Source organism: Globicephala melas, chromosome 4, assembly GCF_963455315.2.
Source record: "Globicephala melas chromosome 4, mGloMel1.2, whole genome shotgun sequence".
Lineage (NCBI taxonomy): Eukaryota > Metazoa > Chordata > Mammalia > Artiodactyla > Delphinidae > Globicephala > Globicephala melas.
The window spans coordinates 53971356-54548071 of NC_083317.1; the positions used below are offsets into that span (position 1 = coordinate 53971356).

The window sequence follows — 576716 nt, forward strand, 5'->3', positions numbered from 1 at the left end:
TTTTTATAGCTTTCTATCAGAACAAAGGCCTTCAAAAGGGATGTGGCTCGGGCTTCCCTGGTGGCGCAGTGGTTGAGAGTCCGCCTGCCGATGCAGGGGACACGGGTTCGTGCCCGGGTCTGGGAAGATCCCACATGCCGCGGAGTGGCTAGGCCCGTGAGCCATGGCTGCTGAGCCTGCGCGTCCAGAGCCTGTGCTCCGCAATGGGAGAGGCCACAGCAGTGAGAGGCCCGCCTACCGCAAAAAAAAAAAAAAAAAACGGATGTAGCTCTCCTCCACTGAGATAATATACCCTGATTTGGGCCACAGGCCCGAAGAGCCGTCTACACTAAGCACGACTAATTACCAGCCACAGTCCAACAGCCCACCAGGAAAAGTACTCCCTTTGAGGCAGGAGAAGGAAGAGGAGTGTTCAGCCAGGTATACAACAATTTACCACTTCTGACCTGTATAACTGGAAGAATCATAGTAAGGGGCTGAGGGAAGATCCAGAGGAGTTCCTGAATCTGATTAGGAGAATCTTTCAGACCCATGAACCTACCTGGGCTAACACCCAGGGCCTCCTCAATGTACTCCTAACAGGGGAAGAAAAGACCAGACAAAGAGAACAGAAACAATGCAGGTCATGCTATTTTCAGAACAGGGAAAGTGATCCCAGATAACAAACCCAACTGGGACCACCCAGACAATGGAGAAGGAGGTGAAGACAGAGGCTGACCCATTATAAAAATAAAATCCTAAAGGGAATCCAGGCAGCAGGAAAGAAACCTGTCAGTTGGAATAAGATAAAGGAAATCAATCAGGAGCCAACGGAAGACCCTCCAGGATTCCTAGAGCACCTCAGGGAATGCCTCTAAATCTACTACCACAGCTCCTGAGCCACTGGAAGGGAATGCAATCCTGAGGTTACATCTCATTTGCCAAAGTGCCCCCGACATTAGGTGTAAACTTCAGAAACTGGAAGTAGAACCAGATACACCCCTACCTCTCGCCTGGTCAAGGTTGCCTACTGGGTGTTTAATAACCAAGATACAGAGGAGGAAAAATCAGAGGATAAATAAGCCCAGAGGCAAGCCCACCTACTGGCTGTTGCCCTCCAGTGTCAACCAGTCAGCATGGGACTCTGAACTAACCACTCTAATAATGAGTGAGCCCCAGCCCCCTCAGGAAGGCTGAGGAAGCCAAGGAAACTGGGACCCAATCATTGCACCATATGTAAACCAGAGGGACGCTGAAAAGGAGAATGCCCTCGCCGCCCCCAAAGGGGGATGGAAATGGAAGATCCTGGCCACTACCCTCAAACGCAGATGGTCCAAATAAATGATGATGGGGCCACGGGGTTCTAAGCTGGCGTTTCAAATGACCCCCAAGAGCCCCGGCTGACATTGGACATGGGGGAAAGCCTGTCGAATTCTCAGTTGACACCAGTGCCACTTATTTGGTTCTGAACACCAGATCCAGACAAACTCTGTCACAAGGGTTGTAAAATTATGGGGGTATTAGAGCCATTAGAATGCAAGTTGGATGAACATACTTTTACCTATTCCTTCCTGTATGTTCCTGAATGCCCTACACCCCTGCGAGGAAGAGATATCTTACATAAATTGGGGGTCACCTAATGGGAGACAAACTGGAGACTGGCATCCCCTTAGACAAGGGCACAAGATGATAATGTTAATGGTTGAGGACAAACCTCCTGGGACAGAGCAAGTCCACCTCCTGGGAGTAAATCCTGAAGTCTGGGCCCAGGGATGGGTGGGAATAGCTGCAGGAGCCAGTCCCATGGTAGTACAAATACGGACCAATAGAAAATAGTGTCCTCTCTATCAGGACGCCTTATTGGGCATTGCTCCCGTTATACAGGGTCTAATCGACCCAGGCCTTATTAGACCATGCCAATAAGCCTGTAATACCCCTTTCTCCCTGTAAAGAAACCCCGTGGGGAATGCCGGATGGTACAGGACCTCAGTCAGGGCAGTCAGTGAAGCCACCTGGGATATACAACTAGTCGTCCCTAATCTTACACTCTGCTGGCTACTCTACTATCCACTAGGACCTGGTATTTTGTATTAGATTTAAAACATGTTTTCTCCTGTATTCCATCAGCCCCAGAGTCACAAGAAATGTTTGCTTTTGAGTGGCAGGACCCAAACACACAACGAAAACAATTCTGCTGGACAGGCCTGCCCCAAGTGTTCAAAAATTTCGCCATCCTCTCTGGGGAAAATTTAGCTAAAGACCTAAAAGATCTACACCTGGAGAAGGAAACCCTCCTCCAGTGTGTAGATGCCATTCATCTTTCTCTGACCTGAAGCTTTCTCTTCTGAAAAACAACGAAAGTGTGACCAGGGATATATTTGAGCCACGGCAGTGAGCCTCAAAATCAGGGTACACTTTTGCCTACAAGCGAAACACGTAGACACTTGCATTTTTTTTTTTTTTTTCGTTTGCTGTACGCGGGCCTCTCACTGTTGTGGCCTCTCCCGTTGCGGAGCACAGGCTCCGGACGCGCAGGCTCAGCGGCCATGGCTGACGGGCCCAGCCGCTCCGCGGCACGTGGGATCTTCCCGGACCGGGGCACGAACACGTGTCCCCTGCATCGGCAGGTGGACTCTCAACCACTGCGCCACCAGGGAAGCCCGACACTTGCATTTTTATGACAAATTTGATATATGACCATTATTCTCTTGCTAATATTTGGGCCATGTATCTTAAATTGTCTGCTGTCCTTTGTCTCCAAAAGGTTAGACAAATGGTGGTGCTCGGGGATATGAACAGTTGGGCTAAAGCCTGGAGACAGCCAAACATATCTAAAGGCAGCTGGGAGAAAGAAGTTCTATTCCTCTACCCAGGGTTATGACGACCGACAACCAAAATCAAATGGACCTTCACCCCTCAGCTCCCCTCAAGAATAAGGAGCAGGACAAAAGACGGAGGAGAGATTTGTCACCAGCAAAGCTCATTAACAATTCCTGGGGAATAAAAATACAATCTGCGTAGTAAAATAAAGTCTAACCTTTTTCTTTTCCTTTGTGCTTTGTCTAGTTTCACTTGCTCATAGGGTGGTGCACGCAGAGGCCCTGCACCCAGAGTTTCCGGATCAAAGTTCCTCAGGCAAAATGGCTGCGCCAGACGCCTCAGCGGACCGTGTGCAGAGGCACTGCACAGGACACTGCGATTCAAGATGGCGGCGGTGGGCCGTGCGCAGAGACACTGCGCGGGCCCTGCGTGAGATCTGCAGCGGGAGCGTCCCAGCCCGAGAGAGAATTCGGTTCCCTCCTCCGCTCCCGCAGACAAGATCCCTAGAAAGCAGCCCCGCCCCCGGCCTTTCCGTGGTTGGGGGGAGAGGGGGCGTGTACTCTAGAGCACTAGCTCACACTTCCCCATTCTTTTCTTTTTTTTTTTTTTTTTCCGGTACGCGGGCCTCTCACCGTTGTGGCCTCTCCCGTTGCGGAGCAGCACAGGCTCCGGACGCGCAGGTTCAGTGGCCATGGCTTACGGGCCCAGCCGCTCCGCGGCATGTGGGATCTTCTCGGACTGGGGCATGAACCCGTGTCCCCTGCATCGGCAGGTGGACTCTCAACCACTGTGCCACCAGGGAAGCTCTCCATTCTTTGATGAAAGAATAAAGCTTTCTTTTGCTTCTTTTGCTTTTGAACTAAACTTGGTCTCATTCTATTGGCTCAAATGATAGCTGGCAGGAGGATCCTTTTTCGGGGCTGTCTCAGGAGGGTCGGTTACAGAACTCCACCCCTGAGTTAATGCCATTTCTCTTGACTCATGCTCTTCAGTAGAAGTGAGTCACAAAGCACTATGTAAATATTTATTGAAAGCCTAGGGGCATATAGGAGGCACCATGCTAGGCATAGTGAAGAACAAACCAGACAGAGACCCTGATTTCATGGTTCATACAACCTGGAAGACCCTTCTAACTTTCATCTACCCAGATCTCGCTCATTCTTAAAGGTTCATCCTGAAACCTCCCATGTCACTGCATTCCACTGGCCTCTCCCTCCTTTGATCCCTAATAATTAATGGCCTTCACTCTCAGCACTTCACATAGTCGGTCTAAGCTCTGGAACCAAACTACCTCGAAGCTCCCAGACCCCTTAGAAGCAAAACACCCACAAACAGGTATTGGAGCCAGAATAATCCCTCTCTTACAGTCAGGAATTTTAACCTGAGGTACTATTTATGGTACTATTTATGTCCATAAATGCCTGAGGGGGCAGGGGAGAGGACAGAGGTCTGTGAATCACCTAAAATTATATGCAAAATTGTATGTATATGCTGTTTCCTAAGGAAGCGTGCAAAGCTTTCATAGGATTATTAAAGGAATACAAAAAAAATTTAAGATCTTTTGTTTTACTAGGTTTTAAGCAGTTATGTCACTTTCTCAATCATAACAGTGAGCCTGGGCATCCATTTGATTCCAGCTCTACTTTCTAACAACAAAGCATGTGATTTCCAGAAACATCTCTTTTCTTTTGAAGTGCCATTGAAAAACTTAAATGTGAAGCCCAGTGGAGGTTATGATAAAGATTTTTTACCTATTCTAATATGTAAATTGCCCAGGAGCTTCAACCAGCTTGCTATCATTTTATACTACATCATGGAGGAGAAACTTGGGGACATAAATAGAATGAATGGTAATTAATTCTTACAAGTTACAGTGAGAATCATAGCCATTAGTGCCAAAGACTGAAGCTGAAAATTATTGAAATATGTGTCTAATAGAACTGCTTTATCACTCTTAGCTTCTGTCATTTGATACTTACATTACATTCAGACCACCAGAAAGAGACCTCAAATTTCCTGAAAGAAATGGCCCAGAAAAACAAATTTTCAATCTTATACTTAAGCATTCCTATATACCTTTTATACTCTAGTTGGCTTTTCTCATACAGAAGCAGTTGCAGCAGCAATACCCATTTCTTGGTGGGGAGGGGTGGCAGGTAGAGGGAACCTTCAATAAATATTTAAAACAATGACTAAATACTTTTTCCCTTAGACCATAGTTGTCAAAGCCTAGGTAAAGAAGGAGGAGAAAAAACCTTCAGTTCTATGATTGGCTTCCAGCATTTTCCATTTTGTGTGTAATTAGAGTATGTAAGGAGAAATAATACATTTGGAAAGTTAAATAAGATCTTTGTAATCCAAACCCATACAGGAGGAAGAAGGAAGGTATCTTTAAACAGAGAGAGGAAATGATTCTAAAAATCAAACTCCTGAAGGAAAAACACTGCAGAAATAGTGCATAATAATAATAGTTACAGTTCTTAAATAAGAGATATTATATAAAGTTAAAAATTAGATGTAATAAAATTTTTCATGTTAACCCTTTTGACACTCCTTTAGTAACAGCACGTGGCATTATGCTGTTCTTATTGTTTCATTCTTATGAAACAGAATAGGAAGTAATAGGCCCAAGATAGGCAGAGAACAGACTAATAACAGAAGGAAAACTAAAACCAAGGGATAAATACACATTTACTTCACAGAGACATTGTCGCAAATTCCCTCAGAAACATAAAATGCCATAAAAACAGATGTCTTTCAAGGTGAGTACTATGAAGGAAAGCCAGTGCAATCTTTCACATTATAATCTTTAAAACTTTAAAGAAGATAGCTCCTTGGATATTGTGATCCAAAGTACTATAAAGCATCATTACAAGTGAAAAGCCAAACACTAGAACAGAAGTGTTCTTAAATAAGGCTCTACTAATATATTAACAGACCCAAATAAGACAAGACTACAACTGTACAGTATTCATAATTAGAAGTGAGAAAATTAACATTCTCCAGGTTTTACACTTTATGATTTCTGTATTTGTTTACATTTTAAATCCCTGTTTCCTATGTGATCACTATGTATTCCATACCTTTTAATTTTCAGGGTTCCCTAAATGAAGTACAAAGCAATTCAGGAACAAGACAGAAAGTTAACACTGGGCAGCACTCATCATATAATGATTCTCAGAAAGTTCTGCTAAATGATATAAATTCAGTAAAACAGAGGTGCTTAAAAACTAACTCACTGGATTTATTCACTGGTTCCCTTAAAGGAAGGTGAATGGTTAAGCAAAAACACTTTTGCTTTCTCTTCCTTTTTCGAGCCATTCATTTTAATGGCTACATCAATTGTGCACATCAGGGCTTATAAAGCACTGTAAAAAGAGTGTCAATCATCAGCTAAAGGGAGCAGAAGTTTAAAGGTAATATCTGAGAAGGGAAACCAAGAGGTGAACTTAAGAATTACAGAAACCGAGCAACCTAATATGATACATTACCAGGGAGAGCCAAGCATAACAGAAAGAACTGGAGGAAGATGACGGGGTGGAGACATTACATAAAATACTAATGTGTCCCCAGGGTTCTGGAACTAAATGGTGAAGAGTACGTCTAGATAAGCTGGAGAGAGTTCATTGTAAATCTGGAGTTCAGAATATAAGATGATATGAATAAAGAGATAAGAGCCTGTGTACCCAAGTTCATGACAAATGCATTCGCAGGCATTTCCACAGAGACTTGGAGAATATGCTGATTACCTGCAGTTCCCTGGAGGCCTAAAAAACTTCATATGTTGCAGAGGGGCAGTATGCTGGGTACCTTAGTCACCTGTAGGATCAGTGCCATTAACACCACTGCTGTTACCATCATTTACCAGGCTCTCTCTTATCCACCCCTTAGCTGTTTCCAGGTTCATAATTACCTCCATCTGCCTGATCTCAGTTTACCTCTTATGCTACTTAACTGTTTCAGGTCTTCAGGGAAGAAATTATTAAATCCCTATCCCAAAATGCTAAATGATCCCTCAGGAACTAAAAAAAGTTATCATAGATTACCTTTATGAAGCAAGCAATATGTTCCCTAGCCACTCATAGAAATAGGCGCAGGAGGGACCCATTGGATACCTTGACAATCATTCACAAGTGCATGAATTCATTCATTCATTGAATAAAGATATACTGAGCACCAACTATATGTTAGGCCTTGTGACACCAGAGACACAGAGTTGAAAAGCAAGTGTCTCCCCTCAAGGAGCTCCCAATCTAGAGAGGACATAGGCACACCAACAATAATGATACACTATGCTGAGTGTTACTGGGTAGGGACACAGAACAGGTCGGTAGCACTGGTAAGATCACAGGGAGAATCAGGACAGGACAGGACAAGGAAAGTATTATCAGGATGTCTCCTAAAAGATGGGTAGAAGTTTGACTGCAGAATAAATATATGGAGGGTCCCGTGAGCCACAACTACTGAAGCCCAAGCACCTAGAGCCCGTGCTCTGCAACAAGAGAAGCCACAGCAATGAGAAGCCTGCACACCACAACGAAGACTAGCCCCCGCTCGCCGCAACTAGAGAAAGCCGCACAGCAACGATGACCCAATGCAGCCAAAAGTAAATTAATTAATTAAAAAAAAAAGGGGGGGGGCTTCCCTGGTGGTGCAGTGCTTAAGAGTCCGCCTGCCAATGCATGGGACACGAGTTTGAGCCCTGGTCCAGGAAGATACCACATGCCACAGAGCAACTAAGCCCATGTGCCACAACTACTGAGCCCGCGTGCCATAACTACTGAAGCCCGCACGCCTAGAGCCTGTGCTCCGCAACAAGATAAACCACCACAATGAGAAGCCCACGCACCACAACAAAGAGTAGCCCCTGCTCGCCGCAACTAGAGAAAGCCATGCAGCAACGAAGACCCAATGCAATTTATATTTTATAAATAAAATTTTATATATATATATATATATATATGGAGGGCATTCCAGAAACAGACCACACAATTTTAGTTACAGTGAAACGTTAAATTATCATTACCAATTATCAAAATTATCATTCCATCATTTCCTTAGAGGTGTTCATCATATTCTCTTTTGTTGTTGTTATTCATTTTTCTGTGAGTTTTTACTGTTTTTAACATCTTTATTGGAGTATGATTGCTTTACAATGGTGTGTTAGTTTCTGCTTTATAACAAAGTGAATCAGCTATACATATACATATATCCCCATATCTCCTCCCTCTTGGGTCTCCCTCCCACCCTCCCTATCCCACCCCTCTAGGTGGTCACAAAGCACCGAGCTGATCTCCCTGTGCTATGCACCTGCTTCTCACTAGCTATCTATTTTACATTTGGTAGTATATATAAGTCCATGCCACTCTCTCACTTCCTCCCAGCTTACCCTTCCCCCTCCCCATGTCCTCAAGTCCATTCTCTACATCTGCATCTTTATTCCTGTCCTGTCCCTAGGTTCTTCAGAGCCATTTTATTTTTTTTTAGATTCCATATATATGTGTTAGCATACGGTATTTGTTTTTCTCTTTCTGACTTACTTCACTCTGTATGACAGACTCTAGGTCCAACCACCTCACTACAAATAACTCAATTTCATTTCTTTTTATGGCTGAGTAATATTCCATTGTATATATGTGCCACATCTTCTTTATCCATTCATCTGTCTATGGACATTTAGGTTGCTTTCATGTCCTGGCTATTGTAAATAGAGCTGCAATGAACATTGTGGTACACGACTCTTTTTGAATTATGGTTTTCTCAGGGTATATGCCCGTAGTGGGATTGTTGGGTCGTATGGTAGTTCTAATTTTAGTTTTTTGAGGAACCTCCATATTGTTTGCCATAGTGGCTGTATCAATTTACATTCCCACCAATAGTGCAAGAGGGTTCCCTTTTCTCCACCTTATCCAGCATTTATTGTTTATAGATTTTTTTGATGATGGCCATTCTGACTGATGTGAGGTGATACCTCATTGTAGTTTTGATTTGCATTTCTCTAATGACATCATATTCTTTTGGCATTGGTTTCATATGACTTTTTAAACATAAATTTATTTATTTATTTATTTTTGGCTGCGTTGGGTCTTCGTCGCTGTGCGCGGACTTTCTCTAGGTGCAGTGAGCGTGGGTTACTCTTCATTGTGGTGCATGGGCTTCTCATTGCAGTGGCTTCTCTTGTTGCAGACCACAGGCTCTAGGAGTGAGGGCTTCAGTAGTTGTGGCACACCAGCTCATTAGTTGTGGCTTGCGGGCTCTAGAGCGCAGGCTCAGTAGTTGTGGCACATGGGCTTAGTTGCTCCGCGGCATGTGGGATCTTCCCGGACCAGGGCTCAAACCCGTGTCCCCTGCATTGGCAGGCAGATTCTTAACCACTGTGCCACCAGGGAAGTCCTCATTTGATTTTAAAGTGTTATCATAAACATTTATTGACACCACAGAATGGAAGTGGCCCCGTCACCTCATGTGTTACTCTAACCAGTTTGCTTTATCAATGTCACTCAGTTTTACCCTTCATGAAGCTGACAGTGTTGCATCACTGCGTCAGGCTCTGCCTATCTCATAAACACCATACCTTTGCTTTCTGCTCCATCCCTGTCGTGATCTAGCACAACAGCTCTGATTTCACTCTCATTCTCTTCTACTCCTCATGGCTAGAAAGAAAGAAAGGAAGAAGAAAACAGCTTTGTTACTTTGTGTAACATTGGGTTTGAGCTCTCTCATTAATACATTCTTATCCCAATGGGTCAGACACCCTGGTCAAATCAGAAAGACCTTCATGGTTCCTGTTTTCTCAGTCTTTTATCTCACTCTGCATGTAACAAGTGATATTCAGGTGGGGGGGCCCAAGTTCTGGTAAACCTGGTCCTCAAATTTTGTGGGGGAAGAAAAAGGCTTGCAATAATTTTTCATGGTCACAAGCACTAAGGGTACACGAGTAATAGTAGATGACTGTAGGTGTAACATAAAGGGTACAAATAATGCCCAAATGCTAGCAGGATAACTATAATTCTACCCCATTCTCTCCCAACTTGAAAAAGCATATTAAAAAAGACGTAGGGCTTCCCTGGTGGCGCAGTGGTTGAGAGTCCGCCTGCCGATGCAGGGGACGCGGGTTCGTGCCCTGGTCCGGGAAGATCCCACATGCCGCGGAGCGGCTGGGCCCGTGAGCCATGTTCGCTGAGCCTGCGCGTCCGGAGTCTGTGCTCTGCAACGGGAGAGGCCACAGCAGTGAGAGGCCCGCGTACCGCAAAAAAAAAAAAAAAAAAAAAAAAAAAGATGTAAATTGGGGTGATTTTATGTAGATAATCAAGACTCTACCAGAGAGACTTCCCTGGTGGCACAGTGGTTAAAGTCTGCCTATCAATGCAGAGGACACGGGTTTGAGCCCTGGTCTGGGAAGATAGCACATGCTACGGAGCAACTAAGCCCATGTGTCACAACTACTGAGCCTGCACTCTAGAACCCACGAGCCACAACTACTGAGCCCACGTGCCATAACTACTGAAGCCAGTGTGCCTAGAGCCCGTGCTCCACAACAAGAGAAGCCACCACAATGAGAAGCTCACGCACTGCAACGAAGAGTAGCGTCCTCTCACCGCAACTAGAGAAAGCCTGCACACAGCAACGAAGACCCAACGCAGCCAAAAGTTAATTAATTAATTAATTTAATTTAATAAAGACTCTACCATAGGGCCTTCCCTCGTGGTCCAGTGGTAAAGAATCCACCTTCCAATGCAGGGGATGTGGATTCGATCCCTGGTCAGGGAACTAAGATCCCACATGTCACGGGGCAACTAAGCTCATGCGCCACAACTACTGAGCTCACGTGCCTCAACTAGAGAGCCTGCGTGCCACAACTAGAGAAGAGAAAACTCGCACGCCACAACTAGAGAGAAGCCTGCACATCACAACAAAAGATCCCACATGCCTCAACTAAGATCCCGCGTGCTGCGACTAAGACCTGATGCAGCCAAATAAATAAATAATAAATCTTAAAAAAAAAAGACTCTACCGTAATTAATTTATAGTTAACTTACTCAAACACCAGCATTTTAAACATTAATAAGATTATCTATTATTAGAGCCATCTCTCCATTGGTTATTACATACCAGGCTGTCTGACACCATAGCTGGTTTTGCTAGCTATAATAGCTGTACTAGGAGACAGAATGCCATTTTGTTTGGCCTTGTTTGCTGCATTCTGGTGTCCTAATCCAAATGCTTTATCTGCATTTGTAGATTTTGAACAGTGAGCAGCACATGCTTTATGTCTTGGTCATATGATGGTACAGTGGCCTCTTTATTGAAGGAGAGGAATAAAAGGCAGACTGAGAGACGGGAAGAGCAGAGCTAAAGTTTAAAACTCTTCACCATTTCCTCTTTCATTTGAAAGGAGAGTAAGAAGAAGATGGTCAGAGAGGAGCAGGAAAAGAGTTTACAAAGATTGAGCACTGTTAATCCTCAAAACTACTCTATGGAATAGGTATTGTCATTATCCCATTTTACAGTCTTGTGAGAAGTTAGTAACTTGTCTAAGAGCACAGAGTTAATAAATGAGAGGGCCTTGAACTCTAAGTTTTCTGGCTCCAAATACCATGCCTTTAAATGCCTGCCTCTTGAAGGACATTTTTCCTTGGTAAGTCAGTAACTAGGTTCCAGTCTGCCATGTTATTTTACTCCTAAATGGCTCCACATCTCTGGCAGGAGCATGAGGGGAGGGGTCAGCTCATTTCCCGTTATTCATTCACGTGTTGACTACTCTCAGCTTGACCCTGATCAACAGGCTTGTATTCTCCCACTACAGCTTTTCACTGCCCAACAAGCCCCAAACAGGCTGAGGCTCCTTTCGTTAACATAAATAGGTAAGTAATTAGAAACCAGACAGGTTTATGTTTGCATCAAATCTACTAGATTAATTTTTGTTTTATAAAAATAATCAGTATACATAAATATTTTTAGTTGAAAATTTTTAAGTCTTTTTTTTTATTACAGTTGTTATACTTTTACTACAATAAGGCAAGAATAGCCTCTAAATGTTCATGTTTACTTACTCGAATTAGAGATAGTTTAACTTCTAAAGTCTTTACAAAGTTCTGCTTCAAATAGCTTTGATAAATAAGCAAAAAATTAGTTTTTTCATATTTCTAAAAATTTAATCAAAATGAGTTTTTTTAAATAAATATATAGTGTATTTTTCTAAAAAGTGAAATGTCTATCTTTCTCTTGAGTTGACAAATATATATTTTTACCGTATTTGTTTGTGTGGCAGTAGGAGGAAAAACACACGGACCCTAGAGCTAGAATGTAAGGATTTGAAATTTGACTCTGCCCGTTTTTTAGCAGAAAGGAAAATTATTTGACTTCTATGAATTACAGTTAAATAAGCTAATATTTAGAACAATGTCTGGTATGCAGCCAATAAGACTTAGCTGTTAGTAACCCGAAGGGAGTATTTGCTACAAGCAATCCCTCTAATTTAACTGGGAATTCCTGTAACGCAAGAATACCTAATCTACAAATTGCCTCCAAATGTAATGAAATTTTAATACTAATTTAACAATTAATGAAGATGATATAACTGTACACTTTGGAGATATTTAATTAAACATTTATTGTTTCAATCTTGCAGATTTTAGTATTCTGAGCCCCATTTTTTTTTTTTCCCTTTCTGGCTCTAAAATATTTATTTTTATTGGTTCCTTGAAATTTCATAGGTCCTAAGCACCATGTTTGTAGTGCTCGATGGATAAAATGGCCTTGGCCAAGGTAAACGGGACAGCTTTGAACACTACCTTTTCTGGCTCCAAATATCTTTCTGTGATAGGAACATTTTTTCTCAGCAAGAGTTTGGAAAGGTTTCTAGAAGTTTTGGAAAAGTTACTAAAGAACGATTCAAAGATAGGACAGTAAAGCAAAATCCCAAATATCACTGATGACCCAAAATTCTTAAATTACTTTTGCCTAAATTCAGAGTTTATACCAAAACCTAGGCTGAAGCTGGCCCTGCATTTAAGCATAAATATGAGAAAGAGTGATTTAGAAGAGGGTTGGAACTGGCACTGACCCAAGAAGGAATATCTTCTTTAATAAAGTGGGACTACACCTTGACAGACATGGTTATCATGTCATTTTAATTTTCCAAATTGCCTTGCAAAAGCAAGGGTGGGTAAAACTGATACCTTAGCACAAGCCAAGGCAATGGCACTAAGCTACCAATAGTGATTGTATTCTTCACCTCCACTCAGAGACAGAGAAAAAAAAAAAGAATGCACACAAGAAAAAGCCAGTTTAGCTCTAGAATGTCCTTGATGAAGCAGTAAAAATTTTACATTTTATTAAATCTCAACCTTCAGTATGTCTTTTTAATATTAAATGTGATGTAATGAGAAGTACACATGAAGCACTTCTGCTGCTTACAGAAATATAATGGTTGTCTCCAGGAAAAGTATTTATTTGAGTTACAAACTGAAGTAGCTGCTTTTTTCATGGGACATCATTTTGAAAGAAAAACTGGCAGTAAACTATGGTATTCATATTTGGGTATTTGACAAGCATTTTTGCAAAAAAAAAAAAAAAGGATATAGAGAGCCTGTCACTTCAAAAGAAACAACTAACACGCTTAATAAATTTCAAGCTTTTCAAGCTAAAATTAGAATTTCAGAAAATTTTATCTGCCACCATGAGCTTGGCTTCTTGCCAATACTCAAAGACTTTTCTGGTGAGACTGGTGGTGATATTAATGAATGTGATATTTTGATATTATATAATAAAATGAGTTACCATTTGAAAGATCTGCATAATTCAGTGAATCATTATTTTCCAAATGACCAATGCATGATATTACACATCTATTAAAAATGGAAGATAGACCAATGAATTTTAGTGTAACAGTATTATTCTGTTGTAAGATTACACATTACACTTACCTTCTAATCAATTATCATTTGTCAAATTTTGGTGGAGTAGCAAAGAATAAAGACCTCAATGATCTGAAAAGGCCATTAAAATACCCTCTCCATTTATATATCTCTGTGAGGCCATAATATCTTCATATACTTCAACCAAAACAACATATCACAACAGATATAATGTAGAAGCAGATATGAGAATAGAGGTGTCTTCTATTAATCCAGGTATTCCAGGTATTTAAAATATTTGCAAATATGTAAACAATGCCACCCTTTTCACTATTTTTTTCTTTTGGAAGATATAATTAGTTTTTCATAAAAATATGTCATTTACGTTAACATGTTATGGGTTTATTTTTTAAATAAATTAATATCTTAAGATTTTCTTAGTTTTAATCTCTAGTATGGAATATCGATTGGTATAACTCACATAAACAACAGTTCTGCGGTGTTCAATTTTTATGAGTGAAAAAGAGTCCTGGACCAAAAATTTTGAGAATTACTGCCCTAAGTTTAAATATATTCTAAGCCAGCAGCCATTGTGGCATCAGCATCAGGTCAGCCTATGAGGGATTCCATGCAATTCCCATTATTTCACAGAGCTCTCCAGTTGGACCGCCCTGTAAGAAGCTAATCATCGAAGGGTGCCTACTATTGCCCTTGATGTTCTCCATAGGGCGTTCTAGGATGCCACCGGAAAAATAGTAAGAGAAAGACCGTTTCATTCTGACATTGCTTCTTTCTTTAATTTTGGTCAGGTTTCCCAACACCTCATCTCTTGTTTCATTATGAAAGATGTACAAACTTCACACCAAAAGGGTAAATGCTGGGGCTTCCCTGGTGGCACAGTGGTTGAGAGTCCGCCTGCCGATGCAGGGGACACGGGTTCGTGCCCCGGTCTGGGAAGATTCCACATGCCATGGAGCGGCTGGGCCCGTGAGCCATGGCCACTGAGCCTGGGCATCCGTAGCCTGTGCTCTGCAACGGGAGAGGCCACAACAGTGGGAGGCCCGCGTACCGAACAAACAAACAAAAAAGGGTAAATGCTGCTGCTTGGCAGATGTGGAATTCAAATTTCTCCAAGATCAGACAATGTCTTAAAAATGCTTACCAGAACAGGGAGATCATCTGGGTGCTTTGTGACCACCTAGAGGGGTGGGATAGGGAGGGTGGGAGGGAGACGCAAGAGGGAGGAGATATGGGGATATATGTATACATATAGCTGATTCACTTTGTTATAAAGCAGAAACTAACACACCATTGTAAAGCAATCATACTCCAATAACGACGTGAAAAAAAAAATGCTTACCATACATGTAAGAACCAGCACCCAAATTCAACTAGATATCCAACTATGATTTCCTATGATTGTGATCAAGATGACGTAAACGCTGATGAAGAAATCAATGTTATAGAAATGCTCTGAGATATTAAAACCGCCCAGATTGAAATCCTCAGGCAAGTGACTGACATTGTGGGTCCCGTACCAAAAATCCAGGAAAGGACTGACTTTTATCAGAAGCAAATGGAGGTACTGGAAACCAGAATGAATGTTAGTGAAGACAAACAGTGCACAATAACTAAAGATATCTTCTCTCTGAAGGAAGACATTGATGCTTTAAAGAAAAAGGTGACAGAACTGGAAAACCAGAATTCTTGCTCCAATGTACATTGTTTAGAGGTTCTGGATAGAGAAAAGGATAGAGAGATCATAGAACTTCTTCAGAAACTCATACAACCAGAAACTTTGAAGAACACATTGGCTTCTACAGACTCTTGAAATCTCAGCAGAACCAGAGAAAGTGCCCAGTTACCCCAAGCCCACTGATCATCTTGAGGAAAAAACAATTTCTCCCCAAATTAAAGCTCTGAAGAAAAGTAATCATTAAAATGCCTTAAGAAGCTTTCAAAAAGCAACGTCAAATATTTGTATTTACCCAGACTTTAATACATGGATCAAGCTAACTTTTGTCCGTGGAGGAAAGTGGAGCTTTTTCCTCATTGCAACCAAGTTAGAGAAATTCATCCAGTGGCTTCTTTGTAGGTCAGCCATCCCTCCTGAGGAACCACTAGTCATAACCCAGATATATTGTCCCCTCACTGGGCCTATTGTAAGCTTGACCACAATCTGTCTCTCTGTTTTCAACTACATTTACTGTCTTTTTGGTTCCTCAAAAGAGGAAGTAACTCGACTACAGAGTAATTTTCTGCTTTGCTTGGTACAAAATAAATGTAACCTGGCCATTCCAAGCATTCACACATCTTTGTGGTTGCTGTGAACTCCTTGGTAGTTAGCTCACTATGGGTTGGCCGTCTGCAAACTTTCTTTACGTCTACAGTAAGTTGAGGCATATCATCCCATTGGACGATCGTGATGCATTTTCTGTCAAGTTTCTTGTTTTCTCAAAGGCAATTCATGAGGACTCATCCAGCGCCCATTTCATAGATAATTGGAGGCAAAGAATAAAGGGGTCAAAGGAATGACAAACACATTTAGTAGCCCTCACGTCAGTTTTCTATGCATTCTTATCTTAGTGGCCTTTGCAGATAAGATTCGTGATACTAGAGACAGACTCTACTAACAAAAGTTTAAACAGGATAGAGTGCAAAAGATACCCACTGTCAAGGTTACTAAAGTTAGAGCTATAAAAAATGAAAGGCACTGAAAGGACAAGTTATTGCCAGGAAAATATTTATTCCAAAAATGAGAGTTTTCTTTCAACTTCAACTTCGTCTCTATCAAACAATTAGAAAAGGGGGAAAAAGGTGACTATGGTATTGCGGTTTTATTTTTACATTTTCATGAAATGAGACAAATACCATATCCTGCAGGTTTGAGACAGAGGAAAAGGGAAAATCTGAGGCTGGATTTGTGAACTAAGTTAAATCTCAATCTCAACACTATACCACCATAGATTCTTATGTGACAGCCTTTGTTTGCATGAACCATATACTACATATCCAGGGTGTGTGCTTCATTTTTGGACATAATAGGTGGTTGCCACTGTAATGTAATTTTTCTAAATATCATGTAAATTAACTGCAAAAAAAATGTTTTCCTCACCACTAAGTTAGTAAATGAAATCTACCAATAGTCAGTCATATGCTGTTAAACTACAAATATCCTAGGAAAATGTACTATTTTAAACTATTCTCAGCTAATCATTTGAAATGAGGGCTTCGGCAGTTAGCTAAGAACAACCCAGTTTCAAATGAGGAAAAAGGAACTACGGTGAGTATAGAGGAAACAAAGGGAGAAGTAGGATAAGAAGACACAACATCATCTGGTGCCAGTCTGGTAATAATTATACATTACAACTTTTTCATTTCATTGTAATTATACATTACAACTTTTTCATTACAAAAATGCATTTTATTGGATCCTTATTTACAAATTTACAGATAAGATGTGCACATAACTTTTAAAATATGTCAATATGTGATAGGGGCAGCATGGATGACCCTATCATATACCTGCTTAAAGCAAGGCTATCTATTAAATGGGTTTGTTTTCAATGGGTTAACAGTGCCAACAAAGTAAAGTATCGTTTTGGTAAAGGCACCAGCAAACTCTATGTCTATATTGACCATCAGTGATATCCGTAAAGAACAGCTGAGCTCTAGCTGGGCACATTGGTTGTGACCCTTGCATCAGAGTAACTAGGGAAGGTTGGCCATGACACAGGCAAATGACATTACAAGTGGCTACTGGGAGAGTAAAAAGTGACTCAACTGGTATTTGCCTGGGTCACCTGAGCCTCTATATTAATGCACATTTTCACTTTTTCTGCACTATGTTCCCCCTTTGCACTTGCTTAATGTTACTAGAGAGGCAAAGAGTTTAGGAAAAGAGCCTGGAATCAGAAGACCTTCGCTCTGAACAGTCTTAAATTCTACACTTGCAAGCTTTATTATTTCGTCTCAAGTACGTTTGTTTTGTCATCTATAAAAAGGGAATCATTATATTCACTTCATAAATATTTCTTCAGTGTTTGCTAATAGCAAGGGATAGTGGAGGGTAAAAGACAAAGTAGAAGACATTCCCTGTACTGTAGACACATAACATCGAATGGCACCAACAAAACATGTACACACAACTCTAAGGCATGATAGATGGGGATGGGCAGCAAAGAACAATATAAAAAGTGCTCCTGGTATCAGAGGAGAAAGAGGGTTGATGAGCCTTCTAGTAAGGAGGGAAGGTGAGGAGGAGATGGAGAGGGCAGTGTACAGAAAAACAAGAGCACAGGAGTGGAGCCAGTAGGGAACGTGGGAAATAAAAGCCACCAAGCATTTTATTAATGTAAAGTACTGACAGGCTATCATTTTTTTTTTTTTTTTTTTTGCGGTACGCGGGCCTCTCACTGTTGTGGCCTCTCCCGTTGCGGAGCACAGGCTCCGGACGCGCAGGCTCAGCAGCCATGGCTCACGGGCCCAGCCACTCCGCGGCATGTGGGATCTTCCCGGACCGGGGCACGAACCCATGTCCCCTGCATCGGCAGGGGGACTCCCAACCACTGTGCCACCAGGGAAGCCCTGGGCTATCATTTTAACTCTTCTATGGATCTCATTTTTCTCTTCAGGGATCCCCACCATGTTCATTTTAACCTGTTTTTCACCTACATAAGAATGTTAGAGAAGGAGAAAGTGAGAGGTACACTACATGATTTTCTCAGGATCTCAAACTTTCCCAGAAGATGACTGTTTTACCCTGTTAATTCACATTGGTTTCCTGTGAGGAAAGAGAATTTTGCTCTTGAGTCAAATACTTATTATCATCACTTAGATGAGATCTCACATGACTCATTAAAATTGTAACTCAACTTGAAACTACATGTGAGCAAATAGTTTTTCCCCAGTCCTTGCTTTTCAAATCCACCTGCCTCTCAGCCTACTCACCTCCATCCCACCTGGCTCAGAGGAAGTGATGCCTCTCTTGTCCACCTTCCTCCTCCAGTGGCTCATAGGGTCTTCATCAGCTAGTCCTGTTCTTTCCTCCCTGTTAATCACCACTTCCCAGTTCCTTGTGCTCAGCTTTCACAAGTGTATGTTCGCCTTGTCCCTGCGTCCCCTCTTCTCTTGCTGATCTCTCGTCATCCTCTCTGAATGAGAGGCCCACCCTCCTGTCCCTACCTCCTCCTCTGTCACTCTTTGCACAGCTCTTAGAATCATGTCTTCCATGCTCTCTCTTCTAGTCCTCTTCCCATCACTCTGGCAGATCTTCCTCAGTCTCTTAGATGATTCCTTTGCCACTAGTCATTCCCTTAAAATACTGATGCTTCACTTTACTTTACTTCACTTTACTCACTCCCAAATCAAAGGACTCCTAACCCAGCCTCTCCTGAGACATCTTAAGCTTTAGTTCCACGTCATCTTCTCTACTTGGATGAGTGTCAAACTCTTTATTTTCTAAAATTAACATTAATAGCTCTTCCTTCTTCTGACTCAAACCCATTTCTCTTCCAGTATCCTTTTTGTTAATGGCATGACAGTGCAAGCTATCCACAACACCAGATTGGAAATTACTCTCATCTTCTCCCTCACCTGATGTATTAATCGTCAAATCTTTCCCTGTTTTATCTTCCAACAATTCATGGAATCCATCCTCTATCTCTGTCCCCACTTCTGTTTTGGTTCAAGCCATAATATCTCTATATGAATGAAAAGTTTTCCTGCTTGGTTTCCCAGCCTCCACAATGTCCACAGTCCAATCCTAATAGGGTAATTTTTTATGAAACAAAGATAATTTTTAAATTTATTTCTTATTGAGGTAACATTGGTTTATAACATTACATAAGCTTCATGTGTAAAACATTATATTTCTACTTCTGTATACCCTACAGCGTGCTCACCACCAAAACTTTAGTTTCCTTCCATCACCATACAGTTGAGGCCCTTTACCCATTTTGCCCACTCCCCTCCCCAGTCCCTTCTGGTAACTACTGCTCTGTTCTCTGTATCTGTGTGTTTGTTTGTTTTTGAATTTTATTTTATTTATTTATTTTTTATACAGCAGGTTCTTATTAGTTATCTCTTTTATACATATTAGTGTATACATGTCAACCCCAATCTCCCAATTCATCACAACAACAACACCCGCCCCCCGCCGCTTCCCCCCTTGGTGTCCATACGCTTGTTCTCTACATCTGTGTCTCTATTTCTGCCTTGCAAGCCGGTTCATCTGTACCATCTGTGTGTTTTGTTTGGTTTGGTTTGTTCATTTATTTTGTTTCTCTGTGATTCCACAGGCTGGAAAAAGCCAACTAGAAAGCTTTATTTTTTTCCTTCCAGTTTTATTGATATACAGCATTGTTTAAGGTGTATAACATAATGATTTGACACACACACACATCATGAAATGATTACAATAAGTTTAACGAACATCCATCATCTCATACAAATACAAAATTAAAGAAAAAGAAAAAATATTTTTTCGTTGTGATGAGAACAACTTTCATATATAACATACAGCAGTGTTAATTATATTAATCATGTTATACACCACATCCCTAGTACTTTTTTATCTTATATAACTGGAAGTTTATATCTTTGACCACCTTCATCCAATTCCACCTCTTCCCACCCCCTGCCTCTGGTAACCACAAATCTTTTTCTATAAGTTTGTTTGTTTTTTGAAGTACAATTGACCTACAACACTATGTTAGTTCCCGGTATAAAACATGGTGATTCGATATTTCTATACATTACGAAATGATCACCATGATAAGTCTAGTTGCCACCTGTTCACCATAAAAAGATATTACATTATTATTGACTATATATTGACTATACTCCCCATTCTGTACATTTCACTCCCATGACTCATTTATTTTGTAACTGAAAGTTTGTACCTCTTAATTTCCCTCATAGTTTGTACCTATTTCACTCATCCCCCATACCCCTCCCCTCTGGCAGCTACCTGCTTATTCTCTGTATCTGTGACTTTGTTTCTGTTTAGTTATGTTTGTCCATTTGTTGTGTTTTTTAGATTCCACATGTAAGTGAAATTCTCTGACTTATTTGACTTAGCATAATGGACCTTCTAGGTCCATCTATGTTGTCGCAAATGGCAAGGTTTCATCTTTTTATGGCTGAGTAGTATTACACTGTGTATATATATACCATATCTTCTTTATCCATTGATCCACTCATGGGCACTTTGGTCACTTCCACATATTGGCTATTGTAAATAATGCTTCAGTGAACATAAGGTTTGCGTATATCTTTTCAAATTAATGTTTTCATATTCTTTGGATAAATACACAGAAATGGGATAGCTGGATCATATGGTAGGTCTATTCTTAATTTTTTGAGGAATCGCCACACTGTTTTCCATAGTGGCCACCAATTTATGTTCCCATCAACGGTGTATGAGGGTTCCCTTTTCTCCACATCTTTGCTAACACTTGTTATTTCTTGCCTTTATAATAGGCCTGAAGCAATATCTCATTGTAGTTTTGATTAGCATTTCCCTATTAACTGGTGATGTTGAACACATTTTCACATGACTGTTGGCCATCTGTGTGTCTCCTTTGGAAAAAAATGTTTATTCAGGTTCTCTGACCATTTTTGAATCAGGTTGTTTGTGCAGGTTTTTTGTTGTTGTTGTTATTGAGTTGTATGACTTATTTATATATTTTGGATATTAACCCCTTAACAGATATATGATTTACAAATATCTTTTCCCATTCAGCACGTTGTCTTTTCATTTTATTGATGGTTTCCTTTGCTGTGAAGAAGCTTTCTAGTTCGATGTAGTCCCATTTGTTTATATTTGCTTTTCCCTTGCCTAAGGACACACATCCAGAAATATATTGCCAAGACCACTGTCAAAGAGAGGGTGGGGTTTTTTTAAACAAACAGTTCTAAAGTATTTTTATTGTTTCTCATAGTGAAGAGAATAAAATCCAAATTTCTTAGCAGAGCCTATGCTCTTTCCATCCTGAATTTTTACCTTTGGAAGGCAGTGTTCCATAGTGGTAAAGCACAATGGCTATGGTGTCAGACTCGCCTGATTCAAGAGCCGGCTCTGTCACTCACTAGCTGTGTGACTTTGGAATTAAGTCAAAGTGTAAATTCCCAAAGCTTTAATATCCTTATTCCAAAATAAGAATAATAATCATAGATTGTTGCCAGGAATAATGATGATTATATGAAGCTCTTAGCAATCTAATTGACATACAGTCAGTATAAAATAAATGGTATTTATTAATAAATTACTTCTTCATCCTCATCCTTCCATGATAATTTTACATGCAAACCACCATCCAACCACATGAAATGTCTTGCAGAATTTTTCAAATCTTGTATCTTTGTATTTGCTGCCCCTACTGCCTTGGATGCCTTTCTTTTATCTAGCTGATAAGCAATAATTCGTCATTTGAGCCTCAATTCAAATATTTTTTCTCTAAGACACCTCCCTGACTCTTATTCTCTACCTCAGTCTCTCTGTAGCAGAAACTGGGGACTCCCAAAAAACCCCTGCCAGTGTTGCCATTGATTTTATATACATATGATATATATTGTCATTTTGTGCTCACATGTCTCCCTCATAAAAAATTGAGCTTTTTATTTGTTTAAATTAATTAATTTAATTTACTTTTGGCTGCATTGGGTCTTCGTTGCTGCGCAGGCTTTCTCTAGTTGCAGCGAGCGGGGGCTACTCTTCGTTGCAGTGCGCAGGCTTTTCATCGTAGTGGCTTCTCTTGTTGTGGAGCACAGACTCTAGGTGCGCTGCGGGCTTCAGTAGTTGTGACTCGCCGGCTCTAGAACTCAGACTCAGTAGTTGCAGCGAACGGTCTCTAACATATCAATAGACTATGCTTCAAACTTCATTTGTAAATCCGCTGAATGCAATTCAAAATGCATAGTCGCTCCATGGCATGTGGGATCTTCCTGGACCAGGGCTCAAACCCATGTCCCCTGCATTGGCAGGCGGATTCTTAACCACTGTGCCACCAGAGAAGTCCCAACTTTGAGCTGTTTATGTTAGAGACAGAAACTTACCTGTTTATCTTAAACACCATAATCAGTTTTACTGATAGGTAAATATTTTTGAATTAAGAAAAAGAAAAGAAAGCACCATTTTTCTCTACAAAGAGTGGGTATAACAAGATGAATGGTTATAATGTATATGTCAAACATGAAAACCATTGCACATTCACCAAAATGTCTCAAACCATTCTTGTGGCTATCATATTAAGCACAATTATTGGATAGGCAGTGCTTGACAGTGAAAAGAGCAAAAACATTCAAAGCAGAACAGTCTTTATTTACTGAACATTTATTATGTATCAGGCACTGTGCTAGGAGCTGAGTATACAATGGTGAACTTCATAACTATGTGATTTTGGCAAATTCCTTAAGCCTGTATTGTTCAGTTTTCTCAACTCTAAATTTGTATCATAAGACTGTTGTATTAATTAAATGAGACCATATGTATAAACTGCCCAGAACAGTGCCTGAATTAGTAGATACTTAACAAATGGTAGTCATTTCCTTCCTTCTCTAAGCTAGATGTTTAAAAAGGGCATGAAGGTGAACAGGGATGGACCCTGTCTCGATGAGCTCCCATTAGAACTCTGCCTCCTTTCATCAACCATAAAGGACTCCAGACAAATAATGAACCAAGTGACAGGCTGAATACAAAAGCTCCAAACCAACTCTTGACTCCCTCAACCAAAGATAGTGTCATAAGAATAAGATAGGGTGTGACGGCTCTCCTCCTGGTCTGGGCCTTCAACAAATATGCCATCATTTGTAACAGCCATTCACCAACCTTTAATTGCACACTATAAAAATAAACATCAGAGAAAAGTATTGGGGTGGGGGGTGGGAGTGGGGAAGAGACTCAGTTTAAGATAAATAATTTGGTTCAGTTAGGAATACTTGCTAGCATAGACACAGACATTAGAGCAACCTATTTATTCAAAACTGCATTCACCAACATTTACTGAAATGTGACTCTATGCCAGGAACTAGCTGAGCTAGATGTGAAGCAAAAGAGATGAAAATTACATATACTTTCTTTTCCTTTCCTGAAAAAGGAACATACTTTTCAATAGTGCTCTCTCCAGTTGCCAATTATTTTGGTCCATTGCTTCGATTTGGAGTAGAAAACCATATACCTCATTTAAAACTTAATTTCGTTTTGTCACAGGACACAACTCAAGTCTCATTAGGAAAAGACATTGCTATTCCTAAAAGTAATGTTTTAAGGTTAATTCTTCAAGTCACAAAAATGCAACCCTTTCTATATGCATCCAAAATGTAGACGGTCCCTAACATATCAATAGATTATGCTTCAAAACTTCATTTGTAAATCCGCTGAATACAATTCAAAATGCATATTACAAAGAAACAGTACTAGAGTTGGATTTGGGGCCAACCTGTAAAAGCCGACTGAACTACAATACACCTGAGATATTGGTACTCATTAAACTATAGAGCCAAGCTTGTGTGTGTTCTCGTGCCAAAGTGTATTCAGGAAAGTAACAAGAGCAGTATCCTGACAGCTGGATCAGGGTCCCCACTTCTGATAGTAGAGTGAAGATTTCAGAGATTGATGGTATTAGGAGGACATCTTGGGGAACTAGGAGACAAAGGGCAGGATGCAAATGGGGACCAATGCAGGAACTCTAAGGATGAAAAGCTGAGATGGGGAGTTCTTGGGCAGGGGAGACAAGTGCTCCATGTGGCTCCTGAAAATCTAGTCCAGGGAGTAAGGGCTGAAGGGGGGCCAGGGTCATCTTCTACAGTGATGGATTGAAAGCTGAGATAGAAGGGAGAGGGTTTTTACATGTAAAGCATTTGGCATAATTCTTGGTACATGGTGGTGTTCAATAAATGGTGATGGAGATCTTGGAGATGGTGAGGTAGAGGCAAAACCTGTAGGCTTTTCTCTCTCATTTGTCTTTTAGAATACAATCTACTTAGAAAACAACTGTATTGGTGAGAAACATGGAACTCCAAGCCTTTCTGACCTATGAAATATTAGTGGTCAGTGAAGTTAGTGGAGCAGGGCAGTGGCTGGACCAATGAAGGTAGGAATGTTGCTCTTGTAAGGCTCTTGTGACAAAGACAGGATAAGTTTGCATAGCCCCTCATCCTTCCCCTTCTGCAGCCCACTCTTTTCACCTAAAGTTTGAGGTGGAAGAGTGTACTGCGTGGGGACATGCACCCCAGACAGAAGCAGAATCAAGAAAGAGGGGAAGGATAAGGAAAAGAAAAAAGAAAACCCCCAATAGGAGTGAAAAACACTCCTGAGGTTCTGGTGCAGCCCTTCATACAATAAGGATCTTCCCACCAGGCAGAAGTAAGGCACTACACCATGTGTTCTGAAAATACTTTAAAAAAAAAACAAAAACAGGCAGTGCCTCCACAGGCAGTTAAATCAAATGTGATGGTCATCCTTTTTCTACTTTGGGTTACATTTTAGCTCTAAAGAATTTGCAAAGCTTCCAGGAACAGCTCTCCACAGGACTTTTCCAATCTTTTCCTTTAGTCAAGGATCCCACCTATTTTTAGCCATTTCTCCTCTCCCCGGCTCTTATCGAAGCTAGGAAATGAAATGCATGAAAACGTGCCCAGGTGGTAGTGTGATTCTGATGATGTATTCTTTCTACCAGTCCTTTCAGAAGGGGTGCTCTCATGAGACAGTACCCCGATGGAAGGTGTGACACATCTTTTGGATATCAGAAAATTGAAATATGGGTGCCACTCTTATTTATAGTGACCCTCAGTCAACTTATCTTTGCCAACTATAAAGATACTAATTGCTTGATGTACAGGTTGTAATTGGATCACAGCCATCAGTGACATGGTTATTTGTTGTTATAGAAATATTAACAAAATTATGCCTAAGGCAGTCTAATTAGAAGAACACCATCAGTGACCCAACTGGCATTTTCAATATGTTATCTAAGAGGTATGATCAGAAGACAAGTCAGAGCTAATTTAATGACGTTTCTGATCAGAGGCTGCTCTGAGGGCAGTGAGTTATTGAAGGAGACAAAGAGGAATTGATGAGTGGCAGATTCATGCAGGCTATTTGAGGACAACAAAAAGCAATGGAATTTACTAGATTCAATCTTGTTGCAAGGCATGACAAAAGTTTCCTTCCTTCTCAGCAGCAGAATCCCAAAGTCATCAAAGTTATCTATGAAAAGAAGCCTAAAGATTATCTAGTTCAGTGATATTCAAGTGGGCTTTTAAAAATCTCCTGGGAGACCAATATCATGACATATCTGTGAGTCAGGGGGCATAAACTTATCACTACCCCATTTGAGAATCATGACTATATAATGCAGCAGTATAATATAGGGAACTAAGAACAAACACCTACATATTAGATAGGCCTGAATTAAGAAGGGATATGTTATTCACTAGTTGTGTAATCTTGCTGAGTTTTTAAAATTTTCTAAGCCAATTTCCTTGTCTCTAAACTGGGGATAATAATAATGCAAAATCATGTGCTGAGAATGAAACGAGGAAAAGTGCTTCACTCGGCATCTGACACAAAGTAAATACTCAATAAATATAACTTGTGATGGTTAATTTTGTGTGTCAACTTGACTAGGTTAAGGGATGTCCAGATAGCTCATAAAACATTTCTACATGTGTCTGTGAAGATATTTCCAGAAGAGATTAGCATTTGAATCTGTAGTCTAGGTAAAAATAATTTCCCTCCCCAAAGCAGTGGGCATCAACCAATCTGTTGACAGCCTGAATAAAACAAAACGGTGGAGAAAGGGTGCATTTCCTCTCTGCTGGAGCTAGACCATTCATCTTTTCCTGATCTTAGACATCAGCACTCCTGGCTTTTGCGCCTTTGGCCTTGGACCAGGACTTACACCCTCAGCCCTCCAGTTCTTGGGCCTTAGGACTCAGACTGGGACTTATACCACTGGCTCCCCTGGGTTCTCAAGCCTTCAGGTTTGGACTGGAGCTATACCATCAGCTTTCCTGGGCCTCCAGCTTGAAGGTGGCAGATCATGGGACTTCTCAGCCACCATAATTGCATTAGCCAATCCCTCACAATAAATCTCTTCCTATGTATCTATCCTACTCATTCTGATTCTCTGCAGAACCCGAATACATACTCTACTACTATTACTATTGAATTTGCTGGGCAGCAACTATCCAGTATGTTGAGGCAGAAAAAGACTGAGGACCAAAATGTTAGTCCAACTCACTCAAGAGGAACCTGAGATCCAGAAGTAGAATGACTTGCCTAAAGTTACCCAGATTAGAAGAGTCTGGACCAGATTTCAGATGGTGGGTCTGGTGCCCTTTAGGCCACAGTGAATTCTTGCATTCTGACAGATAAAAGAATACCAAGAGGCACTTCCCTGGTGATCCAGCAGTTAAGACTCCACGCTCCCAGTGCAGGGGGCCCAGGTTCAATCCCTCGTCAGGGAACTAGATCGCGCACACCACAACTAAAGATCCCGCGTGCCGCAACTAAGACCCAGCAAAGTCAAATGAATAAACATTAAAAAAAAAAAAGAAGAATAGCAAGATGTAGGGGGGGCTTCCCTGGTGGCGCAGTGGTTGAGAGTCCACCTGCTGATGCAGGGGACACGGGTTCGTGCCCCGGTCCGGGAAGATCCCACATGCTGCGGAGCGGCTGGGCCCGTGAGCCATGGCCGCTGAGCCTGTGCATCCGGAGCCTGTGCTCCGCAACGGGAGAGGCCGCAACGGGAGAGGTCACAACAGTGAGAGGCCCGCGTACCGCCAAAAACACACACACACACACACACACACACACACACACACACACAAAGATGCAGGGGGAAATGCATTGGGTTAGTGGTCAAAGACACATTTAACTATGTCTTTCACCATCTCTGTGAGCTTCCTAATGTTCTCTAAGTAGGGCGGTGCATTGATCAAGGATAAGAAATCTACCATTACTGCCACCCAACCTCTTTCCCCAGCTCATTCATTCCTTTTTCCATTATCTTTGAAACTTGGACCTTTCTCGCACTAGAATTTGCCATGTGGGTCTTCTATTATCTGAGCATTTCATCAGGGATCAGGCACAAATATTATATGGCAATGTGTTTGTGTATACATACATGCATATATTTGGTATCAAATATATATGTATACATATATATCTATATCAAATATATATGTGTAGATAAAACTTTTGATTAATTTCTTTGCCTTTTGTCAGTGATATTTTTCTGGTTATTATAGTTTGTTTAAAAGTAATAATAATAAATACACACAGACTTCTGGTAGAAGCCTCAGATCGTACTTCTAAATGTTAAAGTATTTTTAAAAAGTTGAAGAGCTGTGAACAGTGTTTAAGTAGCTTATATGAGTTTTAAAGGACAGTGATAACCTGTCCTGATAAGGACAGCCTGTCATTCAAGGGAACAACAGAGTTTGGCAGGAAATATGTATTAATACATGACATAAAACCTAGTGAACCACACTCTTAGCCTGTCTTCCTTCTCATCGTCTTTAAAACATAGAGTATTTCTCTTTCCCTCTTTTCCTGTGTTTTTGATAATGTGTTACTATTTCCACCCATGGGCTTTTCCCTCCCCTTTACCTCTCTCTCTCTCCATGTCTCTGTGTCCCTCCCTCTTTCCTCTCTCTATCTCAGTTTTTCTCAGACATACATTCACTTGCCAGCCAAGGTCATGTGCACTTACTTGTCTTTCCTCTTTTCCCCTGCTCAGTTTCAGCCCATGAACCTTAGTGTTGACCTTTTCCTAGTCTTCCTGATTCTACTTCCAGGCATCCCTGGTATATTAGTCAGGATTCTCCAGAAACAGAACGAATGAATGAATGAGTGAATGAATGAATGAAAACATACATACCTACATAAAATTTAAAATATACAAAAATATATAAAGAGATTTATTATAAAGTGTTGGCTCATGTGATAATGGAGACTGAGAAGCCTTATGATCTGCCACCTGCAGGCAGAGGTGCAGGAGAGCCCATGGTGTAGTTCAAAAGCCTGAGAGCCAGAAAATCAATGGTGTAGATCCCAGTCCAAGTCTGAAGTCTTGACAAGCAGGAGCACCAAGGGCAGGTGACGATCGATGTCCCAGCTCATCAGTGAGGAAGAGAGTGAATTCAACCTTCTTCCACCTTTTTGTACTACTGAGGCCCTCAGATTACATGATGCTTGTGCACGTTGGAGGAGACCATCTGCTTTACTCAGGTCACCCACTCAAATGTTAATCTCTTCCAGAAACACTATCACAAACACACCCAGAAATAATATCTAACCAGTTATCTGGGCATGTGGCCATGTATACCTATTCCACAGACTTTCTTCTCCAGGTCCTGATTTCTGTATCCAGTTCATGCCAGCAACTACACTTCACCCTCTGATTATCCCCTTTGGATGGCTGCTTCAATTTACATAACTGAATCTGGACTGTATCTCCACTCTAATTATAGTTTTAGGGTGACCTCCTAAGACAGTTACCCAAAAACACTACTTCCTCCATTTTTGGTCAGTCTTCCTTTGCTGCTCTCCTCATATGCCTTTCTTTTTCATTCCAACTTTCATGTTCCCCCCAACAAAATTAATCATGATATAGAATAAAAGTTTACTATAGATTTTATTATATACAATGAAGACAATTGAATGTCCCTTATTCTGAATTTCAAACACAGGTGAGTGGAGTAAGTTATAATTTAACTAGGGAAATAACATTAATTGTAGTTGTTTTTACTTATTATTTTCTTATAGTCTCTCAGTTGAGAAAAGAACTCTCTATGCTGAGAAAACATATAAAGAAGAGTCTTAATCTAATTTTCTTCTCTTTATTTGCTCTATTATTGTGGTCCCTTTATAGCTTCCAACAAATTAATTTATTTTTAATTTCTAAGGAGGGGTAGGAGGTATTTTGGTTGGGTTTTTTTTTCAGTTCACTGAAAATGGCTTTCAGAATAAGCATGTTTTGCAGAACTCTGATCATAACTGTCATCTACAACAATGAAAAGAAAGTCAAGAAGAACACGGACACAATAATTATATATAAATTTCAGATTTTTGGAAATTACTTGAATCTGAGACGAGATAGCTTGCATAGCTCCCCCGTTTTCTCTGTTTTTAAAAAAATTCACAAGTTTTGAACTTTCACAATTGTAAAATCAATTACAATGTACTTATAACTTTGGGAATACTATTGTATATGACTGAGCAGCCTAAAGAAGACTGAAAAAATTGGAAAGATTCAATTCACTATGACTCATTTAAATGGGCCAACGAACTAGCAGCCTCAGATTCATTTCTGTCACATTATTAAAACAAGCTCAGCTCACAGACAAATGGAATTTTTAATCAGTAGTGAAATTTCCCCAGCCAACTCTTCTGGTCTCTTGTTAATTGAATGTGCAGAATATCCTTTAAGGACAAGAAAGGCATGCATGGACATGATGGGGCTCAGTTACACAGGGCCCCTCTTCCCCAGTGCATTCTCCTACAGTCCCTACAGTGGGTAAGAAGCCCTGAAACTTATCTCAGTCCCAAACTCCTCAATTCCGTGTGATTTTTTTTAAACAGGCCCCTTTCCAGGACATACATTGGAAAGGAAAATGAAGAAGATATGTCCTCCTCCCAGTCTGTGAAAATTAACAATTTTAATCTGCCAAATCAGCCCCAACTCCATTGAAATAAGTCCCAAATTGAGTGAGGCAGCACCAGGTTCCTCCTACTATTATCTTGGGTTTATCTCACCATGGTCATGGATGATGCATTCATGCATTAGTTAATTTACCAATCACTGAGCACCTACTATCAATATATACCAGACACCATGCTAAGTACTTGGTAATATGTTGGTGAGTAAAACAGACATGATACTATCCTGAAGCTCCCAGGGAATGGGTTAGAGACCCACAGTCTTCCTGAAGTTTCCTCTTCTCAGATGCCAATCTGTTTTCAATCTCTTCAGAGCCATTGCTATGTGGTGACTCACTTCCTTTGCTTTGGCCCTGGACATGACTTGCCACTTCTATCTCCCCCTGGGGTGCTTCCTTGGCCCCCCATCGTTAAGTGATAGACACTGTTGATTGGGCTACCCAAGAGCCATTTCCCACCCTTTTCTACCACGATGCCTCCACCAAAGAGGCTACATAGTCAAGTACACGCTTTTACAGCTTCTTTTATCCTCTGGCCCCAGATGTTAGCAGAGATCTGCTGGAGGGAAATCTGAGGAATTTTTTCTTCCTTGATAAAGAGGGACACATGCAACTGGTAAGCACTTCCAGGTTTCTACTTCTTCCTGTTTTGAAAGCAGAAATAATGGCTGGAACGTCAGCACTTACATTGTGAACTTGAGGAAAGATCAAGAGACTACAAAGATACCAGCCCTGACATTGCTGAGCCACTGAAACAACACCAGCAATCTGTATTGAAGGACTGATTATTATATGAACCAGTATTATTATATGAACCATATATTATATATATGAATATATAATATATTCATTAATATATGAATATATTATATATAAAATATATGAATATATTTTCATATATTATATGAAAATAATTTCATATTATTTATTATATGAAAATAAACCCATATTGTTTAAGTCAATGTAGTTGGATTTTTTTGTCATTTGCAGTCCAGTGCAAGTCTTACTGACACATTATCACAGCCAAGGGTGCCTCAGCATCTTAAGAGTTTAGCAAATCTTTCTATTCTTGTGCTGTCCAGAACAAGAGTGAAAAACTAGTCCCAAAGTGTTATTCAATCCTGATGAAGTCTACAAGCACATCAGGATTCTCATGGTTGTTGGGTTTCCATCAACTTTTATTTTGGTTGTTTGCCTGGGGCTACTTATCACATCATCTTGTGGGACTGAGTATGAGAAGTGAGACCTGCGGTGCGTGTATGTACCCAATCTCCATGCCAGTGGAGTGACACAGATATCAACTCACTTTATTTACTTATTTATTTATTTGGCTGTGTTGGGTCTTCGTTGCTGCGTGCAGGCTTTCTCTAATTGCAGCAACTGGGGGCTACTCTTCGTTGCGGTGCGTGGGCTTCTCATTTCGGTGGCTTCTCTTGTTGTGGAGCACAAGCTCTAGGTGCACGGGCTTCAGTAGTTGTGGCACACAGGCTCAGTAGTTGTGGCTCTCGGGCTCTAGAGCACAGGCTCAGTAGTCTGGCACACGGGCTTAGTTGCTCCGTGACATGCGGCATGTTCCTGGACCAGGGCTTGAACCTGTGTCCGCTGCGCTGGTAGGCAGATTCTTAGCCACTGCGCCACCAGGGAAGCCCCTCAACTCACTTTAAATAAGATTATGGCACCTTACCTCTTTAGTACTCCCCAGGTAGGAAGGCATCCACAAATGCACTCCTACATCTTAATCTCCCAATAATATGGTTACTAATTTCAAGCTCTGGAGGTATATATGCAAATACCCTCAGATCACAAGAGGATTTAAGTCATATTTCATTCTAAAGGAGAGTCATATTTAAATATTTTAAACTTCACATTCATTATCTCTCTCCTCCTGTTACTAAATAGAAAGTATTTTCTATCATAGGAAAATCTCTTGATCTGTGCGAAGAATCCCATCTCCTCCCACTTTCTCAGGAACTTCTCCCTCTGGATTATATCCATTGTCTCTTACATAACTTCAAACTCTTTCTTCACCAGAATTTCTTCATTATCATTTAAACATACTATTTCTCCTATTTTAAAAAACAAAATTTTACCAGACTACAAATTTCCAACTAAAATCTTATCTATTCTCCTAGTTACAAAATATATAGCTATAGCTTCAACTTCTACTTTTTCTTACTATTGACTTCTCAGTCCATTCTAGTCTGGTGTCTGTTCTTCCCAACCAAGAACTAACCAGGCCCAACCCTGCTCAGCTTTCGAGATCAGACGAGATCGGGCGTGTTCAAGGGGGTATGGACATATACCTGGCTTCTGTTCTTACCACCTAAATTCTAGCCCTAAGCCACCCATGACCTACATGTTGCCAAGTCAATGAAAATGTTCACGTCTATCCTATTTAAACTCCCAGCTTCCTCTGTAGTACACAGGTTTCCACGTCTCCCTCTACAACAGTCTCTTTCCTTGCCTTGCATCCTTCCATGTCCCCACACTTCCTTTGTTTTTCTTCTGATTTATTATCAGCCTGCTTTGCTGACGTCTCCTCCTCTACCCACCTTTTTGTGTAGAACTTCCTTAGGGCTCAGTCTTGGGCCCTCTTCAATTCTCTCCCAAAGTGATCTCATCTATTCCAGTATCTTCAAACACCATCTACAGGCAATGGTTTTGTTTGTTTGTTTGTTTGTTTGTTTTTGCGGTACTCGGGCCTCTCACTGTTGTGGCCTCTCCCATTGCGGAGCGCAGGCTCCAGACGCGCAGGCTCCAGCGGCCATGGCTCACGGGCCCAGCCGCTCCGCGGCATGTGGGATCTTCCCAGACTGGGGCACGAACCCGTGTCCCCTGCATCAGCAGGCGGACTCTCAACCACTGCGCCACCAGGGAAGCCCCAGGCAATGGTTTTAAAATCATATCTCCAGCCCAGATTGCTCTTCTGAGTTACAGACTCATTGCTCCAAATGTTTATATTATCTCCAGTTGAGACACTTGAACGTGTTATAAGAATCTCAAATACAACATGCCCCCAAGTAAACTTATCATCTCTAACTATCTTATCCCCAAACTGCTTCTCTTCTAGCGTTACCTATCATGGTAAATGGTACTAACATCCTCCCAGACTCTTCAGTAAAGAAGTCTATGAGCCATTCTTAACACTTCCCCCTCCTTCAACGATTCTCCCCCAACTTCTGCACATACCCCTCCGCCTCCAAAAAATCAATCACAGATTCAGTTGACTCTGCCTCCTAAGTCCATCTGCTTTCCAATTTAAGTCACCATCATCTCTCACCTGGGCTACTTAAATGACCCTCTCACTAGTGTCCTCTAACCCACTTTTCCTTGCCCCAAGCCCATTTTTCACATAGCAGTGAGAGCAACCATTTAAAATGTAAATCGGATTAAATCATTCCTCTACTAAAACTATTTCATGAGTTCTAAGTATTAAATCCAAAATCCTTCTTTGTGTTTCCTGAACAAACAAACTCTTTTTTGCCTCAAGGCATTACATATGCCTCTTCCAGGAATGCTGTTTCTTCCAGACTGTGCATAGCTAACTGTTACTCATCTTTCAGGTATGAGCTTAATCACTATTTTCTTAAGGAAAACTCTCCTGATTAAGTTAGAAATAGTGTCAGATTCCCTATTTACTTTCATACCACCTTGTGATTTTTAATTATAGGATTGTCACCATAGTAATTAAATCCTACTTGTGTGATTATCTAGTAGAGAGACCCTAACTAAATAACGTAAGCTCCATGAGGGTAGGACTGGATATAATACGCTCACTGATGTATTCTCAGTGGCAAGCAGTGGGGAATAGTAGGTGATCAGTAAGAGTTGGATGCATAAGCTGAGTTTCATGTAGTTCTGACTTTAAGACCTGTATTAACTTCCTGTTCTGATCATAGACATGTATGGCTTTAATTATGATGAAATACTTATGTTTTAATTATAAGTATTTAATTACAGTTTATTATCTAATTGTGGTGTACTTACACTTACAGAAGTATTTAATTGTGAAAAGGGATAATTTCTATAAACTAAAAGAAGTACTGAATTTTTCTAGGAAGTTCATTTTAGGAGCAAAATTTCATTGTTATTGAAGACTACTGGACAGATAATTATAAAAAGAGGAAAGAAAAAAAGTCAAAAATCAACTAATCCAGTAAAATTGTTATATTAACTATCAAGGTTCAAAATACGTTAGAATAAAAGCTCCCACTTTTTCAAGATATTTTCTAAGTTGAATGAAATTTTAATTCCAAATCTAGAGCTATGAGATTAAGAAACAAAGTTGAAGAGTGACACTCCAAAAATTCCCTCTAGAAAAATTCTAATATAAGAGCTTAAAGGCCAGTCTGTGTCCCTGAGGTCCATTAGTAATACATGTGGGGACAGAATGATTAACATGGAATGAGAGATGACGGGGGAAACCCCTGCCAAAGAGGAAAAAGACAGATGAGGATTTGAATTCTGAGAAAGTCCAAATTCTCAAGGGCTCTGATCTATTGACATAAGAATATTGCGGCAGACAGAGTGAGAAAAAGTAATTAGAGCAGGTTTCTCAACCTTGGCACTACTGACATTTTGTGCTGAATAATCCTTTGTTTCAGGGGTCTGTCCTATGCAATGTAGGATATTTAGTAGCAAGCCTGGTCTCTACCCAATGGATGCCAATAGCACTCCCCCCTGAAAGTAGTTATACTCAAAAATGTCTCTAGACATCTCCAATGTCCCCTGGGGAGGCAAAACTGCCCCTGATTGAGAACCACTGGATTAGAAAAAGTCAAAGGGATTAGCTGAATCAAAAAAGGACAAAGAGACAAAGGGTTTGTTTTTTGTTTTTGTTTTTGTTTTTATCGTTCACCGGTTTATCGATTCATACAGTCCTTCACTCATCTGACAAGTCACAGTACTAGACATTGTGTTCCAAAGATGAGTAGAGCACAGGCTCTGTTCAGAGCTGAAAGTCTACTTCTAAGACAAAGAGGCCATTGTCTTAGAACAGATCATGGATTTGCAGTTATGTGAGGTGTTGGTTTTAATGCATAAACAAAGTTACCCAAGAAAGGTCTCAACCTTGCTCAAGACGCACAGCATACCTAGTTAGAGTGGATGTAGGGAATTAGCATTCACATTCAATTCAGCTTCCTAGGACACCCTCCTGACCTGCACCAGTTGGAGAGATAAAACTACTTGGCCCAAGGATCCCTTGCTACCAGGTTTCCTGGTGCAGACTGGCTCAGTCCTTCAATCCTTTGCATGAGATTGAATCTGAAAGTGAAGACCAGCCCATCTTCCTACTGCTGGCTGCTCACAGGCACAGTCCTGGAGTATTTGGGATTTCCCCAGCCGTGTTCCAAAGGGGTTTGGGGTTCCGAAGGTAGGTGCAGTGAGGATAGTGGTGGCTTCCTGACCTCCGAACAGCAGCTATAGCACTGTGTTCTTGAACTCAACAAGTCAGTAGTGCCCTCCTAATTCCACATACCTGCTCTGAGAGAGGCAGCAGCACTCCTGGCAGTCCAGGTAGCAATATTATTCTGGAATTTTTTCTGAAAGATTCAACCATAGTTTCTAGCACTCTGATGAATATGTATGAGCCTGCTTCTTTTAATTCCAGTTTATCCTGCTTAAAATATGTAAAGTGAGTTCTGCTCTTTGCAAATTGAGCCCAGCAACTCTATACAACAAACTGCAATAACTCAGTACACCCGTCACACTGTGTGATCACACACCCTCAGTAAGAAAAAAGATCAGATTCTTCAGTTAAGCACCAGATGAAGAATTTGGCTTCCGTTTAGGGGCCATGCTGCATGAAAAATATGTTTGTTTTTGTTTGTGTGTTGTTGCATTGATACGAGTAAAAATATAAGATTTGTGCTGTAAGTGCAGTGCCAGAGACAAGCACAGTGTGCGATAAGGAGGCGGTACATAGTCAGGGAAAATGTTTTAGAGAAGGGATGCCGGAGCTGAGTCTTAAAGTATGAGCAGTAATGTGCCAGGAAAATTACATTCAAGGTTGGAAGCAGAGGATGTGCCACAGGTATAATGAAAGCATGGTATATTTACAGAGCTAGAAATTGTTCAGGGCAGCTGGATTGTATGAGAGGTAGGAAGTGTTCAGAGATCAGCTGGACAGCAGAAACAAGATCATGAAAGAGAGGGAGCAATATAACTTCCCCATTTTCTTGAGTCTAAGAGGCCACTGATTATGACACACTGTCTATAAGAGGTTTCAAGTTAAAAATGTAAACGTCACACTAAATGTACTCATTTATTTTAAAACTAACTAAAAATACCATTCACTTATCGATCTAAACTCTCTCTTTTCAATACCTAAGCCAGAATTCGACCTAAACCTCCTTGACAATATTTGCCTAGGAGAGTCTAGAGGATCTGGAGTTCCTTCTAAATCACCTTCAGTTATTTGGAGGTTGGTTAAAGTTAGCTTTTCACCGCTGCCTGTGATCTTGACATTTTTTAAGATTGTCAGTAAATTTCAAGCCATATCAAATCATATTAGGACTTTCTCCTCTGCATTTCCTATTTGGTTGAACTCAGCATTTTGTGTTTTCTCTTATTACCTTATTACATATTACTGTAGGTCAAATAGCTTCTCTTAAAAGTTAGCCAAAAACTTTTCATGGATCGGTATTCCAATACTGACTAATAGTCCTATGTGAAAAAGAAATTAGCCACACGAACTTCTCCCTGTTTTGGAAAGCCTGTGATCCGTTGCAAGAGATCTGGCAAGTTCGACACCCTTTAATTCCATCTCCTGGAGTACATGACAGGCAATCTTCTATGTACAAAATTTATTTTCATTTCAGTGCTGCATCATAAAGATATCCTTTTGCAGACATTCTAAGCAAAGAATTAGGGATCCAAATTTAGGTTAAATTCAACCACTTGTTATCAGTGCAAAAAAGCTCAACTGGGAGAGATAATAAAATGAAGAAATACCACAATGCATTGCTTGGTTCACAGATGCTCAAGAGATGACTACTGATGAAACACTATAACTCTCTCCTCTGCCTGGCAACTTGTAAGACATTTTGACTGTAAGAGTCTTCCTGTCTTCAGAAATGGCAAAAGGTAAGGAAAAAAAAACATACCTCAGGCAAATTGGGGCCTTGAACAAAGTCCAGTGTGGGCCCCTGCACATTACAGAAAAATTTCTTCTTTCTCCTTCAGACCAGGAGATATGGGGTGTGGTCAAGGCCAAGCAAAAAAGATAATTTTGGATGAGAAGTGAGAGTGGAACAAGAGGACAAGTAAATAGAAAGAAGACCTTTGCTTTGGGGTAAGAGATGATTTTATTAAAAAACAAAACAAGCAAACAACAACAACAAAAAGAGGGCAGATAACACTATCATACCTGAGGGACACTCACATATACAAATAACACTTGGTTCCTTTAGTCTCTGAAACATGTCTAATCTTCCTTTTGAACCAACGTCCTTCTAAGTAGTGGCAGAAGTTTAAAATTATTGATTTATAATATTTTAATTTCTGTTTTACACTATCTCCATTCACTTTAAACATTCAATCTACCAGAATTACATTTCCCTATCCAACTGGTTTTTTAAAATTTTTGGAGGTTGGGAGTGAGGAAGACGCAAGAGGGAAGAGATATGGGAACATATGTATATGTATAACTGATTCACTTTGTTATAAAGCAGAAACTGACACACCATTGTAATGCAATTATACTCCAATAAAGATGTAAAAAAAAAAATAGATCCTTTTTGACCCACCTCCTAGAGAAATGGAAATAAAAACAAAAGTAAACAAAATGGGACCTAATGAAACTTAAAAGCTTTGGCACAGCAAAGGAAACCATAAACAAGATGAAAAGACAACCCTCAAAATGGGAGAAAATATTTGCAAATGAAGCAACAGACAAAGGATTAATCTCCAAAATTTACAAGCAGCTCATGCAGCTCAATATCAAAAAAACAAACAGCCCAATCCAAAAATGGGCAGAAGACCTAAATAGACATTTCTACAAAGAAGATATACAGATTACCAACAAACACATGAAAGAATGCTCAACATCATTAATCATTAGAGAAATGCAAATCAAAACTACAATGAGATATCATCTCACACGGGTCAGAATGGCCATCATCAAAAAATCTAGAAACAATAAATGCTGGAGAGGGTGTGGAGAAAAGGGAACCCTCTTGCACTGTTGGTGGGAACGTTAATTGATACGGCCACTATGGAGAACAGTATGGAGGTTCCTTAAAAAACTAAAAATAGAACTACCATACAACCCAGCAATCCCACTACTGGGCATATACCTTGAGAAAACCATAATTCAAAAAAGAGTCATGGGGCTTCCCTGGTGGCGCAGTGGTTGAGAGTTTGCCTGCCGATGCAGGGTACACGGGTTCGTGCCCTGGTCTGGGAAGATCCCACATGTCATGGAGTGGCTGGGCCCGTGAGCCATGGCCACTGAGCCTGCGCATCGGAGCCTGTGCTCTGCAACTGGAGAGGCCACAACAGTGAGAGGCCCACGTACCGCCAAAAATAAAACAAAAAACTCCTTTGGATAACTCATTCTTATGTCTTTCAGATGTCTGCCCTTCCCCCTTCTCATCCCTAAAGTGGTATCTAGAATACAGAATATGGGGAGGTGTGTGGCTCAGGTAATCTCCAGATAGCAGGGGCAGAAAGGTCTTCTGACCCTTGCTTCTGTCTCCACAGCAGGATCCTTTATCCACCACTTGACCGTGTACCCTCCTGACATTTAAGGATGACATTGGGACATTGATGTAACCTATGTGCTGGTCTGTATGGTAGGAAGGGTTCAATATCCCTCCTTGGCTGATTCAGTTCCACCTCTGCTCTCTCTAGTGCTACAGGCCACACACACGCACACACACACACACACACGCAGGTCTAGCTCTCTCTGTAGCCCTTTTCTCAAGCCACTTCACCCCCTCTTCCATGTGACACCCCTCCGACACACTGGCCTGGTCTCCAGCCAGAGGAATTCTGGGTTCCTCTTCAAGGGGATGGGGAAATATCTGGATCCCAGTCACACTTTAGGAATCGAGAGTGACTTAGGAACATTAAATTCTGGAATTTTGTCAGCCCACCCAACTTTGTTGAGCTTTTAAGTGCATTTTGATGCAGTTACTCCCAGCTTGCTGTGGGACAGTCTGTAAGGCATCTCTTTCCTGAGTTCCACCTGTTAGGAAGAGCAAAAGCCCTTAGGTAGTTGGTGTCTCCTCAACTTCTCTAACATACCACACCTCTATGTCTAAGCCAAAACCTGGAGAGAGATGATGGGAACTCACTGTCTGCAGGTCTCACTCTCTATCTACTTCTTTGTCCTCCCTCCCTCCCTCCTTTTCACAATCTCTTAGACCCAGTAAGAGCTTTTCATGTCCTCTGAATCATATCTTTGTAGTAGTTAGGAGAGCATTGGCTACTATAACAAATATGTCTTGTAATATTTATGACTTAACGTAAAGAAAAGTTTGTATCTCACTTATATTGTCACAGTTCAGTGCATGTGTTCCTGGTCAGATGCCTTTCTATGTGGTCAAACAGGGACAAAGTTTCTTCCATCATGTAGTTCTGATTTCCTCTTGGCCCTTAAGGCATCCTACTTATAAGATTGCTAGGAAATACATAAGGTTGTGGCAATAACACAAATCACTTCCATTCACATTCCATTGACCAGAACTCAGTAACACAGCTATGTCTAAATGCCAGGGAGGCTGAGAACTCTAATCTAGATTGTGTCTTGGAGAAAAAGGAGCAAATTTGCTCTGAGGGAGCAAATTTCATAGTACAGGTCATAGGCAAAGGGAAATCTTTTTCACACTATGGAAGAAACACTAAATTCTGAGTTCTCTAGGCTCAGTTTTTTATATCCTGAGGTGTTTTTATAATCCTTTTCTACAAGGCCTGATCTTCTAATAGATTGCCTTGCTTAAAGTCTTATTCTGAATTTTAGAAGCCAATAGTAACCCTTTTTCTTTGCACTTCTGATGTAATGCATGTCATCCCACTCAATAAGCACCCCTTGAAACAAATCAATATTTCCAAGTACACCAAATTACAAAAGATTAAAGCATATTAATGCTTTGAAAATAGTCTCTTTTACATAAAATTATTGTAGCATTTAATGCTGTTTCTAATATTTCCAAAGATGACCAAGGAAGCTGAAGAATTGAACTTATGAGTAAAGGAGGTCAGCAATCTGCTCTCATTTACTACCCTGAGGTCCAAACAGAGATTGAAATCCTGAGCTCCTAGGCCAACTCATTGCTAAACAAATCTATCCTCCTTGTCTCAGCAAGACCACCCTAACCTCTGACCTCAGAGTGGTCCTTGTAGGCCTTGTTAGATTTCAGATTTTATCCCAAAGGCTCCATGGAGAGTTAGCATAAATAGATTTGCATTTTTGAGAATCTAGGAGAAGAGAAGCAGGGAGTCCTCTACAGAGTTTATGGCAGTGATCCATATAAGAAAATGAGGGTCAGAATTCTATAAATTCAGAAGGATCTGAATTAGAAGGTCATTTGGATGTGAGGATGGGGGAGAAGACCACGAGGATAATTGCCAGATTTCTTGCCTGTAAGAGAGGAGAATGGTGGTGATACTCTTTAAGATATAGGAGAAGAAAGTTGGGAGTGGGGAACTGTAATGAGTTCAATTGTAGATATTCTGAGTTTGAAATGTCTGTGGTACATCAAATAGGAGATGTTCATTGGGCACCTTGATATGTAAATCTGAAGCTTGGAAAGGGGTCTAAGCTGGTGGAACACATTTGAGAATCTTTGCAATGTTAATGGTAGTTAATGTCTTGATAGTGGATGAGCTCAGCCTGTAAAACTTGTGTAGGGACTTCCCTGGTGGTCCAGTGGTTAAGACTCTGCGCTTTTCCTGCAGGGGGCACGGGTTCGATCCCTGGTCAGGGAACTAAGATCCTGCAGGCCGCGCGGCACAGCCAATAAATAAATAAAATAAATTAACAAAAGAGCTATGCATTTTTTTTAAGCATTAAAAAAAGTTGTGTAGAATCAAAAGAGAAAAGGAATGAAAGGGGACCTAAAATCACCAACACTTTAAAAATGTGCAGAGGGGGCTTCCCTGGTGGAGCAGTGGTTGGGAGTCCGCCTGCCGATGCAGGGGACACGGGTTCGTGCCCCGGTCCAGGAGGATCCCACATGCCGCGGAGTGGCTGGGCCCGTGAGCCATGGCCGCTGAGCCTGCGCGTCCGGAGCCTGTGCTCCGCAACGGGAGAGGGGCCACAACAGTGAGAGGCCCTCATACCGCAAAAATAAATAAATAAATAAATAAAAATAAAAATGTGCAGAGAAATGGGAGGAGACAAAGATTGACAAGAAACATCCAAAGAAGTAAGGGGATAGAGGGGGAAAAGGATAATCAAATGTCATAGAATTATCAAGTAAGATACCTACCTCAATTAAAAAAGTGAATAAGAGTAGGGGCTTTACATTGTCCCTGCTTATGGGATGTTGGGGACCCTGAGCTAGTGCCAGTCAGGATTTCCATTCCCCAACCTGATTTAAGTCTTCACAGACCCACTCTTCTTCTGTGGATGAAAACTGGGGGAAAGAGAGAATTATTTACACCGCATAGTTGAACAGAGGTTGGCTTTGAACAAAGGCTTGCAAGAAGATGGGCAATAACACTCCTGCTAGACATCACCAGGCAAAATCCAGGCCTGGACCAAGAAAATCCCCATTAGTTTCCAATGGGAAAGGCAACTAGGAGAGTCCCTGGATGACAAGGACACAGACTCCACGCTCAGTGAGCCCTTGGACTCCTGGAAATACCTCTCACTGGGGTCCTGCTCTGAGACAGCCCTCACTCCTGGCTGCAAGAGCCGTTTCGGGTCCAGACATCTTTTCATCCCCACAACTTCTCTGCTCATTTCCTCCGTCTCTCTCCATATTCAATACAGGTTTGGGGTGGGGGATGTTTTTCCTTTGGGGAGTCATGGGAAGGAAGTCTTGCTTTCACTTGTGATGCTTCCCCAAGGTACCATAGGGTTTTTTAGACCAAAAAACAGAAAGACACATTGGGTTTCTCTTTCCCACCTTGTGACATTCTTCCAATGAGGCAATGAGTTCAAAGAAACTAGCTGCTTGAATAGGGGGTGGGAGGGGGTGTCAAAGGAGAAGGAAGAGAAGGAAAATATTCTATCAGTGAGAAAAACATTATTTACTAGTATATAAAATATTCGACACACACACACACACACACACACACAAAAGCATGGTCTGAATGTTTGTGCCCCCCCCCAAATTCATATGTTGAAATCCTAACACCCAATATAGTGGTTTTAGAAGGTGGGGCTTTTGGAAGGAGCTTAGGTCATGCAGTGGAACCTTTATAAACGGGATGAGTGCTTTTATAAAAGAGACCCCACAGAGCTCCCTAGCCCTTTCTACCATGAGAGGATACAAGGAAAATCAGCCACCTGGAAGAGGGTCTTCACCCAACCATGCTGGTACCCTGATCTAGAATGTCCAGCCTCCAGAACTGTGAGCAGTAAGTTTCTGCTGTTTATAAGCCACCCACTCTGTGCTACTTTGTTATAGCCCAAATGGACTAAGACAGCTGGACAGTGTTAAAAAGATGACTTTTAGACATAGTGGACAAGAACACTATTTATCTAAAAAGATAAGACTACAATGGCCAGTAGACAGAGGTGTAAAACAGGCTCTTCTCTTCCTTCTGAAGGAGCAATCAAGAAAAATAGACAGGGGGCTTCCCTGGTGGCGCAGTGGTTGAGAGTCCGCCTGCTGATGCAGGGGACACGGGTTCGTGCCCCGGTCTGGGAAGATCCCACATGCCACGGAGCGGCTGGGCCCGTGGGCCATGGCCGCTGAGCCTGTGCGTCCGGAGCCTGTGCTCTGCAACGGGAGAGGCCACAACAGTGAGAGGCCCGCATAACGCAAAAAAAAAAAAAAAAAAAAAAAGAAAGAAAAAGAAAAATAGACAGGGATGATAAGTATTACATTCTTACTGAGGTCAATTTTTTCCAGGGCCTAAATCCCCCTTCTACTCCAAGAATAAATTTGTGAATAGATAAAGAAGATGCGGTACATATACACAATGGAATATTACTCAGCCATAGCAAAGAATGAAATAATGCCATTTGCAGCAACATGGATGGACCTAGAGATTATCACACCAAGTGAAGTAAGCCAGACAGAGAAAGATAAATACCATATGATATCAGTCATATGTGGAATCTAATTTTTAAAAATGATACAAATGAACTTATTTACAAAACAGAAACAGATTCACAGGTTTCGAAAACAAACTTATGGTTAACAAAGGGGAAACATATGTGGGGGGGAGGGATAAATTAGGAGTTTGGGATTAATATACACACACTACTATACATAAAATAGATAACCAACAAGGACATACTGTATAGCACAGGGAACTCTACTCAATACCACTTTGCTGTTCACCTGAAACTAACACAACATTGTAAATCAACTATACTCAAATAAAATAAAAAACAAAGAATAAATTTGTTACTTTGGGCTGGACAATGACTCTGAGCTTCATGATACCATTAAGAATGCAAAAGATTTATAAGATAATTGAGTTAGTTCATAGATGTAAATGTTTTACCAGCCAGTATTGACCAGTTTCATATTATTTAATAGTTCCAACAAATATGGCTGTAGGTTAGGCCATTGCACATTTTCCCCAACCTCAGGTTCAGGTAGAACCATTAGCCAAGCCACAGGCCCAAAATTTTAAAAAGTGAAAGTTGCATCTAACCCTGATATCTCTCGCTCTGACATCATCCCTCACCATATCCCAAAGTGTTAGACTTCTTATGAGGACAGACTGGGGGGTGATCCAATTCCTCCTCCTTACATATCACTAACTACATGTCTTTAAAATCTTGCCTTTTTACTTTAATTATAGGTTTTTGGCTACTGTTCACTTTTTCCATTGCATTCCTTGATATTTCAAGAAAAAATATCACAGTAAAAATACTCAAAAATGCAGAAATGGGGGGAGCAAATATAATCTTTCTAATATAATTCTCTTAATTAGAAGTAACTGTGGTGTAATGGTTAAGAACATTTACTCTGGAGCCAGGCTATCTGGACTAAAATCACAAGGTCACTAGCCATGTGACTTTAGGCATATCCTGTCTTTGCCCCGAGTTTGAAAAATTAAGAAATAATCCCTGCCTCATACTATTGTTAAAATACTAAAGCTCTTAGGACATTGCCTGCCACATATTAAGTACTCAATAAATGTTATCTATTGACTGTCTATCTATCTATTGACTGTACTGTTTTACACACTTCATTTGCAAGCTCATTTTCAGCTCCTTACCTTAACTTTATCTTATATTTTCTTTAATGCCCATCATTATGCCAAAGATAATAATTAGTCACTGATAATGATGATACTACAAATGATAAGAATGAAGTCACAAGATGTCACAAAAGAGAACTCAGGCTTTTGGTCCATAGTGGCTTAGGCATCTTGGGAAAATATTATTGGAGAATCTGACCCCTACCCTAACAAGTTACCAGAGGGAAAAAAACTCAGTGTTTGTGAAGAAAAGCACCAGCTCTCAATAACCAATTTGACTCACATTACAATCAGTTCAAACATTACTGTACAATATAGTTTGCCCCAAAAACATTCATGTCAAGTGACTGAAGTAAGATATAATTTGTCATAATATAGGATGTATTATGCTAATGTATTTTCATACCAAGATAGGACAGTTAACCAATTAATCCATTACAGTAACAAAAAAAGGAATTAGTATTAGTCTGGTATCATCAAAAAATGTTTTAAAAGTTTTTTGACAGTGTCAGTTGGGAGTAAAAATGGACTAAACAATTGAGTCCAAGGTTAGCAATTATGTTCAGGGTGCTACTGTAATGGAATTTCTTATTATAAATTAAAAAGAATATAGAATTTTTAACACAGAGGAATAACCACTCTGACACTTAGGCCCAAAAGGCTAAAAAGAAATATCCTTAATATTAACCTGACATGGTGACCTCATTATACCTTAGTCAGTGTAATCCTTAGCCATTAGCTGATATATAGATTTTTGTACATGAGGGTGTTATTCTCTCTGAAAAAGAAATGCCTTTAGAAACATTTCAAATAATGTATTATAAAAGCTTTCTGGTGAAGCTCTGGGGCAGTGGTGAGAATATGGAGGTAGGGAGAATGCTATCTTTAGACTCTAAAGTGACTTTTTGTTACTGAGTATAAGCTAACCTGATTTGAACTTGGAATTTCCAGAAGGATTTCATGTTGAAACAGGACTAACTTCTCTCTTGAGGAATTCTGTATTTAAATAAAAAGATCAAGGTAGTTGTTGGGTGAGGTCAAGGAACTATGATAAGCAGCATTAGAGCTGTATGTGTATATGTATGTGTGTATATACATATATGTATGACTGTGTATACGTATATTGTATATGTGTATATTTATATAAATGTGTGTGTGTGTGTGTATGTACACGGTGTGGGAAACCCTCCAGATCCACCCTTCAGAAATCAGGCACACGTTGCGGAGCACAGGCTCCAGACGCGCAGGCTCAGCGGCCATGGCTCACAGGCGCAGCCGCTCCGCGGCATGTGGGATCCTCCCGGACCGGGGCACGAACCCGCGTCCCCTGCATCGGCAGGTGGACTCTCAACCACTGCGACACCAGGGAAGCCCCAGGCACACATTTTGTCAGTTGTTTGGGAGATTGGTTACAGCCTGCTAACAACTGAGGTCTCTCTAGCAACTGCCCTCAGGCGAAGAGATGACTCAGTCAAGTTCACCCCCTACGCGCCGGGGGCAGTGCACACACAATGATTCAACAATGTGGGTGTACCAAGGCTAGGCCTCTTTGTTTCGATTCAGAGCAACTATAAAGGACTATCCCAGCTCCAGAGATTCCTGTGGTATCATATTAGCTGAAGCCTTTGTTCTATCCGCATTGCTTCCCTCACTCCCTCATAGGGGTTGTTCTGGAGCACATGCCCCAATAAACTTCCTGGACACAAATCTCCATCTCAGGGTGTGTTTCCCAGAGAACCCAAACTAAGACACTAAGCATTTATTAGTTAGTGTCACTTTTAGCAGAAAGTTAGTTTACTGATTTATAAATATTGAAGGAAGATGAAAGTAGGATGAATTCCTGAATTTAGCCAGACGATCTGTTGATACAGAACCTGTAAAGAACTAAGATGGTGGTTTATTATTTAGCTAGTCTGGGTACCCTTGTGTGTCTTCTCTCGTGCAGACTCTCAGAAAATTGTCTAAATCATTTTTAAAAATGGGGGCAGGGGGACTTTCAATCCAACTCTGCCAAGTACTCCCCCAACCACCTCTACTTCTACCACCACTGCCTTTCAAAGACGGTAGTGTTGGTGTTGGATAGTCCTTTGACATTAGAAGAGTTGAAGTCAAGACCAAGCAAATAACATTGCAAGGAAGGACAGTGGAGATAGCCAATTAGTGTATCTTTCCAGTATAGTAATAGCCAATACGTGGTACTTTAGATAAGCAGTGGGGAACAGAGAAGTTAGCAAGATGTAATCAGGGCATGTCAAACACTGAGAATCAGTTGAGAGAAGCTGCAACTTAGAGATCAAAGTAGGTAGGCAGTTGCATCAAAGAGATTTAGAAGCAACACAGTCACGGAACTGAAGTCCAGAGCTAAGTTCCAGTGGTACCTGTGGGAAGGGTGTGGGCCTATGTTTACTGGGAGAATACACATCTAAAAAGGAGCCACCAGACTTCTCTGGCAGTCCAATGGTTAATACTCTGCGCTTCCAATGTGGGGGGTGCGGGTTCGATCCCTGGTCAGGGAACTAAAGTCCCACACGCCACACAGTCAAGAAAATAAAAAATTAAAAGGAGCCACCATGTGACTCTCTCCCATATTCCTCAGTAGTTTGGTTTCCCACTAGTTCCTCAACATGTTTTCATTATAGTAATAATCATCTTTTTCAAAAATTATTTGGCACTTTTTAATTTTTGAAGAATATTCTTACGGGTTGAAACCTGCTTCCATTACTGCAGATCCAGTTTCTCAGAGGCTAGAACTTGGGCAGAGGCTGGCAGCCAGGACTCCAACAAGACAGAGCCTGGCTGCCAAAACTCAGGCACAAATATAAATAGTAAGATTGAATAGATCCTTGGTCAAGTTCTTTTGTCTAAGAACACGATTGATTGGTTGATTTCACAGCCTTGGGTGGGGCTAAACCTACAGGTAGGGATCAGGAAATCCCAGCTATAGACAGAGGAAGCATGTGAGGAGAGTGAACCAGGAAAATTATTTCAATAGGACAGAGGCAAGACCTGGGATAGTCAGGCAGTTGTCAAATACTAAGGGGAAAGTGGCTATTTGGAGAACATCACTACTGCAGATAAAACTTGAAAAACCTTTTGGGAAGAAAGAAACTGTAGGTACAGGAGGAAATAATGTATACATTCCACTTACTGTTTGTGTTCGTATGCCCACAGCATACGAAGTAGGCGCATCTCTCGTATGTGAACTTCTGAAGGCTTTCCCTAAAGGGCTAAGGTATGTTATAAACACTTATTCTCCAGCCTAAGCAGAATTAAGCTCATTAGTTTTTTCCCCCAGTGGTCTGATAAAACCAAAATTCTACTGAACCTAATAAACATTGGTCTAAAAATATTTAAAAGATTAACTCAGAAGATAACGATGATGGTGTCTCATATGTGTTTTATGGTTGATAAAACTTGATCACACATAATCTCACTTGAAGAATGTTATATTCTATTATATACTATAATCATTATTTTATAGATGGGAAAGTTGTAAGAGACATCTTGCCAGGAGGTATCAGAGCCAGGACAGAAATTGAGGTATCTGGACTCCTAGCTCAATTCTCATCACATCATTCCATAGGACCTCTCTAAACCTATAACACTGAGAATCAGATATGCTATGAATACTCAATAAATGTTAATTAAAGGAACATTCTGTGATTAGCATTGTTTACCTGTGACATGACATTTTCTGCCACCCAGTGGTTTTCTAGACCTAATAAGGATGTGAAGATACCTTTTTGGGGCTCAGCTTCCAATTGTAAAATAAAGACTTTGGAATAGATACTTTAAAAGATTCCTTCCAAATATAAAATCTAACAGATTTCTTCTCCAGTAAATGATGCACAAGTCTTCACTATCTGGGAACTTGTAGAGGGGTGTGTGTTTGTGTGTGTGTGTGTGTATATACATGTGCATATCTGTGTTGGCACAAAAGATTTTCCATATTGATTACACCCAAAGGGTTGCAACTGATGTTCATTAAGGGATATTTGATGGCTCAAAATTTGCCTGTATTTCTTATATTCGTAGGGTTCTTTCCTTCCTTTGAATCTTCTCATGTATATTTAGGGGTATACCTACTTAACTGATAGCTTTCTAGTCCTAGTTAATTGAAGTTTAACTTACATGATTCTATTAGTAATCAATCATTCACTAATACTGATATAAACTATGAGACAGAGCTTAAGGAAGCTTATTAAAGTATGCCTAGATTAACATTTATAAGTCAGTTGTGTCATAAATGTAATTACTCTTCATAATTATAATTTATATACTTATAAATATATATATTTAAAATATAAAACACTTGGTTCATGTGGCTTTACCATTTACAGCTTTCTTTCACATACACCCACAGAGCTTTCTGTGCAATAGTTATGTGACCTTTGAGTCATCCCCACTTATTTCTTTGCCTAGGCCATTGAGTGACTCTTGACTCTCCTGAATTCTTTCCTCTGGTATGTTACAAATACAGCCCACGAACTTCAGAAATATGCCTACTACCCAAAAGATCCAGCTTGATGTTTTACAAAAGCTATAAAGGGAGACTAATAAGTGACCTCAGTAATGCGAAGTATCTAAAATTCCAAAATAATTCAGCTCTACACACAGACTGGAACATTTGTCTTCATGAAGAAGCAGATGTACACTGGGAATCTGACTGGATCTCCTTATCTGTGATAAAGTACCCTGTGCAGCAGTCATGAAGCCTTAGTTTTGGAAGAGATTTCAGAATATTGCTGAAAACATGCATTAGGACATTCTATGTTGTTTTGGCTTAATTGCTGCTCTCTGTTTCTTTTGATGACCTGTTTGTTCATTTTAACAACTTACTTCACACAGTCAAGGATGAAAATGTTTAACGAAAGGAGCCGGTCCTGTGAGACTGAGTTCCTGTTTACCCAGGAATTAGTACTGACTTTTTCAGTCTACTAATTATTGCGTATGCAAGGTTGTACTACTCAAACTGATTTTTATGTCATTGTATTTGCAGATGCTTTATTAGTCTTGATGTACATACATCAGTTTTCACCATCATTTTTTTTCTTTTTTTCTGTTTCTGACTTGCTCTTCTCCAGCTATCACCTAGCATTATTTTATCTTACTACTTTCACAGATTCTTATAGTATTTTTATTTCTAAAGTCTTAAATATTTACAAAGAAAAATTTTACAAAGAATAATAAGGTAATCCATGATAGAAATTTTTCTTTTATAAATTATACTTCTTTAATTATTTACTTTACCTGAGAGTTTGCTCACAAATTACTAAAGTGCTAACTAGATTTTTACTTTAATTTACGCTAATTGTTTCATAAGCTAATTTTTATTTTGCTTCTGTATAGCTGTCTTTGTTTCTTCTGTTGACTTTTTCTTAGTTTCTTTAATTAATAAAGAATGTCTAAAATTTAGAATAGAATAAACTAAGTAAAAGCAAGATCAGAACCATATATACTCTGATGTGAAAAGTTAATCACATAGCGTTCTGTAGAATAATTATAAAGTAATAATCTGTCAATACAAAGGATAAAAATCGTCAATTTATAAGTCCAAGTGATAATTTTCCTAGGACTCATAAGGTCTTAAAATATAAAAATAAATCTTTTACTATCTTTCAGAAAACTAAAATTAGTATATAATTTAATCACTCATTTAATATAGGCATTTGAACAAATCTAAAAGCTCAAGAAATAATGAGACAGAAAGAGATGGCTTTTATAATGTCACAAAGATAGAATTATTTTACTGCTTTACTTAGTCACTACTGAAATGGATTTCTCTATTAAATAATAAACTGGGCCAAGACACCATTTTGGCACATATATGAATGAGTTGCCATCTTAAATTAATTCTCCTACAAAGAATGTCTCAGAAATTTGTGGGAAATCCTTGAAGAATCAAAATATTTTATAAATAAAAAACAATTGACTAAATATTTAATCCCTCAAGCATTATAGATGTTATAGGAATTGGCTGTAGGAGGGGTTTTCTCTGACTAAAACATTTTGAGACTTTTTAATTGAAGAAATCATGGTATTAGAAGTTATTGCATTTATTTTAAAATAGATAATAGATACAACTGAGATATTTAACTAGAATAAAATATCCTTTCCATATAGTTTTGGGAAATGAACTGAGATGCTGAATCTAAAAGGCAAATAAATACTCCCAACTGTTCTGGAAAGAAGTTCTGAAAATGTTGCACCATAATTTCTATTTCCTGTCTATGTCACAGTCCAGCAATCAGAACCAGAAGACATGACTGAAGCCAAGCTCAGCCTTTGATTAAGATCCCAGGGAAATCTGAACATACAAGGTTGTTGAAGAAAAGGAGTCAGTATGACATCCCATCTCCCTGTTTGCTCCCTCTGGATTCTCACCTCATTTAATCTGGTTGGTTGGTAATGTAACCCCCTCATCCCACACCCTCTGGAAGATGATCCTCTTCTAGACCTCCAAGGTCTAATCCCTGATAATCACCATTCATGGACCTAAATTCTACTTCCTAAAGTTACTTTTGACAGAACCATGGATTTACAAACTGCTGTAGCCTAGGGCAGATAATAAGGATATAATTTATCACCAAACCAGGTTATTTGTGAGGGAGTAAAAGGGCTCAATATAGTTACTCTATTAGTTTCCTATTGCTGCTGTAACAAATTATTACAAACTTGGTGACTTAAAACAACATAAATTTATTTTCTTATAGTTCCAGAGGTCAGAAGTTTAAAATTGGTGTCACTGGGTAAAATTCAAGATGTTGGCTTTTGGTAGATGCTCTGAGGGCAGGATCTGTTTCCTTGCCTTTTTCAGTTTCTAGAAGCTTCTGCATTCCTTGGCTCATGACCCCTTCCAGCATCACTCCAACCTCATGCTTCATTATCACATCTCCTACTACCAACTCTGATCCTCCTGCCTCCCTTCTGAAAGTACTCTTGTGATTACATTGGGCCCATCCAGCTAATCCAATATAATATCTCCATCTCAAAATCCCTAATGTAATCATATCTTTAAAGTCCCTTTTACCATGTAAGGTAACAAACTCATGGGTCCTGAAAATTAGGACATAGACATCTATGGGAAATATTATTCAGTTTATCACAGGTACCATAGGTCAGAAGGTATAAAATGGGACTATCCCAACAAAACTGGGACATTGGGTCACCCTTTCCTAATAGAAAAGACAGGATTGAACATCCAGTGTCATCTTATCTCTGTGTTCTTGTGATTGCCGTTGCCAAGTCCTGGAATGCTCTCCTTTTCTCACCCACAATGCCATCTCTGCTGTTTGAAATAATTCCTCTCGTTCAAGGAAAACCACCTCCGCCATGAAAACTACACAGCTCAGAGTAATCTCCCCCTTCCCTGCTCCCTTTTTAGCATGGATCTGTCATCTCCTATTGCACTTGCCACCATCTACCCCATTTAATATAAATATATTTGTAAATGTGTCTTTTCTCCCCTACTCGGAGTAAGTTCTTGATGGTAGGGACCATACTAGGCCAAAAGATAGCTGTAAACATTCAGCAGATGAAACAAAAACAAGTCCTCAACCCCTTCCAGGCCTCGGTCTGTTAGTGCAGCCTCGCCAAGCCTAATTCCCATTGGCTTACCTAGGCAACCAACCAAGTGTATGAGTCACCCGACACTCAAGGGCTTTCTATACACAAAGGAGATGAACATTTCACCAGAAACTTCCTTCAGACTGGTTAAAGCCAGCATTTTGATGGAACTATGTCTATTACTCAATGGGATTTTTATCAAGAGGAGGCTACCACCCATACCTGCTTATCCTGGCTATTCGCTGCAGAAACAAACCAAAAAAAACATTTTGATAGGGTTTAATTATAAACTAAATGCCTTCAGATCTTCACTGACAATCAAAACTCGTTAGTGCTGGGTTTTGTTTTTTTCATTTTTTATTTTATTTTATTTTTTGAGGGTTTGTTTTTTATTTTTTAGCTGGTAGAAGATGATAACATTGAAATCTTTTTTTATCAGGGGAAAAGATACATGCTGCTAGAATTCCATTTAGTCATTATTTCTCTGGACACTATGTGCAATAGTAGAGGTATAAGTGGAAGCCACAAGGAGTTATGTTTATTTGGCGGACCCCAATCAAGGAAATTTAAATACTAAACCAAAAATAGCCTTTGGTATATTTGCTTCAACAGGTGCCCCTACAGCACAGTCTCCCAATATTTTTAGTCAGATTTTAGTGTATCAGAAACTGAGAGAGTAATAAACCCTGCAGAATGACTTATTAGGAAAGGACGTTGGAAGTCATTCAGTCACTTTTTTCCTCTCCACTATTAGTCATTCCTAGGTTCATTCACAACCCAGGGAGAGGAAAGCCAAAAATAGCCACCACGCCAAGCTTTTTGTGAAGCAGCTGTCTTTGATGCACGAAGGCAAGCAGACAGTTGGAAGTCCAAGTGCATAGAGTAAACAGAGGCTGTATCGAAACAGCAATCATGCTAATCACCAATTTGTTAGCAAATGTGCTGCACTTTGTATTTTCAAAGCATTGTATCATCATTAATTAATTAACGAGTGATAATTACTATTGCCGTGGCATACCAAATTGTGTACAAGATTTGGAAAGAAATTGTTTTATACGGCGTGCATTGAAAAAGTGAGAATTCTTTTCCTTTCTGTTCTTGTGGTTTTTTAGTTTGTTCATTTGTTTTCCACCAAACAGGCTGTGTCCTGTACTCTCTCACTATTTTGTTTTAGTTTATGCTGTTCCTGCTACCAGGAGCATTCCTCCCCAGATAATCCCGTGCATTTATTAGATAGATATCAGCTGAAACATCACTTTCTCCTGCAGTCCTCCTTCATAGAACCTTTCACCCTCTATTAAATTTCCTATTTAATTGTCCGAAACCCTTGCTAGACGGCTGGCTCTGTTAGGGCAGAGGCCTCGTGTGTCCTGCTCACCTAGCACAGTGACCCATACATGGCAATCACCCAATAAGTGTTTCTTAAATGAATAAAAGAATTTCGCATGGGCTTCCCTGGTGGCGCAGTGGTTGAGAATCTGCCTGCTAATGCAGGGGACACGGGTTCGAGCCCTGGTCTGGGAGGATCCCACATGCCGCGGAGCAACTAGGCCCATGAGCCACAACTACTGAGCCTGTGCTCCGCAACAGGAGAGGGCACGATAGTGAGAGGCCCGCGCACCACGATGAAGAGTGGCCCCCGCTTGCCACAACAGGAGATAGCCCTCGCACAGAAACGAAGACCCAACACAGCAAAAATAAATAAAATTAATTAATAAAACTCCTACCCCCAACATCCAAAAAAAAAAAAAAAAAGAATTTCGCATGAGGGAGAACCAAATAAGAGGCTCTTATTGCTAACATGAGCTCCTACTCTATAAGAATTAATCTGCTCAGCATTCTAGATGCTTTACTTCATTGAATGCTCACCATGTTCCTCTGAGGTAGGTTCTAGGTAGGAAATTGAAGTGACAGAGAATAAGTCATTTGCCCTTGCTCACACTGCTGGTAAGTGGTGAAACAGGTTGAATCACAGGTTTCCTGATTCCAAACCTATATGTTTCCAAAAGTGGTAGAGAAGAAAATAGTGGCTCCTGAAATCCAGGAACTGGTCTGACACTCCCAGCCAGGTCTCGGTGTTATCACAATCTGGAGACTGACCTCAAAGGCTGGACCGTGATTTCCTCCTGCTGCACAAAAACAATCTCGCAGAACATCAACATCAGACAAGGCCACTCTGAGACCATGACAAAGTGAGACAAAACACGCCACTTTATAACCTTGTCTAAGCACAGACCAAAATATGGTCACTGTGAAAAACTCACAAAATACCAAACATCTCCCTCTCCTAAGAGGAGTTTCTGCTGCTTCTTTACCAAGTACAGCTTTATCCTTGCCTCTCTATAGATGAGATGTATTGAGATACCCAGTCATAGAATTGCCCTCACTTCCCAACAGCACCCACATAGAGTGAGTCTTTGTTTCCTTAGACCTTCCTCAAAATCACCCAAATCCCATAATAAGTCTTTTTGAACATCCTTTTACTGAAATGCACCACTGTTCTCATGGTGTGTGTTCTCCCTTGCTGCAACAAGGAATAAACCCAACTTGTTCAACCACAGGTATGTTCCCGGTGGTCTCTGGCTGGAGGGCATTGATAGTGAGTTATACAAGACTATCTTTGGGGCTAGAGAAAGAAAATGTTAGAACATTCAATTATAACATGAAAATAACCCAACAAATATTGAACGTAGTATGGAAACATGGCTTTCTTCTTTCATCCTTCCCTTTGTGAGATGGTCACATGACAAATAAGGTACACGAGGGGGTAACAATAAGGTAACTAGAGGACCACAAAAGGGCAAATACTGTGTGATTCCACTTATATAAGATATCCATAGTCAAAATCATGGAAACAGAAAATAGAATGGTGGCTGCCAGAGGCTGGGGGAAGGGGGAAACGTGGAGTCATTCGATGGGTATGAAGCCTCGGTTTTGCAAGATGGAAAAGTTCTAGAGACTTGTTATACAACAGTGTAAATCTAGTCAACGTCACTGAACTGTATACTTAAAAATGATTAAGACAGTAAATTTTATATTATGTGCTTTAAATTTGTTAATTGTTTAATTAAATTTTTTAATTTAAACAATTAAATTTTAAACTATAATTTTAAAAAACACAACTAGAGGGAAGGGTGAGAGTTTTATCAAACAAAGGATTTGACATAGCAATCATAGTCTTTCTTCTCCTGGATACTGGGACATACTGCTCTTGACCTGCGGCCCGTTAAGTGAATCTATGGGTTATATTAGCTTAAATAGAATATATATAGTACTTTCTAATATACTGTCTATATTCTATATATATATATACCATATACTGTATTCTATACTGTACAGTATAGAGAGTATCCAAGGAAATCTTTGTCCTACACATACCAATGGTTCTTAATCTTGACTGCATGTGAGATTGACCTAGGATGTTTTTGAAAAATACCACCATCTGAGTCCCACTCCATAGCAATTAAATCAGAATCTCCCCGGGTGAAGCCTGAGAACTGTTTCTTGGTTTTTGTCTTTTGGTTTTTTTGATGTTCCAAGTGATTCTAATAGATAGCCAACAGTTGAGAGCCACTGAAAATAGAGCTTCACTAGTTATCTCATGACAAAACACTTAAGAGTTCTTAAAGTTGACATGTTACACACTGTTCTTTTACAACTGAAAAGTGTTCCTAATTTATTGACCTTTTCTATAATGAAAAATTGTTATGAATAGTGTGCTACCTCGCAGATTTTTTAAAAATACATAAACTTTATCTTTCCTTTGAGGAAAAAGTAACACTTTGATAATGGGTGAAATAATATCTGCTTTTCAAAAAAAATTGTGCTATAGAGAAAGGATTTTGAAAATGTGTCATTGGAGATGTTTCCATCATTTTATTGCTGAAAAAGTGATGTCATCATAACTGTACAATCAAAAAATTGAAAACAAAGTTTTCTATCTTATTTAAAAAGAGTTTTGGTGGGACTTCCCTGGCAGTCCAGTGGGTAAGGCTCCACATTCCCAATGCAGGGGGCCCAGGTTCGATCCCTGGTTGGGGAACTAGATCCTGCATGAATGCTGCAACTAAAAAAAAAAGATCCCACATGCCGCAACTAAAGATCCCATGTGCCGCAACTAAGACCCGGTGCAGCCAAAATAAATAAATAAATATCTTTTTAAAAAAGAGTTTTGGTGAATTTGGGTCCCAATATTAAAAATATTCTTGCTAATTTGCAAGAAGTATTGGTTGTCATGAAGGAAGATGATAATTTACTATACAAATTTCAACTGAAACTTTGCATAACTAGTGGATAGAGTTGAAAAATTATTGTCATGATTAAAACTTGTTTAGCCAACTACACATTTCTTTCATTTTAATCTACATATCTTTGTGAGATTTCTTTTCCAGGAAGACAGGATTAAAATTAAATATAGAACAAGAATTTTGAATTGCTACATAAGAAAGTACTCATAAATTTTTTCAAAAGTAATAAAGCATATTTAGTATTTAATATTAGTATTTAATATTTATTTAATATTTTATATTTATTAATATAATAATAATTTAATAATATTTATTTAATATTTAATAATAGTGCTCTTATTAAACATACTGATATACTATCAAAAGTAAAATAAAACAAATTATATTTAAGTATTATTTAATGTATGTTGAGTCTATTTTTGAATGTTCTTTATAATACACAATACACTTATTTAAGTAATTTATAAATATATGAATGAATGTATATCGAAACTGCACTCAAAAATGTTGGTATTGGGGGGACTTCCCTGGCAGGCCAGCAGCTAAGACTTCATCTTCCAACACAGGGGGTGCCGGTTTGATCCCTGGTTGGGGAGCTGAGATTCCACATGACATGTGGCCAAAAAACCAAATCATTAAAAAACAGAAACAATATTGTAACAAATTCAATAAAGACTTTAAAAATTAGTCCACATCAAAAAAAAAAAATCTTAAAAAAAATGCTGGTATTGGGGCGTATATGGCCAAAAACAGTTTAGAAAACACAGCACTGTGCTACACTTCCTCCTCCCCAAAAGTTTAGTGTCCCTGTTACATTTTCACAACATTAGCTATTGTTCCTGGAAAATCTGGTTAAGTATTATTTATACTGATTAAGGCTCTAAGCAGAAGGGGGTATTTGTTTTGTTATATGATAAAATTCAAAGCTGGTGCTTGAGAAAAACCCCAATTTCTATTGGGTATCAATTGGTCTAAAACAGCATTGCTAGTAAGACAACAAAAAGACAACAGCAAAGGATTTAAAATTTTAAAGCCTAGGAGAATACTCAATGTGCTTAATAACACTTGAAGTGCATTTTGTCATTGTTGTTTTTCAAGATTTAATTTTATTTATTTTTGGCTGAGTTGGGTCTTTGTTGCTGCACGCGGGCCTTCTCTAGTTGTGGCAAGTAGGGGCTACTCTTCATTGCGGTGCACAGGCTTCTCCTTGTGGTGGCTTCTCTTGCTGTGGAGCATGGGTTCTAAGTGCGTGGGCTTCAGTAGTTGTGTCATGCGGGCTCAGTAGTTGCGGCGCACCAGCTTAGTTCCTCCGAGGCATGTGGGATCTTCCTGGACCAGGGCTCAAACCCTGGTCCCCTGCATTGGCAGATTCTTAACCCGTGTCCCCTGCATTGGCAGATTCTTAACCACTGCACCACCAGGGAAGTCCCTTCATCTGACTCTTACATTCACCTTCCATTTAAGAATTCTTTTGGAAAAAACATTCTACTAACTTTAAAAATATAAGTATGAACACAACTAGATAAATCAATATTATGATATTGTCTAATCCTGATATCAGTGGATGAGAAATTGGACTGTAAAAGGAGTCAAATGAAGGCAAAGGATCTATTTCTTGATGAAGTGTCCACACAACGGACACACTGAGAAGGAAAATCAAGGAGCAACAAAGAGTGGGCCCCACAGAAGAATTCCAATTTCTTTCCTGTCCTAAGAGATGGAAAGAGGCTCAGACGTTCACGAATGTCAAGCACAGACCATAAAGACAGCAGATTAGAGGAGGAAGGTGAAGCAACTACATGGGTTTTCACCTGACTACAAGAGCAAATGCCATGTACATTGTTAAAGTTGTCTGTTTTCCAAAAGAATTAACTTTTACTTTGAATATTTTCCATCTTAGCTTCTTGTCTTTTCTATTTTATTAATTTTTTAACTATAAAAGTATTATATTTGCATAACCAAAGAGATGGGGGGTAACTTTTTAAATTAAATAATTATTATGGGACTATTAGCATGTTTATGTTGCTGATGTTTTTTAAATTCAGTGTAATCTTAGTGAGCACACTATATATTCTGCTTTATTTATTTATTTTAAAAAATATCTTTATTGGAGTATAGTTGCTTTACAATGTTGTGTTAGTTTCTGCTGTATAACAAAGTGAATCATCTATATGTATCAATATATCCCCATATCTCCTCCCTCTTGAGCTTCCCTCCTACCCTCCCTATGCCCTGCCACTAGGTTCATCAGTACCGTTTCTTTAGATTCCATATATGTGCGTTAGCATACGGCACTTGTTTTTCTCTTTCTGACTTACTTCACTCCGTATGACAGACCTAGGTCCATCCACCTCATTACAAAAAACTCAATTTTGTTCCTTTTATGGACGAGTAATTTGCCATTGTATACATGTGCCACATCTTCTTTATCCATTCATCTGTCGAGCTATTAAATATTAAATAGCATCTGTCTTAGGTTGCTTCCATGTCCTGGCTATTGTAAATAAGGCTGCAATGGTACATGACTCTTTTTGAATTATGGTTTTCTCTGGGTATATGCCCACTAGTGGATTGCTGGGTCGTATGGTAGTTCTATTTTTAGTTTTTTAAGGAACCTCCATACTGTTCTCCATAGTGGCTGTATCAATTTACATTCCCACCAACACTGCAGGAGGGTCCCTTTTTCTCCACACCCACTCCAGCATTTATTGTTTGTAGATTTTTTAATGATGGCCATTCTGACCGGTGTGAGGTGATACCTCATTGTGGTTTATATTCTGCTTTATACTCTTGCCATTATATGTAGAATAATGCAAGTTATTTAACTTAATTTTGGTGACAGAATCAAAATTAGCATAAACACTGTTAAAAGTTAAAAGCCTAGTGAGAAATCTTCCTATTTTTATCAAAACATTAAAAACTCTTACTGCCAGTTATAATCACATAGAGAAATGGATAAAAAAGTTAAACTAGTATTTACTTAATGCACAATAATTTGAAACACTATAATAATTTGAAAAGTAAAGTGCCTATTTCTTTGTAAAAAAATTTATCAAGGTTAATTTGAACAGTGCTTATCTTCTCACCAAATTAACTTATAATAAGAAGCAAACACTGTTTTTACACTTTGGTGAACTACAGTGCTCCTAAGTTTGGATCAGCTTCCAACATTTTATCCTTCCCACTTTTAACATCATGAAATATTTCTGAAAGTTCCTTTAATGTGAAATTTTTTGCATCACTTCCTCTGGGACATCTTCATTCTTTTCCTCACAACCAAGTGCCTTATAGATGTCCACAAGTTCACGTTCATTATTTTCCTCTGGCTGTACAACTAGACTCTCTTGAACAGCAGTAGTGTCAACATTCCCATAGTCAGCTCTTTCTGCAATGACTCTATTCACATTTGATTCAAAGTTCCCTTTCCAGTGTTACCACTTTTGCTGTTTTGCTTCACATTCATTTTTTGTTGGCCAATTTCCTCTTTCAATTATCCTTTTGTAAACATGTCTTTTGGACTTATCATTGGGAGACAAAGAGGCAACACAACACATGCTTTGCTGTTTGTGCATAAACTGAGCAACAGATGTCCAGTGACAAATCACCAACTATCTCTGAAAGCAGTGACGTGACTCGTCACTAATCATGATGTGCCTCTACTAGGAAGTGATTTAGGAAGTGATTTACAGACTGAAGAGTGAGAAGCAATGTTTGTACTTTAGGTAATTAGTCACTATCACCATACCTTTTTTTTTTTTTTGGCTGCGTCGTGTCTTAGTTGTGAAATGTGGGATCTTATTTGTGGCATGCGGCTCTTTGTTGTGGCGCGCGGGCTTCTCTCTAGTTGTGGTGCGTGGGCTCCAGGGCGTATGGGCTCTGTAGTTGTGGTGTGCAGGCTCCAGAGCACATGGGCCCTGTAGTTTGCGGCACGCAGGCTCTCTTGTTGAGGCGTGTGGGCTTAGTAGTTGTGGCACATGGGCTTAGTTGCCCCGCAGCATGTGGGATCTTAGTTCCCTGACCAGGGATCGAACCTGCGTCCCCTGCATTGGAAGGCAGATTCTTTACCACTGGACCACCAGGGAAGTCCCTACCATAGCATATTAACTGAAATTTGAATCATGTTTTTGGGGTGCTGGTGCTATTTAACTAAATCATGGTAACTAAAATTCCTTTGAAGGATTTAGTCTTTTTTAATCTGTATGTTTCTTGAAAATCTAGTAACATATGCCACATTCAAGAAAAACACAAATGAGAAAGGCAAAATCCCTCACTTCAACAAGTTTACAGCTTAATGGACAGCAATAAGATAACTACATACTTTCTGTAATCTGATGAACATGATGTTCAAAATGATGTAAAAACAGATGAGTGAAATTACCCTTGGTCAAGGGACTGAAAAAGAGCTAACAAAGATAATGGCATGGATGACAAACATTTTCGAGGTTATGCCAATGGTTGCTTGGATTTCCACCAAAAGGATAAAAAGAAATTCTCTGGTTTTTCCTACTCCCCTAATGTTAGTTGTCTTGCTATGATAAATGATGTTATGATGAATAACTTTGTAATAATTGGAATCACTTTAAAGTGGAATAACTAGACAAAATGGCATGAACAGCTTTAAGGCTGTTGGTACACACTGCTGGCATGAAACACTGAAAGTGTTTGTCTTTGATGCCATTAGCTTGTGATTTCTGTTTTGATCTCTTAACCAAAGATTAAGATCTTAACCAAAGATCTCTTAACTTAATTTTACTCACCTATGAATTTTTATATCATTTTTGAACCCTATGTTCATCAGGTTATATTATTCTATGCAGAAAAATATGAAAACTACATACAAAGTATTAGGGACCCATTTTTCTGGAGAGCCAAAGCTGGGAAAATAGCATGGATTGCTTATTGAATGTCTGGGATAACAGCTGTCACAGAGAAAAAAAATCTCTATTTTATGAGCTTTCTAGGATAATAATCCATGTGGAAAAATTAACCACACTGATGAAATATTTAATAGCTCAGGAACATTCTGTATTTTGAGAGGTTAAAAAAAATTATCTGTGACACTTCAAAGAAAGAATGTAGTCAACTTGTGCTTATCATGCCCCTTCTACAATGAGATCCACTGCTTATAGTGAGAATGTCAGGGAGGACTCAGGACACAGGTGGGGCAAGGGTGCATTTTCTTTACGTTTGAGGTTGTGTCTACGTTACTATCTCATAATGCCCGAATAGTGAGTGATTAAAAAAAGGAAATTTTGCACACCTCAGGTTTTACCTACCAACAGGAATACAGAATGGCCGTGCTTCTTTTGTTCTTATACTGCTACCTCTCAGGAGAATATAAGGATTATACCACAGTAACGTTTTTCTCGAAAAGCTTTCCAAAGCATTAGGTACAAAAACTAAGTGAATATATGGATATATTGCTTCAATTTTCCTGCATAGGGGACTCATATCTGTGATTATGAAGTAAAGAACTGCAGACTTCCAGTCCATCAGGAAAGGAGTTCAGAAGTGGTCACTCCATCCTAATGAGTTAAAAGCTGAACAAACTGAAAAATCAACAACTCTTCCTAGGTCAAATTGAGAAGAGAGGTCACAGAGCAAAATGCTGCCCCCTAAATTGAAAAGACAGATAGGCAATACAGAGAATCACAACTTGCAGAAAAGAAAGCCCACAGCAGAAAACCTCCACGGGAATTGGTGTCAGGGTATAAAAACCAAAACTGCAGTTGATGAATTGCTGCTGGACAAGTCTGGGAGTTTAAAACTCCAGAAAGATCCAGCCTTGGCAGAGGTGGGTGGGGCAGCAGGGGGGCAACCTGCTGTGAGTCTCACCTCCAGGAGTTCTACCAGGTCCTCAGAGTGAAGATCGGAGAAATATCCCCTCATGCTTCTGGCAGGGGGAGGGGAAAATAACCATTTTGAAATATGGTGGAGATTTCTGTTCTTCTTAACAAGGCCTGCTCTCAGGAGAAACTATTTTACCAGAGCCTAACCTGCTGGGGTTTTACCAGGGCCTAACCTACCTGGGGAAGGTAAATACTGAATGTCAGCTTCCTCTAGCCTTCCACATGGGGAAAGGGAAATACACAATTCCAGCCCCCTCTAGCTATCCTGTCCCGTATAAGAGAGGACTTCTCTGGCAGTCCAGCGATTATGACTCTGCACTTCCACTGCAGGGGGCCCAGATTCAACCCCTGGTCAGGAAACTGAGATCCCGCATGCCACCCGGCAAGGCAAGAAAAAAAGAGTTTAAAAAGAAGCATTGGTGAAATTCACTATCAAGGAGCACAGGCTCATCAAAAGACTGAGCCCTAATCATAGGACTACAGAAGGCTTCCCCTCCCTGATACCTTACCACTGTACCACTAAAGGCCTATTTACTGCAGTTCCTTTCAGTCAGTACATCGTGTCCAGATTTCGGCAAACAACTACAAGGCAAAAATTACAGTTTGAAGAGATTGAGTAAATATTAGAACCAGAGTCAGATATGGCAGGTGTGCTGGAATTATCAGACTGAGAATTTAAAACTATGATTAATATGCTAAGAGATCTAATGGAAAAAGTAGACACCATGCAAGAAAAGATGGATAATGTAAGCCGAGATGGAAATTCTAAGAACCAAAAAGAAATACTAGAAATCAAAAACCGTGTCTTAGGAATAATGAAGGTCTTTGATGAGCTCCTAAGTAGGCTGGATATGGTTGAGAAAAGAATCTCTGAGCTTGGGGACACACAATAGAAACTTCCAAAATTTAAAAGCAAAGAGAAAGAAGACAATAAAAAAAAATAGAACTGATTATCCAAGGACTTTGGGACAACTATAAAAGGTCTAACATACATGTAATGGGAATACCAGAAGGAGAAGAAAGAAACAAAAGAACTGAAGCAATATTTGAAGCAAAAATGAGTGACAATTTCCTCCGAAATAATGTCAGAATGTCAGACACAAGATCAGAAATCCAGGAAGCTAAGAAAACATCAAACAAGATAAATGCCCCGCAAAACCACACCTAGGCATATCATTTTCAAACTACAGAAGATCAAGAATAAAGAAAAATAAAGAAAAACCTTGAAAGAATACAGAGAAAAACAACACCTTACCTATAGAAAAGCAAAGAATTACATCCTACTTCTGCTCAGAAACCACACAATCAAGAGGAGGGTACAATGAAGTATTTAAAGTGCTGAGAGAAAAAAAATCACCAAATTAGAATTCTGTAGCCTATAAAATTATTCTTCAATAGTAAGGAGAAATAAAGACTTTCTCAGACAAACAAAAATTGAGGGAATTTGTTGCCATACACCTGCTTGCAAGAAATGTTAAAAGAAGTTTTTCACAGAGAAGGAAAATAATAGAGGTCATAAACTTGGATCTACACAAAGAAAGGAGAATGAATCAGAGAATCAGAGAATGAATCAGAGAATCAGAGAATGAATAAAGGCAAAAAATTATTTATCTTTCTTATTCTTAATCTAACAGATAATAATTGGTTCAAAATAATAACAACCATGTATGGTTGTTATATGTAAGTGAAATGCTTATATGTAAGTGAAATGAACGAAAGCAGTGACACAAGGAACAGGAGGGGGGAATTACACATCCCTCCAAACCCACAGAATGTACAACACCAAGAGTGAGCCCTAGTGTAAATAATGAACTTGCAGTGATAATGATGTGTTATTGTAGGTTCATTCACTGTAACAAATGTACCCCTCTGGTGCAGTTGATAGTGCGGGAGGCTGTAGGTGTATCTGGGCAGAAGATATATGGGAACCCTGTACTTTCTATTCAATTTTGCTATGAACCTTAACTGCTCTTTTAAAAAAAAAGCAAATAATTGAATAAGGTAGTTTCTGATTTTAAAAGTGTTCATCATTCTAGTAGATATTGATTGTATAGAGTGGAAAAGAAGAGAGAAAAAATAAAGAGGCCAGTAAATATCTATGAGTCAAGAAAAGAGAGTATTAATTCACAAGAGATTGGGATGTTTGAGAAAATATGCCTAAGGTGTCTATAAATGTAGAAATGAGATCTTCAAAAACTAGCAAAGGCTTCCCTGGTGGCTCAGTGGTTGAGAGTCTGCCTACCGATGCAGGGGACACGGGTTCGTGCCCCGGTCCAGGAAGATCCCACGTGCCGCGGAGTGGCTGGACCCATGAGAGCCATGGCCGCTGAGCCTGCGCGTCCTGAGCCTGTGCTCCGCAATGGGAGAGGCCACAACAGTGAGAGGCCCGCATACCAAAAAAAAAAAAAAAAAAACTAGCAAAATCTTTGTGGGACTATACTCATAAATGGGATGTCAACATAAATTGTTACAGTTTATATGGTTAGGACAGAAAGAAGAGAAAAGCTAAAATTGGTTTAATTATACATACACATTTACAATTCTACTGAAATATATTTTGACACCAAATTGATGAAAAATATAAAGGAGAAATATTTTATCTTCAAAAGATTTTTTTAAAATATCATAAACTGGAGATTGCTTCAAGATGGCAGAGTAGAAGGACATGGGCTCACTCCCTCTTGCAAGAGCACTGGAATCACAACTAACTGCTGAACAATCATTGACAGGAAGGCACTGGAACTCACCAAAAAAGATAACCCACATCCAAAGACAAAGGAGAAGCTGCAATGAGATGGTAGGAGGGGTGCAATCACAATAAAATCAAATCCCATAGCCACTGGGTGGGTGACTCACAAAGTGGAGAAAAATTATACCACAGAAGTCCACCCACCGGAGTGAAGGTTCTGGGCCCCACGTCAGGCTTCCCAAACTGGGGGTCTGGCAACGGAAGGAGGAATTCCCAGAGATCAGACTTTGAAGGCTAGTGGGATTTGACTGCAGGACTTTGACAGGACGTGGGTAAATAGAGACTCCACTCTTGAAGGGCACACACAAAGTACTGTGCACATCAGGACCCAGGGGAAAGGAGCAGTGACCCCATAGGAGACAGAACCAGACTTACCTGCTAGTGTTGGAGGGTCTCTTGCAGAGGTGGAGGAGGGGGTGTGGCTCACCGTGGGGACAAGGACACAGGCAGCAGCAGTTCTGGGAAGTACTCCTTGGTGTGAGCCCTCCTGGAGTCCGCCATTCACCCCAGCAAGGAGCCTGTGGGCTCTGGTGCTGGGTCGGCTCAGGCCAAACAACCAACAGAGAGGGAACTCAGCCAGTTTTACTGAGCTCTGCCCACCAGAGCAACACCCAGCTCTACCCACCACTAGTCCTTCCCATCAGGAAGCTTGCACAAGCCTCTTAGACAGCCTCACACACCTGAGGGCAGACCACAGAAGCAAGAAGAACTACAATCCTGCAGCCCGTGGAATGAAAACCACATTCACAGAAAGATAGACAAAATGAAAAGGCAGAGGACTATGTACCAGATGAAGGAACAAGATAAAACCCCAGAAAAATTAAATGAAGTGGAGATAGGCAACCTTCCAGAAAAAGAATTCAGAATAATGATAGTGAAGATGATCCAGGACCAGAGAAAAAGAATGGAGGCAAAGATCGAGAAGACACAAGAAATGTTTAACAAGGACCTAGAGGAATTAAAGAACAAACACCTAGAAGAATTAAAGAACAAACAAACAGAGATGAGCAATACAATAACTGAAATGAAAAATACACTAGAAGGAATCAATAGCAGAATAACTGAGGCAGAAGAATGGATAAGTGACCTGAAAGAAAGAATGGTGGAATTCACTGCCATGGAAGAGAATAAAGAAAAAAGAATGAAAAGAAATGAGGACAGCCTTAGAAACCTCTGGGACAACACTGAACGCACCAACATTCGCATTACACGGGTTCCAGAAGAAGAGACGGTGAAAGTACCTGAGAAAATATTTGAAGTGATTATAGTCTAAAATTCCCTAACATGGGAAAGGAAATAGCCACCCAAGTCGAGGAAGCGCACAGAGTCTCAAGCAAGATAAACCCAAGGAGAAACACACCGAGACACATAGTAAGCAAACTGACAAAAATTAAAGACAAAGAAAAATTATTAAAAACAACAAGGGAAAAATGACAAATAACATACAAGGAAACTCCCATAAGGTTAACAGCTGATTTCTCAGCAGAAACTGTACAAGCCAGAAGAGAGTGGCACGATATATTTAAAGTGATGAAAGGGAAGAACCTACAACCAAGATTACTCTACCCAGCAAGGATCTCATTCAGATTTGATGGAGAAATCAAAAGCTTTACAGACAAGCAAAAGCTAAGAGAATTCAGCACCACCAAACAAGCTCTACAACAAATGCTAAAGGAACTTCTCTAAGTGGGAAACACAAAAGAAGAAAAGGACCTACAAAAACAAACCCCCAAAATTAATAAAACGGTAACAGGCACATACATATTGATAATTACCTTAAATGTGAATGGATTAAATGCTCCAACCAAAAGACACAGGCTTGCTGAATGGATACAAAAACAAGACCCACATATATGCTATCTACAAGAGACCCACTTCAGACCTAGGGACACATACAGATTGAAAGTGAGAGGATGGAAAAAGATAGTCCATGCAAATGGAAATCAAAAGAAAGCTGGGGTAGCAATGATCATATCAGATAAAACAGACTTTAAAATAATGTTACAAGAGACAAGGAAGGACACTACATAATGATCAAGGGATCAATCAAAGAAGAAGATATAACAATCATAAAAATATATTCAGGGACTTCCCTGGTGGTACAGTGGTTAGGAGTCTACCTCCCAAAGCGGGGGAAGGGGTTTGAGCCCTGGTTTGGGAAGATCCCACATGCTGCCGAGCAACTAAGCCCGTGAGCCACAACTACTGAGCTTGTGCTCTAGAGCCCACGAGCCACAACTACTGAAGCCGTGTGCCTAGAGCCCATGCTCTTCAATGAGACAATCGCCGCAATGAGAAGCCCACACACCATAATGAAAAGTAACCCCTGCTTGCCACAACTAGAGAAAGCCTACACACAGCAACAAAGACTCAATGCAGCCAAAAGTAAGTACATAAAATAAATAAATTTATTTTTAAAATTAATATGTATATGTATATATATATACATACATGCAGCCAACATAGAAGCACCTCAATACATAAGACAAATGCTAACAGCTATAAAAGAAGAAATTGACAGCAACACAATAAGAGCGGGGGACTTTTAACACCTCACTTACATCAATAGACAGATCATCCAGACAGAAAATTAATAAGGGAACACAAGCTTTAAATGACACAATAGACCAGATAGAGTTAATTGATATTTATAGGGCATTCTATCCAAAACCAGTACTTTCTTCTCAAGTGCACAAAACATTCTCCAGAATAGATCACATCTTGGGTCACAAATTAAGCCTCAGTAAATTTAAGAAAATTGAAATCATATCAAGCATCTTTTCCGACCATAATACTATGAGATTAGAGATCAATTACAGGGAAAAAAATGTAAAAAACACAAACACATGAAGGCTAAACAATACATTACTAAATAGCCATGAGAGCACTGAAGAAATCAAAGAGGAAATCAAAAAATACCTAGGGACAAATGACAATGAAACACGATGATCCAAAACGTATGGGATGCAGCAAAAGCAGTTCTAAGAGGGAAGTTTATAGCAATACTTGATGAAACTACCTCAAGAAACAAGAAAAATCACAAATAAACAATCTAACCTTACACTTAAAGGAGCTAGAGAAAGAAGAACAAATAAAACCAAAAGTTAGTAGAAGGAAAGAAATCATAAAGATCAGAGCTGAAGTAAATAGAAACAAAGAAAACAAAGAAAGCAAAGATCAATAAAACTAAAAGCTGGTTCTTTGAGAAGATAAACAAAATTGATAAACTTTTAGGCAGACTCATCAAGAAAAAGAGGGAGAGGACTCAAATCAATAAAATTAGAAATGAAAAAGGAGAAGTTAAAACGGACACTGCAGAAACACAAAGCATCATAATAGACTACTACAAACAACTCTGTGCCAATAAAATGGACACCTGGAAGAAATGGACAAATTCTTAGAAAGGTATAAACTTGCAAGACTGAACCAGGAGGAAATAGAAAATATGAACAGATCAATCACAAGTAATGAAATGGAAACTGTGATTAAAAATCTTCCAACCAACAAAAGTCCAAGACCAGATGGCTTCACAGGTGAATTCTATCAAACATTTAGAGAAGAGCTAACACCCATCCTACTCAAACTATTCCAAAAAGTTGCAGAGGAAGGAACATTCCCAAACTCATTCTATGAGGCCACCATCACCCTGATACCAAAACCAGACAAAGATACTACAAAAAAAAGAAAATTAGAGACCAATATCACTGACGAATATAGATGCAAAAATCCTCAACAAAATACTAGCAAACAGAATCCAGCAACACATTAAATGGATCATAGTGGGATTTATCCCAGGGATGCAAGGATTCTTCAATATATGTAAATCAATCAGTGTGATACACCATATTAACAAATTGAAAAGAAAAACCATATGATCATCTCAATAGATGCAGAAAAAGCTTTTGACAAAATTTAACACCAATTCATGATAAAAACTCTCCAGAAAGTGGGCATAGAGAGAACCTCCTTCAACATAATAAAGGCAATATACGACAAACCCACAGAAAACATCATTCTCAATGGTGAAAAACTGAAAGCATTTCCTCTAAGATCAAGAACAAGGCAAGGATGTCCACTCTCACCACTATTACTCAACATAGTTTTGGAAGTCCTAGCCACGGCAATCAGAGAAGAAAAAGAAAAAAAAGGAGCCCAAATTGGAAAAGAAGAAGTAAAACTGTCACTGTTTTCAGATGACATGATACTATACATAGATAAGCCTAAAGATGCTACCAGAAAACTACTAGAGCTAATCAATGAATTTGGTGAAGTCACAGGATACAAAATTAATGCACAGAAATCTCTTGCATTCCTATGTACTAACAACGAAAGATCAGAAAGAGAAATTAAGGAAACTATCCCATTCACCACTGCAATAGAAAGAATAAAATACCTAGGAATAAACGTACCTAGGGAGACAAAAGACCTATACTCAGAAAACTATGACACTGATGAAAAAAATGAAAGATGACACAAACAGATAGAGAGATATACCATGTTCTTGGATTGGAAGAATCAATATTGTGAAAACAACCATACTACCCAAAGTCATCTACAGATTCAGTGCAATCCCTATCAAATTACCAGTGGCATATTTTACAGAACTAGAACAAAAAAATCTTAAAATTTGTATGGCGACACAAAAGATTCCAAATAGCCAAAGCAATCTTGAGGGAAGAAAATGGGCCTGGAGGAACCAGACTCCCTGACTTCAGACTATAGTACAAAGCTACGGTAATCAAGACAATATGGTACTGGCAGAAAAACAGAAATATAGATCAATGGAACAGGATAGAAAGCCCAGAGATAAACCCACACACCTATGGTCAACTAATCTATGACAAAGGAGGCAAGGATATATAATGGAGAAAAGACAGTCTCTTCAATAAGTGGTACTGGAAAAACTGGACAGTTACATGTAAAAGAATGAAACTAGAACACTCCCTAACACCATAAACAAAAATAAACTCAAAATGGATTAAACACCTAAATGTAAGGCCAGACACTATAAAACTCTTGGAGGAAAACATGGGAAGAACACTCTGACATAAATCACAACAAGATCTTTTTTGACCCACCTTCTAGAGTAATGGAAATAAAGACAAAAGTAAACAAAATAGGACCATATTAAACTTAAAGGCTTTTGCACAGCAAAGGGAACTATAAACAAGATGAAAAGACAACCCTCAGAATGGGAGAAAATATTTGCAAACGAATCAACGGACAAAGGATTAATCTCCAAAATATATAAACAGCTCATGCAGCTCAATATTAAGAAAACAAACAATCCAATCCAAAAATGGGCAGAAGACCTAAATAGACATCTCTCCAAAGAAGACATACAGATGGCCAAGAGGCACGTGAAAAGCTGCTCATCACTAATTATTAGAGAAATGCAAATCAAAACTGCACTGAGGTATCACCTCACACCAGTTAGAATGGGCATCATCAGAAAATCTACAAACCACAAATGCTGGAGAGGGTGTGGAGAAAAGGGAACCCTCTTGCACTGTTGGTGGGAATGTAAATTGATGCAGCCACTATGGAAAACAGTATGGAGGTTCCCAAAAAACTAAAAATAGAATTATCATATGACTGAACAATCCCAGTACTGGGCATAAACCCAGATAAAACCAACATTCAAAAAGACACATACACCCCGATGTTCATTGCCACGCTATTTACAATAGCCAGGTCAAGGAAGCAACCTAAATGCCCATCGACAGACGAATGGATAAAGAAGATGTGGTAATATATACAATGGAATATTACTCAGCCATAAAAAGGAATGAAATTGGGTCATTTGTAGAGACATGGATGGACCTAGAGACTGTCATACGGAGTGAAGTAAGTCAGAAAGAGAAAAACAAATATTGTATATTAATGCATATATGTGGAATCTAGAAAAATGGTACAGATGAACCGGTTTGCAAGACAGAAATAGAGACACAGATGTAGAGAACAAACGTATGGACACCAAAGGGGGAAAGCAGGGATGGGGGTGGGGGTGGGGGTGGTGTGATGAATTGGGAGATTGGAATTGATATGTATACACTAATATGTATAAAATAGCTAATGAGAACCTGATGTAAAAAAAAAAAGAATTCAGATGAAACTAGTATATGCATGCAAAATAGTATGTTAAGGAACAAAAGCAATTCCATTAATATTTTGTGGAAAGGCAGTATCCATGGAGCAAGTCTAAAGTTTTCAAAGTACTTCTGAGAAAGAGCCAAATAATAATAAAGATTTTTAAATGTTAAAAAAAGATAAATAAAATATCATAAACTGAATAAAATATCATTCTGATGCTAGTCCAGAATCAGTTTCCATTCCTGATAACTTTCAGAGGACTACAATTCCCAGCACTCTTTGGGGCTTTGTCATTTCAAATTCCTTTGTAAGAACTACAATCCAGATATTTTAAGTATCAGACAATACTACAAATCAGCCATTCCATTTTAAGTTTAATGTGGCCTTCAGTTTTATATCCAAGGTTTAAGGGCAAATTAAAGCAGTAAGTTCATGCATAATATTAAAAATTAAAAAAAAATAAGTGCGAGCAAAATAATTACTTTGCTTCTGAAAATGTTCAGAAAGCATCTTCTTCAAGCAATGCACAGAGATTCTGTTTGTGAGGTGGCGTCAATGAAATTGCATAATTACTATTGCCCAAAGCTTTAAGTCCAGAAGGTGCAGAGGAGACATGACTTGAATCCAGTTGCTACTGGAGTGGAAGGGCAACATTACTACCAGCGGTAGCCTATTCTGACTAAAGTTGGCAAAAAATATCTTCCCCTTTTGCTAACCTACTTGATATTGTCAGTGTGTGGTATGTTGACCACACATAGGAGCAATCTGGCAGTCAACAGAGCTAGGAAATGATTATTTCTGCACTATAATGCCAACATCAGACATTTGAGAAGTAATATTTTAAGCAATAAGATCAAAGTGATGATTCAATTTATTTTGTGGAAAAATTTTCAGGTGTATCCTTGTCTCAAGAATTTCATTCTGTGATGGTGACCCCAGCTTTGGTTTTGACTTCATCTGAATATTGAGTTCAAACTTGGCCCTTTGGTATTGAGCCAATGTGTTATTTGTTACATTTCTATTGTGAATAGATACGAAAGAATAATCAGAATACAAGGATTATCTAGCATCTACCACCTGATTTAAGAAAAAGAACAATACGCTATTATTGTTCAGTGCCTTTCCTCATCCTGTCCTTCTTCCCAGAGGTATCCACTCTTCTTATTTTTGCATTTATCAGTTCCTTACTTTTCTATAGTTCTATGATATATGTTTACATCTTTGAACAATATATTTTTAGTTTTGCACACTTTTATTTTGTATAAGTAGAATCATATTTTTCTTTTTCTGTAACCAAATTTTTTAACATTCTGTTTGAGATTAATCTATGCTATAACATTCATTTTCATGGCACTATAGTATTTCAGTGGATAAACATTCCACACTTTCTCTCTTCATTCTACTCTTTATGGACTTGTGTTGTTTTGGTTTTAAAATATTTTACTCTCACACACACTATTTCTATGAATATTCTTATGTCATGTGTCCAAATGTACAAATGCAAGAAATTTTCTAATGTGTGTGTATGGCACACAGGTAATGACGGAGTAGAGGTTGGAAGTCAAGTTTCATTTTCCTCATACAGATATCAAACTGCATCAACCATCCTTTCCCCACTCCTATTAGTGCCACATCTATAATATACCAAATGTCATTTATGAATGAAAAAAAAAAAGTTTAATGGGGTCTTGACCAATCAAAATAAATGATGAATTAAATCCCAAACTTTAATCAATACTGTTAATGTTTATCAGTTATTTAAAATATCATCATAAAATAGCATAATAAAATTAAATAATACTACCAGTTTGACACACTTTTTAGATCAGTTTTGCTCATCTGTATTTAGTTTTGTTGCTTATGTGTATTCACCTCTCCATGTTAGTTAATTAATACATATAACATATACATGTACATGTTCTCCTCAGAATTTGCTGCTCAAAACATATAAAATTCATTTTCTTTTGACTGTTAGTACATTTATTCCAAAATTTGTTAATGCTCTTAATACTTCTGGCAATGTGTTAATTACTGACAAAAATAAAGTTGTGTTTATAGTCATTATATCTACCAAACACTTGGAAAATTTTGTCCTTTAAGAAAAATAACAGTATGAATTAAACAGCCACTTACCCATTAAAGATGGTAGCTGACAATTGTAAAACCATCATTCTGCTTCTTGTCTCTCTACATTTTCTACTTGGCACTAAATTCTAAATTTAATAACATATTTCTATTCTCTCTCTCTCTCTCTCTCAAATGCCAACAAAAATTTTTCCCCAATATCTGGGCAACTAAAATTCTACCTTACCCTCCAGAGTCCTCATCCTAAGGAGTCACTGGGTAGCAGACAAGCAGCATGTGTCCTTGCGGGCATATGATTCAAACCAAGAAATAGAAAAATCTTGCTAAAGGGACTTTCTAGTCACAAAATGACACCTTCATAGATCTCTGAGAGCTCCTGGTAGTTATTTGGTTTGTCGTCAGTTTTTAGTCACTGAAATACTGCCACCTTCAGGAAGAAATGTGGGAATCTGCAATTGCATTCTCATCGGGTTCCCTTTAAATCCAAACTTTACACTTCCCTTTCTTTAAACACACCTGTAAATTATCCTGTTATTTTTCCCATATATCTAAATATTAGTAATCTATTTCTGTATACCTTTTTAACTTATTAGTTTTTTCCCAAACAACTAAATATTACAGTAAAAAGCTGCCCATAAATAATAAATGGAAGAGAATTCACAATTATCCATCAAATAAAAATTACTTTAATAAAACCATAGCTTTGCAGATATTAAATTATGAAGAACAGGCCCTAAAATATTTTCTGTGCTCAAATAATAAAATATATATAAAAACATCTAGGTACATGGTTTTAAAAAATAATTCCAGAACAATTTGTACATATTACAAAAAATATTTCCTTAAATGTATATATTGAGGCTTCTAAACTAGAAGTTTTTTTTTCCCCTTTACATTTTAGTTCCTCCTTCATTTATGGGTTAACATAAAAATTATAAGCAGTTCTGTACCAACTTTTTTCTCTCTCTCTCCCTCTATTTCTCTGTCTCTGCTCTTTTTTCTTTTATAAATTCAGCTCTCTTTTTCATAATCTATTCTTGATCTAATTTTTATTACTATTATTATTAAAATTACTTTTCTTTGTGCTTATACTTTTCCCTATCTTTTTTCCCATCTTCATCCTCTCTTCATTGGTTTACTTTTGCTTCACTTAGAAAGTCCATTGTAAGTTGCCAATTACTTTTATGTACTATTAGCAATACTACAGTGCCCACTTTCAGTTTTCTCTTTATTCAAAATCCATTCCCTATTATCAGACAATGCCATCAAGTACTTTTCCAAAACAAAGTTTTTTTTTTTAAGTATAATTACCGTGAAATGTCACAAAACATGAATTACATAGACCAACTGGAAAGGACACATACACAAAACCTCCTGTTATTTTTATCTTCTAAAGTAATTTGACAATTACAAAGATGTCATTTCCCCAGATTAATTTAAAATTGTATAAACTAAAATCTCAGTGAAAAGAAGAATAGATGAATGGAGCAGAAACAGATAATAGGATAGATGAGAATTTAGCATGTGTTATTTTTTTATGTGGGGAAAATTGCTTATTTAATAAATGGTGATAGAACAATCGGTTAACTATTTGCAAAAACAATAAAGTTATATCTCTTACCTCATAATACACAAAAATAAAGCCCAAATAGAGTGAACTATTTTTTTAAATAAAGGTCTATTTAAAAAAATAAGTGAATATTTATTGAATTGTAATGTAGATAAAGAAGACACAATAAAGAAAAAAGATTGATGTGTGAGTTAACAAAAATGTAAAGTATCTCTGTTAAAAGCATCATAATATAATTAAAAGGCAAATAGCAAACTTGGAAAAATAATTTTCAACATTAATGGCAGGTAAAGGTTTAATATCTTTATATCTAAAGATACCTTACAAATAAGATAAATATCTATATAGCAAAAAATGAGCAAAGGTCATGAATAGACAAGTCAAAAGAAATATTCATGTTCAATATACAATATGAAATGTTTAATCTCATTAGGAATCAAAAAGATTAAAAGAGCAAGTTTTTGCCTCTAAAAGCAATGAATATTTTAAAAATTGTAATACCTGGCTTCATAAAGCGTGTTGCAAAAAGGGTACTATCATATGTAATCTTTTTTGAATAACAGTTTGCCAATACATATCCAAAGTCTTAATGTGCTTATTCTTTGACCCAGCAATTCCTTAGGCCATGGTCCTGTATGTCCAAAAAGAATAATCAAGATACAAAAGAAATTTATATATAAGAATAATCATGGTGGGGACTGGTAAAATAAATAATTAATACTATAAAGTTATTTATTCCGTTTCAAAAATAATTACATTGGAAAATGCTCAAGTATTTATAAAAAGATGAAAGAGAGTTATTAAGCTATATTACAGAATAATCAGAATGTATACTTACATACAGAGAGAGAAGAGACTGACAACATATTGTTAATTGATTTTTTTTTTAGTGGTAAATACTAAATACTACTGATTTCTTTTCTTTAAAATACCTGATTGTAGGACTTCCCTGGTGGCACAGTGGCTAAGAATCCACCTGCCAGTGCAGGGGACACAGGTTCGAGCCCTGGTCTGGGAAGATCCTACATGCTGCGGAGCAGCTAAGCCCGTGCACCACAACTACTGAGCCTACGCTCTAGAGCCTGCAAGTCACAACTACTGAGCCCATGTGCCACAACTACTGAAGCCCGTGCACCTAGAGCCCATGCTCTGCAAAAAGAGAAGCCACCACAATGAAAAGCCCGCCTGCCACAATGAAGAGCAGCCCCCCACTCACCACAACTAGAGAAAGCCCATACACAGCAATGAAGACCCAACACAGCCAAAAATAAAAATAAATAAGTTTTTAAAAAATAATAAATAAATAAAATACCTGATTGTATTTTCAAATTTTCTATAACAATATGACATTTTAAAAAGAGTTGTTTTTAAACCATTAAAAACCCTTATTTCAATTCCATGTTTAAATCATGTATACTAATGGGAAAGCAGAAACATCATATGCAACATACATTTCAAAAAAATGATTCCTTAATTAAAGACGATTCAAAGGAATGGAAAGATATCCCATGCTCTTGGATTGGAAGAATTAATATTGTTAGAATGGCCATACCACCCAAAGCAATCTACAGATTTCATGTGATCCCTATCAAATTACCCATGACATTTTTCACAGAACTAGAAAAACTAATCCTAAAATTTATATGGGACCATAAAAGACCCAGAATTGCCAAAGCAATCCTGAGGAAAATGAACAAAGCAGGAGGCATAACCTTCCCAGGCTTCAGACAATACTACAAAGCTACAGTCATCAAAACAGCATGGTACTGGCACAAAAACAGACATATGGATCAATGGAACAGAATATAGAGCCCAGAAATAAACCCACACACCTATGGTCAATTAATCTTCAACAAAGGAGGCAAGAATATACAATAGGGAAACGACAGTCTGTTCAGCAAGTGATACTGGGAAAGTTGGACAGCCACATGTAAATCAATGAAATTAGGACACTTCCTCACACCATACACAAAAATAAACTCAAAATGGCTTAAAGATTTAAATATAAGACATGACACCATAAAACTCCTAGAAGATAACACAGGCAAACTTTCTCTGATATAAATCATACCAATGTTTTCTTAGGTTAGTCTCCCAAGGCAAAATAAATAAAAGCAAAAATAAACAAATGGGACCTAATCAAACTTATAAGCTTTTGCACAGCAAAGGAAACCATCAACAAAATGAAAAGACAACCTGTGGACTGGGAGAAAATATTCGCAAATGATGAAACTGACAAGGGCTTAATTTCCAAAATATACAAACAGCTCATACAACTCAATAAAAAAATCAAACAACTCAATAGCAAAATGGGCAGAAGACCTAAATGGACATTTCTCCAAAGAAGACATACAGATGGCCAACAGGCACATGAAAAGATGCTCATCAGTGCTAATTATTAGTGAAATGCAAATGCAAAACATTTGCAGCATATCTCAATTTAGTTGATAAATTTTCATTGGAAATACTTGACTTGTGTTTAGATTTCATAAATTTACTGTTGAAAGAGTAGGTTAACATTCATAAATTTTTCCAAACATAATTAAATTTTCCTATAACTGAATTGAGAATCTGTTTTCAGATTTGAATTTGTGAATTAAAATTAAATAAAATTAACAATCAAGTTCCTCAGTTGCACTAGCCACATTTCATGCATGGCTAGAGGCTACTTTTTTGGACATCTCTCCTGGAAGGGATTAATAGTGAGTGTTGACAATGGATATGCTACTTTATGGAGAACTTTGTGTGAACATGCCTACTACTCAGCAAGTTCAAATCTAAATCTTAATCATGTTAAAAGAAATGTAAACTGTGGATCCTTACCTACTTTCTTGGCCTCTTTTTAATATCACTGAATCACACACTTGATGAGTTATTCTCAGCAAATTTAACTACAAAAAGAGAAGTAATATGAAAATGAGGTATTGGTTCCAGCAATAAGTCCCCTGCACAATTTCACTTCCCTTTGCTGGATTAGGGATGATTCTGCCACTGTACAATTTCTAATAGGAAAGACTGAGGGTGTGAAGAGTTTGAAATACAGGAATTGTGCTATTTACAGTAGATGGATTTGTGATTGACCAGGCAACAGAACTTCCTTACATATTTAAGAAGTCTTGCAATGACCCAAAGGAATAGAACTAATGAACTGTCCAAAGCTCAGCTGTGCTTTTCAACTTGTTCATACAAATTGCACAAGCCCTTTACTGTTGGAAGCAATCCTTGCAATATTTTGAATGCATCAAAAACTGGACTTGAATTCTTACACACTGGTTATGATAAGTCATGTCCTAAGTTACTAGCAATGGAATAGCTAAAATACGATGCATACATGAGCATGGCTGCCAATTGATGCTAACTGTTTGGAAAAATGATAACATATCATGACAAATGCTTCTTTCCTTTCTCTGAATAAATGTATTCCCCCAAACCATCATCCTCACTGAGTAACATAAGTAAAAAGCAAAACCAACTAGAATGTGGCACGCGATAACATAAGAGTGTACATGAACCACTAATTCCAATGTGTCAATCAAACATCAACAAACTTTAATTGTACTGAGTGCCAGGCACTTCAACAGACATCAAGATACAACTACATAAATGAGACAGTTCCTAATCAGAGAGATTAGGTTTATAGACAACAGAAGATCACTAATAACATAAGGCAGCATACAATAAAACTGCAAGAGAGTGGTCCAAATAAAAATTGATCTAGGACTAGAGCAGTGGTTCTCAAAGTGGGGTCCACAGAACCCAGGAGGTCCCCAAGACCTTTCAGGGGTTCTGTGAGGTTACAACTAGTTTCATGATAATATTAAGACATTATTTATCTTTTTCACAGGGTAAAAGCAAGGCAGTGGCATCAAGCTGTAGTGATAGTCACTATATTCTTCACCACCACACACGTGTATTAAAATAAAAAAAACGGAAGAGGAGAAAAAGGAGGAGAAGAAAGTCATTTTCACTTACAAATGTCTCTGAGAAAGCAGTGAAATTATTAATTTTATTAAATCCTGACCCTTCGGGGCATGTCTTTTTAATTTGTGGGACAAAATGGGTGGGATACATAAAGTGCTTCTGCTACAGATATAAGTACAATGGTTGTCTTGAGGAAAAGCACTGGTGCAATTGAGTTTCAAGTTGAACTAGACACTTTTCTCACGGAGTAGCATTTTTATTTGAAAGACCAACTGACAAAGTATGGTTTTTCAGACTTGAATATTTGACAGATATTTTCTCAGAAATAAACAAAGTGAGTGTTCTTCAAGGAAAACAACCAACAGTATTTCCTGCCAATGATAAAATTTGAACTTTCAAACAAAAATTAGAATTTTGGAAAACTTGTATCCTAATATGTAAAATGTTTCCTGATGTAAACAGTGATAAAATTAAGGAAGATGATATTTTTGATATTGTATGATGAAATGAGTCAACATTTGGAAGATCTGCATAACTCAGTGAACCAAAGTCTTCAAATGATCAGTGTATAATATTACAAATCATGCATGAGTAAAAAGTCCATCCAATAGACCAATAGGTTTTAATGGCACAAAGTATGAAAAGTTTATTGATATGGATTTTTATTCCACATTGCAACTAACTTTTTAAAAATTACCACTTGAAGAATTTTAGAGTAGTATTAAAGACTATCCATAATTATCTGAAAAGCTATTTAAATACATTTCCCTTTTCCAACTACATATCTCTTGGAAGCCAGATTTTCTTCATATACTTCAAACTACACACTGTATCACAATAGATGGACTGCAGAAGCAAATGTGAGAATCCAGCTGCTTGGATTCAGCTAACTATGAAATCCAGGTAGATATTAAAGAGCTTTATAAAATGTAAAACAAGGATTTCCCTGGTGGTGCAGTGGTTAAGAATCTGCCTGCTAATGCAGGGCACACGGGTTCGAGCCCTGGTCCGGGAAGATCCTACGTGCCGTGGAGCAACTAAGCCTGTGCACCACAACTACTGAGCCTGCTCTCTAGAGCCCGCGAGCCACAGCTACTGAGCCTGTGTGCCACAACTACTGAAGCCCGTGCACCTAGAGCGCATGCTCTGCAACAAGAGAAGCCACCGCAGTGAGAAGCCCGCGCACCGCAATGAAAAGTAGCCCCTGCTCACCACAACTAGTGAAAGCCTCCGCGGCAACGAAGACCCAGCACAGCCAAAAATAAATTAATAAAGTAATAAATTAAAATATGTAAAACATTTTTCTCAATTTGTTTTTTGTTTTGGGAAATTCTGCTATTTTTCATTAAAATATGTCATTTATGTTAACATGTAATGGGCTGATTATTATTATAACTTAGGTAACAAATATTTTAAACGTTTTTCCAATTTTAATTTCTAATACAATGAGTCTCAACAGATGCAACCCACATAAGCAAAAGTTGTGTGTTTTTTTTTAAGCAAAAGTTTTGAGGGGTCCTGAGACTAAAATATTTGAGAATTGTTGGACTAGAGACAAAGGAGCAATCAGGAGGAGCTAGGGAAACTGCTCTGTCTGACCAGTTATCACATCATATCCAAACATACTCCTTCCTGGAAATCTTTCAAGGCCCCAAATGAATGGTGTTAATTATTTAAATATAACCAATTTCCACTAGTGTTCTTTACGTACCAATGCATGGTACTTGTGGAAATGCAATATAAAGTCCCAAATGCAGCAAAACTCCTTCATAATCTGAGACCTACCGTTAAGTGGTAGAACTAATAACTAACACAGAATAACTAACTGTATTATATGAGATTTTACCATGTACCAGTGGTTCCTTTTCATGTCCAAAGTCTCCTTTTTAATATTTATTATCATTTACTACCCTCCATGAACGTAATGTAATTAAAGATATTATCTAGCAAACAAACTACATTTGAGTAACAGTTAATTCATTTTCCTCTTTTAGATTGAAAAATAAATAGAAAATTTATTTGGATACAGCCATGGAAATTTACATGGACACAGAGCTGTATCCATGTAATAATGTCAGGTAAAGCAAAAACAATGGAATTTTAGTTATTCTATCTAGAGTAATCATGAAATTTCTGTTTAGATTTTTGAATTTTAAAATAGGTGTGGATTCCTCCCTATACATTATTACCTCCATAAATGATTTGGAGGCTGAGATTTTCTGCGGCATGTTGGGTGTTTTTGTTTTTAATTTAGTTTTGGGTTTTTGGTCACTCAAATTGTGATAGTAATGAGTTTGCCCATTTTTGCTCAATCACCAGATAATCTGAGAGTCCAAGAGTTTGTCCCTTATAAGGATACACTGCAGTCTTAGAGTTTGCAGCAAGATAGTCTTAAAAAGCCTGGGCTCTAGAATCAGAAAGTAGCTTTCTAGTGAATAGCTTTGTGAATTTAGGCAAATAGCTTAGGCTCTTTGAACCTCAATTTCCTTATATGCGAAATGGAACTAATGACACCTGCCTTATAAAGCTGCTGTGTGGCACACAAAATGACAGCATCATTATAAAGTAAATACGCCAAGTTGTGTTACACATCAATACACTGTTTTAAAAGTTGATATTATCGATATCTCATAGTATTGATAATTTGTGACCAAAAAAAATTTTTTTAAGAATCCTTTCGTGGTTGGCCCTTGGTGCAATTTTTGCCACCTGTAAAACATGGAATAAAACATGTTTCCATGCTTCCTGTGCAATTGTTTAATACATACATTTGAAGGTAAACAGTGCTGGTCCTTGGCAAATTTAAAAGTGTTCAGGTTTGTCTTCAGACACAAAGAACTATCTGCATTCTCAGATTCCAAGGTGAGCCAGATCTCCTGGTTCAACAGCTATAGGACTGACTATCCACAAGAGCAGCTGGGCCTCTGGTTTGTCTTAGGATTTTGAACCCAATTTGGAAATTCCCTACCCAGACTTATTAGCTTTCTTTTCCTCACCTGGACAAGTCAGTCCTTTCCTTCTCTTCTTAATTCTTCCTCATTCTTCTCAAATACAAATTTAACATTTTCCTACAAATTTTATAGTACCTTAATTAATATTCATCATTATTTGGGGAAGATTCTATATTCTTACAACATGTTAGGGACTTCCCACGTTAATGAAATTTCTGACAATTAAGTGTGCTATTGAAATTCTTCCCTTCTTTAGTAGTTATGGCTGCACTTCTAGAATCTATTACAGTATTGGAAAAACATTTAAAGTATATAACACCAATATGTTTTGTCCATAATTAAAATTAACATCTTAGACCCGTGTTGTGATAATGTCTACAAATAAAAACTGTAATTCTTCCCTACCTTCCAAAGGTATTTTAGGTATTAATCAGAGTTTTTAATTGTGCATGAGATTTATAGAGTAAGGACACAACCTTGCTACTATTACGTACTGTTTCATTTGGAAAACCTAGAAGCTATTGCTTGCGAAAGCTATTTAGAGATGACTGTAATAGCCAGTCTTCCAATTTTTTAAACTTTCTTTGGATTTTTCTTTTCTTCGAAAACAAACTACTGCTCCACATATGTACTTTTTACCTTGGTGGGGCGTAGTTCTCATTTCTGAGGGAATATGGCTTTGCAGAAGACACATAATGCCTCTTTGACCATTGAGAAAACTCAAGGGCTGGAGTTACCCAGCGAGGTAGGTTTCCGGGAAAATCCGGCCGGTAGCGAATCCCTCTGGGTCTGGACCAATCCGCGCCGGCACAGCTCCGCGCTCTCGGAACAGGGCTCAGCCGCAGACGCCTCGCCGCGCTCGCAGACACACGCCCTGGCCGAGCCCGCCGAGTCCACCCTGTTTCCCTTCCTAGATGCCTCGGAACCTTTACCACACTAATCCTACGACTTTATGGCTAAACAGTAGTTCCCAACTTCTGAGAGAAACCCTTTTAAAATTCAAAGCAATTGAGCAGACCCTACCGCCACCAGAATCCAGACTGCGGTAGCCGTACTTTCCAATTGTCTTGTTTAGTAAGAGAACTGAGAAAAAAAGAAAAACAATCAAGAGCTTCAATCGATTTTGTAACACCTTCAAACGTCTATATATCGTATTAATCATAACGTTCGCATACATCTGAATGTATTTATGCTGTACGCTGAGTTTACAGGCACTGCTTGGGGCTCAAAGGACTTCTCTCACTCCCTGCACAGGGAAGCCCCGAGGGCCCCCAGGACGCGCCCAGAGTCCGAGACCCCAAACCCCGGAGCTGCTGCGATAGACGTAGAGGCGGTAGGTCCTACCTTCCAACCCACACGTTCCATTAAGCTGGATTCCCAGAGACAACAGGACGCTCTTCCTGCAAGTCGCCGGGGCATCGCAGGGCATCTGCCGCCCCCTATCGGTGGTGAGGGGCAAAGTAGCCCGAGCCCTGTTAGAATCAACTAGAAGAGCCTCTTGAATAAAAGAATATTCCATGACTACGCAGTAGCGAGAGGACTCTCAGGGAGCCTGCCTTTCGCAGACACTCCCCTCCGACTGCGGCGTTTTAATGCAGGTGTTAGCAAGTGAGGAAGAGGATGTTGGGTGTGAAGAGGAACGTGTCGCTGCTTCGGTGAAGGCTGGGGAGGAGAGGGAGAGGGGGCGCGTCCAAGATACACCCCAGGTTCAGTTTATGTTTTCCACCCTGCACCAATCCACCTCACCCTTACGAAAAGCATTTGCCCTCAGTCGGGATGGGATCGTTCATTAGAGCACTATGTGGTGGCTTCCCAAGCACCTGCCCCTCATGTAACACCTTGAGCAGAGTCCAGTGACCTCTGCTGTAGAGGTGACAAAGGCCACGGAAGCCGCCTCAATTGTGTCCAGGAATGGCCTCCCAACAGCGTGCTACTTCTCTGGTTGGGGATGATTCTTATTTGGTAGGAATATGTATATGCTTCAGAAAAATAAAATAAATATCGAGAAGAAAGCTCCCGGATACCCCGGGCTAATTTTCTCCAGGACTGAAAGTGTAAAATTTGCCTCCACTTGGACGCGGAGACTGCTAGCAGGCTGGGGACATGTGTGTTATTGTTACATACCCAGATATTTCTAATTTTATTTTCTCCCACCCCATTACCACTTCCCTACACACACACACTTTGTAGTATCCTAACTTGTTCACCCGTGTCCATGTGTCTTGGCCCTTTTGGGAAGAAGGCGAGAGACAGATGAACGAAGGTGAGTGGGGGCAGGGAGAGAAGAGAAGAGGGAGGAGAATCGCCTTCCACGCCAGACTTAATGTTTAAGCGGGAAGACGCTCCCGGCGGAGGGTCTAGAGGACGACAACGGAAAAGTCCCACTACACGCTCACAGCGCTAGTACTGGCGCCTCCAATCTGCAAGTGGCAGCAGGAGATCCGGAATCCAGTTGGTCCCCTACGAGGTCCCCGCTCGTCCGCGCTGGGGGTCGGGCCATCCAGTGTCGCTGCGAGTCTGGGAGAGGAAGGAAGCTCCGCTAGCTCCGTTCTCCCTCCCATATCGCTCTGGCGGCAGCCGCCGGTCATAGCCCCGCCGAGTCCCCGCTCCCGAGTGGCCGCAGGTGCCGAGTGGCCCATCCCCGGCGGGAGCGAAACGCGGGGCTAGCCGAGACCTCCCAGCGTCCAGTTCCGAGAGGGTCTCCGGCGTGTGGCGGAGGTCCCCGGGCCCGGACGCTCTCCCTTCCCGCGGCCTGTGGGCGCGGCGCACAGGGGCGCGGACGGGCGGCGGCAGCTCCCAGGCGCAGGCGGAAGGCGCGGCACGTCCACGGTCACGGCCGCTGCCGGGTCTCGGGCGGAAGCGCGGGGCTCGGAGGGGAGGGGCTGCCGCGCCCAGCAAGGCCCAGGGCTCTCGACCCCCGGCGGCGCCCGTCGGTGCAGGAGTAGATCTTAGGCGGCCGTTGCGCCCGCCAGGGAAGGATGGCCCCTGGTCAGTTTCAGCCCCGTACCCGCGCGTGATGGGGCTGAGGCCGGAGCCCACGCGTGTCCGCCCGGCTGTGCGTCTTTCACTTGCACACACCAAGCCCCCACCAGCCGCGCAGGCCACAGCTCCAACGTTGGCCGCTACCCGCGTCTGCCACCTCCAGGACTCAAAGCCGCCAACCCCAGCCTCCCGGCAAGCCTTGACTTCCCGGATGGGGCCATGCTTTTCTTCCAGGACAATCAGGACTCCTCCCCTCCCGGCGATCTTTCTAGGAGGCCACCTCCAGAGATTCCGAGGCGATTTCCTGTCTGTTGGTACTAAACTGGTAACTCCTCTCACTAAAAACACCAGGGAGAATCACAAGCAGAGTATTCAGCGAGGGGCCACCATCATCGAAAAAAGCACATAGTTCAATGTACGTGGAATGTTTTGATCAGTAGGTTAATGGGGGATAGAAGTTCGCTCTCTGTTTTTGATAGCCCTGATTTTCAAGCTTTTTTTAAAGTTACATTGCCCAGTTTTCTGCTCGGTCAACAACGGGAAATGGAATCTTGCCTTTTTTTATGATTCAAAATCAACTGTAATAACAGTGACTGAGAATTCACGGCATCTTGTGAGGTACAATGGAGATGCACACCTAGGTGAGAGTCATTGTGTTATGTAGTGGCAGCTGGATCCAGCCAACAAGGTCCGTGAGACTCATTCCCTGCCTTTCTCAGCTCACCCACTTGTTGGGACTTTTATCATTTAATTATTTTTTAAATTATCATGAGGCTCTCATGAGTCTGAGAGTTAAGACTGGGACAAAGATTGAGCACAACACAACACTCAAACTATCTTTACCTTTCTTGGGGAAATAATTCCTGGGGCTAATAAAGAATTTCAGATCTGAGGTCAAAAAATGTTGCTTTTAAAAAACCCAAAAAAACAAGAAACCTAACCCTTCAGTTATACTTCCCTTATTTATTCAACAGATGTTTATGGAGCACCCACCCAGCACCAAACACACACACACACATACCCCATACATACATACTGTGGGCTATACAAATGATAACATACATCTGTTGAATGCTTAGAGACAGGCAATATAGTTGATGTTTTAAAAGTATTATACCTTTTTACCCTTCCAGGGACAATATGGAGTAGATACCGTTATTATTATTCCTGCTTTACAGATGAGAAAAATGAGATATTACAGGCTTGAAATAACTTGCTCAAAGTCACCTAGTTGGTAAGTGGCATAGCAGGGGGTTACGCCCAGTCCTATACAGAGTCCACAGGCTCAACCACTATACTATATCCTCCAGTCAGATCCAGGAATCTGCATATTTTGGAACCATCTCAGGTGAATCTGATGCAAAGTACTTGAGAACTTGAACTTGAGAAGCATTGATATAATCACACTCCCTCTTTTTCCTCATCAGAAAACAGACTCAAAGAAGTGATTTATCTGAAGACACACAGTTAATTAATTGCAGAATGAGATCCAGAGAAGCACCTCCTGGTTCCTTGCCCAGTGTCCTTTCTACCCTCCAAACCACAGCAGTTCAGTCCAAGAGGAGTCAAAGAATGTAAATAATTCAACAATTACAATAAACGTACAGTCAAATCTTGATTATCCCTAGCTTCCTCTTCTAATTGCTTCCCTTCTGGATATTTTAATGTTGTAGTTCCTCTCCCAGAGGGAGTGAGAAACCGGGTGAAACTCAATTATTTCCTTTCTGCTAATGTTAACTGGTAAGAACTCTTAATATGAAAAAGAAAAGCCAGAGAGGTTTGATAGCAGAAAAGGCTAGAACAAGTTCCTAAAATAAGACTTGCAGGTGATCCCTGGATTTTGGTTTTCCATGCTACTAATAACTCCCATTGCTGTAGTGAAGGTGTGAAGTGGGGAAAGAAGCAATATGGGTGACCCACCTAATGCAGCCATTCCTGCACTCTTCCTCTTCCTGTGATCCCATGCCTAACCAATGTTGATAACTGAGAAGTAGGGAAAAGGAAAGGAAATAATAAAGGGAGTGTGATGAAGTATTCTGGAAAAATTTTTACTCTTATTTTGGAGAATGGAAGAGCCATAGTACGAACTAGGCCACTATTCCTCCATCTTCAGTCCCAAGCACTGAGCATAGACAGTCATACACTGTCATTAAAACAAATAGATTTAGCCAGCTTATAACATCCTGACTTCTATTTATTTTCCTTTTTTTTTTTTTTTTGCGGTACACAGGCGTCTCACTGTTGTGGCCTCTTCTGTTGTGGAGCACTGGCTCCGGACGCGCAGGCTCAGCGGCCATGGCTCACGGGCCCAGCCGCTCCGCGGCATGTCGGATCCTCCTGGACCGGGGCACGAACCCGTGTCCCCTGCATCGGCAGGCGGACTCTCAACCACTGCGCCACCTGGGAAGCCCTATTTTGTTTTTAATCTCTTTCTTTTTAACCTACTCTCGGGTCATAGGGATGTTGAGAGGCTGTGCAAGAACAACGGGGACTGCTGCCTTTTCTCAACAACTCTGACCAAATTATTTCCTTACTTAAAATCATTTGCTGATTCCCCATGAACTCTATGGAATAAAATTTGACCCGTTAACATGGCAAACAATATGTTACTTGACTAGCCCCTGACTACTTCTCACCACCCTCACCTCTGCCTCTCACTGAAACTTTGAGCAATACTAAACTAGCTGTAGTTCTATAAAAACACAACGCTGTCTCCTGCCTTTGTGTTCTTGCATTATGCCCATCCTGTCCCTGGAATTCCTTCCCCACGTTGTCCTCTTGGTAAATGCCTACTTATTGCCCCAAACTCCGCTCAGACAGTGCTACACATGTGAATTCTTTCCTGACTCTGCTACATCTCCCCAAAGCAATAATCTCTTGCTCATGGGGGAAGCCATTTCTGTTCTTTTTATATTCTCTGTGATGGCTCTCAGTCTATGAAAATGATTTTTTTCCCATGTCCTTCTATTAGACTGGAGCTTCTTGAAAATCTGTCTATATAACCTATGTTTAGTGTATCAGAAAAATTAGGAAACATAGGATTAATTTATTTTTAAGTAGGATATTATTTATGTTTTTAATGTGCTCAGTATGTTTAAAACAATAGGTCCATTTGTTATCTACAGGATGTCAAAGAAAAGTCTGGAAATAGAGGAAAACATAGTGTATGTATTATACTTTTTTCAGATTACCCCATCACTTTAAATTTAGAGATACTTAACCTAAAAAGATTTCTGGAGGTTGAAGAAAAAATACTCAGCATATTATTTGAAACTGTAACTAAAATACTGTTTAAATATAAGTATATCTTGTTCCTGAATTTCAGACCCCTGGTAGTCCCAGCACCTAAGACTATGTCAAGTGCCTGATATGTAATATGTTAACTGCTGTATTGTTCTAAACTAAACAGAGCAACCAACTGAAATATCCATTGGTCCAGGGGCTTCCAGTTCTAGTTCATCGCAGCTCCAGCTTCTGTCTCTCCTTTTGGTGAGCTCTTAGCAGCTTTAGTCACTTTGTCAGTCACACTCCTCCATTTGTTCTCTCTTTCAGCTAGAATCAGTGCTTTGGGCTAAATTGTAATTATTTACATGCTTTGGACATTTGTTATGGAAAGGAGTCCCCAAACTCTTCCCCACTGATGACAGTACAAGTTATTGAGGGATAGAGAGAGTTGATGGAGCAGTAGAGCAGATAAAGCCTCCAAATCAGCTAATGGACCATTCATTCATTTATTCAACAAATATTTTTCCAGCATGTGCTGTCTGCTAGGCTATGGGCCAGGCAATGGCCTCCCAGACCTGCAGAGGAGCCCTGTGCTAACCAACCTTTTTTTTTTTTTTTGACTGCGCTGGGTCTTCGTTGCTGCATGCGGGCTTTCTCTAGTTGCAGCTAGCAGGGGCCACTCTTTGTTGCGGTGTGCCAGCTTCTCATTGCAGTGACTTCTCTTGTTGCGGAGCACCGGCTCTAGGGGCACGGGCTTCAGTAGTTGCAGCGTGCGGGCTCAGTAGTTGTGGCGCACGGGTTTAGTTCCTCTGCAGCATGTGGGATCTTCCCAGATCAGGGCTCGAACCTATGTCCCCTCCATTGGCAGGCAGATTCCTAACCACTGCGCCACCAGGGAAGTCCCATCACCAGTCATACTTGTTGCAGGATTTCCTATGGCCGGAAGCTTACGAGTGTGCAAGAACTTTCTATACCTTCCAAGACCATGAGGGTGTGCCCAAACCAGGCACTTAAAGTAAGGGCTTTGCATGGATAAATTTTCCATGTCAGGTTAACTCTTTAGTGACTAAAGAATTTTGTGTATATTGATGCAAAATTTAAGAAATAATTGATAGATATTTAATAGCACCGCTGGAGCACAAATAAACATGTACCTACAGTCCACATCCCTGAAAAACGGTCTCACATTAACAAACTGATCTCATATGATGAGAGATCTGAACCTCTAGAAAGTTCACATAGCATTTAATAATACCATGACTATCTCATATGTTTGTCTATTTAGGTATATTAGTAATGTTCATATTTTCACCTCAGGTAACTGATGAAGAAGAAAACCTGTGACATAGTAGGTACAGTTGAATGTATTTTTTTAATATCACTAAAATATACCTTGTACATCACTAAGGATGAGAATCTAGAACTTTAGATTCTTTAGTCCTAAGGAAAATAATGTGAAATGTAGCAAGATATGAAGAATTAATGAAGTCTCTGTATCCGAGGAGTGATTATATTCTCTAACAAAAATCATTCTGGGAACTCTTGGCTCAAGAGTTTTTAGATTTCTTAGATTACAGATTTGAGAAGTAGGGGTGAGTGTCGGTACCCCCAACAAGGGGCATTTTTAGAAATGTAATTTCTGTTTTTTTTCCTCAGTAACACTCAGGTCATGTCTCAATTTGCAAAGCAACCAAAAACATCCAGTCAGTTATCTGAGTGATTTAGGCCCCCAGATAAACTATCTTTGTTTCAATTACCTCATCAGTATCACCATTGTAATCATATTAGTTTAAAGTAGGAGAGGCAACACAATTTATGGGACATATTTGGAGGCAAATGATTTGTATTCAAATCCTGATTCCCCCATTTATCAGCTCTGTGACCTCGGCCTTGCTTAGCTTCTTTCCTCTTTTTGTTAACCCTTTTGTGAAACAGGTATAGCTCACTTGCCCTGTCTACCATGAGGGAGGTATTGTGAGAATCAAATAAGGTACTAGATATGAAAACTAAACTTTGAACTGCAGAACAATTCAAATATATGTTTCTGATGTAGGTCTTACAATTTTTAATTAAGAGAAATAGTCCTTGAAATGAATTAAGGAAATGTCCAGATTTATTCTTGAAATTACTCATAGAATAGAATTCTCTGAATTAGGTACCAAGAAACTACCTTCTCAAATATTTGTCCATTTTTTTGGTTTCGTTTTGTATTTGATCAGTAAAACAAGTCCTGATACTACTGAATCTACCAACCAGTTTCTACTCTAAATCAATGAAGAAAGCATCAATTCAGTGACAAAAAAAGTATCACTGATCCCTCTTGTCATTTTACATAATTTATTTTACTATGAGTTCACTATTTTACTATGGGTTCATTATTAGCATCTACGCCAATAGCCTTAAACAAAACATTTATAAATTCTGTAGCCATTGATCAAGATATTTGTGAGTTTATATTCAAGGCAACTGAGAAAACTGAAGGACAAAAAAGTTGTTTTCTATTGTAGATCCTCACGTTTGATTATGAAACCATTTTTTTTCCTAAGCAAAATGATGCTATGAATTCATAATTCTAAACTAGTGCTGTTCAAACTGGAAGTGAGAGGAAAATGCACTAATAAAAATAGCTGTATAAGAAGCAACAAGGGGCATCATAACTCAAAACAACACCCATTTCTTCCAGTCAGGTTTTCTTAAATAAGACTTGTCTGCTTCACTTCCCACCTCTATCTTCCCTAGAAGTTGGTGATTAGTGATCAAAATGTATATCCTTTTCATAATAATTGCATTAACATGCCCCCAGTTTCATCTTATCTCCCAACTACTAGAAAAAATAAAAAAACAAGAAAAATTATTGCAAAATGAAAATACAAAACAAGCCTAACTCAAAACATTTTTTATTTTGGAGAAGGAAAGGGAAAATTTGAGCACCACTGCCTTTCATAGATTGCATAAAAATTGTATGTAGAATTAAGTTCCTTACATCTGTTAAATCCTATAAGGTTATAACCATCCTGAGTGACTTACTGAATTGAGCTCCTTTCTAACAGGTAGAGAAGCCAGGTTTGAGATGATTCTGTATATTTCTGCAGTGGGAAAGGCAGTGATTGGCAACTCCCATCTCTATGCAAATGAGAACTGATGTTCTCTGGAGGTTTCCCTGGAAAGGCCAAGTAGTGAGTAATGTTCATATTCAGGGTTACACAGTTGTCCAGGGGGTTATGCTATGAAAACGCCTACGAGAATTATTAAATACTCTTCAGTTTTATGATTGTATTTTCCTGATTAACTTGGTAAATGAAACTGTTCTTAAGCAGACAGAATAAAAGATAGGTCCATGTCTACATAACAGCATCATAGATGACAAAAGAAGGGGTTTCATGATACACTGTGCCAATTAGTGGATGTTATCAGGACAATTAGTCTAAGTATCACGAGAAAAGAAAAGGATGAGTTGGAAAACCCTCACAGCATCTCCATGGCTCCAATTCATTCTTAACTTTCTTCTGTTTTCCAGTCTTCCTTGAAGAACAGAGGGCCTGATTTCTTGCTTTTCCCTAGTTCAGTTTTCAGCATTATTTGAGAGAGCTGGGTTTGCCAGCAAGAGTTCCCTAGCCACTGTGTGATACTGGATCAGCAGTGTGACCAGAGACTGGTGTAGACAGACTTGACTGCGTGAGTGGCTTGGGACACTGAGTCCCTTGCCTCAGTGCTTTGGACTTCTCTCTGACTCTAGGTGTGTAAGTCTGCATGATGTATCTTTTAGTATATAAACTTCCAAAGAATATACAAAAATTTATATTTTACTACCTCTATATAAAAGTTGTAGAACAGGGCTGTGAAAAACGAGCTACTCCGTTTTTGGAGACTTTCCCTATAGCATATTAATTAATAGTGAGTAAAATTTAATAGTAGTAAAACTTTTTGAGGAATTAAAAAATTAGTAATATTCAACATTATTTTCTTTTTTCCAACATTATTTTCTCGTTATGAATTCATGTACCAATTAATTACCAAGTACCCACTATGTACCAGGCACTCTTCTAGGCCCTGAAGTTGCATCAAGTGTTAATGACAGAATTTTGTCTCCACAGAATTCACATGTTGAAGCCCTAACCCTAATGTGATAGTATTTGGAGGTGGGGCCTTTGGAAAATAATTAGGGTTAGATAAGGTCATGAGGGGGACCCTCCGAAGGGATTAGTGTCCTTATAAGAGAAGACACCAGAGAGCTTGTTCTCCTGCCCGCCCACCTCCCCCCACCTCGCCTTGGGCACCTGCACAAAGAACTCATGTGAGCACACAGAAAGATGTGGCCTCCTGCAAGTCAAGAGAAGAGGCTTCAGAATGAAAATTATTTGCCAACACCTTGATCTCAGACTTCCAGGCTCTGGAACAGTGAGAAATAAACTTTTGATGCTTAAGCCACTCAGGCTATAGTATTTTGTTATGGCAGCCCAAGTAGACTAAGATAGCAAGGAACGAAACTGACAAATAACATAGAAGTAAAATCTACAATGGGGCATGTGGTTATAAGTGCTATGGACAAAAATAAAGTAGGAAAGGGCAATGGGTAAGGGGTTATAATTTGTTAAAAGAAGACTTCACTGAGAGAGTGACCTTTAATTAATGACCTGAAGGAGGTAAAAAGCTAGCTGTGTACAGCATGGGGAAAGAACAGGCCAGGCAGGAGGAGACAGCAAGTGCCTAGGCTCTGATGCAAGAATGTGCCTGGTGGGGAAGAGCAGGCAGGCGAGTGTGCCTGGCGTGGTTGGAGGATGGGGAGAGGAGTAAGAGATGGGGTCAGAGGTAATAAGTGGGTGGTGTGGAGCAGACACATAGGACCTTGAGGCCATTATAAGGGTTTGGCCTTTACATAAGTGAGATGGGAGGATTCTGACATGAGCTGTCTTATGTTTTATAAGGAGCACTCTGTCTGCTGAGTTAACAATAACTAGAAATGGCATTGGTGGAAACAGAGAGACAGGAGCTACTGCAGCGTCAAGGTGAGAGATAATGGTGGAAAGTATCAGCTGTGGAGGTAGTGAAAAGTGGGATATCTATTTGAAGGTGGAGCTGACAGCATTTGTCTAGCTTGCCTGGGGTGTGTGAAAGAGAGGAGTTAAACAAACAAACCAGGACTTGGGGCCAGAGCAACTGAAAGGATAAAGTTGCCATTACCTGAATTGGGGAAGACTGTATCAGCAGGTTTGGAGGAAAAAATCGGGATATTTTAAGTTCGAAATACCCCTTATGTATTCAAGTTGTGATATTGACTAGATGACTGGATATACAAGTCTTGGGGTTCAGGGGAAATGTTTCAGTCTGAGCTGGAGGTATAAATTTATGAGTTCATTTAAAGCCCTGTAAATGAGTGCAAGGATGATATTCAGAATATTTAAGAACTAGATGGTAATCATGCTAACCAATCAGAAGGTGCTGGAGCACAGTTCTAAAGGGTCAGGTGTTAACATTTTAGAAACTAGATCATGGGTAGGAGTGAGGCTCCCAGAGTGAGGCGAGAGTGGTGGGGCAGGAAAGTTTGAGAGCAGCTCTTTACTAATTTGAATGGAAATATTTCAACATTTTATCAAGCATTATAGCATACCAGTGTGCAGCAGTTGGAAAATAGCCCCGAAGGAGTGTAGAGAAGAAAGAGGAGGAAAAGAACAAGAGAAGAAGAACAAGAAGAGGTCCAAGGATGCTCTGGGCGGTCCAATATTTAGAGGTTGGAGAGAAGAAGAGGACAGCAAAGGAGACTGAGGAGGGAGAACCAGGCAGGTGTGGTGTCCTAGAAGAAAAGTGACTCTGTGGTCCAGTTTGTCTGAGATGGTCCCAGTTGGCATCTGTATCAATGTAATCAATAATATGCCCAACTTTCCCTCTCAAATATGTCTTTATTCTGATAGAAAACTGTGTGGTCTCCCTACAAAGAAGCCAAGTGGAGAAAATAGTTTAAATGGAAGGAATGATCAACTCTTTAAGATGCTGCTTCCAAGTGAAGTAACAGGATGGCTGAGAACTGGCTACTGGATTTAGTCTCATGAAGGCCACTGGGACCTTGTCAGGAAAGCAGTTTCAGTGGTACAGTGGGCGTGAAAACTAGAAGTCAAAGGAGAATGGGAGGAGAGTGACAGATGACAGTAAATTCAGGCAAATCTCTTAAGAAGTTTTGCTGTTAAAAAGAGGCAGAGAGTTGATGGAGAGGGAGTGGTTGGAAGGGAAGGTGAGTCAAGACAGGGTTTAGATAATGCTATGGACTGAATATTTGTGTCCCTCCAGATTCATATGTGAAAGCCTAATCCCCAGGGTGATGGTAGTAGGGGGTGGGGCCTTTTGTGAGGGTGGAGCCCTCATGAATGGGATTAGTGCCCTTATAAAGAGACCCCAGAGATCAAGACCTGCATTGTATGAGAATGAATATATTAACACTATATATTAAAACATTTTTGACCTAAAAGTTCATACTTTTCTTCTGATTTTAAAGGGAATTAAACATTTTCATGGGTGCCTAAAAGCAAGGTGGGCCCTACACACTGTGCCTACTGTACCTGTAGATCCGTGACCCTGGATGTTGTTAAGTAGGTGAGAAAGGGACGGGGTTAGTGCACAATAGAGGGCTGGCCTGAGATGAAAGCCCTGGTTTTTCATCCACAGGAACAGGAAAGAAGGCAGACAACAGGGGCTAGGTACAGTGCTGGGAGTTTGTGCAGGGTAGGTATTTGGCATTTTTTTCCCTGATTGTTTTTTTTTCTCAATGAAATAGTAAGCATGGTCATGTTAAGAGTGAGGATGGTGGAGGCGGTATGAAGGTTTGAAGAGAGAAGAAACAAGGAGTGTGGGAGTGTGAATGGATCAGGGAAAATGTAGTAGGATTCCAGGGCAGCACTAAAAGCTCCCTTGAGGTTAGGTAAGGAATGGAAAATGAGACCAGGCAGCATGAGTTGTGTGGTTTTTCTCCAACCACATTCAGCTGCCAAGCTATAGGGGCAGGGTAGGCGAGCTGGATTCAAGCACGGATGGAGTTTACCTAGTAAGTATAACAAAGTGAGAGGTAGCAGGGCAGTAAAGGTGTATGCAAATGAATGATTATAATAATGGACCATGAAATTTAAGCTGGGTAAGGATGGTAGTGGGGGTATGAAGGAACTGAGGACACTGAATGATAGGAGGCTTGATTATAGATGCTGGTGGGTCAAAGATAGATAGAGACTCTAGAAGAAGTGAATTGGAAAAGTAGCCAATGATGGTGTGAGAAGGGGATGCTTGAATAGAGATTATGGAGGGATGAGCAGTTATTATTAATAAGGAGGCCTACATGTAACACATGAATATCTGTTACACAAAATTCGAATAATACCCCACAACACCATACACTCTCCAAAAGTAACCAGTGTTATGGATCTGATGTGTAGCAAATGTATAGCACATATACATATATACATGCAACACACCCATTGCTTCAGTGGTTTATTTGTTGTTGTTTTTTTACATGAATGGAATCATGCTATATTATCCCATTCCTTATTTTTTCATTTAACCATATAGTCTGGAATCTTCATGATTGCTTACATAGATCTTCCTCATTTTTTTCAATGGCTTCATTTTTTTCTTTTCAGTTAAGTGAACTTCCAGAAGAACTATCTATTGGACCAGACTAGATATATTTCATGTTTATAATGGTTGATAATATATGAAACTGATAAAACCCAGGCTTCTGGGTTCCTCACTCTCACAGACCCTTTCTAGGACCTGGGCAGGGGTTAGCAACATGTTCACATGGCCATAGGCTCTTTTGTTTGTTTGTTTTAATTTTGTCTTTTTTTTTGGCTGCGTTGGGTCTTCATTGTTGTGCGTGGGCTTTCTCTAGTTGAGGGACTACTCTTCATTGTGCGGGCTTCTCATTGTGGTGACTTCTCTTCCAGAGCACGGGCTCTAGGCATGCGGGCTGCAGTAGTTGTGGCACACAGACTCAGTAGTTGTGGCTCTCAGGCTCTAGAGCGCAGGCTTACTGTTGTGGCGCACAGGCTTAGTTGCTCCGCGGCATGTGGGATCTTCCCAGACCAGGGCTGGAACCCGTGTCCCCTGCATTGGCAGGCGGATTCTTAACCACTGCGCCACCAGGGAAGCCCCGGCCATAGGTTTTTATAAAATTTGCAAGAGCAAGATATTTCAAACATGATTGGTTAAGACTTCAGTCTCTGTCCATATTTCCTCCATGGTACTTTCCCCATTTTTGACGGTATTGAAGAGGCTATGAGCATTCAAATAAATATTCACTTTCAAATGAATTCACTTCAGAATAAACATGCATTTTCCTACTTAATTCTGAATTCTTTCTCTTAAGGGGGGCCTTTAACATTGAAGAAGCTGTAGGCTCTACAAAGCCTGGATCTGCTCCTACAGGTTTAGCAATTCTCCCTTAACAGCCTATTTCCTCAGTGATGTCTAGATTCCTGGCGACTTCCTGCTGCCCCAAACATGTGTTGCTGAACTGCAAAGCAAAAGTTCTCTCCCCCTCCGTCTCCTTCTCCTTTTCCCTCTCCCTCTTCCATCTCCCTCTCAGAAAGTCAATATTGAGGTGGCCAGAGGTCTTTCGCTTTTCTGGATCAAATTACTGACCCTCAAACAGATTTTAGGAAATTATGAAAATATGCAAATAACTCAGATTGTCTCAAATGCTCTAATTTGAGGTATTTCTTTCTGTCGTTGCTTTAAGCTCTGCATCAAATCAGATAATCATTAACTGTGAATTTTAGATATACAAGATAATTTAGAGATCATCTAATCCTATCATCTCATTTTATAGCTTTGAGAGCTGAGGCACAGAATAGAAGGAATTATGACTGTTTATAATTCTACAATTATAAAAGACTAAACATTTCTTAAGTCAGGCCCTGGTCCTGTGTTAAGTGTGAGGTGAGAAGATCAAGTGAGTCAGGTCCCAGCTCGGAGACAGAAAACTGCTAACCACATACCCTTGTAAAATTCAAGCACAGTCTCCCTTGCTAACAGACACTAATGACTATAATAAATTAAGGAGGGTTTAGTTAGGCAATAAACAATTACTGTTGACAACAGGGTGTAAACTTGATGTCTTAATTAATGTATTAACCAATAGCTCTTTTTAGGTTAAGAGCCCTGGTCCTAATTAAACCATAACGCCTATGTCTGTTCTTCTTTTTATGTACTAGAATTAAACCATATTCAAAATTCAAATAATAGTTGCACAGAGCAAAGTATTAGAAAAATACAGGGACTCAAAATAAACCCAAGTTTGGTCACACTTGCCTCTAAGAGGGATGATACTTTGACTTACCTCCCAGTGTTATGAAGATTAAGAAGATTATGCCTATAAGTGTTCTAAGCTCTTTGGATTTAAAAACTGCAGTTGGCTGGCAGCAACATTTTCTTTATGTCTAGTCTGTGTGGTTCATTTGGTAATGGGATACGACTTTAAAGTAGAGAGACTAATCTTGGACAAGCATACCCCATCAAGACTCATGCATCCAACCCTGCTCTGTCTTGCCATGTGGTCACCATAGGAAACTTGGTACTTATTTTGTTGAGGCTGCCATTGCTTAAAACATTTTCTGAAATGCTCTTTAGAAACTGCTTTGGAGCCGGCTTAGGAAACATAGGAGAAAAGCAGCCTCCTTATGGTTTAGGGAAATTGTGGGAATACAGAAAGATCTTTAAAAACAACAGCAACAATTCATTTAGCAGACAACTAGCATCTTGCAGAGACAAAGTTCTATATGTCTAGCAAAGAAGCAATTGCATAAGAAGATAAATGTCAGGTTAAAATTCCCATGGAGTTGTTATAAGGCTCATTAAAAGCATTTTTAAGTACATCTATGCATGTGACATTCTCCTGGAAGATAGGAAGAGGAGCTTTTTAATATGAAAAGTAAGACATCTAGCATTTGGTGATTTGACAGGCCATATGCTGGCCAGTGATTTTAGTAAGAGTGAACATCTGAGTGGTACATTATAATTATTTAAGCATTTTTATGTACACTGGTTCGTTTTATCTTCACAACAAACCTAAGATACTCAAAGATTAATAGTATTATCATCTTCACTTTACTTATGTAAAAATTCAAGCTCAAAAAGTTCAGAGAGGACTTCCCTGGTGGCGCAGTGGTTGAGAGTCCGCCTGCCGATGCAGGGGACACGGGTTCGCGCCCTGGTCCGGGAGGATCCCACATGCCGCGGAGCGGCTGGGCCCGTGAGCCATGGCCGCTGTCCGGAGCCTGTGCTCCGCAACGGGAGAGGCCACAACAGTGAGAGGCCTGCGTACCGAAAAAAAAAAAAAAAGTTCAAAGATAAGCCCAAGTTATCTCAATAACCAAGTTACTGGTTAATAAGACACAATTAACCAATGAGGTGGAGCTCAGACCCACCTCTTGTAACTTCTTACCCTGAATTCTTTCAACATTATAACTAATGTTTTCTAGAGTGTGTTATGAAGAATTATGAACCCCCAAAATAGTCCTTCTAGTGATTTAAAAATATGCCCACACATTCTTTGACGTTGCTCCCTTCAAAAATTGAAGCTAAAAAAAGGGTGGAACTTAATTCACCTTCTCTTGAATGTGGGGTGAATTTAGTGACTCATTGGTAGATGTGATGGTGTGTGACTTCTGAGAGTAGGTCATAAAAGACATTATAGCTTTATCCTTGCTCTCTTTTAAATTGTTCACTCTGGGGGAAGCCAGCTGCAGGGCATGAGGGTGTTCATGCAGCCCTATGAAGAGGTCTACATGGTGAGGAACTCAAGCCTCCTGCCAACAGCCATGCGGATGAGCCACCTTAGAGCAGACCATTCAGGCCCAGTCAAGCCTTACCATGACTGGAGCCCCAGCCAACATCTTAACTACAACCTGAGCAGAGACTCTGACCCAGAACCACATAGCAAAGCCACTTCCTGATTCCTGATTCTCAGAAACTGTTTATGATAATAAATGCTTGTTGCTTTAAGTCTATAAGTTTGGGGTAATGTGTTACTCAGCAATGGATTACTAATACAGTCCTCAAACAAAGTGTTCTATGATCAATTAAGTTTGGGAAACTCTCTTAAAGATTCATAATGTCTATCTGTATATAAAGGTTCTAGAAACATCCAGCAAAGAAACCTGGTTTTACTTTTTTTTTTTATAATGCAGTTCCAAGTCCCCCTTAACAAAATGTCTTTTCACACCCCACAGAACTGGTTTGGGATACTTTGATCTGCAATAGCATAGGTTGCTAGCCATTTCAGTTAGTTTTAATTTCCAAATGAGCATTTAGAGCAAATATCAAAAACTGCTACAAATCTAGTATATGTTTGGGTCTATTGGACATTCTACAAAGCAATGGCTTGGATTCGTTAAAAATGTCAAGGCATAAAAGACAAAATAGTTTGGTGAACTATTCTGGATTAAAGGATACTAAAAAGACATGTCAACTAAACGTAACCTTTGATTCTTCATTAGATTTTGGATCAGAAAAAAAGAAAATAGTCATAAAAGACATTACTGAGACAATCTGAAGAATTTAAATTATGGATTGTATATTAGATAATAGTATTGAACTAATGTTAAATTGTCCAATTATAGGAATTATACTAAGAAATATATCCTTTTTCTTAGCTGATACATGCTGAAATTTGTAGGGCTAACGTGTCAAGATATCTGTAACTCTCAAATGATTCAGGAAAAAAAAAGTGGTGTGGCAGTTCTCTGAAAAGAAACTTCATGAAGTGTTAAGTATAGTTCTTATCACTTAAAAAGAGAGAATAAAGAAAAGTGGTGTTTGTAGTTTGTATTTGTGTGTGTGTCTGTGTGTGTGTGTGTATGTGTGTGTGTATAGGGGCAGAGTGAGGAGGGGTATAGGGAAATGTGAGGAGAAAAATATCAAGATCTCTATCTGGAAGTACAACTAAATATTAAAATGTGGGTTAGGATATGGAGGCCCTCATCTTTTTTTTTTTTTTTTTTTTTTTTTTTTTTTTTTTTTGGTACGCGGGCCTCTCACTGCTGGGGCCTCTCCCGTTGCAGAGCACAGGCTTCGGACGCACAGGCTCAGCGGCCATGGCTCACGGGCCCAGCCGCTCCGCGGCACGTGGGATCTTCCCGGACCGGGGCACGAACCCGTGTCCCCTGCATCGGCAGGCGGACTCTCAACCACTGCACCACCAGGGAAGCCCTGAAGGCCCTCATCTTGATGGCTGAGTTTCAGGGTCTCTGCTCAGAGGCAGCCCTAAAAAACTGATGAAGAAAATGAAACACTCTTGAACCTCCTCAACTTCCCAGTTACAGCATAAATGTTTGTTCCTGACCTTACTATCTGAAAAGCTTCTTCTTGGTTATTTTCTATCACAAAGCACTTAGTAAATCTCATAATACTTCTTAGTTTTTAAATTTAAAAGGTACTTATTCTATATGTCTCTATGCTCATCTTGTCCTCTTAGACTGTATGTTCCCTGACGACATGAATAATGTCCTTCCATTTACCACTCTCCTTCCAGGGCCTTACCCAAAGCCTGGCCCATAATATGTACTCACAATATTTTTTAGAGTAACTTAACGTCCTTTTCTTTCTTTTCTACTGCATGGTAATCTCAGGTGACCTCTTACATTCAATAGGTACCAAGTGCCCTTTTACTTGGAAACAATGGAAACAAACACACACACACACACACACACACACACACACACACACACACACAGTGTCAGTGCCCCATATCATATAATTACTTGTCTCCACAACCAGATTTGCTCTAGAGGTTAGATGAGTGTCTAGACTTAATGGATAGTGTGCTGGTTGAATAGTGTCCCCCAGAAATTCATATCCACCCAGACCTCAAAATGCAACCTTATTTGAAAATAGGGTATTTGCAGATATAATTAGTTAAGTTAAAATGAGGTCCTACTGGGGTTTCCCGGGTGGCACAATGGTTAAGAATCTGCCTGCCAATGCAGGGGACATGGGTTCGAGCCCTGGTCTGGGCAGATCCCACATGCCATGGAGCAACTAAGCCCATGCGCCACAACTACTGAGCCTGCGTTCTAGAGCCCACAAGCCACAACTACTGAGCTGGCGTGCCACAACTACTGAGCCTGCGTGCCACAACTACTGAAGCCCGCACGCCTAGAGCCCGTGTTCCACAACAAGAGAAGCCACCACAATGAGAAGCCTGCGCACCACAATGAAGACTAGCCTCCGCTCGCCACAACTAGAGAAAGCCCATGCGCAGCAACAAAGACCCAATGCAGCCAAAATTTAAAAACAATTTTTTAAAGTGAGGTCACCCTGGATTAGGGTGTGCCCTAATCCAATGACCAGAGAAAACAGAGGCACACAGACACAGAGGGAAGAACGCCATGTGAAGATGAGGGTAGAGATTAGAGTGCTACATCTGCAAGACAAGGAACACCAAGGATTCCTGACAACCGACAGTGGCTAAGAAAGAGGCAAGGAAGGATTCTCCCCTAGAGTTTTCAGTGGCCGCATAGCCCTGCTGACACCTTGATTTCAGACTTCCAACCTCCAGAACTGTGAGACAGTAAATTTCTGTTATTCTAAGCCACCTGGTTTGTAGTATATAATTTGCTATGGCAGCCTAGGAAATGAAAACAGATGGTTTGTATAGATGGTTGTAAAACTGAACTAATGTGCTCAGATATTCCCTTCCCAGGTAAGCCTCCACTCTAGGCCTGTAAACCAACCACAATAACCGGCCCTGTGAGTCAACTGCACAGAGACTGACCAGAGTGGGAAGAGTTTTGATAACAAACCTCCAGCCCACCAACTTGTTAAGTAGGGGTTGACAATTTCTTTGTCATCCCTCTCAGGGTATTTGCATTTTGCTAGGATACCTAGTCATTCACTATTACATATTGAACAAATGGATCCATTTACTCAAGAGGGTTTATGGAGTGCGCACGATGTCAGGCACTGCTACGGGTCAGCCAGAGGACTATTTTAGGACACAGGAGCAGCTTCCCCTGAATGTTCCATCTCACATCCTAGAGATCTCCACCTACCCATTCAATGAGCTCAAAGAACTTACTTGATATCCCACCTGGAGAAAACAACAACATGTATATCTTCTACTGAAGAAGAATCTATCTGGAGAAGTTATTCTCTCTGAGCACAGCTTGGGGAGATATAAGCAAAGAGTGAAGAGGAGGAAAAGTCAGCAGTCATATAACTAGTCAAACAGGGTCAGACTAATCAACGCTGGAGACTCTCACAACACGTTCTCTCCTGGCTTTGCTCCTAGGTCTGGCCTCTTTTTTTCCACCGTCTTCAAATGCCCATCTTCCTCTGCCTATTCTGCAAGTGTTTATGTACTTGACCATTTCGTCCTGGGCCCGCTTCTCTTCTCATTCTGCATACCCTCCTTGGATTTTTGCCTCCAGTTCCACTGGTCTCAATTACCATGCAATATATGCCGATGTCTCCCCAGTCTTTAACTCTAAACCAGAACTTCCTCCCAAGCCACACACCATTCAGTTCAACAGCTTACTAGATAGCTTCCCTTGGATATTCTGCACATATCTCAGATTAAACATTAAAACCCAACCAATTGCTTTCACCACCAAATCTGCTCTTCTATCACTATCCACCAAGTTGCTTAAGTAGAGAAACCTCAGTGCGATGAGCTCAATAATGTTTAGCATTGCACTTCCTTTATTTGTCCTAAGTTTAGTTCTTTTGACCTTAAAGGGCAACCCAAATTCTAGTTCTCTATGATTCTGTGAATATATTTTTATTTACCCTTTCATTGATCCATCATTTCTCCATTCAGACAATAATCTTATTTTCCAAAGCCCACCTCCATTTTTTTTTTTGGAGGGCTTTAATGAGTACCTTGGTCTTCTCCAACTCTTCTGTAAAAGACTAACAAGCACCTACATTTCTAACAATAGAGTCTGGGTACCTAAATTATGACACATCTATATGATGTATTAAAACGTATGCTCTAGATGAATATTTAATAATCTAAGAAGGGTTTGTGATTTAATATTATCAAAAGCAGGTTTTAAAACCACGCAGAGCGTGGTGATAATTTTTGTTCCCCAAAAATGTATGACTACAATAGCCAGGTAAATATTGCAGACTGAACAACATTTACCTTTACTCCTTCCTGAAACCACACTAAAATGACAGTTCCATGTAGGAAATAAAGAGAATAATAAAAGAATAACTGCAGGTGGCAACCTAAGAGATGAGGTCAGGGAAGACCTCTCCAAGATAGCAACATGAGATCAGTTATCAAAAGGATGAGAATGAGCTGTATGTGTGAAGAACTGGAGAGAAGCATGTCAGGACTAGGAAACAAGTACAAAGGCCCAGAGTTGGGAAAGGGCTTTTTGCTTTTGAAAAATAAAAAGTAGGGGAAGGCTTTGATGGATTTTAAGTTAGGGAGTGACATGATCTGATTTCTGTTTTTATATCTTGCTGTGGCACGGAAGTCTATTGGGGTATGGCAAGAATGGCAACAGGTGAATGTAAGGAAGTCATTCATGTTGTCCAAGATGATATAGTTTGAACTAAGGGGTGACTACTGAGATGGAGAAATTTGTGATATATTTGGGTGGTATATTTTGATGATATATTAGAATATTTGATGCTGTCTTTAGATATATTTTGGTGGTGGGGAGTTCCCTGGCAGTCCAGTGGTTAGGACTCAGTGCTTTCACTGCTGCGGGCCCAGGTTCAACCCCTGCTCGGGGAACTAAGATCCCACAAGCCATGTGGTGTGCCCCCAACCGCCCCCCCAAAAAAAGCTATATTTTGGTGATATATCCTATTTGGTCAACAGGAATTGGATTTGGATGTTTATGTAAGAAAATCAAGCATTCTTTAGCTTAAACCAGGTGGTAAAAACTGTACCATTTACTGGGATGATATTTGTATATTCAGGATATCTATTAAGATTGAGCATAAATAGGGTGCCCCTTGGTGGGGACAAAGAAGTACTTAAAAATTATGTCACTCACTCTTATGTTTAGATGTACAGACTACAAATTACCTGCAAAAAATCTCAGAGAAGACTTATTCGAAAGGAAATTCTTAGTTATTTAAATAACTAAGTATCCATGGTTTCAAAAGTAGGGTGTAATAATATCCTTATATATATATATATATATAATTTTATTTATTTATTTATTTATTTATGGCTGTGTTGGGTCTCTGTTGCTGTGCGCGGGTTTTTCTCTAGTTGTGGCAAGTGGGGGCTACTCTTTGTTGCGGTGCGCGGGCTTCTCATTGTGGTGGCTCCTCTTGTTGCGGAGCATGGGCTCTAGACACATGGGCTTCAGTAGTTGTGGCACACAGGCTCAGTCGTTGTGACTCTTGGACTCTAGAGCACAGGCTCAGTAGTTGTGGCACATGGGCTTAGTTGCTTCGCAGCATGTGGGATCTTCCAAGACCAGGGATCGAGCCCATGTACCCTGCATTGGCAGGATTCTTAACCACTGTGCCACCAGGGAAGTCCCTGCAATAATATATTTTAAAAAGTGGGGTTTTTTTTAACACAATCTACCTCATAACTTCATAAAGAGAACTTGTCCTTGGAAGGTGATGGACCATTTTGCAAAAGGAGCCCAGGCCTTCTGTGGCAAAGGGCCCAAATCACTGACCTCTTCTCCTTGAGACTCAAAGTAGAATAGACTTGGAAGGGTGAACAGGGTGGTCCTGCCTAAGGCTTAGGAGCTGGAACTGTTAAGGATGAACCTGAAATAACCTTGAGGGAAGGGCAAGTCTAGGGTGGTATCCCCAGTCTACACTTGTGGAGTGGTCTCCATGCTGTGTGACTAAGGTTACCCCTGATGACACAGTGACACACGGAAGGTTTTGTTATGATGAATAATGGCAGGATACCTGAGTACGCACTAAGAGAGCTATAAGTTCAAAGCCCAAGTTCATAGGTCCACTGTGAGGCTAGCAGGAATCCAAACCAGCAAGGGCATCACACAGAGTAGATAGGCATCTGTTGGATTTTGGGCACAGACCTCACAGTGACAGTAGGAACCAGCCAGAAGCAATGACAATCCTGAGCTGATCAGTCATTCCAGAACTCTTTATACCCAGCCCTGGGAGCAGGAATGGCCTTGCCCACCAAACCATCTTCTGCACTGACTAGCTTTATCCCTGCATTTCTTGGGAAATTGGCCAGAAGAAAGTAGAAGGATGTTGGTCAGGTAGGTGGAGAAGGCTTCAAAAGGCTTAAATTCACTCTCAATGACAATAGGCTGTCTAGATATACTCATGTCAAACTGGTTCCAACCCTACATAGACCGTAGACCAGACTCTTCTCACTTGGGTAAAAGTCAGCATTTCTAGAAGAATCATTGGAAATCATCATAATACCAGTGCTCATGTACCACCAAAATAGAGGTCTTTGGTTTCTAGGATCTTAGTTGTATCTTACTGACAAGCTTACTTTTAAAATGTTAATAACCTGGGCTTCCCTGGTGGCGCAGTGGTTGGGAGTCTGCCTGCCGATGCAGGGGACACGGGTTCGTGCCCCGGTCCAGGAAGATCCCACATGCCACGGAGCGGCTGGGCCCATGAGCCATGGCTGCTGGGCCTGCGCGTCCGGAGCCTGTGCTCCACAACGGGAGAGGCCACAATGGTGAGAGGCCCGCGTACCGCAAAAAAAAAAAAAAAAAAAAAAAGGTTAATAACCATTTATTATTATTAGCAAAATCTCTTTCTTAAAAGTTTCTAAATGTTTAAACTTTTTCATGAGAAAAGCATGACTTTTTTTTTTTCCAGGGGAGAGGGAAATATTTACTTTGCCATAATACATGGCATGAGTCATGAAAAGGGCTTGAATAATTTGTAGACACATGTTGCTATTGAGTCATCATGAACGATACAAGACCACTTGAATACTGATGAAGTTAACCTCTTTACAACCTGTAAGAAATAAAAACACTATTACTTCTTTTTTTTTTCCACAAAGCTCAATTTCAGTTTTACCCTAGAAGATACACTGGGGCTAGACAGCAACAATTCCCATTCACAGATGAGGCCACGTGTTCCCTAAGAAGCCAAGCAAGATCTTCAGCAAAGTGAAAGAATCAAAGGTATAACATCGGGTTTAATACAAGCGTTAACTCTCCTTGTCCAAGAGATTCCTTTCCTTTACAACAATAGGTAAAATAATGTATTAAAAAGCAAACTGGTCCATTTGTGACTAGAACACTCAAGGATCTTGTGATTCTAAAGGTTTTAAGCAACGTGACTGACGAGGCTTGATGGGTACATTGGAATGCTGGTGATTTATTATATAATTTAAGGGCCCATCTGTGCAGCTGGGCAAAGACATAGCTGATGAAAATATCAGCTGTCCAGCTGTTTTCTCGGCTCAAGAGAGGTCATGCAGATTGCTTCTCTGGCTGCCATCACCACTCCAACAACCTCGTCTCTGTCAGAAGGACTCTTCTTTTCCAAACTCTCCTGAAAAGCAAGGGCTGCAACAGTGGTCCTTCATCCTGAAGAAGATCCCAGCTATTTTCTAGGCTAGTTGTAACTTAATGAGGCTTGACATTGATTAAAGAAGTCATTCTCTCAAGCTTTGTGTCATTTTGCCTCTCCTCAGCTAACTAGCCTGGGACGTGGAGGGGCGATGATCTGGCCTAGTCTCCTGGGTTGAATTTCTGGCTCTTTACATTTACCTTTCAACCCCTAAAAGATTTATTATGTAAAAACAGGCTATACGGCATCACCTCCCACCTTTCAGTGCTGCTTGGCAACTTTATCCATTCTCCATGGCTCTGGGACCATTGACAAGTTTGGTAACTAAGGAGTAGAGCAGCAAACTTAGAGATGGGCCCTAAGCAGACCTCCAATGTGTCCTGCTCTGTTTTAACATGATTCACTTGAACCATATGGGTTTTAGCAATCCCACTTACCCTCTTTTCCACTGAGATTGTTACTCACTAAGTGACAGGAATATTGTAGTAGGTACTCAGTATACAGGTATGAATAAGAGAGAAAGGTGAAGAAGATGGTGAGTTGTTGTTGACTAGTAGGTAGGACCAGAAGAAAGGATCAGATCTATTTACTATATTATAGACCCAGTGTGTATGCAAACTTCTCACTACATTTACTGCCTTTAACAATGACGAGCTATGGTCAGGCAGGCATTGATTTCAAAGCTGTTGACTCTTTTACATGACTTTAAGAGCCATAAGTAGCAATTTTGACCCAAGTGCGAAGAGTACCACAGTACCCTTAAATCAGTAGTGTGGGGAAGAAAAGAGATAAGGGGGAGGGATCCTCCCCAGTCTTGATCTTTGGCTTCCTACTCCATCAACTTAGCTGGTGCCAAGGGAGCTGGCCCAGGGCCCAAGGCTAATTTGCCACCTTGACTAGAGATTCAGGGGAGGCCAAGTAGGGAGTAGCTTAAAAATTTGTACAACCTTTAAAAAGCATTATTTAAAAATATAGGAGCCCTTTCAATGTCAGGGACTTGGGAAAAGGCCTTGTTACCCCACTCTAGTTTTGGGTTCTGCTTTTTTTTGGAGTAACAACAGATAACACGAGATCTACCTTTTTACTTAATTTGTTAAGTGTACAATAAAGTATTGCTAACTATAATCACAGTGCTGTACTGCAGATCTCTAGAACTGATGCATCATACATGACTGAAATTTTATACTCATTGAACCGCGACTCCACATTTCCCCCTCCCTTCAGCCCCTGGCAAACATCATTCTACTCTCTGTTTCTATGAGTTTGACTAAAGATACCTCATCTAAGTGGAATCACAAAGTATTTGTCCTTCTCTAACTGGCTTATTTCACTTAGCACAATGTCTGGGCTTTGTCCATGTTGTCATACATGGTTGGTGGATTCTACAGGGGAGATTTTAGTAAAGAAAAGCAACAGAAGACAGTTAGCTTTTATCTGGAGCAGTTTATTCCCAGTTTCTCTGAGCTGCTGTTAACTATTTATTTGGTGGGGAATGATACCATTTTAGGGGCTTCTCTCTAAATTTCTTCCTGGCCCATCACAATATATTGAGTAATATTTGAATGGTGTTTCACAACTTGCAAAGGATTTTAATGTTCAGAAATAAAGCAGAGATAAAGCAGCTAACATTCCATTTCATAGATGAGACAAAGGCTCAGAAAAGTAGTGATTTACCCAAGGTCAACCTACAAATCCCAGCCTCTTTCAACAATACCTTAAAGCCTTCTATGTTCTTTCATTTTAACTTCAGTTATGCCTATTGCTTGAAAAGTAAACTCTTATGTGGGCAATTATGAGTCAAGACTTTACAATATCAGTAAAATTAAAATTAAGTTCACAATTGCTTATATTTTCTTACCTTCAGAGTCTTATGCATAGAATTGTCATTCAATACAAAATTATTAGCATGATCATAAAACACAGATGTAGCTGTAACTAGGTATCTCTCTGCTTGTTTATTTTCAGTATGCTAAGATTTATATACGTCCTGACATATAATGTGTGCCATTAATGTAGCAAGATAGCTGTTGTGGGCTGAATTATGTCCCACCAAATTTCACATGTTGTAGTCCTAACTCCCCAGCACCTTGGAATGTGACTATTTGGACATAGGGTCTTTAAAGAGGTAATTAAGATAAGGTCATTAGGGTGAGTCATAATCCGATATGACTGATGTCCTTATAAGAGGAGGAAATGTGGACACTGACACCTTCAGAAGGAAGACCATGTGAAGACAGAGAGAAGACAGCCATCTATCAGCCAAAGAGAGAGGCCTCAGAAGAAAGCAAACCTAAGGACACCTTGATCTCAGACTTCCAGCCTCCAGCACTGTGAGAAAATAAATTCCTGTTGATAAGCCATCTAGTCTATGGTATTTTGTTATGGCAGCCCTAACAAACTGATACAATAGCTGAGACTTAGTTGCCTGCACAGGTTAGTAACATAACTGACTATTAATACAATATATAGGTATTGAAATGTGATTGCCCTAAATTTTAAAAAAATTCAAGTATGTATGTTAATCATGTAACATGTTATTATGTTTGAACAGAAACTACTCATCAGGCAATCATAATCACATGCAAGTTAAAGTGACACCACAGTGATAATGTTATAGACTGGATGGGCATTCAGATTTTCGCGAGATCAATTCTAGCCGAGATGTAAGAGAAATTTTCACTAAAGTAGTATGATTTATGCTGAGTATTAAGAATGGATAAGGTCTCTTTAAAAATTATTTTAGAGAAATAATTTATTTTTAAAATAAATTTATTTATTTTATTTATTTATTTTTGGCTGTGTTGGGTCTTTGTTGCTGCACGGGGCTTTCTTTAGTTGTGGCGAACGGGTGCTACTCTTCATTGCAGTGCGTGGGCTTCTCATTGCGGTGGCTTCTCTTGTTGCAGAGCACTGGGCTCTAGGTGTGAGGGCTTCAGTAGTTGTGGCATGCGGGCTCAGTAGTTATGGCTTGCGGGCTCTAGAGCACAGGCTCAGCAGTTGTGGCGCACCGGCTTACTTGCTCCGCGGCATGTGGGATTTTCCTGGACCAGGGCTCGAACCCGTGTCCCCTGCATTGGCAGGCAGATTCTTAACCACTGCACCACCAGGGAAGTGCCCGGATAAGGTTTTGATGTAAGTAGCTAAGGAATGGGGTAACAAAGAAGCTGTGAATGTGAAAAATCATAAAGAACACAAGATAGGCCAATTTGGCTAGAGCAGAAGTGAGGAAACTAAGTCAATTTGGTTTCTGGAAAGAGAGAACTGAAAAAGAGTGAGGAATAGTCTCATGGTGAGGGAGGGTGTGAGGATGAGCTGAGCATATCCACAGGAGGATTCAGAAACTGTTCTATTACCCTGTCTACAGAACAACCTGTTGTTGACCTAATGCTCCATCCTGTGGCTGCCTTATGCATTTATTGAATCCTTTTCCAGAAATACCCAGGGAAACAGATGTTTCTATCTATGCCAATGACTCCCAAAATCACGTGGGGGGGCTTTATTCATTGTCCCCATCCTAGATACATATAGCCAAACAGAACCTCTAGGGCAGAACCTCAACCTTGGCTGCATATAATAATCACCCAGAGAGCTTTACAAAAAATTCTGATGCCAAGGCTGTAGTCCAGACCATTAAATGAGACATACTGATGGTGGGAGCCAGTCATCAGTAATTTTTTAAGCTCCCTGGGTGATTCCAATGTGTACTTAAGTTGGAGACCCAGTGCTGTATGCAGTAGGGCCTGAGTATCTGTGCTTTCAGTAGGTGAGCCAAGTGATTCTTCCCAGCCAACCCATGAAAAACATTTGATCCTCAGCACTAAGGCATCTATTTTCTATTCCTCAGTCAGTTCTCTAACCTCCTAAGAAAAAACAAACACATCACCTCTTTCCTTTCCTCTCTTTTTTTTTTTTTACCAAGAATCTCATCCTTATTTAGCTAACTTTACTTGCCAATTTGCAAAATAAAAAGGAGGTATTACACATAGAACATACAACACAGGGATGGAGTTCCACATTTGACTTGACATTAAGGCCCTTTAGTAGCTATATTGTGAAGCAGTGAGTTTAAGAAATAGAGTTTTGAAAAATAAGATAGATTTAGACCAGATTGAAGAGGGACCATTTTTTTCAGCTACTAAGCCAATGGCCTTGAAAAAAATAATTCATCAGGAGATTGACAAGATCAATACTAGATTTTAAGGCAATTATAAAGAAGAGAGTAATGAAACGGAAAAATATGAAAAATGGTATAAAGGAGGAACAATTGAACTTGACTGATAGATTAGGTGTGTGAGAAGTTGGGAATTGAAGCTATAATTCTGAGGTTGTAAGCCTGTAACAGAAAGAAATTACAGCGATGGGGAAATGAAGAGAAGAGGCTAAATTTTCTTGGGGGAAAAGTAGAGAAGGGAAGAGGATTGAATTGGGTTTTAGACTTCTCTGAGATAATGTGATGTTTAGAAAGTAAGGCCAGTCTAGAGACAGATTTGGAATCTTCTGCCAAGAAATCTCAGTTGCAGCCAAAAGAGAATATTGGGAAAGATGAGATGAGAACAAAAGACAGAAACTTGGAAAACAGTGTTGTGGAGATAATAAAACTGTAAGGGTAGCACCTATTAGACAGGCAGGAGGAGAACCTAAATAGGGCCATGAAAGAAGAAGAAAGGGAAATTAAGAAGTCATCACTGGTATTAAATGGCCAAAGAGGAGGCCTGAGATAACAGATATGATACCTGCTCATTTGATGGTGGTGCCTAAAAGCCATCATTGGCTTTCCATTGTCTATAGAATAATATTAGCCTGACCAAAAAAAGCCCTTTATAAATTGGCTCTAATATATGACCCATCCCAAACTAACCTACATACTATTCTCCATGAAAATATGCTCTTTTAAGCTTCTTTATGTTTACGCATGCTACTTTCTTTGCCTGACAAAATTCTACTCAAAATTCCAGCTCATTATGTCAGTTCTTCTGTGAATCCTTGTATATCCCTAGTTCCTAGGCAAATACTGCACAGTCAATGCTTCCTCAATGCACCACTCGTTTGCACACCTCAATGACAGTATTTACCACATGCATCGCAATTTTTTTTTTTACCCATCTGTTTCAGTTATCTATTGCTATGCAATCATCTACTCCAAAACATAGTGGTTTAAACAAAAACGAATTTATTATCTCTATAAATGCTATGGATTGCTTAGGGTCAGCTGTGTGATTCTTTTGCTCCATGTGATAACAGCTGGGGTTACAGTCAACTGCAGGGCTCAACTAAGCTGAAACTTCCAAGATGGTTCACTTATCTATCTGGTGTCTTGGATGAGATGGCTGGAAGACTGGGCTCAAGCTGGCATGCTGGGGAAACTGGGCTTCTTTCTCTCCATGAGTTCTTTCCACATGGTCTTTCCACCAAGGTAGCCCAACTTCTTACATAGCAGTTCAGAGCTCCCAAAGAAGAGCATTCCAAAAGGAAGAATCAAAAGCTACAGGTCCTCTTAAATGCTACTCCCACACTGTGTCACTCCCCCTGCTATTAACACAAGTCATGGGGCTCAGGGCTTGAGACTACTCAAAGGCATGAATACCAGCAGGCATGGTTCCCTGGGGACTATCTTTGGGGCTATCTTTCTCATTAGTCTGCCATTTACCTGAGGGGCAAAGATTATCTTTTTCATCTTTGTGATCCCAGTATCTAGCATGGAACTTAACACTTAGTGGACATTCATTAAGTGATGGTTGAATGAGAGAGCAGAAGTGGAACTGAAGGATTAAGAAACAGGCCAGGTTAAGAAAAGTGAGAGCCAGTGAAAATTGGGGGTGGGAGCGAAGTGCCTCAGAGTTAACTCCTGATGTGATGCCAAAAGGAGGCCACACACGTTGTCATCAATTTTGTATCTGAGTTAAAAGTGTTAACCTCTTAAGTGTAAATCCTTAAAATATATCATAATTTGTGCAATCCTGTTTAGTATTTCTGTATTTTTTTAGTATGGAAGTGGACTGAGCCTTTCTTGACATTTGAGAGTTCCCAAGAATAACCATTGTTAAGTGTAGGTGTTAGGAAGTACCTTTTAAATTGTTTTGCTAAGAGATGCCCTAAGAGTTCAGCCTCCCTCTCTTAGGGCATCTCCCTAGATGCCCTAAGGCTCCCTCAGGGACCACTTTAGAAGGGATGGGAGAGAAGGGCCGAGCTGAGCCTATGGGCCTGTGGGCCCATAACCCCATTCCTGCTCCAATCAGAGAAGCTTTGATTGGTTTCATTTACTGGCACAAGTAAGGCTTTATTTGGAAAAATAAATAAAGGCAGAGTTATTTTTCTTTTCCCCACTAAATAATTTGTGAAACTTACATACTAAGAAAAAAGAGAAAATGAATAACAAGATTAACCACGAAGACTTAGCTGAAGCCAGACAACCTGAATTGGCGGCAGGCCAGATAAGCATGGTCCTATTGGCAGAGCAGGTAGAAGAGGAGATTAAGGGGAGTACGGAGTCTGGAGAGAGTGTTTGGAGGAGGGAGAGTGACATGCTTTGAGTGTGGAGTCCAGATTTTTCTATCTTTGTCACTCACTGGCCCTATAGCTTGGGTAGGACACAACCTCTTTGGGTCTCAGTTCCCTTATTTGCAAAATGAGGTCACTGGTCTAAATGACTTTGGAAGTCTGGGGTTCCTGCTCTAGGACTCTGTGATTCCAGGCAGTTAATGAAGCACCATGGGTGACTGACAATGATTTCCAGACTACACATTCTATTCATAATGACCAGAGAAAGCTCATTATTTGCAGGGTATGGAGACCAGAAGGGGGAGGTGAAAGGTTTAGGAGTTTGATAGTGGAGTCTAGAGTACTTAGCTCGAATAATACCTGTTAAATTAAATAAAGAGGCTATTAGACTGAGGTAGCTGTAATGCAGTGGCGCCCACATAAGCAAACCGAGCTCTAGGCCTGTAAATGCCTCAGGGTCACCAAATTAAAACCTAAGGACAACCAATCATACCCAACTAGGCTTTAAACTATAGCCAATCAATAATTTCCTTACTTTGTTTGTGCCTTTTCTCTATAAAAGTCTCTCCCTGAGCTCTTGTTAGAGGAGTGCTCCTAAACACTTCTGGTTTAGTGCAGCTGATTGGAATCAATTTTTGCTCAAATTCTTAAAATGTTTAACATGTCTCAGTTTCTCTTTTAAAAAAAGCTAATATTGTCAGTGCATTAAGTACTGGTATTATACTAAGGACTTTACCCATAATACAGCATTTCATTCTCAAATCTCTATCAGGTAGGTACAATTGTTTACCCCCATTTTAAAGATGAAGAAATTGAAGTTTAAGAGATTGGCCTTTGCCTAAAGTCACACAACTGGTAAGGGATATATCAGGGATTCAACTGAAGGCATTTAAGTGCATATCTTTATTTTTCCTTATTCATATAAAGTCTGTCTGTATTACATTATAAAGCCCTAAAGAACTGGAATTTTTACCAGATTAACTCACTTTGTATAACCACATGCCTTCAGGCAGACGGGCACCTAGTGAGTGTCCTTTATAATGATGATGCTAGTGGTACTGACAATGTTAGTGCTGTTTAAAGAGCATTTATCTTTGAAATGCTAGTTAACAAACCAAACCTAGTATTTCAATATCAGTTCTACCACACTGTTCTTATATAACTCTATTGGAAGCTCTACAGTTAGAAAGAAACGATGAAAGAATCGTAGCATTTTCAGAGAAGCTCAAAAACTTCAAATTCTGCTCTATCAATTAAGTTGATATGTAGGTGGCAGAAATGTCCAAAATATTTCACATTTTCTCTTTATGGCAACTTGTAAAATAGGTAAGTATCAAAAGTATAATAATAATACTATCTTTATAAAACATTTAACAGACTACAGAGTGCCTTCCTTCATAGATATTATATCAGTTAATTCTCACTACCCCATTTTAGAGATCTCAATACTGAGGTTTATAAAAGTTAAACTTTTTGCCCAGGGTGATATAACCAGCAAGTGGAACCAAATTTTACTCTTCAGACTCCAAGTCCAGTGCACTTTCCATTATACTACAATCTACTTTATTAAAATACCCATTTTATATCATATAAAATATAATAGGTATTACCTGTTAAATAGAGTAGGGTTGGCTAGTTCTGCCCCCTAGAGGAAGAAATTATATCCTTTCCAAAGATCTGTTTGCTAGAGGCAATGACTTGCAATTACGATATTAATATTGTGATAGATATTGATGAAAATATGTAGCTATCACTTTAAAAGAGGCAAATAAAAATAAACCCAAATGTAAGATTTTTTTAAACTTAGGACTGTGAGCACAGTTAGATGCATTCCCTAGTGTACATAGGATTGGGTCATCTATTGATATTTTAATGTTTTGGGGATCATAAACTTACTCATTATAAATCAGCCCAAGAGAGTCAATAGCTATATGTAAGCTGCTGGTAGTTAAGATATTTAAAGAGCTTAATTTTCTCGGCGTTTGGGATTAGCAGATATAAACTAGTATATATAAAATAGATAAACAACAAGGTCCTCCTGTATAGCACAGGGAACAATATTCAATATCCTGTAATAAAACATAATGGAAAAGAATATGTATGTATATGTATAACTGAATCACTTTGCTGTACACCAGAAACTAACACAACATTGTAAAGCAACTATACTTCAATTAAAAAAATAAAATAGGAGCTTAATTTTCTTGATCTCGGGGAGAAAGCCTACATACAGCACGTCCTTTAAACCCATACAAATCTGGGATTTCCTCTAGTTCTGCTAACTGCCTGTGTGACCTTGAGGAAATGCATTAACCTGTAAGTTTCTTCAATTATAAATGGGGTAATTATCCCTATATCGTTGAATTGGCTTGAAAATTAAATGTGAAAATGTAAACAAAGCATACAGCAAAGGATCTGGTACTCAAAAAATACTAGTTCTCTTCTCAAGAGACTTGCAATCGTCGGTGTATTGGGCTTCACATGTCAAAAGACCCCGAAAACCTCTTTATCTCCACTCATATCTGACCTTAAAGGGAGCACTATTTAGTAATCTCTCCTATACCTTGTATACAATTAGGAACTTGGTAGGTCCCCAATAAATGTTAGGAGGATTACACTGAAATCAAATTACCACTCTTCCTGGGTCTCAAGAGTTTAATTAGAAGCCCACCATAGCCTGAATCTCAAGGGCCAGTATCTGGCCGATATATAAAAGGACGTTGTCCTTAAAGCACCCCTCCCCCATCTCCAGGCCCTGCTTTTTGTCATGGTTCATTCCAGCTGAACTAAAATTTCCCCAAACATGACTGGAGCGATGGGCCGAATCTAACAAGATTAAGTTTAATAGGGATAAATGTAAAGACTTATACTTCAGTCCAAAAAGAATCCTGTACAAGTACTAGATGGGGAATATAGGGATTAGCAGCAACATGTGTGAAAAAGACTTAGGGGTTTTACTTGATATTAAGCTCAATTAGTCAACAGTTTGCTTTTGCTAACAAGAAAGTCAGTGTGAACTGAGCCTGCATGAACTCCTGCCCAGCCTGGTGATTACCCTACTGCTCTAGTGCTTTAGCTTTAGCGGAATCTCTGGGAAGTCTTGTTAAAACACCCACCCCCAAAGTTTCTGATTCAGTCAGTCTAGGATGGGGCTTGAGAATTTACACTTCTAACAAGTTTCCAGGTTGGTGTTAAAGTTGCTCTCCCTACATCATCCTTTGGGAACCACTGCCTTCCTCTATTCTACCTGGTCAGGTAACACTGAGATTACTAGTAACTAGGATAGTGAAGAGACTGCAAACATAAGAGGGATGAGGAAAGAATGGGAATGAATAGTTGTTTGGTAATGTAGTAATTTTAATAAAATTACTAATAATAACTAACATCTGTTGAGGGTTTATGGCAGGCTAGAAGTTCCACCAAACATGTCATATAGAATTAATAATAGTAATGATAACAATAGAAATAATAATAACCACCATCCAAATAGCACTTAATGTATGTCAAGTTTTGTTCTATGTGCTTTACATATATAACCCTTACGACAATCCTACATATTACTATGCTTGTTTTTCAGACGAGGTAACTACAACCCTGAAAAGAAACCGATGCAGGTCACGTTTACCCAGCTCACTAGAGACATGGCTGGGATTTGGATCTAGATGTGCTGACAGCAAAACTCCTGTAGTACTATGAGGCCTCTGCAGAGGCATGACTGAAGCAGAGTTTAGCCTAAAGAAGAGATTAAAGAAAGGAAGATAAAACACTTAATGGTAAATGAATAAACAGAATATGGTATATCTGTACAATAGAATACTTCTCAGCAATAAAAATGAACTGAACTATTGAAAACAACAAGCAACAACATGAATAACTTCAAGATAATTATGGTAACTAAAACAAGTCAAAGAAATAATAATAAAAAAATTAGAAAATGCTAACTAATCTATAGTAACAGCAGATCAGTGGTTGCCTAGGGATGCTGGAAAGGGGACCTTGAGAAGACTTGGGAGGGAAGGATTACAAATGGGCACAAGGGAACTTTTGGAGGTGACTGACATATTCACTATCTTGATAGTGGTGGTGCTTTCAAGGGTATCTAAATAAGTTAAAATTTATCAAACTGTACAATTTAAATATGCTCAGTTTCTTGTATGTTGATTATAGTGCAATAAAGCTCTTAAAAACCCGTTTGTGGGAATTCCCTGGCAGTCCAGTGGTTAGTACTCTGTGCTTCCACTGCAGGGGACACTGGTACAATCCCTGGTCAGGGAACTAAGATTCCACATGCCTCGTGTCAAGGCCACAAAAAAACCAAAAAACCAAAACAACCAAAAAACAACTAAACAAAAAAACCACCACATTTGTGTTTAAATATATTAAGTAAAATCCACAAATCCTGTGAACTAGCCAGTAACATTAGCCTACAAGTAACTGATTGAAAATTGTGTTTAGTATAGATTCAGACCTATAGAACAGGTAATTTTGATAAACCAGCCCTTTCAGCATGTCTAATCTATACTTAATATGTCTTACCAATTTCCAAGTAGAAATATCAATTAAACAATAACTTAGGTTCTATGAAAATCTAACTCAACAGAAAATTCTAGTTCATTAAAAAACAATGAGGTAGGGACTTCCCTGGTGGTCCAGTGGTTAAGACTCAGTGCTCCCAGTGCAGGGGGCCTGGGTTCCCTGGTCAGGGAACTGGATCCCGAATGCCGCAACTAAAGATCCTGCGTGCTGCAACTAAGACCCGGCGCAGACAAATAAATAAACAAACAAATACATAAATAAATATTTATAAAATAATAATAAAAAACAATGAGGTATATGTGGAACCTAAAAAAAATGATACAAATGAACTTATTTATAAAACAGAAATAGACCCACAGACATAGAAAAAAAAAACTTATGGTTACCAAAAAGGAAAGGTGGGGGGGATAAATTAGGAGCTTGGTATTAAAATATGCCCTACCATTTATTAAAAAATAACCAACAAGGACCTACTGTATAGCACAGGGAACTATATTTAATATATTGTAATAACCTAAAATGGAAAAGAATCTGAAAAAGAATATATATACATATATATAAAACTGAATCACTTTGCTGTACACCTGAAACAAACACAGCATTGTAAATCAACTGTATTTCAATAAAAATTTAAAAATAAGCAAAAACAATGGGGCCTTAAGAGGTCATGAATTCTAAAAACTAAAATAATATTTAAATAGAATTACAATAGTTATAATAATATTAGTTGAAGTAATACCATTTTCTTATTAAATTCCCCATTTAAAAAAATTTTTTTAATTCTCATTTTCCTTTTAAAATAAGTAAGAGGATACATAGGATTATTCCCATTTAATAGATAATAAAATTTAAGTTTACCCCAAAATGCCATTTTCATAACTTCTTCCTTAAGTGCTTTTGATAACAAGGATCACAATATGTTTGGAAGTTTGCTTTGCTCAGAGTCAAAAATTGGTTTAAAATTCAGTTGAATGTTCTGGTTTGTCATAGGAGTTCACCAATAAGCATAATAGCCAATGCTTCTTAAAGACATTAATTAGAACAATTACAGTAAAGTTACTTCATACAGCACATGTGTTTTTAGGACTTGGAAGAAATATGATGTCAGTGAGCAAAGAATTCCAATCAAATTTGGAGACACTCCTGTAGAACTATTATTGGAATTTTTCAGGATTACTAATACATGTTGTTCTCAAATTATTTGTGGCTTAGTAGATACATGAAACCCACTGGTTTAGGAATGCAAAACTGAATATACTAGAGTTGGGTCACGCACACACTACATCTTTATTCTAATTTCAAAAGAAAACATAAGTTCTATTCTATTACTCTGTTCCCAGGGAGAACAAAGGAATACAAGTCAAGGATAAACTCAAGGATACAAGTGGCCTCCAAGATAAGGAGAGGAGTGGAGTTTGGGGCAGGAGGAGTGAAGAATATCAAGTTCCCCAACTCACTGCCTAGAGAATGAGATAGGAAAAGGGAGGGAAGGCCTAGAGGAGACTGCTCAGACCTGCCTGGTGGGTGGTCCTGAAATAAAGGGGTGCAAGGACTCAGTTACAGCAAGGGAGATCTGGGAGGGATTTTTTGGAAAGGCCTTAGTGAAATAATAACATGGGTGCATTTGCCATTTCTCCCTTATTCCCAAACACTGTGGAGGTAGATGGTTGCATAAAATCTCAGGATTCCAAGATTGAGGTCTTGGCTTTTAACAGCTGACAATCCAATGAGAAGGAATGAGAGAATATCCTTCCAGGATTAATTCTTAAAGTTCTATTAAGAGCCAGCCCTACCCAACAAATCTCTGATGTTTCCCACTGTGGTGTGCATAGGTATTCTAGTATATTAAGAAATTACAGAACGATGTTTACATAGCCCTTATCTAGGCTCCATCATGCTTTAGATTTCTAAGTGTGCCCAGGGACACTTCATTTGGTCAAGAACCTTTAAGAACGAGGCCTTGTAGAATCTCAGTAAATGGAGGGGGACCAGGAACAGTTTCATGGGCACGGCACCTGTGCAGTCACACAGGCCCTCCTCCCCCAACTTGGTTTAAAGTTCTGCAGTCGGGCTTCCCGGGTGGCGCAGTGGTTGAGAGTCCGCCTGCTGATGCAGGGGACTCGGGTTCGTGCCCCGATCCGGGAAGATGCCACATGCCGTGGAGCGGCTGGGCCCGTGAGCCATGGCCGCTGAGCCTGCGCATCCGGAGCCTGTGCTCCGCAACGGGAGAGGCCACAACAGTGAGAGGCCCGCGTACCGCAAAAAAAAAAGTTCTGTAGTCGCTGTCTTGAAATTTTTAATAAATTTTGAACAAAGTGTTCTGCATTTTCAGTTTGCATCAGGCTTCAGGTTTTGTAGGCCATCTTGAGTGTAACAATGTAGTATGTGGATTACAGTTCCCTCCCTGGTGGCACGTCTCTTCCGCCTGGGCACCCTACTCCTGCTTGCGATATTTTTCCAAAGAGATGGTTATTCAAAGCAACTGCTACACCCTGACAAACTATGTGTTCTATTTTTCCCTAACAAGAATTTTTAAATCTTGCAGAGTGCAAATTTATTTAATCCAAAATTTATTTTACATTAAAAAAAGAATGCCAGGACGGTGATCTTATGAGTAGTTTCAAGCAGAATGTTTTTCCTTTATATACATCTGCATTGTATCTGCATTCCTTTTCACGGAGTAACTGCTTCTGATCCACAGCTACATCCACAAGCCTTCGACCCACATCCATAAGAACGATCTATTCAAAAGTGTTTGACTTTTATCTCCATATGTAAAATCATGCAGATTTGTAGATCGTCCAAGGAAGTGAAATGCGTACTGACTGATGCCTAATTTGCCCCTTCTTCGCTGCAAATGCCACTGGCAGAGAAATGTCTAACACTATTTCCTAAGGGATGATGCCCAAGTGAAATTATGACCTACTCAGACTTGCTGATGATTAAAATAAAGCTGAAATGCCAAACACAGAGTCACTTTATAAGAAAGATACAACTGGGTCCAGGCCATACAACACTGAATATCCTCCTATAGTTTTGTGTTAGTTTATTTTCTTTAACTAAGCTAACTTTTAAAGGGCTATGTCTATGTCAGCCTAGGGAACACACTCTGTTGTGTCTGTTATGGTGAATTAGATTTTCTGCCTGCAGGAAAAGTTACAAGATCTGTATACTGCCTTTTTGGAGTGAAGAGAAAGAGCTAAATGTGAATAAATGCTGCATTAGAGGTGAGGGCAAAAAGAGAAACTGATGGGTGAAGCCTACAGAATTAGGATGTTCAGACTATTTATATCACACATTCTATCTGCAAGATTCTGATTTCAGTCACTGTTCAAGTAATTTCATATACAGTAAAACCCCATTACTTTGGATGCTTTCAACTTAAAATTTGTTTAAGTAATATGATAGAACTCTGCTGGTTCCCCCTTTTATATAGTAGGCATAAACATAACTAGTATAAATGAAGCTGCACAACTCAGATGGGACTTGAACCCACGAGCTGGGACTCAAACCCAGCCAGAACCCAGGCGGGGACTTGAACCCACTGCCTTTTCATTGAGATCACAAACCTGGTCTCAGGACTTAATGAAGCTCAGGTTCTTGATGTCGCATCGCAGAAAGAATTCAGTGATAGACAAAGTGATAGGTAAGAAGCGGATTTATTTAGAGAGATACACATTCCATAGACAGAATGTCTCAAAAGGCAAGAGCAGCCCCAGGGCATGGGATTGTCTAGGTAAGTGAGAGCACCCATGGGAGAAACACATTCCACAGACAGAGTGTGGACCATCTCAGAAGGTGAGAGGCCCAGAAATATGGGACGGTTAGTTTTCATGGGCTGAGTAATCTCCTAGGCTGATGAGTGGGAGGATAATTCCAACTATTTCGGGGTAGGGGTGGATATTTCCAGGAATTTGGCCACGGCCCACTTTTTGGTCTTTTATGGCTGGCCTCAGAACTGTCATGGTGCCTGTGGGTGTGTCATTTAGCATATACTAATGTATTACAATGATTGTATAATGTGGCTCAAGGTCTATTGGAAGTCGAATCTTCTACCATCTTGGACCTAGTTGGTTCTAACCCAGTTCATGTCATATCCTCAAGGGTTATGTCATTCTTTTACAGGTCGTGCCCTGCCCCCTTCCCTCCGTTTCATAAAGATGATTATTAAAAAGTAAACTATGTTAAACAATAAACCATTTTAAAGCACCCTTAGGTGCTTTATAGCCTTATTTTAAAATATTTTTGGAGTTGAGTACGTACTGAAGACGTCAAGAGGGTACAGCTGGTACTGTAAAGAAGCATAAACCAAAGGCCTGTCTCAGCATAACTCTGGCCTGAGCTTAGAGGCCAGAGGGTGAAACAGGACAGATAAAAGGAAATATAATTCTCAATACCAGGTAAATTGAACAGTATGGAATGAGGGCTACAAATAATTTGTTCTGTATGTTAGGACAAATCTCCGAAAGCATGAAGTGGTCATTGCTCTGGTATAAAGTTACTGTTAAGTACTTGAAATTTTAATATTTTCTTTCTTTTAAGTTCTGTAATGCAGATTTAATGCTTTCACTCAACCTTTATTTGTTTAGTGCCTACTTCATGGAAGAGATGGTGCCAGGTATTAATAGGAACACAGGAAGGAAACGCTGTTCCTGACCTCAAGGATTGGGATAGATTTCTGAATGAATACTTTTCTGAATGAATTCCCAAGGTAAGTGAAGTTATAATAGGAGCAGCCTAAGCAGCCTGCTAGGAGATCATAGACACAGAGTATTACATTGGGTTCCACCAAAAGCCAGCCCTGAGACTAGAATGTACATGCAAATGGTTTATCTGGGAGGTCACAGAAAGTACCAGCAGGGCAGCAGGGAAGTCAGGCAAGGAAGCAAGGTAGCCAGTAATAAAAGGTGCATTACTGAGCAGATTCCTGCTGTGAGCAACTGGGATTCAATCCTGATGGGGAACTCTGGTAAACGATACAGAAGATGCTTCAGTTATCCTAACTGAGGGGCAAAGATACCTGGGTTTTTATCCTCCAGCTTGCTTCAATTCATTGGTTGAGAACTACTCTTGGGAAATGAAAACTCCTGGCTCTTGCAGCCTGCCCTTGTTTCAGGTGCAAAAAGAAGGTCCTCAGGCAGCTGCTCACAGCTGGAAGCCCATTTGGTTGGAGTGTATGGGAGTGATGTTCCTGGGGGGAAAGGGCAGGGTACTCATAGTAACTGCTCCACAAGGGGAAAATATGGTTCCAGATATGGTTATGGAAGAAGGCTGTTGGAAGTAATGGTATTTTAGTAAGGCTGCACAAGAGGAAAGTGGTGATGGAGGAAAAACCACAGCAGAGGCACGTAGTAGTCACTGAAGACAAGCAGCCCTGGGTAAACAGAGTTTAGGACTCACAAGGAAGTAGGGATGGAGGGAAATATGGCTAAAAGGAAAATAGTAATCAGAATGAGAAGGCCTCTTTATTTTATTTATTGTTTTGGCCACGCCATGCAGCTTGTGGGATCTTTATTGTTCTTTTTTAATTTTATTTTACTTTATTTATTTTATTTTTGGCTGCGTTGGGTCTTCATTGTTGCACGTGGGCTTTTCTCTGGTTGTGGCAAGCAGGGGCTACTCTTCGTTGTGAGGTGCAGGCTTCTCATTGTGGTGGCTTCTCTTTTTGGGAGCACAGGCTCTAGGTACATGGGCTTCAGTAGTTGTGGCACACGGGCTCAGTAGTTGTGGCTCACGGGCTCTAGAGCGCAGACTCAGTAGTTGTGGCACACGGGCTTAGTTGCTCTGCGGCATGTGGGATCTTCCCAGACCAGGGCTCCAACCCGTGTCTCCTGCATTGGCAGGCAGATTCTTAACCACTGCACCACCAGGGAAGCCCCAGCTTGTGGGATCTTAGTTCCCCGACCAGGGGTCAAACCCTGGCCCAGGCAGTGAAAGCGCTGAGCCCTAACCACTGGACCATCAGGGAATTCCCAAGAAGGCCTCTTTAAATGTCCCATCTAGCAACTTTAAACTCTGTCCTATAGGTCTTGAGGACACTGAATATGTTTGATTACTGGAGTGACATGATTAAATTTTTTATTTTAGCAAGACTACTCTGAAAACTTTGTCATAATGTTCAGGATGGTGTGGAGGAGGTGGACAGGAGGCCATCACTATAGCCAGGGTGAGGCATAAGCAGTGGTGGTACCAGGAGATTGACAGTAAGAACAGAGAAGGAGTATAGGCAGAAGGCACTTTGAGAGAACCTCCCAGGGTTGGGTACCAGAGAGGAAGATGGAGGAGCAGATGAGCCTCCCACAGAATGAAGCCTGGTAGCTCATGGGCTGATTTTTTTTTTTTTTTTTTTTTTTTTTGCGGTACGAGGGCCTCTCACTGTTGTGGCCTCTCCCGTTGCGGAGCACAGGCTCCGGACGCGCAGGCTCAGCGGCCATGGCTCACGGGTCCAGCCGCTCCGCGGCATGTGGGATCTTCCCGGACCGGAGCACGAACCCGAGTCCCCTGCATCGGCAGGCAGACTCTCAACCACTGGGCCACCAGGGAAGCCCGGGACTGATGTTTTTAACTGAGGTAACAAATCATAGCAGGAAGAGGAGGTTTTGTGGTTGGAATTTGATCTGTTAAATTCAAGGTAGGCTGTTAATCTAGAGAGGTCCAGCAAGCAGTTAGAAGGATGTGGGTCCAGAGCCTCAAGAGAGAGTTGGAGCCAGAGGTATACATTTAAGATTCGTCCAAAAGCAGTTACCAAGGAAGAGGATAAAGTGAGACAATTCCAGGTTGGTCTCTATCCAAATACTCAGAATTAGTGATATTTTCCTGTATATATAATTTGGAACAATCATTTCAGGATACTCACTAATTAGAATATATAATTTCCTTTTCTAATTTGTCTTTTAACTATGAGAGTAAAAGGCTTATGAGCTATAAAATATAAAACATTTCCTTCTCTTACTGAATATGATTTATTCCTATGAATTAGAATACAGGAATTATAAGTGTAAATCGAGGATAAACTACAAATGCATTATTCAGATCTTTGGGTAATGGCTAAAAGTACCTGAACCGCTATATCCTGACAGCAGTGATTGACTGATTCCAGAAATACTCCAACTGTGTTCCAGGAGGGGAGCTACTAATTTTAAAGTATAAAATAAAGCAGTCACTCAATTCACATTTGCTAAGCTCCTCTAGTATTCTAAACTGGCCACTTGATTTCCTTTTCCAAAGCCTGTGTACCTGGTAATCTGCACCTCCAAAGGCTCTGAAAAATATTTCTTGAGCAACTTTAGGCCACCTCTCTGCTCTTTTCCTTACTAAAGCTCATCCGACAGTTAGTGATGAAGACATGGGTTGAAGTTTGTGAAGGTCCAATAAATAACATATCATTTTTCTCATTTGAGTTTTGAACCAAAAGACATCAGGTCAATGAAGAACAACATATCACCTTTATTATTATCACGATCATCATCATCACAACCACCACCATCATAATCATTATCACTGTGGAGACTAGGTTAGGAGCTGTGGCCTATATGAGGAACAGCAATGGACATTCTAATGCTGAACCTCTGAATTAGACAGATTTATCCACCAAGTCATATGCAAAAGTGGAGAACCACAGGCCTCCCTATGTGGGAACCTACCTTGTAAAACAAACTTCAGGCATGGAAAAGCCAACAAAAAATGATGCTCCCAGCATCAAAAGTAAAACAGAAGAAAAGGGGAGAGTCATGCATGCCCAGTTCCTTATCCCATATCACCAACAAGCAAAGCCATTTATTTTTCAGTCAGTTATTTACTTGGATGGCCCATATCCTGAAAACGTGAAGCCATCTGAAAAAGACTCTTCTCTTCTTTGTTCCTTATCTTCCTTCTTCACCACTCAAAAACTGATAGTCTAAGGACTTAATAAGAGTTGGAAAACAGAATCTAGCGTTAGAAAAATCCTCTGAGATCACTTAGCCTGACCTGTCAGTGCAGGGAAGTGAAGTGACTTGCCCAAAGTCACACAGTTCATTAGTGGAAAATCTTAGGCTAGTACCCCTTAAGTTTAAAGAAGATATCTGAAAAAACACACTGTTACTTTATTGAACAATTTTGTATACCACTCAAAGGTGCCTTTGAGCAGAAACGTCAGCCAGGTGGTGATAACTTTTTCAAAGAATCTCTACCCAGAGCGGGAACTTAATGAAGCAGCAGACTTTCACATGGCCCTTATTTATCTTGATCTGAGCAATATTTTCTGAGGATATAGACTGTGTTCCTTCTTCTACTCTGGAAAGACTCAGTCTTTTCTACCCAGGAAATGACAAAAGACTTATTCTGTCCATTTGTTTCTGTGGAATCACTTCTCAACTAGCAAAGAGCACAGCAGATAGTAAGCACTCGATAAATGGGAAATGGTGAAAGAATGAATAAATGAACAAATGAATAAAGTTTCCCTCTCATTCAAAAAGAGTACAAGAGGAAAAAATAATTGATGCTGTTCCAGTTAAGGCCGTAAAAAACTCAATTTTTATTGAGAAATGCATCAATTTACTTTCCAGAGTTTTATGTGAAACATTAACAATTATTAACGATTATTAACAATTATCATTCAAATTGACTTAAGTGGAGAGAATGGAAAGGAAAACCAAGAGTAGAGAAACAGCAGGAGAAACATCCAACTGAGAAAAAGAGTAGTTAGGAGAGCCTCAATATTTATGAGGCACAGCCCTGACAACCCCAGTGATTCCCCAGATTGACAAGAAAACAGTAAGTACCAAGCCAACTTTATTCCTGAGCAAAATGCTTCCCTTCTGAATACCAGCCCTAGAGCATCTGAAGTTTATGTGTATGCCAGGAACTTTACATATGCTATTCTATTTCAGCCTTTACTACCACTCTGTGAGGTAGACATTATAAACTCTGTCACAAACCACACATATCATGGCCCTTCACAAATGTTAAATTGAAATATTAAGCTTATGCTGTATAAATCTATCTTTAACCTTACATCTTTCTCTCTCCTTTGGCTAAAAATTTTCCTCTTGCTCATTCACATGTCAATCTATTAATTGAAAAAGTATTTATTAAACAATAGGTGGGATAATACATTTGTACATAGGGGAAATTAACAACTTAGTAATGAAATTAAGAATACAATCCTATTCAAAATAGCATCACAAGGAAAAAATACTTAGGAATAAATTTAACAAATAAAAATGTAAGACTTTTACACCAAAAATTTTTAAACTTTGCTAAAGAAAATCGAAATAAATGGAGAGACAGTCCATGCTCATGGAAAGAAAGGCTCAAGACTGCTAAGATGATTTTTCTCCCCAAATTGATCTATAGATTCAATGCAATTCTTATGAAAGTTCCAGCAGGTTTTTTTTTTTTTTTTTTTTTGCAGAAATTGACAAGCGGATCCAGAAATTTATATGGAAAATACAAAACATCTAGAATAACCAAAACAATTTTGAAAAAGAATAATCTGTAGGATTTTCACTTCCCAATTTAAAAACTTACCATAGGCTACAGTTATCAAGACAGTGTGGTACTGGCATAAAGATAGACATAGATCAGTGGAACAGAATTGAGAGTCCAGAAATAAATCCTTATATTTACAGTCAATTGAGTTTTGGCAAAAGCACCAAGGCAATTCATTGGGGAGAGAATTCTGTTCAACAAGTGGTGCTGGGACAACTGAATATCTACGTGCAAAAAATTAACTTAGATCCTCACAACACACCATATACAAAAAGTAACTCAAAATGGGTCATAGATTTAAATGTGAGAGTGAAAACAATAATGCTTTTAGAAGAAAGTACAGGAGAAAATCTTCAAGATTTGGGGTTAGGCAAAGATTTTTTGGATATGACACCAAAAGCATAGTGCATACAAGAAAAAAAAATAATAAATTAGACCTCATCAAAATTCAAAACTTTTGTACTTCAAAGTACATCATTAAGAAAATGAAAAGACAAGCCACAGACTAGGAGAAAATATTTGCAAACCGCATATCAGATTAAGGACTTGAGATATATAGAGAGCTCTTACATCTCAATAAGAAGACAAAAAACTCAATCAATAAATGAGCAAAGGTGTGAACAGACAGTTCACCAAAGAAGATATTGGGTTGGCCAAAAAGTTCCTTCGGTTTTTAAGTAAAAATAAAAGACACATTTTTTGGGCTTCCCTGGTGGTGCAGTGATTGAGAGTTCGCCTGTCCCAATGCAGGGGACACGGGTTCGTGCCCTGGTCCGGGAAGATCCCACATGCCACAGAACGGCTGGGCCGGTGAGCCATGGCCGCGGAGCCTGTGTGTCTGGAGCCTGTGCTCCGCAACGGGAGAGGCCATAACAGTGAGAGGTCCGTGTACCGCAAAAAAAAAAAAAAAAAAAAAAGACACATTTTTCATTTTCACCAAGAACTTTATTGAACAACATATTCACCCTTTTGTTCCACTACCTTCTGCCATTTTTCAGGCAACTTCATCTTCCCAAAACTTATCTTTTTGAGCAAAGAACTGTTCCAGGTGCCTTTTACAGTCTTCCAGGGAATTGAAATGTTTTCCATTAAGAGAGTTCTGTAAAGACAAAAATAAATGGAAATCCAAAGGTGCAATGTCTGGTGAATACTGTGGATGAATCAGAACTTCCCAGCCAAGCTGTAACAGTTTTTGCTTGGTCATCAAAGAAACATGCGGTCTTGCATTATCCTGATGGAAGATTATGCATTTCCTGTTGACTAATTCCGGACGCTTTTCATTGAATGCTGCTTTCAGTTGGTCTAATCGGATGCAGTACTTGTTGTAATTAATCGTTTGGTTTTCCAGAAGGAGCTCATAATAGAGGACTCCCTTCCAATCCCACCATATACACATCATCACCTTCTTTGGATGAAGACCAGCCTTTGGTGTGGTTGGTGGTGGTTCATTTTGCTTGCCCCACTATCTCTTCTGTTCCACATTATTGTGCGGTATCCACTTTTCATCGCCTGTTACAATTTGTTTTAAAAACGGAACATTTTCATTACGTTTAAGTAGGGAATCGCATGCGGAAATACAGTCAAGAAGGTTTTTTTCTGCTTAACTTATGTGGAACCCAAACATCAAAATGATTAACAAAACCAAGCTGGTGCAAATGATTTTCAATGCTTGATTTGGATATTTTGAGTATGTCAGCTCTCTCCCGCGTGGGATAACGTTGATTGTTCTCAATTAATGTCTCGATTTGATAGCTATCAACTTCAACTGGTCTACCTGACTGTGGAGCATCGTCCAGCGAGAAATCTCCAACATGAAACTTCACAGACCACTTTTGACACGTTTGATCAGTCACAGCATTTTCTCCATACACTGCACAAATCTTTTTCAGTTTCAGCTGCGTTTTTACCTTTCTTGAATTATATGCCGAAAATGTTGCTTTTTTCTTCCATCTTCAGTATTAAAATGTCAACTTTTGTGTTCACCAATTCACCAATTTTGATAAGTTTTTTTTTAATGCATGCTGATATGACAGCTGTCACAATACGATCTAACAAAATTGTTTTGAATGAAGTTAAACACAACTAAATGTTATTAAAGCCATCTTACAGAAAAAAACAAACGAACTTTTTGGCCAACCCAATATACGAACAGCTAATAGGTACATGAAAAGATGCTCAACATCTTTATTCACCAGGGAAATGCAAATTAAAACCACAATGAGTACCATTTTACACCCACTGGAATGGCTAGAAGACAGACAATGAAAAATGTTGGCCAGAAGGTGGAGAAATGGGAACCCTCATCCATTGTTGATAAGAATGTAAATGGTACAGCCACTTTGGAAAACAATTTGTTAGTTTCTTAAAAAGTTAAACATAAAATTCCCACACAACCCAACAATTCTACTCCTAGGTATCTACTCAAGAGAAATGAATACATGTCCACATAAAGACTTGCACCAGAATGTTCATATCAACACATACTGGAAACAACCCAAATGTCCATCAACTGGTGAATGGATACACAAAACGTGGTCTATCCATACAATGGAATGCTATCCAGCAATAAAAAGGAAATGTGATTGATGAACTTCAAAAACATTATGTGAAGTGAAATAAGCCAGACACAGAGACCACATATTTTGAAATTCCATTGTTATAAAATTTCCAAAAAAGGGCAAATTTATAGAGAATGAAAGTAGAATAGGGGTTGCCTGTTGCTACAGGTACTAGCTAGGATTAACTGTAAATGAGTATGAGGGATCTTATTAGGGGGGTGGAAATGTTCTAAAATTGATTTATGGTGATGGTTGCACCACTTGGTGAAGTTACTAAAAATCGCTGAACTGTATATTTGAAATAGGTAAATTTTATACATAAAATATACCTCAATGAAGTTGTTAAGTAAAAAAAAATTAAAAAATAAATTAGTAGAAGTCAATGTATCATTTGATTCTTGATGGAATATACATCATTTACTCAAACTCAAATCTTAAAAGTCATTTTTGAAACACTCCTCTTCTTCGTGGTTATACAGATCAGGTATCAAGGCCTTGCTTGTTCTTCTTGTGAACTTTACTGCATGAAGAATTTCTTTATTTTTCTTTCTGAAGCCATTTTACTAATCCAGATCTTTCTTACTTCCTTACTTAATGTTGTTATATTTGTAAGTGTTTTCCCTAACTCTATTTACTCCCTGTAGGCTAAACTGCACTAATTACTAGATTAATTCTGCAGTAACATTGGTTTTATCAGGTTGCGCTTTCTATCCCGGACCTGTAATTATTCTCATTGCAGTCAGTATATTGTGCAAACAATGGCTTTCCTGTTTGGACCCACCCTATATTTCCAATTTTATTCTCCACTCTTATTACAATTCCTTTACTCTATCAGATTGGTTTCCTCATTGTCCCCTGTATTTGTTTCTTAGGGCTGCCGTGACAAATTGCTACAAACTAGGTGGCTGAAAACAACAGAAATTTGTTCTCTCACAATTCTGGAGGCCAGAAGTCTCAAATCGAGGTTTCAGCAGGGCTGTGTTTCCTACTAAGAGTTTACTGGAGAATCCTTCATTGCTTCTTCCAGCTTTCGGCGTTGCCAGCAATCCCTCATGTTCCTTGCCTTATATACACATCCGTTTCCAACTTCTGCCTCTGTCTTTACATGGCCTTCTCTGGGTGCTCTTCTCTTCTAAGGACACTTATCACTAGGCCCACCCTAATCCAGGATGATCTCATCTCGAGATCCTAAACTCACATCTGCAAAGATCCTTTATGCAAATAAGGTCACGTTCAAAGATTCCAGGTGAGTATCTCTTTTGGGACACCACCATTAAATCCATTACATCACCCGAACACCCTATGTCCTTTTTATACGTTTGGCCATGTTATTTCCACATTTGAAATTTCTCTTCCATTCCTTTCTCCAGATCCTGCTCAGATTCTAAGTCTAGCTCACAAAGCTTCTCCTAATCAGAACAGCCTGTATTAGTTTCTCCTTTTCCCGAACTCCTATAGCACTCATTGGTCCCTTCATTTCTGCATTGTTTATGTTCATGTTAGTAGCTCCTGTTTGCCAACCAGATTTTAATCTCCTGTAAGGAGATCTCAAACTCTAAAGCAGTGGGTCTCAGCTTTGGCTGCCTATTGGAATTACCTGGGGATTTTTAAAGACACTCTTTTTTGTGTCCCACCCCAAGAGGTTCTAATTTAACTGGTCTGGGGGTGTGTCCTAGGCATAGGTATTTTTTAAAAAGCTTCGTTACTTTATTCTAATGTGCAGCCAAGATTGAGAAACCACAATTTTATAGCTTGTGTTCTCAACAAGGAGGGCTAAAATTGGTGCTTGGGGTGGGATTGGGGTAGAAAAATCTTAGATATTAAAATGGCCTGTCATCCTTCAAAAGGCCCAAGTATCTAAGCAGATATATAGTACACATATCTATAGTACTAAAATTTCATGGGGAGGGAGCAATTAGGGAAAAAATGTCTAAAATGGTTACTTAGAGGGGGAATAATGAAAAATATGCTGAGAAACTCTGCTCTAAAGTATATCAAAATCACCTGCGGAACTTGGTAAACGACATGTGGCCAAGCCCCCAGAGATTCTGATTCAGAAGTTTGGGCCGTGGCCCAAAATTCTGTATATTGTATAAACATTTGCATGGTTACTATATATGAAGTATTCTCCTGAGTGCACCCATTCATTATCTTCACTTGACAGAGGAAGAAACAGAGGCACACAGAACAATTTGCCCAAAGTCACAGCTAGTAAAAGACGGGAAAGATTTGAACCCAGGCATTCATATTCACATACTTAACCCCTAATTATATAGCCTCAAGTACCAGAGTTTGTGCTGGAGGGTAAGAAACATGCCTCCATTAGTTCTCTTCTATTCTTTCCACAAGGAGCAGAATGCTTCATACAGAACCAGCCAAAAAGTACTTGTTGAATTAATGACCATGGACAAAGAAAGAACCAAAGAACAGCCAGCCAGACAACAGTAGGACTACGGGCACCTTGTATCAAGATGTTCAGTCAGGACCACAAGGGGTTAGATTCTATTTTCTGACTGGGTTAGTTATGAAGCAGGTTAAATGGTCAAGGATAAGACTTCGTGCTTAGTCTGAGAGATGTAGGAGTACTTGGGTGATCTCCAGTGTATTACAACTATTAACACAAGGTTAAGTCAACAAAGATCTCAAAATGTTCGTTTTCATTGTTCCAAAGCCGTTTGATGGTTTGGGGTTCCTTGAGATCAGGGGTTCTTAAGTTCCATGGGCTCCTTTGGCAATCATATGTGAAGTCACATAGCATGTATTTAGAAAATTACTCTGAGAAAGGTTGAAGCCTATAGACCACTTCTCAGAACAATGTTTCTAATGTGTAAAACAAAGGTATGAAATGACAAAGGCAGGCAACTATACTGAATTATATTTATCAAAATATTTTTTTAATGTGTGATAGGGTAATATCTGTGTTTCCTTATTAACATCTTTAAAAAGATCTAGTGACAATCTAAAAACAACTGTAATTTGATGTTTAGATGAGTGTAAATAATATTTCAAGCTATTCATAACAACTAAAATGTGATACAGGAATATCTGTGATTTCTAACAGCGACAAGGAGTCACAGGTACTGCAAACACTAATGTGGTTTGTTGCCAAATTCATAGTAGAAAGAAATGCTCATTTTCAGTTAAAGGTTAGTGAAAATAAAGATGTGAATGTTTTCTCATCCATGGACCCCTTGGGGGGACCTGTGGATCTGGGGGTAAAACCCCTTCTGTTTAACTCCAGTAGTCTGACCCTATCTGCTTCATCCTGCCCAGCTTGGCCTGTCTTGATTTAGAGACACTCCACAGACAAGTTCCTTCACTGTCAAAATTTTTGGCCAGGAAAGTTTCTCTAGAAGGACAGGATACAGCCTCTTAACACAGCAGCAGCTTTGGACACAGTGACCCTTATAATGACAAGAATTGAGAAGTGCTGTGGGGAAGGATTAGTTAGAAAAGCATTTCTGGGGAGTTCCCTGGCGGTCCAGCGTGGTTAAGACTCTGCGCTTTCACTCCCGAGGGCCAGGGATTCAATCCCTGGTCGGGGAACTAAGATCCCACAAGCCGCGCCGCCGCCGCCGCTGCAAGGCCAAAGAAAAAGGAAAAAAGAAAAGCATTTCTGAAGCCTTTATCTTCACTTTGCTTAACAATCAACTGGGGAATCTAGAAAAAATGCATACTCTTGGACACTCCCACAAGCCCCCCAACCCCAAACACACCTTTCTCTCTACACAAACACACACCTCAGAGTTTCTAATTCAGTGAGTCTGGGGTGGGGCCCAGGAATCTGCATTTTAAACGATCCTACCAGGTAATTAAGCGGCTGCTGACCAGATGCATTAGCCTAGAGTCTAACTTAGCAGAGACCTCTTTTGAGAGCAATTTGTGTTTCCAAATGGAAGAGAAAGAAGCAAGCATCAAAGCCTTTCAGAGCATTTCCCAACAGCTGCCCGGCCAGCCCCTCAGGTGACTGGTTTCGGGCAGACAGCAGTCTAACTCTAAAGGTTCACCATCAGGGCAGAGCGGTTTACAGTTTCCATCAGAAATGAAATCTGTGACTAAATTTTCCTCTTTTGCGAAATGGAAATATTCTCCCTCTTTTTCTCTCTCATCTCCCCGGTTTTCCCCTCAGGATTCTGCAGAGACTAAAAGGAATACATGATTCACTGAGAGGCTTGAACTCTTAACAAAGGTGCCAAATAAATACACTGATGTTTTAAGAACCCCATAATTTCGGAGCACAAAGGGTAAGGATTTCTTAGATTCTGGAGGCTTGTTGTTCCACAGTGCCTGGGATAACTCCTTTATCTTATCTGCAATAACTTTATCTGTAATCTGGAAGATAACTTCAGTCTGTGTTAAGAGAACAATGATATAAGCCTCTCTCTGTCATTCGACCCTTGACCTTTATCTGCAAGAAACACGGGAGGGAGGCTTGTGGGCTTCCTGATCCTTTTATATCTTTAGTCTCACCAGTCAGGACTTTATTAGAAACTTAACTAAAGCCACCGAGACTCTGTCTAGCACAAAGGTGGTAAGATTCTTTATTCTGGACAGAATGAATCTAAATTGACAGGTTGGAATTGTAGTTTTTTATTTTAACAAGGAAGCAAAAAATATATTTTACTAACATATTAAACACATCTTTTATATATAATAAGATGCTAAATTGTATTTATTAGCATTTAGAGTGCGATTTATTTTTTTCTCCTCTTGTTATAGGGCTATTTACAGCTCCTGGCAGTTAAGTTAACTTATCAGTGTTTTAAATTTTTAAAAGCTTCCTATTTAATAGGAGATTGGTCAGTGAAATGTATAGAGTTTATGAACTTCTCTCCCGTGTTCCATCCACCTCCCATAAATAATGATACCACTTATTACTACCTTCCCCCCCTTAAATCCCTCCCTCCAGTGGTGAAGAAGCCGTGGCAATCTTGAGTCTATCATTATATAATTTCGTAAATGAAAAAAAAAAAAAAGATTGTCAGTGATCCTGCTAAGGAAATGCAGCTTTGAGTCAGCACTGAGGGACGTGTGTGTGTGCCCTACACTGTCCAGGGTTTGGGAAGCCCTTTCATTCTGGTACAAGAGTTGGGGGTATAACTTTTATACTTGAATCTATCTACCAAGTTTACATTTCTTGGTTCCTTTTTGTAAGGTGCTATTTCTGTATTTAAATAACTTCTTTCCCAGTGTAAAGCTCTTTCTGCTTTATCTATTACACTGCTAGTTTTGTGTAGATATTAATTTTATTGCTGCTTACTGTTTTTTTTTGTATTACTTAGCTCTGCTCTTTCTTCTAATGGCTATATTAAAGTCTGACACAGACAATATTTGTTGAATAAATCCTGAGCCAGGCACTTTATTTACTACTTTATTATAGTTAATCTCATTTGATCTGATTAATTAAATATTCTTCATTAAATTCTATGAGGCCAGTTAGAATTATTATCACAACCTCATTTTATAAACTAAAAAACATGAGTCTGAAAAACACTGAATGAATTTATGAGACTTTAGAGAATCACTGGAAAAACTAACACTAAATCTTGAAATTGGTTAGGCCCAGGGGTTTATAATTGTTTAGGCCAGGGGTCAGCAAATTATGGCCAGAGGTCAAATCTGGCCCACTGCCTGTTTTATTAAAGCACAACTCACTGATTTATGACTCTGAAAGATGATCTGACATAAGGAATATTACAAACTCCAAACCCTTATTTCCTAAACCTCAATAAAGAATAAACATGCTGAAAATATTTCCCAATCTTGTTATGTTGACAGTATTTTAATAGATAAATTGTGTGTATATTTGTCAGATTAATCAGATTTTAAAACATTGAAGCATATGGACATTTACTAACCTATTTTTTAACTCTATGTCCTGATGTTCAAGGACCATTTGATTATAAGAAACAGGCACACTGGAGAAAGTTTAAGTGAAGACCGAATCCAAGGAAACTGCAAAATCCAAGGACAGGAGAAATCACTGAGTTTCGTAGCTGGAATGGACTAAGAACTTGGAAGCTCTCAGAGCCCATGGCCGCTTATTTCTCCAGCTCTCCCCCTTTCCAAAACCACATGATCTCTCTCTCAGTGCTCCCTGCCTGTTTATCAAACACACATGGCCTACAATGAATGCCCCTAAGTGGTGGCATCAGTGGCTATATGACCTTATACATCTAGCTCCTGTAGCCATTAACAGTCTCTGGGTCAATTTCCTTGTCCAAGCATCGAATGCACAATTGCTGGGGGAATATGTGATATAAAGGTCTGTCCCTTCCCATGTTATGGAGGGTCAAATCTCCAAGAAGCCTGTATGGAGGAGAATAAATGACTGTCATCACTAACATGCCCTATGAAAATGATTCTCAGTGTGATGGGGGTGGTGTCTATTCCTCAGATTGCGCTATAACACGGTTATGAACCACTATTTCTCATAGGAGTATATCATGGCCTTTAATTTTGCTTGTCTGAATAAAAGGTAAACCATGCTCTAGTGTGATTTATAATAATGTACTATGTTAAGGAGAAAAGGCTTTGTTATTTGCAGAAATATTATATCTGAAACTAATGCAAACACACGATAAATGCAGTTCTTTAAAATATTTAACTAGGTATATGTTCTTAAACAACTGATAATTAAATGGAGTCATTGAGATGATGATTCCATTTCTTTGATGTGCTGTAAATGTCACTTTTCTTTTGGCTTCTTAATCTAACCTACATATTTGCTTCCCTACTGTGTATTTCTTATAATATTTATGCTTAGCAAAATGGGAATACCAATAAGCACTACAATTTTATAGGCCTATCAAACAGCAGAATGTCTAGTCTATTGGTAGACTTTAATGATATTACCATGTCTCTGTCCCAGTACACCTTGTAGCAATTTTCCAACACATTCATAGGATTACATTTATAATGCTGTATTAATCCATTTGCAAACTCACATCTGAGGTCATAACGTTGACCTGCAAAATTAACAGTATACTCGTGTTGTTCATTCAGCAGCTAAGTATAACCTCCAATTACTTTATAATTGTTTTGATGAGTGTAGTTTCTTTTGTACATGAAAATGATAATACTTTCCCAGCTGAACTTACACTTGGATTTTTCTCCCTTGTGAAAAAAAGACTCACATTTGTAAATTAGTTGATCCAGACTGGTAGTGTTTTCCCAGACCAAAGTACAGTGTCTTCCTCTGTAAAATTCTAGTTTGTTCTGTGAGTGAGACTGTGATTTTGGACTATGGAATTATATGTGTCTGTGCATCATGTAACATTTCCTGAGTGCCTACAATACTCAAAGCATTGCTAGAAATTTGTAGAACAAAAACGAATAAGATAATCACTGTCCTCGAAGAGCTTGTATTTGTTAGGGAAAAGCCACTAAACCATCTAAACCTGACTAATTGTGACACATGTTATAATAGACTAGAGGGATGGACAAATGCCATGGGAGAACAGAAAAACACTCTGTAAATTATTCTGGGAGTGAGACGAGAAAAAATGCATATGACATGACCTTTGACTTTGGCCTTGAAGGAAGAAAGAAAAATTCAGGTAAAAGAGAACAACATGTGTATGGTGACCTGAGGCAAAATAATTAAATTAGTAAAAGGAATGTATCTAGGATGGATGCAACATATTGGAGAAAGAGGTAGGAAGTAGGCTGAATAAGTAAAATGTGACCGTGGTATAAAAAGGCTTGAATGCCACTGTATGGCATTCAGATGGATCATAAAGAAAATGGAAAACCACTGAAGTTTTTAATTTAGGAATTTACAAAAGCATATTTGTGTTTTAGAAAAATAATACATGTGGCAATGTGGAGGACTGATCACATTGGAGTGAATTCCATGAATATTCATCTAGTATCAATCTAGTTTTCCTCATTCTATAATAAAGATATTTATCCATTTATTAATTTAACAACTACCATGGGCCAAGAATCTTATACTGAGTTATCATGACCAAGTATATATTACCACCATTGATTAACTAATGTTTAATTCCTTTCAACTTCAAGAAACCCCAATATTCTTAGATTTCCTTGGTACTAAAACTACAAGAATGACTTTCAATAGTAGTTAAGCCTCATTACATCAAGTTTGCTTCTTGGCATTTATAATTACGCAATATGAAGGTGTATATCATTATTCAAATTATTTTAAAAGTCTCAAAAAGAGAAAAAACACAAATTACCAATATCAAAAATGAAAGAGGAGGACTTCCCTGGTGGCACAGTGGTTAAGAATTTGCATATCAATGCAGGGGACATGGGTTTGGGCCTTGGTCCGGGAAGATCCCACATGCTGCAGAGCAACTAAGCCCATGTGCCACAACTTCTGAGCCCACGTGCCACAACTACTGATGTCTATGAGCCCATACTCTGCAACAAGAGAAGCCACTGCAATGAGAAGCCCACGCACCGCAATGAAGAGTAGCCGCTGCTCGCTGCAACGAAGACCCAACACGGCCAAAAATAAATAAACAAATAAATAGATTTTTTTCTTTTTAAAAAGTGAAAGAGGAAATATCACTACAGATCAATTAAGATATAAGGAAAAATTATCAACAACATTATGCTAACAATTCCAATAACTTATATAAAATGAACAAATTCCTTGAGAGGTACGAATGACCAAAACTAACAAAAGAAGAAACAGATAATCTGAATCATACTATGTCCATACAACTATTGTAGAATTCCATAATTTAAAAGTATCCTCACAGGGACTTCTCTGGCGGTCCAGTGGTTAAGTAAGACTCTATGCTTCCACTGCAGGGGGCACGGGTTTGATCCCTGGTCGGAGAACTAAGATTCCCACATGCCATGCACAGCGCAGCAAAAAAAAAAAAAAAAAAGTATTCTCACAAAGAAAACTCCAGGTCCAGATGGCTTCACTAATGAAATCTACTGAATATTTTAAAAAATAATGGCAAATTTACACAAACTCTTTAAGAAAATAAAGGAAGAGGAGGGGATACGTACCAACTCATTTTACGAGGATAGCATTTACTATGATACCAAAACCAGGCAGAAGCATTACAAGAAAACTACAAATCAATTTCCCTACAGATTCAAAACTTCTCAGCAAACTATTAGCAAGTTGAATTCAGCCATGAACAAAAAGGATATTACATCATGACAAAGTGGGACTTACCCAGAAACGTGAGTCTGGTTTAATATTAAAATTATTTTAAAAGTTTAAAACCTGAGACTTAGAACTAACATAAAGTTTCAATAAGCATACATGGGGTAAATAATTGATAGAGGAATGTTAATCCTCAAAACTGTTGCCTTATTTTTTTAGCTTAATGGACTGGGACATGGTCAGATGCATAGAGAGCACTGTGCAACTCAAGCCTAAGAGAGTCTGTGCATGACATCCCCCCGACACTGTCCCCGCCCGTCACAATGATTGCTTTATGTGTGGGTCCTATCACAGTAAAGTTGAGCAAAGAGAAATTTTCTCTTAATCTGCAGTCTGACTCATACATACGTTATCTCTAGAACTGTTGCAACTGTTTTGTTATAAGAGTGAAGCTGACATACTAAAAAGGCCAGTGAGAGAATCATAAAAAGAAAATATAGAGATGAAGCCCATATCAACCCTTCACAAAGCCCTTTATACATCTGAACTTTTTCATAGATGTCAATTAATTCTGATCTTGGATAGATTACTTTTTATTAACTAAGTAATAAATAACCATGGAAGAAAAATCTGAAAATACAGATAAGCCCACTCTATTTCCATTGCTTTTGCATTTACCATAGAAATTTGTCCATAATATTTAACTTAAAAAACATAAAATTAATCAATATTTGTATCATCCTCCTGAACAACATAAGGTCTCTAGGACACTTTAACTCTGATTATCCCTTATAATTTATAGCTGTATATTTTAGGTATATCTTTTTTTAAGCTCCTCAAAATTATTTTTTTACAGTGTTTACTTAGATTTACCTATATTTTACGTTTGGTTTTATCACCTATTCTTGAATCACAGACCACTGATTTGGGGTCACTTTCTTCCATATGAAGCACATATTTTAGAGTTTCCTTAGGTTAGGGATTGTTAATTGCAAACTCTCAGTTTTTGTTTGTCTGAAATGTCTTCATTTTGCCCTGGTTTTGAAATATGTTTTTGACAATCATATAATTCCAGGGTGAGAGTTATGTTCTTTTAGCACATTAAGATTATGCTACTTTCTTTTGCCTTCCATGGTAGTTCTCAGTCTAATTATCTTTTCATGGTAATTTACTTTTTTCTTTTAAGTTTCCTTGTCACTGGTGTTCTACATTTATCTACAGCATGGCTGGGGGTATTTTTTTCTCTTACTTTATGCTGTTTGAGAATTGATAATGCATTTTGAATATTTGGATATAGGTTCTTCATTTGTTCTGGAAAGTTCTCTATCACTAACTCTTCTAATGTTCTGCCTGCACCATTCTGTCTCTCATCTCTTTCTAGAATTCCAATTCGATGTATGTGAAATCTTCTCACTCTATCATTTGTGTCTCAATGTCTCTTCATATTTTCTGCCTCTTTATATCTCTGTACTACATTCTAATTTTCAGTACTATCTTCCAGTTCACTAATTCTGACTTCAGCAGTGTCTAATCTGCTTCTAAAGCAACCTATTGAATTTTTTTCAAGTACTACATTTTTCAGAGATTATATGTGATTTATTTTCAAATTAGCTCGATCATCTTTTAGTCTACTATTTCTTTAAACATATTAAACATACCAGTTGTGTTAATAATTCAAACAGTTAAGCTTTTGTGGGTTATTGATTCTGTTGGTTCTTTCTTATTGTGGCTGTTCTTCCTTGGTTATTTTGTGATTTTTGATGGTGACCTAGTCATTCTTGGAATTTATCTGTAGGCCTTTTTTGATTCCTGGATTGAAGGCACTATCCTTCTGAGAGGATTTGTGTTTACTTTTTCCAAACCCTAGGACACTACTAATTTGGCATCACTTCAAACTTAATATTTACCTTGAAGTTTTTCAGACCATGTGGGTAGTGTAAATCCAGGCTGTAATCCCTAGGGGTTGACTTGTGTTTATGAATTATGAGGAAAGAATTGTCCTCCTTCAACCACTGCCAAAGTTTAAATACTACAATTTTCCTTGAAGCTCCCTTACAAAATGGGGAGTAGGGTGGGTTTATTTCACCATCACACTGATTAAGTGAACAGATTCACCATCAGTTTTTTGTTTACTTTCACATTGAGTATTCTGCATCCTAGTGAAATGTAAGAGTCTCAAAATTAGACTCCCCAATTTGAGAGGAACTTGGAAATAATCTTTATCCCTTGTACTCCTCAAGACCTGAAAAGTAAAGTTCAAATTCAAAAGATTTGGCAATTGCCCCCAAAGTGAAAGACATTTTCAGTGTGTTCAAGTTCATGTCTTCTCTTAGTTTTGACATCTATGTATTCCATACTTTCTTGCCATCTCACCAATGTATTTAAACACAAATATCTTATTTTTAAAATCCAGGATATTACGGGATTTTTTGGTTTGTTTTATAGTGAGAGCATCAGTCTGGGTATCTAGTCTATCATGCTGTCAGATATGGAAGTCCTCTTTACATGTCTTCTCTCATGTTATTCCATTAGCTGGAAAACTCTCCACACCATGCCAGTTACAAATTTATCACCTCAGTTCCAAACTCACTCTTCATTGCCTGCTGTGCAAAAATGCAACTGTGCCTTTAAAATAGTTTTTATTTGCCAGCTGACATAATGTTAAACTTTGTCAATAGAGGGTGGTGGAGAGGCATTGCAGGATGAAGGGATTTTCCTTCCAGTTCCCAGTCTGCTCCTTTGGCAGGCATGTGACACTTCTCCAGTACCAGGCTCCAGCAGCGCTCACAATTTCCCAAGTGTCTGGCTCCTATAGTGCCCATGGCTTCCCAGGCACCCACCTCCTGCAGCATTGGTGACTTCAGCTTTGCCAATACCAGGGTCCTGCAGCTCAGGCAGCCTCTTCAGTGCAGGGCAGTCAGCAGCAGGGAGCAGCCAGCAGCTTTCCCCAGCACCCTCTTGGGCTGTTTCCTAGCAGAGTGCCGTCAGTGAAATACCTCCTTGGGAACAACTTCTCCTACACCCCAGAGACTGCTGTCGCAGCAACTTCTCTGCCATTTCTGGCTCTCAGACCTGGAGTAGAAAGGAGGAGCTCTTCCTTGGGTATATTGCTAAGGTTGAGTAGTGGTTGGTCCTTTAGAGTTCTCTTTACTTCTATCTAGCCAACCCCGTCTTAATCATATCCCCTGCTTCTTTTTTAAAATTAATTAATTAATTAAATTTGGGTGCACTGGTTCTTTGTTGTGGCAGGCTTCTCTAGTCGCACTGCGCAGGCCTAGAGCATGTGGGCTCAGTAGTTGCAGCACAAGGGCTTAGTTGCGGTATGTGGGATCTCTGCCAGCACTTATCCCACTAATTGAAAATATCATTTTTTTAATATAATGTCACCTACTATGAGAACACACACTCTTGGGGACAATTTTTAATCTTTTATGCTTAATGCCTAAATGCCTAATCCAATTCACAGTAATTACTATATGCTCAAAAAAAAAAAAACCAAAACTGCTGTTGAATTAAATGAATACTTGCAAATCATTTAGTCTCTCTAATCTTCAATTTCTTCCTCTCCTAACTGGTATCATTAACAACTGTTCTTAAGATGGACTAAATGAATATTTGTTTCTAGTTCTTTAACACAACTAAAGGCAGATCATGCTACTAAATGTGTTATTTCATGTGCGAAAGTAACAAAGAATTACTTTTAGTAAGATTTTATTTTTCAAATAGTATAATTAATTATAGAAAGAATACAAAAATTATAAAGAAAATAAAAATTACTCAAAATGTTACTAACCAGAGATAAAACTGTTAACATTTTCATGCAGTCATTTCTAATACTTTTTCCATGAATATTTTAAAAACCAAAATTAAGAAAAAACTATATGTATAGCTTTTTTACCCTGCTTTTTTCCATTCAATGTGAGAATATTGCTATGTCATTAAACACTCTTTTAAAAACATGTGTTTTTTTTGGCTATTATTCCATCATATGAATAAACCATCAAACATTTATCAAGTTATTTGGACACATGATGTTTTAATTTTTTCGCAATTAAAATAGTATTAAGATAAACATTCTTAAAATACTTACACACATCTCTCATTGTTTCCTTAAAAGAAATTAGTGGTTGGATATACTGGATCAAAGCATACAAATATTTCTATGGTTTTTGGAAACTATTGCCAAATTTCCTTCTAAAAACTATGCATTAATTTGCACTCCAGCATGAGAATAGCATTTCAGTGCATATTCAGCAAACAAAATGGTTTGAAAAAAATTGCCAATTTAGTTGTCGAAAATACTATTTACTTTCATTTGTATTTCTTTTATTTTTAGTAATGTGCATGTTTTCAAGTTTATTCCTTTTGATGTTAAGTATTTATATGCACCCTGTTTTTAAAAATTGTGATCAGCATATTTTTACTTTTAATTTTTAAAAGTTCTTTGTATATTATGGCTATTAACCAATTTTTCATATCTTTTGAATTTTTTTTTTTTTTTTTGCGGTACACGGGCCTCTCACTGTTGTGGCCTCTCCCGCTGTGGAGCACAGGCTACGGACACGCAGGCTCAGTGGCCATGGCTCACGGGCCTAGCCGCTCCGCGGCATGTGGGATCTTCCCGGACCGGGGCACGAACCTGTGCCCCCTGCATTGGCAGTCAGACTCTCAACAACTGCACCACCAGGGAAGCTCTATATTTTGAAAATTTTTTCATATCATTTTCATTTTAGTTATGATAGGTCTGCGAAATTAAAAATTTTTATAGTCAGTATCTTGATTATGTATTGAATATGTACTCAATCTCTTTCCTAGTGTTTCCTGCATTGATTTATGCTAAAAGCATTCTTCCCCATCCTGACATCAGAGAGTCACCTCTATTCTACCCTTTCCTATCCAGTACTAGCTATTTTATTATTTCAGTTTTCAGTATCACATGAGGTAGAGTATGACACTTTTTTCTAAAAATATAACAATATACTCATTACTTGATAATCTGAAAGTTAACCCTAATATATTTGCAAAATCCGTAGACAGTACCAGGCATTTGGGGTGGGAGTGGCTGGGATTCGGAGGACTTGAGATGCTATGTGCTTTAAAAAAACCTAATAATAAATATGGATTTGCTTTATTTGTTTTAGGATTGCCTGATAAAGTGTACAGTGTCCATAATGGCCTAGCCTTTTATCATTTACAGGTCTTTTATTACTTATTATTTTCATTAAAGAGATCATGTTCTCGGGCTTCCCTGATGGCGCAGTGGTCGAGAGTCCGCCTGCCGATGCAGGGGACGCGGGTTCGTGCCCCGGTCTGGGAAGATCCCACATGCCGCGGAGCGGCTGGGCCCGTGAGCCATGGCCCCTTGGGCCTGCGTGTCTGGAGCCTGTGCTCTGCGGTGGGACAGGCCACAGCAGTGAGAGGCCCGCATACCACAAAAAACAGTGTTTATAATCTTAATATAAAATAATGTAATGTAAGTATTTTGAGAAATATTTTTTCATTCACCTTATCTTCGTTATTGCTGTCAATACAGTCTACTCAGAATAAATAAACTCCATTTCTCTTAAAATGTATATGATATAGACTTTATCTAAACCCATCTTGCATACTCCCTAATGTGTTTTCAGACTTAACAAATAATGGATTTACAAATGCCACTGGTGTATTTGGTTATCTCCTTCCTTCTCTTAAACTTACTCACTGGCACTGAAGTGGGATTCCTTACTCCTCACTCCTCTTTTGCCCCCTGTGAACAACCTCTTTATGAACAACTGCTAACCTGACCTAAGTTGATGATACTATAGAAAGGCATAGAAACATGTATAAGAATCCCATGCCCCCAAATCCCGTTTCTTCCCCTTTCCCCTCGAGTCAGTGATAGCCCCGTGTAATTGCTCTGTGCTCTTCCCACCTCTACCCCACCCCCCTTCCTCTTCCATCATCTCAGATGATGGTAATTCACCACCAGAGACATCTGCTTACACTTAGAAGTCCTTTAAAAATGTTCTTCTTTCCTTGGCTTCCCCAACTTTTGACAGTTTCCTCAGGAAAATGCCTGTCTCTTTGCTCAATGAAATAATATTCTTGAATGCAATTTGTAAATTATAAAGCAATAAACAAAGGCAGTTTATTGTTATCATTTATAATCTCCCCAAATAACCCAAGTCAGGCCTGATGAGTAGTGCCCATGATATGTGTTTCAGAAAAAAAAAAAGATAATTCCAAAGTTTCATAAATAAAGTTTCCTTTCTCATTCCAAAAGTATACATACTAATTGAGGAATATAATAATCTATAAAAATGGAAAATAAAATATGTCCCCTAAATCTGACCACCCAAAATTAGCCCATTTTTTTGCTCCTGTCTTTTTATCTATGCATATTTTCCTATAGGTATGGTCATATCTATAATTTTGTAGCCTGCCCTTTCAGTTAACATCATAGTATAAAAACTTTTTTTTTTTTTTTTTTTTTGCGGTACGTGGGCCTCTCACTGCTGTGGCCTGTCCCGTTGCGGAGCACAAGCTACGGACACGCAGGCTCAGCGGCCATGGCTCACGGGCCCAGCCTCTCCACAGCATGTGGGATCTTCCCGGACCGGGGCACGGACCCATGTCCCCTGCATTGGCAGTTGGACTCTCAACCACTGCGCCACCAGGGAAGCCCATAGTATAAAAACTTTTAATGTTATTATGTACCCCATTACATCCTATAGAAGTAATATTTTATTGAAATTTTACACAATAAAAGTGCCAGCACAATTAACCTCTTAAATATTTTAAGGTATTCAGAAGTTCCCTTTAAAAACACCCATAAATTTTTCCAGCTATCCCTCTAATTAAATATGCCTTCATTCAAACTCACTATTAAAAATAAAGACGTGCACATTAAATAGGTTAACTGTATGGTATATAATTATATCTCAATAAAGCAGTTACTAAAAAAATTACAATAAAAACAAATACAAATCCATTTCCCCCTAAATGTGAGTTATCAAGTCCTGCCAGGCAGCCTTGTAGTTGTCTACTCTATCCACAGAGATGTTGAGCTGGATAATCATCACAGGTTTACTTGTGATAAAGCTAGGCTTTAGTGCAACTCACTTGAGAACAGTGGGTTTTCAAGTTTGTACAGATCACCAAAAAAGTCATTGCAACCCAAGTCACACACTTACCATGGCCCTTCTCCCAAGAACAGCCGTGAGCAACTGTCATCATTATTGGATATTGTATAAGAAAAGCACATTCTTCCCTCATTTGTTTCTTTTAGTGTTCCTACAGTGATTTTTGAAAGACACACTTTGACCTACATTTCTACTACTTCTATAACATAATGATGTAATTCAGAAGTGAAGGACCAGCAGAGATAACCACAAAAGATGCAAAATCAGAAATATTGTGAACTAAAATAAATGATATATTGTGCAAGGGTAACTGGTACCTAAGGATATGTAATAATGTGAAAGATTATAATGAAGTAGATGCTTTTGCTAGCTGTACATGGGTTAGAAATATCAGTATGGAGTGATGTAAGTGTGCATGTTTTATCTCGACACGTGCAAAACTGTGCTGCTTTTCATTGTCATCCTTTGCATGCTGGTTAAACATTTGTTACGCATTTTATCACCATTGAAGCACTTTTCGTACTCCTAACTTAAAAACAATTTAAGCAATTTTAAATTCCCACTCTGGGAAAATAAAACTGCCATTAGAGGAAAACACATTTATGTTGATTTATTCCTATCAATATATTTTAATTCAAAATATATTTTTCTGATTACACCTTTGTTCAATAATTGCAACTACACAGTATGGTTTTGTTGAAGGAATCAAATGTAATGTTTATCTTGTAACCTCAGTAGATTTTGTACCTGTTGTGAGAGTGTTTTTTCTCATTATAAAAATGTAAATATGTTAACAGTTCCCTCTGACAAACAGATTATTTTGTGATATTACCAGGTCACAAATGTTGAAGTTAAAGTTCAGAAATAGGGATGTCAGGGACAAATTAGAGGTATGGTATTAACAGATTTAAAAATACTGAGGGAGATGCAAGAGGAAGGGGATATAGGGATATATGCATACATATAGCTGATTCACTTTGTTATACAGCAGAAACTAACACACCATTGTAAAGCAATTATACTCCAACAAAGATGTTAAAAAGAAATACTATATGTAAAATAGGTAAGCAACAAGGATTTACTGTATAGCACAAGGAACTACACCCATTATCTTATAATAGCTTATATGGAATATAATCTGCAAAAATACTGAATCACTATGCTGTACACCTGAAACTAACACAATATTGTAAATCAACTATACTTCAATTAAAATAATAAAATAAATGACTTTTTACCTTAAAAAAAGGAATAGAGGCCAGTGGCCAACCAGCAACCCTGGCAAGACCTCATAGGGTCGAAGACCTCTGAGGAGTTTTCTCAGCTCAGTTTCAGGTCCTGAGTGTTGTGGGACCAGAAACTTGATATTGTCAATGTACCCAGACTTGACCAATTCAAGTAATCCATATTTCATAAATGATCAAGGGACTGATCTATAGACCCAGATGCAGATTTACTCCTTTATAACGGTAGGAAGCACTTGGGACAGGAAGTCAGCAGAACTGCATTCTGACCCAGGCTCACCACTACTACCTGTGAGGGCAAGTTACTGAATTTCTCTGAGACTCAGTGCATGCATCTGTAAAATGCAACTGTCATGAGGAACAGAAGAAATGTATAAAGTACCTAACACCTAATAATGGTGGTTATTATGAGGAGCATGATAGTGGTGATGACAAAAAGGAGGAAGAGGAGGAGAAGAGGCTGCAGGAACCACAAGGATTAGAAGACTTGTGCTGGTTGATCAAAGACAGTCAGGAGAGAATTAGAAGGCACTTGCTTAGTAGAGAATCAGAGCAGGGCTTCCCTGGTGACGCAGTGGTTGAGCAAGGGACACAGTTTCGTGCCCCGGTCCGGGAAGATCCCACATGCCGTGGAGCAGCTGGGCCCATGAGCCATGGCCACTGAGCCTGCACGTCCGGAGCCTGTGCTCTGCAACGGGAGAGGCCACAACAGTGAGAGGCCTGCATACCTCAAAAAAAAAAAAAAAAAAAAAGAGAGAGAGAATCAGAGCAAAGTGTATTGAGTTGAACATTATAAAAGCTTGGGCCTTCAAGCCATGAGGATCTGGTAGACCCACCTCGACTCTAGGGATACGCCTGTCTGTCAGGCAGTATAAGTTGTTTCTATTCCAGAACCTAGAACAGTGCCTAGCAAATGGTACTTAATAAATAGTTAATGGACAAACAGGTGGAGTACCTCCACCCGGGAGATAGTGATAATTTCTTTATCGTTGGTTCACCTATTTCTGAACTCAGTAGAGGTATTACTCCCTCCCATTTCTTCCCAATCCCCACAATATATGACCACAGAATTTCTTCAGTAATATAGTCAAGTGATTCACAGCTTTCTCTGTTATATCATTACATTTAGACATTGATTAAACTCAAATCACTTTGTCATTCACTGCAATCATATTTCAAAATTCTGTGAGTTTTTCTTTATAACCTAACGAGTGCTTATGGTAGAGACTTGGCTAAATGCTCCTAAAACTCATGTCTTCTTTTTCCTGGGCACACAGCTAGATTACATTCTCATGACCACTACTGAGCTCTAACCATCGGAACATGTGACAAGTAATGTACATTTCTTCCTTGCCTGGACCATAGGATCTTCCTGTTTGCAATTCAACTCTCTATCTTACTTTGTCCAGATGCTGTAGAGAACCCAGTAGCCCTAGAAGATGGCAGAATCAATGAAAGGAAAAGCCTGGGTCTCTAAATAATCACATGGGCCAGAGTCTGCCTCTCTTTCATTGGATTGCGATCTAAACATATCTTTACTGTGTCAAGTGACTGAGATGTGGGGGTTATTTTTATAGCAGTTAGCTTGTCCTGACTAATTTAGAACAGTAATCATGTCACTTAACTGATTTTTATTTTAAATATATATATATTTCTTGAGAATATTAAAAAAGATATATATTGGTCTTATGGAAAAACCCGAACTAACTTTTTGACCAACCCAATACATATCTTGAGAACTTGGAACAATTATTTTTTTCCTATATTTCATATTTACATGGTTACCCAAGCATGGCCTCTTAGTCCTTCCTTTCATGTCCTCTTAGTCACCCATATCACACCAAATCAATCAATCAGCAATCAATTCTGCCACTAAACATCCATTCCTCTTCATCCCCACTATCTATACCTTGCTTATTAGATCCCTGATTTTCCCACCTGGATCGCTGAACTAGCCTCCTATATTTTCTAATTGCCCTCAGTCGCTCATTCCTTTGATGTATCAGCCAGCCTTTGCCAGAGAGGTCTTTCTGACGTGAAAATCTGATTTTGTCATTTCCTTGCTCAAAATTCAGTAACTCTGCATCACCTCCCGACTAATATCAAAAGAAATTAGCCATCTTTTAGAGCCTCTTTGCTATGTCTTCCTTATCACACATCTTAAACTATTAAAGCTCAATGGTTCCCAAGTGTGAGTCTAAAATACCTGGTTTCCTAGGCATTACTGAAAAGAGTTCTGGAATTCTGAAGAGGTCCAGGCATTATTTGCTGACTAAACAAATGATTTGGCTTAAATATATATGCGTTACTACTGAGTTAACATATATAATGCATGCAACTCATGTGAGTTACTTTTATCACCATCATTTTCCAAATGTATTTATTTCTATTGTGATTAATAAAATAAAATTCCTTTTGAATGAAACTATTTGTAATATATTTCTAAGTTGCAGGATATTAAATAAAACTACTGTCACATGCATCGGGGGCTCAATGTTTTGATGTTAAAAAGGGATCCACTCTTGACTATTTGGGAACTACTGCTGTAGCCAATCCAAACTATTTGCATTTCCTTGAATGGACAGTGACATTGATTCTGTACATGTGATGGATTCTGTGGTTTGGCTTGATCAACCTCCATCCCACCGTACTTCTATGGTGCCTTCCTGTGCTGCAGAGACTAGAAAGCTAATGGCTTTCTTTCTCAAATTCTTTGCAGCAAAAGTTCTGAATGCACAAAATAGATGCACTCCTGTGAGATTTAGAAATTAAAAAAACAGAGCTGAGGCCATCTTCCTGCTCTCCTGGCAGTTTTTCTACTGGCAAGCAATTTTGCAGAGATCCTTTTCTCTAGCAGAGTCCAGTGGCACCAGGATCAGGGCTGCCTTCCTGATTCCTCATTAGAGGATGGTAACATGTGTTTTGTTTTGGTTTTTTTTTTTTGCGGTATGCGGGCCTCTCACTGCTGTGGCCTCTCCCGTTGCGGAGCACAGGCTCCAGGCACGCAGGCTCAGCGGCCATGGCTCACGGGCCCAGCCGCTCCGTGGCATGTGGGATCTTCCCGGACCGGGGCGCGAACCCGTGTCCCCTGCATCGGCAGGCGGACTCCCAACCACTGCGCCACCAGGGAAGCCCGGTAACATGTTTTTGGTCTGAATAATTCCAGTGATGGCCTCAGCGGGACAGTACTATAGTCTTTCAAGAATCATTCCTGGTAGGCCAGCCTACAGCCCATTCTTCTGGCCCTTCCATGATTTTATCTTAATCACCCGTGGATTTTCACCTTCTTAAAATGACTATATTGGTTTATGTTTCCTGCACTGAACTCTGACTAACACAAGTCTTGGAAAATATTGCTCTGTCTAACATGGAATGCATGTCCCCTCTCAGCTCCTCATCCTCTTGTTCCCAGTTCAAGTGTCTTCTTTTCTAGGAAGCATTCACCAACCCCTGCAGCTGAGTCAAATACCTTCTTTTCTGTCCCAGTCATAACCCTAGGATGGCACTTCTCACTATTGTATAATAATGGTCTATATTTGTTCATTACTTGTCTATAAAAATGGACCAACAGGACTTCCCTGGTGGTGCGGTGGTTAAGAATCCGCCTGCCAATGAAGGGGACACAGGTTCGATCCCTGGTCTGAGAAGATCCCACATGCCGTGGAGCAACTAAGCCCGTGCACCACAACTACTGAATCTGCGCTCTAGAGCCCCGTGAGCCACAACTACTGAGCCCATGTGCCACAACTACTGAAGCCCACTCACCTAGAGCCTGTGCTCCGCAACAAGAGAAGCCACCACAATGAGAAGCCCATGCACCGCAACGAGGAGTAGCCCTCGCTCGCCTCAACTAGAGAAAGCCTGCATGCAGCAATGAAGACCCAACGCAACCAAAAATAAATAATATAAAATAAAAAATTGACCAGTAAAGCTACTTTTTGTTAGTCGCTTACTCCCAGGTAGGTGCACTGTAAGGGCTCATGAAGTGAATGAATGAAGAAATAGGAATTTCCATGAATAGCAATTAACAACCCATAAAGAAGGAAATGCAGTAGCATGGGAGAAGATGTGTAGTTTTTCTTGCAAAATGGTACCATGTGCAATTATATATAAAATCAGGCAGGCCTGAAATGCCATAAGTCTATGTATGTTCTCCTTAGACCCCTAACAAAGACAGCCACATGGGCTAGACCAGGGATTGGTCATTTTTCTCTGTAAAGGGTCAGACAATAAATATTTTAGGCTTTGTGGGCTATATGATCTTTGTCACAACTACTCAACTCTGCCATTCTCAAGAGAAAACAGCCATGCTGCTGGTTCGAAAACTGACCCCAGACACTGAGGGCACAGAGAGACTGAAGAAAGAAGTAAGCCATTCCAGACTGGTAGGTGGCAGGTTTAATAAGCAACGGAACTTACACACGTCTCCACACCCTCCCGCCAGAATCTTAAAAGTTTATACAGAGGCCTTACCGGGTTCAGTCACGTGTTCAGTGGCGATGGTCTCAACAACACCTTGCTCTCTCAAGGCTGCGTCCCTGGAACAGCTCCCACGGAGGGAACGGTGGGCAGAGGTACCTTCCAAGACAGGGGAGCATGTGAGGCACTCAGAGGAGTGCGCAGTTATGCCCTCTTGATGACCTCGTCCAACACACACACACACACACACACACACACACACACACGTATATATAAAACAGATAATATATAAATAATGGGAATGGTTGTGGTCCAGTAAATCTTTACTTATGAACACTGAAATGTGAATTTCATATAATGTTCATGTCACAAAATATTATTCTTCTGATTTTTTTCAACCATTAAAAAAATATACAAACCATACAAAAATAGGTCGGGAGGTGGCGGGTAGTAAGGGGAAGCATATTTGGCCTGTGGGGAGTAGTTTGCCAGTCTCTGGTTTAGGAGATTAAGGAAAGGTCTGGCTTTACAGTTTGGAGTGACTTCGGTTTTTTTTAGTGGACGTTTGTATGCATTTCAATTTATTCCCATGTAAAATGAAGATTATATCACTTATGTAATAACATATTACAAATATAATTAACTGTGATATTAAAATAATAATTGCTAAAATGTTTTGAGACCTTGAGGACAGGACTTTGTCACTCGTAGGTCTTCTTAAGTTCCTAAGTACTGGATTAATTTAAGTGTTTGATAGATAACATCGAATAGGAAGGCCTTGATGTTCAATGTATTTGGCAAAACTGCTGGTGAGCAGTATGTGGTAAGAATATTCTCCCCTTCATTTATCTCATGAAAGGTAAAGAGGCACAAATAATATGTGGAAGATTACCACCCTGCTTTTGTTCCCATCCAGAAATGGACAAATCACCTTAATTGCAGTTTTCAATAAAGCAGATGTCAAGAGTTTTTAAGCCCACACATTATACCTGCTTTAGTTTCTAGGAGAAAAATTTTCTTGGAGTTTTTCAAAGACTCGTGTAACTAGAGAGGTGGAAGGGACACCTCCCTCTACCCACAACTCACAGGTGAGACTGTCTTGGACGTAGACTGTTAAATGGTAGCTGGTGGCAGGACTGGGGCAGACACTGGTCTCTGATTCCCACTGCAGTGCTCTTTCTACTTTACCAGGCTTTAGAAAAAAATTATCTGCTTTGTTCTAATAAAAATTGTCTAAGGTTAAGTCCAATCATGGGTTTATAACTAAATCACGTGTTTCCCTGAGTTGCAAAGGATTTCTTTTATATCAAACACAGAGATATAGTATAAGAAGCCCTAATTTCTCATTTCTTATTGATGTCACTAACCATTCCGCAAGGTCCTGAGATGTGAAACCAAGGAGAGGGAGGGATGAAGATTCAATGGCCCTTAGTAGAGACTAGAGGTGAGTGAGATCAGAAAGAGATAAGCAGAAAAACAGTTCTTGCCACCTAATGGACAAGCATCACTAAGCTGTCTTCTGCTGCTTTCCTGTTGCATTTGAGAAATTAGGGAATAACATCCTACTTCTTTTAGGCATTCCAGCCTCTCATTTTTGCCTAAAATTGCCCAAGTATAGTGAGCTCTGCCAACTTCCCCCCAAAAAAACCCCCAAACAACAACAAAAACCACACAGTTCCCACACCCTCTGTGTTTAAACAACTCAGGGAGACCTATCTTGATCATCTTATTTAAGACTGGAACACCTCTACCTCTACACCGAGTCTCTATTCCCCTGATCTCTCTTTTTCCATAACACTCATCTCACTTAGTATACAACATAATTAACTCATTTATTATGTTTATTGGCTATTATATTTCTCCCCGCAACTAGAATGTAAGCTCCCTGATGGCAAGGATTTCTGTTTAGTTCTCTGATTGTTTACCTCGAATAGTACCTTGCACATAACAGGTGCTCAGGAAATATTTGTTGAATTAAAAAACGAAAATGAGAAAATGAAGAATAGGGAATTAAGGCACGTCTTGACATATTACACGGTTATATTTGAAAAAGACTTGGACAAGATGCAAAGAAAAGATGGGGACAATAGAATCATATGAAGACAAAGGAAAAGAACACTTATTGAACACTACGACATGCCAGGGACAACCCAGAGCTTTATGTCCATTACCTTATTATCATAGCTATTATTCTGTTCCTTCAGTTGATGAAACTGAGGCTAGATAACTTGTTCAGGTTCATACGACTGGTAAGGGGTGGAGCCAGGGCTCAATACTCACACCTGACTGCAAAGCCCATGTGTGTCCCCACTGCTTTGTAGCAGACTATGTAATGCCACCCCTGTGAACCAGAGTGCTGGTGGAGCCAGCTCAGCATACAGGCCTGATTCTATTAAACTGGCTAAATGGACAGGTTTCTTTTGTGGGACACTAGCAGATTCATGCTGAACAGGTTTTGCTTTCCAAATTTACCATACAACAAATCTCCTAAAAATATTCTTAATCAAAAGTAAACTGGGGGGGGGGGGAAAGTAAATTGGGATTGTTCATTCATGAATCAATCCCCCAAACCATGGAACTCAAATATCGGAACTTGTCATGTTGCCTGGGCAGTAGAAAATGGCTTAGTGAGTTAAGTACTCACAGATTCAACATATTGGGGCAGCCAGCATCAGACCCACTTCCATGGCTTACCTGCTTCTTTGCCTGCAATCACTTAGGCTATATACAGGTAGAGATTTCTTCCCTGACTTCATAGGCATCTTTCCTTTTCTACTCTTCACCCCACAACTCGAGTTGATACTTTCACACATATATATTTCTCCTGTTTACAAATTGGGACACGGAAATATGAGTTTTACTACCTTCATGGCTAACGAATTTCTAGAAGCAGAAGCAGACAGTAATCACAGGTATCTGGCTGATGTGATCAACATGGATCTGAAGTAGTGATCAAGATGGAAGGGTCAGGGATATACAGGTTGGGGATGTCATGGGGATATATGCCAGGGATATCTGAGACGTTATGGACAGAGGAAAGTGGGGAGAGAAAGGCCAGCTTTAACCAGTTCAACCATGGAGAGGTTTGCATAAACCGGCGGAGGGGAGGGTGTCTCTCTGGATCCTAATCACACATTTATTCACATTTGCTCCATCCCCAGCCCTTCTCTCCAGTAACAGGGATAAGGTAACAGTTTAGCTGTAACCACAACAAGCAGGGAAAGACAATTGTTTCTGAAGACTAGAAGAGAAAATAAATAATCAAGTGATTTTGAATGGTTGTTCAGGCATAAAGAACAAATAGTTTCATGTCCTGTGAGGGTTTTAGGGTAAAGGTTTCATACAAGCTACCATTTAAATAATAGGCACAACCTGATGGAGCTTGGGGAGTAGAGCTGATTTGTGAAGCATCATTACTTATGTGGTCTAGTCATTCTTCAGCTTAGGTGTTGATAAAAATAAGCTGGGTTGGGATATTTATTTAAAATTCAGAGACTTCTTCACACATCAGGGCCAGGAATCTGAATTTGTAACAAGTCACCCGGGTGATTCTGATGAACCACATTTTGAAAGATGCTATCGTAAGACTGCAGAGTACTACGGATGCAGTGGTGATTTGGAGCTAAAAATGAGTTCATGGTTGACTACAGGACTACAGACATATTAAGAAAACTAAACAAGGGAATTCCCTGGTGGTCCAGTGGTTAGGACTTGGCACTTTCATGGCCAGGGCCCGGGTTCGATTCCTGGTCGGGGAACTGAGATCCCTCCAGATGCGAGGAAAGCTAAACAAGTCAAATCAGAAGAGTATAAACACTCTTAAATTCTCCAATGTTACCAAATAACTGTGAATATCACTATATTTTATAAAGAAGCAGAAGGAAATATTTAGTTCATTCCATCCATTGTAATCTCTGTGCCACCATATTAAATTTTAGCAATCTTCCAAGAATGGCCTTCCCAAATCTCTCAAGCATTTTAACTATCAACCTCAGAAGATAAAATTTCTATTTATCTTCCAGGGCTCCACATCACTGGACACAAAACATTACTCTACATGACAAGCCACACTTAAAATAAGAGCTACTATTTATTGAGTGCCAGAGACTGTTTTTATATGCAGCATCTTGTTTAATTCTCACAATAAGCCTGACAGGTAGGGACCATTATAATCTTCATCTTAGAGTTTATGAAACTGAGGACTAAGGCTTAGCAGGTTTAAGATGTTTGCCCGATGGATGGAAACCAAATTTTGGTGGTGAGCGTGCTGTAGTGTATACAGAAGTATAAATATAATGTTGTACACATGAAATTTATGTAACGTTATGAACCAACGTCACCTTAAAAAAGAAAAAAGAGGTCTTCCCTGGTGGCGCAGTGGTTGAGAATCTGCCTGCTAATGCAGGGGACATGGGTTCGAGCCCTGGCCTGGGAGGATCCCACATGCCACGGAGCAAATAGGCCCGTGAGCCACAACTACTGAGCCTGTGCGTCTGGAGCCTGTGCTCCGCAACAAGAGAGGCCGCGATAGTGAGAGGCCCGTGCACCCCAATGAAGAGTGGCCCCCGCTTGCCACAACTAGAGAAAGCCCTCACACAGAAACTAAGACCCAACACCGCAAAAATAAATTAATTAATTAATAAACTCCTACCCCCAACATCTTCTTTAAAAAAAAAAAAAAAGAAGCTTATCCAAAGTCACGTGACTAGTAAATAGCAGAGCCAATGTTTGAATTCAGATCTTTCTGACTCCAGAAGCACCAGCTCCTAAAGCTCTAAGCAATTCTGTCTCCACTGGAGTCTTCGTTCACACACACCCTATGGACATGCACAGATAAAGCAAATGTCAATACTAATTGCACAGCTTACCAAAGATACACAACTCCAGCAGAGTAACAGGTCTATTTCATAAAAAATGACATAAGATCAAAATGTAATTATGCCTCTCCAAAATATAAATAAAAATCGACATCACTATCCAGTGCTTGCCATTCTTGCTAGACATGCTTTAACTATGGAAATGGTGATTCTTGTTGCTAGCAGGTAAACTTTTTTTGTTCAGTGTAGCTTCCAGCTGAAACCTCCAATGCGTCATATTTTCTGACATATCTTCTTTTTTTAAAAATTTATTTTATTTATTTATTTTTGGCTGCATTGGGTCTTTGTTGCTGTGCACGGGCTTTCTCTAGTTGCGGCAAGCAGGGGCTACTCTTTGTTGTGGTGCGTCTCATTGCGGTGGCTTCTTTTGTTGCAGAGCACGGGCTCTAGAGCGCAGGCTCAGTAGTTGCGGCGCACAGGCTTAGTTGCTCCGCGGCATGTGGGATCTTCCCCGACCAGGGCTCAAACCCGTGTCCCCTGCGTTGGCAGGTGGATTCTTAACCACTGAGCCACCAGGGAAGCCCTGACATATCTTCTCATAACCACCAATACTTAAAATGTTTTGTTGCTGTTGAATACTCCTAATACATTTAGCCTCCTACTGAAATTTCTGAAGCAAACAAAATAATCTCTCCCAGCCACTCACTAGTACACACAAACCCTAGAATTCTAAAAGAAGAATACTGACCACAAAAATCATAAAAAGGACATGTCCCCAAAATAGTATTTTCTTTTATGTAGAATACAAAGCCAATCTAAGAATCTAAAGATCTCATAATCCAGCCTTTTTCCTTAGCGAAGGAAAACCTCTTTACCCTTTAAAACAGCTAAAGTTTTAGCACCCTCAGATCCTGCATTTGCTCCTTTACTTTTAGATTCCTTCAGCATTGTAAACTGGTTTGCTCTGGCTCCATCCGTGATTCCAAGGAACATTTTGTATTATGTTGTGTATTATATCCATCTCTGCTGCTAGACCATAGGCTCCATTAGCACGGGACCACATCTATTTGGTATCTCTTACAATAACCACAGTACCTGACGCAAAGAAGACACTTAATAAGTGCTGTTGAATGAATTAATGGACGCGTGACCCATGAAACTTAGTGGCTCCTAGAGCTTGGTTCTTTCCTCCAACCTCACCAGGAGAATAGTTTGAACTTTAGTGGATGCCTCTTTCTACTTTACTTCACTTAGGATTGAAAAGCCACTGGTTTTGCAGACAATCACCAGGAATTTGGACCAGCTCCTCTCTACTCATTACTTTGCAATACCTGTCAGATCACTGGCTCTTCCTCTTTTGGAATGTTAGAGACAACTCCAGTAGGTGAAGGCAGATACAGCCTCCAAACTGGGAAGGGAAGACTGGATACAGTGGTGGGGGATGAAAAAGTGAGAGCTTTCTGCTGCCTGCTTTTCTCTTGTGAACAGAACAAGTAAGACCGGAGAGAAGAAATGGGACTCTACTGAGCAGCTAAGGTATAGCAGGAAGATACCAATCATCTAAGGCAGGATGGCCAAAGGAGGCCTCGTCTGGCTGCAGCCATTGACTTTGTTATGTCTGGAGCAGTTGGGGACTTAGAGGGCAGAGAGACCCTTATCCCCCTGTCTGATGCTGGGGACCCAGATGTTGCTGAAAAGCCTTTCTTCTTCTAATTCAGAATTATCTACTTAGGGAAAGGTTTCTTTTATATTTATTTCTTCCCCCTCTTCAGCTCCTACTCAGGTCACATCTAAATGTAAAGTCAGAGCCAAGGGTGGGTGAATTCTGAAATCATCCCAGCATAACTTCTCTTAGAATATACCTTTCTTCCTTCCCTTCCTATTTCTTTCCTTTTGCCTTTCTTCCCTTCCTCTCTCCTTCTATATTGTGACAAGCAAAGTTACTCATTTCATTTTTCCTTCTCTCAAGTAGCACTGGCCAAAGGTCAGCACTTTAGCAGACTTGTAACAGTCGATCTGATATTTGGAAAGAGGACTTTAGCAATCCAACAGACTAGAAATCTTGGTTTTTGAATGAAGAAGATGGTATTGTAAGAAAAAGTGTCAAATGATGGAAAAGGAAAACATCTCTTTGCAAATAGCTAAATCCTCCTAAGACCTGGAGTCGATTCTTCCACTGTAAAGAGACTTCAGTCTGATTTCAGGTAACATTTAATGCTTCCTTTTTTTTTTTTTTTTTTGCGGTATGTGGGCCTCTCACTGTTGTGGCCTCTCCCGTTGCGGAGCACAGGCTCCGGACGCACAGGCTTAGCAGCCATGGCCCACGGGCCCAGCCGCTCCGCGGCATGTGGGATCTTCCCGGACCGGGGCATGAACCCGCGTCCCCTGCATCGGCAGGCGGACTCTCAACCACTGCGCCACCAGGGAAGCCCTAATGCTTCCTTTTTAAGCACTGTCACACTGTTCTTTTAAAGCTGTCCTTTCTTGTCAGCCATCCTCAATAGATTTGTTTTTGTCAATAACTCCATATGGTGAGGGTGAGTCTAGAAGTGAATTCATATAAAAACCATTATTTAACACAACCTTTCCCCCTCAGTTTTAGCCCCATTACCTCAAAACATCACTGTTTTAGTTAACTTCTCAATTGTATGCCTCTCCTGTCTGTCCCATCCCACTCCAGGTTAAAGGAACCTTTCTCATGAGTTGTACTTCCCGCATTGCAAGTGCAGCTTCAGAAAATGTCCCTGGCCTATTGCCTATCTCTGAGCCCCGATAATCTCACTTCGTTTGGGGTTTAAATTATAGCTTTCTGTTGGTTGTTCCTCGCCGTAACTTTACCTGTGTGGTGATTCTAATAAATGCCCCTTTTATTTAGCTAGTTTGAGAAGATCGCTGTAGAACGTAATAGGAAGTAAAAATAAGCTTAAAAAAATTTAAGAGACCACCTAGGCACCCTAAATGTGTTCAGATTTCCGAGCTCTATTCAATAATACCCGAGAGTCTTGAGAAAATATGCAGTTAAGTTTGCACTGTTGAACACCAATGGAAATCCTTTCTGGAATGAGTCAAGGGATATAACAAATAAATAAACAAACATACAAGGAAATAATTTATTTCTAAATATATGTGAGTATAAAATCAGGCCATAAACACTCTAGTTAAATTTCTTGGGATTAGGGGAAGAAAGGTGGATTCTGCAAATTATACGGCTGTAAATGAGATACCGAACCTAGATAATATTCTAGAAAGTGCTATGTAGTGAAATGCCCATTATATCCTCCCATCCCTGTCCTCACTTTAGAGGACAATTTCTGCCTACAAACACCAAAAGAGCAGCCCTCCATTATAGGGGAGTCCTTGCCCCTCACCTGGTGGCATTGCCAGCGAAGGAGGCCATGTGCTTTTTGTTTCCATACCTGATTGTCCTTACTGCACTTGAGTTCTGTGAAAGACCCCAATATTTGTCCAGTTAAGTTCCCTTTTCTCTTCAGCTTATCTGAGTGGCTTTACGGTCCTTGGAACGAAATGAAATCTGACTAAGATAAGCAAGTGAAGGAAAGATCTGCGTGTACTCAAAAAAAGGACCAAGTAATCGCTAGAAGCCAGCATGGAGTTCCTAAGACTAGCCTAAATCTATTTTTCTTTTGTAACAAGGTTAATAAACTGATAGCTCAGTTGCACTGTGGCCTTTGGATGTGTTACAGATCTCTTGTTTTTACCTGCCTAGTATCTATTTGCCTTCTTCTCTTAGTAGCACTCCAGTGTTACTTTGGAAAGCTAATAGCCTTTGCATGCAATCCTTTTTTCTATTGTTTTCTTAAAGTATTTTCAAAATATATTTGATACATACAAAAGAATAATGTAGCATCTATGTAAGTTATAAAATGAGCACCTGTGAGTCCACCAAGAAGCAGAATGTTAGCAACATATTGCCTCCATCTAAATAATTCTGTACTAACTCATCTCCCCGCTGCCTCCAATAATGCCCCCTTCTCCCCACAGCATGTAACCATGCAATCTTGGTGGGAGGGTCAAGCAAAGTGTCCTCTTCTACTTTGGCCGAAGAGTAAGCATAAAACTTGGATAAGGGCAAGTGGACTCTTCCATTCCACTCTTTTTAGTGGCACAAAGAAGGGAAGGAAAAGAGTTTGAGCAAATTCATCATAATGAAGATATTCTCACCACAAGTGATCTCAATCCCTGGAGTTGACAATGCCCCTGGGCTTTCTGAGATCTGGCTCTGCAGCTTTTCTTTTATTTCTAAGAGGCTTCTCATATCGTTCCATAATTTCCTCTTTTTGTTTTAATTAACCAGAATTAGTATAACCCACCCATCAAAGAACTCCTCTCTGGTAACATTAGTGAATGAAAATTTCATAAAGCCTTTTGACAAAGCCACATCAGATGTCTTCATGAGCAGGCTACAAAAAATATGGATAGGATGAAAGTGAAATTACAAAATAATGGTCACCTCTGGGGAGAACTGGAGAGGAACTGGACCAGCGAACGGGTCCTCAATTGTATATTCAACGTTTTATTTCTTATAAAGAAATCTGAGGCAATATAATAATATGTTAAATTATAATAAAGCTCCTACATGATTGCTATTTTATATAATTCTTTATAAATTTCTTTAGGTTTAAATTTTTTTTTTTCTTTTTCTTTATGGGCCTCAAGGGATCTCAGTTCCCCAGCCAGGGATTGAACCTCGGGCCATGGCAGTGAAAGTGCCAAATCCTAACCACTAGACCACCAGGGAATTTCCAACTCTAAATTTTTAAAATTTAGGTGAAATTAGGTGGCTCTATCACAGGTTCAATAACTGTGGTCATGGGAGTGCTGATTAATGATCAATGTCTACCTGTTGGGGGTAGGTGCTCTAGGTTCTGCCTTAGACCATGCTTTTAAAAATGACTTGGAAAAATGTAAAGAAGGCATCAAATTTGTGAATGAACCAAGGATAGTGAGATCAATAGCAAATATGTTGAATGAAATAATCAGCATACAAAAAGATGCTGGCAAAATGGAATTCTGGGCTGAGTTTCATCAGCTACAGGAAAAGGAAAACTCTACCACTTATTGAATACTTATATGAAAGCACTGTTTTAATTATTTTATATACATTATTTTTATCAAATTCTTTTAATAACCTTATGAGTTACATATTACCCTCCCCTTTACCCATGAAGAACTGAAGCAAAGACAGGTTGTAAAATTTGTCCACACAAATTAGTAACTACTGCATCCAAGCTCTGAACTCATGTTGTTTTAACTCCAAAGCCTTGAATCTTAACCACTATACAACCACAGGGTTATAAAAGCCTATGCCTCAGTTTCCCCAAAATACATCGTATAATAGAATGGAGGAGACATGGCTTAACAGTCCACATTTCAAACAAAAAGTTTTTTTGTAGAATAAGCACAATAACGGTCAGCAGAGTGATGTGACTGCCAAAAAAGCGAGTTCCATCTTAGATTGCAGTAATAGAAGTTTTGTATCAGAGAGAAGGGAGTCATGGTCATGCTGTACTGCAAACTGCCTCCGCCCCCACCTGCTCTAGATATCCCATGTGAAGGACAATAGGCAGGGTTTGAGAGAAGACCAAGAATCAGGAATAGGAAGAATGATTTAAGGAACCGGGACTGTTCACCTGGAAAAGGTACAGCTCAAAGCAGGAGGCCGTCATGAGAGCTGTCTTCACATAATTCAAGTGGCACATGGAAAAGGGATTAGATTGTTCTATGTGGTAACCAGGGAATAGAAAAAGGAGCACTGATTAACACTTAGGAGGAGAGAAGGTATATTTTAGGAGGAGAGAAGGTATGTTAAAGATTTGGAAGAACTCTGTCGTGGTCAAAACCATCAGAAGATGAAATAGATTGTCTTGGGAAGATAGGAGTTCCCAAGAGCTGGATGTGTCACAGTATACCTTCCCTGTTCGGGATGTTGTTGAAGCTTCTAATGAGATGGTGGCTAGAAGGGCTGTCTAATGCTAATGCTAGTGCTAACTGACTTTATTATCAAAACCATTAGTGTAAAATCATCATCCACTTAGAGAACTATTTTTATGGTATGATCCTTAAGTGACGCCTTGGCAACTCCCCCTTCCCCTGCCTGCTACCTAAGGCAGAAAGCTTGCAGAACTAGATGTCTAGAACCTTACTACTACCCCAGCACTGCTACTGGCTGTATAACATTGAGAGAATCATTTAACCTTTCCCTGCTTCAATTTTTTTAAAATAAATTTATTTATTTAATTTATTTATTATTTTTGGCTGCGTTGGGTCTTCGTTACTGCGCACGGGCTTTCTCTAGTTGCGGCGAGCGGGGGCTACTCTTCCGTGCGGTGCACAGGCTTCTCATTGTGTTGGCTTCTCTTGCTGCGGAGCACAGGCCCTAGGCGCGCGGGCTTCAGTAGTTGCAGCACGCGGGCTCAGCAGTTGTGGTTCGAGGGCTCTAGAGCACAGGCTTAGTACTTGTGGTGCACGGGCTTAGTTGCTCCACGGCATGTGGGATCTTCCCGGACCAGGGATCGAACCCTTGTCCCCTGCATTGGCAGGTGGATTCTTAACCACTGCGCCACCAGGGAAATCGCCCTGCTTCAGTTTTTCATCTTTAAAAAGAAGTTCCCTCTATCTGTCTCACCTACCTCACGTGGATTTTAGTGAGTATGACAGGCTATCTCAAATGTAAAGGTGCTTTAGAAAATTTAAACAGTATGTGGGTATAACCTATGATGACTATAATGTAAGTTCTGTTCGCCATATACCTGGGGCGCCCAACGTTCTCTGGCACCTGTCTCATCCCTAGATTCTCTCTGATTCTTTTTAAAATTTATAGTCTTTTTATTGTTTGTTTTTGCTTGTTTTGTTCATTTGTTTTACAAATCTTTGTTGAGTTACTGTTACGTGTTAGGCAATGTACAGGCTATTGTGCTAGCGACTGCTGGAAAACAAAACGACGGATGAAACATCATCATTTTCTTCAAGGTGTTTGCCATCAAATAGAGATCTCTATCAACATACAAATAATGTAATACAAGGTAAGGCATTTGGATGCCTTAAGAGTAATATAGATAAAATGCTACAGAAGATCACAGGAGAGAGGGAATTCCAAGATGATTTGGCTAGCACTGCTCTAGCCAAAGGGTGTTTTTCTGTTTCTTTCTACCCCCAACTCTGTTGGGATCCAGTAGAAGCTGGTTCTCTTCAAGATTATGAATTTTTGCATTGGTGCTGAGAAGTGGTCCAGCTGTCCAAGTTTTAGAACTTCTAGTCCCTTTGCATTGGCCTTGGGGAAAGAGGTGTGATTTTCTCTATTTTTCTCTTATATGAGAAAAGAAAGTGAAGCTCAGCAAGGTCAAGTACAAGTCAAAAATTGTTATGTAAGGCAGACCCTCCTCTCTGCAACTATCTAGAGTTTCAATGCACAAAGCAGGGCTTGTTTCAAGAAATGATTTATTACAAGTTTGCCTTTTCAGGTGCTTAATAATGGCCACCCAATAGGATGTTTGCTTTATGCTGGGATCAGGCTGACATCCCTTTTATGTGCAGAGATGCTGGAGTTAGTAGAATGCAGGCTAAAAGGAAATTGCAAACACTGGGCAAGTAAGTTGCAACAAGTTCTATAAGCTCCATTTGATGTGAAGGTTAAGTCTTAGAAGACATCCTGTAAAGCAGTTGTATGGGCTTGTATGTGTGAAAGGTAAAAATAATATGTTTTGAATGTTCAGTATGTTCCAGGTTTAAGCATTTTATATGGATTGTTTCATTTTTGGTTTCTCTTGTTATCCTACAAACTAGGAAACTGAGTCTTGGCGCGATCAAGGAATTTGTCCAAGGTTACACAGTTAGGAAGTGGTGAAATCAGGATTTGAAATAGGACTGAATAAAGAAATAATGTAAAATAAGGAAGTAAAAAGTTGTTTATAGATATATACACATGTGCACATAAACACTTGTATGTGCACATTTACACATATATTTAAATTTATTCTTCCCAAATTATTTTGAAATTATTTTATTCAAAATGAAATTAAGAAAATGGACAGTGAAGGCCATGAAAAAGAGGAATATGCTAACCATGAGTTCAACCTGTGATTGACCATCAAATGTGAAAACAAGAAAGGAAAAACGCTTTCTTGGAGACCTTTTTGAATGCCATTTTACTCAGGAAACCAACAGTTATTTTTCTTTTCATAACCCTACATTATAAGAATTAAATAAACTCCCTGAAAGCTATGATTTTTCATATTTTTAATTTTGGGGCACTATTGGCATTTAAAATTTCTTGATATTTATTTTTAAATAAGATAATTAAAATTCTAAAAAGTATTTCCCTAAATGATAAATGGTAAAGTGCTACATTACATTTAGTTCTAAGCCTCTTCTCCTTACTTCCTGGCAAGGCTTTACCTATCACACAAGAGACTGGAATTGTATTCCATCACTTCTAGGAGCAGGCAATTTTCCTTTTCCAAAATTCTGGTATGCACAGTGCCTACCTAGCACATAGATCCTTCTCAATAAATGATCTGCAAAAGAGTACTGAAAGATGGCTTATACTGCCACATAATGCCCAAAACACCACCAATATATAATTTGTGTTAAAAAAATGTGCCGTTATCCGAATCTAAAGGCTCTGTGGACCCACCAGTTTTCCAGTAGCAGTAATGACTTGCAACTAATCATTTCTATGCACTTCTTCATGTTCCCTTGCATCAGTCCTGGTCAGTTAGTACCTTGTACTGTCAGAGGTATCGAAACTTGAATACAAAAACTCTGGGGCACGTGATAAGACTATATCATAGGAGCGTGGGGAGAAAATATTAAAACTCTTATTTAACTTCTATTTTATTATATTTTTGGCTGCACCGCGTGGCTTGCTGATCTTAGTTCCCCAATCAGGGATCGAACGTGGCCCGGTGAGCCCTAACCACTAGACCGCCGGGGAATTCCCTTAACTTTTATTTTTATTTCACGCTTTTTCATTTAGTTTCTGTGATTGCAAGCTTTGTAATAATAAATAATATATCCATGTAGTGGTACATTTTAAAAACATATACAGAAATATACATATATTGAGGATACTCACCCAAACGTTTTACTGATAGCAATGGGTGATCTAAAAGTTTGAAAATGTAACTCTAAATAATCCTGCTAAGCTAAGTATACTTCAACCAAAAAAAAAAAATCTTTGAGACCATAAAGAAATAAAGAATGTTTTCCTATGGCTGGGGTTGGGGGTAGGGAATGGACAGGTCTTTCATATTTTTCATAACACGAATATACTAGCAAATAATTCACAGCACTTCACTCAGCAACTAAATATAGCAACTTGTGCTGATTTTTTTTTTTTTCCTCTTCAAAAAAGAGAATAGTGAAATCCTGAGAAAGTTTTTCTGGCTTTTCCTCTATCTGCCTCTTGTCCCTGAAGTTTGTCATTTGGAAGGAAGGACTGTCAAGTTATTTAAAACCTATGTTGGGTATTAAAGAGTCCTGGGTTTAAGTTCCTTCTTCACTGGTATTCTGTGTAATCTTGAGCAGTCCCATTTCTCTGATGGATAAAATAGAGATAACAATACTTAGCACCAATCTCAAAGCAGTGTGTAATGTGGATAAAGAACACTTTGTTCCTTCCGTCAACTAAATGCAGAGCATCATTAATATAATCTTTAATATTATCAGTTTAAAATGCTGTGGTTTTATATACTTTTCCCTTTTAAAATTTATTTTCCTTTAAAAAATAAACAAAACATCACATTTCTAAATACCACTGTTTGTTGTCTAAACTTCATAAACTTAAATTTTCTCTGTATCTGTTTCTGGTTCCCAGTCTTTCACACACACGCACATACACACTCATTCGATAACTTTATGGATGTAAGAGAAAAATCTCAAGATAACATCAAGGAAATAAAGCGGGATTTGAAATAAGTTCTCTTATCCAGCTTCCCTTTAAGTTTTAAAGCTACGCATCTAGGCCATAAAATCATGATGTTTATTTAATCTTCAAAATGTTTGTGTTTAAGAATAATTCACAGACTCTTAAATCAGAAAGAACCATAAGAAAACATCTAGGGCCTATGGTAATGCCTGGTACACAGTAGATGCTGAATAAACATTTAGTGAAGTAAAACTGGGAGAAGCTTCTTATTTTAACCTTAAAAGAAAAAATGAAAACAAAACCCCAAACCAAATCTGGGCATTAAAGAGGCTGAAGTAGTTGCTCAAGATTGTTTAGCAAGTTTAAGAGTTGGGTCTAGAATTTATTCCTCTTAGTTTCCAGCTATGTTTTTTTTCCCAGCAACCTGTTGACTTGTTTATATAGGACTGTCAAATATAATCTGTCAAAGACGCATCACAGAAAAAAAATTAGAAAGAAGAGCCCTTGGGTTCTCCATCTCCCAAAGTCAACCAACATGTGATGTTCACATATGATGTGAAATATGGAAAGTAAATATATATATAAAATGCAAAATATATATCTTGCATATATTGATTCAAAAGGCCTATTTTTAAGGAAAAGGGGCAATAGCCGATCTTCCATGACTTATTCTACTTTACAGCACTGTTTGTATGCCAACACAGGTGATCTGCAGTCCTCTGACCAGCTAAAAGTAGAGTGGCTATTTCAGCAAAATGTTTATCTTTGTTTCTGTGTATTGTTGTGTTGATTTTTCTCAATTTACCTACGAATGAAGCACTAACAACCTCAGTGCTTACAGTCCTAATAAACTTATCTTGCACTGTTTTGGCCTATGTGATAGTTAACCCATTGACAAAAGAAATCCAAGCTGATAAAAGCCTTTCCTGGCCACTTGTTAGCCAGGTCAGGCTGTAAAATCATAACACAATGCACGTCTCTTCCATGGGGCACCACAAGGCAACGATTAAAAAAAAAAGAAAGAAAAAAAAAACCCCTCACTTCCATATCCAGTGGAGTTGTAGTTTATTACTATAACCCTCCCAAGTCAAAAGGACACCAGTTTCAAGCCTTGCAACTTGGTGCAAACAGGGTTTTTCGCTCGCAACCCACTCTGCTGGGCCTCTCTACCTGTCCTCTCCTACTGTCTACAGGTCCCGAACATTAGAAAATAGAAAATGTGATGATCTTTGTGTGTCTCTGTAAAATGTGTGTATGTGTGCGTGTGTTTGGGTGTAACGGGCCTTCTGTTTGGCCGCGCGGCCTGTCCATCACGGAGCGGACCAATGGCAGGCTGCCTTATATAAAATGAGTGTTTTCAGTCTCTCCTGGCTGCATGTACTGTATGTGGAGCAGTGTACAGTGAAGCGGAGGCAGAGCGGCTCCGCGAGCTCCTCTCTCTCCACTTTCCCATAGAGAACCCCTGACTGGCCGCTGAGGGCGAGCCACACACACGCCCTCGCGCCCGGCGAGCCCGCGAGGTAAGCGCCCCCCCATCCCCAGCCCTTCCCGGGCGCTCTCCCCGCACTTTCTGTTTTCCTACTCACTTGAGAGCCGCCGGGCTGCAGCCCCAAGGACTCCGCGGCAGGAGCAGCGGCGGCGGCGGCTGTGGCGGCAGCCGGTAGGCTGGACTTGAGGAAGACGGAGGGAACCCCGCGCGTCCGGAGCCGCCGCCAGCCGGCCCGCTCCCCGGGCACTTTGCCCCTCCGCCAAAACTTTGGGTCGTGAGAGGTCGGGGGCGAGGGTCGCCGCGGCCGCGCCGGCGGCGAGCGGGGGGCGCGAAGGCAGTGCCCTGCGGGCGGGAGGCTGGGGGCCGGGCTGGGGAGTAGTAGGCCAGCCGGTGCCAGGCTGCGTTTGCAACCAGCACCTCTCGGCACACAGGCAGCGCCGCCCGAGAGGGGCACGGGAGCCGCGGCGCGGGCAGGAGCAGCCTGAGGAAAACAACAACAGAGCCCTCACGCCGGCGGGCGGCTCTTGGCCGCCTGGGGAGCCCCAAACTTCATCTCGGCGAAAGTACGTGGAGCCCAGCCTGGGCTCGGCTGCTGGGGAGGTGGGGCCTGGGGAGTCGGGGCAGGGGAGGAAGGTACAAGGAGCCAGCCCTCAGTGGATTTATCGAACGTTTCGTCTGCGTCGGTGACCGGGAACAGCAGCCCAGTTGCTCGTTCATCTGGAGAGTTGGGATTTGGGTGTTCCGGCCCCGGAGATTGGTGCCCTCTCACCCCCCCACCCCTAACCAAATGCGCGGCGAGTAGAGAAAGTGCTGTTTTAGTGCCAGAGTGGCTAGGAGGAAGAATAGGGGGAGAGGGGGAAGAGGGCGAGGGAGAAGGGGAGAGAGAAGAGGGAGGGAAAGCCGGCGGGGGCGGGGGGTGAGGGCAAGAGAGAGAGCGAGAGAAAACCGGAGAGGACGAGAGGGAGAGCGAACGAGAGAACGGGAGGGAAGAGAGGAGGGGGAAGAGGAGGAGGGAGGCTGTGTCAGGATTTTGCTTGAATGTGGGATTATGTTGTGTCAATAAGTTTAAGGTGGAGAGAGCGAAGCTGGCGGGGGGGGGGCGGTGGTGGAGGGGAGGAGGAAGGCCTTGGCTGTTTAAAGTCTTATTTCTGAAGGTAAGTGATGGCATTGCATGGTCGCGATGACAGAAAACTTGCAGATCCTTTATCCGGGGATGGGGTCGATGCCTCTAGAAAGAGCTCCCCAGCCCTCTTAAGCCACACTCGTGTTACCCTGTTATTTGCTGCGATCCGGGTCGCTAGTAAATTACAGAAATCAGACTCGAGGTTTCTTTTCCTCCTCCACCTCGTCTCGCTCGCTCACCCTCAGCAATTTATTATTATTTTTTTTTTTATTTTTTGGTCTTGTATGAAACTTAACGTAACTGAGACCAAACCCGAGTCCTGTAATTTACAAGGACCCTGAATCCAGGAATCTGGAACACGTTTATGTGTGAAATAATCCGCGATCATTTCAGCTAAATGAGGAAGGTAAAACGAAACGATGCAAAAAGCTAAGACACAACATGTACGACAGGGGTGGGGGGGAGAGGGAGAGACGGAGAGAGAAGCTATTTTTTGCTTTCCTTTCGGTAGAAAGGAAAATAAAGCGTGCATTCTCCTTCCCTCCTGGTGTGTAGGGTCCAGTCAATATTTTAACTGTTTGAGGACAAATTAGTCCAGGTGGATCTCGCCGAAAAGTTTCGCGAGGTGGGGTGGAGGTGGGGGGGTACGAAGGGGAAGGTGGGTGGAGGTGATGGGGGATGGGGACGGAGCGAGCTCTGCCTCTGCTGATGGTCATTGGCCTGGGGCTTTGAAACCATTGCCTGTCCTGCTAATGACACGTCCAGTTCTCCTCTCCCGGCCGCGGACGCCGGGCTGCCGGGCTGCCGGGGACCGGGGTACTTTCCCCGCGCGGGGAGGGGCGTTCTTCGCCATCTCCTGGGGTTGCCCACTCGCGACGTGGGGCCCCCACGCGCGCCTCTTCTGCGCGCCGCCGCCACCTCGGCTCGCGCGACTTTTGTAGCCAGCCCGCGGCGAGGGGGCGCAGGGGGTCCCCGGCGCGGACGTCTCCGCGCGGCCACCCCTCTCCCGGCCCCACGCGCGCCGCGCGGTCCAAGCCCGGAATGGCAGCGCCGGGCGGAGCGGCTGTGCCCCCCCGGGGGGCAGCGGAGGCAGCGGCGGTGGCGGCGGGATCTTCGCCGGGGCCCGCGGGAGGAGGAGGAGAGGGAGGAGAGGGAGGGAGGAGGAGGAGGAGGAGGAGGAGGAGGGGAAGGAGGAGGAAGAGGAGGAGAGGGAGGAGGTGTTTTCTGTCCAGACCGCCGCCAGTTCGAGCGGGCACGGGGACGGGGACACCCCACTCGTTGCTCCTCCGTTATGGAACGGTGTTTAGCAGACTTTTACGCCCGGAGTGTGGGCTTTGCACTTCATTTTTTTTTCTCCCCCCTCTTCCCCAAAGCAAGATGGACTCTATTCCCTTTCTCTTTCTCCCTCTGCCTCTGTCTTGTCAGCCTTAAAGATCGACATTTTGTACTAAGATGCAAACTTGATGGTGACCAGCAACAAAGCCGGGGTGGGATCCCTCGCTCCCTTCCTCCCTCTCCGTTTTCCAGCTCCCCCCACCCCGACCTCGAAGACCTGGTGGCCCTGCACTTGACGCCGGGGGCTCTGGTGAATGTGTTTCCCCGCTCGGTTCCGATCTCCAATCTCGGGATTGTGACCGGGGCCGGGCGTTGGGGCGACATTTGTGGCCGCCCAGGTCTGCAGGGCTGAGGGCTGCGCTACCTGGATCTGCTGGATTTGCTGCCGTCGCCCTGCTACCTCCTGCCGGCTCCTGGGCACGGGGAGGCTCGGACTGCCTATCGATTGCCATGATTTGGTTCCTGGTGCATTTGTCCTGGGGGCGGCGATCACTTGTGCAAGTTGATGAATGATCACGATGTGGGTTTTGGGTTTGCAGGATGGATCAGCTGCCTTGTACATACCGGGAGTAGGGGGCAAGTGTGCTGGAGACACCCTAGAATGCCAGCTGGGCTACCCTCCCCTCAGCCTCTGCCCTTTGAATACAGGGAGCTTCTTTGCCTTTATTGCCCCACAGTTCGAGCGTAGAGGTGGGGATGGTGAGAAGGAGGGGTTGGTGGGGAGCTGGACTCCTGGGTTTCGGGGTCCTTCCTTCACAGATGTTGCAGGAGTTGGGACTCAGTTGTAGAGCTCTACCACACTGATGATGTACCTTTATTTGATACTTTATAGGTCACTATCATATGACAAAGGCTTTGCTGCAGTTCATCTTCCTCCCTGTGTACTTTCCATTTGCCTTCCTGGGTAAGTATGCAAACTCTTCATACAGGGAAGCTGGATGGTATTAGTAATGACATAAGGGTTCTTACTGTACACATAAGAAGATGCCTTATTGGGTTTGCAGCATCCCAGAAACTTGTCTTGCTAAGTTTCCCATAGCAGAAGTCAATTTATGATTTCTAGTATTTACAATTCAGCTATAGTTATTATTATTTTAAGATAGTTGAAATGTGCATTTCACATTTTCCTGCAAGTGTCATTTGAAAACTTATCTTTTTTAATTGATAATAAAATTTTACGTAGAGTTGAAGGCCTAGGAAATTTAATGCTAGATAATATTGTAGAAAGATTGTAGCTTGTGAGTAGAGAGAATTATTAAAAACCCAAGGAGTCATTGCTCAGAAGACCTCTCTAAATTACAGTGACTGACATTTGCTTACTCTTTCCTGGGCTCTCTTTCTTAGGGAACTTGTGCTGTTTGTGACAGTTGCCTTTTTAGTGGGGGGAGGGTGGACTGGGCAATATAGTAAATTTAGCATTTAGTGTACCAGCTTGATTCAAAAGGCAAATAACTGTCCTAATTGATAGTAATTTTTGTCAAAATTTATATATTTGGAGAAATTGAGTGCATTTTAACAGTCTGTATATATAATAAATAGCAACTTTGAAATCTGACACTAAGTGCCTTTTTCAGATATATGCCTCCCAAATGGAAAAGTTGGTGAAATAACATGTGGGACAGTAAGTGCCTTAAAAGTGTGGTTGTGAGAAGTAACCCTCTGGGTGAAAACTGAGGGTTTAACATTTGAAAGCCGCATGGTGAGCCCAAACTTGCAGAAAACCAATGTGTAATTTTGCCCCTCCATTGTCAGAAACACCTCAGGTACTTTAAGTTGCTGATACGTTAAGAAAACTGGTTGTACGAAATCGTGTAAATCAGCTTTGGTGCTTTGTAATATTACCATAATGAAGACAGACTGTATTTTGTGAATGAAAATGGACTTGAATTCAGTTTTCCATAAAAGAAAAAGCAAAGGGACCTTATTTTGTTTCCTGGCTTGCTGGCATATTGTGTATGTTACTAAAAGATTGTCTTAGTATTGAGAGGAATTGAGTTTTGAAGACCAGGCCTTTCTGGTAGTTTCTGTATGGTAGCAAAATGTACTTTGACATTGTTGAGAACCTTAGATGATATATAATAGAAGTTCTGTGTCCAGCATTTTTTAATGGAATGTAAAATATCGTGTTATTTCAGATAGAAGAGCCTCCTAATATGTCACATGCATAACAGGCCAATTGGAGTGGTCAGAATGAGATGGGTCTGTAAGATGAATTTAATACACACCAAAATATGTGGATTTCAGCGTATTTTTTTTTTAAAAGCTTCTTTGCAAGAGAAGTTTTTCATTTTTGAACATATGGCAAGAGTATTCAAAATGCATTCCTGATTACTGAAGAACACCACATTTATACATGTGAGGCACGTTATTTTGTTCACTGGAGCAAACTTTTAATGCTAGTTCTTTTGCCGTCGAAATATATTTGACCAATTCAAAATTTAAAATGGGAATAGGTAATTTCCAGAATAAAAGCGATCTGATGAGCTCTTGCATTTCTTTGAGATATCAAATAACTGCTTCATTAAAACAATGTTTTCAAGAAAAGTCTTGGTCTTTGAAATCAGAGTAGTTTTTATAGTATAAAATTTGAAGTAGTGATTTTAAAAGTCACGCCGACAATGAATTACAAGTTATTTGCATCTAAAATGTATTTATTGGATTTGAGGCTTAATTTTCAAAATAAGATTTTAGATAAAGGTTTTGCTTCTACATTGCCAAGAGTTTTCAAACTTCTCATTTTATTATTCTGCATATCTCTATTAAGTTCTGAAGCTGAAGTCTTAATTTGCATTTCACATTTAAAGCTAGCTATTGAAAAGGGGGTTCATCTATGTTGTTTCTTAGTGGTACGTCTTTGGAGGTACTGTGGCGGTTTTAGGTAGAATCTTCCCCTAGGGACTAAGATACTAACACATTTTGAAATTTTGACACCTTTCTTTTTTTTATATCCACCTTGATCTTTATATCCAAATTTTTTTTAAAAAGTTCCGGGTTTAGGAGTTTGTGAGGTAGCTCTGCTTTTAATGTATATATAGCTCTGCTGTACAACTTGAAAAGTGTATACTGTCTTTGACCTTACAGACCTGATCTTTATACTTCATCCATTGGAACAGATTTGTTTAGACATTGAATTTATAACATAGCTTTGAGTGAAAGCTAGGATGAACATATAATTATAGTTTGCTTGTGCTGTAAGTAACTATGTAATTGATAATGTTTTTTGTATATAGTTAAAGAAGGAACAACAGCCTTAAAATGTGGCACAACTCATGAAAATCTAATTCAGCAGCTAAAGTATTTATACAGCCATATTTTTCAGTAAAATTACAAACATAATTTTTAATTATTAATCATCAGCCAGTATACTTAATGTTTACGTTTTCCTACATTTCATAAAGAGCATGGGTAAAGCAAGGGCCATAGTTTTAATGGGATCTTACCATGAATATCAATTACTTTAATATTAGAAATCTTTAATAGAAGTAATAAAGACTTCACAGTTCCACCCTATTAAAAGAACTTTTTGAATATAGCCTCATTATAGATGTGCCTGTTTTTGCTGTACTAACAGAAATCCCTGAAATTATTAGTCTCTTGCAAGAGTGCAGAAATGTTTAAGATTGTGTTTTTAAATGTTCTGAATTACTAAATATAGGCAGTTGATTTTGGCATATTGCATCACCACCAGTGTGGCATACCTATATTTTAAAATTTAAATTTAAGCAAGTATTTATCTTAAGAAGAAGACACTTTTCTTGAACTCGTAGTTTGAAATCCACCTTGTTTTTCAACATTTCACTACCAAGGGCACCTTTTAAAATAGGTCTGAGTGGTATCTCTCCTGTATTTTTAGTCAGCTTCCTTCCTCTCACTATGAAATGAAAACAAACCCAAATTATAAAAACATTGTAATTTCACTGCCTCACTTTTAAAAAAATTAATTATTTTATTTATTTTTGGCTGTGGTGGGTCTTCACATGCGGGCTTTCTCTAGTTGCGGCGAGTGGGGGCTGCTCTTTGTTGCGATGCACGGGCTTCTCATTGCCACGTCTTCTCTTGTTGCGGAGCGAGGGCTGTAGGTGCATGGGCTTCAGTAGTTGTGGCTCTCAAGCTCTAGAGCACAGGCTCAGTAGTTGTGGCTCTCGAGCTCTAGATCACAGGCTCAAGTAGTTGTGGCGTGCGGGCTTAGTTGCTCTGCAGCATGTGGGATCTTCCCGGATCAGGGCTCGAACCCATGTCCCCTGCATTGGCAGGCGGGTTCTTAACCACTGCACCATCAGGGAAGTCCCACTGCTTCATTTTTATCATGTGCCCCAAGTAAATTGGATGCAGAGGGTCCTCAGCTACCCTTTGAGAAACACTGCTCCAAAGGTGGTAAGGACTAAGGTTAATGACTGAATGGACATTTTTCCAGCTTGAAGATTCTGTGACTGTAATTCCATCAGTGGGTTTGTACTACCTCAGGGGCAGTCATCACATACTGTGTCGGATTGTAGAGATTTCTGTATTTTAAGTCATACCTGAGGAAAGCACTTTTTGAGTTCAGCTTCACTCAACATTCATATGTGTTCATATTATCCCTTAGAAGGCAATTATAGTTTCTTAAAATGCCAGGACATCATTTTATAACTGTAAAGATATACCCAGAAAATCCTCATGTCTTAATGGGGATTGTTTTCTTTCCTTTTTTTTTTCTTTCAAAGAAAAAGATAAAGTGAAAATTGAAATAAGTACCAGTTACACAACGGAAATTCAAAAGAAGACAAGCCAGTAAAGAATTCTATCTAATAGTATATATAAATAGAAAATGAAAGACTAAGGGAATGAAAGACTTAAAGGATTAAATATAGACCATGAAGCATTGGCACACCTTCCAAAATATAAACTTAATAAGTTAATATATGTGAGTCAGATCCAGGATCTAGATAGTAAAATAACTTCAGATAGTGAGGAGGTTGTGTAAAATACGAAGTAAAAATGATTAAGAATGAATTGGATTTTATGAAATCTTAGAAAAGTGAAAAATATTGTAAAATATTGATTAAATAATTAAACCAATAGTTAAATATAGCCCTTGGGTGAAAAGATCAGGGAATAAAACAGAAAATCCTGGATTGGAATAACTGAGATCCTGAAAAGGACATAGAAGTTTGGATATTGTGTAAAGGGAATAATTTTAAAAAAGGTTGATAACTTATTTCAAAGGACAAATGAGAATGAGGATAAAAGTTGTTTAAAGCAGCTGTATTTCTCAAATGTTTTTGAGATCTATGGTGAGAAATACCTTTTATATTCCAATCCACATAAAAAAACCTGGAACGAAAGTTTCCTGAAACAGTACTAAGAGCAGTGCTCTAATGTTTTCTGTTCCTATCTAATCTTTATAAATCTAATCTGTTCCAAACAATTTTATTAAAAAAAAACACAGGGTGTCATTCACTAAATTTGTTTTATGACTTACAATTTAAAAAACACCAGTTTTGCTTGCAAAATATGGAATTTCCCAGGCCCCATCCTCATATTCTGATTCAGTGTGTCTGGGATAGGGCCCAGGAATATGCATTTTAACGGTACTGCAGTGATTATGAAGCAGGTATGAAGTCCTCTGACATATTTTGAGGAACTCTGGTATTAGGGACTGATGGCTAAAGATTGAAAAAGATTGAATGGAGTCACATACTTGAATGTGGGCTTAGAGTTCATTTACTGCTGAGGTCCCTTCCAGAGCCTCAAGATTCTATGGCTGTATTTCAGTCAGCATGTTTACAATACTCAGAGGGCCCTCATCGCACTCTGTAGATGTCCCATAGTAGCAGGTATAGTACAGAGAGCAGAGGCTTCGCAGCCAAAGAGCCCTGGGTTTCACTTTTGCTGCCTCTCTAGCTTATAAGCTGAGGGACTTTGGGCATGTCACTTCAGAATGAACTTCCATTATCATATGTGCAAAAGGGCATCTTAATGTTTACCATGCAGCAGAATGAGAATGACATAAGACAATAATGTCTGTAATGACCCTTATCCACAGTCAGCGCTCAATAATATATGATTTATAGTTATTCAGTACATCTCATCTCACCCCAACTCCCACTAAGTTTGAAATTTCACAAGGCTGTGCCTTTTAATTTTTGTTTCCTCCAAAGTAGTTTTCAACTCTGATATCATGAAACACTGGTGCATTTTTAACTGGATATGAGGTGCTGGACAAACAAGTTGTTACTGAAGGAAATAATAAGAATAACCAGGAGGAAAAAAAGAAAAAAACAACTGAGGCATGCCACATTTAAGTACAGTGCTCCTTCAAGTGCTCCTCCCACCTCTTTAAAAAGACATAGCACAGGACAGTACACAGTTCAGAGTGGTTAGTTGACAGCACTGGACATTCCCTCTGGTGACTTTGATACATCTTGGAATGTCTTAGAGCATCAATTCTCTTTTCTACCAAGACACATGCGACTAATGTTTACGCATGGGACACTATGATTTCCCTGGTTATAGACATAGGTAAATTATGCAGGTTTTTTTTTTTAAGATTTATTAATTTATTTAATTAATTTTATTTTTGGCTGCCTCGGGTCTTAGTTGTGGTAGTCGGGATCTTCACTGAGGCATGAGGGATCTTTTGTTGAGGCACGCGGGCTTCTCTCTAGTTGTGGCTTGCAGGTTTTCTCTTCTCTAGTTGTGGCTTGCAGGCTCCAGGGCGTGTGGGCTCTGTAATTTGCGGCATGCAGGCTCTCTAGTTGAGGCGCGCTAGTTCAGTAGTTGCGGCACTTGGGCTTAATTGCTCTGCGTCATGTGGGATCTTAGTTCCCTGACCAGGGATTGAACCCGCATCCCGCCTTGGAAGGCGCATTCTTTACCATTGGACCACCAGGGAAGTTCCATGCAGTCGGTTTTATAGGTAGTTCACAGTGTGATAAAGCCACTTCTTTCCCTAACAAGAAAGTATATCATTACAAGCAAGAGTGATGTTATTATGATGAAAACCTTAAATACACCCATATATGCACATGTAAAATCCTTTATAAACTGTGGTACCTTAACTTTTCATAACTAATTACTTGGGGGCACTCCTCACAACCAATTAAAACTTACCTTCGTGTCAAGCCATGAAGATTGAGAAGCATTATATCCGAAGTGCGTAACAAATTACATTGTGCAAAATGACACTTAAATAAAAAAGTGGGACATACTAAGGAGAAGATGAATGGGAAATACTCCAAATCCCTGAAATCTTGAACAATGTGAAAATCAAAGGCCAGGGGAAATGCAACCTGTGGTTAAGTGCAAAGGAAGTGCAAAAGACTGCAAGTACCAGGGTTCTCAAACTTGAATACTCACTGCTTCTAACATAGACATTTTTAAGTAGTCTCAATGTTCATTTACTTTATTTGAATAAATTAAAATTAAATAACTTTGTTTTTTATAACTTTCTTTAAAAAATTAATTAAGTAGTTAATTAATTTTTTTGGCCACACTGTGCGGTTTGCAGGATCTTAGTTCCTCAGCCAGGGATTGAACCCAGGCCCTTGGCAATGAGAGCGTGGAGTCCTAACCACTGGACCACCAGGGAATTCCCTGTATTTCCTAACTTGTAAGGATAGATTTGCCAGGAACATCTTCCTACTTGGCTAAATTTTAATTTGCCATACTTTTTCATCTCTAATAAATAAATAAACAGTCTTTGTATCTTGATCTGTAGTGGTATTGGATATACATTCACAATCCTCTATCTAAAAAAATCTCTGAAAAACTAAAAAGTTTTTGTTCCTCCAAAAGTTTGACATCAAAACTCACTTGGTGGCAAAACCTGACCCAGAGTGTCATGGACCTGTTTAAAATAGTTTTTAAAGCCCACTTAGAATATTCACATATTTTGCTGTAGAAGTAGTAAGTAGTATGGTTGATTATGAGGCCCTATCCTAGATTGGACTAGGAATGTTACATAAAATATACTATATGCTCCATCTGACCTTTTTAAAGCCCACAAAAATCTGAAGCATTGGACCTTAGGGTTTCCTATAAGGGATTGTGATCCTATTGTATTAACTTCCTTAGTCCACAGCGTGAAATTATCTGGTATTCCTACCCATTTTACTCAATGAAAATCCTTTTGCTAATTTTGATAAGGAAAGCTTAAACACACATACACACACTAGTTGAACCTCGTCTATCCATTTTGACATTGTGATTCTTTTTTGGTTGTTGTAATTTTTAGTTTTGTAAAGCAAACACAAACACACTGATAGCAGTAACGTTTGAAATTTCTACCATGTTGAACATTTCTCATAATGGTCAGCAAAACTTAGGTTACTTTCATTATGTTTTACTCTTAGGAGAAGTTTCATGAAGGGGTTATATTTCCTTTATTACTTTGCTACTTGCATGTTTCTTTCCTTCTATCAGAAAAGTAAAAATAGAAAATGTTTTCTGCAAATTTGGTCTCCTCTCAGGTGAGAATGTCTCTGGGTTTTATTGTTTTGTATAGGTTCTAGGTATCTTTATTTTCAATAAATAACTGTGAAATGCTGAGTCAAGATCTTTCATCTGTACTTCTAATTTCCTATAAAAACCACTATAAAAATTGAAAAGTATGATGTGAGGAAGAGTCTATATGACACCCTAGGAATAAAGTAATAGCTGTGTCTGAACTATTGTTATGGTAAGACTTAAATCAGTCTTCATTTGGTAGATTAAAACTGTTAATGGCTAAAGAAAGTTTTCTGTCTTTTATTGTTTGTTGATTTGACTACATCCTTTGGTGTAGGAAAGCTACAGATTGAGTGATTCAGAGGGAGTCTTATTAGCAGTGCTGATTCTTTTAATAATAAAGAATGCTGACTTGTTTTCCAGCTTTTGGTGCACCTCTCAAAACTCACCCAAGGGTAGAGTTCTCATTGACTGCAAAGGGAATGTGGTGGAGCATGTAACAAAATGAGAAAATAATTCTCTACACCCAGCTGTCAAACTCTGATTATACTTTAAGTTACTGAAGTTACCATTTTCTTCATTCTCTCGCATTCTTCCTTCCCTCTCCTCCCTCCCCTCCCCCTTTATCTCTCTGTCCTGTTTCTCTCAGGTGATTATTATATTCACTAATGTGCATCCGGGATACTGCCTAGAAATGTCTGAGAATGGGATGTGGGGTTGAACTTTTTTTTAATTTACCATTATTTGATTTTAAAGATTTGTTTGTAGTTTTTGAGTCCTTTTAGTATTCATCCCTACGTATTATCATAAAGTTGTTGATATATGAATTGGAGACTTACACAGTCTCTACGTATGTGTCAGTTAGGAAGGGATCATGTGGAGCCTTTCGCAGGGCTCTGTGAAGTAAAGGCACCTGTTGTTTTTATGAAGTAAGTTCCTTATCCAATCATTTTTGTTTTTTAAGGTGATAGTGTGATTACATGGTTTCAATTATATTTAAGGGAAAATTGAAAGCAGTTTTTAGAAGAGTTGCCCAAATAGTATTTCTCTTTGGGAGGAAGGGAGAAAGATAATTTGCAGTCAGATGCTCTGCCACTGAGCTGTACCCCTCGGGAGAAAGATATTTGGACTGAGGGCTGCCTTGTGAAGTATCAATACAAGTTTTATTTTTACTACTTTGTTTATTTTTCACAACAACTTTCTGAGGAGAGGTGACCCTGTTTTAATGAGGAGGAAACTAAGTCTTAGGTTAAGTAGTTTGTCTGAGGTCACACAGCTAGCAAGTGGCTGTGCCAGGCTTAGAATGCCTGTCTGCAGTGCCACTGTCTCCTGGGCTTGTTTTGTATTTACCTGCCTTGAGGACCACATTCCAAAAGGTTAGAAATGAAAGTTTTGAGGCAACTTTTAGCCAAGAATTCCCTCCAATTTTTCTTTCTCCCAAAAGAGAAATCGTCTTCATTTTGAAGTGATAGGGCTTGGAACACTGTTCTCTATCAGTCTTAAGAGAGGTAGATGAGAAAGTCTCTGAGCTGGGGCCAGCTGTCAGTTTTCATCTGTGAGGTCACAGTCAAAGACAAAACCGACTTCAAACTTAGTTTATAAACTGATATTTAGTGAACTTTCTTTCTGTTTGGTATATCTAGTACAGAAATGTCTAATAACAGTTACTGGTTTCACTACTTATTAATTCCTTTGGTATGTCAGTAGCAATCATCATTCATCATGAGGAGTTTTTCTCACTGAATATTCTATATGTTTTTACTCTGGTACTTTTAAGTACTTAATCTGAATATATTTTACAAAAGGAATTTAACAGTTTAACATGGATAGTGTTATAAAATAGTTTTCTGGCATTTGCTTTGAAAAGAAATTCAGTATTTGTGGAAAAAATTAATAAGCAGATTCATAGACTTCATTTCAGAGTGTCTTAATGAGCAAACATGGATTAGAGGGTTAATCAGAAGTTACCAGTTTTCAAAATGGTCTATGGGTACTTTTGATTTATTTTACCTAAGAAACTTATTTCTGCTATGATAAGTAGAAAAGATTTTATAAATTACACATTTCTATACAAGTAGCAAATCATTTAAAAAAATACAAAGTAACCCATTGCTTTTTTTGTACTGAGCCCTATTCATGTGAAATTAAGTTCTCTTTTCTTTGCAAATTCAGCAAAGTCAGAGCCTGATTCAGATATAGAAGATACAAAGTTTGTTCTTTTTAAATGGCTTTTCTTTTTCCCTGATCCATGAAACATAGAAATAGGGTATTTTTCTATTTTGGCAAAGTAGCTTTTGTGGATGATAATCTTACGAAGAGTGCTCTTGCATGGTTCTAGCTGCATGATGCTTTGCCCGGGGTGTGTCAGGCTCTCCATTTCTTGTCTTTCATCCCCCCACAATAAACCACTTCCATACTGTTCTCATTCAGGTAGGCTGGTAAACTGAGTACGTTTTATGGCATCTGACACTTTTCTTTTGACTTGCTTTCTTGGGTCATGTTCAAAGACCATTTTGCATGTTAAATAATTTGGTCAAGTGTAGGTGAGATTCAGGTAGCAAAAACTACTACTGATTTAATTCACTGGTACTTACAGTGTATTGATGCTGATTTAAACTTTGAGAATATAAAAGGTAAGTATAGAACAACCCTTATCCTCAAAGTAAGTGTCTTCTACTGGCTGGAAAAGTTCAGTAGATGTAAATATACATAATATAAATTATTCTGTGCTAATTGTTCTAACAGATATGGCCTAAAATAATACTGAGTAAAAACCACTAAAACACTGGCTAATTCCAACGTAGGAGCTGACATTGAAATACAGCAGGGGTTTCTTCCTGTGGCACTGTATTTGTCCTAATTGTCATTAGGGTTGTAAACTAGTTTGGCCCAAGCACTGGAGTGGATTTTAAAAATTAGACTTTTAACCCTGATTTGGCTTTTATTTACTTATTAGTACATTCTTTTTGCTTTTAGTCTATTTCAAAAGCCAGTGAATTTTTTTTTTTTTTTTGGATGAAGTTTTCAATTTATGTTGTTATGTTTCATTCAAGAGTTTTGGACTTTGTTTTTATTTATTTTTACTTTTTTGTTTATTGCTATTAATGTCACAATCTGTAATGACAACACTTTTGAAGTAAAGGGTAGGGTTTGAGGATTCCACGTACTGTATACCAAGTCATGTTAAAAGTATAGTAAACAGAATAAGTTTGAACTGTGTTCACATTCCAATAAAAATATAAACTACTACAGCTAACACTTATTCTTACTTAGATAAATTATACTGGTTAGAAATATATATATTAATAAGATCTCAAGCCCAGTTATTAAACACACGTGAGATTCTGAAGAGGTAAAAATGTACTTTTCTATCCATGAGAGATTATAGATTAAAAATTATGCCCAGTGCTTCCATCAAGCAATTTTCAGGTTTTCCAGGATGTTTTCAACCTGTATTTACGCTGTGGTTTCTCTCATGGCTTAGTAAGCCATGACCTGGAGGGCACACATGAGTTTGGTCTTCTTTCTCTTTTATGTTTAGTAATCTGGGTTCTGGTCTTTGGATTTCCCTTTGACTTGATCAGACCTTCAGTATCGCGTTTTAAAATCATGACTTTTATGTTTATTACACCTCAGAATGTATGCATTTTCACCCGGTTTTATTTATGGCTCCCTTTTGACTGGTCATTTCTGGACATCAACACAGTTTAGATTAAAACCTTGTTTGTAAACTGCTCAGTGTTCCAGATGCCAACCCTGGGTACTTTAATAACAAGCAAATACATTCATAAGTGAAATCATAAGGAAGAAACTGATCTGGGAAAATATTTCTTCATAAGCTCACAACATTGATAATGACCCTAATGTTTACATTAAAGAAGCAAAGAGGAACGGAGACACACAGAAGAGTGGTTTGTTAGTCTTTCTTCCGTTCTCTGTCATGGGGCTGTTTGGCATCGTGGAAGTACAGTTATTCGGACCTTATTTACTAGTCCTCATGGTAATAATGAATTTTTTAAATAAATTTTGTATATGGGTATGCATTCTTGTCTCATTTGGTGCTATACATTCTTTGTTGTCCCAGACAACATGTTCAGATATGTTGTAAGGCCCAGGGTTTTAAAAAGTTTTAATGATTTTCTACATACAGCCTCTGCATACATTTAAATCCATACAAAAGCCTTCTGTAGCTTGAAAGGTCTTGGGAGTGGGTCTTGAGGAATGGGCGTAGAGTTATACGTCTGAGGATCTGGTCTCACACACAGAGTGGTGAGTTTACTACATAAGGAACTGTGATCATGAATCAGTGGTGGATTTTATTTCTTTAATATTTTTTAAGGTAACTATATCATTCCTGACATATATTTCAAATACAGCTAGATGATCATGAAGTCTAATATATAGGTCTTAAGTATTAGGGTGATTGGTACTTTTCATCGTTAAAGATGTTTTCCTGAAAAGTTTTGACTTACTTAGTTTTTCAAAATTAACTATGTATTCTTATTGACAAACTATAATTTCAGAACATTTCATATGTATTTATAATTGATCTTCAATTAGCAGTGGTTACTTGAAGCTTTACCATTGCCAGGTCCTAATAGTAATCAGTGATCTGTAAAGTTACACAGAGGAGAGCTGCTTAAAGGGATACAGTACTGATCATTATAAAGGAGAGCAATCTTTGGTAAAGCAAATGACTGGCCTCTATTATATCTGTTTGGTAATTCTGGGTTCCATATATTCAGTTATATAGCATGTGTTTATTGACTATCCATTATGTGTAAAGCTGGATTAGGAATTCTGGGGCTTGCAGAATAAAATGGTAATAGCTTTGGCTTCAGGTTGTTTCTAGTATCGTAATGACATACACATACCAAATGTGGAATAGAAAATAAAGATGCTATAATATCCATGGGACACAGGGATGATGAGGATATTGTTGTTAGGAGATAATTAGGGAGGGAAATTGGGATGGACGTGAACTTTGGTTGTTTAGCTTAATGTTTAGGCATCCTTGCCAGAATGCTTACTTGGGTCTGTCAGAGAAAAATGAACCAGGCTATTGGAAAGCCCAGGCTAACCCCATCTTGGCCAAACAGTTCCCTGCAGTTGTGTCATCATCCAAGCCAATGGTCTCCAGACTTTTTAAGTGCTATTCCCTTCAGTAAAAGAATTGGAGCATATATCTTCAATATCTGTACATTTATTTATAACTTACGTATACTGGGCTGTTAATATATTATTTAATGTAATAAAATATAAATGCTTAGAAATAAAAAATAAATTGAATGTAAAGAAAAATTATATTATTTCCTTCTTACCTACTCCAGTGGGCTAAGTCTTACTCATGTTTTGGGGCTCAGGAACTCCATTTTGGAGACCATAGGTCAAAATTGGGCAGTGTCACACCAAATTTCCATAAATTCCATGAGCTCAAAGACTTTGTTTTGCTTACTGCCGTATCCTCAGCAGCTAGATCATGGTAGGAGTGCAGTGGATACTGTTGAATGAATAGGCAGAATTAGGCTAATTTGTAGGGATGAGGACAGAGTCTAGCTCAGCATGAGGGATCTGATAAGAATGGAGATAATTTTTGTTTGTTGCTGTATCTCCCATACCTGTAAAAGTGTAGGGACTCAAAAAATATTAGTTGACTGAGTTAAGGGGGTGGACAGTGTGTAGCTCAGCATGAGGTATCTGCCAGAGGCCGTAGATGGGCATGAAAAGGTAAATTCCAGGAGGTCCCCTAGAGCAGGACAGTATATGGAGATAGACTGGCTATCAGTAGGCAGAAAAATACAGCCAATGGGGGGAGGGGGTCACAGTGTTAGTAAGAACATCTCAGAGGAATGACTTTGGTAGCCTCAGATCTTAAAAACTGTGACCCTCTTAAGCAGTAAGATCTGGATTTTACTTATCTTTGTACCCACAGTTCGTAGAACAGCATAGTAGGTGTCTGATTCATTTATGTTGAATTGCTCTGTTTTATACTATGTACTAGATATAGGAGATTCTGCAAGGTACAGGAATGGATTAGTGTAAAGATCAGAGGCCTGTAAATGAATCCTGCCCTGATTGAAGCAAAGCCAACGATTCTGGGATTACCTCATACGCAGACATGGTTTTAAGCCTTGGCAGTATTGCCTGCACAGAGGTGCTCTGGTGACCACAACTGCCAAATCATATTTAGCTGTTTATTTAAATGTCATTATTAACATACTTCTATCGACACATTATCAATGAAGAAAATGGGGTTTGTGATAGAATTATTTTTTATAAGCTATCATCCTATACCTTCTTCCCTCATCACTAATGCTGGCATATGTCATGGATCACCCTCATGTATACTATTTCAATTAGGACTGAATTTATTTACAAATAAATAAAACAAGGTAGTTAGTATTTTTACTCCTATTTTTGGAATTTTCTTATTCAGACTTCCTCTTTAAAAGGTGCTAAAAATTCTAGTTTTGTGATCGTAAAATAAACCTGTCATGCATTTTATTGAGTGTTGTCAGAGTTGGGGGGAACAAACATTTCCCCTGAGAAGCAGCTATGGCATTAGCTCTCTCCTTTAGAAGCTGGCCAGACGAAGGCATCCTTCTTTGGCTCTGACACACCAGTCAAAACAGGTACCCCTTTACCCCCTCTGCAGTTCAATCTCATTTAGGGCATGTTTATTTAAAGCAGTTTCACATCTGCACAATTAATAAATTACTGTGCTCTAATTTGCATTTCTGATGTCTTGTAGTAAGCACAGCGAGTTTCCCTTTGCCCTTACAAAAACAATTTAGTCTGCCCAAGCTTCCTAGAGCTGAATAAAAATTTTCTCTGAGAGCCCTCCAGCATCTTTAGCATAGTCTCCAAATAAAGACTTAAACTGTTAAAACTTCTTTGCTCTCATCCTTTTGGTCATTAGTCATCAAGTCTTTCTTTATTGTAAGTTTGTCACCCTTAAAGGCACAAGAGTATTATATGTTACACTTGTTATTGCAATCTAGAGTTTACACTGTGATTTCAGTGACATCTTATTTGCTCTTTATGCTGTGAAGTAGATAGGAGGGTATCATTAGTCCCATTTTTGCAGATGAGGAAACAGGTTCAACGTTGTCAAGTGGCTGGACCCGAGTTACTGAGTTTGCAGTAGCTCCCCTGAGACAAAAAACCCTGTATTCTGACCATTCCTCTAGAGAACTGCCATGGTGAAGAGCAGAATTTATCTTATTTAAACTATGATTTTTTTTTTCTGTTTTTACTTTCAACCTGATAACTTATTGTAAATACCTGGAACGACAGTGGCATAGACAATATGGTTGTTTAATTGTCAGTGTCCTGTGGGCTATAAGATATCAGTGGAATGGGCCGTAAATTTCTGGTGTATTTAAATCTATTTGTATATTTAAATAAGTGTTCTCAGATCATGTGGAATGATTGTCCATTTGACTTAACTTTTTTACAGCTTGTGGTGGAAAATTAAATGCATAGCAACCACACACGGACAAAGAATGTGCTTTGAAGTGTATATTAGGATTCTTAAGTGAGATTTGGATTATGTGTTGGGGCCATTTTTTTTTTCCTGTGAGACATATTTCTGAAACTGTAATGAAAATTAATTGGAAAATATGAATTGATATCTGAATATCTAAGCTACACCCATTTCTAGGACATATATTATAATGTGATATCAACTGGTGTTTTCAAAGAAGTGATGGGAAGTGCTAAAGTTTTTTTCTTTGTAAATTTAAAAGGCATTTTAACTTGGCACTCTGTAGAAAAGGAACGTTTCACAGGCCAGTTAGAGAATTCAATATGGCACTGCTGCCAACTTTACAAGAGAAGACATTTATATCCAAAAATAACGACAGGATCAATTATTCAACTCATATTTTACATAGTAGAAAAGTTTTATTTGTTAGGATCTTATCTCAAAGTTCCCTAAGAGTAAAGAGGCCTACTTAATTATTGTACTGTGGGAGAATGATAAAAGGTTGATTGCATTCGATCTCCCAAACCTTTTCTTTTTATTTAATAGATTTAAGGTCTGACACAAAAGAAATTTATTTAAAATATTTATTTCTACAGATTCCTTTTGTTTCAATTTAATTTTCATAATTTGATTTTGCATATTTATACCAACTCTGGGACACGGTGTAGTATTAATGGATAAAGAAGTTTGTTGAAGAATCACAGTTTGAAGAAAAGCCAGAGCCTGTGTTTATTGAAGAAAGCGTATAAAGATGGAAGGGGTTAGAAACTGTGAACGTTACTTTGGCTTTTCATTTAAAATGAGGTATGAAAATAAAAATCATGAGGATAATTAGGTAGAGTTCCTCCCCACCCTCAGTTTTTAAGCAGTTGAATCCAGTGGTTCCTCTCTTTCCACCTTGAAACAGCCTGTGAGGGAGGAATTATCATCTCCATTTTAGATGAGGGAATTGAGTCTCAGAGGCTCGGCAACTTGCCCAAGGTCATTCTTCCGGTAAGTGGTGGAGCTGGCATTCCATTCCAGCTCACTCTAAGGAGGCCACGCTCCTACTCACTCTCTCCCTTACACTGCCTCTTGTGCTGCCAGCACGGCCTTTGTACCACTGCGTAGTGCCCTGTACCCGTCTTGGCTCCTGTTGAATTGTAATGTTGAGGTTCCGGCCCAGGATAAAAGTACCTCTTCTTTGTCGAACACGTTGCCATATTCACATTTGCTTGTTAATTATTTCTTAAATCATCCCAAGCATACAGTAAACTTCTAAAGTTAAAAAAGGTAGTATTATATAGTATTCTAAGAGGTGAAATATCTGTGTTTTGTTTTGGTTTTTTTTTAAATAAGATTGTGCTGCAAATATAAAAAAGAAAACGGTTTTGGAATTCAGATAATTTTTTTTTTTTTTTAATGTTATAATCTTTTTTTTCTTGGCCTCACTGCACGGCATGTGGGATCTTAGTTCCTCGACCAGGGATTGAACCGTGCCCCCTGCAGTGGGAGCGTGGATTCTCATACCACTGGACTGCCAGGGAAGTCCTAGGATTCAGATAATTTACATTCAAAGAGAATAGTAGAATTTGAGCTCTAGAAGGGACATTGCAGATGATCTTGGAGGCCTGTAATCCATCATTTTAAATTTGAAGAAAGAAAGGCCCAGATTAAGGAACTGGGACCCAGGCCATGTGAGTGGCCGTGCTGGAACCAAGACGTAAGACTTCTGATTTGGTGTTTTGCTAGAGAAATCTGCTTAGCTCCAAAATGAAGTAGAAAATATTTTTCGTCCATTGATGGCGCCATTTTCACAGCAGGAATATGTGACTTTTTTTGGTGTGTTGTTCATAATGGTTAAAAACATTAAAGAACGAAAATAATGTATTGTTAGAGTAGAGCTGTATGTAATACAGCATACTTAATAACTTTGAAAGTATTTTATTATCATGCTACTTGACTTCTAAGTTATTTAGTAGTATAACATAATTTTGGTATCTAACAGATACATGGCTTTGGTGTTGTTCCCTGTGTCCTGTGAAAACAGGAAGAATTTGCAAAACAATAACACATTGTTAAATGGCATGCCAGTTTATCAAATGCCATGAGTTTATTACAGTCTGGTCTTAGGAAAAAACATCTCAGCCTTATAACAGCTCATCCTAATCTTAAGCGAAAGAGCCATTGAAGTTATTCTAGGGCTGTTAGATTTTGTTCTCTCCAAGAAAGTATAAAGCTGTTGATCAGGAGAAAGAAGTTTTTAAACCCTAACAGATTTAGTTGTGAAAGATTTGTGTACTGCGACGCCTCATGGTGGCCTTATTAAGAAACTACTGTAGTGAAACATAGTGACAACATACCTTGTATCTCTGACTGAATCCCCTCAAATGCATGTGCATGAACATTGGTGAGTTAAGACCCTCGATAATATTTTCAAGGTTTGTATTTCTATGTTTCATTTGGGAGAAATTAACCTCTTTTCTGCAGTGCAGGGAGGAAGCCTGTAATGCCTTATCAAAGCATTGCTTCTCGGAGTTCACCTGCCATCCTCCAGCCCGGAATTTCCAGAGAATAAGAGCTATGTAGTCCCAGCAGTTGCAGGCATCTTCTGCTTCTTTGTGTGATTCAGAAAAAAAACACCCTTTTCTTGAGATACTCTAGTTTCAAATGTTGGAAAATTGTCATAATAGATTGATTTTGTTAGAACAAGACACTTTACTGCCTTTTGGCAGGAAATTGTCATAATAAATATATAGATCTATGCCCTCTGCTGTGAATGGTGCCCCCTAGGGTTGTGCACAGCACAGCTTGCACAGCTGTACATGGAGACCCTGCAGACAGTTGTATCTGAGGAGATTGTCTTTAGACATCAGATATTAAAACGTCACATCTAGAAAATTATAAGTATAGTCCTTGAATATAAAATGCTAGTTATTTATGAAATCATTTTTTTCTTAGTTATAAACATAATAGAAATTGTTTCTGTTGGAATGGAGTGGAGACATTTCTTTACCTCTGCAGTGTACTGACAAAAGCCTCTATATTCTATTACACATCTCTTGGCCCAACCAATTTAATATATTTTCAAAGTTAGTCTGTCTTTTAGAGTTCTGATTAAAGAAGAAAAGTTTTGACCTTTATGAAGGAGCTTTCCTTTATCAGATGGGTACAGTAATAGAATGCAGAATGACTTTAAGCATCCATCTCTTTTATCCATCATTAAAAGTTAATTGTCACATCATATAAGTGCAACTTGATGGGATTTATAATGTTCCAAAAATTGGCAACCTGTGATGAGGAAAGTATGCTCTGTGAAGACTTGAGTTAAGGGAAAGAAAGGAAAAAACAAACTTTTTATAAATCTTAAGTGGCAGCTAAATGGAAATAAAAGCTTTTAATTTTTGTGGGAGGAGGGTGATAGCAGATCAGTACCTTATGTTTAGTTGGAAGCAGAAGGTTTCAGAATGCAGCTTGTCTGACGTGAGGGTGGTCGTTTGGGTGACTCGGGAGTGTAGAGGTTTAATCCCCTACACATTTGGAAAGGACAGTAACGTGTTCACTATCTTTGTGCTGGTCTGTGGAATTATTTTCTTAACAGGAGCAATAATTACCTTTCTCAGTCTTATTTCAGGAGTGGCAGTTGGTGGGATATTCAGCAGGAAGTCCATTACCCTGTTTGTAGTCTGTGGTGCTTCCCTGGTTGAGTTTGAGTCTTGCCCAGTAGGTAGTGATGATGCATTAAGTAGCTAAAACCACAGTTGTGCTGGGTCTTTCATTCAGTTTGGTGACATGATCGTAAATTACTAGGCTCCAAACAAAGATTTTGAAATGTGCTCTTTTGCCAATCCTTTTCAGAGTTTGGGAGAAATGGCAGTAAAGTGTTGCTGGTGTGTAAAAAGGAGAGTGCTTTTTTGCAGTAGCTCCAACATGCTAATTGTTTCTAGTAGGAATATTATTATACATGAAATCGCCACGTAATCCTTAACCTTTTACTTTTACTTAGGTACCTCTGGCCAGTAACCAGTTTTTCCATACTGTAGTACCTAACCTGTCCAGAGCTTTCCTGCCGGCTTCCTGGCTTACAGGAGACTGATTCGATAATGTGAAGTTTATTTGAATTAGCACCTTTTTCTCTGCCCTCTGAAGATCGTCTCTAAGACCTGGGATCCACAGACCATCCATATTTTGATTCCTCAACTCTTTAGACTTTGCTGAGATAACATTCGTTCTCTAGTCATTCCTGGCCATAAATTACTGGTTTTTAAATTTTGTATTTCCTGTTGCCATAATTTTAGGAAATGTTAGTGTGAGTAACTTAAGGACCATGGTTTTTAAAGTCCTTTGTCAGAACACTGGTTATTTGCTTATTGGTTATTGACTAAATAAAACCCAGATTTTCTTTTAGATATCATGATACACAGGGCTACATGATTAAATAAATCATTATCAAGTGGTTTTAGTGACAAATCATTTTAGGAAATGTGATAAGCTCATTTTATCTCACATGAGACAGGTAATTTTTGCAAGAAACTCGTATCGGGCTTCCCTGGTGGCACAGTGGTTGAGAGTCCGCCTGCCGATGCAGGAGACACGGGTTCGTGCCCCGGTCCGGGAAGATCCCACATGCCGCGGAGCGGCTAGGCCCGTGAGCCATGGCCGCTGAGCCTGCGCATCCCGAGCCTGTGCTCTGCAACGGGAGAGGCCACAGCAGTGAGAGGCCCGTGCACCGCAAAAAAAAAAAAAAAAGAAACTGGTATCCTCTTTACTTTCTTTTTAGGTTATGATTATGAGAAGGATTTGGACTTCTGAGTTAAATACTAACAAAAAAAATTTACCTTCATAAAAATTGTAGTAATAATAATAATGCAAGAAATTTTTCCATTAAATATGTCTTATTAATTTAAAATGTATGAATTAGATAATTGATCATATTTGGAAAACTGGTTGTCTTGCTGGGCGTTTCATTAAGCATACCTGTAAAATTATTTTATTTAACTACAAATGTGATATAGTTATTGTACCTGAAAATAATGTATGGTTCCTTAATCCCCCCAACCCCTGCTGTATATTCAGAAGGAAAAGTGATTATATTGATTTCTTGAGTAACTTTAGCCATTCAGTATCTGTTATGGTCTATTAACATAAACTGCTCTGATAGTTTATTTGTTCTGACTTGTGAGTAATGAGTATTTTAGGTAAACTTCATAATGTTCAAGATAGTTTGAAAGATTAATCAGTACTTATTTCCTTGCTTTAAAACGTGTAAGTGCTATTCAAGTAACAATTGCCTAAACAAGCTGTTTTATATTATAGAGAGAGAGTGCTAGAAAAGTATTTGCTCTGACAACATGAAAATAAAACTCAAACATTCTCAAAAATTTTAAAGTTATACTATAAATAAATATGCTATAAATAAGTAATACATAAATTTTCTTAGCTAAACTCAGGATAATGGCATGAATTATAGTTTTCCTCAGAAACTTAAGAAAAGTTTGAAAGAATTTACGACGGTTCTAAAACTTAGTAAATTTATGGTATTGGTGACCATTCACTAAATAGCTATTCAGTAAATGAAATTATTGAACTTTGTCTTATTTGTTGGTGATGATTTTGCCTTTCATGACCCAACAGTACCTACTTCATTACTTATCAAGTAAAGAGGCATTTGGGAGTTAACTTAGTAGTTGAATGAAATGTAAGGCTGAATTCAGAGTTTTGTGGGCCCGTCTGACATGTCATTATAAGATCTGATCAGATCTTTCCCAGATGCTCATGAAACCTATCCCAGTTGGTTTTTCTTTTTGTTTTATATTTGTCCTGTCCTTCAAGAAATCAGTAAAATCTGACATTAAATATAACATATTTACTACCTATTGTATATCAGGCACTCTAATATGCACTTTCATGTATCTCATATCATAACAGGTTTTTGCTGGTAGGTATAATTTATCCAGCTACCCCCTTCTCTCCTCGTCTCCTCTTTCCTTCTCTCACAAATTTTGAAGCTGAGGCTCGAAGAGGATGAGTAACTTGCTAGGATCGCACAGGAGGGACCAGCATCTAAGTGCAAAGTTCCTTTTCCAGTGTCCTGACTTATCCAGGGACTCTTAAGCCTGTACTCTCTAATTTCTGATTCTTGGAATGGTTGCTTTTTTTCCCCCCTGCATTTGCCTGGCTTCTTTTTCATGATTTAAAATGATATTCTGGATCCAGCCACACTCAGAAACCTAATTAAGTTGGTCTTTTAATATCTACCCGGGAGGCAGCATGGTTTAAAAGTATCATTGTGTGTCAGACAAGCCCTGTTTGATTGTCATCTCTGCCACCTCTTATTTGTCTGAGTTTGGACTAGGCACTTAATCCCATGGTATTTTGTTTTTCTCATCTATAAAAAAGAAAAATAATGGTTACTTTTTTAAAGTTATTTTGAAAATTAGAAGATATAACCTATGTAAAGCAGTCAAGTGCTTTGCCTATATCAATAGATTAACTTAGCAGCTATAATTATACTCCTTTGTAAAAAAGACACTCCTGCCTCTGTTAGATGTATTCAGTACCTCTGTGTTTATGTGTGGGTTCATTTGTCTATTCATACACATAACATATGATCTTATATTTACAGTCATTTCTGTATGAAAACAAAAACCAGAAGACAAGTGGCTTTCTTGGGGATGAGGGAGGTATCCTATAATGGGTAGTATTATACAGTTAAAGATAAATAATAAAAGAATTGTAGCATTCATTCAGCAGACATTTATTGAGCTGCTACTATGGGCTAGGCTCTGTTCTAGTCTCTGGGACTATGGTAATAATAATAAGATGGTTAAAAAATGCTTCCTGGATGGAAGGTACCTTCTCATGAGGGAAAACAAACAATAAAATAAACCAAGTAAGCTGTATGGTATGTTAGATGGTAGTACGTTACAGGAAAAATAAAGCACAGGAAGGAGAAGGAATGTGGGGTTGCCGTTTTATCTGGGTGGTTTGTGATTAGAGAGGGGTCAGGAACTGTGCAAGTCCAGGAGGGGTTCTTACAGAGATGGAGAGCAGAGCATGGTGCTGACCTCAGGAATGCCCTGTCTTCTTCCAGGAGCTGAGTGTCTTTTTCTGCACCGTTTTTAGAGTGCCTCTGGCGCTCTTGGAGACATTCCTGCTCAGCATGAAAGGTGGTACAGAAGTTTGTACCTGGTGGCAGGCTTTGGGGAATATACTATTATGCTTGGAAGAGGATGCCTGGTACTCCGGATGGCCTTCTCTGTAGTTGGCAGAATTAGAGGCAAACCATGTGCATTCCTTGCAGCTAAAGTGCTCTCTCATACTTCTCAAGACTTTTCTTTGAAATTCCCTGATAGCAGTCAGGTGAGCTAGTAAGGAGACCTTTCAGACTGAGAAGAGTGTCTTAAACAAGCGTGCTCTTCTTTTTTTAAATTTATTTATTTAATTTATTTTTTATTTTTGGCTGCATTGGGTCTTTGTTGCTGCACGCGGGCTTTTCTCTAGTTGTGGCGAGCGGGGGCTACTCTTCCTTGCTGTGCGTGGACTTCTCATTGCTGTGGCTTCTCTTGTTGCGGAGCATGGGCTCTAGGCGTGTGGGCTTCAGTAGTTGCAGCACGTGGGCTCAGTAGTTGTGGCTCATGGCTCTAGAGCGCAGGCTCAGTAGTTGTGGCACACGGGCTTAGTTGCTCCATGGCATGTGGGATCTTCCTGGACCAGGGCTCGAACCTGGTCCCCTGCATTGGCAGGCGGATTCTTAACCACTGCGCCACCAGGGAAGCCCCAAGTGTGCTATTCTTTTATTTTTTATTTTTTTGCAGTACGTGGGCCTCTCACTGTTGTGGCCTCTCCCATCGCGGAGCACAGGCTCCGGACGCACAGGTTCAGCGGCCATGGCTCACGGGCCCAGCCGCCCCGCGGCATGTGGGATCTTCCTGGACCGGGTCACAAACCCGTGTCCCCTGCATCGGCAGGTGGACTCTCAAGCACTGCGCCACCAGGGAAGCCCTAGTGTGCTATTCTTAATTGCCTTTTTTTTTTTTTTTTGCAACACTGAATGAGAGGAGGGTACATTTAAATTTTAAAATAATCTATGAAGAATCGAGACAGGGAGAAGAGGAATAGTGTTGAGTTAATACTCCCCCCACCACATTCATTTATAGGTCTGTTAATTCTTTCAGCATTTATTTATTGAGCAACTGCTATGTTCTGTGAATGGTACCAAGAAGATAAGGGTGGGTAAGGTGATATCCTTGCTCACAAGGAGTGAGTACAATAGGAAGGGAGAGGAAGTACAGAAATAACCTCCTTATAAGATATTAATGTGATAACACAAGGGGAATTGAGTATAGTGGATGCTCAACACCTGTGTGTTGACCCTTGGATAAAGTAATTAGTAACTGGAGAGGTAAAGACAATAGTATGCTGAGAATTCCCTGGCAGTTCAGTGGTTAGGACTCCACGCTTTCACGGCCATGGGCCCAGGTTCGATCCCTTGTTGGGGAACTAAGATCCCATAAGCCGCATGGCGTGGCCAAAAAAAAAATAATATGCTAAAAGGAGGTTAGATGAGGGAGCAGTAACATCTGACTCCATTATTAAGGATGTCTTCATGGGAACTGGAAATGGGTCTTGGAGATTGGGATTTGGGCATAGCCCCTGACTGTGGGGAGATTACTTTATTTGGTTTTGTATTTTTAATAGGTGATAGAGAATAGGTGGTCAATAAATATTTGTTGTTTGAATAAATAAGGGGAAAGGACAGTCCTGGTGAAGGGAAAACCTAGAGCAAGGGCATGGTAGAGATTGGGAAGCCCAAGGACCTTTAGGAAAGGGAAATATGCTTCAAGGTAATAATGGGTCAGATCCTAGGAACTCATAATTGCCAGACCAGGCAGTGGAGGATAATTGAAGCAGGCCCCATAGAATGCACCCTGCACCGGCAACATTGGAGGAGGGGATGGGTGGCAGGAGCATCAGGTGAGGAAACTATTACAGCATCAGAGGCTGGAAGTAACTGAGAACTCATCTAGGGTGGCCGCAGGGATTGAAGAGGCATGAATGGAGCCAGGTAATATATATATTTTTTAAAGACCGATTTATTATTTTATTTATTTTTGGCTGCATTGGGTCTTAGTTGCGGCATGCAGTATCTTTTGTTGCTATGCACGGGCTTCTCTCTCGTGGCGTGCAGGTCTGATATTTTAAAGGCTGAATTGACAGCACCCTAAAGTACTTCAACTGTAGCTCGGTGGAGTGATTTTGAATGCCTCCTTTTGATATAGGAGCTCTTTTTGAGAAAATGAAAGCATCAAATCAAATTCACTGGAACAACTTTTCTAAGAGTTTAGCACTATCTGAAGTCATGCTCTCAGGAACCCTTATAAACACTATGAAAGCAAAAAAATACTAAGTAAAGTTATTATATCAACGTTTAGGTAATTTACAGCAGAGCTCAGTTTTTATATACTATAAATATAGTTTTATAGCTCTTTTGAGTCCTTTGTATATTCTATTCTAAATACACACACACACCAGGAAAGAAGAGCGGAAATACAGAAATAACCACATATCAGTTACTTATTTGATGCTGCATCTTGAATCAGTAACATAGCCCAATGATAACACTTTTTTTTTAATGTAAAAATTCCTTATGATCATCAGTTTTATAAAATGGTTTCCGAGAAAGCATTTCAGGAGGTTTTATGTTTTGTTTTGTTTTCCATTTAAAGAAATTTGTTTTTGAATAATAATGCTATTTAGGTTTTATTTAGTACAATACATTTTTGTTAGAAAAGCACTTTCAGAAAAATCAGCGTTTGCCTTCACATCTAGCATAAGTGTATAAGATTGTAAGGAGAGACAATATTAAAATGTAGGGACTTCCCTCATGGTGCAGTGGTTAAGAATCCGCCTGCCAACACAGGGGACACACGTTCCCTGGTCCAGGAAGATCCCACATGCTGCAGAGGAACTAAGCCCGTGCACCACAACTACTGAGCCCTAGTGCCACAACTACTGAAGCCCGCACACCTAGAGCCTGTGCTCCACAGCAGGAGAAACCACCGCAATGAGAAGAAGCATGCCCACTGCAACGAATAGTAGCTCCAGCTCGCCCCAACTAGAGAAAGCCCGTGTGCAGCAACAAAGACCCAATGCAGCCAAAAATAAATAAATAAATTAATTAATTAAAAAAAATGTAATATGTATGATCCTTTCCCTCCAGTGTTACAGACCTCATCAGTATATTCGTGTGTTAGGGTGTAAGTCCTGAAAATTGAGAAACCCGGATTCCAGCCCTGGCTTTTGTGACACTAAGTGTGTAACCTGTACCAGACCCTTTATTTCAACAGGCCTCAGTTTTCTCTTTCATTAAATAAGTGTTTGGCCTGGCTTGGAATGATCGGGAAGGTCCTTCCCATGGTAACTCCTTGTGACTTTATGACCCATTACAGCCACAAGGGGAAGAATCTCCCAGAAACATTGACGAATTGTAATATTTCAAAATTCAAATTATTTAGTATTCTTCCCAAGTTCCTGACTAGTACCTTTTTTTATGTAGGAGGCTGAAAGGCCCATGTTTACGTTGCAGAACATTGCCCTTTTCTGAGCAGAGTGCAAGGCACATGGAAGATACCCCCAATAAACAATTGCTGGGTTTGTTTCAGCTGTGAGAGACATTAGTGTGTTAAGGGATTATTCTTGGACTTGATCTGATCCTCTGCTGATGTCAGAAAAGCAGTTGAAACAACTCTCGCCATATCAGAAGTAAACTCTTGAATGGATGATCACAGAAACCATTATATACACTCAGGGAACATTTATTGAGGTCCTGACATTTGCTTGGCAGGCATGGTATTAAGCCCCGAGAATATAAAGTAAGTAAAAATAGGTATCCCCAATGCCAGCTTCCACAGTAGTAGAGAAGATGGGCATTACGACTTAGTACAGACAGGTATTACTCCAGTATTACATATCAAGTGACTGTCCTTTAAATCATTGTTAAAAGTAAAATTGTGTTTTTAAAAAATGTCCAAATCAGTAAAAGCACCTACAAAAAACGGAAAGATAATAGGCCTTACCCCAACTTCCCCTCCCCCAACTTAAGGTTCTTTCTTTTGAAGTAAGATGACAAATTCTCATCTGGTTTCTTCATGTTTCCCTTGTTCAGGTCCAAAGAACAGGGACATTTCAGCTAGTCTCAACAACCATGACAGGAGGGAGGGACATAGGCAATCTCTAAGGACACTGCAGCTCCAAGTATTTAGGAATTTATAGATCAAAGTCATTTTTAGTCAGTTTTGCTGAGGTAGCAAAGACCTCATTTCACCCACCCTTAAAATGCTGTACTTGGCTTCATAAGGAGAACACTCCATTTCAAAGGTTTTATTTTGGAGTGCAGTGTGACCTCAGGTTGGTAAGGATCTGCTCAATCTGAGTTTGAACAGATGGTTAGTGAAAAATCTGACTTATTTGGTATTTAGACATCCCATTAAAATGAATGATAACAATTCTCACTGCATTCAACTGATGGATTTTAACCATTGTTATAAATTCTTCTCCATAATAATAATTGCTACTGTTTATTAGAGTGTAATGTTCCAGACAATGCCATAGGTATTTAAAATCATCTTATTTAATCTTTACAGTAATACCATGAGAGAGAGATTATTATTCCCCATTTTACTGGGGAACCTAAGACTGCAGGTGGCTAAATATCTTATCCATATATGCTGTCTATGCTTCAGGATTTGAATTCTGGTCATTCTGACTCTAGAGTCTAAGTCCAATTCACCACTTTTCCCCCTGCTCTCACATACTTATAGCTAACATCATGCCTGTGCTTTTTAATGCATGGGCTACAGGACAGGTTGGGTAGATGAGGGTTGTGCCTGTGAGGGCACGTGAAGGAGGAGAGACTTTGGAGCTTAAACAGCAGAACCGAAGATAGTAACTGAAAGATACCATATCAGACCCTATAAAGTGAAAGTGCAGAGGAAGAGGTAAATAAATCAGGCCTTGAGATGTCGCTACTACTACTGCCCCAACCACTGCCTCCCTGGTCTCCTCCTGAACAAATCAGAATCTTCAGAGTAGGATCTAAGGATTTGTATTTTTCACAAGCCCTGTGCAGATGATTCTCATATGCCCAAATGCTAGTTGGATACCAAAAGGTATGTGGAGAGAGTAAAGTGGATGAAATAGGATTTGGAATCTAAACCCAGGAGTGCTGAGTATGTTGAGGGCTGTTCCTTTTCTGAAGAACAGAGCTGAACATCAGTGAACAAAACAGACAGTGGTGAGGGTCTAGTGATTACAGATTTGGAGTGTTATTCATTCTTAATTTTTAAACCCTTTTCTGGCTTTTTGTGGAAAATAAATTGACCTTTTTCTCTCACATTTTATGTGTATGAAGTGGGCCTAGCTTAAATGACCTGGTACACAAAGAGGTTGTGTTGTAAGTAGACTGGTATGATTTCACTTACTTTTTGAGCACAATATTAATTTTAAGCAAAAAGACATGGTTACTCACTCAGCTTAACTTCTAAGTATCTTATTAATTAATTCTTTTAATTATTCTATCTAGTTTCATTAAATCTTTAATTCCACAACACTTATTTTCTAGGTTTCTAACATTGGTGGAATGTGATATTTTGGGAAGATGGTAGTATTTTAGGTTTGTTTTGTGTGTGTGTGCATTGTGTTTAATGCTCCAGATAAGCAGTTACTGTGAGTGACTCTGGAGGTGTGGTTATATCTTATGGTTTGTAAATATTTTAAACTTGCTAGCGGTAATTTTTTTCTAAAACCTTGAGTGATAAGAAGATGATATGGAAGTGAATCAGTGGGAAGACAATCCAGAAGTTAATACTGAGTCTGGTGATGGGGCTCTCCTGAGGTCTTTTTATCTACAGCAATTATTATGACATCATTTTTTGCCTTTTCCGTATTGTCTAACCTCTCTACTACCTAAGAAATATTTTTGGCAGGACATAAATCCATGCAAATGACTGAGAATGGCTTTACTTTAACATGGCAATTCATCCTTTAAAAAAAAAAAAAAATCTTTGATTCTACTTCTTTTCCAGAGTATTTGTTTCTGCTCTACCAAAGCCTCCTGTTTGAGGTTTAGTTGCTCAATTTCCCACCCTATCTTACCCTCTCTGTTTGCATGTAGACTAACAGTTTTGAGTAGGAGGGGGTGAGAACAGGGTGATTTGACCAAACAAAATAGCACAGTTGGGGTAACTTTTCAGGTGCTTGCCTCTTGGTTTAAGGTTTTAGATATACCCAGCCTACAAAGGAATTTGTAGATTTCAAAGGGCAGTTTAGAAAGGAAAAGTGATGTGCAAGTGTCAAATAATTCACACAAGTTGGGTTCTTCATTAAAGACCCCGGAAAGGGCTTCCCTGGTGGCGCAGTGGTTGAGAGTCCACCTGCCGATGCAGGGGACACGGGTTCGTGCCCCGGTCCGGGAAGATCCCACATGCCGCGGAGCGGCTGGGCCCGTGAGACATGGCCTCTGAGCCTGCGCGTCCACAACAGTGAGAGGGTTGCGTACCGCAAAAAAAAAAAAAAAGACCCTGGAAAAAACTTGAGTGCTTGTTAACTTTTCCAAGAAGACATTGACTAAGATCACATCACCACTATGATCATGGAAGTCCAACAAAAAAAAAGTATTCGTCAAAAAGCAGAAACAGAACCAGAAATACCATCCCACTCATGTTTAAGAACACAGTGCTCATCTTCCACAAATACATTATGCACCTCTAGGTTAGAAAGATGTGAGTTAAGGAGGCCCAATGGAAGGCCATCTGAAACACTGCTGGGATGGAGTGCTATCATCGAAGGAGGCTGTCTTTTTGAATGCTGAAGAATCTCTAGTTTAAACCTGTGGAATCATGGATGAAGCCAGCAAAGGATTATTCACCCACATTCTTGTGAATTTGAATGAGTGGTAATGCCTTAGAGTCCTAAAAATTTCTGGACGAATATCACCCTCCCCTCACCCCTCCTCCCCACCCCTCATTATAGCAATTGGGAGGTTTTGGAGTTTATCCATAATCTTGTGTGGTTGATGTCAGGGGTGGAAGCCATATCCTTCCACAGCAAGCCCTTGTCTCTACTGTCAAATCGAGTATGGGCTCAGGTGGCCCGGCCTGCTCAGCTCTGTTGTTCAGTGCTCTGATATTATATCACTCTTAGTTGCTATCCTGCCAAGTTCTTCCAAGATGTAGGACTTTGCTTTCCATTTTAGAAAATTATTGGTTAATAGAATCCACTGCCTGTTCAACTCTGTGAATTAACAGATGTTTATTGAACAGGTTTATATACTTATTATTACATACAAAAGAGCTCACGTTAGATTCATGATTTTTAAGAGTGTCGTGTGTGTGTGTGTGTGTATATATATATATATATATTTTTTTGGATTAGATGCTGTTTTTGATGCTGGCCTTGAGCCAAATCATTTTGCTGAGCAAACTTTCAGAGCCCTTTTCTCTGTAGGGGAATATTACATGTAAGTTCTCTGTGTTAAACAGCTTTACAGGTATCTGGTAACTTTCTGTAGTTATTCCTTTAATGAACAGAAGCAGTGGGGCTGCCCCACTGGGGCTACTGTGGTTGCGGTGATTTTTCTGGTATTTCTTTTGAAGAGGTTGTTTTAGGAAATGTGTTTTAAGGCACAGACCAGTCTTAGGTGGTAATCCTACCAGGTCACCCATTTAAATTTCCAGAAAAGGCTCAAATTATATAAAATAACCAATGAAAAACCAATAATTGGTTTCTTGGTGTTCTGCTTCTCAAATTTTCTACTGAAGTACCTGAATAGCAGAAGAAGGTAAAATCATTTTCTTGTGAAGTCATGGGTCAAAGGCCAAATTGTGCTTCCAGAAAGCTCAGTTTTGTTGAAGTTTCCAGAATGCTTGATCTTAAAAATCTATTTGAATATTATATTCTATTCCATAATGTATGCCTCTTTTTTTAAAAAAATTGAGGTAAAAATAACATACAGTATAATGTATAGATCTTAAGTATAGAGTTTGGTGAGTATTGACACAAGCATACAGTGGTGTAATTTACACACGTATCAAGAATATACCTACATGTTTTAACATAGAAGTAGTGTTTGAAGTTCTTTTCCATCAAGAAAATTCATGACCCCCCCCCAAAAAAAAAGAAAAAGAAAATTCATTCCCTAAGACTATCTGCCTTTTTAATTTTGTGTCTTCTACTTGTTATACCACTCTGTATTCTCTTGGGATGATGGCAGTGGACATAGCATGATTATTCTGTTTTGAGAAGTGTGGGCCTCATCAAGATAACTCTGCAAAATGGCTAGGCATCTTAATGGATTTTCTTTAAAGTCTAGCTAGAGAAGTTGGTTGATGTCCATTGTTTACCTAAAAACCAAAAAATTCTGACTGCTCTAATTGCAAATGGTTTACCAAGTCAAGCAATAGATCTATGATCAGAAAATTAAAGATTTGTTCACTTTCATTGTTTTTTCTGGTAATCTATTTTATAACAGGGCCTTATTCACGTGTATATGTGATCTGCCATTTAGTTCCTTTAACATTCTTTCCAGATAACATTTGACACTCTTTCCTTTGCAGTAGTCACCTTGTAGGAATCCCACTGATGATCCACTCCCAGCTTTTTATTCTCATTTCTTGAATTCTTTCTTGAACATTGCCTGCAACTATAACTGAGTGCTTGTACTTTGTTTTCCTCCAGAATTCTTTCAGAGAGCAGATATTATATCTCTCTTTCAGTAGAGACCAAGGTGTAATTATTTTAGCTATTGCAATGAACATTAAGCCCACTAGATTGATTTCAATTGTAGGTATTGGTCGTAGGTAATATAAGAGATATAAAGTTGGATAAGGGATAGACCCTAATGTTTAGTAATATTAGGGGAGCTGATCATGGTAACTAATTCTTATTAAAAGTTTTTTATGTGCTATGTACTGTTCTGAGCATAGCACATATATTTCCTGATTTTATCTCCACAATTATCATTTAGTCTAATTAATAATGTACATGTTTTATACATTAAGTTGTGTGTCTTAGGTCAAGTTTCTTAGAAGCAGGGCCTGAGATGCAAAGTCTTGCGAAGGTGATTTATTGAGGGAGGGCTCAGCAGGAACCTGAGCAGGGGAGCGAAGCAGGATGGGGAGGGCAGTGGTCTCATTGATACCTGAAAATGCATATTCTCAGGTCTCACTCAGGAGCCCTGACTCAGGAACTCAGGGGAGTCGGGCAGCATCCTGCGGTTCAACTAGTCTTTCAGGTGGTTCTGATTGACACTAAAATTTGAGAGCCACTTGGATAGAGGAAAAAAACAGGTAAAGATTTGGGTTTTGCTAAAAATGTAGCCTCAGTGGGATCCTTTGAGGAGTTTTGGAGCGGGAATGGCAACATAGAGGGCCAGTCAGACATTCGCTGTGGGGGACTGCCTTGGGGGACAGACAGTGAGGGGAGGGGTATAATCTCCCAGAATCTCTGGAAAAGGTAGGTCTTGTGCAGCTCTGAGCCCTTAGCATTCCACACTTCCAGCAGCTGGGCAATGGGTTTGCTGGCCTGAAGGGGGGTCTAGGTGGGGCATCCCGGTGTCCATTACACTAAGGTACAGGGGAGTTAAGTAACTAGCTCAGAGTCCCACAGCTAGTAATGGGATTTGAACTCAGGCAGTCTGGATCTAGAGTCCATCTTCCTAACCATTAGCTGTAGTGTCTCGTGTGGTCAGAACAATATAGAAATAACAACATGGGGGCTTCTCTGGTGGCGCAGTGGTTGAGAGTACGCCTGCCGATGCAGGGGACACGGGTTCGTGCCCCGGTCTGGGAAGATCCCACATGCCACCGAGCGGCTGGGCCCGTGAGCCATGGCCGCTGAGCCTGTGAGTCCGCAGCCTGTGCTCCGCAACGGGAGAGGCCACAGCAGTGAGAGGCCCGTGTACCGCAAAAAAAAAAAAAAACCTTTCTCTGTAAAGGGCCAGATAGAAATAACAACATGGACATAAATGAACAAGAGACAGTTTAGAGGAGGGAGTTGCTTTTGACTGAGGAAAACAGAAGCCCTCATGAAAGGGGTGTTATTTGATTTTGCCTTGACATAGGAGAGATCTGGACATGTATGTACAAATTTCTGTGAGAGGCTTTCTAGGTAGAAGGAATAGCCTGAGAAAAGGCATAGTGGCATGCAAATGTGGGTTGGTGTCTAGAAACCAGTTATTCTGCTGGGCTGCAATTTGGCTTATTAAAGAGTTCTGGGAGAAAAGTCGTTTCATATTGGTTTGAGGCCAGGTCTTAGATATCCTTCGATGCCAGGCAATTGGCATCGAAGATTTTTAATCCGGGAAGAACATAGTCAGAACGATATTATAGAAAGATCAACAACCTAATAAAAATGGGTGAAAGATTGAATAGACATTTCATCAAAGAAGATAGGTGATGGCTACAAAGCACATGGAAAATATTCAACATTGTTAGTCATTAGGGAAATGCACATTAGAACCACGAGATACCATTATACACCTATTAAAGTGGCTAAAATTAAAAAGACTGATCATATCCAGTGTAGAGAAACTAGAACTCTCATAGACTACAGGTGAGAGAGTAAAATGGTAGAACCACTTTGAAGATAGTTTGGCAGTTTCTTAAAAAGTTAAACCTACACTTACCACTGATCTAGTCATTTTCCTCTTACAGTATTTATCCAAGTCAGAGAAAGCGTATGTCCATACAGAGATGCATACATGAATGTTCATTGTAGATTTATTTGTAATATCCAAAATATCCATCAGCAAATGAATGGATAAATGATGGTCTATACATACAGTGAACTATTATTCAGCAAGAAAAAGGAAAGAACTATTGATCTACCCATCAACATTGGTGAATCTCAAAATAATTATGCTGATTGAAAAGCCCAGACAAAAAAGAGTACATACTGTATGATTCCATTTACATGAAATTCTAAAAAATACAAACTAATCTGTAGTCATAAGAAGCAGATAAGTGGTTGCTTTACAGTGGAGAGAGGAGTAGAGGGAGGGATTTCAGAGGCACAAGAAAAAATTGGGGGGATGACGGATCTCTTCATTGTCTTGAATGTGACTGTTTCATAGGATTATCAAACTTATCAAATTGTACACTTCAAATATATTCAGTTGATTGTGTGTCAATCATGCCTCAATAAAAAAAGAACATACAAGGGACTTCCCGGGTGGTCTAGTGACTAAGGCTCCACACTCGCAATGCAGGGGGCCGGGGTTCGAGCCCTGGTCAGGGAATTAGATTCCACGTGCCGCAACTAAGTGTTTGCTCCAACTAAAAGATCCCACATGCCGCAACTAAAGATCCTGCATGCAGCAACGAAGACCTGGCGCAGCCAAATAAATAAATAAAAACTGCAAATATTTAAAATACTTTAAAAAAAGAACAAACAAAAAAAAGAAGAAGAAAGATTAATATGACCACATATGTGTAGGGTGAATTTCAGGAGGAGAAACTGGGAATAAGCAGAAGCGAGACAAGTCTGGAGGCGGTGAATGTACATGGTAAACCAGGACCTGCTCTTGGCTGTGGGTGTGGAAAAGAAGAAATGGATAGAAAAGTTGCTATAGAGGAAGCAGTACAGGAGTTAGGGGAATAAAGGAGAAGAAGCTGGCCAAGAGGATGCTGGGGTTTTTCAAAAATGGATGGAGCTTCTGTGATGGAGGGTGTTTGAGAGTGAGCAGAGAAATTGCAGTTCAGGTTCAGGAGCATGGAATGTGGTAAGGGGCAACGATTGTGGAGATGTCAAGCAAGTAGTTGGAAATGCTGAACTAAAACTCAGGGATGGTTGTGTAGATTGAGAAGACTTCATTGTAGAGGCCATTATTGAGAGCCACAAGGTCTGATAATAAAATTGCCAAGGATGACAATAATAAGAGAGGGTCAGTGTCAGTTAGGATTAAAATTCTTTGTCTCAAGTTCTTGTTCATTTTTTTTTAATCCATTGACTCACATGGCCTCCAAATGAATAATGAAGTTACATTTTGCATATTAAATTGAGAGAAAGTTAAACCCTTTATTACTTTCTAACTTAGGGTAGGGTAGGGAAAAAAGAGGAAAAAAAAACCCCTCTCAGAGAGGCAAAAGCAAACATATGTCTTTTCAGCTCTTCCTAGGTAGTATTTTGACCTTTTATCACCTGTCTTCTTTTTTTCCAAAAGAGGTAATTAAATAGTTTAGCTTAAAAATCTTTCTTTCTTGCTCTTGCCATGGCATAGATATGTAAATAAAAGAAAAGGCAAGAATGTCAGCCAAGATACTAAGTAAAGTCGACTAGGAAGTGAGAGTAAGATTTCATTCTCATAAACCATGAGACTCAGATTTAGTTGTATTTCCAGTTGTTTCAGTTTAGATATGTGTAGTCAGTTACTTCAGAAAGAAGTGTTGTAAAAAGTCTGATTAATGGGGCTATAGAATGGCTTTATGTGCTGTAGCTTGTTCTCCTTATTCTGAGTTCAACTGTTTGTGATGTCAGAAAGCACTTCCACTTAAGGTCACTGCTTATTATTAACTAAAGAAAGATTTCGTAGGCCAAAAGTTTCTGGAATTTATACTTGGCCAAGGAGTGAATTTGAGTTTATATCAGAACAAGCCAGTTGGACATTGTATTTTTCAAAAGGTAAAGCTGGGGAGAGTGAGACATCCCTGATCTCCAGCCACTAGATGCTAGTAGTACCATTCCCCTAGTCAGGACCATCAAAATGTCTCCTAGGGGCACAGTCACCTCTGGTGGAGAACTACTGTGCTAACCTAAGCAGATCAAGCAAAAATGTGAAAGTCTGCACATTTGTATCTTAGGTGTTGTAAGGTATGGAATAAATGGAATTTTGCCATTTAAGAAACCAATTTCTTGAACACTATGCTTGGGAAAGATTGTCCTGATTATAGAATCCATTCCAAATCAGTGTACACTTTGATACAACCACTTAGGGGAACAGTTGGTCAGTATCTAGCAGAACTTGAGAAATATAGCAATTCTGCATCTAGTTATACCCTAGAGAAAGTCTCAAACATCTGCACAAGGATGTGTACAAGGATATTTATAGCAGAATTGTTTTGTAATAGAGAAAACTGGAAATAGCATTGTTGGATCAATCTCAAAAACAAAGTTGATAGAAAACAAAACATAGGAGAATTTTTACTTTATATCTTCTGTATATGTTTTAGAAAAAAGCAAAACAATGATATATACATTGTTTAGCTCAAATTCATGACAGTATTCACTTCTGAGGAGGAAGGGATGAAGCTGAATGGGACCAGGAAGAGAAAAATGGAGGATGTCAATTTTATTTACATCTTTTTGTTTATTTTTTTAAAAAGGGCTGAAGTTATACTACAGAATGGTAAATTTCAGTGAGTAGGTTCTTGCGTATTTATTATTTATCATCTTTGCATTTTTCTTTATTTTTTTCAAATGAAACATAAAAGAGACACTTTAATACTTCACAGTGTAAATTGATATCTTGAGTTCATTATGGGATGCATTGAATTGTAGCTTTTCTGAAATATCTTTTTGCTGTAGCTTTAATTTTCAGTGACATGTTTGAAGAAAGTGATTGTGCTGTGTGCTATTTCCTAGTCACATTTCTATGCACTAAGCCACGGTTTCTTGATTCGTCCTTGCACAAACATGTGTAGATCTCGATTCTCACACGTTGAAATAAACGCAGCTGTGTTTATTTCAATGAGATTACATTCAAATAAACACACATGTGATCCCTTATGAGTGTGAACCCGTAAAACACTTGTTGATTTGGTTCTGAAATTGTGTGTTCAAATAAACACACTTGTTCTAAGGAAAGTTTCGCTTTACTCAAACGTTCATGCTTTGAACATGTGTTTTATAGAAGGTAGATGTGGACCTGAGTGTCTAAAAAGAATAATAGTTCTTTAGAGTCTGTCATTGCTTTAGACAAACGCAGGGTTTATTTAATGGGCAATTTTTTAGTATGTTGGTAGTTGTCTTGGGTAAGTAATTAATTAAAAATAATGTTTGAATATCACATTTTATGTAATTCATTTATTTTAATTAATTTATTTATTTGGATGCACCACTCAGCTTGTGGAATCTTAGTTCCCTGACCAGGGGTTGAACCTGGGAAATTTAATATCCTCGGCAGTGAAAAGTGCCGAGTCCTAACCACTGGACCACCAGGGAACTCCCGGAATTCATTTACTATTGACAGATTGACTGAATGTAATAGAATTTTAAATAAATTATATAATATGTTAAATATATTTGTGAGTATATTTTTAAGAAATATTAATGATAAATTAAAAAGTGAAGGAGCTTTTTATATTTTGGAAACTGCTTCTTGTTTAATTAGACTTGTAAATCTGTGTTTTTACATTTTAAATTTTAGAATGAAAATAGAGAAAAGCTTCAAAGCGAGAAGAGTACTATGCACATTTCTATTTCTGCTGAAATGACTATAGGTAACCTGCAAAGAAATGAGTTAACATGCTTCAGCCTTCTATAAAATATTTTAATGAAATGGAATGTAACTTATAAAGTACCAGTATTTGAGCTTTTTTCCTTAACAAATGAACCATAAGATTATAGCAGCCTGAGGTCTTTTTTTTCCCTCCAAAATGGGGGGGGGGCATGGTGGATTTTTATATGTGCTATTGTGCAGATATTTAGGAAGTAGACAGACTGACATCTGTTTTTGACCTGAAAGCCTGTTATTTTACTGTGCATGTAAGGTTTTTGGTTTAGAAGTTTTGTCAGCCCCACAGCTTTGGGCTCTACAGCTTCTCCTTGGTGTATAGCAAGAGAGTGTGTGTGTGTGTGTGTGTGTGTGAGAGAGAGAGAGAGAGAGAGAGAGAGAGAGAGAGAGAGAGAGAGAAAGTGGCAGGTTGTTGATGGCGTGATGGAGTGTCTGGACATCTTTGGTCCGTCTCCTTTGCCCAGTTAGAGCCTTAGTGTTTGTGACCTAAAGGGCCCTTCCCTGCGTCCTTCTCAAGACGCATGGAACTTGCTCACCACATCTGTGAAGCTCAGTGTGGCTTTCAGCTCCATCTCTCAGGACCAGACACAAGGTGCTATCCTCTACTTGGTGCCACAATGGATATATAAGTATCTCTCCACAAAGCCTGTAATTCTTTCATTAAACCCCCATTTTCTGGTCAGTCATTGCTGGATTTGGCCTTTTAAGAATTTCTATCCAGGTATTTCAGAAGGTTAAATATCTTTATGTGCATAAATTCCTTAAATATAAACTATTATAGAGAAAATTAAATTTTATAAAGTTTCAAAGGTTAATGTTTCCATTTCAGAGGTAATGCATGAATACATTTTTTTCTTTGCCAAAACATTTGAGAATAACTATAATCCTGTTTTATTTTTCCTACTATTTACTAATTTCTGAAGTTATTTTAATTTAAAATAAAAAGTGTTTTAGTTGCTTGCTGGCTTACATGTTTAGAGCCTTGCTTCTCTCTCTCGAAAGGAAGCTTCATGAGAACAGGGCCCTTTGTTTTGCTTGCTCCATATACCTAGTGCTTATAACAGGGTCTGGCACATATTAAACACTCAATAAATGTTTGTGAATGAATGCTGAATGAATAAAAGATAAGAAGAAATTTCCTTTTGACTTTCATTCCTAGTCTTAATGTTTGCTGTCAGCCCCACCAATTCCCCAAGCTAGTTAGGTGTGTTTTCTTTTAACTTTATTTATAATGCCATTTCCCAGGGGACACTGACAGTTTTTATGTAGTCAACTTTGTCAATCTTTTCCTTCTTGCTTTTCTTTTTGTACTTTAAGAAGGTCTTTCCTACCCCAGTGTCATTGATATACTCCCTTATATATTCTTTTATACATGTATGTGTTTGATTCTCATGTTTAAGCCTTTTAAAAAGTCTGTCTGAAATTTATTGTTAATATTGTGAGGTGGAGATCAATCTTTTTACCCCTCTTCTCCCGTCACCCCCCACCCCCAAACACACACACACACACACACACACACACAACTGGTTGTCCTAGCTCCATCTGTAGAATAGTGTGTGCTTTTTCTAACTAATTTGAAATGCTTTAATCATGTACAAATATTTTGGAACTTAAATACTGTGTTCTATTGATGTATTTTTCTGTTTCTGTGGAAATGATAGATTGAATTATATAGTTTTAAAATACCTCTCTTACTGGTTTTATTAGTTTGTCAGTTTATTCTCTTGGAGATTTTCTTACATAAAGTCAAATCATTAAGTCACTAATGAATGATAGTTGTGTTGCCTTGTCCGGTGTTTTCCTTTTTCCGTTTTTCTTTCTTTTTATTTTTGCTTTTGGTTAATGCATTGACTCGTACCTCTGGTACAATGCTGATTACTCCTGGTGAATAGTGTACATCCTTTCTTGTATATATATTTAGATATTTTATTTATTTATTTATTTATTGGCCACGCCACATGGCATGTGGAATCTTAGTTCCCAGACCAGAGCTCAAACTCGTGCCCCCTACTCTATTAGAAGTGTGAAATCTTAACCACTGGACCACCAGGGAAGTCTCTATATTTACATATTTTAATGCATCTAATATTTGACTACTATGAATAGTGTCTTTATGTCCTTCTCTTAGATCTTTTTTTATCAGATTAAGGAAATTCTCTCCTATTCTTAGCTAAGACATTTTATCATGAATGTGTAGTAAAATAGTTTGTTGACCTGATCATGTCATTTTTTTCTTTTACCTCTTAATATAGTGAGTTGCATTGATACATTTTCTGATGGCAATCATCCTTACATTTCTGGGCTAAACTCTATTTGATGTTATTCTTCGCATACCCTGTTTTATTCCATTTTTAAATTTTACTTAAGAATTTTACATCTACTTTGAAGTGTGACGGAACAATAATTTTTCTTTTCTTTGCTATTCTTACCTGGTTCTTGAATGGGGTTAAGTGAGCCTCACTTATGGAAGGGTTTGTTTCAGGTGAAAGTTGTTTATTTTGAATGCTTGTGTATTAGAGCTCCTATAAAACTCCCTCAGGCTAGTGCCTTTTTTGAGGATGTAGACCTTTGGCCAGTTGCTTTAATTTTTTTACCTCGGTTAGTGTGGTGTTGGTTTTTCTGCTTGTTCTTTGGTAAGTTTTGATAAGTTATAGTTTGTTAGGAAGCCATCCATTTCATATAGACTTTAAAGTTTTTGGTATGAAGTTGTTCTTAGTGTTTTCTTATAATGCTTAATTTTTCTCTGTCTCTAGTATTTCTCATTTATTAACTTTTATTATTAATTCTGTCTTTTTTGTTCTTGTTTTCTAGTGCTTGTTTTGAAATAATTCATTTATTTTCAAACTTTAATTGTTCTCTAAAATGTCATTTGTCTCACTATTTTCAATGAGTACCATGTTGGTGACATCTCACAGTTTTTCTTACGTAGTGTGGTCATTGTCAGTTTGAAATACAAAAAAATTGCACTTTGATTTGCTCTTTAACCAATACACTACTTTTTTTTTTTTTTTTTTTTTGCGGTACGCGGGCCTCTCACTGTTGTGGCCTCTCCCGTTGGGGAGCACAGGCTCCGGACCCGCAGGCTCAGCGGCCATGGCTCACGGGCCCAGCCGCTCCGCGGCATGTGGGATCTTCCCGGACCGAGGCACGAACCCATGTGCCCTGCATCGCCAGGCGGACTCTCAACCACTGCACCACCAGGGAAGCCCCAATACGCTACTTTTAGAAATAAAGTTCCCAGTTAAATTTTTTTGGCTGTCATTTTATTATTGATTTCTTTTCTTTTGCATATTCTTTTTTTTAACCTTTTTTAAATTGAACTATAGTTAATTTACAGTGTATTAGTTTCAGGTGTGTAGCAAAGTGATTCAGTTATACACACACGCATATACACACATATTGTTTTTCTGATTCTTTTCGATTATAGGTTGTTACAAGATATTGAATATAGTTCCCTGTGGTATACATTAGGTCCTTGTTGTTTATTTTATATATAGTAGTGTGATATGTTAATCTCAAACTCCTAATTTATCTATTTTGTTTGTTAATTGATTTCATACCTTATTGTATTTAGGTTAATGAATGTGGCCTGCAGGATAACAATATTTAGGAATTTTTTTTTAAGTGAATGTTTTTTTTTTAAAAAATTATTTATTTATTTTAGTTTTGGCTGCATTGGGTCTTTGTTGCTGCACATGGGCTTTTCTCTAGTTGCGGTGAGCAGGGGCTACTCTTCATCGCGGTGCACAGGTGCCTCTTGTTGCAGGGCACGGCCTCTAGGCGCACGGGCTCAGTAGATGTGGCTCCCGGGCTCTGGAGTGCAGGCTCAGTAGTTGTGGCACATGGGCTTAGTTGCATTGCGGCATGTGGGATCTTCCCAGACCAGGGCTTGAACCTGTGTCCCCTGCATTGGCAGGTAGATTCTTAACCACTGCACCACCAGGAAAGCCCCAGGAATTGTTAATTTAGCCTTTGCTGTCCACTATATGATCAGTCTCTGAGTGTTTCATGTCTTCAAAAAGAATGTGATTTCTTTTCATGTGGAGTCCAGAGTGTTACATATGAAATGTCTGTTAGGTTAATATTATATCCATTAGGATAATTTGAATATGTTATTCCTATCCTTCATAACATTATTTTTCTTTTACTTTATCTGTTATTTTCTGAGAGGGGTATTTTAAAGTCTGTCAGTGTGATTTGATTGTGATTTGTTAATTTCTGCTATTTGAAATGTTTTCTTTTTGTATTTCAAAAACTGTGTTGTTAAATGTATAAGAATCAGTGACTCTTATTCACTCTTGGAAGATTATTCTTTTTGGCAATGTAAATATTTCTTTTTCCCTTTTAATGATTTTTCTCCTTGATTTCTTTTTTGTCTGGTGTCACTGTTGCTATATGTACTTTCTCTTTCCATTTGCCTGCTGTATAGTTTCATATCCCTGAATTTTAAAACTTTATATGTCATTTTGTTTTAAGATGTCTTTTATGGACGTGGACATAGATTTTTATTTTTTAATTTAGTCTGAGCATGTCTCTGACAGTGTGTTAATATTTACTGTGACTTACACCTGCTAATTTTTTTATATTACCCTCTCTTTGTTTCCATTTTCCATACTATCATTGGAATGATCACATTTCTTTGTTTTATTCTTTATTTGCTCTACTGGTTTGAATAGCATACCTTTCTTTCCTACTTCGTTATCACTTTTGTTTGTTTGCTTGTTTGTTTATTTGTTTTCTTTCAGTTTTATTTAGATGTAGTTGACATACATCTCTGTGCAAATTTAAGGTATAGAGAATTAATGATTTGACTTACATATATTATGAAATGTTTACTACAGTAAGTTTAGTTGACTTAATATCCATCATCTCATATAGATCCCCCCCCACAAAAAAGAAAAAAAACGTTCTTTAACTTTTAGGATTTACTGTCTTAGCATCTTTCAAATATACCATACAACAGTGTTAACTAGTTATCATGCTGTACATTACATCCCCAGTACTTATTTATATTATAACTGGAAGTTTGTATCTTTTGACCCCCTTCCTCCAATTCCCCCACCTTCACTATATATATATATATATTTTTTTTTTTTAAAAATAAATTTATTTATTTATTTTTGGCTGCGTTGGGTCTTCGTTGCTGCACACGGGCTTTCTCTAGTTGTGGCGAGATGGGGCTACTCTTTGTTGTGGTGCGTGGGCTTCTCATTGCTTTGGCTTTTCTTGTTGTGGAGCACAGGCTCTAGGCGCATGCAGCCTCAGTAGTTGTGGCTCGCAGGCTCAGTAGTTGTGGCTCGCGGGCTGTAGAGCACAGGCTCAGCAGTTGTGGCTTGGGGGCTGTAGAGTGCAGGCTCAGTAGTTGTGGTGCATGGGCTTAGTTGCTCTGCAGCATGTGGGATCTTCCCGGACCAGGGCTCGAACCCGTGTCCCTTGCATTCTTAACCACTGAGCAACCAGGGAAGCCCCACAATATATTTTTAACATGTGTATTTAAGCATGTTTTTCTTATAATGTCTGGAATTGTAGGTATCTAGCTTTTCTCTGAATAAGAGAAGAACTTCAGCATGCTCTTATTTTCCCCCGTTCTCTGTTTTCAGCCTTTTAGGTTGATAAAGACAAGTTTCCCCCTGAATTATTATTAAAAGTGGAAGTTTGGTATCTCTTTTGTGGATAAGTCTTTTTTCTTTTTTATGATAATTTAAAAGATTTTTGCTTTATCCTTGTTACTCAGAATTTCTCTTTGTTGTGTGTGTTTTTGTTTTTAATTTATCCCAGTTGGTACTCAGTGGGTGACTTCTTTCAATGTGAAGCTTTATTCCTTTGGAATTATGTTCTTCAATTATGTCAAATTCTCAAATACTCTATTTTCAGATATTGCCTCTCCCTCACTGTCTATTCTCACCTCTTGGAATTGCTAATAGATAATGAAAAATAGATCTGTCCTCTGGGTCTCTGTGTCTGAAAACTTTTCTTTTTTTTACCTTTTATTTCTTTATCCTTTTCTTTTGCATTCTGAAGAAATCTTTGGCCCACTAACTCCTTCTTCAGTGTTATTCTTTTAGTGGTATCCTACTATTCATATTCAGTCTTTTCCAAGAGGTCCAGATTTTCATTTCCAGGATTCAAGTTTCTTTTTATATATATACAGATGATTTTGAAACACCTGTGAAGTATATGTCTGATACAACCATATAGCTTTCAACAATCATACAGACCTGTGTTCACATCTTGTTTGACCACCAGTTAACTGTGTTATGGCTGGTTACTTGATGCCTCTATTTAAGCTTCAATTTTCTGGCAAAATTGTGATAAAATACCACTGTGCTATCTTGGTGTGGGGATGAAATTCTGTAATTGTAATACTATTAGCTAACTTACTAGATACTACATGTCAGAAACTGTACTAGGTTATTTTACTCACAACTGTTACCTCATTTAAGTTAGCAATTCCTTTTCAACAACCTAAGAAAATATCCTAAATATGATAGTTTCTTGTATCTTATTCCCCTGAAAGCAGCTGATCATGTTGTTCTAGTTGTTGAAATTCATTGCCTTAAGCAAATCTTTGATCACTGGTTCTACTGGCTTCTCAAACTTACTAAGTAAACAGTATTTTTAAGAGAGGTATGTTTGGCCTACCTTTGACTGTGTTTCTTATTTAGAGTAATTTCTTTGTTCTTCTTTTCCCCCCTGCTCAGTGTTTGGTCCCTGTGTGTGTGCGTGCATCATTTAATCCACTTCTTGGGATATGTTAGTTGAGCTACACACCACTGGTGCAGTTTCTCTCCTGTTTGCCATTTATTGTGCAGGGCATTTGCTCTTTCTGAAAGGATAATGTACTTATTTTGTGAAGAAGTCATTTAGCAACATAATGTGAAAGGGTAAATAAAGGTTACGGGACATTATATCATGCTAGACTAAGAGACTGAAAATATTACCCAGAAAGTACACTTGGATGGTACAGTTATTTCTGAACAGAACCACTGTGTGCTGGTGACTACTTCTGAAATTCTGTGTTGCCTGAACCTTCTGGAATTGCAGTATTCAGCTGGTCCTTTTGTTACTTCTCAGCAATTCCTAGTGAACGGATTTGTGACAGTCATTTATTTTTTTTTAAATAAGAGCAAATAATTAAAAACTCATTTAATACATTATCTTGAGGCAGTTGGTACCCATCAAAGGGCTAGTTTACTGAGATGGTTACTCTTCAGAGAAGCCAAAAATGCTTGAAGTGGACTGGAGATCTTCATGTGTTAAAAGTAATTGTATGTTAGTCTTTAAATGCTTTATAATTACAGTAAACTCTCAACATGTTACCTCCTTTCTTTGTAGTCTTCTGATTGTTAGTATGTTTACAAATTCTTCTTAAAAAAAGGTTAAAATTACTATCAATATGGAATAATCATTTCAGTGTTTATTATACAAATATGTGAACAGGCTGATTTTTTTAAAGTAACATTCAAATTATCAACCATTGAAATAACGATTATATTTATTGAAGTATAACTGAAAGCTAGTCTTTTTTGGGAAATACTATATTGATTTACTTCTGTTATAGTAAGAGGCCCATTTTACAGAATATAAAACAACAAAAATTCATTAATTGATGTTATTAAATGTCACACTATTTGTTAATTGTGAATTCAAAAGAAGTCAGTGCCTTTAATTTACTACCAGTATACCAATTCATGTATTTTTGGCTTATTTAAAAATTTTGAGCAAATATGCAACTCATATACTAATTTTTAATGTTATCCCAATTTAGTTATTAAAAGATTAACCAAGTAGAAACAATGAAATGATTCTGTTCAGTCTTACACCCTTATTATAGGAATAAGATCATATTTACAATAATCAACCTACATTATTGCAACTGTTTTTCAATGTTTCACAATTTTGTTCCTTTAATAATATATGTAGATTAAATCTAAATAACAGCAAAAAGAATCAAATATGTCTTATGGAGATTAAGAAGTATTCTCCTTGAAGATTTCTTAGTCAGATCATCTGGTATCCTTGTATAAGCTGAGAATTTCTTGAGATACAAATAATAAATATATTTGTGAAAATGTTATGTAGGCTTTCAAAATGAAACTATAGATTAAACATAGGTACAGTTTTGGGTTTTTTTTTGCGGTACGCGGGCCTCTCACTATTGTGGCCTCTCCTGTTGCGGAGCACAGGCTCCGGACCTGCAGGCTGAGCGGCCATGGCTCACGGGCCCAGCCGCTCCGCAGCATGTGGGATCTTCCTGGACCAGGACACGAACCCGTGTCCCCTGCATCGGCAGGCGGACTCTCAACCACTGCGCCACCAGGGAAGCCCATAGGTACAGTTTTATTGACTATTTTCAGTAGATTTAAGAGGAAATGCACAGTTTTGGTTTTTTGGGACAGTACTAATTTAAAATCTCCTCTCTCATTGTCTTCATAAATACACTAACATTTTTTCAGCTTATGTGTCTCCATTTTTGGTTTGGAAAATACATGTGGGTAATAAAAATAATTTAGGAGCTATCATTTATTGAACAGTCATTATGATAAGGCAATATGGGTTCAAGGATATATCACTTATTCTTTCCAAAAACTGGAGGTAAGAATTACAAACATCCCCATTTTGTAAATGAGAAAATTGAGATCCAGAAAGTGAAGTAACTATCCATGATCACACAGCTAATAGAGGACTCTAGATTCAAACCCACCATTCTTTTACTCCAAGATAACATTATAGTAAGTTATAATTGGGTATAGGTTGTTTTACTCTTCTTTGCAATATAGCAGCTTTAGATTGATCTTTCAAGAAATGTCATTTCAAATACATACATATCTTTAATTATTATCTATTAAATCTTAGGCTGCTCTTTGGAAATTATGAAGAATAAAGGATCACATCACAGATATTTTGGTACTTCTAACACTTAGCACAGTGTCATGCATAATAATAAGCCCTCAGTAATTGTTTGTTGAAATGAAATAAGGAAAATTCCTCATTGGTAGCGTGATGAATAAAAATGGGTAAAAACATATGTGACAAATATTTTAAAATTCAGCTTTCAAGTCACCGTTATTAATGTGATTTAGAGATGAAAACTGAATGCTTAAGAATATCTCTTGACCCCTTGTTCTGTGTTGTCCTTCCACATTACAAAAAGACAGATTTATTTTTCAGAAGGAATGACTCAAGGCTGTAGAGGGCAGTGTAAACCAGCTCGAGTGGACTTCGTGGGTTAGAGAGGTGCTATAATAGTCGCTGCGGTCCAGATATCCACATAGGGTTAACACCCCAGGTATCTGACCACTGGTTATTAGAATGGTCTCACACTTAAAAACAGAGAAGGATAAATGAAAGGTGTATTGGAACCAAAGAATTACATAAAGCCATGAAAAGGCTGGCAGTTAGACATTCACCATTGTATCCTTATAAACTCTAGTGGAAGAACCAGGATCATTACCTGGATAATCTAGGCCTAAAAACATTTTTGTCTCAGTGAACTTGATAAAGTTTCTTGTAAAGAATTTTCTTTCCTCATTAGTTGTGTAAGTAAACAACTTGAATTAAAAATAGTAACACCCTCAGTTGTATTCCCCTTTTCCTTTCCCCACCTCACCACTTGATGAACACATACACTATTTAGTTGTGTATCAAATTATGCACCATAGTAAATTTTAAAAACATTTAATGTTAACAGTTCAGGTTTATTTGGTATTGTCTCATTTTGTTGCCAGTATTCAGGGACAGTTTGATTATCCAAGGCTTGCTTGATTTTATCACTGTCCTGGTGAATAAGATGTTTTTGGACTATATTTTGCAGTGAGTGGCCTAGGTTTTCATTTAGGAAAAGAAAAACCCCAAACCTATCAGCTCACAAATATTTCAGTTTTTGGCAGAATTGCCACCAGTGTTGCCTATACTGACCACCTGATGGGGATAGATATCTGTAGTCTGAACAAATACCATATGGGATTATGTTAGTTATAATACTAATTTTTATTGAAATGCTGTATCATCTGTCCATTTCTCTTAGCTTTTCGGTTTTGGCTCTAGATGAATACAATTTCCATAGCTGAAAATTTCATAAGTAACAAGCATATCTTGAATAACTGCAGACGCAGTACTGGTCATTGTACTAATTTTCCTGGGTAATTATGTGTAATTTAAATAATTTTAATAGGCATGTAGTTCTTGAATAGCGTACTATCTCGAAAGTTAATAAAAATGGTAAAGCAGGTTTTCTAAATGTAGATAAATGAAGCATGTGTGTCAGAAACTAGAGAAGTGCTGAGCTTCAAATCTTTCTGTTGTATGTTTGACAATTTAAAATGTGATGAGAACCAAGGAATATATAGTTCAGAAAAACTAACTTTATATTTTTAGATCCCATCCATATTCTCATTTGATTTTCAGAACGACCTAGAGTGAAGTCAGGGTTGCCATTGTTATCTTTGTAGATGTGGGGAAACTGAGGTTCAGGCCATCTGAGGGATGTGCTGAAGTTGAGGTGGCTTGTAAGTCATAATGCTACAACTGGAACCCAATCCTGCCTATGGTGTTTGCTTAGAATTAAATGGCTGTTTTATGATTTTGTTGGCATATGCATAAGTGATTTCTTCAATACAATTTTTTTAAATAAATTAATTTTATTTATTTATTTATTTTTGGCTGAATTGGATCTTCGTTGCTGTATGTGGGCTTTCTCTAGTTGCCGTGAGCGGGGGCCACTCTTCGTTGCGGTGCACGGGCTTCTCACTGCAGTGGCTTCTCTTGTTGCGGAGCACGGGCTCTAGGCGTGTGGGCTTCAGTAGTTGTGGCGCGTGGGCTCTAGAGTGCAGGCTGAGTAGTTGTGGTACACGGGCTTAATTGCTCTGCAGCATGTGGGATCTTCCCGGAACAGGGATCGAACCTGTGTTCCCTGCATTGGCAGGCGGATTCTTAACCACGGCGCCACCAGGGAAGCCCTTCAATACATTTAAGAATCAAAACGCTGCCTACATTTTGCTGAATAAATAACTGACTTTTTTAAAGCCCAAGAATATGTTAACTAGAAATTCTCAATAACTTGTTTACAATTTCAACTTAATGGCCTCACCAATTCACTAACTTTGGGGTGGTTTCTAGTTTTCAGTTTTGCTTTAGGTACAAGTCAACATAATGAGGCTTGATCCATCGATCGATCTGTCTGTCTGTCTATCTATCTGGTTAGTTATTTTTACCCTGTGAATTTTGTTTTATTATTAGGGTCTTGGGTCTTTGGCTACAAGGGACTGAGCAAAACTTTTCTTATGACTTTTTATTCTCCCACCGCTGTTTATAAACATTAAATCACAAGAACAAATTTATTTTTTTTTACTGCATCTCTGAAAGGCACATAAAATTTGTTGCCATAAATCCCATTAATTAAAACACTAAAAAAGATCTCTAATACACCTGTTCCTCTCTAAAGGGAGGGGGTGGACCATTGTGTGGTACTGTTGCTGTGTGAAGCACAATGTGATTCACCTAGCAAGGCAGTGAATGAACATTTAAAATTTTAAAAATTTATCAAAACAATTTTTCCCAACAAAAATTAGTAGGAACAGAAGGCAGCGTTGGAAGATAAAGATGTTCTACTTCTGTCTTCCCAGGAGAGGACTTTGAGGCTTACTTTAAACGTGTATGACTTTGGGCAAGTTACTTAAACTCTGTAAATCTCAGTTTCCTCATCTTTAAAGTGGGATAATAATAGTACCTGCCTCACTGACTTTTGAGAGAAATAGTGAGATTAAAACATGTAAATGGCTTCTTGGCATATGGTAGTCTCTAAGTAATTGATGATAATAGCAGTAGCTCTTGTTGCTGCAATAATCTTCAATGAAAATCCATTCAGAGCTAACGTTCAGTGATAGCAAAAGGAGTGGAAAGGAAAGACCAAATGAGTGAAGAATAGGTAACTAGACTCCATGAGGGCTTAGCAACTGGTGTGATCTGGGTGTTGAAGTTTAGGGAGCGCCAAGGTGACTGTGATCATTTCAGCATAGGGGGCTGTTTAAGAGATGGTGTCCTCCCTTACCCCAAGAACACAGGATTTCAAAGAAATATTGAGGCAAAATAGTAGGTTAAAAAACTCAGGATAACTTCTGTTTTTATTTGACACACCTGTTTTAACATTTATGTTTAACATTCACCATTTTTAAATGCTTCTAAGTAAAGTGCCTTTTGTTGTTGTTCTAAGTAATTCAAGTGTTCGGTACTAATTTGTTTGGCTAGTGAATGGCAAAATTTCTGCCATTGCTCTATTTAAAAGCTCAGCTCTTCTTTAAGACAAACAGTATCTGGAAGCATGGCCAGGTACATTTACTGCACTGTTAAGAGGAGCGGGGGGAGTAGTCAGGAAGCATGTAGGTGGGAAGGGTTTCCTGTTTCCAGGCAACAGCGAGGAGCTACCGAGGGAAAGCAACTTGAATATAAATTCATTCAGGGTAGGACATTTTACCACACTGCCTTCTAGCCGGTGGGGACACAGACTCGATTCTGGAAGAGAGGGTGGAGTTTAAACTTCATTTGTCAATGGGTAAAGTTTCTGGAAACCCATTTCTCTTCAGGTTTTGTGTGTACAAAAAATATCACGTACTAGCGGCCGGGTTAGAATTTTACAGTGTTTTGAAAACAGTAGCACCTGCGTGTTCGCCTCCTTTCCCCTTTTCCAGAAGCACGGGGCGTTCTGTGGCTTCACTGCCCTGCCTGTCTGCTGTGAGAGCAGAGGGGCTCTTGGCCTTGGAACAGGCGCCTTCCTCGCCCGCCTCCATCTGCAGGAAGGAGGGAGAAGCACAGCGCCCTCGCCCACCGGGAGGTGCTTCCTCCTCCGGTGAAGCCAGCGCCAGGTTCACCGAGGGCAGAGGGGGAAGAGTCCCTCCCGCGCCCCGGGCCATGCGGAGTGCGGGCCGGTCACCTGCCTGTGGCTTTTTCCCCGTGCTGTCCAATGCAGGGAGAGTGGTGGATTTGCAAGAGAGGAAGACGCCGTCTGCAGAAGGCAGCTACCTGATTGGGGTGGGGGGAGTTGATTTTGAGCCTTTCGAGGTATTAAAAAGGGTGGATGTGTACATACTGGTCCCCCGCAGCTCTTGTAACTGATAACAGTAACTGTCTGGGCCTCGAATGACCCTCCGGTTTTATACTTCCGCCCTGAAGTGCGTGGGTGGGCGTCGAGTTTAGAACCGGTGAGAAAAACCCCAGGAGGGTCGCACACCTGGAAAAGAGTCGCCAGTGTAGAATGCCATCTTTCGTCACTTTCACGTTGGGTCCCCTCTAGAGTGTCGAGGCGAGCTACTTTTCTTTTAATATCTGCTTTTCATTGTTTCATTAGACTACTCAGGTTTAAGAGTTTTCTTCAAAATCTCAGGCACACAGCAGGTCTTGTGAAAGGGTGAGTGCGTAAGCACCCTGCAGATCTTGCTCTGGGAACTGCCCTCCGCTCAGGCGCTGTTGGTTGGGGGTCGGCCTGGAAGAGCCCTGCGTTTTACCGCTCGGTCTGGAGCCTCCCCGAGTGCTTCCAGGGACTGTAGGTGCTTTACACCCACTAGTTAGTTTCGGGGCTACAGAAAGAGCTGCCCAGACGCTTAAGCAAACTTGCAGGATCCAAGCTGTATATTGGATCCCGTCTCACCATGTGTCCGAGGATGAATCACCCCTTGAAAGGTCTAATCTGTCTCCTTATTGTCCTGTCTAGAAGGGTCACATTATTCAAGTGTAACTCCTGAGAGCCTGGCAGGTCTTTTCAAACAAATGTTGATGGATGCCTTGCAGTCCCTCCCATCCCAACAGACTTCTTTATGCTTCTTTTTACATAGACACTTAACCTATGTTGAGGGTGCCTCTTTTACGACCAGAGAGAAGAAATTAAAGGAGTTTAATCCTCACGGTGTATAGTTTGTTCTTCCCCAGTTTGCACAGCGGCTTTTAGTCAGATGTCAAGCTGTATCCCTCTTTTCTGTACTTGTGTTCTCAGTATCCTGTGGGGACATTCAAAAAGGACCTATAGTAGAGTATCTTTTAGTTTTACTATCATTTTCTGTAGAATTAATTTTTAAATCTCGTTTTAAGAACATGATTTGGCAAGTTCTGGGGTATTTTTGTTATTTATGTAATATAATTGTATATATCTAGCAGTGGATTTTGTAACCCCAAGTAACTGGGTTGTACTCATTTTAAATCAGTGCTGCAGATTTTAAAAAGTCAATAATCTTTTATGTAAAATTTGAGTTACTTATGGCATTATATAGGCAGTTAATCGGGTCTAGTTCATTTTAACCACTTGACATTAGTTATAGAGTTTAATTTCAGTTAGAGGAAATTATAAATGATTAGTGTTAAAAAAATAGATTCTAGGGCTTCCCTGGTGACGCAGTGGTTGAGAGTCCGCCTGCGTATGCAGGGGACACGGGTCTGTGCCCCAGTCTGGGAAGATCCCACATGCCACGGAGCCTGCGCATCCGGAGCCTGTGCTCCGCAATGGGAAAGGCCACAACAGTGAGAGGCCTGCGTGTCGCAAAAAAAAAAATAAATAAAAAAAATAAGATTCTATATATCATAGTTTTCTAAGTGAAAAAATAGTTTTAGTTTACCAGGAGTTTATGTTGGCTGTTATTCTGATTTTTAAAGACATTGCTTCTGTTGTGCTAGCATTTTGGATGGAAGATAAGTCTTAAATCCAAGGTTTTTTGTTGTTAATTTTTTCCTTATTATTATTCTCACTATCTCCTTCATCATTGTCATCCTTGCTCTTTCTTTAAATGTTCAATATTGTTATTTTATACCAGCACGTTCATATGATAATATATATTAACAATCTGTTTTATTTTACTGAAGAGTCAAAAGTAAGATTTCCATGTGGGATTCAATTAGTAAAGGAACATTATCTTTTGATGTCAGTCACTCTGAACTTCAGTTGAATTTTTTTTTTTTTTGCGGTACACAGGCCTCTCCCGTTGCGGAGCACAGGCTCCGGACGCGCAGGCTCAGCGGCCATGGTTCACGGGCCCAGCCGCTCCGCGGCATGTGGGATCCTCCCGGACCGGGGCACGAACCCGTGTCCCCTGCATTGGCAGGCGGACTCTCAACCACTGCGCCACCAAGGAAGCCCCTAGTTGATTTTTTAATAGTGAAGTATTTACCAAAAATCTGACTAATATATAGGTATGCTATCAGGAAAAAAAATATCCTGTGGGTTAGAAATATTAAATATTCAATATTTTTATTTATTTAAAATTTTTTTTTAATTTTTAATTTTTTAATTGGGGTAGAGTTGCTTTACAATGTTGTGTTAGTTTCTGCTGTACAATGAAGTGAATCAGCTATATGTGTACATATATCCCCTCCCTCTTGGACCTCCCCGCCATCCCACCCGTCCAGGTCACCACAGGGCGCTGAACTGAGTTCCCTGTGCTATACAGCAGGTTCCCACTAGCTATCTGTTTTACACATGGTAGTGTATATATGTCAGTCCCAATCTCCCAATTCATCCCCCTCCACTCCCCCCACCCCCGTGTCCACACGTCTGTTCTCTACGTCTCTGTCTCTATTCCTGCCCTGCAAATTGGTTCATCTGTACCGTTCTTCTAGATTCCACATATATGCGTTAATATACGATATTTGTTTTTCTCTTTCTGACTTACTTCACTCTGTATGACAGACTCTAGGTTCAGCCATGTCTCTACAAATGACCCAATTTCGTTCCTTTTTATGGCTGAGTAATATTCTTTATCCATTCCTCTGTTGATGGACATTTAGGTTGCTTCCATGTCCTGGCTATTGTAAATAGTGCTGTGGTGAACATTGGGGTGCACATGTCTTTTTGAATTATGGTTTTCTTAGGGTATATGCACACTAGTGGGATTGCTAGGTCATATGGTAATTCTATATTTAATTTTTTAAGGAACCTCCATATTGTTCTCCATAGTGGCTGTATATCAGTTTACATTCCCACCAACAGTGCATGAGGGTTCCCTTTTCTCCACATGCTCTCCAGCATTTATTGTTTGTAGATTTTTTGATGATGGCCATTCTGAACAGTGTGAGGTGATACCACATTGTAGTTTTGATCTGCATTTCTCTAGTAGTTAGTGATGTTGAGCATCTTTTCATGTGCCTCTTGGCTGTCTGTGTGTCTTCTTTGGAGAAATGTCTATTTAGGTCTTCTGTCCATTTTTTGATTAGGTTGTTTGTTTTTTGATATTGAGCTGCATAAGCTGCTTGTATATTTTGGAGATTAATCCTTTGTCAGTGGTTTTGTGTGCAAATATTTTCTCCCATTCTGAGGGTTGTCTTTCCGTCTCGTTTATGGTATTTGCTGTGCAAAAGCTTTTAAGTTTAATTAGGTCCCATTTGTTTATTTTTGTTTTTATTTTCATTACTCTAGGAGGTGGGCCAAAAAAGATCTTGCTGTGATTTATGTCAAAGTGTGTTCTGTGTTTTCCTCTAAGAGTTTTACAGTGTCTAGTCTTACATTTAGGTCTTTAATCCATTTGGAGTTTATTTTTGTGTATGGTGTTAGGTATTGTTCTAATTTCATTCTTTTACATATAGCTGTCCAGTTTTCCCAGCACCACTTATTGAAGAGACTATCTTTTCTCCATTGTATATTCTTGTTTCCTTTGTCATAGATAGGTAACCATAGGTGTGTGAGTTTATCTCTGGAATTTTTTTCCTGTTCCATTGATCTATATTTCTGTTTTTGTGCCAGTACCAGACTGTCTTGATTACTGTAGCTTTGTAGTATAGTCTGAATTCAGGGAGCCTGATTCCTCCAGCTCCATTTTTCTTTCTCAAGATTGCTTTTGTGTTTCCATATAAATTGTAAATTTTTTTGTTCTAATTCTGTGAAAAATGCCATTGGTAATTTGATAGAGATTGCATTCAATGTGTAGATTGCTTTGGGTAGTGTAGTCATTTTCACAATATTGATTTTTCCAATCCAAGAACATGGTGTATCTCTCCATCTGTTTGTGTCATTTTTGATTTCTTTCATCAGTGTCTTATAGTTTTCTGAATACAGGTCTTTTATCTTCTTGGGTAGGTTTATTCCTAGGTATTTTATTCTTTTTGTTGCAATGATAAATGGGATTGTTTCCTTAATTTCTCTTTCTGATTTTTCGTTGTTAATGCATAGGAATGCAGGAGATTTCTGTGCATTAATTTTTTTTTTTTTTAAAGAAGATGTCGGGGGTAGGAGTTTATTAATTAATTAATTTATTTGTGTTGTGTTGGGTCTTCGTTTCTGTGTGAGGGCTTTCTCTAGTTGTGGTAAGCAGGGGCCACTCTTCATCGTGATGCATGGACCTCTCAGTATCGCGGCCTCTCTTGTTGCAGAGCGCAGGCTCCAGACGTGCAGGCTCAGTAGTTGTGGCTCACGGGCCTAGTTGCTCCATGGCATGTGGGATCCTCCCAGACCAGGGCTAGAACCCGTGTCCCCTGCCTTAGCAGGCAGATTCTCAACCACTGCGCCACCAGGGAAGCCCTGTGCATTAATTTTGTATCCTGTGACTTTACCAAATTCATTGATTTGCTCTAGTAGTTTTCTCGTGGCATCTTTAGGATTTTCTATGTATGGTATCATGTCATCTGCAAACGGTAACAGTTTTACTTCTTCTTTTCCAATTTGTATTTCTTTTATTTCTTTTTCTCCTCTGATTGCCATGGCTAGGACTTCAAAAACTATGTTAAATAATAGTAGTGAGAGGGGACATCCTTGTCTTGTTCCTGATCTTAGAGGAAATGCTTTCAGTTTTTCACCTTTGAGAATGATGTTTGCTGTGGGTTTGTCATATATGGCCTTTACTCTGTTGAGGTAGGTTCCCTCTATGCCCATTTTCTGGAGAGTTTTTATCATGAATGGGTGTTGAATTTTGTGCAAAGCTTTTTCTGCATCTATTGAGATGATCATATGGTTTTTGTTCTTTAATTTGTTAATACGGTGTATCATATTGATTGATTTGCACATGAAGAATCCTTGCATCCCTGTGATAAGACCCACTTGATCATGGCGTATGATCCTTTTAATGTGTTGTTGGATATTGTTTGCTAGTATTTTGTTGAGGATTTCTGCATCTATGTTCATCCGTGTTACTGGTTTGTAATTTTTTGTGTGTGTGTGATATCTTTGTCTGGTTTTGGTACCCAGGTGATGGTGGCTTCATAGAATGAACTTGGGAGTGTTTCTTCCTCTGTAATTGTTTTGAAGAGTTTGAGAAGCATGGGTGTTAGCTCTTCTCTAATTGTTTGATAGAGTTCACCTCTGAAGACTTCTGATCCTGGACTTTTGTTTTTTGGAAGATTTTTTTTTTTTTTTTTTGCAGTACGCGGGCCTCTCACTGTTGTGGCCTCTCCCGTTGCAGAGCACAGGCTCCGGACGCACAGGCTCAGTGGCCATGGCTCACGGGCCCAGCCGCTCCGCGGCATGTGGGATCTTCCCAGACCGGGGCACGAACCCGTGTGCCCTGCATCGGCAGGCGGACTCTCTACCACTGCGCCACCAGGGAAGCCCTAGTCAGTATTTTTATTGAGACACAAAATTTCATGATTTTAGTCTTCTGTAAGTAATTATGCAAATAAATGTTTAAATATGGAAGACCTAAAGTCTACCTGATACCTAGTCTGTTGCTAACCTTTTAAATTGTTATTCGTAAGTGAATCCTTGAATGTTTTGCTTAAAGAACAATCTGTACTTAGCAAGGAGCAAATTTAAACCAAGCTTCTGATTTTTTATAGAAGCTGCTAGTTTTGCCTTAAAATCCCTTTAATCATATTTTCACTTACTGAGCTTTTCAAGAGTAATCACACTTAAGTTCTGAAGTGTTGAATGGATAAAAGAGAAACTTAATACCTTTACCCCACATTTAGGAAAGGAATAGTTGTTTCCCTGTTTATGCTGAATCTTTTTTGGTGTTACAGGCCAGTGTCAGGATTCCTAGACTTGGGAATTATTCTTCTGTGATCCTGTATTTGTGCCCTGCTCCTACCAAGTCTGAATATTTTTTTCATTCTTCTGTCTTGCACGGGTGCTTTGTACATACTAGACAGGTAATAATTGTGGAATTAAGCAGAGTTTTTAAAAGGTAGATTTGAGAATGGAATGATACTCCAAATTATAATTAGTGTTTTGCTGATTAGTCTCCTCTGCTGTGGGCATGAACTGACGTTGTTCAGGTTTTTATACATCGCATACATCCTCCATACTTAACATCCTTGAGTTAGCTGTTTCTTTTACTTTGGAATTAGGAATTTAAGATAAGTTAGCTTACAAGTTTTACGTAAAGAGTACAATCTATCAACCACAGGGCAGAATTTATAGAATTTATTAAATCTAATTCTTAATCAAGAACTATGTCCTCTAACGAGTAGTCTGATATTTTTAGAAAAGAATAACGCTTTATAATTATAATTACTATCATTAAAATGTTTTTTAAATAAAATTTAGATTCTATTAATTTGTATACAGTATTACTACATCTGTAGCTGCATATTTATAAAACATGTTTTATAATGTACATTTAAGTATAATACACATATATATAAGCCAAAATATTCATTTATAAAAAGAATCTCTAACTTAAAAATTCCTTATTTCAAAGATTTCAGCAGAAGCAGTAGTTTCTTTTTAGCTTGTTAGGGCATTAGGTATTTTGGCAAACTTTCTGTTTAATAAAATATTCACATTAACTTGGTAGAAGTATTTTTTAAAGTACTTTCCATAGGTAGTAAACAGTTAGCAAGATTGTATACTTTTGGAAACATGCGGCAAAAATTTCGTCAGTATTTACCTTAAGTTTCAGCACACATATTAAATATGTGTAAAGTTTTTTTTTCATGACATTTTTCTGTTTTTTCCTGTAAGTTTGTGCCAGGTGACCACCTTCACCCATCTGTTTTGTTTTTAGGTCACATTGTATTTAGTTTTATCCAAGTATCCAGACAATGTTTATAAAACTAGGATATTTTAAAAAGGTATTGATTTTTTTTACAAAAGCATTGAAATTATTTCTTTTTTTGTTGAAAGATTGTCTTAGTATGCCAGTTAAGTAGCCATCTTTGAAAACCCGGAGTCACCCAAATGCCAAACAATTAGTACTCATTTTAAGAGAGCTTCCAGACATAAATTTCAACAAAAGAGAGTCTTCTCCCTGTTTCTTGTTTTCTGTGTTTGTTTTACATCATGAGTGGAAAGCAGTTCTTTACTTACTTTAAAGAACTTTTCCTACCTTAAAGCTGTTGGCATATAAATAAGATAATACCTCCTGTGTTAATGTTTTGTCTCTGGGACTATAATGTACCAGTTAAAGTGTAGTGCTTGGTAGTTTAAGTTCTAGGACCCGTTGTTTTTAACAGTTTTTAACTTTTAAAGAAAATGTAAGTTTAAATTTTAAACATTTCAATGATGATATATTTTCCTACCTTGCTAAATAGAATATAACAAACATAATTTTACTGTTTTTGGTAATTCAAAATTATCATTATTGCTGTTAGTATTAATAGAATGGTGTAGTATAATAAGCTATGGAGGTAACTTGTGCTCTTTGCTTCACTAAATCCTCTCTGCGTTGCTGGTCTTTAGAGAATGAACTGTGCTTTAATATTTTTTCTTGTTCCATTTTTCCTATCTCATTACATTTTTGACCCTTCTCAAGGCTGTTAGCAGCCTAGTTATATGATTTGTTTAGTAGTTAATGAAGCATATTGCAACAGGGATCAAAATAAAAATCAAGGTGTTGTGAAGTTTAAAGGCCTGCCTTCAATATATGTGACTTGTTGTGTATTAATAAAAACAAATCTTGACTACTCAGAGGGCTTTTAATGTTTTTTTTAGGCTTTAATCCTTTGTATTTCGAATAGTTAAAAGAGACTCAGAAGAAGACTTTCAGATTAACTGGGATGTTGCTGTGTTAGGTTTCTTGGTATAACTCTTAACTTTCAAAAAGGTTGGAAGGGAACTTGCAGATCAGCTACTCAACTGCTTATTTTATGAATGAGTAGACTGAGCGTGAATGATTTACACCTTATTATGAACAGCACAGTATACTAGGTATTTGTAGTAATTAATGCTTCCTTTATCATGTTAAGAAGCAAACTGAGTCATTGAGAGTAGTTTTAAAATGTTAATTCAGATTTAAGCAATATTTATTCCAGGGACTTCCCTGGTGGTCCAGTGGTTAAGACTCCGCGCTTCTACTGCAGGGGGCGTGGGTTCGATCCCTGGGCAGGGAACTAAGATCCCACATGTGTCTTGGCCAGGCCAAAAAAACCCCACAAAAGACAAAAACCAGAAATATTTATTCCAGTATGTTTATGGTTTTCTTCATGTATAGCCTGATTTCTACTGAGCCTGAGAGGATTAATGATTCTGCAAAACAGTCTTCAGTTTTGATTTCTGGAACTATTTTTTTATAGGGCTGTGGTTGTTTTAAGTGCCAGTCATTTCAATATTCAGGATAAATTGTACTTTAAATTATACATAGTATCTCTAATATTACTTGTCTGAAATTCAGCTGATTTCACAGTTGGCTCGTTTATAACACCTGAATCAGATTATTGAAATGATGCTATTTTTTTTCTTTAGTTTACTATTTAGAATCAAAGTTAATAGTTTTTAATTTAGTTTGTGAAACTCATTCCTCCCTCTATCCCTTTCTCCCTTCCTTCCTTCAAATGTTCATGTGTAGAATGCTGTGTGCTGGGCACTAGAGATCACAGTCCCTACCCTTACATTTCAGTGAAGGCTGTTGGTATCAAATAATTACTTATACAATTATTTTAATTCAAATAATCATAAATGCTCAAGAATAAAAGAATGGGGTAGTAAGAAAATTACAGTTGGGTAGCTGACCAAAGCTGCAGAAGCAGGGCAGGCTTCTTTGAGCAAGTGTTTTCAGTTGAAATCTTAAGAATTGTTAGGCCTTTGGGAGACAGAAATGCAGGGGAATGTATAGGAATAAGGCCTCGAAGAGGGCAGATGGATGGCATGAACCAGTTTGGGGCTGAGGACTGGTCAGGGAGCCAGAAGGGAAACCAGGAGAATGTCAAGTCGGTAACTCAAGCAGAAGAAACAGTAAGGTGAGGATGTAAATCCACCCCTGCATTTAGCATGTTCAGGCCACTGGTGATCTCATGGAGAGTCAGTTTTGAGAGCTGGAGCAGGGTGAGAGCCATATAGCAGTGGGTTGAGGAGCAAGTAGGAAGGGAGAAAAGGTGATGGTTGCTGTTGACAAGTGTTTTGATAAGTGTTATTTTGAAAGGAGGAAGAGAGAAAGAATAGTACCTGGAGATGGAATTGGGAGCTTGGAATTGGAATTAGTTATTTATGCTAAGATAAAAAGGAAATATCTTTATTTCCAAGTAGGAAAAAATAGCTTCTTGAAAGGCCCATACTATATATATGAAAGCAAGTACAATTCAAGTCTTTAAATTATTAAGTTTTTATAATTATGATGTTTATAAGAAGTGTTTCTTTTCCAATTTTGTGGCTTTTAGCTAACTCAGTACCACAAAAATACAATCTTATTTATTTTTCTATGGTTCGTTAGTTTCTTTGGAAAATATTTTATCAAAATTTATAATTTTTAGTGATGCTAAATTGGCATGAGGCACTTGAAATAATAAGAGAAATATTTCCTGAATAGGAAACCTGTGTTTTATATAATTAAGACTCTCTGGATAACTAAAAAGTGGACTTATTTTAATTGTTATTAAAGCACAGTACGGAGATGCAAGAAGATAAGATATTTGGTTGTATTATGTTTATTTCACAAAAGAGTTCAGTAACCCCTAAACTAAGAGGTTCCAGACTCTTCAGATTTCAATCTGCATTAACTCTTGTTGGTTAGGGTTACACTTTATTATAATTTTTGGGCATTTTGTTAGTGAACAATAAAAGATCAACTTTCAGATATTTTTTCAGATGCTCTTTCATATAACTTTAATATTAAACAAATGTTCTCACTTTAAGAAATCCCAATGCAAAATCGGAAGTTAATATCAAATAAATAGAAGATAATTATTTGGCCAAGATAATTCATCCACATGGTTCTCTTAAGTAACAGTAATCAGTAAGCTGCTGTTTTAAAGAGTTTATTTATGTACATTAACTATTTGTTCATCAGAGAACTGTGGCTGATGGGCAGAGGAATGTAAAGTTTTAATGTTTTAAGAATCACTAGCGTTTGAATATTAATCAGGAATGAACTCTGATTAAAGTATTCAGTTTGTTGTACATATATATGTGCCCATATCACAAATAAACATGAATTCATTTTTGGAGAGATACCCTTAATTGTATTTTTTAGATCTGTGTTTCTTAAACTTAAGTCAAGTGATGGGCACATCCTCAGGGGTTAGCTAGCTCTTAATGAGAAAAAAAAAATTTTTTTTTAATGTTTCACTTAATGATTATTACAAAAGAAATAATGTATTTTCTGGGTGCCCTGGTTAGTTAACTTATTTATAACTGACCATTACTGTTGGATTTTTGTCACAAAGTTTGCATTTATGCTTATAATATTGTTGACAATTAAATGTGCACCTAAAGTGAATGTTGAACTATTAAGACTGTGTTCATTAGACTGGGGTCTACAGAGTTGTCTGTGGATTTATTTTTGTTGTCAAGGCTAAGTAAACAGTGTCCTTGTTTGTGGTCTGTGATTATTGTGTCCAATGATGTAAGCAAGTAATTCCACACTGTTGAGAGCTTGGCCATTTTATCCTGCTTTAATTTAAAACTATATTCCACCACTTCTTCGGAATGTTTTGAAAACTTAAATTAGCGTTTTTAAAGAAAAATGAAATTCGTTTTGGTAAGCTTTTGAGAATTTAGCCGCATATTAGGATGATTCAGAACTTCTTGTAGTTCTAGATAATCTTAGCTAGAAATTGCTATTCTCACAATTCCTAAAGAATTAGTTAAGATTATGTTATGGAGTTTTTCAATTTTCTATTTACTATTAGTTATGAAAATTTGGGACCTTGTCCTAAAGGTAACTGCATGGGGGCAGATGCTTGCAGGAACCAGGCAGGGAGCGTGACTATGGGAAATGGGCATTGGGTAAGAGGATAAGAAATAGTGGGGATCACGCCTTAACTGGAGGTGCCTGCCCTATGTTGATTCATTTTCACCTTCACTGGGCAGGCCAGACCAGTACAGATTTTCAGACTCTAGGCTCTTGACCCTCAAGTCTAGTCGGGGGAACAATTTAGTTGGGGAAAGCAAAACTTAGAGACGGAATGGTTTAGTCACAGTTTGAGGCAGTTACTTGTTCATTCATTCATCCCTCCGTCCATCCGTCATTCCATCCAGTCATCCATTCTCTTCATTTGTACACGTATTAAGTCACTGATCACTGAGGTACCTATTGTATGCCAGGCTTTAGACAAAAGGTTGAATCCTTGCCTTCAATGATTTACAGTTTTACAGGAAGCTGGCAGAAAGCCAAGCAGAAATAGTACAGAAATCACCTTGTTTTCATAATATTTTATCACTGAAAAATTATTTTTTAACTTGTTTATCTTCTGTTCTTCCTTTGAGAGTAGAAGCCTTGTCTGTTTCATTCCCCTTTCTATCCTAGTGTTCAGAGCTGTGCCTGATATACAGTGGGTGTTAAATAAGTAATTACTGAATGATTTGAATGAAGGTTTTAATTGTAAGACCTTATGGAGGGGAGGGGACATGAGCCAGGTATTAAAAGGTGGTCAGGCTTTGAGGAGGTAGAAAAGGAGGAAGTGACTGACAGAAGGAACTATATGAACAACATGGTCACAAAGTAAGAAAAGTGGCCTGGAGCACAGGGATGGGGGTCGGAAAGGTAGACAGTAGGAGGATCAGTAAAGAAGCCAGCCTGGATTGAGTAGCCCTTTCTCGTGTTGGAGAGAAGCTGGAAGCTAATGCAGTTGAATGAGATGTAGGTGGGACGAGGGGAGGGGTGTGGCAAACATACATCGCATAAACAGAAGAAGCAATTTGGTTACTAGCAAGGGCTGTGGAATCACGCACTGTAGGTTCAAATCCCAGTTTGCTATCTGTAAATCTGGTAACTTTGTTCAAGATGCTTAACTTCTCTGTTCCTGAGTTTCCCAATTCCAGTTAAAAAAAAATTCAGCCATTAAGATTATGTTCATTTATATTTTTAATAACATTAGGAAATACTTACGTTATTTTTCCTAAAACTAACATAAGTGAGTAAAAAAGAATGGGGTAAAAATTTTTTTTCCATATCATTCATTTACTAGAACAGTTAATTTTGGTATATTCATTCAACATTTGGCCATATAATCGAAAGAGGTAAACACAAGCACCCAGATGAATATCAGACATATAATCCTGAGAGAAGGGAGGAAGTTACAGAAGAATATTCTACTTATCTAGAGTTCAGAAGCTGGCAGATTTAAACGGTGTATTGTTTAGGAATACATGCATAAAGGCAAGCATATAAAGAAAAGCAAGTTTATAATTATTACAGCTCGTCATTTAAAAAAATACTCCTCAGGAAGGATTTATAGTAAAACTTCCCTTTCCCTGTCTTCCCATCTGCTACCCTGATACGTTTAATCATCAAGTCTAGTTGATTCTACTTCCTTTGCATCTCTGGAATTGATCCATGGCTCCTCCTCTTTACTGGCCCCATCCTAATACAGACCACCACATTACTTGCCTGTGTAATTTAAGCAAGTTCTTTTTTTTTGTTTTCCTTCAATTTTTTCAATTTATTTATTTATTTAATTTATTTGGCTGTGCCGGGTCAGTTGTGGCACTCGGGATCTTCGTTGCAGGATCTTTTACTTGCAGTGTGCGGGATCTGAGTTTCCTCACCAGGGATTGAACCTGGGCCCCCTGTATTGGGAGCAGAGTCTTAACCACTGGACCACCAGAGAAGTCTCTAAGCAAGTTCTTAAAAAGTGTCCCTGCCTCTAGTTTTGCCCCTTTTCTGTCCACCCTCCTCCCCTTGCTGCCGGGGGGCGGCGGGGGGGCCCTTCCAAAATGCAGATCTAATCTTATTACTCCTATACTGAATTCTCATCATTCTTAGGATAAATACACACTCCTTACCATGACTAAGAAAGTCCTGAATGATTTGGCTGTTTATCTTTTTGTTCTTATTTCTTAATACCCACTTACCTTTTCCTCTCAACTCTTGCCTTTCTCATGTCCTATTCTCTGATTGAAATGTGCAAGAATGGGGTAAAAATTGAACATATAGCATGATGTAAAGGCATGGCAGGCTTCGGGGTTACAAAGAAAAAAGGCAGGGAGTCAAAAATCACTATGGAGTGATGTGATTGTGGGCAATATTTATTTCAGTTTAAAATCATATACTGTATATAGTCTACTAGTGAACATTCATGAATATAAGAAATTAAATCTCCTAAATTAGTTTAAAAAAACATAAATGGTGTTTACAAAGAACATCTGTGTTGTAAGAATTAGGGCTGTTGTGTTACACACATTTATTTCCATTTCTGCATTTATTGTACTCTGCCCCATGAAACTTCCCTTTAGCTTTTTTGATGCATTGTATTTGAATCTTTAGAAATCATTTTATGCAATTTCTCCTATTTTTAATGCATACTTGATTTTAGTGGGGGAAAAGTAAGGAAACATTTTATTATTTGAGCTTATTAATTACACTCAATGAGTAAATGTCTTTTGAACATCTGCTATTTGACCATTATCTTGTTGTGTTTAGGAAGGTAGAAATGTACTTGGTTCCTTACTCTCCAAAATCTTATAAGAGGACTGAGAAAACAAAGCTATAGAAAAAAATAGAGAACAGTTGAAGGAGTTTAATCCTAATTCAGAACTATTCTCTAGGTTTTCTGCCTCCTAATTTTGTTTCCAGTGTGCCTTTTTGATCAAGTTACTTGGTTCTCCAGATAATTATTTGAAAACAAAAATGTAACAGAGAAATGACCACTGATTCATATACTCCAGCTGCTTCTAACTCATCAGCACTGGTTTACGTGATCAAATGATTCTTGGCACTGTTTCAAGAAGTTCCACCAGCGGAAGCATGAAAGCCTAAGTGTTGGCTTAGTTTTTGAGCAGTACCACATAGCAGTTCTTTTTCAAAGTTTCGGAAGTAGAATCGTGCTCTTCATTTTCTCTGGGAAGATATCAAAGGACAGTTAACCTGTTGTTCAAGTACAGAAATATCTCAGAATTGAGAATTTTGGCCTTCTTAATCACAAAAAAGGCACATAGATGTATTTAAAGAAAGGACAAGATCTAGCAAAACAAAATTTGTTTCAAAAGTGTGATTTTCACAGTTGGCTGGAAATTTTGCCTTGTGCTCCATGAATTTTGATTAGTTCCTTTATGCCTTTGTTTTAGTGCTTTCCAACATTTTGGGGTGTAATTTGGTCCCTTCATCCTTTCTACAGATCCTAATCCTTTCATTTTTTCCCAGGAATATATTACTTCACAAGTACAATATGAGTTTTACAGTTTCAAAGAGGAAGTATTTCTTGTAAACACTTCTGAAAATATTTTTATAAATAACCATTCCGTGGGACCAGTAAGGGTGTATCAGCTTTAAGCATGAAGATTTTATGACTGAAATAATTAGATATATGTTTTATATTATAAACAAAATTATTTATCTATGTTCATATACACGTATCTATTGTATTTCAGTTTTCTAAATCTTCATCTCTCTTATTTTACCACTCCCTCTCTTATTTCTTTAAATCATTTTAGAGTTTAACCTTTATCCAGAGCACTTCCTACCTACATAGATGAATCCCTCTTGCAGTGACCGTGTTGGGCAGTGTTTCACATCTGAGAGCTTATTTACCTATTACTTAGTCTATCATAAAAAGCCATGCCAGTGGGCCTACAACCAGCACTTGGGGTTTGGGACAGATAGTAGGAATTAAGCTGTTCGGGAGTGCGAGGTCAGGGGTTCCACTCATCAATAAAAGCACAGGCTGTGTATGGTTCCAACAGAAGTCACAACTTTGCGTGCCCCAGTATTGCCGGAAACTTAGTTACTGACCTTTTGTGACCTTGCCTCCTTAACACAACCCATAATACCTCCAGCTTCCATGCATTATCCACTCTTGGGAAGTGGCCAATTTCCTAAAGGTTAATGCCATTCTGGATGGGTTTTTTCCCTTATAATCTTAAGGACAGAATCATAGATTAAGTGTAGAATCACATCATTAGCTTTCAAGGTATATTTCCCTTCTCTTTGGTGCTTGTAAGTTCTAGAAGAAGCCTTTCTTCTTTTTAAAACTATAATGCCTATCAAAAAACAAAAAACAAAACATAGATAACATTCTTCATTTTTCATAGGACAGTGAAAAAAGTTATAATGAAAGAGATCAAAACAATAGCTAGAGAATTCGGGGAGCAGTGCAAGTCCCATATGATGCAGAAACAGCTGCTTTAAAGGGGAGGAGAAGCAGGAGGCATTTGAGAAGCATGTGGAATTCCCTGCTCCCCCAAATTTTATTCTTCATTGAAGAACAAATGTATTTTTAAACTTTCCAGTATATGCTAAAAGCACCTGATTTCAAGAAAGAAAACCTAACTCAAATCTTTCCTTTTAAAGCTTATTTAGTATGTGAGTTGCTTGGCCTCTACGGAGCTTAGTGTCTTTCTTTGTAAAATGGAAATGTTTACCTCAGTGGTTTTTCTCTTAAGTGAAAATATATTGTAAAATATGCTTGCTAAATTTCCATCAGTAAAACCTTGTGTATTGTAGACCCATCTTAGATATCTCTGTATCAAGGGACTTGCTAAAACATTGACAAATTATGACTTTCAAACCTGAGACCTCATAGAGCTAGAGAGATGTTAGAGGATAATAGAAAAACAGCTTTTCTCTGGAAAAGTTATCAGTTTAAAAAACATGCAAATAAATAATATATGTAATCTGATTTGAGAAAATATATTTCTACTAAATATGATTTACTTGTTTTATAAGGAACTATAAAAATTAATGAATGTTCACCAAAATATACAAACAGCTCATACAGCTCAACAACAAAAAACAAACAACCCAATCAAAAAATGGGCAAAAGACCTTATAGACATTTCTCCAAAGACATACAGATGGCCAGTAGACACATGAAAAGATGTTCAACATCACTAACTATTAGAGAAATACAAATCAAAACTTCAGTGAGGTACCATCTCACACCAGTCAGCATGGCCATCATTAAAAAGTCTACAAATAACAAATGCTGGAGAGGGTGTGGAGAAAAGGGAACCCTCCTACACTGTTGGTAGGAATGTAAGTTGGTGCAGCCACTGTGGAAAACAGTGTGGACGTTCCTCAGAAAACTAAAAATAGAATTACCATATGCTCCAGCAATCCCACTCCTGGGTATATACCCAGACAAAACCATAATTCAAAAAGATACATGCACCCCTATGTTCATGGCAACACTATTCAAAATAGCCAAAACATGGAAACAACCTAAATGTCCATCAAGAGATGAATGGATAAAGATGTGGTACATATATACAATGGAATACTACTCAGCCATAAAATGAATGAAATAATGCCATTTGAAGCAACATGGATGCAACTAGAGATTATCATACTAAGTGAAGTAAGTCAGAAGGAGAAAGACAAATACCATATGGTATCACTTATATGTGTAATCTAAAATATGGCACAAATGAACCTATCTACAAAACAGAAACAGACTCACAGACATAGAGAACAGACTTGTGGTTGCCAAGGTGGAGCAGGACAGGGGAGGGAAAGACTGGGAGTTTGAGATTAGCAGATGTAAACTATTATATATAGGATGGATAAACAGCAAGGTTCTACTGTATAGCACAGGGAACTATATTCAGTATCCTGTGATAAACCATAATGGAAAAGAATATAAAAAAAGAATGTCTATATGTGTATAACGGAGTCACTTTGCTGTACAGCAGAGATGAGCACAACACTGTAAATCAACTATACTTCAATAAAAAAAATAAAATTTAAAAAAGAAAAAAAAATCAATGAATGTTACCCCTGTTAGTAATAGCATGCAGTTAAAAGGAGAATACAAATCCCATACCTAGTAACATTCTATTTTCAAGGGTCTTAATACTAATAGAAATATTTCCTTGAGCAGAATACTTTAGGTAATTTAAATGTTCTTATTAAGATTTCATGAAGATAATAAAAGAATATTTGAATGTATGTGGTGAGGAGAATCTGTAACTTACTGGTGAATATATACCATTTAGCCTTTATAATCATTATGACACAAAAAAATGTTACTTTGAATTTTTTTGGCATTGTGTATATAACTTAATTTTGATTATATGGTAGCTATGACTGTGGCTTTTATATTAAAGAGATTAATTCCATCACAAAGTTAATAATCTCTCAGTATAGTATGAGTTTGACATTTGGGAAAACTTATAAGCCTATGGGCCTGTAAAATGTAATCTACTTACTATACTATATATATATTTTTTTCTTAATGTCTTGGGTTAAAAAAAGGTTTGTTAAGATCACCAGGTGTTCTCTGAGAGATTGCTGATTTTTAAAAATATCTTAAGATGATTTTTAGTATAATAGCTGCCTTAGCATTGAACAGAATGCTCAGCCTTAATGTCTCTTGAAGGCTAATAATGCAAGGAAATCTTAGGGGAACTTGAAACATTTAAAGATAGATCTTTTCATACAACCTAAAGTTTTACTTTAAAGTTTATTTTACTATATTTACCAGTATGCACAAGCGCAGGCTTTATTAACAAAAGGGGCACGTGCAACTTTCAGAACTCCCACCCCTCTGGGCCCCCTGTAACTTTTTCAAATAGGTATGTTTAGATTTATCAAAATAGAATCAGATTTGGGGAATTGCAGGAGTATTACTTTATCACTGATTCCGAGTCTCCTTCCTATACACATACCTTAAAGCACCAACAGTTTCTGTTAATTTGTGCCATATAGTTTATGAGAGAGTGTTCTTTTCCAGATTAAGGTTAGGAAGTTCTCTTAGCACTATACTTTTCAAAGACCTCCATATGGAAAAGATAGAAGTATGATATTTGGGGGAATTTTTATTGTCTGACTATATTTAATCATAGTTTCACATTTCTAAAAAGCTAATTATCTGAAATTAGAGACTAACTGGTGTTTTGCTAAATCTTTTAACACCCTTGTTGGTAGTTCAGGGATCTTCTGCATTTGGCCTATGGCAGTTCCAATAGCAGCTGTCAGTTAACCAATATAAAAAGTGTTTATCTGACATTGACCTTGTGCTAGGCACTTTGCTGGATATTATGGGGTAAACAAAGCCCCTTGAGCTAGTCAAAAAATTTTAAGTGATCATGACCCTAAGGCATATCTTTTGTCTGAAAACAGAATCTGGGCATATTCAGGAAAGTGGGTACTGAAACATCAACCCAGGATTGTTTCCTTTTTATTTCCCCAGCCAGTTGCCAGAGAAGTAATCACTAATCCTCTAAATCCTAATCACTTTTGGTGATCCAAGATTATCACTATCTAAAGAGACAGTGGCAAAGGAAACCTTGAAGGAGACAAAAAACAGGTTTGAAAACTTGCAGCTGATCTTTCAACATTTATTGAGTGCAACACAGTGTACTAGATGCTGGGGTTGTGAAGATGAGCAAAACGTGGATTCTTTTCTGTGGGATCTCACAGGGTAATGAGATCTTTAGTCACAAATGAGAGTCATCCATGCTGTAATAGTGGCATATGCAGAGCTTTTGGGAACACATGGAATGCAGCCTAACTCTGCCTGAGGGAAATAGGTAAACTGAGATATCCAGCAGTCACTTTAAGTGAAAAAAACCAGGTTTTAGATTTAGACAGAAGGCACAGAGGAAAATAATGTAGATTAAAAGCCCCAAACACAGTTATCCACAGGAACTCAGCAATAACATGGCATGAGCATGAGACTGAAGATTTGCCAGTGGAATAGAATTGCAGTTCAGGAGTTGAAAGGGACATTTTGCTGGGCCCTGATACTTTCAGAGGTAAATAAATGCTTTTCATTGAGGAAATTGAGCCTTAGAAAAGTTAAATAACTCGCCCAAGTCACATGGTCTGGATTCAAACTCTGATCTGTGCTATTCCAAAATGCCTGCTTTTTGGACTAAAACCATGATGCCCCATGGGAAACACAGAAAAGAGCAGGAATGCTGCCATAGCTTCTCACTGCAGTTTTTGTTGATTATACCAGCTGTTTCAGTGGGGCAAGTACATGTACCAGCAAACTTTGCTGGACTATCCATCTGCAGGATTGAGTTCTAGTTCTGGCTTTCATTTGTGATGTTGAGCAAATCACTTCAATACTTTTGAGGTTCAGTTTCACAATCAGTAGCCTGGAAATAATATTAGAATTGCTTCAAGGGTCAAGTGAGACTGTAATAATAGTAACCACATAATAATTCATAGAATAGAGTAAGCTTACCATATGGACATTTTAAATAGAACAGGTAGTATCAGTTAACTCTTTAAAACCTTATCTCCCCTTCGATGTTATTTGAATTTTATTTGCTACTTTTGAAAGTGAAAGGTTTATTTTGTGCTTCTGGGAACGAACCTAAGGTTCTAGGGCACTCGATGGACCAGTAGCTTGGGAACTGAAGTTTTGGACTACCAAACACCATAATAATAAAAAACTTTTAGTGAGCAGATAATTAATAAAAGCAACATGTATTTGTATATTGGTGGTTGGGAGGGTGATAGGCTTGGTACTAAGGTGAATGAGCATCACATCTTAAAAATGTTAGGCCTCTCTTTTCCATGAATCTTTTGTTATATCAGCGGATTGAGGTTTTGGATGGGACATATATAGAGTTACATCTTTCTATATGTCACTCAGCCATCCATCAGTATCAGTGATCCAGAACTCATATGACCTCTGGAAATAAATGTCACTAAGTTGATGTATGTATTTTATAGAAGACACCCATCCCTTACTTAAACCATTTTTATCAGAATTAAACAGATTTAGTTAGCTTTTTGGCTGATTTCCACAGTTAGAATGGAGAGGGGAGCTTCATGCAGGCACTCAGTAGTGAGAACCTAAGTTTTCTCTGTGTGGAGTTTTAAAGTAAAGCATGTTCACTTCTGTGAACTCATCTCAGTTTTGTGAGATAGTTTAAGAAAATGAGATGAACTTATTTTTATAGGGAAGAAAGGTGTAGCTCAGGGTGTTTCAGCACCTTGGCTTAGGGGCTGGCAGCTCGTGATTGGTGGGCCGGGAATTGAACCCACATCCCCTGCTTGCTGGCAGAAATGCAAAATGCCAAACACAAGGATCAGCAAAAGCCTTGGGGGCATCATATGAATACTTTGCAGGACCGGTGTTAGTAATAATTGTCTGGGAAACACTAATAAACGGTTAAATCACGTTGGTGTGGTCTCAAGTTCCCCATTTTGAGAAGATTTTCATTTATGATAGCTTAAAATTAGACAAAACGGTTGTGATACTCAAAGAATATAACCACAGGTAACTGGAAAACTTAGTTGCTCCATGTGGCTCATTTCTTGAGGTTCTAGATTGCTGTCCTTTTTTAAAAAAAATTATTTATTTACTTATTTATTTTAAACTCTTAGTAACAGTTGAAAGGTGCTCTGGACTGGAAGAAGGGTTCACCAGTCTTTAAACATTTTTGCTGCAGTAAAAGAATTTTGAAAACTATTGGATTCTGTCATATATTTCTTCAATGACATTTAAAAATTTTGTCATAGGTTTAATCATTTGCTAATGATATAATCGTCATTGATTGTAAATGTTGACATTTCTTAATAAAATTGGTATAGCCTTTTAAAATGTATTTACTTGAATCAAATACCATAGCTGTTTAATATTTACCTACCACTATCCATTTACAAACTATTCTTTAACAGTCAGATTTTAGTGTGAATTTTTCTCCTTGAAGTCTTTATTATTATACTTTTCCCACTAAATTTTATCCTTATGTATTATTACATTTAAAAAATCTATTTTTGATCACCCTATGGTACTTCTGGTGACAAAATTTAATTTATTGTGATCATGAGACTTTAAAAGATATTTATCACAGTGATTATTAGTACACAGTTGATCAAAATAACATGTGAATTACAAATTTTGATAAATAATATTAGAGAAAAATATTATTTTACTGGAAATTTATCTCAGTGCATTATTGGTACTTTTCTTCTAGTTAGTTCATATATCAACACATGAATATTATTCACTGCAGAAAGAGTTCAGCATACTTTTCATTCATTTTAATATATACACTGAAATTTTGTTTACATAAATATGTTGAAGAGGATGAGAGTATTATTACAGCAGTGTCACTCAGTTCTTTGAACTCCTCCTCAGTTATATTCAAAACCACAGTGCTCTATCATTTAAAATTGTCTTTAATGATTTATCAGCTGACAACCAAATTAGGTCCTCCTCCAATTTTATTCCAAGCAAAAAATTGGCAAAACCACCTGAGTTGCAAGAGTTAGGGCCACACACTTTTTCGCTACCAGTATTTCTTTCTTTTTTTTTTTCTTTAAAGAAGATGTTGGGGGTAGGAGTTTATTAATTTATTTTTGGCTGTGTTGGGTCTTCGTTTCTGTGCGAGGGCTTTCTCTAGTTGTGGCAAGTGGGGGCCACTCTTCATCGCAGTGTGCAGGCCTCTCACTATCCTGGCCTCTCCTGTTGCGGAGCACAGGCTCCAGATGCGCAGGCTCAGTAGTTGTGGCTCACGGCCCAGTTGCTCCTCGGCATGTGGGATCCTCCCAAACCAGGGCTCGAACCCGTGTCCCCCGCATTAGCAGGCAGATTCTCAACCACTGCACCACCAGGGAAGCCCCTCGCTACCGCTACCAGTATTTCTAATTGTACCCTTATGTCCTGCTCAGAGGTTTTTTCCTACCTTAAGCAATGCCCCAGAGTGACATTTGTGATGAATGACTATGTGCCTTGATTTTGTAAAGTGGGAGAGGGGGGATAGATAGGAAAAGAGGGGAAGAGACAGGTGAACCTGCTCTCTAGGGGCATTCTCAGGCAGATAAGTGTACTTACAAAGGTTGATATGGAAATTGATTTACCATCTATGTGCCTGCATACCCCTCATACCCCTTAGAAAGTCTTATGCACTTCTAGGAGTTTGCCTAACCTAATTTGAAGACTGTTGTCCTAGTAACCAGTGGGCTCTTAATTAAAAAAAAATTCTCCCCCGATGTGTGTGTGTGTGTGTGTGTGTGCGTGCGCGCGCGCGCGCACGCACGCACACACACACACACACACACACTCCTGTAAACTTAGAACAGTGCTGGCCAAGGTAAATAGTTTATGTTGTCTAGGTTAATGTTAAAGGTCTTAATTGCTTCTAAGCATCTGTTAATAAATCATCTTTTCCTGAGAATGAATCTTCACAATCCTAATTCTCTATAAATTCTCCAGGTCAGGATTAACACTCAAATTGCCTGTAACTTTTTTCCTACACATCTTTTGCTAGTCCTACTCACATTTACTAGCACCTTGGCAAAGCGTATTTTAAATAGCTCAGTGTAAGGAGTTGTGTGCAATTTTGAGTAAACAACAAACAATTGGCAACAGTCAGATTACTTTTTTCCCGATTTGTCTCTTTTGCATATCAGTTCATAAAATTACCACAAGAGACCTCAGATGTAATTTACGTTAACTCTTTCCCTTTACAGAAAATGAAACCAGAGAGATTAAGCCAATTGTTCAAGGTCATCGAGGTGGTATTAGGAGAACCGGTGTCTCCTAACTCCCATTATTATACCCATTGCTGCATCACACTTTCTGCTGCCTTTTGCTAAATTGCATTCTTTACCACCATCCTATTTAATATTATTTCTCCTGGCGACTGGGGACTAGCTTTTGTCAACTCAGCATTATTGTTTAAATAGAGAGGTATTTACTTTTTTCATTGAAGACTTTTCTCAAAACAAAAATGCTCCTTATCCCCTGGCAAATACTTTCTGCTGCACAGTAGGACACAGCCAGGCGAGCCTGGGGCCCGGGGCGCCCCACGGCAGTGGCACTGGGGGAGGGAGGGGATGTTAACAGGTCAGAATAGAGGTGGATTGGCAGAGCAGGAGCTGGTGGGAGGTGGGAAGCTTACATCATTTCCCTGCAACTGGGCTCTGGCGAGTCTGTAAGGCCTCACTATCCCGTGTAATAGTTTACCAGATTGACAGAGATTCGTAAAAGAAAGAAAAGGTACGGCAGGACCGATGCTCACCCTGTTCATAAATCTGTGCTATAAGCTGAAACTGTTGATAAGTAACTAGAAGCAGCCAGGACGGTCTGTGCTCGCTCCCCCCCAGCTCAGTTCCTTTCTGCTCCGCCCCATCCCTGCTCTCTGCTGCTCAGATCAGCTTCCTGCTTCTCATGAAAGCTGCTCTCCTATAAAGCTGGTCTGCTTTCACTGAAAGCATTATATTCATAAGTCTGAGTCAGGTTTTGTGGAAGTATCATTGGTTTGGTTTTCTTTGCGGGATGAAGGGGGAGGGAAGAATTTAAAAAAAAAGGGGCAGGCTAAAAAAGCAAAATCATCATGAATTTTGTTGTCACATCGTGCCGGTGTTATAACCAGCTCTGTAGACTGCTGCACTGAAAACATTTCTGTGAGAGGTATGTGCTTGAAAAATGGAAAGGTGACTGTTGGCTGTGGAGCAGACTGTCCACCCAGCAGCTGCTCAGATGGTTGTAAGGTCGTAGTTCTTTCTAGTGTTTTGATATGGAAAGGGCAGTCATTACTTGGAACGTGGTACAGTTAGCCAGCTATTGGTAAAATGTTAACTGTATGCTTGGTCCCCACATCAGGACTCCTGAAAAGCTCCTTCACCCTGAATCCATGTAGTCAAATCCACGGCGTTATTCCAGACTCTTTTGGTGGTGGTTGTCTGTAAACAAGATGATCCTGTTTAATATCTCTCTCATTATATCTCTCTCGTTATTTAGAACCACATGACAAAGATTAATGAGAGAGACTTTGAGTAGCCTAGAAGAAGCTTCAGATCATTTGGAGCTTTTTGCATTGACAGATGCGAAAGTAAAAGGAAATGGTTGATGACTTACCGTAACCTAAAGTGAAAGTTTTAAAGTTTAGAGGGTGTGTTATATGTAAGTGGAAAAATCTGGAGGGGGTCACTAAAATTTAGACTCATAACCCCACCCACTACAGTAGTTGCCTGACCTATATTAAGACCAGAAGGCTCTGGATGTATCTTTTTCAAAGGAGATTAGGAAATGTGTATAAATGCCTCTATTCAGTGGTCAGAAGAGTAGGATTAAGAATAAGAATATAACCAACACTGGAGGAAATACGGAGGACTGTATATTGGTCCAGGCTATTATGTTATAAAACATTTTAGAAAATATTTAAAGTAGGAAAATATAACATTTCATCATGTACATCTGATAAGCTACTAGTGGCAGAGACCATTCAAACTACAAGGGAGCTTCTGCTTGATTTTAAGAATATTTTATCATGAAATTAACTTGAGAACTCCTGAATGTTAGCATATTTTAAATTTATTTTACAAACTTTGGAATTAAATTGTTTAAATTTATCAACGTGTAAACATGCCGATACTGTTGTCCTTTTCCTCAAAGATGGTAATGCTTAAATCACTGAAAGCAGTTATTCACGAATAGAATAGGCTAGCTATTATAACTCAACCTAAATTCTTCCCTTTAAGAGACTGTGCCATTTAAACTTGATTTCTTCTCAAATATTTGCAAAGAGAGCTAATCTTCATGATCATAGAGGATAATGTTAACAAGTTAAATCGAATGCAGGCTTCTGAGAAGGAATCCCCTCTACACTATACCACACACAGACAGGTAGCCACCCTGACTGTATTTACCTTGGTCATTCCTAAGTGTAGCTGCATGCTAGAAACCCCTGGAAAGCTTTTAATACCTACCATTGCCCAGGCCCAACCCCAGGGATTCTGATTTAATTGGTTAGGGGTGGGGCCTGGGCATTGATAGATTTAAAACTGTTCCCAGGTGTTTTCTATTGTGTAGCCAGAGTTGACAACAATTGCATTACCTGAATGTCCCCAATGCTGAAGCAGCCCATTCTGTTTTGGGTACTGTTTGTATGACACCAAATCTGCTTTGCTATGTGTCCTATTAGGTCTGAACTTTGTCACCAGCAGCTCATCAGATATTCAGTATCTCTCCCCCAAGACTTAGCTTTTCCAGGAGAAATAGTCTTAGTTTTTTCAGTCTCGAGGGCTTGTTTTCTAGGTCCTTTCCCATTCTGGTCACTTCCTGTCATGGAATTGTGCTTGTTTTGTCAGTATCACTCCTAAGTAGGGTGTCCTGGGGATGGAGCCTATCATTCTAGAAGTGTGGTATCCAGCACAGCATGCAGAGAATACAGTAAAGCTGCAACTCTCTTGTTCTGGACACTATACTTCTGTTGTTCGTGGCTAAGCTTACGTTAACTTTGTTGGCAGTCATATCACACTGTTGACTCATGTTGAGCTCGAAGTCAGCTCAAGCTTTGTTCTTTTTCACATGAACTGTACTTAAGTCAGGCCTCTTCTACTCCATGCTTGGTGGATTTTTTTTCACTGTAGTACCAGGGTTTACATTTATACTTGGGAAACATAAGAAGAAAACCCAATGAATCAGTTATTCCACACAGGGAGACTGATGTATCCAAACTGAAAGCCAGAAGTTTATTATATGCATATAGTTGCGATTTTAAAGAGTGATCTAGGCCATTCATTTGAATCTACAGTTAAATTTAATCTTGTTAATTCAGTCCATCTTTCCAGCATTTCTTCTGATTCATTACTCAGAGCTTGCTGTTCAAAGTTAGGAACCCATTTGACTGTGCAGTCTGTCTTAATGTTTGTATTCAATACTTGGTCAAATGCCTTTCCAAAATCAAAATACATCCAGGGCATTCTCCTGAACTATTTGTGTAATATCTTTATTTTAAAAGGAAATACACTGAATTTGTCATGGCTTTCTTGTTTAATGACACAAATAGAAGACAATATTTTGCAGATGAGCAGGTGACTTGTCTAAGATCACACAGTTTGCTACTGTCAAGGCTAGAACCCAAATCCAGCCCTGCTCGTGTTCACTCCAGTGCTCTGTGGATCAAACTGCAAGTGCTGATACCATTTGTCTTTTAGGATAAGACTTCAAAGAAAACTGAAAGGAAATAAGGCCTCCACGGATGCTTCACTGTCTCTTTTGGGATATTTAATATTTAATCCCATAACACATAGCCCAATCAGCTCTTTATTTGTTCTTAATTTACTGTTCTGCCCAATAAAAGAGGGATAAAATGACTAGCCAGCATTCCTAAATTAATTGTAGAGAATAGTGTTCTTAGGAGTTCAGGCATCCTAGGTCCCTTGGAAAGTTATTTCACCACCCCCTGAACCCCACACATACACGCAGTGGGTCACAGTAGAGTACTATCACTTTGTTCGTAATGAATCACAGCATGGGAAGTTTTTATATATTAAACGAGAGGCATATATAGCTCGACTTTTAATTTTGCAGGTGAAGAAACTGAGGCCCAGGCACAAAAGGCTTCCTGTAGCCATAGTGCTTAGCAGAGTACTTAGTACCTAAGCATACTTAGTACATAGTAAATACCTGGATATTGCGCAGCTTTCTTCAATATTGTTTTCTTCTCTATATAGGAATTGGATTTTACCTTTCTTTTCCCCCAGCTTTGCCCTTGGGCATTTATTTCCTTAAAAGTGTTGAAATGGAACAGATTTTTCAAGAGTACCTATTACCTATTATTAGGAAAGCTCCAGTGATATAGTAAAAGCTCAGATAACCAGGTTTATTTTTCCTGGTTTTTGACTTACAAGAAAATAAGCTCCTTTCCTCCCCTTTGAAATATTGATTTTAAACAATTCAGTTTTTTTTTTTTTTTAAAAAGACGAGCTCCCAAAGAATGAATAGCCTAGGGCCAGTCTGTATACATTTAGCCTGAATGTGCACATCTTCATTAGGGTCCAATGAATACTGATGCTCACAAGGCTGACCCTAATGTATAAGACTTGCAGTCAGTCACTGGTGATTTAATTATATTCACTACAGGGTACTTACTAAAGCAAGAAAGTATTCCTTAATACATTTTAGAAAGTTTTTCAATAGCAGTAGTTGAAACAAAAAGGCCTTATAAGTAAATTTAGTCAGTCAAACGAAGCTACTCCTCCAGCTTTTTGGTTAATACAGGTTTGAGTGTATGTCCTCCTTCACAGTTTGGAAACAGCCCAGTTTTATTAACCTGAGGCTGGTAAAATATAAACACTAATACCCTGTGAAGCTGCACTTTTAGAGTATTCCTTGCTTCTTTTGCAAAACCCAGTAGTCTCTAGTTCTATTTCCTATTTTGTAAGCATATTTTACATCAATTAATAGTGGTTGGGGCTTCCCTGGTGGCGCAGTGGTTGAGAGTCCGCCTGCCGATGCAGGGGACGCAGGTTCGTGCCCCGGTCTGGGAGAATCCCACATGCCGCGGAGTGGCTGGACCCGTGGGCCATGGCCGCTGGGCCTGCGCGTCCGGAGCCTGTGCTCCGCAACGGGAGAGGCCACAGCAGTGAGAGGCCCGCGTACAGCAAAAAAAAAAAAAAAAAAACATAGTGGTTGTATTTTTACATGGCTACTCTTATCTTATATTCTGAAATCCATTCTCATGACCCATTCATTATTTTTATGCTTCATAATGATGCTTTTAACTAGATGTATTTAACAGGAAATGAACATATAAATGTATACAGAACTATGTGTACATGACCTATACAGAAGCACAGTTGAAAACTGTAATATGACAAATAGAAGAAGGTATGATTACTAGTGGAATTGGTTAATTCTAGAGTAGTACTCAGTACCAAGTGTCCATATGTAATTTTAAGTCAACATGGGGTATTGGAAAATAAACATGAAATTGGGAAATACAGATTCAGTACTTGTAGAATTTTAAAATGTAAAGATCTAAAGCCCTAACCTCTCTAAGGTACTATTCAGAAAGTGCATATAGACATATTTTCTAAAGCTTCAAACAAATTTCTTTTTACATGGCACATCCCAACAGTCATTTTCCTATGTTTTTTTCTGGTGTTGTTGTTTTTACAATTAAGAAACTAAGTCGAACTTATCAAACTTTAGAAAGAATACTTCAGAAAGAAACCTAAACTTTAAGTTCAATTTTTAGTATTTATTTTCAAAGCACGTGTTGCTTTTTACACAGTAAACTTAACAACTCTAACAAAGTGTGTGTGTGTGTGTGTGTGTGTGTGTGTGTATGTATGTATGAAGTTGCCCTTAAAGCCCATAAAATGGCAAAGAAAAATTGCCAGAAAATAGTGCACTGGTTGCTAAATTATTCATAATGAGTAAGTCTGTCTTAGTCTGTTCAGGTGGCTATAACACACTACCACAGACTGGGTGGCTTATAAACAAAAAAACATTTATTTCTCATAGTCCTGGAGGTTGGAAGCCTGAGATCAGGGTGTCAGCCTGGCCAGGTGAAGGCCCTCTTCTGGATCCCAGACTTCTTGTATCCTCACATGACAGAATGGCCAGTTAAAGGGCAGTAATCCCGTTCATGTAGACTCCATCCTCATGACCTAAGCACCTTATAAACGCTCCACCTCCTAATACTATCACGTTGGGTATTAGGATTTCAGCACATGTATTTGCGGGAGCGGGACACAAGCATTTAGACCAGAGCATCCTGCTGCTGGCCCCGCAGAATTCATGAACTTGTTACGTGCAGAAGGCACTCACACCATCCCAGTAGTCCCAGCATCTTAACTGGTTCCACGGTTGACTCAAAAGTCTCATCTAAATATCATCTGTGGGACTTCCCTGGTGGCGCAGTGGTTGAGAGTCCACCTGCCGATGCAGGGGACACGGGTTCATGCCCCGGTCTGGGAGGATCCCACATGCTGCGGAGCGGCTGGGCCCGTGAGCCATGGCCGCTGGGCCTGCGCGTCCGGAGCCTGTGCTCCGCAATGGGAGAGGCCACAAAGGTGAGAAGCCCGCGTACCGCAAAAAATAAATTAAATAAATAAATATCATCTGTATCAGGTATGGGTAAGACTCAAGGGATGGTTCATCCTGAGACAAATTCCCCTTTAGCTGTGAACCTGTGAAATCAAACAAATCATGTGCTTCCAGATTGTAATGGTAGTACAGGCATAGCGTTAAACACTCCCATTCTAAGAAGGAGAAGTAGGAAACAAGGGGGTGATAGTTCCTAAGCAAGTCAGAACCCAACAGGGCAAACAGCATCAAATCTTAAGGCTCAAGAATAATCTTCTTTAATTTGATGCTCTGCCTGCCAGGCCCACTGAGGCAGGAGCCCCACTTTCTGGACACACTAGAGCGTCCCTGCCCCCAGGGCTTTGCTGGGTGCAGTCCCACAGGCTCTCTCCAGGGTGGGAATGGTACACCCGTGGCTCTGCTGGTTTGGAGTTGTAGGGACCTGCAGCCCCGCCCTCACAGCTCTGCTGGGCACTGCCCTGGTGAGGTCTCTGGTGGCCTTGCCCTTGCCGTGGTGCCTTCTGCTTGGGTCTTGTGCCTCCAAGTGGCTCCTTCCCTTGAAATCTAGATGAAGATAGCCACTTCCCCACAGCTCTGCCGGGGAGGGGTCTGTCTCCCATGGCTTTGGGTGGGAGTCTTCTGGCCTGTTGAAACCCAGGTTATGCCCTCCCCACTTTTGAAACTGAGCCGGAAGCCCTGATGATCTCTGAATTACCTCGTGCTGAATATCACACATTTGAAGCAGAATAGCTCTATGGTTCCCGTCTATGAATTTCAAGAAGTCTGACAGCCAACCTTCATTTGTTCCTGTCTCCTTCCCCTCGAGTTCAAATTGCAGTTTTCTTGCTGGGGTGGCTGATTAAACCCTTGGTTCATATGCATACTCATCTTCTCATCAAAAGGTCTTTTGGCCACACCCTTAGTGGTCTTTCCCAAACATGCTTGCTTATTTTTTGTAATATGGATAAGCTGAGAGTTTCCCAAATTTTAAATTTCTGCTTCCCTTTTGATTGCAAATTCTGTCTTTAAGTCATCTCTTTCTTCTTCACGTTTTACTATAACATTCGAGGGAAGCCAGATGGTACCTTCAACACTTTGCTTAGAAAAAGGTTCAGCCAGATAGCCAGTTTTGTTGGCTATTTCTATCTTGCACAAGATAGAACCACAAGCTCTGTTTTCCACAAAACACTAGGACGTGAGGGCAGTTTAGCCTCGTTCTTTGCTGCTTTTTAACAAGGATTGCCTTTCCTTCAGTTTCCGATAACATGTTCCTCATTTCCATCGGAGACCTCATCAGAATGGCCTTCACTGTCCATCTTTCCACCAACATTCTGTTCAAGGCCACTTAGGTGTTCTTTAGGCAAGACTGAGGCTTTCTCTGCAGCTCTTCTTTTGAGCCCTCACTAGAATAGCTTTTAATGGTCTGTTCACTGTAAAGTAGGCTTTTTCTAGCATGCACTTCAAAACTCTTCCAGCCTCTACCCATTACTGTCAGTTCCAAAGCCACTTCACATTTTTAGGTATTTGTTATAGCAGCACCACACTTTGAGTACCAGTTTTCTGTCTTAGTCAATTCAAGGTGCTATGACAAAGTATCACAGACTGGGTGGCTTGTAAACAACAAACATTTATTTCTCACAGTTCTGCAGGCTAGAAATCTGAGATCACGGTCGCAGATTTGACTATGAACGACAAAGCTTCTTACTAGGAGAATTATTACTATTGTATTTCATATTTAGAAAGTTCCAAAGAAAATGGATGTTAAGTGTCTTTATCAAGTAGGTCTAAATTAACCTAAATAAATCACCAAAGCAAATATGTATGACTTGTGAATTGAAATATATTATTTATACCTTAGATATTATCTTTGTATGAATCTTAGAATTATTTGATTCTTTTTATGAAAACACTTTAATTAGATTTATTTGAAGTTGTACAGTACTGTATAGGTATCTCTTTCATTATTCAATAAGGGACCTATCCTCATCTGAAGGTTCAGGAAAACCTGTCTTGGAGGAAGTGATAGATAAGATCCGATGAGTAGAAAATTAGGTAGATTGGGCTGGGAGTGGTGGGAGGGAATGCAGAGGCCCTGAGGTGAGAAAAAGCAGGATGTCTAGGAGAAACTAGAAGAATAGTATGACTGGATTTTAGAAAAGAGCGAGAAGGGTGGAATCATTGTGGTGGAAACCAGAATATGTGGTACCTTGTGTGCTTTGATGAGATTACTGCAAGCATAGTGGATAACATTGAAAGATTTTCAGCTAGAGAGTGAGGGGTTTGTATTTATGTTTTGTAAAGATCAGTTTGGTTCCTACAGGAGGGATGCTTTTGAGGGAGGCACAAATGGGGATGAAGAAGTCAGTCAAGAGATTGTTATAGTCGTAGCCTAGACCAGGAGGTGGCAGTGAAGATGAGAAGAAATGGACTGATTTACCATGTATTTAGAAACTTGAATTAATGGTTTTTATGATTGACTAGATGTGTGAGAGTGAGACAGAGGAAACCACACATTAACAGTAACATCTGATGCATTGATGATATAGTGACAACTACCGAAACAGGGACAGCCCCAAGAGAAGCAGATCTGTTGGCTGGACTTCTGAAGAGAAGAATGGCGTAAGGTAATTGAAACCTCCAGAATGAATGATGTTAGCTAAGGAGGAATGTAGAGTGAGAGTAAATTTGACTTGGTAATCCTAGTCCAAGGCCTTGCAAGGAGACTCTTACCCCAAGAATGAGAACATGAAGAAGTACACACTTCTCACCTGCTTTTTGTTTGCTGTTGTTGTTGTATCACTATTGCTTTATAGTTTTTTAACTAAACTTTTAATTTCAAGATAATTGTCAATTCATGTGCAGTTATCAAAAATTATACGGAGAGATCCCATGTACCTTTTATTCATGTTCCCCCCAGTGATAACTTTTTGCAAAACTATGGTAAAATATCACAGCCAGAGTATCAGCATATATACAGACAATATGTAGAACGTTTCCATCACCTCGAGGGTACCTCATGTTGCCTTTCTTATTGTCACATCCACTTCCCTCTTGCCCTCTCCCCCTTTATAATTGCTTGCAACCGCTAATCTGTTTCCCATTTTTGTAATTTTGTCACTTTAGGAATGTTATAGAAATAAGGTTGTATGGTACATAGTCTTTTGAGATTGACTTATTTTCATTCAGCATAATTCTCTGGAGATTCATGCAAGTGTGTGTATCAATACAGTTGACTCTTAATGTGGGTTTGAACTGTGCAGGTCCACTGAAACATTGATTTTTTTTCAGTAAATATGTTAACACAGTACTACACAATCTATGGTTGGTTGAAACCACGGAGGGTCGACAGTAAAGTCACACACAATTTTTGATTGTGTGGTGGGGAGAGGGGGTTGGCACCCCTAACCCCTGTGTTGTTTAAGGGTCAACTGTATACTCTGTGGTAAAATGTCTTTTCATTAATTTTGTTCATTTTCTAATTGGATTGTTTGGGGTTTTTTTACTGTTGTGTTTTGAGAGTTCTTTATGTATTCTAGATAATAGTTGTCAGATATGTGGTTGGCATGTATTTTTTCCGAATCTATATCTTACCTTTTCGTCTTCTTTATAGGGTTTTTGGCAGAGCAAAAGTTTTGAATTTTGTTGGAGTTCAGTTTATCACTTTTTCCTTTTATGGATTGTGTTTTTGGTGTCAAGTCCAAGTCCAAGAACTCTTTACCTAGCCCTATATTCTGAAGACTTTTTTTTTCCTCTTTTTCTCTTTATAGTTTTGTGTTTGACATTTAAGTTCATGATTCATTGTGAGTTAATGTTTGTATAAGATGTGTTTCTTAGCTTGAGGTCCTTTGGATGGACCTATGGATGTCCAGTTGCTCCAGCACCATTGGTTTGAAAGCTAACCTTCCTCTATTGAGTTGCTTTTGTGCCTTGGTCAAAAATAAGGTAGGCATATTTATATGGGTCTATTTCTGGTTCTCTATTCTCTATTCTGTTTCATTGATCTATTGTGTCTGCTCCTCCAGCAATATCATGCATTCTTAATTATTACTGTAGCTATATATTAGGTCTTGAAATCAGATAGACTGATTTCATTCTTCTTTTTCAAAATTGTTTTAGCTATTCTAGTTGCTTGCCTTTCTGTATAAAGTCTAGACTAATCTTGTCTCTATCTACTGCATCTTCAAAAATCTTGCTGGGAAATTTTTTTTAAAGGAATTGTGTTAAATCTGTATATCAGTTTGGGGAGAATTTACATTTTTATTATGTTTAGTCTTCCATTTCTTGAACACAGTGTATCTCTTCATTTATTTAGATCTTTGATTTTTTTTCATCAGCATTTTGTACTTTTCAGCATCCGTGTGTTGGATGTCTGTGTGTTGGACATATTTTTATTAGATATATTTTATTTTATTTACATATTTTATTTTATTTTATTAGATTTACAATTCATTACTTCATTTTAAAAACTACTGTACATGGTATTACATTTTTATTTTTATTTAGTTTTTTGGCTGTGCCGTGCGGCATGTGGGATCTTAGTTCCCCGGCCAGGGATAGAACCCGTGCCCCCTGCATTAGAAGCGCAGAGTCTTAACCACTGGACTGCCAGGGAAATCCAATGGTATTTATTGTATTTTTAATTTTGGTGTCTACATGTTTACTTCTAGTATATAAAAACGTTAATTTTGATGGCCATATGTTCGTTGCTCATAAATAAAAATATAATTGATTTTTGTATGTTTAACTTATGACCTTATAAGTTCACATACTCATTTTAGAAATTGTTCTTATAGATTCCTTGGAATTTTCCATATAGACAATCATGTCATCTGCAAATAGGGATGGTTTTATTTCTTCTTTTCAGGATTATATGCCTTTTATTCCTTTCCTTGATTAACTGTACTGGCAGAACTACCAGCACTACATAATAAGAGTAATGAGAGTGGATATTTTTGCGTTGTCCCTGATCTTAGGAAACAGGCATTCAATATTTTAGTGTTAGAATGTTAGCTATACGTTATTTTTAGATGCTCTTCATCACATTGAAGAAATTTTCCTCAATTCCTCTTACTGAAAATTTTTATCAGGAATGGATGTTGAATTTTGTTGAGTACTTTTCCTGAATCAATTGATATGATCATATGATATTTCTCTTTTTACCAGTTAATGTGGTGGATTATATTAATTGATTTTTGAATATCGAACTATCCTTGCATTCCTGAAATAAATCTCTGGTTATGCTATATAATTCTTTTTATATATTGTTGAATTCTATTTGCTAATATTTTGTTAAGGATTCTTGCATCGGTGCTAATGAGGGATATTGTTGTATAGTTTTTCTTTTTGGTACTATCTTTGTCTGGTTTTGGTATCAAGGTAATACCAAAATCATTTTTCTATTTTTAATTTCATTTATTTCATCTCTTTATTATTTCCTTAATTTCTACTTGTTTGGGTTTATTTGGATCTTTTTCAAGGTTCTTGAGGTGGGAATTTAAATTACTGATTTGGAAGATTTTCTTTTCCAAGAGAAAGCTGCAAGAGTGCTACAGCCTCCCCTCTCAGCACTGCTTTTGCTAGTTTCCACAAATTTTGTTAGGCTGTATTTTCATTTTCCTTCAGTTCAATGTGTTTTTAAAAAAATTTCCCTTGAGACTTTCGATTCATGGATTATGTGTAAGTATATTGTTAGTTTTCAAGCGTTAAGGAGTTTTCCTGTTATCTTTGTTAATGACTTATAATTTGATTCTATTGTGATCAGAGAACACACTCCTAAGATTTTAATTTCTTTAAATTTGTTGATGAACTTGTTTTATAGGGTAGCATATAGTCTTTCTTGGTATGTATTCCTTGGGCACTTGAAAAAGAATGTGTATTCTGCTGTTGTTGGGTCAAGTGTTCTATAAATGTTGATTAGATCCTGTAGTTTGATGATGTTGTTGAGATCTTGTATATTCTGATTTTCTCTCTAGTCATTCAGTCAATTCCTGAGAGAGGTTTGTTGACGTCTCACACTCTCATATCAGTTCGATAGGTTTTTATTTTACATATTTTATAGATCTGTTATTAGTACATACATATTATAGGATTGCTGTATCTTCTTGGTGGTATGACCCTTTTATCATGAGGCCCTTAATGTCCCTCTCCCTGTGTCTGGTGATTTTCTTTGAAGTCTACTTTTCTGATTAATATAGCATTCTTGCTTTATTTTGATTAATGTTTGCAGGATATGCCATTTACATTCTTTTACTTTGACCTACCTATGTCACTATATTTGAAGTGAGTTTTTGGTAGCATATAGTTAGATCATGTTTTTTAACCCACTGCCAATCTGGCTTTTTAGTTAGTACATTTACTTCCTCTTTCTTTACTTCCTGCATTTATAATAAGTGTCTTAAATACTTTACATACATTTAGAACTGTATTAGACACTGTTATAATTTGTTAAAACCATCAAAAATAATTTAGAAAAGTCAAGAGAAGAAGGAAAGCATATTGTATTTACCCATATTTTTGCTTATGTTCTTTTTTCTTTTTTATATTCTGAGGTTCCTTCTTTTGTTTTTTCCTTTTTGTTTATTACATTTCTTTAGCTGCTCTTTTTGGTTAGGTCTGTTGGTGAAAATTCTCTTGAGTTTTCCTTCATCCGATAATGTCTTTATTTTCATTTCCTTCCTGAGGGGTATTTTCACTGGGTAGAGGATTCTCGGTTGACAGTTCTGTTCTTTGAGCACTTGAAAAATTGCCACTGCCTTCTCATCTCCATGGTTTCTAGTTTGATTATGATGTATCTTGGTATATGTTGCTTGCCAGATTTGGAAAGTTTTCAACCGTTATTTGCTTGAGCACTTTCTCAGCCTTACCCTTTTTTATCCTTCCTTCCTGGATTGCAATAACATGGATTTTAAACTTTTGTTATTGTTTCATAGATCCCTGAGGCTCTGTTTAGAATTTTTAGAAATTTTTCTTTCTTTTGTTCCAGTTGCGTAATATCTATTGTTTTCTTTTCTAATTCACTGATCCTTTCCTCTGTCACCTCCACTCTGCCTTTGTGCCCATTCTTTAAGTTTTAAATTTTGGTTATTGTGATTCTCAGTTCCAAAATTTCCATTTAGTTCTTTTTTATATCTTCTATTTATTTGCTGAGACATATTATGTTTTCATTTGTTTCAGGTATGTTTGCAGCTGCTCACTGAAACATTTTTTTAATAATGGCTGCTTCAAAATCTTTGTCAGATAATTTTAACGTCTCATCTTTAATTTATCATCTGTTAATTGTTTTTTTTTTTTTTTTCATTCAAGTTGAGACAGTCTTGCTTTTGGTATGTGAAGTGACTTTCAATTGAAACCTGGATATTTTGGGCATTATCTTGTGAATCTTTGGATCTTACATAAACCTCCTGTTTTAGCTGACTTCCTCTGACACTGCTGTAGCAGGGGGAAGGAATGGCACCATATTTTTGCTGCCAGGTTGGAAGAGAAATCAAGTTTTCCCCACTTGGCCTCCGTTGACATCCAAGGTAGAGAGGGACTCCTTGGTACTTCTGGGCAGAGGTGGGAGGTCCCATTCGTCAGTAGGCCTCTGAGGATACCACTGCAGCTGGAAGGGTCAGGAGTGTCTCATTACTGCTTTATGCATGGCCTCCACTGACACCAAGGGTCAGGGTCAGTGGTGGCCTCTTTACTGCTGGGCAGTGGTCAAAATTCTGATGTGTCTTCACTAGGCCTCTTCTGATACCACCCAAGTGGGGAAAGAGAGGGAAACATTATTACTGCTAGGTGGGAGGTGAAAGTTTATGTCTGCACATGATCTCCATTGACTCTCTATATGGAGGGGGCGAGGGAGGACTTGGACTTGTTACTGTCTGATAGGATGAAAATCCCACCTCCCTACTCGTCCTTCTAACACACTCCTCCATTGTGGGTTTTGGGGACCATAGTTTTTTCTGTCATGTTTGTCTCAGGTAGTACAGTTGTTGTCTAAAAGTTTTCTGTCTTGCTAGGCTTTCCTGGTCCTTTGGCTGGAGAGAGTGGACCTTTGTTGGGACTTTTTGGTCTGCGCCTCATTGGCATTTCTGGGTTGCTGGCTTCTTCAGTTCCAAGTCTAGGACATACAGGATGAAAAGAAGAACCAGGGATCTCAAAACTGTGTTGCTCCTTGGGTTGTGAAGTCCCTAGCTAGCTTGTCTTTTTTTCCTCCTTTCAGAGTCTTCTTATGATTGTTTGATATGTAGTGTCTAGTGTTTTTAGTTGTATTTAGTGAGAGCATTAGGGATAAGTATGTTTGTATCACCTTTCTGGAAGTAAAATTTCCTCACCTTTTTCTTAATGTGGTAGAGAAGATGAAAACACTGCAAAGATGGTATTATGGAGAACATAGCTTGAAATTTCCAGGTGGAATTATTAACATTGGAATGGGTCTTCCAAAGACAGAGAGATTCTTACCTCAGGTAATTTGGATATCCTTCAGTTTGAAGGCCTGAGTTGATGCCTGGTAACTGACAGTGACACAGTGTTTTTGATTTTCGTTCCATGTGCTATTTTGGTCTTGGTTTTGTGTATACAATAGAACAGGAAGCATATTGGGTAAGATTACACCTTTCTAAGTCATTTTCAGTTCTGATGCTGTTTAGTTGATTCCACTGGGTTTTAGTGCAATGGGCCAAATGTCCTTTCAATCAGTAAATTGATACTACTCATTTCTTACAAATGCTTTTATTCATAAATACTCCAGCAATTTATTATTTTTTTTAAACTTTGGGCTTAAAACTTTTTGTTTATTAAACTTTTTAGATTAACTGGCAATAAAATTGGCTTTTGGTGTATATAACTCTATTTATTTAAAACATGAATAGATTTTATGAACAGTTCAATGTTCACATTTATAAAGTCCCACTCCTCCCCCTCCAACTTTTCTTATATTACTTGTAGTCATACCCTTCTCCCAACCCCAACTCCTGCCAACACTGTTTTTTTCTTCATTATAATAGTTTTATCTTTTGGAGCATGTGATACAAATTGACTCTTTTGAGACTTGCTTTTTTCACTTACTGTAGTACCTGAGGTTCACCCAAGTTGTTGCATCAATAGCCCATTCTTTTTTTCTGCTGAGTGGTATTCCATTATATAGGTATTAGAGTTCATCTATTTACCCATCAGGTTATTTCCAATTTATGGCAATCATGAATAAAGCCACCATAAGCATTCATGTAGAGATTTTTGTGTGAACATATGCATTGATTTCTCCTGGGTTAATACCTAGGAGTAAGTAGGATTGCACGTTTATATCATAAGCACATATTTATATGAGGAATATCCAAAGTTTTCCAGAGCACTGTACCACCTTTAAGTCCTTTTTTTTTTTTTTTTGTCATCTTCAAGAGTGTTTGCCTTCACTTGTTGGAGGATTTAAAAAATCTTTGTCAAGGGGGCTTCCCTGGTGGCGCAGTGGTTGAGAGTCCGCCTGCAGATGCAGGGGACACGGGTTCGTGCCCCGGTCTGGGAGGATCCCACATGACGCAGAGTGGCTGGGCCCGTGAGCCATGGCCGCTGAGCCTGCGCATCCGGAGCCTGTGCTCCGCAGCGGGAGAGGCCGCAAAGGTGAGAGGCCTGCGTACTGCAAAAAAAAAAAAAACTCTTTGTCAAATAATTTTGACATCTGCGTTGTTTCAGAATTGGGGTCTGTTGATTATCTTTTCCTATGCAAGTTGAGATTTTTCTTTTTTCTTCATACACTGACTGACTTTGGGTTTTATCCTGGACATTTTGATTGTTATGAGACTCTGGGTTTTTTTATAAAGTCTATGGAAAATTGTGATATTTTAGTTTTAGTAGGAAATTGATTCAGTTAAGTTCAGGATTCAAGTTCAAGCTGGATATCTGTGAATTGTTTTCTAGGTCAGTTCTGTTTTGAAAGCCTTTTCAGTGTTATTTGGATTTGTCTTCTTATTTGCCACCCAGTGGCCAATCTGAGAATTGAGCCGTGCTCTATCCAGTAGTTCAGTTCTCAATGTCCTTGTGTACTGCTTAGGGTCAGATCCATGCGTGTGTAGCTTGGGATGAGACCAAGAGTTAATAAAGAACTCCTCTTTACCATCTCCCACTTTCATTTTTTTCTTTTTAAGTCTTTATTGGATTTGTTACAATATTGCTTCTGTTGTATGTTTTGGTTTTTTGGCCCTGAGGCATGTGGGGTCTTAGTTCCCTGACCAGGGATTGAACTCACACCCCTGGCATTGGAAGGCGAAGTCTTAACCACTGGACTGCCAGGGAAGTTCCCCACTTTTCATTTTGATTCTCTGGTTGGAAAGCTGGGGCTTTAGTTACCATGGTCTTACTGTGCACGTCCCATGATTGTACCCGTGTCTGGGAGTAAGTGGTGGGAGGATAAAGAGGTGGGTTTGCCCCACCCTCTTGGAACCAATCAGAGATGAAGGTTCCCCTTATTCAGATTTTTTGTTCCTTTTGGTTCCTGTTTTTGCTGCGTCTCTCTGCTACCACAGAAATGCTAAAAGTCCAGCACATGAGAGAATGGAGAAGATGGTACTTAAGAATTTGTTGTTCTTCCATTATTTTCCTGCTACTTAGATAGCTGTGGCATATATTCTGTCCAGATTTTATAGCTACATTTAGTGGGACAGACAAGGTGGAGTATATTTACTCCCTCTTACCCAGACTGGAACCCATTGGGCTTGCTTTAGTGTTGAGATAATTAATGGAAAGAGCAGAGGTAGGTCCAGGTTTTGTTGGTGTCTGAGGGTCATACAATTTGGAGGCCCTCTTTTAAGAAAAGGAAGACGAGTTATGAATATGCAATTAGGCACATTGTTCTTGGGTTGGGCTGCGAAAGTGAAGGACTCTGAAGCTTAAGCTTCACTGGCATTAATAAAAAATCTGCCTTTGGGGAAAAGATAAAACACGAATAGATATTGATTATGGGTCAGCATTATACAGGGTGTTTTTTATTCATGTTTTTATTTAATATTCATAAAAATAAAAATGCAACCCATTTATCCCCATTATGCACATGAGAAAAATGGATTTAGAATGTTTAGATTCTAAATCTAATGTTTAGATTTAGAATGTTTAAATCATACAGATATAAAGGGCTTAATAACTCTAATTCCAAAGCACATGGTCTTTCTCCTACCCATAGTACTTTGTGAAATAGAGATTAGGAGAACCAGTATAGGCTCATGGTTAAGAGCATAGGATCAGAAGCCAGACTGCTGCTGGGGTTCAGTCGTGGCTCTGCCGTTGATTATGTGTGTTTTTGAGAAAGTTCCTTAACCTTTCCTTACCTCTGTATGTCTGTAAAATGGGGGTAATAGTACCTACCTCCTAGGTTGATGTGAGGATTAAATGGTTAATATTTAATAGGATTTAGAATAGCTTCTGGCATATAAGAAGTGCTTTTTATCCACCATTTACAACTGTGCATTTAGATAAATTAAGTCAAATTGTATGTGCTGTGTTAGCAGCCTTAGTTCTTGAGCTACAGAGGCAAATTATAAGAAAAGGGGATTTTTACTTATACATAAGCCATATTACATATTTGGAATACAAGCTGAGACATAATCATTAGTAAAATAGGCTACGTATTATATAATCAATACTTTTATTTTCTGTGAAGAATTAAAAAAAATTTTTTTAAGTTTAGGGATGCTAATCTATTTAACAAGCAAAGCTAGAAGAAATGTTCTATATGGGTGATTTGAAAATCCAGACTATTACAAGTTAAATGTTTTGGGGAAATGGCCAAATAATAACACAGAGGTAGAAAAGCTCTACAGAAAGAAAAATATCCTTCTTCCTAGATATATTTAAAGTTTTAAACACTCCCAGGCTCTTCTGTAAAATGGAGACAGTAGAAGCATCAGTCTGTATTAGTTACCTATGGAAGTATAACAGATTGACATGAAACTTAAAACATGTATTATCTCACAGCTTCTGTGGGTCAGGAATTTGGGAGTGGCTTAGCTGGGTGACTCTGGGCAGGGTTCCTGTGAAGCCTTGCCTGGGGTGGTGGATTACTTTTAAGATGGTTCACTCACAGGCCTGGCTAGATTGTGCCTGGTTGGCAGGAGGGTTCATGAGCTTCCCAGTCACATGGACCTTTTCTTAGGACTTACAGAGTGTCCTCATGATTTTGCATCCCCCAGAGCAAGGAGTTGAAGAGCCATTAAGGCAGAAGTCACAGTGTCTTCTGTGTGACCCAGCCTCAGAATTCTCTTTGATTTCTTCAGTACCCTGTTGGTTACACAGGTGTTCCCTATTCAGTGTGGACCGGGGGACTTCTAGGAGGCGGGGGGGCCATCTCGGAGACTGGCCGAGACTTTATCTTATAGGGTTATTTTAACTATTAAATGAGATTATCCCAGTGAAGTTTCTGGAAGCTAGTAGGTACCCTATGCAATACCTGTTTGATTAGTGTGTTTTTCATTGCCGGTCTCGATCAATAGAAATCAGTTTCTAGATGTTTCCCAAATGCACAGGAAGCTTTATGCGTCTTTATGGAAGAGAGAATTCTGATGAGGAAAGTCTTCAAACTGTTCCTGTAATTGTTAATTTGTTTAGAAGCTAGGGTGATTAGAGTTTGAGGCAAGAATATTGATAAATACTATAAGCAAGAATTTTGACTCACAGTGAACTCACTTAATTTTATTACCACCTAGCATGTGATCATGGAGGAAAAACAGTGTATTTTAAATCTGATGCATGCATTTTTGTATGTGATTGTATATTACTTAAGTTCTACTTTCTCTAAGGTTAAACAGGTTCAAAATATTTTTTTCTTTTCTACGCGCACTATATCTTACCGTTGGTGATGATATAAGTATGGCTTATTTTGAGGAGGACATTTACTAAATTATTTAGAAAATGATAAATAGCAAGAATGTACAATGGTTATTTCTGTTTGTTGTGAAAAAGAAAGCATGACGAGAACTCTCTTATTTAATGGTTTTCTTTCAATGGTGACATAAATATTTGGCCACTGGAGGGCTCCATATTTTAAAAAATTATATTAACAGACAAAAATGCTCACTGCAACAATTTTAAACAGTACAGAAAGATTTAAAGGGCTCCTTATTTTTTAGTAAAGGTATTGAATTAAATACTTGATGGTTATAAATGAAAATTGTGTGCGTGTGCAAGTAAAGTGTATTTAATAGGTGTTTGCTTCCTCCTTTTTCTTACATTGGAATGAAAATAAAACATAGAATTTCTTCATAAATAAAATATCTCCCAACTCTGATATAAAAATATAAAACTAGTCACTTGAAAGCCCCTCAGTAAACAAAGAGGTTGAGATAGATTAAATAATTTTTTCTCATCTTTCTCTCCTATATGTACTATTTTTATGTGAGGAAACATCTTATTTTAGGGTTCATTGAGATTATTTCCATTTAGTTGAATGAACTTTCAGTATGTCAGTGAATGCTGTGACATAGTTAATAAAATTCACAGAACATTAGGAAACATTTTGAAAATTGAACCCAAAACAAAAGTAGATGTGGCATCAAATAATTGGCAATCACCAATTTTTAGAGTCTTTATATTTGATATTAGCATTTCTTTGATCCAGATGTGTAGCTTACATTGTTATGCACTGAAACCTGAGCTTCAGGGTTTATTTTCCAGTATTAAAGTAAAATGAGAACTTAAAACATTGAGAAATTAGAAACTCTTATAACAGGTGTCAGTACCTGAAGGTAGACTCTTTTTGTCTAGAAAAATTCTAGATAGGAAACTACCATATTCCTCAACAGCATTTTTACTTCCTTGATCTCTCCAACTTGAAAGAAGTGTTTTGATTTATTTATAATTGTGAAATGTTTCCTTTTTAAATGTTTGATCTGAACTTGGGGAAGCCTGCAATTTCTAGGGTAGTTAAGCAGTTTTTTCTCCTGATAAGATGTGGGTCTCTTTGTGCTGAGCTTGCAGAGCTGAGGCTGTCTGTTTTAGGTGATGTGAGTAGCTAAGCTCCCCAGTTATTCAGTAGCTTTGTCCCTTAGCACCTCCTCTTCATAAAGGAAGCTGTAATGCTAATTAATTGCTAATGAGGGGGAAACAAACCAAAACCAAAATTAAACAAAAGTAAAAAACAAACAACTTCTAAACCTGTTCATTTGAAAACTATCCAGGGTCTATGAATATATAAATCCCCCAAAATATGAATACCAAAATATAAATACAAAAATCATGCAAGGTAGTAGTCCCTAAGTTAGTACTAATTATGCACATGTTTTTGAGGCACTGTATGGAATGATTTGTTTTTTTTAAAAGCCACCACAGGCATCCTCACTGATTATTCTCATTTAAGTGGTTTTATTCTCATTTTAGTGGTTTCAGGATAGGAAGTGCCTGGGCCTCTGCATTTTTAAAAGTGTCTCCTGTGATTGTGTTTTGTTGTCTGGGTTGAGAGTGATTGACTCAAAAGGAAGCTGCATTGTGGAAACTTTTTGAGGCCCCTTCAAGTTCTGATTAGTTAAACAAATGTCTCAGAGTAAATACAGCTACTCTTTATATTTGAATATGTTCTCTCCTCACCCTCAACTTACCCCCGAAGAAAAAAACCAAACTTGGGGTTATTTCGGTTGCTGATATTGCCTCCATTAATTTGAATTGAACTACTTAAATTTCTGGGGTAAGGAGTGGGGAAAGTGATTCTAGATTTTCAGATAGGGTTTGCCTCATCCTGATGAGTTTGTCATTTCTGTTACCCACTAAAGCAGTTAGTTTATCTTTTCACTTTTAAACCAGTTCTAACAGAAAATAGGATATGGTCTGGTAATTCTGTGAGTGAAATATGTTTTGGCATGTAGAGATCTTTTTTGCAATGCTTAGGGATTGTAAACATAAGGAAAAGTGGAAGAGCAGTTTATGCTACCGGCAGGCTATAGGGTGCTGTAGGGAAAGGGGACTTCAGGATCAGCAGGCCCCCCGGACAACAGGTCACACCAACTTTTCAAAATACTCAACAGTGTCAGTCATGGGTAATGAGCCCTCATGCTTCTTTCCTGACTGTTCTCAAAATGATGAGGGAAATGTCCAAAGGCAGGCTGTGAAGGTTCCCTGAGATTTCAGTCCTGGGGCCCCTGTCCTCCCCATTCTTCAGAGGTGAGGACCCTGGATGACACTTCTCAACCACAGGTTTAGCCTGTGCGTGTTGGGATGACTCACAAATCCTGCTGTCTCCTCCACTTTTTTCTGGTTCACTCCATGTAACAAAGAGGTCACAACTGGGTCTCTGCCGACTAGAGCAAACCGTTCTGCGATCTCCTCTGCCCTAACCACAGGACGCCCTGCTTTTCCACCACAGTAGGGCAATATCACCTTGTCCCTCTGCCCAGGCCTCCAAGCCCTTGGGCTCATTTTGGGCTCTTCCCCCATTTCACTCAGCACATCTGACTGTTGCCTAATCACATCTACCTCATAAAGTGCCCCGGGCAGGCAGTCATGATAGTAAACTACTTGCATGAAAATAGTGAAGATATTTAGGTGAAAAGGAAGAAGAAGAAAATTACTATAGATTATCTGTATGGTGGGAGAAGGTTAAGTGTTAGGAAAAAGATAAAAATTTCAAGTAAGTCTTCTGGTTTAGGGTATCTAGAAGATTTGAATTAAGCATTGTGTTTGGTATGTAGTGTAAGGTTTATTCTTGCATGTTTGGACTGGAACCATTCTTTTTGCTTGGAATTAGCTTAAAAAAAGAAAAAGGAAAAGCTGATAATTTAAGACAAGCTTGGGGGGTTCTGGTTTGTTTTTAAAGACATTGTCTTTTTTCGGAGGAGGTCTCGCATATAAATATTACCAGTGCATGCATTCTTCTTGCTATTTGTGGATTATCCATAGCAACCTAGTGACATTTCAATCAGATCAGTTTTCCTTAGCTACCAAAGACTCCTTAACTTCTCTCCAGTTGCTATCTTTCTGACCTGTATTTAAGAAATGTAAAATTGATTTTACTTTTAGCTACAAGAAAAAGCTATAGTTGTTATTTAAAATTTTATATATTTGAAAACTTTTCAAATTATTATTTATTTATTTATTTATTTAATTTTTTTTAAATTTTTTTTTTCAAATTATTTTTGCATATATTTTATCACTTTAAGAAAATTCATTTATGGGAAGACAGAGTATTCCAAAGTGAATTGAAAATGGTTTTCAGAATACTTAATCTAGTCTTCCATAAGCATTGGCAACCAAGAGCTGGCTAGTGGGAATTACAGATCCTAGTGGGAATCTTCTGTGGCATCTTAGAAATGCTTGTTTCTACTTGTTTGTTACTGCTTTTCAGTTTTTGGAAGTGTCTACGTGTATCTACTTGTAATTTAAAGTTCATTTTTATTGAGGACATATGATTTCTAAAGTTAAGGTTGTGGGAGTTTGTTTTTTGCTTTTATGTCAGGTGTTTGGGATAACCTTCAGAGAAGGGTTCACACAATAAAAATGTACAATTGCAGAAAGAACTCACCGGGTGGATATCAAATTAGTTATCTGTACAGTGGAATTTTAACTGAAAGGGAATGTCCTCTGGCAGGGGAACAATGGAACAATCCCTTAGGAAGTCAATTATAAGGTATGTTAATCCTACCAAAATATTAACCTCATGATCTTCAATGCCAGGGTATATTCTCCACCCTGCAAGTTCAGCTAAAAATATGCCAAAAGACAAATTTCATAAGATAATGAAATAAAAATGTGGACCTAAGTCTGTAAGATACAAATTAAAAAATAAAATCCCTAGCCAAATGTGAGTGTCTGACAAATCCTTTGCTCTCTTACAATTAGTAGCCTAGTCTTTTGGGATGCTCATAAAATAATGATTTTAAAAATACACATTGAGAAGGCATGTGCTTAAATGATTTACCCATCTGGTAATTTTTACTCTGAAAATTTTTTTCATATTTGTGAAGTTGATGAGTATAACTGTACTATTGGTGGCTGTGTCTTCTTAATATATAAAATAAAAAAAAACTTATTATATCAATTACTGTAATAATTTTTTTATAGATTTGAATGTCTAAAAAGTTTTGGATTTCAAAGAGCAGTTTTATGAAAATAATAGTACTTCATATTTATTTTTAATTTCTTATATTAAACCAGTTTGGATTCAGTGTAACAATATGAACATAAGCTTAGTAGGTGATTGAATTGTATTAACATTAAATCTTTTGATTTTATGAAACGGTCTGTGTAGACTTTTAATAGAAACTAGCATCAGATCAATTTCCAGTTCCTTAAGCAGTTTGACTAATAACTAACATTCGTTATGATTTAAAGTGCATAGAGCCTAAACTTTCCTTTGGTATGTTACTGTACTAGCACATTTGGCATTTGGATCAAGGGCATAGAGCTGTGGTTGCTGGGCACCATGACTGCCGGGCATGATGGATTCCAAGCCTCATGGCTTCCAGCTTTTATTTGCTTTGATTTCAGAAAGCTAGAGAATCTTGAAATGTTTGGATCTTAGACTCTAAGGCTTAGCGACTAGCCCTCAGCGCCCATACAGTGACTCCTAAAGTTTCTGTTCGAACATCTCCATTGATGGATAAATATCCAAGAGAGACTCACTTCACTTTCGGACAGATCTGATGGTTAGAGAGTGTTTCCTCATACTGAATACCTCAAACTGCCTCCTAGAAACATCTGTTAATTGATTCCCATTTTAAACTCTGAAACGACTATATAAAATTATGTCTTTGATGCCTCTTCTTTATAAGACCCCAAAACGTTATGAAAACAGCACTTCTTTTCCAGAGTAATATTTTCATTGCCTTCAACCATTTTGCCCCTAACAGGGTTGCTTAGCTCCTGTCCATAATCTCTGAATGATCGGGTCTAGAGGCACTTTAGTTCTGTCTGTCCTCACTTGATAAGACAGACAGCACCATGTAGAGTGGGCTCTCATTCCTTCTTGCTGGACAGTGTAGTTCTACTAAATTCGATTTCCTTTTGAGTACTTTACACTGCTGACTCATATTGCAATAAGTCATTTTACATGCTTTTCAGTTAAGGTAAGGATCCCCTGTTTGCTACTTTCAGACTTTTCTTACCCCATTGATGCTACTCATTTTAGACTAACTGTTACATTTTGGTGGTATAAAAGCAGATAGGGACTTCCCTCGTGGTGCAGTGGTTAAGAATCCGCCTGCCAATGCAGGGGACACGGGTTTGAGCCCTGGTCCGGGAAGGTCCCACATGTCGCGGAGCAGCTAGGCCCGTGCGCCACAACTACTAAGCCTGTGCTCTAGAGCTCACGAGCCACAACTACTGAAGCCCGCGCAAGTAGAGCCCGTGATCTGCAACAAGAGAAGCCAACACAATGAGAAGCCCACGCACCGCAACGAAGACTAGCCCCCACTCACCGCAACTAGAGAAAGCCCGTGCGCAGCAACAAAGACCCAACACAGCCAAAAGTAAATAATAATAAATAAATAAAAAGCAGACAAAGAGGAGATGATGATGGTTACTTATAAATTTGTGGATGTGCTTTCATTGCTACCTACTCTTATTACTCCACAGTTAGAGATTTTTTACTTGGACATAATGCTTGTTACCATGCATATTTTACTACTTGGTACACATTCTCCATCATTGATGTAAAAGCAGGTTTTGATGTGGAGGATGATGGAGTGAAACCTGCTGGTACCTGTGGTGACGTGAGGAATATTTGGGGGAGGGGAGAAGATTTGCGAAGAAAGTTTGAGGACACCAAACCTCAGCTTTAATTTTTTAAAAAATTTTATTTATTTATTTTTGCTGCACTGGGTCTTCGTTGCATCACGTGGGCTTCTCTAGTTGTGGTGAGTGGACTCTCAAATTGTGGCACGTGGGCTCTGTAGTTGCGGTGCCTGGGCTCTAGAGAGGGCATGCTCAGTAGTTGTGGCACGCGGGCTTAGTTGTGGTATATGGGATCTTAGTTCCATGGATCAGGGATCGAACCCAGACCCCCTGCATTGGAAGCATTAAATCTCAACCACTGGACCACCAGGGAAGTCCTCTCAGCTTTAATTTTGCTTCGGACCATTTCTATAGTACATTTCTTCTTCTAATTTTAAATCTTTATGTCACAACATAAGCAAACAATTCTGTGTGTTTGCTGAGACTCTGCTGTGTTGAGTGTTCAACACTCAACACTGAGTGTTCATGGGACAGAAACTATGTTGGTTTTTTTGAACCTTATACATTGAAATTTAGATGGCTTGCAGCTGCTTTGTAGTCTCTTTTTTAAAAAATTAATTTATTTTATTTTATTATTTACTTTTGGCTGCATTGGGTCTTCGTTGATGCGCGTGGGCTTTCTCTAGTTGCGGTGAGCGGGGGCTACCCTTTGTTGCAGTGTGCGGGCTTCTCACTGCGGTGGCTTCTCTTGTTGCGGAGCACAGGCTCTAGGTGCACGGGCTTCAGTAGTTGTGGCACGTGGGCTCAGTAGTTGTGGCTTGCGGGCTCTAGAGCGCAGGCTCAGTAGTTGGGACGCACGGGCTTAGTTGCTCCGCAGTGTGTAGGATCTTCCCGGACCAGGGCTCGAAGCTGTGTCCCCTGCATTGGCAGGCAGGTTCTTAACCACTGTGCCACCAGGGAAGCCCCCGCTTTGTAGTCTCTGAATGATATTTCATATGGTATGTTGGGTATTGTCAGGTTTACATTAGCCTTAGCAACTCCTTCTCTCTCCCTGCCCCAATTCCTACCATCCTCTTTACCATGCGTTGGGTGACCCAAGTTTAAGGTGGTGTTGAGGGTGAGGTGGTCAGAGAGTTGAATCTTCAACTACGTTTTGCTCTGAGAGGGGGTGGAAAACATAGCTCAGGAAATAAATAGAAGAAAAGTATTATTTGAGTTCTCATATTCGAAATTCAAAAGAGATTTTCCTCTTAACAGCATCTGTCCTCTCCTCTACCTCGGTTTATCTGATGTACCATTCTCAGTTCTGTGTAAAATTAGCACATATTCAGAATACTCAGTAAGCGCATTAAAATTATTGCTTTGGAGGAGTGGCCAAGATGACAGAGTAGGAAGACTATGAGCTTACCTCCTCCCATGGGCGCACTAAAATTAGTTATCTACAGAGCCACTGTTGATGAGAAAGATTGGAAGACTAGCAGAAAAGATCTTCTACCACTAGAGATATAATGAAGGAACCACAGGGCTTCCCTGGTGGCGCAGTGGTTGAGAGTCCGCCTGCCGATGCAGGGAACACTGGTTCGTGCCTTGGTCCGGGAAGATCCCACGTGCTGCGGAGCGGCTGGGCCCGTGAGCCGTGGCCGCTGAGCATGCGCGTCCGGAGCCTGTGCTCCGCAACGTGAGAGGCCGCAGCGGTGAGAGGCCCGCGTACCGCAAAAAAAAAAACCAAAAAAAAAAAGGAACCACAATGAGACAGGTAGGATGGGCTGAGGTGTGATATAGTCAAGACCCATACCCCCGGGGGAGGGGAGGGGGGCCTGCAAATGGGAGGATTACAATTACAATTGCAGAGCTTCTCCCCAAGGAGCCAGAGGTCCAAGCCCCACATCAGGATCCCCAACCAGGGGATCCTACCTCGGGAAGACAAACTCCCAGAACACTGGCTTTGGAGGCCTAGTGGGACTTACTTTCTGCAGACCGACAGCTGTGGGAAATAGAGACTCCGTTCTTAAAGGGCGAGCACAAAATCTCACACACTCCAAGACCCAGGGAAGACGTGGTAATTTGAAAAGAGTCTGAGTCAGACCCACTTGCTGATCTTGGAGGGCACCCCAGAGAGGCAGGGGGCAACTGGGACTGACCCTGGGGAGATAGACACTGGCAGCAGCCATTTTGGGGAGCTTGTTGTACTGCAAGGAAACTGGAGCTGGGAAGCACCATTTTGGAATTCTCCCTCTGGCTTATTAGTACTGGGACTAGCCCCACCCACCAGCCTGTCAGTGGTTCCAGCACTGGGACGCCTCAGGCCAGGGAACTAGCAGGAGGGTAGGGGGGAGATGATGGGAAGGGACATACATAGCCCCACCCACCAGCAGCACAGCTGCCATAAGATCCCCTGAGCCGACAGCTGCCCCAGGACCAAACCCTGTGCGCCACTGGGCAGGCACTAACCCCAGGACCCTCTGGGCCTCAGCCCCATCTACCAGTGGGCCAACGCCAGCTCCGGGACCCCCAGGGCCTTGCAGCCCGAGACACTCACACCCACCTCTGCCCACCAGTGGGCCAGCACTAGCTCCAGGACCCAGCCTCACCCACCAGTGGATGGGCACCAGCCGCGGGACTACCACAGCCCCCCAGCCTGCCTTGTCAAGAACCAGCCCACCCACCAGCAGGCCAGCACCAGCCCTGGACCCACTCCCCAGCCCCGGCCCTGTACACGAGCAAGTGAATACCAGCTCTGAGATACCCTGGACCACTCAGCCAGCCGTCCTGGGATCTAGTGGCGGACACCAGCTTTGGGATACCCTGGACCCTATAGCCAGCAGTGTCAGGAAGCAGCCCTGCCCACCAGCCAGCCAACACTAGATCTGGGGCTCCTGATGCCACAGCCACCCACCCTGCAACCTGGCCCTGCCCACCAGTGGCTGGCATCCTCCAAATAAGGCAGAGCCCGGCAGCAGCCAACTGAACTGGGGGCCAGCCACACCTACCATACTGCCCACAGTAGTCACCCAGCTACAAGAGAAGGACCCATGCAGCCCACAATGGGGGCACCCCTAAGACACATAGCTCTGGTGACCAGAGGGGAGTGTGTTTGCTGGGACACATAGGACGTCTCCTACAAAAGGCCACTTCTCCAAGGTCAGGAACCATAAACCAGCTTAACCAAATACATAGAAATAAAAACAGTGTATTACGCCAAAATGAGGTGACAGATGAATATGTTCAAAACAAAGGAACAAGCTAAAACCCTAGAAGGACTAAGTGAAGTAGAGATAGGCAGTCTGCTCGAGAAAGAGTTCAGGGTAGTGATCGTAAAGATGATGAAAGAACTAGGGAGAAGAATGGATGCACAGAGTGAGAAGTTAGACGTTTTTAACAAAAGAATATATAAAGAGCAACCAAGCAGAGATGAATAATACAATAACTGAAATGAAAAATAAACTTGAAGGAATCAACAGTAAACTAAACGATACAGAGAAACGGATCAGCAAGCTGGAAAACTCGCTGATCTGAGTGGAAATCACTGAAGCTGAACAGAAAAAGAGTGAAAAGAAATGAGGACAGTTTGAAAGAGACCACTGGGATAACGAGCCTACTAACATTCACATGATAGGGGTCCCTGAAGGAGAAGAGAAAGAGAAAGGGGCAGAGAGCCATATTTGTAGACATAATAGCTGAAAACCTCCCTAACCTGGAAAAGGAAACAGACATACAGGTCCAGGAAGCACAGAGCCCCAAACAGGATCAACCCAAAGAGAACTATACCAAGACACGTAATTAAAATGGCAAAAATTAAAGATAAAGAGTGAATATTAAAAGCTGCAAGGGAAAAGCAACAAGTTGCATACGAGGGAACTCCCATAAGAGTGTCAGCTGACTTTTCAGCAGAAACTCTACAGGCCATAAGGGAGTGAAACAATGTATTGAAAGTAATGAAAGGGAAAAACCTACAACCAAGAATACCTGGCAAGGCTTTTATTTAGATTTGATGGAGAAATCAAAAGTTTTACAGACAAGCAAAAGCCAACAGTGTTCAGCACCACCAAACCAGCTTTACAAGACTGTTAAAGGGACTTCTCTTATCGAAAAAGAAAAGGCCACAACTAGAAACATGAAAATTACAAAAGGGAAAAAAGCTCATTGGTAAAGGCAAATATATGGTAAAGGTCATAAATCAATCACATACAAAGCTAGTAAGAAGGTTAAATGACAAGAGGTATAAAATCATCTATATCTACAGTAATTAGTTAAGGCAAACAAAAACAAAAAATGTGAAATATGTAAAAAACAGTTTATTTTTATTGGAGTATAGTTGCTTTACAATGGTGTGTTAGTTTCTGCTGTACAACAAAGTGAATCAGCTATACGTGTACATATATCCCCTCCCTCTTGGACCTCCCTTCCACCACTCCTCCATCCCACTCATTAAAAAAAACAAACCCAGTAAGCATTGGGGGGGAGAGTAAAAATGAAGTAAAAATGTGTATGAGCTTAAGAAATCAGCAACTTAAAGTAATCACGTATATATAGATTGCTATATATAAATCTCATGGTAACCACAAACCAAAAATCTATACTAGATACACACACAAAAAAAGGGAAAAGAATCCAAACATAACACTAAAGTTAGCCATATCACAAGGGAAGAGAGCAAAAGAAGAAGGAACAAAGAAGAACTACGAAAACAACCCCGAAGCAATGAACAAAATGACAAAAAGTACATACTTACTAATAACTACATTAAACACAAATGGACTGTGTGCTCCCATCTAAAGATGTAGAGTGGCTGAATGGAATATTGACCATAAAAAAGAATGAAATCGTGACATTTGCAATAACATGGATGGACCTAGAGGGTATTATGCTAAGTAAAATATGTCAGACAGAGAAAGACAAATACTGTATGATTTCACTTATATGTGGAATCTATAAAACAAAATGAATGAACATAACAAAACAGAAACAGAGTTACAGGTACAGAGGTACAGAGAACAAGGAGGTGGTTGCCAGAGGAGAGGGTGTTGGGGAGAGGAATGAAATAGGTGAGGGAGATGAAGAGGTACAAACTTGCAGTTTTAAAGTAAATGTCAAGGGTATGAAATGTACAGAATGGGGAATATAGTTACTAACTATATATATATATATATAAAATATCCTTGTGTGGGGACATATAGTACTTTGACTTAGCATGGTGATCATTTTGAAATGTATAGAAATAATCACTATATTGAAATGTATAGAAATAATGAATCACTAGGGATATAGTGTACAACATGCTAAATATAATTAACACTGCTCTATGTTATATATGAAAGTTGTTAAGAGAATAAATGCTAAGAGTTCTCATCACAAGGAAAAATATTTTTTCTCCTATTTCTTTAATTTTATATCTGTATGAGATGATGGATATTCCTTAAACTTATTGTGATAATCATTTCACGATGTATGTAAGGCAAACCATTATGCTGTACACCTTAAACTTATACAGTGCTATATCTCAATTATATCTCAATAAAACTGGAAGGACAAGAGTCAATAAAATGGAGGGAGGGAGGGGAATGGGAGTGGAGTATGGGATAAAGGGAAGCTAATTAGTTAATTAAGACTGTCTTGTTAGCTACAGTGTTGAACTGTGTTGCAGATTTTATTATAAATAAATAGGCTTCTATTCAAGTGTGTATCTTAGACTATATCTGGAGGATTCCCAAAAATTCATTATATGAAACTCTTGACGCTGACTAGATTCATTAAGACAATCATATTCCAGAATCAGAATCTGAGATATATTCCTATTCTTCCTGTTACTGTTCACCCCAAGTAGAGTAATTGAAGTAACTGTGTTGTCAAAGCAGGGATTGACATTTATAGAACACTGTATAAGCCTCCTTAGTATAGCTAATGTTTGGAAATATATTCTAGGTCTGATTTTACATTTAAATGATATTTCTTTCTTTGTATCCATCTTACATCCAAAGTAAGAAACAAGTGCTTGTGTTGTTGCTTTTAAATTATAGCAAGTACTCTCTGGAATCAGAGTAACGATAGAATTCAACACTTTGGAGTTGAGGCTGTATGTGTTCATTCATATGTGAACACATCACATATATTATTGTCAACTTTTATGAAAGGCCTGGGTCAAGTAAACTTATATGAGAGATTTATGAAGAAAATAATTTCCAATATATTGTATGATACCCAACTCTTTGGTTCTTTGTGACTATTCCTATCTATAAAAGTAACTTAGGGTGCGAGGAAGATTCCCTTTAAAATTTATATTCAGGCTGTTACCAAAAAGAAATAATAAGTGTTGTAGACAATGTGGAGAAAAGGGAACCCTTATATGCTGTTGGTAGGAATATAAATTGGTGCAACCACTATGGAAAACAGTGTATAGAGATTCCTCAAAAAATTAAGAACAGTACTACCATATGATCTAGTTATTCTACTTCTGGATATTTATCCGGATACAAAAACACTAATTCAAAGAGATATATGCACCCCTGCGTTCATTGCAGCATTGTTTACAATAGCCAAGGTGTGGAAACAACTTGTGTCTACCAATGGATGAATGGATAAAGAAGATCACACACACACACACACACACACACACACACACACACACACATGCAGACACTGAAATACTATGCAGCCATAAAAAATAACGTGAAATTCATTAATTGAATTTGCCATTCATTGCAACATGGATACCTATAGGGTATTATCCTAAGTGAAATAAGTCAGACAAATACTGTATGATTTCACTTATATGTGGAATCTAAAAAATAAAATAAACAATAAACAAAACAAAAACAAAATCATAGACACAGAGAATAGATTGGTGGATACCAGAGGGACAAGTGCTTGGGGGTACAGTGAAATGGGTAGAGGGGATCAACTGTATGGGGATGGATGGTAACTAGACTTACTGTGGTGACCACTTTGTAGTGTGTACAAATATTGATTTATAATTTTATACACCTGAATTTTATATAATATTATATACCAGTTTTACCTCAATTAAAAAATGATATTCAGAATAGCTTTCATGTCATTATATTTTACTTTAGTTCTTTAAAAATTGGTTATTTTTCCAGAAATTTGTATGGTAACTCTCACTAAAGCAAAGCACTGTATTCCCAACTATTCCATGTTTTTTTTTTCCTCCTCCGAAATATAAGAAAAAAAATAATAATTTCAGGCATGGAGAATGAATTGTGTGCTACTCTCCACGTAAGTGTAATAGCATACATAACAAACAAGGCATTGGAAATGCCCTTAGAATTGGTTTTACAAGTCACATTAACATTATCCAGGTTTTCAGTGTTTTTGTTGAAACTTGAAACTTCTCTTTATAGGAAATATAAATTGAAAGAAAATTGGTGCTACAGGAGTACAGATTGAAAATTTAAACATCTTGACTCACTGAATGTCATGATGTGCCAAAATTTTTGAATAAATTTATTGAAATTAGGATTTGAAATAAAGTAAAATAAATCAGTGCTCTCTTTCATTTCTTTTCAGGGGCTTTATGTGTGGTCCACTACTTTTGGTTTTTTTTCTCTTATTACAACAACACTGCAAAGCATTCTACTTTCTTTTCTCCTCTCACTTCAGACACTAGTAATAATGTAGCTTAACACACCTGTTATATATTTTGTGTGCTGTGCCCCAATCCAGGTTTCACACCCATTTCTCATTCCGGAAGATGGAATAAGCTGATGGCCCAAGCCTGGGTTATATTTCTATCTCTGAAGCTTGAGTAGAATTAGTTCAGTCCCACTCAGGGCACATGGACCTTGAGAAGGTGGAGTATTTTCTCAAAACTCAAAGTGCTTTAACCAGAAAATGGGAGATATACATATACCTTGCAGGCAAAAACCTACATGTCTATAATTTCTGCTTAAGAAAAGCCAGTATAGAAAAACATACCTTTGTGGCTGATTATTCTCCCACTTAAATAAGGCATCTACAGTGAGTTTCCATTTTAACTTGAAAGGTGACAAAACCTGATTTTCTTAACTATAAAAAAAGTTAAAATTTCAAAATACTTATTGGCAGTATCGAGAACCATGGCTGTTACAGATGTTTGCAGGGCATACACCTTTCACCATTCACCTTATAATTGGTGGCCTCTGGTGGGTGTATAACACTGAGCTCTAAGGGTCAGTATGCGGGAATTAACCACAAAGGATAAACCCTTTGTCTATCAATGGGAATACTTGAAGAATATGTCCTTTGATTTTTTTTTTTTTGGTTGGTTTAATTTGAGCCAGATATTGTATATTACTTTAAATGACTGCCATAGGAGCAGAGGCATTTACTGAAGATTAGTGATCAGTGGAGCATGTATACTGTTCAGACATTGTTGTTGTAGGGCATGGGCTTAGTTTTAATGGAGGACATAAATTTAATTGTTACTAGGTGTTTCTGGTGGGAGTGAGCATTTAAGGGAGAATTACTGTTTATAAATTCTCAACTGGTATTGGCCTGTCGTTTGCTAGTGAGTATATAATTTTCATATTGTTAGAATGAAGTAAGTTGATATTAGCTTTTTAAAAAATTAATAAACTTTACTTTTTAGAGCAGTTTTAGGTTCACAGCAAAATTGGATAGAAAGTACAGAGTTTCCATATACTCACTCCCCCCTCCCCCCATGTAAACGAACATTAACTTTTTATTCAAGGTATTTATAAAAGTATTTAGAAACACAAAGAAGTATTTTGTGTGCTTTTACTTCTGCAACTAGAAGTTGTCTTTCTCTGTCTTCAGACTAGAAAGGGGAAAGTGTTCTAGAGCCAAGAAGCATTCTCTGACAACCCCGAGAGTGAAGTTAGGCCCTGTTTTATGATCCTTTTCCAGCTGAATGTTGCTATTTACAATGGAAGACCAGAGAAAGAGTAGGGATCTAAGGTAACCTGGTCTGGAGCCCCCTGCTGTCAGATCAAACTGATTGATGATAGTCCAGAAGAGCAGTGTGCAGTAGGGGCAATGCACTGACCCATAGTGGGAGCCCTGGGTTCTGGCCTAGCTCTGCCTGTAGCTTGCCGTGTGGTCGAAGGGGCTGAATCGAATGACCTCCGACTGCCTGCAGCATTCTGTGATTCCACGACTGATTGGAATGTCCAGTAGGGGCTAATAACATCAAATCCTGCGGGGGCAGCAGTGTGGAGCCACGGGGTGTTGTCCAGCGTGGCCGCAAACCAGCTGAAGGCCTTTTGTCCAGTCTCTTAACCTTTTTGAGTCTGTCTTGGTTTCAGCTATGGAAATGTTGGGATTGGACATCTCTGTTTCCCTCTAAGGAAAGTTTTTTGGATCTTTCTGGTTTAAAGTAGCTAATTACTGTATAGGATTATTTAATGACAGCTAATTACTGTATAGGATAAATTGTTATTTATCCTATTTATTATTTATAGGATTATTTATCTGGTTTAAAGTAGCTAATTACTGTATAGGATTATTTTTATTTATTATTATTATTTATAACTGCTTTGTGAATAAATAACTTCAAAAAGGGAGCATATTAACACTTTATTGTGGATCATTTTTGAGCAGACTCCTTTATGTCTTCATATCAGGAATGTTCTTGCAATTAACATATCTGGAACCAGTCTTTCTGTTGCAAAGCTATTTGCTGGATATGCATTAGGTGCACCTGAAAGGGACAAGGGCTCTTTCTGGATAGTATAGTTTTTTTGGTTTTTAATAACACAATGTAAATTTTAATAGAGATGAGCTTTTTATATCACAAAATTTAAAATTACGCTTATATGTCTTTAAATTGTCTTTGTGAAATTTAAGTGATAAAGGAAAAAAGAGAAAGACTAGTGTCCTTTACTTCTCAGAACAGAATATTTTCCATTTAAAATTATGTAAATTGCTAACAGCTGACTTCCTTTTTTAATCAAATGACTTTGGACTAAATTAAGAGTGTGATTTTCTGTATATTGTGAATTATTGTTGACTAAAGGAATCCTTTCTTACCTCAAAGGACAAGGCGATCCTGAGATTCCTCCAGTGGGTTTCATTCACAGAACCCCTCTCTAAAGATATAGGCTAATTCCTCAAGTGTGTAGGCCAAGGTTTACTTGGGCTAAACCAGAGTAATGCATAGGCGCGATGTCCCCACAGGGCTGGGATTATCTTACCCTTATACTTTCCAGCTCAGTGGCTTGACAGAGCTAAGGAATCTTCCCAAAGTACCTGGGGTTCCCTGTCAGTGTTCCTCACGTAGCTCCTGGCAAGCATGTTTTTATACTCTTCCTGGAAGTGAAACTCTTTCTGCCTTAAATGTGCAATTTCCCCTGCCTGAGAAGGTCAAAGTCACATTTATATAGTTCACAAGAGCATAAAAGAGGCTTTCAGGGCCTCCCTGCCAAGCCATCTGACTGGACTAATGCCTACTCATTTTCCACCTCTACTTACGGTAACTGCAGAAATTCATAGTTCCACCATGGTCCCTGAAACAACAGTCTTATGGCATATGAGCATTATAATAAAATATCATATTATCAAATCAGGTAATGTAGCTCGAAATTGGTAGGAGTAAAAAGTGGTTGTTCAGACTGTCAGAATTAAACCTATGTTAAAACTACGTAAATTAAAACAAAATCTACCTTTTGAAAAGCTTAGCAATTTACTACCTAAATTAAAACAAAATCTACCTTTTGGAAAGCTAGCAATTTACTTAGCAGTTCTCAACCAAATGTTGAGAATATTCAAAGCAAACTTCAGCATGTTCACAATATTACTTTATTAAATGCTTTTCTACCACATAGTTTAACTCTAGTGACCTTACTAACATTTACCGAGCACTTCCTGTATGCCAAGAGCTTTGTATTTATAATATCTTCTAATAATTTAAGGCAACCTTTAGGGGTGTAGGAATTGTTACCCTGATTTTGCAGATGAGGATTGGAGTCTCAGAGAGTCTCAGGAATTGGCCTACAGTTGCAGGGGAGTAAGCAAATGAGGGGTACAAGTTTGGCCCTAAAGCCAGTATGCTTTGCAGAACACCATGCTGCTAACTGTGCTCTGCTGTTTATGAGGCTACGGAGAGAAAAAAGCAAGTTGCATTACTTTCTTATTTGCCCACATTTCATGTTCCACTTTCTGATGTGAGCCCTGCACTTCGACCAGATCTGCCTCCGGTCCCTTTCAGCATGCTTCTTCCCAGTATGTAACTTAGGCCCAGTCTCTGCCTGTGCCTGTGACACCCTTCTCCATCCCCTTTCTCCATATCCCAGTTTGCAGCTAGTGCCTTAGGTTGCAGCTTTTATTTGTTTCCTGCCTAAAGATTCCCTTGTGCAGTCTAACTTTTGGGGAATTCTTTGCTTACCGTTTTGACGTTATACATTTCTCTCTCTTCTTGTGTAACTGTGTGTGTGTGTGTGTGTGTGTGTATGCGATTACCCAACTAGATCATCAGCTTCTAGAAAACAACAACTCTTAGAATACCTTTTGCAGTGTTAATGCATGGTAGGTCATTATTAATTTCTCAAACTGTAAAAGGTTATACCATTTGCATCTCTGTGCTCTTGGCATGTAGATAGGTGGAAGGTAGTTTTTAAAGCACAGTTTTGTAATTGGTCAATATTGAGTACTGAAGGAGAGAGGATTTCCAAATCTTTCATCTTAGACCTATGTCTAACAGTGAATGCTAGAGTTTCTGTCTCTGCCTGCTGGTGTTTTCCAACACCTTTCTGGAAATTCCAAACAGATGGACAGATCTGTAATGACTTGTAGTTACTTTGCTTTGCTGTTAGTATCTAGTGAACTCTTAGGACTTGTTTTGCCTTTATTGCTATGTTTAAGGTTTCTTACCTGAAAGGCTCTGGGTCATGAGGAAATGCAGGGGTGGGGGTGGGAAGGTGATAAAAAGATACTTCAGATTTGCATTTTCTTTTAAGAAATTATCATTCTCAGTATAGCTGACACTTGTAATTTCTGTTAAAGATTGGTGTCTGGCGAGAAATGCCTGTGAAATAGCTTTGGTTTAAGCTTCAACTATAAAGACAGTCAGAGTGGGTGATTTTAACAAGTGTTGTCTTTATTCATACTTTATATTGTCACTGTCATAAAATAAAGACAGTGACAATATGAAGTATGAAATAAAGGCAACTCTTGTTAAAAGCACACATATTATATATTTCCCTGCATTTATCTTTGTCTACATGAAGACAGTTTATTTCAGCAAATGATTTACCCGGAGCTTATCATTTCTAGAAAAAAAAATCCTTTGTCCTCTGGTGTACCACAGTGACCTGAGGTATGGAATTCATTGGCCAAAATTGCATAACAGCCGGTATGCAATTTCAGTACTATATTATTTTGTAATGTGCCTGGTGCTACTACTGAGGAGATGAAAAGAATATTAATTACAGTGGGGTGAGTGGGAGACCTTATGCATATACATAAGGAGGCTTTAGTTAATGAGTTTTTTTGGACTAAAAATACGGTGTATTTACGTAGAAGTAAGAGCTCGGTGTTTGTATTTAAGTTTATTTATAAACAACCTTTACATTTCATTTGTAAACATGCAGTGTGTAAAAGAGTGAATTGAGGAAAATATAAGAATTGTATTTATTTAAAGAAGTAATTTTAAGACAGGAAAAATTTTTTAAGAACACCTACTTTGTAAAGTGGAAATCGGAATACACATTGTTGGGAAAATGGGAGGAAGCCAGTGGAAGATTTAGTGAAAGAGTGGATGTTAAGACTGTTATTTGTGACCTGGATTTATTTTGGCTTTCAGAGGTCATGCTTACTCTTAGATTAGAAATGCAGCCTCTTTCAAAGCATAAACATAATTGAAAAAAAAATTTTGAAATTTGCTTTCTTGGGTTCTCCATTTTGTTTTCTTCAGGTGTAAAAGCATGCGTATTCTATTTTCAGGAAGATGAGGAAAAAAATCTATTTCCGTTTCTAGCAGCTTGGCTATTTTTGTTGTTGTTTCTGGCTCCATAAATGGAGAGGCATCTGTACCGTGCATTGTATCATGCCCAGCAAGTTTTTTTTCATTTGAATGTAATTGTTCCTTAGCAAATAATTGCAGTCCAGAATGACTTTTACTGAGCTTGATTGAATTAGGGTTATGTATGAAAATGAGTTAGTTAAAGCTTAATCTATTACCCAGAGAAATGATGAAAACATCAGAAAAGCAGGCATTCATGGGGATTAAATAGTCTTCCATGTAAATGGGCAACATGGTTGCCTGGAGTCCCTTCTGCACTGACTAGGTTGTAGTGACATTAGGGTGCAAAACATACAGTGTTGGCATAGAAGGGGATCTTGTCGTGATGTGCCTTTGAATGTTATACTGGACATTAACACTAATGAGGGAGACTGCCTCGTTATAAGAAGTGGCGCCTCACCTTTTTTAGTATAATAAGCTTTCAAAACATAGGACCCCGAAGGGGGGCAATGTGTAAACTGCCAGAAAGCCAGCTGCTTTGGGATATTTCAGTGGTTGCTGCGGCCAGATCTTTAAGATGGGTTTTTCAGATGCCAAGTCAGATACCCTATTTGTGGTTAAGAGGTAAAGAGCAGATAATTCAACATTAGCTCTCCCATCTGCCATGATGATCTCAGAGGGCATCCTGAGCTGTGCCAGGTCCATCCTGGCTAGGTGTGCATCCTGTGGGGAGTAGTGTTGTGGTGGGAAGCGGGCCTTGCAAAGGGAAAAGGAGCCCGTTAACGGAGCAGGCTCTTAATGAGGCAGTGGGAGCTAAGTGTGGGCAGTCAGGAATCCAAGGCCCTGTGTGGATGGGAAGTGAGGGTTAGGAGGAAGCTGTAGTGTGACCCAGAGAACACAGACAGGCCTGGTGTGGCTCAGTGGAGGATCTCTCCTGGCTATGGTCTAAGGGCATGTTCAAGTCTGCAGGGTTGTATTCACCCTTTAGACATTTCCCGTTCTTGCCCACCTGCCCTTCTGACACCTCACACAGCCACCCATTTCCATCAAATCAAAACACTTTTGAAGTACTGGTAACTTAAATGCAGAGCAGCTTATGCTGAAACTGCTTTTCTGAAGCTACTCATGTGGGCATTTGTAGTAGCCAGATAAAATCTGGAGTTTGGCTGTCAGAGAACTCAAGGGGAGTCTGTCGCAGGCAGGATCTTCAGCCTTAAAGCTGACCTCTGCTCTGTGGCTGATTCCCTGGCTCCCCTCCTAGTCAGTGAAGTCCAACATGATTTCTTCGTTTTCCTGAGTTTTAAAACCCATATTGGCCACAGCATAGTCAGCCTCCTCCCTCTCCCTCCCTACTTTATCCATAGATAGTTGCATCCCAGGTGATAAATTATTGAACAGTAATCAAAATAAAGTATAGATATGGTCCATTTGGGGGGTATATATTTGATTATAGAAACAAACAAATGTGTAAGGGTACCTTAAGATTAGTGAGAGTTTATTTTTGAGCTCCTAAAAGAACTTCTGTATATAGGATATACTAGCATATTTTATTTCTCAGATAGCATGCACTCAACTTCTTAAACTAAAATGTAGGGGCTTCCCTGGTGGCGCAGTGGTTAAGAATCCGCCTGCCAATGCAGGCGACACGGGTTCAATCCCTGGCCTGGGAAGATCCCGCATGCCACGGAGCAACTAAGCCTGTGCACCACAGCTGCTGAGCCTGGGCTCTGGAGCCCGTGAGCCACAACTACTGAAGCCCGCACGTCTAGAGCCCGTGCTCCACAACAAGAGAAGCCACCGCAATAAGAAGCCTGCGCACCAGAACAAAGAGTAACCCCCGCTCGCCACAACTAGAGAAAGCCCACGCGTAGCAACGAAGGCCTAACGCAGCCAAAAATAAAATAAATTAAATAAAATAAATAAATTAAAAAAAACACTAAAATGTAAGCAAATCTCTAAATCAAAATAAGAATTAAACCCACACTATCAGAATTAATGTTGGACCCTCCTCTCCCAGTTTTGGCAGTATTAATTATATACTCTTTGTTTTTTTAGTTTATACCAATTTATTTACTTGACAGTTATTTATAGATATTCATGATTTTTGCCTATTTATTAACTTTTTATTTTAATAGTTCTTTATACTGGCTTTCATGGATTTATATGAAGAAAAAGTATGGAAATAAATATATGAGATAGTACATGTGATTTTCTTAAAACAGCAGTTTTTAAACAAAATTTATTTATTTTTGGCTGTGTTGCGTCTTCATTGCTGTGCGTGAGCTTCCTGTAGTTGTGGCGAGCCAGGACTACTCTTTGTTGTGGTGCGTAGGCTTTCATCGCGGTGGCTTCTCTTGTTGTGGAGCACAGGATCTAGGTGCGCGGGCTTCAGTAGTTGTGGCTCGCGAGCTCTAGAGCGCAGGCTCAGTAGTTGTGGCCCACGGGCTTAGTTCCTCTGCGGCATGTGGAATCTTTCCAGACCAGGGTTCGAACCTGTGTCCCCTGCGTTGGCAGGCGGATTCTTAACCCCTGAGCCACCAGGGAAGCCCGAAACAGCAGTTTTAATGTTAGTTGCCTAGTTTATGATAATTAAGGATAGACTTTTATATCATTTATTTAATCAGTTTTTGGAATTGTACCCTTCCTTGATAAAAACATAGGCATTTAATTTGAAAGTATTCATGTGTCCTTCGTAGTTTTCGTCAAAGATCTGGATTTATTCTTTCATCCATATCCTTGTTTTAAAAAATGTGGATGAATGAGTAGTATCTTGTGTGAAGCCACGTGAGGCCATTTAATATTTTATTTATTCTTTCAAGTTGTTGTTTTCTTCCATAGCACTGGGTGACAACTGAACCATCTAAGTCTAGTTAGGATTACTCAGATGAATCATTACACATTTTTGATATTTAATGTGTAAGAGCCAGTTCTTCCATATCGTAGTGGCTGATTAGGGGAAAAAACTTTAGCCAAGCCATAAAATGACTAACAGTATTGATCAAGCTGTAAGCCAGTAAGTGATATCTGATTTCTAGAGTGTGTTATAGCCTACTGATTGTAAGGAAATAAATTGTCATAATCTGCAGGAGGGTAGGAAATTGTCTCTCTTAGTTGAGTGTGAATTTAGTATTACCATGAAGCACTTGAGAAACTAAATGAATGTCTCAGAAACTGAAATAATTTTAAAAAAAGATACAGTTTAAGTGTATGTCTATATTTGCAGTATTAATGTAAAATGCTCATTTAATTTGTATACTCTTGTTGATTCTGATCCTCTTATATTTATTTCATCATATGTAACTAGAAAGTAATTTTTTAGTTACAGCTTTTCTCTATTTGTATGTGTTCCCCCCCGCTCCCCACCTTAAAAAAAACTATCTTGATTTCACTTGTTATCTTTAAAACATTTAAAAGATAAAATATAAGATATTAACATCTGAACCACAGCTTAACTGTATGTGTTGGGCCAGTCATTTTAAATAACTTGAATTTAGTCAGGATGTCAATATAATTTCATGTTTTTCCAGAGAATTCACCTGTAACTCTACACGTGAATTTAGTCAGAAAGCTAAGAAGTGATTGCCTGTAATTCTTTGTCTCTGTAACTTTAGTCTCAGAATTCCCATTGAGTAATTTTAGTGACTATCTTTTTGTTACATTAAAGTTGACAATAAACACTTTAGGTCTTTTTTTCCTAAATAGTGTTAGTAGAGGGATGTTTAATAATTTTCCTGATTTTGATTGCTTGGCTGTTAATTCATCTTATTTAGGGATTATTTTGCTAAAGGAGAATAAGTGTCAGCTTTGTTTGAAAGGGCTTCCTGGCTCACCATTTTAATCACTTTGCTATGGGTCCTTCACAGAATTCTGCTGCATCACAGAAGCTGGAAGTTCTGATGTTCCATTGAAATCACAATGGAAAGTCTTGACTTGACCGGTAAGAGCAGCCCTGCAGGTGCATCTTACTTACCTGGAAGCAGTGAAGCTGTCAGGAGCTAAGTGGTAACAGAGCTGGTCTCAACTTTTTTCCATCTGATGGATTCACCTTCCGTATTGATCAAGGAAGTGTGATAATTGTGTATTTTTTTGGTCAATTTTATTAGTATTTTTAAAGGGACACTTTAATCTCTATCATCAAGTAAGTTAAATTTTCCTTTAAAATCATGAATTTTAAAAAATTAACTATTTCAGAATCTCTGGTTTGTTTCTCCACAGTAGTGGGCTGTTGGTGAAAAGTCCATTTATTGAAGTCCTAATTATCTAGAGAATACATACCTAAATAAATATTACATTGGCCTGTTCCCCCAAAGCCTTTTTTTGTATTGCCTGAAAGAGTTGAGATTTTAAAATATATACATGTGGCAAATTATATCAAACTTTGAAACTCACAGATACTATAATTCTGTCCTATTGTATATAAGTTATATTCAAAACTGCTTCTTTAGGAATATTTTAAGATTAATTTTGGTCATGATTACTTAAATGCATAGAGTTTTCTCAGTCTGGGAATGAAAATGTGTGATTGCTTTACTGATGTTTCAATACTTTATGGTGAACTGATGATTTATAAGACCAAGGAATTTAATATAAGTTAAAATTAACAGAAGTAGTAAATATTGTTTAGTTGCAATTTTCAGGACATGAACTTACTTTTCAATTTTTTTATTCATTGAAATCTTAAATCTTTTCTGTTCTTAAGTATTTTTGATAGCTTATTAGGTCCGTCTAGAATATCTGTGTCTACCTTTTTTGTTGTAGTGAGTATGTGACTGAATGTTGCTTTTATGATATGAGTATAAATATAAGGCCTCTGAACCATTCTTCTGAATGTTGCAGTCTAGGATTGTACACATTGTAAAAATAAATGCCATTTAGCTTGTGTGTTTACTAGGATATTGAAACAACAAAAAATCTTAGTGCCAGTGAGAAGATTGGGATTTAGTTAGTTTTCCTCCTTTCTGTGCTATCCTTTAAGGCACAGTGAAGTTAGAAATATAAATTCTGGATTTACAAATGCCAGTTAGGATACAGTTGGTTATGGTTTTTCTGGGTCAGCAGAATAGACTACAGAATATTTGAATATCTATACTGAAATGTCAAATATGTTCTCGATTACTAATCCTAAAGGCAGTTGAGTATAGTGAGATACAAAGAAAATTAAATTTGTGGCGGTATTCTTAGTTTTCTGAATATGAATACATATATAGAAAGTAAAGCGGGACCTTTTATATTACCTATTCAGAAAACTAAATCATTAATCAGTAGTTGTTGGCAGTCTTGGCTTAAGTAGCCATCTCATCTATGATCTCTAAATGTTAATCAGATTATTTTAATACAATATTTTTATTGACTGTAAGCAGAAATTGACAAAAAATGCTGATAAAATTTAAGAAGACTGAGACTTTATACTTCTAGCATAACTATACATTCATCTTAAATACAGTATTAACTAACAGAAAATTGCCACACAAAATCAGGAGTAATTTAGGAAACAAATTTTGGAAAATGTTACCGAGCAGAATGATGCCAGGGTTCAGTAAATATGGGAAACATGCTATTTAAGTTAGCTTAGGCAAAGTTTTGTTTAATTATCCAGAGAATCCCCAAGTCTTAGTGGTTTATAGCAGTAAAAGTTTCTTTCTCGCTCATGTTCATGTTCTTGATGAATTTGCTGCCACTCTGCTCCATATCCTCTTCATTCCTGGACCAAAGCTGAAGGACAACCTCTCTGGGATGCTTAAGTCTTGTGGCAAAAGGAGAAAGGAATGATGGTGGAATCTGGGCTCTTTAAACTGCTGCTGAGAGGTGGTATATGTCACTACCTCTTATATTTCATTGGCTAAAGCATGTCACATGGCCAACTCATGGCATTGGATAGGAGTGGCCTTTTAAGAGGGGTGGGTAGGGGAAGGCTGATAGGGAGGCATAATGCATATTTTAAGTATAATATCTGCATAATCCTGTCTACGGTTCTTCTAGACAGACAGAATGCACCTTGTATGTTAAGCTTCCAGGAAGTCCTGTAGTAAATGAATCTGTTTAACATGGAAAGTTATTTGACTATGAATCCTCTTGTAGTTACGTGGAACACATTGAGCTTTGAAACCCTGTGACAAGTTTTAAGGAATGAGGAGTTGATACAATTCAAGAGTTTCATTAAGTTTTGAACATTATCACTTTTCCACTATGCAATAAGTGGAAATACAGTCTATACTAAACTTACTTACCTTATTGTTTTATAAGTTGTTTTAAAATGAATGAAAATTACTGCAGACTGGACCCTCTGTGGTTTGCATACAGCATTAGAGAAGGGATATAATGATTCTCATAATAACTTCCTACCTATGTTTACTAAGTTAAGAACTTTTGACAGATGTTATCTAATTGGATATAGAGGAAGAGCATGAGAAAATGGGTACTTTGCTTTTTCCAGTAATAATACAATAATTTTACCATGTAATGGTAACCAAATGCTTCTACTTAAGATCAATTTAAGGAATCATTCTAGAGAGAAAAAATGCAGAATACTATAGGGTGGTTAACAATTGAATCCCATGGGTTTTCTGATGTACTTCACTCGAGGTCATAGTCACTCTACAGTGATTGCATTATTCGCTCCTAAGTTTTCTAGAAAATTGCTAGGCATTATGAACTCAACCAATGTAGATTTGATTAATCCCACAGGTTTTATAAAACATTGCTACCAGACCTGTGTGGACTAAGATGATTTAAATATCAAGGAGTATATAAACAGTGCTTTGTTCGATAGTTCATAGTTCTTTAAGATTGGGGAGAAGGAACATTCTTAGACATCTGTGGAGTCAGAGAAACTTAGGCATAAACCGTAGTTCGGGAACTTTTAAATTGAAAGAATTTGGGTGTTTATGTAACCTCTCTGAAATTTTGTTTTCTCATCTTAATATCGGATAACGATCTCTACCTTGTGGAATTCTGATAATTAAATAAGGGAATTATGTTGAGTGTTGATACGCTGCCTGGCACATGGGATGCAGTCAAGAAATGGTAGTTAAGAAAAATGTGATCATAGTTCAATAATCTTGAATGCACTATAATATACCTTTATTACAGTGTATGTATGTATAAGCTGTGTTTGCATATTTATATTTACACACACATACTTTGAGTTTTAACAAATTGTCCTGAATGCATAAGAGCCTATATATTCAACAGTTACCACTGAAAGGGTGAATCCTATAGAGATACTAGTCACCCTATGATCTAATAAATCACTTCTTGCCACTGAGAACGTAGAAATCCTAAGGACAGAGTGATTGCCAAAGGTGGATATATGGCCTTGACTCTGGATATTAATGAGGTCAGCATCAAAGAAATCAAATTTTATATAACCTCGGTGCACAAGGTACAAGGACAGGAGACAGTGCCACAGAAATTTTCTTCACCATGTAGAGCAAATGTTGTTTGGTTTCAAAAGAATCAGCATTTCTCTTTCAAGATTTTTACGCTGCTGTTTTCCAGGGAGGGTGAGATTATTTAGATTCCTTCGAGGACTTCTCTGTTGGCATTGTCCCCTTGCACTCAGAATCAGGACAACAGAGGATATCTCTTAGGGGTTGAAAGCTTTATGCTATTTCCAAATGACAATTTAATGTAGAAGAACACACACATATATAAATAATTTTGGAGTGAATTATTCTTCAGATTGCTCCAGGCACTTCTCTTCATAAACGAATCATTGTTGCAACAACTATCAGTGACATATTCAGCTGGATTTTTTGTGTGTTTGTTTATTTGGCTGTGCCGGGTCTTAGTTGCGGCACGTGGAATCTTCGTTGCCGCGTACAGTATCTTTTAGTTGTGGCATGCGGACTCTTGGTTGCGGCACGAGAACTCGTAGTTGCGGCATGCATGTGGGATCTAGTTCCCTGACCAGGGATCAAACCCGGGCCCTCTACACTGGGAGCACAGAGTCTTAACCACTGGACCACCAGGGAAGTCCCCTCAGCTGGATTATTGATAGAGTAAAACTATTTCAAAAGTAGAATCTTTTAATTTTTAGAGATTATATAGTCTGCTTGGGCTGCCATAACAAAATACCACAGACTGGGTGGCTTAAATAGCAGATATTTTTTAACAGTTCTGGAGGCTAAAAGTCCATGATAAAGATGCTGACAAATTGTCTCTGGTGTGGTTGCTCTTCCTGGCTTATGGACAGTTGCCTTCTTGCTGTGTTCTCACATGACCTTTTGTGTGTGTGTGTGTGTGTGTGTGTGTGTGTGTGTGTGTGTGTAGAAAGTGTGCTCTAGTTTCTTCCCCTTCTTAAAAGGACACCAGTTCTATCAGATAATGGCCCCACCCTAATGACCTTACTTAACTTTTACCTACTTCTAGGGTCTATCTCCAAATATAATCACATTGGGCTTTGAGGTTTCATCATATGAATTTGAGGGCAACCAGTTCAGTTCATCCCAGAGGTAATTGTTTTTCTGTACCAAAGAGTGAAGTGAAAGTTAAAAAAAAAAACTTTCTATGTTATTTAATCTATAAACAAGAAAACCTGGTTTACTATAGTCATCTAAGACTAAAAATATCTTTGGATCTTTGAGATGGGAGACATTTGAAATTACTGAATTCATATTTCTTCCACTTTGAAGTCACTGCATGAAAAAGTGTCTTTCAAGTGAAGGGATCAAATCTAAGAACTTGAAAATTAGAGTGTTTTGTATGATGGAGGAATTACATCATTGTAAAAATCGATTTCCATGTGTATTCATTGTTTTCTAGGAATGGAATGTATTTGAAAATTAGGTTGAGGAATAAGACGATTACTCTTTCGAGTTGTATCTGTTTCTGCTTACTATAATCAAGCCAATTCACATTTTTTCAAGGCTATATTCTTTTACTTTGTGAATCAGTTGTGAATTCAACAGGGAAATGGCATACTCTTAAAGATTCTGGAAAACAGAAAGAAGAGATTGTTTATTTGAAATAAAGCCAGCAGAAGCCATGGAGTCCTAAATCTGCTCTTCTACCTGTTTATTTTCCTGCCTCCCACTCTCTCTTTTTTTATCCATGTTTTTCTTCTTCCTCCTTTCCCTTCTTTCCTCTGATATCAGCTCTTGAGCTAGGGAATCATCGTATTTCTCAAGTATGATAGTCTAAGTGCAGTTCTTTGAACATTTGTATAGTACTTCTTTCTACTACACAATAGGAACTTTTTCTGTTAGGTAAGTCAGTTGATGGGTGTTTGGGATTACTGATGGGTAATAGCATTGATGTAGGCTCAGCTTAACTCTTCGTTTTATCTTTAAACTTTTTCTAATATGTGTGTTCTGTGTCACTAGAATAATTTCAGTTTCTGGTGATTTACTGCCTTTATAAAAACAAAACATACTCCAAAGGAAACAAACCTTTGAGACATGTACCTTTGTATAAAAATAATTTTAAATTGATTTGTAATTTTTTTTCTCATCTTGTGTGTTTATAGACTAAAGGATAAGCTCTTGAGCACCGATCTAATTTTGTGGATGACAGTTTAATTGGTTGAAAATTATTTTAACTCATTTATCTACCTTTGTGTTTTTTTTGAATATTATTATACTTTTTTATACAGCAGGTTCTTATTGGTTATCTATTTTATACATATTAGTGTATATATGTCAAGCCCAATCTTCCAATTCATCCCCCCACCCGCCGCTTTCCCCCTTTGGTGTCCATCCTTTTGTTCTTTACATCTGTGTCTCTATTTCTGCCTCGCAAACCAGTTCATGTATACCGTTTTTCTAGATTCCACATATACGTGTTAATATACGATATTTGTTTTTCTCTTTCTGACTTACTTCACTCTGTATGACAGTCTCTAGGTCCATCCACGTCTCTGCAAATGACCCAATGTTGTTCCTTTTTATGGCTGAGTAATATTCCATTGTATATATGTATCACATCTTCTTTATTGATTCGTCTGTCGGTGGGCATTTAGGTTGCTTCCATGACCTGGCTATTGTAAATAGTGTTGCATTAAACATTGGGGTGCATGTGTCTTTTTGAATTATGGTTTTCTCTGGGTATATGCCCAGTAGTGGGATTGCTGGGTCACATGGTAATTCTATTTTTAGTTTTTTAAGGAACCTCCATACTGTTCTCCATAATGGCTGTATCAGTTTACATTCCCACCAACAGTGCAAGAGGACTCCCTTTTCTCCACACCCTCTCCAGCATTTGTTGTTTGTGATGCAAATTCTAACCAGTGTGATGTGATACCTCATTGTAGTTTTGATTTGCGTTTCTCTAATAATTAGGGATGTTGAGCAGCTTTTCATGTGCTTCTTGGCCATCTGTATGTCTTTGGAGAAATGTCTGTTTAGGTCTTCTGCCCATTTTTGGATTGCGTTGTTTGTTTTTTTTTAATATTGAGCTGCATGGGCTGTTTATACAGTTTGGAGATTAATCCTTTGTTGATTCATTTGCTAATATTTTCTCCCATTCTGAGGATTGTCTTTTCATCTTGTGTACAGTTTCCTTTGCTGTGCAAAAGCTTTGAAGTTTCATTAGGTCCCATTTGTTTATTTTTGTTTTTATTTCCATTACTCTAGGAGGTGGGCCAAAAAAGATCTTGCTGTGGTTTATGTCAAACAGTGTTCTTCCTATGTTTTCCTCTAAGAATTTTATAGTGTCCGGTCTTACATTTAGGTCTTTAATTCATTTTGAATTTATTTTTGTGTATGGTGTTAGGTATTGTTCTAATTTCATTCTTTTACATGTGGCTGCCCAGTTTTCCCCATACCACTTTTGAAGAGACTGTTTCTTCTCCATTGTATATCCTTGCCTCTTTTGTCATAGATTAGTTGACCATAGGTGCATGGGTTTATCTCTGGGCTTTCCATACTGTTCCATTGATCTATAATGCTACTTTTGTGCCAGTACCATATTGTCTTGATTACTGTAGGTTTGTAGTATAGTCTGAAGTCAGGGAGTCTGATTCCTCCAGCTCCGTTTTTTTCCCTCAAGACTGCTTTGGCTATCCAGGGTCTTTTGTGTCTCCATACAAATTTTGAAATTTTTTTGTTCTAGTTCTGAAAAAATGCCATTGGTAATTTGATAGGGATTGCATTGAATCTGTAGATGGCTTTGGGTAGTGTAGTCATTTTCACAATATTGATTCTTCCAATCCAAGAACATGGTATATCTCTCCATCTGTTTGTGTCATCTTTGATTTTTTTCATCAGTGTCTTATAGTTTTCTGAGTACAGGTCTTTTACCTCCTTAGGTAGGATTATTGCTAGGTATTTTATTCTTTTTGTTGGGATTGTTTCCTTAATTTCTCTTTCTGATCTTTTGTTGTTAGTGTATAGGAATGCAAGAGAGTTCTGTGTATTAATTTTGTATCTTGCAACTTTACTAAATTCATTGATTAGCTCTAGTAGTTTTCTGGTGGCATCTTTAGGATTATCTATGTATAGTATCATGTTATCTGCAAACAGTGACAGTTTTACTTCTTCTTTTCCAATTTGTATTCCTTTTATTTCTTTTTCTTCTCTGATTGTGGGGGCTAGGACTCCCAAAACTATGTTGAATAATAGTGGTGAGAGTGAACATCCTTGTCTTGTTCCTGATCTTAGAGGAAATGCTTTCAGTTTTTCACCATTGAGAATGACGTTTGCTGTGGGTTTGTCTTATATGACCTTTATTATGCTGATGTAGGTTCCCTCTATGCCCATTTTCTGGAGAGTTTTTATCATGAATGGGTGTTGAATTTTGTCAAAAGCTTTTTCTGCATCTATTGGGATGATCATGTAGTTTTTCTTCTTCAATTTGTTAATATGGTGTATCACATTGATTGATTTGCATATATTGAAGAATCCTTGCATCCCTGTGATAAATCCCACTTTATCATGGTGTATGATCCTTTTAATGTGTTGTGGATATTGTTTGTTGGTATTTTGTTGAGGATTTTTGCATCTATATTCTTCAGTGATATTGGTGTGTAATTTTCTTTTATTGTAGTATCTTTGGTTTTGGTATCAGGGTGACAGTGGTCTTGTAGAATGAGGTGGGGAGTGTTCCTTCCTCTGCAATTTTTTGGAAGAGTTTGAGAGGTTAGATGTTAGCTCTTCTCTAAATGTTTGTTAGAGTTCACCTGTGAAGCCTTCTGGTCCTGGACTTTTGTTTGTTGGAAGGTTTTTAATCACAAGTTCAATTTCATTACTTGTGATTGGTCTGTTCATATTTTCTGTTTCTTCCTGGTTCAGTCTTGGAAGGTTATACTTTTCTAAAACTGTGCATTTCTTCCAGGTTGTCCATTTTATTGGCAAAGAGTTGCTTGTAGTAGTCTCTTATGATATTTCATATTTCTGCTGTGTCCATTGTAACTTCTCCTTTTTCATTTCTAATTTTGTTGATATGAGTCCTCTCCCTCCTTTCTTGATGAGTCTGGCTAAAGGTTTATCAATTTTGTTTGTCCTCTCAGAGAACTGGGTTTTAGTTTTATTGGTCTTTGCTATTGTTTTCTTTGTTTCTATTTCATTTATTTCTGCTCTGATCCTTATGATTTCTTTCCTTCTACTAACTTTGGGTTTTGTTTGTTCTTCTTTTTCTAGTTCCTTTAGGTGTAAGGTTAGATTGTTTGAGATTTTTCTTGTTTCTTGAGGTAGTATTGTGTTGCTATAAACTTCTTTCTTAGAACTGTTTTTGCTGTATCCCTTAGGTTTTGGATCATCATGTTTTCGTTGTCATTTGTCTCTAGGTATTTTTTGATTTCCTCTTTGATTTCTTCAGTGATCTCTTGGTTATTTAGTAACATATTGTTTAGCCCCCATGTGTTTGTGTTTTTTATGTGTTTTTCCCTGTAATTTATTTCTAATCTTATATATTGTGGTCGGAAAAGATGCTTGATATGATTTCAATTTTCTTAAATTTACTGAGGCTTGAGTTGTGATCCAAGATATGATCTATACTGCAGAATGTTCCGTGTGCACTTGAGAAGAAAGTGTAATCTGCTGTTTTTGGATTGAATGTCCTATAAATATCAATTAAATCTATCTGGTCCGTTGTGTCATTTAAAGCTTGTATTTCCTCATTAATTTTCTGTCTGGATGATCTGTCCATTGGTGTAAGTGAGGTGTTAAAGTCCCCCACTATTATTGTTACTGTGGATTTCCTCTTTTATAGCAGTTAGCATTTGTCTTATGTTTTTAGGTGCTCCTATGTTGGGTGCGTATATATTTATAACTGTTACATCTTCTTGGATTGGTCCCTTAATCATTATGTAGTGTCCTTCCTTGTCTCTTGTAACATTCTTTATTTTAAAGTCTATTTCATCTGATATGAATATTGCTACTCCAGCATCCTTTTGATTTCCATTTGCATGGAATATCTTTTTGCATCCCCTTACTTTCAGTCTGTGTGTGTCCCTAAGTCTGAAGTTGGTCTCTTGTAGACAACATATATATGGGTCTTGTTTTTGTATCCATTCAGCCAGTCTGTGTCTTTTGGATGGAGCATTTAACCCATTTATATTTAAAGTAATTATCCATATGTGTGTTCCTATTACCATTTTCTTAAGTGTTTTGAGTTTGCTTTTGTAGTTCCTTTCCTTCTCTTGTGTTTCCCACTTAGAGAAGTTCCTTTAGCATTTATTGTAGAGCTGGTTTGGTGGTGCTGAATTCACTTAGCTTTTGCTTGTCTGTAAAGCTTTTGATTTCTCTGTTGAATCTGAAAGAGATCCTTGCTAGGTAGAGTAGTCTTGGTTTTAGGTTCTTCCCTTTCATCACTTTAAATATATTGTGCCACTCCCTTCTGGCTTGTAGAGATTCTGCTGAGAAATCAGCTGTTAACCTTATGAGAGTTCCCTTGCATGTTATTTGTCATTTTTCCCTTGTTGCTTTTAATAATTTTTCCCTGTCTTTAATTTTTGTTAGTTTGATTACTGTGTTTCTCGGTGTGTTTCTCCTTGGGTTTAGTCTGCCTGGGACTTGGCACTTCCTGGATTTGGGTGGCTATTTCCTTTCCCATGTTAGGGAAGTTTTCAACTATAATCTCCTCAAATATTTTCTCGGATCCTTTCTCTCTTCTCCTTCTAGGACCCCTCTAATGTGAATGTATTTGCGTTTAATATTGTCCCAGAGGTCTCTTAATATTGTTCCATAGCAGTAAATTCCACCATTCTGTCCTCCAGGTCAATTATCCGTTCTTCTGCCTCAGTTATTCTGCTATTGAATCCTTCTAGTGTATTTTTCATTTTAGTTATTGTATTGTTCATCTCTGTTTATTTGTTCTTTAATTCTTCTAGGTGTTTGTTAAACATTTCTTGCGATCTTTGCCTCCATTTTCTTTCTGAAGTCCTGGATCATCTTCACTATCATTATTCTGAATTCTTTTTCTGTAAGGTTGCCTATCTCCACGTCATTTAATTGTTTTTCTGGGTTTTATCTTGCTCCTTCGTCTGGTACATAGCTGTCTGCCTTTTCATTTTATCTGTCTTTCTGTGAATGTGGTTTTTGTTCCACAGGCTGCAGGACTGTAGTTCTTCTTGGTTCTACTGTTTGCCCTCTGGTGGATGAGGCTATTTAAGAGCCTTGTGCAAGCTTTCTGATGGGAGGGACTGATGGTGGGTAGAGTTGGGTGTTGCTCTGGTGGGCTGAGCTCAGTAAAACTTCAATCTGCTTGTCTGCTGATGGGTAGGGCTGAGTTCCCTCCCTGTTGGTTGTTTGGCCTGAGGCAACCCAGCACAGGATGCTGCAGGCTCTTTGGTGGGGCTAATGGCAGACTCTGGGAGGGCTCATGCCAAGGAGTATTTCCTGGAACTTCTGCCGCCAGTGTCCTTGTCCCCGTGGTGTGCCACAGCCATCCCCTGCCTCTGCAGGAGACCCTCCAACACTAGCAGGTAGGTCTGGTTCAGTCTCCTATGGGGTCACTGTTCCTTCTGCTGGGTCCCGATGTGCACACTACTTTGTGTGTGCCCTCCAAGAGTGGAGTCTCTGTTTCCCCCAGTCCTGTCGAAGTCCTGCAGTCAAATCCCACTAGGCTTCAAAGTCTGATTCTCTAGGAATTCCTTCTCCCATTCCCGGACCCACATTTGGGAAGCCTGACGTGGGACTGAGAACTGTCACTCCAGTGGGTGGACTTCTGTGGTATAGTTGTTCTCCAGTTTTGAGTCATCCACCCAGCCATTATGGGATTTGATTTTATTGTGATTGTGCCCCTTCTACGGTCTCACTGTGGCTTGCCTTTGTCTTTGGATGTGGGGTATCCTTTTTGGTGAGTTCCAGTGTCTTCCTGTTGGTGACTGTTCATCAGCTAGTTGTGATTCCGGTGCTTTCGCAAGATGGAATGAATACACATCCTTCTAGTCTGCCGTCTTGAACCAATCTCCTTATCTGCTTTTGATTTCGGTTTCCCTCTAAAGCTATTTACAGAATGACTGAAACTCAAGCCTTGTATATGATAAGCTTTAGCAATGTATTTCTTCTGTAGACAGTAGGATCAGTCTACTGATATTGAATTTACTAGTTAAGGACAGTACAAATGAAGTCAGACATACCACTTCATTCATTATTACTACTATGAAAGGTGATGGATAAATTATTTTTATACTGAAGTCCATACATATTCCCTCTGATCTCTATTACAGAGAATTGTGTTTCTCCAGATAAAGAAATGGATCAAATGGTGTAAAATTTCTCATAACATTGCAGTCAGAATTTCCATACATTTTAATGTAAAGTATGTACTGCATTTACTGGATATTCTGTACATACACAGATAAATGTAAATGTATACGAGTATATACATGTAATTTTTTTCAGATAACCTCTTGAAGAAGCCAAGAGACTTAAGTTTACATTAGAGAGTCTAGTTTGTCGATGGCTGTATACTCCAAACGTAGAAACAGTGTCTGACATGTGGAACTTGTTTAGTGAACATTTGGCGAATTGATAATACAGGAGTTCACTTTTGTTAATCATGTATTCCATTGACTTTTATGTTAATAAACATCCCCAGGTCTACCTGGAGATAGTTGTTCTTCCCAGTCTGAGTTCAGGAAGGGGAGTGTTTCTTAAAAATACATCTTTCTGTGCCTTTAAGTTGCAGTTAGTCCTATAATCAATAAATGTTAGTAAGCTTAAGAACTTAAAATGAAGGACTTCCCTGGTGGCGCAGTGGTTAAGAATCTGCCTGCCAGTGCAGGGGACATGGGTTTGAGCCCTGGTCTGGGAAGATCCCACATGCTGCAGAGCAACTAAGCCCGTGCGCCACAACTACTGAGCCTGCACTCTAGAGCCTGTGCACCACAACTACTGAGCCCGCACGACACAACTACTGAAGCCCGTGTGCCTAGAGCCTGTGCTCTACAGCAAGAGATGCCAGCGCAATGAGAAACCGGAGCACCACAACAAAGAGTAGCTCCTGTTCACCGCAACTAGAGTAAGCCCGCGTGCAGCAAAGAAGGTCCAATGCAGCCAAAAATAAATAAATAAATTTATTTTAAAAATTAAAAAAGAACTTAAAATGAGCAGCAAAGAATTTCTGGGTAGCTGTTAGCTCATTTGTGGTGTACATTGAGTCAGCAGGGGTTTATTAAGAGTTGTAAGCCTTCTGCCAAGTACTTCCCTAACACTCCATCAGTGGCCCTGTGAGTGGAGTGCCTGTTAAGGTTCTGAGATTTAAGGAAGGCAGATTGGTTCAGGCTGGGCCTAAAGAGATGCTATATGGTACCTGGATTCAGTTAATATGTAACCGAAATGTTGACTAAAGTCCACATTTAGATGTTTTATTCTTAGGGGTACTATTTTTAGGATATTTCCATATTCAAATTGATCTATAAAGATGATAGAGAAGAGCATTGTGTTTTGGTTTTATAGACTTTTATAATTTGCTCAATTTGCAGTTGTTCTGCCTCTGCCATGGTTATATTACTGTTCTTAAAAAGTAGATGAGTTATCTAATTATTTCAGTGTTTACTTAACTTTTATTGTAAAGTCATTTATTACCAAGCATCTCTTTGAGGCAGAAGTATTCCTCTTCAGGAATGTAATGTTTTAAGGTGTTGAATTATCATAGGCACATACAGTGTACAGGTTTCTTGAAAGAGCCAGCTAGATGGGGAGGAACTGGCTTCTGAATAAGGCTTAAATAATAAGAAGATACCATTTATGTGATGAACAGTGTCCCAAGCATTCTTAGTTTTGCCACACTAATTAGAAGATTAGAGAGTGAAACCTACAGAATGTGAGATGTATCCATGCAGAGGAGTATATGTCCATCTATCTATCCAGGCAGCACCCGGATGGACACGAATTGAAATTGAACCATGACCTTAATATTGTTTTTGAATATCTGCTATGTTTTCAGCTTTGTTAGAGTTGTCATATCATCAAATGGGTGTATTATATAAAGAGAAAATAGAGAAAAGTTTGAAATCAGCAGCCACTGTCAATCCCCTGTTTAAGTACCAAACCTCTTCCTATAGCAGTCATTTTGTCCTGCCATTTGATGACGCATACAGCTCATCTTTCAGTTCATTTGGTGAAATGAATACTTAAAGGATGATAGTTTTCAAGTTCGAAAGTTTAGTTTTTCCTGTTAACCTAATGGGTGCTGCTTTTCCTTATTATTCACTGAGAGTTTCACTTTTTAGAGAACATAAGATAAATCTATCTTGTTGATGGTAAAGGTGTCCCAGTTATGTCTCTTCTTTATGAATTTTTACCTAATCATCAAAGACATAGAATTTTTTACCGATTACTTCTATTATTATAAACTATTCCATACATTAGAGTTCATAATGTGCCTGTGAAAAATATTTTAGAACTTTTACTTCCTAATGCTTATAAACATTCTTATTCTTGCCTCTGGATTGTCAACTGCATAATGATCACTATTGCTTCCTGGAGATTCCTATGGATAGGTAGATTTCCTTATAGAAGACAAATTTAAATGGATCACTTTTTTAGGCTGTAATTTGATCTCAGAAGCATAGGCTGTGGAGTCAGATGGACTCTACACAAGACTACATCTAACTCAGTTGTTTACTGATTGGGCTGTGGGAAAGTTACTTAACTTCATCTGTGAAATGGGGTGAATACTGACCATGTAAGGTTCTTAAGAGGATTAAAAGTGCTGCAGGGTACACTGCCAACTCAGCACAATGGCAGGGTTGCTAAGAAAATGTTTGTTCTCACAATGACAGTGGGTCAAAAGTGGCGTTTGACTTTTTTTTTTTTTACTGCTTTAACTGTTCCTTGAAATGGAATTTCAAGCATGTTATTGTCTCTATTCACAACAAGGGAAATGTCATTATACTGCACATCTTATATTAAAAGTCTATAGAATACAGGATTGGCTTGCTTTAAGCCATTAGGAAAGAATAACATTTATTCTTTATATTGTTAGATATCTTAAAATATTTTCTATACAATCATAATAATAGATGTTTGAGTTTAATTATACTTTGCCCAATTTAACTTTGCAATTTTATTAAAGCATAATCAAAGCTCAAATATATGAAAGTATTAGGACATAAGTCATCTATCATTCAGTGGATTATAGTTATTTCAGGAGTATTATCATCTCATACTGTTGGTATTAACAAAATTATCACCTCAAACAACAAGTAAATTATTTAAGCATAATAGTACATTTTTATAATTACACAATTTTCTTCAAAGACTATAATTATTTTAACAAAACAAGGAGCTATATTATAAATTCTTAATGAATTTTAAAGTATGAGAGCTATTTTTGTAAATTGATTATCTCAACCTGATAACTATAAAAAATTTAAAAAATTTTAAACAGCTGTGAACTCATGACCTTACTCTGTTCTTCCATAACTAGGCAAGCAAAATTTCACTTCATTTTAGGTCATTGGCTTAGCATTTCACAATTAATTGATCCAAGAGAAGAAAGTATTTTTATTTCTAATAATTTTCATGCACATGAGCATGAAGCAGTACACCTTTGTCCTTTGTCCCTAGTAACTTTTATTTATTAATTTTGAATATCTCTAGTGTATCTAAACTGGTTTTGAAGATGATTTAGGACCATCTATGAAAATACTTTGGTTCCTTCAAAAAGCTTTTCTGTAAGTTAGCATGTATGTATTAGGTATTTGTGATCTTTTTATAGCAATTTTGCCTTTTCCTAGTCGAATATGTGAACTTTCTAACCATAACAACTATGGATTTTATAGACTTTAGTTATATATTTTTTCAATTATTAGTGTACTGTATATTGAAATTCTAAACCTTTATGGCCCACCTATAAGAGTGAGGAGTGGGCTTCCCTAGTGGTGCAGTGGTTGAGCGTCCACCTGCCGATGCAGGGGACACGGGTTCATGCCCTGGTCCAGGAAGATCCCACATGCCGCGGAGCGGCTGGGCCCGTGAGCCATGGCCGCTGAGCCTGCGTGTCTGGAGCCTGTGCTCCGCAACGGGAGAGGCCACAACAGTGAGAGGCCCGTGTACCGCAAAAAAAAAAAAAAAGTGAGGAGTGTTTGCACTCTTTCTCCAGCTCTTGTGTTCCTTTTTAGAACCTGAACTCCCTATAGTAATCTCATTGGAAAAATGTTTTATTTAAAGATAGAGTAATATACTTTCTGCTCCTCGGTTTGTTTATCTGATAAATGTTTACTATGTGCAAAGTGTTAGACACTGTCAAGGTCACGATGTGGTAATAGAAGGCAAACTAATTAGGTAGAATAAAGGTAGATAAATAAACCTCATTAAGAGTTCTGGGGAGGATCTAAAATCCCAGGTAGGAATATCAGGGAAGACTACACAGAGGAGTAAATACAGAAGTCTGGAGAAGGCGAATACAGGCATACCTCATTTTATTGTACTTTGCAGATATTGCATGTTTTACACATTGAAGGCGAGACAACCCTATGTCGAGTAAGTTTATCAGCATCATTTTTTTCCAACAGCAGTTGCTCACGTTGTGTCTCTTTGTCACATTTTTGTAATTCTTGCAATATTTCAAACTTTTCCATTATTATTGTATTCATCATAATGATCTGTGGTCAGTGATCTTTGATGTTATTATTATAAAAAGTTTATGACTTGTTGAAGGCTCAGATGTTGGTTAGCATTTTTTAGCAATAAAAAAATATTAAGGCATGTACATTTTTTTAGGCGTAATGCTGTTGCACACTTAATAGACTACAGTATAGTGTAAACATACTTTTATATTCACTGGGAAAACAAAAAATTTGTGCAACTTGCTTTATTATGTTGATATTTGCTGTATTCAGGTGGACTGGATCCAACCAAATCCACAATATCTTCAAGGAATGCCCATCCTTTTGCCATTTGGATGGGATGTTTGTGAGGGTAAAATGGGAAATTTTGGTCGCAAGCTAGATGTAAGAGGGTCTTGAAAGTCACAGTGAGTTTACTTTTTTTTTCTTAAAGGCAGATAAACCACTGAAAATTTTTGAGTAGACAATATAAATGGGATGGATTGGAAGGGAAAAGAGGTAGGCATTGGAAAGTTTGGTTTGGGGGGCTTTAGCATACATATCCTAGGTAAGAAGAAATTTGTTTTTCTAATAGGATTTGAGAGTTGTAAATAGGACCATCGTGGGAGACATTATGAAGGTTATACCCTGTCTGGATGTATCTTAAAATATTTTGGATTGAGGTATCCAACTCACAAAATCAAATAAATCTTCTCCCAGTTTGCAAGGCAAAAATTAATGGATACTCACTTTTAAGGATTCCTTCAATGATTTTCTCAAATGTCTGATGCCTACTACTATTTAGCCTGTGTGTGTGTGTTTCTGTGTGTTTTTAGTGATTGTAAATTTAGCTTTCACTCTGTTTCTCAAAGAATACAAATCCTGTCTTATCGCTTGAACCAAACTACTAATGTGTAGAATTTAGCAACAGATTGAACTTGTGTTGGGGATGTAGAAGGAATCATAAGAGGGAAAGAAGCGGTGGGGGGGTGTTGAAAAGGAAGTCAGAGGTAGGTTTTTAATTTAAGTGTAGATGTTTAGATAATCCTACTACCATATGTAGAGAGATGTAGTAGAAACTGATTTATGGGAGGGGAAGGTGAAGTTTGGGGTGGATTGGATTTGAAATGCAGAGAGTATCCATGTGATTATGTATAGGATGCATTTATGAATTTGATGTGAGTTTGGAAGAGATTCCAGTTGAAGATGGGTATAGCTTAAGAGAGGGGTGGAGCTGAAACTTTGAAAATTGGTGAAAGTAGAAAATATGGCTAAGACAGAACCTCTGAAAACACCTACCTACTTGTTAAGAGACGTCTAAAGGAAAGAAGAACAATCAGGTCTTTAGTGGGAAGAGCAATATAGTGCTAAGGAAGATGGGAAAGAGTTTTCAAGAAAAATAGAGACATTTAATGCTTAAAAAAGGTGTTTGGGGAGACTTCCCTGGCTGTCCAGTGGTTAAGACTTTGCTTTCCAGTGCAGGGGGTGCAGGTTCGATCCCTGGTTGGGGAGCTAAGATCCCATATGCCATGTGGCCAAAAAACCAAAACATAAAACAGAAGCAGTATTGTAACAAATTCAATAAAGACTTTTAAAAAAAATGGTCCACATCCAAAAAAAAAAATCTTTTTTTTTAAAAAAAAGGGTGTTTGGGTTAGGTGATCCATGGGTCCTTTGGAGAAAGCAGTTTTAAAAATAATTAATTCAGGACTTCCCTGGTGGCACAGTGGTTGAGAGTCCTCCTGCCGATGCAGGGGACACGGGTTCGAGCCCTGGCCTGGGAAGATCCCACATACCGTAGAGCAGCTGAGCCCGTGTGCCACAACTACTGAGCCTGTGCTCTAGAGCCAGTGAGCCACAACTACTGAAGCCCGTGTGCCTAGAGCCCGTGTGCCTAGAGCCCGTGCTCCACAACAAGAGAGGCCACCACAGTGAGAAGCCTGCGCACCACAACGAAGACCCAACACAGCCAAAAATTAATTAATTAATGTATAAAAATAAATAAATGGGGTTTTCTTTCAAAAAAAATAATTCATTTTATTGATGTATAGTTGATTTACAACATTATATTGTACAACAAAGTGATTCAGTATTTTATACATTATACTCCATTCGAATTTATCTTAAAATATTAGCTGTATTCCCTGTGCTGTACAATATATTCTTGTATCTAGTTTATTTTATACATAATATTTGTGCCTCTTAATCCCCTACCCTTACCTTGCCCCTCCTCCCCCTTTCCCTCTCACCAGTGGTAACCACTAGTTTGTTCTCTGTATTTATAATTATGTTTCTGTTTTGTCATATTCATTTATATTCATTTGTTTTATTTTTTAGATTCCACATAGAAGTGATAATATACAATATTTATCTTTCTCTGTCTGACTTATTTCACTAAGCATAATACTCTCTAGGTCCATCCATGTTGTTACAAATGGCAGAATTTCATTCTTTTTTATGGCTGAATAGTATTCCATTGTGTGTGTGTGTGTGTGTGTGTGTGTGTGTGTGTGTGTGTGTACACATATATATATACACACATATATACCACATCTTCTTTATTCATTCATCTGTTGATGGACACTTAGGTTGCTTTCATACCTTGGCTATTATAAATAATGCTGCTATGAATATTGGGGTGCAGATATCTTTTCGAATTAGTGTTTTTATTTTCTTGGGATGTATACTCAGGATTGGAATTGCTGGGTCATATGGTAGTTCTAGTTTTAGTCTTTTGAGGAACCTTCATACTGTTTTCTGTAGTGGCTGCACCAATTTACACTCCCACTAACAGTGTACCAGGGTTCCTTTTTGTCCATATCCTCGCCAACATTTGTTATTTGTAGACTTTTTGGTGATAGCCATTCTGATACTGTGGTTTTGATTTACATTTGGAGAAGCAGTTTTTGTAGAGTAGTCAAGGAAGAAGCCAAGTTGTGTATATGTTTTCAATATTCCCCTTTCATTTCCACTTTCTTGATTCTATTTTTAGCTGAAACTATGTTGAGCCACTGTCTTCGTGGAGTAATCTATAATGACTCAAAGCCACTCCCTGGGAGCATAGAATTCATCTTCTATAAATATAGTTTTAATATTCTTTTCTTTAAATGTGTTACCTAAGACTGTTTCAAATCAGATCTTATCCAGATGCTAATATTATTTCCTCAGATACACTAAGTGTGACTTTCTTTAAAATATCATCAGCAAACATACTTCCTAAATGCCTCACCCGTAGGACTTACATTTATTATAATTGGCATTACAGAGGGGTAAGTGAATTCCCTGTCATTGCCAGTTCTTCTTTTACTCTAAGTACACTGGTACTTTTAGAAAGCCCTACTGTTTTAATAAAGATCCTGTAGAAAGCTCTTTGGATTAGTAGGGCCACCTGCACATGAAATTTCTAGGTTAGAATCAGATACATAGCCACTTTTGTTTCCATCTGCAGAGAATAGTTGTAAGGGTATAAAAGACTCACCCTAAGTAGTAATAATGATTATAATTTTAAAGACTCACCCTAAGTAGTAATAATGATTATAATTTTAAAGAACTGCAGTAGTTATTATTTGCATTTCATGTGCTAATTTCTGTATGTGTATTTTTTTCTTATCTTCACAATGACTCTTAGATGTAGGTATCATTACTCTCATATTATATATATGAGAGAACTGAGGCTCAGAACATTTAAATAAATTGTCTGAGCTTCTTGAGTGATTGAAGACAGAGCCAGGATTCAAATCAGCTCGTTCTGACTTTCAAAGACCATGTTCTCTACATGGCCCATGCAAATTAATGATGTAAATATTTGAAATTTGAGCTTTAGCAACCTTGATGGCAACTACTTGGTCCAGTGGAGCCCAATTGGAGCCCAATGCCTTATTACTTTCTTACCTTTTCCTTCCAACTAGGGATGAATAGTTTCATTTGCTTAAACATATCGCCATTCTCTACTGTTGATTGTCAGGCTCTCTTCTGTATATTTAGTTCCCTTATTTATTTAATCTTCACATCAACTATTTGAAAGGTAGATGTATTTCCCCTTCAACGTTTTATTTTGAAACTTCAAACATATAGCATATGTTTATACTCACCACCTAGATTTAACCATTAACATTTTACTATACTTATTTTATTACATACCTATAATCTGTGCATCCATCATCAGTTCAATTTCTTTTTGATGCATTTAAAAGACATCACTGCAAATCCCCTAATTACTTCAGCATGTATATTATTGATTGTAGCTCAGTATTTATGTACAAGTCTTTTCTTTTGATGTAAAATTTACATTCAGTGAAATACACAAATCTTAAACATATATTTTCTGGATTTTGATAATCTCATATATGTACCTGTATAACCCAAATACTTATGAAGATATAAAACATTACTATTGGTAGGTGTCTCTCTTTACTCCCATTTTGTACCTGAGGAAACTGAAACACAGAGCAATTAAGTAATCTTCCCTAGGTCATACTGCTAATAGGGGCAGAGCTGGAATTCAAGCAGTCTGGCTGCAGGGTTTGTGCTCTTAACCACACCACCATACTGCCTGTGGGTTATCCCCACATGTTCAGGTATCCTTTTACATTCATGTGTACAAATGTAATTTTGTTTTTAACATAAGTGTGTAGACACAGAAGTAGTATGCTTAGGATTAGTGAGTGTAGAAATGCTGTTCTAGAGATGCGTTGGTTTCTTACAAGAGGTTTATGGCAAGAGAAACTAAGAGGGAAAGAAGTACCCTTCATCAAAATACTATGGTGAATCTCTGTGTAATAATTGTGTCTTAATTGCCATCCTTGATGAATGTTTCCACATATAAAGTAACAATATTTTAAAGACAACACTGAGGTTCAGAAAAATCCTAAAGTGCCACTTGAAACAGTTAAAGGTAAATAATGTTCAGGATAGTTTTGTATTAAGCATATTTTGGCTCTGTTATAATTATTAGAAAATTGTTCATCTATGTGTGATATATGTAGTACCACTTGCCTTGATACCTCAGACTCCAAAATAATATAATTAAACCAACTTGGGATTTATAGTTGTGACACTTGTAAAGTTTTTAGCAAAGAAACTGAATGTAATTCTTTGGCCTTTCCAAATAAATTACATAAAAATATGAATAAAGATTGGAATAAATGATATAAACTTTCTTTGTTTGTAATACTTAGGTGTACCATCCTTATGAGAAGAAATTGTGTTATCTTTCCTGCATTGTGTTCATACCACAAGCCGTATCTTAAATTTGACCAGTTCCCTTTGTTCACTATTCAGTTATAAAAAAGCACTGTCATATGTATTTAAAAAAAAAAACAAACCCTAAGTATTGCTCAAAAAGCAATTAAAAAACACATGTAGTTAACAGAACCTAGGCAGTCACTAGAGGGCAGAACAGTACTGTACTTTAGGCCTGATTTGACAATTTAAAAAATTGCTGAACATGGGAAAATATTGATACACAATTGAATAGAAATTTCTTTGTGGTCTTATTGTCTTGCTGTGAAATCCACTCACATGCTTATTACACTTGTATCAAAGGAGCTTTTCTGACCATTACAGAAAATTGATTACAATTAAATCATTGCTACTATATGCAGTACCCTGAAATAGAATTGCAGTATAGACTTTAGGTACGCGACATCATGAGAGAACATGTTTGAGACAGGTTTACTAGTACTCAGATGTAAGAACTCATTGAAATGTGGAGCTTTTGATCTTTCAGCTGAAATTTGTTGAATCACCAAAACTTTGAAATTACAGTTGTAAAAGCAATGAACTAACTGTGGCTCCTTTTTAAAAATGTTAAAATTTTGTCAAGTGCCTGTTCACGTAATTTCCTTTGTGTTTGAAATTTTCTGTCATTCTGATATAGTTTTATTCTGCTTTATTTTTTTCTGATAGATTTTTTTTAAATAAATGAAGCTCTGAAGTAAAGTATCCTAAGAGAGTAACCTCAGCAGTTCATTGTCTGAACAGATAGAAAGTTTTATCTTGAATGTGTGGTTTGAACTTTATTTTATAAAAACAGTTTGGATTTATATATGATTCATTTCTAATAGAGAACATAGGACATCAGAAAAGGCACTGGAGTTCGGAATCAGAAGATTTGGGGCCCCAATGATCATATTCTTGCTTGTGACCTTGGGCAAGTCACATTACCTCTCTGAAGTAACCAGTTTCTAAACTCAAGAATTAGAAAAATATTTCCTTATTTACAGCTGGGTTAATAGGAGAATCATGTTTGTATCTGTGTGTAGGTCTCCAAAGATGCTACCACATAAAGATGAATTTTAATAGATAAAGTTACAAGCTCAGAAAAACCTTAGAAATAACCTTGAAGTGGTCAGTTATATCATAAATTTAGTAACATGAATGCACCTATAATAGGAGTCAATAATACCAAAAATGTGGTTTCCAACCTAAAACCCAAGTTTGGATTGCTGACCTCTTCCCTGTCTCTGAGTGTCTCTCGTAACTCCTGACTCTTTGACTCCTCTCACTCTGTTCTGTCCTCTGTTTATTTCCATGTTCCCTCTCTCTGTGTTTCTCCTGACTGTCTTTGGTCTCTCTCTGTGTTTTTCTTGTCCCAGGCACCCTCAGGAAGACCCCAAGCCTCTAACGGTACCTGGTATCATCTCCAGCATGTTTGTAGATGTGGAGGAGTCACTGGGACATTGAGAAATACCAGAGGCGAATTGTTCTGCTGTAGTAAGTCAATCAGCATTTATTAAGTGACTACTGTTTACGGAGCACAGTTGATGGTGCTTTGGGCAAAGAAGAATGAGTTAGGGCATAGCTCAGAAGCAATAAACTTGTAAACACTTTTCAGTGGCTCTTGCAGGCTGGACACACATGCAAATGAAAACAACACCGAAGTACAAAGCTGACAAATAATTATATAAGTGAGTGTGTTGTATGTGTGCCAAAGAGGCCCAGAGTTAATGGAGTAGAGAAAAGCAGGTGGTATTAATCAGGTTTCCTGCATGAGTTTAAAATTAGGTTTTGAAGTATTATTGGAAGAAAGATGAGGAAAAAGAGGGTGGAAGTGAGTAATTTCTCACTTGGCAAGCCTGTTTGCTTGCTTGCGAACGAGTCCCTGATGGGAGGGCAGTGAAATGAGAATGCTGTGTTTCAGCCTACCAGCAGCTAACTTTCCTTAAACTTCCAGTCCTAGAGGAAGTCAAGTTATGAAAAGAAGTACAGCCAAACTGAGAATTTCCATAAACATACTTGGTATCTGTTGCCAGTTTTAGAATTTATAGAGTTTAACAGTAAATTGTGATTATGAAGTAATAATGAGGTACTGTGACATAAAGTTAATACAGACTGTCAATATTAGAATATGATCTAGGGTTGCATTATAAATGCTAAGATGAATTAAAATAGTAAACTTCAGTATAACAAGTCAGTTTTGTGTTTATGTTGGAAATTTATCTGTGCTGTTGTATTTTAGATAGTCCTACCTACGGGCGCACCATGGTTTTCAGAGTTGGATATGGTTTGAATTCTACCGCTGCTAGCTATGTAATGTTGGGCAATCTACGTAACAGACATCTCAGTTTCCTCCTATGTAAAATGAAAATGTTTACCTCAGAGAGTTGCTCTGTGAATTAAAAGAGATAATTTTATAAAGTCCTGAGTGTGTGCTAGGTACTTGTTACTTGCAGATACTTAAAACGTACCTTTAAAATAGTTTGTTAAATATAGTGTTATTTCTGAGAGCTTTTTAAAAATAGAAGTAAACCTCATAGTATTTAGAAAATGCTATATATACAAGGAGTATTTATAACATGTGAATAAGATACAAAGAATAACATTAACATGAATAACTGAGTACCTACCACTAACTTAGGAAATAGAGCTATGCCTGGCCCAGATTCCATCACCTCTCTTTAACTACCACCACAATCCTGAATGTTGAGTTTATTAATTCCCTGTTTTCCTTTATAGTTTTTCCCCACGTTTTATGTATCCCCTACATTAAGTTTTGCTTGTTTTTGAATTTTATATAAATATTAATACTATATGTTTTCTTTTGCAACACCTATTTTGCCACTCAGCATGTTTGAGAGATTCATCCTTTCTTATACCTGTAATTCATTTATGATCACAGTTGTATTTCATTGTATGAAAATACCACAATTTATTTATCCACTTTCTTTGGATGGCTATTTAGATTGTCTCCAGTTTTTGTTATGGGAGATAAAACTGCAAAGGAAAAAGTCTTGAGAGTCCTATTCATGCCTCTTTATGCACTCTAGGATATATGTTCATGGGTAGAAATGCTACGTCAACCCAACCTCAAACTCTGTAGGATCATGGCAAATGGATTTACATAGAACTTGTTACATCTTAATCCTCCCTCTAGCTGAGTATAAGTGTTCTCATTCTATATCTCTTATATAGTTCTTTAAAATGACTAGATTTTTAAAAAAATAATTTTGTAAATTGCCTGTAACACCATTTTAGCAATAATCCTGATGACCTTTTAAAAATTAGTTTCATCCTTTGCAGCAGCTGCTTGTATTTCTTAGTTTTCCAGTTGTCACTCACACCTTTTCTCAAACCCAGTTAAGTCCAGACATCCTGAAATAGCTGGGTATGTTTGCTAGCTAAGTGTTTTCTCCCAGGAAAACTACATCATAATAATGTAATGTTCTCATGTTAAACGAAAGTTGTCAGCTATTCCTGCCTTCTAAAGATAGTTTGGGCAGAGAAATGTACACATCTTTTACTGATTTCTTTTTTCCTTAATTTGAATTGAGATAGAGAAGGAGTGACCTACAGAGGACTGTTTGCAACCTGTGTTTTGTTCTGTGTTGCAAAAGTCCCAAAAGCTCGAGTAAATGACAACTTCTATTTGCCACTCTTTCCCCTTTTCTGTCCTTCACCTACTTCTGTTTTTCTCAGCCATTGGTTCTTTTGGTATCTGATTATACTTGCACAATCCATTCCAATTTTCATATCACAGTTCCTCCTAACTTGGTACTTTGTACTTGATGGTCTGTGATTTTAGTTGACTGACTTCAGTGTTTTGCCTGTTGTCAAACTTGGTACCACTATCTACCACATTCATTTTCTGAGGTTTTCCAGGGGAGTCTTCCAGGTTCTGGTGTAGTGCCTAGTACTTATTAATCAATTGATGTTTATTGAATGAAGAAAGGAAAGACGTAAATGTAGTAAGGACGGAAATGCCTTTTCCCAGCTCAGCAATAATAATTACCCTAAAAGCAGTGGGCAAAAATCATGCATACTGTAAACAATTCTGCCTGTGGGTAGCTTTGTAAACCATAAGTAGTCATTTCTTCTTGAGCTTCACTCTGGGTTTTTGCAAAATGAGAGTGGTAGAACAGTGATCTGTAAGAACCCTTTTGACTCCAACCTTTTTGTATTTTATCTTCAATGGAAATGAAATACAGTTTCTCATGGGATGTCTGGGCACCACTACCAAAAACCTGAATCCATCTACCTTACCGGGCTATGTCACAGCAACCTGCCAGTTATTGTCTCTCATAACCGTAGCAAGTGGGGCATACATCGAACTTCCCTTCATGTTATTTAGCTTTGATTTGTTCTGGAGAAAGAATAGATTTATCTTTCTTTGAGAAAGGATAATGAATTCCTTTGGCTTCTCAATTTCTTTCACCAGGCAGCCCAGGCATTGTTCAGCGCAAAACCTTGAGTCCTGGCCTCTTCCTCCCCCGCCCCACCCAGCCCCTCAGCTGTGAGTGGGGCAGTGCATCCTCCCTTTGCTACTTGCTGTACCACCTAGCTCCATGTCTCCTTTCACTTGCCAACTACCATCTTTGAGTCAGTGTTGGTTTTAACTTTCGGTTTTAACTGTTGTGGATCCTTGAAGTCTATGGGTCTGTCTTTATCTGGTGCTAGAGGCAAGTTGCCCGTTCCTTTCTCCTGTGGTTTCTCTGCTAGGAACTCCTCAACCCAAGGTAAATGGCGAGTGAGACCTGAACTCCTTCGCTCGCTGCCTTCCTATAGCTGTTGCAGGGACTCTCACTCTAAGATAGATTTGTGCTCTAACCCCTTTCAAGGAGTTATCTGACTCTTCGGATTTGCACATGACTAGTGTTTCCTGAACCTGTTACTTGTCCAGAATTCATTTTGTGAGTACCGCTGAACTCTGGATTAGAGGCAAAAGAAGCCAGAGAGCAGACTACACGGGGCAAGGGCCACAAACTGTCTTAACTTTCTGTAAATTGTAAACACTGCCCAATCACTCCTGAGGGCCCTGGCCAGAGAGCTGTCTATCTGAGCATTAACCAAGATTAAGGAGGCTCTTTCTTTCATTAAGGGACACAGAATAATCGAATCTTGTCAAGATATTATGGATCTGCTTTGTGAAAAATCCCATGGAAGTCAGGCAAATTTTAGGTTAATAAGAGAGTAAGGCAAGCGAAAAGTTTTGTAACTAAAAAAACAAATGAAAAAGGGAGAAAACTTTTAAAATGAGGATCTATTTTTAATAACATTAACTTAATTCTAAATGGGATTTAAAAAATCTCTTTAGGTTTTTTTTGTTTTTAATGTTAAAGTACTCAGTGAAAGACCAGTCGTTAACCTCCAAACTCACCTCCAGCCTCAGTACACACGAAACACTGGAGATTTACTGTGCAATCCTGCCATGAGGACCCAGAATCCAGGCTACCGGTGATAATTCACTCCTCCGAACCGCTTCCTTCACAGAACTCTACAAAACCATATTACACCAAATGTTCTGTTCTGAAAGAAGCAGTTAATACCATCCTATCTCTAGAACAGATTACTGTTTGTTCCTCAGGAATACATGGAGAGAAACATCCTTTTATGCTCACTCTAACTGCCTTTATATTGTGACTTTGGTTAATGTAAAAGGCTTGACCTATTAAATGTTCACATTAATATTTTAACTTATCAGTTATAAGTTTCTTTTGTAATACTAATTCACTTAGTATTTTAATTTAGACAGACTTGAAAGTGCGTCTGAAAACCTAGTCATTTAGTATTTTAGTTTAATGTCTTTTGAAAAAGAACCATATATTCTCTAATGACTAAGTTGCAGCAAATATTAAAAATGCACCATTGTGTTAATAAGTTGGATCATGTTCAAATACAGTAGAAAATTTATAAATATATATAAACAAGTGATACAAAATTTTCCTTTGGTAGAAACTAGGAAATGCATTTATTACAGATTTTCCACTGAATGGTCTTAACTTGGAAGAGGAATTTTTAAATGCTAAATTAATAAATTTTGAACTGCACGTTTAATTTTTACTCTTGGTTTATATTTTTTATACGGCAAAGTTAGTAATACATACAACAGTAAGGTCAAAGTTGAGCTTTATGTAATTACTCATGTAATTATACAAAATACAGATTTATCTGTATTACTAAAAAGCATCTTTTTTAAAATAGTTCTGAATAACTTCTTTCAGATTTAGGTGTTGCTAGAATAGCAATATTCATTTTGTGTGGGAGTTTGTATCTGGATAAGAAAGCAGTGAAATGTTCAAATGGGTCTGTAATTTTGAGGAAAAAGAAGTGAGGAATGAGTCTGTTTTCCTGAAGTTAATTTCCATTCATTATCTTAGTTGCAAAATCTACATTTCTGAAAGGCTGACTAGGTTGTATTAAATCTGAATAATAAATCACTGATTCTTTTCTTTTTTCTTTTTTTTTTTTTTTTTTGCGGTACACGGGCCTCTCACTGCTGTGGCCTCTCCTGTTGCGGAGCACAGGCTCCGGACGCACAGGCCCAGCGGCCATGGCTCATGGGCCCAGCTGCTTCACGGCATGTGGGACCTTCCCGGACCGGGGCACAAACCCGTGTCCCCTGCATCAGCAGGCGGACTCTCAACCACTGCGCCACCAGGGAAGCCCCTCTTTTCTTTTTTTTAAAATAAAAGCAATAGAACAGAAAGAGCAGCAGCACTTTAATACTGACAATTGTTTTGAGGGATTGGGACTCCTAGGAAGCTCACCCGGGCACCGTAATGTTAAAGATCACTAAATATGGTATTCTTCTGTGTCTGTGCCAGACTGTTTCCCCCGCAAAATCTTCCTCAGATTCTGTACATTTCTTTTGTGCTTTGCTGGCGGATACTTCACTCCCTTTCCCTGTGCTAGCCACACACGGTGTCTTGTTTGAATGATGGCATCATTGCTCTTTGGTTAAGGTCTGTTTTGAGCTTAGGAGAATCTTGGCTGCTGTTTTCATCCATTTATAATAATTTCTGTTACTTAGCCCTTACACTGGGTAGATGGCAGTGTTACTTTCTGTGAGTTTCAAGCTGCCCTGTAAACACAGGATTTGTGTTCGTCAATTAGTACCCTGTCAACTGTGAAGGACCTCTCTGGACCTAGGGAAGTCCGTGCCCTGGAACTCTCGAGTCAGAGAACGTCTAGATCTCAGTGCCAGGGCAAGAGTGAGTGAGTCTGATTTTTCACTGAATGGAATCATCCAGTCAGCTGTTCTCTCGAGATTAAAGCGCATCAAGACAGCCTTTCTTCTGCTCTTACTGGAGCTTACTCAAGGATTGTTTCTTTTTCCTTCAAACTTTAAAAAATGTGCCAGAGATTTTTTTGGTGGGTCTGCGTAAAATTATTTGCATTTAAATAATTTCAAAGACAGTTTTCGTTGAGAGGTTCTGGCTCTTTTACTCTTTGTACCCAGTAAGGATGGTGAAATCGCGGTGGGGTTGCGTTCTCCTGTTTCTCCCTTTACATTTTTCTGGGGACTTCAAAGACCCATAGGGATACCCTCCCTTCCTCATCCCCCTCCTCCATTTAGAGTTTACAGTTATGAGTAGGATGAACCTGGACAAGTTTATCTTACAGGATTTAAGCCTATCATTTTCAATGGGGGACTCTGTGTAAGACTCACTGTCTGTGGTTAAGAGGCTACCGATGATGGTGCTGTGGATGTGTCTGTAGTGGAGGTAAAACGATAAGAGGCTAAGAGTAACAGATGTAAAATAATCATTCAAGCCAATAACAGAAGAGGGTCACAAGGAAGTTTATGGCTCATGCTGTAGGGAACTAAGAAATTTGGAGGAAGGGGCTGTTATTTCCGCCTGCATGGAGAGGAAGAGAGAAAGGGGTATTTTAAATAAGGGATCCCTGGGCAAATAAAAAGAGGCAAGGAAGTACTCAAACGCAGGAAGCTGAGCCTTGAATACACCTTCTGGGGTATTGGATATAGAGAAAGGCAATGGAAGTTTGGGGCCAGATTTTGGCAAGAGTTGGGGTGAGGCAGGGAGGGCACAAAAAATGATGTGGAATGCCTATCTGAGGAATTAAATTCTGGGACTAGACTGTGAAGTCCCACAGAGTTTGGATTCAGAGAATGAAAGGCTTAAAGCATGACTCTGAATAAATCTACTGATACAGATTAGTTTGGAAATGGAGATGATCACTTAGAAGTTATGTAAGCATCTCTCTTGGGGTGAGGGGTGCCAGAGGGCTTGGAAAAAAAAAGAAAATACATCCTGTCATGCTGGTTTTTTACAAGTAAATATTTAAGGCAGCATATGTGAGGCATTCTAAAAGGGATTTTCTGTACTATCTGTTTCCATTCTAACCATCCTGTGAAGTAGCTACTAGCCTACTTTTATAGATGAGTGAACAGAGAGGCCCTTAAATTAGACAACTGGTAGTGGTAAAAATTCATAGCCAGGCCTATCTGGCTGCCAAGTCCAAGCCTTTCCTACTCCCTTGCTCTGACTCATGAACCATGAAATGGAGAACAGATGAACTTTTTATTCCTTAGTTGATTTGTCATAGACTCCTTTCTTAGGAATTATTAAATGGATCCAAATTAGGATGATATTCATATACACATAATTGTATGTATGTCAGTACACCTGAATTTGAGTTTGATAAAGGTGTTATATGTTAGACTTAGCTGTTTCTCAATCACAGCATTTGAGAAAAATGCTCTTTTCTGATAATTTAGAGAAAAATGTCAATTGACAAAATTTGGGTCAGTGATATAGTTTATATCAATTTAGAATAAATAGGAAGAGATATTTCCTACCAAGTAGTAATTTTGGTGTATAGTGAATGAAATCAGTGTCCCAGTTTCCTAGAATAAAATTTATAGGATAAACTGGAACAGTTGTTTAGAAAAGAATGTTTTGGTTAATTTTTCTTACTCATTGAAAGTTAGCTAGAGAAGTCTTAATATTTGTAAATAAAATCATTGTAGAAATGTTAGTACACAACTGAATTTCTTATTAATAGTAAGTGAAGCTTATTTTTTAATGGGAAGATGAGCTTGGTGTCATCACTCTAATGATTAACACTTATTTCACAGTTTTAAATATTTATAGTATGTAGAAGAGGTGGGAGGTTTGAAGAAGTATGTGGTACAGACATCTAGTGAATTGCCCACTACCAACACCAACAACCTCTCCACCTCCTGCCTAAGACATTCTGGAAGGTTGTTTTTTTGTTTGTTTGTTTTTGTTTTTTAAGCTGATGTTAGCTTGTTTATATAATTCCTGACTTTTTCTAAAAGTTACCCCCTCCTGGCCCATGTGGTCTATCAAGGAATATCGGTTAGTTGCTTTCTAGTTAAATGAGATTTACATATATATTTCATTTGCTGTTTCATCCTCCAGCTGTGCTAAGTGGAGGCTTTTTTTTTGGGTGGGGGAATCCTAATTTTTCTCTCTGTATAACCTGCATTTCATTCAGCAGAAATAGTTCTAGGTTCACAGACAAGAAGCGGCTGTCTGAAATATGTTCATTGACTCCGCTGAGTGTCTACAGTTGCCCAACAAAAAGTTCTTTGATTTGGGTAGTATAAAGAAATAAAAATAAGCATTCAGATTAGGTTTTGGCTGCTGTAATAAGAACTTCTGTCTGTAACTTGAAGTCTTGAATTTCATATGTAGTGTAATCTCATGTTAAAATTTGGACTAATTTGAGCCTAGACACCAATGAGACTGTTAATAAGAAGTCTTAAGTGATAATATGCTTACTATTTTTCTCTTGAATTATTTCTTTGACCCTCAAAGGAAAACATTGAATCTTCATCTCAAGGTTGACATGACAAGGGATATATCTCAATACTGTTCACAAGATGGAAGAAAATTGTAATTTTGTGTGTGTGCTGTTTGGTAAAAAAGCGATGAATGCTTTAGTTCACCAGAGAAAATCGATCCAAAGAATGAAATGGACAAAACCGGAAGCAATATATATTGAGAATGATATCCCCAAAGACTTTTAGGAACTGTAAAATTGAGTGCAGTGGTATAAAACTATTCACACATCTTATTAGATCCATCTAGGACTGCAAACTGATTGTCTACTTGAGAGACTTGCTGTAAATACTTAGGGAGAAAGAGTGTTGATAAGTCTCTGGCATAACTAAATATTCACAATGGAAGAGTGTATTAAAAGAATAAATTGTATTTCAGTTAGAAATCCAGGTTACTTTTATGATTCTGTTTTCTGAGATCCTTTTCTTGAAAATCATGTATCTTCAAAGTTTTCACTTGTGACTGTTCATCCCTGATAGGCACAGAAAAATTAATATGGTTGGGAAAAGCCCTAAACACCAAATTATGACCATTGACAAAACTCATTATTAAAACGTGGCAAATTGGAAATGCTGCCTCCTGCCTGATGACTTTTAGATGAAATGTAATCTTATGTCTGGAATGTTGAATTGAGATGTAGAGCAGATGTCTTAGAGTTATTTATGTGAAACCTTAAGGATCTCTTCAGCTTAGCTCCTCAAGTGTAAAATAAGTGCATTAATTATTTTATGTATTCTTACATAATTCTTAGTTCAGGTTATATAAGAAAGATTGTTCTTATTCTGAAATTACAATTTGAAAAGTAATTATTGGGAAGATTTGACCTATTAGTAGAAAGGTCCTAGCTACTTTATAGAGACATATGATGCAAAATGGTATTTTAAGTTAAAGAAGATCTAGGATAATATGATTGCAGTTTTCAAGCATAGTTGAATGTGGCATTTCATGGAAAAAACCTAGGTTGAAAATGTTGTGTAGTCCAGGTAGAAACTTCATGGAACATTTACAGTGTTTTTGAATTTGTGATGTGCTGTACTGTCACTAGTTCCTTGAGATAGGATATACCCTCAGTGTAATGTGTGAATCATTTAGAGGTTGAAGTAGGGGGTGGTGTAAAAAGCAGCTACACAGTGGAAGAATAGAGACAATGGTATTTTTTTTTTTTACTAAGTTCTGTCGTCTGTTGGAATATGGTATGGTGAGTTAATCAAACCTCTCCAGGATAATATTATGATCTTACGAATTTTCTCATAGGTCTGAATTCCTTTTTAGTTCTCATATATTGTTTTGCCTTTTTTTCAAGATGGTTGGCAAGGCAGTGGATGCATTTGTTTTGAATGTTGAATGGCTGTTGATCATTTTAATGAAACAAATTTAACGACGTGAATTTTTTTTTAATTTATTTATTTTTATTTTTGGCTGTGTTGCGTCTTTGTTGCTGTGCGCGGGCTTTCTCTAGTTGCAGCAAATAGGGGCTACTCTTCGTTGCTGTGTGCAGGCTTCTCATTGCGGTGGCTTCTCTTGTTGTGGAGCATGGGTTCCAGGTGCACGGGTTTCAGTAGTTGTGGCACGTGGGCTCAGTAGTTGTGGCTCGTGGGCTCTAGAGTGTAGGCTCAGTAGTTGTGGCACACGGGCTTAGTTGCTCCACAGCATGTGGGATCTTCCCGGACCAGGGCTCAAACCCATGTACCCTGCATTGGCAGGTGGGTTCTTAACCACTGCACCACCAGGAAAGCACAATGACATGAAATTTAATGAAAATAAATTTTTATACTTTGTGGAAAGTGTCAATGATTTGCTTTCTTGTTTTAAAAAATATAAAATGAATAAACTTTTAGTTATTATTATATGTTGCCTTTTCAACTTCCTCAGTGATGAATGAAAATGAAAAATTAATCCCAGGGATGACTTTGTTACTAGTCCCAGCTCTTTCACCTTGAGCAAGTTCTGGGACCTTGAGCAAATTTCTTCATTTGGACCTGAATTTCCTCCTCTTTCACGGTTGAACGGGTAATCTTTAAAGTTTGTTCTAACTCTAGAAATCTGTGATTTTGAATGAAGAACAAAGTAGGAATTCGAAATAAGTATGAGTATTCCTAAATCAAGTTATTGAGTTTAATAAGAGAAGGAGTTCCACATTCATTATGTTTTTAGCAGAATTTTGATGAGGAAGAAAAGAGCAAGTTGGTAGAGAAAATATTCCTTACAGAAGTGATGCAAGGAGTTACATAGTAACACAACTTTGTGGGATTCAGTAACAGTGAGATTTGTTTGATTCAAGAAAAGGTTTTTCTTGGAGTAAGATAGTGAGTTTTTATATCCTGTCAAAAAGTTCAATTTCTGATAAAATGGCCATTTAAAATCTGTTTATAATAAACTTTTATTCTACATTTCTTTCAAACCCCCAGCATTTTTGCTTCATTACCCACCCATTCCCCACCTCTCCAAACCATAAGAATTGTTTTATTCATTTCCTCTTTAACTGAGTTGTGTAGTTTCTTCCCCAAATTAAGAGTATAGCCAAAAGTTTAAAAATTGTCAGGCTGTTGGAGAAAGAAGATTAAGATTAAGATCAAAGTGTGTCTCCTTTATAATAAGATTTTCCTTTTTACAAATTGTTCTTTGATAAGAGAACAGATTATTAGTAAGACCTATTTCAAAATTTTTTCTTAGAAATATCTCTTAGGATGTTTGTCTACTGTATATTTTTTCAAAAATTAGTGTAACATATTACATGCAGAATTACTTTCAAAATTAAGAAGCCTATTTGATAGAAATGCATTTCTTAATATCTAAACATGTAGACGTTTTTTCATTTGATAGTTTATTTTCATCTAGAACAGTGAAAAGTCTCATAGAACAGTGTCTGTAGAAGAGGAGCTGTCTTCAGTGACAGCCTTCAAGTATTTCATTTATGTTGGAGGGTAGAAATGAACTACTTTTTACAGAGGGGTGTGACCACAAAAGTAAAGTTAATTCTTCTCCCTTTCGAAAAAATAAAGTGCATTCAAGCTTACATATGATGTATTTTGACCGAAACCATTAATAATACTTATGGAGATACATTTTTCAAGGGAAAAGAGCCTGTAAGTAGATCATCTATAATTGCCTTAAAAGTTGGAAACAAGTGTTACAGGAGCCTGAAAATGAGGCATTCAGATGTAAATATCTTTGAGAATTCTCAGACTGTGTAAGTAGCATTAAAAATGGTTCCTGTTGATTCTATTTGATTCTTTTAATACGTGCCAGTAATACCTTTGATCCAGAAAAGGTGTATGTGAATGTTCTTCCAAACACATACATCGTGTAATTCCTGAGTCATGGTCTCACTACCCTTTTAATTTTTCACAAATTAGTCTAAGTTTGTAGTAACATAAAAAGATCTCCTTTGTAATTATTTAAGTTATATCATTTTGGAAGTTTCAGACTGGAACCCTTTGCACCAGTAATGACTTTGGGACTCTTGACATTTAGCTGGATGACTGATCCCAGTGTATAGTTTGCCAAGTAAAGGGAAGACCTTGAGGCCTGCGATGTGTAGAATTGCTTTGACTCACTCTGGTCCTCTGGCAGCCGTTGCAGCCTGGCGGCAGCAACACCAAATCTATGCACTTGCACATTTGAAAGCTGCTTTTCTTAGGCTCCCACAGCAGTTTGTATAGAGGAGGAGCCAAAGTAAGATGTCGACAGAGGCTTTCTCAAAAGCAATTCACTTATAAGCTACAAAGAACCCCTTTTAGATTTGGTCCTATCACTACACTCCTCAGACTTCTGTTTAAAGCCTTTGCTGAAGACGTAATGTTAGAGACAGGCCAGATAGGTTTTGTTGTGTTGAAGTCTATTGTAGAGTGTTCTCAAGAAATAGAGCCTTAAAATAATTTAGAGCTAGATGGGCCTCTCCAGAGCCAGATAGAGCAACCAGAGATTCAGAGGTTAGGTCATTTAGCCAAGGCATGCCCCTGCTTAGAGTCAGTATTTGAATCCACGTGTTTTTTTTTTGTTTTTTTTTTTCCCCAGACTTTTACTTAGTGTGTATTTACTGTGTCAGGAATATGGCCCTATGAGTACTAAGGAATAAACATTAAAGTAGTAACAAAAAGGACACTTTTAACTGTAGATTAGAAGTTAAAGAGAAGTGTCACTTTCTCCAAATCTGACAGGAAGATCACAGATAAAAGTTTCAGACCCTGGAAACTGCAACTGATTCAGAGCTGAAAGAATGTGTGGTGTGTATATACTTACTTTTTGAGGTATGAGAGGTAAAAAAGAGCAGTTTTGAGGGAAATCAGAGCTTTTCTTAAGTAATATAAGTTAGCCTGTGCACTTCTGTTTACCCTGCGAACTTCTGTTTCTCAACTATCACTTTTTGAGCACCTGTTGAGGAAATGGTATCTCCCCAGCTGTTGAAAGTTTAAGGACCATGCCAGTGGGGAGCAGAGGCAGAGAGGCAGCTCCTTCTACCCTCTCAGTAAACAATAACGGTTCCCACTTTAATAACTGCTGGGTCTGCTCCCTGGTCTCTTGGTCCCCTCTTCAAAATCACTGATGTAAATTTCTCCACAGAAGCTGCTTTGCACCCATCCCGCTATATTTTCTTTGATGATCATGAAGAAACTCACAGCTCTAACACTCCTATTTGCCCTTCATGCACATCTGGGCAGCATTTACCATGTGGACCTTTTATTTTAGTTTTTAAATTTTATTATTTATTTATTTATTTTTAAGATTTAATTTTTATTTATTTTTGGCTGTGTTGGGTCTCTGTTGCTGTGCGCGGGCTTTCTCTAGTTGTGGCGAGTGGGGGCTAGTCTTGGTTGTAGTACGCAGGCTTCTCATTGCGGTGGCTTCTCCTGTTGCGGAGCACGGGCTCTAGGCGCCCGGGCTTCAGTAGTTGTGGCTCGTAGGCTCTAGAGCGCAGGCTCAGTAGTTGTGGTGCACGGGCTTAGTTGCTCCGTGGCATGTGGGATCTTCCCAGACCAGGGATCGAACCCATGTCCCTTGCATTGGCAGGTTGATCCTTAACCACTGCGCCGCCAGGGAGGTCCCCATGTGGACCTTTTAGATTAAAAGTGAAACTGTAGTACTTTAAGAAGAATTTAATGGAAACATTCCATTTCTGTTTGAGGAAGAATAAAAAGGCAGTGTGAGATAGTGGAAAGGGTTCTAATTTTGTGATTAAGAGACCTGTATTTTCACTCTGCCACTAAGTTATTTGGTGAACTTGATCTAACCTTTGACCCCTGTGGATCTTGTTTTTTCCTCATCTGTAAATGGGAGGACACAGTGACCTCCAAGGATTGGATTTTGGATTTGCAGTCCCTGTTAATTCTATAAAAGGAAGCATCTCATTTTTAGAAGAGTAGTTCCTTAAACAGAAATTATACTATAAATTAAAGATGACACCCGGGAACAGTAGTAAAACATGCAAAATTTTCCTAAAGATGTCAGATACAACTCGTGAACAACTCTTTTCTGAGTCAAAACTTTTCATCAGTGAGTGTGATGCTCTCCAAATAAGTTAGTCATTTCTGTTTTACAATGTGGGAGTCTGAAAATATCTAGATAATTAGAAGCTTTTAAAAATATTTATAGAGGCTGCTTCCAAAGGCAAAATATTGCATCTATAACTAGGAAAATTTAGATAGATATGGAATTCATCTGTTTAAGTCTACCCCTAAACTGTTATCTGAATTATCACATACTAAAACTATGAACACTTAGGTGCCTCAGCCTTCTACTTTACCTCAATTATGTGTTTATATCACTTTAATTCTTTTCATTAATTTCATTTTAATTGGTCATAACTTGTGTTTCTGCCACCTCTAATGGTAAACCAGGGCCTTTGCAGCTTGTACAAAGGCTTTGCTGGAAACCCTGCTGATTTCTAAATACCAGATATAGTGTATTTAGACCAAGTGAATTTGTTTTCATATAGTGTAGAGCAGATGTAATAGTAATTACTGTCCTCATATAATGATGCTAATATTTTATTGTTATCAACTGAAGTGAATGATAAAAGGATGTTAAATTGGATCTCCTTTCTAGCTTATGTATGCTGTCGTTACAGGTCCTGGAACACTTAGAAGATAACTGGGCCCTTTTTTATTCTCTGTGGTGGTGGCAGAGGTTCAACTTGAGATATAAAATCAATATTATCAGTCAGAGGTGTGTTTTTTTAAAAAAATTATATGTTATCCACCAGCTCAGATTACTAATTGGTGAGGAAACGCTGTAAGGGATGGCTGTTTCCTCATATAGAGTAGCTGTCTATTTTTATTGAGATACAGTATTATATTAGTTTCAGGTGTACAACATGATTCAATATATAAGTGTGTGTATGTATATGTAGTAAAATGCTTATTATCACAATAAGTCTAGTTGACATTCATCGCCACACATAGTTAGAAATTTTTTTTTCTTGTGATGAGAACTTTTAAGACCTTCTCGCTTAGAAACTTTCAAATATGGAATTTAGTATTATTAACTATAGTTACCATGCTGTACATTATATCCCCAGGACTTATTTATTTTATAACTGGAAGTTTGTACCTTTTGACCACCCAAAGTAGCTTTTCTAAAGATTACTTCATAACACTGAAGTGTAAGCAGAGAAACTTTATAAAAATATCCACTAGGTGGCACTTTATATTTGGGTTTAGAATTGGCCCTGCAGCATTCCTGACTAAAGGGTATCATTGAAACAGAAAATGTCTTTCTTTGAAGGTTGGGTGTTCGTGAGTATCTGGACTTATATGAACTTTAAAATAATCCTAAAGTGAAAAGTTTTTATCAGTGATTTTGTCGTATCGCCCACTCATTGTAAGGAAAGTTTCTACAACATCCCTGACATGTTCTCAAACACATGATGTTGGTAACCTGTATTAATAACATGGGGAAGCCTGCTTTCCTAACCATTTTTTTCTTAATTTTATTAAAAAAACAGCAAGCCTAGAAAAAACTAGTCCTCTATTAGAATAGCCATCAATTAGAAAATAATGTATGTTTTCTGCCACATACAAGACATTGTGCTTATAACAGATATAAATTTTATATTTGGTGTGGTTCCAAAGTTCCTTTTAAGATAAGGTTGTAAGAAGCACTGGCCTGATTCTATGGAAGATTTTTGCTATTTGAGTTAAGCTTTCAAATAGTTAATTATTAATATGCTAATAATCTTATTCTGCATAGTGTATACAAATTTATGAATGATTTGGCTAATCTCTGTTTAGCCAATTAGTATTTTTAAAAGCTTATTCTTTATGAAAGCTTACAGTACACCCCAGTGTTTTCTTATTTACGGTTTTTGAATTATTTTTATTTATTAAAAACTTAACAAAAATTAGAAAAACTCAATCCTGTTATATAGAGATAATAGTGTGAACAATTCAGTGTTCATTCTCCCAGGCTTCTTTTTTTTGTCTATGCATATATAAGCATATTTATTATGTCGTATTTTTATAAAAGAGAAATTTTAATCTTCTTATGTCTCATGAACCTGTTCCTTATTTTTTTCATTTAACAGTTTATCTCAAATATTTCTTCATGCCAAGAAAAGGATTTTCATGTTGTTCCTTTTAAACTAATCTCCCACTGTTTATATTTTGGTTTTCCCCCAGTTTTTTCTACCCATAGAATTTTGAAATGCAGAAGTATTCCTTTACTTGTAATATTTACTGATAAGAGCACTAGATTAAAGCAGCGTGGGTCAGCTTAGCATAGCATCTGTTTATAAGTTGTGGCATCTGTTTATAAGTTCTCAGTGTTGAATGAATTTGTTACTTTTTTGACTATATGAGGTTAATGATTAGTAGTTGTTAATTATAGTTTATTTCAAGTTGATTTGAATGCTTATATTCCGTGACTGATCATAACGATGATAATAATAGCAAACTCTCATATACACTTACTCTTTGCAAGGTTCATACATATACACTTACTATAAGCAAGGCAGTACTCTAAGCAGTTCATATATTTTATATATATATATATATATATATATAAAGAAATTGGTTTAACCCTCACAGTGTGGTAGGACTGTTGTTCCCCTTTGTATAGATGAGGATGCTAAGGCACAAAGAGGTTAGGTTACTTGCTCCAGGTAACACAGTTAATTATTTGTTGATCGAGGTTTATGAATCCAGGAAAAAACAAGAGTCCACACTGTTAACCTTTCTGCCAAACCACATGAAGCACTAGATGTAGCCAAAGTGGAATTAGGCAGGATGGTCTGGGATTTCTTTCAAAGTTGTATTTAAGGGCTTCGTTTAAAAAAAAAGACTAGAAATCTAAGTGGCTTCTTTAAAATTGATATCGGTATCATCAGATTTTCTTACTGAATGCGATACTGGACATTGTAAAGTTCTCAATATAGATTAGAGTTACGCTACCTAGCAAATATTTTGTGAAGATGATACAAAGATACATAATTTTTAACTTGTTTGGAATTTATAGACCATGGTAATAATTTAATGTATATTACCCTAAATTTAGGCTCATGGAATTTTCTGGGCTTTGATTCAGGGCAGGTATTTAAAGCAGAAAGTCTGGTAGCAATGAATAGCACCAGTAAGAAAGTCCGATCTGAGTCCCAGGGATCAAGGAAGGCTGGGAGGAACAAGTGTAAAGCAGAGCGTAATTTAAGATTTCAAATGCTTCCTGCTGAGCCCATAAGTGTTACTGTGCCCAGAATGCCATCACTGATAAGCGAGTCCTATTTTTGGATGATAGAGGGCTGAAGAAGCCAGACTTGCTCATTGGCCACATGGGACTGTTTGGTTCTGAGGAAAGTGTAGAAAAGTTGTTTGCAGAGCAGAGTTGAAGGGTGGCATAAATGAACACATCTGGCTTCCCTGTTTTAACTAGAGCTAACCCTGAGCAGACTCATTTACCTCATTTATCTCAAGGAGTGTCTGTTCCCAAGGCAAAAGATCGTGAAATCCAAATAGGATCCCAGAAGCCAAGGAGTACAAGTGGTGGTAGACATGCAAAAAGCAAAGGGGGAGTGGTTTCCAAGTAAAATGAGAATGTTGATTGGCCTGACTCTGGCGACAGAGCCAAATTACGAAAACATGAGGACTTGCTGCACCTGAAGGAGGCTGGGTTTTCAGTCAGAAACCACTAAAACCACTATTTATCTCATGTTTATAGGAGACCATTTGTGATTCTATTGAAGTACCAGGTCTTGCTATACCAGTTTTTAAAAGGCATCTAAGCTGTTGACGGGTCCTATAGGAGCTGCTGCACATGTAAATAAGGCAGGCACTCATGTTTCAACTTCTATGTAAGTGATTATTCAGTTCTGACAATGAAAAAAAAGTAGAGATTTACAATTCCGAAACGAATTAATTTCATTAATTGAACAAGTTGGGTCTTTGTCGCTCTTCAAATAACTGACTAGAGGAAGCATGATTGTGGCGCGAATAAATAATGCTTTAGAAACCTGTTTTGACAAGGTTAAATCAATTTATGTATCTCATATGTAATCAACACAGATAGATGTGGAAATATTAACTGACATAGAAGTTTTATGACATAAGGGTTAATGGTCAGAGGTTCATAGAAAATATTCAAGCTGACCAAGGACGCCTTAAGAATATAGTGTAGGTGAGCCTTGCATATTCCTGAAAATGGAAGGGGTGAGGTTGGGGTGATGGAGGTGTTAGTGAATGCAGTCATTCATGGGCTCTTCATGTGGGGAGAGCCCTATGAAGCTTGATTTTTTAGGGAGTTTAAATTATCTTTGTGAATTTTTATATATAGGGTTTATTTAGAGCAGTGATTCTCAACTGGCGGGGGGGGGACGGGGGGGTGCTGATCATAGTACTCCCTCCAGCCCCTCACCTCGGGAGTGTTTGGAAAGTTGTGGGACATTATTTTTCTCAGCGATTGGGGCATGTTACTACCTGAGATTGAGGAGGGGGATGAAAGGATGGGAAAGGAGCTAAGATGTATGTTGACTCAGCAGGGAGTGAAAACAGTCTTGCCTAGTAAAGACCTGTCCCACACAAAATGCCAAAAGTATCCTCACTAAGAAATGCTGATTTAGAGTAAAGGATATTCCTGTAAGTTGAGCAGAACCATATAAGTAATTGGAAGTTTCTCCTCTTCGGACTCAGAGGATGCATGCCACATATATAAAGAATAAGGTGGATGGTACTATAATCCTGTAGAAATTCTGGAGGTTTCTACACTTACTATTTTATTAAGTTAAATTATCTTGTGGATACTTTTACTCAGCTGCTTAACTGAGGGTAAACTTTTATCTCCCAGTCTTCAGAGTAAAACTAACAGCGGGGATGCTGTAGATATAAATTCCCCAAATCTAACACCTGTTGGCTATAAAAGTCAATCTAGATCATAGAGGAGGCTGCACCTATAGCTACACCTAAAGCATGTTCTCAGCAGCTACTGATCACGTAATCCAATGTAAAATAAAATGACACATGTTCAGCATTCTTCATAACAGCACAGTGTAATGAAATCCAAAAGATAATTTGTAGTTAGTGAGGAGAAAAATCAAGCTTTATAACCGTACTACAGAAAAAAACTAATTTTGTCCCTCTCTTTTTAAAAGCAGATGTTGAATAAATTCTTGAAGATGCTAGGAACATGGATGGGGGGTGAGCAGGGGGTTGAAGGAAGGAAAGAAGGCTTAAGTTGCTAGGAACCTCTCATAAGGAAGGAACATTTACTAGCTTTCTTTCAGTGTTTTATGTTACTGAGATTCCAGATGATTCACTATGATTTCTTGAGCCATTTCTGACATTTGTCTGCAAGTTTAGTTATTTCTAGGACAGTTTGTTCTTTTGTCTGTCATTTACTGGATGCATTCTTTGTAGTCAGTATGCTTCAGTCAAGTGTGGAAGACATGAAAATTTCTATCCAAGGTGATAAAGTCGCGGTAGCTGTGTGAATAAAATACTGCAGGGCCCAGGGAACACATTCTAGCAAACCAACTCTGGCGTTTGATCACAGTATGGAAATCACTTCCATTACCTGGAAATGAGACAGAACAACGTCTCTACTCTCCCACTAGACCCACAGCGGTGGTTAATAAGCTAGGAGGCCTCTGGGATAAATAGACAATGGAATTTTTAAATTCACTCTTAATTAGCATATGGTATGTTGAGAGTCTGCTATATTTCTCTGTATGTAGTCAAATGCATGCTTCACGTCTTAATATTCTAACTATAAAACCTTCTACAGTAATTGAATTACAGACAAAAAGGTCCATTTGCTGTAGTTGCAGTCATTATGTAGTGAAGCAGTTAATTTTGAGCAAGTGTGAAAAGATGTCACATGGTCGCAGACAGAATCAGAAAGAGAAAATGACTTTCCACTGCAGCTTATTGATTTGGTACCTCAGAAGCCTGCTACTTTGTTCTCTATTAAATTACATTTAAAATATCTGATTTTAAAACACCTTATTGGCTTTCTTTTTTGTTTATAATACATGTCGAAAACACTGAAAAGCATGAAGTCAAAAATGGAAATCACCCTCAATGCATATACTACTCCATATCCATTGTGAACACAACATTTTGATGTTTATCCTTCCAGTGTCTTTTCTATGTATAGATACACTTCTACAGATTGTTTTCTTCTAAATTAGAATCATGGGGTATAAATGTTGCTCTAAATGCATTTAAGGAGAGGTGGGTTTTTTGTTTGTTTCTTTGTTTTTTAATTTCTTGATTACCTAATTTCTATGCCCTTTCTTGTTGAGAGTTTTCTTCCTATTTAGTGTTTTATTTGTATTTCACAAAGATGGTGGGATTCAGGGTTTGATGCGCTCTGGAGCTGTACATTTTAGAAATGTATGCTTTTTTGTGTGTGTTCCCTATATATCTGTAAAATCACTGCCATTTCGTAAGGATGGGAGGCAAAGTTTTCTTTTTCAGGGAAAAGAAAATGGCTATTCTGCTAGGGTATTGTAAGATTTATTAATGACATTTGCCTGATGCTGACAGAGTGACATGATTATCGTTCCTTAATTCTGCTACCTAGCATGTTACTTGCAGATACTGTGAGTCACTGTGTGTTCACATGCTTAGGTGGTTAATGCTACTTTCAAAGAGTCTCAAAAGTTAGATTTGGCTTTTGGGGTCATGTTCAATCAAAATCATATTTTATGAAAGCATGGAATACTTTACTATCCAAGTTTAGATAGCAGTTCTCTGGTATCTATCAATATATCAGCTCTACACTTTGGGAGTGTATGTATATGTGTATGTGTGTATGTGTGTGTGCGTGTGTGTGTGTGCGCATGTGTGAACTTTAAAAGCATAGCTCTTTTCCATGGAAGGTGTTCTTTTTCTCATTGCCTGAAAAAACCCTATTGTTGTAATGGGGGATTTTAACCTAGGATTACAAATCTTTCTTAGCGTTCAGTTAGATACTACTGTTTCTCTCTACTAATTGAGCTTTAAGGGTTATTAATTACCAAAGATAAGAGCTTAACCCCATAATTTTACCATGTTAATGTCTCTTGTTTCCTCCTTATATTAAGAGATCCACAACCAATAGCTGTTGAAGTTAAGAAAATATTTTTGAATAAATGGTACAATGCTATGGTATTTATCTCCCCTAATTGTTTAAAATGGACCATAGAGACACTAGGAATATTTTTATTGTTTTAAAATAGACTTGCTTCATTATTGAAACCACATATTGCCATTAGACTTTTGCTGAAATAGAAAATGAAGGTTGAGAATGGATTTCATTTTAAAACCTTAAACAGGGTTTAGGTTTAAGGTCCTCAAACTTTTTTCTCATAGTTGTAATTATGTTTTACTGAGATAATGGTCCCTGTCCAAGGAGATGCTGAATGACTCTCCAGGACAGTCCGACATCACACAGGTGGTCAGGTGGATGCCGTTACTATGACAAGTCCTCATATCGTCGGAGCAGGCAGAACTCTCCCAGGCAGCAGCAGTGGCAGAGCATAAGCAGCTACTTCTAGGCTGACGGCTAAAAGCTAATAACTCACATGATTGAATTTCAGGGAACATTTTTCCCATATTTGGGAGCAGGGGTGCCTAACTGAACTATCAGTGTCAGCTATGAAAAGTGAGAAAAATGCTTTTCCAAGATCAAAGGCAGATATTGTACTTGGAATTTGTTCAAGAAGAGTAACTTTGCAATTACAGATATACTTTTAACTGCAGTATCTTGTTATCTGTCTTCAAAGGAAAACTGCTTGTTGATAGTTAGGCTACTTCCTGCCTTTAATCTTTTTTTCTGACTATGGACAAAGGGTGGGGCGGCGGGGGGGGGCGGCGGGGGGAAGCAGTACCACAGTAGTGGTGATCCTTTTTTATGAGTCGTTTTAAAACACCCGCAACTGATTTAGGCATTTTAGAAATTAAAATGGGCTCTGATAGAAATGCAGTTCTAATTCTGTGGTAGGGTCACTGCAAATGGCTTCCAGATAACTTCCTGCCAGATCAGGTCAACGGTGTAATAATCTTCAGAGAAAAAGGAGAATGGAAAATAAGAATTTACGTGCTTTAGGAGCCAGGCCCTTATATAGATTGATAGGAGGCTACCAAAGTGGAGAAGCAAGTTTTAAGAAATAGGAAACCGTCCTGACAGGAGACAGTATCCGACAGGGTGAAGATACTGATTTGTCAGCTTGACAGGTTCTTGTTCCTGGAACTGGCGTAAAGCAACCTCGATCCGCTTAACCAGAGGGTATTTAATCAGGTGCTTGCTACAAGGAATGTTGGAGGTGGTAATTTGGGTCCACATTAGGCTAGTTGCAAAGTCACACTTGAACAACCTAACCAAGATGATTTTTCTAAAAGAAATTGAAGGAAGGAGAGGGAGGAAAACTCATCCAGGATTGAAACTCATCAAAGTTTGCTGAAAATTACGTGTAAAAGAAACACCATTTCCTTTCTTTCTCAGCCTTCATTTTTCTTCATCCACTCTCGCCAGTGATGCATCTGTAAGAGGATAATGCAGGTTGTCCTGCCATGAGTAATGGATCCTGATTTCCACTTTTCTGATTGCTTGCTATCTGCTGTAAGTAATGCCTTACAGAAATACTCCCTGTGTCCTAGAGCATTTTGACTGATACTGTGTTTTGGGCAAAAGTCCCCCAAACCATGGAATCCTTCATTCAACTTTCCTGATTTTTGTCTTTATTGATTGATTTTCAGTTAACTCTCAGTGCAGGTTTTTGCTCTCCTACATTTTGCGGCCACTAGGTTTTTTTGTTGGTATGTACTTTTTCTTTGAGATATTTTATTCTTTCAAATAGCAAGGAACCTGGAGAATTGTAGGTTTCTCAAACAGATCATTTCTTGGCTGTTCCATTCTGCAGTGATTTCTTTCATTAGGATAATAGAATAAAATTGCCCTTTAGAAGCTTTTCCTATATTGATCCAGTTCATTTCATAGGCTGAAAGTGGAGGAAGAGAAAGAAAGAGTTCTTTCTATTATTTGATTGTAAATAAACCTGGCAATTCTGAATTTTTTAAATGGCGGTTTTCTCATTTGTCTTACTAATAATACAACTTTAAAGCAATCTCAGGTTTGTAATTCAGTAAACAACAAACCAAAATACCCTAATAATAATGATAATAATTTGCTCAAAAGGGACCAAACTTTATACCAACTCAGAGAATAAGAAGATTTAATTTTAAACCAACTTTTTGTGAACTTACGTTTACAGATCTTTAAATTGATGGGGTTGGTCTGTGATTTCTAAGGTCCCTTTCAGTTCTAATGTGCAGTTTTATTAGCCAACCCAAATTTATACCTCGTAGAATCCAGTGTCTAGAAACAACCATGAGAAATCTTCTGGTTTGCCTCTCTCCATTTTAGCAGTAGTAGAGTCCAATTTTTATATAAGAATAACCATTCTTCCCCCCACCCCTGTTCCCTTTTTTTTTTTTGTGGTACGCGGGCCTCTCACTGTTGTGGCCTCTCCCGTTGCGGAGCACAGGCTCCGGACACACAGGCCCAGCGGCCATGGCTCACGGGCCCAGCTGCTCCGCAGCACATGGGATCTTCCCGGACCAGGGCACGAACCCGTGTCCCCTGCATCGGCAGGCGGACTCCCAACCTCTGCGCCACCAGGGAAGCCCTGTTCCGTTTTTAATGTGTTTAAAAGAATTTCATCTTTTTTGATGATAGGTACCTGGCCAGTAATTTCTGACTGCAGTATGTTTAGGGAGCATTCCAGACAGGACTTGAGAATTACAGTTACAGAATTCCCAAAGTTCGGTAGTGGTTGTGGTTCAGATACTGTCACATTTATGAATGAAGTAGTTATAGCTCTTGCACCTGTTGCACCTCCCACATACTTTGCTTTATCCTACCCAGGGTGTGAGGTTTGTAGTAGCAGAGGAGAAATTAGGATTTAGGGATCCATATAACCATTTGGTAGCAGAGATACCTCTTAGGTGAATCTCAGAATTTTTGAAAGTTGTTATAACATATGGACTCCAGGATTTTTGGGGAATACTAAGTAAAACAAGTTTTAGTTACGAAATACTTAACTAATCAGCCAAAGAGTTGGCGGGAGGGGAAAGTCACCCAACAAAATATTTATCTGGAGTCTGTTAATATTTACTTCTTATATAAAAATCATTCAGTGAACTCAAGGATATTTAATAATACAACTCTTATAAACTACCGAGGTAAGGCAATGATTTAATTGTGGTGCAGGCTCATAATGCTAATTACAGGGAAGTTAAACTGTACTCAGTCACTTTAGCAGTACATGGGTGCATGTCACTTGAAATAGAAAATCACCGGTTAAAGCTGACAAAGGTAATCATCACGTGTTTTACTTCCGAGGCCCTCTTGATCTTCAGAGGACTCAATAGGAACCTTTTTAGTTTAATCCCATTTTAAGAAATGCATGGCGACAACTGCAGAGTTTATCATTTTCCCAAATGCTTCTAGAGCCATCCATGTACGGACAAGAAGTATTGAACAGCAGTGTAGTATGGCAGCTGGACCACTTGAGTCTGAATCCTGGTGTCCATTGTACCAGTTTCCTGGCTGTTAGCCTGGGCAAGTTTCCGTCTGGGCCTCAGCTGCTTTATCTGTAAAATGTGGATAATTAGGCTTCCTACTTCATAGAGTTGTTTTGAGGATTAAATGAACTAATGATTGTAGTTAGAATAGTGTCCTGATGCATGATTAAGTCCAGAAAGAAAATGATAAAAGACATACTTTGTGCACATGAAAATTCTATTTTCAGTTTTAAATTACAAGTCTTTCCTTATTTACAATAAAAATGTAGTTAACTAAATTGAAAGTAAATGTCTGAAATGGAAGTGTTTATTATTGTTTCTATTACACAGCATTCTTTTTGACTTTGTAAATCCTAAATATTAGGTATAACATATTTAAATGGATATATGATGACTAGATTTCTATTACTATAAACCTGTGGTAATTTTTAGGTAGAAAAGTAAACATTTTAAACTGTCTGGAAGTTAGGTGTTGAAAGAATAGTGACAGTGGTTGCCTGGGCTTGTCACAGTTAATAATTTAGCACTTTCAGTGGTGAAGGACAGCCCCCTTTGTCTACTGTTCATGTATTAGGTACCTATAATTCCCCATTAATCTTTCCATCACCAGGGAGCTCTTCAGTGTTCCAGCTCGTTCCCCTCTTGGCACATGAATGGTTTGGATTGATGTGAAGAGACCCAGGATTTAAAGTCTCAGATTTAGCCACATTTATTACCTGTCTGAGCTGCATATTGTGGTGTTCAAATTTTCCAGTGTCATAGGCAGAGTTTTGCTCCAGATTCTCCAGGCTTATGTGATTCTTAATAAATGCAAAAGTAGGGCAAAGGTGATTTAATCCTAACCAACCTGTTAGCAATCTGAATCTCCTGGTCTTTGAGAGTTTAACATCTCCATAAAAAAGCATAAACTCAATTATTAATAAAGTAAAAAAAAAGTTACTAGGGGCCTCCATGGCCTTGATTTGAAGCTATTAGAAATTGACTTTTTCTTTTAAGGGAAAAAAATGCTTCCTATACACTCTCTAAAAAGATGTTGGGAAGTCTTATTTAAAAGTTGGAAGAGTTATTTTTCCTTAATATGGAATTCTAAGAAGCACATGGAAAATGTTTAAAATGTCAGTAATTAAAAACAACTTAATGAAGATATACAAAATTCAGAATTGTATTCAATTTTCAAATTATAGAATCCAGTGTTAATTAACGGTAGAAGGGGTTGGCATAGACTGTGAGAAAAGCAATGTGGGAAGAAATATACAAAACAGCTATTGTATTTTTTAAAGACCTACCTACAGGTGAATTGTCACCAGTGTAAATGCTGTGTGAGGGGCTGTGAAAGCTGATTTATTGTGTCTTTTATCTTCCTGGTAGGAGATGAGAGAGGGGAAGGAAGGCCTATATACAGGAGAGGGGGGACTCTGCAGTGCGGCCTGGTCTCAGCTGGAGACATCGAGGCAAAAATCATAGCAGAGAATGGTAATAATGGGTCTTCAAGGTCATCTAGACCAAGGTTCTCATGCTTGAAGACCTTCCACAGTTTTCCTACTTAATCAATTACTAATTTTGTCCTTGATTTGGGTCTGGTTTTGAATCTTTCTCTTTTTGTGAGGTGAAAACCAGGACTAGATGCTGGGCCTCCTTACTCTGAATCTGCTACTATTACGGGTTCCATAGTTCCCATCTTCTCTCGATGCAAAAACTCTACAAGCAAGAGAAAAATGAATATGAGAAGCATGAAAATATTACTACACTTTACACCTGTCTCAGATCATCACTGACCAGTTTCTGTGTGAATGCCAACAAAATTCCAGTTCTGTGTTCCCTTAAGCATCACTTTTCCCCATAAGGTGCCAGCCAATTCTTCTTAAGTCAAGTCTGAGGTTTCAGGAATAGCCAGCCACCTGACTTCCTTCCAGCTACCTCATCCTTTGGAAAGGTGCAGACCCTAACCCAGTCTTAAATAACAAGACAATGAGGATCTGAATAGTTGTTTGCAGGATCTTTTCAAAGGGCTATTTTTGCTGGTGCCCAGAGTAAGAGAAGCCAGGTGAGAGCTGGCAAAGTTTGCAGTGACAGGGAAATCCCAGAACCTGTAGTTCACCCCTGGCAGTGCCCTCAGTGATGTGGGTAAGTTTAGCCTTTAGTTAAAGGGTTAACACTGGGACGAATTGAGATCATCAAAGTGAATAAAGAGAATTGTCTGAATTCTCCAATGTCTATTATAATTGCCAAGTATCTGGGTGCCGAGAATGTCTTATTATTGCGTACTAAATATTCCCTAATCGTTTGGACCATGTCTGTTGCACTCTATTGTGTGCTATCTAGTTCCTAAATTGTTTCATTATTATATAGATCTTATCTCAACAAGTCCTTTATTGGTCCAACTCATCTTTTATAATCAGTGTCATCTATCTTAATCCTAGTGCATCAGTAGGTCCTTAAAAGGTTGATTTGGGATCAGGAGGTCTCCCTAGAGGAGCAACATAAGAGCTGAGGAGGAATTTGCCTACCTCTCAGGAACAGATTTGGTAGTCACTGAATCCAGACAGCTGGGATAGCGCTGCAAGCAGAATTCTGTGGCTCCTCAATGAGGCTTACCTTCCAGTTTGAGAAATGCTTTAGTAGGATATAAATAATGTGCCTGATATTTTCTGTTAGCTTGTGACTTTGGGTACACATCAGACAATGACAGGTTTTATTTATTTTTTCCCTAAAATCGGAGTGAGCAAGCATATTTTATTTACTCCAGTTGGTTCTTTTACAAATTCTTGCCCAAACTTACTTTTATTCTACAACTGTATATCTTATTACATATTTTAAAATCCAGTAAATACTTGGACATATGTAAAAAACCTCTTTTTGTAATAAATATGTTCTGAATTTTTGTTTATACTTAAAAATATTTGCAATAACCACAGGAAGTCTTATGCTTCTCTAGGATTATATGGCAGATTTGTAGTGCCCTTCCCTTACATGTTGTGTTGCTCGTGGAAATGACAAGCTTTCATGGTATGTGTTAAACTGTAACCTGCCTATTGTGTTCAACGTAGAATGCTGAGTTGAGTTGAGAAATCATGTTGTTTGTTCCACCCTGCCTCTCAGAATAATTAGATGGAGATGCACGTGCTCTCCATCAGTAAAGCATATTTGTTTTGAAAGACACAGCACTCGTGGGCTATCAGTCATAACTACTTCTGAGAGCACTTTAGGAGCTGCAACATCAATATTTACAAAATGCAAAGTGAAACAAAGTACACTGAGTCACAGATACATAAGCTTCCTTGTTCCCTGATTCCCTCCCTTCCCCAATGTATGTCGTATGTCTAAACCCATACAAAGGACTATTTTGAAATATGACTGGAAATTTGGGGATTCTCTAGCTAAGTAAATGCTAAGGCACTAAAAAAATGCTTTAAAAGGCTTATGAAATGGATTACTTTTCCTCTCAAAATAAATGTATTGACTGAAAGCTAAAATCAGTGATGCAGTTAAGTGGAAGAAAGTAGTCGTGCTTTGGGATTAAAGTCAGAGCCTTTAGGCTGTGTCCCTGTTTTGCCCCTTGATGACATTGGAAAAATTATGTAAATCTGAGGCTCCTCTTACTCAGCTGTAAAGTGGGCTTAATTATACCCACTTAACAAGATTGTATAATATTAAATAAATTAATATATGCAATACATGCTTTGCAAGTTACAACGTGGTTCATGATTGGGAAGTAGCAGTTAAAGTAGCCAGGAGGTTTTTAGAGCAACACTGATTTTTCTTATTAGAAAATATATTTAGAACTTATTAGTGAAATGTACCCAAATTTCATATTATAAAGAGCTTTATTATAATAATCAAAACAGAATTTCTTACATATGTCCGCAAAGTAACTTCCATCTTTGAAAAAAGAAGGTGAAAGAAAAAGTATTGTGGGCATATGGGTAGCACTGTGTAGCCCCTGTTGTTGACTGTATATTCTGCCATTAACTCTTGCTGCTGTGACAAATCACTATGTGTATGAGTGAGGCAAACTCCGTCCTGCTTGCCCACTCTACATAATGCCGTTCATGTAAATATGGAAGGTCTGGTTAGATACTCGTTGCAAAGTACTATGGAGATTCCAGGTTAAAAGGAACTGAATTAATGAGAAATGGTCTTAGTAGAGTTAAGAAGCTTGCTTAAGGGCAAAATGACACTAAATTTGAAAATTCAATACTTGAAAGACTGCTTCTCCCTAAAATCAGCTAATGCCATGCCTTAATGATGTAGAAGAGCTTCTTAAGTGATTTTCCAGGTTTATTTGGTTTATAATTTTTTATAGAGGAGCTTTTGTTTTCTTTTTTTTTTTTTTTTTGTACGCGGGCCTCTCACTGTTGTGGCCTCTCCCGTTGCAGAGCACAGGCTCCGGACGCGCAGGCTCAGCGGCCATGGCTCACGGGCCCAGCCGCTCCGCGGCATGTGGGACCTTCCCAGACCGGGGCACGAACCCGTGTGCCCTGCATCGGCAGGGGGACTCCCAACCACTGTGCCACCAAGGAAGCCCTTGTTTTCTTTATAGTATAAGGCATTGCCTTTTTATTTTAAATAGGATGCTAGAGGATAAAAATTCGTCCAGCAGAGGGAGCAGACTTATGTAAATTAGGTTGTAAGAAAAATATTACAGGATGCTTCAGTAAACATGTATTTTGTGGGCAATGTCCATTCTCATACTGTGCATTGAGAGAAAAATGGAAGGAAAGAAGACTGGATTTAGGGTCATCCTAAAACATCTAGCCATTTATATTCTCACTTTGGTAGTTTTCAAAAGGGAAAAAACGCAAGCAAATGGTATGCAAATAGGAACTTGTTTTGTTAATTCTATGAAGTGAAGAACTTTTTAAAACAAATATGAATTTAATACATTTGGTGAATTAACAAAAGTTTTCAGTACTTGGCACTGAAGTTAGAGCACATTCCGACCAAACATTTTAAAGGACTATAACACCTGAAAGGAATATAAATGGAATGTATAATGCTCTGAACAGGGCACTGTTATGACTCTGAATCAGCAGATAAGCACTTTTGTATCTTGTGTATTAAGTCAGAAAATTGGAATATATTTAAGGAAAAAATTTCACCAGATGTGAAGCAAGTATAAAACAAATGGTTTTCTGCGTAGCTCTAAATGGACACTATAAATGTATCATAGCTCCCTATGTATTCTAATTAATTTTCTTGGCAAATGTGCAGTCTGATATAACATCATTAAGTTAATGCATTTTCAAACACTTTTCATTAAATACATAATATATTCAAGACAGTAGTCCAAGCATTTGGGGATATATAGATAAGGAACGTCCTACCTTCTTAAAGTATGTAATCTGGTCAATGACAAGTTAACTCAATTCCGGTGTGCCACAGTGTAAAGCAGGTGGGCATTGCAGAAGCTAGGATAAGCTGTTTCAGTAAACACTGTAACTACTAAAATAAGAAATACCAATTCCTTTTTACATTGTGGAAAAATAGTTTTGCTTTGTAACCATTAAGACTGAGAAGTTTTGCTTTATTAAGTAAACTAAATTTAACTGTAACTTAAGATTATTTGCCATCTTTTTAGAGTAAAGAACAGTAGCTTAGGAAAAAGAAATTTCCATCTAGAGGTATCATAGATTGTTGATTCTTAACTAGAACCATTGTTTCTGGGTTGTTTTTTTTTAAGTTATAATTAGAGATCAGGATGGTTAAAGACATCCAGACCTTTTTATTAGTTTAGAAAACGTTTTAAGTTAATATAAATGAAAAAATAATTTTTAAAACTTTGATTATTTTAGATGGAGTTCAATATATTTGCTTTTAAAAATATGCATGCTCATTCTTACAATTTAAAGGGCTGTATGCAAACTGATGCACAGGAGATTAAATAGTGTTCAGTGATGGGTACAGGAGAAAAGGGAATAGATAATTATTTCTCTTTATGAGGTCAAAATTATTCATTGAGTCATTTTGACATTTGTTGCCTAGATACTAGAATTTCCAAACAAGTAAAATTGCCAGGTGTTCTGGTTTGGTAGTTTGAGAATGCTGTTTGAAGTTGGTGCAAGCAACTTCTGAGATGGAGGGTCACAGGGCAGGAAGAAAGAGCAAGGCATGGTGAGGAAGGAGCAGAAAAGAAGCAGTGGCAAGTGAGAAGCAATGAAGGTGACAGGAAGAGACCGCAGGGAGCAGACCCGAACAAGTGTTTTCCCACAGTGGGCCCGGCTCTGTGTCAGGCCCTGCAGATACTGTGGTGAACATTATACAGCCCTCGTTCCCTGTCAGAGCCAAGTGGGATATACAGAGGGAAACACACCGTTTCTTTGGGGGATGGATATCGAGTACAGGGTACTGTGGAGACACCTAAGAAGCACCTCTTTCTCAGACTAGTAAGGGCCAGTGGGGGCTTATGTGAGATCCGAGCTCCACTGGGAGGAGACAGTAGTACAGATGCTAAGAGGTGAGAGTCCCTGGTGAGTTCCAGGTGATGGCATGTAACACAGTGTAGGTAGAGCTTTAAGAGTGAGAATTGAGCAAAGAAACGTGAGCCGTAAAACTAAGTAGGGACGAAGAGCCTTGTGTGCTCTGTGAAGAAAGAGGTTCGGACGTCTTCCTGAGTATATTGAGGGACTGACTGTTAAAGAGATTCATGCAGGACAAGGGCATGAGCAGATATTTGTAGTGTAGAGAATTGAAGTCAGCATGGCTATAGATAAGAAGACCAGACCGCTGAGCCAGTATGGGGGATGGACGGGAGCAGACCATACATGTAACAGGTGGAGGGGACAGAACGTGGTGAGAGGTTAGGTGTCAGGGCTAGGAGCCGTTTGCAATGATTTGAACTTACGGTGAGAAAGTAGCAAAGATAGTATATGTTTTCCAGATGTTTCTGTGAAAGGAAGGAATGTCTAGTTCCTAGGCACCATGCGGGCTCTGGCATATTTCCCACGGATATGGTGGAGACACAGGGCTGGCCCAGGCAAGGTGTTTTTCTCTGAGAGGCTAGAAATCAAAGATGTAAGCGTGAATTATTGAGGTAGAGAAGCCAAAGCCTGTGACACAGTTGGAATGAGCTGTGAATGCTTTCTAGGAAATTAATCCCAGGCTTTAGAACCAAGAAGATTAGGAAGGAAGTCAATACGGGAAGTGCAAGGTGGAGCCTGTGAACAGTCTTAGTACCAGACAGGCCAGTTCTTCCTGGCTGCTAGTTTCATGGCTTGGGGTTAGGCAGTCTCCTGGCCTGATGGCTGGAGGCCAATTTGTACCAAAAACGAGGACTAGCTAAAGGAGGAGGAGGATTCAGAGAGGGCCTTAGACTTGAGATTGTATACAGAGCCAAAGAGAAGTTCAACTACTGTGGATAGTTCATCAGTAGTTCATCAAAGAAACTGAAAGACTAATGGCCCAGGGTAGCAGGAAAGATGAGAAGCATAGACTGGGAGTGAGAGGAGAAGCTGACCTTGAAACTCTGCCTTTGAGATAGGGTAGAAGAAACAAGTTTTGAAATTGGTAGGCAAGGTGGGACTTTGGGAGGGTCCACATATGGAGACCTTTCTGTCAACCAGGAGGCAAAGACATTTTCTTAGAATGACTAGGATTACAGTGGGAAGGACAGTATGGAGAAGCTTGAGCTCTGGGGACAGAAGACCTAGGTTTGAATCCTGGCTCTGTCACATGCTGGCAGAATGGCCTTGGGCATATGCTGTTTAAGCTTTGTCATTCCCAGCTGCTTCCTGTATAATATATGACCATTATAGTTCCTTTCTCCAAGAGGTATATGGAGGATTAAAGAAATTAATTCATATACAGTGTTCAGCAAGTAGCAAAGGTTTAATCAGGTTAGTTATTATTAGGAGGCAGTATTGTATAATGGTCCAGAACCAGACTCTGAAGCCAGACTGGAGCCAGATACTGGTTCCACCAATTATGTGCTAGCAGTGTGACCTTGGACATTCTGTAATGTACAAACATAATGCATAGTTAATCAGGTGATCAGTAAATATGTATTCAACTTCATTGACAATAAGTGACTCCGTGAGCTTGTCTTCTTGTGCTTCAGCTTCTTTCCAGTGTGATAATTGTGTCCCACCATTTTGATACATATAATATTATTAAAACCTTTTTAACTTAACAAACTAAACAAGGCAAACTATATGTTATCTGTGCCTCAGTTTTTTTCATCCGTAAAAAGGAGATTATAATAGTACCTACCTCTTAGGCTTGTGGTGTGTTAAGAGAATTAATAAGTAGAATGCTCTTAGCTTCTGGCACATAGGAAGCAATATATACATAAGCATTATATATATAGAAGCATTTTATACATATATATATATAACTATTATTACTATCCTTACTCATCATCATCAGTAGGGGTTGAGGAGAAACCAATAAGTTATAATGGGCACTGTGGGATTGGGTGGGACTAAGACACGTCAAGACTATGAACGAGCACTGAAGACCAACTGAGATTGGAAAAGTTTGTAGTAGTGTGAGACCACGGGAGCGGCTGGCAGCTTGGGGATAGACTGGGAAAGAAAAATGGTTAGATGAGTTCAGGGTTGAGGTGAATTAGCAGACCAGTTATGATAGGAAAAGAGAGCTAGTGAGCTGAAGGTGCTATGCTATTGTATTTTGAGAGAATAATGAGAGTCAGTAACAAATAACCAGAGAGGGGAATAAAGCTATGAAAACATGTTCTTAGACTGGTACTGACAGCTGCTTGGAAGTGACTTAGATTTCATTATATTTATTACATCGCCTTGTCAATTTGCCTGTTTCTCCTCTCCCCTCCCGAGCAACCCTTCTGGGTTCTTATTTTTCCTTCTCTGCATATTTTCTTTTCAAGCCTTATATCTCTTCTGCCTTCTAGCAAAACAATGTAAAGAAACAGCATACTAAGAAAGCAGAGAGGTATTGTTTCTGTGTTCACTTCCTCATGTACTCCCTGTCTAACACTGGATGTTTGCTCTGACAGATCCAGAAAATATAGCATCTGGCGTGTTCTTTACCCTCAAGGGTCTCTGTGGGAGGAGTTCATATGGAATCATTATACATATATTGTACGGGAAAATGATGATTGTTATACAATCAAGTGTCAAAAAATATGGCACAGCCATGAAACGTGGGTGGCCAAAACCGGTGCTCAGGAAGGAAAGAGACAGGAGCTGGGTCAAATGAAGATAGCTCCTCAGAAATGGGAGTTCAGGGGGACTTGCACAGAAAGTGAGAATGGGTGTGTGGGGTACAGTGTGCAGGCCTGGGAGAGCTGAGGAAGCACAGGGCAGGTGCTGCCAGACAGGACGACACCAGCCCGGCAGGGGAGCAGAGGCGGCAGGGGCGATGGTTAAATGAGAGGTAAGGCTGTACACTTAACTCCCACAGTGCATAGCTGAACATGCGATCAATAAATACGCGTTCAGCTGCATTGAGAATAAATGAGGAAGAGACTGCCGTGAGTTTGTCTTGTTGTGCATCAGATTCTTGTCGGTGGGATAGGTATGTCCTAACAATATAATAAATGGATTAAAAAGAAAGCACCTTTGTTAATTTAGAAACTAAAAGAGGCAAATGTATTATGCTAAGCCTGTTGAAGGATAGGAATTTGGTGACTTTGTGATGAAGAATGTAAACGCCACCATAAAATTATAAGAAAACAGAGAGTTGGGCTTTTGGGGGAGTGTGGTGTGATGGGGAACATGTTCCACCCTGTTACTGAATTCCTTGTGTAAGTAGTTTTTCTTCCCTAAGTCACTTCTTTTGGTGCCTTATCTCTTTCAAGGTAGCTGTTGTTTCTGTCTGTAGCCTAGAGTAGCATGCATTTTGAGAACCATGTTAAGCTCTCCTAAGGCTAAATGTCATGGAGTTGTAAGTATCAGAGATCTTAGAATACATATTCCTTCATGAGAGAAGGACACAGGAACCAGAACTGCCAGTATAGCTAAGCCGTTCTTTAAATAGTGTGTGTCTTATTAATATTCATGAAGAGCATGTAGATAACATCTTGACAGAGTTAAAGTTTCAACTTGAAGAGCTACTGCTTTTCAATAAGGAGTGCATTTAAAGACACTCTGCATGAATAGAGTGACTGAATTGCTTCTAAAATGAGAGTATTACTTTATAGAAAGATATTTTTCATTTAATCTGTCTACAGTTTAAAATTGTCATTAGAATTACAATAAATAATAATTAGCACTTATAGGGCTTTAATCTTCAAAGAGTTTTAAAGTTAATCTAATTTAATTGTCGCTTGGAGTCATCAGAGATGTACACTTACTTTTCTGCTGTGAACCATTGAAAGTGTTCACTTTCCAACCCTTCAGTGCTCCCTTTAGGTAGTTCCGTGGCTCATAAGCTATTTGTTCCATGGGAAATGCCCAGAGCATCAACAGATGGAAGGCTTTATATTAGAGCTTCTTGTCCTAGGTGTGCTTTTGGGCTCTTGAGTTGGGCTTCCTGCTTCTAGCACCAGCTTCTCTGCTAACTGTGTGACCTTAGGCATGTGGCTTAACCCTCAGCTTCTTCAACTGGGATGCATAGTATAGTACCTGCCTCAAGGGTTCTTATAAGGATTAAATGAGATAATGAATATTAAGTATGAAGTGATTAGTATTTAATAAATATTAACTGTGTATTAGTATTGTTTTTAAAATTATCCTGAGGAACAATTCATTCTGGGAAGTTGTGATATGTGGTTAAGTGTTAGGTGAGGAAATTATAAGCCATAAATACCCTTTACAGGAACTGCTGTGTACCAGGCTCAGTTTGAAGTCCTGGGCCAGAAAAGTAAGAAACCATGACACCTTCCCTCTAGAAGTTCACAACCTATTTTGTGGAGGATAGTGAGGACGTAGATAAAACTAACTGAAACACCATGGTAAGTGCTTGACCAGCAAGCTCAAGTGTGATCAAAGAGCGATGGCATTTGACTTAAGATTTTCACAGAAAGCTTTAGAAGGGAAGTGATATATTACCTGGGCTTTGGAGGAGGATGTCCGTTTTGGCAGAAAGTGGGAGAATTTTAGGGAGTGCGCAAGGCAGTGGAAGCAAGGGGTGTCGAGAGCAGCGGCACTCTCAGAAGGTTTTAAGCAGGTTGGTCCAACTTGTGGGAAGCTCTAGAGCTACCGATTTACCACCATTTCTTTGCGCTGATTTTTCATCTTCTCTGTAGATCCGAGACAGCTCTAAAGCTTTACAGTCTTAGTTGGACCCAGGAGAGGCCTTACTTGAGGTTAGAATGCATGGCTGTCTGACAATGAAATTTCCTGGGCCTCCCTTACCTTCCCCTGTCTCATTTGGTCTGAATTTCCATTAATATGATTTGAATGGGATTTTATTGGACATTTAGGAAACAGTTTAAACTCTAAAATACCCCTGTGACACAGTTAAATTTACACAGTGTTTTAAAAGCTAAAGTGTACTGATTGCCTAAGTTGTGAGACAAGAGGAAAGACTAGAGGATCTTACAGAATTTATGACTATGCCAAGGCTCTGTTTCTGACTGTATATCACTCAGACAAAAGGAAAGAAATTTTCCGTCTTTCTTTTTCAGTTGCTGAGGCTGGAGGTTATATCATCTGGGAAGCATGTGGACCACTGTTAAATGGGAGTCCTCTGTGCTCTCTCTTGAACTGCATCTTAGGCTGAGTTAAGCGAGAACGTGCTGCCTGTTAAACCCATACTCCCTCTAAGAAGCTTGTGGGTAAAGGGAGGATTTACTAACATGGAGTGAGAACCTTCTAGATGCCAGGCTCTGTGCTGGGTGTTATATAAAAAGTGTTCTCACAGTAGAGCTATTACTTAGTTTTAATGTGTGGAAAGATCAGCAAGATGAATAACTTTACAACAAGCAGTTAGTGGCAGGAGGCCGGATTCTAAAGGAGGCCTGTTAGGCTCCAGTGTCCATTTTTTTCTTTTGTTAAACGTGGTATTTACTTTGTCCTGTTTCTTCTATGATATTTCTTCTTTAAATTTCTCATGAAGTTTGACCTCAGTAAAGGTCTTCATGAATGGACTTGCTGCACTTGAAGAATAAAGGTAAATGAAGTTTTTCCTAATTTATCACCAAGTTGATTTACATTTACATCAGTATTATGAGTACTAATTAGGGTAACTCATCTGGCAAAGAAAAGGGAACACATGGGTTGGTTTGTTTTTATAAGATAAGTAAATATTCAATACAGCTGACCCTTGAATGCAGGGTTTATATAGCTTTACAGTCACCTGCCTGTACCCATGGCTCCCCCATCTGTAGATTCAACCAACCGTGGATCATGTAGTAATATAGTCTGTTTTTATTGAAAAAAATTTGATGTATAAGTGGATGCTCACAGTTCAAACCCATGTTGTTCAAGGGTCAACGGTATTTTGGATAGGGACCTTCAGCCTCCATCGTTTGATAATCTCAGCAACATAATTTTATGATATTGAGTCTTTCAAGTACAGGGTCCACTGGTAGTTGAATAACCTGATTTGTTATTCTACAGTTGCCATGCAGAAAGGAAGAAGGACCCCTTTTGAATAAAGTCCCCCAATTGCTTCATTCATTACGTATAGATTGCTAGCTTAATTTGCTCATGTTCCAGAACGAGAAGCCGAACTTTATAATGTGTGGGGGGGTTTTAGTGGCAAAATAATTACAAAGGTAGCCCTCTGTTACTGTCAAAAATTAACAGAACTTAACAATTTTTCCTCCTCATTGTTGAAATAGGAAAAGCAATATGCTTGAGTCTCAAAATTCTGCCTTCTTTTTCCCTTTTCTTTCTCAGAAGATGTTTTTCTTCATCTTTTCTTGCGTTCTCCTCTCTTGCTTTGTCATTACTTCTGAATGATAATCAGGAGCATCATCCCCTCCCCCCCTCCCCCCCCACACACATTCTTCTGCCTTCTTTCAACAGTTTGAAAACAGATCCATGGTGAATTAAAAAGTAATCAGATAACTATAAGTTATTAAAATCCCTAGTTTATAGTTTGGGGTATTTCATGGTCATTAGGTCAGTTACACTTTTCTTGACTATTTTGTCCCAGGTTTACTATCTTCAGTTCAGCTTTCATTCATGCCCAAAATATTTACTTCCCCCCTACTTTGTTCCAGACTGTGCTAGAGGTTATCAATCTTACTTTTCGTACAGCCCAGGGGTTCGGTGGTTCTCACACAGAACATGCCGCCCTGGCCCGCATTCAGTGTTATACATAGTTTTCAGACCTCCTTTTTTCCCACTCAGGAAGAAATAGCTGAAGTCACAGGAATGAGAGAGATGGGGGTTAATTTTGAAGCCATTCTACTGTATAAAAATAGTGAATTATCACCATAATTTAGCATGGAGTTTCATATGGTTGTTTATAACAATTCTCACAACTGACTGATCTTGATGTTCTGATAAGCCAGATGCTTCTATATAAAGATAACTAGTCTTGGATCATCAAGAAAAAGGCCTAGTGATGGAGGTAGGATGTACCCAAATAATTGTAATTCAAGGGAAAATGTGGTAAGTGTTGTTAGCAATATAAGATCTTTCTATTGTATTTATGGAGATGGAGAGATTAATTGGGAGTATCAGAGAAGATATACATTATCGTAGTGCTGTAGCAGCTATGTGGAAAGAATCAGAACATTGAGGTGGGAGGAGGTGAACGTGGTTATTTTGAACCCCAAAGCCACATATACCATCCATTCATTTGATTCTTGATATTCTATTTTCTGTTTGAATATTGAAATTACACATAAATATGTGCAAAGGCACATACACTTAAACACAATTCACACATAATCAAATAGCATAATCAGAATCCTTGAGGCTAAATGATGTATTTTTCTCTAGGCACCGGCAGTCACTTTGACCTCTCCCGCTGATAACAGCTTGCCTGACGTATAGTTTCCCATTAATTTCTTTTATTGTTTAAAAAATGTGTTATAAAATATCCGGTATTAAAACCCAGTATGGGTTTAATTACCACTCAAGCATCTCATCCTGAAGTGATTAATAAGCCACAAAAATAGCTGTTTCCTCTTCTCTCTATATAGCGTTGGTATTTTTAGAAATTGGGTTTTCCATGCCAAGTTTTATTTGTAGATAGACTGGGAATTGTGAAATGGTCTATCAATTCAAAGAAATCGTTGTTCCTTTATTATTTATTAAGAGCATACCAGATAACTAATTCCATTTAAAGTTTTCAATAACTTCTACTCTTGAGGCAGCCACATGAATCATGTAATTGCTTCAGATACTCAGCAGAAGTTTCTTGCTAAGAAAACCACGGGAACATGTTTTTCTCACCTCCCCACCCTTTTTTTTTGGCTAGACACAGCTTTTAATAATGAGGATTTTATCAAAATGAAGATTAAAAGATTATTAAAATGAAGATTTTATTGTAGTACAAGAAATAATCTGAACATCTATCAATCATGGAATAATTGAGAAAATTGTGATATGTTCCTATTTTGGAATATTATATAGTTATTACAAAATGAGGATGATCAAGGTGTATTGACTTAGAAGAGCATGATATTTTCAACTTAAAACTTTTAAATGGCTGTGTTTACTGATGTAGAAAAAGGTACAGAATGATATTGTCCTAAGGATATTAAAGTTGGTCAAAGGATAGGAAAACAGAGGGGATGATTATTAACAGAAGAGAATCCAGAAGTAGACTTATACACATGTGGTAATGTAGTATAGGATAAAAGTAGCATTTCAAAGGAATGGGGAAAAGCTGGATGATTTAATAAATGGTTTGGAACAGTTGGTTAGCTATTTGGGGAAAAAAAAAAGCTAGATCCCTCCCTCACTCCTTTGTCAGAATGAATTCCAGATTGATCAGTTATTTACATGGTTTCTTTAAAATAATGAAGTCACGTAAGTTCTCAAAGGAAACATTAGTGAATATTTTTCCATTTTGAAGTGAAGAAGACTTAAATATGACCCCAAACTCAAAAACAAGGAAGGAAGATTAAAAAATTGCTTATGTCGTATTGTTTTGAAGGCTTGAGAACTAGATGAATATTGAAACTATATGTTCATGGATCCTAGTGTCAGCAACATGGCATTAAAAGTTTATTGATAGGGCTTCCCTGGTGGCTCAGTGGTTGAGAGTCCGCCTGCCGATGCAGGGGACACGGGTTCGTGCCCCAGTCTGGGAAGATCCCACATGCCGCGGAGCGGCTGGGCCTGTGAGCCATGGCCGCTGAGCCTGCGCGTCCGGAGCCTGTGCTCCACAACGGGAGAGGCCACAGCAGTGAGAGACCCGCGTACCACAAAAAAAGTTTATTGAAAAAAAAAGTACTTTGCAAGTGTTTGGACCAATACAGATTTAAACTGACCAAAACGACCACCACCCTGTGATTTTGGCAGTGGCATTTACGTTTGTAATTGTCAGCATGAACCATTTAAGTTGATGGCATTTAACTGTATTGTTTCAATTTTCACATGACTATGTATAAAGAGTAATTTGTATATTAATGTTACTTTAAATGAATGAATGAAAAATATTAAATAATTATGAGAAAGCATGTAAAACTGTGTATAATTTACCTTTGGGCTGTGGGACTGGGCATGATGGAGAAGGTAAACCTCATTTTTTGTTATTTTCACCTTTATAATATAAATACGTAGTTTCTTTCATTGAGAAAAACTTTTAAAAATATTCACTGAAAAATAATTTAGAATTTTCAGCTTCTGAAAGATATTGTCAGATTCATAGCCTGACTATAGCCTAGCTATTTCAGCCAATCGTCTTTTAGGGGAAAAAAGCCTAGAGAGCAAAACTTTGTTGCTCTCTAGGGCATATGTAATAGGAAGATGCAAAGATCTTTGTGATTTGTTGTATCTCTAGGGCATATGTAATAGGGAGATGCAAAGATCTTCGTGACTTGTTGTATCACAGGCCGGTGCAGAAAGGTGCTCATCCCACTAAGTGATTCATGTGTAGACCGGATCCTTGGAGGCTGCACAGTTAGTTTTTGAAAAATGTGTGTCGTCTTATGAAATACTTTTATTTTAAATCTAAAACACTTGATTCTTATAAAGCATTCATTTTAATAATACTTCAGACTCATATTTATCATAGTATAGAATGTGAAATTCATGTAAATTATGATAAAATAGGAGTCGTTGGAGAATGTAGGGAGGCCCACCTCTGTGAGCACCTTTGCTCCCCTGGGAGGCATCTTTCACATTCCTCTGGTGGAAAACTTTGAGAAACACTATTTTGAGTAAATACGAACAGGTGGCAGTAACTTGTAATCATCCTAACACTTTATTTGGGTTTTGAGTTCTGAAGTTATGAAGTGGAAGGAAGCAGATTTCATAAAAGGCAAATTTTATTAGCAATTTAACCCACTAAAATGAATGTTTGATTATGTACTTAGTTCTTACTGAATCCAGTAAATGTCTAAGCTGGTAGATACTTTAATCATTAAAACTATAATCCAGTTAAAGTTAAGGAAGCTAAATAAACTAATTTTAATCAAATTTACTTTCATTTCTCTGTTTCTCCTTTTTTTCATTACTACAGGTCACAGTAATGAAAGGCAGTAATAGAAATAAAGATCATTCCGCAGAAGGAGAAGGGGCTGGAAAACGACCAAAACGAAAGTGTCTTCAGTGGCATCCATTGCTAGCAAAGAAACTTCTTGACTTTTCAGAAGAGGAAGAAGAGGAAGACGAAGAAGAGGATATTGATAAGGTAATTTCCTCCTTTTATTGTAGAAGTTTTAAGTTTATTTGACCATTCATTCTGGAAACTGCAGTGAACCTGTGTGGTGCAAAGGAGGCGTTACTAGAGTGAGTCTGTATAACTTGAATCCTAGTTAACTACTTAATCTACATTTTTATTCCAAATGTTGATGACTCTTAAAGTATCTGTAGTAGTAGTTTAAACTGAAACAGATCCTTCTTTTTTTTTTTTTTTTTTTTTTTTTTGCGGTACGCGGGCCTCTCACTGTTGTGGCCTCTCCCGTTGCGGAGCACAGGCTCCGGACGTGCAGGCTCAGCGGCCATGGCTCATGGGCCTAGCCGCTCCGTGGCATGTGGGATCCTCCCGGACCGGGGCACGAACCCGTGTCCCCTGCATCGGCAGGCAGACTCTCAACCACTGCGCCACCAGGGAAGCCCCAGATCCTTCTTAAATAGTATTTCTGTCAATTAACTAATAATTTGCAGACAATATTCAAACGCAGTGAGTTCATAAAATTTCATGTGCTTACCTGCACCCACCTGTTGCTCCTGGCCTCTCTTTCTTCCCTCCCAGCCTAGCCTTGCCACCATAGGCAGGTTCAGAGCTGTTCAGGTTCTCATTTCTGAGGCCTCCGGAGCATCTGGCTGCTGTCACCCCTCCGTGCCTCTGTGCTCAGTCATTCCTCCTAGTCCCCTCCTCTGGTCTCACACTTGAGCAGCCGGCTCTTGCGAGAAAGCCACACAGCCATGCAGCTGACTTTAGAAAGCCACACGTCCCTTCAGATCTTGGCGTGACTGGTTCCTCCTCTTCATCATTCAGGTCTCAGCACAAGGACTACCTCCCCATCATCTCAGGTGTCCCTCCCACCCAGTGTGCCTTCCACGTCTGAGGATTTCCTCCCTCACACTTCTTCTTATATGCCTTGTGTTTAGCTGTGCACTTGTTTATGTCTGCCTTCCTAGGCTAGGCTATAAGCTCAGTAAGAGCAAGGGTCTTGCCCTTCCTGTCCTCTTCTCCTTCCTCAAAGCCTAGAATGGTGGCTGGCACAGAGTAGATTTTGAATAGTTATATGCTCAGTAGAAGAATAGATGAGTACTGGACTTCCCTGGTGGTGCAGTGGTTAAGAATCCGCCTGCCAATGCAGGGGACACGGGTTCGAGCCTTGGTCTGGGAAGATCCCACATGCTGTGGAGCAGCTAAGCCCGTGCACCACAGCTACTGAGCCTGTGCTCTAGAGCCCATATGCCACAACTACTGAAATCCGCGTGCCTAAAGCCCGTGCTTCTCAACAAGAGAAGCCACTGCAGTGAGAAGCCCGCGCACCGCAACGAAGAGTAGCCCCCACTCGCCGCAACTAGAGAAAGCCCGCGCGCAGCAATGAAGACCCAATGCAGCCATCAATCAGTCAATCAATCAATCAGTAAAATATAGATGAGTACTTATTTTGTGTCACTACAAATTTCATAAACATGCTTTTACTATTCTTCAGGCCTTCGATATCCGTTCAGTCTTTTGTCCTAGGCTTGGGTCAGCTCCCTCTTCCACTCATCTCAGCAGGAATTATAAACATTTTTCCTGTTTCACAGACATCTTCTCTGGGTACTGTTTATGGTCTCCTCACGGTTGAACTTTTCTTCTCTTTCACAGAGGCCACCAGAAATGACTCCTTCAGCTTTCTCTACTTACTCATCTTACTCTTATCTCACTCCTTATCCATCTTTTCCTTTCCGTTTTCAGAGAAATGGTGTTATTCTTCCTGTATGAGGAAATTGCCAAGTTTATGCTTATGCTTAGTTTGATCTCTCTGACACATTTGCACCTGTTGATCACTTGGTCCTTGAAGCTGTCTGCTGTTTCCATGACAGCAATCACTCATTTCTATTCCTAACTTCCCAACTATACCATTCTGGTTCCTTCCAGTTGATGTCCCTCCATTATTCTACCTTCAAATGTTGATGTTCTCTGGGCTTCTTATCTTAATTCCTGTCTCTACCCTGGACCTTTCTTCTAAACTCTGGACTTGTATTTCTGACTGTTTACTTGACATATCCACTTAGGTATCAAATCAGAATCTCAGTTTGAATGTGTTCAAAATGAAGCTGTCACTTTTCTCCTGCAAACCCCATCCTCCTACATCTTTCCTTTCTCAGTGAATGGCAACTCCAGCTGTCAAGTTGGTCAGACCTGAAACCTTGTCTGTTTTCTTTTGCTCAAGTCTCACATCTGTCCATCCATCAGTAAATTCTCAACCATACCTTCAAAATAGTTCTCAAGTTGACCCCTTGTTAGCAATGTCACTACTGCTACCTTGATCCAAGCCACCACCAATGCTAGTGCAGATTATTGTATTCTGCCTCTCTCTCTGCCTCTGCTCTTGCCGTTCTACAGTCTGTTCTCAACAGAGCAGCCAGAGAGATCCTTCCAGAATGGCAGGCCAATTGTGCTACTCTTCATCTTCATGAGGATGGGGAGTCTATATGCTCACTGTTCTGTCTGCATCACCTAGAACAGTGCCTGCTCCATATCAGGTGCCCAGTAAATAGTTATTAAGTGAAAGAATGAAGTCATCGAGTCCTGTTCTCTTTTTGGTCCACATTCAGAGATCTCACCCGCACCCTTGGTCTTACTTCTTTATATTGGTACATCAGTTCATTATCCCAACTGGGACTTCTCTGCTAAGAGCCACTTCACATTCTGCCACCAGATCTAACTTCTCTCATTTGAGAAAAAGTGTTCTCTGTTGTGTATGAAGGAATCTTGCTGCCAAAGTTGGAAACACTCTTCTTCCTTTTTCAACCTTTACATCCAGTTAGACACCAATCACTCTTGGTCCTACCTCATTAGTGAATATTGTTTCTGTTTTCAGTTCTCCATTCTCGTGATTACTGCCTTGATTCAGCCCTGTCTCCATTCTCGCATGGACAGCTGAAATAAACTTTTAACTTGTTCCTCTAGTTTTGTTTGACTCTAGTTTTGCTACTGTAATTCATGCTCAACACTGATGACAGGAGTTCTCTCAAAATACAGATCTAACAATGTCTTTCCCCTGCTTAAAACCACTCATGGCTCTTCATTGCATCCAGCTGTGGTTTCCATATCCTGGTCCAGTGCTAGTGTTGATTTGTTGCAGTGTTACTTGGCCTCTGGTGAAAGAAAAATAGGTCCAGATACCTTTTCGTTTTAATTTAATTTATATATCATACATTTATTGATTTGTTTACTTACTTTTTGATTAGTTAATGTAATGAAACAGTTATAATATTAGATAGTAGTTAAAATTTTTTTTTAATGTTCATACTTGACAAAACAAAAAGTTGGTAATCTCTGTTGGTCCCCTCCCAAGGGTTTTTATTGATCCATGCAGTCTGAAGCCACTCATTTACAGGGTTAAATGCACATTTTTTTAATCTTTTTTTTTTTTAACACGACAGAGCACATTCTTCATGAAGTGGCCCATACCTTCTTCTGTAACCTTAGATTCCTGTTCTAATCTTTTATATACTGGTACTATTGAGCTGCATATAAGTGTCTGAACTATTGAGCTTTAATCTCTATTAGTTCCCCATGACTCCCCATTGACTACCCTACACGCTCTGATTCATCTTTCAAAAGTTAGCCCAGACCACACCTTTTCTAGGGAGACTTGCCTGTTCTCCTACCCATCTGCTAGTGCTTCATTACTGCACTGGTTCATTGTTGCAGTCATCATCCTGCTTTTTAATTTATTTGCTTATATATCTTTCTCCTCTCCCCAAACAGTGAGCTCCTTGGGCCAGGATTTGTCTTATTTATCTCAGCTCTTGACTTGAGTTTTACAATTTAGTAACTGAATCAAAAGTTATTCTTTTCTGAAGGGAAACTATAATTACTTCCTCAACCTACGTAATACATTTTTTTATGCCCGATCTTTTTCTGTAGCTTCTTAGTTTCAGAATGCTAAATAAATATTCCTTGAAAACTCAAATCATTTTTAGTGATTGTACACATAATGAGGAAGATAAATCTGTATCCTTCACCCCCAGTAATAATCCCTAATGTATTTCCAAATCAAGTAGCTATGACTTCATGATTGTTCTGTACTATTTGTGTTTGAAGATAATTGATGGTTAATTAAATGCATGTGCAATACTTAATTTAAACTTAAAAGACTTTTAAAAACCATCTAATTGGATGAAGCTAGTGATTTGTCCTAGAGCGTCTGTAACAGTTGCCCAATAAACACGCTATAAGAGAACGTGGTTGCCTTCTAGTAGTAGTTCTCGAAGTGTGATCCCCAGGCTAGCAGCATCAGCATAACCTGGCAACTTGTTAGAAATACACATTCTCAAGGCCCACTCCAGACCTACAGAATCAGAAGCTCTGGGAGTGGGACTTAACAATCTGTGTTTTAACAAGACCTCCAGGGATTCCAGTGCCCACTCATGTTTAAGAACTACTGCCCTACTGTGTAATGCAGTCTAACAACTACCTCGATCCTTCTTGAATTTAACTGTGAAGCAGCAAGTAAAGAAATGGTTTTAGTAAGCATACTGGACTTCTGTTCTTGGTTGCACTGTCATATTTTAGCCTTAGAAGATACTTAACAATCCTGTTATATTCTGAGATTCTGTGATCAGAAATGTGCTTTAAGAAATGTAACCTGCAGCCATGCGCAGGAAGTATTGTAAGAGATTGAAAGCAGGAAGACAAGGCCATGGGCAAGAGTGGTACTAGGGCAGTGGCAATGAGAATTACACAGATGGAGAGGATCAGAGCTTTGCAGAAGTCCTTGAAGACCTTCAATGAAATGTTTAAGAAAAGGGAGGATTCAAAACAGATTTTGAAAGTTTAAGCCCTATCACCATTGAATTTCAGTGGACAAGAAAGTGTGATATCTACAAGCTTGAAAATTTACTATGTAGCTCTTCCTTCAAATAATGTTAGAGGTCTGTTTTGATTTTTACACTAGGACGCTCCACTTGTGATATGCACAAAAACATTAAGTAGTCTGTATTAGATTTTTATCTACTTTCATGTTAAACATTTTCATATTATTAGTTGTACAATAGCACATTCCAAAGAGTAGAAAGACAGAACTAATGCTGATGTGTCTTATGTGGATATTGTTGTTAATCTTGAGACCCATATATCACAGAATGGGTTGAATCCTTCATTCAATAGTTAAATACTAATGTTAGACCAGACATTAAGCTATACACTGTGTATGAGGAAAATAAGAGAGCTTTTGTCCTCAAAGAGCTCACTGTTAGTGAGAAAAAAATGTAAGCAATTATAACAACAATGTGATATATGCTGTGGTACAGACATGCACAGGTTGCTGTAGAAACTAAGCAAAAGAAAACATCTTAAGTTGGTTACCAACCACAAACAGTGGTTGATGACTTTTAAAAAATCGTTTTTTCCCCCCAATTTGTAAGTTGTTTAAGTGGAGCTAAGGAAAAATACAATTTGAAAACCAAGACTAATTGCTAAAGCAAAGTTATCCAGGATGTGTTAAACATTTGGCTTTTGTTTTATTGCTAATAGGTTCAACTTCTTGGGGCCGATGGTCTAGAGCAAGATGTCGGTGAAACTGAAGATGATGAATCACCAGAACAGCGAGCCCGGAGACCAATGAATGCATTTCTCTTATTTTGCAAACGTCATCGCTCCCTTGTTCGTCAGGAACACCCCAGGCTTGATAACCGAGGTGCTACCAAGATACTAGCTGATTGGTGGGCTGTTCTCGATCCAAAGGAAAAGCAGAAATACACAGACATGGCCAAGGAGGTAGGTTACAGTGACGAGGTTTTATGGTGACCGTGAGCAACCAATCCTGTAACCCCCAGTCAGTAAATTTGGAGTCCGTGCTAAAGGTCTAGCAGCACGAAGGTGAATCCTTGAATCAAGTGTTATGTAAAGACATACAAGCTTTGTTCCTATTCCTGAGTTCCAAGTCCACCTTGCAAATACTGGTGAGGTGCCAAAAGTAACCTATTACCAAGAAGTTTTTTCGCATTATATATATTCCACTGATTGATGTGGGGGATTGATTTTTATGAAGGTGATTTTATTTATTATGAATGGTTTTTGTTTTTAGTATTTCTAGGAACCCGCTTCTGCTGTCAGAGAATGCCCATAGTAAAGATGACAATATTAATCTAGTTCTGATGCTGAATAGCTTTGTAACCATATCTAAGTCAATCTCTGGGTCTCAGCTTTTCTTTTCTTTTCTTTTTTTAAAATATGTTTTTAGAATGAGAAAGTTAGAGCAAAATTTGTATCCCTTCCAGCGCTAATACTTTTTGATTTTGCAATAAACGCAATTATCAAGAGATTTGCCTTGACTTGTTTCTGTAGGTTGTGCAGCATGAATATTTAAAACCAGTAAATGAATGAATGGCAGTGGAACAGGATGTACTGTGATGTGTGCATGCATGTAAACACTGTGTAGGCAATAGTTGGGGAGAAGTATTTCTATGCAGGAAGGCTATTCAGAGAGGTGGGGCATTAATTCCAAAATGTGAGTAAATTTCTTGAAAAATTGTATTCTAGTCTGTTCCTAAAATAATCTTAAATGAATGTGAGTTCATTATGCATTTAAAATGTATTGTCTAGTGGATTTAGCAAGTAAGGGGAAAGCAAAGCAATATCATTGTGGTTAAACTTGAAAGGAGTAATTCTAACTGTTTCTTGAGCGTTGCAACTTGCAAATAATCTTGATTCCTAGCCACGCAAACATTTGGTTAAGTTCTATGGAAAGATGAACCAGCAGGGGACAAATACAGAGTTTCAAGTGAGACATTTTATTAGATATCTCAGTATGAAGAAAAACAGTTCTTTCAACTGCTGTGGTTTTATTGAGTTTTTTAACAAGCTAAGATGGAACATAAAAATTTCTTATGCAATGTTCAGGGAAATTTGAATCCAGAGTAAATGATTAGCATAGTTGCTATGTAATTAACGATTACGTAAGGCTTCAGGAATTAACTGTATTGTTAAAGACAGGATTTTGACTATGTAGAGCATCTAGAAAATTTAAAATCAATTCCAGTAACCTACATGATTTTAAATGTTGCAGGACATTTTCACGAGCATAACAGTAATTAACAGTAAAATTTTCCTATTAGATAGCTTTAGATCCTTTCATAGTCATGCTTATATGATAAAACAAACAATTATCTGAACCCTCATAGGGAACTGCACAAACTTCCTATAATTAAACTCTTGAGTTTGTTTTTGGATTACTGTTTCTGGATAACATGCAACCTGTCTCACTATACTGTTTGCTTTTTCTTAAATACTGCTACTTTACAAACCAAATAGGCGGCCATTTTTAAGAGGAGGAAGCATTATTTTCATACAGGAATTCCTTTACTAATTACTTAATTAGCTTCACAGTATTTGCCATTGTGGTGAGTAATGAAATCTAAATCTGATAAGGTGCCCCCCCCACTGCAAACTACTTCAAGTAGAGACCATAACTGGATCTTCCATCTCACAACTTGCCTTGTTGCTCTTATGAAATATTGTCTCACTTCTAGTACCAAGTGTGGAAGGTTCAGTTGCTTTGAAAATCCTTTATACAATTGGTTTCTAGGCATAAGTGATACTTGTTTCAACTTATTGATCAAATGGTTTTGAAATTACGTTAAAGTGCAGGTAATTGTGCTGGTGCTTTTTGTGTTAATATTGCAGCCTTAATTGAAATGTCAGTTCAGTCAACAAAAACTTATTGGGTGGCTTCAATGTACCGGGTCTTAACGATTGTTTGTGATAAATATGGTCTCAGTTCCTCAAGGTCCCCTCTCTCCAGGCAGTCATTTTTAAAACAATTTTTATATGTGTAACCTTTTAATTTTAAACCCCCAATTTAAAATGTGTTCTCTATTAGGAACAAGACATAGTCTTGCAGCTTAGTTTGCATGTGAGTGTAAATAGTTATGTGATGTTCACCAATATCTATTCTGTCATTACCAATTGAATGAGAAGTACTTAATTTTTTCCATTCTCTTCTTGTTTTTAAAATATATTCTTAAAGTAATAATTAATACAACTTTGAAGAGATGGGTTTTTTTTTAACCTGTTAAAACTTTCTCTGACTCTTCCCTTGCTTTTTGATTATTTTCTATTTGTGCATCTGGTAAGAGGACATACCTGTTTTGGGATTTGTTTTCGGTTTCTTGAATTATTTCCCAGTACTGATTGGCATTGTTGAAAAAATGGTTGAATGAGGGTTTCATATTCTCTGATGAATCTCATTAGAGCAATAATTAGTTATAAGTAATTTAAAAAATACTGTCCTAAGGATATAACCTGGGTTCTTTTCTTAAATTCGGCAGTGTGCACGATGGTGCAGTGTTGTGGACATTCACAGGCTCTAGCTTCTTCAACTGCCTGTTAGGAGACCCAGAAACAATATTATTTTTCCTTTTATCATTTTCCCTTACAAATATATGAATATAAGCCTGCATTTTTGACTAAGATATTGCTGGAAACTTCCACATGTCACTTAAACTAATAGTCATAGTTAATTAATGGACAGTCAATGTAGAGGATCACATATGTTGTCCTTCAGGTAGAGCAGAGTCAGTGCAAAGGAGAGGGGAGGACCTGGAAAGTTAAGGCAATTTTGAGTGACCTTTATAATACCCCCTCCTTTGGTTTTTGTAGGATCTGAGGCATAAGGCAGAATGCATGCATTTATTAATTGGTTCATTCCAGACTGGATGTTTTACCTAAGCACAAACATGTAAAGTCAGTTATCCCATTCTTCAGAGCAGGGATCTAAGGCTCTTTGGAGTTCGTATCTTGACCACCTCTACATTGGTGGAGCCTGGGATACTCTTGCCTATTTGACTCTAGCATCCTTGTAGTATATACTGCTCACTTTAGACAGCTGAGAGACTAGAGATTTGAGTAAGTCAGTCAAAAATGGTAACAATAACATGTCGTGGGTCTTACGGGAGGAGTCTGCCTGTGCAGAGGTTGGGGTCAGGTTGGGGATATTTCAGAAAAGGCTTTATGAAGTTGATAGAATTTGGCATAGGCTTTGGTACAGGATTTAGAAGAAAGGCAAGGATAAGAGCAGATATGGAAAAGTGAGAACAATTTCAAGAACAAGAAAGTTTTACCCCAAGCCTGGGGTATTTGTATCAGAGTAACAGGAAACGATGATATAAAGGCAAAAAATCTTGGGAGACTGGCCTGAAAAGTTGGAAGTTCAGCTGTATGTCAATAAAAAGCTGTGGAATTAAATTCAATAAAATACAGCTTGAAGGGAAACCGTAATAGCCTTTCGTAAATGTTGGTATCTGTTGTCGTCAGTAGTCTAGGAGAGATTATCACCACAAATCTCCATGGGGTCTTTAGTGATCAGTTCTTCCTCCATGTTTCTTCGAGATAAAATTAACATATTCATTCCCTTGCTTTGATTTCATCGGAAATGTATTCTTCTCCAAAGAAGATTTACCGTCATTTTCTCATGTATTACTCTGAACAGTTTTTGTTAATTATCACATCATGCTTAACAGAATTTGTATTTTTACAAGAATGTTGTGGCATCTTTCATACTACTAAGCTAGAGCAGCAGCTCATTTATCTCCACATTCTGGAGAAACAAGTGTTACACAAAAGTGATTTCTAGGTAGATGAAACTTTGCTGTTTCTTTAAACACTCTTATTTTATATATTTATCCCAGAAATTTTATGTAATATTTTGTTTAAATACTTCCTTACTTAAAAATTTCAGAATGCCTGTTAAATTTTTTCAAAATTTCAACCCATTGTTTCTCTACAAGAATAATTTTATAATCTGTAACTTGGTGAGACTTTTGTGAACAATTGAGTTACAGTCATATTTTTATCTGTATATTAAATGATTCTTAGCGCTTTTGTTCTTTTGAATTTCCTCTTTGCTTTTCCATGAGTCTTTCTTTTCGGTCCACCCTCAGCTGTCAATTGACATTTCTTTCTTCTGTCAGCCGCTTTGGACTGCCTCTAATGAAATGACTTTACTCTGTGTGGGGTTTTCTGAGTATCACTTAATTAGGGGCCCCGGCACTTTGCGGGGAGGTGGGTAGTGAAACCAAAGATTTGGGCTTCATGTTTCCCAGTACTTTTTGTTTCTGAGACCTTTCCCATTCCTGTGTTCCAGATGTCAGGACTTTCTTACTATAAAAAATATTCAAGTGTTTATTTTTGAAATAATAATATCAAGTTTTGAGTATTGCTTTATTCTGCCCAGGATTCCATTATAAGCATTTGACTCATTTAATCCTAAGAATAATCCCATGAGTTAGATGTTATTTTCCGAAAGCTAAGGATGAGGACACTGTGGCCCAGAGGACTTAAGTGACTTATCCAGGGCAGCAAATTAATAGTAGTAGAGCTTGGGTTCTCATACTTGGCCTTCTCCATTCTCAGACCTTTCTGAGTTTCCACATCTATAAATGGCAATAAAGATGCCTGCCCTCACAGGGTCGAGGTAAGATGCAAATAAGGCATTGTGTGCACAGGCATGGTCTGAAGTTTAAAATGCTATACAAACGTTAGTTGTTTCTGATAAGCAAACTTATGTTTGTTTGTATTTGTTACTTCTTTACCTAGTAATCTTTTACTGTTTTTATTAGGGCCTGTTAACACGCTGAAGTGCTACTGAAATACAAAATTAGTCTTTGAAACACAAGAATCAACAAAACTAAAATGCATCATTTGCCCAACTTGGCAGATACTGTCCAATGTGATTAATAATCCCTAACAAAATAGGTGTTCCGTTAAGTGGGCTAACTACTTGATTTCAGAAACATCAATCCATTGTTAGTAAACACTACCATTTAAATATTCAAATCAAATAAAATTATAGGGACTTTATAAAGACCCCATAGCTAGTGATAAAAAAAATAGACCTCATAGTGAGTGACACTGAGAATTTAAACTGAGTCTCTTAAAACTAATTTTTGGTATTGGTTTCAGATGTTAATATTTGGATTGATTCAGGGACCTAATACGCCAATATCCTACAGTAAATCTTGATTACTTTGGAATTTGTGGTCATTCAAAGGGATGTAGGTAAAAATTAACTTTTGTATCGTTTGAAATATTGCAAATTCATGTCATAAACTATTTTTTGAAGAAAAGGTTTAAAGTGTTTAAGGAAATTACTAAAGCTAAGCGAACATATTTTTTAAAGAAAACATTTTACAATTCAAATTAGTTAACATGAATTATCTATTCATACATTTTCAGAAATGTAGATAGTTTTCTTACCCAGATCCCTATCTACCTTTTAAAATGTACCAAAATTACATTTTAAAAGAAATTCTGAAATTTTTGGTACTTTTTAAATAGTGCTAACTGATTAAACTGACTTTCTCCTTACCCAAATTAGGGAGTAAAATTGTCCTTTAAAAAACTTCGTATGTTGAAATGAACTGCCGTTGCCACAGTAATCCTTATAGGCAATTTAGGCAACTGTATATGTAGCCAACTCAGTTTTTCCTTTATGACTTTCCTACAAGAGAACCAAACAATTCCCTGGTCACTTATTCAAGTCACTTTTTGAAGTGTATAGTTTTTACTGGAGTGGCTTTAACATGAAAGTTTTATAGGTTAATGTATAATTTGAAATATTTTTGTTCTGTTGGACTGTAAACTTAACTCAATGTTCTGTCATATAAAAGTCTGATTAATTTTCTTCCTATTAAAATATCTAGTAAGAATAATTCAGATCTAAATGAGAAGTTTTAAAGTTTTGTGAGGGAAAGTTCCTAAAACTAAGGAAGTACAAATTAATGCCACTTCTCAAATATCTTCCTCTCCTCTTCCACCCTGTATAATGTGATTTCTGCCTGCCAATGTGAAAAGGTACAGCTGTCTCAAAATTCATTAGCTGTCTCAAAATTTGTTATGCTAGGGATTCACTTAGCCCCCTGCAGAGTTCTAAGATTTAAAAGTGTGTTATAGCTCTTTAAAAATCAGATAATTCCTTTGTAATCTCTCCTTCATAATTCTGGTAGATTTTTTTTTTTTATCATGGTGATATTTCACATATTTGCACCAGAATCAGCTCTCTTTATTTGTATAGATATTCCCAGGGTCCCTTATTACTGGACCTCACCAGGGTTATCATTCTCTTTCACTCTGTTGAGAAGATCTAGAATGTAATAATAGCTAGAAATACTCCTGGACTTTTTGATACATCCCCTCCCCTCCAATTAGAAACAAACAATTGGAAGACAGTTAATAAGTACATCTCTCCTTAAGGTGCTTTTTAAGATCAGATTTCCCATTCTTATAAATGATCTGCAAAAGTATGTAATGTTGAGACCCAATTTTTTAAAGATTAACATAATAGAGTGTTGTCTTTTGGTATATAGTAATGCCATTGTCATATATGAAGTAGACAGAATACTGTGGCAAAGGGTATGTATTTAATACCATTATTGAATAACAGTGATATATTATCATTGCTAATGAAATGTGGTAGTAGTTGAGGGTGGACAGAAGGGAGCCAGCATTTACTGAGCATCTTGTGTAAGTCAGGATCTGTGCCTATAAGGTAAATTCACTTAGGTTATCTAATCAGTTGGAAATTTGCAAAAATAAAATAGGAATTTTTATATTAATGGGCGATTTTAAAAAATCAGTGTTTTAGCAGGAGGTTAGTTACCTAGGCGATAGGACCAGTAGCCTGTGATTGATGTTCTTGGAGGATAACTGAGCTTCCCCTCCCACCCCCAGCATGAAAGCCCTGCCTTGGGGATCTGGATGGGTGGGCCTGTCTCTTTGGTCCTTTTAGTCCTGTGCTGATGGATTTTTGCCCACATGGTTGACCAGCTTGCTAATACTTTCACTCAGCTATTTGCTTCAGACTATATATAGTCTTTTTTCATTTCTCCCTTACTCAGCTTTCTCTGTAATCCCTTTCCTAATAACCTCATCACAACAAATGATTAAGCCTTTCTGTTGTCTCTTATAGCTGAATCAGAGCAACTGATTGATGATGAGCCCAGTTCCAAGGACAGACATCCTCACACGCTGAGGGTTCTTCCTGCCTCCGCCCTCACTTGGTGTTCATACACTGCTTGTGTTGACCTGTATGTCTTTTCATGAATTTATGGCATCTCCATCTAAGGACAAGGGCTGTGTGTTATTCTTTTCTCTGTCTCCTACATTCTTAACCCTTTTGCTCAAATATATACTTGACTGAGCTAATGAATGTTGTTTTACATCGAGTTTAAGAATCTGCAAGGTTAAAATTGTAATACATTTATAGAGCATTGACTCTCATAGTGAATTCTCAGTCACCATTTTCCATAAAACCTCACATACTCCAGGCGTTTCTCTTGCCTTTTGTTCTTCAACACATAGGTAGCTTCCCCTTTTACGAACCCTCTGCCAAACCATTTTTCATGCCTGAGCCAGGGGAAAGTCCGTGGACCATGTATAAGAAGAAGTAACATTTTGATTACTGATTGTGGATTGTAAACAGTTTGAAGACAGAGACTCTAATTTATGCTCTTTTAGTCCCCAGTGTCTAACCAGTGTCTGTCACCTAGTCGATCCTCACAAAGTATTGAGATGGATGTGGATGGGTGGGTAGAATAAGTGCAAGAGAAAGAGATGTTTATGGTCAGTGATTGTCTCTGCTTTATGTTATCTTCAGCACAGCTCCACATCATAAGTTAGTTTAAGCTAGCCTTTATTAATACCATCAGTGCTTTTAAAAATAGTTGATGCTGGTAATAATTCATTCATAAGAATGACAGTATTATCATTTTCATTACACATGTTGATTTTCATCAAAGCAAATTGCTAAGTGATTCTTAGAAAAGGATGTAATATTTACTGGGAAAGAACTTACCTAGCAGATCGACAACATTGGAGGGGAGGAAGGGGACACCTAAGAAACAGAAGAAATCTGAAGGCTAGTGACATCCATCTGTGTAGTCCCATCTGTGAATTGGGACTTCTTTTTTTTTTTTTTTTTTTTGCGGTACGCGGGCCTCTCACTGTTGTGGCCTCTCCTGTTGTGGAGCACAGGCTCCGGACGTGCAGGCTCAGCGGCCATGGCTCACGAGCCCAGCCGCTCCGCACCATGTGGGATCTTCCTGGACCGGGGCACGAACCCGTGTCCCCTGCATCGGCAGGCAGACTCTCAACCACTGCACCACCAGGGAAGCCTGGGACTTTTTTCTTCAGAAACCACCGAAAGTACCCAAAACTTTTAAAATTTCTTATGACAAATATGTTAAATTGTTTGATAGTCTTTTGTTACGTTATAGAGTGGTGACCTTTGTCCAAATGACTTTTCATCTGACAGACCAGCTCGTGTGCGTTTTGCTGGGACAAAATAATGATGCATGTGCCTGCTGCTTTCATCTCACCCTATCATTTGTCACTTTCCATCACCAGACAGCAGGCGAGGCTATTTGTCTGCCTCAGCTTAACATGTAAATCCCCCCATGCATGTGAATGTGCTGGGATAGAGTACCTCTTACACTACATTGATACCTCCAAATTTATTCTGTTATGTGATGGTAAATTCTAGTTTGCATCTGGCCTTGTATCCCATTTTAATTATTTTTGTAGGAAAAGTAGAACTGTATCTTACTGTTTTTTACGCTTACCTTCCTTCCTCCTGTACCTATGTATCAATATGCAGATATACAGCTTTTAGTTAAAAAAATTGATTATTCAGAAAATTTGAATTAAGGGTGATTCTAAACCATTGACTACTAACATTGCATTATATTATTTACAGTACAATTTTCATTTATATGATTTAAAGTGAAGTGGTGGAAAAAGTTTGTTAGTTGGATTACATATACTTTTCTTACACTAAGGGTAAAGGAACCTTTTTTTTCTTTAATGAGTTAGATAAACTCATTAAATAAACCTTTTTTTCTTTAATGAGTTAGATAAACTCATAAACTTTTGAGCTTACACTAAATTAATTTTACACACAGAGTGACCATTTTAAAAAGCAAGTGTAGGGGATTGAAAGAATTGTATTAATTAAATAAGGTATCTAGCAGTAATATAACAAAATCATTGAAGAATACATGAAAAATACATTTTATCAGATAACATAACCATTGGTAATATAACATGAATAGCAAGAAATATATTTTTGTTTAATTATCGCCAGGAAAGGGAAAGAAATGGCCAAGTTGGGGAAAAGGGAGAAAAACCACAGAAAAGTGAAGGAGAAAGGAAGATATTAACAGTGAAGTTTGAAACCTCCAAATAAAGACATACAGTTTGTGATGGATTAATCTGCAACATCACACATCACAGCTCTCAGCATGTTCACTTTTGAGATCACATGTGCTCATTACAAAACCCTGGGATGTTACCAGGTGCAGCTACACTTTTTAGATGGAAGAATTGAGGCTGAGAAAGGTTGTATAATTTGCTTAATGTCCACAGCTGGCTAATAGCAGAGGTGGGTTTTGAACCCAGGTCATCAGAGTCTGCATCCAGTACTCTTTCTTCTACATGGCCCTGCATCTTCAAAGAACTAAAACGTTCTGCATCAGTTTGCCCTACTTTGTTCCCCTTCTCCCATTCGTGATCTTGGTGCTTTTATCCCACAACTGATTACTTTGCTCTGTTAGGTGTCCCTGCATTTGCCTGTACAGTAAAGCACAGATTTAATTTTTAACATACTTAGTAAATTAAGCAGTGAGCAGAATCTAGTTACTGGCCCTGGGACTGACTCACATTTTGTAAGGTACTTGATACCTACTTTGAAATAGGTGCTGCTTTACACACCACATTATGAATAACTCCCTTTCTTTACCAAGGTCAGGTAACTTTTTAGATCCTAAAAAAAAAAGAAGAGGATTAAAAGATACAAAATGTGTTGCCTCTGAACCCTCATCCCACAAATGAACTTTCTAGCAGATAAATTCATGTCCTAGCTCTAAAGCCCTGTACTGAGATTGTCATTCTTCTACAAGGAAAGAACTTACTGAAAGTGTTTTTCTCATTCATTATCTAAATAGGGGAGTAAGGTGAAGGTACTTTTTCAATCTATGTGTTAATTAAAGTATGTTATCTGTTCTTTATTTATAGTATAAAGATGCATTTATGAAAGCAAATCCTGGCTACAAATGGTGTCCCACCACAAACAAGCCTGTGAAATCCCCAACATCCACTGTCAATCCACGGAAGAAACTGTGGGCCTTCCCGTCTGACTCTTCAAGAGACTTGTCAAGCCCCAAGAAAGCAAAGACTGAAGAAATGCCTCAGCTTAACTTTGGGATGGCTGGTGAGTTTAGACACTAATTTCACCTGTTCTTTAAGAACAGGTCAATTCATTTAGGCAGTATTTTTAACAGATAATAGAAAGAGAGAGAAAAGCAAAATTTAACCAATAGGAAGCAATGGCAAATATGCAGCATAGCTTAAAGCTTTGGAGTATAACATACATAGAATGTGTATATATAATATAGTTAAGTTAAAGAAAGGAGGTATGGACCAAGTGGTTGAGTCATTACAAATATGTGTGGATTCCTGACATTGACATTACGGAAAAGCAGACAGCAATGTGGAGATTGTCCGGAGCTCAGGGAATTTTATAATGTAACAAAATAGCTTACAAACTCATTCACAGTAAGCACCTTAGTTATCTTGGATACCAAAAAAAACACAATTATGTAGATCATCTGAGGTTATTAAACATCGAAACCAAGAGTATGAACAACTCTATCACAAATCTGTGATGGATCTGACAGCTGTTTCTTAGAGGGAATTTCCATCCTACCCTCTCTCTGGCCCCCATTCCTGTTACGGGCCAGGCAAATTTAACATTCCAGATGGTCCCATTTGCTATGAGACCTTAATACTCTTTGGGTGGTAAGGAATGCTACAGCATTTATTACCATGAAATAAAGCATTTATATTCACCCTGCAAATGATTCTATCTTCCATGGCTATTACAATACCGTAATCAAGAGAGGAGTTTTCCGGGATGAAATAGGGAGATTGGGCAGGATGGAAGCATTGAAGTTGGTGTTGAGCTATAGGGTTCCTGTTTCATTATTACAAGCAAATTTTCTTAAAGATGAGAGCTCTGAACAGTTTGCAAAATGGAAAGCTTGGGAATGGAAGTTAAGCAGTATTGTGATGACACTTCATTTTTTTAATAGCCAGTAGGCCTAATGAGATTTAACAGTGTAGTGTGTGATTCATGGTATAACAAAGTGTGTGGTGATGTCATATATAAATCTAAGAAATGCAGTCTGATGCAATGGCAGCATTCTGGGGGAACAAAGTCTTCAGGTGATTGTTATGTAAGTGTCTGTAGTATAATTCTAGGTGAGCTTCCAAAATGATGCTTTTGCATATCCCAGAGGAATCAGAATAGAAATCTGTCCTTGTTTTAGCTGTTACTTTGTATAATTTTAGCTTCAACCCACTTGCTAGTAGTCTTGGTGAGCTCTCTAGACTCCCCAGATTGTGTCAGTAAGAGTCTCTTATAAAACATTTTATCATCAGGACCAAATAAGAGGATATTATTACTGGCTTCTAAATAAATTCCTTTGATTAGCATTTATCTTCCATTGCTTTTTCTCCCAGTTCTAAATCTAGATTGGTCTATGTAGGGTTTTTTTTTTTTTTTTTTTGCACACAGTGGCTCTTCAAAAACCAAAAGTAATTGTAGATAAACTACAGAAAGCAGTGAAAGATGTCTGCCTGTAGCACCGTTTCTGACAGTTTATTAATCTACCTGTTATACCTACAAATTTAAAGTGGGACCTAGACTTCAACCAGGATATTTACAAGTCAGCTTTTATTTTTTATTTTTTAAAATTTATTTATTTAATTATTTATTTTTGGCTGTGTTGGGTCTTCGTTGCTGCACGTGGGCTTTCTTCTAGTTGTGGCAAGCAGGGTCTGCTCTTCTTTGCGGTGCGTGGGCTCCTCATTGTGGTGGCTTCTCTTGTTGCAGAGCACTGGCTCTAGTCACGCAGGCTTCAGTAGTTGCGGCTCGTGGGCTCGGTAGTTGTGGCTCACAGGGCTCTAGAGCGCAGACTCAGTAGTTGTGGCGCACGGGCTTAGTTGCTCTGCAGCATGTGGGATCTTTCCGGACCAGGGATCGAACCCGTGTCCCCTGCATTGGCAGGCAGATTCTTAATCACTGTGTCACCAGGGAAGCCCCTACAAGTCAGCTTTTAAAAACAGCATTCTTTAAGCAAAATACAGGAAAGAAGGAAAACAACTTTCTCACATTTATCTCATTATATATAAGGGCCTGTGACGGATGTTGGAAATCCGTGATCAGAGCCCTTGTTAAGCTAGTGTATAGCGGATAACATTGGTGTGATGTTCCTTTTTAACACAATGAAAGCAAATTAATTTGCCTTTAATTGAAACATGGTGCTTAGCTGTTTAAATCTAGGGGATACTTTAGGGCTTTTAGAGGCCAGTTTATGCTTTTCCTCAGCATGGAATCTCATTTTGCTTTGTTTTCCCAATAGTCCTTGTCACATGACATTTTGCATTTTGAATAACCCCAAAGCAGTCAAGTGTATAATTTCCAAGGAGGGAAAGCTATGTAGAATTTAATTTAGTAGAAGCCCTCTCGGTGAAGGGAAAGCAGCTATTTATATAAATATATTTTTGATATATCCAAATAACATTATATAAATTAATATAAAAGATGATGATTTCTTGTCTGTGTTTTAGTGTCTATACAGCAAAGTCATATTGGTATATAAGTTAAATAAATTATGGAAGTATGTTCCTATTTTACTTTATAATTTGAACTAACACATTTTTATCTTTATTAGAATGCAATTATGCACTAACACGTTTTTATCTTTATTAGAATGCAATTATGCAAGACTCCTGATCTCTAGAATGGCAGCTGCAAAAGTATTTAGCTGCCCAAAGAACCAAAGTACACCTTTACTTTCTGCTAAATTCATTTCTCTCCCCTGATTTTTATTTGCCAGTAGATTTACGTGTCTCTTTTAGCAGCCAAAATAGTTCATAAACTTAACATTTAATTAAGGATGGGCTCTTAAAACAACAACAGAGAGCCTTATTTCAGCAAACCAGCTCATGTTCCTCTGTGTATTCCTACGTGGCTACCTTCCAATATGGAGCTGTTTTGTGACCACCTGATTGTTTGGTGACATATTTTCCCCTCTACTAAGCCGTTCCTAACCTCCTTCCTTCCTTTCTTCCTTCCTTCCTCCCTCCCTTCCTTCCTTCCTTCCCCTCAGATTCTTTTTTCAAAAAAATATATATTTTTTTAATTTGACTATATGTAAGATGTGGTCAGAGTTGCTTCATGAGTTCCTGAGACAGATTGTATTCAAAGATGTACTTAAGGGCATATCTTTAAACAAAAAAATCAAAAAAAGAAAGAGAAGAGAGACACCTTAATGTCTTCAGGTAACACTATGCCCGGTCCTCATTTTGAATTGTAGAGAGATTACTAAAATAAAAAGTGCATTTATTGAGGACCAATATGCACTGGGATAAGCACTGACTTAGACAGTTTCAGATATGTTAGTTCATTGAAGTTCTGAAATTTAATTCATTTAAGACAAACTTAAAGTCTGTAGGTTTCTTATTGTCTGTACTTCCCCTGTTTAGATATAATCCTGGGTCATAGATCTACCAGTTTGCTTTCATTTTCTCTTTCTTTTTCTGTTGATTATTGAAGGAATGAAAACAAAGATCTTTGGTAGTATAAAAAGGGTTCATTTTCAATGTTAAAGGTATTTCGAGGCCTTTCAAGGAAGGGCCTAACTGTACCCCTAAGATTTAAGATGTTATAAATATATCATTGTTTAATTTAAATTTATTTTTGAAAGTTTTAAAGAAAGAATATTTGAACAAAGCCCACTAGATTTTTGGAGTCCCCTTTGTAAAATACCTCCCTGTTCTCTAGTTCCTCTGATGGCCTTGTTCTTTTTATCAGCCTGATATCATGTGGCAGAAATAACAATTTGAGAATAACAATCTCAAGTTTCTTAGAAGACAAGTATAAGCACTCTTTCGTTTAAAAAAAAAAATCCATCCAGACTCCCCATGCAGTAAGGAAAGAAGCATCACATTAGGAGATAATTCATGTTATAAACAGCTGTGGTATTGAAGAAAGTATTTTGTTGGAATGGTGGACAGCAGTGGTATTTAAAAAGCTCACAAAAGTATGAGTACTAAGCACATGTACCCCGGGTTTTTCCTTCATAAAGAGTTTCAGAAGTTTTCTGTAATAAGTTACATGTGGTTCTGTTGGATTTCTGATTGCTAGTCTTCGTGAGTATTCTTTTTCGACTCGACTATATGTACTTCGTGGTTATGAATTGACGATTTACTTGTTTTTGACTTATTTAGATCCTACTCAAATGGGAGGCCTGAGCATGCTGCTTTTAGCCGGAGAACATGCTCTTGGTACACCCGAGGTAAGTGGTCCCTCATCCCTCTCCACTCTGCACCTGCTGCGGGTCGAGAACACAGACATTTGTGTTCTGTTCACACTGTTAGTTCTACAGTTTCACTTTTTACAGCTCATGAATAAACTCTGCTTTTAATTGTTTTCATTAAGATCTCTATGTGCATTATGTTGTGCCTTGAGGGTAACAGAGTGGGGTACATAAACCCAAAAGGACACAAACACAAGTCAGGTGCAGATTTTGAGGTTCCCTGAGCATAGGAATAAGACTTGCAATGTACAGATAATTAGCATTTGCCATGACTGTGTCATGGGGTCCATAGGGTGGATCCTATGATTCATTCATTCTATTCATAACATTCTCTGCTTTTGTGATGTTCTCATTAGACTTGCTAGTGAAAAGATGAGAGTTAAAAAAAGCATGAAACTGTCAGTCTCTCTGGTACCTAAATAAATACAAACGCCTGTTTTTGAAAATCAGGAAACATGGCATTCCAAGATTGCTTATTTTTTAAAATGGAAAATGAAAAAGGACCCAGGCCCTTATGACCTTGGTTTCATTTTTTATTCCCTTGTATTGTTATTGGGCTGTTTTTGCTAAATATTTTTAAGTAGGGTTTTGATAGGCAGGTAGTATCCGGTAGCCATGCATAGTTTGCATTTGTGGAATTCCTCTATTTTCCAGACCCATTTAACAGAGGCCAGATGCAGTGACCTGCAGATCATATTATTTTACCAAACTCAGGTCCTTGAGCTGGAAGTTTTTCAATCCCCAACCAGAGTTGCTATTTAGGACAAAATAGCAATTTTATTGCATATATATATATTTTTTTCTTTCTTTCTTTCTTTTGTTTTTTAAGTCGTGTGCGTGCTATATGGATTACAGTTGAAGTCTATTCAGATAATCGTTTTAGAGGATACCACATAAGATATTTACATCACAAAAGGTTTTTATCATTTACAGTTTGTATTTGGGATCCATAGTAGTTGACCATATGTTCAATTTGATTTAACTTTTTATTTCTGTTCAATTCAGTGTAGCAATAAATGTGTAAATTTGGTGGACTGGTAGTTATTTACATTGTACTAATCTTTAGCTAGAAAAAGTGAACATGGCACTTTGTACCTTTGCATACTCATTATTCAGCATGTTTATACTTCCTCACACAATAGCCTTCTCTGGCATCATTTTACTTTCTAACACATGGATGCTCCCTAATAGCAAGCAGACTAACTCTCACTTGGGTGTAGAGTATCCCAAGCATGTTCCCACAGGTGAATGTTGGAGTAATAATGCACATTTGACCTTTCAACACAGTCTGACTCATGATTTCCAAGAATACACTATATTGTGAGAGTTAGTATCATCTTTTCTAACAGATTAGATAATAATGGAGTTTTCTTCCCAATATCTATTAGCATTCCTTTTAACTTTCAGGAAAAAATGTAAACAAACATCTAAGAACTTACAGATAGATGCTATCTATCTGTAAATGCTAGTCAAAGAAAGGAATACTTTTTTTTCTTTGATTAAAGTTTCTCTCTTGGGCTCTTTTTAGTGAATAGCTCTTCTCACAGCTTTTAAGGACAGCAGAGTTTGACACAAGCAGTTTAAACCATGCATTGGTCAGCCTTCCATTTCTGACGAAGGGGAACTGTTTTTCTTGTTTGTTTGTTTGTTTTACATCTTTATTGGAGTATAATTGCTTTACAAGGGTGTGTTAGTTTCTGCTTTATAACAAAGTGAATCAGTTATACCTATACATATGTTCCCATATCTCTTCCCTCTTACATCTCCCTCCCTCACACCCTCCCTATCCCACCCCTCCAGGTGGTCACAAAGCACCGAGCTGATCTCCCTATGCTATGCGGCTGCTTCCCACTAGCTATCTACCTTACGTTTGGTAGTGTATATGTGTCCGTGCCTCTCTCTCGCTTTGTCACACCTTACCCTTCCCCCTCCCCATATCCTCAAGTCCATTCTCTAGTAGGTCTGTGTCTTTATTCCTGTCTTACCCCTAGATTCTTTATGACATTTTTTTCCTTAAATTCCATATATAACTGTTTTGAAAATTCTCAAGCTAAAGAAATAAAGTTAAATGGCTTAAAGAAGTAAACCATACAGGAGAAGGGAATTTATGCTAAGGAAGAAGTTGCCAGCACTTAGGTCTTTAAGAACCACTTCTAAGAATACAACTCTTTCTTCATAATCTCTACTTTTCATCTCAGATATATTTAGGTCATTATTGAAAATAATCTTGAGATACTGAAATAATAAAGCAGCAAAATTTGTATAAAATAATGCTGTCTCTAAATATAATTAGTTTGAGAGTTTATGTCATAGGTATCAGTAGATTTCACTTAGCACCTAATTTCTATGCAATGTCTTATTCCAAATATGTAGACATAGTCATAGAACTTTAGGGGCTTATGTACATTGGCAGATGACAAATACAGTGAATACATACTTATATTTTTAAAAGAAAATTATAAGTATAATGAGATAAGGAGAGAAGTACAGAAATTTCATGCTTCTGACATTTGGAACAATTACTATGAAGTCTGTTTATACTATTAGGTAGGACCAGTCAAATAAAGTGACATTTTACAAAACTTCTGCCGCAGAGGAGGTCTAATCGTAATGGCTTTTTAAAATGCCACGAGAAAATTCTTATTCTGAAATATTTTATTTAAAGGGAGATTTTCCTTTGTTCAATAGCCTAAAACCTAACCACATAGAAAAAGTCCTCAAAAGTCTATTTTTTTAATATAGAAAATTTAATATAGGTAATAGCTGTATTTTTAAAAACAGTTCTAGAAGGTAGAGAGGCTTGCTGTTACGGGAACAATAAAATTCCAGGTTAAAAGCTTCTTTGGCCTGTACAATTTCCCAGATCTACATGTGATGTGCTCTTAGGGTTTTCAGAGAGAAATTATATGTTCTTGAGATAGCAGTGAACAAATAATAACAAGCAAAATGTTTGAGTTTTCTCCTTTTTTTCTCAGTCTTCTGATTAACTCTGAATCTGCCACAATAGATTTTTGGCGTTATCAGGTCAACATTTTTATATGCTACTGTTATTAAGCCAAGCTTGGTTCTGTGATTTGTGTCTCTGATGAATAAAAGGGATAAAAATGGCATTTATAGTTTGTTTGTTTCTTTTTCACATAAATGATCAGTCCTGTATTTTCTTTATACCCAGAGTACATTGAAATGCATTACATACTTGGGATAAATTTTAAAAAGCAGTGTTTGTTATTAAAGAGTTTATGGATTTAAGAAGCAAAATAAATGTATAGGCATACCTCATTTTATTGCAGATATTGCATTTTTTTACAAATTGAAGGTTTATGGCAACCCTGTGTCCAGCAGGTCTATTGGCAACATTTTTTCAACTGTATTACTCGCTTCATATCTCTGTGTCACATTTTGTTAATTCTTGCAGTATTTCAGACTTTTCCTTATTATTATATTTGTTATGGTGGTCTGTGATCAGCGATCTTTAATGTTACTACTGTAATTTGGGGAGGGGGTGCTACAAATCACACCCATATGAGACAGCGAACTTAACTGATAAAGGTTGTGTGTGTTCTGACTGCTCCACCAACCAGCAGTCCCCCCCTCCCCCTCATCTCTCTCCCTCTCCTCAGGCCTCTCTATTCCCTGAGACACAACAATGTTGAAATTAAATCAGTTAATCACTCTACACTGGTCTCTTAAGTGTTCAAGTGAAAGGAAGAGTCACATGTCTCTCATTTTAAATCGAAAGCTAGAAATGATCAAGCTTAGTGAGGAAGGCATGTTGAAAGCTGGGGAAGGCTGAAAGTGAGCCCTCTTGCGCCAAACAGCCAAGGTGTGAATGCAAAGGAAACGTTCTTGAAGGAAATTAAAAGTACTGTTCCATTTAACACACAAATGATAAGAATGTGAAACAGTCTCATTGCTGATATGGAGAAGTTTTAGTGGTCTGGTTAGAAGATCAAACCAGACACAACATGCCCTTAAGCCAAAGCCTAATCCAGAGCAAGGTCGTAACTCTGTTCAATTCTGTGAAGGCTGAGAGGTGAGGAAGCTGCAGAAGAGAAGTTTGAAGCCAGCGGAGGCTGGTTCATGAGCTTTAAGAAAAGGTGCCATCTCCATAACATCAAAGGGCAAGGTGAAGCAGCAAGTGCTGATGTAGGAGCTGCAGCAGGTTCTCCCAAAGATCTAGCTAAGATACCTCATGAAGGTGGCTACACGGAACAGCAGATTTTCAGTGTAGATGAAACAGCCTTCTACTGGAAGAAGATGCCATCTAGGGCTTTCATATCTAGGGAGGAGAAGTCGATGTCTGACTTTCAGGCTTCAAAAGACAAACCCACTCTCTTGTTGGGGGCTAATGCAGCTGGTGACTTAAATTGAAATCAGTGCTCATTTACCATTCGGAAAATCCTAGGGCCCTCAAGAGTTAGGCTAAACCAACTCTGCCTGTGCTGTATAAGTGGAACAGCAAAACCTGGATGGCAGCATATCTGTTTATAACAGTTTACTGAATATTTTAAACCCGCTGTTGTGACCTACTGCTTAGAAAAGAAGATTCCTTTTAAAATATTACTGCTCATTGGCAATGCACTTGGTCATCCAAGAGCTCTGATGTAGATGCACAACGAGACTAATGTTTTCATGCCTACTAACACATCCATTCTGCCACCCATGGAACAAGGAGTCTCTTCGACTTTCAAGTCTTATTATTTAAGAAATACATTTTGTAAGGCTGTAGCTGCCATATATAGTGATTCCTCTGATGGATCTGGGCAAAGTCAATTAGTTGAAAACCTCCTGGAAAGGATTCACCATCCTAGATGCCATTAAGAATGTTTGCGTTTCATGGGAAGAGATCTAAATATCAACATTAAGGGAATTCCCTGGCGGTCCAGTGGTTAGGACTTGGCGCTTTCACTGCCAAGGCCTGGGTTCGATCCCTGGTCGGGGAACTAAGATCCCAAAAGCTGTGCAGTGCGGCCAAAAAAATAAAAAACAAACAAAAACATAAACATTAACAGGAGTTGGGAAAAAGTTGATTCCAACCATCATGGATGACATTGAAGGGTTCAAGACTTGCATGGAGGGGCTTCCCTGGTGGTGCAGTGGTTGAGAGTCCATCTGCCGATGCAGGGGACACGGGTTCGTGCCCCGGTCCGGGAAGATCACATGCCGCGGAGTGGCTGGGCCCGTGAGCCATGGCCGCTGAGCCTGCGCGTCCGGAGCCTGTGCTCCACAATGGGAGAGGCCACAACAGTGAGAGGCCCGCGTACCTCAAAAAAAAAAAAAAGACTTGCATGGAGGAAGTAACTACAGATGTGGTGGAAATAGCAAGAGAACTAGAATTAGGAGCTGAAGATGTGACTGAATTGCTTCAATCTCATGATAAAACTTTAACAGATGGGGAGTTGCTTCTAATGGAGCAAAGAAAGTGGTTTCTTGAGCTGGAATCTACTCCTGGTGAAGATGCTATGAAGATTGTTGAAATGATGAGAAAGGATTTACAGTGTGACATAAATTTAATTGATAAGCAGTGGCAGGGTTTGAGAGGATTGACTCCAATTTTGAAAGAAGTTCTGCTGTGGGTAAAATGGTATCAAACAACATTGCATGCTGTAGAGAAATCGTTCATGAAAGGAAGAGTCAATTAATGTGACAAACTTCATTGTCGTCTTATTTTAAGAAATTGTCACAGCCTCTCTAACTGTCATCTACCACCAACCACCCTGACCAGTCAGCAGCCATCAATGTCGAGGCAAGACCCTCCATCAGAAAAAGGATGACTCACTGAAGGCTCAGATGATAGCATTTTTTAGCAATAAGGCATTGTAAAATTAAAGCATGTCCTTTTTTTTTTTAGGTATAATGTTATTGTACACTTAATAGACTACATTATAGTGTAAACATAACTTATATGCTCTGGAAAACCAAAAACTTTGTGAGACTAGCTTTATTGCAATATTCACTTTTGATTGTGGTGGTCTGGAACCGGACCCGCCGTATCTCCAAGGTTTGCCTGTATTGAGCAACGCAGCCATCAGGGAGTGACACCCTACACCCCCCCCCACACACACACACTCAAAATAGCAGCCTAAGCTTGTCTCTACTGACACCCAGTGAAATGTAAGCATAGAAGTCTTATTAGGAAATAACCCCATAATAGTGAAGGAAATGGAAATGAGTGTTTCCAATGAATATGAGATTTTAGCAAACAGAAGCTGAAAAACAAATGAAGCTTTTTAATCAAGAAAATATGGTATAAGCTTAAAATATGCTAACCAGGGGGCTATGGAGAGCCAGTCCATTCTACAGTGTCTAGCAGCTTAAGTGAACACTTTTCCTTTTTACTTTAAAAGAACAAGAAAGAAAAAATAGAAGAAATAAAAGTAATAATGTTCACATCAAACTCTGGGAAGAGCTAAAGAGAAGGCAGTTACATTGAGTTAAGCCTTTATGATTCATATCGGTGAGTTACTATCTGAAGATGAAAATGTAATAAATAAAGTATAAGTATTTGATCTAGAATTTCTAGAAGTAATCTTCAGGACTGAAAATTTCTATAGTGTTATATTTTTAACTTATTTTAATAAAAATGTAAAGCTAAATTAAATTTAAAAAATAAAGGCAGGGAGTGATACATTTCAGAAATGGAAGGGGAGATTATTCAACACATAATAATATAGAACAGCTTGGAATAATATTGGAAAGGTTGACATTTCAGTATTGGACCTAAGTGAGCACCAGAAAGTCATCTGGCTAGAACAGAAAAGATGGTTTAGGAAATAAAAGAAAATAAGAAAAGTTAGGCAGAGTAATCTTGGCTGATGAAAAGGTGTGATGGTATCAATATCTATTTAGTTGAATGAATGAACTGAAGGCAAACTTTCAGGTGTTCGGGAAGTAATATTAGACCTGGGTCTGTGATTTCAGAATGCCTAGTTCTTTTGTTGGAATGAAGAGATACGACAGTAGAGTTACGATCAAGCCACGTTTTTCTTTGCCTTCCATCCTGTAAAATGGAACTATTAATACCCACTTGTTTTTCTTTTTCTGACTTACTTCACTCTGTATAACAGACTCTAGGTCCATCCCACCTCACTACAAACAACTCAATTTCGTTTCTTTTTATATACACTATCAGATGTAAAACCGATAGCTAGTGGGAAGCAGCCGCATAGCACAGGGAGCATAGCACAGGGAGATCAGCTTGGTGCTTTGTGACCACCTAGAGGGGTGGGATAGGGAGAGTGGGAGGGAGGGAGATGCAAGAGGGAGGAGATATGGGAACATATGTATATGTATAACTGATTCACTTTGTTATAAAGCAGAAACTAACACACCATTGTAAAGCAATTATACTCCAATAAAGATGTTAAAAAATAATAATAATACCCACTTGCTTTTAACTCCCAAGACATCTATGAAGATTAATTAAATAAAACCTGTAAGGCATTTTCACCTCTCCTGAAAAGCATTCTTGTAGGTACCTAGTATTATTACCATAATTTATTCTTGGTATTTCATACTTAACTTGAAAGCTTATATTATGTCAGGCTATTACTCCTACAGGCTATGGTATGTTTTACTAGCAGCGTATTCACATTGAGCAAATAATCTGTTCAAGATTGTGTAGCTATGAAGTGACAGAATTAGGATTTGAACCCAGGGGGACTAGCTTCAGTCTTCATATAGCCTACAGGGACCTTTGTGATTCGGTCCCCACCCACCTGACCTCAACTCGGGCCACTTATACAGTGGTGTCTGCACCCTTACTCAGCCATTTCATGAGTGCTTTCTGGGGACCAAGTACTGTACTAAGCACTTACACTGATTATCTCATTTCATCCTTCCATGAGCCTTAAGAGGTTGATTTATTATTCAACATTTCGTAAATGAGGAAACTAGGCTAGAGAGGTTAAATAGCCTGTCTAAGGTCATAGAGCAAGAAAGTCATTATACTAGGATTTAAACCTGTATATTTTCTATTAAGCAATGAGGTGGGTGAAATCTAAGATAGAGAAAAGGTGATAATACCAATACTTGTTAATGAATATGTCTATATTTAAAACACTGTGAGTTTTAAATTTAAAACAAATACAGATTTTTGATAAAATTGAAAGTTTTCCCCTTTCTTATAATATCTGATATCAGTGAAGTGGGGAAAATTATTTTACTGCCTGTTGGTACATTTGAGCTAGTTTGACATGTGCCTCTCTTAGGCTACTATATTTGACTACTCCAGGATGCCTAAATCCACTGAATTCCAACCCTACCCCCAACTCTTGCCCCCTTCTCACTGAAGCTGTTAATTTCCCTTCTCACAGTTTTATAGCTTTTAAACATATTTTGTGAGGAAATACTATACTTAAATTTTACATTAAATAGGCTCTTTGAGCTTTCTCAACTCCGGGTAGAAACCTCTCCTTTTCATGTCACTCCTCACTGCCCACTTTGGCTGGAACTGCCCATCCAGCCCAGCCTCTTCCATCTCTCTGCAGTGGGGCTCAAAGCCCGGAGAATCAAGTCCTTCTACCCAACCAGATTGACAAGCATCTGTCCTCGTTGAGTTCCTAGGCTGCATTGCTCAAGACAGTGGTGAACTCACATGAGCTCTTCCGTCTCCCAGAGGTGGTGGGAAGGGGTAGTGGGGAAGGTGGGCAACAAGTGAGCGGGAAGAGAAAGAGGAGAATAGAGAACAAGAAGGTAAACGAGAAGGGTGGTACTGTTGCTGCTACGTTGTCGTTGAGAGCACGTTTGTATACACGACTGCATTCTGTTCTCACAGTGTCCTGTGAAGACGTCAGTAGCGTTGTTACCTGTTTCATCAAATGAGGAAACTGAGGCAGGAAGATGCTATGGTTTGTCTCAACTACTATAGCAGTTTGTAGAGGTGACCTGGAGTCTGTCCTGGACTTCCATCCTAGTGCTCTGCCACACGGCTTAGAATGATAGGAAACTTGACTCTGGTAGCCCTGGCGCCTTGAGAAAAACCAGGGACTTATCCTTCCTCTCGGCCAAATGACTTGACTTACATTCTGATTCTGAGGCGCTCACAACTCTATGCGGTGCTGTTGGGTTGCGCTCCTCAGGGTGGCCCCGCTGTCTCTCAACTGCAGCCCAGTCCTAGTGTCCGCCAGTCAGGTGCGCTGCTTTAGTCCTCAGGTGCTCCTTTACCTCATTTAGGTTTAATTAAGAGTGGCTTCATTTTAGTCCTTAAGTAGGTTTTGAAGGACTAACTTGTATGTAATATACTTACGTTGAATTCACCTGTGTTTAAAAGCTCAAGTCCATTTCAGAGCTTCATTTAACATCTCATATTAAATGCAAATTAAGTGATCACTCAGGTCCTCCGTTATAGAAGGATACCTGGCAAAAGCTGCCAATCGTAGGAAAGCCTGGGCCAGGCTGAATGAGGGTGAGAATCAGATCACTGGGCCTTGGAGTCACACGGGATCTTTGTCCTTGAACTCTGAAATGGAATCCTGTACCCCCAACCCTTCTCCTCCAGAAGAAGACAACCCCGCCTTCCACCACTGCCTAAACAGTCTTCCTTCTCTCGTATTCACTCTTTCGGTGAAAGGGTTTAACTTACCTTAGGAACACTGGCACTGACTGACCCCTCTCCCTCCGCCCTGACACCTTTCCAGGCAATTACTGAGCCCTGGCAAATGCCATCTCTGATTTAATTGGGGCCCTGCATCTCAGCTGGTTTATTTCCTTAACCTTCTATTTGGTCTCTTGCCTCCAGTCACTCCCCAGCCAAGGTCATCCTGCACTCCACTGACAGAATTATTTAACTACACATCTCTCATCATGCCGCTCCTCTGACTGAAAACCTTGGCTGACTCCCCATTGCCTCCAGCCTAATTTTCAGACTTCTTAACCTAGCATTCAGTTCCCTCTCAGTCTGATTCATCTCCCACTGCACTCCCGGGCATCTCAGGCTTCAGTCACACAGGGCAAGTCACTGCTTCTCACACACACAGGGCACTTCCTCCATGCTTTTCCTCCTGCTGTGACCACATCATTTCCACAATTCTGGTGTTCCTTCTAGGGAGATCTCAGATGCTACTTACCTTACTTCTTCCATCTCTCTCCAGAAAGAATGAAGGCTGCTTCTCTGTCCTCCCACAGACCTTGTAATATTCCACCAAGAGGCACGTCCGTTCTTAATGTGTAGCTGTCTCCTGCATTGAAATGCAAGCAACTTAACGGCCAGACACATCCCCTTAGTCTCATTTTATTCCCCAGCATATAATGCACACAAGTGGGATGTAAGCTTCTTGAAAGGGAACAGCAGTCTTTGTGGCTGGTATGTAATGGGTGTTTATTGAATGTTTGTTGAAGGAGTGAGTAATCAGTAAATGTTTAAATTAGCAAGAGCAGGGATGTGGAGTTCAGATACAACCAGTGTACTTCATCCCTTTTGTTGACTATGTGTCCATCACGATCCAGCTCTGTGTCTGTGGTCTTGTGCCTTGTGAAGTAGGAATGGGCTCTTAATAAAACCTAGCTTTCCAAACAGTGCATCTGAGTGGCTTGATCTTGTTTTATATCAAGGGGCTGGATCATGTTTCTATGGCTCTCATTATCATGATGTGCATTTTGCCTGTGGGGAAAAAGTATTACCTCGTCATAATTCTTAATTATACTAATCATTCCCCTTCCTTGGTTATTGAGAATTATAGCTAATTTAAAGGGAAGATTGGATTTAAGGGAAGTTGAAAACGTACGTTGTTAACAAAACTGCTTTTAAAATCCCTTTAGCAGTTTTCTTTATTGGGCATGTAGCAACACCTAGTGGCTTTATGGATTATTTCAGAGACTATTTCTAAAAAGAGCTTCTTGGGTTTTTTCCTCCCTTTATTGAATCTCTACTTATTTGGTATTTTTTCTTTCCTCTTAATTGATGAACAGATATCTTCGATCTCTATATTTTGTTATGTTTAGAAAGTAAGCTGGCTTTAGCTGAAGAATGGTTGTTGAAGAATGATGTTTCTCCGTAAAAAGCATACCCCATCTAATAAGTAATTTATGATACTGTAAATACAAACAGCAAGGTGATATTGCAAGGTGACAAGGTCTAGGATCCTCTAATAACATTAAACAGGAGTCTTTTGTGGGAAATAACCTCTTCCTTCCATGTGGATGTAATGCCAGATTTCTTTGCCAAACATTTACATGTATGCACAAATATATACACTTGCACTGGATGCCTCATTTATCAAACACTCAAGAATGAATTCTACCTCAGTACATTTTCCATGTCATTCAACCATTTTTACATTTTGAGATTTTAGTTGGAAATATGTCTAGCATGTATCACATGCATTTCTGCCTTTTAATAAGTGATATATTTTATAATTATTCTTATCTTGACAACTTAGAATCACAGTTAGAAATATTAATTATTACATTTAGGAAAAATTTTAGGACTACTTGCTCTATTTTATTATTTTTTTAATTTATTTTTTGTGATAATCCACTTTACTAAATAACCGAGATTTTTTAAAATTTTAATACAATTTTGGAAGGTTACTTTCCATTTACAGTTTTTACAAAATATTGGCTATATTCCCCATGTTGTACAGTACATCCTTAAGCCTATCTTACACCCAATATTTTGGTTATTTGTTTCTTGTGTTTTTTTTTTTTGCGGTACGCGGACCTCGCACGGTTGTGGCCTCTCCCATTGCGGAGCACAGGCTCCAGACGCGCAGGCTCAGCGGCCATGGCTCACGGGCCCAGCCGCTCCGCGGCCTGTGGGATCTTCCCAGACCGGGGCACGAACCCGTGTGCCCTGCATCGGCAGGCAGACTCTCAACCACTGCGCCACCAGGGAAGCCCTGGTTATTTGTTTTAAATAGACTACAATGCTTTATAGAACATTTGTGTTGTAAATCAACTATGCTTCAATAAAATTTTTTTTTTAAATCGTGCCTACAGTCTTTTCGCTCTGTGTCTTCTTGCTGGTGGCATTGTTTCTTTTTCAGTGCTCTTCCTTTTTTTTTTAATTTATTTATTTTATTTATTTTTGGCTGCGTTGGGTCTTTGTTGCTGCACGCGGGCTTTCTCTAGTGGTGGTCATCGGGGGCTACTCTTCGTTGCGGTGTGCGGACTTTTCACTGCGGTGTCTTCTCTTGTTGCAGTCGCAGAGCATGGGCTCTAGGCGCGCGGGCTTCAGTAGTTGTGGCACGTGGGCTCATGGGCCTAGTTGCTCTGTGGCATGTGGGGTCCTCCCAGACCAGAGCTCGAACCCGCATCCCCTGCAGTGGCAGGTGGATTCCCAACCACTGCGCCACCAGGGAAGCCCCTCTTCCTTTTTCTTATCCCCACTCTTGGCCCCTTCTGATTTGCTGCTTCTGTTCATTATGTGGCCTAGAAAGTCAGGTAACCACACAGCTTAGTAGTAAGCCAACTCTTCTGGCTCCTAATTTTGTGCTGTTTGCATTATACTACACTGAAAATAAAGGCTAAACCCACAGTGCTTTAAAGTAAGAGTAACTAGATTTTAAAAGGAGACATTGTCCACTACAGTAAAATGCATAGCCTCAGTGACTATAATTGCTGTTTTAACCACTGGACAGCCTTTGTTGTGTGATTCCTGGCCAGGTCATTGAGATTCCTCATATTCATAAACACAGAGAATCAAGTCAGTCAACCAGTATTCATCGTGCATCTATTGTGCATCAGGTGCGTGGGGAGCACAAACACGCACGCATAGACTTCTCTGATTGCATAGTACAATTGACATAACGTGTAGGATTATAGATGTCTTGATAAGTACTTACATTTGAATTCTCCATACAAATAGAAAGTTTTATTTAAGACCGTCCATCATAATGATTGCAGAGGCTCTCATTTAACTTTAAACCTTTATGACTAGATGCATAGTCATGGCCATATTATCTATAATGGCACCTAAAAGAAAGTTGACTTTTCTTCTTACAGTTAATATGAACTCTAATTGAGCCATAGGTTAACTAATCTCATAAATGATAACTCTCATGCATCTGCATCATGGGATTCGAAATAAAAATATGTGTTATATATTATATAGGCTTTATATAGGGTAGTTACCCTATATGATAATATACTTAATTCTAAATATCTCCATAGCTTTCTGTCATGTGTACAACCTACATTATTAAAGTTTTATAGAGTCACTTTATAATTTTTATTTAGTCCTAGGCTCTATTTTATTTTATTTTAATTTTTGGCCACGCAATTTGTGGGATCTTAGTTCCCCGACCAGGGATTGAACCTGGGCCACGGCAGTGAAAGCACCAAATCCTTAACCATTGGACTGCCAGGGAATTCCCTAGGCTCAATTTTAAGCAAAATTTTGATTATTTACCAAGATATATAGGGGTTAAGCACACAGGATTTCTTTATAAACCAGGACAGTATTGATTTTTTTTCATTGTTTAGAAATTATAAAGATACAGTTCATTCAAGTATTCCTTCCAATGAAGGAATTTTTGGTGGCTAGTAATTTCAGGATTTGCTGGCCTTTTTTAGTACATTTTGTGTCTCCTAGGTTTCAAAGTTTTAGAAAGCAAATAAAAACTTCTGGACTTTTTGGCACACTAGTTTTCAAATAGTCGAGTGACAGGGAGGGAATCAAGCTTTGGCAGCCAAACCACAGGTGGCAAATTAACTAAAGCTTCTGCACCTTTTCTGTGGAGCTTATCACTGGAAGAAGTTGGCCATTACCCTTTCAAATCCAAAGGTGACCATTAAAATTTTAAATGCTTATTCCTGCCCAGTGGCCTATGACGTTGTTAGAGAAACACATCTTCCATGTCTACTGAAGAAGTTCAGTGAGAAACTCTAGTTTTAGGAACATAACCTGGGTGACTGCCAGCTTTTTCCATAGATTCAACCATCTAATTTAATCACATGCAGCTATTAAAATTACATAGGAAAAGGTTTAATAACAGGAAAATCAATGTATTGTTAAAAACGAACATTTTGTAACTGTAATACATCGTCCCATTTCTGTTGAAAACATTATCTATACACACAACTGGAAGAATATGCATGGAATATTACCAGTGCATATCTTTGGGAGATGATTCTTCTGTGTTTTTTTTTTTTTTCAGATTTTCAATAGTGATCTTGGATTATTTTGTTGTCAGAAACATGTTATTAAAAAGTATTTTTAACTTTTATTTTTCCTCTAAAGTGAAAGATAACTTGTTCCCTGAGACTCTCTAACCTTGTCATTCAGGAAAGGAGAGAGAGGGGACACACTGTTTTGGTGTTTAGAAGACATGTTGTCAATTTTGATTTAGCTAATTCAACAAATACTTGAGTATCTACATTGTGCCCAGGTAATGTTGAGGATTCTGCATTATACAAAATCCCTGGGAGAAGTTGCACCATAAACAGATATTTATGCTTGTGGTGGTCAGTGCTAAGTGCTATAATAATAAAGAATAAGGGGATTATTGAATGTTGGGGAGTAGAGACGTCATTTACCTGTCTGGTCCTACGTTCCTTTATCTGTAAAAAGGGTTAGATCAGAGGGATGCTGAAATCCTTCCTCTCTAACATTCTATGACTCCTGTGACTTTTGAATTATAGGCTACCACCTAAGTTATTATTTCACCCAAATGCAGAAATGGGTCAATTTTTAACATTGAGATAAAGAGGAATTATGTATCCTGAGAATAGTACTTGATAAACAGCAAGAATTTTTAAAAAAATTAGTGGTGTTTCTGTAACTGTTGTTAATAATGAAAATCACAGGTAAAGATGGTAGAGCGTTAAATGTTTACCCAGTGTCGTAAATAATATACAAGAATATATTATAAAGGAAATTTCTCTTAGGAAAATAGTACTAACTTTTCTAAGATTGGGGCTTGTATATATATAAATACATGAAAGCCCTGGAAAACAAAAATTGGACCTTAGTTTTGTTTTCCCAAAAGGTTTATAATCGAAACTCATTTGCGTTTTCATGTGGTCAGGTTATATGAAATAGTGGGGAAACACAGAACATGGAAGAAGTAGATATTCTTTGGATTTGGTTGCAGAAAGCCAAGAGATCAAATAGGCATCATTGTAGACATTTCTCTTTGATTAATAGTAATTTTTCTGAAATGCATTGTCCTGTCTATCTCCTACAATTTATGGCATTATTTAGAAGTTGAATGAACATATAAAACTTGATAAAACCTTGTGTAAGACTTTGCAGAATATAACTACCTTTTTGTCACAGTACTGCCTCAAATTTGGGGAGTCAAAACCATTCCTTCCTCAGATAGGAATGTTTTACGTGACATTTGTCTTCTGTTGTCTTCCAGAAGCTATTCTTATGATGCCTCATACCACCTTTCTTTGTTTCAGATATCCTCTGGCACCTGCAGACCTGATGTTTCAGAATCCTCTGAATTGCGTCAGAAGTCACCACTATTTCAGTTTGCCGAGGTAATATATTACAATTTATACTTAATGAAATTGTAAAGTGAGCTTAAATTTGGGCTAATGAAAGTAACTTAAAGCAAAGAAGAACCCTGCGTTCTTAGCTCAAGTAATCATAAAACGGAAAATAGTACCAAATTCTGGAACTTTAGAGTCTCTTAATTAAGGAATAAATATGTTTATAGAAGCTTGTTATTAACTCATACTAAATATTATTGCACTGAAACCTCATCACTAATTTTTATTCATGGATAGGGAAGTTAAGAATATAATTGAACTATTTTTAGAACTTAGTCATTTATCAGATATTGATTTGTCAGGTATTAAATCAGAAGACAGAATTGACTCATGGTTATTGGCTGTGCATTCCTTTTTATTTATTTTAAGTAAACTTCTCTTAATTGAAACTTTAGCATGCAGTTGGCAGTTTTCAAAATCTTATGTCTTGTGTCAGACCTGTTTGGCTCAGTATGTCTCTGACATATTCAGAGATGATGTAGAAAAGCACATTATCCTTGACATCAAGTCTAAAGGTTAAGACTGCTTCCCAAAATATCTGCATTTACCCTAGAACTCAATATGGAGCCATCATTGATTACTTTTTTCTAAACTTTAAACCACATGGTCTTCCCTTGATCATTCCAATTGTCTTTCACTAGACCTTCTTTCACACTGTCATCCTTCCTAATGTTTGCCCCTTGTGGTACAGTTTTGTACAAAGGAGAGCATATTTTTAGTTTCAGAATTTTTTCTCCTCTAGTGTCCTTTCCTGGTGGTTCTCAACATTTCATTGGCAGAATTACTTTTCACACTGGCATATTAGGTCATTCCTTTTATGACATTGTTTATTATGTGCCTAAATGTCCTGCTGATATCACCAGAATGTTTTAATATATATTTGCTCACATAATACTCCTTATCTATCACTTTCCTTTCTGCTCTCTGTGAGATGTGCCATGAATTCCAATTGTTTTTTATATTGTTTCCTCAAGAATTTAATGTAATAGCAGATTCAATCTGCACTCCCTTTTAAACAGTAGTTTTAGACATATTAAATAATGTTAGTCTCAACTTTGAAAGCAGAGATACTTAACCAGTGAACCCTGGTGAAAGATGTAGTGAAATCTCTCAAATTTCACATGAAATTTTGGGTGTGTTGACACACGTGCATGTTTTTGGTTACTACAGCAAACCAGATTCCAAAGAGATCCCTGACCCTAACCTAATATTTCTTCAGGAGCTCCCTATTCATGTCAACATCTCCTTTATCCCAATATTAATTTGGAGAAACATCCTTTTGTTTAAAGACTTGTGAAATGCTTTTCAAAAATCTAGATTGTTTATACTACTGGTTCTGTTTTGTTCACTATCTAATTTAATCCTGGAAGAAATACATTGTATGGGCTTCCCTGGTGGCGCAGTGGTTGAGAGTCTGCCTGACGATGCAGGGGACATGGGTTCATGCCCCGGTCCGGGAAGATCCCACATGCTGCGGAGCGGCTGGGCCCGTGAGCCGTGGCCGCTGAGCCTGTGCATCCGGAGCCTGTGCTCCGCAACGGGAGAGACCACAACAGTGAGAGTCCTGCGTACCGCAAAAAAAAAAAAAAAAAAAGAAAAGAAATATCTTGTAGGTCAGGCATTTCCCCTTACACAAACTATTTATTTTCTTTAACTTTTATAGAGGGTTTGTAGGAGTGAAAAGTCATGTCGGAAGTAAGACCTACAGTTTATAATTCCCAGGATTTCAGGAACATCCTTGTGGATTCATATCTGCAGTCTGTCAAAGCTTGCACATGGAGGTCTTTTGAAATGATAGGTTTCATGGTTTGACCAAGAAGAGTTCTACATCTTTACCCTGAAATATTTTCAAAGTACTTGGTTAGATCTTAGCCATTTACGACAATTTGTATATGTCTAGTTTGTTAAATAGGATCTGGGAGATCTCTTTTCTTTTTACTGATATTTGTTCTAAAAATCCTTATTTGTCTGATGCAAAAGATACGGTGGAATTAAAATTTTCCTAATGCCTTCAGCAGTGAATAGAGTCAATAATTCCATCAGGCTCTCTTCTAATTTTTTCTTATCCCTAAAATTGACTTTGATATTGTATCACCAACTGGCTCCATTGTTTTTCTAAACAACTTAATTTAATTAATATGAAAAAGTGATTGCTGGGATTGAGGAGTCATGATCAAGCTGCATGTATTGCTCAGTAAGTTCCCTTTGATGGAGTCGGTGAGCACAGTTAATTGAAGAAAAAGACTTTTGTGGAACTGGAAATGGGCTGAATTTACAATGCTCACGCTTTCTGCACTTGTGACTCATTTTCACCCTAGTTTGTAGTTGTATAGAAACTTTGTTCACTTTGAAACCAAAATTAATAACTGACCTTGCTCTCAAAACATCCTAAAAACTATTTCCATGTGGCCCTCAGAGCAGACTTTTAATGAGGCTACCATAATCACCAAATAGAAACAAAAGTTCTCCTAGCTGAAGCAAGGATGGTGTGACAGAATCCTCTATCCACTGTCAGACACCTGAGGGGTGTGTGTGTGTGTGTGTGTGTGTGTGTGTGTGTGTATGTGTGTGTGTGTGTGTGTGTGTGTGTTGGATGGGAGGATGCATGGTGTTATAAAATAAAGAAATGCTGTTCGTATTCAATAAACAATTTATTGAGTTTTGGTGCCATGCCAGGCAGTGTATTCTATGGCTTATTTTCTTCTTACCATAATCCTGTAAAATGGGGATTATCATCATCATCAGTTTACAGTTGGGAAAAATAAATCTCAAGAGAGATTAGCTGAGCTGCCCAAGGTCATGTAGCTAGTGAGTAGCAGAACTACGATTCAGTCCCAGATACTCTGACCCACATGGTTTGCTTCTCCAACCCTGTTTCACAGCTGTCTCAAAGCAGAGAACAGCTTGAGGGGAGTGCTGTAGGGAGGAGAGAGATTTACTTGCAGCTTTCAACTTTTAATAATATTTTAGAAAATTCACTAAAATAAGGAAATTTATCTCTACAGGTGTCCTCAACTGCTATTTGATACATATCTGACACCCTTTCAAGAGACAAGGCAAATGAGCCAAACTCAGTCTTTTTTGTTCTTTCCACATGTGTTTTTAGAAACATGGCCTTTGTCTTCATTTATCATTGATACTGTTTTTCTAAAAGGGATTGAGGGTGATGACTCATGTCTTAATCTTTATGTGTGTGTACAGTGGAAATATTTGGCAGAATCTATGAGTCTGTTATGGTAAAATGTCCTTGTGCTTTAAAAATTATTTGTTTCCTTTCAGATATCTTCAGGTACCTCCCACCCTGATGTTCCTTCAAAACAATGTCAAGCATCAGCCTTGTTTCAGTTTGCAGAGGTATGGCCTTCTTTTTTGTTGTTGTTGTTGTTTTGCCTTTTTTTTTTGAATTTTTGAATTTTATTTTATTTATTTTTTTATACAGCAGGTTCTTATTAGTCATCAGTTTCATCCACATCAGTGTATACATGTCAATCCCGATCTCCCAATTCATCACCTCACCACCCACGCCGCCCCGCCGCTTTCCCCCCTTGGTGTCCATACGTTTGTTTTCTACATCTGTGTCTCAATTTCTGCCCCGCAAACTGGTTCATCTGTACCATTTTTCTAGGTTCCACATATATACATTAATATACAATATTTGTTTTTCTCTTTCTGACTTACTTCACTCTGTATGACAGTCTCTAGATCCATCCACGTCTCAACAAATGACCCAATTTCGTTCCTTTTTATGGCTGAGTAATATTCCATTGTATATATGTACCACATCTTCTTTATCCATTCGTCTGTCAATGGGCATTTAGGTTGCTTCCATGACCTGGCTATTGTAAATAGTGCTGCAATGAACATTGGGGTGCATGTGTCTTTTTGAATTATGGTTTTCTCTGGGTATATGCCCAGTAGTGGGATTGCTGGATCATATGGTAATTCTATTTTTAGTTTTTTAAGGACCCTCCATACTGTTCTCCATAGTGGCTGTATCAATTTACATTCCCACCAACAGTGCAAGAGGGTTCCCTTTTCTCCACACCCTCTCCAGCATATGTTGTTTATAGATTTTCTGATGATGCCCATTCTAACTGGTGTGCGGTGATACTTCATTGTAGTTTTGATTTGCATTTCACTAATAATTAATGATGTTGAGCAGCTTTTCATGTGCTTCTTGGCCATCTGTATGTCTTTGTTGGAGGAATGTCTATTTAGGTCTGCCTATTTTTGGATTGCATTGTTTGTTTTTTTAATATTGAGCTGCATGAGCTGTTTATATATTTTGGAGGTTAATCCTTTGTCCATTGATTCGTTTGCAAATATTTTCTCCCATTCTGAGGGTTGTCTTTTCGTCTTGTTTATAGTTTCCTTTGCTGTGCAAAAGCTTTTCAGTTTCATTAGGTCCCATTTGTTTATTTTTGTTTTTATTTCCATTACTCTAGGAGGTGGGCCAAAAAAGATCTTGCTGTGATTTATGTCAAAGAGTGTTCTTCCTATGTTTTCCTCTAAGAATTTTATAGTGTCCAGTCTTACATTTAGGTCTCTAATCCATTTTGAGTTTATTTTTGTGTATGGTGTTAGGGAGTGTTCTAATTTCATTCTTTTACATGTAGCTGTCCAGTTTTCCCAGCACCACTTATTGAAGAGACTGTCTTTTCTCCATTGTATATCTTTGCCTCCTTTGTCATAGATTAGTTGACCATAGTGCGTGGGTGTATCTCTGGGCTTTCTATCCTGTTCCATTGATCTATATTTCTCTTTTTGTGCCAGTACCATATTGTCTTGATTACTGTAGCTTTGTAGTATAGTCTGAAGTCAGGGAGTCTGATTCCTCCAGCTCCTTTTTTCCCCTCAAGACTGCTTTGGCTATCCGGGGTCTTTTGTGTCTCGATACAAATTTTGAGATTTTTTTGTTCTAGTTCTGTGAAAAATGCCATTGGTAATTTGATAGGGCTTGCGTTGAATCTGTAGATGGCTTTGGGTAGTATAGTCATTTTCACAATATTGATTCTTCCAATCCAAGAACATGGTATATCTCTCCATCTGTTTGTGTCATCTTTGATTTTTTTCATCAGTGTCTTATAGTTTCAGTTTGCAGAGGTATGGCCTTCTTTTTATATATATATATATATATATGCACACACACACACACACACACACACACACACACACATTGGGTTCAGAAAACTACTGAGCTCAGGAAGTATTGGAATGGAATTTTATAACATATAGAGAACTTTAGGCATGCCTCTTGCCATTACTAACATAATACACATGGGAGGCTGCTTATTGCTTTTTGCTGCCTTTTCTCTAATCACAGATCAGCTCCAGAATTTATACCCATTTTACAAGCATTCATTAAAGAGTTCACATAGAATACACACTTTCCAGTAATTCATTTATTTCATTTTGCCTTGTTTTTAACTTATTTTAAAAGCTTAGGAAAATTGTCAACGTGAAGGCCATAGCATTCCAATTTATTAAATTTTTCCAATAGTGAAATTAGATGCTGTAGTTGATGAATAACTCTCACAGTGAATGCAGGGGTGAATAGGACCTATTAGATCATCAGTGCTTAGCTTTGGGTGTGATGTAGCTTCAGCCAGTATTTTTATTAGTGTTTAACCCTGGGCTTAGGTCAGGTCAGCTCATGCAGGATCTTAGATTTCTTCGGATTGTCAGCCAGAGAGAGAGAGTACACACTAGAGAGTATTTTCTTGGTTGGTATGATGAGAGGCAAATCTGATAATGCTTGATTTTGCCACAGAAGCCCTGGCCTCAACCGTATGCTCATTTCTAATGAGCACTATATGACAAATAATAAAATATATCCCTTTTGTAAAAATAAGATGCCTTCTGCTTTAGGTCTTTCCCCATTTTCCTTTTTATTAATTTCAACCAAAAATGCATATAATAGGGGCTTCCCTGGTGGTGCAGTGGTTGAGAGTCTGCCTGCCGATGCAGGGGACACCGGTTCGTGCCCCGGTCCGGGAAGATCCCACATGCCACGGAGCGGCTAGGCCCGTGAGCCATGGCCGCTGAGCCTGCGCGTCCGGAGCCTGTGCTCCACAACGGGAGAGGCCACAACAGTGAGAGGCCCGCGTACCGCAAAAATGCATATAATAAACTAAGCAATTTTTTATAGGGTTGAGAGAAAATGACAAGCAAGACTGTTCTGTTTAATATTGATGTATTGAATCACTTTGATTCATTTGCATAAAGAGTGCTGCATAAATGAAATGTAAAATGATATCCTTTTGGCAAGAGAAAACCCAGCATCTTACTTTGAAAATGAGAAAAAATTACTTTTAGCGCTTACATTAAAAAAAAAAACAAATGCTGCTTCCTCTTTGGACACTTGTGTCAACCACCATGACTTGATCCAACCCTCTGGCCTGTTTATCTCTTAGGCTTCTCTGCCACAGTTTTTGCTTTACTCGTTGAGGGCTATTGTATAAAACTGGTAACAAAAATGTCATATAATGGTATCATTTCACAAAGAACAATTTGCTTGATGAATCTGAATAAATTAAGATTTTATCATAATTTTTCATTATGATAAACAGGCTTTTCTTTTCATTGTGTGGGCAATAGTTTTGTTTAATATTTCCTTGCTTTCCTCTAGTCATTGACATCCTTTTACTTGATACTAATAATTTTTTCAAAGGTAAAAAAGAATTTTGACATGATGACTGTAAATTTATTTTTAATGTTGGTACCTGAGCAGTCCCATCCAACCTTTTAGAAACAGCTCCTTCAAAACAGAAGTTGTTTGCCATATATTCCTTTTGATTAAATTCTACACTCTGTAGCATGAATATCAGAACGTAGTGGCTCGTCTTTGACACATCTGATATTTACATATGCACTATTTACCAAGAGTTTTCAATTTAATTAAAAATGTTTGTATGATATACCTCAGCTGATGCATTTCTAACAGGTATTGCCACTCAGAGTGTGGTTCTTGTTTAAGTGAGATCACCATCAGATTTATTAGGTGCCTCAAAGCCCTGGGCAGCTCTGAGGAACCAGTTTGATAGTGTAACAGCCACTGTCCTGTGATTCTGGAGAGTAAGATCCCATACCTCTCTTAAATTAATTTGTTCTTACTGCTCAGTACACTCACTCCTCCAAAAGAAAGTTTTTTTCTGGGGAAGAACCTCTTCTTACTTAGGATTTGTGCAGGGAGACATTTCCAGATGTTACTCCTCTCCTCAATGGCACTTGTCTTCTGAGGGTTTTTGACTGTGCACTTATAAGATTTGAGGAAGCTTTAAAAAAATTAATTTGAAAACTTATTATGAGTTGTTTCTGGCATCATTAACAGAGGAAGACATGCATGATGGAGAAACCAAAATAAAATGTTCTGCCCTAGAATCAAATACAGTTCCCCTTCTCAACTCCATATATTATTTTTCCCAGTTATATTTTGCATAGATTGACAATTAAGAGCCCTTACAATTCCTAAGCAAATTAAATTATTACATACTTAGTTGTTTATTTGTAAATGTTATATGTGATTATACAAGAAAAGTATAGTACATGGTTCTCTAAGGATATTTGTGCTCTCCAGTCACTTTCCTCAGCTGACTCAAGAGAAGTTTCAGTCTCTTTCATGTTATGATCTGACCATATTGTCAGCCCAGTACTGGGCTAGTTTATTCAAAGCTAAACAATAGCTAACTAGATGAACTAATAAAATTATCTACTACAATCTGCTATGAGCATATCTATTGCAGTAGAAATAGAATAGCCTATAATTACTGTGATTGTATCCCTAAAACTCTTATAATTATTTCATAAAACACCCATCACCTTTGAGAAAACACAAAGACTCTTGAAATTCTTGTTCTAATTAGTCTATAGCAGAGATTCTCAAACTTTAAAATACACCAGAGTCACCTCAAAGGCTTCTTCAAACACAGATTGCTGAACCCCACCCCCAAAGTTTCTTATTAAGTCTGCAGTGGGGCCTGAGAATTTGCACTTTCAACAAGTTTCCTATTAGGGAACCGCAATTTGAGATCACTGCTCTGTGGTTTGCAATTTTTACCACAGGTTATTAAATCAGCATTGGTAAGGCACTTTCTGGTATCTCTTGGAACTTACAGGGAAAGGGTTCAGTGAGGAAGGAATGGGCAGATAACAGAAATTTACCCAGTGGACCACTTTATACCCCTCATCCCTTTTCAGAGGGATTCTCAGTCCTATTATGTGCACTTAGAGAAAAGTAGGTGTTTGTATAATTTAGGAAACAATTTACTCTTTAAAAATGTTTAGCTTTGTAATATCACTTTAAGATCAGGCTTGCAAAATTCTTAGAGACCATTCGCATTAATTTCATTTACAAGTGTTCATAACTCTAGGAAGACATTAGCTATTGGTCATTTATCGTGTAATACAATTATCCTAGAAACGCAGTTTTTAAAAAAACAGTAAGCCCTGGGCATTTCTTTAAGTTGAAAATATTTTTTCTTTTATGTCTTGGGTCTCCGTGTCACAAGCTGAGAAGGATATCTTTCCTTCTTAACCAAATCTGATAGTTTTCAAACCCATTGAAGTAACCTGCATGGAACCATGAAATTGAATAAAGAACATTTTGTTTGTAGGTTCCTCATAAATGTTTATGTTTAAAGGGAGAAAGATACATCTGCTTTACAAGATCTAGAAAGAAATATAGAGTGCAGAGCCTGTTTTCCTCGCATTTCAGCCTGTCTCCCATTCTGTATTGATGCTCATAATTCATCTAGATTCAACTCGGCCCTTCTGAAGAGCCATCACTCTGCTTCCAGGCTCTGATCCATTAAGTTTGTCAAAGTGAGTTTCCTATCTGCATTTTTTGTTGTTTACAGGTAGAGTGACACATCTGTCACTGTTTAGATCTTGTTTACTGAAGACTAATGACCAAATGTAATGCCAGAAGGGAGCTGTTGTCTTCCGTTATTTAGCAAGTCTGGAAGCCTTGCCTGGTCCACATATCCTCTTCTCTGCTGTGTGGCTGACTCTTACACCTAGAGTATATCTTTGCGTTGAAAAATTGCATATTTACTTTGAAGACAGGGAGCTAATCTGGACAATTTAGACAGGTAGATTTGAACATTAAAACTTTCCTTAGAAGGCTTTTACTTTGCCAATATAAATACAACCGTAATCTCACCAAGGTATCGTCACAATTGGATATAAGCAATAGGTGCACATTTAAAGCATTCATTTTCATGATGGAATGCCCAATATGTTACGGAATATTACACTCAACACAGACTCCATATACTCACACTGCAGCTCATTAGTGTGAAAGTCTTACATGGTTTATTAGAAGTGTTAATATTCCTTTTGAGGTAAGGAAGACCAATCATCTCATATTGTTCATTTGTTCTCTGATTCATTTATTCACTCAACAATTGTTAGTCATTTCCTCCCAGGCTACAGTGTTTATGATACCCCTCATAATTGCAAAAGCCTTCCAGCTAATTTGCTTTTGATCTTTACCACCTCTTTCCTTGGTGTGCGCCCCTACCTCAGTCAGCTATAAAATTAACAGTTTTAACACCCAGGGTGATAATTTTTCTTGGCGCTTTTGCTGAACATCACATACTTTTAACACCCACCCTGTTTATCAGAACATTCCATAATAGGCAGAGGAGAGACTACAGTGGAGTTAACAGATTAGCAAGCACCATCCAACTTGAGGAAAATAAAAAGCATAGCCATGAACATACTGTACAGTATGACCTGCTACTGCCCCCTACCCAGGAGGGTAGCATAACACACACTTTCCACCACTAGCTGACCTGTCATTGAAAAACATGTATTAGCTACATTATTCTTACTTGAAAGGATGTGTATGTCTCTTAAATAGAAAAAAACAAACAAACAGGGAAATGAACAATGATATAACAAATTGGCATTACACAAGCTATGCTTATATTAGAAGCCATCAGAGATTACTGAGAGATTACATGAGATTACTGAGAGAAAATGTGTAAAGAAAAAGAGTGGGGGCCCTAAGACAAAACCCTGAGGGAAACATTTAAGTGCTCTCTATAGAAAGGAGAGCCAACAAAGAACAGCAAGGAGTGGCCTGAGAGGTAGGAGGAAAACAAGGACTCTGCAGTATTGGAAATCCAGAGGAGACTCTCAAAAGAAAGGTCAGCTATGCCCAGTGCTGCAGACATTAACATGTATTCAACCCCCTGCCCCCAATTAAGAAGCCAAAAGACATTTTTAGAAACTATATCTTACCGCTAAGTTGTTCTATGAAAATTTTATTGTTAGGTGATTCTAGAAACGTTGGACTGCTAAAATATGTTGACTCTCCCCCAACATCCTTTGAAAATAAGGCTTCCAGCAACCTTGAGCATTTAAAATACTGCCCTGTACCTACAAACAGGTAAAAATCCTCCCATAAGTGTTGAGGAAAATAGTTCCTACTAAACATTAGGTGAGGGTTTCTTTTGCAAGGCAAGGAACCATTCTCAAGCCTCGACTCGAACAGCTGTGCATTAACTCAGCTGGCAGGTAATACATCCGAGCGGTCAGAAGTTCGACGCTGAGCCTCTGGGTGTGCCGTGCAGGCATTTGACAGGCTTCGTGGTAGTGCATGCGCGTGCGCGCGCACACACACACACACACACACACACACACACAGCGTCGGGAACATAAACCTACAGCAGCAAAAGCGACAGCAGAGGGAGCCAGTGGAAGAGCTAGAAAACAGTGTCAGGCTGTGTAGGGGAGCATCACCCAGCTTGTTGTTCTCTTGAGGGTATCGTATGATTATGTGACAAATTTAATATTTTATAGATTATTAAATTTAATAATTCTCCTCTGACATTGCAATTTTTAATTCTGTTCTAATTTTAGTCTGTAACTAATGTTTGGAAGTGTCCTAAAAGAGTTTATTTATTAGTGTTAACAATGATAAATCCTTATTACTAGTAACTGTAATGTATATTGAGAGCATAATGTGGGCTGAGCACTGTGCCGAACTCTTCACTCACATAACATCTGATCTTCACAGAAGTAATTAATATGGGGCAGGTATTGTTTCTCTTTTGAAGGTGAAGATGAGGTCTTAATTACTTGCTTAAGTCCACACAGCAAGAAGTAACGAAGGCATGTTTGCCTGACACAAAAGCCATGTCCTTTCTATTATACAACCTTGGTTCATGGGACTGGCATTGATGTTCAGTACTTCTTTCCCCCAAGTCACTAGAGTCAGTGATTATATTAAATGTGTTTATTTCTCTTAGTCTAGTGATAAGCTTAGTAATTGAATTCACCTTGTCTAAAAAAGGAGAAATGGCATATATCAGAGGAAATTCAGCTAGAGGAAAATCTTCAAAATGATTCAGCCCCTAAGTTGATCTTCTAAAGAAAAAGTAAGTGATTAGGATAAATAGGAAAGGACTCTTTGAAAAATGATAGTACCCAGGAAGAAAAATTCCTTAAAACTTTCTTAAACTAGTCCCTTCTGAGTGGCCCAGGTAGCTTATTAAATATTTGGCTCTTATTCAGCAGGTGTTCTAGGGAGAATTTTCTCTAGCAGTAAGTCGCCAGTCTCTTCTGGGGCTGACAGCTCCATAGAATTCCCTGGGGGTCTTGGGGTCACCTGTAAGGTATAGACACAAGGTAGGTTTGCCTCCTAAACTGAACTGAGAAATACCTCTGTCTTAAACTGAGAAAGAATTCAGAATCACGAAGAATATTAAAAGCTTAGACCATAGCTAGCTGCTCTAATGATGATAGAAGTTCTCTAGGAGAAGAATACTTTGTAAAGATCTTTAAGAATGTATGCCCTTCTCCATTCTTTATGGAGTTAAGCTAGAAATTGAAAATTAAGTTTTCATATAAAAACGAGAAAGGACAGTGCTGTTCATTGTTATTAGTGCCTGGCTGCTGTTGCACCAGATTTGCAGAAGAGGATGCAGTCACAGTGTCATGTTGTGTGTATGTCGACGTGCTACAACTTAGTTCTTAACTGTATGGCTTCTTGAGATTTGTGGTCTTGACTGTCAATCTTTGTGTACTTTAGAGCATACTCTCAGAGCCAGTGCCAGTGTTTTATGTAAAACTTTTAGCTTCACCAGCTCTTGTCATATTGCCTAGCACATTTATGTTGGATTCTCAAAACAAAATTTGTTGACTGTCTTGTTGGCTGTCTTTTCACAGTGATTCCAAATATATTTCAACAAAAAATTAACTAATTGCTTTTTAATAAATATAAAATGACATTAAATCTCTTTTCTATGTGGCAAGTTGCTGAGTTGGTATTTATATGGAAATGGAAATGCATAATTTGTTTTAAGGTGGTAGAGTTATTAAATTTAGGGCCTGGAATTCTCAAGATAATAATACTCTTGTCATCCAACAGCCACCCAAGCCACTCCTGTTTTTTTTTTTTTTTTTAACATCTTTATTGGGGTATAATTGCTTTACAATGGTGTGTTAGTTTCTGCTTTATAACAAGGTGAATCAGTCATACTCCTGTTTTTTTGTTATTATTTTTGAGGCTATTTACTAAAATTGGTTTCAAAATTATAATCCCAAGCGTATTTGGTACTTGGGAGCAATGACGTTCTCATTAAACTAAGGAAAGTTCCTGAATATATGTGAATGGGGAGTGAAAATTCTGATATCACAATTAATATTCCTTATGTGAATTGTTTTCAATATAGATTTCGTCGAACACTTCACAGTTGGGCAGTGCTGAACCTGTAAAACGCTGTGGGAAGTCTGCACTCTTTCAACTGGCAGAGGCAAGTTCTAAGAATATGTTGTGATAAGATCTGCAGTGGTCGAAGTCACAAAAAAGTTAATCGTAACTGTGTTCCCTAAACGGTACCATCTCACCTGTGACCATAAAGTGTGTTGTATCTAATTTTCAACAATGAGAGGGTTAACCTTTAATTTAAGGAAGTGGACTTTTGCTACGAAAAGTCATTAAGCATTGAAAAAGGTTACCCGGGGAAATTGCAAAATCTTTTTCACAGGTAGTATTTTAAAATAAGGTCAGTTTTTGTCTCTCTCAAATTGGTTAAGTAAGTACATCCTAAACCGAGAAGAATGGCCTACGTCATTTTCCTCTTCTCTGATTCTCTTGTGATATCTATAAATCCCTAGAAAGCGCTACTGTTAAGCTAGGTGGTTGATGTTTTAATTTGGGGTTGTTTTCAGTGAAGAACTCAAAGGATGTGTTCTAAAGTCTGGTTTTATAGCATCTATCAGTTGTACATTTGATGTGATGTGGGTGTAAAATGCTACTACTCCTTTGGCAAAGTAGAAAAGATGCTTTTGTAAAGCCTAAGAACAGAGCCCTCACTTGGCGGGGGATGGTGGGGGGGAGAAGATGCCGGGAGTGGTCATTGCTGGGATGGGTGGCAACAAGGCTTCCTCTGCCAAGCTGGACCGATCTGCCCTATGGGGACTTGTGCAAGAAATGGCTTTAGCGCCTGGACACTGTTGTAGCAGTTTTCTCTTTTGGTGAGGCAAATTAGGAGGTACAAAATGAATGACCCAAAATCTCTATATTAAACTTCCTTTTCTCTCTTTTTTTCTGTCTTCCTTCCAATGAGTTCCTTCTGAGTTTTTTTGTGATATGGTTCTTTTATAAATTATTTGAGTTTATTGAACTTAATGGGACAACCTGTCATTTTCTAAATTTTATGGTAGCTTGTATCATAAAAATTTAGCAGTTTTAAATATCTTTATTTTTTTTTAAGTTTTATTTTATTTTTTTGGCCGCACCTCGTGGCTTGCGGGATCTTAGTTCCTCAACCAGGGATCGAACCCGGGCCCCAGCAGTGAAAGTGCTGAGTCCTAACCACTGGACCGTCAGAGAATTCCCCCTAAATATCTTTAAATTAAGCTTTTAAAGGCCAGCCAGATCCAAATTAGGAATATAAAAATAAAAAGGCCTGAAACAGTAAAGTATGTAAATAGTGGGACAAACTAATCCATTTTTGTCTGACATGAAGCTGACATGCTTCTTGTATAAGAGAAATTCAGACTCAAGTAGAGGGCTACTAATGACTAGAAAAATTAGGAATGCCCCAGGGAATAGTTTTTAAAAGAATTGGGTAAGTCAGTGGCAAAGTACTGTTTCTGATAGAACTAAAATAATAAAGATCTGGCAATGAGTCTGCCTTTAGAGTTGTAAACGTGTCTTAGTAAACAGGGAGACTATGAGGCCATAAATTTGTCCAGTATCTTTAAGACTATACAGATTGTCAAGATAATTTATTTGAAAGAAGTGATTATTTTTCTTAAATAAGATGAATATGGCCCTTTCTGCCTTTCCAGGGGGGTGGGGTATGTACATATATACAGACATATCCATATGGTCTTTTAAATATTAAACAACACTGATTTATAAAACACACTAGCTTTCAGTGTGAATATTTGTTTATTAAATAGTTTTGTATTAGAAATGTATGGACCTTAGAGGTGCTTTGCCGTGGGCGGGGTGCTAGAGCAGTGAATCTGTCTTCTCGTTTTCTTTCTTTGGCATAACAGTCACAAAAAAATGGATTCCCCATTAAATCAGAGCTCATTAAAAAGAACACTCTTCAAATTTGTAAGGATGCATCCCAAATATAAAACAGATGCTATGGTTTAACAGATGTTTCAATGTTGGTATCATAATTTAAAGGGGTAAAATGACTGCAATAAGCCTATTCCAATTATAGCAAATCAGCTTACACTCAGACTTAGTTTCTTATAACATCCAAGTAAAAATAATATGCTTTTGATGGAACAGGGTTGGTAAAAAATAATCTACCAAGAAAATCTCCTCACATTATTATTTGCACCACATGAATATGATGCCATAATGCTAATAGAGTGTGTTTTAGAATAACATCCTAAAGCCTTCCCAGTTTATAATTAAACATAAATATGTACACAATGGATTAATCAGCATCTCTAAATAATCACCAGTAGAAATATGCTTCCTCAGTTATTTTTTATTCGTTGTGTATTTGATGTTCATTTTTTCTTGAACAGAGTATAATATTTAATTATTTGGGGTACCTCTTTAAATAAGTATGATAGGATATTGAGGAGGATTTTTCCTGTGGCCCAGAATTGATGCCATTGTCTGATATCCTAAGGGACAGCTTTAAATTTACACATTCTAAAGGGAAAGCCATCAACAAGCTACCTTCAGTTTGGGCTAGATTCTTCTCTTGGGATTTATAAAGAGACAGCCTTATCCAGCTGTCATCCCTTTACCACTCCAAGGGTTTCCCCACCCTAACCCCATGGGTGGGGCTATCATGGGATTGACAGTCATCTGGAATATTGTGGCTTTTCTCCTTGTCCTGTGGAGGAAAGCAGGCAGTGCTTTCCCTTCTTCACGCCTGGCCTCTGTCAAGCAGAGTGAAGACAGCTCTGAGAGAACCCCTGTTAAAGAGTAGGGGTCGTACTACCAGAAGTGTCTTCTCATGTTTTGGCGAGAAGCAAGCAATGTTTTAAACGTTGATTTACTGCGGTGCCCTTCACCTCTCTGACCAGGCCAAAAGAGAACGGGAGGAAGTCAGCAGCAGGGAGAGACTTAGCATAGCCTGACGCACTGTCTTGGCATTGCAAAGATGCATGAGTTTTCCAGGGGCCAAGTGAACAAGTAGAAAGTAGTTCAGCTTGATCAGGCAAGAGGCCACGGAATGGTCGTGGGGAGAGGGCAGGCCTGGGACCATCCCATCTCTCACTTGAGGACACTCTGAGGAACTCCCACAAACAGGAGTGATGTTCAGCTTGTTTGCACCAGGACAGCTGTCCCAGTACTAAAATACAGAATACTTCCTATTGTTGGTAAAAAGACTGGGACCCTACCCCTTGAGTACCTTTGCAGTAACTGCCAGCATCCCAGGTCTCCCCTATCCTTCTAGCGACTGGACAGCACAGCAAGGGGCCTGCAGCACCCTGTTCTACCCCTGAGACCACATCCCTTCTGATTGCTTAGCACCCCTGCCTGTTAAATATTTTGTAAGTTGTCTCTGTCCTTGGTATCTCTGTCAAGGTCATTTCGTCTTATGGGAGTTAGCAGGAACAGACAAAGACATAACCATGCACAGTTGGTTTTACCTGCACCATTCCTTCCTCTGTCCTCTCAACCAGAGGCTATATGTCTTGTGAAGGAAGGTCCAGGAACCAGCCCCAGAACTAACCATTCACCCTTCCCAGCTCCATTCTGGTGGGTGGACATAGGAGAAGGAGTGAATGAGGAGCCTTCCCAAAGACAGGGTTTGTTGCTTGCAAGAAAACTCTTCTCTTGGAGAGAAGCAAGAAATATTGTAGGCATATATTTATTGCTGTGCCCTACACCCACTTCAGCAGGCAAAAAGAAAATTGGAGGAGGCTGGCGGCAGATAGAAGGAGACTTAGATTGGCCTGCACTCTCAGTTTGGGCATTGCAAGGAGCGCTCCCCATTTCCCAGCACCCCAAGCCAGGAGATGCTCTGGTGGAAGGGCCTGCTTCAGGCGTTTGATTGGCATTTTAAATTGGGTGGGTTTTTAATAGCTGAAAGTGACCTGAAAATTCTGGAATCCATTCCAGGTATTTTTCAGGAATCTACTCCAGCTAGGAAGGGAGATTTGGCATTGTGCTGCTGAGGTCAGGGAATTGTAAAAAATACAGTCCTTTATGTTTGAACCTCCATGAGATTCATACTGTTCAGTTAATCAGTTAATTGGCACAGGTACTATAATGTATTGTGTTTCCTTTCCTTTTGAAATTAATTAGGTCAGGTCACATAAAGAATAGCAAAGCATCCTCCTGGAGATCATTGTGTATTATAATTGCTATAGTTGGAGAGCACACAGAAACATCTTTATCTGTACATTTTAGTAAAGAAAATTCTACACTTAAAGATACCTGTTACTAATATTGCCTAGTACAGCAAGTGGAGCAGTTTATTCATTTATTCTAACAAACAGTAGTTTCTGAGGGCCTACTCCGTGCTATTAACAGCGAGGTTGTTCAAGCTACCTGCCTTCTTCTGAGATCAGTGGTATAGGAAGACCTTACCTCGAGATCCAGTTTTGGTGTTTGGTGTGCCATGAAAGGCTGGAGCATAAGCCTAAAAACATTACTATTTGTTTTACTTCTAATTTTTTTATCTGCAAGTAAGTTTTATTATCTAACGTAAGATAATAATGACCGACATTTATTATCTACTGTGTGCTAGGCACTTTTCTAGGTACTTTATATGTACTCATTGAATTCTCACATCTGTCCTTTGAGGTAAGTACTATTATCATTCCTCTTTTCCACAGTAAGAAACAAAAGGACAGAGAGGTTTTTTGACTTGCCTGAGGTCATGTGAACAGGAAATATTAGAGCCTCCGTAGAAACCCAGTCAGTCTCTCCACAGCCTGGGCTCTTCAGCACTGTGCTATTCTGTCACCTTGTTTTAGATGAATAGAAAAGACTGTGCAAGTTACTTGTTATAGGAGTTTGCATGTTATAGAAGTCTCTGTGGAAGATAGCCTACTCCTACACACATGTGTATGGCTGAACAAAATGACAGATTGTTCAAGACTGCTGTCAGAGAAATGGAGCTGATATTTCCTTTTTTAAAAGTGATTCTACTTTTGAAACTGCCAAGATACATCCTACACCCTTAAATAAGTGAGTGCCTGTTTGTGAATATACTTTGGAAGATACGGTGAGGACTGTAGGAAATTACAGTGTATGCCTCCTGTTCTCCAGGAACTTATTCTCCAGTTGCAAAGAGGTAAAATATAAAAAGTTAAGGGATAAGAAATAAATTAATGGTGCAAGTGGTTTCACAGGAAAGCATGCAATGAAAGGAGGAAGTTCAACTTGAGTGATACCAAAGTGAACGTGTAAAACCAGGAAACGGAGAAATTAATATCGACTGGAGTGCTCTGGGGACCCAGCACAGGGGAGAGAACGTGAAGAAAGATGGTTCTTGATGAAGGAGTTGTTGAGGAACAGAGGTTGAAACTAGCATCCTTTGGGCCACATCCAATTTTGTTAAGAGATGCTTTCTTTGGCCCACAATTTGTTGACCTGCATTATATCTTACATTTGAATTAGTGGCTAATATTTTAAAATTATAGATTTCAAATAAATGCGTACTCTGACCTCTCTTGAGAATGTAGAGGATCTGGAGACGCTGGACCAGCCTTTCTGCATGAGAACAATTGGTCAGAGCTGATAAATGGCTGCCCCCTTAGAGGTGTTTGCTGTACAAATGTCACCGTCCTCTCCTTTCCCTACTGAGCCCCGACTCTGAGTCCAGCAGTCATTGCCAACATCCATTTACACTTGTCCCCACCCCTTTATACCTAACCATCCAAACACAGTAGAGACTGTGATTTATGCATAATTAAATGGAGAGATGGGGGAGATAGAGCAAAGAGATAAAGGCAGGCAAACATGAAATAGGTAGATGACAAGTAAATCAGCTGGGCAGAGGGGAGGGCTGTGCTAGGAGGTATATGGAAGGTGAAGGTAGAGTGTAGCTGCAAGTCAGAATTGGGAGGGTGTTTAGTGTAAAGCAGAGAAATTTGTACTTGAAAATAACGAAGGGCGGTTGAAAATTTGGAGCAGGAGTGTGCAGTGGTGAGAGCAGCGCTTGGAGAGCCTCACTTGGCAGCTGTGTAGAACAGAGCGGAAAGCCTCTGTGGACGTCTGGGTGTGGGAAGACGAGAACCAGCATCGGGGGAGCTGGCAGTGGGCATGGGAGACTGCAGGGGATTCAGGTGGATTTGGTGATCGAGTCAATGTGAGAGGTAAAGCAAAGGGGAGTCCGAGACAACTCCAGCTCTGAACCTGAGGGTGGGGAAAGAACGGCTTTCAGTTTACCCTGATCTTGGAGCCCAACCTCAGGAAACCTGGATGTTTGTGAACCGAGAGGGGGCCCCACAAGTAGAAAAGCAGAGATGAAAGATGCTGAAGGGGAAGGGATAACTGAAGAAATCCAGTACTGAAAGAGTCAACACGAGGGGATTGCCAGCTAGGTAAACAGTTGAGTTTGGAAAGCAGAAACCCATGTTTCTCTGAGCACAGAAGAAAGAAAGGTAAAACACGGTCACCCCAGGATTGCTGGATTTGTCTATGTTGTACTTTTCTTCTTTATCTCAATTCGTAAAACTGATAATCTGTTACGGTGAAGTTGAAGAAAGAGAATGCTGGATCTCTCTAGACATACTCTTCATATGTATAAAATGCAAGATTGTAGATATGGTGGGTCCAAGGGAATTGGAAAAGTTGTCATTAACCCTATTTATTAAAAAAGGGATGAAGACATTTTCAGAGACCTCAACACCCTAGTTTTTCCTTGCGTTCTAATTTGCAAAAAACCCTTATAATTATAGTCAAATGGGTAGGTAAAGATGAATTTATTCTAGTACCTATAAAAATTAAATCTTATGGAAAATTATGGCTCACTTTAAGAAAAGATGAGTTATGTTAAAATTACAGAAATTCTATACTATATTGAAAAAAGTAGGAAATCCCACCCCCCCACTACCAATTATAGGTGGTATTTGATTGAGGTATGACTCCATTCAGGTGTTCTGTTGTGTCCTCATATCATTGATGTGCATTATCCTTTCACCCTACTGTAACCCCCTGAAGCCTAGAACCTCGACATGTAGTTCCCAAATTCTCAGCTTCACCTGCACTCTTATCGTAAAATTGAATTCTAACACTTAACGATATATTAGAGGGGGCCTTTTGTTTGAAAGTGGTATGTTTCTTTCCTTTTTGTGCTGAGTTGCAAGTCATTTTCAGAAAACTCCTATTCTAAAACTTTTCATTTTATTTCCAATTGCACCAACTTCCTTTTGTAGGAACTGAAATATGGGAATGCACCTAATGACTTCCTTCAACACCTTTCGGGGAGACTTCAGTAAATGGCCTTTTGGAGCAAAGGCTATCCCCACCCCATCTAGTGTCTTCAGAAATGGTATAGTTTCTGAAGAAATAGTGAATAAACATTTAAACCACCATTTCACCTGGCCTAATTGTTTCAGCAAACCAAACAGTAGGCTACTTAATATGCACAGATTTTAGTACTGAGAGACACTTAGACCACTGTTCTGTGACCAGTTATCTTTTATAATAAAGAAAATTGAATTATCCTAGCAGTGATGCTATTCTTTATTCTCTGAAACCATTAACCAGTATATTTTTATGGCAAAAACATTCTGGTTCTATTTAATTATGGGAGACATGCACATCTTGGAAAAACACCGCGAAATGCCATCCTAGGGTTATGTCTACACTGTTATGGCAGATAATAAGCCAGTACAAAATGATTGTAAATATACCTTGGCTGCAAAACATTTGTTTTGTCTAAAAAGCAGAAATTTAGAAATGGAAACTTCTTGATTAGTGTCAGTGGGTCTGTTTCCATACTGCCTTGTTTTTAATCTAGCTGGCTCCTTTATAACAGACAATGAAAGACAAAATATAATTAAGAGTGAAATAATATGGTACATTTGGAACTACTTACCCATTTCTTTGTACCAGTTAAGAGCATCTTCTTCTGTGGTATTACTTCTCATCTAGTGCACGATTAATTATTTTTCACTGGCCATTTCACTCAGTCTTTTAAATCAGGACACATTAAAGAAATGAATCAGTATCTTAACATTTGTAGAAAGGAATACATTTTTAAATGTCTTTAAGGAGGTAAAAGCTTGGTGCCGCACAGATTTATTGTGTGTTTAAAGCCACTACCCAATAACAAACCCTGAACCTAAGGTGTGGTCATACCTGAACTGAAAATGACAGCCTCCCTGAACTCAGGGACAGGAAAAATGATCCCTCCATTTTATCTCATCCCTTCAGTATCTTTATTGATTTTTTTTTCCTTTGCAACCAATTTGAAGAGGATAGTTTTTTATATGTCTGTCCCATGTGTACATCCAAAGAATCTGGGTTTCAACATAATGATTTTTGTTTTTCTTTTGGGAATGAGTTACATTTCTTCTAGCACTTCACTATCAGGCCACTCTGACTACGCGAAACAGTAAAAAACTTCTGTGTGGTTTCGGTTGTCAGAGGTAGTTAAAATATTGGTGATTAATTTTCACTGGTGCTCCTGGGAACCGTAACTAAGGACAGTGTGACCACTGGTCTAGGCCAAACAGCAGCATGGTCATAATTAGCATTGTTTTTTATAGACTCGTTAACTCTTTCCTGGTATTAATCAGAATGCATTTTAGATTCATCATTTACCTCGGAATTAATGAACCGTTCAATTCAACACAATTATCTGTTGAATGTCTTCATTTTTTTACTAGGATATTCTTGGAGGAGAATACAAAGGTGAACAGGATACATTTTGTGCCCCTGCCCCTGGAAGTTACAGTTATTAAAAATAGGGGCTTCCCTGGTGGCGCAGTGGTTGAGAGTCCGCCTGCCGATGCAGGGGACACGGGTTCGTGCCCCGGTCCGGGAGGATCCCACATGCCGCGGAGCGGCTGGGCCCGTGGGCCATGGCCGCTGAGCCTGCGCGTCCGGAGCCTGTGCTCCGCAACGGGAGAGGCCATAGCAGTGAGAGGCTCGCGTACCGCAGGAAAAAAAAAAAAAAAATTAGAGTAGTTCCTGAGGAAATAGATGATATATATCAAATATTTATGCCCAGCATTTGATTGAAAACATTAACATTTTAACTTCTTTGAATACAGCCATGGGAATTCCATCCAGAAGGTGTCCTGCACATGATTTTCCATTCTCACTTTTTTTTTTTTTTTTTTGTGGTACGCGGGCCTCTCACCTTTGTGGCCTCTCCTGTTGTGGAGCACAGGCTCCGGACGCGCAGTCTCAGCGGCCATGGCTCACGGGCCCAGCCGCTCCACGGCATGTGGGATCTTCCGGGACCGGGGCACGAACCCATGTCCCCTGAATCGACAGGCGGACTCTCAACCACTGCGCCGCCAGGGAAGCCCCCATTCTCACTTTTAAAGAAGGTTATTGTTCAATTTAAAATAATAACAGAAGAATAAATTGTCATTTACTAAAGCATGTTCTGTTTCAAGGCCTGATTAACAACCAACCCTCTCTCTACAAAGGGCAAGTAGGCTAATTAAAGCAGACATTAATTCTGTGCTTCCCACAGTGCAGTTTTATTCACTTGAGTTCACATTGATTTATGTTCTTTTGTGTCCACTGTGTGCTTCCCTATGTGCACTCCGTGCATATGTACATAATGTAGTTTGTGTGTGCTTTCCTAGGTCCCACTAAAGTGTTGATATATGGACCCAAAAGTAGATGTGAGTAGATAATGCTTGTACCCAAAAGTAGAACTGAGCTTGATTATATCTTTAATAAGAGTTGCTTCTTGAAAGATAATTGATTTAAGATCTTTCTGAATCTAATTTTGTTGTATATGGTTTTCCCCGCGGATATAGAATCATTCAACCCTAGAATGAAAAACTGGAGCAAAGCAGTTAGTCTACCAGGGCTATGATGTGCTGTTAATGAGACAGTACGAATATTACTACTAATAATAATAGCCAGCATTTATCCTACATGACATTAAGCCCCAAAGGGATGGTTGTCACAATACATTATTCTTGCTCTGTGCTAGACACTATTTTAAGTACTATACATGTGCAATTCATTGAACCTCACAGTATTTCTAAGGCAAGTACTATGTTAACATCCACATTCCGTAGATTGAGAAACAGGCACAGAACGGTTTAGAGAAAAGGAGCTTAATTGGTGGCAGAGTCAGTCTGTTGTCATAGACAATCTCTCTAGAATCCCTGCCTTTTGAAACTGCCTCTCAATATAAAATTTGTTCACATCTCAGAGTGATGGCATCTTCTAAGAGTTACTACATCCATAGCTGTTCCTGGGCTCTGTTTATGTCATGTGAAAAATACAGACTATTAATTCCTAGACACTTTTTTTTTTTTTTTTTTTTTTGCGTTATGTGGACCTCTCACTGTTGTGGCCTCTCCCGTTGCGGAGCACAGGCTCCGGACGCACAGGCTCAGCGGCCATGGCTCACGGGCCCAGCCGCTCCGCGGCATGTGGGATCTTTCCGGACCGGGGCACGAACCCGTGGTCCCCTGAATCGGCAGGCGGACTCTCAACCACTGCCCCACCAGGGAAGCCCTCCTAGAAACTTTTGAAAATTATTTTTAATCATGTTTGAACTCATAGAAAAGAAGATGAAAACTGGGAATTATTGAAGTCTCCCCCCACCCCCCAAAGTTATTGTCTAATGTGCTTCCCCAGAATCCCTGTACCCTGTATGCTGGCTTATATCCCAGGTGGCTGCAGACTGCCTTTCCTGGGTTCCTGTGTCCCCTGATTTCTAGCTGGGTTCAGCCAGTGGGAGACACTGGCAGAAGATTAGGGGATGGGAGGACGAGAGAGGCTGGGATGTGTAAGGAAGGGGTGAGGAGGGGGTGGGAGTAAGCAAAGGCATCATCTCGTCCACGTATCCAGCTCCCTCCAGATTGGCCCACCACAGGTCTATCTTCCACCAGGGACCTAGCCCCTGGGCTTCGTAACGCTCCTTCCGCCATTTGTCCCTACTGTGCCTTCCTGCTGTTGCTAATCCCTGGGTTACCTCACGACCTCCTGTTCTGGTATCCCTGTGTAATTAATTTATTCCCTGCATTAAATTCCCTTGGCTAGATATGCTTTAAGTTGTTTCTGTTTGCATAGTTACACCCTGACTGGTGCACAAGCCATCCTCATTTTTTATTTTGTATGCTTATAAAATAGGCTATGAGAATGCTAATGGCATACTGTACCCAGATTTCAGCAAAACTTCTGACAGACATCTTATGATGTCCTTGTAAACAAAATAGGGGGAGTTTAGACTGGATTATTAAACATTCTTAGATTGCTGGAGCTTATTAATGTTCAAATCAACCTGATGAAAGGGCTCTAGAGGTTTGCCAGAACGCTCTGTCCTTGGCCATGACCTACTCAACTTTATTACCAAAGATTTAGACAAAGACGTAAAAAGCAACTTGATCAAATGTGTCTATAACACAAAGCTGGAAGGTAATTTAACTCAAATTTTGAAAAGATATACTTTGTAAGGAAAAATGGAAACTCTTGCATCTAGTTACAAAAAGTATAAAGATACAGAATGGGAGAGACCAAGCTTCCCAGTATAGTATGTGGGTAATCCAGGATTTTAATTGACCACAAGCCCAATACAAGCCAGAAGTTTTGACCTGTTTTTTTAAAAACAGGTGGGATATCATATATTAACGCATATATGTGGAATCTAGAAAAATGGTATAGATGATCTTATTTGCAAAGCAGAAATAGAGACACAGACATAGAGAACAAATGTATGGATACCAAGGAGGAGGGGAGGTGGGATGAATTGGGAGACTGGGATTGACATATATACACTACTATGTATAAAATAGGTAACTAATGAGAACCTACTGTATAGCACGGGGAACTCTACTCAATGCTCTGGGGTGACTTAAATGGGAAGGAATCCAAAAAAGAGAGGATATATGTATATGTATAGCTGATTCACTTTGCTGTACAGCAGAAACTAACCCAACATTGTAAAGCAACTATACTCCAGTAAAAATGAATTAAAAATAAAAACAGTGGGGCAAGTTCATCTTTGGTTCTCATTAGAAGATTAGTGTCCTTATCAACTGACAAGTAGCTCCACTTTTCATCTAGAGTATTACAGAAAGGCTAGGAACTTAATCTAAAATACTGCTAAATTGAAACATCATTGTTTTCCAGCCCTTATAAGCTTTATGTCATTTATGAGTTTTATTTGCACACATTTGTTTACTTTTGCCTGGCAACAACCCAGCGGAGGATGATGTACTGTTAACGATTTCTCAGCCTTTATATCCTCATGTGGGTTCAGGTATAAGCTACCTGCCTAGCTCACTGTGTGGCCTTAGGCAAGCAAGTATGGTGCTTGCACAGAAACCCAGCTTATTTCAATAAAGTCCATTCTCACTTCAGGACAACCATACTGCATCTGGATAAGAGGGACCCAACTTTTGAAAGGTTGGGAAGCCTTTACATATAATGAGCAGTTGTTCCAGGGGAAGAGACTCACGGGAACATAAAGTCTATCTTCTAGGATTTAAAAGTCTGTCACATGAGAGAAGGAGTGGATTAATTTAAGTGACTTCAGGGAACAACCAGGACTGGTAGGATTTATAGATTTTTGCTCAATATTTTAAAAATTTCAAACAGCATTGCCCTCTAATATGGTCACTGTCTATGTGCAAAAAGTTGTATAACTCTCAGGACTTTTATAATAAAATGAGTTGCTACATTAGGAAGAATGTTAAATTAGATAACATTAGATAAGATAATTAGGTAAGTCTAGAGTGACACCAACTCTGAGAGTTTGATTTGTGTTTATTTGGGGGTTTGGTTAGTGAGAATTGTAGTTATTAGTTTTATTTTTATAGCTTAACTTCCAGCCATGTAATTGTTTTTCTTATAATTTAGAATTAACATGCTCTATTTATGAAAAAACTTTAAGAGCCTGAAACAAGGAAGTAAAGCATGACTAGTGTTCGGGGTAATTACCTTCCCAAGAAATATTATGCTGTTTCCCAGAATATGTCCCCAGAGAGAATGTCTGCATTTGTTCCATTTCATTCCTAGCTGTAGAATCCTGTCAGGGGTGATGAGGAGAATTGTTTTGAAATACATTGAAGCTGAGAATAGAGTTTGCAAAGTGTTATTGGGTTTGCTAAGATGAACCTGTGCAAATGCAAACCGTTGGCAAAATCAGTGCTTGTGTGGCAAAGGTCCCTAAAGTGACTTATTAAAGGCCACCAGAGTGATAGTGATTGAAAACTATAAAATTCACCTTGAGGATGCCTTTCTAGCCTTCTTCTAGCATAGTCTCTCTCCCCACATGGGATAGTTAGATTCATGAAGGACTAGGATAATTGAGAAAGGAAAATAAAAATTATTCCAAAATTGATACAAAAACAGCAAATCTCCCCTGAGAATAAGGCATGCAGGGAAGATGATATGTATCCCAGTGTTTCAGAATTAATTTAACGTTTTGCTTTGATCTTCTTTCTGGTTAGGTTTAATAAAGGGAAGTTCTCAGTCTTCATAACTGCTTGCTGAGGTCTAAAAGTTAACTTACATGATTTCCTGAAAAAGGCAGCTCTGTTGTGAATTCATGATATTACACATCTTCCCTCTGAATGATCCTGAAGGGCTGGGTACTCTTGTCATGTTCATTTTTTAAAAAAAACCTTGCACTGTCTGCCTCCTCCCGCCCCTTCTCCAGCTTCTTGCGAGACTTACTAATCATAACATAATTCTCATGGAAGGATTTGAGATATACTGAAAGTACTAAGGGAAAAAATGAGGTAAAATAGTATCTGATGTTTAATTCAATGTATTATCCATTTAAAAAATGAATTTTATAGCTGTTAACAATCTCTGACAACTTGCCATTCCATAAAATGGTTATTTTTCTTTTAAAACAGATCAGTTTCCTACTCATGTACTTGATTAGGGGGGTTCAGCAAGCCCTAATAATCTTTTTTCCTCTAAATTGACAGTGCAGAGTAGATAAAATGAGTAATGGTTAAGAATTCCTCTGCTGCCGTTGGCTTCATCAGCCTTGTAGTGACTCGTGATGAATCCCTCCGAGGGGCTGGTGGGCTGGGGTGGAAGCTGTCAGGAAGCATGGGACAGACCTTATTGATCTTTGCACCTTTAGTGTCCCCCACTGAGCCTAGCACCGGGGAGCCTTACGGGGAGTGTTTTTGAATGAAAAGCCAGGTACTGAAAATGAATTTTACAATGAGCTGTAATTTCCTCTTTTAGAAAATAGCTTTTAGATTGCAGTTTCAAGGTACATAGTTGCTGGAGAGGAAGATGGCGAGTTTCTCCTTTAATGTCCTATATGTGAAATTTGGGGAGTTTAAAAACTTAACCGAATTGCTCGCAGATGTGTTTGGGGGCTCAAAATTTTTCAGATTTTAGGGAAAATGATGCAGTGTGTGTATCTTACAGTGTGCCATTAATTCCCCTAATATATATTCAAATTCATGGAGACTTAATAGCAAAAACATGAATAGTCACATTAAGTCAGATAAAAGTTCTGGTCAGACTTTGCAGCCAGGTAAGTTTGGATCAGATCAAGTTTGCCATCAAATGGATTTAAAAAAAAAACAACCACCCCCCACTTATTTTTCAGAGCTTTTGTGATCTTTCAGGTTATCTTTTGGCATTTGTGGACCTATAATGTTTTGTTCATTAACCAGAACCTTCTGTAGATCTTTAGTGAATCATCTTATCATTTCTAATTTTAAGCAGGTAGATAGAAATTGTTGCTATTTCTCTCATTTCCCCAAGGAAAAAGAAAAGGTAAATATCTGAATAGAGTTTGGGGATTATTTACTAAGTACTGCCATATGTGCATCATCTCACTTAGACCTCACAGGATCCTCTGAGACAACTATTATCAGTTTTATTTTACAAAGACAACAGAGGAATGAGGACTGAAATGACTCATCCTAGGTGCAGAGTTAGCAAGTAGCAAAATTAAGACTCAAACTCAGGTCTTTCAGTTCTAGATCCCATCCTTCTTTTACCAAATCTTGTTTTCAGAGGAAACCTTCATGAGAAGCTGGAAAGTGAGAATTTGAGTATATACTCCTCTAGAGTTGAATGAATATATTACAAAGCCTTGTATTAATTTGAATAATTTAAGTTACTTTGGCAGAAGTGGACTTGTAAAGTTTGAAGTTTGTTTTGATTATTTTTTAAAAGAATGTAATTTAAAAGTTTAAGCTAGTTTCAAGTATAGAATAATGTATTTTGTTTGTTCTCTCATGTTTAACTGTTTAGATGTGCCTGGCATCAGAGGGGGTGAAAATGGAAGAATCAAAGCTAATAAAAGCAAAAGAATCAGATGGCGGAAGAATTAAAGAATTGGAGAAGGGCAAGGAAGAAAGAGAAATAAAAATGGAGAAAATAGATGAAGCCAGGTTACAGAAAGAAGCAGAATTTGAAAAATCAGCTAAGGAAAATGTAAGAGATTCTAAGGAATTAAGAAATTTTGAGGAGCTGCGAATGGATGATATAATGGGTATAAAAATGGAAGCTCCCAAAGAAATTAAAAAGGAAGAATTAGAGGAAGATCAAAAGTGTAGTCACTTCCCTGATTTTTCTTACTCTGCCAGTAGCAAGATCATAATAAGCGATGTTCCCAGTAGAAAGGATCACATGTGCCATCCTCATGGAATTATGATCATTGAGGATCCCACAGCATTAAGCAAACCAGAAAAGCTAAAAAAGAAAAAGAAGAAAAACAAAATGGATCGACATGGAAATGATAAATCCACACCCAAGAAGACTTGCAAAAAGAGGCAGTCCTCGGAATCTGATATCGAGAGTGTCATGTACACCATTGAAGCTGTTGCAAAGGGAGACTGGGGCATCGAGAAGCTTGGAGAAACCCCTCGCAAGAAGGTCCGCACGTCCTCAAGTGGCAAGGGAAGCATTTTGGATGCCAAGCCACCAAAGAAGAAAGTGAAATCAAGAGAGAAGAAAATGTCAAAGGAGAAATCCTCAGACACCACCAAAGAGTCAAGACCTCAAGATTTTATCAGTATTTCTGCCAGCAAGAACATTTCTGGTGAGGTGCCAGAGGGTATAAGAGCAGAACCATTGACCCCTACGGAGGATGCATTACCACCCAGCCTATCGGGACAGGCCAAGCCTGAGGACAGTGACTGTCACAGAAAAATAGAGACTTGTGGCTCCCGGAAATCCGAGAGGTCTTGCAAAGGTGCTCTTTATAAAACCCTGGTGTCTGAGGGTATGCTCACCTCTCTGCGAGCTAATGTTGACAGAGGTAAGTGACTTCCCTAAATCTGAAAAGAACATGGAAACCTAGCAGAATTTCTCCTTTAAACGTATTGAAAAGAACCACAGTAAAGAACAGTATAGTATCAAAATAATATTTTACATTTGTACAATTCTTTACAGTTTTTAGATTATATACATTTGTCATTTTACCTATATGTTTTTAGCACCATTAAGGGGAGTTTCTATTCACTTTGTACGTGGTTCTCAGAATATAAGTGTTCAAAGTTACTCCAACCTTTTTTTTTTACTGGTGTTGGCTGGCTTTTTGTTTTGAAGGATCAGTATTGCATGTGTAGAGCTCTTAAGTCTGGTTTTTAAAATTGATGGTAATAATTTTCTGAAACAAGCAGATATGTTTGGCAGAATCTTGACCTGTAGACTCTAGAAGCAAATAACTTATCTGGCCCTCCCCACGAGGTAATCAAAACTGTAGTTGAAGTGAAGAGCTCTTTGAAACATAACAGTATCCAGAAACCAGTTAATATATATACCTTTATTCCATAGAGTGTTTCATATAAATTCATCTATTTTAAAATATAGTATCTGGCTAGGGGACTACCTGTTGCCAAGCTAAATTCCAACTATAGAGATGGGTGAAAATAGGTCTAACAAGTCCTGAATGAAGATCCTTGAGAGTACATAGTTCTCCAGGGATGTCATTCCAGTAAGTCTTGGGGAAATTAGAATTAATAGTGCATACCAGAAAAGGGCTCCCACACCTCAGGCTGATTATCTAATGGAAAAATTAGTAGTATTGATAGTTAGTCTGTCTCATGAGTCATGTAGCACGTGTTATGATGAGATTGTGTATATCAGAGTCTGTAAGTTACTTTTTTGCATGTTCTGTTATTAAAGGTGGTCCATCAGGAATCACTCTGAGGAATCTGAAATAGTTACAAATGGCATCATGCAAATGATACCTAAGGGGTCAAGAGATCACTTGTGAAGCAACTAAGATGATTTCCCTTCCATCCCAATATACCAAGCACACTCTTTCTTTTGAATTTCCTTAGGGAAACGAAGCTCAGGAAAAGGAAACTCCTCTGATCACGAAGGGTGTTGGAATGAAGAAAGCTGGACATTTAACCAGAGTGGGACCAGTGGAAGCAAGAAGTTCAAGAAGACAAAGCCAAAGGAAGACTCTCTCCTTGGGTAAGTGTCTGTGAGCACAGTCAGACACACAGCACAGACCCCAAATGTGGTGGTATTTTCAAGGTAAACAGATCACTAACTGCTTGTTCTTGGAGTATCCAGTCAGCACCTCCTGCCATCTTAGTAAGCACATGAAGGAACACAAATCAAGCGTATCGCATGATTCCTGCTGTTAGCATGGTTGTGTGAGTGATAGTGTCATTCATGTTTTAAGTATAGTACAAAATGTGTAGATTTTAGACTTAGGCCTGAGTTTGAACGGAGGTCCATCTTGTATCAGTGGCGTTACATTATATATGTTTTTACATTTACAATACATCTCCAGGATGCATTTCTCATCTGAAATTTATGATGGATATTATATAAGTATGTTTATACTTTGCTCATTTTACATACTGTATGTACTTCATTTAATATTTCTGAAGGTTATGTACATGTTTATAAAATAATGACAGCTGAAAATGTAGATAAAATTGTTTCTACCTCTGACTTTGTTTTGTGTAAGCTATGTTCTAATGCTCTGAGATTAAAATATTAGATTAAGTATTCTCTTGATACAGAGAATATTCAGCAATTAATTATGTATTAAAATGCAGTATCAAGAAAGAGCATACATCAAGGTAAAATCATTAAGAATTATTTCATTTTTTATGGGCTTCCCTGGTGGCACAGTGGTTGAGAGTCCACCTGCCAATGCAGGGGACACGGGTTCGTGCCCCGGTTTGGGAAGATCCCACATGCCGCGGAGCGGCTGGGCCCGTGAGCCATGGCCACTGACCCTGCACGTCCGGAGCCTGTGCTCCGCAACGGGAGAGGCCACAACAGTGAGAGGCCCGCGTACCACAAAAATAAATAAAAATAAAAAAAAAATTAAAAAAAGGGCTTCCCTGGTGGCGCAGTGGTTGAGAATCTCCCTGCTAATGCAGGGGACATGGGTTCGAGCCCTGGTCTGGGAGGATCCCACATGCCGCGGAGCAGCTAGGCCCGTGAGCCACAACTACTGAGCCTGCGCTTCTGGAGCCTGTGCTCTGCAACAAGAGAAGCCATGATAGTGAGAGGCCCGCGCACCGCGATGAAGAGTGGCCCCCGCTTGCCACAACAAGAGATAGCCCTTGCATAGAAACGAAGACCCAACACAGCAAAAATAAATTAATCAATAAAACGCTAAAAAAAAAAAAAAGAATTATTTCCTTTTTTATTATATAAAACAGACTCCTAATACCAATCTTAACAGAAAGCATTTTGTTAGGAGATTCAGTACTTTATATTGGTGAAGAAATCATCTGTATATTCAGTTGTACTGCTTTAAAATTTCTTTGAGATTTCTCATTAGCCCAATTTGAAAAGAATACATTGACTAGAAATAAGTACATTTTAATATATTTTCCATATTTTTTCATAAGTATGTTAGAGGCATGCAAATTTTATGCATTTGGGAGTATTATACTTGGTTTATCCATAAATATTTGCGTTTCTTTTTGTGGGATAGTGTACTTTTTCAACTGGACGTTACAGTGCTTTAAGGTCTGGTTAATCTTAAGGCCCTCATCATACAGTGGGAGGGTGGAAATTATTTCTTGTGATGATGATTCCTCAATATTATATATATCGAGATGATATATTTATAATTTTATATATTTTGTTTCTAACGTTTTTAAAAGTCCAGAGTAGTTCAAATTAGTTTTGCTGACATTATGCTTAAAGAATGACATGAAAATCCTCACATTTGTCATTGTCAAATACAAAAGTATTTGCATGATTTTCTTAAAAAGTGACAATTGAGCATCAGGACCAGTGCTCTATGTCTCCTGGAACTACCAGTGCCCTGTGGGTCTGCAAACTGAGAAGGAAGCAGGTCTTGTTGCAAACAATATGAAGGCCAGGGGAGTTAAGCAGGCATGAAGGCTCCCCAGCAGAAAGTCTCTGGTGCTTCCATTCAAAACTGCTGAAGCTATGAGAGAGAGATTTTTACCAGTCTTCTTTGAGGAAGAAGAAAAGTGAAACAATCTTTTGAAAATCTGTTCCTGAAAAGAGATTGGGATGTGGGGTATTTTTTTTGTTTGTTTTAATCATTTCTAAGGAAGCCACATGTATTTAACTGGGAGTGTGGTTTTCTGCAGGCTAAATCGGTGATAAAACTCTGATCTTTCCTCTTCTCCCTGCTATACAAATTGGCCTATCAGAATCAGACTATCTGGGTTTGCTTTGTTTGGAACATGCCAACATAGTTCATGAGCAGTGAAAAATGCCAGATCCTGTCAGTCTTCTCTGAGGTTTCTAAATGAGCATTTTAAACCTTTTTATTGCAGAAAGTGTGCTCCCTGTTTAGTTAACTATAGCCAAGGAAAATTCACTCAGTATTGGCAGTTCTACTTTTATAGACTTCTCCACGAAAAACATAGGTAATTATTCTAGTTGAAAAAAGAAAGGACCTAAGGAGTTACAGCTTGCATTTTCGTATTTTTCTTTTGGTTATCCAGAGTATCTGAAAAATTTACGACTTATAGATAGCTTTCTGACAGCATCTGATTAGTATCAGATAGTATCTGATTTTCCATTAGTATAAATATTTATTAACTGAAATGAGAAAAGACAGTTTTATTAAGGGAGGAACATCACTCCCACCCACCACCCTTCACTGCTTTGTTAGAACTTAGTAGTGGCCTTTTTCAGTTGGCCATTCTGATGGTCATCTGACTGTCTTATCTCTGCTCCCAATTCCTGTACATTTCTCCAAAACTGAGAATAGTCTTGAGTGGACACACCTCAAGGACATCCCTCAGGTAGCAGCCTAACACGTTAACTTCTTGTAAGTTGGTACTCAAAGCTGCTCTCTTCTCAGTACGCTTTCCATTTTCCATCTACCAAGCACAGCAGTTCTGCAGCTTCTCCCATCTGTTTGGGTTGCATCTTAGCTAATAAGTCTCACTATAAATGAAAGCCAGCAGCTAGCCTAGGATCCAGCAGGCATACTGCCATTGCTGTGAGGGGGACTTACAGACAGTCAAAAGCAACCCAAGGATTTCCCAACTTTGCTGGTGGCTTGCTGGTGGCATTTATGAAGTCATTTGTGGTTTGCATTAAGGCAATGTTGCCTCTCTGCCAGTTGTGTTCTTTGAAAATTGGCTTTACTTTTTTCATTGAGTGTCTTGTCCTCATCCTAGTCAACTGCCCAGAATTTTTTTCTAATATTCAGAATATTTGTTTGCATTTTCTTTGTGTGTGTATATTTTAATCACGTACTAGTCAATAATTTTTTTAAATTAAGCTTACAAAATTACCAATATACCATAGTCAGTAAGCTTGCATACATACACACACACACACACACACACACACACACACACACACACGAGAATCTTTAGAATGAGAAACTTGTCTGGATGGAATATGCTTTGTATTGAACTTAATGAAAAATTCCCACGCCAATGGAAAGAACAGCAAATTCTCCACTTTAAAAAATATTCTGCTATTTTTATATAATGTTTCTACTTTTCTAAGGTAATAATCTGTTGTATGAGTTTATGAAGAAAATTGTGCTGGTAAATCTCGAGCACTTCTGAAAAGATGTTTTTTGTCCTTGCACAGAATTTATTAATAATGCCCTAATTCATAGGGACCCCATTTTCAAATGGAATATCTTTAAATATATCTTAGATCATTTTCTGTTTAAATATTTACATCATGTGCTGATTGATTCTATCCCCTCCCCTCTTTTATTAGCTCAGCAAAGCTGGATGAAGAATTTGAAAAGAAATTCAACAGCCTCCCTCAGTATAGTCCTGTTACATTTGACCGGAAATGTGTACCTGTCCCAAGAAAAAAGAAGAAGACTGGAAATATGTCCTCAGAACCGACTAAAACCAGCAAAGGTTAGATGTGTGCTGTACTTTCCTGCAGTGTGGTCAGAATCTAACTGAAGCCTCTTCTCAGCGTCTGCAGCTCCCTTTAGATAATGTAACTGGGTTTACAGTTGAAGCAGCGAGTTGGAATTTCAGGTTGCTTTCCAAGATTATCTTGGTTCCTGCCTTACTTCTCTCTCTCTTCTTTCCTTCCTAAGTCTCTTCAGCCTTTGTCCTTTGGCATCTCAGCCTATACATTTGCCCATAAGTGTGTAGCTCTTTTGAAAGTGTTATACATGGTCTTCGACCTCCTGCTCTCCAGAATTCAGATTGGGAATGTTGAGCTTCTCTTGAGCAGAAACTGCTGGCTGAGCCTAATTCTTCTGTTCCCTGTCTGTCTGCAACAGGTTGGACTCTGGGGTAGTGAAATCCTTCCATTCACCTAATAGGGAGACACTATTCTTTACTGGCAGTGTGAATCAAATGAAAGTAAAACTCCCTGTAATACTCCGGCAATATAATTTTTATTGGTTTCGTTAAATTTAGAAAAATGCCGTGTTTTCAAGAATATCAGATTCTCCTCTGTGTATATCAAGGAAGCTTTTTAAATTATCAGTTTGACTTGGGTGGATCTCAGCACTCATTAGGGGCAACACTGTAGTTCCTAGAGGGGTTTTATTTATTTATTTATTTTTGCGGTACACGGGCCTCTCACTGTTGTGGCCTCTCCCGTGGCGGAGCACAGGCTCCGGATGCGCAGGCTCAGCGGCCATGGCTCACGGGCCCAGCTGCTCCACGGCATGTGGGATCTTCCCCGACCAGGGCACGAACCCGTGTCCCCTGCGTCGGCAGGCGGACTCTCAACCACTGCGCCACCAGGGAAGCCCCTTAGAGGGGTTTTAAAGAGTGGGGGGTGCCTTTTCAGTGGTCTCAACACCTGGGACCACCATTACATTTGTGGTGCAGGGGCTGGGGTTCTAAACATCCAAACCCACCCAGGACATTCAAGTACAATGAAGAATTGTCCTACCCTAAATGACAGTATTGCTCCCAGTGAGAAACTCGTCTTCTGATTTTACTTTAGGTCTAAAGGTTGATGGGCAAATATACCTCTAGTTTTCCATACAGATGTGAAAGACTTCTTTTGGTAGCTCTCCTATAAGGGTAGTGAATGGAGAGATGAAGAACTAGTGTGGCCAAGGTTTTGTTATTTCCAGGATCGAATTCTGAGCAGGATTTGGTAGATTTCTCATAATTACCCTGTAAAAGAGGCTACCTGCTGCTTGCTTTATGGCAAATCAGATTAATTCTTTTGTGTGTGTGTTTTTTAGTTGGATAGATGGATAGATGATGACATATATCTTTACATAAATCTTGCCCAAATCTAACAATCATGGATAATGATCAAAGATAAATGTTAATGAGGATATATAATTTCATGGATTTGGGGAAGTATATAAGGTATATATATCTAGGGAAAAATTATGTCTGAAGAAACGTAAACCTTTTTCCCTCAAGACCTAAAACCCCCATTGTACACTGGAATTGAAACAACTGAGGAGACCTGTATCTCAGGATGAATCTGAAAGGTTGAAAAATATTCTCCCTTCATGATTAAAAGCAGGGAAGAATGTAAAAGTGATTTTAGAATTAGCTTGGCTTTCCGCTGTGGTTAATAAAAACAAGTCTAGTGAATAAAGAACTAAAAAAGAAACGTTGCATCACCAAGTCTGCTCATCTGGGAAAATAAAATAGGGTTGTTCTGAGATCTCCCAAGATACATAGGAAAGAAATAAAGCAGCTTGTTGACAGGTAGGTAGCTGAGCACTGTAATAGATTGCCAAATGAAATGACAGTCCTTGTGCCCTAGAGATATTTAGGAATAGGTAAAGTAGTCCATGAGCCCAAAGATGCCAGGTATCATCAGCCCCATAATTCTTGGATTTAAAGTTGCTGATAAATACCTGACAAGCTAATAAAATGGAACTTAACTGATTGCTGTACAGGATGTATTCTCTTCCTCCACTCCTTGCAGTTGGAGACATTCATTTTAGAGCTCTGCAGTTGGCCAAATTATCCTTCAGGGATAGTAACAGTAGATTTATCTTTGTAAAGCTATAAAACCCTGAAGTTAGAATGTATTTTCACGAGACCTGCTCTTGGGTCTTGGTTGTCTGTTATATGTTTTTCCTCTCCCAGCTGAGATTAACAGTATTTCTTTTGCTATGAAATAGCTTTTTGGAGTTTTGGAGTATACTTTATACAGTATCACCTTAACTCTTCCATTATGCCTCTCAAGCCACAAAGTCCCTGGTTCTTATACAGGATATCAATAATTACATAGGTAGGAGGTCTGTCAAGGCTTTAGATTTTGCTCTGCATTCCGACTTGTGGAGCAAAATGTGATTAAAATAAAGCAGAAATTAAATAATATATTCTCTATTTAGCAAACTAAAGAAATAGTATTTGTGGCTGATTGTAATTTGGCATTAGCAGTGCCAGTGTACTATCCTACAAGTTATTAATGAAATTATCATACCAGCTGTGCTGTAATTGCCTGATCTTTAGAGGATAGAGGAGATTGATTTCTTGGAGTCTAGACCCTTTGCATCTTTACATAATGAATCGTTCAAAGCAAACATTGTGAGTGAGATCATTAGTTCTTTAGTAAAGGAGCGGGTATTCATAGGAAACCCCATTTTTTCTCCCACAGTTTGCCATTTGTCTGTATTTTATTTTCTCCTATATTTGTTATTCAGCACTTATTACAATTTTTCCCTGCCTTATACTAGGTACTTTTTTAGCTCCTCCAGGTTATATGTATAGAATTTTTATGAAATGTAATTTCTAGAGGAAAATGATTTATATAGTTACATATCTCAAAATCGTAGCACCTGCTTGGGCTTAACAGTTCTGTTTTTCCAGTGGTCTTCTTATTTATATCTGTATTTCTAAGTAGTCTTCCCCTTTTCCATCGTCCCCTCCACTATCTCTGCCCTGTCCCTTATGTCTATAAGGTAATAGGTCTTGTCAGAAACTTTACAATAAAAAGGGATGAAAATAATTGTCACCTTCCTCCAAGGAGACTCAGACTACATTATAGTAGGCTTAGTATATAGATGATTTAGGAATAGAATTTCCCTTTGCTTCTAAGAACAAATTATCCAGGAAATTATAATCCATCTAACTCACAATGCAGGTCAGCTGAAGCAGCCCATTCCTATAGTGTTTTCTGGTTTCTCTCCCGCAGTTACTTATATATATTCAAATGAAAGCTTTGAATTATAAATCTAAATTTAATTGTAACTTCTTAAGAGGTTTGTTTTGACACATTATTTTAAGTGTGTATTTACTCTTAATGTATGAAGCACTTTTTACAAAAGTTTCAGAAGTCGGACTGCTCTGTAAAATAGTAATTTTCAAGCAAAGTAGGGTCATGGAGAAAAAGTTAATTGAGTTCAATTTAGAGTGTTTAAATTATGCCTGAGCTTGACCCTTGACTTAATTTCTCCTCCCTTATTTCTTTATCTTTTCACATTGTTTTTTGCCCATTAACAAACATACTGTTGGTCGTTCTCATTTTTTTTTCCAATTCACACTTACACTGCAAGATTGAAATTTCAAATGGTTAAGGATTTGAGATTTTTAAAAATCACAGTGGAATAAAAGAAGCAGGTTTACAAAATAAAAGACTGAGGACAGGAACCCCTGTTTGGGTTTGAGCCAACCTGAAGATACTTTCTGTGCTCAAGAGCTGAAATGTGATGAAAGCCAGGCCATCCTTTCCTATCAGGAAGTGATAGCTTCCAGGTTGGGCAGAACTCTGTTTTTCGCCATGTAACTGAGAGTCTTCACTGCCACCAGACATTTTCTTGAACATGGTGACAGCACATTTGCATGTATAAAAGGTATACCTAGTATAATCCTGAGTTTTTTTTTTAAACAAGGCATGTATGTCTAGCACACTAAGGTGGCCCCTTCCCCTCAGTGAATCCTAACTTGATTGTGGCTGGTTTACTTGAACTTACTCCAGTCCACAGATTCATATGCCAAGCAGCTGGGAGCACTTTGGTATAAATTATTTTTTTTAATAAATTTATTTATTTTATTTATTTATTTTTGACCGTGTTGGGTCTTTGTTGCTGCGCATGGGCTTTCTCTAGTTGCAGTGAACAGGAGCTACTCTTCATTGCGGTGCACGGGCTTCTCATTGGCGGTGGCTTCTCTTGCTGCAGAGCACGGGCTCTAGAGCACAGGCTCAGTAGTTGTGGCGCACGGGCTTAGTTGCTCCCCGGCATGTGGAATCTTCCCGAATCAGAGCTCGAACCCATGTCCTCTGCATTGGCAGGCAGACTCTTAACCACTAGGCCACCAGGGAAGCTCTGCTATAAATTATTGCAAAGGAATTTGTTGTTTCACTGGTCATTCATCACTTATGTGTTCATTACAGAAATGACAGCCTAGTCTTAGAATAAACCTTCTTCCCTTTTTATAGCTTAAAAACATGAAACTATAGAAACTGGACATTAAGCCACCACCATTCTAGTTATGCCGAACACTTGTTTCCTATAATAGTTCTCCAGAGCAAGGTTCACTTAATTCACCTTACTTGCTGACCTTGAAAAGTTTTCATACCATGCTAATACTGAAATGGCTCCTATGTCACTACACTTCTCAGCCAAAACATGTCCATTTTTCAGCAAACCATGAACAACATTAATGTTTTGGAAAAGTTATTGTTAATGTCTCTATGGCACCCTTCTTACCCTCTCAGATTGTGGTTTGTCTCTGCTATTTTCTACCCAGCTGTGAAGTTGGGGTGCCAAAGAGTTTGATACCTTCAAAACACAGGTCATCCAGCCCCAAAATGTACGTGGAGTCCTAAGCTAGTTTATATGCCAGCAACAGGTGATTTTGTCATAAGGAAGTGGAAGCTGATACAGTCTTTAAAGAAATTTGGTAGGAAGATGAGATGAGATGGCATGGAAACATGAGATGGTGTTTTAGTGAAAGACAGTTGCCAGTTCTTTGCTTTCTGAATGATTCTTTCTAAAACTCTTTTCTCTGCTTTTGACTTCCTACCTTTTCCCTCCATGGACATATTTCTATGTTAATAGAATAATTAACTATGGAAAAATTCCTGGTAGGCAGGAATCAAATTGTTCACTTCTTGACTCTAAAACTACTGCTTTTCAGTGAATACCATCATATCTTATCTATTACTCCTTCAAGTTTGTCACTTTCTTTTTTATCTGAACTTGTCATTTGCTTAGATTTGTTTTATAGTTATAGTTTGGGGATGGCTAGCAGCAAGGAGGTTTAAAAATATAAGTTTACAGGAGCTCTTCTATGTACTAAACCACCCTGGATGTTCTTTTTTTATGTTAAAATTGGCAAGCTCTATATTTAGTTTTGTCCTTAAATTATACTTTTTAGATTTGTCTGAGTATGGTTTGGTCTGAAAATATGTATTCTATTCTTCTTTCTTAACCCATTCCATACATCAAATCAGTTTGCTTCTGTGAACCACTTCCTTATCCCATTGTCCTCATACACAGTGATGAACACAGAAATCATTCTCCCTGTGAGGCAATAGCTTATTATTATTAAATTATTTTCCTATGGGTAAATCACTAGGATCCTTATGGTCCTGAGAAGTCTCAGAATTGTTTTTATGCTTTCTTCTTCTTCTGTTTTCTGTGATTACCCATGTGTCTGTCATTCATGTGCACTGGCCTGCAGTTTCCTAGACTGTATAAAATACATATGAGTAATTGCAAATGGACTATAGGGAATACCTATAATATTAGTGTAGATTATATATTTTCTTTGTATTTGTTAAATTTATTTTCTTTCCCTTTTTGTTCACTCCCCCCCCCACCTCCCCAAAAAAACAAATAAGAAATGTTTTCTGTTTCCATTTCAGATCACCACCACCCAATTCAGAAGTATTTGCTATTGGTTATTTAGGATGACTTGGTGTAGTCATCAAAAAACACTTGTACACCTTTATGTTATCAGTAATAATGGCAAAAACTGTCATTTCTTGAGCTCTTTATTGATGCCATCAGTGTTTTAAGAGCTTTATTTATTTGTGCATGCAACAGTATTGTTGAGAATCAGTCATGTGTTAAGCACCACTCTAGGCATGTAGAATATATCTGTGAATGAAAACAAAGAACCCTGCTGCCAAGGAGGTTACATTTTAGTGGGACTACCAGGAATAAACAAGCCTAAACAATAAGAAAAGTATATAATGTATCAGAAGGTGAGCAATGATATGGAAAAAAGAATAGTTTTGATAGAACAAGAAGGCCAAATATCAACAAAGAAGGAGAAGACTTGAACACTATACAACAGCTAGACCTAACAGATATATATAGAATGCTCCACCCAACAATAGCATCATATACATTTTTCTCAGGTGGACATGGAACAGTCTCCAGAATACACAGTATGCTGGGACATTTAACAAACCAGTAAATTTAAAAGGATTGAAATAATTCAAATTATGTTTTCTGACCACAGTGGAATGAAATTAAAAATGAACAGCAGGAAAAAATTTAGAAAACTCAAAAATATGTGGAAATTAAGCAACACACTCTAAATAACCAATAAGTCAAAGAAGAAATCAATAGGGAAATATGAAAATACTTTGAGATGAATAAAATGAAAACACAGCATACTAAAATTTGTAGGATACAGCCAGAGCATTGCTTAGAGGGGAATTTATAGGTGTAAATGCATATATTAAGGAAGAAGAAAGATCTCAAATCAATAACATAACCTGTCTTGAGACACTGTTAGAAGAACAAACTAAACCTAAAGGAAGTAGAAGAAAAGAAATAATAAAGATTAGAGAGGAGATTAATGAAATGAAATTAATTAAAGAATAGGAAAACAATAGAGAAAATCATTAAAACCAAAAGCTAATTCTTTGAAAAGAACAACAAATTTGATAAATGTTTAGCTAGACTGACCAAGGGAAAAAGAAGACTCAAATCATTAGAATCAGAAATGAAATAGGGGCCATTACTACCGACCTTACAAAACTGGAAAGGACTATAAAGGAATACTATGAAAAGTTATATGCCGGTAAATTAGATAACCTACATGAAACAGACAATTACTAGAAGGACACAAACTACCTAAACTGACTTAAGGAGAAGTAGACAATCTGAATAGACCTATAGCTAGTGTAAAGATTGAATTTAGTAATCGAAAAAGTACCAGACCCAGATGGCTTCACCACTGAATTCTTCCAAACACTTAAAGAATTAATACCAGTTTTTCATAAGCTTGTCCATAACATTGGAAGAGGAGGGAACACTTCCCAAATCATTCTATGAGGCCAGTATTATACTAATGTCAAAACTAGACAAACATCACAAAAAAGAAAAATTGCAGACCACTATCTCTAACAGATATGGACACAGAAATCCTTAACAAAATACTAACAAAGTGAATTGATATAAGAAGAATTATATACCGTGACCAATTGGTATTTTACCCCAGGAATGCAGGGTTGGTTTAACATCCAAAAATCAGTTGATGTAATTTACCATATCAGTAAAACAACAACAAAGAAAAATCCACAGGATCATCTCAATAGACGTAGAAAATGTTGAAAAAGCATTTGACAAAATTCAACACCTTTTCATGATTCACATCCAACAAACTCAGAAATAAAAGGGAACTTATTAAACCTGATAAAAGACACCAAAAAAAAAAAAAAAGAAACCTCACAACTAGCATTATGCTTAATGGTGAAAGATTTGTTGCTTTCCCCCTAAGATAGGGAATAAAGACAAGGATGTTCACTCTCACCATTTCTATCCAACATTATAGTGGAGGTTCTAGCCAGGGCAGTCTGGGATAGGGAGAATACAGATGTCGGGAGAGGTGATAGCTAAAGAATATGGGATTTATTTTTGAGGTGGTAAAAATGTTCTAAAATTGATGGTGGCTGCAAATATTTGTGAATATAAAAACCATTTTATTGTATACTTTAGATAGGAGCACAGATAGTTTACCTCTGGCAGGAAGGCAGAGCATGTGGATGCAGACACTGGCAGCAGGAGCAGCTTACAGAGCTTCTAATTTTTTTTTTTTTTTTGCGGTACAAGTGCCTCTCACTGTTGTGGCCTCTCCCATTGCGGAGCACAGGCTCCGGACGCACAGGCTCAGCGGCCATGGCTCACGGGCCCAGCCGCTCCGCGGCATGTGGGATCCTCCCGGACCAGGGCACGAACCCGTGTCCCCTGCGTCGGCAGGCGGACTCTCAACCACTGCGCCACCAAGGAAGCCCTAGAGCTTCTAATTTTTTAATTCTCCCTTCAGCCCTGTGACTTGGGCACTATTATTATCCCCATTTACACACGAGGAAACAGAAGTTATGGAAAATGTCAGTTTCACATAGGAATATCAGTCAAGTGTAGAAAGCAACCTGCTTTTTGGAGGTCAGTGCTGTTGTTGGCCTTTCTGATGGGTGACTGAAAAATCCCAATTCTCTTTTCTTTATGTGAAAAAACTAGGATACAGTCTGAGACTTCTCCCCACTCCCCTACCCCCACCACCCTCCAAAAAAAGTTTTGGCAAATATTTTTCTATTTTTAAATCACTTTTTTTCCTCCTAGAATATCCTCAGAATAGGCTAGAAAGCTGTCGGGCCAACCCAAAAGTTGTCCTCAAACTGCTGTCCTTGTGAAAATCAGTTTCTTAGGAGAGATGAAATGCCAGTGCCATCCTTTCCTTCATGGTATTTAGGAATCTAAAGTAAAACCTTTTCTTTATTACAGACTACATCTACTCTGCTGTTACTGGTTATGGTCTGTCTCTAGTCACTAAATCTGCAGTTTCTGCTGAGGGAGTCCCAGCCCTAATGGAGACTTCTGTCCAATATATTTCTAAGGAAAATCTCACTGGTTTTTCAGTAAGTCTAGGGAAGGACGCTAAGCACGAGTTAGATGAGAAAAGATGCAAGATGACATTTCTTGTGAATCAGTTTGCTTATTCCACAAGCTGGGGGAGGGTGTAATTGTTTAGAAACACAGTATTTTTTTATGAAACATTGTGAATTTTAAATATATTTATATTAATATTGTCTGTAGGTCCTTTCCAGTCTCAGAAAAAGAACTTATTCCACAAAATTGTCAGCAAATATAAGCACAAAAAGGAGAAGCCTAATGTTCCGGAAAAAGGTATTGGTGCCTTCCATCCTCCATTAAGATTTCTTGGCCACGTCCATTGTGAATTCATCTTTGAATGATGCTTCACTGCACCGCCTTTGCCTCTACCTCCCCTTTGCTTGCTTCAATGTCATCCGCTCCTGACGCAGGCATATTCATTGTTTCTAGATTCTGCAGCTAATTGCAAAGAGAGATCTTCTTCACTTGGATTCCTACTGAAATCCCATGTTTGTCTCTATTTTCAGAGTTCCATATGAATCCTGAAATTGCTTCTTTTTATTTGTATTTGGTGCATTTTCTAATTTAGTCTTCTTGAGCTCTTCTCCACTTATTTTCTTTGACTATTCTTGTTTTTTTCATGTTTGGCAGCCTTCATAGCAGGACCACATTTTCCTGCCTCCTGAAATCTTACCAGTTTCGTATGCGTATGAAAGTCCCACAGTTGCTATACTTTCTCTGACACTTGAGGATTCTTGTCCAGGAGGATTCCACTCCTACATCGTAACCTATCTATCTTCTTTTTTTCTATTTATATACTTTGTCAGATTCTTCCCACCTCCTTCAGTCACATAACTGTTATTTCCAGAGGGCACTAGAAATATACGCACTCAACCCTCCCTTTACTCTGAGCATCTGTCTCGTTGTTATGATCTGGATAGGCCCTTGAACCTCGTCAGGGCTCATCTGAAGATTTGTCTCTTCTCACAGGTCAGACTCCTATTCTTCTTTCACACAGAAGATAAATCCCATCTGGTTCAGTGTAGCCACGTGTCCTGGAAGTCAGGCTTTTTCTCTAGCATCTCCTGCATGTTAGTGTTGTGACTGCCATGAGCCTGATGCCCATTTGCATCCTACTTGCATGGCCAGATGTGGAGCCTTTCGTGTTTCTGGAATGAGGCTTTAAATGCAGCTGTCTTCCATGTGTAGACATACGTGCCTCTGTGTTCCTGTGTGTAACCTTTTGCTTAATTTGGGTTTTATTTTCACCTTCACTTTAGCCTCTTAGTTTTGTTTTGTATGTTAATATTTATTCTCTGCTTCCAGTGGAGAGAGATCACTCTTTAGGTAAAATGTCAGCTTTTATCCTTACCTTTCAACCAATCTTCAGGTTATCTTGATTAAAGTCATAGAAATTATCCAACAACATATTTTTAAAAAGGCAAATTTGTTTACTTTTAATGCATTTCCTATATGGCCTAATTATTTTAGCTGGCAAATGCAGTTTTGAGACTTAAGTAGTTGAGTAAAATTCTGCTTCATTTGTGTGATAATGCTTTTTATTGAAGTGGTTTTGTGTATTCTTATTTTTATAGTGTATGTGTCTATACTAGTAGAGTTTCACTTTCCTTTTCTGTTGTTTTTTTAGGAAGTGGGGATAAATGGTCAAACAAGCAACTCTTCTTGGATGCCATTCACCCTACAGAAGGTAAAAGAAGCAACATTCATTGTATCATTTCAGGTAGTCTGTGCTGGAAATGGCATAAGTTTTGTAGGTTTAAACTGGCATAATTTATATAGGTTTAACCAACGGCATTAGACCTGAGTGTTCATAATTGGGTTATTTTTAATTTTCAAATCAAAACTGATAGATTTTTGATCCTACTAAGGGTCAGGCTGTGTGTCCTTTGGAGTTTAATTTGTGAAAGGGGGATTTGTAAGCTTTAAACCACAATAACCAGAAATTAGAGGTTTTCATAACTGAAAACTATTCAGTATTGTGGCTCACGTTGCAGGCGGGTGCTCATGGGGAGTCAGGGCAGCATGGGGCTCTCCTGGTTTGCTGGACGTGAGTGCCCTGCAGACATGGTTCCTGACCTGAACTTCCTTCCTAGCCCACCTCCCACTTCCTCTAACTGTGATCAAATGGAATGTCCCCGAGGCTTACTGTAGCCAAAGAAAAGTCCCATATTGACTGGTATGATGTTATAGGTACAGATTTTATTTCAAAATTTCCCACAGTCGTATTTATTTGTGACTTTAATTCTTCTTAAATATTGAACCCTTAGGTGAATGTTGATTTCGTGGTGGTAAGGAGCCATCCTTCCATTCTTCCCACTGATGCTCTCTTTTCCATTTAGATATTTTAGAAGAGCTGAACATTTTTGTAGTGCTTAATGAGGAGTCACTTCATCTGAAAACTAGAAGGGACCGTAGTGATCATCGTTTGATTTATTACCCCTTTGATTTACTTATGGGGAACTTGATGAACAAGTCCATTCTCTTGATTTCCAAATGTACCCTCATTTCTTTGTTAAAAGGAGAAAAAAATTAAAATGCACATGTGGCCTAAGTCATTTATAAAAAAAAATACTCATGTTTTAAAGATATTTGTGAAAAATATTCAAATTTGAGTTCATTATAAACCTGAACTTCTGTTGTTTGGTAGGCACAGTTCACATGAGCTGCATGTCTGCTTTTGTGTCATTTTGCTTTTACAGAAAATGCCAGCAGTACATCTCTTTTCTGGCTTGTTACTTCACATTTACAACCTCTGTGGAGTATCATTTCTGCACTTTGCTGGTAAAACAAAATATGAATTGTTGTGCTGCTCTCAGCATTAAATCCTAACATCCCCAAATTGACATACATTCACACTTGTGTATTTTAAAAATGAACGTAAGGCACTGATGAACTATCAGAGGAATCTAAAAGAGGCATTTAAGACAATGTTACTCTTTTCTTAAAATGATACTATTCTAAATATTTTGGTTTTAAACAATGAAAACCCTACTTCATATAAAAGGAGGTATCATAGCATGGGCCAGGGTGGTATAAAGAGCGAAGTAAGTAGGAATTAGGGGACCTGGGTGCTAGTCTCAGATCTGCCACTAATTAGCAGTTTTCAATAGGACAGACGATTTAACCTTACTAGGATTCACTGTCCACATTTGTACTCTGTTGTAAGATATGTGTGTTTAGGGGTGGAGTGAATGAGAAGGCATAGTAATACATGATCTATACATTTCATTTCCCTTCTAACACCTGATGATTTTATTACTGTGATATCTTGAGTGGGTGGTGTGATACTAAAAATACCATATTCTGAAGCCCTAATTTTCTGCCCTTTGGAGGTCAGAAAAGCAAATCAATTTTGAGTCTTCTAGGCAGTCCAAAGGGTTTAGTTGGAAATATTTATTATTGTTGATGTTTAATTATATTTACTATTAATGTATATGGAACAAAACTGTGGAGAACATGCACTGAAAATTGCATGTCCTTTAGTGTAGATGCAAATTCATTTTACATGGCCAGAAAAAAAGGAATCAATTTGAGGGTTGGAAGTTAACCAGTAACTTACAGTGACTTTTTTTGTTATTTATTTTTATAACATCCCCTACATTTACTTGTTCAGGTGGTGACTACGTGCTTTGTAAATTATCTAGGCCCTTTACTCCATCCTCTTTCTCACCTATGTCCGTATCATTGCTTATTAAAACTTTACCTTGGATATTATAAATATATAAGGACAGAAAAATGAAACCATAATCAGGACAGTTAGCATGTGTAGGCTCTCCTGGGCAAAGGTTAGACAGGAGTTGTTTGTAGCTGATGTCTATAAATGAAATATTGACTCAACTGAGGTTTCACAGCTGTTAGCCACTCCTGGCTTCTGTTAAAGTGGATGACTTAAAGTTCACTATCCTTTTTTTACACCACCCTGAGTATAATTGGCTTTGAATTTTTTTTCCCCAAGATATTAGAAATTTTCAGGTGTTTAGTAATCACATCTGAGGTTTAAATGCTATGCTTATAATCTATTTTAAGAATTCTCCCCATGCTTTTAAAATTCAAAATCGCTAAACTACTTCTTGAAATTTTTGCAGATCAAAAAAAACAGATTGCCTATAGGCTAGAATTAAAGTTTTCAGATAAACCAAGATGACCTCCCTCTGCCACTGTGTTTATCTTTCCACCAACTTATGGTGTCATGTGTTCATGCTTAAGGTAGAGGTTTCTAATTGTAGTAATAATGATGGTGATGATTACTATACTGCTTTATGTCTCCAGAGGGCTTTCATGTATACTTTCTGTGAAAACTAATCGTAACAGTATCTCCAGTCAATTTAAGGAGACCTTATCAGCCCCAAATACATGATAAGGAATTGAAGCCTGACCAATGTAAGCAGGAAGGGAAGAAACCAGCACTAAAGTACACTGGGCATTGCAGTTTTGATTTTTCAGGTGTTTGTGGATAGCCCTCATTTGTTGAAATTATAAATGCTGTCTTACAAGAAAAGAAAAAAAAACCTAAACCTCAAACTAGGTATCTCTAAAAGATTAGTTTCTTTACAATACATAAATCTAATTACAGGGGAGAAAAATCTGGTTTTCTAGTTAGATTTTGAAATATGATCCACACACTCAGGCTAACTTGATCTCTTTTCCTAAGTTCAAAATAGTTGCCTTATAATTTCAGCAAGGTCCGCAGGATCTGAGGTAAGGCTCATTCATTTGATTCCTGTTTTCCATTCAGCAGTTAACTGCATTTTCAGCTCATGGGAGCCTGACCCATGGCAATGAGATTCCAGACTTGGCTGTAATAATTTCAGTGCAGGTTTGCCTCCTGTAGTTGGCATGTGAATTCGTGACTCTGGAGCACTTTAGTGACCTCCTGGAGTATAGTACAAGCACAGTGCTGCTTTCCAAAAAAACTTACTCTACATTTTGGGAGCAGAGTTTGGAAAACAAGATAGTCTCTGATTGCCATATTCCTAATGTTGCTCCAGGAATCAGCTCACATTATCACCCTCACATGATATGCTCCAAGTATGTTATGATTATTGTGGAGTGTAAAAATCAGCCCTGTGGACTCGTTTGGTGGTGCTTGGGTAGGTTTGTGTGTTCAATTACAAGCCCAAAGAGAAATGACTAATTTGTTTTTAGAGGACAAAACCTTTCTTTTCTCACATTTCCATTAGTTTGGCAGGGAGGGCAAAAAAGGAGCTGCCTTGCTGTCTTGGTATACAACTTTGGGCTCTTTCCCTCTCTGAGTTTTTTTCATTTCCTGTCCCTCACCGCTGTTGACCTGAAACTAAGAGACTGCCAGTTACTTCTCCAGCAAAGATGGGTTTATTTTGGATCAGCAGAGAATATAAATTTGAGGTGTACAACCATGGTATGCAAGTCCTCACACGTCAAGGGAAGGAGAATTTTATAGGCAGGAAAGAAGTAGGTAAGGCTATGGTAAATCAAGTCCATGGCTTTTCATTGGCTGAGTTCTTGCCAGGAAAGAAGAGAGGAGTCTTTGTTTTTCTGTTGGGCTCTGCTGTCATCACAGGGCATGAGAGCTCCTCCTTCTGGTCTCCTGACTCTGTTTAATTGAGGTTTCTGTTTATTAATTTTTTGCACCACTAAGCCTTTGTTTTGGATCTTGCAGGTTGGTGGGGAGGACAGTGTATGCAAATCTGAATAAATTGTGTCCCAATAGACCACAATTTCTACATATGGTTAGGGTCCCTATCTGAGATCCTTTTGACCAGCTAGTCTGGAGAGGATGATAAAAGAAGTTTCTCTTTGCTAATGTTGCTGGACTCAGATCTACTGTTCTGTCCCAGACAATTATAGTTGACCCTTGAACAAAGTGAGGGTTAAGGGTACACCCTCCCCCTTCATCCCCTTGGTCAAAAATTCATGTCTAACTTTACAGCTGGCCCTCCAGGCCCTCCATATCAGCAGGTCTGCATCTGCAGATTTAACCAGCTGTGGATTGTGTAGTACTATTGTATGTATTTCTTTAAAAAGATCCACTTATAAGTGGGGCCGCACAGTTCAAACTTGTGTTGTTCAAGGGTCAACTGTACTTCTTTGACTTAGCCTTACCTGCCTTCCCCAATTCTTCTCTCCTAGGAGAGGGTTCTCCCTGAGCACCGACCCTGAAGACTGTCATCGGTCTAGGCCGCCAGAAAAACAGGATGTTCTAGGGGTCACCCATGGGTCAAAGCATGGGGTAGACTCACTCTAACCTTCTCTTCCTAACTCCAGCAAGATCACATTACATGCGATCACATTACATACACATTACATGTTTCTCAAATGTGGATGATCTATAGGCCCTGTGATTACTTCTTGATCTGACAGTAGGTTTCGAGAAGACAACATATAGAAGGGTTGCATTGCCTCTTTTCCAGTGATTTATGAGAAATTCCAATGCATTCTCCTTTTTTGCCTCTTTCACTTGGTCTGCAGCCTGATTCACTCAGTATCTCCCAGCCTCCAGACCTCTGGGACTCGATGATCACTTGTATCTATTGGCTGCCCTGCCTTTGACCCCCTGGCTCCTGTCTGCTGGTTTCTGAGCTTCCCCTGGTCTCAGTCTGCCTTAAGGCCTGATTCACCTTCCATTTGCAGTCCCTTTGCATCCATCCCCTTGGCTTCGTATTGTGTTTTTATCAATTCATCTGGAACACATAGGAGAATGAGTAACCCCTGAAAAGAAATTAAAAGAGCTGACGGCTCACCAAAAACAAAAACCTAACAGTCCTAGTGAAGGGAGTACTCTTCCACAGCCTTGAGACTCTGAAGCTGGCTATAGAAAACACTGGCCAGGACACTGATTCTAGGCTGTGTGGCAAAATGAAAAGAATTTTAGGGCTGGATGGCTCCTTTAGAGCTAATCTAGTCCAGCTTCTTTCTTTACATGAAGAAACTGAGACCCCTGGTCCCACAGTTAGTAAATTAAAAAGTCAAGAGTAGAACCTAGGTCTCTCTCTGACTATGTTATTTCCATTATCCCTGGTCTTGTAGAAACCTGGTCATCTTTCCCAGACCTCTTAGCCCTTTTCTGGTGTCCATGCCTTTTCTTTGACCTCCTTGGTTTTTCTTTCCATAAGCAGTAATTTGAATGTAATACATTTGGAATCCTGCCGTACCCTTATCTCCACAAGTTCTGGATTTTTCTGGGAAGAGGTTCATGCTTTTTCTGAAAGATTCATCTATGATTCAGTGATCATACTGGAGAGATCACAAGCTTCCCTCTGTAATCAGAAGGGACAACTGATAGGCCTGGATAAGAAACTAGAATTTTGAAGCTTGTGAATATCCAGTAGAGGTTGCTGTAAACTCAGACTTTGGCCTCTTTGTATAGGAGGCTTTGAACTTCAGGGCTAATGCAGAGTCATGAAACTCCTTTGGAGTGTTTCTAACCAAATTATCTTTTCATTTTGCTGGTAGCTTTTATTGAAATTTAAGTGTAAAAAAATTTTTTTTTAATGCATATGTACTACCACTGGCCTTTGTTAACTATCAAAGTATAAATAACTAAGATTGTTTGACCTGGATATAGACCTACAACTTGAAAGGAGCCTTTTTCCTAGTTTTTGATTACTTGCTTGAAAAAAGGTGTTTGGGAGCATTGCCAAATAGTTCTGGGGTTTTTTTTAAGTAACTATTATCTTAAGCCTGTCCACACACAGCCATCTATTATGCAATAATATGGTAAGGCCAAGCCACAAATCATGGTATGATTTCGGCTTTACATCCTTTCTCTTGATGTAATTGAAATTATTTCCCACTTGTTTTGGAATAGGAAGCCTGGAATCAAATGCTTGAGGGCAAAGATGTTACTACTTTATAGCCTCCTTTCTCAAGGATGTACCTAAACCCATTAGGGAGCTATATTAAAATTTTTAAATGAAACCTATGTAAGTGTTTATACCAATAAGTACATTTTTTCACACCCTGAATTGTTCTTGCTCTGTTCCTTTTATTTTAGCTTTTTTTGTCTTCCTACATTACATATATTGTCTTATTTCCAGTTATCTACCTTCGTATCCACCTTCTTATGAGCACCACCTGGTATCCTCCAGGTTAAGTTTGCACAGAGTTTGTCATGTCAAACAAACATGACAGTGTGATTTCCTGAACCACACTCCCCCTTTTCTTTGTCAAAAACAATTTCTATGCCTGTCTTAAAGAGATTGGATAGTTAAAAAATGGAAAGATGCCTCTTTCTCCTGCCCCAAAGCCCTTAGGTCACTGGAATAAAAACAGCCCCAATGAGGAAATGACTACAAATATATACTCCTAAATGCTTGTTGTACTCACATCTGCATATTCTTGTCTTAATTTAAATTAAGGGGGGAGGGGGAGAGACGAACTCCTAAGGAAATGAGTAAGAAGAGACACAGCATTCCCAACCCATCTGAACTGGAAGCAAAGTCTTTGGTGGCAAGTGTGTTCCTTACTCTTGACACAGTGACTAATAGGGTACAAGTGTGTGCTGTTAAATGATTTGCTGGTGTTAACAGTTAAAATTAGGGTACCTAAAACTAACCTTTCGGGGTGTCCTGCTGACATGTGGTACTTTATTAAATTATCTCCCTAAAGCACATTCACCTGGTCCTAGAATTCAGCCGATGGGAGAGAGTTTCCATAGGTGCTGGCTTCATCAGTGTTTGCCAGGTCCTTACTGAGTACTCAGTGTGCATAAAAGAAAGTTTCTTTTCTCATCAGTCCAACCTGGAGGTTGAAAGCAGGTGTCCAAATGATAAGTGTAAATTTAAGAAGCACATACTTAATCTCAGTATCCTCAGAAGAAGAGAAACTTCTTTTATCATACTTTCCGGACTAGCTGGTCAAAAGGATCTCAGATAGGGACCCTGACCACATGTAGAAATTGTGGTCTATTGGGACACAGTTTATTCAGATTTGCATACACTGTCCTCCCCACCAACCTGCAAGATCCAAACACTTGGAAAATGTTACTCCAATGGCCTCTTAGTTAAGTATTCTATTAAAAGATAGAGAGGGCATCCTATCCCTCTGTACTTAATTTATCAAAGCACATATTTATAGAAATATTTGTTTAAAATTATAGTCAGTATTTCTTTTTTCTATCAATACTCTGAAAACTCTAAATGTAAGTTCTTGTTCAGATAAGTCAGACATTTAGAAATACTTCCTTCCCAGAGCAACGTTGGTGCCTTGTGTTTTTGTGTGTAACGTTATATGGTTTGTCCTTTTTCAGCCATATTTTCAGAAGACAAAAACACCACAGAGCCTGCTTATAAGGTTAAAAATGCCCCATCCATTCCCAGCACTCCAGAGCCAACAACAACGCAAGAACCCTTGGTGGGCAGTCAAAAGAGAAAAGCAAGGAAAACCAAGATCACACACCTTGTCAGGACGGCAGATGGCCGGGTATCACCAGCAGGAGGTACTTTGGGTAAGACAAGCAAGCTTTAGACAGAGATGACCAGAGCAAGCAGGTGACCATCAGGGCCACAGTGGCCAGAAAATGACTATAATCCAACTGTGGGTCCTCAGTGAAAAATGGGTCTGTCTGTCAGTCTGGTCACAGTAACATTTTCTCTCTCTGGATCTCCTTGAGAACTGGTTTCCTACAGCATTCTAAACGTACATGTTTTAGTCCATGTTTTAAAATCATAGCTCTTTTCCCAAGAGCATGTCCGGAATTCCTAGGAAGGAAAGGTAGCTTTTAGGACTGTCAGCTACCTTCTCCTTCTCAGCATGCACACAAACAGTCTTAAGTAAATTCCCAAAGATCCGAGACTTTTAAAAATACTGGATGAGTCTTTGTCCCTGGCTCACGTTTTAAGTCATTACAAACCAGATCATCAGGTGTTCAAACCAATGAATTAAGAAAACTGAGAAAGAAAGCATCCAGCATTTCCTGTACAGCTGATTCAGACCACTAAGGGAGCCTGAGAATGCTTCTGGATTTCTTGATTCTCTGGGCTAATCCTGAACCAAATATTAACTTACAGTGAATTTCTCCATTTCAGTCTTGGCCTGTGGTCTCTTTACTGTTCCTGGTGGCCTCTGTGGAATTGCCTGAGGGGCCCGGCTTAAGCGAGTGACACTGAGCATCTCCCCCTCCTATCTAGGGGTGGTACACCAACCAAGCATTAGTGGACTTAGCTGCTGCCTTTCTGCCTTTCAGCGCCTCTAGCGTCTCATTCTATCAGCCCTGAAGGAGGTGTTCCCCACCCCCCTTACCCCAACCCAGTTTCCAGACAAAGGTCAAGGGTCCATAATGACTTCTGTAACTAGCAAAAAAAAATGTTTAAATGAATGCTTTTTGAGAATATTTATAAATAACTGATTTAGGTTAATCTAGTTGGTAGACTTATTGTATGCTGAGATCGAAGTCATTTAGTGAATTTTGTGCACTTGTGTTTTGCATATGTAGATTGTTAAACCTTAAAGTATATTAAAGACCCCTAATTTTACTGTCATATACGAAGTGAAACTCAAAGAGGTGGAATTTTGTTTCATAACACATCGAACCACTAAGTAGGATGACGATTAGAATCTAGTTTTCATGATATTTAGTCCAGCGGGCTCCTTTCTCCTTCCCTTTCCACTCTGGATTCTGCTCTGTGATTTTCACGTTGTATAAATTGTTATAGCCTCATTTTTGCTTTAGGAAGAGTGAAAGATCTTAGAAAATATTCCCTTTTATGTAGAAAAGCATATAGCACTTCATGTTCTAATATATGACATTTACAGCCTTTATCAATTACTTTCTGTAGTTAAAATGTTTTATTATAAAAACCATGGTAAAGATTACTCCTCTTCCTCTCTAATGGCTGTATAAAGTGTACTTACTTCCAACAAATGTATTGGCATAGCATTTCAGCCACCTCTTCATAAATACCAGAGGGCCCTTTGCTTCCTTTCAGTAGGTCTTCAGAACAAAAATAACAGTTTAGGATCTCATTGGAACTGATTCATCTCATTGGGATTAGTTTAGGCTATCCTAAGTGTCGGTAACACAGCATACTGAATGCCCACGGTGCACCGTAGGGCATGCTGTGGCCTCATCAGGAATGTTTGGTCAGTTGAGTTTTTAAGGGCCATTTTACAGCATCCACTGGCCCCTCTGCACAAGTCCCTTGGGTTTTATTTTGGCCACGGTCCATTTTTCCCTCTTTCTCTAAGATTGACCTATTCTTTGTTCTTGGATAAAACACAGCTCCTCCGCTCAGCTTCAGGGCATGGTGCTGCCCGTGGTTGCAGTTGAGCTTAATAAAAGAGTTTTATTCCCATGGAAGAAGAGATTCTGTAAAAGCCTTAATATTCGGTGGATGACAGAAGTGAACAGTAAAGCATATTAGCTCATTTCACATTGTCTGACACTGAGTTTTCTCTGTGTCCCTTCTCTGGAGGGGACAGAGCGATCCCTCTCGTGATGAATTTTCCTTTCGTTACAGATGACAAACCAAAGGAACAACTGCAGAGGAGTCTTGCTAAGGTGACCGAGACGGGCTGCAATGACGAATGCTCACACAACCGGGAGGCCACGGAGACGCGGAGCAGCACCCCGGAGATGCCAGCCGTGTCTGCGTTCTTCAGCCTCGCTGCGCTGGCCGAAGTGGCCGCCATGGAAAATGTGCATAGGTCAGCAGTGGGGAACCTCGCTGCCCTGGGCTCTGGGGACCTGTTCACTTTCACCCCCTTTCACGGAACATGGGTGGAGACAGTGATATGGAAGCCCAAATCATCCTTTCTGATGTGGTCTGTGATATTTTTCACAATGATGGGGGTTCGGGAGACTTTTGTTTACTAGGTGGTAACCGAAGTATATATACTGTTCAGCAGTGTGGGAAAATATAAGGGAGTATTGCCCACCAGGTATTTTACTTTGAACATAGTATTATTCTGTGATTAAGCTTCATTTCTGAAAAAGCCTGAGAGAGCAGAGAAGCAATATCATCTAATCATTAAAGCTTTAGAGTCAGGTCTCAGACCTGTGTTTGAGTCCTACCTCTGTCACTTGAAAACTGTAAGGCCTTGAGCAAGACCATTCACTTCTCTATCCTCTGTTTTTCCTTTTATACTGTGGCTGTAAGTGGTTCGCATTTCATAGAGATGTTATATAGAATAAATCTAGTGTCCCAGTACCGGCACATGGTAACACCCCCATTGAGGATGGCGTTGGTGGTACTAGTGGAAGAAAACAGTGTGGTTCAGGAAAAAGAGCATCTCAGCATCTGACTCATGGAAGGCAGAAGGCCTGGATTTTTCTTCAGCTCTCTGTGTTTGTTAAAAAGTCATTTATTTCTCTGGGCCTCCGTTTTCTCATCTTCTGTTTAGTATAACAATATCCCCAAAGAATCACAAAGTTGTGAGGCTCAGATGAGACCAGATACGAAAGCCTTTTGAACTCAGTGAAGTCCCACAGAAAGTATATTAAGTTCTAAGTATATAATTGGGTGTTCTGCTACTTAATGGATCCTTTGGGAAGATAAAAAAGCCTTTTGTGAATTCAGGTATTTCTTGTTTTTATTCAAAGTGGATTACCCACAGATGAGTTCTTTCTTAGGTTTTCAGCCTTCAGCCCAACAGAGCTTGAAATGTACCCCAACGTGTCTACCCATCTGTCAGGCTCCATTCTCCTTCACATCCAGGTTTAGGAGACCCCAATGGAAGCTTTGTTTGCCTCTTGCTGTTTACCTGTCATATTACAGTTCTAGTGCCTCCTCACAAATAGCCTCTAGATTTTTCCAAGAAGTCAAATTCCTTTTTTTTTTTTTTTTTTTTGCGGTACGCGGGCCTCTCACTGTTGTGGCCTCTCCCGTTGCGGAGCACAGGCTCCAGACGCACAAGCTCAGCAGCCACGGCTCACGGGCCCAGCCGCTCCGTGGCATGTGGGAGCGTACATTATCAGAATTCCTTTTCATGTGTACACTGCAAGTGCCTAATAGCAAGTGAACGGTGACAGACATTGTTAAAATCTGCTCAGGTCTCTGAGGGAGATAATGCACAGACACTTCTCCACTCGTGAAGTTTTACAGTCGAGCACAGAGGACAAACTCATAGCGCATGCAAAAAGAATTAAAAATATGCCTGAGTGTTATTAAGTGCCCCCATAAATTGTGGGAATAAGAGGTCATGTAAGAATTCGGGGGGGGGTCATAATCCAGGGCTCAGGAAGGGCCACCACACAGTCACCTTTGCTGCTGCCAGCGTCCCCTTCTGAGCACGGCTGGTGACACCTCTGCTCTGTTAACCAGCCGCCTCCACCCCAGTGACTTTCAGCTGCAGCAGCAGAAAGCGGCAGCAAGCCTTTCCACTGTCACCACCACCTTCCTCTCTGTCCTGCGGTCACGTGGAATCGCTTACTCCCGTCCAGATAAGCCCGCTTCTTGCCTTTGTGCGTCCTCCTCTCGGGTGAACGGCCTGTCTGTCTTTTGTCCTCTTCTCTCAGTCTTCCTCCCGAAGTCCTGCACACTCACTGTGCACACCTCTCTTAGACCAGCTGCCACACTGGGTTGTAGTTATTTGTTGATACATCTGTCTCCTTCCAGTACACTTTGAAAGCAAAGCACTGGTGTTATTCTTCATGTACACAGCTTCCTTAGTTCCTGTTACGCAATGGACGAATGAACAAGTGAATGGCTGAGTGAATAAATGAGGTGTTCTTGAGAATGACTGCCTAAGTTAGCTAGCAGGCATAGAAAAATGGTGTTCTTTTTTTTTTTTTACACCTCCCATTAGCAAGAAAAAATATTGCCTATTAGAATTTTACTATCAGGCTTCTCTGGTGGCACAGTGGTTGAGAGTCCACCTGCCCATGCAGGGGACACAGGTTCATGCCCCGGTCCGGGAGGATCCCACATGCCGCGGAGCGGCTAGGCCCGTGAGCCATGGCCGCTGAGCCTGCGCGTCCGGAGCCTGTGCTCCGCAACAGGAGAGGCCACAGCAGTGAGAGGCCTGCGTACCATAAAAAAAAAAGAATTTTACTATCAACCTAACAAATGGTTAGTGTTCTTACTATCTAGACAGACAGACAGCCTTGGAGAATCTTAGTTGTAACTTCAGCGGTTAACCTGTTAAAGCAGAGATCCCAGCCATCCCTCCACCTGCAGGCTTAGTGTAATTGTACCTGGGTTGCACATCAATTAATTATTGCTTAGGCATCACCTAGTTCATAATTTAGAGAGTGGTCGACAGAGTTAGGGGTAAACATATATTACCTGCATTCTTGCCACAAGCAATCTTAATATTGGGTTCAGAAACCCAACATAGAAAAGCAGTTTTACAGAATGCAGGAAGTAGGAAATTGGAATTAACCTTTGTTGAGAGCCTGTTTATTTACTAGGAGTTTTATAAGGATGGAAGCTCATTACATTTATTCTTAAAATCAGCTCTGCCAGGTGCGTCTTTTTAGTTCCATTTTAATGATGGTACAGGCGGTTAATTAACTTGCTAAGAGCACACAGCTAAACTTGAGTCAAGATCTGAATCCAAGTCTTTGAACTTCATTGTCTTTGCCTCTGCTCCAGCGTGCCACTTAAGCAAGCATCTGTCATGTCATAGAGATTCATGGGGAATCTCACCTGACCTTCCCCTGGGAGCTGGAACCATCACTTCGTGGCAGCCACCTCATGCTCCTACCTCCTTTTCTTTTTCCACTGAGTAAGCTGGGCTTTCACCCCAATTTCTCTCTCTCCCTCTTGCTTGCTCTTTTTTGTTTTTGCATTGTATTTTTCATCTTTCACTTATTTTTCTTTGTATGTTTCCTTTTCCAATACTTGTTAAAATTCTTTTTTGCTTTTGTAATATTGTTACACATCCAATCTTAAAAGTAAAAAATAGCATTTTAATTTCATCTTTCTTGAACAAAGAGTTGAACATATAGAATAGTTGGTTCTTACAGCATCCCCACATAAATAAACAGACTAATCCAGAGGCTTAATTATAACACGTTTTGTTTTTCTAAATTCCTAATATCTTTAGCTAAGTGATCGTTGGATTCTGAAATCCCCAAATGTAATCTATCTGTATTAATTTTCTTTTTTGTTCATCAAGAAAAAGAAAATTAGATATAGTTATGGAGAGATACAATTTGAATTTTAAAATAGCTCCTTTTATTTCACGTAATCTGAAGAAGATACTGTATTGAAACGGTCAAACCAGTGAAAACACTGCTGCTCTATCCCATATTTTCAGCACAGTGCTGTGCACTACAGACCATCGTAGGCCAGAGCAGTGAGTATGCATTGTTGAGGCTTGGGAAACCTATTAGGACATGTCAAGGAGGTGCCCAATCCTATCTTTTTAGAACGAGAAGCTCTATAGAAAGTACCAAGAAATTTTCTTATAACCATGAAGTAAATCGTATTTTTCTTCCTACTCATTAAACAACAAGCTGAATGAAAAATAACTGTTTGATCTATGTCTGTTTGATGTAGATCCAATCCAAATGATAAGAATTTTTTTAAGTCTTGTCTAGAGTTCTTTCTCCATATGTGTTGATTTTGGCCCAAGTTGATTGGATTTTCTAACACACTAAAATTCAGAGCTGGTACTTGCCTTCTTCCCTGTGCATTCTCCCTCCATATGCCTTTGAGACTTCTCTTTCGTTAGGCGGGTTTCATTGTTTTCTTTTCATTCATTTTTTAAGTCACAGTTCACCTCTCTCTGCAGAGGCCATCCCTTTTATTGGCCTTAAGTTTTGAAATCGGGCTTATTATTATATATCTCAAGAAATGAGCCTGAAGGTCATCGGTTAGTATAGGAGAGTCTTCTTCCCCTTGGGCAAGTCAAGGAAAGGAATGTGTCTTTTTTTTTTTTTTTTTTTTTTTTGCGGTACGCGGGCCTCTCACCGTTGTCGCCTCTCCCGTTGAGGAGCACAGGCTCTGGACGCGCAGACTCAGCGGCCATGGCTCACGGGCCCAGCCGCTCCGCGGCATGCGGGACCTTCCCGGACCGGGGCACGAACCCGTGTCCCCTGCATCGGCAGACGGACTCTCAACCACTGCGCCACCAGGGAAGCCCTGTCATTTTTTAATATAAGTAGATCCAGAGGAAAATTGTCATCCTAGAACCATAGCCCTTGACTGAAAGGTTTCCACTTCCTGGGAATTTCACCAAATCTGTTGGTGCTTCAGGTTTTGTCTCTACGTAATGGAGGTGGTTGTTTGGGGGCAGAGTATGTTGTTGAGTTGTATGAGAGGAACTGAGATAAGAAATCCTTAAAAAAGAAAAATAAAGAAGCTTTAAGAATAAAAACAGTTTTAATTAAATGGTGTAAGTAGTAAGTCAGTGGTAGCTATTAAACAAGATATGTTGGAAAGCGTTTGTTGGTCATTCATCATCCTCTCCTGTTTCTGATAATGTACTCTCAAAAAGTGATTTCTCTCTTTTTCTTCCTCTTATTTTACAGAGGTCAGAGATCAACTCCGCTCACCCATGATGGACAGCCAAAAGAAATGCCACAGGCTCCTGTACTTATTTCTTGCGCTGACCAGTGAAGCGCCCTTTAATTGTAAAACATTGTGCTTTACCTACTACCCTAGCCTTGTCTTTACTGAGAGATGCTAGTGAGTCCATGTGGTGGAAAATATAGACTGCAAACAAGTGCTTGTTGCCCTACACGGCCCAGATTCACTTGAAGCAGAAGTTGGCACCCTGGGCCAGTTTGTTCTTTCAGAACCCAGAGTCTTTGAGGGTGATGTTATCTGTCTGATAATGAGCAGAAACGGGATGATCCTAGAGCTTTGCTTTCTATTGAAGGCTTTTGATGGTAATAGGTGGTAACTTGGTAAAAGGCTGCCTTTACTGTAGCTCATCCAGCATCTCTTTTACCAACCAGAGAGTGTGAAACTAGTTTCGTATATTACCTAGTTATTCTTTCAAAACAAAAACAAAAAACAAAAAAAACAAAAACTGACACACTGCACTAGTTATTATTAGATATTCTTAGTCTTTTTTGTACATGGAGATTTATGTTCTAAGATGGTTTATATAATAGGTTATACCTACATTTATATTGTAGAATAATATTAAAAAGCCTGTTCCAGAGACTCCCAGACAGCACGGGCAGGCAGATGTACCATTGTTAGCGGTGTATGCTCGGCCTTGTGGTCCATATATTCTGCACTTTTATATTTGCCACCAGAGTGGTAGTTTGCTGGCAAAAAGAGAAAGAGAGAGAAGAAGAAAAATTACAGTTCTTACAAGCAGAAGTTTTTTCTTAGCCTTGAGTGACCAAGAAGAATTTGCTTGGGTCAAATTGTGGCGAATATTTTCCCAGACAGGGGAAGAGTCCAGCAGATTACAGATTACTGATGTTTTCATGCCTTGAGGATTCTTTTATTTTTACACAGGGTCTGAGTGACCAATGGATCGTTCATACAGACAAAAAAAGAAAAATATTATTCAGAAGTGACCTTAGTATTACTTCACTATTCAGAACACATTGAAGACACACCCACTTCGTGTGGACTTTGAGCTACAGACCTTTTACATCCATCCCAGACAGACTGGACGGGTAGCAATTGCTATGCACAGCCTAATTGGCACTGCAGGTTTTTAGAGCCATTTTGAGTTTTTGTGGTTACGGAGGTATTGATGAGGGAGGTGTGCCTGACCAGAGTGGGACTCGCAGTTATAGATCCAACCTGCAAGTTTCCTGTTTCCTTTTCATGTTTTGTTGCTTTTGAACATAAAACCAACCATACATATGCCAGTGCAAGTGGATTAACTGGCTTAGAACATTCAACATATTGACTCCACCACCTGACGTTCACAGTATCTTGTTTCTTAGCAACAGATGCAAAATGATAAATCAAAATTAGTCGGCGGCTACAGATTTTACAGGGTATTTGTTCCATAGCACAAAGTATTTCCCCACTCTTGCATCACAGCACAAACTACCAAATTTTAATTATTGGATTCCAGCAATAATTTTTACTGGTTTTCAAACTGGCGGAATTTTGATAGTGTTAGTTCAAGTTTGAAACTTTTGAATTAGATCTCTAAATGGTGACAGTTTACAAGGTTTTATCTAGCTTTCTTATTTATACTTGACTGAATTGTAATGATGATTTTTTTTCTAATCGTAATTTGACCTAATAGCCATACAAAAAAATGACTCTATTAGTACTGACTAGGTTTAGCTTTTCACGGTTGTAGATATTACTTCAGTTTCGGTGCTGGAAAATATGTACAACATACTAACAGAATTGAAAAAGAACAGAGAGATTTGGGCGTTTTTTTTTCAAAGCAGGTAAAGAGGGCATCAGGGCATTGGAATGGTGTCCTCAAAAATGCATATTCCTTGTGGGCATGGAGGAAGAAGGAATTAGTAAGCAAGGTTAATCAGAGGCAGAAGCTTAACCCCATTCACACAAAAATAAATCAGGTGAGCAACCCCAGATTTTAGCATGAGATTTTTACTATGATGCTGTTGTATTAATATTTTCTAAATTTCGAAACACAAATTGAATGTTTGAAAATTGCTGGGTCCCAGTGTTGGTGGCTGTTGGAGTTTCTGGACCACTTGCTAGCAGTGATTTAAAAATTATAATTAGCTAAAATCCAAAAAAAAAAAAAGAACAACAAAAATTGTTTGGTGCAGAACATGCACCTTGACAATGGTACTAACTTGTTATTCTCTAGAACATGTTAGAATAGGTCTATTTTTGCCAGTGCCCTCTCCTCCAGTCCTCTGATTACATTTCACTAGAGTTCCTTAAGAGAGTGCTGTATATTCATGGGACCTTTTTTAAAAAGAAGCAAAACAAAAGATTACTTTTTTCTATGTGATTAATATATCTTACTTGATCTGCTTTTCCTAAACCTCAGTGGCTTTTCCCTTAGGCAGGGGTCGGGGTGGAGGGCAACCTACTGGATACGACTGTTTTCAGATACTTTCGAAAAAAAAACAAAAAAAAAAACCCACCTTTTTGTAGACATGCTTAATTTTTAAGCGGTTAGGCACTGAGAGTAGCAGAAATCCTGCAAAGCTTTATAGTCTTTTAGACACTCGCCTTGTCATTTCTCTGAGTAAAGTCTTGATTTCAAAAATAGTGCTTTTCTCATGCCCTGAATCCACTGGAGAGGGGTGTTGGTATTTTCAGGTAACAACATTTGTTAGCACAAATATTGCAGACCAACATGTAGTACCCTCCCCCATTTATCATCTTCATTTCACTTCTCTCATTCTTTTTTATTTTGGAAAATCATATTGCTATGGTGTGTACCTTAATCTGCCAGCAAACACCATCTACACTAACATTTGTCCCACACGCATCCTCAAGCGAAAAAGTTGTTGCACCTTATGTATATCTCAAGCAAACCAAAATATGATGCTCTTCTGCTTTTGTTTTATTCTAAATTGTTGTATCATATCTTTCTGAAACCATTCTGAATCTAGTTGAAATTATCAATATTTATGCTTTTAACCTTAATTTCTGGATTCAAACCTGTATATAAATCTTTTGAAAAAAATTGTCCTAGCCCTTCTCTGTGTTGCTGGAAGTGGATGATTTAGTCTCAGATGGAGACACAGTACTGTTCCAGTTTTCTTTAGCCTTTTATTTATTTAGTCATTCTGGGTATTTTCCTATGTAATTTTGAAGTGTGTAGAGTATATTATAGTTACTGAAGCTGCAGCTCTAAGAAGCTGAGTGAAAGAGAGAAAATACTGTAAGACACCCTTCTTAAGTGTTTATTTGTTTGGATAACTGTAATGAGGCCAGGAAAAGGAAAAAGGTCCCACAGCCACTTTGAAGACACAGGTTCTTATCCCCAAACTAGGTTAGTTCCCAGATTTTAGATGAACATGGTGAATTCTTTAAAGCCCTCTTTTTTAAAGGATCTATCATACCATTGTAATTCTGACAGTCTTTTCCCCCCCGAAAATATATTTATTTAATTCCATCAGATGAGCTTTCTACCAGTGCCCCCTCGAAGCCATGCTGAACTCATTCCCACGTTATCACTGTTATTATAGTTCCTGCCATTAAAACTGCTGCAGGGGAAAAAAGTGATGGAACACTATGAACAAAAAGGAGCATCTGAACTGGTCTGGTTAGTCAGAACGCAACTTGTGTAATCTCTGTCACTCTCTTATCAAGTCAGATGCTACCCTGCCTGAGTCATAGAAAATTTTGTTTGCACTCTGTAGTCCTTGGCTCATCCTCTGGAAATGTTTGCACCTATGTAAAATCTCAAGCAAATTATAAATCGATACAGCACTAGGAGTAAGCTGAAAACTGAATGACATGTTTTGTTTATACAGTTCCGGGGGAGGGATGGGGAATATCAAGTAACTCTGTTCCAAGTTTGGCATTTGGCATTAATGTGAAGCAGTGGGACCATGCTGCCTGCTAAACTACTGTATGAATCCTAAGTGTTCTGGAGACCAGCAGCTGGAGGCTGGAGGCCAGCATCCACACAGCAAAGGGGAAGCATCGCCGCTCCATGGGGGAAAAGGAAGGAAGTCGTGCAAGGCCTGGAGTCATCATTTGTAAAGGGAAAGTCGAGGAGTACGTGATGCTGTGAGAAATTTCACCTTTGATTGCACTGCTCCACAGAGCCCTCAGATAAGGCCAATCCTAATGGGCTACCTCGGCTTTAACGGTTAATTTCAGTAAGTCCTGTTTCAAAGGTTTGTCTTTTTTTTGCTTCTACCTTCAGTGCCACTATTTTCCGCTGCAGTGTTTTGACTTCCCAAACCACCTTCTCCAGAGAGAACAATGTATTGCTGAAAATGGGCAGTAGAAGCAAATGCTCTTATTACATTTGACCTATAAAGTATTCAGAGTGACTGCTAGGTGGGAATTAAAATTTAACTTTCCCCACATAGGATCTCGTTTTGCACCTTATAAAGAGTGTACTAATTGTTAATTAGGTGTTGCTTTTATTTATACAAGCATTCCCAAAGAATTAGATTTGGATTTTGTGTTTATTTGAGTTTGGGGATTTTTTTTTTTACAGTTATCTTATTTAGATTGACTAACATCATACTTAACAATAGAAAAAAGAAACAGTTGTTCAGTTCATCTTACCAGATATGTCTGGTGAAGTATTCAGGGTTTGATGGACTGCTTTGCTTTTATATAGTTTGGAAGTGATAGTGAAGTTTATTATACCCCATATTAAATGACCTTGTCCTTTTCACTGGGGACATTATCTTACATTTTAGGAAAAGAAGCAGCAAAAGAGTGAACAAGACAAGTACATTTGATTCCCCTCATACACCTCCATCTGTTTGTGCTACGCTTTCCTTAAAAATATAAATATACATTTTCTTCACACATACAAAAAAGTTTCCTCTCCTGGCCAAATTTTGTTTGTGGTGGTATGATTTATACTAATAATTGAAAAGAGGAAACCTTGTGCTTAGAAGTTCAGTGGCCACTGTTTTCTTGTTGCAGTCAGTGGTCAAAATTGATCCTGCCCTTAAGTTGATCTTTATGCACAGAATTAGTTATTGTGAACATTACTACTCTTTCCAAAGATTTTCTAATAACTTGGGCCAGAACTGGTTACCGAGGAGCAAGGACCTAATTCCATGCCTCCACACCCTCCCACTGCACCGCACCACACATCTTACCTCACAAGCTCTAACCTAAATCACAGAGGCACGCGTTTCGTGGACTAACCATGACCTCCCCTTGCGGCCCCAGGGGGGTGCTCCCGTCCCCTGACACCTCACTTTAGTGCCTCAGCTCGTAGCGGCAGAACTGGGGTGGGGGAGGTTTGTGATCTGGAGCTCAGCACATGCTTGGCAACATGTTTCTCATTTCCTTAGCGCTCATGTCTTACTCTCAGGAATCTGTCAAAAAGGAATAAAAACCACCTGAGAGTCCACATACCAGATTATGAACTTTTCCCATAGGTTTGAATTGCTTACTTACCTGTCATAAATTAACCACAGCTTCATTTGACCACCAGGTCTTAAGTCTGTTGACAGTTTTCAGCATGACCGAATCGCTCATTTTTTTTGCTTTCAGAAATTGGCTTGGTTCTCTTTAGAGTTGGTGTAAACATGCCATGTAATAAATGATTTCCACTTAATGGTACAACAGAATTATTGCTTTCTTAGATGTATGTGTAGTAAAAGTCAATATACACATTTATATAATTTCTTTCTTCAAAATCTTATACTTAATTTGATATTTCTAAAAATTGCACATGTAAGTCATGTGTATAACATGCTAAAGTACTTTAACTGTGATCTTAAAACTGAATAAAAATATTTAATAAAAATTTGAAATATTTTAAAGATATTATTCAATTTTTTCTTTTTTTTTTTTTTTGGTTCACACTACTGGCCATAGTGTATGTGCCTTCAATAGACCATATTTTCTAAAAACAGTAGGGAAAATACTTTAATACAAATAAGACGCTTCAACTATTTTAGAATACCAAATGATGGTCTCCCCTAAACTTTACCTGAGATTCACCATTGTATGAGCAGCCTTGGTTGCTTTTGCCTAACGTGTGGAGCAGAAATCAGCCCTACAGAAGAAGGAAAACATGCTTCAGTCTGCTGTGCAGGAGGAGAGGCTCCTTGGGAAAGTGTGACCTGCCTGAGCATACCGTCTTGCCCCGAACTATAATAAAAGGATGGAAATGGTATCGTTAAGACTGTAGTATAAACTCAGGCCTCAAGTTTGGTGAATATGATGTTCCTGAACCGTAGAACCTTGGATATGCTTTTTTTTTTTTAAATCCTTTGAATTGGCACACGATTGTGCCAATTGGCACACAATTGTGCGCATGCGCGCACAGTGTATAAATACATATATAATTATGTCACAGCCGTTGCATTCAGACAGACTTGGCTCCAAAGTGTGGCTCCACCCATTTACTGCTGGGTTTCTTAACCTCCCTGAATCACACTTCACTAACCTAAATGATGGTGGTTAATAATAACTTCTTAACACCACTACTGGGATGAAAAGGAAATACATATGAAAATGTTGGCATGGGGCCTGTAACGGAAATGCTCATTAAGTGGTAATTGTTGACTGTATTATATTTATTCCAACTGGAAGGTTGATATGTTAGTGTATTCAAAAGAGATGCTAAGTATAACTTCGTCTTCAGAATGAACTAGGGTCCTGATGCCTTAGGGATAAGCTGTTTGGATTTGATGTTGTGGAAAACTCATGGTAGGTTAAGTTCACATAGCTAACTCGTATATGTAGCACTATAAGATTTTTCTGTAAAATCTGTCTGCCTAATGAATTACATTTTCTAATACTCCAGCACACTTCCTTTGAATTATTGAGAATAAAATGTATTGGGGGAATATAAATTCTGTTAGGGAAAAGGGTGATAATATGCATATGTGTGTGGTTTTATGATCCTACATATACAATCACATCTGTCCTTTCGGGTAGAACATGAAATCTCTTGCAAGGAACAATAAAATGGTTCTTATCAATAAGTGAGCTAAAACTAATACTACTGACTCTATTCCATGCATATTGAACAAAGGTAAAGTTGCTGATCATAATGTATCGGAAACCTTGTCACCTTTTTGAAATATGGAAATTTTCAAATATATGCAAAGATAGAGCGGCTAGTATACTGAATTCCACGTACCCATCACCCAGCCTCAAGCACCTGCATTTCCTCAATTGCTTCGTCTGTATTTCACCCATTTTCCTCCATTTCATCCCCCAACCCCAGATATGTATATCCCAGAAGTGTGATTTCATGTATAAATACTTGAGATAGTCTTTAAAAACAAATATTTTGATATGCACGTTCATTTTAAGTATCACCTCCTCACGATTCCAAAAGTATGTTTCTTGTCCAAAGCAAAAGGAATTCATGAGCCACAGCACTGCTGGAGTGAAGATCATTTGGAATTAGAAAACGCTGCTCAAATTGGGTATCTCAGTATTTGACATTTTTAATTTACAGTTTCTAAACAGATTTTAAGAAAGACGGACTTTTCTTAGCATATTATTTATTTAATTTATTTAGGTCTTGCTTTCTATGATTTTGTTGTAGTTAATGTCTAAAAAGGCCCAAGGGCTAAAACTTACAACTATATAAAACTTTTATAAACTTGCTGTGTCCTTTACGCTTTTCCCTCCAACCCTGTCCCTGCTGCATTTTCTGTCTCAGACTTTTAAGAGTGAAATCTGTTCTTGTAGGGGAGAGGTAGAGACAAAATTTTAGATGAACTCTGGAAGGCAGGTTGCCAGAGACTTTAAAAATCTGCAATCCTGGGTCAACAGGCCAGAAATTAAAGCATAAAGTGAAATCCCTTGCTGGAAGAGATAAAATGATAATTCCTACTTTAAGGCTCATCTACTCAGCGATCCCTTACCCTAGAGAATTTCACAAAAGGTCATTTTGTCTCAGGATTGTGTATTGCAAAGTCAGAAGAGAAAATGTGGGGATTGAAAGTTTCTTGAGAATGATGGAGGATGAAAGGGGGAAAGGGAAATTTCATACAAACACGTCTTTAGAGTTCAGTGTCTAAAAGTCAAAGTGGTTTTGAAGCCAAAGTCAAATGGTTTTAAAGCCAGCATGGAAATATTTCCAAGAAGTATGCTTGAGTATAATTTCTTGATTTTTTTCTACTATTGGGCATCATATCTGTGGTGCTTATGGAAGACATTAAACAGATAACAATTCATATCTTCCAGAAATAGACATATGAAAGCACTGAAAAAATACATTAAAAGCAATTAAAATATACTCAGTAGATACAAAAATTGGTAATAATTTGCCATCTAATATGAAGCATCTATTTGAAGTATATTTAATAGAAAAGCAAAATTGATATAATTAAAATTTTTTTTCCCCTGGGGATGTAATCTTTGGGATAAATACTGGAGAAGTTTAGATGGAGTTTTACAAAATAACTTTAAAGTTTCACTTCTGCCATACTGCATCTTGGCTTAGGTATTTATAGCAATATATTAAAAATAAAAGTGATACTCTGACAAGTTCTCAGAAATCTAAACCCCTCTTGTAAATGGAATATGAAGTACTTAACACACCAATCAGCCTCACCTGTATTAAACCTGTATTGTGTATCAGTCAAAATAAAAACTGTGTTGTTAGAATAAAACGCCTTAAAAACAGTGCTTCATCCACTTCTCTGTTTTCAGAGCCCATGAAAATTAGTTCACCTCACTTGCTTTGGCTCCAGAAGAGTTCTTTACCCATATGGCACGTCCATTAAATTGCTGTCATGCTCTTACAACAATCCAGTCGTTCCGCAAATCTGCGGTGGATGCCTGCTATTGGACCGCTAAGCATCAACAAGACAGTCTTCTAAGGATATATAATCTAGTGGGGGTTAGAAATGGTGCACTGAAATACAATAGAGATGAGGTTGGGCATGGAAATCAAAGACTGTCGGAAAGAAGTTACATATAAGTGCATGTGAAACTTGATAATCTGCATTTTAAAGACAAAAAAATTGGGTGTGTTACTGTTCTACTTTAAAAGAATAAAATTCTTTTAATTTCTCAGATCTCTGAGAATGACAAAAATGTGATAAAAGCCTTTGGGGACGATCCATGGTGCAGCATATGTTTCTTTTATGTGTGTCCCGGGGTATGCAACTTCCCAGCTCTGCTAATTCCAGGACTGATGTGCAGTTAGATAGCACATCGGCTACAACCTTGCCATGATGGCTGGAGAATATCCCGAAATCGCAAGGTCAAGCAGCACAGTTTAAGCATTTAGCCTTAGGGTTAGAGAGGTAGTCCTGGAGCCAGATAATATGACTCCCCGACTTTCTTTTCCTTCTCCGTGGGCTATGCATCTTTTCCCTACCTTAGTCCCAGCTCTTGCATCTTGCTGAGACAGCACACCTTCCCACTTCCACATCCTCCCTACTCAAAAGCTGTTTTCTGTTTTCCCTTTCTTTTTTTCTTCTCCACTGAGAATATCTGTAAGGTTTTTATGGCTGGGTGAATGACTCAAGAAATGCTTTGCTCCAAGGAACTATTGGGAAAGATTCTTGTTTTTTGATGTGTGCTGACACCATTTCAATTTGGGTCTCAATCGGGCACGTGAGTCCTTTGCTAATCCTCAGCCTTTAGAAAGGAAGAACCTAATCTTACCCAGAACTCTTCAGCATTACTTCCCGTGTATTGAAGGCCATGAATCTAATTTTTAAGCTAAATATTTACCTCAGTACGGCCAAATCAAAATCCCCATTTTAGGGATTGATAGCTAAATTTAGGAATTCTTTAACTCCAAAATCTTCTGCTTTAGGAATTAAGATTATCTCTTAGGTATGGAAACCGCCTTGTAATTTATGTCTGAATTCAGAAAAGTTCTAGAACTTTAAAGAGTTTAATTCTAAGTTCATCAGGCCTCTGTCTGTGGCCCTCGAAGGCTCAAGTCAGTGGGATCTGTGTTGCCCAAAAGTCTTCACTGGTCTTCCTCTCCCCACATCCCAAAGGTCTGACTTCAAATGAGTGGGTCACATATGGAACAACATTTCCTGAGTGGCTAGCGTGTGCCGAGGACCGTGGCTGAAGCAACAGCGAAGACGAGGGTCTTCAAACGCCGGCACCAGCCCACCTGGTGTGACACCTGAAATTCCAAGGGGAATGCAGAGGGGTTGTCTCTCTTACACATGCCACAGTCCTCCCTAGGGACACCATTCAAACTGGAATCAGACCAAGATCTTTTTCTTCTGTGTATGGGCATTTATCCATGTGGATTACTATTTTGGCTTTCCTCTTTCACTCCTACACATACATCCCATATTCCATATGCCTTCTTTGAAAAAACAACTGGTTGTCTGGTCTGGGTGTGCACTCTTCTCTTCCGAGTCGCCTTTGTGTGACATTCTTGCCTGCTCCCCGCCACGACCTGCTCCTCAGCCAAAGATCTATTTTAGACGGAATCTGTCCCGGCTTTTGAGCCTACCGCAGACAGCAGCATCGGAAATCGGTGGTGGCGGGATGAACTGAGTCATAAATCAGCTGGTGAATAATATTTCCTGGGGAAGAGCAGCCCTTCACCTGCAGCCAATGACAAGGCAGAGCCAACCAAGTGGCAAGATGGCACAGCGGGCGGGGCCCTGGGAGATGCCCGAGTCACGGAGCAGGGAACCGATTTTCCTCAGCGGCTCACCTCTCCCTGCTGAAGAGCGCTGACTGCCGTCACAAGCTTCCAAGTCTTGGAACAGAGCCAAGTTTTCTGAGCTTGATCCGCTACAGATGAGCAACGCAGTTTACACTTCTTGGTCTCTTTTCTTTGCTTCCTAGTCAATTATATATTAAGGTTAAAACTTTTTAACTTGAATGTCAACCTCATATGAGCTTAAATCATTTACAGGTATACCTCAGAGGTATTGTGGATTCGATTCCAGATCACTGCAATAAAGAGAGTCCACAAGAGTTTTCTGGTTTCTCAGTGCCTATACAAGTTACGTTTACACTATACTGTAGTCTATTAAATGTGCAAAGGCATTATGTCAAAAAAAAAAGGGACATACCTTAATTTAAAAATACTTTATTGCTAAAAAATGCTAGCCATCAACTGAGCCTTCAGTGAGTTGTAGCAACCTCAAAGATCACTGATCACAGATCACCATAACAAATATAATAATGAAAAAGTTTGAACTATTTTGAGAATTTCCAAAACGTGACACAGGGACACGAAATGAGCCAATGCTCTTGGGAAAAAACGGTGCCAATAGACTTGTTCGACGTAAGGTTGCCACAAACCTACAATTTGTTAAAAATGCATAATCTGTGCAGTGCAATAAAATGAGGTATGCCTGTACCTTCAAAACTTACCATATACAAACACTGTTCCCAGTTTGAAAATCAGGCAGAAGCGTGATCCATTTTCATGTAAATTTTTACCTCTGTTTTTAAAAAATAAAGCTAGTGTATTATAGCACTTATATTACAGTTATTACCCAATATGTTTGAATAGAATCATATATGCTTCAAATTCATTCCACAGCCTAATCCACCTGATTTTTTAGCTTTAAAAGAATATGATTTTTTCCCAACTGCCCCATGAGCTATCAGTTTAACTGAGCAATCTCTGCTACAATGTTGTATAAACCTAATCATGTTCATTTCTACAGAGCCCTCTTTTTCTTTGTCATCCATACCAGGGAGTGTGACTCAGTTTATAAATCATTTGCAGTGTCTACCCTAGATCCTTGCACTTCTTCTACCCAAGTTGGGGGCCTATTTCTCAGGCAACGTCAGAGTTCTGAATGTCGGGCTCCGTCCCAGATCAACAGGCTCACCATCGCCCTGCTGCAGGCCTCCAGGGAACCAGAGAGCGAAGGGAGCTACCAGACAGCCTGAGTTCATTTGTACTTTCCACTTGGCTATGATGATCAGCCAGAGAATATTCTCCTGAGAGATGGCTGAGACCGAGTCTGTTTCAAATGACTTCTAAAGGACAACGCTGTCATCGCATACTTGAGGAAATTGCCTGCTGTACAGAGGAAGAGAAGCCACTTTCTGAAATGTGATAGCAAAGCATAACTGTAAAATGAAAAGCAATTTAAATGTATTACTGGACAAAAACCATTAGCCCAATGAACATAAATAACCTTACCGAGGAAGGGCACTGTTTCCAGATAACTGCCCCCTTAGTTTGCAGGAAATTTCTCTCTTACTGGAAGGCCTCTGAGTGTCATTAAAGGGGTTGCAACTGAAACATGTTATCAAAGAGTCAGATTTTTTCCACTTGTGTAAACAACCTCATTGGAATTACTGTGACATTTTTGCAGGCAGGGAAGCCAATAACAACTGGTGTAACCAGAACCAGGCAATTTTGCTTTCTGAAAGAAGGGTTGTCAGGTCATGATTATTTCTCTCAGATGCTGCCAAATTCCTCTTGACATCACCTACACCATTAACCACCCCATTACATTCTTTGTAGTGCTAATGTTGTCTTTGTTTAGTCTGATTCAGCCAAGAACGAGAAGAAAGGGAACTTTAAATCTCTAGGCTCAGGAAAGACGTGAAGCTGGAGACCCTGACGCTGCCTTAGGCTGGACCCGAGCATCCAGGTGGGCAGAAGCTGACAGGTGGGTCCCTGTGCATGGGTGATGTCATTGGGATTATCTATAGCGCAGAGTCATGGTTCCTTTACTACTAGTGATACACCGAGAGAGTTTATGCAGCTTCCTAATGTGCCATGAGTCTCAAAGAGTGGTACCCACCTCCAGAGAGGCTGAGACTAGAGTAAAATGGAGATCGGCAACCCCTAGTAGATGTGCTCACTCACAAATAAGCCAAAATGCAGTATGTCAGCTCACAAAAATAGAGAGGTTTCACTTTTTCATTTTGGTATTGTTTGTCGTGGGTTGTTTTTGCCAAAGGAGGAGAGGGAGTTTCCAGGACAATCACCCTGGACTCTAAAAAAAAAAACAAAAACAAAAAAACATTTTGAAATCTCTTGTCTGAATGTAGCTGCACTCCAGTGGGATCTGGACCACAGGCACCCCAAGATGGAGGCTGAGAGCTGGTGGAGTCACCCCATGGAGGGCAGGAAAAGTTTTCCCTCCTTCCCTCTAGGCTCTTTGGATGACCTAATACTTAACTTGACATAGAAGAGATTAACAGGAGAAAACCAAATTTAATTTGGTATATAGGAGAATTCATTAAAAAATATGAAACTCAAAGAAGTGACCAAAGCAGGCAGCTTTTATACCTTTTAGACAAATAATAAATTTGTGAAGAATTGGCAAGGTAAAGAAGTTTAGGCTTGGGGTAGTAAATTAGTGAAGACAAGGTTTGCCTTGTCTTATTAGTGTAACAAGGTCTGTTTGCACAGCCTTCTCAGCCCTGAAGTCCCTATCTATAGTGGTAAGGATGTCTCTTCCTCCCAGTATAGAGAGGGTACTTTTCACCTGGGAGATATATTTCCTGCTTTCTGGGGAACAAAGGAGGGTCAGAGTGTCCTTCTTGTACTGGCTATCTTGACTTTAATTCAAAACAATCAATATGCCAAAGTGGCATGTTTGGGGTGGCCTGCCCTGAACCCCATGATCCACTGAGGGATGTGGGATAGGGCATGCTAGATGTGGGATCTCTGAAAACCAGGATACTCTTTAATATAAATCTTTAGCTCACTGCAGGCAGAAAACAGACATCTCCAGGAATCAGACAGCCCAGTGGGAAGGAGAGGGAGTTATTTTGTACAGCCCTGTAACACCTAGCAAGTACGGTGCCAACACACCACAGGCAGCCCCCAAATCCCATTGATCAGGGCAAAGCTTCCCCCGCTCTGTACACTGAACCCCTACATAACCAGAATCAAATCCCCTCACCTCTTTGTTTCCTCTCTAATGTGGGCATTATAACATCTGCTTCCAGGGATCATTTTTTGTGGATGCAATGAGATACAACATTTGAACAAGTTTTGTAAATTCTAAAATTCTATAATGCTTAAAAAATTAAAAAACTTTAAGGGAATAAAAAGACTAGCCATAGAATGTGAAAAAATATTTACAAACACATATCTGATAAAGGACTTGTATTCAGACTCTGCAAAGAACTCTTAAAACTCAACAGTAAGAAAACAACCCAATTAAGAAGTGGGCAATAGATCTGAACAGACACCACACAAGAGGTGATAGAGAATATACAGATGGCAAATAAGCATATGAAAAGATGCTCAACATCTTATGTCATTAGGGACTTGCAAATTAACACAAGATACCACTATATTCCTATTAGAATAACCAAAATCCAAAAGACTGGCAACACCAAATGCTAACAAGTGTGTGGAGTAACTAGAACTCTTGCCGGTGGGGATGCAAAATGGTACAGCCACTTTGGGACAGTGTGGCAGTTTCTTACAAAGCTAAACATAGGCTTACCACATGATCCAACAATTGTCCCCTTAGGTGTTTACCCAAATGAGTTGAAAACTTATACGCATGCAAAAACCTGCACGTGAATGTTTACAGAAACTAAACAAACAAACAAATTATTGTCAAAAACTGGAAGCAACCAAGTTGTCCTTCGATTGGAAATGGATAAACAAATTGTGGTACATCCATACAGTGGAATATTATTCAAGGATAAGAAATGAGTTATCAAGGCACAAAAAGATATGGAGGAACTTAAGTGCATATTGCTAAGTGAAAGAAGCCAATCTGAAGAGGCTACATACTGTATAATTCCAACTATGTGACATTATAGAAAAGGCAAAACTATGGAGACAGTAAAAAGATCAGTGGTTGGGGAAGGTGAATAGGTAAAACACAGGGAATGTTTAGGTAGTGAAACTCTTCTACATGATGCTGTAATGATGGATTCATGATGTTATGAATTTGTTAAGATCCATTGAATCCGCATGAGAAAAGTGAACTCTTATGTAAATGATGAATTTTAGTGAACATGTCAATATTGGTTCACCAATCGTAACAAAGTCACCACACTAATGCAAGATATTAATGACGGGGAAACTGGGGGAGGGGAGTGCAGAGGGGCTGGAAGAGTGAGGGGATTTATTGGTATTTTCTGTACTTTCTGCTCAATTTTTCTGTAAACCTAAAACCAGTACCAATAATAAAGTCTACTAATTAAATAAAAATTAGAATAGCTCCTCTGCCTGTCTACTTCTCAGATATCACCAAAAAGGAACAGTTAGGTGGCTAAAAGCCCTTGTTAATTTTTTCATCAGCATTTTTCTGTTTGCTATAGTAATTAAATGGGAAAAACCCCACTTTTCCTCCTTCTGGGACTCAACAAGGCTAATTTTTTTTTTTTTTTTTTTTTTTTTGTGTGTGTGGTACGCGGGCCTCTCACTGTTGTGGCCTCTCCCATTGCGGAGCACAGGCTCCAGACGTGCAGGCTCAGCGGCCATAGCTCACGGGCCCAGCCGCTCCGCGGCATGTGGGATCTTCCCGGACCGGGGCATGAACCCGTGTTCCCTGCATCGGCAGGCGGACTCCCAACCACTGCACCACCAGGGAAGCCCAAGGCTAATTTTTTTTTTTCCTATTTTGAATGGGAAAAACAAGTCATTGGTAAATTTTTCCTTTTCCTGAATGGGTTTATATACAAAAAAGATTGGTAAAAACTGCATGAAATGAAAATAAGAAAGCTCTCCTCTGAAAGGGACACCTACCTCATTTTATGCAAGTGCTCCTGCTTGCTTCCAAATATAAAAGAGTGTTTTAAAAACTACAGTCGTCAGAAAGTCCTGATGCCCGTCAAAGGAGAAGTAGTTGTGCCTTGTCCTGTTTGACTAAACCACTTCAGGATTTTAGATTTGGAAAAAAATGACTTCCAAACTTCACTACTATTTTGCATCAGGTTTGGCAATGTGACATTTATTAGGACCTGGAAAAAAAAAATCTGTGGGCTTCCCTGGTGGCGCAGTGGTTAAAAATCCGCCTGCCAATGCAGGGGCATAGGTTCAAGCCCTGGCCTGGGAAGATCCCACATGCCGCAGAGCAACTAAGCACATGCGCCACAACTACTGAGCCTGCGTTCTAGAGCCAGTGAGCCACAACTACTGAGCCCACGTGCCACAACTACTGAAGCCCATGTGCCTAGAACCCGTGCTCTCCAACAAGAGAAGCCGTCGCAATAAGAAGCCCGTGCTCAGCAAGGAAGAACCAAAACAGCCAAAAATAAATAAGTAAATTAATTAATTTTTTAAAATATGAGAATGAACCTATCTTGAGAGGCGATAGACCTTCACTCTCTCACCAATGCACTTATCCATCCTCTCAGCAAATAACTGAGGATGGGGCTTGAGGTGTATGTGAGAGATACTGTAACAGGAGAAAAGGCCTCATTTCTGCCATCAGCAAAATCACAATCTGCAGGGAGGCTGGGAAGACAGAAATTTGAGAACTATGATATAAAATACTAATCCTTTTAATGCTAGAGGAGTACAGTGGAAGGAGCCAGGAAGGCTTTCCAGAGGAGAGGACTAAATTAAGCCTGGAATCAGGATGAGTCATCTGAACTCTATTCCCCGACCCAGGAAATCAAAAGGTATATTGCAGACTGGCACATCCTTCACCGTGCAACGGGAGCTAGCTTCTGTTTCATTTCTGCAGGAAGCAGACCGTGGCATAAGGAGAGAGAGAAGGCAGGGATGGATTTCCCAGTGAGCACAAATGTTACAAAATTTGATAATTTACTCCTATTTTCCTTTCAGTGTTTTAAGGCTCTTTACAGTGTTTCAGCTGACAATGCTAAAATCCAAATCACACCTATTTAAGTAGATTTTTGTAATAAAATCATTTATGATCTTTTGCAATACTCAATTAGAAATCGTAATCACTCTCTGAATTTTTGTAAGAAAAGTACTGATTTCTTTTGCCTTTGAATATCTCGTTCTGTTCTTCAACATTATTTGCCCATGGCCGTCTGCACTTTAGTGCATTGGCCCTGGTGTAATGGTTTAGGGGTAGACCCAATACAGGGGCAACCTGTTGGCATTACAAACTGACCCTTACTTGAGGTGCCGGATTACCCAAGAAAAAAACTCAGGATATTCTTAAGGCATTACCAAGGCTGGGGCCCCAAAGGAAACATTTTTGAAATAATTTGACATTTGATACTATATTAGTTAAGTCCCAGCAGGAGATAAATGGCACAATTGAATTGGGCAAATTTGAGTTTAATAAGAGAATTATTTGACAAGGAATAGGGGAAGCACAAAAGATGGTGCAGGGTCCTCGGGCTAGTAACAGTGGGCCCGGTGACCCCTGTCTACCCCAGGCCTGAAGGGTCTAGGTCCTGGAAGGGTGACCTACATCTGGAGACACACAGAACTAGGGGGAAAGAGCAGGTAATAGGACCACCGTCAGCCCACGGTGACAAGGCTTCACTCTCCTCCTACTCGTCTCCTGCTCTGTTTCCCATTGGCCAGGCCCTACTGGAAGCCAAGAGCAAGAGAACCTGTTGGAACAATCCGTCCATTTAGCCTCCCCGGACACAGAGCAGGTCAGAGAGAGGTGGAGAGTGGAAGAGGGCGGCAAAGGGAAGATACCCGGCATAGGATGCTTATGTGGTCATTGATGGTACCCCAAATGTCTTGATTTCTTTTTTTTTTTTTTTTTGCGGTACACGGGCCTCTCACTGTTGTGGCCTCTCCCGTTGCGGAGCACGGACTCCGGACGCGCAGGCTCAGTGGCCATGGCTCACGGGCCCAGCCGCTCCGCGGCATATGGGATCTTCCCGGACCGGGGCACGAAACCGCGTCCCCTGCATCGGCAGGTGGACTCCCAGCCACTGCGCCACTAGGGAAGCCCTGATTTCTTTTATATCTTAGTATATTATTTTGAAATATATGGTAAAGGAGCCACCACAATTTTATTTCAAGCTCTAGGCCTCTAAAAGTCTCAGTTGGCCCTCCCCGTTTGGATCATCTGACTTGAAAAGTACGGGTGTTATATCTTGGTAGATTTCAGTGAGCTCCAGACAAGAATATCGAAGGCTCCCAAGGAGGGACCATATGTTTTGCTCAGCTAAGTTCACGAGGTCCTGACCTTGAGAAGAGCTGGGCTGTTAGCCTGAAGGGTAGGAAGTGTCATAACTTGCCCATCAGGCCAGCCACACATGTGCCCTGCCACCTGCCCCTGTGTCAATCTGGTCGGCACACTTCAGGCCCGGTAGGAGTAGAGAGACACATAATTCAGGAGGCAAGGTGCCCCACACAGCCAATTTAGAAAAGCTTCAGGGTCAGTACATGACACCCCAGTGGATTTTTCCAGGGGATTGTTTGTGGTTATTTAATAACATTGATGTCTCTCCGTGGATCTCAGCAGTTAAACGCAGCAGAGCATTTTCATCTGTTCTTGGTACCAAAACAGAGCGTTTGTATTTACATATTGGAGTTAAACATATCTTGTGTTCGTAGAGCATTAATGAGGTTCACATTGTCCCACAGCTGCGCTCTTTAGGGAGCTGGAAGCTGGCTTCAATATTAGTCAACAAACCTTAGAAAACATTTGAATGGGAATCAGGACTGTGTCAGCTCCTCAGAGGGGCCCTTGAGTTGGAGAACAGGGAATTTGAACTCCGGTGGTGGGGATGGCGCACGGAAGGCGTGGATCTCGGGGACATCCTGGCTGCTATTCTTGCTCCTGCTAATTTCACCATCGAGGGCCCGCACTGTCCCTGGACAGAGGCTGCAACTCCATCTAGTCAAGTCTCCCTTGAATTCCTAGAAAACGCGTCTCTGGCCTGTTGACACTGGCCTCGCACACTTGACTCCACTTTCCTCTCTTAACCTGGCCTCTAAATTCAGAAACTACGTCCTAATGTCTTGAAAGGGAGGGCAATTCACCAAAACAGGAGCTGAGCCATTGAGCGTGTGCCAGAGGTGCCTGAGTTGGTACCATCCTCTGTAGCTGTAGTGTCCCCACTTCCTCCCCCTTGTTTAAACCACAGGGACACTGCGTGCCAGCTGAGGTGCGAGGTGCTCCAGTCCCCAGAACCAGGGAAGGGGCTGGCCCAGCACCCCACCATCTTTCCTATGCTGACCACGCAGCGCTCTGAGCCGTTTCTGGTTTAAGAGCCTGGGTGGCAAGAGTGCTTAATCTAATGGGCCTCATGCAGGTTAAGAGGAAACTAGAGTGCCAACCAACCAAGACCATACATTTTCATTAGTGGCGTGGGCCTGGCCTGGGGCACCTGGCTTGAAGGAAGGGACTGGGAAGATGCGATGTGTGTTATCCAGAGACTTGGCAGTGACCCAGCACGGTGGAAAGGAAGGTAGTGAGGGTCTGGTGGGGGCAGACTGAGCCAGAGGTGAGATTACAAATACTAAACACCGCCCTCTGCCTGTTCCTGCCCTCCTCAAGCTTCTCTCCTCCCCCCTTCTTTCCCCCTCCCCCACCCAGGCCTCTTCCAGTACTATTCTGTGCAAGGGAGGGGAGAGGAGAGGGGATCCCTGTCATTGCAGTTTGAGACCTGGGCCCAGCGAGAATGTCAGAGTGTCACTTCAAGACTACGTGCGTGGCGGCGGCAGCCCTCGTGTCCCACCCAAATGGGGAGGGGAAATGCCATTGTGATGCTAGGCCTTGGGGGGTGATTGGGGAGATGCTATATCGCTGTCACTTTCTAGGGCCCAGAGACATGATCTGGGCCAACATCGTCCAACTCTCCTCCCCAAAGAGGAAGACGCATACTGGAGAAACAGCCCTAGCCCCTGGCCTCGCTCTCCCAGCCTTGGAAGCCCCCAGGGACCAAGTAGCCAATCCTCACGGCCCCTTGAGAAGAACATCCACCTCCACAAACACTGCTGCTGTTCCCAAAGCCGTTAATAACCTGATCCCCCAAATCTGGAGGTATGACCTCGCAGCTCATCGCCCTTGACCCTCAGCAGCGTCCGCTGGGCTGAGCCCTCTGCCGTCACCGCCTTCTCTCCTTTGACATTCGTGACCTCCAGCTGCTCACTCCTCCTGCCTGCCTGGCTGAGCCTGCTCCGTTGCCTTCACTGGTTCCTCTAGGTGATTCAGGCCTTATGGCCACAACCTGCCTACCACCAAATCAGTGCCCGAGGCTGCCGCATAACAATCTCCTTCCTTGATTAGAGCAACTTAATTACGCTCTAGAAATTTGCTTAAACAGATTAATCATTCTTGAGGACAAATTTAGAAGCTGTGCTTGCTGGGGGATCTGCTCTGAATATCCCCTGGGAAATTCTGATTATACCTGTCTGGGCGGCCCTCGCCAGAGCCCTGGGTGCAGCTGGGACTTGGAGCCTGGCTGAGAGCTATACGCCACCCCTGCGTGCTTCTCTTCCCTCCTCTGGGCCAGCAAAGTGGGCTCTAAAAGTGGAGTTAACCCCTGGAGATTGAGAACAGGGGTCTCGGTGGCCTCTCTCCCTTCTGGAATACTGTCAGCATTGTGAGGAGTGAATCTGACCTCCTCTTCAATGAAATTAAAGTCTCAGTCCATTTACTTGTGGCAACCTGGACCCACATGGGTTCTCATTAGAATCCCTAGACTTTACGAACATTGGTGCCTCATCCCGGAGCAACTTAGAATCTCTGGGATGGGGCATCAGTAGTCTGAAAGGGCCCATGTGGTGGTTCCAATGGGCAGCCAGGTGAGAACCACAGTGACATCTGAGAATTGGCAGATGCTTTACTTCTGTGCACATAAAGGAGGGGAGTCAGCCCCAGAATCCTTCGCACCTGAGGACAGATCTGATACTCGTGGAAAACAAAGTATGAGCCCATCTACCCAAAGTGGGTGTTCAGAAACCCTTGAAGCCGGGAAGGCAGTGTTTCATGATGGTTACAAGCCAGAGCTTTGTATCGGACGACACGGATTTCAGTGTAGTTCTATCATTTCCTAGCTCTGTGACCCTGGGTAAGCTACCTCACCTCTCTGAGCCTCAGTCTTCTCACAAAGCCTGGACCAACTTCACAGAACTGTAGAGGGATGTGGATAAAATTATACAAGAGCTTAGAATAGTGGTATAGAGTAAGCTCTCCGTAAAAGTTAGCTAACATTATTTTCCTCATGATTCTCCTCGACATCACCATTTGGCTCAAGGATAGAACAGAAAGTTCATAAGAAACCAGGTCAGTAGAGTTTTTCTGCTGTATTTTCGGAATTCTCCAGGAAACCAGAACCAAAGTAAAATATTATATATATATATGTGTGTGTGTGTGTGTATTTTAAACATCTTTATTGGAGTATAATTGCTTTACAGTGGTGTGTTGGTTTCTGCTTTATAACAAAGTGAATCAACTATACATACACATATATCCCCATATCTCCTCCCTCTTGCCTCTCCCTCCCACCCTCCCTATCCCACCCCTCTAGGTGGTCACAAAGCACCGAGCTGATCTCCCTGTGCTATGCGGCTGCTTCCCGCTAGCTAGCTATCTTACGTTTGGTAGTGTATATAAGTCCATGCCACTCTCTCACTTCATCTCAGCTCAACCTTCCCCCTCCCCGTGTCCTCAAGTCCATTCTCTACATCTCTGCCTTTGTTCCTGTCCTGCCCCTAGGTTCTTCAGAACCATATTTTGTTTTTAGATTCCACATACGTGCGTTAGCATACAGTATTTGTTTTTCTCTTTCTGACTTACTTCACTCTGTATGACAGACTCTAGGTGACTACAAATAACTCAATTTCGTTTCCTTTTATGGCTGAGTAATATTCCATTGTATTTATGTACCACATCTTCTTTATCCATTCATCTGTCAATGGGCATCTAGGTTGCTTCCATGTCCTGGCTATTGTAAATAGTGCTGCAATGAACATTGGGGTACATGACTCTTTTTGAATTATGGTTTTCTCAGGGTAGATGCCCAGTAGTGGGATTGCTGGGTCACACGATACCTCTATTTTTAGTTTTTTAAGGAACCTCCATACTGTTCTCCATAGTGGCTTCATCAATTTACATTCCCACCAGCTGTGCAAGAGGGTACCCTTTTCTCCACACCCTCTCCAGAATTTATTGTTTCTAGATTTTTTGCTGATGGCCATTCTGACTGGTGTGAGGTGATACCTCATTGTACTTTTCATTTGCATTTCTCTAATGATTAGTGATGTTGAGCATCCTTTCATGTGTTTGTTGGCAATCTGTATATCTTCTTTGGAGAAATGTCTGTTTAGATATCCTACCCATTTTAGGATTGGATTGTTTGGTTTTTTTGATATTGAGCTGCATGAGCTGCTTGTAAATTTTGGAGATTAATCCTTTGTCAGTTGCTTCATTTGCAAATATTTTCTCCCATTCTGAGGGTTGTCTTTCCATCTTGTTTATGGTTTCCTTTGCTGTGCAAAAGCTTTGAAGTTTCATTAGGTCCCATTTGTTTATTTTTGTTTTTATTTCTCTAGGAGGTGGGTTAAAAAGGATCTTGCTGTGATTTATGTCAAAGAATGTTCTTCCTATGTTCTCCTCTAGGAGTTTTACAGTGTCTGGCCTTACATTTAAGTCTTTAATCCATTTTGAGTTTATTTTTCTGTATCGTGCTAGGAAGTGTTCTAATTTCATTCTTTTACATGTAGCTGTCCAGTTTTCCCAGCATCACTATTGAAGAGGCTGTCTTTTCTCCATTGTATATTCTTGCTTCTTTTATCAAAGACAAAGTGACCATATGTGAATGGGTTTATCTCTGTGATTTCTATCCTGTTCCATTAATCTATATTTCTGTTTTTGTGCCAGTACCAGACTGTCTTGATTACTGTAGCTTTGTAGTATAGTCTGAAGTCAGGGAACATGATTCCTCCAACTCCATTTTTCTTTCTCAAGGTTGCTTTGGCTATTTGGGGTCTTTTGTGTTTCCATACAAATTGTGAACTTTTTTGTTCTAGTTCTGTGAAAAATGCCACTGGTAGTTTGACAGGGATTGTGCTGAATCTGTAGATTGCTTTGGGTAGTATAGTTATTTTCACAATGTTGACTCTTCCAATTCAAGAACATGGTGTATCTCTCCATCTGTTTGTATCATCTTTAATTTCTTTCACTAGGGTCTTATAGTTTTCTGCATACAGGTCTTTTGTCTTCTTAGGTATGTTTATTCCTAGGTATTTTATTCTTTTGCTTGCAGTGGTAAATGGGAGTGTTTCCTTAATTTCTCTTTCAGATATTTCATCATTAGTGTATGGGAATGCAAAAGATTTCTGTGCATTAATTTTTTACCCTGTGACTTTACCAAATTCATTGATTAGCTCTAGTAGTTTTCTGCTACCATCTTTAGGATTCCTATGTATAGTATCATGCCATCTGCAAACAGTGACAGCTTTACTTCCTCTTTTCCAATTTGGATTCATGTTATTTCTTTTCCTTCTCTGATTGCTGTGGCTAAAACTTCCAAAACTATGTTGAATAATAGTGGTGAGAGTAGGCATCCTTGCCAAATCCTTGTTCCTGATTTTAGAGGAAATGGTTTCAGTTTTTCACCATTGAGAATGATGCTGGCTGTGGGTTTGTCATATATGGCCTTTACTATGTTGAGGTAGGTTCCCTCTATGCCCATTTTCTGGAGAGTTTTTTATCATGAATGGGTGTTTAATTTTCTCAAAAGCTTTTTCTGCATCTATTGAGATGATCATATGGTTTTTGTTCTTTAATTTGTTAATACAGTGTATCACATTGATTGATTTGCATATATGAAGAATCCTTGCATCCCTGGGATAAATCCCACTTGATCATGGTGTATGATCCTTTTAATGTGTTGTTGGATATTGTTTGCTAGTATTTTGTTGAGGATTTTTGCGTCTATGTTCATCCATGATACATGTTTGTAATTTTCTTTTTTTGTGATATATTTGTCTGGTTTTGGTACCTAGGTGATGGTGGCTTCATAGAATGAGCTTGGGAGTGTTCCTTCCTGTGCAATGTTTTTGAAGAGTTTGAGAAGGATGGGTGTTTGCTCTTCTCTAAGTGTTTTTTTTTTTTTTTTTACAGTACGCGGGCCTCTCACTGTTGTGGTCTCTCCCGTTGCAGAGCACAGGCTCTGGACGCGCAGGCTCAGCGGCCACGGCTCGCGAGCCCAGCCGCTCCGCGGCATGTGGGATCCTCCTGGACTGGGGCACGAACCCACGCCCCCTGCATCGGCAGGCGGACTCTCAACAACTGCGCCACCAGGGAAGCCCTCTAAGTGTTTGATAGAGTTCACCTGTGAAGGCTTCTGATCCTGGACTTTTGTTTGTTGGAAGATTTTTAATCGCAGTTTCAATTTCAGTGCTTGTGATTGGTCTGTTTATATTTTCTGTTTCTTCCAGGTTCAGTCTCAGAAGGTTGTGCTTTTCTAAGAATTTTTCCATTTCTTCCAGGTTGTCAATTTTATTGGTGTATAGTTGCTTGTAGTAATCTCTCATGATTCTTTGTATTTCTGCAGGGTCAGTTGTTACTTCTCCTTTTTCAATTCTAATTCTGTTGATTTCAGTCTTCTCCCTTGTTTTTTTGATGAGTCTGGCTAGTGGTTTGTCAATTTTGTTTGTCTTCTCAAAGAACCAGCTTTTAGTTTTATTGATCTTTTTTCCTATTGTTGCTATTGTTTCCTTCATTTCTTTTTCATTTATTTCTGATCTGATCTTTATGATTTCTTTCCTTCTGCTAACTTTGGGGTTTTTTTTGTTCTTCTTTCTCTAATTGCTTTAAGTGTAAGTTTAGGTTGTTTATTTGAGATTTTTCTTCTTTCTTGAGGTAGGATTGTATTGCTATAAATTTCCCTCTTAGAACTGCTTTTGCTGCATCCCATAGGTTTTGGGACGTCATGTTTTCATTGTCATTTGTTTCTAGGTATTTTTTGATTTCCTCATTGATTTCTTCAGTGATCTCTTGGTTATTTAGTAGCATATTGTTTAGTCTCCATGTGTTTGTATTTTTTACAGTTCTTTTTTCCTGTAATTGATATCTAGTCTCATGGCATTGTGGTTGAAAAAGATACTTGATACGAGTTCAATTTTCTTAAATTTACCAAGGCTTGATTTGTGACTCAAGATATGGTCTACCCTGGAGAATGTTCCATGAGCACTTGAGATGAAAGTGTATTCTGTTGTTTTTGGATAGAATGTCCTATAAATATCAATTAAGTCCATCTTGTTTAATGTGTCATTTAAAGCTTGTGTTTCCTTATTTATTTTCAATTTGGATGATCTGTCCATTGGTGAAAGTGGGGTGTTAAAGTCCCATACTATTATTGTGTTGCTGTCCATTTCCCCTTTTATGGCTGTTAGCATTTGCCTTATGTATTCAGGTGCTCCTATGTTGGGTGTGTAAATATTTACAATTGTTACAACTTCTTCTTGGATTGATCCTTTGATCATTGTGTAGTATCCTCCTTTGTGTTTAAAGTCTATTTTGTCTGATATGACAATTGCTACCCCAGCTTTCTTTTGGTTTCCATTTGCATGGAATATCTTTTTCCATCCCCTCACTTTCAGTCTGTATGTGTCCCTACATCTGAAGTGAGTCTGTTGTAGACAGCATATGTACAGCTCTTGCTTTTGTATCCATTCAGCTAGTCTATGTCTTTTGGTTGGAGCGTTTAATCCATTTACATTTAAGGTAGTTATCGATATGTATGTTCCTATTACCATTTTCTTAATTGTTTTGGGTTTGTTTTGGTAGGTCTTTTCCTTCTCTTGTGTTTCCTACCTAGAGAACTTCCTTTAGCCTTTGTTGTAAAGCTGGTTTTGTGGTGCTGATTTCTCTTATCTTTTGCTTGTCGGTAAAGGTTTTAATTTCTCTGTCAAATCTGAATGAGATCCTTGCTGGATATAGTAATCTTGGTTGTAGGTTTTTCCCTTTCATCACTTTTAATATGTCCTGACACTCACTTCTGGCTTGCAGAGTTTCTGCTGAAAGATCAGCTGTTAACCTTATGGGGATTCCCTTGTATGTTATTTGTTGCTTTTCCCTTGCTGCTTTTAATACTTTTTCCTTGTATTTAATTTTTGATAGTTTGATTAATAAGTGTCTTGGCATGTTTCTCCTTGGATTTATCCTGTATGGGCCTCTCTGCATTTCCTGGACTTGACTGACTATTTCCTTTCCCATGTTAGGAAAGTTCTCAACTATAATCTCTTCAAATATTTTCTCAGACCTTTTTGTTTTCTCTTCTTCTCCTGGGACCCCTATAATTTGAATGTTGGTGCGTTTAATGTTGTCCCCGAGGTCTCTGAGACGGTCCTCTATTCTTTTCATTCTTTTTTTTTTTATTCTTCTCTGCAGTATTTTTTTTTTTTTAAATTCTGCTCTGCAGTAGTTATTTCCACTATTTTATCTTCCAGGTCACTTATCTGTTCTTCTGCCTCAGTTATTCTGCTATTGATTCCTTCTAGAGAATTTTTAATTCATTTATTGTGTTGTTCTTCATTGTTTGTTTGCTCTTTAGTTCTTTTTTTTTTTTTTTTTTTTTTGCGGTATGTGGGTCTCTCACCATTGTGGCCTCCCCCATTGTGGAGCACAGGCTCTGGACACACAGGCTCAGCGGCCATGGCTCATGTGCCCAGCCGCTCTGCGGCATGTGGGATCTTCCCGGACCGGGGCATGAACCCGTGTCCCCTGCATTGGCAGGTGGACTGTCAACCACTGCGCCACCAGGGAAGCCCGCTCTTTAGTTCTTCTAGGTCCTTGTTAATCGTTTCTTTTATTTTCTCCATTCTGTTTCCAAGATTTTGTATCATCTTTACTATCATTACTCTGAATTCTTTTTCTGGTAGACTGCTTATTTCCTCTTCATTTGTTTGGTCTGGTGGGTTTTTACCTTGCTCCTTCATCTGCTGCATATTTCTCTGCCTTCCCATTTTGCTTAACTTAATGTGTTTGGGGTGTCATTTTTGCAGGTTGCAGGTTCGTAGCTCCTGTTGTTTTTGGTGTCTGCCCCTGGTGGGTAAGGTTTGTTCAGTGGCTTGTGTAGGCTTCCTGGCAGAAGGGACTGGTGCCTGTGTTTTGGTGGCTGGGTCTGGATCTTGTCCTGGTGGTGGGCAGGGCTGCATCTGGTGGTGTGTTTTGGGGTGTCTATGAACTTAGTATGACTTTAGGCAGCCTTTCTGCTAATGAGTGCAGTTGTGCTGCTGTCTTGCTAGTTGTTTGGCATGGGGCATCCAGCACTGGAGCTTGCTGGCCATTGTGTGGAGCTGGGTCTTAGCATTGATACGGAGATCTCTGGGAGAGCTCTCGCCTACTGATATTATGTGAGGCCGGGAGGTCTCTGGTGGTCCAGTGTCCTGAACTTGGCTCTCCCACCTCAGACGCTCTGGCCTGACACCAGGCCAGAGCACCAAGACCCTGTCAGCCACAGGGCTCAGAAGAAAAGGGAGAAAAAAAGAAAGAAAAAAAAATTTTTTAAGTAGAGTAAAATAATTAAAATAGGAGAAATAATTATTAAAATAAAAAAATTAAAAAGTAATAAAAAAAGACAAAAAAGAAAGAAGAGAGCAACCAAACCAATAAACAAATCCACCAATGATAACAAGCGCTAAAAACTCTACTAAGATAAACATAAAATCAAAAACAAGTCTGTTGCAGACAGCAAACCCCAAGTCTACCATTGCTCCCGAAGTCCACCGCCTCAATTTTGGGATGATTTGTTGTCTATTCAGGTATTCCACAGGTGCAGGGTACCTGAAGTTGCTTGTGGGGATTTAATCCGCTGCTCCTGAGGCTGCTGGGAGAGATTTCCCTTTCTCTTCTTTGTTTGCACAGCTCCTGGGGTTCAGTTTTGGTTTTGGCCCCATCTCTGCATGTAGGTTGCCCTCAGGCTTCTGTTCCCACCCAGGCAGGAAGGTGTTAAAGCAGCGGCTGACTGGGGGGCTCTGGGTCACTCAGGCCGGGGGGCGGGGGGGCGGGGGGGAGGGAGGGGTATGGAATGCGGGGCGAGCCTGCGGCAGCAGAGGCTGGTGTGACGTTACAACAGCCTGAGGCACGCCATGCGTTCTCCCGGGGAGGTTGTCCCTGGATCACGGGACCCTGACAGTGGCGGCTGCACAGGGTCTCGGGAGGGGAGGTGTGGAGAGTGACCTGTGCTTGCACACAGGATTCTTGGTTGTCTCAGCAGCAGCCTTAGCATTTAATGCCCATCTCTGGGGTCTGCACTGATAGCCATGGCTTGCACCCGTCTCTGGAGCTTGTTTAGGTGGAGCTCTGAATCTCCTCTCCTCATGTGCCCTGAAACAATGCTCTCTTGCCTCTCAGGCAGGTCCAGACTTTTTCCCGGACTCCCTCTCGGCTAGCTGTGGTGCACTAGCCCCCTTCAGGCTGTGTTCACGCAGCCAACCCCGGTCCTCTCCCTGGGATGGGACCTCCGAAGCCAGAGCCTCAGCTCCCAGCCGCCGCCCGCCGCAGCGGGTGAGCAGACAAGCCTCTCGGGCTGGTGAGTGCTGGTCGACACCGATCCTCTGTGCGGGAATCTCTCCGCTTTGCCCTCTGCACCCCTGTTGCTGGGCTCTCCTCCACGGCTCCGAAGCTTCCCCCCCTGCCCACGCCCCCATCTCTGCCAGTGAAGGGGCTTCCTTGTGTGTGGAAACTTTCCCTCCTTCACAGCTCCCTCCCTGAGGTGCAGGTCCCGACCCTATCCTTTTGTCTTTGTTTTTTCTTTTGCCCTACCCAGGTACGTGGGGAGTTTCTTGCCTTTTGGGAGGTCTGAGGTCTTCTGCCAGCGTTCAGTAGGTGTTCTGTAGGGGTTGTTCCACATGTAGATGTATTTCTGGTGTATCTGCGGGGAGGAAGGTGATCTCCACGTCTTACTCCTCCACCATCTTGAAGGTCCCCCTATCTATATATTTACATTACAGAAATTGGCTTATGTGATTATGGAGACTAAGAGGTCCCACGATCTGCCATCTACAAGCTGGAGACCCAGGAAAGCTGGAGGTGTAATTCAGTCTGAGTCTGAAGGCCTGAGAACCAGAGTACTGATGTCTTAGGGCAGGAGAAGATGGATGTCCCAGCTCAAGGGAAGACAGCAAGTTTTCTCTTCTTTCACCTTTTTGCTCTATTCAGGCCCTCAAGGCATTCCTGACGGTGATCTACTTTCCTTAATCTACTGAGTCAAATGCTAATCTCTTCCAGAATCACCCTCCCAGACACATGGAGAAATAATGCTTTACTAGCTGTCTGGGCATCCCTTAGCCCAGTCAAGTTGACACACAAAATTAACCATCAAACCCGCCAGCAAGGCTCAGCCTGAAACAAATCAATGGCAGTTCCTTTACCAGCATTCTCCCTATGAGGGAATAACCAGGAATTGAAATACATTCTTTTCAGTGTTGATAGTCATATTAAGAACCAGATTAATCTATTGTTTGCTGGTTGTCTTTTGGAAATTTTTTTAGTAGTTTGGAAGAGAACAAAAAGTAAACAAACTGCCCATATTCCACAGATTTACAGGATAGCAGAGGAAATACAGAAAGTGCAGGGCGGGAGAAGTTGGTGTGGGCCTGGAGAAGGGTCCGCAGTTCTGTGTGGCTGGGTGTTCACGGTCTCTGCGAGGGGAGCAGAGTGAGATAAAGGGGCAGGACCATTCAGCCCTGAACCATGCCAAGGAGTATGCAATTGGTTCTGGGGGTCAGGAGACTCATTTGATTATGGAGGAAGAGTAGTATGGAAGGAATTTATAGACAGATATGGAGGAAAGATAGATTGGAAGCAGAGAAATGTGCTTAAGTTCAGTAACATGTTTAATCAAAGAAGTGGAAAAATGAAAAATATTTAGGCATTTGTTAGTGTTATACTTAAGCATTCATATCTTTAGGGAAAAAAAATGTACCAAATTTTTAGCTAAGACATACCTTTGGCACCAGTAACTATATGTAATATAAGACAGCACTAAAAAAAAACAAAAACAAAAACGGATTTACATTTCTAGGTTGGGATAATTTTCTTTTTCCTTATGTTGCTTCTACAGAGAGTAAATTGTCAAAATAAAGATTTGACTTTTCATCGCACGTGAATAAATAATTTTTGCACATGTCAATGTGGGTGATACTATGGGAAATATTAGACTAAATTAAAGACATGGTCTCTGACATTAACAAAAACATCATATTCTAACAGGGGGGGCTTGGGAAGCCAAGTAAACAGTCTACCATATAGAGAGTGCTGGTGTGGGAAGATAATAAACTGGGTTAAATTGGAAATTCAAAAAGATTGTAAAAGAGTAGAGTGTGGCATTACGGAGAGCTGGAAAGAGGACAGAAATTCACATAAGATGATCTGGGTTCGAGCCTCAGTCCCACCAGTGACCAGCACTGTGAGCTTCAAGCTCATTCATGGTTTTCAGCCTCAACTTCCTCTTCTGTACATTGGAGCTAAAATACGTGGGCCATTGACTCACGCTGTTCCAATCTTGTATTTTTGCAGCTTATTTCTTAGGTTCCCATAGAAACTTTACTTTTATCTCAGTAAAATTTTTCTTGGTAGCAATTTTCCAATATGTGAAGGGTTAGTATATTTGTGGAGGGGTTAGATAGGGTCTGTGCGACCAGGGACCAGAAGCAGGACAGATGTGGGCAAGAGGACGACAGATAAAGGGTCAGCATGGAAAAGTAATTTTCTAGCCTTCAAAACAAAAATAGGATGCTTCCTCTGCATCAGGAGGGGTTAAGTTTCATGTCACTATAGGTGTTTGGAGAGGGACATAGTAGAGATGATTCAGGCATTAGATGATATCTTTTCCAGACACAAAGTGGAATTTAAAATGGCCCTAAATAAAATCTCATCAACATGCAAAGAGCGTACGAGGGAGGAGGCCTCCTGGTTGAAGACTAATGAGAAGGTTTCAGTTTAGGAGGCTTTTACTGCAGTGAGCTGACTTTGAATCTAGTACCTTTTTTTCTTACTCTTTTCTAAGATAATTCTATTTTAAGTAATTCCTAAAATATATTTTACTGAGTCTAAATACAAGGCTTCCTTTCTTTCTGAAGGAAGTGATTTCAAAGAAAAGTTACTTAACCCTAAAGTGCCTGCCAAAGGTAAGCTTAAAAATCCTAAGTAGGGCTTCCCTGGTGGCGCAGTGGTTGAGAGTCCGCCTGCCGATGCAGGGGACACGGGTTCGTGCCCCGGTCCGGGAGGATCCACGTGCCGCGGAGCGGCTGGGCCTGTGAGCCATGGCCGCTGAGCCTGCGCGTCCGGAGCCACAACGGTGAGAGGACCGCGTACCGCAAAAAAAAAAAAAAAAAAAAAAATCCTAAGTAACTTAAAACGAAATTTATGTTGACATCTAGGAAATATATACACACTATAGGAAAAATTAAATAAATCTTTTATTTTTTAATATATTTCATTACCAGGAATTTAGTAAGGGGAATTAATTGTAGACAACTTAAGCTATAAATTGACTCCATCAGTATTTTCCCACATGCCTATTTTCAGTCTCTTAAAGAGTCACTCTTAAGAAACTTGGGAAAGAATGGTTGAAAATGATTTATTGTATTCAACCTGAATGCTTGATCAAGTGGAAGCATTTATTGGTTTGTCGTAATTATGTATTTATCTGAATGTTCTTTGACACAATCACTTGGAATATTTATTTCAATGAAACTTGATAGGTACAAGTTCAAATGAAATATTATGTACTTGAAATCCCACATTCAACCATCTGGTCTGAAATACTCTATCCAGGCGGGGCGGTAATATATCTGACCCTGCAGGTGAGTCCGCTGGCCAGTCATTCTTATCACCATCTCTGCATCCTGACCAGAAGGAGTTAGTCTGGGTGGCGGGGCTGTGGGTAATGTCCCATCCAGGGACATGGCCCGTCTACTCCAGTCACTGAGTGTGACCGACTGCTTTTCTCCACAGAACCACATTTGGGGTGTAGGAGACAGCTCCCCTAGAAACAGAAGCTTGATGTGTTTTTCTGTTCCAGCAATTTCTTCCATTTTTATGCCTCTGAAGTCTTACATCACTGCTATCCTGGTGATTCTCAGCCCTGGGTGCATTTTCTAATCTCTGGAAGCTTTTTAAAAAAATGCAAATCTTGGTACCTAAAGCAGTGGTTTTTGAACTTTAGCATCAGGGACACCTGGGGAGCTTGTTAGGCACAGATGGCTGGGCCCCAGGGCTACCCTCAGCCCCAGAGTAATGATTCAGTAGGTCTGAGTTGGCCCTGAAAATTTGCATTCCTCACAAGTTCTCAGGTGATGCTGACATTCCTGTCTGGGGACCACACTTTGAGAACCAAGACCTAGAGATCTGGAATTAATTGGTCTTAGATGGGGCCTGGGTATATATAATTGCAACAGCTCCCCAGATGATTCTAATGTGCAATTAGGGTTAAGAATTACTTATTAAATCTGACGGACTTCTTTCTTAGAAACTTGTACTTTAAAATTTTTATATCAAGTTAAGTGTGATGTGAAAATGTTATGTAAAATACCAAGGTAGCATAACACTGACTGCGGAGAGTTGAGTGTGACCTAATTTAAATGTGCTTATTGACTTAACTATTACACCAACAATGGCTCTAGCTGTTGGCACATATAGTACTTGTAAGGCTATGGATATCTTCTTAAGATAATTCTTACTGCATATTTTAAAACAACAACAACAGACTCACTAAATTGCATTCCCAAACATTTTTCACTCCCAAACATTTTTCAGTGTGTTCTACTTAGACCTCACTAAGGCACTGTAAGGAGTTAACAGAGTGTTGAACAAACATGGGGATCTAAACAAACAAATGTGTTATTGACTATAACATGGGAGCAATAGAAAACATTTTGGATGAAACAGGCTCATTTCAATGAATGCCACCACTACAGAGCCTATAAAACCTTGACTTAGAATTAAATCTTAAGCTGTTACCATGTATCACACTGGATCAATAAAGATGGATAAGCAACAGTGATTTGGGAAACATTTTTTATTTTTTATTGATAAATCATTGAAACAGAGTATTGAGTAGATATCTTAAAAGGCCTGTGGGTGTGTTTCTTTACCTACATGTCCTGGGAACCCTACATCAGAGCTTGCTTTGGGTATAACAAAGATTCCAGTGGAGATTATCCTAGGGAGGTTTTTACCGGAAGGCTGAAACATTCTATTTGGCCTACAGCCTGCCTATCTGGGCTCATAAGGACTCCAGGGTGACTAATTTGTAATTTCATACAACAGGCAGGTATGCTGAATGGAATTCCTTAAGATCAAGACGGTTAAAAATATGGATAAGGGGAACTTTCAAATATTAAATGGTGTTTGAAGTTTGAGGAATGTTTTTAGAAAACTAAACCAAAAACCTAAAGTGAGTAGATAGGCCTCTTGTGAAGGCTTTATTTCTACTTGCCATTACAGAAGGGTTCCTTCAGATGAAATGTAATAGCTAATGTTTGTATCTCACTTTACACTTTCAAAGCACTTCTGCATGTGTTACTCATAGGATCCGGGCTTAATAAAAAAATGTTACTTTTTGGAAAAACTATCCCAAGAAGGAGAAGTAGAAAACAATTTGCCTACTCTTGTTCAATGATGTTTATCCATGAACTATGTACATGTGGTACCAGCTGAACAGGAGGTGGAGGGGAAAGCCTCAAGCTTGGCAGGAACTCATGGCAGGGAGGGAATATTTGGGGTAAGAGATGGCCCTGTTTGAAGACAAGGTACAGGTGGGAGTCTCCTGTCCTGGGTGAGGCTGTCCAAGGATGCTCAGCTCCAGACCTGGGTGGGTCTGGAGACTGCAAATGACCCGGTCCAAGTGTCATCCACCAGAAAAGAGTTGAAAGCCAGACAGATGAAAGTGGACACTTGAGAGAGTTTCAAGATCAAGGACAATATAGCCAGAAATGGGTCAAGACAAAGAAAACGAAACCAAAACGAAGTAAAATAAAACAGGAGGATTGAGAGATAGGGAGAACCTAGAGTAAGTGGGGGCAGGTGGGCCCAGGGAACTCTCAGACACCGGCGGCCAGACCCAGTGGAGCTGCTTCCTCTGCTTGGCACTCCCTCTTCCGCCGCGATCCTGACAGCGTGCCCACCACCTTCCTCAGCTTGGAGGGGTCAACGTCACAGTTCCAAGCTTGCACTTTTCCACAGGGCTTTGTCTCGATTTTAGGAGTGAAACCATGCCCTGGATAAGTTCCTTTTCGGCAGGAATCAATTGCAGGCTTTAATATATTTTACCGAAATAATAGGCCATCATCTCAGATTATCTGAATATGCTAAAATCATATCAACTCAAAAAATTAAGACATCTTTTTGTTCACAGTTTTTATGTGGATGGGAAGATGGAACCAGGTTAATCTATATGCTTTCCTATTGCTATAGAATATAAAAAAGAGCCCACACAGTTCTGAAAGCACATTTTTAATCCTCTTTATTACTAAACTAGAAAGGGTATCAGTTCCCGTCTTCCTCCAGGTACAATAGTGAGTCCCAGGCAGGAGCCCTTATCATCCTCCTTCCTATGTGCTAAAGAAGCTTACCCAGCCCGATCCTCTCCACGTGACTCAGCTCCAAGTTCCACACTGGGGGAAAAAAGGATGCTGCCGCTTCCTACTTGTAAGACCTATTCCTTTCCCTTTCTGACTCACATTTGTTATCTCTCTTGTCACAGAAGCTGATTCAACAAACATATTCAGTTATACCTTCCCCTTCATCTCACCAGTAGCAGGAGCAGAGATGGGATGAACATGGCATTGAAACCTGGGCGCTAAAATGCCTTTGCATGCGGCTTAAAGAGCCCAGTGAGTATTCCTGCACCAGCATCTTCGTGACAGTGCTTCTCGTTTGGACAGGCTGGCTAGTTCCTTGCAGCCATATTCTGAATGTGAGTGATCCTCTGAGCTCTCTCCTTAAGTGCTGCTGGGAGGAATATGCCCAGAGGTTCTGAAACCAAAGCCAAATATTACCATCACTGGTGCCCATGGACCTAATCCTGCTGCGGGTTGCCAGACAGAGAAGCAGCACAGGAGAACGGAGTGGGGAGCGGAAGTGACAGGAGCCCGGGGGAGCGAGGAAGGATAATCTGAAATAACCTGGAGACGGACCAGCTTCTACAGCAAAGCACGGGCTGGGGGGCGGGCCTGGTGGCCAGGTGAGGTTCTTGGAGGCTGGGATGGGGGCTGGAGGGCGGCGGGGTGCAGGGTCTGGGCTCGAGGGGCCTGGCAAGCCCCAGCCATAGAGAGGCCAACAGGCCTCGGGCTGCAGTAGAAGCAGACAGGCATCCTGATGGCTGAGCTGAGCCCACCAACAGGAACGGGCTGGCTCCCCACGAGGCGTGGAGCTGCAGCAGCTGGCGACCTGTGCACGTGCGCGGGGCCCCGAGCTTGGTTTACTTCTCCGCTCTCACGGTTTTGAAACGCTTAATACTTTTTAACAAGGGGCTGGCATTTTCATGTTTCACTGGGCCAGTCCTGCGCTGTGGTTTGGGGCCCTGGCAAGAGAGGGGAGGGTGATGTTTCTTGTCGGGTGACAGGGCCCCAGGAAGCAATTTAGAGCTTGGGGCCAAACTGCATTCCACTCCGCAGCCTACATCACTCTTACCTCCTTACCCTGCCTGATGTTTCTTCAGAGCCGTCTTCATCTCCTGAATTTGAGTATTTATTATTGTTTGTTGGTTGCCCATCTCCCTTTTGCCCCTAAGAGGTAAAGGCTTAGTCCATCTTGCTCCTGGCACCATCCTCAGGTCCTCTCGCATGCTAAACCATGCTGCAGGCATGGTGAGCCCCGGGCCTCGGGCATGGTAAGGGTCCCAGGGTCCCAGAGGAATCGCTGGACTCCTCAGGGATCCGGGCAGAGCTCAGTCTTATGCACGAGCCTTAGGAGTCTGGCCCAGAAGATGAGCAGCTCTGTGGCAGGGAAGGAGGATGCTGGTGTCGAGGGAGAGATTTGTGGTGAGGCAGGATCAGTGTTTATGCTGTTCACCTTCATCTATTACCTGCCTCCATCTGTCTGACCGGGAGACTGGATGGAACATGTCGGTGGGAGAATCACGTGTGAACCTGAGGCAGGCGAAAGCAGCCTCAGCGAGACTGGTGGTTGCCGACTCTCAAATATCTTTGACTTCCTAAGAGCAATGTCCAAATTGGCAAGTGCTGTGCCAATTTATATCGGCTCGTGTTCTGAAGATGAAACGGAAGTGGAGACTAGTTGTTCTCAATTGTTCTCACCCCAGCAGATTGGTAGCAGCTTCCAAAGTATCCAAAAAAGCAACTACTGATTGGAATTGCATATGGGGCTTGATTTAAGACCCTACGGATGATGACATCTTGTCACGTTTTAGAACTGGCCTAAAACTAGCTCTTGTCAACACACTTCTCATTACCAGTAAATGCTCTGTGCTCAGGAGGCCCTGTACCTACGGCCATAGATGCCTGTAGGGACTGCCTGACCCTGGAGTGTGCCTTGGACCCATGGTGACAGCTCTGTTTTTTTGGAACTAGTGCAAAATGTTCCATAATGAACAGCCTTCCCCTTCCTATCTGAGTGCCTCCGAAATCTTTCCTCTCTCTGGATATTCCTCCACTCCACCTTCCCCTGACTTGCACAAGGACAAATGAAGGTGCCGTAGCTGAAATCACAATAAATGATGAGCTTGTGTCCCTGTGAGCAAACCATGATAAATGTGGAGGCACGGGGCACAAAATAATGATGTTGATTTTCGACTAGCCTGAATGACATGCTTGGGAAACTAGTTAAACCAGGAAAGGCCTTCAGTACTGGCAAACTTTCTGCTGTGCCCAGTACCCCTCCTGGACTCAGGTTAGACAGATAAAACTTTCTCCTTGTTGGTCATACCCCCAACCAGAGGAGGTGAAAATCTCTCTAAGGGCACATGGCCTTAGCTGAAATATTAACTCCTGTCTTATTGGTGAGGATTAAATGAATTGGTTATCTGAATCCATTTGGGCCGCTATAACAAAATACCATAGACTGGGTGGCTTGAACACCATTTCTTTCTCACGGTTCTGAACACTGGGGAATGCAAGGTCACGGCGCTGGTAGATTCGCCTTAGGGTAAGAACCTGCTTCCTGCTTCACAGACATCCATCTTCTGCAACCTCACAGGGTGGAAGGAGCTCTCTGGGGCCTCTTTTATAAGGGCACTCATCCCAGCCACCTCCCAAAGTTCCCACCTCCTGATACTATCACATTGGGGATAGGTTTCAACGCATGAATCTTGCGGGGACCGCACAAGCGTTGAGTCCATAGCATTGATACGTGTGATATGCTTGGTGTGCCTTCAGAATTCAGTGCGTGTCGACTATTATTCCCTTTTGTTATTCTTAGCACCACCTTTGTCAGCTCAGCTTTTCTGATGGGGAAATCAATTTTCCCCTATCTTCACTTATTCCCTCCCTGTTTGGACTTACTGCTCCCGAGGTGAGGGTGTGGGCTGAGTTGTCTGGGACTTCTCAATGATTAATCCATTATTTAATCCACCAGTAAAGATCTCACAGTTCACACAAAGGCGGAGCGTGAACGTTTTTCACGCAGGGAATGGACTGGGTCGGCTGACCTCTGGAGGCTGAGTGTCCTGCCTGTAGGGCACGAGCTGTGCCACGTGGTGACCAAATAAACCATGTGACAAGCAAAGAGAGGTGGAGTATGTTTATGGTGTTCATTTGGGATTCCCTAGAGTCACACCAAGTCTCAGGCTCCCTAAAAAGAATGGGAACCAAATCAGACCTGTTATCAGAGTGGAACATCTCTTTCCAAGGCACCTTGTAACCAGGCATCACTCCAAGTCATGAAATCTGCAAAACAGAGATAATTACACCTGCCTGCTCTGTGTTGCACGGAGACAGGGCGAGGATTAATTAAATAATGACTGCCAAGAACACCAAGTACCTTGGAGGTAAATGTTCTACAAATGCCATCTTAGATTATTATTCAGAACTCCGTTCTGTAAATATCAGGACAGACCTTCAACTTACGAGACTAGACCATGTCTGCACGGCTGGAATTCCCCCAGAGGATGGAAAGCCTGTCCACCAAACTAACACATTATTAGAGAAACTTTGCTTCGTATGGTCGCGCACAACTCAACGATGCTTTCTTAACTGTTATCAGAGTCTCACACCAGCACTTACATTTGGAGTTACAGCTTCGGGGGTAATGTTGCTCCCTTCCAGAAGAAAATCTCTCCAATGGTTAGGACCTTGTTCAGCTGATCCCACTCCATATGACTTTATCTCCCATCACGGGAGAGTGACCAAACATCCTGCTTTGCCCAGAATGCAGGGCTTTTAATGCTAAAACCGAGATAGTCTCGGGAAAGCTGGGCGGGTGGTCACCTTAACATGATACTGATAATAATGATACTAAATTGCTTTGTGACCTTAGGGATTTATTTCTGAATCCTGGTAACCTGTTCTATAAAATATTAGGTTGGAAATAATAATAAGAATGAATTTTGTCCAAGGCCTAGTTTTGAATACTTCATGCTTAATACTCACTGTAACTCCTGAAGGAAGGCAGTATCATTATATCCATGTAACAGATGAGGCACATGGAGATAAAGGAGTTTCCTTCAGGTTACACAGCTAGCAAGTAGGCAAGGCTGGGGTTCCAACCCTGGTGACATGGTGCCAGGCCCGTGCTCTGAAGCACCATGCAGTACTGCCTCTCTAAGAGACCTTCCAGAGTCCAGAGTTGATGATTTTCCTTAAAAAAAGCCATTTTTTCTTTATTTCTATTTATTATTATAGCAGCTCAATAAACTAAGGGTACAAATACAGATATATAGATAGATAGATAGATAGATAGAGATACACACACACACACTCAGACACACACACACACACTCAGACACACGCGCACACACACACACACACACACATAATCTTTATTTCTCCAATTAAAAATACAAACCAGCTTAGGACTCCCTATGCCAGATGGTCAACAAATCTGTTATCTCCCTGTGGAGTGTTGCTCTTTCACTGAACTGTCTCAGGCTGCAGGCTACGCAGGACACACGAGAAGTCAGCTACATCAGATTGTGGAGAGCTCTGAAGTCCTCTGCCACCATTCCTGCTACTGTTTTCTGCTACTGCCCATTGGCTGTCCTGAAAACTGGTCTCATAGGCTGAGCCGTCACAGCAGGCTGAGCCAGCACTGGCCTGGCGTATGCTTTCCGGGATGGCCCAGACACTCTCTCTGTGCCAGAGATGCTCAGAGATGACACTCCTTGCTTACTTGCTGGAGTTGCAGCTCTCTGTGTCAGCATTGTATCAGAATCATGCCAGGCATCTGCCCCTGGTGGATGCAGACCTTTCCTTCCTCTCCTCCCCGAAGATTCATGTATCTTGGGGTCAGGTTGCTTTTCTTTTTTCAAATCTCAATCAGAAAGTGCTGATTACTTCTTTTCACTGCAGTTGAGTTATTGCCTCACAGTTCTAAGGACAGCAGTCTTAGTCAGCTCTGCTGCCAATACAAAATACCATAGGCTGGGTGGCTTAAATAACAGATTTATTTTCTCTTCGTTCTGGAGGTCTGAGATCAGGGCTGGGTTGTGGTGAGGACCCTCTTCCTGGTTTGCAGAAAGCCACCTTGTTGCTGTATCCTCACATAGTGGAGAGAGAGCTCTAGTATCTTTTCTTCTTATAAGGGTACTGATCCCACCACATGGGCCCCACCCTCATGACCTCATCTAAACCTAATTACTTCCCAAAGTCCATACCTCCAAATACTATCACATTGGGGATTAGAGCTCCAATACATGATTTTGGGGTGGGAGGGACACAATTCAGTCCATAGCAACAGCTAACTGATTATCTTCTAGGGATTCTAGACCCCATCTGGGGCATCTCACTCTACATGTGAAAAATAGCATCAAAATGATGACTTAACTCATCTAGTTTAGAGCTCAGTGACTTAAGGATTGGGTTGTAGTTCCAAGTGGCTTTGGCATATACCCTCATTCCTATTCCTGATTTTGAATTTAGAATTAATTTTTTTTTTCTTTTGGCAGTACGCAGGTCTCTCACTGTTGTGGCCTCTCCCATTGCGGAGCACAGGCTCTGGACTCACAGGCTCAGAGGCCATGGCTCATGGGCCCAGCCGCTCCGCGGCATGTGGGATCTTCCCAGACCGGGACACAAACCCGTGTCCCCTGCATCGGCAGGCGGACTCCCAACCACTGTGCCACCAGGGAAGCCCCTAGACTTAATATTAATGTGGCTCGATCAAAAGAAAATTATTATTTTTTTCCCTTCTATAATTGGCCGTCACCATGAGCTGGATACCAGTTCCTGTTCACACCTTGTTTAGTGCTTCAGCATATGCAGAAATGCTCACATGGGTTGCGGAGCTGAAAGCAGATAGCCTGTGACGTGGAGATTTGGTTGCTTGAGCTAGGAAGATCAGGCCTTCTGGACACGTGGTCTCTGATTATTGAAAACTGACTCATTAGAGGGGTTCATGACATCAAAAACTTCCACTAATTCTTATAGCACCCACATCTTTGTTGTTTGATTCATCACCATGCCCTCTCCATCCCACTGCTCAAGCTTTGGTTTCATAAAAAGCAATTTTGGATTTCAGACCCATTAAAACTTTAGAAAAGAAATTGGGATTGATATAGGGCTGCTTACTTTTTATTTTTCTAAGCTAAGTCATGGGAAAATTAATTTCCAGCTACCAGCAACAATATGGTGTTACAAACAAAGGGAGTTCTATGACAGATATAATCTATAATTAAAATGGAACAAATTTAACTTATGGAAAAACATGATATATCATTCATTTTTCTCATCTTGCTGAGAAATGGTGTTCTCATGGTGGCCTGGCAGGGGACAGGGACCAGCATTTAGAAATCACTAGTCCAGCCCAAACTTTTGCCTCCATCAACCACCTGAGCCCAGTGATTGTTGCTCCTAATTTTAGGAATGAAGATTTCACAGTCCTCCTGGCGTCTTGTTCTAAAATTTTATCATGCTTAAGTTATATCTGAGCCACCAAAGGATTGAATCAAACCAGTGAAGAAAAACACCCTGACCTAACTTCTGGGCAGGCTGTGCCTTCTGGGGCATTTAAATCTGTAATCAAATCTCCTCATGGTCATTCACATTTGAAGTTGAGCCCTACACAGAGCAAGCAATCCTCAAATTAAAAAAATACGTGAGCAAAAAAAAAAAAAAAAAGTGAGCACCATGTGATGCTCGCCGAAGGCTTTTTTCCTCCACTCCCTCTTCTCTCTAGGGACATATAAATATTCTGGAAGCATTGGAATCAAAATAATACATCCCTCTTTTAAGTCATGTGATCTTCACTCAGAGCAAATACGAAATGAAAGCCACTCACTGCTTTGGTCTGGTGACCCAAGCAGCCATTGGAGTCACTGGCTATGTTCTATTTTTCATCCAAATTTCTGAGCCTCATCAAAAGCCTTTTCATAGTTATAGCAGGTCTGAGAAAAATACAATCAGAATCTCTCTACCTAACATTTGTAATAATTAATGGAAGCATTGGAAGTCTGTTGCTATTCAGAAAATGTCCAGTAATCTTGACCGGGGGGTCTCTGTTCTGTTTGGGATAGGGTCAAGTAAGGTAAGAAGATTGATTTTATTTGTTAAGAAGAGTAATTCATGTTACAAATAAGCTCCACAATGGAATTGGCTTTCCTTTCAAAATAAAATCACAGTACTGAAAATCTACCATTTTTTGTTTCTTTTAAGTTGGGTTTACACACAACAGCTAGTTGTCAATATGCTTCATTATTTGCATGCCTTTGGGGTCTACATATAGCTGCAGAATGGTTGGAAGTTTAAGCAGAACACAAATTTAATTTGAAATAAATTTGGGAGACAATCAAAATGTTTATTTGCTTCAAAACTCTTCCAAGTAGAACAAACAAATATTTTGAAACGAAGGTTGGGATTAAGCTTTCTTACAGTCTGTGTATTTTTATCATGTTTTACAATTATCCTGTCTTCAGTTCTTACCTAAGGTGGCATCTTTTCCATACCTTCAAATCAGGACAAGTTATTTAACAACATAACAGGATATTTGGAATTTTGATTATCCTTGAAAACTTCAGATGTGAGGCCACCATATCTGAATGTGAGCAGAAAACGACATAGTAAAATATCAAACTGTAGTCGTGATTATCAGAATACTAATTTTTATATTTCCATTTTTAAAAAAACTCACCTTAAGATGAATCAGAAGAGTTTTTACACACACAGACTCATACACATTCATGCCATGACCTAAGAATTGCCAAAAACATACTTCCTTTGTTAATAAACGTTACCACTGCATTAAATATTCTTCTACTTCTGAATCAATATAGAAATATTTATGTTAAAAAAAAAGTGCTCCCAAGAATCAGGTAGACAGCTGAAAACAGGAAATATGTCACCTTTATTCAGTACACATCATTTTATTCATTTATTTTTTTGCGGTACGCGGGCCTCTCACTGTTGTGGTCTCTCCCGTTGCGGAGCACAGGCTCTGGATGCGCAGGCTCAGCGACCATGGCTCACGGACACAGCCGCTCCGCGGCATATGGGATCGTCCTGGACCGGGGCACGAACCCATGTCCCTTGCATCGGCAGGCGGACTCTCAACCACTGCGCCACCAGGGAAGCCCGAGAACACGTCATTTTAAATGAAAGCATCATTCCTCAGAGAGGAGTATGCTTTGGGGAAGGTGGAAACACATTGTTCCACAGGGGAATTCTCTTTACCCAAGTGACCCTTTTACAAAAATTCTGAAAACTGAAATTGCGCAGTAAATGCAGATTCCCTCTGTGACACGTGGGTATTTTGAATAAAGGTCCAGTTGTACCCTTTGCCCTCCTCCCTCAACCAAACCAAACCAAACCAAACCAAACCAAAACCCCACAGCAGTGAAGGCTTCAATGCTACAAGAATTCACTCAGTAAACCTCTGGCCAAAAGGAAGATATACCGCTGTTTAAACAGAAATAAAATTGTCTCTAGTGGCTTTTACAATCCAGTGCCCCTGCTTTTAGGAAATGCAAGAAATCAGGACATTACTAGGTCCATACACTATCAAGGGATTATCTTTTGAATACAAAACACAGCCCAGACTCTGTGAAGGACATTCGAGAAGGCCACAGAGACACTGAGCGGGGAGCAGGGTAGTAATGTTTAAATGAAACCTTTAACGGAGCGATTGGAAAGAGAGGCCACGTGGGGATAACACTTTCTGGGAAATATATAAATTATAATCCTCAAAGGTCCGACTTTCCATGTGCGTGTGGACCATGTCTCCATAATGCTGCCAGTCTTTGCTGATGTATTACAGCATTAGTGCTATTTATAATCAACAGAATTACTAACTCCGTAATCATGTAAGTTTGGTGATAGTAATTATGACAGAATAAATAGCAGTCAGAATGCCTTGCTGCAGTTATTGATGTTGATGGCAAACACAGCCAAGGAAGCCTTTCTTTCTTTTTTTTTTTTCTTTTTCTTTTTAGGGAAACTGTTCAAGGGGGCAGAACCTGCAAGTGTTTGCCGAGAGAAAGATTTTATATACCATTTTAAAATACACTTCGTGAGGAGCTGAGATTTCGCAGTGCAGATGGAGAAAAAAGGTGGGGAGTATACATTAGAATACAACCTTTCTCTGTCCCCCAAAATAAAAATAAAATGAAATAGATGTCCTGGAAGATGGCAGAAAGGTACCTTGCCTCTTTAAATGATTTATGAATAGTTCACTTATTTTAAAAAATAATCCCATATGTGTTTATATAAATTATATATGCAAACATATGCTCACCAGTTCCCCTCGTGGAAAGGCTGTGGCTTATCCAATTTGGCTTTGACACTGTCTTTCCATGGTCCTCTCTCGAGTGAGAGGATTCTGCTATCCCCCCAAAGTGCCTGATATAGAGTTCCTTCTGGACAACGCCAAGCAGTTATTTATACATTTCTTACCACTGATGCTGGGTAAAAAAATAAAATCCAGAGACTTTACCATCTATAATTAAGAGTTTTGCTGCCACTATGATATAAAGGTTGAGTTGAGAAACAGATATTTTATCTTCTGGTTGGTTTTATCTCCTTGTGGCTGAAATTATGAGCGAATGTTTTTCTTATTTCTTACTTTCCCCTTAAGCAGTCTTTTCAGCAGGGAAATTACTACTCATTCTTAATAACTACCAAGCAATAAAGTGAGATGTCTATTTGGGAGACAGTGGGTGTGCATTCCAATTATTCCATTCATCATGATTTTAAGGTAGCGTAAGGCAGGGAGTTTCAGAGCCTCTGGGGAGGGTGGCTTGAAAGACTACAGGAAGTTAGTGTCAATGCTTCACTTCTTGATGGAAAAGTCAGCTTCATGAGAGCTCTGGGATTGAATAGGCACAGGCAAATAAAATAAAATCAATCCCCTTACAGTTAGGAACTCTGTTAAACAGGGCACTAGTTTGAGCCTGGTTTTAAAAGTTCTTGCCATTTGATTCAGCAATGTATGTTTCTAGGAATTTATCCTAAAGATAAATCAACGGCCGAGATGTACATTTAAGGACATCTTATGCATCACTGTTTATCATAGTCTATTTTCGTTCAGCGCCTGAGAGCAGAACTTGCCGGATACAGGTAGTTTATTTCCAAGATGATCCTGAGAAGCAGGAGGGAGAGAGTAGGAAAGAAGGAAAAACAAATATAATGAGGTGGATGCTTTGGGGTCCTGGGGCTGGACTCCACTGCACCCACATGGCTATCACTCAAAAATCCTCTGTAGTTTTCCTCTTGAAGGAAAGACGGCTGGAGCATTTATTCACTAGCTCTATTCCCCATTCACTGAAGGTTGCCTGGGGGCAGGGGGGACAACACCGTCTCCTCTGCTTCCTGGCTCCTTCGGCACTGGAAAACCCGTGCAGCCTTGGGCTGGGCTGTCAGCACCAGGTGAGTCTGAGCCCTCGTGACACTTCATCATTGCAGTCGTGGCTGCAACCAGAGGTAGGTACACCAAGGAACGTGACCCTGGGAACCAGAGACATCACTACAGCCCAAAGTGCAAACACCCCAAACGGCCACTAATTAGAGACTGTTTAAATAAATTGTTATAGATTCATACAACAGAATCTTTTTTATGACACCTGTGCTTATTTATGGATGTAAAGAGGCATCTGCCAACAAAAAAGTGAGTTACAAAGTGGTATATACACTGTGAGTTTATTTTTTAAAGAAATTATAAGTATACAGATGTTCCCCAGGTTGTGGGACGCAGAATGGACACAAAATTGCTCCATAAAGGACGTAATTTAATTTTAGAGACTGGACATTCTCACCCCCAGTGTACAACACAGAGTAGCCCCTTGTGCAGGCAAACCGTGGGGAGTGCAAGTCAGCCCATGGCAGCCTCCCCACCTGGCCCGGTGACCCCACCTGCTGCCTGTGGGATCTCAAGTGTCGCCCGCTCCTCCCCTGTTGTTTGTGACATTTCCCTTTACTGCATTCTAATTGCAACTGCACAGTGGTGATAAGGCAGAGACTAGCAGTCTATTGGAACACATAAAAGGAAAAATACAGCATCCTTAGTACAAAAGTTTGCAGCTAGTCACAGGTGGTTCAATAGTTTTAAAGATCTTGTCTTTTTCTTTTTAAAAAAATCATTTAATAAAGGAATGGTACCACTGCTAGTACTGATACAAAAGTAGTGGAAGCAAATCTGAAGCATTTCAATGTTTATGAAATGTGATTTACTCGAGACCTTTGAAAACTACATGATTGCATAAACTGGAAGAGGTCTATATTCCCTAGGAAAAGTGGTTTTCTCTGCATGGTGGAATTTCAAATTATATTCCTTTGTTGGCTTTTTTTCTAATATTATCTCCCAAAACTGTGTTAGTTGATAGCAAAGCATGATGATGAAGGGGACAGGGAAGAAACACAGAGTATCTTCTTAATCACTTGCGGTTTGGGTGGGAAATGGCCATTAAGAAACACACAGAAGGCAGTTCCAGAACATCTTTATAGGCATCTGTTGGGAAGAGCAGGCTGAAGCTGTGTCAGAGCACTCCAGATAAGATAGAGACGATATCAATTCCAACTATCTATGTGTCAAAAATGAGGAGAGCGATTACAGAGATGACGGTCAAAGTTTCCCCTCCCGCGCTTCCCCCAATCCTTGAAGTCACGTCTGGCCACCTGAAAAGGTGCTCCTCCTAGAGTCTGGGCTGGGATCTCACCTATTTCCATGAAAACACAAAACCAGCTTTCTGTCTTCACAGAAGAGCATAACCAGATAGCCTGGAACGTGGCTGGAGGCAAAGTTTCTGGAGAGACTTTCTCTGCTTCCTCTGACCGTTGATCAGTTGAACTGGTCCAGCTAGTGAGTCCCCAGATGCGAACAATTCTGGTTTGTCTACGTGGAATGATGCCAGCTGTATCCAGCTGGTCCAACCAATGCAAACCTGTCGACTGTGGACCCTCAGGCAAGAGCTAAGCTAAGAAGTATTTTGTATCTTTAAAATAAAAACACAATTATTTCCTAAGTATTTATAAATGATGTTATTCTTAAAGTGTCATATAGTTTTAAAATGCGTGCATGTGCCCTGGCTGAATGCAGCTATAATAAAGTCTGTGAATTGAAGTTAATAAATATTTAGACTTTTCAGTGCGTAAAAAAGCGAAGGTTGATGGACACCCAGAAGAACAAGGGCATTACTTAAATGTCATGCATTTTAATGGAAAAAATGGCTCAGTTGTCCTTCAAAGCAATGATTTTCAGGCTTGTATTTTTAACACCCCGGGGTATCACCAATTATCCCAAGGGAGGCCACAGAATTGCCATTGCCTGTGTTCAGCTCATCGCATTCACTGATTTAATGGGTCCACCTGGACATTTTCCAAGGACAGTCATTGAAAATGCAGCCTGACAGGTTAGCAGGAGTGTCAGGGTTGGAGAGGGTCTGGGAGGCAGGGGTGGAGCAGAAGAGGGCGAGGTTTGCTCATCAGCCCCTCCAGCGGGAGGACACAGACCCCTGGCTACAGACTGGCCTTAGACGTAGGAGAGCGGCAGGAGAGTCACGTGACAAAACGATGCTGCTCTCTGTGAAACTCAGTTCAAAAGCAACCATGTCACAGAGACCATGTGTTATTTTCTCCTTTCCTCATTATCTGAAATCTTTTTTTTTTTTCTTTTTTGACTAGGTGGACTGTCTCAAACTCAACTAACCTGGTTCTGTTTATGCACACCCATTATTACTGTTGGTAGCAGTAGTGGGATATTAACTTTCATAAAGTATTGTAAGTTTTATAAAATGTTAACTGAACTTTCTTCCATCTCTGATTCAGTATTTTCCACGACCATCTCCATCCCCTCATGTCCCTAGGCAATTCTGAGCTCATTTTCTCAAGGGAGGACGTCAGAGAAGGGAGCACAGGCAAGATAAACCCAAGGCCTCAGGGAATGATGGAGCCTTTGGGGAAAAACCAAATCTATGGGAAGGAGACTGTCAGAAGGGATTATAAGGGAAGAAGTCTCCTCTGGGGCCTGGGAGGCATTTCCCCAGAACCAGTAAAGAGACCAGAAAGTATAGACAGATGTTTCCTTCCTGTGAGTAACTAGGTGCCTGAGAGACAATCTTAGAACTGGGTGACAGGTGGAAGCTGATGGCTCGCAGGGGCAGGAAGACCCCAGAGAGGGACTTTGATAAATAGAGGAAGAGGGTCCTTACATAGCCTCATAGACACATTCCCACAACTCCAAAGATGTGGAGACACACAAGGATGTGTGGGGAGAGGCATGGGGTCTAAGGTGCCAGCTGGACAGAAAGAAAGGATGTCACTGGCAACCTGTGGGTCAACAGCTGAAGATGCATGGAGGCCCCAGCAGGCATGTGTGCAGAGACTCAAAGCCAGGCACCCGTACCCCTACCATACTCACGCCTTGTGCTCCGAGGACCCCCAGAACTTACGCTCCACTCAGTGTGAGAGTGACTGAGAGTGTGTTTCTAGACTTGAGACAGACATTAAGTTTAGTGGTAGAAAATCAACTATGTTTTTGTACATCTGAATTATGAACAAGGTTCATGTCATATAGTGTTATTTATCCTACCCTCCTTTGTAGATGTTAGAATGATTAAACTTACAGTTGTAGATTTTACCATTTCAAAGCATGAACTTGTTAAAAATGGGGTCTTTCCAGAAGAGTGGGAAGTAGGCAGGAAAGGTATTATGCTCAAGTTGTAGATGAGGTTGCTGGGAAACAGGGTAAGAGAGACTAAGGAATGAGTCCAACATCTCACAGATGACACCCATATCCTGTTTCACTGGACCAGTGCTTATCAATCCTTTCTTTTTTTTTTTAATTAATTAATTAATTTATTTATTTTTGGCTGTGTTGGGTCTTCGTTTCTGTGCGAGGGCTTTCTCTAGTTGCGGTGAGCGGGGGCCACTCTTCATCATGGTGCGCGGGCCTCTCACTGTCGCGGCCTCTCTTGTTGCGGAGCACAGGCTCCAGACGCACAGGCTCAGTAGTTGTGGCTCACGGGCCTAGTTGCTCCGCGGCATGTGGGATCTTCCCAGACCAGGGCTCAAACCCGTGTCCTCTGCATTGGCAGGCGGACTCTCAACCACTGCGCCACCAGGGAAGCCCCAGTCCTTTCAACCCATCCCACCACAATCTTCTCCCACCACCTACCACTTCTTGTATCCATTCCCTATGATAACCACAGAAAGTTTCATGACTTCTTTAGCATGATTTTTAAAAATAACCTTTTACAACAAATTAATTTGTGTATTTAAAAGAAAAATCAAAGCAATGGGACAGAGAATTGCTTTGCTTTCAAGGTCTGTCCCCCTTGTCCCGTTGTTCTGAAATACTATTGAACTGGTAAGCCTTCTGAGGGTGAAAACCACCTCTTATTCATTCTTTACTATGTTTTGCATGGAGTCATATCAGGGAGTGTCCCATGATTGTTTCATCCATTATAGAGTTGACCACATCAGCTGAAAGTACCCAGAAGGATAGGGCCAGTAAGACTTTGGAGACTACCTGCTCAACCCCCCTGCATGTGCAGTGAGAAATATAGTGATGGTCCAGGGTCACACAGCCAGATAGGGGCACACTGAGTAGCCTGGTCTAGAGTAAATAAAGCCTGGTCTCCTTATTCTCCATATACTCTTTTGCCAGCTAGCTTGAGCAGAAGTAAGTACAAACTTTGATGAATTTAGTAATGTCTCCCAAACTCCATTTACAAAAAACTTCCCTCAAACAAACAGAAAAAAAGGTTTTTATTATATGGTGCTCTCCTTACTTGAGATGCTAAAAAAATTTCTTCTACAGAGAAAAGGGAGTCACAATATATTTCTCATATTGAAAATGTCAAGTTCCTGTTTGTTAAATGATGATGTCAGTGACTACAAAATATGAATTTCTGGTTAAGCATATAAACTCTAAAAGACTTGGATTCCAATATCTGTAGAGATACAAGTGATAACTAGAAAGTTGCTTTGCCTGAGTTGTTTTGAAATGGTTGCTATGACTGTCATTGTTACCAGTAAGGCTGTATATGTTCACATCTGAAAGAGAGATTGCAATTGCTGATTTTTGTAGTCATATTTGTCACTGTCACCAAACTCCATGTGGATATTGCCAAAGGGTCTCATTCTTATGCAAGAGATTGTGACTGACAACACGAGGGTCAGGCACCGATATTTGTTGAGCAGCTAATAGGTCTAGCGACCATGCTAGGAGGAAACTGGCTGGCCTGCAGTGGTGTGAACACACCATGACTAACTCACACATCATTCATTGATACATCCATTCAACAAATAGTCTATAATTATGCACTGGGCTCCTGGCTATTGTTCCAGGTACTGGGAATACAGCAGTGAACAAACCAGATAAACTCCCTGTGCTCCTGGAGCTTACATTCCAGAGGGGAAAGAAAAAACAATAAAAACCAAGCAAATAAATGAACAAGCTAACGACTCTCTTTCTACACTGTGCTAAGCACTTAATTACACCGTATCATTTAATTATCAGAACAACCCATGTGGGTACTACTATTCATTTAATGTTACAAAGGAGTAAAATGAAGGACAGAGAGGGTAAATCACTGTACCCCAAATCTCAAAGCCCATGAGTGGCAGAGATGAAATACAAACTCAGGAAATTTTATTCTGGGGCTCATTACACTATAAAACTTTGTGAAAACCACCTGTTAAATGTAGGACTGATCTCCCAGTTGGTGGGGGAGACAGAAAATGAGGATATAGTACGACGGGTGGCATACTTAGATAAGCAGAATTTCAGTAGGTACACATAGAAAGGGCAACACATCCAGAATAAGGGTGTCTGGAAAGGTTTTCTGGAGAAGTTGAGGCCAGATCTGGGTCTTGAAAAATAAATGGGAATTAACTGGGAAAGGGCATGGAAGGGCATTGCAAGTCAATAGGGCACCTTGTACGTTATGCACGGCTGGAGGGGTTTGGGAGCCATGAGACAAGAGGCCTGAAAGAAGTCAAGGGCCTTGGGTGCTACGACTAGAACTAGTATGGACTTTTCATCTAAAGGTAATGGGAGCCATTGACTGATTTTAAGACAAAGAGTGATATGATACCATTTGCCTTTTATTTTTTACTTTTTTTTAACAAGGAAGAAATTAAATATTTCTTTTTCTTTTAAAAAATTTTATTGAAATTTGGTTGATTTACAATGTTGTGTTAGTTTCAGCTATACAGCAAGATGATTCAGTTATACATATATATAAATATGTATATTCTTTATTCACATTCTCCTTCCATTATAGGTTATTATAAGATATTGAGTATATTTCCCTGTGCTATCTGTGAGGTTCTTGTTGGTTATCTATTTTATATGTAGTAGTGTGTATATTTTATTCCTAAACTCCTAATTTATCCCTCCTCCCACTCTCCTTCTGTAACCATAAGTTTGTTTTCTATGCCTGTGAGTCTATTTCTGTTTTGTAAATAAGTTCATTTGTATCATGTTTTTTAGATTCCACTTATAAGCAATATCATATCATATTTGTATTTCTCTGTCTGGCTTTCTTCACTTAGTATGATAATTTCTGGGTCCACCCATGTTGCTGCAACCATTTGCATTTTAAATAATTCCCTTTGGGTTCCTTGTCCACTGGGAGTTTAGTAAGAGTTGAATTCCCTTTCTCTCCTATTCTCTAACCCCAGCTTCCAGGAGCAACCTGGGCCAGGTCTGTAATACTCACCCCAGACATCCTACTTCCAGTAAAACATGCTTCTTTTGATATAAAAAGACAGATCTTGAATTGGAATGCAAGCTGGTTAGAAGGTATTATGGTCAGGAAATATTCTGGATCATGGATCTTTTCTTTTTCTTCTCCTGTCTTCACCATACCTGATGCAAACCTTGAAAACAGCAAGTGAAAAGTTTCACTAATTTCGTGTGATCCTCTTAGCACTTCTCAGCTCATCATCAAGGCTACTAGAGCCTTGAAGACTTTGCATAGCTGGGACAGGGAGACTGGCTGGGTAGGAATATGGACCGAGATCCAGGGTGTCTTTTTCAGCTTCTCTGTAGTTAAGAAAGCAGTTTTGCAGTGTACAGAAACCTTGAGCTTTGACGTCTGCTAGAATTGGATTAAAATTTCTCCTATGAAGGCACAAACTATATGGTAGCCTACTAACTTTTTTTTTTAATGAACAAGGGGGATAAGACTATATGTTCACTTTAAATTTTTTATGCATCAATGAACTCTGTAAGGATTCACAGAAACCAACAACAAGCCGTGTGGAGGTTGGGAGAATGAGAACTGAGTTGGTGGGAGATGAGAGAAGCAAAATTGTTCATCTTCATTACACATATTTCAAAATCTTTGAATCCAGGCACCACGTTTCTCATTCAAAAGATAGCTCATCTCTACAAGGAATATAAACATGACTACTGGTTAAATTGTGGTGAGAACTGAGATAAAGCACCTGAAATGATAAGGCCCTGAAACACCAGGAGGAAAGATATCACCCTTGCGCCTTTGAAGGGCCGTATTGCCTGGTGTGTTTGGGGTTTAACGGCGATGGTAAACCTGGGAAGGTACTTCTTCTTGGTTACAGTACAGAAGGCACAAGGTGGTACCAGGAGAAGGTTATTGATTTGACCAGGAGACTGCCGTGAAATACAACGCAGAAGTTTTCTCTTCCAGAATGCCACAGGCACCCACTTTACTTTGTTCACAAATCCACAATTGGACCTGTGAACTGGAGAGTATCTCACTGTTTTCAAACGGGAAAAATTTGGACATTTTCACTGAAAAAAAACCCCCAAAAACCTGTTGGTGAACTGGCCTAGAAGTACACTCTATGCTTTCCTTCTAAGCCCAGACTTTTGAGTTTGGGTAAAAATCTATTTGAGAAATACGTGATTGAATAGCAAGGGCAAAAATCAGAAAAATGGTATCTTAATGATTTAAGGCAATAGTTGAGAAATTATTCAAATTCTTCCTAAAAGATGATTACTAGCCACAGTGATTCATGGGTTTGAGCTTGACTTAACATTTGTTTCTAGTTTCATTTTAGCAAATATTTATGGAGGGCCCTCTAGGTACTAAACACTGTTTTAGATGCTGAATGGGCTTCTAAAGAAATACTGCATATAATTCAGTCCCCGTCCTCCACAATCCTTTTTTCCTTTTGGCAAAAATATACCAAGCAGCATGTAAAGGAGTCTTCACTTATATGTAATAAAACACCAGGGCAGGAAGAAAGCCATGTTGGATGGGTTGTCATGGAGAAGGGGAACCGTAGAAGGATCAGGCAACCAGGCTGTGAGAAGACACCAAAATGAATTATTTCCAGTAAAAACAGTAATCACTATTTCTTCACGGTTAGGCAGACTCAAATGTTAATTGTGCTTTGCACCGGAAAATTTAAACTGAATATAAAACTCTGCAAACATGAGGACAACTAAATCTTCCTGCTTAACCATTTGTTCCTTAAGTCAGCTTTTTATAATGAATTGTTATGAGAAAACTGGGGGCAGGAGCTGGCTTGTGAAAATAAACTCTGGCAGGGAAAATAAACCCTCTGAGGTGTGAAAATAAAATCTCCTTCTACTTGTAGCCCCAGAATTGTGGTGGGTGACACACAATAGGAGCACTCTCCTGGTGTGAGCACTCTCAAAAGACCTTGAAAAATTAGTTAAAAAGTGTTTGGGGGAGCGAATAGTTTGAATGTTCACCATTAGGTAGATTATAAGTTTGGTAAAGGTCTTAAACACTCCTGACCTGTTCTGAGAGTAATGTCTTTTTTTTTTTTTTTTTGCGGTACGCGGGCCTCTCACTGTTGTGGCCTCTCCCGTTGCAGAGCACAGGCTCCGGACGCGCAGGCTCAGCGGCCATGGCTCACGGGCCCAGCTGCTCCGCGGCACGTGGGATCTTCCCGGACCGGGGCACGAACCCGCGTCCCCGACATCGGCAGGCGGACTCTCAACCACTGCGCCACTAGGGAAGCCCTCAGTAATGTCTTTTAATAAAAAAAAAAAAATATATATATATATATATACATATATACACACACACACAGACACATATGTATAATATATAATTATATATACATAATAAATTTATTCAAATTATAATTTTTAATGTGTACGTATAAGTTAAAAGCAATAATTCATTGATGAAGCTGTCACCCAATACCCAGAAGCCACAAAACACAGCACAGCGGAACCTGGGTCCCCTCCCGCTCCTGTGGGCACGCCCCACCCCTCGCCAACTGTTCCCAGGCCCCTTGCAGGGCCTCAGCAGGCCTGAGACTGAAGGAAATGAGAAATGCAAAGCAGAGATAGCAGTGCCGGGCAGCGGAGTTATGGGGTTTTTTTGTCAAGAGCATCACCTCCCTCTACACTACAAGGGCTTATCTTTAAGCCTAGAAGCCAAGGGCAATTCCTTCGAATTAGGCCAGTGGTCACCATCGTGGGTCCAATAAAATTAACGAAATGACTAATTAGATGCAGAGTATCATGCTGTCATTCTAGTCCACTGAGGAGCAAAAACGTGCAAGTCTCGGCTTAGGAAACGTATGGCCTAAAGGAGATACAAACAGACCTCAATTTCCTTTTTTCTCACTTGAGTGAATATATCTTCCACCGTTCTGTCAAATCAGAAAGGCTCTGTCAGGAAGAATAAGCTCCTTTTAATGTGTATGCAGAGAAACCTGAAGAGTTGGGGTGGTGAACACCACAGACTCACCTTTTCCAAAGGCTTGGCGAGGGCCCGTTGCCAGAAAGAGCTTCAGAATAGAGATTGCTCAGTCCTCTCATCCCTGGTGTTGGACCCAAAGCATGTACCATCCACCTAAAACACTGAGGACAGTCATCTTCGAGAGACAGAAAATGAGCAGTTGCAAGCCCCCTAAAGAGATGTTTTATTTTACTTAGCCAAATTACTATTATTTTCATTGGGAAATCATGGTTCGTCACATCTGCTAACTTAATGCTGTAATGCTCATGTCCCTCAAGGGAGAGGCTTCAGGTACCTGAAGAGCTGTATCTAAAGGATAGAAATATAAACTGTAATGCTTTTCCCAGAGGGCGTCCCTCTAATTTCAATGAGAATTGAGCCACATGGTGCTTTTATGTGCATAACCCAGAGCAAAGGTTACCGATGGTGAATGAAAGAACTAAAACATTTCTGAGAATAAACACTGACAAGGGTGGTTTTCCCTGAGTTGTTTTTGAGTGAAAATTTGGAGGTATTTCTTTTAATAATTCTGTTCAGTTGTTTTCTGTGGGTTTCGGCCTTTCTTCCCCTGCCATCTAGGGAAAACTCCTGTGTTTTCTTTTACTCTCACACTTCTGCCACCAGATGTGACGGGTTTTTCCTACATTGACCAATTCTGTGACACCAGCAGGATGTCCTACAATTCAGTTCATTTCTGACATTGTCTGCTTGGAGTTAGCATGGATCTCACAGGTGAAGGGCTCAAACTCACAAGACTGCCCCCACTTCAGACAACAGCTGCAAATCCCAGGCTGTCACCTGTACTTCTGACCAATTGGCTATAAACTGGGGTTCCCGTGACCCCTTTCTTGGATTTGATTATTTGCTAGAAGGGCTAACGTAACTCAAGGAAACACTTGCTTACATTTACTGGTTTATTATAAAGGATATAATAAAGGATACAGATGAACAGCCAGATACCTAAGAGATACCTAAGGCTAGGTCTGGAAGGGTCTCAAGTACAGGAGTTCTGTCCCTGAGGAGTTAGGGTACAGCTCCCTCCCAGCATGTGGATGTGTTCAGCAAAATAGCCTGTACTTTAGGTACTCCAGGGATTTTTATGGAGGCTGCATCATGTAGGCATGATAGATTATTACCTCAATCTCCAGCCCCTCTCTTCTTTCTGGAGGATGGGGGATGGAGCTGAAAGTTCCAAGCTTCTAGTCATGGCTTGATTTTTCTGGTGACTAGCCCCCATCCAGGAGCTGACCCAGAGTCACCACATTTGAACAAAAGACACTCCTATCATCCAGGAAATTCCAAGGGGTTTATGAGTTCTGTGTCAGGAACTGGGGTTAAAGACTAAATATTAGCAGGAACCAGGAGTAAAGACCAGTATACATTTCTTATTATTTCACACCTACCATGTCAGTTTCCTGAAGTTAAATGCCAACAGGATACAGCCCATCTGGGGATCTGTGCTAAATTTGTGTGCAAGAAAGAAAGGTTATATTAGGGTAAGGCAAATCCTCACATAACCTCCTTTCAGGATTCCTTAAGATTATGTAAGACCAGGTGAACATCTGGGTGTCACATGGAAAACCTTCCAGAAAGCAAAGGCCCTTTCAGACCAACAGACCTTCAGAATCAACTTCCAGACCTCGCATTGTTTTCTAGGCTTCTTCGAAAGCCTAGAAAACACCTGGGGCATGATTTGGAGTTCCCTGTCACCTGGGGCATGATTTGGAGTTGTCTTATTTGGTCCTTGGATTTCAACTTCTGCTTTGATCCCTGATCCACCTTCCTCCATCCCTATGCATCTTTTTCTTTTCCCAAAGCCCCTTGATTGGATGAGGTCAGCTCCTATTATCTACTTTTGTGTTTCAGCTACACACTTTGAGCCTCAATTTTGTACTCTGAAAGCCTTCAATTTTGTAACTCTGAAAGCCTTCAATTTTGTAACTCTGGAGAAAAAAATGTGGTATCTCTGAGATGGAGAGCCACTTGTAGCCTCCTTAGCACCTCCCAGACACCTGCTACAGGTGAGGGACATGTTGGGGCTGCTGCCTTTGGGCCCGAGGAAACAGTATTTTTCATGGAACTGGGTACTCCAGTTGGTGTTACATTTCTGGGTCCCAAAATAGAAAGAAATCAGAATAAAATGTACACTGGGAAAAGTACTTTGAAAAATGTTTGAAAATATCCGAGTTCTGTATTGAGATGTGTAATACAAATTGCTTGATTATTGTAAAGGGTGAATGTGACAAAAAATATTTTGTGGCACCAACATCTAGCTGTTCACATTACAGAATTAATGAGATTCAAAGTTCCCTTTGATAAAAAAAGAGAAATCTCCCCCAGTGTCTTGTCATTGTGTCTGAAAATTCACATTTTCATGTCCAGAAGGCCTCTGTTCAAATGCAACCTTTTTTTTTTTTCTGGGAGATACAGATACAAATTAATTATCATCAGTGTTCTAGATGCAGTGATACTGTGCCCTAGCTGAACAGGCTTTGGAAAATCAACCATGGGAAAATATTTTAAACACGAAGTGAGTTGAGAATGTTTTAGAACTGTGTTGTCCAATGCAAGGGACACTAGCCATGTGTGACTTCTTAAACTTAAATTCAAATTTAAATTAATTAAAATGAAATAAATAATTCAGTCATTTAGTCACACTAGTTATATTTCAAGTGCTAAGTAGCCACAGGTAGCTAGAGGCTACAATAATGGACGATGCAGGTATAGAACATTTCTATTATTGCTAAAAGTTTTATTGGACAGCTCTGGTCTAGATTAGAGGGGACTTAATGGAGAGAGTATTTCTAAATGGATGGTTTCTATGTTGTGCTTGGAACCAAAGAACAACAAAGGAAGTACTGGAAAGGGGTGGGGGAGGGCATGGGCTCCAATCGAGAAATGAGATCACAAAATATGGGGGTGGCAGGGAGACCAAAGGCAAGCATTGCCTACTTCAACATTTTGCCTGGAGTCTCCTGATTATATATTCTACTAGGAAAAGGTAGAATTTTCCAGGAAGTCATCCCTGGGTTCAAATTCTGGCTCTACCAATACTAGCCAGGCACTAATGAGCAGCAAATGTGTCTTCACTTTCAAATCTGCCAAATAAAACATTTGAAACTTTCAAATGAGAAGTTTTAAAACTTAGCTCCAAGGAGTACAGAACCACTCAGGATCTGGGAGGGCAGAGAGTAGGGTAGTATGTGTGAGTAGGCATGGGTCTGAACACCCTCTTCTCAGCCCCAACATTGCCCTCCTAACCTTGACTAAGCCAGCACAGCCTACATTTTATACACTTAGTTTGCTTTATTTTTAAAAAATTTTATTTATTTATTGGCTGCGTTGGGTCTCAGTTGCAATCTTTCCTTGCGGCGCGTGGGCTCCGGGGCGTGTGGGATCTTTCATCGTGACGCATGGGCTTAGTTGCTCCGCGGCATGTGGGATCTTAGTTCCCGGACCAGGGATTGAACCTGTGTCCCCTGCATTGGAAGGCAGATTCTTAACTGCTGGACCACCAGGGAAGTCCCATACTTAGTTTGCTTTAATTGGATTTGAAAAAAGGCTCCAAAACTTAAAACTAATTATTTTTCGAATTATCAAATTAGATAATTCTAAATTTTCTGTTCACTTAAGTCCTGTAGTTCTCCACTCTCATGCCAGATTCCACCCCTACATATTCCGATTCAATGAATTTGCCAGGTACATTAACATTTTAAAAATTTTCCGCAGAGGATTTTAACTTGCAGCCAGGTCATAGAACTAATTTTTAGTCCAACTGCATTGATCTCTTTTTAAGCAGAAATGAGTAGGGGCTCTGTCTCATTTTTTTTCTGCCAGAGATAGAGTTTTGCCCAGGAGAATTAATGTTCATGGAGATTGTTTTATTCTTTCTTCCCATATTCTTTCATAAATCAACATTCCCACCTTGACACCCACCAAGAATAACTGCTGACTCTCAAACCATTTCACTTCACTGTTTTAACTCCACTGATTTGTGTCTGTTGTCAAGAAGAGATGTGTTTCATTCAATTAAGAGGGTCTGTTTTGACAAACCTGTAAGTGCTCAGGTATAAATGTTAGTGTTGACATCGATAAAACAATGTTAGAGTGTATTTTGTCTTACGTGGTTTTTTTAAATGCTAAAATTGACCCAATTATTGTACTTGCACACAGTAGGTTCACACTGAATGAGTAATTTCACTGCAGGAACCAAGGCATTATTCTACTTGCCTTTTAACACATGTGTAAACATTCAGCTGTTCCTCTCTACCATGTGTTCTGAGCTGGGTATTTGCCATCACAGTAGGACCAAGATCAGGTTAACAAGGGCAGCATTCTAAGACCTTTTGCTTAACACTTTCCTGCTCCAGTTAAGTGGCTACAAATTTGGTAAGTAGGCATCAGGGTGAATAAGGGAAACTGGTACAATCTACTGTTCTGAACAGTAGCATTGGTGTGGGTGACTTTGTTAGAGGAAAAAAATCTTCTTTCCTTCCTTTCTTCCCTCCCTCCTTCCATTCTTTCCTGTCTCCCTTCCTTCTTCCTTCTTGATATGTAATATCATAAACATATACACCTACCACCTAGTCTTGTCAAGTCTTAACGTTTTGGTGTATTGGATCCAGAACTTATTTTAAGAAACAGAAATTCACAAATAGAGTTGAAGTTACCTGTATAACTACCCTGCCCTTAACTCATATTTACCTTAGTGGTTCCCAAACTTTGCTACACGTTAGAATCCACCAAACATTTAAAACTCCCATTGCCCAGGTCTTATTTCATACCAATCACGTTGGAATGTCTTAATATTTTTTTAAGATTTCAAGGTAATTATTACAATGTGGAAAGTTTGGGAAATACTGCCCTATTTCCCACTCCAAAGGTTACTATTATCCCACATTTGATGTTTATGTTTTTACTACACGTGTCTTCATAAACAATATACAGTTTTAAATGTTTTAAAAATATATAAATTTTATAACAGTGTGTGTTTTCTAAGACTTGATTTTATGCTCCATATTAACTTTTTGAGGTTATTCACATTGATGCATGTAGCTAGAGTCTATTCCTTTGAACTGCTATATAGTATTCAGCTTTTAAATAAAGTGCATGTTATTTGTCCATTGCCCTATTAGTGGATATTTACAATATGGACTTCTACTGATGAATTTTATTCATCTCTCCAGTCTTTCTTTTTATGTCTTGATAAAAGTCTTGCACATCTATGTTAGCTTTATTCCTAGGTACCTCGAGTTTTTGTATTATTGTAAATGGTATCCTTAAATCATGTTTTGTTTGTTGCTGGTCCATTAGAAGAAAATCAATTTTAGTGTGTTGATTTTCTGTTCAACAACCCTGCCAAATTTTCTTATTAACTCTAAGAGATTTTGTGAGGATTCTTTTAGATTTAATTTTGATATTACTTGTAAATAGTGACAGTATTTTTTTCTTTCTGATTTTTATAAATTTTGTACCTTTTTTTAAATCTTACTGCATTGTTTAGGACCTCCAAATATAATGTTTAATAAAATCTAGGATAATGGAAATCCTTGGCTTTTAAAGGGAATACTTCTAATGCTTTAAGAATTATGCCAACTATAGATTTTTTGTGAGTTCCTGTCAGATACCCTCTATCACGCTTAGAAAATTTTCTTCTTATTTTGCTAAATTTTTATAATAAAAATATACTAAAATTTATCATGTGCTTTTATTTGCATCTACTGACAGATTATACGGTTTTCTTTTTTAATATGCAAAGAGGATAAGTTATATGAATATACTTTATTTTTAATATTATTGTATGAAAATTAATTATTGTATGATTCTTAGTTTTAAGTTTGTTCTTGCATGTTGTCTACTCTTTCCATTAGAGCCCTTAATTACTAGCCATAGTTATTTTAAATTTCCTGTTTTATAATTCCAACATTGTTGTCATATTTAAGTCTGGCTCTGATGACTACTTTGTCTCTTCCAATTGTGTTTTTCTGCCTTTTGGTATTCCTTATAATCTTTCGTCGAAAGCTGGACATGTTATATTGGATGATAGAAAATTAAGGTAAGTAAGTCTATATGAGGATTTATGTTAATCTGGCTAAGAGTTGTGTTGTGTTTAATCATTTTTGTAGCTACAGGTACTAGAGGCTTCGAATTCCTTGTTTTTGTCTCCTCTCTTGACTTCTTAGTATTCCTCCTCAGAGAAGGTAGACGTTTTGCAGATCTTTCAGCAGTATCCACTGTTAGACTGGAGCCCCCTGGTGTGGTGCTAAGGTATCAGCGAGAGAAAGCATTCTATATATAATCTTCCAATTAAATCTCAGTCCGTTAATGAGCCTGTGTCTTGAGGCTTTCACCTTCAGAAATATTTCTCCAGTGGTACAGCTTTTCTTGCATCCGGTAACCCTCTCCCTGGCTGCTGTGTTCCCAATCTATGTCCTTAAAGCCTTGACCTCTGTTGACTACACTGTCCTCCTAATTATGTGAGACAGGAAGAGGGGAATGCACTCTCCCAAGCTGGGATAAGGCTCTGGCAAAGTCTTTTCCCCTGCAGAGGAGGTCTCTGGATATATTTCACAATGATGACTCTTTCTCTCCCCCTGCCAGAGTAATAAGTGGATCTCTCTTGGATTTTCACCATTAGAATCTGGTAGAGTTCCTGGAGGTAAAGACCATTCCTCCCAAGAAATGTGTCTTCCAGGAGTTTCTTATCCTCATGTTATTTCACACTCAGCCTCCAGCAATTCATCAAAATTACCACCTAAGTGTTCCTACCGGGTTTTGGCTCCAGAAGCTTCTGTTCTGCCAGATCACAACTGTAACTCATATAGATGCCCCTCCCTTTCCGGATTTCAAGGTGCTGGTTTACCTTGCAAACTCGGGTCTATGAGGCGTCCAAGAAAAGTCATTGATTTTCAGTTTATCCAGCTTCATCTTAATATAAAAACAGGAGTGACAACCTTCAAGCTCTTTACATGTCTGAGCAGAAATGCAAAGTCTCGACTCTAGACATTTTATAGAATCCTTTTCAAATAACACTTTCAAGGATCCTGGATTCATGTGTTGATACAGTTCTAACCACCCCCATGTATTATGTAGGCCCCAGCTCTTATTCCTGTTCCTATCTAGGGTTAATACCTGAGGGAGAGCAGACTATGCCACCTCAAAATCTGCCACGTTGGCATACTGATTATTTTGAGCCGCAGGCTCTTGAAAACTAGCAAATGCAGGGAGACGTTTTCTTTGAACTTATCTGCTTAAAGGCTAATCCTCCAAAAGGAACTTGGTTGTCATAGATCCCTTTCTCAGGAGTTCAGTTAACCAGAAAAGATGGACTGTTATCACAGAAGAGGAGACTAAAAGTTGATACCACACCCAGACAAACTTCGTCACAAACTATCACACCTCCCATCTGTTCTTCTAAGGGCTCATTCATTTTCCCTAAAAATCATTTACTCTCCCCTAAGAGGCTTACATTCCTTCTGCCCTTTCCCTATTAAGATGGTATTTAAGCCTGAATTCTAACCCACCTCTTCGAGTTACTCATTTTCCTGAGCTCTCTCTCTCTCCCATGTATACACGATGTGTACCTGTTAATTAAACTTTTGTTTGTTTTTTCTCTTTTTAATCTGTATTTCATAACAGGGATCTCAGCTAAGAACTCAGAAGAATAGAGGAAAAAATATTTTTCTTCTGCATACTGTACCCAATCCCCCAGGCAGTGGAAACAGGCACTATTCCATCTCCACAGCTGCCACAGTATCAACCCATACACTTACTACTCTGTTTTTTGGTTTCCTCTTTGTTTTTAGGCCACTGGGAATTTCCTTTACTTTCTAGTATTCTCAGATGAAAATTTATAAGGACACTTATTTATGTTTATCCAGCATCCCTAGGTTTTTTTTTTTTTTTTTGCGGTACACAGGCCTCTCACCGCTGTGGCCTCTCCCATTGCGGAGCACAGGCTCCAGACGTGCAGGCTCAGCGGCCATGGCTCACGGGCCCAGCTGCGCCGCAGCATGTGGGATCTTCCCTGACCGAGGCACGAACCCCTGTCTCCTGCATCAGCAGGCCGACTCCCAACCACTGCGCCACCATGGAAGCGCCATCCCTGAGTATTTTTCAGGTTATTCAGTCTATAATATTGCTGAAACTAGCATCAAACTAGTTTTTCTATTCAAATATTTGGTGGGCTGGTGGGACCCTATGACTCCTGAGGCCTCACTGGCCCTAGTCAGGGAGTAAGGACTCCCAGACACTGCTTGCTGCTCTCTGCCCTTGACCACGTCGTGATGAACCTGAGAGGCCCCTCAGCACCAGTCGAGGTACGGGCCCAGGGGGAAGACAATGATGGTATAATATTTCCCATGAATTTGCCTGAGTTCCATGGATACCATGTACCCCAGCTTCTGCTGTTTGTGTCTGATATGCTTTTGTTCTTGAGCACCATGACTCTTCACTTCTGGGCTTCTTTAAGCTCGTCTCTATTGCACCTGTCCTATAGTCACCCCATCCTAAGCACTCCTGGACTAGATTTTGGCTCCTGACTCAGACTTGCTTTTTTCATCTCTCATTCCTCTCTCTGCCTTATCCCAAGATTCCATCTTATGACCTTCCTTTGAGAGAAAGGATTTTGCAAATGTTGTCTCCTTCTTGGCAATAAAGTTTGTTCCTTTTAATATATGGCTCCAACCCTGGAACATATTGCTGTTAAATCTGTACAATCTGTACTTTGGAGAACTATGGAATACCCAGGTGATCAAAGTGAGCAATCCCTGAGACTTCATTTGCCTCAGTGCCCCCAGGTCTTATGGGGGGGGGGTGCATGTGAAGAAAAATTAAAGGATTTTGTCAAATATTTGAGTTTCTTTAGTTTAGTCACTGAAAGAAGGAGCTGAGGGCCAGGAATCTGCAACTTGCAAAAAGGAAGCATTATGCTGGAGTGTAGAAGCCTAGTATCTGAGTATTTTAAAACAGCACTTTATTTTTAAGTATTTCCTTTTCTTGAGATAAGAATGTGAAAACCTTAATTTCTGGGTTTCTGGTTAAACTCCCTTAACAAGCACAGTGGGTGGGGGTGGTTCCTGACCCCTCAAGGCTGCACATCAGATGGTCTTCTAAACTGGAACCAGCAGGTAGAGGCTCTGGAGAACAAGCTAGGGCCACCCATACTAGAGATTGGTTAATTCAAATATAAATCAAAAAGCAAAGAGAGAAATTTGCTGCAAGTGCCTGAGATGCCTTTAATGAAGAATGCCTTTTCCTTTAGAAGGGCCTAAGCTAGTTGGTTTTAAAGAAGTCCTCCAAAGCTCAAGTCCTTAGGTGCATATTTCCATGTAAATGTGGTGGAATGGTTAGTGATAAGAAGACAGGCAATCTTTTAGTCGTGCTAAAAGAACATTTTCCACAGAACATTTTCCAACTTACTGATCTAGTAGGCATTTATTCAGTGATTCACACATGAGGCAGCATCCAACCTAGCAGATAAAGAGGAGCTTGGAAGAACTAGACAAGGTCACAGGATTTTTGTAGACCAAAGTGATCAGGAATGAGGAAGTCATACTGGGCATTTGCTGATCGATTGAAGCAGGGTTACTTTCCTTGCATGGAGCAAACAAATGTATTGTGTATTGATTTGATATGATTTCAAATCCAGGTATTTTTTTTTGATCTAAGAAGGAAGTTTTGTTCTAAGGGTGAAGTTGTTTACATTGAGGAAGTTGCATCAGGCTGTCATCATCGACATCTGAGGTTGTCGATCGGCACTCAGTAGCTCAGCTATTGATGAGCACTGCTGGAGCTTATCAATATGAACATGTGGAAGAGACTTTGGCTAGGGGATGTGCAAGCTTTAAATACCAAGAGGTTTGACCTGCAACTCGGAGTGTTGGGTCTGGGCAGGGCTACCCTTTGCTGATGTAAATAGCTCTCGAAGACCTTGGCACATTAGCTCCTGATTGGGCAGAGCGACTCTTTGTCACCAGTGATGAAAACTGTGCAGTGGCCGCGAGAAGGAGATGATCTTACCCTTCAACACCAGCATCTTCATTCCCTAGCAATGAGCTCTAGCAACAAGGGACTTTTGTGTTGGCAGCTGGACTTCAGCTCTGGGTTGACTAAACAGATTTTCCCCAGAACCAACTTGTAGAATTGTACACTTCAACTAAATTAGGACTTTATTCCTTTCATCTTCCCTTTGCCTGGAACAATCGTATGATTAATCCATTATTGGTTTGGAGTACGTTATTTCTTTATTGGCTGAGAGACATTATCCTGTATGCTATTGGCTTGTGAAATTATTATAATTCCTGCAGTGAATCTGTGTTAAATAAAATATTGGAGAAGACAATCTCAGTCTGAGTATAATTTGCAGCCCCAATCAAAACTGAACAAGAAATCTTGGAGTTGGCTCAGGTAACTTGTGTCGAGAGGCACGTGCTGACTTGTTGACTTCGGCTTTCCTTTTCTGGGAGAGCTGAGCACAGACGCGTAGTTAAGTTCTGGTTTGCTGATGGGGGGGCTTAAGCATGGGTGACTCCATCTTGGGCCTATTGGTTCCTTTAACAGTAGGGAAAAGAGAAGAACTTTTAAATATGGTGTCGTATCCCATATGCGCTTGAAGTGTTGCAGAATGTGCCACTCCAAAATATGTCTCTTTTGGCTTAAGGATTATTTTGAGAAACATCAGACACAGAGAAGCTCTGAAAATAGAGAAGTTACCCTTTTGTAAAGGAAATTTACACCTATTAAGGAAATCTCCATTTGTAAAGGTGTCTCCTTCTGTGTACCAGGAAAAGAAGGATGACTCTAAGTCACAAGAAACTGTTATCAATGGAGTAGACACAGACTTAAATCCACATAATAAACCGTATCCTTGTTTATCATGCTTTTCCTGGTAATTTCCCAAAACTGGTTGCTCCCTTTCCTCCCCTCTTTTTCTTTTTTCTTTAGCTGAAGATGGTATTTGAGGTGATAGCTTGCACCATCTTGGAAAGTAACTCATTTTTCCTGGGTATCTCTCACATATACATGAAGTATACATATTAATAAACTTTTTTTTTCCCTGTTGTGAATTTGTCTTTTATTACAAGGGGTCTCAATCAAGAACTCAGAAGGGGAGAGGGAAAATTAGTTTTCCTCCCGTTCAGAAGATCCTTTCAAGTATTTTTGTGTGTATAGCTCTAGTTAGTTTATTTTCCTAGCTTGATAGTATTCCTGTGTGTAAGTATACAATAATTTATTTATTTGGTCCACTCTTGGGCATTTAAGTCTCCAGTTTGGGGCTATTACAAATAGAGCTGCTATGAACATCCTCATATGTGTGTTTTGGTGCATGTGTATTTGCATTTCTAAGAGAAAAATTGATGGATCATAAGTTTTGCATATTTTCAGCTTTCTTGGTGTTGACCTGAAACAAATAGACCGCCAGATATTCCTCCAGCAAAGATGTGTTTATTTGGTATCAGCAGAGAATTTGCAAACGGGTGTCTGTAACCATGGTGAGCCACATGCAAGTCCCCCCACACAAGGGGAAGAGAACACTTTTATAGAAGGAAGAGGAAGTTGGGAGGGTTGTAGTAAACCGAGAGTCCATGGCTTTTCATTGGCCGCGTCCTTGTCTGGAAAGAAGAGAGGTTTTTCTTCTTCTTGTTGGGCTCTGCTATCATCACGGGGCATGAGCGCTTCCCCTTCTGGTCCCCTGACTCTATTTAACTGAGGTTTCTATTACTAATTTTTTTACAGTAAAAATCACCAAACTGTTTTCCAAAGTGATTGTACCAATTTTCACTCCCAGTAGCAGTGAATGAGAGTTCAACAAATGTGTTTTGAATAAATTAATACGTGAGTAAAGGAGCTAAGAACGTTGTCTCCCTAAATTTGGCTCCTAGAAAGGACACAGTCTCTCTACCTGCCCTGAAAAAAAAAAAGTCTTCTGTTATTTCCTTTTTAATTTTCTTCTTAAATATTTAATAAGTCTTAAACTAGGGCTAAATGAGAATGTATATAAATGTTACCTGTGAGAAAATTCCTAAGTCAATGAAACAAAACTATAATGTGGATGTTTCCATTTCTTTGTATTATAACTGCTGATTACCATTCTGGGAACGATTAGCATTGTTGATTGTGAATAATGCTGAGCACGTATATTTAATTTTTCAGACGTGTGTGAATAATATGTATCTTCCTTGGTGGAATTGCATAGAATCTTCTCTTGCTGTAAGCATATCCTAATCAAAAGTACTTGTGGAGTTAGACAATGGAGACCAATTAAAGTGCAGCTACTGTTTGTTGTATGAGTTCGTCTGTGGACTCTGCTCTCTGTGATGAGATTCTGCTCTTCGATCGAGGTGGCCACGTTACATTATCTGCTCTGGGCATCCCTGGTTCGCAGTGGGTGAGAAAAAGGGAGTTAAGAGGGAAAAACTAAGTGTTGCTAAGAGGTGAGATAATTTATTCAGGGACCAGCACTGTTATCAGAGAATTGCTAAACAGGTCCAGGTAACTTGTTGGAGGGCAGCTTACATTTTAGCGTAGGATCAGCAGAGGATAAGCCTACCAGTTCAGCAAATTTTCACTTATTCCTTGGGTCTCCTCTGTGATGTATAATCAGGGGAACTCATGGAACATCCCATGCAGGCTCTGTGTTGGGACTTATCAAGCAGTGGTTGTTGCTACAGCCCTACTAATAGTTAGACACTTAGAGGCGAGGAGAAATAGTTACATTAGGAGGAGGAGAATGTGGGTTAGGTTACCGCACGTCTGCAGCTCAGATCCACAGCCTTGTGTGAAAACCTAGTAAGAGTGAGATAGACAAATGCTCAGTGGCTTAGTTTCAAAGATTAAAGAAAATTTAGCGACCATATGTAAAGAGTTTAAATACTTCGGCTTTCTGCCAAGCCTCCAATATAAGCCTGAAAAGGGGTGAGGGAGGGGCAAATGACATGCTTTTGCCCACTGACATCCATGTGGTAAAGTAGTCCATTTTGGAACCGTGGTCTCTAGTACAAATAGTTCCCATAAATGATAAGATGTAGATCGAATCAAGCAGGCTGGAGAGTTTCACTGTCTTTAAATTGGATCTTTGTGGGTTAATGGAATAGTAGGGGAGCAAAACTTGCCCCCCCAAGACGTGGGTCTCTTTGGCACGGGGATTATTTCGAGCTAAAAACAAACAAGGCTCAAAAGACTCAGAAAGAACCTTTGTCCTTGCCTCCAACTGCCTAAAAGAATTTAGATAGATGACTGTTCCAGGAAGGGATCTATCATCGTAGATAACTACACTGTAATGTGAACTAGAACATGAATTGGATCTGGTAGACAGCGAGGAACCTGGCAAAGCCTGTTTGTTAAAATTCCTCTCTGTATCCCATGGTTTCTATACGGCCCAGCAAACACTTGTTTACTAAACATTTGCTTGTTTTTCATCTTTTTTTGTGAATGGTCTTCCTTCCCTTGGAAGCCCCAAACCTCTATCCCCTTCTGCTTCTCTCAGAGGACATATAAACCTAATTGCCTAACTTCTCCTTGGGCCTCATATTCTTATGGACCCCCCTATATATATGTAAAATTAAATTTTATTTTCTCCTATTAATCTCTCATGTCAGTTTTTTGTTTGTTTGTTTGTTTGTTTTTTTGGCTTGACGCACATTTATTATCTCACAGTTCTGTACAAACACAAATCTCACAAATCACACTAAAATCAAGGTGGCGTCAGGGCCGTGTTCCCTTCTGGAGGCTGTTCCAAGAAATGTTCCAAGAAATGTGTCCTTGCCTTTCCAGCTTCTGGAGGCTCCTGCATTCCTTGACTCGTGGCCCCTTCCTCCCTCTTCAAAGTAGGTAGGGACATCAGGCTGAGTCCTTCTCATGCTGCCAGCTCTCCGGTTCTCTCTCTCTGCTTCCCTCTTCTATTTTTAAGGATGTTTGGGATTGCCTTGGGCTCCCCACCCCGATAATCCGGGTAATCTCCCCATCTCAAGGCCAGCCGATGAGCACCTTAATTCCTTCTGGAAGCTTCATTTCCCTTTGGCGTGTAAGGTAACACACTCACAGATTCTGGGTTTTAGGACGTGACATCCTTGGGGCTCCTGATTCTGCTACCACACCCTCATCTCCATGCTCACTGTTAACTCACCTGAGTTAACATACCATCACCCTCCCCCACCCCCACCCCGCAGGGCATCATCACAGCAACTCAGTGACTGGCATCTGTTGGAAAAATCCTCCTAGGGTCCAACCTTCCATCCTAAAGAAGGAGAGGAATAAGATGCAGGAAGAACTCATGTCGTCCTTTAGAATTTAGCCATTTCCATGTGATGTGAGGCCACACAGCTGAAGGACAGAACACTGACCCTGCATGTGTGTGTGTTTTACAGAATTTCAAATCATCACTCTTTTGCCTCATTTTCCACATGAGAACACAGATGAATAAGATTTTGTCAGTTTGCACAGAGACTAAATAGAAACGTGTCCCAAACTGCATGCCTTCATAGGCTAACATCACCAAATAAAAAATAAAAATAAAAATAAATCCTGTTACCTTCTGGAAGAGCTGGTGTTCTAGGTACTGGCTCAGATGATCTGAACGGTCTCCAGAAGGATTCTTCAAGATAATGTTATTTTTCTTTGTAAAGTGATTCTTCCAGACAGCCTTCTGCTTTAGCTCTTTGGATACAGCATTCATTCAAATCAGTTTTCTTCCCTCAAAGGCTTCTTGTCTTTTTTCTTCCTCTGCCTACTCTATATTATTCTAGAAGCCATGGTAATCGTGATATCCTGGACTGGAGTTAAGTTAATCAGCCTCTCATGTCAATTTAATTCTTAGACCAGCCAGAAGAACCTAGTAGGGTAGACGTATGATCAGGCCATTCAAGGTGGCCGTTCTCTTGCTCTCTACGCATCCCCTGCTTGACCAGTACCTGCTTCACCTATATCCCATTCACATGTCTAATCTTCCCTCTTAATCATTGAGTCTAATCAATAAATGCTTACATCCTTGTCCTCAAACCCCAGCTAGTGATTGTTCTAATCTAAAGATTAGAACACCTCCACTATGATAGCTTATCAAAGGGGCAGTGAAGGGTGTGTTCCCCTGCTGGTTTCTCTGGTGACCAATGAGCCAACCTGATGTCAATTCTCCCTATAACTGGTAACGTGCCCTGCCCCCCACCATGTCCTGCCTGCTCTCTGTCGGACATGGTGGGGTGTCACTCCAGGACCTTGCTTCAGACATGTAAGATCCCATATCCATTAAGCTGTTAATGTCTCTGTTGCCGACTCCAGGCTCTTTCTTGGGTCTTGAGGCTGGCAGGCTTGTGGGGTGCAACACAACAGTAAAGTTTTTTTCCTCCCCAACAGAATTCAATTCAACAATACTTATCGAAAAGGCATTATGGTAGAGACAAAAACAAAATTTATGCCTCCATTAAACTTTTAGCCTCATACTATATTGACATGAAAGATGTACCCATGATCCCTGTTGAGTTTGTACCTGTCTTCCCTGGGAATTAGGGCTTCTCTACCCCATGGGAGGACTAGTCAAGAGGGCTTTGGGAAGCATAGTCATGAGTTCATGGATTAAGACTTCCAGAGTGATGGGATTTAGGACACACTACCCCAAAATATACCACCTTGGGATACTGAATATCTTAATCTGAAGAAGTTTGAGAAAACGGCAGAAGCAGAAAGATCACTCTGACTCCCACCCACCCTTCTTCACTGAAAGCAGGAGATGAAGCTCCTATGTGAAAGGTACCCTGCCTGTACCGGGAGGAAGGAAGACGTTTCTATCACCAGAGACAGGACATCTGGAGCCAATAAATCTGTACAAATAAGCCTTGTTAAACTAATCCTTATCTTCCTAGACACTTCTTCACCACCTACCTCAGCCCGAACGCCACTGTATTGTCAATTCTTTGTTTTTGTTTATTTTTATTGTTTCTCTGTCTAAAAGGTATAAAAGTTTCCTGCTCTGGCCACTTGTTTAGGTCTTTATTCTCTTGTGAAATCTCCCATGCATATGCGAAAATTCAATAAAATATGTATGATTTTCTCCCATGAATCTGTCTTATCTCAATTTAATTCTTAGACCCAAAGAGGGTAGAAGAGAATCTTTCCTTTCCTACAGTTCACTTAGAAAACCCCACTGAATTCTAACTCCCTCTGTGACCAAAACCAATGCAACAATAAGTATAGTAACAAGAAAAAGAGAATTAAGCAATAATGTACCTAAATAGGTATATTTAAGTATATTTTGTACTGTTTTCACATTGATAGGTTTTTAATTTCTATATTCATAGAGACATGGGATTTTTGGGGCCAAGACAGATTATCATCACCAACTCACAGTAATAATCTCATTGGTTCCTCTTTGTCTCAATCCTCCTTGGAGAGTTGTGATGAGAGCAGAACACCATCCTACACATACCAGGGTCTGCACAGTAGGGAGGAACCCCCAAAAGATATGAATCTCCGAGTTTGTATAAAATTTTCCCCCCTGAGGGTGGGAAATAAACTTAATCTCCCTAATGAAAGCAAAGTCCCCTTGGGAAGAGAAGGAGAAGGATCCTGATTTGCTACCTTTTGAAATACAAATAAATGTCTCCAGGCGGGAGAGAAGGCAATCATCTCTGAGTTACAGTCTCTGGGAAGTCTCCAAGGCTTGGGTCTCATTCTCTAACCCCCCTTGAAATGTAAACACATGCCTCCAGGGAGATACATCTCTTACTATCTATCCAGTTATCAATTAACTTCTATGTCCTATCTTGTAACCAGTTCCCAGTAAATTTGCCAAGAAGGCCTTAGCCACACAGACACATAAGTATTCACTTCCTGACACACATCTTAAACCAACTCAACTAGTTGTTTTTAAAAAAATGTTTATGGTGTATTCTTCTCCTTGAATTGCCTTTTTCATTTTGAAAAGCATTCGACTATTTAGATCAGAGTCAGAGATCCCGAAATAATTCCATATTATATTTTGGGGGAAGTTTATCAATTTTTAAGTCATCTTAATGTCCTCATCTATTCATTTGCAATACCTATACCTTTCACTCCCCACCTCACAGGGCTGTGGAGAAGAGCAGGAAAATAAGGGCCATATATTTAACATTCCTGAAAATAGGCATTTGGCCTCGGTCCTCTAATAACTACAAATAACATTACCTTTTGTGGTCGATTGTATTTTCCAAAACTGTCTGCAATAATATTTCCAGTGTGCACCTCCAGAACCTTGCCACATCTTCATCAAGAGCCAGAGTCTATGTCCCTCCTCTTGAGCCTGAGGTGGAGGGGTCTTTGACTGATAGAGTATGATGGAATGATGCTGGGGGACTGCTGGCTCTGCCTCACTTGGAACATGAGCCTTTGGACCCAGAGCCACCCTGTGAGTTTTTCAGCTACCCTGATGCAGCTCTGCTGGAGAGACCATGTGGAGAGACACGCAGAGATGAAGAAACGTGCCTAGAGGCCTCTAGAGGTTCCAACCTCCAGCTGTCTGAGTTTTCCCAGCCTACACACCAGACACGTGAGGAGCAAGCATTCAGAACATCCCAGCACCACACATCGTCTGACTGTAACTGCAGGTCACACCCTGAGGGAAACCACCTAACCGAGTCCAGTCAACACCCCAAACCAGGAGAGTTAATAATAAGATGATGGCCATTGTTTTACACCACTAATCCTTGGGTTGGTTTGTTACAGAGCAATAGATAACCAAAGCTTTAATTGTTAATCCAGCAAAAGCAATTCATAAAAGGATGAGATTAACTACTTGCTGAGGAAATATTAGATACTAGCTCTCATTGTAGGGCAGAGGCGACTTGGGAACACCAAATCCAGTAAAGGCAACATCTCAGGGGGAAGGAACAAGTGTGACTGTAACCAAGAAAGCTACTTCTGTCAAGGGCAATGTACCAGATCCAAAGAAAGACTGAGGAGAGGGCGCATGGCGTCTACAGAAAAGAGGGCTGCCAACAAGATTTTACAGATGCTTATCCCACACTGTTCCAGAAACAAAGACATTGATTCTGGTGAATTATGAAAACAGGAACGATTGCCAGGGCTCTTCCTATGACCTGGATCATATGTTGTTTTGGACTAACTTCTTTTCCTTGTGTTGATCCCCTGCCCACCCAGGAAGCTGAGATGTATCAGGCTTCCTTGAGATCTGCCCACAGGAGAGATTGTTATGATGGGACCGGAGCGCAGGACTGTGCTGACCCGTGTGGCAGCCTTAATTCTGTTGGTAAGTGCTGTCGCCTTTATACTTCAATGGCTTATGCGATTAATGCAAATCAGTCTCCTATAACCTTGTGATCTCATAGTGAACTGAAAAATTGAGTTCCTAGATGTGCAGTGGAAAAGGACCCTAATAACTCTGCAAAGGCCTTGTCACTCTGGCTTCCCTCAGAGCTGGCATCGCAACATAACACTGTAAGTATCCAATTCGTATCTGATCAACGACATTGTTATTTGCAATGGTCATTGTGTATAGGTTTTTGGATGGTGTCTGTCTTTATATCTTTTGAGTAAATATCTAGGATTGGGATTACTGGGTGATATGACAGAGAGTTTTAAATACAGTATGCCATTTAATTCTCACCAGCAGCCATTTGTGAAAAGTATTATTGTCAATTCCTCTCTAGAGATGAAAGCTAAGACTTACAGAGATTATGTAATTGCCTAAAAGTACGTGGTCAGTGGGGAGAAACCCAGATTTGACTGCAGAGACAGGTCTCAACTGTTACTTCTTCTGTAACTACTACTCACTTATTCCCAGCTATATCTAATCAGTTTGGAAGTTAAAGTAAAAAGTGTGGCCTCATCACCCCTGCGATCAAGTGTGTTCAAGACTTGATTTCAGATGGAGAAACAAAAGGATTAGAGCATGTTACACGGAAAGCCTTTATAGAATCGATTTGGGGAAAATAGGAGTGGATCACAAAGTGGCAAATATATGGAGATGACAATGAGAGTCAATTCAAAACTCAATTTAAAGATGAGTCATGACCTTTACCTTTCTATCCAGTTCAAATAGTATCCGATTGTGTCAATCTCCAGCGCTGAGACAGAGCTCTGATCAATGTTTTCTCATCAGGCTCCTCTTCTGTTAACGCCTACTAAATATCAGGTTAGCACGAAAGCAAGCGTAAACGGTATATCCCTTCAAACACATACTCACATTTGTGAATTTCTAACGTTCTTTTTGCACAATAATGAGAGTAATAACTTTAGCATATGAATAATTAATGTCTTTTATCAACTGCATTTTATATTCAAATATATATTGCTTCGATTTCAAAATGATATTCATAATATGAACAAAAGAGAAACTGTAGTGAAGATTAACCTCTAAAAATGTAGTGTGAAGATTTTGGAACTCTTCTGTAGAATTGGAAATAATGGAAAATTGACAGTGAAATATAAAAGTAGATTATGAATAGTTAATATCCAATTTTTCTATGATGAAGGAATTAAAATAACAACTAAGTAGTCACCACAGTGAAAATTTAAGGCAAATTTGTCATCCCCCAGTTCCTAGCACAAGGTCTTGCATTTATTATGAGCTGAATAAACATCTGCCGAGTTGAATTTAATCTTTCCAAGATGAATGTTTATAGGAATGGTGAGATAATAGTGACAAGTACTCTGTATACAGTCTATGGGTTTAGTATTAATAAAGGCAATATATTCTTGTCTTACTAACAAAAACAAAAATGGAATACAAATGTATTATTAATATGGTAACCGGCTTCCCCAAAGAAGTCCAAACTGAATGGGATTATTGATAATTATGACTGACACTGGCTCACCTAAGACATTTGAGCACTAGGGTATTCTTTTCTCATAGGCTTTAGGTACTAAGGAAATCTCTTATAAAGTCCTTCTGAGGACTACACACAGGAGATTCTAGCAGAACGAAAGTAAATGCAAAGAATCCAGCATCTGAAATCTTCCACCTTGTGAGGCAGAACTCATCTCCCATTCTAGAAGCTGAAATTGATAGAAACTCTCCACCTACCGTTCCCTTGCAGTCAGGGCTCAGGATGTGGGCTCTGCTAATCAGATGCTCTGGCCCCATTTTGAATGGGAACCCAGTGAGTTGGAGAAAGAACTCTACAGAAGTCACTCTGGCAAGTCTGTGGGCAGAAGCAACAGGACATCCAGCTTCCAGAAGCTGCAGTGGTCAGAGTTCCAGTTGTAGCTTCTGACTTGTGTGCCTGCATTATTAACAGTTTATACTCTAGAGTTTATGCTCATTGTTGGGAGCAGCAGTGCCCTCATGGGACTAATTCTGTGGTGTGATCTTGGGTAGTGTTCAAGGATGCTTACCCTTTTAATCTGGAACAAAAAACTTAACTGATATGTCACCATTTTATAAAAACAAGCTGCGAATAGCTAAAACACAAAGAATTCTTGAGGAATAAAGTTAAGTTGGGGCATACTGTTTACTCCAGAGGAAAATAGGGTAACTATGATGATCTGGGGCTCAAAGTCTGTGATACAAAAACAGAGAGAGTTTGTTAGTAGTGCAAGAGTGTCATTCCCCCAGTAACAGTAAAATAAGGGCTCTGCATAAGACCTGCATAACACCTGCACAGGTGTTCATAGAAGTAAGTATTTGTGCTGCCAACCTGGATAGCGGTCTCACATTAGGTCAATTGCAATGGATCTGTGGACTACAGCGAGAGTCAATTTCAAAATTTTACTGTTCTGGGTAATATGAATTCTTTCATCTTCTTAAATTAAAATTTATTTATTAAATTAAATTAATTAATTAATTTAGTAAATTAAATAAACATTAAAATAAGCATCTCAGGGAAATGTAGTTGTTGCTTCCCCAGCATTCATTCTCTCTGCCTCCTTTCTAATGGGATCCAGAGCTTCCCAGCTTTGCAGATTGGTTGGAATTGATCTCACAGGAGCTCTAGGGATGGGCCATAGTCATGGTGGTCAGGTAGGATGATGATTCAAGCTGTGTCAAAGGGACAGAAAGGAGATGCTTGAGGGAGGAGCATCTGGAGAAGAAAATTATTCTCTCTCTCATGACTGTTACCAAAAGATGCTCCCTTCTTCCACTGGTTGTGAATGGGAAGCAGTTATAGCTCCAGCTGGTACTTGTGGCATGGTGCTGTCATGAAGAGTGACAGCTTTAGGGCAATTCTGCCACTTGGGAAGGCAGAGTAGAGAGAAATAAAGTGAGCCCTGTGGTGTCATTAAACAACCAGGCCAAGCTTTTCCCAAGAGGCCATTCAAGCCCTTTGGTAAGCAGCATGGTGTTGCCAGTGACCAAGAGTTATTGGGGGTAATGCCGGTGAAAGACAAAGGTGGAGGAAGCATATTGGACAGAGACGCCTGTGAAAGCAAAGGGAGAGAACTCAGGATTGGGCAGGGGGAGCCCAGACTGTGATGCAGATTTTATAAAGTATTGGCCAACCTAACAGGGAGATTTAGAGCAAAACTTGCTTATTGGAGGAGTCTCACATTGGGCAGAAACGCCCAGGCCCTGCTAATCCTACTACGCTTACTGACCAGAGCTGTCCAGAAAGAGTGTGGTTCCAGCTCAAGACTGTAGGGAACCCCAATGCTCAGCAGCTGGTGGCTGTCAGTTTCCTGCACTCCTGACAGGTGACAGTTCATTCTGTTTGGAAGGAAGATCCACGTGGTGTAATTCCTCTAGCTCTGGACTTCTTAAGTTACTTGAACAACGAAATCCCTCTCTTCTTATTGTTGTTATTGCTGTTATTATTATTATTAAAACAATTTGACTTCAGTTCTTTTCTGTTAATTGTAACTAAAGGAATTCCAACTAGTATATGAAGTAATATTTTTAGATTTTAAAATATCGTCAGTTCACTTCAACACACATTTAAGGAGCAATGTACTTTATATTCTCTCTTACCTTCAAAAACAAACAAATAAATGAATAAACTCAGTATATATCACACAACTGATATGTAGTTGGTAGATAATAATTAGTAGCTACTATGATTGATATCCATTACAGTTATATAGCTCGTCAGTGTTTAATAACGGTAATTGAGTTTTTAGTGCCCAAAGCTGCTTTTTTTGGCATAGAAGATCATATTTATAGTTCCGTATGTTTGTGCTAATATTCAATTTATAAAAGGTATAAATTTTATAACTTAGTTTTTATAAGCCTTTACTTTTTTTTTTTTTTTTTTTGCGGTACGCGGGCCTCTCACTGTTGTGGCTTCTCCCGTTGTGGAGCACAGGCTCCGGACGCGCAGGCTCAGCGGCCATGGCTCACGGGCCCAGCCCCTCCGCGGCATGTGGGATCTTCCCGGACCAGGGCACGAACCCGTGTCCCCTGCATCAGCAGGTGGACTCTCAACCACTGCGCCACCAGGAAAGCCCTATAATCCTTTACTTTTAACTCACAAATCTTTTTACTATATTTACAAATGATATTGTGTTATGATTTTAAACACTTAACTTTATTTATTATTTAATTATTGCTCAATTAGCTTATAAATTTGATGGATTAAATCCTTTATATGGTAACACTATTTAGAAACTTTAGTAACTAAATTTTTTTAGACATTTCACACTATCATTGCCAATTTGATAAACTGATTCTCTCAAATATTTCAAACACCTGATAAGGCAAACTTACAAATTTAACATGCAAGATATTTGTAATCTTTACAAAACTCTTGTAAATTTAGTAAATCAGATTTACAAGTTTAATAAATCAGATTCTCTTATCCATTTCAAACATCTTAAAACAGATAAAGCGGGACTTCCCTGGTGGTGCAGTGGTTGGGAGTCCGCCTGCCAATGCAGGGGACATGGGTTTGAGCCCTGGTCCGGGAGGATCCCACATGCTGTGGAGCAACTGAGCCCGTGCGCCACAGCTGCTGAGCCTTTGCTCTAGAGCCCGCGTGCCTGGGACCTGTGCTCTGCAGCAAGAGAGGCCACTGCAATGAGAAGCCCGTGCACAGCAGTGAGGAGTAGCCCCCGCTCGCCACAACTGGAGGGGGTCCGCACGCAGCAGCGAAGACCCAACGCAGCCAAAAATAATAAATAAATAAATTTATAAAAAAAAAACAGATAAAGCATATACAAAGCAGCGTAATAACAGTAGACAGCTTACACAAAAAGATGAACTCTATTTGAATTTATACTTTCCTGGAGTTGGGCACTCAGTCACCCAACCAAAGGGATCACCATCAAGAGCCTGCTGTGTGTGACAGAGAAAGACAAATACTGTATGATCTCATGTAAATGTGGGATCTTACAAAATAAAAAAAGCCAAATTTACAGAAACAGAATGGAAGGGTGGTTGCCAGGGGTTGGGGGGTGGGAGAAATGGGGGAAGATGCTGACCAATGGGTAGAAGCCTTCAGTTATAATAGGAATAAGTTCTGGGATCTAATGTACAGTATGATGACTATGATTAATGTGCTGTATTGTATACTCAAAGTTGGCTAAAAGAATAGATCTTAAGCGTATACACACACACACACACACACACACACACACAAAGGTCACTGTGTGAGGTTATGGATGTGTTAGTTAATCTGACTGTGGTAATCTTTCCACAAAGTTTATGCATACCAAATCATCACATTGTATACTCTAAATATATATTTATATTTTATATTTTTATAAATATAAATATTTATATTTTATTTGTCAATTGTAAAGCTGGAAAAAAAGAGAGAGAGAGACTGTTGTGCTTGCTGGTTAAAGTCTTAGGACCACAAGAAGGGTACTAGTCCAGGTCCAGGTAAGGAATGTGGCCTGGAACCAGCACCCAGGATGGTGCTACCTGAGCCACATCTTCTGAGTCCCTTCTTACAATCTGGTTTCAGCGGCATTATCCCTGGCAGACTCCAAGCTTGCAATTTTCAACTGGGATAAAATTTAGTTTCATAGTCCAATGTATCATGTATGTCTTCTGTGTGCCTTTTGAGTTTCATCCTGACCCCAATTTTCAAATTTTTGTTATTTGATTTCCATAGACAGAATTCTGAATCCCTTAGCTAAATCGCAACTTACCTCTTTGTTGTCTGATTAGACATAACAAATTCAGCACCCTCTTTATATTTTACTTTTTTTGCCTCAGCTATCTTTCTTTCAAAGTAATTTATTGACAAACAAAAGATCTCTGTTCTAAAGAGTTACCTTTCTGTTACAGACAACTAAGACATCTACATAAATCACCCATAAAAAGGGGAAAAATAAGACTGCTCTAAAGCATTATAAGCAAATGTTTATGAGATCTCTGTGGCTTACAGAATTCTCAAACGGCCCCCGTGAACGTTGCCCTCAGTGCTACTCATGTTATTATGTTACATTACATGACAAAAAAAGATTTTCCAGATGTAATTAAGGTTACCAATCATTTGACCACAGATAGGGAGGTTATCCAGATGGACCAACCTCATCATAGGACCCCTTTAAAAACAACGAGTTTTCTCTGGCTGGTGGCAGAAAGGGAGTCAGGGAGATTGGAAGCCTGAGAAGGGATGAATGTGAAGGAAGCTGCTGTTGGGATGGAGGAAGCATCAGAGCAAGGACCTGAGAATGGCCTCTAGGAGCTGAGCATGGTCCCTAAGTGACAGCCACCAAGGAAGTGGGGACCTCAGCCCTACAACCACAAGGAGCTAAATTCTGCCAACAATCTGAATGAAGAGAGGCTCCATATAAGAGATCAGTTGGACTGACACCTGGATTTCAGCCCTGTGAGAACCTAAGCAGAGCCCTCAGTTGAGCCCGCCCAGACTCTGACCCACAGAACTGGAAGCTAATAAGTGGAGGATGCTTTACGTCCCTCTCTTCCTGGTAATTTGTTATGCTGCCATAAAAACTAATACAATGACAGAGGTAAAAGTTCTACTAAGGCCAAAGACTCAATTTTTTAAACTTTTAATATATATATATATGTGTATATGGAGGCATCTTTAATGTAAGGAGGTCTTAGGATATAAGATTGAGTATTTTGAGGGCTTTTCTGGTGGAAGTAGGCAGTGAGACCGGAAGGCTCTGTTTTGTTGACTCAGGGAGGGTTTGGGAATGTGGTGAAATGGTTTATTTGGAGAAAGTTCAAAGGCCCACAGAGTTTTCATCTATTGGCCTTGCCAGAAATGTCTATGCCATTTTCTTTTTGGCATAAAGCATTAGAATGAAATGTCTTCTACGCTGGATAACACACTTTGCCATTTATCAGTGAGAAACATTTTAGCTTATATTGTTTATCCAGTTGGCAAGACCTCGCAAGTCTATGGAGAATGGAGCTCAGGGCAGAAAACTACTGGTCCAGGTGGGGTCCACAGAGAGAGGCCCTGAACCACGCGGAGGGAGGGGGCACACAGCGCGGGGAAGGAAAGTGATGGAGGGGGTTGAGCACGGGTGACTGCGCCGGTATTTTGTCCAGAGCTTCTCTGCGCGGGAAGAAACATGATGGCAAATCCTGTCTGCCTTTTATTCCCCCCACGTACAAAGAAATGGAAAGAAAGTTCTAAAACAACCACTTTTATGTTGTGTGTACTTTCTCCCCCTTATCCTTTCTGAGAACTAGTAATGTCCTGGTCCTACAATGTCTTTAATTCATAGCGCACTTTAACTTTTTCAAAGCACAGCCTGTACAAAGATCTTTCATTTCCTGACTGGACATAAGGATGAAGTTTATAGTCTTTTTATTGCTACTACTTTGACATTTTTATATACTTTTCCCCTCATAGCATAGAACATGTCTCCCCTCATAATTGCTTTTATATACTACTTGACTTAAAGATTGTTTCAAACCTTCTTGCTCCTAAATCATTTTTATTTTTAGGCAGTCAGAACAAGGAATAGATGTTTTTTTTATAAAGTACCAGAGTGTTCAAGCTGAAGGTATTATTTTTTACTCTTGTCTTGTGTTCGTCCACCTAAAATGATACCAACGGTTTCTAAAGAAATGAGATATTTTGAGTTTTTATCTTTTTTAAGCTCAATCGTTATTATATGTATAAATACATTTAAATAAATATATATATATTTAAATATATATTAAGCCTTCTAGATTAGCTTAGCAGATAATATAATTTTGAGGTAGTTTCCTGACATCTTTTTACATTAGTTGATTTTTTTAAAACTAGGATTTAGACTGGACAGAATGTCTAATGACCTCATCACTGGTATTTTTATAAGTGATAATAGCAATTAACATCTGTGAAATGTACTTAGTGCACCAAGAGTTTTATAGAATCTATAACATGGCAAATTTCTACTCACACTTTTATTCAAGAACATATTATTCTATATTCTATCTTTTTTTTTTTTTCGGTACGCGGGCCTCTCACTGTTGTGGCCTCTCCCATTGCGGAGCACAGGCTCCGGACGCGCAGGCTCAGCGGCCATGGCTCACGGGCCCAGCCGCTCCGCGGCATGTGGGATCCTCCCGGACTGGAGCACGAACCCGTGTCCCCTGCATCGGCAGGCCGACTCTCAACCACTGCGCCACCAGGGAAGCCCTATATCCTATCATTTTTTAATGGTGAGAAGATAACTCAATTTTGAAAAATATCTTATTCCCAACTTTTTACCTTATTCATCCACTAAGGTTTTATTTCATAATTTTTAAAATTAAAGGTTCCATCAATTTTTATTTTAACACAGTTTTTGTTATAAAAAGCCTATATCAGAGTAATGATTATAAACTTAAGCTTTTCATAACAGGAATTAAGTTCCTTAATAAGCACTAGATATTCAAAGTGTTGGTACCTCCTTATAGAGACAATTTCTCAGGTCCATATCTCCTGGCCTCAAGGGCTCAACTTGTGAAAAGATGAAAGGTATGTAAAAAATAATATTTTGACCATGTATCTATTATATTGTCAGTGATTATGTATACACTTTTTTTTACAAATGCCTGTATTGAAAGACAATATATAAAGAGTTTCATGAATGGAACAAACAAGTTCTCTTAGAAAGTAGGAGAAAGAGGATTTGGATGAAGAGGAAAGAGCAGAGTTATTGCCATAAGACAAGTCATGGTGCTTATCCTGACTCTGATCCTTATTAAAGAGACCTTGGACATATTATTACTTAACATTTCTAGACTTCAGTTTCCTCATCTGTAATAATAATGGTAATAATAATAGTAACTATTATTACTCATGGGGAAGTTAAGATTTAAAGCCCCTGATATATTTTATTTTTTCTTAATTTGTTGTCTGTAATGTCTCCAAAATAAAAATTAATACTTGGGAATTCCCTGGTCGTCCAGTGGTTAGGACTCTGCACTCTTACTGCCAAGGGCCTGGGTTCAATCCCTGGTCGGGGAACTAACTTCCTACAAGCAGCGTGGTGTGGCCAAAAAAAAAAAAAGTTATACTAAGTTTTCTAATAAAAAATTCTTGGGCCAAAACATGTGTACTGCTCTGCTTGGGTTGCCATAACTTAATACCATAGACTGGATGGCTTAAGCAAAAATTTATTTCTTGTAGTTCTGGAGGCTGGAAGTCTGAGATCAGGGTGCCAGAATGGTTGGTTTCTGGTGAGGGCTCTCTTCCTGGCTTATAAAAGGCTGCCTCCTCTCTGTGTCCTTACACTGTGGAGAATAAAACCAAGCTCCCTGGTGTCTCTTCTTATAAGGGCACTAATCCCATGGGACCAAGGTTCCACACTCACAACCTCATCTAACCCTGATTACCCCCCTAAGGCCCCCATCTTCAAATACTATCACATTGGGAGTTAAGGCTTAAGCATATAAATTTGTTGGGGGGGACACAAACATCCAGTCCCTAACAACAGGTTTTTATCCACATATCAAGTAAGGTGACAACATGACTAGAGAGAGAGTAGCACATGAGGAGGCTTTCCCAAAGGAAACTTTGATGAGACTTATTGATTAGCCATGGGTACATTGATATCTTATAAGCCAAGAATTAAAACACATATATTTCAGTTAAGAATGACTTGGGCTGCAAACAACAGATAGCCCATCTGATGATATTTTAATCAGTGAAGACATCTGATTATTTTCCGTATCAGTGAGTTTGAGGTAGGCAGTTCTAGGTTTGATCTGCTGACTTAGTGACACCACCGGACACTCAGGTTCTTTCCATCCTTTCCCATAACCATCCCCTGCAGAATCACTTTTATCCTCAAGATCACATAATTGCCACCACATTCTGGGCATAATGTTCTAACAGCAGCATTTGAAGCAAGAAGGAATGGGCAGAAAGCAAAAACCTTTTGCATATTTTATACTGCTGGCAATAAAAGCTTTTCCAGAAACCCATTTCTGGCTCATTAGCTAGATCTGGATCACATGCTTACTTACCCTTAGCTGAAAGAGAATCTGGGAAAGCAAATAATCTCACTTCTTCAGCCTTTATCATGGAAGATGTGTGAGGGAAAATGGGGCTGAGAATAACTGTTGCATTAATGAAATAATAATGTTACCTACTAAGAGGTTCTGGTCACCAAATGTATGGAGGATTTCCCCCGCACTAAGCAGTTCTCTGTGACACTAGCTGGGTGTCCTACAATTCAACTCAATTCTCACACTATCTCCCTAGAGATAGCATCAGACCCCACAGGTTAAGGATTCAGTCCTACAAGACTATCCCCACCCCACTTCAGAGCCAATTGCATGTAGTAGGTCCCCTGTCAGACTTCTGTCCTACTTTGGCTACAAAGGATGGTCCCACCACCCTTTCCTTGGGTTTGATTAATTTGCTAGAATAGCTCACAGAACTCAGGGAAGCATTTACTTATGCTTACCAGTTTATTAAATGATGCAATAAAAGATACAGATGAACAGCCAGATGGGAAGATACATAGGGCGAGGTATATGGGAAGGGGCGCAGAGCTTCCGTGCCCTCTCTGGGAGCACCACTCTCCAGGAAGTTCCACCTGTTCACCAACCTAGAAGCTCTCTGAAGCCCCTTACTTTTGGAATTTTATGGAGGCTTCATCACGCAGGCATGACCAATCATAAACTCTATTTTCAGTCCTTCTCCTTTCTCGAGAGAATGAGGGGCAGGGCTGAAGATTCCAAGCTTCTAATCATGGCTTGGTATTTCCAGTGACCAGTCCACATCCACTAGTTCACTCAGAGTCATCTCATTAGAGCAAAAGCACCCCTATCACCCAGGTAATCACAAGGGTTTCAGGACCTCTGTGCCAGGAAATGAGGGCAGAGACCAACATATATATTTTCTATGATCTCAGGCCCACTACCTGAGAACAGGACAGAAATTGAGATGATTTTGGAAACTATTGGACATATGACCTACCACTTCAGACATGGGGGCTAAAGTAGAGGATTTTTTGATGCCTAAAGTTTTGGAAATTTTGGTAGCAGCACTTATGGAAATCATACTGTTGCTGGGAGAGTTGAACCCAAATTTTACATACTGTTTTGTCTTGCAGGCCTGTTCTAAGGATAGTGAGACGGTGATATCTTTCATGTGGTCAAGAACCAGGGCTGGAGAGCTTATTCTAGTCTGTAGTCCTCTCCCACTTCCTCACCTTTACAGACCTGCTCAACAGATATCCCTGTATGTTCATAATTACTCCCTCCAAGAAATTCTGGAATCTTCTCTTGGAAAATTAACCCAGTGAGGAACAAGATGACAGTTATGTATTAAATTATATGGCATCTCAAAAGACCTCAGAACAGCATTTTTATTCAATTTCTGACTACCTCTGCCAAAGAAACATGATTGTAGAAATCTCTTTCACTAAACATTAGGAGAAAAAAAATCTCACTCTTGGAGCTATAATACTGGGTGGTTATGATTAAAGAGACTACAGGTCAGCTTCCTGGGACTAATGACAACTGTGGAATAGAGAAAGCCTGTCAAGGAGAACAATGAGATATTTGATTCGTGGTTCTTGTGTGCCCTGACCCTGTTGTTTCCTGTTGCTGATAATCATACTCCATATGCAGTTATTTAACTTTTTACGTTGGTAAGTCCAGAATCCCTGTACTAACATTAGCTTAATAGCTATGAGAGCCTTGAATTGAGAGGCTATTTTATTTAAGTAGAAGTCATGGGTCCTCCTCCTTTTTAATTCTGAAGGAGGCGCACGTTTTCTAAGTGAAGTTTGAGTGACAGGAAAGAAGGATGCCATAACACCTCGGTCCTCTGCCCAGCCCTGCCCTGAATCTAGTGTGATTCTGTGGTGCTTGGCAGTAGTGGTTCGTTGCTGGACAAAATTTTTCTCTATGTGGGCATTTGTGTACTTTCACAGCCTGAACACATTTACCAAATATCATCACATGCAGCATCGTCTGCTTTTCTAGGAAAGCATTACTCCAATATCAAATGGGATACACTAGACTCAGCTATAACGCAAATTGAGAAAGTGTAAGATTAGCTGATGCAGGCCTCACAAACACCACAGCAGGGATCAGTGGGGGGAGGTATCCTAGGGTTTTCACTGTGGCTCCTGAGACAAGTTAGGGAAGACAAGAAGCCGGAAATTCTCACCTGGAAAAGTGCAGAAACAGAAGTACTTTATTACATTTGGATGGAACTCAGTAGATTCTCCTCTACCATGTGTATGATTCTATGAATAGCCACAGAATGAGATCATGACTCATCCCTTTGAGGCACTGGTTCTCAAACTTTCACGCACCCCAGATCACTGGAAGGCGTGTTAACACACAGATTGTTGGGTCCCCTTCCTGGAGTTTTGCTTCAGGAGGTCTGGATGGGGCCTGAGAATTTTCCTTTCTAACCAGTTCCAGGTCATGCCTATGCTGCTATTCCAGGGACCGCACTTGAGAACCATTTCCTAAAGAAAGGATATGACATCCTGGTTTTACCCATACCACACTTCTTCGGCTGGGTCTCATTTACTAAAGTTAAGCACAGCCTGGATTGCTTTTTCAGACAACAGTGGGTCTAAGTTATTCAAACACTTTAACTGTGAGTCAGCCCTGAGAAAATAGCACCAGCAATGGCATTGGCCATTCTAAAATGTGCCCTTTAAGGAACCCGGCTGAGCAGAGGCATGATGGCTTGATTCCAGAGAGGCTGCAGGTGTGAAGCACGTGCATGTACCTGGTTAGGAGATGGCAGGACTGTCTCACAAATGCCCTACCTGGCTCTGGAGGAGAAAACATTTCCCCCATGCCCCCCACCCCCTCCCCTGAGCGGCAGGGTTTTCCATACATCTTTGTCTGGGGTTTGTAGGAGACGTGGCAGGCTCCTAGGGAGGTGTTGCTCTCTTCCAGCTCTCAGTGGTACAGCAAATTATATTTTCCCACAGGTTAGATTGACTTGACTCGAGGGGGGCTGCATTTGCACGAGAAGCGCTGTGTCTTCCTGTGGCATGGAAACTGCTCTGCACACCTACCACTGTTCTTTCTTGATAGGGGATTGATTTCCCTGCGAGTGTGTGTGCATGCATGTGTGTTTAAGTAAAACCTCCAACACCTTAATTGCAGGTTTCTTAATAGCACTGTATGAAAACACTCATAGCTTACAAGCATTTATATAATCTGGGTCCTTAGAGTATCTCTTACACAGCTTTTTGATCTTTGAGGTTCTTTTTTTCTTTCTCTCATTTACTCTGCTTAACTTAGATGAAATTCATTTTCCATCTGTGCCACAAGTTTCCTGTTCAAATGTCTAAAAATTTCTGGCTGGGAAAAGCATGATGACTGTAGGTTTGGGACTCTGCTGATGTTCTGTGCTGGGCAGCATTTCCTTTTCATGTCTGCAGCACTGTGGAGAGGGCACACTCAGGCTCTGAAAATGAAAAGAACTTCCCTGGATGCTGCAGAGATAAAAACCATAGGTTTGTCACGTGGAAGTCAGTGAGTGATCAATTCAGAAACCTTAACTATGAGGGCTTAATTAATCCTCTCCTTGGTCCGTACTGCACCAGCTCACTTCCTCTCCCCCAGGATCACTCTGGTGCAGTTTGAAGGAGGGCTTGGATGTCTGCCTTTCCCTTAGACTCAGGGAGCTACAGGTGCCTCCTACCAATATAAGTCAATTTCTTTAATAACCAAGTAGGATCCTACCATCATCAGGCACAGTGAGTAACACAGAATAGGTGCTTTTAAATGACTTATGAATGAATGAGTAAATGAATATCATTTGTAAGTATAGCTAAGCCCTTGAACCTAGGAATACACCCAAGCTATTACAACTCATGGGTTCATGAGTTTCATGAATTTACTTTCGGCCTTGATAAACATTATTTCCTTTTTGGTTTTTTTTTGCCTTAAAGTTAGCTTTTCCTGAGGATTGCAGAGAGGAAGGAGAGCCTACTTCTAATATTCTGGGAGTTGTTCAAAACAAAGAGAGTCAATGCATGTATTAGTTAACTTTGGCTGTCTAATAAATTACCCTGAAGTTTAGCAGTTTAAAACGACAAACGTTCATTATTGCACAAGGTTTCTGAGGTGTGGTTTTGGCTCAGGGTCTCTCGTGTTGCAGTCAAGATGTTCTAGGGCTGCAGTCATCTGAGGGCTTGACTGTGGCTAGAAGATCTGCTTCCAAGATGGCTCCTCACTTGGCTGGTGGCAGGATTCCGGGGTTCCACACCATATGGGCTTCTCTGCAGGGAACCTGAATGTCCTCACATGGCTGCTGGCCTCCCCCAGAGCAAGCAGTCCAAGAGAGTGCAAGCAAGTGAGGAGAAAGCTGCAGTGCCTTTCGTGATCTAAAATTCCAGACTCCGACGTCTCACACCATCACCTCCACTTGATTTTATTTCTTAGAAGGGGGTCTAAAAGTCCAGCCCACGTTCAAGGAGAGGGGAATTAGGCTCCAACTCTTGAAAAGTGTAGCAAAAAATTTGTGTACATATTGTTAAACCACTGCGGTGAACAATAGAATTAGAAGATAGAAGTATTTTTAGCACATTTGGTGCTTGGTAAAATTAAGTAGCAGACTTACAGGACCTCAACTTTTTCTGCAGACACTGAAGGTGTCCTACTGATGGGTGGGGTGTTGACATGACATTCTGAAGTTGGAAGGGGCTTGCTGGCATACACAGGTTGCTTATGTGTGTTAAACCATATCTAGACTACACACCTAGTCAATATGTAAATTCCTTCTGCCAGCCTCTGCTTGGACATAGGGAAAGGGAACTTTAAAATAGTCGTCCGTTTTGTTTATTCAGTCATTCAGCCTTCACAAAGCACCTACAATATGTCAAACAATCCTAAGCCTTTGGTATACAAAATGAATAAGACATGATTTCTATTTCAGAGAGAGTAAAATCTAATGGGGGAGAAAGTCATGTAAAAAAATCACTAACCAACTAGCATGAGAGGGTTGTAGTACATATTTCATATAGAAGGAGCTATGGCGTTACAGCAGGGGGAGGTGATAACTCTTCCCTGGGTGGTAGCTGGAGTGGGAGAGGGTGGAAGAAGGATTGGAGGAAGTTTGATGGAAAAAGTAACCTTTGAATTAAGCCTTGAAAGATGAGGAAGAGTGCATTAGGGGAAGGAGATGTAAAGAGATTCTAGAAAGAACCAAGGAATATACAAATGTACAGAGGCAGGAAGCCATGTGGATTCATTCAAGAAACACCAAGGACCATGTTCTGGGTGGAGCAAGCATGGAGGAATAAAACATGGGGCTGAAAAGGCACTTTGTGACCAGTTGTTAAAGGTCTTGTGCATTATGCTATGAAGTTTAATCTTTATTATCAGTCTACAAGTAGGATACGTCTACCCTAGTGAGTGATCTACTGCACTGAGGAAAGAAAAATGATATGAACTGAATATTTGTGTTCCCTCCAGATTCATATGTTGAAACCCTACCCCCAGTATGATGGTATTAGGAGGTGGGGTCTTTGGGAGGTAATTAGATTTAGAAGAGGTCATGAGAGTAGAACCCTCATGAATGAGATTAGTGCCCTTATAAGAGTCATGAGAAAGCTTGCTTCTGCTCTCTTTCTGTCATGTGAGGATACAATGAGAAATTGGCAACTAGCAAACCAGAAGAGGGCCCACCAAGAACCTCACCATGCTGACACCCAATCTCAGACTTCCAGCCTCCAGAGCTGTAAGAAATAAATGTTTGTTATTTAAGCCACCCAGTGTATGGTATTTTGTTATAGCAGCCTGGACAGACTAAAACAAAAATGTTAGAATTTCTATTGATGCTTATTTATTTTAACAAATAAGAAAGCCTTGCTAACATACACTGTACAAATTGAGAGAGAGTATATTAGGCGAAAACACTTCTCATACAGTACATTTACTCCTCAGATAAAATGGACAGAATTTAATGCCTGAGTAGTTATAGAGATGGTAAGTCTGAAATTCTAAGTTTGAGTGACAAGAAAATAGTAGGTTATGGGGTTCAGGGCAGGCCGTCCCCAAATATACCACTTTGGCATATCAATTATTTTGAATTAAAGTTACTTAGAAAACAGCCAGTACAAGGACACTCTGACCCTTCTTTGTCCCCCTGAAAGCAGGAAGTAAATCTCCCATGTGAAAGGTAGCCTCCCTACACCAGAAGGTACAGAGACATCCTTATCACCAGAGGTAGGGATTAGGGCTGAGAAGGCTGTGTAAAGAAACCTTGTTACTTCTTCACTAATTTACTACCCTAAGCCCAATCTTCTTTGTCAACTCTTCACAAATTTATTGTTTCTTGTCTAAAAGGCATAAAAGCTGCCTGCTTTGATTACTCCTTTGAGCCCTATATTTATGACCTCCATATATACAAAATTAAAAATTATTTTCCCTCTTCTTACCCTGCTTTGTGTCAACTTAATTATTAGGCCAGCCGAAAGAACCAGGAGGGGTAGGGAGAAATTTTCCCCTCCCCGACATAGAACTACCTACTTCCAACTGTTGGGCAGTCTGTACTTTCCACAAAGACATTCAGCAGAGGGGGTGTAAGGGTTAAAGTCTTCCCTGAGTGCCACAGTCCAGTCTGGTGCAGGGCTGAGCTAGCCTAGGGAAGGATCCTTTTTGTAATTCACCCAAGACCCAGTGTGTGTCAGTAAGGGCTCTGGCAGTGGGACCGAGAGTGAGGAAGAGTGGGTTAGGGGTGCAGGGAGAACTCTGAGTTTGCTTTTAGGCATGTTGTCTTTGTATTTGTGAGGGACATTCAACTGGGATGTCCAATGGACAACTGAAAATATGGATCTAGAGTTCAGGGGAGAGATGATGGAGAGAGAGGAGGATTTTGGAAAAAAACTAGAGAATAGGTTGTAATTGAAGTCTGGGAGTGGTTAAGATCATGGGTGGGCATGTAGCTTGAGAAGAGGCAAGGATAAGCTAACTGAGGGCACAAGTAGAGAGAGAGGAGCGAGTGGAGTGACAAGAAATAGAGAGGCAGAAAGAAAACCTGGGAGTAGGTATCACAGGAGCTGTGGGAGGGGAGAATTTCAATAAAGGAATGGCCAGGGGAGAAAGATCAGGTAAATGAGAAGAAGAAATTCTCTACTAAATTTGGAATTAGGAAATTTTTAATTCCGTCAGAAGGAGTTGTTCATCCGGAGCGATGAGTGCAGATACTTGATTAAATGATTGAAGACTAAAATGGAAGTGAGAAAATCAAAATTAGAAACGTAAAGTATGTACATTATTAAGAAGTTTGAACCAGAAAGGAAGCGTAGGGATTAAGTCCGTATGGACTCTTTCAGTACCTCTTGGAATTTCTTTGAATGAGTATCCAGTTCCTCTTAGCCTAATGTTCAAGATGTGTGTCTCTCCTTACGTGTGAATCAGGCCTTCTGCCCACACCGTGCGTGCCCAGTGGATTTTTCCCTATTCAATTGCTTCACTGCATTTCTTTTTTATTTTTATTTTTTTTGCGTTATGCAGGCCTCTCACTGTTGTGGCCTGTCCCATTGCAGAGCACAGGCTCCGGACGCGCAGGCTCAGCGGCCGTGGCTCACGGGCCCAGCCGCTCCGTGGCATGTGGGATCTTCCCGGACCGGGGCACGAACACGTGTCCTCTGCATAGGCAGGCAGACTCTCAACCACTGCGCCACCAGGGAAGCCCCTTCACTGCATTTCTTGATGTCCAATATTGAAGCAATTTTCCAGATGCACACACAACAGGACTTGAGCAAAGATTGAAGAATATTTTTCATTTTGTTTCTAATTCTCATTCTAATGACAACTAGAGCTTATTTTCCAGCCACACATTTGTGCCACATCTTTGGGATCCTTTATAATGCAAATTCCTTCCTCTCCAGAATTTGCATAAATGTACTTTGCGCATAAAAGACACCGAATATTCATTATTTGGACAGTTCATGTCAGAGTTCATAATTTTATAAGTAATTTTTGTTTTCTTTTTTCTTAAAGATATTTCCTCTTGATTTACCCATCCTGAAGCGCAAATGCCACATTGTATCCCATACAGAGTCAATTGTTTCAGTTAGTATACCATTAAACTACCTAAAAACATTTAAAGTCTTTATGTCCCTGAAAGTATTTGCTTTTGTATTCCCACTTCCTGAGCATTTACAAAATAAGTTAAATGGCACTTTTGCCTGTAGACTTTGCTACTTATGCTTCTTTATCCAGAGAAGCCCTTGTTTGCCTCTAAACTTTGATTTGTCTCAAAATCTGTATGTCTTAACAAAACGTCCCCACCCCAATACAGGGTGTGCTGTTTTAAATTATCTTTGAAATAAAACCTGTTGAAGATTTTTAAAATATGGAGATAAAGCAGTTCCCTAACATCTCATACTTTCATGCCCAATACCTCAAAACAGTCTGGCAACTGTATCAGGAACAATTTCCTCTGATAGAAACCGTATTGTTTTATTTGTGATGCATGCTGAAATGTTTAGTGATTCTACAGTTTATGGTACTATAATTTTGCTCGGTTTTCCGAGGTCTGTCTGCCAAGGTCCTTATCAACAATGGCAGGATGCCCATTTTGATCAATATGTACACACTCCAGCTATAAATTCCCTCAAAATGCTTGGGTGGGCGCCCATGATTTATTTATTTCTATTTGCCAATTAGGTCTAGAGAGTCATGCTAATAGACCCACTGGAGAAAGACAGAAAGAAACCTGTAAGGAACGGCACCAAAAACGGAGGAGAGCTTAAACAAGCTTTATTTGGGTACGCTCCCGGGCGGGGTTCACTGGTCCGAGAGAAAGGGGCCAGAAAAGTCGCGCCCGGTTGTGGGCGTGAACAAAATTTATAGGGGAAGAGGGGAAAGGGGTGTGGTGAATCCGGGAGGGCGCAGGGTATTCCTTATTTGGTGGTCTTTTCGGGTATCATGGCAACATCTGGTGCCGGTCGCATCACTCTTGGGACCGTTAGTCCCGCCCCTCGAAAGGCGGGAAGGCTGGGCCGGGTGGAAAGTCCCCAGGTCGGTCCCTGGAACTGGGTGGTCCGGAAAGTCTCCAGGTCATTTTCAACCTGTGAGTCTGATTGCGTTCCCCTGCCTCGGGCCAGTTGGCCTTAAAAAACCTTGAAAGAAAAGAGCTGAACCACAAAAGAGAAACCTTTCTGCTCTCTAAATTTAGAATAAATCCATCACTATTTTTGTTTTTTCCTCAATTAACTTTATCCTTCTGAATTCATGTCGTCTCCAAAGAAATTTTATAGCCTGGAGAATTCCTCCGTTAGTCTGGACTTTAAAAGTTCTTGTGAAATGTATATAGTCCGTGTGATCTGGAATCTGAGTGTTCATTATGGTGATGGCGCTCATGGGCGTCAGGAACGATAAAGTCTGTATTTAAGGGTATTTGCGGCTTGCCCCTGACTTGCAATTACCTGCGAAGTGTGGTGGCTGGATTGAAATGTGATTGCAGCAGCACGTTTGGAGAGGTATCCTATTGGCTTCTTGATGATAATTTAGCCTAAAACATGTGTGTGCGTGTGTGTGTGTGTGTGTGTGCTATGCACCGCCATTTCTTCATTTCTCCTGAACAGTAAGAGGAAAATTCCGGGGAAAATGAACAATTCAAACAATAAATTTCTTCAATATTGGCCTTGCTCAGCCAGCTGAATATTTTCAATAAAACAGCAATTGGCTGTCCTGAAGCCACCGCTCACGCAAGAGACGCCCAGTACGTGGAGAACCTGCTGAGTCTGCATGTGACCATGACAACAGAAGGCCGTGACCAAGGTGGCCGGTCTCAGGAGAGCCTTGTCGTCCACGGGGCTTAGCGTCTGTCAGGAGCTGCTGATGCGTCAACCATTTTGTACTCATTTGTCTATGGTGAGCGAGGCAGGCGCTGTTACCTTTTCATACTCTTAAAAAAAACCAACAAAAGCGTCCTGCGCAGCTTGGACAGCTAAGCGAGTTTACCCGCACCACTGACAGCTGAAATCCTGATGTTGCACCTACACAGAGCTGGCTGTGAACAAAGCAGTACACGACACAGGACGGGAGGTGCCCACGGCTGCGCAAAGGGCAAGGTGAAGATAACCGCAGTGAAAACTCACGCAAAGATGTAAACCTCACTCCTAAGAGGCTTTATCTTCTTGAATGGAGCAGTAGAAAGCTTATGGCCATGGTTCTCTGTTTGATATATCACTTTAACAGTTTTCATTATTTTAGTTCCCTTTAGAATAGAAATTAAGTAAAATGTCTGTCAGTAACAGTTCGCACGTTACAAAGAAATTTTCTCTTAGGTTTTATACGTTTTTCATGTTGTAAAACCAATATTTAATCACTGTAGAAAAGCTAGAAAGCAGGAATAAGCCAAGTAAAACAATATAAATATAACAGTTTTATTGCCCTTATGGCCTGCTAGGCACTGTTTTAGATGATTTCATATATTAGGTCATTTAATTCTCAAAGAAACCTTCTGGAAGGTAGGTTTTTACCTAGCTCCATTCTAGAGTTAAGGAAACTGAGGCACAGAGAGGTTAAACAACGTTCCCCGAGTCCGGAAACAGCCTGGCTCCAAAGTCTATGCTCATTGCCACCTGCTGTGCTTCTCTCTGTGACTACCCAGAGCGCCCCTCACCCACAGATCACTTACTGTTAACCTTAGAGTACAGCATTCCAGACTTTTTTCTATTAATATAAAAAAGTATATGTGATTCACTAGTATATCATATATAAATATATTTTCTATGTATATCATACTTATGTTCTACTAGGACTCAAAATAGGCATTTTAATTTTTTTCCAATCTTACTAATGAAGAAACAAGCTTGGAGCGGCTGAGTAATTTGCCCCAAATCTCACAACTTTGGTGGAAGGCAAACCTTTGCCCAGGTATGCTACCTCCATCAAAGGGATTCTTTTTTCTGCGCTAAGCTGCCTCACTGTCTTTCAGTTTTGATTTTGATGAGAGCACACTATTTGTTGCTGTCTGACATGTCTCTGGGTGGAAGGTGTTTAGGTGGTGTCGTGTGTGGTCTCAATGCCCAACCCAGATCCACCCTGCCAGCTGTACAACTATCCCCTAAGTGCTGCAGTGCTGGCTGATGACCACGGCTAGCTGTCCTCTTCTCTAGAGAATTGCCTTCGGTTACATCACTCATCTCAGAATCTGCAGCTAGGAAACATGACTCAGGACAGGGAGGAAACCTCTGGTGTTGACCACATATTTGACCACATAGATACCCTCCCCAGAACAAAAATCAGCACCCATCCCCCCGAGGCAAAAGCTGCCTTTTGGAGCTCTGCAAACTTTTTTATAATTTTTAGCCATACAACGGGCCTTGAATCAGTAGGGACATTTTCTTCCAAAAAGTCCAGTGACTATTTTTTCAGTTTTTTATTAAAATGTTAAGGTGTTGTTAAAGTGGCTTATATGGACCAAAGAAAGCCCTAAAAACCATTTGAAACACATTTAATTCAGGGTCATTTCTCATGTTTCCATAATTTCAGGATTTAATGCTTTTCCATTTCAAATCAGTTACTTTCTATTCATTCTTTAAGCACACATATTTCGGCGGTGTAACAGAAGAATAGCTATGAATAACCACCCTGCCTCCTTCTTTAATTTCACATCTGCCTTCCATCTTTTTTGCTGAAAATTTCCTTTTTCCCATCACCATAGTTTCACAGTTAGCTTTCTCTTACCAACTTGTATGTCCAACTGGTAAGGCGCTCCCTGTTGCAGCCGTCACACTGGGTCCTCTCTTCTGATACAACGCTTTCACTTCTGCCCAACTTTCCTCCTTCGAAGCCATAAATAGGTACAAAATTCAAAATTTTAAATTTGATTCTTGAATGTAGTTACTGTCATCATTTCATGACCTGGGAATGTTTGAGCAATACTGTAGTTTTTCAGAAGTGGAGATTCCATCAGCATGCAATGTAATGGTGTTTGAATTTTCTTGTATTTCTTTTTCCATCCCCATCCTGGCTGACACATCACTTTTTTTTTTTAATTTAATTTTATTTATTTTTTTTATACAGCAGGTTCTCATTAGTTATCCATTTTAATACATATTGGTGTATATATGTCACATCTCTTTTTGTTTATATTATTGCAGGAGCCTCTGAGCTGAGCTGCCTGCCTCCCTTCCCATTCCCAACAATCCATCCTCTTTAGGCTGTTAATCTTCCTAAGCCTCATTCTCATCATGGCATGACCATGCTCAGGAACTCTCCCTTGGCTTCCATTCCTTATGGAAGACCACCTGAGTAGTGTTTAGACCAATCCAGCAATGCCCTAACATTTGTAGTGCTGGAATAAGAGAACAAATAAGATCTCTGGTTTACCTGCCTTCTCTTCTCAACTTATCCCACCACAAGGGGCCAAGGAGGCATGTGTGTGAACACCCAGGCTACAACCAAATTTATCTATAACCCTCCAGCCTCCACTTGCAAATGGTCACTTCTTGGCCACTCTTGGATCTAGGGGTGTCCGTTAAAGGATATTGATTAAATTATAGAATACATGCAATTTGTTGAATGTCTTTCAAGTCTCTTTTCACCTACAATTTCTTCCTCTGTCTCCTTTTTATTCCTTGCGATTCTTTTTTGGAAAGGCAACTGGAGTTTTTGTCTCATAGGATTTCTGTTTGGCCTTAGCTGACTAATTCCCCATGACGTCATTTAACATGTGGCTCTGTCCCTTGTATGTCCTGTCATTCGTGAGGATGAAAACTTACTCAGAGTCAAGTTTAATGTTTTTGGCAAAACTACTCCACTAGCAAACTCCCCACATTTCAGTGGCTTACTAGGGCTGATACTATTTCTTGCTCACAGGGTTTGCAGGTCAGCTCTTCTCTCCTCCAGGCTGTGTGTTGTGTTCAGGTCTTCTCTCCATGTCTTCTCACTCTGACACTCAGGGTGAGGAAGCAGCCACCACCTGGTGCTTGCCATTTCCACGAAGCTCAAGGTAAGAAGGGCCAAACCACGCAGATGCATTTGCTTCTGTTTGGAGGTGGTGTATGTCACGTTTGCTCACGTTCCATTATTCAAAGGCAGTCTCATGACCAAGTTCAAAGTCACTGGGGCATGCCAGGAGATCAGGACAAGCTTGGAGAGGAGATGAATGATTATGAACAAATAGATGTTAAATAGTTTGTTTTGTTTGTTTATTGGTGATGTTAGAGTCCTTAAATATAAAGGCTACAAAATGGTGCTATTCTAATCCTACTGTTTTCTTCTATCTGGAGTTAGAACTTAATATAAAAAGAAAAACTTCTCCTCATTAGCTATTTATCTTAAGGTACCATTTGTAAAGGAAAGGCAAAGTGAATACTTGAGGTTTTCTCTTTAATTTGCTTATTTCCACAGTACAGTTTGTTTCCTACTGTCTTTCAAAGTGACTTGTGGGTACTTTGAAGTTGGAGGGGTAACACTGTGAACTCATGGATTGACACATATTTGACACATTTCAATCTATTGAAGCTGTCCTTGTTAAATGATCGCATCGTTGACCCACAGGAGCCTATTCCAGTTCCTGAGTCCTTTGGATGTGACCCTGGGGTTTGTGCACACTTTCTCTGCTTTCTGGTATAAGAGATTGCTCATTTTCTGCCCTAGACTTGGAATCTAACATTTCTCCAAGAAACTCTAGTTTTTCTTAGTGGAAAATGGTATTTAGAGCCTATAATCTTGGCACTAGAAGTGTTCTTTGCCACTGGGTTAGTCATTGTTTCTAGTCCTTTTCAGTGTACAGAGTTTTAAAAAATGTGTTTTGGTTTTAGATAAAAATACATTGTGAGTTCATATCAATACTTCCAATTTAAATTCAGGGTTCTTGCAATCTCTCACATACCCAGATCTGATCCTGATTCAAACAGTTAAAATATGACAACCATGAAAAGGTAAACGCTGAAAGCAATTTGATGATATTAAGGAATTATTACTATCTTTTAGGTGTGTTAATGTTATTGTAATTATACTTCTAAAAGAATGCCTATGTCTTCTAGAGAGACATACATACTGAAATATTTATATATGAAATTCCATGTTACAGGGAATTTGCTTCAGGAAAATCCAAGAGGGGTGGGAGAAGTGGACAGTGTATGGATGAAAGAAAACTGGTCATGAGTTGTTAATTGTTATATCAGGGTGATGAGTACATGGAGGTTCAGTATTCTGGACTCTCTCTTTTTTTCGGTACGCGGGCCTCTCACTGTTGTGGCCTCTCCCATTGCAGAGCACAGGCTCCGGATGCGCAGGCTCAGTGGCCATGGCTCACGGGCCCAGCCGCTCCTCAGCATGTGGGATCTTCCCGGACCGGGGCACGAACCCATGTCCCCTGCATCGGCAGGCAGACTCTCAACCACTGCGCCACCAGGGAAGCCCTGGACTCTATATTTTTATATGTTAAAAAAAAAATTTTTTTTTGCTTGGTAAATGGGTATCCATGGGTGCCAGTAAATATATTAGGTTTGTTTTGTTTGTTGGTTGGTTTGCTTGTTTGTTGGTTGTTTGTTGGTATGTTAGATATTTATATCTAACATAAATAAATTTGCTTTTGTGCCTTTTTTTTGGTAAAAAATAAATATAAAACATATGTTTAAAATTTTTAATAATACACTTTTTAAAAGATGCATTAGAAGAATATTTAATGACATGGGACAATGTTCACATTATATAATTAAGTGAAAAGGTAAATATGCTACTTTTATAAAATAAACCTGTGTTTGTAGAAGGAAAAAAAAGTGCACATATATATATATATATATATATATGAACTACAAGGACTGACCCTAAGTGATGGATGGTCCTCTCTCTGTTACAGTTTATTTTCATTTTCGACTTTGTGTTTTTCTGTCTATTCTAATTTTCAATACAAACATATACTATTTTCATAATCAGACAATAAGATAAATGTTATTGACTAAGTGACTTTAAAACAATGAATACTTCTCTACTTCCTTGTTTGTATGCTTTTATGATAATGGCATCTCCCATTTTCAAGCTATTACCAAATGCTGTGAGACTGTAGCTGCCTAAAAGCCTGTGCACTCTCCTCTCCTCCTGTCATCTTCCCCCAAGCTGCATCTCCCCTGCCTCTGGTGGTCTTCATCTTTATTCCACTGCTGGATGTCCAGAGCCATAAAAATCAGGACCTTAACTCACAGTGGGAAAGAAGGCAACTTTACTTTTCCCTGCTCATTGTTTCTTTTCTGTTCCTTGTCTGGCTAAATTTTTTAGACTTTATCTTTTAGAGTAATTTTAGAGCAGCAAAATTGAGAGGGAGGTACAGAGATGTCCCATATACCTCCTGCCCCATACATACATAACCTCCCCATTATCAACATCCGCCATCGGAGTGGTGCATTTGTTACAACTGATGAACCTACGATGACACATCATTATCATCCAAAGTCCATGGTTTATCTTAAGGTTCATTTTTGGTATTGTACCTTCTATGGGCTTGGATAAAGGTGTAGTTACAGGTGTCCATCATTATGGTATCATACCGAGTATTTTCACTGCCTTAAAAATCCTTTATGCTTTTCCTATTCTTCCCCCCACCCCCTATCCCAAACCCCTAGCAACCACTGATCTTTTTACTGTCTCCATAGTTTTGCCTTTTGCAGAATGTCATGTAGTTGGAATCATACAGAATATGGCCTTTTCACTTATTTCACTTAGTAACTTCGCGTTTAACTTTCCTCCGTGTCTTTTCATGCCTTGATAAACACATTTCTTTTTAGCACTGAATAATATTCCATTGTCTGTCTTGATTTTTTTCAACTCTAGTTTTCTTATGTATATCTTATAAGTTTATTAATAATTTAATAAGAGTACATGGCATATATAGAGCTTTTCCTAAGTGCCAGGCATTTTGCTAGTTGGTTGACATATATTAACTTATTTAGTCCTCAAAACAGCCCTAGGATTTATGAATTACTTCTAATCCTTACAACTCTGCAACATAGCAATTTCTATCCATGCTGAATGGGCACAGCTCAGAGAGAGCTTATGAAACTTGTCTAGCCACACTTCACAAGAGGCAGAGTTGGTTCAAATTCATGTCTGTCTGGGTCCAAAGTCCATGCTTTCTCCACTATTCCCTGCTGCCTTCTTTTAAAAAGAAGGAAAGAAACTTCTCAAATTACCCTAAAGCAGAGACCTGCAAAGATTTAGAGAGGATTGTATTGTATTTGTTTAATTATTCTGTGTTCTATATGTATTTCATATTAGCCCTATAAACTTGCTCTTTTGTCATTGGCTTCATTCTAAAAAAAAGGTAGAATTCAAAATGCACAATAATAAAATCTCATGTTAAACAGTCTTATTTAGGAAGGACATAGAGAACCAACAGTCTAGGGGTGCTCTGTGCAGAAGGGAGAAGAGCCTCAGGGCCAGAGGGGCATCAACAGGGAGGAAAGAATCACACCCCAGCAAGAAAGGAAACCCAGGGAGACCTGGCAGTGCCTGTCTCAGGGCTTCTAAAAGTAAGCAAAGGAACTGAAGTACATGCTTTTCAAGGCAACGTCTGTACACCAACTTTGACAACCTGAGCAATGTCATCTTTGGTACAGTGTTGCTTAATGAAAACATGTTCTTCCATGGTGTAAAAAATTAGAAAGTCCCTAAAACATAGAGTATGCCTTTAGAAATTAAAACCGAAACCAAACAGTATTTCTCACGGAGGGCTGTCTGCCAATAAATTGAGAGTATCGTCACTGTTTCCCAAGTCACCCTTTGGGGATGATTTATCCCCTGCCCCCATCTGATGGCCCATTACTGCCAGGGCCCCAGCATTGTAGTTACACCCAAGGCCAGCCCCTCTGCAGCCCTCACGCCTGGATGGGTGGAGCCTGCTGGGGAGAAGGACTTAACTCCTTATCACATCATCCCTCTCCCTCCTTTACAGACTAATTTGGTGCTCTTGGGACCCTGCTGCCAAACTGTGTCAAGAGGGAATCTGACAAACCATGGGACTGTTGCCTTTCCTAGGAAGACACTTGCATTTTTACAGGAGTCTTAGGGAGAAAATGTCTTAAACTGGAGGAAGGGGTTTAATCATGGAGATTTCAGACTTTGGGCGAAGCTAAAACAGGTGATGTTTGGGGGTAGATAGAGCCTCATGCCCCCAGGAAATCACACTGTATATGAAACACAGATGGACATGAACTCTTCAAACAGTAACAGTTTGGGGCAGTGCCGTCTGTGGACATTTTTTTTTTTTTTTTTTTTTTTGGTACGCGGGCCTCTCACCGTCGTGGCCTCTCCCATTGCAGAGCACAGGCTCCAGACGCGCAAGCCCAGCGGCCATGGCTTACGGGCCCAGCCGCTCCGCGGCATGTGGGATCTTCCCGGACCAGGGCATGAACCCGTGTCCCTTGCATCGGCAGGCGGACTCCCAACCACTGCGCCACCAGGGAAGCCCTGTGGACATTTTTATTACACTGAAAGAGCACTTCCGATTGAAGAAATCCCACCACCATGGGCCAGCTTGGAGACAAAGGCAGTCCAGAGTTTCATAACTCCTTTTGTGCAACTCGTATTCCAAATATCAATTTGTCAACTGTGGAAAATAGAACCATATCCTGGTGTTCTAGGCCTAAAACATAGAAATATAAAGTTTGTTTCTCCTCCTCCCTAGAAGTCTCCTTCCCTGATGGACACAGACATCTTTACCCCCAGCCCAACCCCTCCTGTGAGTGGTCACGGAATTCCCTTCCTTTTCCCATTTCCTTTGTTCATTTGCATGGAGCTTGACTATTACTATTCCTCCTGGAAATGCAAAATCTATTTGTTCTTTTTATTATCTCTTCCTGAGACATCTTCCCATCTCTGCTCAAGATGATTCATTTCTTGAACACATTCCTATACATTTCTCCTCTAGCCTAGAGCCACTAGCCTTCCAGGAAGCTAAATTCTTAAGCAATATTGAAAACAGGCTGAAGAAGAGGGACCTAGCATCTCTGTCAAATATTTGGGAGGCAAGGATTTTTCTAACAGGAAACATCAGAGGCACATCAAGGATATAATCCTATAATCCAAGGAATGTCGAGGATTGCTGACAAACGCCAGAAGCTAGAAGAGGTGAGGAAGGATTATCCTGTACAGGTTAGAGGGAGCAGGACCCTGCCAACACCTTGATTTGGGGTTTGTAGTCTCCAGAACTGTATGACAGTAAACGTCTGCTGTTGGAAGCCACTCAGTTTGTGGTACTCTGTTATGGCGGCCCTAGCAAACGGACATGCTCTCCCCACCCATCCCCTCCCCCAATCTCAAGGTGCAGGCAGTCACCTCTTCTACTCCTGCCTGATGCCAGCCCTGCTGGTGACTCAGCACTGTAGCTCATCTTTATTGCCGCCTCATTCCCTGGTCTGGCCTCTTGTGGAGCGTGGAGTCCATGACCTCGGGTTGCCTCCTGATCTTTCAGAGAAAGATAAACACAAAGTGGACCTATCTGGCCACCTTCAGGATTAAACCAAGGGCCCATCAGCTGTGAAGAGAATCAGAAGAGAAACCAAATAAAGTTCTGACTTTGTTCTTAAATTGTTTCTCTGGAGCTAGAGAAAATGGACTGTTTGACTAGAGGCAGGGCCCAGCCAGGGTGTCACATGGGTGCAGATTCCCTGTGCTCTGAATCTTCGTTATGCTGGAGTCTGCATTTCCTCCACGGATGCCTGGAATTTGTCATAGAGGTCCCTGACTTTCTGTGCAGGCAGAGGGAGAAATGAAAAGGGAGTGGTACAGAGATTACATCAGGGCTCTCCTTAACCTTTTCTATGTCCAAGCAAACTAAACAACGTCAGAGAGGAGAGATGATCACGCAGTGATTATTCCAGAATGTCTGTGGTCTGTCGCATCTCACTTCACTCTCTGACACCCTTACTCTTGGTGTACGTAGCTGTACAGTGTCCTGGAAATAATAAGTCATGAAAACTATCATTTGTCAGGTGCCATACACCGTACGTCTATTATATCATATCCTTATAGTAACTATACAAGGCACACACAATCCCTGTTATACAGATTAGGCTCAGAGAGACTACAGAATTAGCTCAAGACACAGAACCGAGGGTGGCTGAACCAGCAGCCAAGGCCAGACAGGATGTCTTCCCACTAGACGGCACCACCTGTCCGCAAAGACAAACATACCTTCGGCCAACCTTGGGCAGTAGGTTGGCAGTCACTTTGTTCTTGAGTTAGGAGAGCTACCTGGCCGCTTAGCCCTTTCTTTATATCTCCCATGACCATTCTCAGTAGTCTCTGCCTTTTTTTTTTTTTTTAAAGAAATGTGTACATAGAAGGAAATAAAGTAAATAAAATAAAACTCTACCAAGCAGGTAGAGCAAAAAGTTCCCTGATCGCTTCATGAGTTTGCGATAGTTGCACTTCGTTAAAACCCAATTTGCATTTTATTTTGAAAGCCTTTGTTACACCTGTGTTACCGTGTGTTCCACCTCTCCACACCCACTACCCAAAGCCTTTCTGTAGATCAATAAATACAATGCCCTGAATTTAGAAAAGCAAAAAAGTGGAAAAGATCCAAGTCCCACAATGTATCCAGGTGCTCTTCACTTCTTTAAATGCCCGACATCCTCCAGTTAAGGAGAAAGTTTGTCTCACTCCTAAATTTCTGAAAGGTATTTGATCAACATTTTAGGCTTCTGCATATGTATTCCTAACCTGTGAGCCTATTTAGCAATTAAGCATAATTGTGAATTTTGGTTTTAGATAAAATAGAGAAGGTCAAAGCAAGGGGATTAGATAAACATGGTTATTTAATTTTACAAGTGGGTACTTAAGACTTCTCATATGAAGGTTACTTGGAGAGATGGCACTGATGGGTGGTTCTCTGTCCCCCTGGAGGCTGTAACTCACAAAAATGACCCTTTATTGTTGCGTAAGATTTAAGCTAGTCATGAAATAGAGCAGTGGTCAGGAAACTTTTTCTGTAAAGGGCCAGAAAAATATTTCTTTAGGCTTTGTAACTACTCAGCTCTGCCATCTGAGCGTGAGAGTAGGCATAAACAATGCACAAAGAATGAGTGGCTGTGCGCCAATAAAACTTTATTTACAAAAGCAGTCACTGGCTTGGGTTTGGCCTGTGGGCTATAGTTTTATGACCACTGATACACAGCAACCAGAGGAAAAAGTTATTTCAACATTGGAATGGTTGACTGAGGTGCTCCATTGCAGGTTTTTAAAAACAGAACCTGCAGTCACTTGTTTACGTTGACCTACATACATTAATTCCTCCACTTGGTACCGCTGTTGAAACTTTGCTTTAGAGGGTGCTCCGTATCACATACACTATATAGCTCCTAATGGACACGCAGAATCTTATACTCAATGTTGTCACAGGGTTACAATTACTGTAACCTCTTCCCTATGAACCTATTCAAGCACCATTCAAGCATGTAGAGAAATGTTTCTCTACATGTCTTGCCCTGTGTCCTCTAAACAAAAGATGGCATCTGTGGGGAGTGGGGGACACGTGTAAGGGATCCAGCAGCGACAGAGTGTGGAAAGATCTGAGTCTTGCAAGCACCTGGGTAGGAGAAAAGGCAAATTAACACATCAAATCTTTTCTCCTAGATATATCTTGTCATTCCAGAAGAGAAATGCTTGAAAAAACACAACGATGGGGACATATCAGATGGACACAGGAGCTAACTGAAAGACTACCGATAAAACAATTTGAGCAACAAAATGAATAATATAGTATTGGAATATAATCCAAAGTTGAAAATGTATGCTAATGAGTTTATACTGATATAAACAAATGCTTGAATGAGTAAATAAATGGGACCAATAGGCAAATCTCCCATACAGAAGTATTCCAAGTAATTTATTCAGATATTTTACCTCAGGAAAGTGGAATATTACTCCCCAACCCTTAAGTGTGGGCTATGATAGTGACTTTCTTCCACAAAATATATTATGGGAGGTAGAAAAAAAGAGAAACTGTACAATGGAGAAGCCTGACAATCATAACCTTGGCCATGTGATCAAGGTTAACATCAACAATTATCAGTCGTGTTGGTAGCATGTGCTCTTGATATGACTGAGGTGATAAGAGTGACACTTTCCCTCTGTGATCTTTTCCCAAAAAACTCACAACCCCAGTCTAACCATGTGAAAGATACCAGATAAACTCTAGTTAAGGGACATTCTATAAAACAGCTAACCAATATTCTACCAAACTGTCAAGATAATCAAAATCAAGGAAAGCCTGAGAAATGAACAGTCTAGAGGAGCCTAAGGAAACATGATAACTATGTTTAACGTAGTATCCTAGGTGGGATCCTGTGGGGATAAAGGACCTTAGGTGAAAAGAAAGGAAATCAGAATATAATACGAACTTTAGTTAATAATAATATATCAATATTGGGTTATTAGTGGTAACAAATAAATCGTTCTAAAGTAAGATGTTAGCAGTAGAGGAAACTGGGTGTGTGGCATGTGGGAACTCTTTTGTTCTATGCAACATCTCTGTAAATCAAAAAACTATTATAAAAAAGTTTATTTTTAAAAAATGGGCAACAGATTTGAACAGATACTTCACCAAAGAAGACACACAAATAGCTAATAAGCACATGAAAAGATGCTCGACATCACTAGTCATCAGGAAATGCAAATTAAACCACAGTGGGATACCACTATGCAGCTACTAGAAAGGCTGAAATTATAAAGTCTGACAAAAAGAAGTGTTGGCAATGATATGGAGGAACTGGAATTTTTATACACGTCCAATAAGAATGAAAAAAAATGGTACAACTACGTTGGAAAACAGTTTGGCAGTTTTATAAATTGATATGTACACTATCATATGACCAAATCATTCCACTCCTAGGTATTTACCCAAGACAGATGAGCACATATAACCACATAAAGACTTGTACATAAATGTTTATAGCAGCTTTATTTGTAATAACCCCAAACTGGAAACAATACAAATATCTATTAACAAGTGAAAGGATAAGGCTATCGTGATATATCCACATAATGGAGTGTTACAAATGAAAAGAAACAAACTACAGCAATACCATGGATGAATCTCAGAAACATTGTGCTTAGCCAGACACAAGAAAGTACATGCTGTATATAGCACTTACATGAAATTATAGCAAATCTCAAGGGATAGAAAGCAGATCAGCAGTTGCCTAAGACAGGGGAGCAGGAATTGACTTTGAAGGGCAAGAGAGGACTTTTTGGACAGATGAAATGTTCTGTATTTTGATTGTGGTGATTACATGGGTGTTTGCCTTTGTTAATACTCACCTAATTGTATATTTACAATGGAGAAGTTTATCTTACATAAATATACTTAAAACATTTTTTTTTAATTGAGAAAGTCCTGGCCAGGATTCTCAGGATGGCTCTCTGGGATCCTTCAGGGATGACAAATTGTCTTCCTGACTCCATGGCCTTTCTCCCCATCCCATCCCATTCCCAGGTAGCAAGGTAGCTATTTGACATGTGCCCCTTAAAGATGGAAGGGTCCTGCTCAGGAAATCAGGTGATTTCAGAAGGCAGAATGATTGATGGGATAACAATACTAGTAGGACTCAAAGAGATCTTGGGGTGTGCCTGGAAGAGAGAGGACAAAAGAGACACACCTTTTCCAGTTGTCAATGACTCGCCTCAGAGGGCACAGAAGAAGATCTCAAGGTCTAACCTGAGCGCAGAGATGAGCAGACAGGTAGGAGGTGTAGAGCTTCCTGAGTGTGCCAAAACGATACACAGCTGCCCCTGCATGGTGAGGGGGTGCTCTGTGAGGGGGCTAGTGTGGAACAAAATATGGTCTCAGGAAACTATGCATCTGGCTTTCACCGAGACTCCATAGCAGTAGATGCCATGGAAATAAGGTGGCCCCAGGTCAAGACCAGGTCTTCCTCCCACTACTGATGCTCTTGGGCAGGCACAAGAAGAGGATTTCTCTCCCCTGTTCTGTTTAGAGTTAGTGAAGGTAGAGTAGACAGTGTTAGTTCAGAGAGAGAAAGCTTGGAACTATGAATAGTGACAGCTAATAATATTGAATTTTGACAGAATTGTCAACAAAGAGAGCCTAAGACTCTAATAACTAGATTGGATTATAAATATCAGGGGACTAGACTAAGATTTAAACAAGAATAGGCCAAAAATATGTATGTTCTGCGTAGATTGGAAAATCAAAGTTTTGAGAATATAGCAACAAGCTTCATTTAAAAAAATATTTGCATTTGTACACCTCAGTCTGTTATGTTTATATATGAATAGTATTTTTATAATATACTGTTTTGTAACTTGCTATTTTCACTGGGCTACATATCAGGAACATTTTTCCATGACAGTGTATAGTCTTCTATGACATAATCTTAAATGTCTATGTAGCTTTCCATCATTTAAACATACATATTTTACTTAACTAGTAACTTATTGTTGGACATTAAGGCTCTTCCAGTTTTTCAATGTTATAAATAAATTTGATAAAGCATCTTAGATGTATATCTTTTCACACATCTCTAATTCTTTCCATAAGATAAATTCACAGTTAAGGGATGGCTGAGACATAGGGTAATTCAAATTTTAAGGTTTTTAACACTCTTTAGAATGTTTGTAGCAGTCTTTGGTGGGACTAATGGTGGATTCTGGGAGGGCTCATGCCAAGGAGTACTTCCCAGAACTTCTGCTGGCAGTGTCCTTGTCTCTGCGGTGAGCCACAGCCACACCCCCTCTGCAGGAGACCATCCAACAGTAGCAGCCGTGTGGCTGACAGGGTCTTGGTGCACTGGATGGGTGCCAGTTCTGAGCCTCTGAGGTGGGAGAGCCAAGTTCAGGACATTGGTCCACCAGAGACCACCCAGCCCCACGTAATATCAATCAGCCAGAGACCTCCCAGAGATCCCCATCTCAACGCTAAGACCCAGCTCCACTCAATGACCAGCAAGCTCCAGTGCTGGACACCCCAAGCCAAACAACAAGAAAGACAGGAGCACAACCCCACCCATAGGCAGAGAGGCTGCCTAAAATCATAATAAGTTCACAGACACCCCAAAACACACCACTGGACATGGTCCTGCCCACCAGAAAGACAAGATCCAGACTCATTCACCAGAACACAGGCACCAGTCCCCTCCACCAGGGAGCCTACACAACCCACTGAACCAACCTTACCCACGGGAGGCAGACACCAAAAACAACGGGAACTACGAACCTGCAGCCTGTGAAAAGGAGACCCAAAAACAGTAAGTTAAGCAAAATGAGAAGACAGACAAACACAGGGAAGATGAAGGAGCAAGGTAAAAACCCACCAGACCAAACAAATGGAGAGGAAATAGGCAGTCTATCTGAAAAAGAATTCAGAGTAATGATAGTAAAGATGATCCAAAATCTTGGAAACGGAATGGAGAAAATACAAGAAACATTTAACATGGACCTAGAAGAACTAAAGAGCAAACAATGATGAACAACACAATAAATGAAATTAAATAACTGAGGCAGAATAACTGAGGCAGAACAGATAAGTGACCTGGAAGGTAAAATAGTGGAAATAACTATTGCAGAGCAGAATAAAGAAAAAAGAATGAAAAGAATTGAGGACAGTCTCAGAGATCTCTGGGACAACATTAAATGCACCAACATTCGAATTATAGGAGTCCCAGAAGAAGAAGAGAAAAAGAAATGGACTGAGAAAATATTTGAAGAGCTTATAGTTGAAAACTTCCCTAATATGGGAAAGGAAATAGTTAATCAAGTCCAGGAAGCACAGAGAGTCCCATACAGGATAAATCCAAGGAAAAACACGCCAAGACACATATTAACCAAACTATCAAAAATTAAATACAAGGAAAAAGTATTAAAAGCAGCAAGGGAAAAGCAACAAATAACATACAAGGGAATCCCTAAAAGGTTAACAGCTGATCTTTCAGCAGAAACTGCAAGCCAGAAGGGAATGGCAGGACATATTTAAAGTGATGAAAGGGAAAAACTTACAACCAAGATTACTCTTGCAAGGACCTCATTCAGATTCAACAGAGAAATTAAAACCTTTACAGACAAGCAAAAGCTAAGAGAATTCAGACCACCAAACCAGCTTTACAACAAAGGCTAAAGGAACTTCTCTAGGCAGGAAACACAAGAGAAGGAAAAGACCTACAATAACAAACCCAAAATAATAAGAAAGAGGAAGATTTTTGCACTACACCGGAGAGGGGGAGCCGCGGAGCCAACGCGCCGCAGTGCACGGCCGCCGCGCCCCACCCCGGACCGGCCGCGCCCCACCCCGCCCCGCCCCGCCCCGCCCCGCGGCTACGCAATGAACCTGAGCCCGAGCCGGCCCGCCCGGGAGTGAGCGCGGCGCGGAGAGCACGTTGCGTAGCTGCTCCTGCGCACAACCCAGCCGGCGGCCCACACCGGCGGGAGTGAGCACCGGTCCGCACCCGACCGGCGCCGGAGCCGAGCGGAGCCGGAAGCGCAGGCCACGCAGGGACCCAACTGAAACAAAGTGTCGGCCGCCGGCTGCGCGGCGCCTCAACGGCCTTGCCCCACGCCCCCAGCTCTACCGCCCACCATGGCCTCCGAGGAGCTGTACGAGGTTGAAAGAATCGTTGACAAAAGGAAGAACAAAAAAGGGAAGACGGAATATTTGGTCCGGTGGAAGGGCTACGACAGCGAGGACGACACCTGGGAACCAGAGCAGAACCTGGTAAACTGCGAGGAGTACATCCACGACTTCAACAGGCGCCACACCGAGAAGCAGAGGGAGGGCCCCTTCACCAGGGCCAACCAGGCCTCCCCGAACAACGCTAGGAAGCAGATTTCCAGGTCCACCAACAGCGGCTTTTCCAAGGCCTCTCCTGAATCGCTAGTGGTTGGCAAAGAGCAGGAGCCCAAGGCCAGCCCGCTGTTTGCCACCAGCCAGAAGTTCAGGAAGGACCCAGCCCCGTCCCTCTTGAACCGGAAGAACATGGACCTGGCCAAGTCAGGTATAAAGATCCTCGTGCCCAAGAGCCCCATCAAGAGCAGGAGCGCGGTGGACGGCTTTCAGAGCGAGAGCCCCGAGAAACTGGACCCCGTCGAGCAGGGGCAGGAGGACACGGTGGTGCCGGAGGTGGCGGCCAAAAAGCCGGTAGGAGCTCTGCTGGGCCCCGTTGCCGAGCGTGCGCAGATGGGGAGCCGGCCCCTGATACACCCGCTGGTGCCACAGGTGTCCAGCCCTGTTACCGCGGCTATGGCCACGGGGCTAGCCATGAACGGGAAAGGTTCCTTCCCATTCATGGACGTGCTGACGGCCAACGGGATGACCAGCCTGCAGACGTCAGTCACGGGCATGACGGCCGGGAAGAGGAAATTCATCGATGACAGACAAAACCAGCCCTTCGACAAGCGACTGCATTTCAGCGTGAGGCAGCCGGAAAGCGCCTACAGGTACAGGGACATCGTCGTCCGGAAGCAGGACGGCTTCACCCACATCCTGCTGTTCACGAAGTCATCCGAGAACAACTCTCTCAACCCAGAGGTGATGAAGGAAGTGCAGAGCGCCCTGAGCACGGCCGCTGCCGACGACAGCAAGCTGGTGCTGTTCAGCGCCGTGGGCAGCGTCTTCTGCTGCGGCCTTGACTTCATCTACTTCATTCGGCGCCTGACCAACGACCGGAAGAGAGAAAGCACGAAGATGGCCGAGGCCATCAGAAACTTTGTGAATACTTTCATTCAGTTTAAGAAGCTTATTATTGTAGCCGTAAACGGCCCAGCCATTGGACTAGGAGCGTCCATCCTGACTCTCTGTGACGTGGTTTGGGCCAATGAGAAGGCTTGGTTCCAAACACCCTACACTGCCTTTGGACAGAGTCCAGATGGCTGTTCCACCGTGATGTTTCCCAAGATTATGGGAGGAGCATCTGCGAATGAAATGCTGCTCAGCGGACGGAAGCTGACGGCGCAGGAGGCGTGCGGCAAGGGCCTGGTCTCCCAGGTGTTCTGCCCCGGGACCTTCACCCAGGAAGTCATGGTCCGCGTTAAGGAGCTCGCCTCCTGTAACCCGGTCGTGCTCGAGGAATCCAAGGCTCTGGTGCGCTGCAACATGAAGCTGGAGCTGGAGCAGGCCAACGAGCGGGAGTGCGAGGTGCTGAAGAAGATCTGGGGCTCGGCCCAGGGCATGGACTCCATGTTCAAGTACCTGCAGTGGAAGATCGACGAGTTCTGACGGCCGGGCTGCCCCAGACGACCCTGTAGTCGCATCGCGCAGGCCGGCTGGGGCTCCCTGGGGTGCGGACCCATCCTCACAGCCTGAAACAGGTTCACGTGGAGCTCACTCTTGGAAGCAGGACTTGAAACAGCCAAGCTATTTGTTACCAAGGAGTCTTTAAGTACTGTAACTTTAAATAACTACAAAGCTTGTCCAAACGTCATTATTTTATACTTAATACACACACAGGTATAAAAGTATAATTGTGAGCTCTGGGCTGCTCTTTGAGGCTCTACTTTTTGTTATCTTTGGCTAGTACTGTATAAAAAAGGAGTGTGTTTTCCTGGTTTGGGTGTCAGAAAAGTCTGGAATAATGTTTGTTTTCCTTGTTTTTTCCTTCTAGAAAACAGAATCTAAAGAGGTGTTAGCCCACCTCGCCCCCCACCCCCACCCTAAATAGAAATACGGAAAGATCTGAGGCATGCCCTTGTCTCCAGGAAGGTACAAAACGTCAGAGATGGAAACTTCTCAATCGAAAGGAAGACTTATTCTTTTAGGTTAAGTATTTCTGATTAAACACCCACTGCTGAATATACCCCCAGACTAAAACACACCTAGGATTCATGCTGAGAAATCAGTTGATTCTGCCTTCTTTCTTAAATATGTCCGATTCTTACCCAGTTAACAGGAAGAAACCACTCTCTCTCTAGGGGAAAGCTTGTTTTGCAGTGTTAGCAAATCACTGAATAGCTAAGTATGATCTCTAAGTTATAGGGGGTTTATAATTAGTTTTTTTGACCCATTTGAAAAAATAACTATATAAGTGCTTCTTGTTACTGGGTGAGAACTACTTTATATACAGTTTTGGTTTTCTATTTGCAGATATGATTGATGTATTACACCAAAAATAAAGTATTTTTATGTTTATAGAGTGTAATTTTTTGGTTCACTTAGAATATATTTTATTTAATAAGTTAAAATTCTTTTGGCACACTATTAAATGCAGAAACTCCTTTTTAAGATAAAAAACTACCTTATATCGACGTTTAATGTTCTCGGTCTCTGCTTTCATGTCTACACAATATACCAAGTACAGGATTCTGTCTGAGAGTGCCCTGTGTAAATAGACGTCCGCATTCCTGCCAGGAGTGGGGACTGATTCCTGATTCCAGACGCCTATCATTCGGTAGGCTTCTGAGCTTGCAATCATATTGAATGTATGAAGAATGAAATAAAATCAAAGCCTTATTTTTGTACAGTTTTGAAGTTTATACTTAGAACCGACCACCTCCTGGCCTTGTGGAGAGCTGTACAGCGTGTAAATCTGCCTTTACCATGGATTGGCTGGTGCAGTATTTTTGCATCTGTGGGACCTACTTTTTTGGTTCAGTAGTTTGAACTATATATAAACTGTACAATCTGTAAAGTTTTTATAGAATAAATATTCAGCTGTGAAAACTGGTTAAATAAAACTAATATTTCTTAACACACACACACACACACACAAATAATAAGAAAATGGTAACAGGAACATGCGTATCGATAATTACCTTAAATGTAAATAGATTAACTGCTCCAAACAAAAGACATAGACTGGCTGAATGGATACAAAAAGAAGACCTGTATATGTGCTGTCTACAAGAGACTAACTTCAGACCTAGGGACACATACAGACTGAAAGTGAGGGGATGGAAAAAGATATTCCATGCAAATGGAAATCAAAAGAAAGCTGGAGTAGCAATTCTCATATGAGACAAAATAGACTTTAAAATAAAGACTATTACAAGACACAAAGAAGGACACTACATAATGATCAAGGGATCAATCCAGGAAGAAGATTTAACAATTGTAAATATTTAAGCACCCAACATGGGAGCACCTCAATACGTAAGGCAAATGCTAACAACCAAAAAAGGGGAAATGGACAGTAACACAATAATAGTAGGGGACTTTAGCATCCCACTTTCACCAATCAGAAAGGTGATTTGGGAAGGGTGATTTGTGTTTCCCTGTGATAAGGAAACACAAGCTTTAAATGACACATTAAGCAAGATGGACTTAATATTTACAGGACATTCCATCCAAAAACAACAGAATACACTTTCTTCTCAAGGACTCATGGAACATTCTACAGGATAGATCATATCTTGGGTCACAAATCAAGCCTCAGTAAATTTAAGAAAATTGAAATTATATCAAGTATATTTTCCAAAGACAATGCTATAAGACTAGATATCAATTACAGGAAAAAAAAACTTAAAAAATACAAACGCATGGAGGCTAAACAATACACTACTAAATAACCAAGAGATCACTGAAGAAATCAAAGAGGAAATAAAAAAAAATACCTAGAAACAAATCACAATGAAAACACGATGACCCAAAACCTATAGGATGCAGCAAAAGCAGTTCTAAGAGGGAAGTTTATAGCAATACTATCCTACCTCAAGAAAAAAGAAAAATCTCAAATAAACAACCTAACCTTACACTTAAAGCAATTAGAGAAAGAAGAACAAAAAAACCCCAAAGTTAGCAGAAGGAAAGAAATCATAAAGATCAGATCAGAAATAAATGAAAAAGAAATGAAGGTAACAATAGCAAAGATCAATAAAACTAAAAGCTGGTCCTTTGAGAAGATAAAATTGATAAACCATTAACCAGACTCATCAAGAAAAAAAGGCAGAAGACTCAAATCAATAGAATTAGAATTGCAAAAGGAGAAGTAACAACTGACAATGCAGAAATACAAAGGATCATGAGAGGTTACTACAAGCAACTATATGCCAATAAAATGGACAACCTGGAAGAAATGGACAAATTCTTAGAAGAGCACAACCTTCCGAGACTGAACCTGGAAGAAATAGAAGATATAAACAGACCAATCACAAGCACTGAAATTGAAACTGTGATTAAAAATCTTTCAACAAAAAAAATCCCAGGACCAAATGGCTTCACAGGCGAATTCTAACATTTAGAGAAGAGCTAACACCTATCCTTCTCAAACTCTTCCAAAATATAGCAGAGGGAGGAACATTCCCAAACTCATTCTACGAGGCCACCATCACCCTGATACCAAAACCACACAAAGATGTCACAAAAAAAGAAAACTACAGGCCAATATCACTGATGAACATAGATGCAAAAATCCTCAACAAAATCCTGGCAAACAGAAACCAACAGCACATTAAAAGGATCATACACCATGATCAGGTGGGGTTTATTCCAGGAGTGCAAGGATTCTTCAATATACGCAAATCGGGGTCTGGGAAGATGGCGGAAGAGTAAGACGCGGAGATCACCTTCCTCCCCACAGATACACCAGAAATACATCTACACGTGGAAAAACTCCTACAGAACACCTACTGAAGGCTGGCAGAAGACCTCAGACCTCCCACAAGGCAAGAAACTCCCCACGTACCTGGGTAGGGCAAAAGAAAAAAAGAAAAAACAGAGACAAAAGAATAGGGACGGCACCTGCACCAGTGGGAGGGAGCTGTGAAGGAGGAAAAGTTTCCGCACACTAGGAAGCCCCTTCGCGGGCGGAGACTTTGGGAGGCGGAGGGGGGAGCTTCGGGGCCGCGGAGGAGTGCACAGAAACAGGGGTGCGGAGGGCAAAGCGGGGAGATTCCCGCACAGAGGATCGGTGCCGACCGGCACTTACCAGCCCGAGAGGCTTGTCTGCTCACCCGCCGGGGCGGGCGGGGCTGCGAGCTGAGGCTCGGGTTTCGGTTTTGGTCGGAGCTCAGGGAGAGGAATGGGGTTGGTGGCTTGAACATAGCCTGAAGGGGTTAGTGCACCACGGCTAGCCAGGAGGGAGTCCGGGGAAAAGTCTGCACCTGCCGAAGAGGCAAGAGACTTTTTCTTCCCTCTTTGTTTCCTGGTGCGCGAGGAGAGGGGTTTAAGAGCGCTGCTTAAAGGAAGTCCAGAGACGGGCGCGAGCAGCGGCTAAAAGCGCGGACCCCAGAGACGGGCGGGAGAAGCTAAGGCTGCTGCTGCCGCCACCAAGGGGCCTGTGTGCGAGCACAGGTCACTCTCCATACCCCTCTCCCGCGGAGACTGTGCAGCCCGCCACTCCCAGGTTCCCAGGATCCAGGGACAACTTCCCCGGGAGAACGCACGGCGGGCCTCAGGCTGGTGCAACGTCACACCGGCCTCTGCCGCCGCAGGCCCACCCCGCACGCAGTGCCCCTCCCCCCGGCCTGAGTGCGCCAGAGCCCCCGAATCAGCGGCTCCTTTAACCCCGTCCTGTCTGAGCAAAAAACAGACGCCCTCCAGCGACCTACACGCAGAGGAAGGGCCAAATCCAAAGCTCAGCCCCTGTGAGCTGTGAGAACAAAGAAGAGAAAGGGAAATCTCTCCCAGCAGCCTCAGAAACAGCGGATTAAAGCTCCACAATCAACTTGATGTACCCTGCAACTGTGGAATACATGAATAGACAACGAGTCATCCCAAATTGAGGAGGTGGGCTTCGAGAGCAAGATCTATGATTTTTTTCCTTTTTCCTCTTTTTGTGAATGTGTATGCTTCTGTGTGAGATCTTGTCTGTATAGTTTTGCTTCCACCATTTGTCCTAGGGTTCTATCCGTCCATGGTTTTTTTAGATTTTTTTCTTAATAATTAATTTTAATAACTTTATTAAACTTTACCTTCTTTCTTTCTTTCTTTCTTTCTTTCTTTCTTTCTTTCTTTCTTTCTTTCTTTCTTTCTTTCTTTCCTTCCTTCCTTCCTTCCTTCCCTCCTTTAGACAATGAATCATCCCAAATTGAAGAGGTGGTCTCTGAGAGCAAGATTTATGATTTTTTCCCCTTTACCTCTTTTTGTGAGGGTGTATGTGTATGCTTCTGTGTAAGATTTTGTCTGTATAGCTTTGCTTCCAACATTTGTCCTAAGGTTCTATCCGTCCCTTTTCTTTTTCTAAATAATTATTTTTTAATTCAATAACTTTATTATACTTTATTTTATTTTACTGTATCTTCTTTCTTTCTGTCTTTTTTCCTTCCTTCCCTCCTTCCTTCCTTCCTCCCTCCCTCCCTCCCTCCTTTCTTTCCTTCTTTGCTTCTTTCTTTCCTTCTTCCTTCCTTCCATCCTTCCTTCCTTCCCTCCTTTCTTTCTTTCTTTCTTTCTTTCTTTCTTTCTTTCTTTCTTTCTTTCTTTCTTTCTTTCTTTCTTCATACTTCTACTAATTCTCTCTACTTTTTCTCCCTTTTATTCTGAGCCGTGTGGATGAAAGGCTCTTGGTGCTCCAGCCAGGTGTCAGGGCTCTCCCTCTGAGGTAGGAGAGCCAACTTCAGGACACTGGTCCACAAGAGACCTCCCAGCTCCACATAATATCAAATGGCGAAAATCTCCCAGAGACCTCCATGTTAACACCAGCACCCAGCTTCACTCAACGACCAGCAAGCTGCACTGCTGGACAACCTATTCCAAACAACTAGCAAAACAGGAACACAACCCCACCCATTAGCAGAGAGGCTGCCTAAAATCATAATAAGGCCACAGACACCCCAAAACACACCACCAGATGTGAACCTGCCCATTAGAGAGACAGGATCCAGCCTCATCCACCACAACACAGGCACTAGTCCCCTCCACCAGGAACCCTACATAACCCACCTTAGAACCAACCTTAGACACTGGAGACAGACATCAAAAACAGCAGGAACTACAAACCTGCAGCCTGCAAAAAGGAGACCCCAAACACAGTAAGATAAGCAAAATGGGAAGACAGAAAAACACACAGCAGATGAAGTAGCAAGATAAAAATGCACCAGACCTAACAAATGAAGAGGAAATAGGCAGTCTACCTGAAAAAGAATTCAGAAAAATGATAGTAAGGATGATCCAAAATCTTGGAAGTAGAATGGACAAAATGCAAGAAACAGTTAACAAGGACCTAGAAGAAATAAAGATGAAACAAGCAACGATGAACAACACAATAAATGAAATTAAAAGTACTCTAGATGGGATCAATAGCAGAATAACTGAGGCAGAAGAACGGATAAGTGACCTGGAAGATAAAATAGTGGAAATAACTACTGCAGAGCAGAATAAAGAAAAAAGAATGAAAAGAAATGAGGACAGTCTCAGAGACCTCTGGGACAACATTAAACGCACCAACATTCGAATTATAGGGGTTCCAGAAGAAGAAGAGACAAAGAAAGGGACTGAGAAAATATTTGAAGAGCTTATAGTTGAAAACTTCCCTAATATGGGAAAGGAAATAGTTAATCAAGTCCAGGAAGCACAGAGAGTCCCATACAGGATAAATCCAAGGAGAAATACGCCAAGACACATATTAATCAAATTGTCAAAAGTTAAATACAAAGAAAGCATATTAAAAGCAGCAAGGGAAAAACAACAAATAACACACAAGGGAATCCCCATAAGGTTAACAGCTGATCTTTCAGCAGAAACTCTGCAAGCCAGAAGGGACTCGCAGGACATATTTAAAGTGATGAAGGAGAAAAACCTGCAACCAAGATTACTCTACCCAGCAAGGATCTCATTCAGATTTGATGGAGAAATTAAAACCTTTATATACAAGCAAAAGCTGAGAGAGTTCAGCACCACCAAACCAGCTTTACAACAAATGCTAAAGGAACTTCTCTAGGCAAGAAACACAAGACAAGGAAAAGACCTATAATAACGAACCCAAAACAATTTAGAAAATGGGAATAGGAACATACATATCGAAAATTACCTTAAATGTAAATGGACTAAATGCTCCCATCAAAAGACACAGATTGGCTGAATGGATACAAAAACAAGACCCTTATATATGCTGTCTACAAGAGACCCACTTCAGACCTAGAGACACATAGAGACTGAAAGTAAGGGTATGGAAAAAGATATTCCATGCAAATGGAAATCAAAAGAAAGCTGGAGTAGCAATTCTCATATCAGACAAAATAGACTTTAAAATAAGGACTATTAGAAGAGACAAAGAAGGACACTACATAATGATCAAGGGATCGATCCAAGAAGAAGATATAACAATTGTAAATATTTATGCACCCAACATAGGAGCACCTCAATACATAAGGCAAATACTAACAGCCATAAAAGGGGAAATGGACAGTAACACAATCACAGTAGGGGACTTTAAAACCCCACTTTCACCCATGGACAGATCATCCAAAATGAAAATAAATAAGGAAACATAAGCTTTAAATGATACATTAAACAAGATGGACTTAATTGATGTTTATAGGACACTCCATCCAAAAACAACAGAATACACATTTTTCTCAAGTGCTCATGGAACATTCTCCAGGATAGATCATATCCTGGGTCACAAATCAAGCCTTGGTAAATTTAAGAAAATCGAAATTGTATCAAGTATCTTTTCTGACCACAACGCCATGAGACTAGATATCAATTATAGGAAAAGATCTGTAAAAAATACAAACACAGGGTAGCTAAACAATACACTACTTAATAATGAAGTGATCACTGAAGAAATCAAAGAGGAAATAAAAAAATACCTAGAAACAAATGACAATGGAGACACAATGACCCAAAACCTATGGGATGCAGCAAAAGCCGTTCTAAGAGGGAAGTTTATAGCAATACAAGCCCACCTTAAGAAGCAGGAAACATCTCGAATAAACAAGCTAACCTTGCACCTCAAGCAATTAGAGAAAGAAGAACAAAAAAAACCCCAAAGCTAGCAGAAGGAAAGAAATCATAAAAATCAGATCAGAAATAAATGAAAAAGAAATGAAGGAAACAATAGCAAAGATCAATAAAACTAAAAGCTGGTTCTTTGAGAAGATAAACAAAATAGATAAACCATTAACCAGACTCATCAAGAAAAAAAGGGAGAAGACTCAAATCAATAGAATCAGAAATGAAAAAGGAGAAGTAACAACTGACACTGCAGAAATAAAAAAGATCATGAGAAATTACTATAAGCAACTCTATGCCAATAAAATGGACAACCTGGAAGAAATGGACAAATTCTTAGAAATGCACAACCTGCCAAGACTGAATCAGGAAGAAATAGAAAATATGAACAGACCAATCGCAAGCACTGAAATTGAAACTGTGATTAAAAATCTTCCAACAAACAAAAGCCCAGGACCAGATGGCTTCACAGGTGAATTCTATCAAACATTTAGAGAAGAGCTAACACCTATCCTTCTCAAACTCTTCCAAAATATAGCAGAGGGAGGAACACTCCCAAATTCCTTCTACGAGTCCACCATCACCTTGACACCAAAACCAGACAAGGATGTCACAAAGAAAGAAAACTACAGGCCAATATCACTGATGAACATAGATGCAAAAATCCTCAACAAAATCCTGGCAAACAGAAACCAACAGCACATTAAAAGGATCATACACCATGATCAAGTGGCGTTTATTCCAGGAATGCAAGGATTCTTCAATATATGCAAATCTATCAATGTGATAAACCATATTAACAAATTGAAGCAGAAAAATCATATGATCATCTCAATAGATGCAGAGGAAGCTTTTGAAAAAATTCAACACCGATTGATGATAAAAACCCTGCAGAAAGTAGGCATAGAGGGAACTTTCCTCAACATAATAAAGGCCATATATGACAAGCCCACAGCCAACATCATCCTCAATGGTAAAAAACTGAAAGCATTGCCACTAAGATCAGGAACAAGACAAGGTTGCCCACTCTCACCACTCTTATTCAACATAGTTTTGGAAGTTTTAGCCACAGCAATCAGAGAAGAAAAGGAAATAAAAGGAATCCAAATTGGAAAAGAAGAAGTAAAGCTGTCACTGTTTGCAGAGGACATGATACTATACATAGAGAATCCTAAAGATGCTACCAGAAAACTACTAGAGCTAATCAATGAATTTGGTAAAGTAGCAGGATACAAAATTAATGCACAGAAATTTCTGGCATTCCTATATACTAATGATGAAAAATCTGAAAGTGAAATCAAGAAAACACTCCCATTTACCATTGCAACAAAAAGAATAAAATATCTAGGAATAAACCTACCTAAGGAGACAAAAGACCTGTATGCAGAAAATTATAAGACACTGATGAAAGAAATTAATGATGATACAAATAGATGGAGAGATATACCATGTTCTTGGATTGAAAGAATCAACATTGTGAAAATTACTCTACTACCCAAAGCAATCTACAGATTCAATGCAATCCCTATCAAACTACCACTGGCACTTTTCACAGAAGTAGAATAAAAAATTTTGCAATTTGTATGTAAACACAAAAGACCCCGAATAGCCAAAGCAATCTTGAGAACGAAGAAAGGAGCCAGAGGAATCAGGCTCCCTGACTTCAGAGTATACTACAAAGCTACAATAATGAAGACAGTCTGGTACTGGCACAAAAACAGAAAGATAGATCAATGGAACAGGATAGAAAGCCCAGAGATAAACCCACGCACATATGGATACCTTATCTTTGATTAAGGTGGCAGGAATGTACAGTGGAGAAAGGGCAGCCTCTTCAATAAGTGGTGCTGGGAAAACTGAACAAGTACATGTAAAAGTATGAGATTAGATCACTCCCTAACACCATACACAAAAATAAGCTCAAAATGGATTAAAGACCTAAATGTAAGGCCAGAAACTATCAAACTCTTAGAGGAAACCATAGGCAGAACACTCTATGACATAAATCACAGCAAGATCCTTTTTGACCCACCTCCTAGAGTAATGGAAATAAATACAAAAATAAACAAATGGGAACTAATGAAACTTCAAAGCTTTTGCACAGCAAAGGAAACCATAAACAAGACCAAAAGACAACCCTCAGAATGGGAGAAAATATTTGCAAATGAAGCAACTGACAAAGGATTAATTTCCAAAATTTACAAGCAGCTCGTGCAGCTCAATAACAAAAAAACAAACAACCCAATCCAAAAATGGGCAGAAGACCTGAATAGACATTTCTCCAAAGAAGATATACAGACTGGCAACAAACACATGAAATAATGCTCAACATCATTAATCATTAGAGAAATGCAAATCAAAACTACAATGAGATATCATCACAAACCAGTCAGAATGGCCATCATCAAAAAATCTAGAAAAAATAAATGCTGGAGAGGGTGTGGAGAAAAGGAAACACTCTTGCACTGCTGGTGGGAATGTGAATTGGTTCAGCCACTATGGAGAACAGTATGGAGGTTCCTTAAAAAACTACAAATAGAACTACCATATGACCCAGAAATCCCACTACTGGGAGTATACCCTGAGAAAACCAAAATTCAAAAAGGGTCATGTACCAAAATGATCATTGCAGCTCTATTTACAATAGCCCGGAGATGGAAACAACCTAAGTGCACATCATTGGATGAATGGATAAAGAAGATGTGGCACATATATACAATGAAATATTACTCAGCCATAAAAAGAAACGAAATTGAGCTATTTGTAATGAGGTGGATAGACCTAAAGTCTGTCATACAGAGTAAAGTAAGTCAGAAAGAAAAAGACAAATACCGTATGCTAACACATATATATGGAATTTCAGAAGAAAAAAAAATGTCATGAAGGACCTAGGGGTAAGACAGGAATAAAGACACAGACCTACTGGAGAACGGACTTGAGGATATGGGGAGGGGGAAGGGTGAGCTGTGACAGGGTGAGAGAGAGTCATGGACATATACACACTAACAAACATAAGGTAGATAGCTGGTGGGAAGCAGCCGCATGGCACAGGGATATTGGCTCGGTGCTTTGTGACCACCTGGAGGGGTGGGATGGGGATGGTGGGAGGGAGGGAGACGCAAGAGGGAAGAGATATGGGAACGTGTGTATGTGTATGACTGATTCACTTTGTTATAAAGCAGAAACTAGCACACCATTGTAAAGCAATTATACCCCAATAAAGATGTTAAAAAATATATATATGCAAATCAATCAATGTGATACACCATATTAACAAATTGGAAGATAAAATCCATATGGTCATCTCAATAGATGCAGAAAAAGCTTTCGACAAAATTCAACACCGATTTATGATAAAAATCCTCCAGAAAATAGGCATAGAGGGAACTTATCTCAACATAATAAAGGCCATATGTGACAAACCCACAGCCAACATCATTCTCAATGGTGAAAAACTGAAACCATTTACTCTAAGATCAGGAACAAGACAAGGTAGTCCACTCTCACCACTATTATTTAACACAGTTTTGGAAGTTTTAGCCACAGCAATCAGAGAAGAAAAAGAAATAAAAGGAATCCTAATCGGAAAAGAAAAATTAAAGCTGTCACTGTTTGCAGAGGACATGATACTATACATAGAGAATCCTAAAGATGCTACTAGAAAACTACTAGAGCTAATCAATGAATTTCATAAAGTAGCAGGATACAAAATTAATGCACAGAAATATTTTGCATTCCTATATACTAAGGATGAGAAATCTGAAAGAGAAATTAAGGAAACACTCCCATTTACCATTGCAACAAAAAGAATAAAATACCTAGGAATAGACCTACCTAAGGAGACAAAAGACCTGTATGCAGAAAACTATAGGACACTGAAGAAAGAAATTAAAGATGATACAAACAGATGGAGAGATATACCATGTTCTTGGATTGGAAGAATCAACATTATGAAAATGACCATACTACCCAAAGCAATCTACAGATTCAGTGCAATCCCTATCAAACTACCAATTGCATTTTTCACAGAATTAGAACAAAAAAGTTCACAATTTGTATGGAAACACAAAAGAACCTGAATAGCCAAAGCAATCTTGAGAACGAAAAACAGAGCTGGAGGAATCAGGCTCCCTGACTTCAGACTATACTACGAAGCTACAGTAATCAAGACAGTCTGGTACTGGCATGAAAACAGAAATATAGATCAATGGAACAGGATAGAAATCACAGAGATAAACCCACGCACACATGATCACCTTATCTGTGATAAAGGTGGCAAGAATATACAATGGAGAAAAGACAGCCTCTTCAATAAGTGGTGCTGGGTAAACTGGACAGCTATATGTAAAAAAATGAAATTAGAACACTCACTAACACCCTACACAATAATAAACTCAAAATGAATTGAAGACCTAAATGTAAGGCCAGACACTATCAAACTCTTAGTGGAAAACATAGGCAGGACACTCTCTGACGTAAATCACAGCAAGATCCTTTTTGACCCACCTCCTAGAGAAATGGAAATAAAAACTAAAATAAACAAGTGGGACTTAATGAAACTTGAAAGCTTTTACATAGCAAAGGAAACCATAAACAAGACAAAAAGACAACCCTCAGAATGGAAGAAAACATTTGCAAATGAAGCAACTGACAAAGGATTAATCTCCAAAATTTATAAGCGGCTCATGCAGCTCAATATCAAAAAAACAAACAGCCCAATCCAAAATTGGGCAGAAGATCTAAATAGACATTTCTCCAAAGAAGATATACAGATTGCCAACAAACACAGGAAAGGATGCTCAACATCACTAATCATTAGAGAATTCAAATCAAAACTACAATGAGTTATCACTTCCCACCAGTCAGAATGGCCATCATCAAAAAGTCTACAAACAATAAATGCTGAAGCGGGTGCCCTTGACTCATGCACTGCTGGTGGGAATGTAAATTGATACGGCCACCATGGAGAACAGAATGGAGGTTCCTTAAAAAGCTAAAAATAGAACTACCATATGACCCAGCAATCCCACTACTGGGCATATACCCTGAGAAAACCAGAATTCAAAAAGTGTCATGTACCACAGTGTTCATTGCAGCACTATTTATAATAGCCAGGACGTGGAAGCCACCTAAGTGTCCATTGACAGATGAATGGATAAAGAAGATGTGGCACATATATACAGTGGGATATTACTCAGCCATAAAAAGAAATGAAATTTAGTTATTTGTAGTGAGGTGGATGGACCTAGAATCTGTCATACAGAGTGAAGTAAGTCAGAAAGAGAAAAACAAATACCGTATGCTAACACATATATATGGAATCTAAAAAAAAAAAAAAAATAGTTCTGAAGAACCTAGGGGCAGGCCAGGAATAAAGACACAGACGTAGAGAATGGACTTGAGGACATGGGGAGGGGGAAGTGTAAGCTGGGATGAAGTGAGAGATGGCATGGACTTATATATACTACCAAATGTAATATGGATAGCTAGTGGGAAGCAGCCACATAGCACAGGGAAATCAACTCAGTGCTTTGTGACCACCTAGAGGGGTGGGATGGGGGGGAGGGAGACACAAGAGGGAGGGTATATGGGGTATATGTATACGTATAGTTGATTCACTTTGTTATACAGCAGAAACTAACACACCAGTGTAAATAAATTATACTTCAATAAAGATGTTAAAAAAATGTTTGTACCAATTTATGGTTCCACTAGAAATGAACAATTTTTAAAGGTTAATTTTCTTTTTTTTTTCAAGATGTCATTTGTTTACCACAATTTATTTATTTATTTTAAAAAATTTACTTATTCTATTTTTGGCTGCTTTGGGTCTTTGTTGCTGTGTGCAGGCTTTCTCTAGTTGCAGTGAGCGGGGGCCACTATTTGTTGCAGTGCGCGGGCTTATTGCAGTTGCTTCTCTTGTTTCAGAGCATGGGCTCTAGGCACGCAGGTTTCATTAGTTGTGGCATGTGGGCTCAGTATTTGTGGCGCACGGGCTTAGTTGCTCCGCAGCATGTGGGATCTTCCCAGACCAGGGCTCGAACCCGTGTCCCCTGCATTGGCAGGCGGACTCCCAACCATTGCGCCACCAGGGAAGCCCAAGGTCAATTTTCTATTTAACCATACCTGTACTGTATTCTGGCTCACCAATAATTTGAACTGGCTACAAGGATGGCCATAAACCCACCTCCCTTTCAGTATTATGTCATAGTTAGGGTGAATTTAGCGCTCATAAAGTTAACAATACTAGCTGTGTTGGAGTTTATCCTCAGTTTAACTTCAATGCCTGTGCTCATGTCATGAGAATAATAGTGATGGAGTTAACCTTTACTGAGAGATTATTATATGACAGGCAGAATTTACACTGCTTCACAGGTATTAACAGTCCTATTGGGTATGTACTATAATTGCCTTTGTTGTAAAGAAGAGGAAACCACGTCATGAAAAGATAAGAGCCTGAATCAATGTGGTTTCTTGGTATAAATATTTAGCATCATAACCTGGATTGTTTCAGTATTTCTTCATATTGTATTTGTTTTCATTTGCATCAGATCAGAGTTAATTTTCCCTCTTGCAGATTGATACTCACGGAGAAACCTCTACTCTGAATAGGAGGTACTGAGCTTGGTGGGTCTTGGGGCCTCTGTGGCAAAATCCTGTAGACTCTGTCCCTCACTTCATCTTAAGAATGGGAATATATTACTGCTCTAATTACTAAGCACTGTGTTGTGACATACTGTCCAGTCAGTTGTGCAGTTTGCCACAGGCAATTTATTATAAGTAATAAAGTTCTGGAGTTTGCAAATGGGGTACTTTTCATGAAAGTTGCAGTGGATGTAAGATTATCCTTGCACCAAGTTTGCTCTCCTTCCCACACGTTCTCACATGCTTTCAGAGCGGGGACAGAGCAGGCGAGGAAGCGGAAGGCAACCAACCTGCATCCCATCTTATTTCTACACCTGGGGAGGGGGTGGCACAGGCCTATGTGGATTTCTGAAGGAAAAGCACTGGGAACCACAGCTCCAAACTGAAGGAATAAAAGGTGGAGGGGGGAGGATAGTTAAAAACACTGAAGAGTGGGAAAATGTGTTTTTGCCTGAACACAAGAGCAAAGAATTTTAAGACGTTTTCATTCCCAGTCTTCTTTCCTCAATTAGCATCAAGAAGTCAAATGCACTTCCCTATGAAAAGAAAAGAAAAGAATAAAACAGGGCAAGGTATGTGTGCAGAGCAAGCAGGGATGGTTAAAATACCATGTTTGTGCTTGAGCATGTCAAAGGCTATCAAACGGCCATGAAAAGAATGGGACCTCCCCAAAACTTTGTCGTTAAAAAAATTTCTCATCAATGAACAGCTACCCTAAGTGAGATAAGCAGCATGAAAAGCAGAGAAAAAGTGCTTCAATTTGTTTATTCAGAGACTTGTTCTTAATAATTCATTTGCCTATAACGTCCAGAAGGAGACTGCAATCCCTCACCCATCAACTGGTTGGGAAAAGTCTGCTCCCACAGAGCAGTGGGTCCTTTTCCTTCATTAATCTGTACAGTTTAGGTTATCAATGCTTTTGCTTGCTTGTAAGCAGTTAGTGTCACTGTCTGCTAATGAGGTCAAGGGCGTGGACTCTAAACCTAATTAGGACAGTTAACTTGTATTGCATAGTTACAAACTGAGTGCCTAATCCCAGGAAGACATCCTTCTGTTTAATGCCTATATTCAGGGCCAGCACAAGCCCAGACCCTACTGGAGAAAGAATTCAAAGCAGCGTCATTTCAGTGTACATCTTGTATGAATCACAAACCACTGTGATTATTCTCTGGTATAAAAGAATAAACGTTTTCCTATTTAAGGACAGCATAAACAACAGAATTTTCAACTCTCAAGCTCTTCCTATTGCTTATATGGGCTCTCTGCTTTGACAGGCATTTTTCCTCCAAATGACTTTTGTTGGAGATTAATATCAAAGTAGCATCCTCCTGTTATGCAACAATCTTCTGATTTTGAGATGTCTTTTTTTTTAACATGGGATAAATTTTCTTTAATGTTTTTGCTTTTTCTGTTAGTAAAAGTCACATATATGCATTGTAGAAATACTAAAATGCAGAAAAGTATAAATTGAAAAATTAAGCCTTCTTTAGTCAATGTGAGAAGAATTTTTTTAAAGAAACTAAGACTAAATGATGAAGCAGCCTTTAGCATTTAAGTGATTTGATTAAATTCTTCTGATAAAATTCTATGCTACAGGAATCATTCGTAACTATCTCCTCATGCCATTGTTTTTACCTAGTTATTTATTTAAAACATCATTATGGCTGTTTTCTGTTGCACAAATGTCCATCTCTGTTGAGAAATGCCATCAGTTGCTTTCCTATAAGTCATACTTCTGAATATACCCTTCTTTAGAAAACTACTGCCATTAAATATTACTGTCCTTACAATAGCATAGACTGATATTCCTGGAGATTAAATATTGCAGAAGAAACTTGTGTAAATAAGGACAATAATATTTACCACTTGAAATCATTATGCTGTGCACCTTAAACTTATACAGTGCTGTATATCAATTATATCTCAATAAAACTGGAAAAAAGAAGATTTGCATACACAAATACTTACCACTTGAAGAGATTAAAAGAAATTAGTGTATTTGAGCAGATACGACTGTTTATACCTAACACCTAAGATTCATAGTCATTAAATACCACCACTAAACATAGTTGTGAAAAACTTTATTTCAAAATGATGTGTTAGATAAATGGATTTAAACCATTTTCACTTTTCTTGCTTTACCTTGATAGCAGCAAATTTTGATCATATATTTCTACTCTTAACATGTCAAATTGGTCGGACACTTCATTGCCTCTCAGGTTTGTACATACCTGAGGAAAAAGAGATGTTTCCATGACTCTAAAGCAGCATAGGAAAGCATAGGATAATGATTTTCAGTTCCAGTCCAATGCTAAAATTTCCAAAGAATAAAAGGCAGGGAAATAGAATGTGAAGGAAGGAGAGAAGCAGCTAGTGTTTACTTCATTAACTGAGAAGAGCTCCACGGGCAAAGGGTCTGGTGCATAGCAGGTCATCAACTCTTCTTTTATAATTGGGAGCCTCCCACAAGGGCAAGAGTGTATCCTACAGTCCCTGAGGGAGGGAAATAATCCATCCTTCCCTTCTGACTCAAGAAAAAATGATCTCTTGCCAGGAGCTGGGTACCTCAGGCAGCGCTGCCTGGGCAAGTGCCCAGAAATGCTAAGGAAAGTTGGGGTTCTTGTCCTGAAGAATTGCAGAATGGTGGGCAGACTCCAGAGACTTGCGTTTCTCATGGAGTTTGGATGAAAGTGTATTACCAGTATCACAGCAGTTCAGCAATGTCCCCTGATGAAGCAGAAGACTTGTGTGCCCAAGAGAGAAAACCTTGACCCCTGAGAGGCAGAGTGGCATGGGAAAGAACCAGAAGACCTGTTTTCTTCCTTTCCCTGTTCACTTACAGATTTGCTGCAATATCTTGGACAAATCACTTCATCTCTGTAGGTATTTAGTTTCCTAGTGGGTGTAATGCCATCCTTTCCAATTTTGACATTGGTGATTCTGCTTCTACGTGGGGCTGTAAAACACAGTGCTGCTGCCCGGGCTTGTGACCCTTTACAAGTCGAGAGCTGCTGCTGGTTGGCCTCTTCAGGTTCCTTTGGAGCTCACAGACTCCAAGTTTCATAATAAAAGCATATACATATACCACCACCTCACTGCTTCCTTATAGTGTCTTACAACAGTATTAATGCTTACCTTTCAACCATGGAGGCAACAAAAACAAGGTCATTTCCGTAAAGAAATGACAAGTCACTCAAAACTTCCCCTTGAAGTCTCCTTTCTGTCTGCTGGTCAGCAGCCTTTGCTCTTCAAATAAGAATGGCCCAAACCAACTGTTGCACCAGCTTGCTCCTCTTTTCATGTCCACTGGATTTATAAATATAAATGATGCCTCATTCCATCTTGTGCCTCAAGCCAGAAACTGAGAGAGATCCATGACCCTCCTCTCTCCCTCAACTCTCCTGTCTAATCCATCACCAACCCCCAACTAGTTCATCCACTTCCCTCCTCCTCCAACATGCCAAGCCTTGTCCAATCTCCCGTCATCTCTCACCTGAGCTGTTGCACTGACTTCCTAATGGTCTACCCACGGCCACTCCCTATCCCATCTCCTACCCATTCTCCCCATCACAAAGTAATTGTTTCAAAATATAAATTAAATCACTTCACTCTCATGGTCTTCCCATTGCACTTAAGGTGATGTTCGAAATCCTCACTCTAGTTTACAAGACCTATGTGAGCTCTCCAGTCTCCTCTCACATCTCTCCCCCCCTTGATTGCTCCATTCTCAACACCATTTCCTCCTCAAAGCCTTCCCATGTCTGTCCACGATACACTCATTCCTGTCATTCACTTGGCTAATTTCTACTCATGTTGTAGCTGGAATGTCATTTCCTCAGACAGGCCAGCCTGGGCTCCCCAAATAACTCATGCTGTTTTTACAGTCATCATCAATTATAATTATGTGTTTTGTTGTTCATCTATTTATAACCCCCTCCCTCATGAGGTTCCAGGAAAGGATGGACCATGTCTGTTGTCTTCATCATATTATCCCAGTGCTCACTGCAATGGCCAGTTCACTGTGAGCAAACATTTGTTGAATGATTGGCCAAGTGAGGACTCTTTGTTGAACATTTCCTTCTTCTGGTGACTCTATGTCCATCTTATAAGCTATTGTCAGGGGCAAAGCTGCAGATGATGATTTCTTTGTACATTTTTCACTTTTTCAGGAGCTCTCCCTGTGAAGAACATTTTGGTTTTGGCCTTGGCAAACCTTGTCTGAAAGTTGCCACCCTCTCTTCACATGTACCCTCCTTTGCTTAGGGATGAAGAAAGTTTACGAGTTTGCCAAGGGTAGGCAGGTTTTCAAGACATATAACGTGGGGATCAAGAGCATGAGCTCGGGGTCACACACCTCTGAGCCTTGAACCTTGGCTCTGCCCCTTTCTAGCTAACCTGACTTTGGGCAAGTAACTGAGCCTCAATTTCTTCAACCCTAAAATGGGGATAAGGATAGAACTTAACAGATAGGTTGTCTTGTGGATTTAAGGAGGCAACAAATGTGAAATGGTTGGTACAGTGCCAGACACATAGCAAGTGATTGATAAACATTAGCTTCTATTAATATGTTTCACTCAACCCCAGAAGGAAAGTCCAAATACTGAGCTCCAGGGCTGGGGAATTTCTGAGGGGGATTTTTTTCTTTGTCTTCTGTCTCCCTTCCCATCACATTATACTCTACCCTATAATTTGTGGTATCAAAAGGTGGCAACGAAAACGTGATAGACTGTAATTACCCATCCTGTTCGTCTGAAGCCATAAGCAGATCTGAAATTTACAAGCTAGCAGTATAAAATTGCTGATGACCATTATTTAAACTGTGACAAGGTGAATCATACTTAAGAATAACTAATAATATTTTAAGTCAAGTCACTCGTAGAGAGTGTTGGTGCACTGGCATCTGGTGACAGCTCCATAGAGAACCCTTGCAGGCAGAGAGTAGGTGATACTAACCTTCTAAACAGACCACACAGTGCCGGGGTACCAACAAGAATTTAACATTCCGCTCCCCCGCCTCCCTCCCCCACTTCCCGGCTTCAGCAACGTGATTTTTAAATGAGAAGCACATCCTGATCGCTCTGTGTAGGTGGTGGAGTGGGAGAAGGTGAAATGCAAGCTTTATTTTCCTGACTGCCTGTCAATTCCTCGCTTTCCTCTGACTTTCATGAGTGATGAGGTCATCCCGGCGCAGGAAAATGAAACTCCTATTTTTCAAACCCAATAAAGGCCGGCATTGTATGCCTGCGTAAACAGAGGCCAGACGGGTACGGTGGCAGGAACACTAGCGGCCCGCCCTCTGGCGGTCGCTTGAGACAGCTGAGCCCTGCGCTCCGCCAAATAGCGACAGGGAGGCGGAGAGGCTGCATGCTAAAATGTAAGTTAAAATTAGATCAACAGTCAGCTTGGCTCTCTCAATCAATGCTTCGCAGGGAGAGCGTACAACTATCTATTTATAAGCTAAACCCGGCATTATCTTCCTCTTTTAGGAGGCAAAGATCCATTACAGCCGCGGCAGGGGAGAGGATGTTCCAAGGGGCTCATGCGCGCCACGGTACAGCCTCGCTGGCTTGTCCCGGCTTCATTCGACCTCCCATCCGCGCGGGGTGGGCAGTGGGAGGATACACTTCTGCAGTCGGTGGCCCAACTGCTATCTACGGGACTCTTTCCGCTGGAGGACCCCCCAAGAACTCACTCCCGCCCATTCCTTACCTCTCTGGAATACTTAGTCTTTAAACAGACAGGACCAAAAAGGCATAACAATCATCAGGGGCCCTCCTGTAGATGCGGGGTCCTTAGTGGCCCCTTCTAACCCTTCAGGGCTTGACTGCCTGTGGACAAAGGTTTCTAACCTAGCTTCCCCAAGGGACTGCATTACACGGGCCTCGCTCAGCCAGTTGTTGTAAATAGCTGCTGTCTCCCCCCTCCCCAGTCAAAGCAGGGGTGGGAATGGACTTAACAGCAATCTGTCCGATTGCATTATATTTAAGGCCTTGGTGAGATGCCCGCGTGCTCCATCCAGCCCCTGACATACTGGGACACTAGGCATTCCCATTTTCCCCAATGGGTGGAAGTCACCTCCGCTATATAAAGAAATGCTCACACCTAGCATTTGTGTTAAAGTTGTCAAACTGTTTTCAGCTTTTGAAAGATGCTATAGACAAAGAGGCAAAATCTGATACAGCACCACCTCCTCAGAAACACAAGATCAAATCATAGTTCTGGGGGAAAAGTTAAGCATTCTCATCTTAGGTATGTATGTTTCATATTTTATATGATATATTTGTATATTTTTCTCAATTTTTACTCTGCTCTTTTTTACAACTTTCTTGAATAACCATATTTACCATAGGAAAACTTTAAAGAGCCAAAGTATTTTAATATTAGCTTAAATATACATTAGACATATTTACTGTTTGACATTAAAGGATTTTGAAGTAAAGATAGAAACTGAAGTGTTCTTCATTTGGAAACAACCTTTTTCCTCCTCCTCAAATTCTTGTTGGCTCACCTCCCAAATATATCCTGCATCTGTCCCTTTCTCCCCATCTAGACCGCTTCTAGATTAGCTACAAGTCACCATTCATCCTCCTTCACCTGGATTTACAAAAATAGCATCTTGTCTGGGCTTCCTTCATTCACTTTCTCCCCGCTGCAGTCAACCTGCTCCACGTAGCAACCAGAGTGCTCTTTTAAAATATAAATCAGATCATACCTCTGCTCTTTCTAAACCCTTCCCCGGCTTCCCATTGTACCTTGATTAGACCCCAAATTCTTCAACACAGCCACAATGTGGTGTGTGAGCTGACCCCATGCACCCTTGCTCGTGTCTTCTTATCTCACTGCACTTTCTCACTTTGTCATAGCCGCAAACCCACAAGCTCCTAGCACTTGCTATTCTCTCTGCGGAGAACTCTCTTTCAGAAGATCTTCTCAAAGCAGTCCTGTTGGCACCACTCCAGTCTCAGCTCAGATATCAGAGACCTTAGCTGACCACCTGTTGCTCCTGCAGAACTCAGGATCACATCACCCTGTTTTCTTCGCAACACAGCAGTTAGCTGAAATTGGACCGTTTATCCCTTTTCATGTATGAGAAGTAAGCCCCACGAAAACAAGCTCTCTATCTTTCTTGTTCACTCCTGTCTCTTTGGGTTCTAGAACAGTGCCTAGTCCATAGTTGGTATTCAATATATAGTTATTGTATAAATTATTCGGTGTGACTTCCTGGTATCTATAGCATTATGCATATTCTGCCTTGAATTTTATAGTTATTTTTATACCCATATGTTTCCTCCTCTCAAGTGTGAACTCCCTGAGGCAGGATCATGTTTAGTTCATTTTATTCTCCATGGCCTTATGGAGTCTGGTGCATAACAGGTATTTAATATACTTATTGGAATGAATTGCAATAAATGAATAGGTAATCGGCTGATATAATATGACTTTACCCCAGATTTAGCTTTCATCAGGGAAAATGGAAAAACATTATGCTATCCAAAGGCATAGATTGTTGCTTTGATCCTTGCAACACCCTACACCCCCATCCCAACACTTGTTTTCAATATTTTTCAAAGAACATTCATATTCATTATTTTATTTGATCTTAATACCAGCTCTGTGAGATGGGGCCTTATGATCCACGTTTTACAATGTAGGAACTGAAGCTCAGGGGCACTAATTGACTTGCTGAAGCTTGCACAGCAAATATGAAGCAGAGACAGGGCTAGAGCCTGCTCATTTCAAACACCCACAAATACGTACACATAAAAGCATACACAGACGTGTCTACATTTGCCAACATCTTCCCTCCTCAACCACATTTATGATTTGGGTCAAATGGGATCATAAATGCAAAGTATCTTGAATGGAGTCTGACCTATGACAGGCTCCCAATAAATGACCATTCCTTCCTCTTACCTATACTATAGTTGCCATAATTCCTCCATCACAGTAAAGAAGAATGCTTCTATCTTCACTTGTTCTTTTTATTACTAGACTGATTTCCAAGATCAGTGAAATATTAATGCATAATATTAACTGGATACTTTCAGAGATCTGAGCAGTAGCCAATGGACTTTTGCTGACTGGCAACTTACCGCCCTTCCATCTTCTACTCTGCATACAAACCAGTGAGAACCATTTGTGAATACCTACCAGAACACAGCTTAGCTTAAGTTATACAGTTCAGTGTCAGTGAGGAAATGGCACATAAAATGCCAAAGCTTATCAATCATGAACAAACACTAAACATAGCACAGTCAGAATGGTCTAGTTATGTGCAGAATTAGTTTTACAACAGGCAAAGTAAATCAAGAGCCTATTCGGATCATTCATTCATTCATTATTTATTGAGTATATTTTATGTGCCAAGCTCTGTACCCAGTGTTGGAAATATAAAGGGAAGCAAAAATTGATGAGGTCTCTAGTGATATGAGTCTAGTAGAAAAGATAGACTTAAACCGGAGAATCACACAACAGAGATCAATGCTGTGAGAGGGCAAAACAGGAGGAAATGACATGGGGAATTCAGGGGAGAATTCCTTGAGGAAGTGATGGATAAGCTGAGCTATGCCTTGATTTCCGGTATGGCTTAATGCCTTCAATAGTTACTAAGGAAGGAAGAGGAGGAAGAAATGATCAGATAAGTAAATAATAATGGTGACTAACTTTTAAATTCTCTCATTTAATAAATATTTCTTGAATGCCTACTATGTGTCTAGGTGCTGGGGGTTACAGCAGTGGTCAAAGGCCAAAATCCCTGCCCTTGTGGGATTACGTTGTAATGCGGGAAGGCATATGACCAACTAATAAAGAACTATAATAGAAAAGAATGTAAAACGGTGATTTCTGCAAAGGAGAGAAATAAACCAAGGAAGTAAGATAGGGAAGTGGTGTGGAGTGGGCGGTAAGGTATGATTTTACATAGTGTAGCCCCATCTGCCTTTACTGACTAATACATTTGAACAAGACCCAACAGTGGTAATGGCAAGCAGTGTGGCTCTGAGAAGTAGGTGGGTGACTGCAGAAGGAAGAACTCCCCAGGAGGAAGACTCTCCTAGTACAAGGAACCTGAGACAACAGCATAACTGACTTGTCTGAGGAAGTACAAGGAGGCCAGTGTGTCTGAAGTAAGCAAGGGGGTAGCTGGTAGATGAGTTCAGAGGGGTAATGGATCTTAAGGGACCTCTTGGTGATTGTAAAGATTTTGGCTTTTATTCTAAGTGCAATGGGAAGACATTGGAAGCTTTTGAGTAAATGATTGACATTATCTGTGTTACTTTTTTTTTTAAGATGTTGGGGGTAGGAGTTTATTAATTAATTTATTTATTTTTGCTGTGTTGGGTCTTCGTTTCTGTGCGAGGGCTTTCTCTAGTTGTGGCAAGCAGG

The 576716-nt window shown here is 39.4% G+C and overlaps 3 protein-coding genes across 13 annotated transcripts; all 3 read left to right on the forward strand.

Moving 5' to 3' along the window:
• Positions 1–15009: 15009 nt before the first annotated feature.
• Positions 15010–15988, forward strand: CCDC54 (coiled-coil domain containing 54; the record flags this gene model as incomplete). Its single annotated transcript, XM_030836833.2, is given in 2 exon segments — positions 15010–15483; positions 15485–15988. Coding segments are annotated over 2 exon segments (978 nt in total), but the record flags the coding sequence as incomplete, so codon positions are not given.
• A 151412-nt stretch (positions 15989–167400) lies between these two features.
• Positions 167401–445399, forward strand: BBX (BBX high mobility group box domain containing). Of its 10 annotated transcripts, XM_030836707.2 has the most exons (19): positions 167401–167536; positions 170796–170867; positions 284764–284837; positions 307430–307547; positions 348373–348543; positions 354061–354303; positions 364594–364789; positions 368872–368939; positions 384306–384386; positions 387678–387752; positions 397079–397159; positions 412222–413230; positions 414258–414396; positions 418120–418268; positions 427349–427438; positions 428793–428852; positions 436392–436589; positions 438601–438787; positions 443559–445399. In XM_030836707.2, the coding sequence occupies exons 5-19, from the start codon at positions 348382–348384 to the stop codon at positions 443644–443646; spliced, it is 2826 nt and encodes a 941-aa protein (XP_030692567.1). In that variant the 5' UTR covers positions 167401–167536; positions 170796–170867; positions 284764–284837; positions 307430–307547; positions 348373–348381; the 3' UTR covers positions 443647–445399. The 10 variants fall into 10 exon arrangements, with proteins under 10 accessions (XP_030692567.1, XP_030692565.1, XP_060154021.1 ...); XM_030836705.2 differs by lacking the exon at positions 307430–307547; XM_060298038.1 differs by lacking the exon at positions 284764–284837.
• Positions 445400–551444: 106045 nt separating this feature from the next.
• On the forward strand, positions 551445–553079 carry LOC115842171 (chromodomain Y-like protein). 2 transcript variants are annotated; one of them, XM_030836841.2, is made up of 2 exons: positions 551445–552135; positions 552196–553079. In XM_030836841.2, the coding sequence occupies exons 1-2, from the start codon at positions 551445–551447 to the stop codon at positions 553077–553079; spliced, it is 1575 nt and encodes a 524-aa protein (XP_030692701.1). The 2 variants fall into 2 exon arrangements, with proteins under 2 accessions (XP_030692701.1, XP_030692700.1); XM_030836840.2 differs by having other exon boundaries at positions 551445–553079.
• Positions 553080–576716: the final 23637 nt, after the last annotated feature.

Excerpts from the sequence above, each read along its gene's own strand:
- LOC115842171 (XM_030836840.2), top strand. The coding sequence starts at position 551,445 with ATGGCCTCCGAGGAGCTGTACGAGGTTGAAAGAATCGTTGACAAAAGG.
- BBX (XM_070045445.1), top strand. The coding sequence starts at position 329,864 with ATGGATCCTGATTTCCACTTTTCTGATTGCTTGCTATCTGCT. Across the intron at positions 348,544-354,060 it reads AAGAAGAGGATATTGATAAG|GTTCAACTTCTTGGGGCCGA; the intron begins GTAATTTCCTCC and ends TATTGCTAATAG. Across the intron at positions 438,788-443,558 it reads GCCATGGAAAATGTGCATAG|AGGTCAGAGATCAACTCCGC; the intron begins GTCAGCAGTGGG and ends CTTATTTTACAG.